At 45.8% G+C, this 576,716-nt stretch overlaps 3 protein-coding genes and 1 pseudogene across 3 annotated transcripts in view; all 4 read right to left on the bottom strand.

The window, feature by feature from the left end:
* The window catches only part of LOC126536639 (cell adhesion molecule Dscam1-like), a 322,345-nt gene extending 302,354 nt beyond the window's left edge, over positions 1-19,991 (bottom strand). Inside the window, exon 1 of the mRNA XM_050183671.2 lies at positions 19,466-19,991. Coding sequence (XP_050039628.2) covers positions 19,466-19,541 — 76 coding nt within the window. The 5' untranslated portion in view covers positions 19,542-19,991. The remainder of the gene's footprint in view (positions 1-19,465) is intronic.
* Positions 19,992-20,464: 473 nt separating this feature from the next.
* LOC126537238 (U4 spliceosomal RNA) lies at positions 20,465-20,543 on the bottom strand (annotated as a pseudogene).
* A 148,870-nt stretch (positions 20,544-169,413) lies between these two features.
* LOC126536904 (cell adhesion molecule Dscam1-like) lies at positions 169,414-502,973 on the bottom strand. The gene is made up of 28 exons (XM_050183951.2): positions 502,780-502,973; positions 467,168-467,938; positions 356,711-357,043; positions 309,807-309,968; positions 279,987-280,133; positions 279,123-279,243; positions 261,883-262,058; positions 258,264-258,533; positions 249,838-250,245; positions 248,524-248,679; positions 242,482-242,769; positions 237,977-238,096; positions 224,572-224,745; positions 223,558-223,705; positions 211,776-211,924; positions 210,269-210,397; positions 209,871-210,041; positions 205,758-205,828; positions 204,512-204,764; positions 203,037-203,132; positions 195,954-196,139; positions 192,398-192,715; positions 191,343-191,546; positions 185,696-185,860; positions 180,648-180,763; positions 179,198-179,273; positions 178,007-178,083; positions 169,414-174,398 (listed from the first exon to the last, which is right to left on the bottom strand). The coding sequence occupies exons 2-27, from the start codon at positions 467,229-467,231 to the stop codon at positions 178,073-178,075; spliced, it is 4,512 nt and encodes a 1,503-aa protein (XP_050039908.1). The 5' UTR covers positions 467,232-467,938; positions 502,780-502,973; the 3' UTR covers positions 169,414-174,398; positions 178,007-178,072.
* Positions 502,974-527,757: 24,784 nt separating this feature from the next.
* LOC126536714 (uncharacterized) lies at positions 527,758-533,570 on the bottom strand. The gene is made up of 2 exons (XM_050183734.2): positions 532,832-533,570; positions 527,758-527,975 (listed from the first exon to the last, which is right to left on the bottom strand). The coding sequence occupies exons 1-2, from the start codon at positions 533,521-533,523 to the stop codon at positions 527,876-527,878; spliced, it is 792 nt and encodes a 263-aa protein (XP_050039691.1). The 5' UTR covers positions 533,524-533,570; the 3' UTR covers positions 527,758-527,875.
* Between the last annotated feature and the right edge of the window lie 43,146 nt (positions 533,571-576,716).

The raw sequence follows: 576,716 nt of genomic DNA, 5'->3' as shown, positions 1-576,716 counted from the left end.
TCTGGAATTGGACCTTCCTCTGCGCTCGATGAGACGGCAAGTTCGTGCGGAGTGCCTCCTACCCCCCCACCCCCCCACCCCACTATATTGGCCCTTTCGTCGTCACTCGGTTGACATTCGCCACTTCTTTAGGTCAGGCTGAGTTCTGTTGAGTGGAGCGGATGTGTGGTTCAACGCAGGAGGGGCGGTATTGATGGCGAATGAACTGAAGAGCCGGCGTTTCTTTCTTTCTTTTTTTTCTTCTTTTTGTCGTGCACAGGTATTTGTGTATTTAGGTACAGTGCTCAGCAATTTAAGCACGATAATTAGACGACATGTAGGCCGGCACTGTTTCCGTCACCGGAGAGCGTTGGCTGATCGCCTAGGGGCCAAACACCGTGAAAAGGCCCCAAAAAGGTACTCGTTTTTATCGCATACCAAAATGCATCATCTCGAAATCCCCTGCGCCTACCGGTGGCGCAAAAAACGGCGGAAGCCATGCGTCATAAGATCCTGTTTGAGTTGCTGAGCACTGTGCATTTCATTTTAAATAAACTTTCATTTCCCATTTGATTTCACATAGTTACTACTTGTATTGCTAACGAGTCTCCTACTGCATCTTGTCCCCCTCGCAATATTGTCCCCCTGCATCTTATCCCTATGCAATGTGCTCTCGCATTTCATTGTTGCATTCCGTAAGTGTTGCAATGTTACGGACGGGTTGCAAAGCGAGATAGATAGATAGATAGATAGATAGATAGATAGATAGATAGATAGATAGATAGATAGATAGATAGATAGATAGATAGATAGATAGATAGATAGATAGATAGATAGATAGATAGATAGATAGATAGATAGATAGATAGATAGATAGATAGATAGATAGATAGATAGATAGATAGATAGATAGATAGATAGATAGATAGATAGATAGATAGATAGATAGATAGATAGATAGATAGATAGATAGATAGATAGATAGATAGATAGATAGATAGATAGATAGATAGATAGATAGATAGATAGATAGATAGATAGATAGATAGATAGATAGATAGATAGATAGATAGATAGATAGATAGATAGATAGATAGATAGATAGATAGATAGATAGATAGATAGATAGATAGATAGATAGATAGATAGATAGATAGATAGATAGATAGATAGATAGATAGATAGATAGATAGATAGATAGATAGATAGATAGATAGATAGATAGATAGATAGATAGATAGATAGATAGATAGATAGATAGATAGATAGATAGATAGATAGATAGATAGATAGATAGATAGATAGATAGATAGATAGATAGATAGATAGATAGATAGATAGATAGATAGATAGATAGATAGATAGATAGATAGATAGATAGATAGATAGATAGATAGATAGATAGATAGATAGATAGATAGATAGATAGATAGATAGATAGATAGATAGATAGATAGATAGATAGATAGATAGATGGTTTGGCGGGTGGGAGGGACGGATGGATGGACGGACGGACGGGCGGACGAATGGATGGATGGTCCGGTGGGTGGGTGGAAGGATGGGTGAATGGATGGATGAATCCAGATTGAGCGACCATCTGCGACACAGCGCTGAGAATTCAATTATGCCGGCGGCTCAAGTGCACATAAACTGTTCACTTTCATTCCTTGTTTTAATTTGCCCTCCTCTTTCTACCTTCCCCAGTGCATAGTAGCCAATCAGACCTGGTTAATCTCCCTGCATTTAATTTATCCAGTTTTCTTTTTCTCTCTCTCTCTCTCTTAAGTTCCTATCTACAGCTGCTCATTAAGGGCAGTGTCACTAAGGCTGGATCTTCCTGCTGTAGAAGAAGAAGAAACTTTAGTAAAGAATAGTCCGGCAGTTCTTGATGTGGTGGCCTCAGGTGACGGCAAACATAAAAATATGACTGCCTAAGATTAACACGTACAGAGAGGAAAACTTCAGATGTTTGAAGATGGTGGATGCGAAAACGCGACCTAATTGTTTATGCAAGCTAATTCTGATAAATTTATAATAGGTTGCTGTTGTCGTATTTTTTTTTCCACAGCACACTTTCCCTGCTCATGACAGCCAATCAAAGCACACTAAGAAGATAGCGGCAGAAATTATTTGTTCCCTTCTAATCTAGGAGGCATTCTACCAAAGTGACCTATTGTTGGTGCTCCATTAAATATCGTGCGGCTTGTGTAGCATAGAATCTCATTATTTGTTTTATGTTGGTAAACGCTGTCTAGCTAGAATATTAATGAGAGAAGACAAGAAATTCATCAAAGGAAACCTGATCGGACAGCCATTCGAGGATCCATAAATTAGAGCATATGCAGCCTCCGGTCGCAGCAGCTGTTGCATTGCCTTTACTCGGGCCTGCAATGTAGCACAGCCTCCGTCACACCTCTGTAGAGAGGGGGATCAGTGCGTCTCCGTGCCCGTTTGCATTCTAAATAAGAGGCGCATCTGTGCGAATGTGCGAAACCAATTTCGTGGACGCCCACAAAGTGGGTTGATATTCATGAAAGAGAAAGCTTGCATCAGAACCAAATGCAGGGCTGGTACACGGCATCCTTTCGCTCGATTCTATTCCGCTATTGTTATACACCACTCGCGATTGGCTGATTCTGGTGATATGCTTAGGCGGAAGGCCGCTCGGGCCTCTGACGACGTTCGCAAGAAAAAAAAAAGGAACATAATGTGTTTCATGTTAAGCGCCAGCTTTCATGTAATTGATTCACCTCAATGTGCAGTTTGCTTCCGCAGTAAATTATGTCGCTACTTTATGTTAGCGGACGTAGAGTTGTGGACTGATAGGCCCTCGCACTGATAATCGCAGGCACTCCTCCAGGAAGTGTCTAGTGCCGACTTTCATCTTATGACAAGGGCCAATTTTTCTTTTCTTTTTTTTTTTTGCTTTTGTTGTTGACTGTGGTTTCTTGGTTTACAGTGATCCCGCATGGGAGTTTCATTTGTAGCTTTCTGCTACGTCCAGTCGATGCACCTTTTTTCCTTTCTTGATTGAAGACATTCTTTTGAGAATCGGTCAATAACGAAGACAACCGGATGCCTTCGTTTCGTGTACTTTTAAGTGCTCTTCTGCCACGCTAAGAGATCGCCGATAAGTATCAAATTCCCGAGAATGAGAAAAACGAAGCGCTTGAATAAACTGGCCTACTTAACTAACAACGAAGCTCTGTAAGCAGTATGATCCCTAGCTCTCGTAGCAGCGGCTCCTCCAGGAGAGGGTGTGTGCGCATTCATCAGTGCACCGTCAACATGCTTCAGAGAGCAACACATGTGTCGTAGGCTACGCTGTGTATGTGGGCTTACCCCGAAAAAGCTTGTCTCCCATACTATTATGACTTTCTTGTGGCTTGTGCCTGACGTGAGATAAGTTTCCTTTGCCGTCTTTGGCTTGCAGTAGCATTCACTAATACATAATCCTGCCTCGTCAGAATAGCAAGAAGTCCAGAATGGGACGATTGTGGGTGCGAAAAGACAACTGCGCACGTTTTGTGCTATTGTCCATATTTCAGAGCACAAAGAGAAAAAAAAGTGCACTCCATCGCTCTCGACAAGCTTGACAACCGTCGCCTTATGGAAAACCGAATTCTTTAACCGTGATACAAGAATAACTCAGCTCGAGTTGTTCTGAAAGTGCCAGCGCATACTTGAAAGCATTACGACTGGTTGCAAAAAATATAAGTGCTGTCAGTTTCTTTCATCGCGCTTGTGAATCCCCTTTTTATTCGTATCTGCTCTTCGGTCTTCGTCTTTTCTGCACTTCTCTAATCCCGTAGTGCAGGATAGCCGCCCAGACAATTAACCTGGTTAACCTCTCTGCCTTCATTTCTCATGTTCTCTATTATTTCTTCAGTTCTGCCGGAGCTCAAACTTAGACGATTTTTTTTTGTGCCTAGGAAAATTTCGTTGTTCGTTTGGCCAGCGTCGTCAGCGATACATTCACTTTCACATCTATCCAGGGCGTCTCGCCATAAACTGCGTTGTGAATATGGGCGTCCGGTCATATTATGTAACAAAGCATTTTCGTCCTTATTCGCGCCATCGATATCTCGCACGAAGGTAATTAGCAGTCTTGAGATGGACATACGTGTTAATGTGATAAAGATGACGCAATGGCCCGTAAGATGAAAGTGCGCAATTCGGCAGTGCAACGTGGTATGTGAGCATTCCTATTCGTTCCCTAAAACGCGCCTATGCGCTTTCGAATACTGCGTGCACGCGTGATACACTACGTGAATAATCGCACTGACCCGGCCGACACCGAACGTCTTCATCGAGTCTGCATGCATATGAACGTGGGCGCGCGCGCGCCAGTTCATCTGCACGTTGGAGGTGCCTGTTGCGCGTGGGTGAGCTCTCATTAGAGCAGCGGAATCTTCTATACGGCAATTAAGAAACGATACTTTAATTTGACATAGATGGAGTGTGATTTCTAGCTTCAGCCCACCTCGTTACATTTTTCGAGGTAGCATTACTCTCCCGACGTGGAGCATAATTTATAGCATGTAGTTAGTGCTAAACCGAAGCACAGAAACAAAACGAGACAGTACTTTTGCACAATCGGGATCTTGCAAAGGCTTTTTTCTGTCTTTTTTTCATTGCATTCCTTTCTTTTTCCCAGTTGCATACTCCTTAGACAGAACGGATATGAGAGCATTAAGACCAATGCGCCATTTTCATCGCTTAATCACTGCTTAAGGAGCTTTCTGGCGTTTGCTCTGCTGATAACGCTAGCCGTCAACTTATACCGGACCGTGTAACATTCATTTATAACACAGGAGTGAAGCAGAGGGTGTACGCCGACGCACAGACAAGCGCAGCAAAGCACTCTCCACTTGGCTCCTGGTCGGACGAGCCATTCTCATCACTAGTCCACGTCAATGGCAGACAGCCAGTCCCGCGAGCCGCGAGGAGGGGGGGCACCGTTCCCTGGCTTCCCCACTGGAGGTCTAATCACTCCTAATTCGAGGAGAGTCCCAAATTGGTCCTTTCGGCGGGCCCCTTACGACCTTTCGGTGGCAAACGCCAGGGCCATTTCCACAAGGAGAGCCTTTTCTCTCGGCCGGAAACAAAAACTTTCCCCGCAGGACGATACCACAAGGGAGCTGGCCCGACACCTTCGACGGGAAGCCATACCGTACCCTCTGTGGTCCTGCTTTCATTCTGCTGCTTCTCTTTCTGTCTGTGTATATAGAGTGCCGCGAAAACTGTCTGCGAGCGCGTGCGTGCGTGCGTGCGTGTTTAAGGATGGCCAGTATGGAGAAGGAGGGGAAAGAAGAGGTATGGCCGAAAAGACGTGAGAGAGAGAGAGAGAAAGACGAGAGGGAAGAAGGCAGACCACACACATACGTATGGCAGGTCTTGCGATGGCGCGTGCGCTCGGCAGGGGATGGGGGGAGGGGGGGGGGTGCGAGCGAATCGATTGCAGGGAATCCCAGTGCAACGGTGGCCGACGGTTCGCAGAGAGGAGGGGTGCCTGTGTCCGATGGATCCGCAATTAACGTCTCCGGCTGTGAGTCCCAAATGGCTTGCCAAGCCACGAAGGCTGTCCCACTGGTAATGTGCGCGCGACCCCCCCTTTTCACTCTGGCCGTCACGAGTCCCGCGCGGATCACGACGACGCATCGTCGACTCGGACGCGAGGGAGGCCGCGCGCATTTCTGCGCGTCCGCTGGCGAAGCATTCGTGCGCGCTGCGCTGTACGTGTGCCTGCGGGCGGGTCCGTCCGGTCGGCTCGCGACGCTACACGCACTTCTTGGCCGTGTTGATGTCACATCGAGTGATGCATAACTTGATGCAGTGAGGAGCTGGCAGAAAGAGAAGGGAGGTTCGCGCGTGCGTGCACGCTTGTTGATCCACAACTGTTTGTGTGCTTGCCTGTTATTTGCGTGCGCGCGCTGTGTGTGTGCGTGTGGGTATATGTGGTTACCCTGTTCGCTTGTCTGTCTCTCTCTGTGTTTATGTGCGTATGTTTGCGCGCCTAAATTATTTGTGGTTGTATTCATCGTATGTGTAAGCGTGAGAGTGTGTTATTGTGCATGGTCGTGCGTGTCTGATGGCGAGCGTTTGTGCGCGTATGTGAGTGAAGGGGGAGACCCGGTAGGCCAGAAGGATCACGTGAGTGGGCTTGTTTGCTCCGGCTTATAGATCTTTCGTCCACTAACCGCGTTAGGTATTGCCAGGAGACGTCTGAATACGTGAGCGGCGCTTCTAATCAGCTCGCCCGGTTGGTTCGTTGGTTTGTTGGCTGTGCGTTCGGTGGGGGCGAGACGCGGGCGAGTCCTGTCACGCGAAGTATTGCCACCGTTTTGTCCAGATAGCGCTCTTGGCACTTTCTGCTTGTTTCTCCACGCAGTCGGACTAAATTGAATTTGTGCGAGTAGCTGGATTGGTGAAACTATTGCTGCGTTCCGGCCGTGTTGTTGACAGTTTGACGATGTGCGTTTTTCAGCATGTTGTGCCCGCGTTCGTTGCGGCCAGTTAGAATTAAGCGATGGATTTGAATAAAGGCGTTCACAACTTTAACTGCAGTGCTCCAAGCAAGTATGTCGAGTTTGAAAATTACCTTCGCAGAAGCATACATATGTTTTGCGAGACGACGTTATGTTGTAAATGGTCTTGACCAGAAATAATGAAGTTTTTTTACATAAGTATATGGTCATCACCGCTTAATGTCGCATTGTGGATGGAGACGGCCATCGGGAATAGCAGGCGCCCAGGCTCTGATAAACCAGGAAACGCTCTTTCTGAAGCCGTCGTTTATGAATACGGTCGCAGGTTAATATATCACATTTGTGCTTATATGGCACAGATCATAAATGGTACAATCTCGAAAACAATGCACAATGCAGGGTGCTAACATTGGCTTCTTAATGTTAACTTTGAACTGTAGCCAAGACGCACAAAATTTATTAAATGCTTTTAGTGTAATCTAATGCAAGGAATTTAGCCGAATAGTAATTCGTGTTCCCGAACTTTTGTCGGTCAAGAAGTCTCATTTATCAAAATTATTACTACACCACCACCTAACTGCAAATGATACCCCGTACTGTGACATATACATTCTGAAGACCCTAATAATATTTACCTTTGCGTACACTAAACAAGCAGAACAAATGCTGACAAGGGACAATTAATGGTAGGAGAGTGTTCGACACTAGAAAAGTAAGTAGCATACCAGTCAAAAAAAGGAAAAGTGCGTAAGATGCTCACTCGCATTCGCAGCGCTATCCCAGCTGTATAGGGAGCGCCGTCAAACATTCGCGGTACGAAACAGCGCACTAAAAGCCTCGGTTACAAATTACGACCTCAGCGCAAACTTTGGGATTTCGGAGCCGGCTCGCGGCGGAGTCTAATTAATGAGCGGAGTCGGCACCGCGAACGTGTGTAGACAGAGGTTTTTCAACGTGTTTAAGCGGCGGCCGAGGGCCTTCACCCCTGAAACAAACACGCGGGCCGTAAATGTGCCCTCGGCTCGCTATATACTCGGGCGGGGATCTCTTCGCAGAGATGCTGAGCGCTACAGAATGACCGTTGTGCCCCGTTGTAGTGCCTGCATTACGATGACGCATGCAAGTTTGCACCGTCCGTCTTTCTAACCATTGTCGCTTCCTTTGCGTTCATTCCTCTGACTCGTGGTGGCTTTTTGATTCTTGTGAGATAAAAAAAAAAAATCATGAGCGAGAAGGGGTAGAATGGGTAAACTTTGGAATCGAATACAAATATTCGGAAGGAAAGTGTGTTTCGAATAATACACTCAATACCAAATTTCCCAAATACATTAATGCCAAATGCGTGGTAAAGGATAAATCTGTTTCCTTGGCGGTCACTGCAGACAGTATGAGAAGGTCTGCCGCATTTAAAACAAATAAATAGATTCTATCGACTTCAGGGAGTGTATTTTTATTGCCTAGGATTTTATTTGTTAAGCAAGATTTCTGGGAACTTGCAAAATTGAAGAAAACGGAAGCGTCAGGCTTGCAGCTTAGTGACTGATGAAGCACAAAAGATATGACAATATTGTAAACTGGACCAATTGAAGCACCGAAAGCGGACAAAATTGATGTACTTAATATACGCTGATTACACACTGCTCTGAAATTTAGTACTCATTTTTGATTAGGACTTTCGGCTCTTGTAGTATTCTGGGGATTTACGTGCCAGAACCACGTCTTCATTATGAGGCACGCCGTGATGGGGGACTGGAATAATTTGGATCATCTTGAACGTGCCCCAACGCGCGGGACCACGGGAGTTTTTGCATTTCGCCCCTTTGAGATCCCGCGACCTCGGGCTTAGCCTTCCGACTTTTCTAAAGCCCACGTAAATATTGCAACAATTCACGCATGCTTCTGGCTCATTTATCATATTTCATCGCTTTAGTTTTTTTTAATACAAATCAGAATTATTAATATTCTGCTTTGCATTCAGAGGGTAAAAGGCAGCCTTCTAGCTTAAATGCAAAAAAAAGTTGTCGATATACGTTCATGGGTTGCGCAATGTGAGAATTCCTGCGTTTCACACGCCTATGAATATAGAAATTAGAGAAGTTAGACCGGCGAAATGTTTTCTCTTAAGTAGACAAACAAAAATGAAACAGAATTTCCTGACGCAACTGTGAAGATATTCTGTGGCTTCCTGGGCTCTTGTTAGGAGCTTTGTGTTCACGCTGTCTGACTTTAATCAGTGTTTTTTGCCACATTTCGGGACTTAATTTAATTTGTTAAACATAAAGGGGTTGCTGGTTCCATATGAATGCACGAACCTCTCATATTGCATCAACTGAAAAAATGAAATAAAATAGGAAAACACAAGCAGCCTACAAGAAATCGTGCATCTGTGATGCACGAAGTCTATCTGAGAAGCCAACAAAGCTGCCAAGGACAACAAGGGGGAAATTACTTGTACATACTAGTCGAATTAAAAAAAAAGATAAATTGATGGCAATGAAAGTGGATGAAAAAACAACTTCTCGCGGGTGGGGAACGATCCCACGTTTTCGCATTATGCGTGCGATGCTCTAACCAACTTGGCTGCCGCGGCGCCGTTTCCACTTTCTTGGGTATTTGGGTTTTTACTACAACAACTAACCCTGTGAGTGTTAGGCAACGCCACCACTCACAAACCTTCGGGGCGGATGTGGAAGATCCTTTCTGCCACAAGGGTCACGAGTAGGTCATCTTTTTGGGTGAAGGTAACTGGCCAATAAACCCACACATGCTACCTGAAGGCATCAGTGTTGCCGGATTCGAGACCCTAGTTTTGTAACGAACGATTAACACCTTGGTTAACCCCATTTCTCCTAGTTCATTACGAAGTCTATCTGAGCACTTATGATTGACAGGGCGACAAGGACTTCAGAGTGTGCGTGTTTGTGAGCTTTTCTCCTCTCCTTCCCCTAACCTCTTTTTCCTCTATACATCCTTTCCCATTGCGAGGTAGCCAACAGGCCTCAGCCTGTTTAACATTACGGCCTTTCCTTCATCATTTTGTCTCTCTTGTTTATCTTCTTCAACGCGTGTATGCAAAGCTATTTCAAAGTGCATTTGACTGAAAAGGTTCTACGCAAACAGACTGATGTGTGTCATGACAGCTCCCGGTTAGTTAAGAGCGAAACGCATGAAAATGCCGGTGGAGCATACGCGTAAACCGTCTTCTGTAACAGGGCGAGCTCCGGGAGTCAAAGGTAACCCCAACATTTGGCCGAGATCGAATAGTCGACAAATACGAGCAGAAAATTCTGGAATCGAATACATTGCTTCTAAACAAAACTGTAGGCCGCATTAAACAATTTAATAAAATATTCGCATATCTCCCGCGCACGCCAAAAGGAAGAAGGAAAAAGAAATATAGCTTCAACCGCATGATAGATTAGTTTCTTACTTTGAGCCGCCCGAGTCGAAAATAACGAGAAGGCGAATGCGCCGCCTATACGCGCTTGTTATTCAAACAGTCGCAATTTCTTCGCTCGAAAGATGGCGAGCCGAACTTACGTATGCAACACCAGCGGTCGGCTCCTCAAAAGAAGAGGGGGGGGGGGGGGGGAGATGGCGCTTCGCGATCATTTTCTTAATGAAGGACGGACATCGCAAAATTCAAACATGATTTGTAATGACGAAAGAAAGAAGAAGGAAAAGAAAGCACAGAGAATTAAGGGACAAAAGATGAGTGCCAGAAAAAAAAAAGAAAACACAAGTAATGACCAATAAAGAGAGAGCGCAATGCTCCGTTTTGCCCCGCTCAAACGAACCATCACCGAGCGGTGATCTGGTTCTTATGCGTGAGTCTCAGACTATCGGAAGAACTGAGCCGAAGAGAGCACGTAGTATCAGTGAAAAACAGAAAAAAATAATCAGAAAGAATGAATCGGGAAGCGAGAAGCTACATTTATTTCTCTGTTTCATTCATTCGTTGCCGTATGAGCAAGCGACATAGATGTATTGCGATTGGCCCAAGAAGAGCGTATGAGCGGTTTCGCGGGGGAAAAAACGGAAGGAGAGGAAGCGGAATCTCAATGCGCGGAATAAATAAATAAGCAAACACATATCAGCGGTCTTGCGCGCGCGCGCACCACCCACATCATTTGTATCCGCGTCCTATTGCTTTCGCTTAACCCCCGACGGGCCTCACCGTGCGTGCGGTCTCGGGGCGTTATTAGGGCCAATATATATACGCCGGCTCTTCGCCATCGCCTGGAGAGGTGCAGGACGCGATCCGCATCCTCAAGCCGCGAACGACTCCCTTCGCTGACCGTGCTGCCCCGCCGGACACGGAGGAGTGGCCGAATTGTGTACGCACAGCGCTGGCTAGACACCGCCTATGGGTTGCGCACCCTGAGGCTGTGCTCACTGACGCTCGTCCCGGTGAAACCACGAGAGATTCGTTTTTTGTTTTTTCGTCCGCGCTTACGAGTTGCCGTTAGCTACACAGTATGTGAAACGAAACGGCGTGCGCTGCGATTATGAGAAGTACACGGTAATCGAAACGGGGGGGTCAGATGCCGGTGCTCTTTCAGTGAGCGGCGCCTACCAGCTGCTTTTCCCTTCACTCGTAACCCGTTAAGACTCTTTGATAGACCAGGGGTTATGCTTTGCGTGCATTGCTTGGCTTGCCCGAATGCACTTCTATATTAAAAAGCAAATGCCGAAAAAGAAATATCTCTAACGATTACGATAGTCCCTTATGCGAAATTTGAGCGCAGCTGTATAGGTGTTTTCATTTCGCGATATATTGAGGCAAAGAACTTGAAACCAAAACCACAGCACCGACTGGCAGTGGGCCAGTGTTGTCAGCGCCTTCGCAGAAGGAGGGTAAGTATAGGAACGCACTAAGACTCGTACGCAGAGGGGCCAATTGTCACCACAGCCTCAGCGAAGACAATCTGTTGCGTCTCGTACACGTGTTCGTCCTATGTAACTTTAACTACGTCGCAGCAATGCGACGTAGGTAAAGTGGAAACAATCGGAGCGTGACAAGCTCAATGCATTCATCCGAGAGTTAGTGAGGCGGGACCTCGGGTTGCTGATCACCACGCCGACACATCGGTTCTTCGAGCTCGGTGTGCACAATACGCTCGAAGAGATCGCTGAGGCTCAAGAGAGAGCGCGGGTGGTACGACTGATGACCACCAAGACCGGCCGCCACATCTTGCGCGAGCTCGTCTAATTCCAACCGACCACCCTGGATCCACCGGAGTTTACGCATGTTCCCCGACACCTCCGCGACCTGATCACGATTGCACCAATTCCGCGGAACGCACATCCGGAACACAATGCACATAGGAAGCCGCCATAGGAAGCCGCGATAGGAAAATGGCTTCGAACTGTATCGTATACCTGTACGCTCACGAAAATAGGTGTATGAGACGCGAGGAAATTAACTTAATCAAGGCAACATCACGCAATTCATTTCAAAAATTACCCAGCTAACAAGTACAGGCGTGTGGGGCAAGAAACGTACAAAACAGCAAACGCCACATAAACAACTCTATTTTAGAAGAATTTCCGACAACTCCTGGCTGGTAATCAACGGCCGCTCAGCAAACCGGGTCAAAGATTTAAACGAGCCGTCGAGCTTAATCACTGCTAATCTGAATAACAACGTAACGCACGCGTTCAAACGCGAGAAGCCTGCTTCGCTGAGCCTGGAAACTGCACTCTTCACTTGTTGCGCACTGCGGAGCACGCCGGAGGAGGGACCTCGTAAGCTGTAAATGATGAACAAGACTGATATCCTCGTGCCTGCTAAAACGTTAACAAAGCTTCGCCGGAAGCGAGTCGAAGACGCGCTCTTACCGAGCAAGTAAGGCATTCGTCTCTCGCAGTCGCTAAACTTTTTATTTGGCTCCGCCTACAGGGGCCGCTTCTTCTGTATAGAGCGCGCGCGCGAAATCTCAATCCGTGCGGGCCGGGAACGTTCACTTAGGCGCCTTATTTATTTAGGGAAGCACGCGGCCCGCTCCTAAACGACTCGCCCGCCATCCCAACCACCGCTGTCGCCGCTGGTCCTAATAGCGCTAAGGACGGCAGCTTCCGCCGTCAGCGTCTTTCCTCCCTCGGCCGCTCCCTCGCGCGGACGACCGCACATCTTCTCGGAGCGTCGACGCGAGTTAAAATAACAGCGTTCGCCTTTTAAGCGCTTACATGCCCTCAAGCAACAGCTCGCGACTTTGCGTAATGTCCGTCATTTTCCTCCCCTCTTTTTGTCGCTGTCTCTGCTTTTGTGTGTGTGGCCCCCTGCACGGTCTTACCAAAACTTTCGTTGTTTCACCGTTTCTTCATTTTTTTTTTCGCCTGTAGTCTTTGAGCTTGTCCAGCAGTATTCTGCCATTCTCTGACCATCCAAGTAATGTAAGGAACCGAGTTGAGGTAGTGGGGATGGAACATGACGGGAGTGGGTTAGTAAGGGCCGGATGCTGGGAGGGTGGAATGTAGGGGGGCGGGGGTCCCAAATATGTGGCTGGTTAGCCACACTCATGCGTTCAGGCGCTATGGACGCTCGTTAATTTCGATTAGCGCCGCGCGAATTCGCCAGCAGCGACAAGCGGAGGGCGCAAACGCAGCCACCCCAGACCCCGTTCTTTTTCCTTGGCCGGGCACTCTTGCTCGCAAATGTGCGTGGTGGGCTCTCATGGTTGTCGTCTTTACGGGGGGGTGGGGGGAGTGGGTGCGCGCGTGTGTGCGAGTGCGGACGTGGGCTTTCCTCTTCGTCCTCTTCCTTTTGTTTTTGAACGCGTTCGTTTTTCTACGCGAACGAGCGGCTCCCTAGTTGGTTTTGTTGTCCTTTTCGTTCTTTACGCCTTGTTTGTTCTCCGCAGCTGTGGTCGGTAATGGAAGCGACACAGCGCAACAACTCATTTAATGCAGCGTGCGCGCGTGGCCGACGTGGGCAAGGTTGGAAGCGCCAAGTTTTCAGTGTCGAACCCTTGCGGCTGATGCGCTTTTGAAGACTTTCACCTTGACTTGCACCGAACGAAAGCTTGTGCCATTTTGCTTTTGACTGGACCTGCTTCTGACGCGCTCTTCCATATTTGTTCTTTTTTTTTCCGAACAACTCTGCGGTGACACCCGGTGTTTTTAAGACGACACTCAAATAGTTGCATGAACGCCACTCCAGCTTTAAAGTGAAACTAAAGCCATTACAAAACTTTCTGGAATGCTCTTGTCTGATGGAAACTGAACCGCGACATCAAGTGGGTACTGCGTATCTCAGTTCAGCATTATGGAAAGCTTGCAGTCAACCTATATGAGGGTATGGCACCCTAATATAGGTAAACTGCAAGCTTTCTCCTAACTCCTAATAATAACGCTCTTCTACAGTTCTCAGCTTATGTGCGAAGACAAGCTAATGTGGCTGGTACTGGTGATGTCTGTGTGCAGTAGCAGCGCAATTCTTGAAGTAGCTTCAAACGCTGGAGACCTCAACAGACCTCATTATACTTGTTCATAGTAAACACGCGTATGTTTACAAATAAGAAACTATTAGAAGAAATATACGCAAATATACTTTGGAGACGTGTTTCTCGTGAACTAATTGTCAGGCGGTTACAAGTGATTGCATGATTCCTGTGCTTTTCTTTTATGCACTAGAATACTGTGCTCATGACAGCACACAAGATGCTATGGTGCAATTCAGGTTAATTACAGATATAAGTATTTTATGCAATGTTGCTAACACTGCTGCGAAAAGTTGCAGTTTACATAATTATCTCTTCAACAGCAGATGACCAGTATGGGAATAGTAGGAAGACTATTTCAATCGTCCTAGTTAGTTTTAAGGCTGAAAAAAGCCGCTTGATTAATGCTGTTCTCTATCCAAAAATATAAGTTTTTTGTCTAAAAGGAGCGTGAGTTCATCTTTTTGTTCAATTGTAAAAAACAAAAATATATAAAATATTAGGTAAACCAACTAATGTTTTGCAGTGGCGAAAAAACTGCAGTGGGAACAACAGAATACCAGCAATATCACACAACAGATATCATCTTTACAATTTTATGAACGAAAACATTTTTCCAGTGGTAGGATTGAGATGTTACGCTGATAGGATACGCTAAAGTTAGGAATGCTTCAAAGAAAAAGCCCGCTTCTACAATGTACCGGTGCATCAGAGTTACGTCAGTGGTCCATTCAAAAAACATCTCGATTACTTTAAGGAGTTCCCTGTGCTCTTTCGGGTTCCTTCTGAAGAAAGCCGCAGACACCAAAAGTCAAAATGCTCGCTACAGGCAGTCTCCATTCGACATTGCGAAAACAGCATAGGGCTGACCACTGTCCAGAGAGAAACCGCTAGTCCCATTTTAATCTGATCAGACGGGCGATGGTCTGCTGTAGACATGCTCCGTTTCACTCTATCGCTGGCAACAAGATTTCTGTTTTGAAACTTGGTGAATCAATCCCTACGGCGAACAAGCGATGTTAGGGGAGCAAACCAAAAAGACAAAGCGTAAAGCCCCAGAAGTGAAATAGATCAAAAGTTTCCTAAACTGTGCGATGAGCTAAGCTGTAATTTCTGCTTTCGTATTTTACTGCAGTCACCGAAAAAGCAGAGACGTTTCTACGTCAATTCTGAACAAAGAATGGAAGTATAAAAAGTCTAGAATGAAAAGAATCATGCCGCTCTTAGTAAAGTTATCTTCTAGTAGGTTATCCGGAGATGGAATCGTTATGTATCTTATTATCTTGTGTCCGAAGAGCTAAATGGGGTTCACATCTGCCAGAATAGACGCCTTTCCTGCCCCCCCCCCCCCCTTCTTGTATCTAACAGTTGCGCAGTTCTGCGTAATCATCGGTACCCCGCATTCACAGGAAGCTTTTTACCACAGAACTCTTCATGAGAGCAGAGAAGAGCAAGTGCCATGCAAATGGTGACCTCGTACGTGTTATTAGAAGAGTGTGAATTCGCAAGTATCTACATTCGTAAAATCTGTTAGCCGCTAGCCGATCAACTTCGCGAATATTATGTACAATATCGCGATAAAACAACATCTACTGTCAGGAATGGTTTCAAGCGCAATAACTTTTTTTTTAGTGAAAGAAGAATGGAAAGATAAAAGCAGCAGAAGGCAGGGAGGTTAACCAGAATAACGTCCGGTTAGCTACCCTACACCAGGGGAAGGGGAAAGGGAAACAAAGATGACAGGGAGAGTGAGGAGGGAAGGAAAGAAGGATTTTTTTTTTCGTGAATACACGTCAAGGATGGCAAGGCAAGTGAGAAGTACTCTTGAATTTTGTCGCATTTCATCTACGCGTGTTAGAATAAGTGTTTGCTTTCTCATGTCGCTGAAAGACACATTAGCCGCTAAGGAGACAGACGCAAAAAAAAAGAAAAAAAAAGAAAAGAAGGAAATCAAATTCACGACACCTGTGCGCCTCTCTTAGACGGCCAATAGCAAACGCCAACTAGGCGATGAAAGCAGTTCTCCGGTTATTTCGCGTTTAGTTCTAAATGAAACTCTAAATGTGGTAGGAAGCGTTCAGTGCACGGACTACTGAAGCATGCTGTTTAACAGGCCATTCCGCCGTTCGACCATGGTCGTGAAGCGGTTCACCGCTTTCTTGCTTTCTTGCTGCCGAAGCCAAGCCGACCAAAAGGTGTAAACTAACTCTGTATTCGTTGCATTCTGTCGCGCTGCTGGATGGATTTTATACGTTAACAACGAGCAGACCAGCGCCTCTTGCAACGCCTCAGACTACATCAGCGATGCAGATGAAGGGCCCCTGTAAATATTAAAGAGGGGTGAGCGTACGCTCCAGATTACGTATTTGAACGCGAACGCTTCAGAAGTCCTTGTCCTGGGTTGGCGAGGCCGCGCTCTCTAGCGTATATTAGGTCCATACTCGAACATGCCTGGACCTTTGTTGAACCCGTTTCACGTGGTACATGTTTATGTCCTTGAGCGTATTATGTATTCAGACTCTCGGAGGAATATTTGTTCTGGGAACGTGTACGGCCGATTGCAAGTTCCCGAGAGATGAAGCGAGGCCTTAAATGGCGCTCGCTGAGTTAAAGAAAGCAAAATCATCCACTTCAACTGTTTTACTCAATTTAAAAATAAGAAACAAGAATTAATGGATCCAATTATTTCTGGCCAGCGCACTAGGTGTCTTCACGTATGAACCATGAATTTAAGGTCCGGCCGATGGTTGGTCCAGTGGTTCGTCTCAAAGCATGTTCCTTCAACACAGCAGCCCGGCGCGCTATCCTTTCAACCACGGACTTTCCAGTGACACAGGTAGGCGGGATAACGGTTAGATACATAGATACATAGATACATAGATACATAGATACATACAAACAAAGATAGAAATAAAGAAAGATAGTCTCTGGAAAGCGTCCGAAGTACCACAAAAAATTTTAATGCAACAAAAAAAAAAAGGTTGTGGCACCTAGGTCGCCACTCAAGGTACCCAACTCTGGTCGGAGTAATAAAGGCTATCAACCTCTTTTAAAGGCGGCGTTCAGGACCCCCCTGTACCTCCCCCACCCACCAAGAAAAGATTTAAAATTGTTGTTAACGTTCCGGCTCTCCCGTGGCCTTGTTCACAATCAAACCATCATCATCATCATCATCATCATCATGAAGTTCACTGCTGAAGTTCAGAAATCTCCAGCTACACCTCTCCAGTGTCAGCCGAACAAGCCTTATAAATAAATTACAGGACTATAGGCTAAACCAATTTTGACTTGTAGTTTCTTTTTATTACACTCGAAGTGTCTTCCAGTGCCTTGAAGTCCGCAGCCTCTATTCACAAACATATTCATGCGCCATAACTGTTCGTAAAAGTACATTCCAATCAATCGTATTGTTGGACATAACGGTGAAGGCAGCCAAGCAGTAGCAGACCACATTTACGAATAAAAAGCTTTGTGGATTGGGTAGCTGTCGTATTCTAAAGAAATGGTGTATAGTGTACGGATATTTTCATATTGCTTCAAAACCATCCATATTCTAACTTGTAGATACTCCACAATGGACAATTACGGACGTAGAAAACAAAGCATCCAAATTTAGACAGAGAGACAGAGAAAGGTTGTTTAAAAAGGCAGAGAGGTTAACCAGAGGAGGTTGTAGCGGGTAAGGTGGGTAAGGGGATGAATAGAGAAAGAGATGAGAGGAGCGCTAACAATGTCCGGGGCACACAATGTCCGGGGCACACAATCCAGTGGTAATAGGCAGTGTCACTCAAAGGTAGTGATGTAGGAAATGCAGTATGGGTATGCGTATTTCAGGGAGCTTCCAAGTAAATAGCCAGATTTTGTCACGATAGCCCGATCCGGGTAGTTGCTGACTGCAGCAACTACTTTAGAGTAAGCAATGTGTGCTTATCTCAGTTGGGGAATTTTCATGTTACTCATTTTCCGCGCATCGCGTTATTAAAGGAAGCACGGATGGGTACCTCAACGGTTCTCGAATTAAACAACGCACCCTTCTACGCTCGTGGGAGAAATTAAGTGACAGAGGACTACGTCAGACATAGCATGGGAAATGAACTAACTACAGTGCACATTTCTTCAGAAATTTTTTCCACCTCGTATGTCTCATTGTGGAATTGTGTTGTAATTGGTTGCTGCGACAGTATATTCGCGAAATATTTAAAAAGAAGGTATATTCCCTAACAGAGGTTGGTTGGTGAAATATTTTTCATCAAGCCTTCTTCCTAAAAACGCACTAAAGAAGAAGGCGATAGGAACACATGCGACAGGACGGGCGGTCATTTTGGGGGCGCAATTCACAAGAAAGGACATAAGATCACCAAAGGGCTTTGTCTTGTCGCTTTCTTTTATTTCTTGTTTATTGTACGCAAAATAAGGCTTTTTCTTGATGAAAGGCATATTCCGCTTCACTTGAGGACGTTTATTGTCTACGTTTGGCTGGTAGGATGGCCTATGTTAAAACATGGTGAAGCATCTGCAGCAAATACTTTCAAGGAAAGAGTACGATGCGTGTCACAGAGTAATGTGCTGATCGTTAAATGATATTCGTTATCTAGACAGTCAACAGCAAATTTTTACGGGATACGGTTTCCCCTGCAAATGTGCATTCCTGCCCTGTTAAGCGATGACACTTCTAATTTACTGAATCACTGTGTTGGTGGCGAAGGCTACTACGTGCTTGAACATTTAATCCGTGGCTGTGTGAGCCCGCACCACCAGAATTCACTTTCTTGGAAGGTCCTGCGTCTCGTACGCTTTTGCGGTTGACGGCGGGTGTTATTGCACGCTACGCTAAGCATCAATATATTTTTCTAAATACTTGGTCGTCGAGCATTAAGCTGCTGCCCTGCTATTCAGTACACTTATGGCGGCATTTCGTGCCTAATTGACTCCGCCTAGCAGATCAGCACAGTTTTCTTGCACACTGAAATAAGGAAGTGTTATCTGGATTATAAATAATTCACTTTCTTACAGTTTCCCAATTTTAAGTTGACGCGAAAGCAGTTAGGAGCAGTGTGTAATCAATTGAATGTTGCAATGCGTGATTCTCGCCTACATTTGCGTTTGGAAAAAAAGAAAGAAAAGAACACTAACACAAGATGTGTGCTTTGTTAGTGACAGCAGGTTTTTCAGTGTTGCTAGCAAAACAAAACGTTTCATGTCAATGTAAATTTTACTTTTTCATATTCTTGTATGGCTTGGGCACACAATGAAGTGAATAAACAAAGCAAGATAATGTGACGCAAAGTTAGAAGATATATAAATTACCGCGCTTCTCGTACTAGGAGTAGGAATTGTGCTGCTAGCGGCAGGCAGAGCTAGCATTGCAATATGCATAAAACATTTTTATCAATATAGCAAAAAAGATTAAGTTCAATTTACTAGTTCCTTCACGCAAAAGACTGTTTACTATAGGAACTGCGCCTTTATGTATTCAAGAACAGCACATTTATTGCTCGTGCCGACAACGTTCATTACAAAACAGACTATCGAGAGACTAGAAACTGATAGACTCACCAATAAGAAACCAGACGACATAAAGAAGCTTCGAAGGTGGCGTACAGTCCTTGATGGCGAATAGTGGTGGTCCCATTCTGTCTCCCTAGCCGGCGGCTTCCTTTAGGAGACTTTACACGCAAAGTCGCATCACAAGGTGGTTCGTCCAGAAACTGACAGTCAGGTCTTTTCCACCGTCAACTAAGTCCAACGACGTCAATGCAGTTAATCCACTAGAAGAACAATAGTAGTTCACAGCTTTTATTTGCAATTGTAGCCCATTGCCGAAAAACGCGACTCAGTCGTCTTGCGCGGCAAAGGAGCACGCATCTCTTTTCCGAAACACCAATGTAGGCGGGCTGAAAATGACTGAGAACAAAATTAGGAAATGAAAGGAGCCACAGAACTGGGTGGCCTACAAGTGCGCTTAAACAGGGGACATGTCGTCAATAAGGTGGGATACCACTTCGAGGACAACGCCGGTCGCACGCGGCTTGCAGCGCTGCCTTGGAGTTCAAACACCGCGTGCCGTGGCAGACGACCCCGAACGTCGTCTGCTTCTGAGAGGGGCTCCGGTCTCGAAGCCCTCCCTCTCTTCCTCTACGACGAGGAGGCGGCGTCACGTGGTCGTTCGGAACACGCCCAGAGTGCTCCCTTGTGGCGAAAACGAGCCCCACAGCACGCGGGAGAGCACTTCCTCCCCTGTTCTCTCCCTCATAACTACCCGCCGTGCTAGCTTAGTGGCTATGGTCTCGGCCTGCTAAGCAGGAGGTCGCGGGATCAAATCCCGGCCACGGCGACCGCATATTGATGGGGGTGAAATGCGAAAACACCCGTGTACTTAGATTTAGGTGCACGTTAAAGGACCCCAGGTGGTCCAAATTATCCCGGACTCCCCCACTTCGACGTGCCTCATAATCATATCGTGGTTTTGGCACGTAAAACCCTGTAACTTTCTTTTTTTTTTCCTCATGACTGTCGGCGGAACACACTGAGACTCCTCTTCGAGATGCTAACACGCGGGGGGTATTTTTCAACTAGCAATAGTCACCCCTCAGTTATGACTACATTGGCTACGACACCGCGTTTGCGCCAAGCTAACGCGCGGATTCACTATTGAGCTGTGTGCAGACAGAGGCGAGTGTTGTAAAACGTGCAAGCTACGCAACAATGAAATGTAGTATTGTAGTGTTGCTGTAGCGAATTTGCACGGGTCCTATAGGGAAGCAGGGAAGGGCAGTGGTGGATGGTGAGACAGACGTGGACGTAGTGACCGTGGGGGATCATAGTGGATATGTAGTCCGCTTGTGAAGAAAGTCACCATTGCTCTAATTGTTTATTAGGTCGTACTCAAATGCAGACGTGCTACATTGCAATCCACTGTACAATATTGTGACGCATGCGTGTTCATTTTACGGCTTTCTTGATTACTGCGCCCAGAAACCAAAACCTTCGTTTAAATCCCTTCTGCTATTCACCAACAATCATCTTCACCAAGTGGTAACGTAAAAGAGGAAAGCAGACCCTGGCCAACTTATTCATGGCTGAATATGACCATTTTGGTCATGCCACTCCATTTCTTCATAGGCTACTATCGCGCGTTGTACACACATTTGTTTTTGCTCAAGTAAAAAAAAAACGAAGAAAGAAAAAGAAAAATGTTGTGGTACCGCTATATTTGCACGTTGGGTCGCTTGGGCTTTCCAAGAAAGTTTGTATGCTTGTTTCAGTTCCAAACCTTGTCATGCGATAACGCGTTCGCAAGCATTTTCAATGCTTTTGCTTAATGTGAGCAACGTGTGATAAGTTGTGACATTGTGAATAATCCAAATTTGGTGGTCTGCCATAATTGGATACGTACGTACGCATGTATAATTAAATTCAAACAAGCTTACTTTTTTCCTATTCTGTGCGTCCATTAGCTATACTTATCATAAATCGACGCTGGAATGTATGTATGTATGTATGTATGTATGTATGTATGTATGTATGTATGTATGTATGTATGTATGTATGTATGTATGTATGTATGTATGTATGTATGTATGTATGTATGTATGTATGTATATGTACGTATCCAAGAATGGCTCAACACCAGGTTTGGATTCGCACGTACATAGATACATGCATACTTACATACATACCAGCGTCGATTTGGTGAAGTAGACCAAATAGGCGGACCGAATAGGAAGGAAATTAAGGTTGTTCGAATTTAATTATTTGAAATCATTTAAAAATTGAAGTACAAATATTACCATGCATTATTCGGCCCCCAAGCATTGGCCAGTAGTGGGGCTATTCACAAAAACGAAATCGTCACTATTGTATATTAATAACGAAAAAGTGCGTATATGTTCAAATAGCACCAAAGAGACGCTCGGAAATAAAATATAATAAAATTGACATTAAATAGTGAAGGTGATCAGTTAATTAGCAAAGCAAAGCTCGTTCTCAAATGTAGCTTCATGAATTAAAAAGAAAGTAAAATAAAAAAAAACACATACTTGTGTTCTATAAGCCGAAAAAAATGAAGCCGTTAATGTGGACACGGTCCACTAACGGGCCTGCTCTTGACATGCACATGTCAAACTTAAGTCGCGTATATGTGCTGAAGAAATTAATTTTTAACCCATTTGATATATGTCTGGCTTATTTTAATGCGAAAACATTATATGCCACATTACGCGAAAATTCGTCAGCGTAGTCGGCTTGACCGATCGATGTTGCCAAAAATGGCCACGGCGTAAAAAGAGCAAAAACACGTAAGACAAGCTCGGGTTGACGTCAAATTTCTGAGGGAGGTTTCTGTAAACAAAGTTATTGAATGGCTTTGAGAAGAAATTTGGTACAAATTGATCTAGGTGGACGCGAGGCGAGCACGCTTCCCGACTCCACGGCATCTCTATGGTTCTGGCTGACTAAAGGTGGGCCTACTACGTGCGTCATTGCACACGTCGCCTCGCAGCCATCTGCCTGACTAAACGTGTGGCCTGTTGCGTGCGTCACGAGGGACGTGACGGTGCAGCCAATGGGGAGGAGGTGGCGCCACGTCATGAGCGTATATAATGAGCGCGCTGCCTGCCGCGCATCACTTGCTCTTCGGATCTCATCGGTGCTGTGTCTACTGCGATAGCCTGTCGACGCCACGTCGTGAGTGTACAAAAAATCACTGGTTTGCGGCCAGTATATACGCAGAAACACAAACCGAATCACCAGAAAGAACTCTAATGCATGTAGAAAAGATAAATAGAAAACATTTCACCAAAGGGACTCTAATGCTTTTGCATTCCCTCTCGTAAGCAGTCGTACGTGTCTCTGTCGAATTTCATTTCAGTGGCTTGTTGTCCCACAATGTTAGGCTGATAAAATGAACCAAGAAATGGCCACGTATATGTCACGGGTGGGATTATTTTATTTGATTGAAACAACTTGCATATATGCGTTACAAAAGACAACCATAATTTGTGCTATGCCTAGATAAAAAAAAAGAATTCACGCCTAGAAACGTCAAAACAAGTCGCACGACTCAGAAACTGCCTGAGACGCATTGCATCTTCGGAAACAAAGTGCCACGAAAAGCAGAAAAATTCCACTTTCCACCTGAGACGCCGCTTTTATACCTCCTTAACCGGTCGTACCAGGAGCAGCCCCAGGGCGCTGGGAAGAAAAGCCGTACAGGGCGCTTTCGATGTTCCACCGAGGAAACACAGTGGTTTCTTTTGCTCGAGTTCCTTGAACGTTACACTGAAGTTACACGTTTGCGTTTCCAGCAACTATAGTGTGGAGAGGCGAGAGTGGAAAATAGAATTGCCGCGGAAAAAAAGCCGTAGAGGAAGCAGAGAGGAGATGGTCGAGGGAGGAGCATTCGAAGGCCTGCCACTTGCGACGGCAAACGCCTAAAAGGAGCAAATGGATTCCAGCGAAGAGCGTTGAGTACGACCCACGGGAAAGAAAGGCTGGCGAGCGAAAACATCAAACCACGTGTGGGAAAATAGAGAAGCGGGAAAGCGAAGAAACGAAGAAAATCAGTGAGAGCGCACGCCCGACTTTGAGCCTGAGGCGCTGGGAGGCTGCCACGGTTGAGAACTGCGAGATAGAAAGAACGCTGAAAGAAGTGGGAGAAGCAGTTCGCGTTGTTGTGTGGAACAGCGACGTTGGCTCTCTGTCCCTTGCTATCAGCAAAAGCGCTGGAGGGAAACGAGACTAACGTGCGAAAAAAAAGGATTAAAAATAGAGCGACTAAGAACGAACGAACAAAAATGGCGGAACTGGGATTCGCTCGAAAAAAAGAACAGAGGCGGTGTAATTTTGCTATGTCGGATACAGAATTTCACTTAGTGACGTAGTTCAACGACAAAGCGAGCAGGCGTCGCTATCAGGCTCATTCTCTCGCGAGCACAGGCTAAGATATAAAAACGAGCAGCGAGAAAATGAGCAGACATCACGATGCAAACAAGCGGGATCAAAATGAAGTGGCTCCCTCACTGAAAGACTTGGACGTTCGATGTTCTCTTTATATTTTCTCGGAGAAAAATAGGAAAAAGAAAGGAAGCTGCCAGAGAGCAGCAGAAGGTCCAAGCAAGGGCTTAGACACGGTCGTTTAATTCGGTCGACGAAAATGAAAACTGTTCAAACTCTGTGCGGCGTAACTTCGTCACGGCCGTGCTTGAAGCGTCGACTTACAGACACATTTTATGATCGAACGTAAATCAATGTTAAACTTTGGCCAGGGGTAAACGGAACAAAACTACAGTGAAACTGAGTCAGAACCTTTGGGTAGTTCAACGTCTCATTGAGATCGAGAGCGAGATCTTGATAGCAGTTGAAAAGGCAGGTTCTGGTAGCACTTCTTGGGTCAGGGTGTTCCTTTTTGTTACGTTTAAAAAGGAAAATGTAGGAAACAGAAAATTGAAAGCGACTTCTGAATGGGGCGGCCAATGAAAACTGTATAAAAGACAATACTGAATGAAAAAGTAAAGCACCATTTGAAGGCCGCTCTAGAACAGTCTTTTAAGCCAAGAGAAACAGAGATGTTTTTACTTAGAGTTACGTAATTCATGTTCCACGTTAAACAGCAGCAGAGCTACGAAAAGGGGCGAAAGTGTCCCAGTTCCTCTGGGCATATAAAAAAATGGTCAGCTCTCCTTTTTATTTTTTTGGTAAAGCTTACTTCACTGCGGTAATTGTGTTACTGCGGCAAAGCCATTTTTGAAATGTCAGGGGCAATGGGGTGAGCGAGGACCCACGAACAGGTTAACGAAAGCCGTAGAAGTATCACTGAATGCTAACGTGGTCACTGATGAATAAAACTTAAAGGCGAGAGTTGAAGGTGAGACTTAAGTCGGCCGCAATAGCGGGCACTGTTTCCAATGCCTCAGGTTGTGAAATCTGTGTAGGCGGATAGAAAGGTCAACATGGTTATCTAATTGTGAGTTGTGCAAGGCAATCTGTGATATAAGCTGGCCGAATCAGTTCTATGGAGTCTTTTAATCCCACAAAGTTGCTACGGTGGAAAGCACCACGAACGGGAGTGAATTAAGATGGCCTTCTTCATGTTTGTTTCTGCATTCTGGGGAGCCTTTTTCGTTGGCTTAAATTGCAGCGCCATTCGCGCCAGACTGTCAGCGACCTCGTTGCGTGCTACGCCGATATCACATCTGTACAGGGCTAGCATAAACTCCAGCTTGGAGGCTGCAAGACAGGACTTGGCCCACCATCGTCGTTTGTGCATTGTCAAGCTCTTGGCGGCAATGAACATTACATTCTAAGTTTCCTGAACTTGAAGCAGAGCGTAAGAAAAGAAAAAGTAGACAAACTCAAGCGGAAGACGGCACTACACTCATATTCAAGTGATATTTTGTTGCCACGAGGGCATTGAATAGTTAGGAGGGAGGTGCTTTGGCTCTTCCTAAGGGTCCTTCGTAATACAGGGCTGGTAAGTGGCTGGGGAGCCATACGGGTCATCGTGGTTCGGAAAACGCGCAACGTATTGGGCTTCGTGTCAACTTGTTTTGGTGCCTGGCGTATCTGGTTGTACTGCGAAGTGTTTGAGACCATATCACTGTTGATAGGTGGAGTTCAGGCGGAGCAATTGCCGGCAACCTTTGCATGGCTAGGGCCGTCTGCCGCAAGCAACACTACACTTCCTCCTCCATAAGCTGGCGCAAATAAAATACATCGCGGGGTTTTACTCGCCCACTGAGTCTTGACTATGGAAGATTTACAGGAATGTTGTGCATGAATGCAGTGCACGTTTCCCGAGTACATTGATTTTTGTTTGCCTGCCAATGGTCTATAGGCACTAAAAAAATAACATTCTGAAGAATAATTTTGGGAAGACAGACGTGGCGCGGAAATTTCAATGGACAAAGCGCAGAAATGAAGAAGCAAAAAGACGACAAGGTATCCGAGTTGTGTATCAGCCCAAATAACGTAATAGACTTGTCGCAAGACTTCCCTCTCAAATTCTACTTTACACTCATTCCCTCATCACTTTCATGTGAATTTTGCTTCTTATGTTATCATCGTCGAATGGTATTGGTATTTCTAAAGTAATTGTTTTCGTGCGTCGGTAGGCTTTTTACGCGGCTTTGTTTTTTATTTAATTGTTCAGCAATCGGTCCTAGTTGGTGAGTGTGATCAGGTTCAGAAAATGCAAACAAAATTAGCAAAGAATATGAAAATGGAAGCAAAGTGTGCTCAGCTAGACAGAAAGCACTGAAAAGTGGCTTATGACGCAGCTTCTTAGCATAATTCGGCCCTCTCAGGACGTGTGCATATTAGCCCACGCAGCTACAACTTGACGCACTTGTCCACAGCGAGACGAGGCTCAAGAGCCTCGTCGTTTTATTTCCCGCCCGCTAAGACAACTCTGGCCAAGGGAAAAAATTACAGGGACAGAAATACATACCGCTTGGCGTATCAATTGTAGGCTGACACAATGAGCATAGTCATCTCTTCTTCAGCAAAGCGAGAACAGTGCTAGAACAGTGCAAGAGCAGAGTTCAACAGAGCAGTGACTTGAAGCGATCGGTCCACGCTGTGGCTTGGCTAGCGGCTAGTTGCCACCGCGTGGTCGTTCGCCCATGCAGGAATTCACTCACAATGGTGTTACACTCAAGCCGGTACTAGTGGCGTCCACAGTCCACTGAGAACAAATATCGCTCAATCTCACCTAGGTCGTGTGTTATGGCACTGCAATCTCTCCGCCCACTGAAAGCGCAACTTGCCTATGTGTTTACGTGATCGGCTCAGAAATTTTGCAGAACGCCTTCAGCACAAATAGCATTCGAGTGAAAAAAAAAATAATGATACGGTGCGAACTCACTATCGTAGTCTTGAAGCAAGTAGAGAAGCACTCAAAATATGCCTATCGCGCAGCAGAAATCTTTCTACCTGAAAATTCACTTCTTAGTCAACAAGGCTGGCCGCACCACATAAATCTACGCGCTACATAATGTGTCAGGAAGGGACCGTGGTAATTTGTTCTCAGACAAGTGCATCGTTTAATCATGTCTCCATGTCTAATGTGCGATTGATTTGATGAATCATTGCTCAGAGATAATGCAAGAGACTTCGAAGTGGAGAAACCGCCGCCTTCAATTACCAGGTTAAACTTACCTGCAGCTCTCCTGTGACCAATAATGCCACCGCCAACAAAAGCTCGCAGTAAACAAGGATACCATATAATGCGTGCTCATACAAAGAGTAAGGTGATGCGAACGCCCTGTTTTTTCCTCATTATTAATTTTTCTTTTTATGAAAGTCGGTTGGTCTTTAGCACTATTCTTCATCTTGACGGAAGAGTATATAGAAAGTACTAGCCAACATCACGAAATTTTGGAAACTTTGAACCATTGTTATTATATCTAATAAGCTACTTTTCTGTACTGTAAATGAAGTGTTCAGTTCCCTATTCGCCCCATCCTCCAGAACTCAATCATATCAATAACCACTCTTTAATTTCTCGTGATCGGCAAATTGTAGCGAATGCCGTCTAGGCTTATGCGAGAACCGCGATTTTGAGGAGGTCCGGGTCTCGGGGACAGCCCTTATTAAAGTGTATACGTTATTAGAGAACAAAATTTGGGAAATAATGTGAGGCAAAAAGACCGAGAAAGCTTACTTCGTGAGCAGTGAACTGATGTTTTCGAAGGGCACCTACCATGCCCGTCAAATGGTTTTCAATCAGACGCGTGAGAACATAATGGTCGATGGTGGGTGTGTCGCATGTAGGTGTTAGACCGAAACGAAAGTGAGGCGTGCTAAAGAACAAAGTAGGTCAAGTCAACTAGAACACATTTGCGCCTCGAGTGGGCGCGGATGTTCTCCACGCCTATTAGTCTACGCGTGTTTCGCTTTACGTCGACCATTTCGTTCTCCCATTTCGAGCCATCTCGACTCCCGAGACCATTTATTCTGAGGAGATTAACCTGGAGTCGCATTCACTTGGGTTTTATTTTACAGAACTGGACGCTATGATTACTTCACGCGAACTTCTTGGCGTCTGGAGGTGTTATCATCTCATTCATAATGATTGCACTGACCGAGTGGAGGAGGAGAAGGAAGTAAACTTTATTGCTCTAGAAAGAGTAATTCAGCGGCCAAGCCGGATGTCTTGATCTTCTATTGGTTGATGAAGACCTCCGGTCTGCATGGTTGGCGCCCCTATTCCAGGGCACCACTGAGTGTGGCTGCTCGTTGGGCATGATCCACCAGCCTCCGTCGGAGGCTAGGGTTGCTGCTGGAGAGCACGCTCTCCCACAGCTCCGCACTCGGATTTTCTATTTTGTGGAATGCCTTATTCGTATTGCACTCCCATGTGATGTGATAGAGTGCAACTCGGCAAACTTAAGACTTACACGACTGCATCGAATAAACACCTCACTGCAGCTCCGACCTCTATTCGGACTTCTTCGACGTGAAGCTACGCTTCTCTGTCGCTTTGGTTAAGAGTTGCCTTCACAAGGGCATACTCTAATTGGAGCGACCGACACTGCAGCATGCGAGGTCTGCGGCACCAAAGAAAATATCGATCACCTGCTCTGCCACTGTCCACGATATGCCCCAGAAAGACAAGAACCTGCTAACGCTCTCCAAAAACTGGACAGTCGGCCGCTTTCCGTGCAGGTGCTGCTGGATCGTTCGTCGGCCCATAAAGCGGTGAGGGCACTTTTGTGCATCTTGAGGACGACGGACTTGTGCGAACGTCTGTGACTATTAGTGCAATTACTATTAGCCCTAACGCGTTAGCGAACTCACCGCCAATTTCCTTCTTTCTCTCCCTCCTCTCTCTCCCTGTCATCTTTGTTTTCCCCTTTCCCATTCGCCCGGTGTAGGGTAACCAACAGGACGCTATTCTGGTTAACCTCCCTGCCTTCTGCTTTTATCTTTCCTTCATTCATTATGATTGTCATGAAACAAGAACGTAAGCCGAGAAACGTACACAAGACAAGTCTATCGCAGTCTTGGTTTCTGCGCAAGAGAAGAAGGAGGTAGACAAAACGGATGCATATAAAGGCAGAGTGTTTAACCAGACGTAGTTTGGGTTGGCTACTTTGGACGGGTAAGAGGCAAGGAGATAAAAAGAGAAAGAGAGTGGAAGGGGAAAGGACACAACGAGAGCTCCCTCGTAACCAACAAGGAATTGAAATCGGATCCGCGAAGCACTGTTGTACCGTTGTCGGCGTTTTCATCGCCGTCGTCCCATTGTCTCGTCGCCGTCATCACGGAATCCTCGTCTTTGTTGCCTTATTTTGTGGCGTTACCGACTTTGAACTTTTCTTAGCCATTGTCGTAGTCGATGTCGGAAGAGCTGTCGCTGTTTTGACTTGCGCCTGAGGCTTTCTTTGCAACAGCTCCTAATAAAATATTCGTGCCCTTGTAGCTAACAGGAGCCATAGCCGCAATGTGTTCAGCTGCCAGACATCACGGGAACATTCTCATAGATTGTTTTTACGTCAGTTATTGCGCTATAATTGAGAGGGCAAAAAGAAAAAAAACATCAGTCATGTAAGTAAAAGTCTCTTTGACACTGCTTAGTTAGGTTGAGTTCATTAAGCTTGATTTACATTTTTAAAAAATGAATGATCTGTATGGACTAGTTAACCTCCCTGCCTTTCCCCTTTCTTCTGTCTCTATCTGCCTGTGCCTTGTTACTTCTGTAATTATAATCATCACAATAATCATCGTAATACTCACCATAACATACAATATATATACACTCCTCCCACATCACTAATTAGACACCCACCATTACAAATATTCCTAATCGCCTTAATGCAGCCAATAACCGCCAAAAATACAGGGGCGCCATAAATTTCTAAAAAAAAAAAAAATATTGAGGCAGTTAACCTAACCCACCCCGCGGCGAACGACAAAAGCCACATTAGCAAACGATGCCTGGTTGTCTAACCCTGACTGCATATTCACTCTTATCCAAGGGGCTATCGAGTATCTTTTTACCAGCTGATTGGAATAAGCTTAAGATTGGCGTTATTTTAAGGCGGCAAGCAAAATTGCTTTGTATCGCCATCAAGTGAGGTCACGCGATCAGAATTCGAGATAATGTTGCCAGGCCATTCCGTAAGAACTCGCATGTTCAGTAAGAACTCGCAAATATCAGTTAAGTACAGCATTTAACAATGACACTCTTGTGTCACCTCATACTTAGCTTCCCTGCCTTACCTTCCTCCCCCCCTCTCTCTCTCTCTCTCTCTCTCTCTCAACTATTCCGCTAGTACAGCGAGGAATAACGACGTATAAAGCCAAAACTCACAAGAACTCTTTCACATGATTTTGTATTCAGCAAAAGCAGGCGCTGGCACCTATGACATTTTTTTATCTTCCTATTTCTGTCATATACACATTTTGCAGTGTTAGCCCGCTTTGCTTAATAAGTAGCCTGCAGCTGCAATCTGTGGTCAGCAGTTTGATTGCGACATTCAGCTAACTAAGCCACGTGGCAAGCTTCGCAAGGCTAGACCAGACGAAATTTTCGATTTTGTTTGTTTCTGTTCCCATTATATGTTGGTGAATACCGAACGGGAGGAAAGAACTCGCCTACACAAACTTTAATGTCGTTACCATAGAACCCTAATTTATCTGCTGCGCAAAAAGCGTGCAAAAGTAATTTCTAAAGGTCTTCGTGAATGGTAATTCTAAGCATACATGGCTGTTTCAAAGAAAGCTGGTCATGCTGCAAGAGCTCAGTAAATAAGGAATTTGCATTTCAATAGGTCAAGATAATCCGACTGTGCCGTGAATGGTTCATTAAGATCGGCTTATAGAAGTTCAAGAATTTTTTAAAACAAGAACTGCGCTTCAACTATATATATTGAATTAGAAAACGGTCGCTGAACTAACAGAACAGCACTGCAATGGCCGCAAGAGCGCTAGACGAACTGCAGTGGCAAGTAAGCCTGTTTGCTATTCAACACAAGAAAGATTTACTCACGCTCACTAACTCCAACACTGCTTGGCGATACGAGAACGAGAAATCCCTCATTTTCGCGTTTGAGAAAGAAGGAGTCTAGACGCTTTTCCCAGAGAGTAATGTTATACTGGAAGTCTGGAGTTCTTTTTTATTTAGCCCTTCAATATATTCAACATCGAACTCATACCTGCGGCTAGACAGCGTTACCAAGGTTTAACCTTACACGTAAAAGCATCACCCACGTTGAGTTTGTTGAGAAGGAAGAGGGAATTTCACATTTTGCATTGGTACACACACAATCAAGGGTTCATCGTTGAGTCAATCGCAAGCGGACATATATATATAGGCTGCCGCATTTCAAGAAACGCAGCAGCGCTTTTGTGGCTTTGTAGGTAGCAGACGCACGAGGCCGCGGTTTGAAGATCTTCTCTTCTATGAAAGGGCAGTCATTTAAGCACCCTAAATACTGTACCAAGGGCGGCCTACTTGTCTTAGGCAGCTGGGCAGCCACACTGGAGGTTGTCCAGTGCATTGTAGCGTACCGGGCTCAGCCTGGTTAACTTCCCTACTTTTCCCTAATGACTTCTCTCTCTCTCTCTGAGTTTGTTGCAATACAGATAAATGTTAAATCAGCTGATTTTAACGAAGCAAAATTTCTACAAAAGCCTGTATTCTATTCCTTGATAGGTTACAAAGATAGCAATAATTTAAATATTAAAACATTGAATTTTCAATAAATACGTTCAATGAAAGTAGGTAGTGCCGGTTACCTTGTCAAAGGCATATGATGCTCACTTATCCACCATGAGCCAAGCGAGAACAAGAAAAAAGGGGGAGCAAACGTTTTGACAAGTGGACTTGTCTTTTTCAAGGCGACATATGTCGCCTTGAATATCGCCGCGTTACGGCAAGGACTTCTCCTCCTCTCCTAACCTTCCCTCATCCAACCTCTCTTCGCTAGCAGAGCGGAGCAATGTAGAAAGTCCTAAACTGTTTTACACCACTGTTAACTCTGGACGTTGCTCATCTTTGGAATACATTAGGTTTACTAAAGCGTCTAACACATGAAATTTTCACTCTCAAAATATAACACTACTGTACGCTTGCAGTGACAAATTAGAATGTAGTTTGTTTCCCGATCCATTGAATTGTGGAACCAGCTTCCCCCTTAACATACAAAAATTGACATTTGTTAATTTTGCTAAGGCAATCACTAGTTGATGCCTGTGATTCCTAGAACCATGTATTATCACACTTGACACTTGGTGACAGCGGCGGCAGGAAGGAACCACGCTAAACTGCGACTCTGCTTTTTGAAGGCGGGTGTTTCCTCTCGCGCTTGGTTTTTGAACATGTGTTAGCTGCCGCTGCTGCCACCCTTATATTCCTGCTGTGTGTGCTCTCTTTAAGTACTTTGCTCTTGCAACCAAAGTATATTCCTGCTGTATGTGTGCTTTAAGTAATTTGTTCTTGCAACCAAAGTGTACGATGACCACAGATGTCTGCTTCTCCTGTAAGGATAGGTTCGCGTCAGGTGAAAGTTTTGTATTATATGATGACTGCAACCACCCAAACCATTTTGGAACGTTTGGTGCGCTAACAGAAAAAGAATACAAAAAGTTAGCAAAACAGAAATGGGTTTGCGCAACGTGCAAAACTATGAAGCGCAAAGCAGAGAACCTGAATGAAAAGATGGCTAATGAGGAGGCAGCCGACATCAGATCAATCCTAGTTAGCATAAACGAAAAACTTGATGAATTGATGCCACTAAAAGAGACTGTGCCAAACATAGAAAAATCAGTGCAGCTGATGTCAGAAAAATATGATGAAGCTTTAGAGCGACTCGCCACTCAAGAAAAGGGCGCGCAAGAAATGCACAAGAGACTGGAGGCCCTTCAACTAAAAGCACAGAGAACCGAAGCAGAAAATGAAAAACTACGAAGTGAAATTAACGACCTTGACTGGCGAGGCAGAAGGCTAAACCTTGAATTTCACGGAATTCAGGTATCCACTGATGAAGATCTGTTAAGCAAAGTGAATTCTGTGGCCGACGTGATTGGTGTGCCCAGGCTTGAAGATACAGTAATCTGTGATGCTATTCACAGATTACCGTCTAAACTTGATAAGACTCCTGGAATTATTGTGAGATACGCCTGGCAAGCAGTGAGGGATCTGTGGTTTGAAAAGAGGCACAGACTGAAGGAGAGCAAATGCAGCGCTTCCATTCTAGAAAACCTGACAAACCATAACCGCCACTTGCTACAACAAACAAAAGACTGGGCGAAGCAAAATGCGCACCAGTACGTCTGGCACAGAAATGGTAAAATTTTGATGCGGAAAGCCAATGGTGATTCAGTGATTGTAGTGGCAGTGCACGTTATCTTCCTACATAATTCTTCCTATTACGTTTATTCCATGTGTCTGAAAGTTACTTTTGATGTTTGCCATGGCCTAATCGCAGTTACCTTCTTCCTGATGAGGTAAGCACAGTTGTAGCAAGTTATAACACAACTTCCCTCAAATGTCTTCACTTAAACACCCGTTCACCGTGTAACACTCGACACTTACAGTCGACACTTTTATCTCTAGCGTTTCCTTTTTGTTTGATGTTGTCATGTTGACGGAAACTTGGTGTAAAGACGGCCAAAATAACTACACATCCAAATCTTATCAGTCGTTTTCGTTAAATCGATCCACGCGTCGTGGTGGTGGTGTTGTGTTGCTGATAAAGCCGGCCGTGAATTGTGAACTGCTTCATTCGTTTTGTGTTGTTTGTAATGACTTTGAAATACTCTCAGCACGTGTGAACAAACACGTATTTTCTGTTTGCTATCGGCCTCCTGATGGAAATGCTGCAAATTTCTTTCACCTTTATGACCCATTCCTGGATTTCATTTCCAACAAGGGTTACTATGTGATTTCGGGCGGTGATTTTAATATTGATATGCTGGCAAATACTAATCTGCAAGAACAATGGAAACGCTCATTACCTCAAATGGGTGTGAGAATACAGTTACATTACCCACAAGAGTAACAAAAGACTGCGAAACATTACTTGACCCTTTTCATAACAAACGTTGACAAAACGAACATCACGACGGCAGTTGTATCATCCGATCCTAGTGATCACCTCCCGATGATTCTCATTATACAGAACCAAAATATGGAAGCCCGTAACATGCCACAGCGCGTTGTGTGTCAACCCATTAAAAAGGCTGGTCTAGACAGTTTTAGAAACGAATTATTGTAGTCTGTCTTTAAATGGCTTCTGGAAATAGAAAATGCTGATGACGCATACAACATGTTTATAAATTACCCGACGTGGTTGCTCAGTGGCTAGGGTGTTGGGCTGCTGAGCACGAGGTCGCGGGATCGAATCCCGGCCACGGCGGCCGCATTTCGATGGGGGCGAAATGCGAAAACACCCGTGTACTTAGATTTAGGTGCACGTTAAAGAACTCCAGGTGGTCGAAATTTCCGGAGTACTCCACTACGGCGTGCCTCATAATCAGAAAGTGGTTTTGGCACGTAAAGCCCCATAATTTTTAAAGATGTTTATAAATAAAATAACGGAGATTTAAAAGAACCATTTCCTGCTAAAAACGTTTACCCTGGGTAGAAAGAATCGTAAGCCCTGGATGGCACCCCAACTGCATAGCAAGATTAACTATAAGAACTCGCTTTACCATAGTTTTGTTAAAACAAAAGATGCGAATCTTCTCAAGAAATATAAAACATATTGAAATAAGATAAACAAAGAGATTAAAACGAGCAGATCTCGTTACCTTTACTCTGAATTGCAGAGTTGTTTATACAGAAGTGATCAACTGTGGAAAAATCTAAATACCTTTATGAGGCCTAGAAAATCGACACCAGTTATCTGGAAATTGTCATTGGATGGCAGGGAAGTAAGCGGCAACGCACTTGCCAACTCCTTTAATTATCACTTCCTTCAGTATTCTGATTGTGCAGTACTTAATGAGTTCATCGACTTCATGCCTGCTCACAACCAATGTTGCGCTTTTCTCAGTCCAGTAACCGGATATGAGGTGATGTCAGTCTTTTTCTCTCTTAAAAAGATTTCAAGCTGTGACGCAGAACTTACGCAAATTCGTCCAATTAAATATGTTCTTCGCATTCTGTGTCCCTATATAACTTACATTTTTAACATCTGCTTGTCGAGCGCCTTATTTCTGAAAATTATGCAAATTGCAAAAGTGACTGTACTGTTTAAAAAGGGTGATGCGAATGATATGGGTAATAATCAACCAATTTTTGTACTACCCATATTCTCTAAGAGATTAGAACATTTACGCATATTCGAATGTCCAGCTTCCTTGATAAATACAATTTAATCTCATCTGCACAGTTTGGATTCAGCAAAAAACAATCTGCGGAAGTCTTTGAGTGTATTCATCACTATACACTACTTAAAAAACTTGAAATATATGGAATCCGCGGACATTTCCTGCAACTAATTCATCATACCTTAGTTGCCGGGAACAGTTTGTAAAAATTGAATCATATCAATCTGACTTAATATCTATTATTAGAGGTGTTCCCCAAGGGAGCATTCGGGGTCCACTGCTGTTTAATATTTATATCAGCGAGCTTACAAATATCTGTACAAAACCAAAATATATTTTATATGCGGATGGCGCCAGTATTTTTATAACAGCTCCAGATTGTAATCAACTCGTAAGTGCAGCAGACTCCGTCCTTATAAACATGAAAAAATGGCCAATAGCAAACCAGCTGAAAATAAATGTTAATAAAACAAAAGCTGTTATATTTAGGCCGAAATCGAAGCAGTTCAACGCTTCAGTAAACTTAACGTATGGGGCCAAACCACTGGAAATATGATCACATTAAAATCCTTGGCGTAACTTTTTCCAATAATCTGTTTTGGGATAACTACACTGACACTCCTTTGACAAACTTAACTTGTGTAGTCGGCGTCTTATCTCGCCTAAGAACATATCTGCCATTCAAAGTCAAACTTCTTTATAATTCGCTTTTTTACTCTCATCTAAATTACTGTTTGTTGGTTTGGGGCACAATTATTCAAACTAACTTACAGAAACTTATTGCCCTCCAGAAAAAATTTGTTAGTCTGCTTTATGACTTACCATCTAACAGCCATACACACAGTTTTTTTCAATAAACTAACATTATACCAGTAAGAAATCTTTATAACTCAAAGCTAACACTCGCCTTCAAATGCGAAGTACTTGAATATAGAATGTTTCTACACGACTTATCATCACTAAAAGAGAACATTTCCGCACACATTACCCGTCACAAAGAAAAATGGATTGTTATACCCCTCGGACTAACTACTCCACAGCAAAACTGTCCTTCACCCTGCCCACTCTCCTGAATAATTACAACAAAAGTACCACTGACATTTTAAATATAACTAATGCTGCAATACGGCAACACTACGTATAAGGTATCTAGTCGTTCTCATTGGATGATTTTTGTGTTCATTCCTTGTGTCCATTTCGGTGCCTATGTATGTTTTCGGCGTTGCTTCCTGTAACCTTTATTACTGCCGCCTTGTAGAGGAGGCTGTGGGCCCGTGTCAAGCTGCCGTTTGTTCGTGCAGCTTTTACCTGCAGCCTTCTCCATCTTTCTTGATGGGAAATAAACATTTATTATTATTATTATTATTATTATTATTATTATTATTATTATTATTATTATTATTATTATTATTATTATTATTATTATTATTCACTATGCTTATATGCATATATGAATGTATTCAGACAATTTTTTTTCTTGTTCAACATATTGACACGTGTACTTATCTTTATCGGGCAACCACGTTTCGCCGCTTAACAACTGTAATCGCACAGCGAGGGACGCGCCTGCATGTATCCGACGTTTCTGGAAAGTTATCGACGCTTCTATCCGCGTGTCTGTTGTCACCGAACCTTGTGTTATCAGATTTCATCGCGTGACACGAATGGTGTAGAACTTTGTGGAAGACACGCGGGTCCCATCAGTTAATCTGGAACATTCGACGACTGATCTATAAAAGCCGACGCGCTTGACCCGCTAATCAGTTTTCCGACGATCGCCGACCGTGTTCGCCGCTATCGTTGTGCTATAAGTGTAGCCTGTTTTGTGGGCACAGGTTCGCCCAATAAAATCTAGTTTTGTATTCCACCGTATTGCTTCTTTCTTCACCGTCACTACCACGTGACGGTGCTTTGTACATTTGATTTGTGTACCCTCGTTTGCTGTGTGTGTGGCACCCTTGATTTTGTACCCCACTCCTGCGATAACCCTCTTAGGACTGCAGTATGTATAAATAAATAAAATAAAAATAAAATCGTTCTCAATTTTCATCTGACACTGAAACACACTGACGCAGACGCCCACACACACAAAAATAGCGGAAGCGTAGACACATATCAGACGCATTACGTTATTTATATTGAACTTATTTCAATTTACATACAGTTGTAATCCAAGGCTACCAGATAACTATGAAGTGCTTTCTCCCTTCAGCGTTTGCATATATTGGTCTCGTCACCAAAGACTATTTGGTGGTCACCAATTTCGAACGGCCACATTAATATCAGTTAATATTAGTAGTATGCTTGCCTCTCAATGGCAACGTGTTGAAGGCTGTGCTCCTCATAAGATGACGGGAAACCCATGTGCATGAACACATTAGGTAGTACATGGTTGATCCGCAAGGCACAGACAATGCATGGACGAAAATTTCCAGCGAAAATGGCCAACCTGAACCCAAAGCCGCTATCTTTCCGTTTTCGCATCAGAGTGAAACAGATTGTAACGCTGTAGTTCAATTCCAGCTCGCTGAAAAATACCTACTTTTTACCAGTATTCAATATCGATTCCGTTGAAGTTCGATACTCTGACACCGACTGCGCCTGGCCCACCAGCCTAGCGCCTAGAAGTAAACATATTGCACTAGACAGCGTGATAAGGCGGAAATTTATGACAAGAGCTTCAAAAGATCTCGGAAAAAAATATTTTGCACGCTTTCGTCATGCCATGTCGAATTCTAAGCGCACTTAAGCGCCGCTAAAGTCGAAAAGCCGACAGCCGTGTCAGTGTTCATTGCTCGCGGTGTGTCTTTCTCACTGCTCTCTATGAGCTTGAACGCCCGAGAAAGGGGCTGAGATCGTACATGCGAGCGATATTGGTAGTGCTTTATAGACGGAATGCCCTTCGGCGAGGCGTAAGACAGCGGCGCGTCGGGCTTGCGCCCTGTACAAATTTCTTGTGAATAGCCCGCTGCTACTGTTCGCCCGTCAGGCGAGAAACGAGCGCTGACAACGAGGCACCCTTTTAACTTTAAATCCAACGGCGCTGCCTTCTCTGTCGCTTTGCCGAAATGTAAGAATGGCTCGCCATAAAATTTTTTTCCTTCTAAGTCACTTCTGGAGGCACTCAAGTTGCAACCAGAGTGCGGGCAAAGTGATTCTCTTACAAAAGGTGTCACATATCGTAGCGGTAATTGTGTTAGCACTGTTGGGCCTACCATTCTCGGCAAGCTTTATGCTATGTCTTTTACGTTGTTTCATACTTGAGTGAAGATTGAAATGTACACCTTGTAGAAAACGGTGAATCAAACATTTTTATTGTTCGTTTGAAGCTGCCAATTTGATATAGTTGTCATTTTCGTACCGTGCAAAAGCTTTAGTTTTCACATTCGGAGCCTTAAAAGCATTAGCATGCCCGCATTCCGTAAAAATAATTGCAAATGAATTCCATGCATACCAATGCTTGCCGTGGAGAGCTTGCATTGTAACGTTAAAGAAGAGCGTAGTGAAGGTGCGTGAGTGGCTGGTGAAGTTCATACAGCTGGCTAGTAAGATTTAGCAACAAAGCTTTAGTTGGGCATTGGAGCAACTTGAGTACTTTATTAATTTATAACAGCATTGAGAAGTCCTCTCCAGATCCACCGACGTCTCTTGAATCCTTCAAACCGCTGCGCTGTTTTAGTCAGGCCCTCTAAGTAAATAATAACTGCGAATAAGTCTGCGTGAGATTAGAGATGGATTAACTTCAGCTTTCTTGTTTCGTTTCGTGGGGCCCTCACCAGCGCTCTATATATAAACCCACTTGCAGAAGCAGCTGGTACAGACGTATTCACGCTTATTGCCCGATGTTCTAGCTCTGCATGTCATGTGATCTCAGCGTGCGTGAGTGTACATGTCTACACTGAGTATGTCTGATGCACCTTGCGTAAAAAATAAGCTTTCCCGAGCTGTGATCCCAGAAAAGTGCCCATGAAATGGCAATGCTTTAAATAGTAAAATAGGTGATGAGAACAACCGACTAAAAGTTAGCCACAGAAATATATCTCGTTAGCTTAATGAATTTTACGTCAATTTTAATATGTGGGAAATTGTTAGCATGCTAAATCATAAGACGGGGGACGTGTGGAAGCAATGCAATTGCAAGGAGCAATACCAAAAGAAAAATAAACAGGAGAAAGCTTGAGCTCCGACTTTACGCGTTATAGAGCAAAACCTCGTGACACAGGCCTATAATATATAGTATTAACTGTTTCTCCTTCATTAGGCACAAAATTACCTACTTCCTTTGATGCAGCCTAAGGCGGCTAGCGCAAGGCCTGCAAAAATAAGAATAAAATAAAACTAGGGTGTGCGTGCATGTGAGTGTGTGTGGGAGTGGGGGGTGGGGGTGAGGGATGGGGGTAACGTTAGGAACCCAAAGATCAAAAGCACATCGAGTCACTTTCATCAGGAGGCTGAATGAATCAGTCGGCGATGTTATCCGTAAACGAAACGGACCCCGGCGCTCTGCCATTAAGGAGGCTCATGTATGGGACTATCTTCCGTGGCTCCCACCTCTTGCGGCAACGCTCTGTGGCCTCAGCGGGGCGGGAGCTGTTGGGAGAGCAATGGGCCGGGGGCGTGGGGGAGGGCATGCAGTGGCCGTTGGGAGGAAGGGGCATAGTAAGCGAAAATAAATGATCGCCTCTGGCTGCGTGCAGGCGATTACGCAAGGTTCCAGACGACCTCCTTAGGATAAGATACGATGATCTCTCCCAAGGCAACTTTTCTGTGCCTCCTTGCGCTTATTACACTTCTTGGGCCAAAGTGCCCGCCATGACGAGCAAGGAGAAGATGACGCAGTTATAAACGTGGTGAGACAGCATCGGCCCGAATAGTAAATGTTGGAGAAACTTTTGTCTTTATTATTCCAATGGCTTGAGTCTTTTCTTTTTTTCGCTTGAAAGCGCCGTTGCCTTCCAATTTGCCCCGAGCCTTGGCAAGCAAGGCTGGGCGCCGTCTTTGAAGATGCGTGCTCTGCAGCGATTGGGACATTGCGTCAATGTTCGCGAGTGACAGGTTCTCGAGCCTTTGAAAAGAAATTAGCGTCCCGCGTTTCCGAGAATTTTCCGCGAAGTGGGCGCCCTCGAGCACGAGTCACTTGCGAAAGGCCTCGACGCTGCGAGCGGCAAATAAAAGATGCGCTAAACCGTGAATGCCAGGCGAGAGCACTTGTTAGGGTACAAGTGGCAGTGGCTTTCGCAATACGCCACGCTTAAGCGTCTCGTATAATAAGGAACATATTGCCTCGGCGATCCGAGTTTCGCTGTTTCTCATGCAGTTCGCTTTATTGGCACTGAGTTCCTTTTGTGCCCTCTAAACTCTGTTTTCTTAGAACTAACGCTACGTTCAATATTAGAAAGCAAGCTTTTGCAGCAATATGCGCCCTGCTACCTGCCACTGGGCCTATAGCATTCTTTAAACAAGCACTCCTGCTGGGTGTCTTCAAATATTTCTTACAAAATCTTTATAAGCGCTGTTCATTTTCAGCAGTCACAAACGTTTTGTTCATGGCATATGTCTTCTCACTTGCTTTCTAAAGTACAAACCACCAAGTGCTACAAACTGGGTTTTCACCCCAGAATTGCAGCCTTCTTTAAAGCTTTTGTTTCTTTTGCCATTATGGCGAGTGCATACGTGACACAGAATTGCAGCAAAGCGAAACCACGGCAGTTTCATGACAACGCACCACAGCAAGCGCATTCGCTACTCCGCGTCGACATACTGAGCGTCCCACTACAATGGCCATAAGTCCATGCCCCTGCACCTTATCGAGGCGAGCACCACAAGCAACGTCGGGCTCGGCTCAGAAGCTCCCAAATCCCGCAGGCTCTTACCGACTCACTCATACTTCTTCACACGTGCAGGTGCATCTCTTATACGAGTATCTCAGGCGTTCGCTCTCCCTAATGGGACAATCATTCATCTGATTGGGTGTACACAAGGCCGCCCCACCTGTCAGGCCTGCAGGCAGCATCCTAACGTGGTACACGCGTACTGGGAACGTCCTTCCCCACTTTCTCCTCACCCCACATTATCACACGCGTTCACACACCCCTCGTCCATGCCTTACACTTGGTCGAGCTGGGCCGTACCCCACGAAGACCTCCGCCGCACTCTGTGGTTTCTCCTGGTGCGCACCGTCCACCAGCTGCAGGACGCTGTGATGCCCGTGGCCACTGGTAAGCGTCACCTTCACAAGCGTGGCGACTCGGTTACAGTTGTCTGGCAGTAAAGTTTTCCTCTTCATTTTGTCCCTTTTGATTGAGTGGCCGTGGGCGAAACATGCAAACTAGACTATGAAAAGTTCTTAATGCGAAACATTCTATAGGAATCTCTCCGCCCATCACGCAGGTTCATCCTCAATTGCTCGGTTTGCCTTATGAAAACAATTTCCTGTTCACAAATGCAGCAAAATAATGCTCCCATATTAAACTAGAGCTAATAACGCCTATAATCCTGAAAATCATAAGGATAAATACTGTACCTAACTAATTCAATTTAGAATGAAACTCTATTTCTTGGTTTTGTGCGGAGTGGGAAGTATTTTCTAACTTAGAGGTTCGAAAGTAGTCAATCCGTGTTATCTATCTAGCAAAGATTTGTTTAAAGTAAGTCACGTGACAAACGACAATATGGGGATTCTAGGTCATTTTTGCACGAAGGCCACATCACCCGCAACTAAGCCCGACTCTTTGGTGAAATGATTGAATATGGAGTGCCGCTCCATACTCTGCACAGCTGCTCCTGCTGTAGAAGCTGCATACATGCCTCGACTCCCAAGAAGGCAATAGTTGCTTGCACGTCATGCGCCAGAACAGCAAGAGATAGGTCGTGCTACAGTAATCTAACGGAAGGAGGGAAGCAAAGATGTTAAGCTCGTAAACGCGGAATGAAGACGTATGCATGGCAGAGAACTGCCAATTACTAGTAGTACAGGTGCCTGGGAGCTTGCAGTCGTGCGTTACGTGCTGTATGTGTAGGACAATGCCAAAGACTACATTATTTATGTTCACATACTACAGCCCCTGGTGGGGCTATAGCGGGAGTGGATAATGCAGTGCAATACGAAAAATTACAACACGGAACAAAGAAATGTAGCAACAAGAATTAAGGGCAGTGTTGAGGAAGCCCAGACAAGAATTCGTTTAATGGGAGAGAACGGTTGGTACCTGGTAGTGAATTCCAAGTTTCAATTGTTTGAGGGAAAAAGCTATATCTGAAAGTATTAGTGAGCGCATAAAATGCTGTAATGTTAAGCGCATGATGTCTCCTACTTGAAGAGTATTTAGCAAAGGTGATCTATTCGGTACTGCAAAGGTGAAAGGATGAATGAATAATGCCGTGAAAATTTTTTAAAGAACTAACGCGTCGCTGTTCGGCGAGAGATGTTAGATTAAGTGAGGGCATGGCTGACGACGGTGAAGACTGGTGGTCATAACGACGGTAGATAAATCTAATGGCTTTCCTTTGGACGGCCTCAACTCTGTCTATTTCGTACTGCTTGTAGGGATTCCAAGCAATACTACCATGCTCATATATAGAGCAGACAATAGTTTTATACAACAGTAATTTAGTGTCGAGCGGAGAATTAAGCAGTGTACAACGTAAATAGCCGAGTTATTGTAGAGCTTTAGTCGTAATGGAATCAATGTGCTGTGACAAGGTCAGGTTAGTGGTGCAAGTGAGACTAAGATATTTCTATCCGGAAACGCGACGAATGGAATTATGATTAAATTTGTAGCTGACAAAGAACGGGCAAGCTTTATTGAAGAAGGACATAATGACAGTTTTACATAAGTTAATATTCATTTGCCATGTTTCACACCATTTGTAAAAGCTGGCGAATGATTCATTAAGGCGAACATGACCAAGGGGAGATGAAATTACGTCATATAACACGCACTAGTCTGCATACATGCGGATTTTAGGTTATATCTCACGCGGTGAATCATTAATACAGAGTAACTAAAGATGAGGACCGAGGACCGATCCTTGAGGGACACCTGATGACACATCCACCACCGAGAAAGGAATCGAGTTAAGGCTTACAAACTGAGAACGCTGAGACAAAAAACTGTATACCCAGTCCACTAAACGAGGGTTGTTAAGAACGGCATTTAGTTTGGACAGTAGTTTTGGATGAAGTACGGTATCGAAATGCTTGGAAAAATCTACGAGTATAGCTTCAACTTGAGATCCCTTATCCAGGTTAGAAGCTATGTCATGCATGAACTTGACAAGTTATGTTATTGTGCTAAATCCGCGTCTGAATACATGCTGTACATTAGAGAGAGTGCTATCTGATTGAAGAAATTCCATAACGTGTTTGTATGTTATATACTCTAGTATTATGCATGAATATGGAGTTAGAGATATTGGCCAGTATTTAGAAAGATATTGCTTACTACCTGACTTATGCAACGGAAGTCAGGTAGTAAGCCAATGTATCTATGATAGAGGTGTCGTCAGCAAGATTGAAATCGCCAAATGTATTGAGAACAAAGGATGCTTTGAGAACAATGCATGGAACGGAAGCAAAAACAGCCTTATGATCAGAAGTGCCCCCTACCACTTCACAAATGTAATCATTCGCGGCAATTTTCGAGCTAAGACCGACCAAAGGCGCTATAACGTAAAGGTATTCGAAACTTTGCCATTATAATTCTGCAATCAGCCCTCCGCGATTGGCCAAAAACTTTTTTGAACCACCCCTACTTCGCCTGTCTGTCACGCGACATCACGAATACCGCGATAGCTCCTCATCTCATATGACGCGTACACACTAATAATGCATGATTTGGGCTGAATAACAGCAACAAAAAAAATTTTTATTTCAGATTCAACGCCTTTTAGCCCTTAACCCTCGTCTATTGGTCAAAAGTTTTCGGGCTGTAGCCACTTCACCTGCCTGTCACGCGACGTCACAAGACCGCGAAAACTCACCGCGTCAAAGTGACGTGTACGCATTAAAGATGCATTAACATGCCGAATAAAATTGAATTTTTTTTTCCTGAATAGCCGCAGGCTGCCTCGTTCCGAAAGGAATAAAAGATGACTGCCGCCGATCGCTCAGGCACTGGCTACTCGCACTTGCCGGAGAAGATGGGTTTATTTGCGTACAATAAATCTTTTTGCGTGGACGTGTAACGTTTTCAAGCAGTTTTTGCACGTTTATAACCTCGCTCTGCCGACTCTTCTTTGCTGATGACGCGTTTTAGCGGCATTCTTAACCTTCTCTTGCATGCCGCCGCGATTTTCGACCAGCCACCGCAAGCTAAGTAAGGAAATGCAGACCAATCGCAGACACCTCACAACCCTCTTCAACCGGTTATCGATTTTCAGTGCACTGGCTCGGCTCCATCGCATCCCTCGCCACTTGAGCGCGCTCCTCCCCTGTTGTCAGCCAATTAGATAAGAAAAGCCGCTCGCTGTAGGCAATGTTAGTCGTTTTTAAAGCAAACAAATGTGGCTTCCTATAAACGAGGAGAGCGTTTGATTGGTCTGTTCTGACAACCCTGCGGGTCACCGCCCGATGATTGCGTCGGCGCTTACGCAAATTTGACGTCAGGAGATTGGAATAAAAACATATTGGAATAGTTTTACGATATAGGGCCCCAAGTCAAAAAAGACCTCTGCCTGATAGACTCGCAAACAATCTGAGTAAGCCCCAAACTCAGGCTTTTCTTTATCTCAACTGGCATCGGGATCACACGTCGATAGAGAGGGCCAATGAATGCCCGCTGCGTTGAAATCACCAAGACAAAGTTGGAAGGACCTACGTTGCATTCGTGCATGAACGTTTCGATTGCTTGTAGTGAGTCCACCGATGTTCCCGGTGGGCGATAGAAAGCACCGATTACAAAATGAATTTTTTGCAAGTCAAGTTTGCCCCAGGCCGATTCCGTATCTAGAGGAGCTGGGAAAATGGTTACCCTAAGATCTGAGCGAAGCAAAAGGGCGACACCGCCCCCTTTGCTGTTTTGTCTGTCCGTCCGATTTGCGATACAGTCCGGTGGAGTGAATCCCGTATCAAAAATTCCATTGTGCAGCCATGGTTCCATGACGGCAACTACGAGAAGACAGAACGAGTGAATAAGGGACAAGACGGCAGGAAAATAATTGGTGATGCTTCCTGCATTAGTACTAAGTAAACGAAGGTAATCAAGCGATCTGGAAGCTTGCCAAAGATGCGATGATGGTGAGACAGCATCACTGCTGGCATCGGCATTGTTGAAAACTAAAGACACAGATCAGGAGCGATAAAAATGACTGGAAGATTTCACCATTGAGTTAGACGCATGGTCCCAGTGATAGCAAACCTTATCAATAAATGCATCATCATAGCGCAGTTTTACAACAGAACCTTTGTCGCGAAATGAACCGGAGTCCTCCGAGAGCTTTCTGCGAACAGATTGCACATTTGAAGACAGGTCATCGATGAAGATCAAATCGGAATTTTCTAGTTTAGAGGCATTTTTGAAGATCTGAAGCTTATCCTGGAAAGTTAAGATATTCATTATGACTGGGCGCCGGTGGCTTTCATGAGGCTGACCAAGCCTATGACACCGCTCAGCTGATGGACATTGCATCATCAGTGCCTCATAAAATAGCCGCGAAACGTTAGCTAATAATGTTTCGTTAGTTTCGCCAGTCGGTTCATCAAAACCGCGTAGAATTATATTTTTTCGACGGGACCTGTTTTCTACTTCATCATTCTTGGAAAGTATCCGCCTCACAATTGTCGAAAGCGAAGCCACTTCTGCCTGTAGTTTGGTGCATAGGTCAGTGACCGCAGGGGTGTTATCCGCTGCATCCATGCGTTTGTCTAAGTCTTTGAGAAGTGAAGAAACAGACTTGCAGTTGTTTTGACCAAGACAAGCTTTCAATTCACAATTTTGCGTTACAAGCTTGTTTACTGTGGCTGTTAATGCCTGAATTTTATTTTAAACCTCGTCAGGCTTAGAGCTGGAGACCGGGAATTAAGATTCGAGAGTAGCTAGACGGCATTCAAAAGGCTCCAGCTCATAAAATTCATTTCAATATGCTTGACCACTGCTTCTGCCACACTGGCTTCAGGCCTTGATGTAATGTGCGTCAAGGTAGACAGCAAGTGATCAAGGTGCTTCAAAACAAACTATGTTCTCACCAGTGCACCTACGTACATGAAAAGAATGAGGAATAAGACTTCTTACATGATAAGAACTTCTTTCTTCAAAATTCACCATGCAACCTACCTTTATATATATGGCAGAATCCATGTGCTTTACCTCTATAGTATATAGCACGCAGGCAGAGAATAACACAATAAGGACACAATAATGCCCAAGGTCTTTGTCATCTTAAATTGAATCTTTAGAGTTAATGACTGCAGATACAGGTCGCGGTAACTACAGGGCGAATAACATAGCATGGGCTCACTTCGAGCGATGTTTATTTAATTGTATAGCCACACACGACTCAGGATTTTTCTTATAGCTTTGCGTCTCGACTACACTGCAGGTACCTGTATGTTGTTACTGCACAAATGAGAACTGATGCCACCTAATACATGGGTGAACAAAACAGAGCTGGCTATTGGGTGGGCTCGTACTGGTTTATATATAAGTGGGTTCCGCGAGAAACGTGTGGACCAGGAAGGAAGGTACGGATGGCACAAGCGCGTACTCTCTACAGCTTTTCCTAATTAAAGCAATTATTTTTCATAGACGCCTCTTTCGAGCGTCGTTAGGTAGTGAAAGAATTCCCGTAACTGTGGAGCATATCTCGTGGGATTTACTCCCAGAAAAGTAAGCTGTTGTTAGCTCAATATCTATTCGATCACGTCCATTTTTATTACCGCGCGGTGCTTGAAAGAGATGATCACTATAAATAACTTCTCCTTTCAATAAAAATAGTAGCTGAAACCTAGCGCTCCACTCGTTCATACTATATATATTTTAATGTTCTTTTCTTGCGGCCCACAGAGTGAGAACCGCAGTGAGGAAACCTGGGTAAAACCTCAAACAGCGAAGGCGACAAACGAAACGATGGCGTGGGCAAAAGAAAGTAAATAATAATAAGGCTACGCGGGTGGCACTTGATGCAAATGCTTTCTCATTGATATACTATACTGATCCAGAATTACAGACAACACTCTAAGGCGATTTTCTTCTGTATACCGGTCGTTCTCATTTCCTTAAGGCACCAGAATGACCAATGGTGTATTATAGAAATGCCCTCTTCTCCCCCACTGCGTTAGAGTTCCTTCGTTCTCTGGGACACGGCGTAGACATGTTCTGGGCTCGAGACGATAAAAGGGGAATAGGAATCAATGAAACAGAAACATGTAGTCCATGCGTGAATCCCTTGGATACTGCTGAATTACCTGCGGTTTCGAGAGTCTAATTCAAACGCACTAAGGAATCGAAGATTCACTTGGCACGCCAGTTCCCCGCTGCTGTCTCCTCTCGATTCACTCCCTGAGCGAAGAGAGAAAACCGCAGCTTTTGAATGCCGATCTGCGCTCGAACGGTTCTGCTTCATGGCGGGATCTCAAAAGAGCAACGGCGAAAAGGCGCGTTCACTCTCGGTTCGACGGGCAGACACTACTAAGGCCGGAGTGAAAGCTGGGGCGGGCTCAGGATGAAAGTCGGCAAAAGCGGGTCGCCGCACAAGAAGAGGCGCTCAAAAGTATTCTTCTCGCCTCTATTCAAGAAACTAAGAAGCACCTTCAGAGGTTAGAAAAGAAAGACGAAAGAAACACAAAAGATGCAGAGAAAGCGCGGAGACAATGCAATAAGCAGCCGAGCGCGTTCAGGGGTTTTAGACCGAAGGCGAACAATGGAGGCCACATCGTTCTTCGCGGCCTGTTACACGGCTTATAAAGAAAATAATAAAAAAAGATAGAAATAAGCGATTAATTTATACCTCGCCGGTTTCGCTTCCCTCTAAGAGGCCATTTCGCGTAGTGCGTGAACAAGAACCGCGGGAGACGTTGGCGCCGAAGAAGGAAGATGAGGAGGTAACGAAGCCCCGTCTTGAATCTCGACTGGATTCGGCTCGCACTATTTCAGCCAGTTTATCTTCTCCAACTGTGTCTTCGCATGAGTATCTTCTTCTTTTATTCCCTGACACTAGCTCTGTTAGAGAGTGCCGAGTGCTGGTATACCTTCCCAACTCTGCAAGCGCCTTACCTATATTCTTGCATTCTATTTCCTTCTTTGTCTCTTCATATTCTGCGTTTTCTTACGTACTTATGTTTTGTTTTACAAACGAAATTTCTTTCGCTTGGTGTCCATGTCGGATAGGATCAGTTGTAAATCTCGAAAACGAGGGTACTCACTCACCGGAGGCGGCAGTATTTATTCGTTTAGCACGTTCCGCCTTCGTGAATCGTGCCGTAGGAGCGATACGCGGAGAAGCCTGAGCGCTCGCTTTTCATGCTGTCACGCTCGACTGTACAAAGACGCTTAAAGAAAAGACGAAGAACAAGAGCGTCCAGGCACAGAGTTTCATACTAAGCATCGGTATAGCTGCAGCCTTTCTGCGTCCTACTTTCGGGAATAATCACTTCGCGTTTCGCCCAGCTTTCGGGCTCTAAAGAAAAAAAAAATCCGGCAGAGGCCCCATAGCGCTATGAATGCCAACGTCAATGGGATTAGTATCGAAGCACTCTGTAACGACACACCTCATTACCGTCGCCGAAACACAGCATGTCGGAAGTGTGTACTGCAACTGGGTTCCACTCTGGCGTTTCCCTATGGACACGCTGCGCCATCTAGCGCCACCACCACGAAGCCTTCGCGTGTGTCTGGAGCGTGCGAAAGCTGAAAAATGTTTTTCCTAATTGCCTGCGTGCATTCGTTTCGCAGCGCGCTAAAGCTTCGGGCTGCTGTGCTTGAGGAACCCGTGTGACGGGGATTTGATTCCGATCAGCGCCGGATAAACTTAAGAAGTTGTATATTGTGGCGCCGACCCAGTGTTGCATACCCATTACTGGTACAAGTTGTAGCATGAAAGAGGCGCTAGTTACGAACAAATATACTGCAAAGTGGGTGAATGTCTCCAATAATGGTAATCGCAATAAAACTGGGAGCAATGGTATGAGTTGTTTGCAAGTCGGCACGTCGATGGTAATGCTCACACCAAATAATGTGCGTACTAGTTTTCATCAGCTCCAGGTCACTTTTGCTTTGTTTCTGTATATTGCATCTAAAACAAAATTACACCCTTTCGGTTGTACCTTGCCACACAGCAATAAACGTAATCTGTTTTGTCCGCATTTCCTTTCTTGAACGCTGCGAGCCCGGTACTTCCCAGTAACGAACGGCATGCGCGTTATCAGCATTACATAGCATTCTCGACAGGAAAGAGGGGGCGCGGCGATTTCAAGAAACGAAACGCAAGCAAGGCAGATGACGATTATTGTTGTGTGGCAGATATACACCCCAAAGGGTGTACCTTTGTCTAATAGTGTAACTATCATTGCGGGAAGGGTAGCCGATCACTGCAAAAGGACGCTTAGACGTTTTCTTTTTTTTTTGCCATAGTTAGTTTTAATAGAAACAGAAACCATGGGTAAAAGAAAATATGGTAAATGTAACAGGAAGTCACGTGCACTTGCTCCTTAGTGTCCTTAAATTGCCTTCTCAGAATCTCGCTGGTGTTATATTACATTGACATGTTAACGCAAAGCGATCGTCATTATACTTTACAACCCTTGTGGTCTTAAATGAGGCTTCTTAATTATGAGTCGGCACGTACGAATGTGCGAGATAAATAATCATTTTCTTTTTTCTTTTTTGAACCCAGTACCTGAATTCAATACTAGCATATATGTATACCGCCTCTATCTGAATGTTGCCGCGTAGGACGGGAACCGAACCTAATAACCTAACGCTGAGCAGCGAGCGTCGTAGCCACTGAGCCGTTTCAATGGATGCCAGAACTTATCGCAATTCTTTCCGTGAAATCACAACAATCACATTTCAGGATATTTGTATCGTGGCGCTGAGGGAAGATAACCGATGGTCATTAAGGGTTACGGACTGGATTCCAATGGAAGGGAAGCGTAGTAGGGGGCGGCAGAAAGTTAGTTGGGCGGATGACATTAAGACGTTTGCAGGGACAACATGGCCACAATTAGTACATGACCGGGGTAGTTGGAGAAGTATGGGAGAGGCCTTTGCCCTGCAGTGGGCGTAACTAGACTGATGATGATGATGATGATGATGATGATGATGATAGTGATTAACCCGTAACCTGCAGCGCCTTTGCACGCAGGTCTTCGTTATATTTGATTGACATGTTTGTACTTTCTACATTCAAATAGTTGCGGCAGGGAGTCGGTCAAAGAGAGCGTCTTCCTTTTTCTTTATCTTATTATTTTTGGTGTAGGTGTGCTTTTCGGAAAGAGAAAATGGAAGTGTCGTTCAATAGACAATAGAAAAGACCATTTTGAAACGGCAGAGCTTATACAAGGCAGGGTAACAATTCATGAGCGCATAGGGTGGACACGTGGGGACCAAAACTCCAGCGGTGACTTTACCGCGTATAACGTCACCTAAAGAAAAACCCAACCTTATATCCTTTCATAAGCGTTTGCTCACATTGTAGAGTGCAGGACCATGAACGAAATGTAAAAATGTAAGGCGTTCCAGATACGCGTAAGGATCACCCCTAGTCAGCGCAGTTTACGAAAGAAAGTACGGCGTAGGTTAAACAAAACATAAGGTTCCTATATCCCATCACGTCTTAAGTCGCGTGTAACACAGCTGTCTCTCAAGATAGCTACAGTGATCTTCTTGAAGAAAATACGTTTTCAGGTATCTTGATGCAGGCACAAATCTCATATCTCGAAGCCCGGTGTCAGCTCGCTATAAAATAACGTATACCCGCCTCTTCGTCATCGGACGTTTAAACAACGCGTAAGCACGTTTGGCAACGGGAACAATCACGGGCAATCTTGTAATTTCAGTTGGAAACACTTGAGAAAAGCCGCTCAAATCGTTTGGAGAGCGCCAATGGAGAGCGAGGCACAGAGAGAGGGGGGGTGGGAGAGAAACTGCGGGATCTGTTCGGAGCCTATGGCCAAAGTAAATAATCCCGGCACTTCATCCAATTCAACCGAAGGCCATCGCAACGGACGAACCCAAGTGTAAAGAGCGGACGCCTCGAACGACGACGATTTCGCTTTTATTGAGCTGCTCGCCCGCTTGAAGCTTAGTCTTTCGGTCACGTTCGGTCGGCACGCAGAAAATCTTCACTAGAAGCAGCAGCAAGAGCGGCAGAAAGTGAAAGCCGAAAGCGTGTCGATGAGAGCTCGATGGCGAGGAGAGGACCAAAGACGGGCACCGCTGGAGTGCACCTGCAAGCACAAGGGCCCCGTGGCCCTCCCCTGCCACACCAGTCCCTGCTTAAAGACAGGTGCTTTTCTTTAACTACGATGTACAACCTCATTCCGAAAACGCTGGAGTAGGAGAAGCTTGCCGTCTTTAGCCGCCCTTGCTCTGCTTTCTTTTCCTCACGACACCGCTCTCACGTCGTGAAGCCTCACCTTCGAGATCCCGAGACGTTCGCCATTCAAGGGGCAGGCGCTCGAACCGCCGCGGCAGCCCAAACGAGAAAACCATCTTTCTTCCTTCGCCACCTCAGGCATCTCTTCCCACCGCCTCTCACACCCCGCTCGGCCAGCGAAGCTTTTCGTCGGCGACGGAAAGTGTGGAAGCGCCATATAAGTGTGGATAGTGGTATAGATGTACGCGAGGCTTTCAAGGCAGCGCGGGGGCGCGCTCGCCTTGTAAGGCAACCGTACACGGCGCTCTCTCGCGCGGTGCTGCTTCGGGCGGTCAGTGACGGAGCGGAGAAAGGCGCAAGCAGAGAAAGTCGAATGACGCCAACAGAATCTACAAAAGGCGAGCACGTCAAAAATTGAGAGCAACGAAGCAGGAAGGAGAGACCGGAAGCAAGGCAAACGTGATGACTGGAGCCCCAACACGAGGAGTGTTCGAGAATCAAAGCGAAAGCTAAAGCAAACGTACAAAGAAGATGAAACACACGCCGGGAAGTAAGAAAACGCGGCGCCTTAATCCCGAGAACTGCTGCCAGCGGCATTTTTCTTGAAATCCCTCGAAGCGGATCAAATCGAGATTGATGAGACGAAGCTTCTTCCTGCGCCGCCGCTTTCTTCACCTTACCACCGCTGTCTAGTTCTCTTCTTCTACTTTTAGGTATATCTCATGACTTTTTTGTGTGTTTCTTTCTCCCCTTGCTCGTGCCATCCTGTCCGGCGGCGAGGATTCCAACGGTGCTTCTCGGCTCGTCCCGCGAACTGACTCGCTAAGCGAGAGAAATGGGTGCTCACTCGGGTGGCGAGAACCCAACGCCGGCCGAGCCCGCAGAATACCTTCCCGTGTGTCGCCAGCGCGGCCTGTCTTCAGAACAGCACCGCTTTCGGTTAGGAAAGAAAAGAGGGTCGAAAAAAAAATAGCGTGCCTATAGGGCTCAACCTGAAGAGGGCCTTGTTCGACACGACTGTCGCCACGGGCACCTCCCCTCGCCTGACACGTTACAATCGTTCTGGCTTTTCCCGGTGATGGATAGGTTGACACCCGGGCTCACGCCCCAAGCGCCTGTGTTAACCGCCGCCTCTTTCCGGCATCTTGGGTCTGGTGAGGCCTTTAGATGCACTATGTCGATATAGCTGTATCTGCCTCAATTGGCGGCTGCTGCTTGGAATGAGTGGAACTCTGGAAGAAGAACGGACTGCGGTTTTCAACCTTTTGAGTGCTCGATTTCAACACGAATACCTAAAATACCTTATGTTGGCGACGAAATTCACTCCATGCAGCTCGTGTGCGCATCTGAGATATGCTTGCATGACGAATTAGATCCCGACTTTTAAAAAAAAATAAAGCTTTTTCTATGTAAGAGCTGCTTGCCACTGGCCGGCCGCCTTCGTTAGTTGAGAGAGATGCAAATGAGAGAAAGGCAGGGAGATTAACTAGAGTTAAAAACTCCGGTTTGCTACCCTGCACTAGGGGAAGGGAAAGGGGAAGTAAAGACGGAAAGAAGAGCGTGACAAAAACAAAAGCGTGAAACAAGATATGAAAAGGGACGGAATGGGATCATTATAGTCTTTCTAATAGGCCAGTGGCACGTAAAAAGGTCAACAAAGCCTTGACCGACTTTCGCTGCGACGACAGATCATGTTGGCGTTCCAAGACTGTTTGTTCTGTTAGTGGCCTGTCGTCAAGGCGTGCCAACGCGGTCACTAATCACAGCCGGTGCGCGCTGTATCAAGGACAGTGGCAAAGTGCGCGTTCGATAGTCTCCTCGCCGCCGCATTGACTGCAAGCCGCGCTATCGTCCATACCGACTCGGAAGGCGAAACATCTTGTGTAGGCTGCACCAAGCCACAGTCGGCAAAGTACTGCTGTCTCGAGTCGAGAGAGTCCAGATGGCGGTCGAAGTCGAAGGGATGGGTCGAGTCGGTGTAGACGTGTGTGCTTCAAGCTTGATGTGTTCTATAAAGTTCTGATCGCTTCATTTGCAAGCACACGAATTTTCATTGCAGCGTCTGTTCTTGAGAATGGAATGGAGTCTTTCAAGCCCTCCTCATGTGCAAATCATGCTGCTGCGTTAGTAATTCTCAAAACGTCCTAATCAGCTGGCACCTGCTCTTGCGGAGGGCTCTACCGTAAGAACTTCTTTGTGAATACTGGTCCAGGGTTCGTACTTTCAAAACAGTTTGTTTGGTACACATATTTGTCAAGAAAGCAGTTGTCAACAATGGCAACGGCACTTATACGTAAAGATTCGGCCTGCACAATGAGTGGTCGTCGAATTGAATCATTATGGTAGAGCCTGGGCATTATTAATGCATTTGTCATCATTAACGAGTTAAATAATGTTGTCTTAAGGAGTAATGTCTCGGATGGGTCTTCGCCGCGATTAGGAAGCTCTAATTACAACTCTCAATTTGTAATTAGAGCATAATGGCGTCGTCTTCCTTAAACATTGTTGCAGAATAAATTAAATTGAATCACCTTTACAAAAACAACAACAATATTATCTTCCACTTTATTATAATTGTTATGGTCACTGCCGGATAAAGGCCCCTCCGACAATTTATAATAACTTATGTTATGCGCGAGGCACCTCCACCCTATGCTTGCCTATTTCCTGGTTTATCTACACCACCTGATCTATCAAGCGCTCCACTGAGCTTACCTGTCTTTCGGAAGATATTCTGTTATTCTAACAGAGCACCGGTTAACTGCTCGGTGAACTATACGATCTGCTCAACCCTACATCTTCCTTCAATCTCAGGACATCGGCATCTTTATCATGTTCACGGCATTCCAACGTATCGATGACGAAAACTTTGTCCTTTTTTTTTATCGGTTCCTTCATTACTCTCTTGTGCAATGACTATCAGGATTGCTTTACTTCAATTCCTATATTCAGCTCCTCGGCAGAAACGACAACGCGTATCCAGGACCTGGTATACATATAAGATTTCGTCATGGATAGCCTGCCCACTGGCAATTTGGCTAGTGCCTGTACGTATGTGTTGAAAATAAAACAAGTTCCAGCTGCCACGCCTGCATTTAGGCGTAAGTGCTGTGTGCTGCAAGCCTCAGGCGAACAAATTCAGAGAGAAGAGAATAGCGACAGACACCAAGGGCTGACGAAGGACCACCGGACTTAGTGCCTGTCCATTCCTTATTCAGTAAGTGCTCACACTTGGCAGGGAAAGTAAATGTAAAGCAGAGCGTACATACAAACTCATTTTAAAATAATGTTGGTAGGTCATATTTTTTTCTCAAAAATACAAGCAGCTTTGACTTTTGAGAGCGTCGGCATGTGTTTGCGATGTTCACAAGGTCATGCAGCGGTCAATCGCGGCAGAATAACGCGTCACTAACGAAGACTACAGCTAGTGGCAAACACTCCTTACTAACGGAAAGCTCTGTACATTCAGCCAGTTGTAAGCATATCTTTACTTTCCTTATCTTAATTGTCCGCATTCTCGGAGCGAGAAGAATCGACGTTTCCACGCAAATGCAATAACATTTGATTGCGGTGAAAACTGTGCCGCTAGCCTGTTCAGAATGATCCGGCAAAACATACCCTTCAATGCACTTGATGGCTGTCACTCTGACAGTAACACCTCCCAATGGAAATTAGCTGAGATGCTTCTGCTGAGTGCTAAACGGCAAAACACTTTGGCAAAGTCAAGTAGTTGCCTCCGTCGTTGTGCAGAAGAAACATTTTGCGATTGTTTTAGATCTCACGAATGTCACGATATTTCATAAATGGTATGATATCTAACATCTGATAGGACCTAAGCAGATGCTCAGCGTGTAAACCTGTCGTATAGCTGACACGTGGTCTCGTTGGCAGTTGATCATATTTAGATAGTTGCATAATTGTGGGAGAGGTGGACGTAGGAGGAGACACATTGCACCCTTGCATGCTTTTCAGCCTCGTATTTCTTTTTTACTGCAATTGCCAGCAAGACTACAATAATGCTATCTTCCGTGCTCTCAAAATTTCAACGCCCTTACAGTTTCATTTTACTGGTTTTCTTAATAAGTGACTAACAGATAGTCAGTAGAAACCTGCCGTATTAGATGAAGAGAAGGCAATAAGAGGAATACATGAACTGCTCGCTTGCACATACGAAATGAAAACAGTTAAGAAACCACGAGACAGGAAGAATGGATACAGCTGCTGCTGCATGAATATGAAGAAATCCTTTACCAGGCGCCAGCGTTTCCTGTGTGTCGCTTCTTTTCTTCTTCTTTCTGCGCCTCAGCCCTGCTTCTCACAGCATTACCACAGAAAATATACGTGAACAACACCGTGGCAAATAACTTTACTTATATTGTACTGCTTTGGTGAAAATAAGGTGGCTGCATCACTACAAATACACTGCATACAATGTCTGTGCTCCAACAGGTAGGGACGTCAAAGCTCGTGCGCAAGGCTGATCTTATTACCTAATCTGCCAGAAGCCGTGCAAGATGATTCGTGATACATGAAGGCGCCTAAGCCATCCGAAAAGCGGTCATCCATCGTGCACGTCGCATCCCTCTTGTACACGGTCTCAGTCATACCCCGAAGACAATCATAAAGAACGGCCAAAGACAACACGCGCTCACACAGGTAACGTGGGAGTCGACGCGACCTGCGCTAAACTGGATCGGCCATGCCTTTCCCTCTGTTATGTACATATACATTCTTTTGTTCATCCATCGCCTTTGCCCTCGGCAAAAGGAAAGGCGGTCGGTCGGTGGACGAGATCGACTTTCGCCTTCGGTTCCTTTAGCCTCGAGAACAAAGAAGGTCAGCGGCAGCCGTCTGCTCAGAGGGCCCTAGCGAACACACGGTGGGAGAAACAGAGATAGACAAGGAGAAAGGAGACTGAAAAAAAAAGAAAGGGAATAAGAAGTAAAGGCGAAGGAAATAGCAGGAGCATGCGGGAATAACGGAAGAGATGGAGAAATGAGAGAGAATAGGAAAGAAGAAAGAGGGATGAAAGAAGGAATTGACAAAAGAAACACACAAAGAAACTTCGTAATAGGAAGAAATGACGAAAGATAGAAGGCAGAAACGTGAGTGTGGGAATGAATTAATGAAGAACGAAGGAGTAAAGCACGAGCGAACGTAAGAAAGAAACACTAAAGAAGCAATAAATAATAAATAATTTGAAAGAAGAATCTAGAAAAGGAAGCTACGACAGAAACAGGAATACAGTAGAGGAAAGAAAAGCCAAGAGAAAAGAATGCAACAAATAAATAACTACGGAATAATGATAGGAGCGAAGAAAATAAAGAGTAGAGACAATTACAGCGGGCAGTATATGGAGAAGGAAACGATAGAGAACGAAAAAGGAACAAAGGGTCCATGCCCGGCGTTGCTCGGGAGAAGGAGGCGACGAAGGAAACAAAGGAACCTGGCAGAGGTGAGAATTACCCAATGCCCTTCGGGGAACGCTGCTACCAAAAGGTCTCCGAAGACCTCGCGGCACTCGCCAGCAGGGCCAGCCGCGATCGACTGTTGACGCAGTAAGGGCTGGAGGGGGAGGGATCCATTTCGCCTCCCGGTCGCCGGCTTCCCCAGGCAAGTGTCGGCTCCCTCCCTAACAGGCTGCTCTCGGGACTTGCGCAACATCGCGCGTTGCACGTCTTTTTACGACGCGTTATCTTTCGAGCACCGAGTGTGCGCTTATAGCGGGCGGCCAGGGAATTCAGTCCACCGCATTGCTGTCTTGCGCGACGGCGAATGAAGCGAGAGCAAAGCAGCTGCTGCTGCCTCGTTCGGTGGTGTGGCTCCGTGTTCATGTCACCACAGGGACGCGAATCGTTTTGGTGCGTCTGTTTTGGGGAGAATGAATATAAACGCGTTCTGTTTTGTGCGCGGTTCGTATTGGTTACCAGTACCTAGCCATTTCGTCACTCAAATCTTCTCGTTAGAGCTGCCGTGTTAAATTGGCCCCGCTTTATCAATCCTCGGGGACCTGCTTGAAGAGTTTAACACTTTACGTTCAGAAACAAGCTCCTTTCCTAGCAGTTACACGAAGTTATGGCGGGCAAGAAAGCTTCCCAGAGCGCGCATGGCGGCGCGTAAAAATTTATCTCTCTTTACATCAGGTTAACTTGGAACTTAGAGGTTTCCTAACCGAGTGGGGCAACTAAGCCGCTTTCTGGAAGTCTGCAAAGCATTATGGTCGGGTGCTGCATATTGTTACTAAACGGCGCTGCGATAGGGTGTGCCATACCACAGGCAAGGATCGCGAAGTGTCGTCTAGGTGTGCTACGAGTCAGCAGCGTAGGCACGCGAACGCACAAATTAGAATGTGTTTCTTTCGCTTCCTTACACATTGTTTTTGACAGTGATACGCGCTTGACAATTACAAGTTCGCGCAGCACATCATCGCCTATACGCTGCAATTAAAGTGAAATTTCTCGAAAGCTCCAATAACGTCTTCAGCGATTAGAGACGAGACCACGAGCCGGGAGAATTGCTCACAAGATGCGAAACATCTGTAGGACGCCCTCGCAATAATGCGTTAAAGCCAATGCTTTCTTCATCGCGTTGCCGTTAACTCTTTAGCATGCAGCTCAAGCTGCGGAGCACTCGAACTAATGTCCCCCCAGTAAATAGACCATTCAGCTCACATCTTCAGACGGAAGACGGGAAATGAGAGTGTCTCTTCATTGCACTCTTCATCGCTTCTATCTCGGAGCAAACGTCCAACACTACTGCGGTCGCCATCGGTCAAGCCTCAGGGTCGGCGATCCTCAAAGCCGGCAGATACCTTCAGCTAGAGGGGGGGGGGGGGGGGTTGCGTATAGGCGAAGGGGAGGGTTGGCTGCAGCGACACGAAAAAACGAGCGTGTGCGCCTTTGATGCCGTGATAAACGTCGGATCTCAGAGCAGACCAATAATTTGGACGGGCAGCCGGGATCCTTCAGAGAAAGTGACACCGGAAGGGCTCTTCGCTGCGGAAGAGGGGAGGGGGGGGGGGGGCGCACCGTGCCGCAGGGGACGACCAGTTCTGCTAGAAATCGTCAAATGCACGCAGTGGGCGTTCGGTATCACGGCTGGTATATACGAAGAAACCACACTCCTCGGTGCTGGCGTACGCACTTGCGTGCACACACACACAGCCACACACACATGCTTACATACACGAAGCCGAGGTCTGCTAAGAAGAACTGGAAGCGGATGCGGAAGAGGCGAGGAGGAGGAGGAGGAGCAGGAGTTAGCCAGCGCTAAAAGACAATTCACAAAAGGAAAGAGGATAGCTCTGCGACGGAAAGAGATGGCAGGCCTGAAAGAAGACGAAGACGATATAAGATGAAGCAAGAATCAGGGGAAAAAGCGAATGCTTTGCTCAGGCTCTTTCTCTCTCTCTCTCTCTTTCGCTATCTTCGGATCAATAAAGAAGAAAGTGGACGGGAGGAAGGAGGGAAGGGTACTGCTGGTTTCCTTCCGTGATTAGATGGAGGAAGTGCGTCGGAAGACGCGATGTGGCGGTGCGAATGGGTGCCGGAAAGTCTCCGGCCCTGTCACTGTCGGTGCCACCAACCGTCTCAGTACAAGAAAGCCACAGGTACATAGATGAAAAAAAAAAAGAACAATTAAAAAAAGAAGAGAGAAGATAGTGGCGCGATGAAATAAATTGTCCTTCCCCATCTTCTTCGCCCATGTCTCTTGTCGTTCGCCAGTTCGTCGTTCTTCCCATCTGTGACAAGAAGACGTCCAAGGAGAAGAAGTTCATCGTCACCTCTCGGTTTGCAGCCAATCGCGGCGGTGGTCGTCGGCAGGATTCTCTTTAACGAGGCCACGTGGCGAGTGGGACGGGTGCTCCTTGCTTCGCGATCTTCCTGCCTTCTTGCGTAAATCTGTGGCCACTTGACGTGCGACAATTTGGTGCCAATTCATCAGGCGCAGCGACCACGTGTGAGGAGAAACTTAAGTCGCTGTCAGCTTGTCCCGGCAGCATGGGAAATTTCGTGCTTCGTTTAGTTTTCGCTCAGGCAAGTCAATGTGGGAAACATAAGGCTCGCATAAAATACTGGAACTGAGGACGAAAAGGCCAATAAAGCACGGGCTGACGCGTCCAGACATACATTTATTGACTCACTTAAATTGTTGAGGGAATCCAAGCGAATATTACTTTGAATTTTTATGCTAGGGGTCGTTACTACCACTAAAATTTTGCAGGGAAGCTGCGTCGTTTTTATTTTCCTTAAACCGCAAAAAATGTATGTGCCTTGCTCGCAATCATGTTTAACATGAGATAAACAACATTTTCGGTATCGCTCAATTCCCGTAACGCGAAGTCAGCGCCCAGAATGAGAACACTGGATAATATGAACATTTTTCTTTGATGCTTTGCAGAGTGAGACGAAATGCCGAAATGTTGATGTTATCCTGGCGGAAAGCGAGTTTTAGAATAAGAAAGCTGTAGCAAAGTAAACTCGATGAGCATTCACTGAGAGCCCCCGCAAGTTCGTTTCCGTTCACGATTGACCGCAATACGCTCGAGACAACTCATTTTCACAGGAACTGGAACTGTGTCTTTGACTGAGAAAGGACACTTGTGATAAATACTGAATCGCACATCTATTGCAGCCTCTATTACCTTCATATTGATTGGGACCATTCTATTGTTTACAATCAGAGTTAGGGGTCTTTCAGTTTGGATCACCTTCAAGCGATGGTAGCCTTACTAACTCAGCGAAAACCGAACGCACCAGACAACTTACGTTTCACTTAAGCAGTCGTTCTTGCTTATTATTCGACGTCTCTTTCCAAAACGCAGCTTTGCACTTCATTAAAGCTTGAAGCCAGAGACCTTTGATTAAAGTTCGCTTCAGCAGCACGACAATAATAAAGTGATCTCACATTTACTTATTTCTCATTTACTTATTTCATAAAATCATGAAAACAACTACATGAACATAACCGGCAGCGACAGCTGGAAAAATTATGGATTGGACTAATTTTCCCAAGGAGACAGGTGAAACTACGCGAGGGCAAATTACACTAAAGAAAAAAAAATCAAGATAACACGTCAGCTCGCGTATGTGTGCATCGGTCGTAAGAATCAAATAGAATGAAAAAGAAACTATTGATTTGTGCCTTAATTTGGTAGAGGCACGCGACACCTATCCCGACGTGCCTGGGTGCCTCGAAGTTAATAAAGGATAAAAGCGTGTTCTGCACCGAATGTTCATTAGTCGTGTATAAGGAAAGCGGGAATAAAAAAAAATTGAAGAAGTGCATGACTGTTCCTTAATTATTTTTTTTTTAAAAACCTAGCTTCCCACCGTGTGCTCTGATTTTCTTGTTTAACTTAATTTACTCGTACTTGAAAGAGATAAAAATATTCGGGAGTGTGAGAGCTGAATATTTTTTTCACCTGGAAACATTGGGGCACGTACATTTTTCTCCTTTTTACGCAGCAAAGTGTACCGGATCTTAGTGTACCGGATCAATTTAGTGGATATTTTCTCTTGTTTAACTACCTTATTATGCGGGAGAGACTTTTGCGACTTTTAATTTCTCCTATGCGGCTGTAGTGCTCGCTGCATACGCCACCTCAGATATGCTAATGCAGCCGATGTTTTCGAAAATGCTTAGGTATAAAAATATGTTTGATAATTTTGCACCTGGCTTACCCCTTAGTATAACAGAATGTAGCAAAATCCAAATATATGTGTCAACGTTTGCTCTTCTGAGGTTAGAAGCGGCGGAGTGCGTGTAACGCACTTAGCTATGGCCGAGCTAAACATATGCAGGGTATCGTCAACGTCAGCACATTTGTCTCACCAAAACGCTTACACTTTATCCGAAGTGAACTTTTATAACGCAGCAAATTATCACACAATTTCTCCTGCCCCGAGTTGGTTTAGCATATTCGTCATTTTCTATTGATTTTTATTCCAATGAGGCCAACGACACATACATCATAGGATTGGAAGGGCTGAGATTTTAATATCTCAGGTTCCGATCAAACGGCTGCGTACTGAACTATCATTTCAAACTAATAATTTCGAACTGGCAATAATTTCGTGCTAATCAAGTATCTCTCGAACATTCGCACGACGCAAGAGTGACGGTGCAATTACAGGCGAAGCCAGGCAGGCAAGTAGGCAGACAAGTAAAAAGAAAAGTTTTGATCGAAGGCGTGCCCTATAATCTATATGTACGGCTCAATGGCGTTGATATCAAATCCGGTCGGTGGCCGTCGAAGCAAATGACGGCCGCTTCGTTCTTATGCATGTGTCATCAAATCTTGCAGATGCGGTTGCGGCGACGACGTGACTTGAACAACGTGCCACAGCCATCTGTCGGTACGCAGACAGATGGCTAACCAGCGAAGCTGAAATGTGCGGCCTCAGTGTTTATCACTGGGTTAATCCCGACGGTTCATTAAACGACGGCTTGGTAGGCTGCCGGATCCTCGGTACGCAGCTGCTGCTTGCGCAAGGTGCACGAGAATGTTCTTGTGACCGGGCATCGGCACAGTGTAGACGAACTCGTTCCCAGTTCTGCTCGCGGCATTGCTGATCGAAAGCTGTCTGCTCGTCAGGAGTACGTATGGCGCGTGGCCTAGCCATTTCGGAGCCGGAGGGAAACTGCGACGGAGAGCAACAACGTTACTACTGGCGCAGCCAATCGCGCGCCTCTCTCTCTCTCTCTCTCTCTCTCTCGCTCTTTTTTTTTTTTTGAGCATGCGCATGGCGTTGGGCCGGAGAAGTTTTCGGCGTGCAGGTGACAGACGGACGGACGAATCGGCTAGCCATATACAGCTTCGCTAAAAAATAGTGTTATTCGTCTTCGAATGATGCCGGATATGATATCGCGAACGCGTATTCCTGTGAATGCAGAAACACAGTAACAACGCCAAACAGAGAGCGCGAATGAAACTTGCGGGGAAGTATAAGTTGTGGTTCTCATTGTAGCGTAAAGCATTAAATAAGGCCTTTACACAGAGGAGCTAAAATGACAAAAGACTGTAATTTTGGAATGTGGTAGCTTCTGCCGAGCTGCCTCATATAGGTCATGGCCATTGATTGAGGCTGCGCGCTAGGCTATTTAGGAGGCAGCTAGCTCAGATGAAATCATTGTTTCCGCGGTGCTTTCAGTACATAAACTTCAGTAAACCTCTCCACAGGAATCGCACAATACTCGACAGTTCATCGGGCGTGTGCGTTGGTAGGTGCAGTTTTTCCAATCTCGGTGTACCTGATCGAATGGATCATACGAAGAAGCGAACAAATTAGGTGGTATGATGAAGTGATGGTAATGAATCCCGTCAACACCCTGAGATAATTTAATATTTTTATTCAGCACATCCTGAATGAGAATTGCGTGAGGCAAAGTAGCAAATGAGATTCGTTAAATAGGACGTCAGCAAACTTGTAAGGGCACACAAAAAGGCAATCTGGCTCCTGATGGTCAGATATGTTAGCCTACACAGCGTCAGTAATTGTTTGATTACCTGCACACGCTCGGATAATCTTCTGCTGGCCGCTCTTCCATAATAATGGACAAGTGAGGTTACGCATTATTATGACACCAACATTCGGGCAAGAAAACCTTTCATATGGGTAAAACCACTCTTTTAAAAGATTCACACAACACTTAGATGCCCCTTCTCATTTTATTCTGCATGTCATATGCGGGCTTTCATTTTTCAAGTACAAGTTGACACGCTTGAAATTCTGTATTATCTCGCTCAATTTAGTACGAACGTTCGTGCAGTAAGCAGCTCACCTTTATGTATCACTCAAGAAGATGAGTCAAGTGTCGCAATTAGGTCATTGTAAATCAGAATAACAATTTCACCGAATTGCTGTCAACTAACTATTCGTATATTCGCTCCTATAGCTGCGTATCAGCGCATGCGAATAAAAACAATTCCTCGTGTCATTACAATATCAGCCACCACCACATTTCTCACGACGTGACGCAACACTGCTGTGTCGGCTGTAGGTCGTGTAAGCATTCACCAAGTCGTACAGCAGTCGCGTTGGAGTGGCAGGGTCAGCCGTGCGAGCACAGCGCAGATGTGAAAAGACTATCTAACACCTTCTCTCTGCCTCTCATCCTGCATCGACAAACTACATCAGGATCATCGGCCTGCCTTGAGCAGTCTAGAAGACCTGCATTTTACCGAAGCAAGGATCCCAGGAGCCTTGCATCATAGCTCATCAGCGTCCAGAAGGACACATGAGCTCCTGCTTTTCTTCAATGCCTGGAGGCGATAGGTTTGAGTGCCCGAATGAGATACGGTGGGCATCGTCCCATTACAGTCCCACAGTTGAAACTCTTGCCTCCTTTCTCCATTTCACTCCCCCATCGCCCTCTCCACGGGTAGGGTTGCAAAGTGGACCAAGTCTAGCTATGACACAGAAGAATTTTGAACATCGTGACACGTACAGGACAGAGAAAAGGGGCGCAGGACATATTTGGTTGTGCGACTAACTACATTTTATCATTAATCCGTTCTGAGTCATGTGCCTCTCTTTTTCTGCTGTTCGACAACATGTGCCAATCAGCCCAAATGAACACACTGATAAAGTGTAGTTAACCTACCTGCCTTTCGTTCTTGTTTCTCTCTAAACCCCTGACTAAAGAGTAATGTACTAATGTGCCTTGGAGTTGTGGACGTAATGAATATTTTCATGGCTGTGTCACAGGGACGATGGCTTTCAGGAATCGCAGCAGTGACACTGTAGCCTTCCGAAGCTGTGGTATAAGGGACCAGGATCCCAACATTGTGTCCAACGAAAAAGGTCATCCGTCCAGCTAGTTTAGTGCGGCGCAAAGGGCAAACGTTTCATTTTCAGAGAGCGGGCAGCAGCAGCGAAGCTTTTCTGCAGTTTATTATTCACCACAGGCATTGCATTCGGCGTTATCGGTCATTGCAATTAAGAAATATGTATCGGTGAAAGCAACGCCCAGGCATAAGTAACAAAGCACCACTTCTTCAGTTCGGGGAAGACAAAGTAAAATGCGCAGTTGCATATAAGGGTCGAGTGACTGCAAATGATCGTGAATAAAGGGAGGTGAATGCCCCTGCTCACCTTCCGTTAATCTCTCCTCATCCTCTCTTTTTCACCGAGTGTAGGGCGCACAACCGGGCCCAGTCCTCATTAATCCCTTGCCTTTCATTTGCTAGATTTTTCTCTCGCAGTATTTTTCAGCATTAAAAAAATTAATTCAGTTTCATCCGCAACGTGAAGCAGTGACGCAATGCCTAGCGAGTTGTAATGCGCAGTACGCCTTAGACTGCTACGTGCGGTGCTTGCTGTTGTGAAAGTTCGCAGGAGTTTGGGTCAGTTTAGTTTATTTGTTTTATATTTAAGAAAAAAGCGATGGATCCGGTGCGAACGAGCAATCTTTCTTTTTTTTTCGAAAAGTAAATGAAGGATGAATCGTGTTCGTTATTGGAAGTTACGCCTCCGAAAGTGCAGGCGTAGATGTGAAGTTAAGGGAAGTGTAAGGACTCGGCTCTTCTTCCCCCTCCCGCCTATCCGAACTTAGCTACTGGTCTCTACTAAGCCGACCCTTTAGCTTTTTGCTGCTGGATTCGTTCGTGTTTTCTGAAATTTGTATTTGAGGTACATTATTCTACATATATATCGCTCCATTATTCTACATAGCTACATATATATCATTGAGGAAAACGAGACGACGTCAGCGCCACTTAGTAGACACGAGAAGTCCAGCGCTAGAACAAAACTAATAAAGGTGAAGGAGACACGCTCAAATATTGTCATTCCAAGTAGAATAAGAACATGTAAGTTGGAATCACTTCCGCAACTGGGAAGGCGGTCTGTTAGAATACGGAGAAGACTCTAACGCTAGCTCTATCCAGTGCGGAGGTGTCAAAGAGGGCGTCAGCCAATCACGGCAGCTGGTGGCGCGATGTCGCTCTCCATGTTCAGTACTTTCTACTGCAATAGCATTGGCACAGCGGCTGAGAGGAGGAAGCCTGTACTGTCAATCCGTTGGTCATCAGTTTGAATTCTTACACTACACCAAAAATTCTTCTTCGTAATTTTCTCGCAAGTGATTTTCGGATTCCAGTGACGGACGGCGGCAGCCATCCATCAAAACAACGAAAGGAGTGGACCTATATCAGCTATTGCTGCAAAAGAAAAGAAAAAGAAAAAGAAAAGAAAAGCGAAAACATTGACTAGCCATCCCGACCCTGCAAAAGTGGATGGTCAGAGAAGCTGTTAGAAAACCACGCGAATGCCGTCGATTGGAATACGAAATGTTTTATTGTGCTGCCTAAGTCTTAACACGACACCGTTGTTGAGCATTACGATTTTGCACTCTTCGACGGTCATCGTATTCACGCTGCTCATCGGGAGTCTTTGCGTGGTCTACCCATAACGGTCTTGCAACGAACTGAATGAGTTGCTAGGCAGGTCTCCCTTTGATATATGAAGTTTGGTGGCGTCCCTCACTGATTCCTATGCTGCTGTTACCCCTTTCCCACCGGAGCAGCTTAAGCAAGCGCAGTATTTACCGGTAAACACACGCAGGGAGAAGGAACGTGCCTCGCATTGTTCACAGGCGCCTTATCATCCATCACGCGGTTTTGACGCTTGTTTTGTGTTTTTTTTATTGAAATGAATACTGAGCTGTGTGTTGTATGCTTGATTTCAAAGGAGATAGGGACGTTTCTTCGGTTCATTTCTTTTTTGCCAGCGGACACGAAATACCCCGACCAACTAAAGGCTAACAACATAGCTGTAAAAAAGAAAAAGAGGCCGCCTTACGCTAGGTGTAAATTAGATATTTTCATCCAGGCAGGTCAGGGCGTTGCCGCATCTAAATGAATACCACAATTATAATATTACTGAGAATTGTTATCCATAACACAGCATTGCGATCTTACACTGTACACTGAGCGCATTACACTGTCATTGAAAGGAGGTGCTTGATACGTGAGTGCAGCTAGAGTAAAGCTGAAGTACATTTTACTTCGCAGTACACCGTACCATGAAAGCCCCTATTAGTGCCACGGCATTAGAGACACGCACCTCACCCATATTGTAGGCATCCGTCTGACAAAAATATGGGCTGATCCAGAAGGCACTGTAGTGTAACAGCGTCTAGAAGAGCTAAGTGTCACATGGGAATAATGCGAGAAAGTGGCGCGTGACACAGCCGAGAGATATTGGAAAGAACTGCTTTGGTACGAGAGAAACCTGCATGCGATACATATATATAATGGATAAAGCATTGGGCTTCTGTGCGGAAAGAGAGCGATTCAATCCCACCACCTGACATGCACTTTTTATTGCGATATAGATGGGCCTCACCAGCCTGTGGAGGTATTCTTTAAAACTGATGGTAGCGCTAAAAAGGACGGACACACGATGAAAAGATGACATGACGACGAGGAAACGCGTTTCCTCGTCGTCGTGTCGTCTTTTCATCGTGTGTCCGTCCATTTTAGCGCTACCATCAGTTTTAAAGAATGCATCACCAACTAGCCCAGCACCAAGTTTTATTGTGGAGGTATCTAACAGAAACCTCTAGATGTGCTGAGCGAACGCCTCACAGTGTGCACGAAATCGCGAGACAGATAGAAAGGGTGCATAGAAAGGCAGGGAGGTTAACCAGAGGCAGTTCCAGATAGTTACTCTGCACGCGGGAAGGATTAGGGGGATAAAAAGAGGAAGAGAGAAGGAGGCGAGAGAGAGAGGGACGAGCACAAACAAACCGCGAACGCTATAGAGCGATAGGGGGCGGCGTTCTTAAAGTCTATCGCGAAGGCCCGTAGACCACAGGAATCTCAGTAGCGTGATTAAGGCCATCTGCGCGAATGTTCTTTGGGAGCACTGTCCTATAGCTTTTAGTTCTGGTAGTGGACAATTGTCCACTTGGTTCATCACTCTGCACATCACTTGCCTCTCGGCACTACAGCGCAGGCAGACACACATAAGGTGCGTTAGCGTCTCTTCGCAGCTTCAGTGCATACAAAGCCCAATGCGCCGCCATGGACACAATGAACAAAATGACCTTCGAAATCCGTTAGATATGTCATCGGAGGCCTGACAAGGGACACAACATAATCACTAAATGGTTTTCAAGAGATTGTAACATCGGCAGGAATGACCACGGCGACGAAACCGCCCGATCTGCACATGGAAGTAGTCAATGTGTCTTCATTGCACTTTCGCGAACAGACGCTGCGGCTTGCCTGCGGTTGATGTCCCGTGAATGTATTTTGCCCCTGTTTTCCCCATGTGTCGTTTGCGTTCGTTGTCTACGGATATACAAATGCTTCTGCCGTCTGGGTTACCACTACGCGAGCAGACCATGCTGCACTGTCTGTGGCTAGGCGTTGCAGTTACGAAATCGCAAGTTTGTAACATAGACCACATATGAGAATGTCACCGATAAATGAGTGTTCAAGGTCGCCCATGACTCACGTGCTCGCATTGATCGAGATGTCACAATCATGCCATTTTATTTATGCTTGTTAAGATGCGAATTGATGTCCTATAGTTTTAGGATAAATTCGCACAAAGCACGTTACCGGCCGTTTAACCATTTTATGCCTTGTACAACCTTGTTATTTAAAATAAAATGTGACATACATTGTTGACTCATGAAATGTCTATATCTGCGTATTCTTTGGTTACAAAAGCTCATGCACGTGTCAGAAACGTTCGCTTCTCGACAGTCTCATGGGTGAATTCATCAGCGAATTAATTTCGTTGGATGTGCCAAAGTGGCAGCCTTTGTGGGTACTGCTTAGAACATCAGCAGCGCCTCTCATGCGATAATTTTCTGCGTATAAAAAAAAAGAAATACGTGCAACTAAATTATGGACCGTACGTGAGAGCACACCACGAAAGCGGGGAAGTGCGCATTGCTCCCAAAAATGAACGTTTCATTATCTCTTATGGCGCGGGATGTGCTCATTAATATGACACGCTAAGTCATCTTTCGCATTTGCTGATATCATAAACGTTGTTTACCTGAAGTACATTTATTTAGAAAGAATCGTGGCTGCGTAATACCCTAATATTGCCTAGTAAGCAAAACATAGCTTGTTTCGTGAGAGTACGTGCTTACAACAGCGCCATAAAGCTTGCGATAAACGAGGAAAGGTAAACAGTCTTACGCCAAGACATCGAGCGTAAAATTCTATATAGTGTCTAACGGGCTCAAGTACCCTGTGCACTGACAAAAATATTTTTTTTTTCATATAACCGCTAAAGATGAGACGTGGTTAATGGGTAGATTGCTTAGGTGGTCTGCTTCCGAAGATTGGATTTCAGGCTTTGATGTTCACAAACACGGATAGTTTGCTAACCTCAAGTGCCACAAAAGCCTCTTTCCACTCGCAGCTTATCTTCGCGTAAACACAGCGTGATTCTGCAGCGTCACAGGTAATTTATTATTAGCGCACAAGGAGATCTTACATTTTGTTCCCGTGCCCACGGAAGTTTTGCGCAAGCCACTACAGGCTTACGTCCCACGCCAGGTTCTTTAAATAACTGCGAGAAGGTAGCAAATCAGCTTACTCTTGCCGCCCTGCAATTCAGCGCATTTGTTTACAACTCTGTGAAGGTTTTTGACGTTCAAGAGTCAATAAGTCGGCCTTACGAACCACCCACACACAAAAAAAGGGATAATCTGCAGGTCCAACGCACACGACGAAATCTGAGTGAAACGATGCTTAATTAAAGCCACTAATTAAGTACTGCGCAACTAGCGACGATGCGTACAATTGTGTTTACGCTATGCCTATGCAAGGTCTGTTTGTGCATGGCACCACTCTCAAATTTCTTAAACAATTTTTATATTCATTCCCGGGATGGTTCGCAAGTTATGCCTAAATGCACATATGAAACCAGGCACGTGCATAGTGTGAGACGCCTGCGCAGTGATGTCATGAAGGCAAATCTGGTGCATCATGCTGATCCTACGAAGGCAAAGAAAGCTCCAATTCGAAGAAAAAAAAACGAAAAAATAACGAGAGGCTCAGAATGAAAATTCATCTGAAAGTAACCACTGTCAAATTTCCAGGTTCATTGTCTATTTATTTTTCTCTTGATATCCAATGTACGTGCCGCAATTATTATTATTATTATTATTATTATTATTATTATTATTATTATTATTATTATTATTATTGAAACATACAAGCACACAAAGGAAGCAGGGAGTGAGCAAGCTGACAACTGCCACCGAAAGGGGCCCAACGCCTGCCTACTCTTTCGGGAGGAGGGAATGAAAGGAGGAGAACAGGAGAAGATAGGAAGCAAAGAAATAGGAAAGAAAATGGGAAATAAGCAAATGACAGAGACACGGGCAAAAGAAAGTAGGAACAAAAAAAAAAGACGTCTATAAACGGGAGGCCAAATTTGTTTTCTGCATGAAAGTTGCATGACTCTATGGGCCTGCTCGCATTGAGCAGCGCTGCCTCTCGAAAACAGGCAATCGTCAACGGTGGTACCCTTGAGTTCCATCAGTTCATATTCCTTAATTAGCAGTGCACGTTTTGCGACGAGTGCGGCACACTCGAATATAAGGTGTTCAAGTGTCTCACAGGAGCCACAGGACGTACACGACGGACTGTCTACACGTCCTCGACGATACAAGCGTTCGCGCACCCACACAGAGCCAACTCTTAATTCCACTAACAGTGCTCTAGCACTGCGAGGCAAGCCACGACCACGAACACGGGGAGGGAACGAGCCGTTTGCAATACGGTGGTCTAGGTGCTGCTTTAGGAGGTATCGGCGGTTTAACACACGGCCGTTGTCAATCATAATCATGTGCCGCAAGGCACATGTGAAGAAATTAAGCAAGAAGCGCAAAATAAATCCATGCAGCCCTGTTTGATTGAGGTACGTGCAGCAATAAATTCTCACGTTTGCCCGTTATCCCTTCGCAGCGTCACTGCAAGTACGTACATTGCATAATACAGCGGTCGACCAGGTTCTCTGCTAGGTGCCAAAAGTCATTTGTATCCATACCGTGTATCTTAGCACGGAGCCGTATAGTGGCTAGAGAGGTAGAGAGAAAGGGCAAGGAAAGACAGGGAGGTTAACCCCAGATTATGTCCGGTTGGCTACCTTGTACTAGGGGAGGGGCAAGGGGATGCGATAGGTGAGGAAGAGAAGGAAGACTGGTGACAACCAAATGTGAAGACCCCATGCCGACTGTGATCGCCATGCCTTTGCGCGTGCCTTTCCGCAAGGTAAGCGTTCAGCCAATACCTCGTCCGTAGTTGTTGGAGGCCTGCCCTGACTATGGGTCAAGCCGTCATGAACTACAGCGCCCAAAATTTGCACTTTGCTAATTTACAGATTCCTCGCTTCACTCGCGTTACGCTCACTGGAAGGTCATTCATTCATTCATTCATTCATTCATTCATTCATTCATTCATTCATTCATTCATTCATTCATTCATTCATTCATTCATTCATTCAGGTACCTCACGGGCTCCAACGGCAGTATTATGTGAGGGGGGTTTACAAATTTGGGTGCGAACAGAAGCGGTTTGAACACTGTTGTTTGAACATCACTATGCAATAGCAAATAAATAAACAAACTGGAAAATAGAACGAAAAACAAACACTTCAAAGAAATATATTGCATCTTTTTTTTTTGTTGTTGTTGATAATAATGGGGTCAGAGATGTGAACAATCTTGTCTTGAAGACCATTTCAATGGATGATTGCACGTGCCAAGGCTGATGATTCGAATGTGGTGGTTTTTCCGGAAAGACATTTGAAATTGAGGTGATCAGGCGATCGGTACGATGTGCGGTTCGGCTTTGTAAGAGGCAGGTTAAAAGGATGATAGCTATAAACAAGTTTATGGAAAAGGCAAATAAGTGTGATTGTTCTGCGAGAGTGGTAGGACGGAAGAGACAACCATGTCTTAATGTTGGTTATGCTGAAATTCCGGCTGTAGTCTGGTGCAATAAAAAGCGCGACACGCTTTTGTACGCGTTCAAAGGAATGAATCGGGTATTTTTGATGAGGTGACCAAATGGAAGATGCGTATTCAAGTTGAGGGCGAACAAATGTTTGATAGGTAAGTTGCCGAGTCGTAGTGGGCACGCACAGCATATTTAACTATCAATTATTAGGCGACGTTGCTTCGAACGAAGACAAAACTCCACCTGTGATTTAACATAGTATTTTTACTGCACACTGAACATGAAGTTCTTTTACTTAATGCGGATGCATATAATCTGCTTTTTCTAGACTTTTTGTAATGTTTACATGTACGCCTTTTTCGCAGACATAGTACGTTTGTGTGCTTGCGGTACGTTTGCGGGATTTATTCGGGAAACTGGTGCGCTTCAAATTCTTAACCGCGTCTTGCGATAGACAGCTCTTATATTCCCACTTATCTACACTTACTAAACAGCAAAACTTCTCAAGAAGGTTGTGGTTACGTGCTGGTGTTAATCAACCAATTAGGTTAGGTTTGTTCAATGCCACTCACGAATCGAGGCAGCACGCCAACCTCGCCTCGAAGCCTTCAGCACTGGGCAAGTGCCGAAAGAAAAGGAACTAAAGGAGAAGAGGAATGGCGGGGGGAAAGGGGCCCTTTCTTTCTGCGCTCGTTGACATGATGGATGCCCGGACGGACGCGTTCCGAAAAGTGCTCGTGAGCATCGCTTAAGATGGCAAGAGAAAAATGACCGGCATTCCAGAGTACGGCGTAATTGCTCCTGTGACGACCCGCCTTCTCTTGAGTTTGCTCTTGTCTTTATTCTTCCGTTTGTTTGGCGAGCGATACTTGTGGCTTTGACGATAGTATATACGTAATATATCTCTAACTGGAAAAGAAAATACCGCAGACTGAACATTTCTTTTACCTTTGACGAATGACAATGCTCTATATTTTCAGCACAACCTTGGATACCTTTACGCGAAAAGATATCGCTTAAATCTTCAGAGTGCCCTGAAGCGCTTGAATTCGTCAGCAGGCCGGGACTTTTGCTAAACAAAGTACGAGACATAAAAATATTACACGTACATAATGATACCATGATGCCACAATATTGGCAAGGGCACATACAAAACATTGCACATGAATAATCGGAGTATGATTCTCCAATTCAATCGCTAGCCTTCCGGTAGACCGCCTGAGATATATGCTGCTCTGGACAATTACTGCTTGGCTAGATTTGTTAAATGCCATGAAGCATGGGGACTGCGTGACGTTTCAATGCCTCCAGGATCTCCTCGCGTTACAAACCATTTTAATATCCTTACGAATACACACATTACGCACTGGCATCAGGATCAGCTGCCCAAGTCACCACCTTCGATTAAACTGCCTCCAGGATAGGTCCAGTTTTTTCAGCCAGACCGACAGAGAGAGGGATAAAAGGAAGGCAAGGATGATAACCATTCAAAAGTCCTGTTGGTTGCCTCACGCTGGGGGAAGGAAAAAGGGGAATATAAAGAAGGGAGAGAACGGGGAAGGGGCGTCCAAGCAAAGTGAGAGGAAGATCCAAAGAGATAGAGAGATAAATTAAGGAACCGCAGGAAGGTTAACCACATCAAAGCGACGGTTTGCTACGGTACACTCCGGATATGGGGGAGGGGTGCGTAGAAAGATAATGAAACAATGGAAAGAGAGAGAGAAAAACAAAGCACATCCATAGAATCGCTTCCTGATCAGCCACTACTTCGCTTCTGCTGGGCCGCCACCTATACGGTCTACCTCCAGCCTACTCCTCCGGTCGAACCCACTGGGCCCTCCCGGCCAGGTTGCTCTGATGCTGCTGGGACGACCCTCTACCTTTCTCCCTGCTACCATGTCTCTCTTTTAATCCAATCGCCCCCACCCTGCTGGCGCTGAGCCGTGCTCCCGCATGGGTTGCAGAAGATAGTGCTAGCCTTTCCTCCTTTCTCACAAGAACCACCTCTCTTTCTGTCTTCACAGCTCAGGATAATAGTTAATGCTTGTCAGTGTTATAGTCGCTCGTGCAGGTTTGTAGTCCGCGAGAACAACGACAATGCACTCGCAGCCCTACTTCTGCAACGGCTTAAAAGGGCAGCATTTCCAAATTATTTGTCCTGATAATGATCTGTCCTCAAGAGGAGCTATCACTGTCGCGAGCGATTGTGTCAGCACATTGTGTCGAGAGCAGTCACACAAAACGTGTTCAAGTGTCTCCTCGAGACCGCAGTCATCGCAGACAACGTTGTCAGTAATTTCGGAATACCCAAAGGAAGCTTCGCTCTAATATGGTAGGTAAACAAAGATTCTCTGTATGAGATACGTAAAGAGACTTTAAAATTGTGAAATTGGGAAATTGTGAAATTCAGAACGCCTTCAGATAACGAAAGTATATAAAGTGCTTGCAAGTTGTATTTGCGTTCTTAATATTGCCAGATAACTCCATGCCGCTTGTGTCATTTCCTTGAGGTGCATCTGCGACACTCGCCCGTTAGCTCGCATGGGAAAAATGGCGGCATTATTTATGAACGTTGCTGGCAGTTCTGAACATGCTGCTTCAGTTACGCATCCGTCTCCGAAAGATATCACCAAACACGCATTTCCCCTTTATCTCACAATCCATGACATACACAACAACTCTTATATGTCTGTTTCGGCAATATTCCAATTGGATTCAGTCCCACAGTTTGAAAGATTTCCAGATTATCTTCAAGTATTCACAGAGGCATCTGTACAAAGCGACGGTCAAGGCGCCACCGCTGCTTTTTTCTGCCCTTCGACTAACGCACGGCGCATATTTAATATACCCCATCCACCCTCGTCCACAACTGCGGAGCTAGCATTGACGTTGTACTGAAATACAAGCAAGAGGAGCAAGATAGAGTCGCATCGAAGATTGCTATCCTTGGAGACTTCCGTGCTGCCCTTAACAGATTATAACGAAGTCAGATTGAGTGTCTAGTTGTGGGCAGCCTTACTGACTCTGCCAACAAAATTGCATCAAGTGGGGTATCTCTCGTTGCCCAATGGACACCTTCAAACGTAGGGATCGCCGGAAATGAAGAGGCTGATCGGCTGACTTGCACTTGCGCTCATAACGACTGTGTCTTCCCTGAAGCTTGACAAGCTTGAATGCGCGCATGCGCTGATTTGTGCCACCTACTCAAGCAGCATCCAGACCAGCATGACGCAAATGGGACGTTGCCGTCCGGCGTTCGGGGTCAAGGCTTGCCTCGTCGCGCCAGAGCGCAACTGCTCAAACTGAGGGTTGGCTGTGTGAACGTGTGCGAACGTTTACACAGACAAATACGTGTGGCCAGTCCATCATGTACGACTTGCGGTTTCCGCAAGAAATTTGAGCACCTGATATTGGAGTGTCACGCTTTCATTGCGCAGCGCACGTCGCTAGTAAGGGACTATATCATCTCGTTGGCCTGCAGTGTATACGACACACCCATCGAATGTTTGCACCCCAGTGGTTGTGCGTCACGGCGTGTTCAGGATTACCGCGCTCTCCTTACTTTTCTAGAAGTAACCAAATTAGGTTCAGCTTTGTAGTGTATTTCTGTTTTTCAAATGACAATACCTCAGACACTATTTCTTCTATTTTAGCATTACTCACTAGCCTGACCTGCAGTGACCGGCCCAATTGTGCATGTTCTGTACGGTGTGTGTTTTGCGTTACTCTTTGACATTTATCATCTTGCTCTTTCTTTCCTCTTTCCTCCCCTTCTTCCTATCTTCCATTTGCATGTTTCTGTCACCTCCCTTCTGAAGAGTAGGCAGGCGTTGTGCCCATTTCGGTGGGAATTGCCAGCCTGCTCATAATAATAATAATAATAATAATAATAATAATAATAATAATAATAATAATAATAATAATAATAATAATAATAATAATATTATTATTATTATTATTATTATTATTATTATTATTATTATTATTATTATTATTATTATGCGCATGAAATCTACTTATACAAGATTTTAACTGTCGAACGCGCTTGGCAACATTTTATTTGGTTTAGTTGCACAGTAAGGAACCTAACTATATTATCTTTACAATTCGCCAGGCAACCATAACGAATCTCTTTCTGTTGTAAACAGCGTCATTAATCATCACCGAAAATTCCACGCCGTTACAGCACTTCGTTTTGAGAAACAAAGAATAAAGTTCTGAAAATAACAAGAAAAGATAACCCTAACAGTGCTGCGACAGCGGACTAACTTGGATGGAGAAATCCCTGTGCTCACATGCTTTTATTGCCGCTACTTTAAGAATTGCTAGACGCTTGCCAAGGCAACCCAACATTTGTGAAAGCTCTCTACCTTAACGGTTATAATTATGAGAATGATTTATCGTTAGCAGGAAAGTGTATCTGAATGCGTGTGAAATATTGATGTTTATCTTTAACTTGCAGTAAGGCGCTCTAATGTTGCGCAACAAGCAGCTTCTTACAAAGAAAACGTTTTGAAAACTTTCAGTAATTTAACTGCTTCGTTTACCGTGCTGTCGGTAATTTAAGATGCGAAAGCACCACAATATTTACTTTGTCGTTTTCACTTCGTAAGCTCATCGTGTATTTGAAACCTGTGTAATATTCTTGTGTTTCTTTAACAGAAAAAGTGCTTACAGAAGAAAGAAAGAAAAAAGGGAATATACGTGCTCCTTTGTAATCGAAGCGAGAAGAACTATAATATGCAGAGGAAAAAATACTCGCAAAATACTTGCTGATTTGTATACAACACTGAAATACCAAGCACAGACTTTATGAATAATTACAGCTAGGAAAAACAAAAAAAACTGTATCTATAAAAAAACAACGAATAAAAAAGAGAAGTCAAATCTTACGGTTATGTGAGCAGCCCCGTTGAGATAAACAGCTGTATTACCTGTGTGGGGAGCTGTATCTTTCTTTTTGTCTTTTGGGGTGGGGCTGGAGGAGAAGGGGGATGACGTGAGTTGTGAATATCAGAGAAGCTTACTAGAGAAGAAAATAAATGAAACTACATACTAGGGTATTAGTAGGCAGATAACAGAAATATAGCTGACAAGAAGTAAAGGACCTCTACTTCTGCTTCAAGGCAAACGCGCGCTTCCTCTGTGACCTGAGAGCGGTGATTCATTTCCTTCCGCAAGCTCCAGACCACGTAGCTGCGGCGTGTGTATACTTGTCCATTACCGATATGCTCGCTTTAAAGAGAGTTTGTGTACCGGGGATGTTAGCATTGCTGAGACCACGGGCCAGAAATCGTCTGACCTGAAACAGGCCCTGAGAATAAGTAAAACCTGGTAATATTTGATCATCTTTAACTTGTAGCCACTCACCAGTAATCAAAGTTTCTAACGCTCAAATGCGACAGCTCTGAGCCGATTTCTTTGGTTTATTAGCGGAATAGAGTATATGTGCGCTGAAAACAATTGGGCATCTATAGAAAGAGAGACCGAGAGTGAAAAAAAAAAGAAGGAGTAGAGAACTGTAGGAAACCTAAGCGGTGAATATATTCTACCATTGTTCGTGCAGTTGTGACGTGACTGGCGTCGTTACTTCAGCGGCTACAATTCAAACATTGTTATTCACACTCGCCCACGAAGTATCGTGGGGCCCTCAAGCACGTGGCCGCGCATCGAAGTGTACCAGAGAAGGCGCAGCGACGTTTAGAGGCGGGGTTTCATGCCATCTCCTACATTGTTTGGGCCCGCCAAGCATCCGTTTCGGTGCGGTCAAGTGAACTGTGCTTTCAGTGGCACATCACCGTCGCGGCAAGCCAGCCTTGCCCTTGTGTACCGCATGCGAAAGGATGGTGGTCTCACCAGCCTCGGACATGGCGTCATCGACTCCAGTGTGCATTTACGTCAGCGCATGCAAACATTGTAGCAGACGACACCAAGCCAAGCCTCCAGGCATCACTGCACTTTCGCTTCGGGGAGCGCGACTATACGAGCATGACGGTAATATTTTGTGACTCGCAATAATTTGTTGGCGAATGTATGTGACCTTGTGCGGGTAAAAACATGTTTTAATATTTATATGGTGTCAGTGATCACTTTATTACTGCGCATTGCAAGGAGCTAGTTACTTAAAGAGCGAAGATATAGTGCAAGAACTTTATTTAGTATAAACCCTGCTTGGGGTAGTATGTACTTCTTGTGGAACGTAGAAGGATGGTCGCATACTTCCGTCACAGGAAGACGAAGGGGTTGAATTTGTTTCTTCTTAACCACAAAGGCCCGTAACGTTGACGATTCTCGAAATTAAATATCGTAACAATTACTTACGGAATTTTGTTACTATACATATATGCATGGGGAATAGGAGGTGCCGCGAGACAGATGTCACAGAGCCTTCTCCGAGAGGTTTAGAGTAGCCAAAGAACTTGAACTGCGCATTGGTTCCTTGGTTTCCTTGTAGCATTTAGGTGACGCCAGACCGATTCTCTAATTTTGGGTCTTCTTTTTTCTCATAAACCCCACTCTAGAGAGCGCGCAACTGAATGTCAAAGAACGTAAGCGAATGAAAGCTACGAAAGTTAGTCTGCACGTGCAACTTCAGTACGCCGATCTATAAACGCTTCAAGTCTAAGAGCAACGTTCCAAAAGCCGTTAATGCCGGCTCCTTTGCCGCAGCAAGCTTAGCTAAAGCACAGCTTATGTTAGCGATAGCTTATGCATTCATAAGCTCCAGCTCAGCTAATGCATGCCTAGGCTTAACTAAAAATTCTTGCCTATGCGTTTGTCTGCCCTCGCCTGTCTATAAGCGCTTAGACCCACTTTAGCTATGATACAGCCGAGTTAAATAGCGTTATTATGCCACCTTATGGACACTTTCAGAGCACAGCACGCTTTTATTTGTGCGAGTTTATTTGTGCATGTAATAAAATGAAACAACGGGCTTACTGCGCAAAAATACAAAAAGAAAGAGAGAACAGCCGGAAGAAACATGCCACAGTCCTTGTTTACAGAACTGGTTTCTTTAAAGCAACCTAAATAAAGATCGACGACATACACCATAAAATACAAACTATAAATATAAACAGCAACGCAGTCACTGATGTTACTAACGTAGGATGTCAAGGTCGCCTTGCGTGTCTAAAATGAGCCCATTTTGCCTCTAGTTTCATCCCCTATGTTGTTACCCATGACAAAAAAAGAAAGTTAAACTTTTCCTGGGAAGCTGCTTCCAGCACGCACTCAGATCGAATGTGACACGGCCACGAATAGGCACTCTGGCTTTGGTTCTCTGTGTAGGTCAATAGCGATAAGTAGTGTAATTACCGAAGAACAATCTGCACGGCGCAGAATCGTTACCTTACGTTCTTTAATGAGTGGCGCTCAATTGATTACAATCGACTAACAATAACCGAACGAGGCGCTGAAGTTCACGACTACATAATTTGCATACAAGTAGTACATTGAGAAAATTTTGACTCGACAACAAAAAATTGTATTTTCGAATCATGATTGCTGGTTCTCTTTTTTTTTCCTTCTAGCTTGGGAGAACTTGAGGTAACAACGGAATGAGATAATTGGTGGCTAATTGAAAAAAAATCTAGAACACTGAATTTCGCGGGTGAAATGACCACTCGATCGATTCCGCCTTCCTAAACAAGGAAGTTCTTGAATTAAAACGAATTACTCACTGGTATCACCCAGGGACGAAAATCTCAACTGCAGTGCCTGGGGTGCACAGAGGCAATACTTGGTCTGTGCCAGGCTCCAGCGGCCAGCATCCCTTGCGTCATCTAACTCTGCACTCAATAAGGTCTGAGTATTTCGACAGAAAAGTGCGCGTTAAGAGCATTTACTCGCAAGTCAATGGCCCGGAAGGTGCCAAGTTTTGATCAATGGGCGAGCTATTTGATCGATGGGTGAGCCATACAGTGTTCTAGGCGTAATCATCCACACATATCTTTTGTGCTGTCCCCAGTGTGCCCACTTAAGCGATAAGCTGAGCCCCATCATTGCACGCTTACTCAGATTCCTTGGCGGGAAGACATGAGTCACCTCTGCAAGATCCATGTTCCAACTATACCGAGCATTACTTCAAGAATTTTTACGATACAGCCGGCCTGTCATTTCAAACACCGGAAAAACCAATCATCGTGCCATCAAGAGTGTACAAGGACTGGCTCTTCACACATGTTTATGTCTACCTCATTGCGCTTCAACCGCTGCAATGATTGCCATTTCCAAGAGCGCCAAATCTCTACTTACACAGCTATACTGAAGCGCTCAGAGAGCGTATTCGATGTTTCTCTAGGATTTATAACAACCATCTCGTTTAATCGCCAGTGTAGAGAGCTTAGGCTACATCTTCAAGAACCATCGTGACTCACCAGCTTTCCCTTTTGAAGAACTTCGCACCCGCTGCAAGATCACGATCGTCCTTGTGCTGCATGCAGAAGTTTCAAATGCCCCTGCAAATAGGAAAGATTACAAAGGGGCCAAAATGTCAATATTTTTTCAACTATTTTCATTCAACATTAGCACGGACTGTTCAGCCCCTTCTGGCAATTCCACGGCACGCTCTTATTCGTTCCAGACCGATCGGTCTCAGTCAAAGTTTGAGCCTCCCATATGAGCACATGCACAGGACCAGAACTGCGGTTATTTATTTATTTATTTATTTATTTATTTATTTATTTATTTATTTATTTATTTATTTATTTATTTATTTATTTATTTATATTTAACTGTAATCACCATGTGAACGGGCAGTGTTCTGCAATTTTAAAGCAAACCTTCATAATCTGCTAGCGGCACTGTACCATGAGAACTATGAGCAGTCGATTTCAAACAGAATAGAAATCAAACATTGCGCTTTCACAAAAGGAAGTGATATTGTTTACAGTGGCAGTCTGGTCATTGCGACGTTTTTCAGAAACATCTTGCTGATGAAGCTGCCCAATCAGCTCATGATGACGCACAATCTCTGCTCATATCATTTTTAGCAATGGACTCAGTTAAGAAACTTTGTATGATTGCTCGCAACATTACGCTGACTTATTTTTTTTTTTTTTGAGACTCCGGAGGATTTTATCCGTCATTTGCTGATGCTTGGCGCTAAGTATGATAGACACGTAAGCAAATTAGGTCTATATACTCTGGTAGTATAAATTAAAGCAGATCAAGATGTACTAAACTGCGCGACCACTGTACTGACTAATACTTTTAAGAAACAATATATGCAAGCTCATAGATCTCATGAGATATTTCGAAGAGGGTTTAGTAAACTGGAAGCCTGCTTTTTTTATGCATTTTCCTCTGTCTATTCCACCCGCGAAGTTGTGGGTTCAATTCTGCTGCGGCCACATTTCAATGGGGAACGAAATCCAAGAACGCTCGTGTACTTCGATTTGCGTGAAAGTTAACGAACTCCATACGGCCAAATTGATCTATAGTTGCCCTCTAAAGCAGCTCTGATAACCCGCTGTGGTTTCTGGACTTCGAACCCTACAAAATATTTTTTATCTTCTTACCATCAACGCCCGCCTCCCCCCGCCCCCGTCGTTAGCAGTGAGTGTTCCGTGCTGGCGATAGCGGCGAGCCTGCGGCGAGCGTGTGGCTTGGTTCGAGCCTTTGACGAAGAGAGAACAGAATAAACGAAAGATACTGCCGCAAAATACGGCCCTGTTTCATGAGCAAGCGCTTTCTTTTTGCCATGCATTTCTGTCAAAGTCGCTCGCAAATAACTTTCGCATAAAAAACACACACATCTGGTAGTTCTTTGCAAATGCCCTGAATCATCATGCGTCATCTGTGAGCATTGGGTGTTATAGGTGGTGCGGATGTACACATAGAAAGACTGCGCGAAGCGTTGACATCAACGCAGAACGAATGACACGGAGCTGGACGACTATGGGTCTCAGCTATACCCCGGTAGATTGCGGCTAAATGTGACTTCACTGCATCGCTTTTGAGTCTTCGTTGTGTGACATACGCTGCGACACGAAAAAAAAAAGAGGGCACAAATGTTTGAATAGGAAACGACAGTCTCTATACGAGGCACATCGATCTGGTAAGAACCAGGAGGGCATTTTTCAATCTGCCGTCATCTGTCTTGTAAAAGCAAACTACATTTGGGCCCTATCTTACAGCACGCGCGTCGTGGAGCAGTTTGTCTAGGACTAGATATTTCTGCCGTGTAGAATACCTAGCTCCGAAGATGCTTTATACGCCAGGTTTTCATTTCCGCTGCTTTTAGGCCAGAGTTTGAATTCGTGCCATTATTATTTGTTTGCATACATTTCGGATGCGTTTTCGTAGCTACTAGAATTACTTCCCTTCAGTATAGATATACGTCATATCCCCGTTACTCTAGCTCCTTCCTCCATCCATCTTTTAAGCTGTGTTCGAAGCCCACCACTTCCTGGAAAGCTGTTATCGATTCATAGGAATGTTGATAGTCACATTAATCATGTCTTGGAGCAGTGTAAGGTATGCATCGTTTATTATGGCAGCAGTATAAGGGCAATGCGTAACAAAAACGGTGGATACGTTCAAGCTTTGAAGAGATGACTCGACAATCTTACGAACAATAATGTGGTCATTCGAGCATCAGATACGTGAAGGGTGATGGGCGTTAATTTGGCTGTAGCCACTGGTTCTACTCTGAGATGACGGCATCTTTATTTTCACGGGTTGCTGAACAATTGCCACAGATTGCGGCGGTTAATCGCTAATTAATTGTTTTCAATGATGTAGTAAATGTTCGCTATCTTAGTAACTGGTCTTTCCAAGACATAGCGGTAGATGTAAGCCGTACAGATGTCGCAGTTCTCGGCCATAAAGGTGGCTACGAACACAAGTTATGCTATGTATTTGATTTGATAGGATTGCTATATCTTCGCAATATTGCTCCATCAGCAGCGTATAATCACATCGAAAGCACCATAATTTGATTATGTAAAGTTGCCTCATTTTTTATTTCTCCTTATCTCTTTATTCTGACTGAACCGAAGTGTTCATTGCACTGTGCATTTGCCTGATTTAGTGTTTGCATTATAGAATAGCTTGTGAACGTTGTGTTGCATAAATATAAAAGTCGCATGAGAAAGTGTTGGGACCTATGAGAGGTCCAAACATAAATAGTGCATGAGGTTAAACGTTGTGTACGATTAAATTAAATAAACACATCGCTGTTAGTTGTACGGCAATTAATTAATCGCTTCACATAGGCTTCAACACGTGCATAGGTTCTGCGCATCCTTTTTTTTCTTCGTTTTCTTCTTATTTTTGTTCCTATTGTTCTCCTGAAATATCTGTTATACTTGTTTAGGTGTTTCCCTGTGGCTCTCGTGTGTGTGTTCGCGAGTGTTGTGCTTGTAAGGTGGAACCCAACAGGAACGCCATTTGCAATTGGCCAAGAACATCTATATTTCGTATAGGTGAGCTTCCAAAATGACATAAGTGTATCTTTTCTTCTTCTGTTTTTCGTCTAATCGTTGCTTCTATGAGGATCACCGTTTTGAGCACAATTAGCTTGCCAAAAGATAGGAGTAGCCGGCACCAGTTACAACTACAACCTCTCTTTAGATGCAATCATTAATAAAAAAAACTTCTGTAACCAGATGCTTACACGGCAACAAAGTAGATATGCCTAATTGGTTACCGTTGCTTTACAACAGACACATTGGTGGCAACACAAACTTGGAAGATGTTTCACGCCAATGTGCACGACTTACCATGCTAGGAATGATTGTAGCCCCTTTGTAAACGAGTACTTGCTTTTCTGTGGAGAGCGTGACTTGGCTATGTGGATGAGAACATCCTTGCAAGCAACACTTCAGAGTGCACTTGCCTCCCCAAGAAGCTTTCAAGCACCTGGGTGGAAAATGTAACTTTTGTTGCTCAAGTTTCCATAAGATGCCGGTGTTCTATAGCAGCGGTGAAATCTGTTAGTTTCGTAAAAGCATCGCAGGCGGGAAGAAGCACAGCACTTCAAGGCTAAAATAGTCTCTAAAGTTAACAGAGCTATCACCACCACAACGTCACCACATTAGTGGTCACACGCGTAACGAGGCAGATCCATTCGCAACATATTGCATTCGCGACGGAGTCTGACAGACTTTCTTCAGACAAATTGCACACGGATACCACGCCAAGTGGCTAAAGGTCTTCTCTTCATAGTACAAGGGATCCTACTCAAAGTGAGCTTTGCGAACGCAATTGTGAAGCACAAGGAGGAAGCTTACTGCCAACGTGAAGTGATGAAGTTTTCATCAGCGTATATCACAGCTTTAAGCTATGTGCTATACTGACCTGTTCAGTACCCAGAGCAGCTACGATACCTCCACTCGAAGTAGCAATGAACAGCTTACAGAGGCTCCTTCTATAGCTAGCGGTGAAATTATAATGGCCTTGCAAGACATGAAACGGGAAAAAGTGGCAGGAGAAGATGGAATAACAGTCGTTCTAATCAAAGATGGAGGAAGCATGATGCTTGGAAAGCTTGCGGCCCTTTATACGAATCATCTCACGATTTCAAGGGTCCCAGAGAACAGGAAGAATGGCAACATTATACTAATCCACAAAGAGGTAAAAGTTAAAGAGCTGAACAATTATAGACACATTAACTCACTTCCAGTATTGTATAAAATATTCACCAAGATAATTTCCAACAGAATAAGGGCAACACTTGACTTACGTCAACCGAGAGAGCAGGCTGGCTTTAGGAAGGGATACTCCACAATCGATCACATTCATGTCATCAATCAGGTAATTGACAAATCTGCAGAGTACAATCAACCTCTCTATAGTATGTTCATAGACTTCGAAAAGGCATTTGATCCAGTAGAGATACCAGCAGTCATAGCGGCATTATGTAGTTAATGAGTACAGGAGGCTTACCTAAGTATCTTGAAAAGTATCTACAATGATTCCACAGCTACATTGATTCTCCACAAGAAAAGTAGAAATATATCTATAAAGAAAGGGTTCATACAAGAAGACAAAATCTCTCCGATGCTATTCACTGCATTCTTGGAAGAAGTATTCAAGCTATTAAACTGGGAAGGCTTAGGAGTGAGGATAAACGGCGAATATATCAGCGACCTTCGGTTTGCAGATGACATTGTCCTGTTCAACAACACTGGGGAAGAGTTAGAACAACTTATTGAATACCTTAACAGAGAGAGTGTAAGAGTATAGTTGAAGATTAATATGCAGAAGACAAAGATAAGGATGAATAGCCTTGCAAGGGAACAGGAGTTTAAGATCTGCAGTCAGCCTCTAGAGACTGTGAAAGACTACGTTTACCTAGGTAAATTACTCACAGGGGACCCTGATCATGAAGAGGAAATTTACATAAGAATCAAAATGGTTTAAAGTACATACGGCAGACATTGTCAGATCCTGACTGGAAGCTTATCACAATCATTGAAAAGAAAGGCGCACAATCAATGCATACTACCGGTGCTAGCATATGGGGCAGAAACTTGGAGGCTGAAAAAGAAGCTCGAGAACAAATTAACGACCGCGCAAAGAGCGATAGAACGGAGAATGATAGGCGTAACGATAAGAAGCAGGAAGATAGCGGTGTGGATCAGAGAGCAAACAGGGATAGCCGATATTCTGATTGACATTAAGAGGAAAAAATGGAGCTGGGCCGGCCATGTAATGCTTAGGTTAGATAACCGGTGGACCTTTAAGGTTACAGAATTATTGCCAAGAAAAGGGAAGCGCAGTCAAGGACGACTGAAGACTAGGTAGGGTGATGAAATGAGAAAATTCGCACGCACATGTTGGAATCGGTTGGCGCAGGACAGGGTTAATTGGAGATGGCAGGGAGAGGCCTTCGTCCTGCAGTGGGCATAAAATAGGCTACTGCTGCTGCTGCTGACAATGATTGAGAAGCGTTTGCCTGAACATATATAAAAAAGCAGTAAAACATGCACATAAATGGGCGGGCAAAAGACACGCAAATACAAGAACACACATTTTTATTTTAAATAAAGCGATTTAATCTAGCGGGTGTCCAGTCAGCTCAACATGCCGAAAACAACAAAGCGAATTGGGCACCCGCCACAGGGCCAGGTCTGTGCGCCCAATTTCGTCCACGAGCCACCGCGGAGCCAAACAATGATGGATGAAAGTAGGTGCAAGCTGGCTCTCCTGCGGCAACAGCGATATGAATGTTAGGGCGGCGAGCACAATATCCAGGGAGGGAGTGTAAAATTTCGCCGCATCAGCTGAAAACGCAGACGTTTCTTTTCTTCTTTTACTATGGTGGTCCCGAATCACACCTTTCTGCATACACTATACTCCCACGCCGCTGACGCGGTGTTTTTACGTAAGTGCGAAGGATGCAGCATATTACAGGAGTACACTATACAACGAGGATGGAGGCGCTCCGAAAACGCAGCGGCGGGCGTCCGGCGGGAAGCAACGAGCAATCAATTTGCGAAGAGAGGCGGTTGCGGATGCTGCTCCGCGATGCACTGGCGCCGTACGCGTGGCCACGTGCACTCTCACGGGCTCTCGGCTTCGTTCTTCGGCAACCACGGCGGCCCTTTTCACTCATCCATTACCATACAATAGAGGAGACTACTGATTCAGTGTCTGCAGGCTGGGGATCCCCTTTCGCATGCCTCTGCAACCACGTTGATGATCGCGAGGTTTCGGACGAGGAGGACAGAGGGTGGGCCGGTGGCTACAGGATCGCTCCGGCGAGAACCCGCAGCTACGAGGATCCGCATGTTACGACCACGTCGCGGAAGCGGTATTGCGTCCAGGGTGGCGTATGCGCGCTCTGCCACCGCCCAGTGGCCATCCCTGTATTTTATTTTACTTAGTTACACGACATTGTTCCCTCCTTCTCTGCACCCCACTTTCACTATTTTCTCTCGTCCGCACACACCCTCGCCCAGTTTTGCGGGCGGCTCACCGCCGACCCCTCCCCTTATCTCAATCACGCAGAACTCTCTTTGCGGCCAAAGAGACGCGAGCCTTTCGCGCGAAAGCCGCTCTGGCTGCTGCGTTGTTCCTTCGAATTAGGGCCCCCTTCGCGCTATACATATAAAGCCACAGGGTTTTGCTCGCACGAGACCTGTGTTTCCTCATATCTTTAGTGTTATTTTATTTATTTATTTTCTACTCTTCGGACTGTGGGTGTTCTGCGGCCGCTGCCCTTTCTACCAGCGTCGTTGGCGGTTCTGCGACTGCTATTGTTTTCTCCGTTTATGGTTTGTTTCGCACTTTCCCTGGCAGCGCTGGTTATGCTTCTGCCGGAGAAGTCCAGTTTTCTCAAAAAAAAAAAAAAAAAGACGGTGCCCGCCTGTCGTTTCTCGGCGGGCTGAGACGCTGCAGGCAAGTGGACAGAAGTATACTTCGGAGTCGAGCAGCGCTGCTCAGGCGTGCTGTTCTGTTTGTGTCGGCATGCTCAGTTGATTTCCGATTTGCGCTTGTTGGAAGGCGTTCGAGCGTGCTTCTTGAACGCTTCTGGAAGTTCGCCCGCGCTGTGCGAAGCTCGGATTCGGCGTGTACAGAGTTGCGGTTACGGCTGCATTGCTCCGTTTGCGCTTCAACGCAGCAGCTCCTTTGGCGCGGAGTGAAAGTGGAAAGATCAGAAAGTAGCGAAGCTGCGCCGAATCGGCTTGCGACACACTGAGGCGTTGATCGCCTTAAAGTAAAAAAAAATGTAAAGGTTAACGCCTTGCACTTAGTGGCATTGGTCTGTTGCAACAGTCGTAAGGGCGTTACAGCTTTGGCATTTTGCCATTCGTACAATTCCTTTTTATTTTGTTGTCGCACCTGAGCTTTTCTGCAACGCTTCGTGCAGTTCACAATTCCTTAATGTTTACTCGCAGAGCCGGCAAAGTTACCGATCGCTTCTCGAGGGATCTACTTAGGTCGTACTTAGCCTTTGCAGCATAAAAAAAAAAATTCATCATGAACACTACGATAAGAAATGTCGGTTTCACTTTAAATCTGGCGCCCCTTATATATATATATATATATATATATATATATATATATACATACCACTTCCTGTGCAACGAGTGCTCGGAACGTGGTCAAATGCGCCTCAGGCGCAACAAGAGTTTCGTGTACTATTGCAGCTTCTGAAGTACACCGGCCTTACATCTCTGCGCTCTCGGACCTGCTTTTGTATATTTATTTTCATGTTGTTCTCTTCTATGCCCTTGATAGTAAACCAGTCCCAATGACCATTCACATTACTTCTGTGCATATTCAGTTGTGCTCTTTCCATTAGTCGTTTTCCATGCCCCGGTATAGCGTAGCAAATCGGATGCTCGTGTAATGGGCCTCCTTGGCTTTCGTTTACTTGCTTTCTCTCTCTCTCTCAATAGAAGTCACCAAGAATGTGCATATCAAAGCGTTAGCGATAGTCCATTTGTTCCGAAGTCAGAACCACGGAGGCAAAAAGCGTAGCACACCCGAAAAAGGACAAAAGAAGGACACAGACTACACACACACATTAGGCACCCAATGTGCAACTGAAGTCCTAATCTCTTAGTCTTCATGACAGCGCAAAGAGAAGGCTTGGCATCTGACCAATGGGGAGCGGCTAGTCTAAGAGCCGCCGAAAATATACATGTTGACACCTATCTGAAATAAAGGCAGAGAATGGGCCATCTCCCAATATAGAATGAAAAACTTGTGAAATATTCGAACCCTTCAGCACGGCCGGGAATGAAAACACCGAAATGTAGAACCCAATTGATGCGCCCAACAACATTCCGTTGACGGCTTGCGGAGTTCGTGTCTTCATTTGTGTAATTCATACTTTTATGTAACCGAGAAGTTTAGTGCAAATAGACTGACAAACCATCTCTTGCAATTACGACCCGGAAATTAATCTGCTAAGTCCTGTCCACACAAAGTAGCAAGTCATCCTAACTATGGTGGCTCAAGAAAAAGTTATAGGGAACATCAGAACCCGTAACCTTAAACGTGCAGTTTGAGGAAGGCGCCTTCAGTGCAGGAAAAAAATTTTCCCTGTGTCCGCTCAGAAACAACAGCAACAAGAAAAAATTGTAAAAAATATCTGTCAATAAATCTCCTCTGTCCTCTCTCTCCAGCTAAGAAGTGCTAATTCATTAGCAGGAAATGAGAATGAGATCTTCTGTCGTCTGTTTGGCGCTTTAGTACTTCAGTAAGATGCACCAACTAGCCCAACAAAAAGTTCTGCTGAGATTAATGCAGTCCAGAATACAGCATATTTTCAACTCTGCTGGATCGCGGACCCACCCACATACAGGGTGCTTTTTTTTTCTTTTTTCAGACAATAGAGATTTTTTGTAAACAAACTATAAGCACAGCGGACGCGGCGTTGTTGCGTGGACTTCCTATAAGCGAGGTGGACATACTTTGCCGCTGATAACGTTAGCTTCCGAAGACTAATTAGCCAAAATTTATTAATAACTTGTTTTCATTTTTACTGTACTAGGGGCAGTTGTGTAATTGGTGTACTAGAAGTCAGTCACATTTTAAAGCCGCCTCATTTCTTCCTTAATCTTTAAAGTCGCCCCTCATTCGAAATATTTATCATCTGAACGGTACATCTGAACTGTACATCCGGGCAATATCGAAAGCGAGCGCGACGGGACCGCAGAAGAAGCTGTTCTGCTTTAATATCAGACCGAAACGCCCTACTACAACAAGCGCCAGGAAGACTGAAAGCGAACGTCTCGGCCAGTCGCGGCAGTTACTGATACGGCTCGCTTTGCAGATAACGCCATTGACACTAAGACGTAGTCACTATTTTCTTTGGGAACAACCAGCTTTTATTTTCTAATTAGCCTAGCATTACAATAACAAAGCCAAAGCACTTAATTTCTAAGCGAACATCATCCGACAAGGCTCTGTTTGATAGATGAAGAAGGGGCAAACGTTGGCTTCACTTCTCCTGGTAATAAACTACGGGAGCTTCCACGTGTCTCCATGTGTGCGCGTTCCCCCCCCCCCCTTTTTTTCTTCCTTCATTTTAAATTTTTCTTTGTTTTTCTCTCTATCATCTTTCCAACCCCTATCCCTCGTCCCCAGTGTAGGGTAGCAAACCGGAGACTCATATCTGGTTAACCTCCCTGCCTTTCTTCATCATTCTCTCTCTCTCTCCACTCCAGCAGTTTTAGAGCGATAGCTCTACTAGTCTAGTTACAAACCCAAAAAACGCCTGGCTCCGGAAATCTGACCCTCAAGCTCAGCCAAGGACACACTCGGACTTAGCTTGCCAATATGGGCAGCTGCTGCGTGCTCCACGTGGGCCCCCATATCTTGAAAGCGACCTGGGATGTGTACCAAGTGCGCCGAGTGCTGGTAGCTTCGGATGCGCTGTGCTTTCGACGCTTAATTCCCGTTGAAGCGAGGCCCAACGTGAAAGTCAATTCGCTCGCTACTGCTGCCACGCCGAGCTGCGTTTGTGCGTTGTGGTGCAGCCGCAGACGCAGTAGTTGCTGACGGCGCCGAGCAGCGTCTGTGTCCTTTCCCAAAGCAAGCAAAACCGTGCTGTCGCTCGACAAGCTTGGTTTAACCATGTTGAACCGCGGCATTTTCTTAAACCTGCTTTGTCGAAGATCACATCATAAACCATGTTTCTCTTCCTAACAACCGTTCAATCCCGATGCAGAACACAGCCGTCGCTATGCATAAATTCGCGTCTAACTGTCGCATTATGAATCATGCCTTTGCCGTCATACGATCGTCGGCGACGTGTTCGCGGTCTCGCTGATGTCGTAACACACGCTAGTACTCTCGCATCACACACACATCTACTCTACCTACACAAACTCATCGCTCCACCGGGTAAAGCTTTGCAGAACCCCCAAAAATGCTCGATATCCAGCTACTTGCAAAATGATCCGCATAACACCAGTTCCCTCAGTACGTGGGATATGAATTTTTTTTCCTCTCTTGCTTTACCGTGGCTCTTTTCCACCCAACTTTAGGGAAAAACGCGGTATGCCACTTCAGGAAAATATGAGTGGCTCTGTCAATCTGTCCCATGTCGATGACAACATCAACCTGAGAAACTAAGCGTCGGCGGTCGGCTATCCTTCACTTGTTGGCCTAGGCAGGGACCGTCAATCACTGACCACCATCGTGGGCTTAAAAGTACCTGTACCACCGTGTGTACTTGCGAGTGTTAATAAGTATGACAAGAATTACAACAGCGCTGGTAAACAAATAAAAGTCTGCGTTGCAGATTCATGTCCTGACCGCCCTCAAGGAAAGACTGTTGAGATAATCAGCGGAGAAGAATTTCATGCAACCCTGGGCTGGCGTAATATAACATTCTTTTCTCCGAATACTATTCCCACTATTCATTCGTTATCAACTACTCTCGACTGGCTTAATCCGATGACAAACGCAGCCTTAACACCGCTCAAACTACTGACATAGCGCGAAAAGAAGAGGACTATAAATATATGACAGCATGGTGACCCTGAACTATAGATACAGAACAGGCCTAAACAATACAAAAGTTTGCCGGCTGCTTTATTACCATTCGACGGATGCTTTTGTATTATTGCTTTTGTCCTGTGTTCTACGTGTCTCAGAATACGAGGGAATGATCAAGCATTAGCCTTACGGCTTTAGACCATCAGTGGACATTGTGTCTAGACACAAAACCTCCTTATTTCGAAAGGAGAAAACATTGATTAGTGATAGTGGCATGTGCGTAATCCCGTGCATACCTGTAAGAGGGATCAACAATATGGAGAAGGGCGTCTTCGACCGCCAGTAGCCGTGCACATCGGCGCTTACGCATTCTTTCCGCGGCCGTACAACGCGCCGGGCCCGTTGAGCTTAACTTTCGCGGCTATCCTCCGGCGTTATCCCTACATCCATTACGCAGGCATCCTCATTAGCATCTTACTGAAAACCCAGTCGTGTACTTTTCTGCCTTCGCCTACTACTACGGAGCCCCAGGGAAACGTCGCCAAGGTAAGCTCACCTCGGGACGCCAAACGCATGCTTCGGCATTGTCTAAAACTTTGGGATTCCGGCGGCTCAGCGCCGGATAAGGCGCCTTCAAAAGAAAGCCTGGCGACTAGGCTCCTTTATTTTTTTGGCTCGGTTTTTGCTTACCTGCGGGATACCCTAAGCACGCTTGAGGTTCAGGTCGGGAAAGCCTTCTTACACATCGGCGCCTGCCGTGGATTTCCGTGGTCGTTAAGGTAACGGCCTTCGTGAAAGGTGTTGAAGGCTTGCAGCGCTGAGAAAAAGCAGTGTGCGAAGGCGGTAAGGTGCGGGCGTTTTCACGTGGCTTCTTGGCGATAGAGAGTAAGGAGGATAGGTAGAGCCTCCGGACGCAAACGAGCTTCACGTGCTAATGATGGCGTGCGATTGGTTCCGCATGGTGCGAGACGTTCGCGAACTTTGCGCAGCCATATTCTTCACGAGCCGCTATGGGAATACAACGCTTATGCGGTACCCTTTCCTTTCGCACTAATTTTTGGTTTAAAAATACAGGGAAAGGGCGGAGGAGGGGGGAGGCGTATTGACAATCTTTGGGGGAAAACAAACCTTGTCTATGTACATAACTAATGTTGAGAAGGTGTTCTATGTGAATAACTAATGTTGACAAGATGTAAAGGCATATTTAATCTTCATGTTCACTGGGGAACCAGCAGTTTCATGCGTTCGCGATAAAACTGCTAAAATTATGATAAAACGCGATAGCCTTGGTTTAAACGCCCTTCGAATAATCGCCGTCACTCACTTTCGCTATTCTAAGGCATAATGCAATGAGTGCCGGAAGATGTGTATGGGTTTCACCAGAGCAATCTCTGGAGGTCTGAGTAGTAATAACATGCATCATCAAGTGGACTGTCAAGTATTCTGCGTAATGCCTTTTACGCATTGCTAAGATACTACATACATAATTCATCAGCATTAAAGTCATCGAAAGGTTCCTTTGACCAAACTATGTTGTGAACTTACACTGTATGGCTGCATTTATATTATTTGGAAAATATTTTTATACCTTAGAAAAAGTGAGCAATAAATGATATTAGGAGAAATTTTCCGAAACCGTTGCTCCCGTCACGTCAGCGAAGGTATACAATGAAACAGCTTCTAGAGTATTCTGATTAAGCTTCGGAAGTTTAGGTGCTGATCTGATAATTATTAGATGCCGCTGCATATCAAAAAGGGCTTGATAGAGCGATGTACTGGATATAGTTGCTGGCGTAGCATATTCTCAACCAACTACAAAACCATTTCAGTGTGTACACTTACGACATTTACAAACACCGCATGCCTGGTAGAAGAGCTCAGGCACCAAACAAGGGTATCAGGTACAGGGTGTGAGAAGGGCTAGGGAGTGCCCTGCCTGCATCTTTCGTGGGGCGGTATTCTGGGCGCTCTCAGATTCCGCCAAGTTAGCCCACTTGTTAATACTGGCGGCCTCACAGGACTTCTACTGTTGCTCTGATTGGCTTAAAACGCAACCATGCCAGTATTCACCAGTGTCCAAGGATAACGCCTCCTTTTTGCCTTGTATTTCCGGCCCACAACCTACAAAATCCGCAGCCAAGTCGGACAACAGCGTTATGACGAAGAACTATTACGGGGCGTGTTACAATGGTGGCCAGCTGTGAAGAGCACACCTTTGACTGTTAAAAGACAGCTTCCAGCCTAAGTAATGTAACAAATTTGGAAGAAGGCTCTGCGGCTTAATTGCGACCTCGCGCTGACAAAAAGAATTGCAAGAAAAGCACATATTATTGCTGTATTTTAACACTTTGCGTGTGCAAACCTAAAAAAATATACAACTTAGTTCACATTAAGATGCATAAGAAAGCGTCACAATGTTTTTTTTCTTTATGTCGAAGATTTTCCCTTCAAATTTCTAAGCGTTCTGCTCAGTCACCATCTTGTCTGGACAACAACGTAGCCCGCATTGTTTCTAACTTCAATTCTGTCTTCGTTCTGCCGGCTTAGGCCGCTGTGCCCGCCCAGTTGTATATGTAGTCGTCTACGACGACTATTCGAACAAAGCTCATATTGATCGTAATTTCCTTTATTTTTCCAACCTTAGCGGACTCATTCGACTCGCAAAACGTCGAAACACGGAAACAGCAATTACCTTCTGCGCGCGTTTTCGTGTGTGCTTGTTTTGTTACCAGACAGCTTATAAGACAACGGTGGGCAATCATATCCTACGCACAATGGAAGACCTGAATATAAAGGAGCACGAGACGCGATTGCGAACGAACAACAGGTCATGCGAGCGGGATAGGGGCTGGCACGCCTCTACCTGTCATATAGCCTGCCGTCATCGTACACAAAAAGGTGCGGTGCCGGGCAAAAATCGATGGCGCGTGGGCCATGATTAATGGCTCCCAGAAGTTACGAAGACAGGGGGCGATGGGATTGATGCATTACAAAGGCACCACGAACATATTAACGTTGGATGGGCAGCGGGTAAAAGTTGGGCAGCCGTGAAGAATTTTCTCGAGAAAGAAATCTTAGTCAGCGATTGACAGGGTCGAGCAAAAAAAAAAAAGTATACGAACTGAAGCGAGTGGTGAGAATAATGCCCCGCGCGTGCGCTTCAAAGAGAAAAAAATCGGTTAGTCGGACTGGCCTAATTACCGCCTAGCACGAGCATTTAGTATGGCGTGTGTAAGGCCCTGTTTAATGAGATTCGAATAGGCTGAAGATAAAGGGCCATGCCGACAATACTCGGTGATTGATGGGACTCAGCGGTCAATAGCAAATACAGCATAGAGCGCAAATTGGGTATTTTTTTTTTTTTTGCTTCCCTACAGCAGGCAGACCATTGGGGCCCTTTTCATTAATCGTAGAAAAATTGTGCCGAAGCAACGCAAGCTGACTGGGGCAGCCTTGCACACGGAGGAGGAAACATTAAAATAATAGGAGATAGTTCATTTTGACGTTTGAAATTCGTGAATAAAAGCAAAAGAACAAAACAGTTCTGGATAGGCTATTAGTAAATTACAGTCGGGAATATCTCTCACTGGTGTTCAGTAAGGACTGTTTGGGTTTGTAAAACGAAAACCTGAAGACCTCAGATGAGTCAGGATACGTGTTTAGCCGACATCAACGGACTTAGTATTATAATCATAATAAATGTGTCATGTTGCGATGTAGCTGACATAATTTATGGGCAGGCTTCTTCTACGACTGTGCTGTTTGTTTCGGGCAATTTTGCATATTTGAACAGCATGACTATTCGTACTGCTAGCGACTAACTTATGAATCACTACCGTGGCGAGGAACTACAACCTGCCTGATTAAAGCTGCCTGGCCGGAGGACTGCTTATTATCTGCTACACCACCTGAAGCATCGGCTGAACCAATACTTAATTGTCATATTAATTTAATTTGATTTTATTTTATTACCTTAAAGACCCCTTGCGGTATATTGCATAAGGGGTGGTTATAAAAAATATATTACAATAGGTTGTCCACGATGTTATCTTACAGAACACTTGTTACTTCTCCCGTAAAGGCAGATGAGGTGGTGCTGGCAGCGATGTCGTGCTGTAGGCCGTTCTAATCTTTAGCTGTGCGATGAAAAAATGGCGACGAGCAGGCGACAGTGTGTGCGCTAGGGTGAGTAACAATTGGTGGATGGCCTGCGCGCAGGAATATGCGCGAAGGTGGCAGAATGTACGGTTCGTGGCGAAGCGAACTGGTGTGGAACTTGTGGCATACCGTGAAGCTCGCGATATGGCGACGGCGCACTAACGCGTCCAAACCGGAATATACTTTTAATGGTGGAACGCAGGTATGATATTAAAACTAAATGAATTATGGGATTCTACGTGACTAAACCACGTTCTTATTATGAGGCAAGTCGTAGTGTGGGACTCCGGAGATTTGTACCACCTGGTGTTCTTTAACCTGCACCTAAATTTAAGTACACGGGTACTTTCAGATTTCACCTCCATCGAAACGCGGCCGCCTTGGCCGGGATTCGAACCCGCGACATCGTGATTAGCAGCCCAACACCATAGCCACTACGCGACAGCAACGGTTTCATAGCATCTGAGTATCACGAGTGAATGCATCTTAGGACGCCATTCTGTATGGATTCTAATGCGCCGCTGGCGTAAATCTGGTGAGGATGCCATACGGCTTATGCGTATTCGAGGTTCGGGCTCACCACTGTTTTATATGCTAGTAATTTTACCCGTTGAGGACGTCGTTGCTACACAGGATTCGCCTGGGCGTTGCTTTCACCCGTCGCTACGCGCACCTCGTCGGCCAATCGGATAGCCCTGATTGTGAAAACTGCCAGGTGCCTGAAACACTGGAACAAATACTGTGCGATTGCCCATCATATATGCTGGAGCGAAGGACGTTAGAGTTTCCTAGCCGGCGTTGGCAGGCAACCACTGTCGGAGGAAGCTATCCTCGGCCCATGGCCTGACACTCCAAGTTCAGTGCGTACAACTAAAGTGTTGTTGAGGTTTCCGCAGGACACCAAGCTTGACGAGTGGCTCTATAACAATGCAACTGTCTCATACACATAAGCACTCACCACTTCTCCTATCATCACCATCCATCCCAGTACGTTCACTACCCTTCTCTCTTCCCCAGTGCAGTGTAGCACACTAGAGCGCACTAGCTCAGGTCGATCTCTCTGTCTTTCCTGTCAATAAATTCTATTCTATTCTATTCAAATGCGATCACCAGTATAGGTCATGCGTGATTGTAATGCCTAGATACGCAGTTGAGTCCACAGCGTCGTTAGGGATGTCATAAATTGCCTAGAGAAAGTGATACGATTACGGCTGCGGGAAATTGACAGATCTACATTTATTAGTGTTTAGGACCAACCACCCGTGATAACACCAATCTATAATGCTGATCGAGGTCATTCTGCAGAGAAGTGTGGTCATTACTGTTGGTGATAGTTCGATAGACAACGCATTTGTCAGCAAAAATACGAATCTGAGTGGAAACACGTAATGGTAAATAGGTAATGTGTTCTAGGAACAGGAGGGGATTTACAGCAACTTTGGCGGACGCCTAATGTTACGGAAAGAAATCCTGAAGTAGCATTGTTAATACTGACGGTCTGTGATCAGTTACTGAGAAATTCTTTTATTGAGGTTAGGGCGTTAGGGTGGAAGTTCAAGTGATAAAGTTTTAATAATAAGCGTTGATGAGCTGCATTATCAAACGCTTTTCCAAATCAAGAAATATTATATCGGCTACATTGTTAGTATCGAGATTTCTGTGTAGGTCATAAAGAAATGTAGCTAATTGATTGTCACACGACATACCTTTACTGAAGCCGTTTCGCCATGGATGGAAAATTTATTACTATTGGAACTTCCTTACGTGTGAGTATATGACGCGTTCCATGATTTTTACAAGGGACAGTAGTTATGGATACGGGGCGATAATTTAAACGTGAATTAGGGTTACGTGATTTGCAAACTGGAACTACGTTGTTCCTTTTCGGCAGATTTGGGAGGTTGCCTCATGATAGTGACTGGGAACAAGGCAGGATTTGATAGATCGCAGAAATGCGCTTCGTGTTTTTAAAAGCGTTAACTGATTCCGTCAGCACCACATGATGAGGAAATTCATGTTTATCAATCAGTGCAGATATTCCGTCTGCTGAAAAAATGTTATCCGGCATTGGAAACATGGCTGGAACGAAAAGCAGAAGAGGAATGCGCAGTTTGGTAGTGAAAACACGTGAGAAGCACTATTACACAGTTTGGCGCAGTCAAGGTCAGGTAAAAGTTCACCATCTTTCAAAATTCTGATACCAGGGGATGACCGGGGGTTGATTACCCGCCAGAATTTTTTGGGGTTATTGCTGAGCATGCGGAGTAGGTCTGAACAAGAAAAGGAGTGCTTCTAGCTTTCAAGGAGGCGCGTTCAGATATGTATTTTTTTAGGAGCTAGGGTATGGCCTTGGTTTCGAAGAATAAAATAGACCTTTCTTTCACAGTGATCTCTCCATATCTAGGATCTGGAAACAAAACAGATCCGAGATGTCGACAAAAGCAAATGCTCATGTGGGCCGACCATGGTGATAACGCAGAGAGGATCCAAGGTCAATGGCACATACCCTTGTGGGCTCGGGGACCTGTGACGCGCCCTTGAACTACCCTTGTCATGCGTGGGATCCACGTGTCAAAACGTCAGTGCATATGTGTAAATAAAAAAAAGCATAAAGCAAAACGTAAGAACAAAAAATAAATAACGATATATGAAAAATAAAAATAATAGAAAAGGATAGAAAACAGAAAAGAAATACAAAAAATAAAATGAAGAAGAAAGACGAAACAAAGGACGAAGTTATGCTGTTGACAGAAACAATGCGCCGTAGCGATAAACGCTGTTGCCCAAACTCTTGTCTATGACGATGCGTGTCCAAACATTCTGGTAATGTATAAAAAGAAGAAAAAAAGAAAGAAAGAAGAGAAAAAGAAAAATACAAGAATAAATATAAATGAATAAAGGAAGACGAAACAAACAACGAAGTTAAGTGTTTGTGCCTTTGTTCAACCAATACAGCATAACCGCCATGCAGAACTTAATATAGCAATACAGCTTCGCTGGCTTTCCATCTTCACATAGTGAATGGCTCTGAATTATATGTGTTCCACTTTTAAATGCGAAAACGCTAAGGGACCCGTGTGGCAGAAAATCTGTTGTCGGTGTCGGCTTAGTTGCCGAGAGGGAGAATTTCCGCGTATAGTTAGGTATATGTATATGCAACGCCTTCCTATGTGACATGCGGTATATGCGGGTTATACTGCCACATCATTCAATCACTAAAGTTGCTCATACCTTGTATTACATTCTTGACAAAGTTATTTTTTGGAATTTTGAGAATGACAGCCCACAAAGCAATGTCATGAAACTAAACACCGACAGCGCAAGCCTTTTATGTTAAGTATTCTCAGGCCTAAATATTAAAGCTGTGAATGCTATAACAGAAACATGAAAAATATCAAATTTTTTTGGCGCGGCTGCGCACTACCTCTGGGATCGGCCCACTCAAGACGCCACGGTTCTACCAGAAATATCGCATTTATGAATAGCGTTCGCCGCCGGCGTTTCCCGGTAAACGTTACGATAACATAAGCTGCAGTTGACGGGAAGCGTGAGAAGCAGTCAGGAATCTTTGAATGCTATCGCTTTCCACTATTAAAGGCGAAGCTTAAGTGTCCTCAAACTTTTTTAGCATTCGAGAACCATGGTCTGTCGCCATTAGAGCGAAGTAAGGTAGTCGGTATAAGCTGTGCAGCAAGGTTAGTCATTTTATTTTGAATGCGCAACCAGTTTCCTTATATCTAGCGATTTTCGAAACCTGATTCAAATGATTGGTAGAATGCGATTAATTCGTTGTTTATCGTGGCATAATTTCTTTTTTTCGTACAGGCTGATTGTTTTCTAATCCAAATGATATACTCTTGGTGAAAAAGAGAAAGTAGGATGAATTTCTGTATGATCACTTATTTCGCATAGGTATCTAATGGAGGACGTGCTTTGAGGAGGAGTGAGTAGTATGAGGTCAATGATGTTAGCAGCGCCATGAAATGCACGCGTTCGCTCTGTTATCATCTGGCAGAGGTCAAAATTAAGGCAAAATATCTAAAAGTTCTTCAGCTCTTGTGTTACTTGTAACTGTGCTAGAATAACTTGACCTCAAAACGCAAGACGCAAGCGTTCAGGAATATTTTGGTTAAATGGCTGAAGGGGTTATTGAGATCGCGGCGGAAGTCAGGATTGCTGTTGGGGGACGATAGCAGACATAAAACTAGCAGTAGCTGCTAATTAACACTACAGATAAGCCATAGAATTTCTATGTTAGTGGCCACATGCACCGCGGAGCACATTAGTTGCTTTTATTTGTGTTTTGTATTGCGATAAGAACGCCACCGCTCCGAGTACCCTGTCTATCTTTACGAAAAACATAAAATTTTGGTAGTTCGCTCCGAACTTCACTGCGAACGCTATCATATAGAAAACTAGAAATCATATGTGAAAAAAAGAAACGTTCGAAAATTTTTAATCAGTATACTGTCATGCGAGTAAATATTCCGTTTCTAATATTTTTGATGTACTGAAACAACAAATGTTATTTCTATTTCACAATTTATTAGTTAGTTCTCGGTGACCCCTACCAACAAGCGATTCTGGCGCAAGACTCGGCAAGACTATGTAAACCAGCTATTACCATAGAGTAACATAGTAAACGACAAGAGTGGACACTCGAGCTGTTTCGCAGTCGAGCTACGGAGATTCGCCGATTCCGGTAGGTGGCAGAGCACATCAACAAAAATGTGGCTGCGGCCGCGGCCGTGGCTAGCTGCTTGACAGGCGGCTCGACCCAGCACGTGCGAAGCTCATTCAGGTCCCTTTGCCGGGCTGGCGGCGACATTGTTCCGTAAAATGTGCCCGGTGGATCGTTGTCGTGTTCTTCTGCCAGCGTCTGACGTACTACTGCTTGGTCGCCGTTTCACAGTAAGGCCAGTAAGGCGTTGTTAAAGACTTATTCTCTTCGTATTTCGTTGTGTTATTGTTACGGAGGGGAGCACGGCTGCCATGAAGCCATGAACAGCTGCTGCGCATTTGTAACGTTGAATTTGATTTTGCATACGGCTTCTCTTATCATGCCCAGCAATGAATGGTGATGGCAGCCGCAACAGCGACGCGGCAGCTAGCGTCTTAGCTGCGAAGCACGTTCGAAACAATGACGAAGTTGGAAAATAAAATGTTTGATTTCTGTATCTAGCGCACAACACAAGGCAAGGACAGAGTCAAAACCGCGACTTGTGTTGTGCGCTAGATGCAGAAACGGAACACCAACATGCCCAAAGTTACGATACTTCAAGTAAAATAGTTCATTAAGAAATGCGGCCTATGAACATATGCCGTTCGGTGCAGAGGGCTTTGTGTTGATTTATTCAAGAAGGTTGTGCGCTGCGGCTTCTGAAAAGCATGGTGTGCTAGTTTTGCAAAATAAATATGGCTATATCTAAAGCCGTACACGTGCTATATTTGCAGTATGGCAATAGCGCGCTCTCTCAATCTCTGTACCGGGCTAAGCGCGCTCGAGCGTGGTTAGCTGCTTTGCATTGAGCAGAAGATAAGTGTTTTCACGTTTTAATTGTGTATGGAGTCCTTACCGTAGAAAGTTTCTTGTTTCTCAGCATTTATTACAGTGCTTCCCTGACAGCCATTCTTTTTGATGACATGCATTAATACCAGAAAGTCGTTGCGTTAGATCAGAAAAATACGCATTTCATGAAGGAACGTAGCATCTCCATTGAAAAGGTTTGAAGGCTCCAGTTTTGCTTACTTTCCGCCTCTGTCATTCTACCTATTGCAGGAATCTCCACTTTTACTTCCTCAAAATACTCCACAACCAAAGGACGTCATGCATATTCAAGGGCACATTTCCAAGTATCAGAAGACGATTGCAAGGCTTCGAAGACAGCAGGTGAAGACCCCCAACACAGTCGAAGTGCTTAATTGACTGAGATGCCAATATCTTGCAGCTGTTGTAGCCCTTTTATTTTGGCACGCAACCATGCGCATAATTTTGCTACCCTAAATCACCCTCCTTCGTAAAAGTACAAAAAGAGAGCATCATAGTTATTCTTTCTAAAACAATCCCATTTTGAGTAAATTATTTGCTGACCTATCTATGAAGTTTTTTTTTTTTTTTCATTATCTAGATACTTACAACACGTCTTGTGTGTGTTGTTATGCTTGTGTGAAGTGTATTGCCATCATGCCATTAATTTCCGACTATTCTCCATTATACCGGTGTTATACGACCACTTTCTGTCGCGATCAAACCCGATCTGGATCGAAATTCTCGACTGTGAGTAACTCCCTCACGCAGCTTGCACAAAGGAACTAATCGCCACCGAGAAATTCAATCCGTATCGAGCTTGATCGCGATTAAAGTGCGCCGTGTGACACCCGTAATACTTGCAGTTCGCACTTTCTTCCAGTTTTCATGTACCTGCCACTTTTCTTACAATCTTGCTGCAATAAATTCTTGACTGCTATTTTCGTGTTCTTGGCTGTCCAGCAAGCTGATTGATATTGAAGGAGCATGACACATTCATTTACGATACTCCTTTTGGTGTGAATTATTAGAAGTAGAATATCACAACCGATAAAGTTCTACTTCCTCAATAACAGTTGGCACGATTGTTGCGCTAAGTAACAGCTTGAAACATAAGGAATATGAATTTAAATAAAACTAACATTAAGTGAAAAAACAGCTTTGTGCGCTCGTCGTCGCAACATATAAACAGCGGCGCAAGCGCTTACATGAAATCACTTGATGCGTGCAACGTTAGTCACACACAAAAATTAAAAGAAACTAAAATGAAATTCTGGCCTCCGAGATTGGGCTGCGTGCGGCGGCCATCTTGGAGGCTGGTGAGTTTCGCCGATTCCGCTTAGTGCGTTGAGAGCGAAAGTCAGCCGCCAAAGCCTACGGGAGTGTCCACTCTTTACGTTTGCTATATTACTGTACGCTATTATGTCATGCGGAATGGCGTTGATCCCTTGAACGCGGCGGTTACATCCGAGTTTTATTTTTATTTCCTTGCGTGTTTGTTCAAAGTATGGCGTGCGCTTCACTTCAAATTTTGCGTGACCTAGCGTAATGGTATTCGTTTGTGAAATGTGTGAGTGGAGGCTTCTTGTTATCGTGCAAGTTCCCCTTGCGGCATCCGACGCGCTGTGTCTCGGCGAGACGATAAATGCGGAATGCTCCGCGAAGAAACGTCGCACTATGTTTGTTCACTCTCCGTAGCACAGGCCGTGCGTGTGCGACGGACAGCGAAATTTGTAAGTCGATTGTTTTCTAAATTATAATGTGGGACAATGTTGTCGTGTGCGATAGCTGTTATCTATGAATACATTGTGCCGCAGGGAATTGCGAATGATTCTGTGAAAAGGTGTGCCATATATGTTCGCATACAGAAACATATATATATATATATATATATATATATATATATATATATATATATATATATATATATATCGGCCACAAAAACTTTTGTGCATGAGAAATTTTGTGAGACCGCATGAGTCGATTAACTATTGATGACAGCTTGGATGAGAGTCTTGACGGCTGGAAACAAATGAAATACATGCGTAACACTAACAAATGTCCCTAAGTAGGTTGTACGAACGTTTCTGCATTCCTTTATTTGGTGGTTTTACTACATAATGTGAATCTCGGTGCCCCTCCTAACCGGTTCACGAAAGTGTCTAGATGAACTTGGAATAGTCCGTAATTGTCTGCTATAAAACAATTGGCACTTTCGCCGGAATGGGGAAATTGCCAATTACCAATGCCAACAGCAAGGTTTAGTGTAGGGCTTCTCGGACGGTGTTCTAACTATACGAGGGTCCGAATAACGCGGACGCGACACACGTGGGTTCGTCAAGATTTTCTGGCACGCTTGAAAGCTTTGAAAATACCGTGTGGGGACTGTGACGACATCGCACAGGCGCAACTACGCTGCCCGTAAAGGGCTGCGCCAGTAAAATTATATCCCTTTTAGGTTTGGACATTTACATTGTTTTGTACTCTCAGTACTGAATAGCGTGAGAATATTTAAGATAAAAGTCATGCGCTGTGAATGTTATATTTCGTGTTATTTCCTTGTGGGCTGCCATTCTCAAAATTTTGAGGAATAATTTAGCCATAAAAGTGAAATCTGGTATGAGCAACTTTCGTCATCGAATATTGTAGCACTATAAACCGTATCCACGGTATGCATAATGACTTAGCATAATACATACATAAATACACACGGAGCTGCGTTGCACCTCCGACGGCGACGACGACAGGGAAAATTTGCTTGGAGCGTGCATATAATTGCTATTGCAAAAGAAAGAACACTTCCTGTAAGACATGATAGCAGTTTTGGATACGTAGGGCATAAAACATGACGCGAAAGGAAACTAGCCGCAAAGCTGGGCATCCCCAGAAAAGCCCGATAGGCTCAGCTTAGTATGCGAAAAACCAGGCCGGACAGAGAGAGAGAGAGAGAGAGACTGACAACTACTGTCATTGCCCTACAGTTCTCCCTTTCTACGTAGCTCTGTTTCTCGCGCGCGAGCAGTATAAGTGCAGCAAGGATGGACTGCGATTACCCGATAGCCTCTCTTATCCCGATTTCTTCCCACATTCCTCGCCACCAACATTCCCCTCTTTTCGTTTTTTTTTTTCTCTTTTATCCCAACAGAAATGACTCGCACGATACCCAAGGCAGCCGAGCATCGACTGGGAACTGTATACGACACGCTGTGGTTGTGCGTGTGTTACTCTTTTTGTCGTGCACCTTTTTTCAAGCACTCAGGTCGGTGAAGAAAAATAAAAATAAAGAAAGAAAGAACAGCTTCAGAGAGCAAAAGGAAAGGATACGGACGGAGAACCGTCGCTAAAAGACTGCTTCTGCTACACGACAAAGCCAGACAGCGACTCCCAGCGCTGACCAAAAGCAAGAGAGAAAGGGAGAGAGGCTAAGCTAGTACACAAGGCAGCGATAGTCGTAATCCTCCCCCAGCAAGCACAAAGAAGTGCGACCGGCTCGCATCCACAACGCCCCGTAAACCAGCCCAAGGCTGCGAAGGGGGTGTTGGGATGGGACGGTTAGGGATAGGGCTGAGCCGGGCAGCTCCTGGGATGTAGTGCGGCGAGCGCGGCGGCGAGATAGTAGGAGGCCTGCCGGCGCAACGGTGGAATGGAGAATGGCAAAAAAAGAGAAACAACCTGCAAGATCTGCCGACTGCCGACGAAAACACGAGGGACAAATATAAAAGGAGTCGGGAAAGGCATTAGTGATGCCTAGCTGTAGGGTAAGAGGTACAAGAAGAGGTGTAAGGGAAACGAGAGCTTGAACAGCGTAAGTAACGTGCTTATATATAGAAAAGTAGGATCAACAAATGAAATAAAAATGTGAAATGGCGAAGCAGGCACATGGTCAACTAAAAAGCGGTGAGATGAGAAAGAGGGAAGAAAAGGGGGAGTGTGGGGAGGGAACGCATGCTGGAAGAAGTAGTGAGGAAAGAAAGAAAAAAGCCTGTTGCGAAGATCCAAGGCAGGCTCGGTCTGGCACTGAGGCCCGGCGGAGGTTTAGGGACCAAGCGTTCCCCGAAGCATTTCCGGGATCGAGTTCATCTGCGGCGTGCAAAGCCACCATCGCAGCCGCCGCCACGCCACCGCCGCCTCCTCCCCGGCCAGAATGAGCCTCCGCGTCCTCACGCTTGCCTTTCCTCGGCGGCTTCAGTGTTATGGCAGAAGGCGGACCACGCCGCGTTTAGAAAACGGCGATGTCTGGCACGCCGCTTCTGGACGGTGACCAGGCGCGAGTGAAATATTATCGCGTTCGCGCCATTACTGCTTCTTACAACTGACAAGGAAGAAAGAAAATAATAATAAAGAAGTGCGCGGGCTGGTCTCGTTAGCGCCTTTTTGTGTCTCTGTAATATCGCTCATTCTATTTTTTTCATATGGTGTAGACATTAGTGCACGCACCCGCATGGACACAAAAACTGAAGACGCCAAGGGTTTCCAGAGATGATCTTTTATCATTTCTTCACCACTCCACAAGTGAAGCACCGAGGAAGGGCACTCGGAGCCCGCACAATTAATCTTTTTGTCTGTCGGGTTACTATGCTGTAGAGCTATTGAAATTGGCAAGAGTCCAGCGGCTAGTATTTTTCAGGTGACGTTTGTAGTGCCCGAAGAAGCTTCTAGGTAACACGTCGTACGCTGGGATCTCTGCGCAAGAATTGTGGGTAGAGCAAAAGAAAGAGCCCAATGAAAGAAGAATGACAGGGATGTTAGTCATAATGGAAAATCCGTTTCGCTACCCTGCACTGGTGAACCGAGAAGGGGGAGGTGTAAAGAGAAGGTGGAAGAAGCAGTGTTTGTGCAAGGGTAATGCGGACCTCACTCTATCAACCAAGACGCACAAAAAGACGCATGAAATTTTGCGCCCAAATTGCGGTATCTACTACGTCAAAGCGAGGTTACAAACTGCTTTCTGTTTTCAAGTATAATGGTTATACTTGTGCAGGAAAAAAAAATTAGAAAGAAACATTCATGAAATTGCGAGGTCGCGATCTTTCTATAGCGCAGGAGAAGCCATTTTGTCATTGATAACTGCTTACCTAACCCGTAAGACATGGCAAAATATTTTGAAGTAGACTAGATATGGCGAAGCATATTCAGTTGCGTCATCTTTTCTCCTTCATTTTCTGCGTCTTTTAAAGCTTATATCTGTATCTCGTGTGGCTTTCCTGGCGTTGTCTCATGATCATAAACATCACAGTCGTCATCATCAGCCCCGTTTATGCCCACTGCAAGAAGACGGCCACCTTGGTCTGTACTCCCCTCCCCTTGGCACCAATTCGGTAACTCTAATATATCACCGGCCATCTGCCCTACCGATCACATAGCCAAACCTACACAGTTCTTTTCTCTTGATCTCAACTAGAATATCGGCTACCCCCGTCTCGTCTCTTATCCGCACCTCTGTCTTTAAATGTTTGAACGTTACGCGTATAATTTTTCCTCCATCGCTCCTTGCACGGTCCTTCATTTCTTCTCAAGCTTCTTCGTTAACCTCCAATTTCTGCCCCATATTTCACTACCGGTAGGATGCAATGATTGTACACGTCCTCCTGAAATGCCAAATAAGTTATTCACACCATGAGCGAAGGCTAACAAATGGTAACAGAGGTTAACAAAGAAGCTTGAGAAGTTCGCGGATGAAAGTGCTGCACCAATTGTGCTGTCTTTCGCCAAACAACCGAGCTGTTCCAACTTGCGCGAAAACACTAACTTCGAATGAAGTAGCTAAATTTGGCGTAATTTACAGGTTCAGTGGCAACCACAGAGGCAAGTGTTGGCTAGCATCTAGCCTTAGAAGATAAGCTAAAGCAATGCGTTTCAGCGTCAGCGTCTTTGGAGTGTGGCTGTCCTTCGCGGCGCATTCTAACTTGGCCGCAGGAAAACGAAAATCCTTTGTGTTCTACAATGCATTACAAATGTTTTATATAAGGTTTATGTGTTTGTGTAGTGCGTGGACCAGCTGATTATTTGAACTTGATCTGAGCTAATGGTTTGAACATTTTTGTCTCTCAAATGCTATGTCTTTTACAAAGACTAAAAAATGTTAGACATTTCTGTTGACAGAAGCCATAAAGAAGTACCGAAATCCGGAATAACGGATGTCAGCACATTGCTCTCATTCAATTTCATGGTTGCTATAGCACCGAAGGGGGTCTTGTGTTCACGCTTATCAAATTTGCTCGTCAACAGGTATCACCTCCTGCTTACATATATCGAAACATTAGCCGTTAGAGACATTCTTAAGCAGTGAATCCAAGAAAGGTATTGTCTAAGAAGGTGATGAAGACCTGTTATAAGCAGCCATTACGCATTGAAAGTCGACAATTGTCCTACGGTGAATCTCTTATGGAAATCAATGTTGCAAGCTATGACACAGGGAAACACTGATATACCATGACTTCGAGAAATCCCCAAATGATGAACAATAAGTTCTCTTCACTGATGAACAAGTAGTTTAATAGTCTTACGTTCTATTTTCTGGCACAGTGAGGGCGAGGTTATCAATGATAAAGCATCTGCGTGCAGTTTTAAAGCATTGCTTTCTCTATGCTATATCGTTCGAACTCCATAAAATTAAAAGGGAAACACTGGAAAGTATTTCACTCCTTTCATCACTGCTCCGAGTTTAAGAGTATACCATCAGTAGCAAAGCGATTCAATAAATTATCTGAAAAAACAACGTGAGAATGCAATATCGTGTTTTTAAATATTTTTAAATGTGGCCATTACGCAGCGTTTTTTGCAGCAATCTTGCTACAGTGGAACCTCTTTCTTTCCCAGCTAAACTATGTTCATGACGACAGTAACAAGAAGGGGAAATAAAGCCTCAGTCATTCCCAGTTAATATCACTTTCTGGGGGCCAGCACCGTTAGAGCGAGCGGGCGGATCCCTGCAGTAGCAAAATTGTGCACGCTTCTTACCGGATAACGGTTCTAGAGGTTGAGACTCATACAGGTAAAAGAAAAAAAATGCAGAGAATAGATTGGAAGCAGGTTCTGTATATTTACACCCACGTGCGCAGACACTCAAGCGAGTCCAAACCTCGAAGCGACAGGTGCAAGTGACCGGCCGTGTGCTGCAGTGAAGACAGGTAAATAGGGGAGCCATCAAGGCGGGTGAGGGAGCATTGACGGGCAGTTTTCGAAGCGACTCCTGCGTATCACTATCAAGCCAGAAAGATTTTTCGCTGGCCCCACATCTATATAATAAAGAAAGTGTACGGCGTCGAAGAGATCAGTCCACACGTGAAAGAGAATAACGAAAAAAACAAGACGAAGAGAGAGAGAAATAAATATATACGCTGAATGTATACAAATCTAAGCTGGCCAAAAGAGATGTTGCGGTTTTCCACGAATACGATGGCTTCTTGATCGAAGTTTTCCACGGGTCCCTGTTTACCATCGGCATAGTGCGGTCATCATTACCACGCATGCGCGTTGGCGCATGCCCACGCCAGACCGCGGGAATCTTCTCCTCTTCGGGACGCACCCCTCCATCGCTACCGGAACGGTTCGCAGAGCTCGCTGATTCTCTCCACTGAGGCGTCCGCCACATTTTTGACAGCTGCCCCAAACAGAAACCCGGCACACAGTGCATGACGCTATCACCGGCGGAATTCGATGGAGATTGAAAGCCCTAGGGCGGAAGAAAATAGCTCCGGAAGAACGAGTGGAAGAAATCAGGAGAGCTCCTCAGTTGCTGGGAAGTGCGTATAACTCCTTAGATGAAAAGCTACAAAAAATATTAAGTCAAAATACGTTGAATCTGGTTGCCTTGCAGCGAGTTTGTGTTTGCCTGCTTTCCGCAACTTTCAGATATATTCTTCTCCATTATATGGTTTTGCACTGCTCGGGAGTTGCTTTCATATTTAGTTGTGGGAACAAGCCATAGGGCTCATTCTTATGGCCAGGCCCAGTCTAGCTGTAGTGCGCTTTATTTTTTTATTCTATTTTTGCTGTTCTGACTATGACATGCTATCTCTAGAAGATTCGGAGCGTCTCTTGTGCATTACGTAAAGCCACTTGTGCAGCGTAAAGGAACACACAATCGCATTAGAGGTGTTGTAATGTGAAGAAGCAACAAAAGTGTGATGAGAAGTTACACGTTGGGGGTTAAAGGCCGCGTGTTATGCAACGTCCTCGATGTTCCTAGCACATTACTCATTTGCTTCGCTGCTGTAAGTTTATTGCTTGCAATGAAAAGTAGCAGTAGTTCCATGAGAATTTGTGTTCATCGAGCCATGGGGCATGGGATAAGCTAGTTTGCTAGTTTTCATAGCAAGAGCGCGAAAAGACAAGGCCAAGTGAATGGTTAAGAAATTTTTGGGGGGCATTTGATGCTGTACTAAGAAACGCAATCGTAGCATGCATGTACAGCTAGTAACCAGGAAATTTAGGATAGGTTTATGTATCTATCTGTCATGGACATCAAAAGTCTGTATGTGCAATGAATTAGCGTTCATCCGGCATCATACATAAGCCTTCTAACATTTGTTGTCGCGCACTGCCCCATTCGCAAACAATCCGTAGACGGTGCCCAAGTCAGCCGATAACGCAATGCTTTCTTGAGTTAGCAAGACTCAAACATTAGTTACAACTTAAGGGTTCATTTAAATATTTAGAGTGCTCAACCGGAAATCAAACTTCTACTTAAGTTGACTGAATATTTAAAATCAATTAGAGCCATCTTTAACCGTTTCATGAAAGTGTAATGCTAACTCGGAATGTGTCTCTCACAAAGCCATATCAATGGGAACGCTGGTGTTAATCGCCTCAAATGCCGGAAGGAGAGTGTTTCGACGACGACGGGATGGTCGGCGTGCTTAAACGCATGCTCGCTAAGCTGGATAACTGCATCCGCGGCGCAAACTAATTTTGTTTCATGTTGCGTGCGGCTCCGTTTCGGAATATTCCTAATAATTGGGCGAATTTTTGTCTTCTATGTGTAAGTGCTGTTATGCAGGTTATGCAGAGAGCGCTGTTCATGATCATGCCGCTGTCGCAATGCTACACCACTCGCAGAGCACGCGGAAATGCTCAGAACATTGGTTGCCTCATGTGCGTTGTGGCTCTGAATGGTGTTGTTTGAATGGAGAGAGAGACAAAGGAAAGGGAAAAGGCAGGGAGGTGAACCAGAGGGGAAGATCCGGTTTGCTACCCTACGCTGAGGAGAGAGGGGAGGGGGAGGTAAAGTGATAAATTAGAGATGAAGAAAGAAAGGAACACATACATACAATCACAGTCGGACGCTTTCGCCGCATACTGTCACCGTACAGCAAAGTAGCACTTTCAGCACTATAAACATCTGTTCAGGCTATAGCCGCTTGTCTGATTCTGTTGCCTTTAAAAGCTGCAACAGTGCCCTCGTCGCCCTCCGCTGAGATGGCTTGTGATGGCGGCATTTTAAAGTAAGTTCCTCTGTTAGAGGTATTCGGTCAAAGCACGCAATAGTGATTGAGAGCGATCGTCTCTGTAAGTTATAGCGAGGGCATTCACAGAGAAGGTGTTGAAGATTCTCCTCGTTACCACAGTGATCACACGAGGCGTTGTCGGCCCATCCGATTCGGAAAGCAAAAGACTTCGTGAACGCCACCCCTAGCCATATTCGACAAAGCAGGGTAGCTTCGCGACGGCAGAGTCCAGCTGGAATGCAAAGGCGTAGAGAGGAGGCAAGATTGTGGAGTCGGTTGTTTTGAAAACTTCCTGCGTTCCAAAAGGTGAACGTTATATCACGGCTGAGCATTCGATGTTTTCTAGCGGCATCTGTCCTTGATAATGGTACCGGCTCCTCTTCGTCGCCTTGAAGAGCCGACTGAGTAGCTTTACCGGCGTGTTCGTTCTCTATGACGCCGCATGGACTTGAAAGCCACTGAAATGTCACGTGGTGTCCTTTCTCAGTTTAGGTATGGATTAGTTCTCTAATCTCGAATACCAGTTGTTCGTGTGGTCCACGCCGCAGGGCTGATAGCAAAGACTGCAGTGCTGTCTTCGAGTCACTGAATATTGTCCACCTTCGAGGTTCTTGGCTGACGAGACGAAGTGCAGCGCGAAGAGCGGTAAGGTCTGCAGCCATCCGTGTTATTGGGTGACATGTCTTGAAACTGATGGTGGTGGCATTCGCTGGGAAAACCACGGCTCCAGAGGAACACTGGAGAGTTGCCGATCCATCAGTATAAATATGTACGTGGTCGGCGTACCTCTCGTGCAAAAGGAGCAGAGTTAGTTGTTTAAGAGCAGGTGATGACAGCTCAGATTTTTTCCTAATTCCTGGTATAGTGAGGTGCACTGCAGGTCGAGCCAAACACCATGGAGGAATCGATGGCTTAGTTGCGGGGGTGAAGCCTGATGGAGGGCAGGTGTAATAATTCGAAATCGTGGTACAAAATGATGCCTGCGGCCTTTCTGATGGTAGTGTTGCCAGGTGGGGGGAACGGGCACGGGCAACGTGCCAATGTGCACTCTCAACACTTCCACCGCAATGTGTGTTTGTATGGTTTGGTTCCGGGCGATCGCAATAGACGCTACCGTCGATGTGCATTTTGGCAAACCAAGACAAACCCTGAGAGCCCGAGCCTAAATAGCCTGTAGAGCACGAAGATTTGTCTGGCAAGTGTTGGCCAGTACGGGCAAACTGTATCTCAAGAAGCCCAGAAAAAGAGCCCTGTACAATTCCAACAAGTCTTTCCGCCCAGAAACTTGCAAAGCTGGGAAATTGCTGTCAGACGCTGTTTCAAGTAGGTCACGTGCGGGCTCCATGAGAGGTCTCTATCAATGATTATGCCAAGAAGTCTGTGACAGATTATTGAGATGGCGTAGGGTGTCATTGGTGTGCGAGTGAATGCCGTCAGTGCACATTTGTCTGACGAGATTTCAGGACCTTGGTTGCGGAGGTATATAGCTGTCAGAGTAGCAGCTTTTTGAAGTCTTGCACGTATCTGAGGACGTGTCACACCTGAAGTCCATATACATATGTGGTCTGCGTACACTGTTATCTTGATCGCTGCTGGCAGATGATCAACGAGATCAATGAGTGTGAGGTTGAATAGGGTAGGGCTTAGTACATTGCCTTGAGGAACACCTCGGTAAATGTAGTGTTGTGCGCTTTGACCATCGCCGGTACACACAAAGAACAATCTCATAAAAAGGTAATGAGAAATTCATTGGAAAACTCGACCACCTAGGCCAACCATCTCAACAGCATTGAGGATAGCCTCGAGAAATACGTTATCGTATGCCCCCTTGACATCTAAGAACAAAGCTGCAGATAATTTTTTGCATGACTTTTGATGCTGGACATGCGTAGCGAGATCAACAACGCTGTCTACTAATGCGCAATGTCGACAAAAACCAGCCATGCAATTTGGTAACATGTTGTTATGTTCCAGGTACCACTCCAAGCGGGCAAGGATCATCTTTTCCATTATCTTTCCCACACAGCTGGCCAGCGCTACTGGGCGGCATGAGGTGAGTTCAGGTGGGGACTTGCCTTGCTTCAGGAGAGGTACCAAGCGGCTTGTCTTCCATTCTTCGGGAGCCATGCCATCTTGCCAAGATACGTTGTATGGATGTAACAGTTCTCTCCGTGCGCCTTCACTCAGGTTGTTCAAGGCGCGGTAGGATATTCCATGTGGTCCCGGGGATGAACAACGCCTGCATAGAGCAAGAGCCGCTTCTAGTTCCTCCATTGTGAAAGGAAGGTCCATGCGGCAGCCGCGTGAAACAGGGATGTCACTGGGGGCTGGAGAGCCTGGAGAGCGATCCTTGCACAAAAGTCTTCTGCAACTTCACCATCCAGTCGCCCCTGGAAGAGCGCCAGCGCTTTCAATGGGAAGCGTTCAGGGAAGGAACAGAGGCCACGTATGGTTCTCCAGATGTGGGAAAGTGGATTTCGGGGGTCTAGCGACGGGCAAAGCATTGCCCAATGTCGAGATGCCAATCTATCCATTCGACGTTGAGTTTTCTTTTGTAGTCGTCTGGCTGTCCTAAGGTCTTCGATGGATTTTGTACGCCGGTAACGCCACTCCTCACGACGACGGAGTGCATGAAGTCGCTCCAACTCTATATCCAAATCCGTGTGCTTCGACGAAACCGCGACCTTGCGCGTGGCGTCTCGCATTGCAGACTTAATTGTTTCCTCGAATCCAGAGGACATGCGTTCTCTACAAGCATCTTCCATGGCGGAAGTAAAATTAGTCCAGTCACTTAAGCGAATGGTGTTCCGTGGGAAGGACCTGGACATCCATTTGATGACAAGGTACGTGGGAATGTGATTGCTCCCGTGTGTCTCGATATCCGAAAACCATTTAACACATCTCGTGAATGAGCTGGAGACGAAAGCTAGGTCAAGACAGCTGCCTTAATTCACGCCTCGTATAAACGTTGGGCTGCCGTCATTCAGGAGGGAAAAGCCATGGTTGCAGGCGAAGTTTGCAAGTCTTTGCCCTCTTGCATTTGTCTTTGTCATTCCCCATGCCATAAGGTGCGCATTAAGATCTCCGATGATGACATATGGAGCAAGGCACAACGACAAGATGCTTGTTAATCTTTCTGGATCAAAATTACTTGAAGGCGATATAAAACGCCTACAATTGTAAACATGACTGTGCCCTTTTCAATTGTTAGGCAAACATATTGATTGTTATTATGAGACGGAATCGGCTGGCGAATATAGGTCAGTTCTCGACGAATAAAAACGATGACTTTGCTGCATGCATCAGTTGTTGCGGATATAACAGCTTCGTATCCCGATAATCTGACTGGTTTGACACGTTAGGCTCACATATGACAATGATTGGGAACAAATTATTATATATATACTGAAGAAAGTCTGAAAGGCGTGACTTCAGTCCTCTTGCGTTCCACTGGATGATCGACGCTGCCTTCACTTCTCGAAAGGATGGGTGATGGTTGGCCATGTCGCTATTCGAGAGACTCAAGCACTGGGCTTAAGGCGTCCAGTACTTTCAGTGCACTTCGAGCAGATGTGGTTGCAATGTTTGACAGAACCACTCGAATGGCATCTGTGAGGGGACGCAGCATTGAAATGACTTGACGATCTGCTTTGGGCGTGTCATTAGCGGCAGGAGTAGGCTCCCGAGCAGGCTTGACAATCTGTGGTTCTGTGGAAAGTTGCTGGCTTGGAAACGCAGGCCATTCTTCCTGAGAAAGATTCTTTTCAGCCGACTTTCTTGTGCCGTTCAGCCCCCTTTTGGCCTGATTGGAGAATGTGGGTGCTACAATGTAAGGACCCCTCTCCTTTCGTGTCTCTGCCTACTTTGAGGAGGTTCGGTGATGCCGACGCCGACGCCGGATCGTGTCAGCAGCCTCTCTGTGTGTCGAATTGTTCCGAAGCATTTGCTTGAGGACAGCGACGTCTTTCTTGATGCGAGGGTAGTCTCTGGGCGACAGCATGGCAGCATGGCAGCAGAGACAGCATGGCAACCATTACAGTTGCCGCACTTGAGGACAGTAGCCCGGCAAGTGTCCTCCGCGTGAAGTTCAGCCCACCGGGGACACAGTAACGAGTTTGGACAGACACCCTTGACGTGTCCAAGCCTAAAGCACTGATGGCATTGAAGAGGCTTTTGTACGAAGGGTCGAACAGGATGTCTGAAGTGACCGACATTGACGTGAGATGGTAGGCAATCTCCTTTGAAAATCAGTTTGATGCAGCGCGAAGTTCCAAGACGGCTCACACGCGTGATGACAACACCCTCACTTGCTGGCTTGACAAAGATAGATAAGTCCGCGTTGCGAATGGCGACATCGATGTCATAAATTACACCTGCTGTGGATACATCGTCCATCGGGATATAGGAACACACTTTGATACCTCCTAGCTTCGAGATTTGCTTCAGTTTTTCGAGCACGCTCCCGTTGGAAACATCGATTGCGAGGACATTTTTGCGTGTATTTATCCGAATGTCCTTAATTTCATTCGGCACGACCCCTTCCAGGAAAACAGATAGTTCTTGCCTGTTCAGCAATCGGAGGATGGTTGAGGGTCCCTCGGGTACGAACACGATGGCGTGGGGCTAGCATTCAGGCCTTGACTTCAGTGTCGCCGTGCTCGCTTGCGTTGACGTATTCGCGTTGACAGTCCTCCTTTTGGCCCTCTTTCTGCGCACAGAGATGAAGCTATCATGCGATGAGTCTTCACCCGACACGGAGTACAGCTCAGTGTCCTAGGTGTCACTGAGCACGTTTCCTCTCTTCCTACCGAAGGACGGCCTTGATGACCTCTGGCCAGGAGGGCCTCTGGAAGGCTCCGCGTCCATGACCACAAGACCGGAACCAGAGAACACAGATTTTGCCAGGAACCAGAGAACACAGATTTCAGCGTTCTACCAAGAATACATTTATTGTTTGAATAAATTCATGCATATCTTATGAAAGACGTCGAAAGCAATGTTGCCAGTAGTTTCCAGAGCAAGTGTACATAAGGTTGCGTTCTTTCGGAAGGCGTTCACTATGTCCTTCTAGGCTACACAAGCCCCAAAATCTATATCAGCGTGTGCAACCTAGGGTATGCCATGTCAATGTTCATAAAGGTTTGATACCCTTCCACTTGCCATACTTATTGAATTAATTCAAGACCAGTGAAAAATATGTTGCTTACGCTGCAGTCTATTTCAATGCCATTGTAGAAGGGCAGAGTTCTCTTAAGGGTCAAGTGCGTTGCACGTGGCGTAGAAAGTAGGATCGAATTTTAGGTTACCATATATTATGTCCACGCAATCGAAGCTGCCTCAATGCTATACCAGTTGGAGAACGAGACGCTTGTTCATTTCCTTTACTCTTGCATAAACCTTTTGCCCGACGCTCAGGCACAGAAGCAAGCAATCTGCGTCTCAATTAAGACACGTGGCGGCTTCGTTTTCTTCACGCCCTCGCTCCGAAAGCTTGTCCCATTCACCCGAGTTCTCAAAGGCTTAATTGCTTGTCTGTTCGAAGACGTTGGCTCGCAATTAATGAGGATCTGCCGTTGGTAAGCGTTGCACGATCCTCTGTCCATGATTCCCAGCGTGTGGAAACCCTCTTACTTGCCACGCTATTTGTTTCTTATGCAATTCAGCTGGCTCTTAGGATCTCAGTCTGACCAGTCTTCCCGCGCTCCCCTATGTCAGATGTCTTGCAGCAGTGAAACAGACTTTTTACGTTTTCGCAACTCAGGTGCTGTTGACTTCTGTGATCCTGTTACCAAAGGTGCAGCGGCGCTAACTCTCAGTGCAGAACACGTAGCCAGTGTGATACCCGATACGTGACACAGTAATTGACCAATCAACTCTTACTGATTCTATCGCACGTAACGCTCTTTTGCTACTCGAGGTCAACCTCGTAAGCTTCAAAAGGCTTGTACTTTTGACGAACTGCATATTTTATTGAAGGTTATCGAAATTTGTGAAGAGGTCACACTATTGATGTTTGTAAAAGAAGAAAGTATAATACTGGAAAGTTTTTAAAAATTGCATGTTGCTCCTTGAACACACTAAACGTTGAAGTGAAGTAGTTGGTGCAATCGGTGCAAATATGCCATTATCGATACTGTAATTCCCCAATTGTGAACACTTTTTCAAGGACTAGCGCAGTAAAAAATGATATGGGATACGACACCGCGTCTAAAGAAAGCATTCAATATTAATTTCACCCCTTAGATCTGGGTGGATTATCTCTATGTTGATGCTAACCTTAGATACTTCCCAAACAGACAAGGTTCGAGTGCTGCTCGGTGCTTAATTTTACAGTGACAGCATGTTCTTTAACGTAGTCGTAAAAATAACGAATCTAGTTAACTGATCAGTCCATCAACAATTATCGCAAACTGCCGCTGTCTATACAAGCGACAATAATGTGTCACAAAAGAAACTTCATGTCTATTACACTACTCTTAAGAATAACTAAACATATTAACTAAAATACCTGGTCTTCAAATTAAAATCTGATATAGTAGTTTTTTTTTTCACATAGAAAAAGTTATATTTCTTGTGCCGGAGTAAACCATTTATTACGGTGGATAGCGTACAACCCTTATATTTGTTCTCACTTTGGAATAAGGTTGGGACTTTTGCTTGACGTTCAGTGAAAATGTTCCTGACGGAATAATTGCATCTGTTGTGTAATATGAACACGGTAAATGGAAGAATAGAATGTGAAATCGCAATCAGTCAAGTGCAGCCTGACAATGAGCAATGCGTGATAGCCGAGAACTTTATGTGCAACTATTCTACACGCGTGTTATGCCCCCTATGATCGTAAAAGAATAACTGTCTAACGCCGTCTACCTCTTTATTTCGGATGGCAGTGGAAAATCTGGCAGCTTGTCAGAAGACAGGCCGAGTGTCGTTTGTCATTTGCATTTAATGCAACGGACAGTCATTACGCCAGAAATTGGCTCCTACACCTGTCTACGCCTGGGAGCCAGTCATGTACCGGACGTGTCGGCATAAGTTCACGAGACACGGACACACACCCACAAAAAAAAAAAGACAATGATTTGACATCTTTCGCCATGGACTCGAAACATCGCGAGTCGAACACAGCCGTTTCTTATTATGCGGCGCTAACTAGGTACGACACATGTCACCGTGGTGGCATGGTAACTGCGTGCGGTGCATGTGGAGATTACGTCGTGCTTTCGGAGAAAACAGGAACCTTTTGCCCCCATTTCTTTCAGCCTATCGCTTGTTTCTGCTTCATACTTCGGGGGGCGAGACCTCGAGTCCGTGGTCGCGTCCACTTGCCGTGTCCTACGGATATCGTATTTTATCGAGTTAATCAAGCGGTCAACTACCATGCCAAGTTAAGCGGAAGAGCGCAAAAAAAGGAAAAGAAAAGTGCAGTGAATATAAAAAAAGGGGGATTTGCGTTACGCGAACAAAAGCCTGGCGCGTCGGCTGATAAGCGCGCGCATAACAAAGCGGTGAAGGAAACGCGAAACAAAGCGTACCACTAGCGGGAGATGTACGGCCTCCATTTCACACGAACGCGAGCCCTCGGACCTCTTCTACGCACGGCTGCTCAGTTCATTCGTGTTGTGGCAATCACAATCCGCGCAACACAAAGCCGCGCCGACAGAAACCACAGGAGGCCAACAGGAGGAAAACATCCGGCGAATGCGCGGATGCATAGTCCTGGAAAGGGCGAGAATAGTTAAAGCGCGAGGGCGTTCCGAAGGCGCACAAATCTACTTCCTCCTCAACCAGTCGCCTGGTTGACGTGCTGACCTTGCGGAAGCTGCAGGACGAAAACGTATGCTGATTGAGAGCGTGCAACAGAAGTGTTTCTCATTTGCCTCTTCCCCCCTTCCGCTTATCCCCTCTGCTCTTCCCACAGCTCTCCATCTGTTGCTGCTAAGCCGTTGGTGGCTGGAAATCGCGTGACGCGTTGGGAGGGAATAAATGAACATAGCGAGAGAAATCACAGTGGCTGCACGTGTCTCGTTCTGCACCTTTTCCCAACGGCCAAGCGTCGATCATTCGCGGGTGACGCGCTCGCGCAGAATAACGCGACTCCCGAACGTGTCTACGGGCGCTCCGCAGCCGAGAGGCTTGAAAACGCCGGCAACATGGCTCTGGGATTCTGCCCCTTCATTTTGACATTGTGTAAGTGCCTTCGCTGCTCCCTCGCTGAATATGGCGTGTAACTCCAACTTGCACAGACGTAATTACCTCCACAGCTGTGCGAATGCAGCAGGACGGCGCTATATTAACGCGCGATAGCGCCCAGGCACGGTTCGAAAGGCTACGCCAAAGAACGTATTACGTAGCTGTAAGTTACAGAAAAAAAAAAACGTGACAAAAGACACTTGTGTGTCATTGAGGAGAGGAACGTCATTTAGTTGCTTCAGAATCCCGCCGAGGCAGAACAATGCGGTGGCTTATGTGACCTTTTTGGCAGCATGTTCATCACTTGGGCTTACGTTGAACCACGAAGTGAACCATCATTTCACGAAATGCAGTCTTCATTCAACCTGCTCAAGCACTGCGTGAGCATGTTTTGGCACACAAAATATATTGAATGCTTCAAATCGGCGTGCTAGTGTGTACACAATGCACAGGAAACTAGCATCCATCGCAGCGCTGTTAGCACTCACACATTTCCCATGGGCCTTTTTGCGATATTGAAGAAACGCTGTACGATACATCTAATGATTTCAGTTCAGACCTTGCCTTCCAAATTTCCCATGAGTTGCTCTGTTTGTCTGCCAAAAGTCTGAATGAACCTTGCAGTTTAAGCAGTTCCACCAGCTCAGATAAGATTAATAAAGTAGCCTTAAGGCGTACAGTACGCAGTATAGTGACATCTTGCACTGTCATGACTGTTATGGAGTTCGAAAAGGCTTATGAGTAATTTTGCATAATAACGTCTGAAGAGAGTAACCAGAAAAGACGAATGAGATTCAGAGGTCAAAGGTCACGAGTTGTAGTCGGACGATAGATCACTGCGATAGGTGCCGTGCTGACATTTGCCCCGTCATGTATTCTTACTTCAGTTTACACCAACCGCCAGTACATTACTGAGTTATAGTTGTCTTGTTCTTTCTTCCTTTTATTTTGTTATCTGCGAATCTTCGTAGCCTCCTATATAAATATATAAAAAGCTATGGGTTCTCTTTAAAGGAAGAGTTAATAATGTAATTTCAAAAATTTAATGTATAGAAAAGGGAAAGCTCTATCAAATTTTTACGCTAAAGAAGACAAGGTCCACCTACATGGGAGCTTGAATGATCTGATAATTAAATATTCTATATATATCTCTCTACTCTCTTGTTTTCTAATTCTTCTTCATTTTCATTATTCACTCATTTCCTATCTCATTCTTATGATATTTGAGGCGCAGTTACGTCGACCTTGTATTTTAACTTCAACATATTACCGGCTTTCTTTCTGGCATTGGTTATGAAATATCCAGATCACAGATACGGCAAATTCATATGCTACAACTGCCATCTAGCCTTTTCCGCGGCGAAGCAACCTTGTGTCGCTTGTGGTTGGGAGTGGCGTTCACGAACGCATACTCCTACCGTATGGAAATGGCCGAGAGCCCGATGTGCGACTCCTGTGGGTGCGAGGAGACCATCGAGCACCTATTGTGTACCTGCCCTCGTTACGATGTCCAACGCCTCTCTCTGCGGGCAACTTTACGCAGACTAGACTCGAGACCGTTCACCGAGTCAAAGATACTCGGACCGTGGCCCCAACCGTCACTGGCTCGAAAAGCGATTCGTGCACTAGTGCGGTACTTGAAGTGCATGGACTTAAGAGACCGCTTATAGTGTCATTGTGTACGCTGTCCCTCCCACACGTACTCAGTACTTACTCTCTCCCTTTCTTCCTCTTTTTATTCCCCTTTCCCACACTCCCCGTGTAGGGTAGCAAACCGGATGCTGTTCTGGTTGACCTCCCTGCCTTTCCTACCCCTGCTTTCGCTCTCTCTCTCTCATATGAAGTCAGCAAAGAAGAAATTGTCTTCAAAAGCACGCTAATACGTCGTGCGCGACAAAAGCATGGGACGTACGAGAGAAGCCAGTCTTTCCCACGTGTTCGTGTAAGTTAGCACATACACGTCAGATGGCACTAGTATTGAGATATTGGGGACTCTACAAGCGTAGATGGCTAATTATATGCCTTTTTGATTATATTTTTAGTTTCTGACTATTACTTCCTGTTCTCGGCATGGAAAGGTGTCATTTTAGGTTATTTTCATGTTCGTATGACATCTATAAGTCACCTAACCTACGTTTCTTCTTTTTCTTCTTCTTCTTTTTTTTAAATGGTTACAAGAGAGTCAGATCTCAGATACGCCAAAGCCGTGTCAATTCAGCAAAGGGGACCTTGTCTTCGAAAACTTGTGGTGCTACCGTACAACTCACTACCCAATAAATGCTGCACAGGCGTAGTGCGAGACCCCTGGCGCGCTCTCCGACAGTCCTCCGCCCGGCGCTGCGTAACTGAATGGGCATCAGAGTTTTAAAAAAAACTGAATATGCCGAAAACAACGTAGTTTTCATTTAGAATTTGATTGATACTCGAAAATAACTTGCTTGAGAACATCTTCAGCGAAATTCAGTTACGTGGTAATAAAACGATAGCTTACTGGACAGTTTGTTTGATTGAATGGATAGCCTATTCTGAGGTCATCACACTGGCCAGAAACCTAAAGCCATACAATGAAAATGAAGTAAAGCTAGTGAACCAGAAAATTCTAATTTGCGCTTACTGTGTGCCACGGACTCTTTGAAGAATTTATGCCGCTTTAATTTCTATCCTACTTAATTAAGAATTGACCGTCTTATTTAGAATTATCGCTCCTTTTCTGGTTTTTCGGTGGACGTGCTCAGTTTAGCGAAACCGGCTTGAGATACTGTGAACAGCTCGGTGTAGTAAATTAGGAGGCAGCGATCAATTATATGTTCCCGTTGCATCTTTAGTGTTCGCAGTGGCGGTTTACATCCCAGGGTTGTCTACAGCTCAAGAAATTCCAGGCTTGGACAAAACCATAGAAGCATGTATGTCACTGCATCTTTTTCATCCTATTTAACTTCAGTCAGTTTGCTTTCGAATGTAGTGTTTTTAACTTGGGATGCTTATCTCAATTAGCCTTCCTGCTTTGATGGCAATTTGCTTCTTTAATAACTGCACACTGTTGCGAAGGTGGGTTACATAGCGTCCGGGTATCCCAACACAAAGTTGCGAAATGCCCACACACATGTGAGAAGCATGCAAACATATTAAGTGTACAAAAAATAACTGCAAAGAAAATAAAAAGAAACTAAATCTGGAAAAGCAACCCATGTATTCCGTTACATAGCACCCGCTGAATATTGCTTCTGCTATATATCCCTATATTTCCTCTCATATTTTTAGACATCCCATGTGTAGAGGAATTCTCGTCATCATTTTGAGCTCACAAAAATCCAAACGCGGCCTCACTGAATGTTCAGCTCGGGATATCACGCCCTTCTTTCGGCGCAGCCTCGACAAATAACTACACAATTCAGTGTATTTTCGTTTAGTTTCTCTCATGTGTTGCGGCCCTCCAGGCCAATCTTGTACGCTCTCTTTCTCTTCTTTTATGCTTCATTATTCTTTTTTCGCGTCCCACTGCACAGGATTGTAAACCAGTTTTCGTAATCTGGTTAACCTCCTTGGACATGTTCTCTTTCTCTACCTCGTTGTATAGGCATCGTCCTTTTTGACAACAGAAAGAGCAACGAGAGAAACAAAACAAGCACAAAGGCTGTCTCTTTCGGCGTTGTAGTCTATGTCAGAAAGAAACCTGTCTCTACAGTAACAGCGACCTAACTATCCCCACCAATATCTTCTCAGAAAGTTCATATTTCTCGTCGGCTAACGCTTGCTCTCCTACGCGCACCTACACAAAAAGCAAGCGACATGAAACGCTACACGTGTATTTTGTCCAAAAACTAATATAACGCACAAAATTAAACTTTTTTTTACCACCAGAATATATATAGAACTTTTAGATTTTCTAATGAGTAGCAAAGTTATTCTTGAGACCCACTTTCTTCTTAATTCTCTCTCGAAACAGATCGACAGGAGTGAGAACATTGGAATCATTTTCCTCTTTGCTCATTGCATTGTTTTTACGGAAGCTTCTCAGAGAAACTTGCTACAACCTCTGTAACGCGCATTTGTGGCTTCTTCTGGTACATTATTTTTTATATCTTTATGGTATGAACGTACGGTAGAGAAGATCTCAGCCCAATAAGAAACTGCTGAAGGAGTCGGAAACTCATAGTGAGAAACGGAGGGACCATTTATACAAAACAACCACCCAATTTAAATATCAAGCACTGCTTGCAATGAAACTCAACATTTTATCAGTGTTCACGTCAGATTGTATCGGAGCATAAACAGTGGGCTAGAATAGCAGCTTGGGCTTGTTGGTTTTCCATCCTGCTAGTAACAGCGCAAAATGTAGACAAGGGACGAGACAAGAAGACACCACAAGCGCTGACTTTCAACAACGTTTATTCCAAAAGAAACACGGCTTCTTATAAACATTGCCCTCACGTGTCGCAGTCACGTGATCACACATCAAGTGAAACAAGCACTTTTTTTCTTTTATACACTCAAGATAGCGGTTGCACGTGCAAAAGCTCAAGTTCTTTTTTTGTCAGTAACAAGGACGGCGTGCTAACGCATTGGTCACGAAGTCTAGTAATCTCGGCCGCCTCAATTATCTCCCGGACCAGCTGGTCATTGTGTTTCTTCAGCACTTCACAGCGTCTAAATTCTGCGGCGCAATCTTTTGAGGGGCAATCCCTGATATGTATGCCAAGATTCCTGTTAGCCTGCTCGACGCTAAGTTTGTGTTCCTTCAGTCTCTCATTTGTGCATCTAGAAGTTTGCCCTACATACCCTTTTCCACATTTCAGAGGTATTGAATACACAACGGCTTCCGTGCACTCCACAAAACGATTCTGGTGATTAGTCGTGCACCCTTCCTGGTTTGTCGGCTCTTCAGCATTGACGCGTCGGCAGAGGCTTTTTAGTTTGTTCGGGGCAGTAAGCACTACATTAACACCAGCTTTGCGCCCAATCTTTTTCAGGCGGTGAGATACGTTGTGCACGTATGGCAGGGCCACGGTCCGTCGTTGTTCTTTCGGCTTCTCGCTACCTGGCTCGCCATGGGCACGCTTGAGTTTTAGGTTCTTGCTCATTTTTTCCGCAACGGACACAAGAAGGTGCGACGGGTAACCAGCCCTAGTAAGCCGGTCAACCTGCCGACGAAAACTTTGTTCCATTGCGTGGATGCACGATTTTTTGAGCGCATTTGTTAGACAAAGGTTTGCAATTGCTCTCTTCACTAGTTTTGAATGCGCCGATTCGAATGGCAGTGGCGCCTTGTCGCCTCTGGGTTCATAGGCCCAGCAGACCTTCCCTTTGGAGAGCTCGAGTCGGAGATCAAGGAATCTCAAAGACCCTTGCGTGGGGACCTCATGGGTAACGGCAAGCGGCTGAAGCGCATGACTAAAGCTTGTTAGTGCCTCCGAATTAGCGTCATCTGAAGGTAGCGAGAAGCCGAAAGAACAACGACGGACCGTGGCCCTGCCATACGTGCACAACGTATCTCACCGCCTGAAAAAGATTGGGCGCAAAGCTGGTGTTAATGTAGTGCTTACTGCCCCGAACAAACTAAAAAGCCTCTGCCGACGCGTCAATGCTGAAGAGCCGACAAACCAGGAAGGGTGCACGACTAATCACCAGAATCGTTTTGTGGAGTGCACGGAAGCCGTTGTGTATTCAATACCTCTGAAATGTGGAAAAAGGTATGTAGGGCAAACTTCTAGATGCACAAATGAGAGACTGAAGGAACACAAACTTAGCGTCGAGCAGGCTAACAGGAATCTTGGCATACATATCAGGGATTGCCCCTCAAAAGATTGCGCCGCAGAATTTAGACGCTGTGAAGTGCTGAAGAAACACAATGACCAGCTGGTCCGGGAGATAATTGAGGCGGCCGAGATTACTAGACTTCGTGACCAATGCGTTAGCACGCCGTCCTTGTTACTGGCCAAAAAAAGAACTTGAGCTTTTGCACGTGCAACCGCTATCTTGAGTGTATAAAAGAAAAAAAGTGCTTGTTTCACTTGATGTGTGATCACGTGACTGCGACACGTGAGGGCAATGTTTATAAGAAGCCGTGTTTCTTTTGGAATAAACGTTGTTGAAAGTCAGCGCTTGTGGTGTCTTCTTGTCTCGTCCCTTGTCTACATTTTGCGCTGTTACTAGCAGGAAACAGTGGGCGTCGAGCTTCCAGTGATTACCAACCACCGGTACGATGTACTGCCCCTTAAACGAAACATCATCGGAAACTAGTTTTTTAAAGTTCATTATTTTCAGCAACATCCCATGCCTTGGTGAAATATACCCGTACTTGCATGTATGTGGAATTTCGTGGCGGTTCAGTTTAAAACCAGTCAGGTAACACAATAAAACCCAGAAATCCAGCTAAGTTTCATCTCAAGGGATAATACAAATGTTTTTGTTGTTCACGGGCTCCCTTGAAGCCAATCATGCAAATAGTTAAAAATATTTCTCAACAGCTTCCGTTGTTGGAAAGTTAATTTTTTTAAGCACCCTTTCAACATTACTGCAAAGGAAATTATGTGAACTTATGTTTAGTAGAATGTTTAACAGATAAAGTTGTTCATTAAAGCGTCGTCATTTACCTCTTGCGTAATGCCACTACAAATCTATGAATATTCATTCACAAACTACTTTTTTTTTGTTTTCCAGTCCAGAGGATTCCAAGTAAGTGTCGCATTTTGTGAGTTTGCCCGGTACACTGTCATCAAGAAAAAATTATTTTGAAAAAAAGATAATGCCGAAAACTGCAAAGATCCCCCGCACATCAACGGTGGCACATCATGTAATGGTACAGAGAGTGGTCTCTGAAGTTCTTTTTGTTCTTATTTTCTTCTAAGTGTAACCAACAATTACGATTACAAAAGAAGTGAAGTCTGTAGATTACTACTATATTGGGCTTCACGATTTACAACTCTAAGATGATTAAATGAGGAAACTAAAAAAGAAGTAAACCCACTTCCACGCAGTGAAGCTGCCAAAAAGCGAAGCTGGTGGTCGCTTTCTCAAGTTTGAACTCGTGTTTAGCGCGATTTTCATGAAAATGTTTTGTGTCCTTGTCGTCGTTTTGCTAGATTCGAGCTTCGGTTCCGGATTGCGCACACTCTTCAGTTGCGTGAGGTTGTGATCAAACCACAGTCTATCACACACCATGCAGCTGCGGCCGCACTCACGGTCCAGGAATTCTCTCTTAAACCGTCCATCGCACCCTCCGTGGGAGGAATCTCTCTGGGTCGACGTCTCTGCTCGGCCTCCTACTCTCGCAGTTGTGGGTTAGCTTGCCTCTGATGGCGCTTGGTTTGGGTTGCCTTCTCTCGAAAGTGCAGGTTGGCTTGCCTTCATCGGCGCTTTGATTGAGCTTCTCGCTCTCGAAGTTCGGGGTTTGCGCGACGTCTGCGCTGCCGCTCGCGCCGAACAGAATCCATGGGGCGAATGTGCGCGCGCCGGCGAAGCACCTGCTCCTATATCCCTCTTCTCCCCCCCCCCCCCCCCCTATGGCATATCCCCCATAATCAGTTTGCGTCATTAACTTGCCCTCCTGCGTGACACCTGACGCCGCACGGCGAAGGCTCGACTTAGAACAGCTCCGCTTTTAAAAGCCACAGTCCAGCGCGGCACACATAGCACAGTCACAGCAGAAGCTGGAGGAGCGTCTCCATCAAAGACCATGGTAAACTAATTGAACACGGTAACTGCAAGCAGTGACTATATTGAAAGTCGTGTTTGTATTTGCATACATTTATTGAAAAAGTAGGTCGGAAAGTAGGTCGAGATAGCCATGCAGTGGGGCAATAAGGGCACTTAGTACTTATAAGCCGCAGCGGTACCACCTTTAGCCGTGCCAGTCTTCGCCTGGCACCGCCTTCGAACCTGAGCCGCACTCTTTTTGTGAGTCCCGACTCGCCTGCCTCAGTATGGCTGTGGTTCCTAACCGCACCAGTTACCAGCCACGTCCATTAAGTCTACGTTGACGTTATCATATGCGGCGAAGCTCCCGGACCTCATTTTCGTCTGTTCGTACGTGCGAGTCTGCGCGGCGAAGCTCATGTGCCTCATTTTCGGCTGCTGGTACGTCAGGCTTTGCGCGGTGAAGTTTCCGCGCCTCATTTTCGTCTGTTCTCACGTAGGGTCTCCGCGGCGACGCTCCCTGGCCTCATTTTCTGCTGCACGCACACGAGGGTTTTCGCGGCGAAACTGTCGTGTCTGATTTTAGGCAGCACGAACTTGAAGGTCTTCGCGGCAAAGCTGCCGGGCCGCATGTTCTGCAGCACGCACTTTATGGTTCGGGCCACATTTTAGCAGCGCGTACTAGAGGGTCTTCGCGGCGAATTCCTTTTGCGTTGTTTTCTCGAGAACGAACTGAAGTGGCCGCCCGGCGTCGGCCTGCGGCTTATGCTGCTCTCTCCACAGTGGTCTATTGAGCCCGATGTTGCCTGGTTGCAGCCGCACACGTATGATTCTGCGAGTGGCTTCTTCAGCAGCGTATCGTACCTGGCGTGGAGGCGCCATAACGCGTTGCGAAGTGATAACACAGGTAGAACGACTACACGGCACACATGCCAGTTCCTTTGATACTTGTCACGATGCGATGCGAATGGAAAATGGAGGATCCAAAGCACTCAGTCTGCTGGAACAGTAACAAGAACGGTCTGTTTAATACCATGCGCTAGTCACTTCTTGTTCACTATGTTTCGTCTAAATGGCGATATATCTTCTTTTCGTCATTGTGTTTGCCGCACCACAGACGACGTTTTCCTCTCTTTCAAAGGATGCATGATCGCAATGTGAAAGTTAAGCGTATGCATGCGCGGAACATTAAAGTGCGAATCACTGGGATAAGTGTGGCTTTACAAGCGCCACAACATTTAACTGCAATGCAAAGCGAGCACATATCAACGCTACGCGCCGCGCCGGTACCCGGTGTCCGTCGCAGGAGATAGCTGCGACGAACACCAGTGGCGACGGTGGCGGCGGACACCATTGCCAGCCGAAACGGCTATTGGAATGAGCCCACAAAAGCTTACACTGTAAAACAAATCATGGCCTGCACCCTGTCGTCAAGACGAAGCCTGTTTCGTGTTAGTGACAAAAACTTCTCTACTGTGCATGATTTCTTGCTAATGCAATAGCAGTTGTGCCTCAACGGCAGAAAACATTGGCAGTGAAAAGAATAGTAACACTATGCCCATGATAGAACTTTTCATCTTAATCTTCAACTATCTTTGTCCCGTACTTCAAGCGCCCACGACTCAGGACTGGCTGCAAAAAGTGGGACATCTTGTTACTTTTTGTACTGAATGACATGGGCCCCAGATGAGCCCCGTATCTCGACTCCTTGGTACCTCAGTTGCCATAGATGAAAGAGAAGCCATGACAACTTCGCTTGCGTATTGAAAAGACATATCAAACTGTATGAAACATGGCTATACGGAACGTCGTAAAGGCGTTGCCTATGGGCGGACCCATCCATTTTTTCGGGTTCTTAGGTCAGAGACCGATGAAAGAATTTAGAAATCAAATACCCTCGATTACAGAATTTAGCTTGGTGTGGACATTGTTCGTACCGAAAGCATATGATGTTCCTTAAACTGCATCGTACCTGATTTGCTTGTCTTACGAAGTAGATACTTGTCAAGGCCGCACAAAATCCAGTTTTGACAATGATTCTATGGAGACCCAGCGCGACCCTGCATTATAAACAACCAAAACAACAAAAATCAACAAAAAAGTACACAGGCGACGCGTTATCTTACTATTGCAAAGATACCAAGTAAAAGGGCAGGCTGAAAGTAATTAAAATTAGCCAACAGATAGATACCTTGAAGACGAGGTAACTTCTGACAAATACGGATAGTTAACTACAAAGAACGGACTACAGGAGAAGCACATGTCCTTCTCCTGTGCGTTTGAGTGCACACACATATTTGTGTGCAGATTTGTGCACACACACACATATGCGTGCGTGTGCGAGTGCGTGTGTGCGCGCGCTTGTGCGTGTTTATGTGTCGTGTTTGCGTGTGTTTTCGCCCCCCCAAAGGTACCTCATGAACGTGTTTTTGCGTCATTCGTGTGCTTCAATTCAGCCTGCCAAGTAATCCCCAATACACGAATTGCGAAGTCTGAGACCGAATAACTGGCTTTTCTTCATAAGATATACACACAGAAAAAAAACTCTTAGCCCGTATTCTCCTTACAACATAATCTATATGCGCCTAGCGTAAGCGACGCTTATACTTAACCAGAAGGAAAAAAAAATTCAAATTGTCCATGGGAAAGGCACAAAATACAGAAAAAGATATAGATCTCCATAGTAAACTTCAAAACAGTCCAAGCGTTGCAAACTGAGTTAACTTAGGATAAACGTTCAGGCCGCAGTCTAATCAACCTGGCAGCGAATTACGCGGACACTGAGCGGAACGAACGGGCTCCGCGACGCTCTTATTAAGACCTGGACCTGCATAATGGCGCACTTTAAGCGGCTAATTGCCTCATTTGCTTTCCTAGTGCCAGCGTGAATACTTAAAAAGTCGGCCAAGTGTTGGTTGGGTATGACAGAATCATGCGATAAAGAAATGTGGACACATTCGTTCTTATATTTTTGTCTTTTTGAGGAAAAGTGACTTATTCTACTGGCAAAGAAAGAAATTTCATTTGTACCACTCACGAGCTGTGATCGCAGCAGCGAAGCGTGTGGGATTTTTCTAAAGGGTTGTAAGGAAAACACTGGTGCAAGAGCAACAGTGTTGCGTTTCGCGCAGGTTACAAAATCCGAACTAGCAAAGCTTTTCGTTTATAGGAGCCATTCACCATCGGCCGGACGTCCTCGCTAATAGTATGCCCATCATCTCGTTCGCCTGGCTCCACATTACACAAGCAGTCCTATGTAGCATCAGACATTCTTTATAAATAGAAACCCAGATCCACAGTGAAGAAGTTTTAAAATCCGGAGGAGCCCCGAAGCGAATAGTCCCCAAAAGAGTCAACGTTGCACGACGCTGCTCTCTTTAAAAAAGAAAAAGAACACCATTCCGCGTGTTTCTCGTGCAAGACCACGATCCGTATATGAGGCAGGCCGTAGTTGGGGATAAATTATGTATGACCACCTTTGCCTGGCACCTAATGCACCGTACGGTATACGAGCATTTTTGCATTCCGCCCGCATCGGAACGCGGCTGCTGCGCCACCGCGATCGCACCCGCGACTTCGTACTGCGTTGCGCAACGCCATACACACTGAGCTACCGCGGTGCGTTCCTCGTTCCGGAAACGTCAACTCTTATTGCTTAGAAGTTGATACTTAACCATCCAGTGTGCAGAACTATATATAAGACCTGACTGAGCAATCACTCTAGCTCTATAACAGCCAGATAATGGTACTTATGCAAATGCGCTCTCGCAATACAATTACCGAAAAGCAGAGCTCCGGTGTTGATAGCACGTCCTTACTAAAAGCAAAGAACTAAATCTGCAATCTGGTCTATATTATGGGATAGCGCAGCAGCGCTTTTATAACGGCTCACGCTGGTGTCCGTGTGGGCCAGTGTCTGGGAATTTTGTATTCTGCGAGTGGGCGTTTGTAATAATAATTATGGGGTTTTACGTGCCAAAACCACTTTCTGATTATGAGGCACGCCGTAGTGGAGGACTCCGGAAATTTCGACCACCTGGGGTTCTTTAACGTGCACCTAAATCTAAGTGCACGGGTGTTTTCGCATTTCGCCCCCATCGAAATGCGGCCGCCGTGGCCGGGATTCGATCCCGCGACTTCGTGCTCAGCAGCCCAACACCATAGCCACTGAGCAACCACGGCGGGTGAGTGGGCGTTTGTGACATTGGTATAGTGTAGAAGAGAGCGCTGCTCCTTGGTGGTTGAAGAGAAGACGCTTGCGGGGCAGGTGCGCGATAGCTGCGCTACACCCACCGAACGGGACTGTGTACGAAATTATGACTTGACGGGCGCTCTGCACAGTGTAATACCACGTTGTAGGCCTCTGTATCTGACACTGACGCTGCGCGACGGCCTGGCGCCTCGGTGACGGAGTGATGACGACGGTGTGATGGAGCTCACACTATCTTGTATAGCTCATCGGTGCCAAATGTACTTCTTTTGCCTTGACTCGTCTTCCAAAGCCCTGTTCTCTTACCGCAGTACAGTGTAGCCTATCGGAGATATCCTCTGGTTAACTTCTGTGTCCTTGCTTTTATGTATCTATCTTTAAATTTTAAAAGGTTAAGACATTTCTAACACAACCTTAAGCAGCAAAAATTACTTGTTATATGATTGCTTTTCCCTACCGTACGCTGTGTCTGAGGTGATGAAAGAATTGCGGTGGAATACGAGAGCTGAGAGAAAAGGAGCAATGTTTCTTTTCTGTGTGTTCTCTTCACAATATTGTGTTTAGATTTTAGATAACGCTCCATTAAAAATTAAAAGCAGTATTTCTAAACGAACCCCTTAGCTGGTACATAACATTATATTGCATTTAATCCTGGTGCCTTTGGCTTGCTGCTCGCATGTCGCAAATATGGAAGGGCACGTACGATTCCGTGCCTAGTTATCTCTGACAGCTGTCATTCCTTGTTTTCTAGTGGCCTTCGCGCAAGTGCCACAGAAGTTTATGGGTAAGCTTGGAGATCTGCGTTTTGAAAATAATTTTCATGTACGACTTAAAATATGAGATACCAGTTAGCTTATTCATCTTTTAAAGAATATAACTTGAGAAAGTTAAGAAGCGAGGAGAGGGCAGAAGAAAAATTATTTTATATACTGACACGGTGAAACGGTCAGTCTTTAAAAAAAAAATAAGTGAGTGCAAGTACGATGATTCTATCAGCATAACTGTGGGCACGGATATTATTCCACTTAGTCAACGTGCTTAATAATGAGTATTAAATATCCCTTTTGAGGCAATGGTTTGTTCTTGAATCTTGAAAACTGATCTTTCCGGCATATCGACTAATTTGAAAGAATTTTTTTAGCCCTCTGTGATATTCAGGTTGTACTTATTTAAAAATATTTCATAAAAACTAAAAGCCACATTCATGTCGACTATGGGCATGAATGTTTTAATAAAGCGCACCAATTTACTCCGAATTCCGTTAGTATTAAAATGAGACTTATGGAATGCATAAATGTCAAACTTGTTTCGCAGTGTACGGACACGAATCCTAAATATGGTAACACAGTCTAATATAAAAGAAGAACTATCTAAAGCCAAAGATTCTTTTGCTCTTTAAAGGTAACCGGCGCTTTTCACATATTTACTTAGGTCTCAAGTTATTATCAATTGGAGTAAAATTTGCAGAAACAAATTCTGCAAGTAACTGCGGCGAAAGGTGTATCAGTTACAACATGTATAACATGACCACTGACACTACAGGTAAAATTTAATAGCATACACGTTACCATTCAACGAAAACCTCGTGACTCTGCGGCTGTTATTTATCTCCAAGAGCACTGGCTGCCCATAATTATGAAAATGAGTGCCTTTATAAATGTTACCGTGTTCACGGTGTATCTCCGCTGTAATGGCGAAGGGATTTATTGTTGTTGTTGAGATGATTCAATGACACCTTGTCACCAGACAACAGTGTTACGCCTTATTACGCAAGGCCTAAACAAAGATATGTCAAAAAAAGAAATGACAGAACATGGTTATACATCTACGAAACTCTGGCTTGCAGGAATGCTGAGCATGCAGTCGCATCAACAGGAGCCAGTCAAGGAAGCCACCCAAGCGAGATCAGGCTAATGTGCCAAAAAAGAAGATTACTACGACAATAAACTATTTTTAACATGTGCAAGGTTCCTATCACCGGGCTTCATGGTTACCACAGTCGGGAAAAACTTCTTATTCATACACTTACGGCAAAAGACCGGTAATATACGTTAATACACGACGTATTGTCTGCCTCACAAAAAAAATGGTTTAGCGAAAGAAACACATATGATCAGCAAACATACACACTTAAATTCTTGTATCGCGCTGAGAACTGTTGACAGCTACAGAGGCAACGACATACTTTGTCACATTTAAAGGACGTGTATTAACTTATATAGCATTTTGTATTAAATATGCAAGCTATACTTTCATTTGCTCGACATATTCAAAGAGAGGCGAATAAATGTAGCTTCTAGAATGCGTCGATAATGAGAGTGAATAAAGATCGAGGTTGAACTGATCTTAACGCTTAACTACAGCGCGCGACATATATTCGTTGCCAAAGTAACGCCTCGCTGCTGTGCAAGGTATCCGACTTTGCTTACAAAAGGCTTTGATATTGTTAGCGTTTTCCTTCAACCACAGGTCGAAGCAACAAACTACAATCACGCCTATTACAGAGAACATTAACTGAAATCACAGACATTTTTGGTGAGATTGCTCCCTTTGAAGCTCTCAACAATAAAAAACGAAGGCGTATGAACATAACAGGAACATTCTTCTGTATTCCTCATATAAAAGTAGCTACAAGCAGCAAATATTTTAAGTATTCTTTTGTAGTCGTATTTTATTTCGTTTAGCGGGAGAACATTATTGTTATCAAGCATCATTACTGTCACCATCACGATTTGTCTAATTAAGACCATTGCCGGATAAAGACTGGGCAATTGCCGGCTGCCTTACAGACCCGCAATTACGCGTCTCCTGCGCAAAGGGAACCCGCCTCACGCTTTCAAGCTAGCGAGTGAAGAAACTAGAAGCGTCCGTGGCTGAAGCATCAAAGAGGCATAGCTAACGTGGTGCGTGTGGAGTTTTTCTTAAAGCACCACAACCGTGGTGCTTTAAGAACACACACACACACACGCACACGCACATACACACACGCGCACACACGTACACACGAGCGCACACACGCACGCATACGCACACACACACTTGGATAGTCATCGTAGATGTGTTCTGCCCAAGTTTTATGCACGACATTATATATACTAGTAGCTTCATGAAGACAAATTACAATTTTTGAATAACTTGAAGAAGTTCCAGAAGGACCATTGTATGAGCAAACTGTAAACATAGCAAAACTTCACTGTGTTTACTCGTCGATGGCGGCTCTCTTGTACAGAAAAATTTAGTACTTTCCCGGTCTTCGGCGCTTCATTTCCTTTTATTTAAGAATGACAAAGAAAAAAAACAATGCTTTTCCTCTTTTTTATTTAGGTATCTGCTTTCGAATAAAAAAAAGTGATGGACGTTGTCGATCAGAAAATGAAATACATACACGAGGAGCAATAAAGTTCAACCCAATTCAGCACGGGGTGGCAGGGTTGATAACTAGAGACCAAATAAAGTGCGCCCCACGGCACCAGTTAAGCAACCTGTGAACATTCTGTTATTTTTTGAACATTAGCGATCATTCATGAACGCGTAATACTTCATTGATCGCTACATCTCGATCGAGGATCCCACGATAACCTGTTAGAATTCGTCTGAAATTTGCAGCATAATGTAATATCGTGTCCAACAGACAAAAGAAGAGCAAGCAGTTCAATGCACCACCTTTTTGGCATCGACAAGTGAACGAGCCAACACAATGTAAGTTTCCGGTTCGGTGGTAGTCGCGCACACGATGTTCTTTTCAATTTTCTTTCATATCCTTTCTGCATGGCAGCCTTCAACGTTCCTCTTTTTATTTATGCTGCCTTTCTTTCGCAACAAGTGTTCTGCCAAGCCAACCGTTAAGCGAAACTTTCGCAGCGGGCCCAACAATTAAATTACAACGTGCGCGTAGCCAAGAAATGGGACTGGGCTCTGCGTTAAAGCTGACCAAGGGAAACTAGAAATCACTCAAAGTAATGGACAGAACATTGTGCGGCGGGCCTCTTGAGTGTGTGTGTCTTGAAGGGCTGTGCTCGCTTCGCCGTGTTCGTTTGGAACGCATTCTCGCGTACGCCGTGCAGGCCTCACAGTGACGAGCAGACGGCCACAGCCGGCACTCGTTTGTCCTAATAAAATTCCCTTACCTCCGCAACATAAAAAACGCAAGCGACGTGAAGGTAACCGCACAGGCGAGGCTTCCCTGAAGCACCGGAATCAAAGAAACGCCAGCGTAGGATTCCGAGTGAACAAGAGAGAAAGAAAGGGAGAGAGACGCCGGTCCGCGAAGCCGTGCAATCAAAATGAGCGAAGCACTCATCCAGTTAGACGCGCATTGTACCGTGGCAATTTGGTTTTTCAAATAAGCGGGCAGAGTGCTCTATCGCGCAATTCTACCGCCCCTGTCTTCAGTGCGCGCGGGCTGACGCGAGGCCTAATTTGGTAGAGATGCAGATTATCGCATCGCTCTCGCCTTGTATTTTCATTTCTTGCGTCCTTTTTAAATTTTCTGTTCCTCTCCTTCTGTCATGAACGTTTGCTTCGTTAGGACATGAAGTAGATATAAAAGACAGTGGCATCTGCAACGCACGGAGAATCGTAGGCTTCCTTTTTCTTTCTTTCTCCGCTCTCGCTTGTCCCGTGCTATGGTGCTCGGTCCCTGCCAAAGCTGCTGCACGCTGCACTTAATCAAGTGCACTTTTTTCAATCTTTATTTTGTTCCCACGTATTACGTTGTCGGGGGCGAGTGGGCGCATGCCGCATCGCCACAGCGGGGACTCAATTATTTATGCAAATGATCTATTCATAAGTTATTTCAGGCCCTAGCGTGGATACAACGGGGAATATATGCGCATCACACTAATAGGGGCCTCCTGGCTAATTTCACGGTGCATACAAATCAACGGGGTATCGCCGGGCCTCAGCCCCTGCACTCGAGCAGCAATATTTTGTGAGTGCACGCGCGTGCTCATTACATTACGTGACTACAGTTTAGTTTTATCGCTGCATTTCTGACACTGCGCATGCCAGAAGGTCGGCACGCAATGTCCCAAGGTCACGTAGCTCGCGATGACTACCGTTGAATAGGATGTTCTATTATGTCCGCAAAATTGGCCGTGAGTGAGTGGCACTGGTTAACTCTCGTGTGTATGTATATATATATATATATATATATATATATATATATATATATATATATATATATATATATATATATATATATATATATGGCCACTGAGCATGGGAAGCTTCACCATTTGATATGGTGTAGACAGCATACAATTACGCAAATTATATGAACACTTTGTTCATAACTATACAATGAAGACTCAACTGTACACAACGCCGAAAATCCTCAGAGAAGAAAGACAAGAAGAGGCAGTACATGTGTCTAGTGAGCTCCTGCACATCAATTAGCAATGTGGTGAACGCGGTTTAAATCATGGATCCGGGACTTCAAAGACAGGCGGCGTAACGCTAACGAATTTATCTCGAATTTAACGCTAAATAACCACTGAACTTCTTTTGCGTTCACTATTATTTACATTTGTGTTAGTATTTATACATTTTAGTTAAACATAACCACTACCTCCCCCTTTGTTTTCTCTGCCTTCATCGTTTGTCAGTTGTATGGTTGTGACCTACAAAATATTCAGCCCAATAGGATCCCCTTATATTTTCTTTCTCATGGTTGGGTGTAGCATTTACGAACGCCTAATATTTCTGTCTTACAGCTTTTTTACCTGAGATACTTGAGAGTCAAAAAAAAAGTATGGAACACTTGTTGTGCACTTACCCTCAATACGACGTCCAGCGCATGTTTTTACACACCGAACTAAGACGAGTGGAATCGAGAACAACTTCTGAAACGAAAATTGCTGGACCCTGGACGGTTCATTTGTGCACTACTGCAGTTTTTTTTTCTTTCTTTTTTTCCACCCGCCTCAGTGACTGTAGTCCTGCTGCGCACCCTAAAATGTGCACGCTGTTCTCCCTCTTCCCTTGTTTTTCTCCTTTTATTCCGTCTTTCCCGTCTCTCCCGTCGAGGGTAGCAAACAGGACGCTCGCCTGGTTGACCTCCTTACCTTTCTTCTCCTTGCTTTCTTTCTCTCTCTCTGCCACTCAAGGCACGCAAAAAGAACTTCTTGTTGATGATATGCAATAGAAATATTACAGCCAACAGCCACGGTGAAAACACATTGCAACAGTAGTGCCACTCGTGTGTTGTTTTGCTTTTACCTTTTACTGCGAAAGTAGTTTATAACCTATAAAGTAGGCTTACCCTGTCCGTCCGTCCTTTCCCCCATGCCGTCTACATCGTCAAAAGTCGCGACCACGTTATACCGTCGTTAGGCAACCTTCTCATCGTCTGCTTCACCGTCGTCATGGGGCGAAGAACAAAATTGAAAGGGCTCTTAGTTATCCGTAGATGAAAGCGAAAGCACTGCGAACACAGCGCGATGCTTAGACATTGCGCCACAACGCGATATGTCCCCAAAGGCTTAGGGCTCGACTCTAAAGAAAGGTCGTGGATCTTAGTGCCTTAATTACGTCTCCTTTAATTCACTGTGCCTTAATTACCACCAAAGATCGTGGGTTTTACTATCACCAAAAGTCGTGGGTTCGAGTGCCGTAACTAACTTCATCTTAATTAACTGTGCCTTAATTAACGTCACCTCAATTTACATAAGAGGCCGTGGGATCAATTCGACCAAAGGTCGAGGATTCGTAGCCTTTTTGACCATGGTGTGGTCACGCCGACACCGCGGGATTTTCCGCTGCATGAACCATCACCATGAGCCGCCATGTTCGGGGCTTGAACACTGGGACAATGTGCAGTTGTGAGTTGAACGCGTATAACGTCGTCGTTATCGCGCGTCTATAGAACTTAAGAATTGGCGCCGGGTTTTCGAGCCCCCCGTACAGAGTGTGAGAATGACGGCTTCAGGAAAAAATCGCTTCAGCCTTTGGCACAGGCTTGTGGCAGAAAAAAATTATGAGGGCGGCGATCTGTCATGGTAAACAATCTCCTTCCACCAATGCCTCCTTGAACATAGTGTTACCTTGCGTTGATATACCCCGACTGCATCTCGCTGTAAGATTCAGCAGTGGCGTGTGGCTGGCGGTCGCGACGCGAACGTATAAGGCAAGTGTGGAAAGAATGCTTCGCCAACATCCCCCACTGTGATGATAGGCGCACTCTTGTATTGGCACTGTTGCCAGCGAGCGTTAGCAGGTTACGTGTCACTGTTTCTACGCTAGTCTAAGGTCGGATTCACGCAGAATTCAAGCGACCTGTCCCGTCACTGTCACGGCACCGGCGTTCGTAATGAGATAGTGTTTTCTCGCTGATTGCTTCTCAAGAAACGTGCGCAGCTTGCACTAGTGGTGCAAGGCTGGAGTCAACAGCGGAGCTTGGGATTCACCTAGCTCTTACGTGGCTTGCCTAAGTTGTTTGTAGGTTTTGCGAGGTTATGCTAGGTTTCGCTAAGTTGTTGGAATACGCTTGGCTAAGTCGTTTCTAGGTATTGCGAGGTTATGGTAGCCTTGGCTAAGTTGATAGTAGGTTTTGTGAGGTTATGCTAGGTTTTGCTAAGTTGTTGTCTCAGCAGGCTTGACTTTGGAAGTTTTCGAGCAGTCGCAGGCCGGTATCGCTTTCTCGGCGACGTCGAGCATTCAGCCACCGATTCTCGCGTTCCCTGGACTGAAACTCGGGATCCTCCACTCGGCGTCGCCTTTTCTCAGCCGCAGCTTCGGCGTAGTGTTCCGGGTCAGCTCGGCGGCGACGCATCGCTTCTCGCTTGGCAGTATGGCACTCTTCCTGGTAAGCAGCGTCTTCTTCAAGCGTACGGACTTTCTTTGGTCTTCTCATGGCCGCAGCACGTACGCACAGAGTAGAGGAGGCAAGAAGTGTGTCGCCGCGCCGGCTGTTCCGAGCTTTTACACGCCTTTTGACTTGCCGACTCCGCCCTACGCGAGTGGGGTGCGAGCAGGTTACGTGGCTCGGTGCTCTCGCAGGTGGTTCCTAGGCAACGCGAGGCGGCGCACAGCTGGGCTGAGTTTTCTGGTAACACTCCACGGCGGAACTAAGGCTTAACCACCTCCTCTGTTAAAATAGCACACCGGTGACCTTGGTTGATACTCCCAAAGTCGGCGGTGTCCCATTCTTTAATAAAAAGCGGCGAGAAAACAGTTTCATGAGAGACGCCGGTGGCGGGACGCGGCGTTTGACGGTTGTGTGAATACGGCCTAAGGGTACCACAACAGCATCCATGACAAGGGTAAACACGCCAAAGTAACTTCGGTGCAATCTCGCTTGTGCAACCGCGGATAACCAGCCTAGGCACCGTCCTGTGTCAAATACTATTGTACTCGGTGTACAAAGCCATGTCAGCTTGACGTCACCCGGCGAAGCATCAAGAACGATGCAGGCGTGACCCTTTTCTTATTATTGTTGAAATGAAAATAAAAGAAAGAGATGTAGTCGCTCCATAAAGGTGACGGCTACTCCTTTTCTCGCAGAAGAAATAACAGTATATAAAAAAATACGTAATAGGACGCGTGACCTAATACGTCGCCTCTGTTCTTCCTATATAATCGCGTTTGCCCCAGCAATAAACGTCCTCCACCATCCGACTGTCGGCCCGCTTACACGCAATTTGCGCCGCTAATAAAAGTAGCGGCAAAATTAAAAGCACTGTGTGCAGCTTTGCTTCGTAAGCGGTACGACGGAAAAGTACATTTGATGTGCCCGACATCAGCAGGACCTTGGGTGAGCATGCTTTTTGTTCAATTTCTTTTCTCGATGTAAGATGTAAGTGCCGCCAAAAAGGGTACGTGTATGTGCCCATGTGTATATGTGATAATTTTTTTTTGCATGCATCTTTTCGGTTCAGATGCAAAGCGCACAAAAGCGAACCCACAGGAACCAAGCGAATAGCTAAACAAAGGAGGTAGTGCTCGCAGTAAGAAACGGCGTAAAAAATAGGACAGGCATGCCTATTCGAGCCTCTAAGCAAGATTTGCGAATATTTGCGCTTCTGCAAAAAAAAAAAGAAAGAAAAAGAGAAAGAAGGAACCAGGAAGCTTGCAGAGCATTTGCTGCTTGAGAATAGCAGAAAATGAAAACCACAAGACGTCTGCGCCTGTCGCAACGGCTATGTAATGACATGGCGATAGCAGATGACAGCGGAACGCACGACCTATCGTCCCGGCTCCACGGTAGACTGCCGCTAGGGGCGTGCGTGTCTTTGTGAAAAGGTCCATCTTGGTGTATTTTTACAGCGAAGCAGCTGTATGGCTCTACCTCCAAATGAGCCCATCGTGGCCGTAGGCAAACACTAGGGACGCGCGCGCCGCGTCAGCCGCTGGGTTCTTTGCAGCACCAGCAGATGGCGCTCGCCTCTGCCCAGTTGCCGTACAAGAGCAAAGTTCGCAATAGGGGTAAGACAAGTTGGGTGTGGGAGTTCATAGTGGTCTTCTTTCTGTTTTTTTCTTTTCTTTTTCTTTCTTAACTTAGGTAGGACATTAGGCAGTAAATAGCAAGAGCTTGGTGGCGCAACCCACCGCCCCGTTTCAAAGGGGACGCTCATAACATCCACCCATCCATCCATGCCGCAGGATGATGTAGTCGGAAAATGAGAAATTTACCGGGAGAAAAAACCTTTGGTTCAAATATTGGTGCAAGCAAAGATAAAAGGTGAAAGTGAACGTTGGTTGTCAGAAACATTGAAGACAAAGAAGGCCGCACCCAGAATATTTTGGAATCACATAAACTTAGTGGGCAGGAAGTCTGGAACAATACAACAACATATCCTAGACGAAGATGAAGACAAACCGGAAGGGGAAGCGACATTAAATTACATACGAAAAATAACAGCCGAATCTTTCCAAGGAAATGAGGAGTTTGTACTTGAGGGGGAAAAAGCATGAAAGGGAACCAGGTGGAAAAGGAGCTGGTGCTGACAAATTTCAACTAGAAGAAAGCCGAAGAGAGAATTCCTAAGCGCACAGCCACAGGATCAGACAAGGTTCCCGTTAGGCTGATTAATGAACTAGGACCAAAAAGTAAGAAAGCTCTGGGGAAAGCCGTGCAAGAAACTTGAAAAAATAGACGAATGCCCTGCAGGTAGTTGGTGACAAAGAAGAACGAATTTACTTTATAAAGGTAAGGGGGAGAAAGAATTCACTCGTATTGACCCTTGACCATTACATCGTAATATACTGGTTAGCAATGCAGGCAATCAAATTAAAGCTGCAAGCATAGGCAGAGAATAATGACGTTTTAGGGGAACTTCAGAACGGCTTTAGAATAGGTAGTCGTCTGGATGATAGCTCATTTGTCCTTACTCAGTGTATTGAAATATCCAGAGTAGAAAGGAGACTGTTATATGTGGCCTTTTTGGACATTACAGGAGCGTATGACAACGTAGACCGCAACGTTTTGTGGGATATTATGGAAGGGGAAGGCTTGGGTGACGATTGTATACAGCTTTTGAAAGAGATTTGCCTAGAAAGTACCGTTCGCGATGAATGGGAAGTAATGAGGAGTGAGGAGAAAGTTGATATCAGCAAAGGACTGAGGCAGGGGTGCCCTTTATCCCCATTGCAGTTTATGATGTACATGGTGGGGATGGAAAGGACGCTAGAGGAAAGTAATGTCGGGTTTAATCTCTGCTACAAACAGGCGGGCACAGTAGTAGAGCAGCAGCTTCCAGGTTTGTTTCATGCAGACGAGATTGTGTAGATAGCAAACAAGCAAAGTGGTATGATCTGTGGACAGGTAGGCGAGAATTCAGATCTGAAATATAATGTTAAAAAATAAAGTGTTATGGTATTCAAAGAAAACAGTGAACAGATAGTGTCAATTCAGGGCCAGGAAATACTTCGGGTAAAAGGATATAAATACCTTGGTGTATGGATAAACGAAGACGATAGATATCTGGAAACACAGGCAAAAAAACATTAGCAGTAAAGGGGCAGAGAAATGCAGTCATAATAGGTCCGATGTGCTTTGGGGTATGTGGAAAGGTGCAATGGTTCCAGCACTTACATTTAGAAATGCGGTTGTTTTCTTGAAATCAGGAATACAATCAGGACTCGATGGCAACCAAACGTCAGTAGGACGCCTGGCATTGGGCGCTGACATGAAGACTACAAATGAAGGTGTGCAGGGTGATATGGGCTCGACAAGCTTTGAAGTAAGGGAAGCTCATAGTAAAATTGATTATGAAGAGCGACTGTGTGATATAGAAGAATAGCTAGAATACCTAGGAGAATACTGAGGAATATCGAAGAAAACAAATGGGCTGGGAGGGTGTTGAGGTATTTGTACAGGAATTAATACTGATTCACAGTGGAGGAAAATAACTAGGCAGCTCACCAACAAGTATGCGACCTGTATAGGGAGCAACATGGCAACAAAGAACGTCAAGCGGAAAGTCAGAGAGGCTCAGATAATCTCATAGGTGGCGGCAATGGAAAAGAAACCTGCTATGAGCAACTATCTAAGAGGAAAAGACGAAACCAGGAAAGAAACAATTTATGATACCTCAAAAAGAAGCTCATTACCTTTCGAAGCGAGATCAGAATGCTTTAGAACACGCACTTATAAAGCGAGATATAAGAAGGAAGAAGAAGCATGTGTTTGCTGCCGTAAAGCTAGGGAAACGATGGAGAATATTTTACTAGAATGTGAGGATATCTGCCCAGTGGTCGATGTAGGCGTCTCTGGCCTCCTTGAAGCCCTTGGGTTCAGCGAGAGCAGGGGGAAAGTAAATATGTCCGCAGTAGAGATTAGTAAGCGGTGACTGGAAGATTGGTGGAAGAAAAGTAGAGAAACGAGTAACAATGGAGGCGTGCAAGAACAAAGTTAACAATAGGGGTTCACAAAGTTTGGTTATGGGAATTCATCGCGTTTTTTTTTCTGTTTAACATAGGTAGGGCATTAATTAGGCAATATAATAATAAGAACTTGGTGGAGCAACCCACCGCCCCGTTTCAAAGGGGACCCTGATAGTATCCATCCATCCAACCGCGGCAGTGACGGTGCCAGCCGTGCGGGGAAAAAAAAAAAGACTAGAAAGTTCGCCGTCGCGCATAGCATTCGCCGCAAGCGTTTCCCGGTAAAGATTACGGTTGCATAAGCTGCAGTTGCCGGGAAGTGGAATCCCTAGCATGCGAAACAGAGTGACGTCACTACACGTTCATATGGAAAAAAAGAACCCTCCTAGCAACTTATTTGTGTTATGGAAGTGCTATGGAAAGGCCACGTATAGTGGGGACTGCTTAAGGCCAGCGTGCTTACGAGAGGCGGTGAAAGTGTGGTTAAGTGCATTTCTTTTCTCTCTGGTTCACTCTTTGCATTGATGCATGAAGTAGCTGCGCAAGCCAAGTCTCAGGTCGTTGAAACGTCTTAGGCTAATAATTAGGTAAAGTGCACGTGAATGTCGCAATGTGAATAAGTTCAAGGTACGGCACAGTGAGTAATCATTCTAGTTTTCGATTAAGTTTCGCCGTCGAACCAGCTTCATAGTGTGGATTGGAGACAAATTTTATTTTATTTCTTTTTGAGTGCCGCGGGTGCAGCGGCTTTCGTGAAGCAGAGCATGTGCTCATGCACTTAGGCTGGAGATGACAACCGCGTGGCTCTGCTTTATTTTTTAATGTCACTTTATGACTCTTGCTCTAAATTCACCGCATCTTACCACTGGAAAAAGCTCGAAAGACTCTCCCTTGAGTCTACGCATTAAGGGAAACCTTCACTCTTTAGAGCTTATCTCGTCCCCCAACGATAGCAGCCTTGCGTGAATTTCTTGCGTGATTTTCATTTCTTCAACGTGGCGCTTTCTGCACACTTACGGGTCACGAACGGCATGCGCGTATCAGCGCGACATAGCGTTTCTGAGGGCGAAGTAGCGAGCGCAGAGTGTTAAATAAAGGAAGTCTGGGGAAGATTTGGGACAAATATTCTTGGGGGGAGGGGGAGGGATAAGATAAAGAAAGCGTATTCACTTTTGAGAGTGTACAGAAGAAAGAACCTCTCGCGACCGAAATAAGTTCACTCTGCCAATGGTGTCATTAGCAACCAATGGCCCCTGTTTCCTGCTGAAGAGCGTGACAATTCAATTTGCTGCATTAAGCCGCTTCCCGGCGGTTGCTCTCAGCGTGTCAGTAAGCGGCGAACAAGACAGGAACACCGAAATCGAGCGCCGGACAAAAGAATAGGATACAAAGAAGAACGGCCGGACCGAACTCTTGTTTACCGCTAGGAACAGGCGCCTCGTATGTGTAGTTGTGACAGGCCGCAGAAGGAAACACGCGTTTGCGAGCGGGTGCATACCGCGGTAGGCACGAAGTTTCTCGCGTCAGAAGCGTGCCGAGCTACTGGTGATAAAGCACCCACCGGCATCCGAGGCGAGGCCGGAATTGTGCCGCCACCGACCACCATGGCAAAGATAGATTGCCGTGTAGAGCGATTCTCCCGAAATTAGGAACGGTCTGTGTATCCGTTTCGCTAACAAGCGGGAGCCACGGCGAAGAGGGGGAGTCATTAAGAAACAACGCGAACCTGTCTTCTCACCGGCAATCAGCAGGGCTCCGAATATAATAATTAGGGACGAGCTGCGAGCGAAGGCAATCGAAGGAAGCTCATTTAGAGCGATCTCCTTGGAGGGATATGCCGCCGCTAACTGGCTCTCGCTTTCTCTCTCTCTTTGTACGTTTGTGAGTCCGTGATGAGATAGCGTGCCGTCTGCCAATGTAGGAAAGTCCATCGGACAGTGCTGCCCACATGCTTGTTCCACACTTAACAATGCGTCTTTTCTCCGCCTGCCTTCTTTCTTTTTTTTTTTTTTATCTCTTCCTTCAATCCACCGTGTCGTAGATCGGAACTAACGAGGGTTGTAAAAACAGCTAGCGAGGCCGCCATAGCATGAGCTATTATCTGCGAGTTACTTTTACGCGCAACAGGAAAGTCAAGCGGACAAATGGGGCAGCACCGGCGGCCGCAACCGACTACTAAGCCCGCCAGTATAAGGGCGAGCTGTAATATAATGACGTATTGCGAGGCGAAGTACATCAAGCAACACCCGCGAAAGCGAAAACGACGCTTACTGCAGTTAAGGGGTTGGTATATCCTGGCGTCTCTTCAAAGATTAATGAACCATTTTACTGAGTGAATAAGATGAATAAGGGAAATCACGGAGCGGGAGGGTAATGTCTTCTGAGTTATGCGAGGACGCTATATGACCTTTCTTAACGCTTTCGTATCAAGAAAGACGCGAAATAACTTGGTGTACTTAAAGAAGCTTTGAGTTCCTAAGCTCGTCCCATTTGTGCGCACTGTGGACGACCGCGCACGTATCACCGACTGTAAAGCATGTTGCGCAACGGCTGTATCGATGAAAAAAGACGATGCGCGCGCCTTTGCTCGCTACGCTCAAAATACAACCATCACGAGGTGATTGAACAGCGGCCTAACGAGGGAAGCCCCAGTCTGGAGCCAACGTTTCAATAAGGCGGCTTCTTGTCAAAACAACTATGGAAGATTGTCAAGTTTCCTTCGTGGGTAAGCTTTACTGCCATTAATCTGTTTCCTGTTTGGCAGCAACGCCAGTTCATCATGTTAACACAATATACGTTCACTGCACCCAAGCAGGTGAAAAAAGTGCCAAAGTATGCTTGCGACAGGACATCGTTCGATGTTTATTTAGCTGTGAGTCGCGGCAACCTTACTTATTGGAATTCCTTGCAGGCCCTCTGTGTGCACGTGTCTCTGCGTGTGGATTTTTTATCTTCTTTTAACCCTTTCCTCTCTGTCCTCTTTCTAAGCACAATCTCCCAACCCCAGTGTACGGTAGCAAACAGGAGACTAATATCTGGTTAACCTCCCTACCGTTCCTCTCCATCTCTCTCTCTCTCTCTCTCTCTCTCTCTCTCTCTCTCTTTCTCTTTTGCAAGCCTTAGATGAAACAATCATTAAGGTTAGTCACCATAAGTAACAAATATGAGTGCAACAAGAGTCGTATATTTACTCGTCATAATCTTTACCGTTAATTACTTTAGCTTAGTGTAGTAGAGTAGCAGGCCGGAGCAAGTTATAGCTCAGGCCGACCTCTCTGCCTTTCTGTAACTAAATATCTTTCTCTCTCTTTAGCTCAGTGAAGAACACAATGAAATGGGGGTAGCCTAAGTATTTTCCACCACAATATCTCCACAGTAACCCATTTACAAAAAAAAGGCAGAAAGGACATATGTCAAAATTTATGACGCGTTAATTTAATTTTATGGAATCTTTCCTTGAAAGAGATGATAGATGAGAATCTTCCTTTCAAACGCCATAACTGCGAGATTTTCTTTTTCTTTCTTTTCTTAAAGAAAGTGACTGTACACGTCAGATAAAATACCTATGAAGCGGATTCCAACGCAAACGCTCCCCAAATTCAGGTTGCTGTTAGACATTGCGATATATTGCGTGTCAAGCTCTCTCGTAGCTAAGGAGGCTGAATCTTGCCAAGTGCAATAGCTCCTCTGCGAGCATCCCATGCACTTGGCGCGGAAATTTGGAGCGAGCGATCCATCACCGTCAAAAAAGCGGGTAAGCGGGGAAGCACTCGGCACCTTTCAGGGATGATAAAACGACGCCAGCGCTTCCATCGCCTCCTCCGTGCGACGCGACCTTTGAAGCCACGGACGCTGTAGCCTGCGATCTGCGATGTCTTGGCAGAAAGCAACCGCCGCGCGCATGTTTTGGCAGCAATAGCTGGTCCTCGTACGGCACGTGAATCACGCTTACGCAGACTTCCCGATCGACCTGTCTTTCCTTCACTTTGGACCCTGCGATCAGTGACAAGCTGTAAGAGCGCGCTTGTTCACAGTGCAGCACACTTGAAACGGTGCACACGTGTGTGTTATAATTAGCTCGCAGTTAACTATTTTCTTGCTCTAACGTGATAGTTGTACGAATGTATGTTAGTCCTTCTTGCGTGTTCTCTAAGCTTAGCCTGAAGATATAACCGGCTCTTCCTTGCCCGAAATCTTAGTGTAGGTAATATATAGGTAACAGGCACATGAAACACATAGGATGTACAAAACAGAACATAGAGGTCGTACCTGTAACCTATGTTACGGGCGACATTCCCAAATTTTTTATTTGTTTCTGCCTCTCGGCATACCACCGGTCCAACATATGCGAGTTTTCACTTAAATCAATGTTGCGTTTCTGTAGTGCAATGGAGGAGACTTACATGTACGTAAACAGCGTCGCCACACGCTGCGTGAAATCGGAGCTTGTAGACTCCATCTTCGAAAGCCTTTCGTGCTGTTTGTACATAACAAAAAAGCAGCAGTTTAGCCCGAAAGGCGAATGATCGTTCGTGGTAGCAAATTATTAGACAGTTATACGATGTAAGGTTAGTAGTTTTATCGGCCGTATAAACTTGCAAAGATTTGTTAACTAACTAAATTAGCAAGCACGGTGTCACGCGCGCACTGGCAAACATGAACACATCTCACTCTATGGGTGCTGACACTCTCTGTCAAAACGCTGGCGAGAGGAAGAGCGGCAGCCGCACCGAGCGAATTGACCTTCGCGCTGCCGCTCGCTTCAACGCGAGTACATCGTTAAATAAGCAAATATAGTTTTCACTTACTTTTATTATGGACCGTTTTTATCATGTGACCTCACTGACGTCTTTGAAAAAGAAATAGGTCCAATGTGCAGTCATTTGGTGAAAAGCAGGAGGTGTGCTGGACTTCGTTACTCAACTTGTCTTCATAATGTGTTGAAGAACAGCACAGACTTTTTTATTTATTTATTTATTCAAAAGAACCTTACAGGCCCTATGGCAGGACATAAAGTAAGGGGGGCATATTAAACAGTAAAGGCATAAAGTACAAATTTCCAACAGGATCAGTGCTATAAAAAGATTACTGTGTTACACAATATTTTGTTTTTTATTCATACGTTTCTGGATTTTCGCACCTTAATCTTGAGAAACGCGCCTATTGTGAACTTGTGTTGGTCGCATTAATAATTGCGATTTAGCCATCGAGGTCGCGTTCTGTCAGCTTCTCCTGCATTCATTAGTAAAATTGAATGTAGGTAACTTTGCTTAGCTGACATAAGATCTTATTGGCCGATTTAGAAGATTCTTCGCTGTCGAGTAACATAGAAAAGCATTACTCTTGGCATCTGCACGAGCTTGTGCGCCTTCTAAGTTGGTGATTTGACTAAGATGTCAATATAATAAATTCGATATATCAAGGTCAAAACCCGATAGTAATAGATAATATGACGCCTTCAGAACGCAAAAATATCAATGTAGGCGTAAGGTATACCCACAAAGAGCGTTTATCGTATACAGCGTTGTCCCAGAGTGACGTATACTATAATTCATCAAATTTAGTTTTGGTGCATATTGTACAAATCGTATTTTCTGCGCACAGCAGCGCAGAAAATTTTGTCACGAATTGTGCTATTATTCTGTGATACCGCCATGGCTGTCAAAGGGTGGCGGTCAGTATTATGTAAGCAAATAAAACACTGAGGGCCATGCCTGGTTTTCTTGAACTTCGCGCGGAAACCTCGGTGCCTTTACGTCAGCGTGACAATGTTACTTTCAAAATAGTTACTCCTACATGGACAGTTCATGCGGAGGAATAGTTCCAGGAAAGAGAGTAAGGAAACAGAGAAAGCAGGGATATTAACCAGAAAAGCGCCCGGTTGGCTACCCTACGCTGGGGGAAGGGAAAAATGGACAACAAAGAAAAGAGCGAAGGGCGGTGAATACGTGCACGTGCGTGGACAGCACCTTAGCAGTCAAATGGGCACGCACAAACCAGTCATATTCAAAACGCAGAGAAGTGTCTTCAGTATCTTCTGTGTTCTATCTTCTATTTCCTGCAAAGTCTTTCAAGTTATTGGGGGGCCGAGAACATGACTTTGACGTCCCAGTGAGATCCTATCTTCTTCAGTTGATGTGAAATTTTATGGAAGTATGGAATTACAACCATTTTTTTCTCATTTCCTTTCTTTTTTAAGATGTTTCGAAAGGTGTTTAGAGCCTTTGAGTATAACTCATGAGATGCCTGAGCGCAACAGCATCAAATTTCCTGACGTCAGAATTGTCTTTGAACCAAATCACCCGTGTTGGATGTGTGAACCTGGAACAAAAATGAGCTCTGCTTCCATTTTCATCTGCGCACTCAAAACTAGATAAAAGAAATATTGCGCATGTATGTTTGACGAAAGCGCTTGAAAAGTCCTGCCATCACCTAATGAAGCAAAGTTTTCACTCGCAGATTTTGCAGTTGAAAGAGGCAGGCTTCCCAAAGCAGGTTGTTGTAACAGTCGCTGAAAGCAGCTACCGCAAAAAGAAAAATAAGCAAGGATGAAAACAGAACAGCACGCCGCAGATATAGCAAAGAAAACAGAAGCCAGAGGAAAAGAAGAAATGGTTATCATTCCATACTTCCATAAAATTTCACATCACCTAAAGAAGATAGGATCTCACTAGTCAATAGTCATGTTCTCGGCCCCCCAAAAACTTGAAAGACTTTGCAGGAAAAGCTGTCCAATTAAGAATGAAAAACCAAAATGGATGATAAAGCATCAAAACAAGTTCGTTGCATGCACATAAGGGGTAGTATACCGGTTTCCTTTGTCGTGCGGCAAGTGTTATATCAGCCAAACCAGCCGATGCGTAAATGAGAGGCTAGCAGAACATCGCCGCAAGGTAAAGCAATGCATCGAAGGCCACATGGCAGAACACTGCAAGTCACGCAATGGTTGCTATCCTATCTTTAACAGATGCACGATATTATTTTCTCACATAGATCGGTTAACCAGGGAGATAGTCGAGGCCAGAGAAATTCTTCGGCATGATCAGAGATGTGTAAGTGCCCCGTCCGTAGCATTAAATTATAAGGAAGTGAGGTTTCTGGACGGTGAAGCGGTATGACAGTGAAAAGTTTTGGTTTCTGCGGCACATGTGGCTATGCAGTGCTTGAGTTGTTGTCTTCCCTTCCTGTTTTTTCCTGATAGTGAAAGCTTATATATATATATATATATATATATATATATATATATATATATATATATATATATATATACGGGAAGAAAGGGGGTTCACCGAGGGGCCCGATTTTTATTAGTCATATCATAAGAAGCCAACAAACACTGACACCAAGGACAACATAGGGGAAGTTACTTGTGCTTAATAAGTGAAATAAAGAATCGACAAATAAATGGAAATTAAAGTGGATGAAAAAACAACTTGCCGCAGGTGGGAACACTCCCGGGGTTCTACTAGGACACATAAATACCCAAGAAAGTGGATGGGAGAACGACGCCGCCGTAGCTCAACTGGTAGAGCATCGCACGCGAAATGCGAAGGTTGTGGGTTCAGTTCCCACCTGCGGCAAGTTGTTTTTTCATCCACTTTAAGTTTCATTGATTTATCGTTTCTTTATTTCACTTATTAAGCACAAGTAATTTCCCCTATGTTGTCCTTGGTGTCAGTGTTTGTTGGCTTCTTCTGATATGACTAATTATATATATATATATATATATATATATATATATATATATATATATATATATATATATTGCCGTCACAAGAAAAACCAGTTGAAGTTTGCGCTTAGTGTGCGTCCCTTCTTCGTTCGACGTCTTTACTTTGTGCTCGCATAAGTCTCTAAGGAATCATGTACAACCGACTCGCCCAAAAAGTAACGCTTCCGACTTTGTATGTCAAACCCGAAGGCAGTGGCGCAATAGCTGGTCTGTGTTCTCCTGGCAGCTAGCAGGCCTCATATGCAGAACTGTCAGCCATTCCAATTAATGCTGAATAGACTCTCATGAAGCCAACTCCCGAGCATGACCGACACAGAAGACATACCGCGCGTCGTTGCAAATGTGAGTTACCGTCACCCGCACTCACGCAACTAGGTTCTCCCCTCATTTATGAAGAGAGGTACCCAGAATGTTCTAGATGATGCCTCCGGTCCATTCAGTATGCCAAGAGGTCCTCCTTTGTTATTTAACTGCACGCAGGGAGATGTTGGTGCCTGTAGGTAACGCCGCTTATACTCTTCTCACGTGATAGTTCTGCTCAAAACACGACTCTCATAACCGAATCCTCGGTCAGAAAAAAAGACAGTGACCTCGTTCTTGAAATTCAAAAACAAATGTTCCCGGGTGTTCTCAAAATGTAAGTGTTCTTGGAAAGGTACAAATGAGTTCCCTCGAATGCCACATTCTAAGCACAAGACTTGCAATTGCGGATACTAGAGCCACTGAACCACGAAGACACAATGAAGCACGGAAGAAACTCTGAGGTTTTACGTGCCAAAACCACGATATCATTACAAAACACGCCGCAGTGGGGGACTCCGGGTTAATTTTGACGACCCGCGTTTGTATAACGTTCATCCAATGCACGGTACACGAGCGACTTTCTTTTTTTTTTTTTTTTGCATTTCGCCTCATCGAAATGCAGCAGCCGTGGCCAGGATCCCATGACCTCGTGCTTAGCAACGCAACGCCAAGGCCACTAAGGAACCTCGGCGGCTAATGCAACATGGAAATAAGTACGTATGCTATTCCAGAAGAACCAGAAGAGAGAGAGAGAGCGATCTAATTATGCTGATCATTGAAAATACGAAAAGGTTTTAAACTAAGCGATAAACTGCGCGCTCTGGACGGAAGATCGTTCACGGTGGAAAAGAGAGAGAGAGACAGAGAGAGACCGAGAGAGACAGAAGAAAGGGGAAAAGCAGGGAGGTTAACCAGATGGGATGATCCGGTTTGCTACCCTACGCTGGGGGGAGAGGCGAGGGGGAGGTAAAGTGAGAGCAAAGTAGAGATAAAGACAGAAAGGAGCATATACATACAATAACGGTCACTGTCACCGCATACCGTCACCGCACAGGACTGTAGCACTTGCAGCTCTATAAACACCTGATCAGGCTGTTGCAATTTTTAAGAGTTCACCATGGAAAAAAAGATATTGGGGTTAAATGGCTAACAACTGTGGTAAGAAAGTGTGCAGACCGAGCAGTAAAAGAATTCTTCGAAATAACAACTGCTGAATATTGCTAGATAGAGGCGTGTTCTGCATGAAGAACTTTGGATGCAATTTCACGGCTTCAACTTTAGTTTTATTTCAATTCTGTTTTGGCAAATTGTCGTCACTTGGTGCACTTTATGCGTTTGTTGTTACATACAATGTGCGAACACGAGCGCTTTTCCATTTCGCAGAGATAGAAATGCAGCCGCCGGGGCAGGGAATCGAACCCTCGAGCTCATCAGCAGAACGTGAGCGCCACTGGTCTACCGCGGCGGGTCTCTGTGAACAGTACGTGAGCGCGATCCGACATTTATGTACGTTTCATTTTATTACTCCTTGCTTGTGCACATGTTTGTTTGTTTGAGTTCGTTTAAGTTTATTATTTCTACAGCGCGAAGGTCGAATACTAAACCACACAGAAACGACAGAGCCGCCTTTCTTGAAGTAAGGAACGAATACCACCAGCTCCCCCAATATACATTCTTTCGAGGCTTTAATTTGATGTGTACAGTTTGACTAAGCGAGCAAGAGTAGACGGCATTGCACGTGGTGTCAAACTTTCCCACAAATAATAATAATAATAATAATAATAATAATAATAATAATAATAATAATAATAATAATAATAATAATAATAATAATAATAATAATAATACGAGAAGAACGCGATGAAACTAGTAACATATTGAGATTCCTGATGCCCCCGAAAACTGTAGTATTAAGCATCCTGTCGATTGACTCATCTAAAATATAGACGCTATAAAAACCTATGGTGTCACTGGTTGCTTCAGCGCAGACGTAAAGCTAGCTTCTCACTCCCCCCCCCCCCCCCTTGCATCACCGTCATTTCTGTTGCTCCGCGATCTCGCTCATTTGTAAGATGTACCTTTTGGGTATACTTGATAACTGCAATTTTCGAATCGACTTAACCTAATATTCATATTTAGTGTCCCTTTAAACGCACCCGTTTTGTTCAGACCAATGCTCTTTTGATGTAATCCTACGTAAATGAAGAACGAAGAAAATAACGGAAGAAGATCACTTTCGACGATACTGATGCTCATTCCTGCTTGAGTGAACAAGCTAAATCCGACAGCAAGACTGCCAAGAGTCTATTCGAGAAAAAGTCAAGGGTTACACACGACGTTGCCAGTGCCATGCGATAAATGATCGGTGTGAAAATGACTCTCGCCCGAGTATCTGAAAAGCGTCGTGGCTTAAAACACTTGGCGACGTGCCGGCTTTCTTTTCTTTTTTTCGTTTCTTCTTTCAGCGAAGATTGTCTCGAAAATTTGTGACGAACGGTCTTGACAGCGAAGGCAAGGGAGATCCAAACTAAGTAGCCGGCGGCAAAGACGCGACATGTCGCTCCGCCCAGAGAATAAATGACTGCCGATCTGTCCGCCTCGATACTCGTCGCCTCTAATTCAGTGCACTTAACTGGAAGTTCAGATTCTCCAAGTCAAAATGAGAGGACACGGGGAAAGGATAGGAAAGGCTACCGCTACTTCGCCATCTTAATTTTCTTTTTCCTTTTGTATAGCTGCACGTTTCTACCATAAAGCAGGCTCCCTGTGTCATGCGCATCCTTTCAGTTTTCGATTCTCCTAATGAGGCGAGTTGTAAAGGGGCGATTTCTCCGGCGTATCGAAGCGCCGGCCTACTTTCTGTCGCGGACACATAGGCGCTCTCCTCGAGGTTCATACAGTCTGCAGTGTTGCACAGAATCCGATGGAAGAAAGGACGGCGTCGATTATGAGGGCGCAACAGACAAACATTGCAAATAAGGCAGATAAAAAAAAAACTGGAAATGAAAGGTACGAAACATTCGAACTGGAAAGACTGCTGGAAGCGCCAATTGGGGTGGATGCCTGTATAGGCGTTCAGGGCTTGAAGTGTGGTGTAGATATCGAAGACCCAAGAACGCGTAAAACAAAAAGAAGGAGCGAGCAAGTGTATAGTTGGAAATAAAGGAGGCGAGAAGCCGCGACGCGCTAAAAAAACGGGCTCCGTTTTGGAAAAAGAGACGGCATCTCGCAACTCTTCTCGGCGGAGCTGTCAAACAAAGCTCCAACTCTGGCCTCGTCGTTCGCGTGCCCCGAACACTCGTACAGTGCGGACGCCTTGGAGAACGACCGACGACCTCGGGTCGTAAAGAAAAACGAGGCCCTGCACAGCTTCACACTGCCGCCTCGCGTACGCGCTCATTTCTTTGTTCTTTTTTGCTCGGCTCTCCGCGGAAGCGTCTGTCTCGTGGCACAATGCCTCCATTTTTATTTTCACTGCCACCCACACAGCGCCTCGACGGTTTAATGAGGGGTACATGATTTCTCCTCGCCGTTCAAAAATCTGTGTCACCCTCAAGAGCTACCTCCCCCCCCCCCCCCCCCCTTGCCTCAACTTCCCACCCATTGCTTCAATCCCAACTCCGTCGGTTGCAGAACGAAAAGAAGAAAGATAGAGAGAGAAACAAGGAAAGAGAATGGAAGAAAGTAAGATAAAACACGCCATCAAACTCGATGGCATAACTCTAGAGCTCTAGCAAGTGCCTGTGCGTGCGTTTGTAGCTAGCGGCAATGCGAAAACACGTAAGCAAAAAAAGGAAGTAGAGACGGTGAGAGAGGCAAAGAGTTAAACGAGCCGAGGCTCTACCGCTTGGCGCATAAAGCTAACGAAGGTCTTGTTGCGTTGGGTCTTGGAACACTTTGTCTCGGAGCTTTGCAGCGAGGCACGCCAGGAAGAAAAAGAATATAAAGAGAAAGTAGTAGAAAAAGAAATAAACGCCTCGTGGTGGTTCGTATGGCTGTCGTTATCTTGTCGTATTGCAGACAAGAAACTTGGACGCTTCTACATGGGTGTGTCACCGGTTCGTGCTTCTGTCGACGTATATAGCTGCTCACTTTTATGTGCCGTGGCGTACTACAAGGATACTTTGTGACAAGGCAGTTGGTATGAGCGAGCGCTTTGCGGAATGCATAGTTTGTTTCGCCTTAAAGAAGCGATAAGCTTCTCTAAGAACCGCGATGCTGAAGAAGAAAAAAACTTAGTGCCCTTACACTCTGTGAAGGATGATGACCCACGAAGCTGTGTATGTGGGCCCGTTAATAGCGAACTGCACCTACGCCGCGAGTCGGCCCGGCATTGCACTATCTTTGAGATCGGCTCACTTATGGGGAGTGTTTACCGCCTGCTTCATTTCTGACGAGGGTCAGTCCGGTATTTCACTATCTTCGGGATCGGCCCACGTATGGGGAGTGCTTTATGCATGCGTCGTGCTCCGTCGCTGGTCGGCCCGGCATTGCCCTCACTCAGGGATTTTTTTCTACACGCACACACGATAGCGAGGAAAGTAGCCCTTAACAGCTTCGCTGTAAGAGAAATTACCACAGTGCTTCCTAACTTAGCAATTAATCCAAACACTAAAGAAAGAAAGCACCGAATGCTTCTAAAATACATTTCTTGTAAAAGTCTTTAATGAGCATACCTCTTACTCTTATCCGAAAGTACCACACTACTACTACTAGACATAACATTCCAACTAACTTCGCCCAACTTGAAATGGATGTCTTGTGCTTTAGTAAATATTGCGAATTGTGGCAGTGTGACATGAAGCGGTCTGCGCTGGACGCATGAAAGAAGACAAAGAAGTGGGCTAGAGGAGAAGTGGGGACGAAGAAGTTAGAATAATATCGCGGACGATACCCATTTCACTGAGATTATGTCATTTCTACTGCCGTTTTGGCGCAGCCGACAATTTTCGAAGACCATACACGCGGGTGACGTTTTTCGTCGACCAGGCGCTATCGGAGTCTGTTGTGTTCACCCGATACCAAATCGACGGACCTTCCTCTCGAAGTTAGTTCTACCGCGCTGATCAACGTGGTGCTGCAACAAGCTGCAATCAGCCGCCAAGTCCTCGTGCAAACATGATCCCTGACAGTGAATCTACAGCCGCAGACACTGAGCGAACTTGTTCTGGAACCCATACGACGTCGCACCCTCAAAGAGGAAACACCTGCCGAGAAGGTGAGCCGAGACTTGACTGTTAAAAAACTGCAAAGGCACCTTATGCAACAGAATTAAATAATGAGAACTTTCGTCCAAGCGCTTAATCGAGAAAAATCAGGACGAGGAATTGTTGAACCGGATGTTTTTGAAGGAAACTCGCAAAGTGCGCACTACTGGCTGGGTTTTTCGAGTACGCCTGTGACAAGAATATGTGGCACTCCGACGACACAGATTTTGAATATGCGCCGCTATTTCGGCGGTATAGCCAGAAAATGGTATGATGCGCAACTCATGGATCATGGGCCAACTTGTTGGGAACTGGGAAAAAGCAACTATTTAGAGGCTTTCGTAGGCAACGCAGTAGAAAGATGGGATGCTGCACTATGGTTCAGGTATACAGGTGGCTCTCTGCTTAAGTACGGTCTTGAGAAGCGTCGCCTATTGTATCCTGCAGAACAGAAGCTGTCGTCTCCTGCTGTTGTAGCTTTGATAACGCAAGGGTTATGTATCGAGATCCATAGTTCTGTCCAACTCAAAGGTCTAAGAACATTTGGTGTCCTTTGAACTTTCTACAGACCTCAGTGCCCCGAATTACATTTCTACCACAGCCAGCTGGTAGAACAGAGCAACTTGATTCTCGTAAGCTGATTGAGCATATAGAATCGCTGCCATCATCTGAATGTGAAGATAGCTTTATAAACAAATCCCTGGGAAGCGTCAATCATGACTGCGAGGATGGTGAAGAACCAATTACCACAGTTCACGGCAACCTACTCCCACATAATGTGACTACCATGGATCACAAGCCCCAGAAAAAGAGCTTCAGTGAAACAGTGTATTTGGTGTGATCAAGCTTATTGTATGCCCCCATTAAGGTAGATGGCATTGAAGTGAAGCCTCTCGTTGACAGTGGAGCTTCGGTATCAATTATCAACAAGACTCGAGTGGATGCCGGTCGTCTGCACGCTGGTAGAACATTGCATGTCCAAGCCTACGATGAGTCAGTGGCCATGTATAGCGAATGGGTAACCTTGACTATTGAATTTCAAAGTCATGCTATTACCAGTGACGTATTGGCAATTCCCAATGTCACCTACGATTTGCTTTTGTCCCGCCCAGACATGAAAAAAACGACAAAGTACGTGACGACAAAGTAATGGCCGAAGACACAATAAGAAAAGATCCTGGTGAAGACCCTAGTGCATCAAGGCTAATTTTTCACCAGGAAGACATCAAGACAAAGTACCCAGAGCTTACATGCATGGGGAGCTACCCTCCAGCAATGAAATCACATGTCGTTCCTTTCGAGCTCGCAGATAAAACAGTGGTTCGTAGAACCCCCTATAATATGTCCAGAGATGAAAAGGTGTGGCTGAAAAAGGAATTGCAAGAAATCTTGGATGCAGGTATCATCCGGCCTTCTGTATCCCCATTTCCTTCTCCTACAACTATTGCACCAAAAGAAGACGGGACGTTCCCCCTCTGCACAGACTATCGGGCTCTAAATCGTCAAACTGAATTGATACCTTATCCAATGCCAAGAATCGACGACATCATTGACGAAACTGGTGGTTGCCATTGTTTTTCACGAATAGATCTCTGCAAGGGCTTTTTGCAGATTCCACTATGTGAAGAAACGAAAAAGTACATCGCGTTCATAACCCCATTTGACTTGTTTGAGTACAAACGCCTACCATTTTGTTGTAATACCTCCCCTGCGTGGTTTCAGAAGATTATGACTGAAATTCTGAAACCTTACCTGGGCACATTCTGCAATGTGTACATCGACGACATCATCACCTACTCAAAGACAAAATAAGAACACCGTAGTCATCTTTCAAAAGTTATTCACGCTCTCAGTCTTGCCAAACTCAAAGTCAACTTCAAGAAAAGTGCGTTCTTTCAAGATACCGCAGTATTTCTTGGCAGGGTGTTTGATGGACACAATACAAGCACTAAGCAAGAATCGGTAGAGAGAATATCCAAGCTGGTAAAGCCTTATGACGTGCACTCCCTGCGCGTTTTTCTTTGCCTAGCAGGACACTTCCGGGCGTTCATCAAAGACTATGCACTGAGAACAAGGTGTCTCACACGTTTAACTCAGAAAGACGGGCGTTTTCAATGGGACGAGAAGTGCGAAGCTGTATATTGTGAGCTTGTAAAACTAATATCGTCGCACCCCATCTTGCGAATACCGGATTTTTCTCTGCCTTTCGGGCTGAATACGGACGCATCACATTATGATACCGGTGCAGTTCTATACCACAAATCCTCCAAACAAGCTAATCAAACCAAACATTACGTTGTGGGGTATTACAGCTATACCCTGAAACCCGCTGAAATCAATTACTCTACCACAGAAAAGGAAGCTCTGGCCGTCATAAAACCTGTGCAATACTTTACTTACTTGGAAGGTTTCAAATTCATACTTTTCCCTGATCATCAAGCAGTGACTCAACTTCTGAGCATGGCCCAGTCAAGAGGCCGCATTGCTAGATGGGTGAACTATCTGCAACAATTTGATTTCGTAATTTCGCACCGTCCTCGCCCACTCCTCACTTACGTTTACGCACTATCAAGATTACTTGTGCACGAACCGAGCAAGAATCCAGAGGCAATCAATTATATTAAGTTGTAGGAATGTACAGAAGGAGCTACAGTTTATCAATGGAAAGTATCACGTACCACCAACTATGGTTCCAAGAATTCTTCATCTGTACCACGACACTCCTGGATCGGGTGGACATGATGGCTTCTGGCACACTTATAAGAAAGTGCTCGTGAGATTCACATGGCCGGGCATGAAAAACGACATCAGCCATTACATCGGCATGCGCCACCTCTGCCATGTGAACAGTTCAAGCAATCGACAGATGTTATGACAAACCCAGAATATTCAAGCGTCCCGTTCGAAGTAATTCATTTGGACTTCGTGGAGCTCAAAAAGAAGGAGGGGGAAGGAGTCAAGCGAACGCAAGCTTTCTTGCTCTCAATAGATGAGTGCACAAGGACGATTGCGGCTAAAGCTGGCAAAGAAGACGCAAACAGCGTAATAGATCTCCTCAAGGCTGAATGTTTTAAACACACAAAGACGCTCGTCTGCGACAACGCGCCAGCATTCCGGAGTGCCAAATTATCAGAGTGGGCACATGAGCACGGCATAATGATCAAGTATTGTTCTCCATACCACCCGGCAGCAAACGGCCTAGCGGAACGTGTCATACGAGACGTCAAACAGTATCTGAAGATGGATCCAGACTTTGTCGGTGGCTGGAAGTGCTGTCTCGAGGCCGCTGTGAAGCGTCACAACAGATCGCATACCACCGGCTTAGGCTGTAGCCCTCATTTTGCAACTTCGAGTACAGCACCCATGCTCCCTGCAGATCGTGAGTTAGGCCTCCTAGAAAACCTCGAACTCGCTGGAGTAAGGAAAACTGTCCAAGAACAGGAGCTCTACAAACGGCGCATGAAGAGAAACGTTGATAAAAGGCACAGTAGCGAGATACCGGACATACAACCTGGAGACTATGTCCTTGTACAGAAAGGAGCTGTACCTTCAAATTTTAAATATTGCGGAACATTTCAAGTGATTAAGACTGCAACCCAGCATGGAATATTGAAGAACGTCTGGTACACCAGAGCCTCGGGTCAAACCGAGTGCGCCTCTATTGGAAACACATTCAAGTATTACCCCATGCAGGAGGTGTAATTAAAAGAAGTGCGAAAGAGGTAAGCGGTCTGCGCTGGACGCATGAAAGAAGACGAAGAAGGGGGCTAGGGGAGAAGTGAGGATGAAGAAGCTACAATAAAATGGTGGACGACAGCCGTTTCACTGAGATTATGTTATTTTTATTGCCGTTCTAGTTAGGAACGCTACATTTCGAGAGTTTTTGGATACGTAACTTTCTACAAAGGCTGTCACTGAGCTTCCAGCGATGAAGCGTATTTGTCGTTCGTTGCGCATGACACGTTTTCTACTTTGACGAAGTATAAGTCTCGTCCTTGGCATAGTCCACCAAAAAGACCGACTACATATCGTGAATAAAGTACGAAAATTGGCAGAAGGCAAGTATTCCGCAATTAATTTTGAATCAAATAATTACCTCGGACATTTCAAGCTTTGGGCACGCGCAACCCGTAACACCCCCCCCGCTTGTTCAAAATAGCAAATCTCTGCCATTTAGGGTGCGGGCACCGAAGAGAGAAAATTTTTTAAATGATTCATATTGTCACGCAGTTAAGAAGAGCTTGCCAAGCGATGGTCGTTCTTTAATGATGGCCGACAACCGGACGAATGCGCGCAACTGTCCACTTCATCGTCCTCCCTCTGGCGACCAGTGGTTGTAGTGGGTATAATACTTCTCGCCATTGCTCCCCTGTGAAAAAGTGACCATACCGGTCGACCGTTACCGAGGGTAAATCGGACAAAGAGAAACCGTGGACAAATGTTGGTACAGAGGGGGAAAAATAGAAAAATAACTGCAACACAGAGAAAGGAGGAAAAGAAAGTCAAGAGTAGCACTTCATTCGGGAGCGTGGTACGGCTTCATCCATGATATGTGGACAATTTCGGCTCGCGGTAGCCGTCGGCTCGAACTAGGATCTACACTTTGAGGCACGACCTAGTAGTTCACGTAGGTGAGACGGTGAAGGACTTTGTATAGGACAAAATATTGTCACAATAGTTTCTCTGGCAGTCCACGGTGGCGTACGGGTGTCCACGCCCAATTGCCGGGATCGTAATGTATGTTCTTTCGGCCACTGTTGTACCGGTGGGCGTCGGAGCTCTGCTGGCAGCTTATGCGGTTTCGTAGAGCTGGCGAGCTTCCTCGGCTTTCTGGACGAAGTTATCAGCATCGCCAGCTCGTGTTGTTCTGTCGTCTACAGGGAACATAGAGTATACCGGTGTAGTAAGGCGGCGTCCGAAGACGAGTTCAAAGGAAGAACCTATGTTGTCTCTTGCACAGCTGTATTATAACCAAACGTCACGCATGGCAAAGTTTCATCCCGCGTTTTGTTTCGCGTTAACATATAGTGAGAGCATATCCGCCAGCGTTCTGTTCAGGCGTTCAGTCAACCCATTAGTTTGCGGGTGATAGGACGTGGTCTGTCGATGATTGCTGTGCGTCAGCCTGACTACTTCCTGCATTAAATCAGCAGTAAACGCGGCACCTTGTTCGGTGATCAGGACTGATGGGGCACCATGAAGTAGTACGATGTCGTGGACTTCGTAATACGCCTTTGCGACTTCAGCAGCGTTTCCCCGGGGTACAGGTTTAGCCTCCGCATAGCATGCGAGATAGTCCGTGGCGACGACTATCCATTCGTTTTGCGAAGGATGATGTAAGAAATGGACTAAGTATATCCTTTCGCACTTGCTGGAATGGCGCTGCAGGCGAGTACAGGAGCTTTAGAAGACCGGCGGGTTTCACAGGGGGAACCTCACGGCGCTGACAGTCATTGTGGATTCTTCTGTAGTGCTGAACTTACGTGAAAAACTGTGACCAGTAATACTTCTGGCGTATGCGCGCTAACGTCCTGGTGAAGAGTAGTGTCAGGAGCATAGGTCGTCATGACACTCCTGTAAAACTTCTTTGCGCATTGCAGCAGGAATGACAGGAACAGGAACAGCAGGAACATTTTTTTTGCTATTTTTGATGCTTTTTTCTTTCTTGTAAAGGACGTCGTTTCAGAGGCAGTAAGAAGTAAGTCGTCGTGACATTCGCCTACTGCACGAGATGGCTTACCGTAAAGGTAAGCTCGGAACATACTGATGGCTCAAATGACTGCCAAACACTCCTTTTCAGTCGTGTAGTAGTTAACCTCAGAATTTGTGAGACTGCAGCTTACGTAAGCCTGTACTTGTTCTGCACTGTCTTGCCACTGAACGAGAATAGCTCCCACACCTACGTTCATGGCGTCTGTTTTAATTACTGTGTCAGCTTGTTCATCAACATGAGCGAGGACAGGGACCGTTTGTAGTCTCCTGCGCAGTTCTGCGAAGGATTCCTGCCGTTCTTCCATCCACTCGAAGAAATATCTTGGCGTGTCAGTTTCGTTAGTGGCTCCGCGATCCTTGAGAAGTCTTCGACAAAACGACGAGTAAGCGCAGAGGCACAAAAACCGCTGAAGAGCCTTCGTGTCTGTAGGACGTGAGAACACCACGACGGAAGTTAGCTTGTCAGACTCTGGCCAAATTCCCTGCGAGCTGATCACCTGTCCGAGAAGCATGAGTTCCTAAAAGGCAAAGTGACAGTTTTCCGGCTTGATGGCGAGGTTGGAGCTGCGCATTGCAGTGAATACATCCTTGAGCCGTTATAGGCGTTCGTCAAACGTTTTTGAATATAGCAAATCGTCGTCCAAGTGGCAGGCATGCTGCCTGCCACTTCAGTTCAGCGAGGACAGTGTCCATCATCCGCTGAATTACAGCAGGTGCAGAACACAGATCAGACGGAAGAACTTTGAATTCGTATAGCGTGCCAGGAGTGACAAACGCCGGTTTTTCGTTGTCGCACTCGTCTACAAAAATCTTCCAGTATACTGACTTGAGGTCTAACGATGTGAAGAGTTTGGCGTGGAGTAGACTATGCAAGGCGTCGTCCATTCGCGGCAAACGATGAACGTTGCGTTTGGTGACTCGCCATCTGTAGTCGACACAGAACCGCAGCGTGTTTTCTTTCTTTTTTACTAAAACTACACGTGAGGCCCACGGGCTTCTCGACGGCTGAATCACGTCATCGTTTATCATTTCTTTAACCTGGTGCTTAATCACCTATCTTTCTTTTGGTGAGACGCGGAATTGATGCTGCCGAACAGGGCGTGCCGACTCGTCTGTGAGAATACATTATTTCGTATACAGATGTGCGACGAACTTTAGAATCAGTAGAAAAGCAGCTAGCGAAGTTCCTCACGAGGTTTACTAGTTGCTGTTTCTCTTATTCTTACAAGCCGGAGTAAACGTGTACGCGGCGGGTCAGGCTGTCAGCATTTTTTGGATCAGATGACGCAGCTTCCGATGAACAATGGTCGGAGACTGCAGCAATTTCACGGAGGAAAGCTTCAGCTGTGCCTTGAGTGACGTGCCGATACTCGTTGCTGAAGTTAGTTAGCAGGACGAATGAACGGTTGCTATGATGCCGGACGAGCCCTCGCGCAATACAGAGTTGTCGTTCGAGCAACAACGCAATGCTTACCTGAGCCGTCGATCGCATCGCAGGTTACGACATTCAGCAGTCTACTTCATTGCGGTACCATCTGATTAATTCATTAGTAATCAACTGATCTTTTATTCTTGGTATATAAGGCAGTAGACACAAAAGTACAGCACTATGTATAAGTTTCTTGACCGGCCTGCAAGAAAATATGGTGAAGGCAAAATAATCAGGTGGTCAGGCGACACGTGGCAAGAAAAAAGGGTACAAAGAAAAGACGATTTAGCCTGTGCGAACATTTATAAAAGGCCAACAACACAACATATGTGAAAGACTAAAACAAGAATGAACAAAATTCACAAAACATGACACAGTCGTCTGCGCAGTTCCGTACGTTGACCGCACTCTCCAACCCAAGCGACAGAACGCAGTACGGCATCTGTATATAGGAGCGTTTCTTTTTAGATGAAAAAAAAAAATAAGTAAATGTGGTAATACGCTATGCGCAGCTTGTAGTTCACTCTTGGGTCAGTTTACACAGATGTGTTAAGGGTCAGTAAACCGAGATTCGTTTCTTTTGCCATCCCGTCCCTCCTACATCAATTAACGCTTGATTTAGTCATTACGGTTTATACGTTTGCAAACACTGGATGGCGCACGATATTAGGCAGTCGTATACATTCGCGTTGAAAACAGGTCGAACATGTTCGATTACGGCTTGACGGCGAATTGATCTGCTGAGAGAGCCAGACTTCGGCTTCTCATTGGTCAGTGTATTCATTACCTCTTTGAGGCGATTCAGGTGTAAGTGAGCTCTGTTTTTTTTTTTTTTTTTTTTGCGGCACAATAACGAATTTAGCTTCCTATTATTGTACTTTGCTGGTCGATCTTCATATTTGTCTCTATACGCACGTGCTTTTTACACGTATATATAGGCTGTTCTCGTTTTCTGGAAATAAATTAGTTGGAAGTGCTAACCATTCCATGTTACTTCCGGAGTGATTGGTTGCTTATTTTTATCGCCACAATTATGATTAAAAGAACTTGCACCAATCAACCCAGTAAGTTGTTTTATTGAACTCCGAGTGGAATAAGCGAACAACAAACCAATTTCGCTACATTGTTGACACTCCCTCGCGTAAGCAAGCTGCATGGTGGCACTTTAATCCAGCTCTGCTATGGCCAAAACGATCCCCTTTGTGTACTCGCCAGAGTATAGGCCACAACCTGCAATCGACTCCCGAGGACACTGTTCGGGCACCTTCGACAAGTATGCGGCCTGCACATGGTGGACACTCGCAGAAATCGGTCGCCACCATTATTCGGTCGCCTAGGTTCGCAACTCTTATCCGCATAAAGTATACTGACTAATTGATTCACGGTGTTCTACGTGCATTTATTCTTTATTTATTCAGTGAGTGCCCCGCTTTGCCAGAAAGGCGTTACAGCAGGGGGGTTACAGACTTAAATAGAACACTTCTTCATCTATACAGCACACTTGCGTCTCTTGCAGCCGGTTCCAATCTCTGATGGTCATCACAAAGAAGGAATTGTAAAACATAGCTGTCCTTGCACGGTACTCTTTCACTTTGTGTCGGTGATCATTTCTACTAGATATGTAATTGGGTTGATAGAAGTAGTTATTATAAGCAATTCCAGTGTTACCATGAAAAATACGAAAGAAAAACTTCAAGCGCAGTTTTTTTCTGCGTAAAGAAAGCGACTCCCAACCCAATTCCGTTTTCATAGCGGTACAGCTATCTGTCCGCTTGTACCGCCCTAAAACAAACCGCGCAGCTCTATTCTGAATTTTTTCAAGTTTATCTATAGACCTGGCCTGCATCGGGTCCCATACAGGGCATGCGTACTCTAAAATCGGTCTAATACAGGTGAGGTAGGCTGTGTTCTTTAAATTCATGAACAGAGGCATCATAACAAAAACTATTCCAATCTGTTTTTAATCTAATCTCCAGATGTCCAAATTACGTAATCGCCGACGCAAGCATTGGGCAGTAACTCGCAGCGTTGTTTGAACAGTCCAACGAAACGCTTTCCTCATTTATAGGATATCACTTTTTGTTTTCAAAGCGAACGGCTTACTTGACGGGTTTTTCTTACCTAATTGGCTGACCAGAGGCGAGGAGTTTGTAGAAGGGGAGAGGCTTTCGGTGAGGCCTGTCGTGCACTGAAAGTAGTAGTGAAACTGAAAGTATCGCGTGAGATTAGGGGGGGGGGGGGGGGGTAGGGGGCCGCTTTTTCATGTTTAGCTTTCACTGTCGTGCAGCAACTCGCGGCGGCGTGCGACGGCAGGTTAAAAATGCAACTCGGAGGGATCCTACGCTAGGAGCATTTAGCAGAGCCATGTCGTGTACGTGCTGAAAGCACTCGACAAGTTATGTTGCCACGCGAAAATTTTTATAATATGCAAATAAATTCATTCTTCCCGGCAGCGCGGGGTGGCCAGTGCCATATGGATCGGCGGGCAGCCATCTTCTATTCATTTCGGAAAGGGACAATCTCTGGCTATTCCCCAAAAAATCAGTTTTATTCGGCTTATTAATGCAGCGCTAATGCGTACACTTCACTTTGGCGGGGTGAGTTTTGTGGCGTCACGTAACAGTCAGGTGAAGCCGGCGCGGCCCGATAACGTTTGGCCAATTGCGGAAGGCTGATTATGAAAGACTTGTTGAATAATAAATAGTTGGGTTTCTTTGTTTCGGTCTAATTATGCATAACCAGTGTGTACACGTCATGTAGATGAGGAGCTTTAGCTGTTTTCCTGACGTAGAGTGACAGACAAGGGAAGCTGGAGCGGCCCGAAATATTTTGAGCAATCGTGGAGGGCTGATTGCAGAAATACAATTGAAAAACTGGGAATAGATATACGTTATAGCGCACCAGAGCAGCTGAAGCATAGCATAGGAAGCATTGCCCAAAGCAACGCTTGAGCTATGAGATACGCTAAGAGATAATCCTTACCGTCAATTCGGACTAATGAACGCAAGGTCTTTGCTGACTTCACACGAGTTTGTTGCATCTTGGATCTGGCTATGTTCTAACCAGTACCATAAAAAGGTTCATCTATGTGGTGACACATAACGAGACAAAATCCACGCAATCGTGTGAGAAATACGTTACGAATAAGATACAAAATGAGTTAATCATGAACATGAAAAAGTGATAGAAAGACACGGGTTCGAGAGATGTAATCTATCGCATGCGCAATAACATTTGGGACAGATCTTTTGTGGAAGATGGTTCATGAATAAAGTTAGTTTTAAGTCCAGCGCTCGGTCCTGTCTAATTATTTCTTTGTGTAAGCGTATGTTCGCAGGTTCCGCATGTTCCCTCAAGCATTCAAATGTAGGTTACGCGAATATTCTTGCATTCTGTCCCCATTAAAATTGGCCAACCACTGCTGCGAGCCAAACCCGTGGACTTGCGATCAGCAATAGAACACTCACTAAGCATTTGCCAACAGCGAGACTTTTCGGTACCTTTCCTATGCGACCGTTGAACTTGTACTCAGACACCTTGGCGTCACCTCAAAGGCACTAGAGCAAAAGAGTTATTGTTTATCGCAAGAGTCACTGGAATTTTTATGGAATCACTGTGGCTACGTTGGTCGAGGGAAGGCGCTACATTCCACTAGGCAAAAGTGCGCTTATGATGACGGAGGAACGCACTATAGCGGGCGAAAGCGAACTACCGTAGCTACTTACCTGTTGCTGTGTGCCGTGGCTCTGTCCTGCAGAAAGTGGCCCACATCGAAGGGAAGTGGAATTGCATTGACACATTTGCGGCACAGTGCACGATGCTGAATAACACAGGCTCAGAAGTTCGACTGAAGAAAGAGATACACTAGAAAGGCCGCGCCACCTTGATAAAGTATAATAGCAACACAATAGCACACATATCAAGAAAGCGTAGCCCGTCCCTCGTCTGACGTAGTTCTGGACATACTGTCGTTGCCAAAAAGAGGCCACTGTTTGGAAAAGACTGTGTCTGGAGTTACTACGCCGACGGCGCAAAGGCAACCTCGTTTTAAAAATTGTGGCTTGTTACTTTTTTTTTTTTTTGCCGTCAAAATAAAGGAAGCGAAAACAGATTGTTGCAGCCCGCTTTGCGGCAATTCCGGTAAGTCATAGTTTTGAGGCGTGATAAGCAGTTATGTCAGGGCTTAGCGCTATCAGCTCGCGCTGCTTAAGGTGGCGTAACCATCCATCATTTATCATCGTTTTAGCCGTATGCGCCTTGCTGCATAGGGATAAAACATTTAGTTAATTGAGACGCAAGCACGACTACTACACGTTTACGTACATTCACATAATGCGTGTTTCTGCAACGACTGTCTCGGGTTATTAGAAAGTGGATATTCGAAAAAGAAATTTTAGTGACAAAGATGACAAAGAGTGACCAAGTGACAAAGCAGTGGTGAACATCACAATTTGTTCTACAGTCGCAAATTGCTTTATTAACAAAATCTGAGTAATAAACTGAATAATGACAAGCTACAAGGGTACGTTGTCATTACAGAAGTCGGCCAGTGCTCAAAGAACGACCTTTTGTTGATACTACGTGCATAGCACTAGCTTTGGGAAATGCAGAGGGACGAATGTTCAGTAGTATCACCTTACTCCCCCTCCCCTCCGCCCCCCCCCCCCCCCGTCTTATTGCCGTTCCATTTAAAATTATCCGAACTGCATTTCACAGCAATAGGAGTTTCAAGGTGGTTCTCATGCGGCGCTTCCGTGGAACTTTGAAGGCTGTCAGTGGATTAGTCTTGGCGCTGCGTGCCGTCGGACTCATCAGTTCAACCCACGGAACGGGGCTGGCAGCTTCGTCGAACTTTGAAGGTTGTCGGTGGACGTTTGAAGCCGCAGCACAAGGGCAACATTTTCAGAAGAAAACGGGGAGGGGAAGAGCTCCCATCGCTTCTATGATAGGCACGTATAGCGTGGCACAATAATATCAAGACTGTGAAGTCAGGCATGTTTTTCACGCTTCCTGGCACACTTCTCAGTCCAGTTAGGCGATAGATGATTCGTCTAGAAGTCTGTCATTTCATGTGTCTCAAATATACGACTGTTGCGTGGAACATTTGCAACTAAAGGCACCGCCGCTGCTCCTCAAGTGGAATCACTCGCACAGCAGCCAGCGCTTACGCCATATGAGCGGTACCATTGTCCGAAACAGGTGAGCCGACTCCGGTTTTCTATTTTGTTATCGTTACCAGAAGCCGCGTTTTCACTACGAAAGACGAATTCATTGATGCAGAAGCCTAATCTTTCAATAACATTTCCCTCGAGTGTTCCTTTAGGATTATTTGATGTGTTTACATTACAAGGCTAAAGAACTAGGTAGTGACATAATTTACATGCGAGCAAGGTGTAAGCAAATTCAAGTGGTGTACACACCGAAAAAAGACGCGCTTCTTTCACGTGGTCTTCTTAAACGCTGCCTTGATACATTTATACATTTAACAATATGTAGTTAGCGATCTCCCCAACAGTCTGACTACAGCTGTCTGAAATAACGATGGCATGCAAGTTCCAAGTAAGAAACGGTAATTTATATGGATACGTCTTCCGAGAATGCGGCATAGTTCATCATCAAAGGATAGCGAGTTATCGATTAGTTCCTATCCACTTGTGACCAATTAGCAAACGGGCCCCCTTCGAATCTGTCGATATCGCTACGATCAAAGACTTACCTGGTAAAAGGGAATGGAACAAAATATATTCCGTACAAATGGCGGCGTAATTTAAACATGAAATTCTGGTAATTTACGAGTCAAAACCGCGATATGATTATGAGGCCCGCCGAAGTGGGGGACTCCGGATTAATTTCGTCCAACTGGGTACTTTTGCGTCCACCCAATGCACGATACACGGGCGTCGTTTTTTCATTTCGCCCCCATCGAAATGGTGCCGTCGCCACTCAGATTTGATCTCGCGACCTCGTGCTTAGCAGCGCGACGCCAAAGCCACTGAGCAAGCACGGCGGTTCCAACTGGGGCCTAGAAAGAGGTGCGGCTTTCGGCATGAGTACTACACCGACGCCACATGCCACTTGCTTTATAAGGCAATATGCCACATATGTATAGTCCAGATGGCTTATAATGTTTTGGTGTCTGCCAAGTGCTTTCTTTTTTTTTTTCGAAACCCTGTTACCAATTCTATACGTATTCAGACGCTGTGAACCGGTTCAGCTGTTCTAAATAAAGAGCTTCCTTCTTTCCTTTTTTTTTTAATATCCTTCGATTTATATATATATATATATATATATATATATATATATATATATATATATATATATATATACATCCACAGACAGAATGAGAACTTTGGCAGAGATACATAAGACTGCTTACGTGGGAGACTGCGAAAGCATTGTAGTCGCTTTGGGAAAACGTTTTCGCTTAGGTATTCGTCCGTATGTCGTCGTGTACGCTGAAAACTTGCAAATCGTTCGTTTTTGTGTTCACTAGCTTCGTCTTCTGCGGTGTGCTTCCGTGGGCGACCACCTTTCACCTGTGCCGCTGAGGCAGACGCTTCGAAGTGCATCCCAGTAGACGAAGCACCGATAATATCCAAAAAGCAAGCGCGAGAGGCAGCGGCGTGAAGTGTGCAATGACTCACGCACCGTAACCCTGGAGCCACCGTCGCGTCGGAGAAGTGCGTTCGTCTCCCACCCCGGAGGTCCAGGTTCGATAGCCACCCAGACCGAAATGTACAAAATTTTCTTTTCTGTTCCATTAATTGACTTTGGTTACAGAAACCTGCCTGACAAATTTGACGTCACTCCGAGAATTTTTGACGTGTTTTTACTCGTTATGCCATCGGCCATTTTTGGTGCCATCTTTCGGTCACGCCGTCGCCGACAACGCCGGATTTTCCTGTAATGGGGCATATAATGCTTTCGCATTAAACAAATTGCAGCAAAGTGTGAAGCATAAAGAAACAGGGTTAATATTCGGATAAAAAATTAGTTTATTGACAGAACGTTCGAGCAGTTTCCTATACACGCCATACGCCACAAACAACGTATCGAGGTTTTTCTCTCTGCAGGGGTTATCTCTAGCACCCATTTTCAAGATCGCCACCAAACAGAACCGGCGCCCGTCGTCAGGCATATATGTACATCGTGGTGTGCAGGTGATCTGTTTCATGTGTCAAAGGAACAATGCTGGTGACAGATATGAAACCGTAATCACGTGACAGTAGCTGAACGCTTGCAGAAACAATGTAACGTCGAAACTACCACTCGGCATTTTCTCATGCGATCTCGCCGGAAGAAAACGCCAGAAAAAAAAGTCGATGCCGTGAAACTGACATCACTGGAGGCGCACAGTGATGAAATGTGCTAACGCACTTATCGGACGCACATAAAACAGCATAGAAACGAGATAAAACAAGAAAACCTTCATTTAAGCATTTCTTTCATGAGTCAGTAGGCAAACGTTTCCAGAGAAAAAGTTTGTGCACGTTCTTAAGCTTAAATGAAAATGGCATACATTAGGTTCTTTTTCAACAATCTTCGGTGAACATTTTATTGAGGAAAGTATTGTGCAATCATATTATACTCAATTACTACTCAATGTTGCCCAACTTGACCTGCATGCAGGTATCTTAACCAAATTCTGGCGCTTTGCTAGAAATATGAGAGGTAGTTAGGTGTCCGGGGTAAGTATTTATACCATTGAGAGCATTACTGGAGCGCACATTGATTGTTCACGGTGTCATTTATGTGTTATATTTACGTTTTATATATGTTAATTAGGTCTCTCAGGATCATGCATTTATATGCAGTTTCTGTGCGCTAATCACGCTGATGTATCTCCTATGTGTTAAAAGCCTTTTCTATTGCACGCCGACTGCTCTCCCAAACTTGTGAGGAAAGGCAGGGCGCGTCAAGCCAACACCACCTAGATAGCGCAAGGCCTGTTCACTCCTATCCATGACGTCATGCTACCAGGCCCGACTGCCACAGAATCTAATGGGGATGCTCCCGAGTAAGCAACAGTGACTTTGACGTCGCCGCTTTCGTCACGCCAGCCTTGGCAATGGAAATTTCGGGCCAAGTAGCATGACGTCGTGGAGCGTAGTGAACAGGCCTTGTGCTATCTAGGTGGTGTTCCTGCTTTCCGCTTCACAACATGTTGCGCGCGTGCGCGAGCTCACCGCGTCCTTGCCCCTCCCTCTCCCTCTCTCTAGCTCATCTTCGCAGTCCTTCTTTCCTGTACCCCAGAGCAGGGTAGCCAACCAGACGCATTTGTGGTTAACATTCCTGCCTTTTCTCTTTCTTTCCTCCTCCTCCTCCTCCTCCTCCTCCTCCTCCTTCATGGGTGTACTTGTTTGTGAGAAGTAAATCAAACAAAATAAAATCAACGCAAACAAAAATACAGCGCTTGTAAAGCGCGAGAAACCATACTTTGTTTAGAGTTTCTTCTCCCTTTTCCTTTTGTCAGCTGTTTTTCGTATAATAATGACAATAATACCTTGAATATAAGAAAATAATGTTTCTTACATGCGGAGCGACAGAATAATATATTTGTGTTACGACGTGTCAAGATGTCAGAAAGGTGACCTTATCACTTCTGCAATTTTAGCTTCGTCTTTTCTTTCTGCTGTCATTCGCTTGTGAATATAAAGCTTGTTTTATTACAGACATAATGCGTCATGCTCCTTTTACGTAATAAAATCTTCGTATTTTATTTGACTCGTTTGCAAGGCTTTGTTATTAAAGACATATATTGTTACGTGGGCTGCCAACAGTTGCACTAATCATAAATAAAAACACGTCAAATTGCATGCGACAGACTAGATCTGTAGAAGATTGAAGACATTATGAAGTAACACTCTACAAGGAAGAATTTTAAATCTCGGGCAACGAGGCACAATGCCACTGATCAATTGCTCATTAGTTGTTACTGCGTACCACGTAACAAATCTGAGGTGTGATAAAAAGGCAGGATAAATGTGATACTGATCCAAAACCACATCGCTTAGTGACGCATGTTCGCTAGTAAGAAGTTGCAATGGGGAGAAAAATTATAGTTGTCTGTTAATATCATCACTGCATTTCTTAAGAAATGTTTCATCCCGCGCTGTGGACTGTTTACTGCAGCTTGGCCAGCGCATGTGTAAAAAGAGTAGCGTGACGTGAATGTGATGCACGTAGCTGGCTTGCCGGTATCGTTCAAAACACATATAATTTGCCTTTAGAGGAACCAACTGTTTTTTTGTTTTGTTACATTTATTTGCGTGCAGTGCCTATACTAACGGCAGAAATGCACATGAAAAGACAATGAACATTGTTTTCGAAGTGATTTTTCGGGTTCAGTGATATCTCAAAATCTCAGGTACAGGTAATCTCGGGTTCATAAAACGACAGACAGCTGAGCTAATTGGTAAGGATTCATTATGCAAAATAGAGGTGAGGCTAGTTGAAGATAGTCGGCGTTCATGTTCTCCACTTCTCTACTCTTGTGTCCTGTTTGCATGCCTCTTTTTTGCATAATGAATCTCGAGTTTAATGAAGTAATAAAGTTTGATCTTCTTTATACCGACGAATATAAAAACATCTGCGTGTCAAGCAGAACGAGCATTTTTGCAAATTGTTATATCGGGAATATTCGCCCTCCCACCAGTAAGTATTTAAGTAAGTAAGTAAGTAAGTAAGAAAACAAGTACTTCTCAGCGAACTCAGCGAAAAGGTGCCGACTTCGATTCTAGGCAGGCATCACAAATACCAAGCAGCGCAAGCCCAAATTGTACCAGGCCTCACGACAGCAATTAATAAAATAATCACAATTATTCCCAATCCCTGTTAACTGAATGAATGTTCTATTATTGCCGGAGGCCGGCAAGCTAACATGTCTGATGAAGCACTGATGTCTATCGCGACGTGTCTACCAGATATACCACGCTTGTCTTGCTTTAGTTTTTTTTTCTGTCTTTAGTGCCACGCTAAGTTAAAGCTCGCACCCGAAGACTACATTTTGACCAATAAACTGAAAAAAAAAATGCTTTTAGTCGACACCCAAAAGGAATTTAAGGTTTCTTCTCACGTTCTGCAGTATGGTTTACTCTCTCTCACACACACACGCAAAACGAAATGCGCAATAGCAAAACGCAAAGTCACATGAGCTCAAGCCACCTCTGAGTGCGACATATCTTTAGCATGTCCGTAAACTTTTTTCGCGGAGTGCAGGGTAACCGGAGATACGTGCGGCAGTAGCAACTCTAGTAGCGACATCATGGGACGCTTCGTTCAACCACAAGGCAATGAAAATGTTTTTGTGTTACACGAGTGTTCTCGTCGAAGGAAATGAAGAAGGAAGGACTCCGTGTTAAGGATAACGTTGCTGACGACTCCTTACAGCAGCACTTAAGCAGAATACGATTGGTCGCTGGAATGAAGCTGTTTTCTCTGGTTATACTCTGTGCCACAAGATGCCGCTACTAACTCGCCTGTTCCCGCGTACCCAGTATCTCCCAGTATTCTGTTTATGGACAAGCATGGAGGAAGAAAATAAACCAGCATAGTGCATTACGTCACGCTGCCAACCTCCGCGAAGCCATTCGCGTTGCTTTTTAAGCTGGTAGTATTGGCCTAACACGTGACCTTTGAGACTAAGCGTATTGGCAGGAAATGTATGGTTACCGGGAGTTCTTAATCAGTGAGCACTAGTTGAGACTGCCCTGCTTTTGCTCTGCCTTCAGAGCGGGATTACTGAAACCTACTGCATGTTCCGACGTAACGGTCACGTGCTGGGCCGATAAGCATGGCTTCAATCATGTTGCGCAATGCTCTCTTTTCCATGGCGTGGGCCCTGACGATGCGATATCGTCGCCCACTTTTTTTTACGTCGCACGGGGAAACGTAGCATTTATCACAGGCTAATGAAGTTCTCGCGCTTTGGACAGAGAAATTTGCTTTCACTGACGTATACCGCAACACACAGTCTTGTGATTAGGAGAGAACGACATTCGAGATACCAAGATACAACAAAGAGAACCACGATTGTGTGTAACAGTAACAATGCTTAGGATTCTTATGTACTCCTCGAAACGGTGCCTCAGGTAAAATTTTCGGGGCTAACAACGTGCGGATAAAAAGGGAACGCATCATATCACCGTAAATAGCACAGCACTATAACGGCCCACTGCCCGCATTTCTCACGCTGGCTTTTAACACTTTAACCTGCACTCATATGTTCATATGTTTCAGAATAGAAAACCTTATGCTTAATCGCAATGTCTATATTTCCCGCATTCCTATGATTTCGCCGTTCCGAAGACTCTCTGTACAAAAAAAAAAAGAAAAAGAATTAGAAAAAGGCAATGTAAAGTTTTATGGGAATGTATAAGGGCCACTTTCAGTAGGCAGTTTTTTTTTTCTAATAATAGGGCCTCGTATGTAGTTGATGTTTTTCATAAGCAGCACGAAATCAGCAATGACTAACGAGTAACTTAAACATCTTGCCTTGTAGCACTGGTATTATTATCAGACATAGATAATTATAAACTTAGCGCACAACAGTGGCCCTGAGCAGTGATGATGCCCCGAAAAAAAAAAAAGAAAAACGACAACAATGCAAGTAATCAATGCGATGAGAATCTCGAAAGCGATAATATCAGACAGACAGTCAGCCTGACGGCATGCGTTACGCATCACATATCAAATTACAGTATACCACATCGCTCTGGTCCGTCCGAGCCAGCGGAAGCACTCCAGATAATGCAATACCACTAAAGTTGATGGAGACACATGGAATGCGCTGTCCTTTGTACCGTGACGCGGAAGAGGTTTTGTCAGCAACACAGACGTCGGCATGGCTCCTCGAGAAAGCGAGGCGTCCATAGGGTGGCTTGCTGAATACGACATGACGAGGAAGTCGCCTGTCTTCTTCACATCGTCGGGAATAGCATTGGTCGGGTGTTGACGACTCGATCTGGCCAGAAGAAAAGAAAAAAGGAACGTTTGTATAAAGCTTATTTACAACTATTTGAAGCAGATATTCAAAATGAAGAAGGGGGCCGAAAGATGTAGTAGCACAGTGTGGTATAGAAAGAGAGAGAGATAGAGGAAAAAGCATGGAGGTTAACCAGAGGCGAGTCTCCGGTTTGCTAGCCTGCACTGGGGTGGGAGATATAGGGGTTGTAACGACGACAGAGATCAAAAGGAGAAAAAGAAAGGAACAGGAAAATGAAGAAAAAGAAAGAAAACAGCTGAGAAGGCGTTCCAATCACAGGCGTTCACACAGGCTGGTTGATCTGAAGAAGCGCAGTAGCGCTTGCACGGCCTTCTGATGCGATGTTCAGTCGCGTCGATGTTTCAAACTTCTTTCTTCCGACCGAGGCTGGTCGGTTGAGCATGACGGAAAGCGATTGTCTCTGCACACTGTACTGCGGGCACTGGCAAAGAACATGACGAATTGTTTCCGCGTCGCTGCAGTTGCCACATACTACGGTTTCGGCCATCCCTATGCGGAACACGTAGGCATTGGTAAACGCGACGCCCAACCGTATCCTACACAAAAGCGTCGCGCCTCTTCGGGGTAGTCTTGGTGGAATTCGGACGCTTAAGGTTGGATTCAGAGTGTATAAAAAACGGGCGTGCATAAAATGTGGTTCATTCCACTCTGATGTAGCGCTTTGGCACGCAGGTAGACGGATCATCCTTGCAGCATCTGTCCTAGCCAACGGGATCGATATGCGGTTGTCTTCTACACGAGCAGAACGAGCAGCTTGATCGGCACGTTGATTACCGATGATATCACAGTGACTCGGTAGCCAGTGAAAAATTATTTTATGTCTTTTCCCAGTGAGGTGGTGTGTGGCCTCTGTGATTTCAAATAAGAAGTATTCATGCGGACCCTCGCCGTAAGGCTGACAATAAATACTGTAATGCCGTCTTCGACTCGCAGAAAGTCAGTCATTTGTGTGCTGGCTCGTAATTAATAAACTGTAGTGCGAATCAATCGCGCTGCTAGTTCTGCTGTCGTCAACGCTGTCAAGTGAGATGTTTTGAAGTTTATAGTGGTGGCTTTTGCTGGAATGGCAACAGCTGCGGTAGAGCTCTTCTGCTGGACGGAGCCGTCGGTGTATATGTCGGTGTAATACCGGTACTTCTCATTTAGTAGGAGTAAGGTAAGCTGTTGAAGAGCCGGCGATGACATATCTGCTCTTCCGGAAGCCAGATATTGTCAGGTTGATGTTTGGTGACAGTGTGGTATAAAAGTTAGAAACAGGGATAAGGTGGCTCAGAAAAGCTGGTTAAGCTTTCGATAGGAAAAAAAAAACAAGATGTAATGATATGCTGGAGATGTTAGCCTGGCTGATAGGAGGACCTATACCGGTCAAAGGCCGCCTTGATATCCTCGACAGGTTAGGTTTAACAGGTTAGTAGGGTGACATTACGTGCGATCGTTGTCGATAGCGGCTGTTTGTAAAGGAAGAGACTCAAAAGAAGCAGAGCATCGTTCACTTAACGTCTCTAAGCGTGGTTTCTTAGACGAGGGTACAAGAGTGGGAGAGTGGGAAGGTGGCAGGGGAAGAGAGAGAAAAAAAAAAGACAGGCTTGTGGAGTTGCTGAGCGAATGAGAGGTCAGGTAGCCGAACAGAACAGAACTGAACAGAAGCCGTAGTTGTCGTTTGTGGTTTTACAAGGGCCGGTCATCCGGTGAACGCGCGACTAGCAAAAAAGACATGAGTTAAAAGAGTTACTTGAGTAGCGGAACAGTAGTGTGTCGGGTATTTTTTTTTTTTTTTAAGGTAATAAAATGGTGACATGGAGTCTGGGGGCAGTGGAGGGGGGTTGTTGGAAGCGATCGGCTTGGTCCTTCAAGTGGCATTAGCCTCAGTAGTTCGGTGTAGGCGTTGTCGTGGCGTCATACAGAAATGGCGCGACCGAGTGGTGGAGGCACCGAAAAAAAAATACAACATTGTAACGTGTCGGGAGTGGTCTAAAAAGGCAAGAAAAGGAAATAGGAAGAAGAAACAGGAGGGTAACAGCAGAAGGGGAAACGGGATGTTGCAGATTCATATCGGAAAAGGACTCGTACGGCTGACGTATGCGTAGGAAAGAGTAAGAAAATGTTAAATTGAGTAGTAGGGGAGAGGCAGCGAAGATCTTTAAACGTATACGAATAGGTGAGCTTGATAATCTAGGTTAGCTCGTAGCATAACATGTTTTGTGCCTTTGCTAATGATACGAGAATTTCAGGTTTAGGCCACAGCATTTAGCTATTCTAAGTTGCCACATGCCGAATTGATTCCCTTCGGGTGTACGCATTTAAACTTGTGTACGAGGTATGATTCCGTACATTTCCTCTCGCGCCGTAAACGGAAATTTGTTTGTAGTATGAAGTGCCTTGTTTCATGGTATATATGGCTGTGTTCATTGTAGTAGCTGGCTGCTGCTTTACGTAAATTCTATTCTGTATCTGCGCGGTGGCCGTTGAGGGTTGTATGAATTTGTTGTCCAGTCTCACTTATGTTTTGTATGTTACAAGTGGCACACTCTAGGCAGTAGACTACGTTGCTTGACGTACAGGTGAAACTCGAAGTTACCATGCGAAGGTAATTCGATGCTGCACTTTTTACTACAGTAGTAGGTTGCGTATGCCTGCATGTAGAGCACCTTGGGTTGTCACAGGGTCTGGGTGTTGCCTTCGGCTTTGTCCATAATTTGGCATGCACAAGAATGTCGTTGAAAATAGTGAGCAAACTCTTATTAAGCTTATGGTTCTTTAATAATACCTTTCCGGACCCGCCCACAGTCTTCTTTAGACCACCACCGACAGGTTTCAAAGTCCCAGAAGTCAGCACATAATTTTTTCGGCGCATCCACCACACAGAATCGGGACACTTACATGTACACCGCCGCGACGACGCCTACATCGAACTACTGGGGCTAACCTTCCTTGAAAGAACAAGCCGCTCCCTTCCAACCATCCCCCGTACCCTGCCATCCCCAGACTCCATGTCGCCATCTTAATACCACAAAAAAATTACCCGGCGCAGCGCCTGGGGTAATACTCAAATCCTTTCAACTCATGCTCTTTTGTTGCACAAGCACTGACCGGCTCACCGACTCTTCTAAAGCCATAAACGCACGCCGCCCCCTACACCTACAGTTTATGTTCAGTTCTCTGAAGGCTTCTCAGCCTCTCGCTTTCCCAATAACCTCTTCTTTTCTTTCGTTCTCCTCCTGTCGCCTACCCACTCTCCCGCTTTGTCCCCTCGTCTTAGAAACCATGTCTAGAAACGTCAAACGAGAGCGCTCATTTTCTTTTCAGTCTCTTCCTTTACAACCAGCCGCCGCCGACCGCCGCGGACCTGACATAACGTACACTGATGAAAATGAGAAACCCGAATAAAAGCACTCACTTCAGACAACAACTCCAGTTCTTGTTATCACAAAATAAACACAAGCCTACATGTTCGTCACCGCTGATAACGACATTGTTGATGGTGACAATGTCATATTACGATGACAGCATAATAATGACAATGTCATCACGTGACAATGCGGCAACTATTGTTGAATGTTCCTTACCGTCGCCTCACCCTTCTTGGTTTACACCAAGCATTGCACCACCCCGTTGCTTGAGGTGTCCCATTGTCAAGATACCTCTGCATAGCATAAACACCACATAATGATTTCACCGATTAAGCAATTCTAAAAAAATGTTCACTAATGTCTGGTGGTCAGCGTATATAGGTAAGAAGCAGCCTACTGATATACCCAAAAGTTAAAGCTTTCTTGCTTGAGTGAATATTTCCCCTAATCATTTTCTCCGTTGCGTTTAAAGTCATTTGCATGGTTTAAAAAGGTTCTCTGTCGATAGTTATGACATGCAAGAAATTGATGAAAACAGTATTGACCCTTATTTTGGCATGTTCTCGCCACTTTAGCTGCATTTTAATACCCCTAAATATCACTCGACGTTACAAACATGAGTGCTGGGCAGGCGGCTTGCGTCTAATGGGCTTTGTAGCGTCCTAGAAAGTACAGCTTCATAGCACTGCTCTAAGTATTGCGTTAGCGTCCAGAACTAGGCTTATTTCTTTATTCTTTCTCTTTAAGTTTTCCGTCCCCACACTCATGTGTCTAACCACACAGTGTCGTTTTGAATAAACTTAGAGAACTAGCTTACGAAATACCCAAATTTCACGCACTGCGGAAGTCAGCTTTGGCTGCAGGACCAGATGCAGTCAGATGCCTTTGTAGCCAACTAGTATCAGCAAATTTTCGGGAGTGCACAGGTGGATTTGATGTGCCTCACAGAGCGTATGGAGACTCGGGTACCCGATTCGTACCGTCGCAACGCCAATCGGTTCGTACGGGATTGTGCATCATGTCATTTCAATGTGCCAGAAAGCTTATGTGTTCAGTTTTGTTCCACTGCTGGTACAAGAGAAGCTTCACGATCTCACAATGCAGATTCCTGCAGAAACTCAGACTGACCCAACTGTTTTTACTTGAAACACACCAGCCACCAGGATAGGAGTTATCTCAGGAATCAAAAGGGTTCGAACTATGGCCTGGTTATATGATCCCAAGTGCGGGCTTACTACCTCTTTGAATAAAGAAGGCCTTAGGTACTACAAAGACAAAACATCTAAGCAATACAAGATGTCTCATTTTATCATTTCTTTAGTGTACATGTTTCAAGGGTAGGCCGTTATCTTATCCACCTTTAAATGCAGGACGTGTTGCATCTTGACTTTGCGAAATTGTTCATACCTTGACAGTAACCCGCTATATGAGACCTAGGTGGGCTGCGCTTGATTGTTGCGTAGGGGGCACCCTCGCACCGTGCCTGAAAAAGAAGAGAAACAATTAAAATTGAGCTTTGTAAAGTACGATGCAACGATTCGTGCTTTCTTGGTTTTGTGTCTCGAATAAGAAAGGAAACAGTTTCTCAATCTCTAGCTTTCTGCTGAAAAGTTACTCGTGAATAGGTTATACTTGATCACGCACAAAGAATGACTAAGCAAGAACAAAATGAAAACATTCCTTGTCTTCATCTGACGCTTACGGCTTTCTTAACAGGACAAAAGAAAATTAAATTATGGGGCTTTACGTGCCAAAACCTCTTTCTGATTATGAGGCCCGCCGTAGTGGGGGACTCCGAAAATTTCGACCACCTGGGGTTGTTTAACGCGCAAATAAATCTAAGTACACGGATGTTTTCGCATTTCGCCCCCATCGATATGCGGCCGCCGTGGCCAGGATTCAATCTCGCGACCTCTTAATAGGACACTGAAGTGCATTATTGATACCTCGTACATCTTAACACATTTAACTGGTCATGCTACTCGTCATAAACACTCCCTAGCAGTAACGCCGTTAACGCCGCATAACAACTACTTCAAGTACTCTTATTTTGCAAGAACAATAGTTGATTGGAATAAGCTTCCCGATGAAGCCTTTACACTAAATTATCTATACCGTTTTCAGGTGCACGTGCATTCTTGACTCCATGTTTAATTCAAGTATCGGCAAGACTGCTTTTAATGCGTGTGTGTATGAGTGAACTTGTATGTTTCCACCCTGCTAAGGTCTTGTAAAGATTCCAGTACCCATAAATAAACAAATAATTAAATAAATAAATAAATAAGTTCAGGCTTGTTTTGCTTGTACAAAATGTCCACGAGAGCTAGAGCAACCGACTTTGGTATCAATCCTCGTAAACTTATTTATACATAATCGCGACCCTTGCAACCCTTGCTTCAATACTTTAGCAACAAGTCACTCTTCCGACAGGACAAAGAGCGGTTCACACAATGCATTCTGGCTATATTTATTAGACGCGATGGAGCCTCGCGCGTCACAACAAACTGGTAAAACGCGCCCGACTGTAGTCCCTTTCTGACCTCCTATCCTTCTTTTGTGCTGAACGACAAAGAAGCCCGCGTTTAGTCTATGTTTGGAACGCTTTGCGCAAAGGGCGCACCGGTGTCTCCAGCATTCGAATGCACCCCGATACCTTCTTCGCAGCAGCGCATTGCGCGTCGCAAACGAGACAATGGCCGCCAGCGCGGCGCGGCGGCCGCCTATTCGCCTTAGGGGCATTCATCGGCAGAACGTAATTGCATCACACTGCAGGCTGGCCGGCGCCTCCCGGATAACGCCGACCGTCATCCGAGTTTTGAAAGCGAGCCGTCGTTATGCAAATGTGCGCTATACTCACCCGGTATGCTATCGCCACTGCGGCAGCGCAGTCGGCGTCCGCCAGTAGCCGCTGCTGCTGGGCCTGCAGCGCGGCGTAAGGCTCGGCATATTCGTGGCCGTCCTCCCCTCGGCGCCCTGCGAGGAGACAGAAAGTCATGGAGCTGCATTCAGGAGCTGCTCGAACGTAGGTCGAAAGACGTCGGAAATGTGTGCGCGCGTGTGTGTGTGTGTTATGTCTGTATGCAGACTAATGTCTATACTCATGCCGCTTAAGCGGCAGGGGCCGTCGCATTTAAATGGTGATGTTCTTCACTTAAGAGAGTTTATTAGAATATCATCTACTTGTGGGGGGTCGAAGCATAACTGGGAAGGTGGTGGGTCGGCGTTAAAAACGATCTTGCTCTGTAATGGCTATCGTACGGAAACACGTTTCGACGTACTACTCTTGCAGGCGCAACGTGTGGCGCAATATGACAGGTTAAAACAGTAATCGCGGCATGCAGCATTGAACCGCATTGGAAGTGCAGGTAGGACCAGGAGCTGGTGGCGTCCTCGCTAATTTTGATAGAGAGGCCGACACCTGCTCAGCGAAAGTGTGACCAAACTGTGTGAAAAGCTTTGATAAAAACGAAGGAAGGAGAGCCTTGACGCCCAGATTTTAGGACGTGAGATGCACCGAATATGCAAACTGGAGGAGGCCGTGGCCCAAGCGCTTTTTGTTTGCAACAAGCAACGAGGAATTAGTTCGGCGTGGAGAGAGCAGGAAATGGAACGTAAAACAGAAAATCGACATATCAGACCCTCTTGACGAACGTGAAAATTGCAAAGCCAGCGAAAATAGCTTTTCCACCGAAGCGCACGATCAAAGTGCGTGCCGCTAAAAGAAGAAGAAAAGCTGGAAATGGACTGCAAGCTCGTAGTTGCAGAGACATGCTTCGACAACAGCACAGTTTTTGCAATCAGCAGCAGTGTGCGCTCTTAGAAGTTTTCATGCGCATGCTACGTGTGCGACGGTGTCGACAATATTAGGTGGCTCTGCAGTCGACAACATGCCTCTATTGTAACGACTGTTTGTTTATGATCAACGATTTGTGAATGCTGTATTGAAGTTATGAAAATACATACTCCCACAGCTTCTCTTCTCGCTGATTATATATGGTGCACTAAAGAAGCGACTCTTCCAAGAGTCTTTGTAAATATTGTGTATCGAAATTTAGCAAATACTTGCGGCAGTCGTCTGGTCGTAGAACTACTTTTGACATTTGCCGTTTGCGTTTATACTTCGAGACGTTTACACAACCACGCGGAAATTGGAAAGCTTATTGAAGGGCAGTGTGACCTCTGCTGCACACACATGGGTGAGTGACTGACAAAAACCACGACCTATCTAAACCAAGTTTACCAGGCGGAATTTGCCAGAAACGCACTTAAAGATAATGTAATCGAAGCCCTGAACTGAGGGCTTCCACTTTGCTTTTTGTTTTGCAAATATAAAGTTTTATTTTTCTTTTATCTCTGTGTGTCTCAAGCATGACTTCGAAAAATAAACTCGAGAAAGCCACGGCTACTAAAGTGGCAGCTATCATTCATTTCCTATTGAAACGGTGATAAGCACGATGGGCATCGCTGAATTTGTATTCACTAGCTGAAATTGTTTCCACAGTTGCAACTGATAGAGCAACATATTCTTGGTTTGTAGCGCGAAGTGGCACAGGCTTCGCGCTACAAACGAAGAATATGTAACCGTGCAAACACGCCCAAATGTGCATCCTTTTGATAGAGCTAGGAAGGCACAAATTTCGCGCCAAGTTATTTGTGCCAGCTACCGGTACAACTACACCATACCGAGAAAGTGAATACTAATATAACGGTTAGTATTCTAGACATCGCGGTTACTAAAAAACTAAAAAGTGAACTAAGAACCACGATTTCTTATTTTCTCTTGAGAAAATTCGTTGGTGACGTCACGTCTTCGTCCTCGATATTTTCCTACAAGTATGAACATAATCGTTGTATCTTTAAGAACGCGTAGAACTTGTCACTGCGCTAACTGCTTCAAAATGTTCAATAAAATGTTTGTTTATTAAGGAATAGTACTTTTACACAGTGACCGCCGACCACATGAAGAAGATAGAAGAGGCAGCGACGAAAGAGCGAAAGAGATTGATGAAAGCTGTCTCAGGCTTGACACTAATGAAGGTTGCTGCCTGTCCTCAGGCGCCTATAGAGAAGCTTGCCAGTCAGCCCTAAAGTAAGAACACCGCTCCCTGTTTGTCGCTGAAAAATATCGGGGTCGGAAATTCTGTAGACTCCCAGACGGCGTTCGGGAAATATATTACCTTCTGGAACAAACGTGAAAAAAAATAGCGTGAAAAAAATAAAACCATTCCTATTGGATCCGGCTCGGCGAGGATGCGAAGCGGAACACTGTACAATCAAGCAGCAAAATACAGCGAAAAAAAAAAACCTCTCTTGCGAACTCAGATTAACGTGGTTGTTTGAAATTACCACAACATATGAACTGGCGATTGAGCCTTGCTCTATTTTACTTAAGCATGTCACTTGAGCGTGTACCATCAGCACAAATTAAAATGCGAAGAGAAATAATGGTGATCACAACGGCTTTTGCACGTAATTACATAGGAGGGCGACTAGATCACTCAGTAGTCAATTTTTGAGCGTGGCATTGTGCAAATTGTACATTCTGGCGCCTGATGTCAAAACAGCGTTGCAAGTGCAAGTGAACTTAGAAAACAATAGCGCGTATGAGTCCGCTTGGACCTGTTCGCGCTTCAATCTATGCTGATGAGTGCATGCAGCCAAATCTTTACATTAGGCGCAGAACGTTAAGTGCGAAGTCGGAGAGGAAAGCGAAGAAAGTTTGGTGGTAAATCAAACGAGAAGGCATTTTGACTACGCGTTTGCTAGTTCTTTCGCAGCATCGCTCATTAACTTCTCCACGGCAATTATCACGATTCCTTGAAATACCGGAGCTGAGCTCCAAATGCAAACGGCATTAATAGACGCGTAAAGTCCGACTTTGGCTTCATGTCCAGCCATCCAAAAGTAACACGTGGAAATGACACCATGTATTATTTAAAAACAGCGATCTGCAGGCTACTTTTCAAAGGATGCTGAACACTCCAAGAAACTCAAGCATTGACGCGCACAAACTGGAGTCGTCCTGTCTGCAATAACACCTTTTCAAACTCTACAATAACATGCCAGACATTTTTCCCCTTAGACAAAACACGGACAGCACAAAACTGCACGAGTATAGTAATGTTCTTTTACACCACACGTCGGCTACAGTTTTTCAAGGAAGCTCACAAATTTCTCCATATAGTGGTAAATAGTTTGAAACCAATTCTGGATGTTCTTCTCAATTCCTACAGAAGTGCTTCTAAGTTCAATACGGATGTCTTTGTTTCAACATAGAATTAAGACTATTAGCGAAAACAGTGATCTAAGTCAATGTCAATGCCACCACGAGACTTTCATCTTTATATATCAGAGCAGTGAATATCACGAAGTGCCAGAACTGAACGAAACGCTATAATTAAATGTATGAATGGTCCAATGTTCCTGGTGTATAGGAAGTTGTCTCGTAGGTCTCTCTTCCTGTTTGTTGAGGGTTTCCTAGGGTGTGCTCAAATTCTACCGGCATTGAGGCTAATGTACTTTAATAGCTAAGAAGACAACCTTTGGCCCAAGTATTGAACCGGATTGTAGCATGTCTTCGCGATTTAACGCCACCTCGCGTCGAGAAAAAGCCAAGAACAACAAATATAGTCGATGTATTTTAACACGTCTTGTGTGCGCACCTACGAAAGACACAATGTGGCATTCTTTAGGCGTACAAGAAAGCGTTGCTATGTGTCCTAGCACGAAGGCGAGCTACCCACTAAAGTTAGAGTGAGGCTGTTTAGCCTAGCTCTTGTTTCGACAGCAAAGTAACTTGAATCGTTCTTGATTTCAAGGCTGTCTTCGAGAGGCTGTATATTTTGCCGAGATTGGCAGAATTGGAACTATACTCGAAGGGGCACCAAATAAATATATTAAGCCCAGTTATATCGATAGATTATTCGCCTAGAAGTATATAATAGTTTTCTCAGTGCAAAAAAAAAAAATGACTTTGTTGCGCGGAAAATTGCCGCCGAACGTCCTGCTGCTGCTCTTCAATTTGAACCGCCCGCGCCAAAACGGCTGAGTTGAGAGGGAGAGAGGAAGAGAGAAATAAGATTAATTAGTCCCATAGGAACCAAGAACCCAGTCTGGGCCTTTTAGTGGGCTCATGACTCCGCCTCAGGTGCCCTCCCTCTGCCCCTCTCTGCGAATCAGCCAGTGTTGACGACACCTATAGGAGGCACCATATAGTCCAAAATAGGTGGCGTCACTCCAGTTTCTCATTTTCGAGATTTTCTCGCTTAAAAAAGCTATATTCTTGCTACGAATGACAAATGCGTTATTACAGAAGTCAAATCTTTTAAATTAGCTCGACTTAATATGTCCCTCTAGTGTCTGTTTATGATGACTGTTGTCATTCGTGTCCATGTAGCCGAGTAGTGACGTGGTGGTGACGGTCAAGAACACAGTAGCAAAACTGTGTATGGCGAAACTAACTCTTTATTGGGCGAACTTGTATCCAGAAGAACAAGCTACACAAAGCGCAACGATGACGGCGAACACAGTCGGCGATCGTCGAAATCTGATCTGCCGGTCAAGCGCGTCGGCTTTTACACATGAGTCATCGAAAGTTCCAGAGTAATCGCTGGTGCCCGCGTGTCTTGTAGAAAGTTCTGCACAGTTCGCTTCGTACATGCAATCAGATTGCTCAGGCTTTGGTGACAACAGCCAGCAAATAGAACCATCGATAACGTTCGAGAAACTTCCCGATACATGCGGGCGCGTCCCGCGCTGAGCGATAACATTCATTAGACGGTGAAAAGCGCTCTCTCCAAAAAAGGTAAACAAGTACACGTGTCAATAGGAACAGAACGCTCCACTCTGCCAAAGATGGGATCAGTGCGCACGAAACATGTTCAGGTCAGTCGAGAGCGTCTATACCTCGCCTCGATCCCGATGCGACCGGAACAGGTTTCCGGGCGGGCGAGGCGTAGTAGGAGGTGGCCTTCCCGTAGGCGTCTTGCTGCTGCAGGCGCTCCTTCTTGGCGCAGAACTCGGTCATGCTCATAGAATCTGTGCTGCCCTGGCACTTGCGCAGCGGATCGTCTGCAGGGCACAACACGACGATAGACGAGGGTCATCAACGCTAATAGCCTATAGTTTGCAATTATGACACATTGATTTAACCGTACTAGGCAAATAGGCCGCACGAAGGTGCAGGCTTGAAGCAATCAACAGCGGACGAATAAGCGAAGCCTGAGCCCAGTGCCAGTGGTTCTGTAAATTGACTTGTATTCCTTAACAGGCACTGACGCGCTAGCTGGGAATCATTTAGTTATTGTCAGCGCACTTGGAAAAACAAGGACACATATGAAGCGCTTCGTGCGTTCCCACATATTTTATATGCCCGTGCTTTCTTTTTCTCAGATGAGCTGCTTTTAACTAAGACTTGTCCTCGTCAGTGTCCTAGTAAACACGGTCCCTTTGCTGAAACGTTGGAATGAGGCTGAGGCGTGCATTTCAGCCTATAGTGAATGCAGCCTTGTATAATGACAAATGACACTAGGCTCTATTTGCTGAATACGTTAGAGAAGAAAAAAGAAACAGAAGCATCACACCAGCAGAAATTAACAGTACGTGACGTTCACCGGCTATACTTCCATCAAAGAGTAGACTGTGAACACTACAAATGAAGTGTAATATCAAGAAAATGACACGCTCACACGTCAGACAATTGCCATTCTTAGCAAGATGTATCTGTGAACACTACGTGCGAGATCTACGTATTACGACACGAAAATGCAACCCGGACTGCAAGATACATATTAAAGCATCTCGTCCGCTTATTTGTTTGAAATTGCGATGTGTTATCGCGGCGTGCCCATGCGTTATATGCGCTCTAGCCCTCACACCAAATTTTTCTGTGGTTGAATCTCATGGTCTTTTCCAATTTGCACACTAGATGACAATTTGCACAGGGAAATACATCTTGTACGTTCTTTGTTTTCCTGATCATGCTTTATTCCGATGCAATAGTGCATATACCGACAGATGCAAACCGGTTCGTGCTGGAAGATACCCTTATAGCTTAAACAAAGAAAGGAGGGGGGAGGGATGTGGGAGAGGCGGATGCAGTCACTATTTTCACATGCAGTATTGCTCTCCATTACCTGCATATGCTGTCGCTGTGCGCTCTTAAACTCTAATTAAATGCGAACAGCGTGTATTGTAGAACGTGACGAACACATTTACTCCTAAATAACCAAAGAAAAAAAGAAAAATGCGAAGCAACCTATTCTAGTGGAATATTACAAAGCAGGAGACTATATCGTTTGCCAGTTTAATCAGCGGTCAAGTTCTTTCACTTTCCCGCTGCTATGGCAATTCACACTTATAATATCAGCATTCTTCCTATTCAATAATTCGGTGCCAGCGTCGCTTCTTCTTCTTTGCCTGTGCTTTGTCTGTTTAGCGTTGTTACTTTACTCTCTCCCTTCGAAACATGAATAGGACTGTAGAATTGAGTTCGCAAAATGCATTAAATGTTACAGTTATTTGATTCGTGCTAAATGTTAAACAGTTGAACGAACCTAAAATGAATATGCGTACCTCAGTCCCTGATAAAGTATTCCTGCATGTTCTACACAGGAATTGCGCCTGCATAACAGTTGTCCATGTGTTGCGTTACATTAAGCTGTTTTATGCATGTGGCCGTGAACGTTTGAGGGCAGAGGATGTTATTCGGGGTTACCGCGTTAAATAAGCCATTTGTTCCTAACGCACTCAACCAAAAATCTTATCGGGTCACAGATTTCTTATTTAGGTGTCATATCGAATTTTCGTATATGAACGTAAAGGCGCATATGCGGGTCTTTGATATGGAAGTGATAGGCTGTGATGCCACGTACAGAGCGCGAAATCGACTTTACAATAATGAAATAAAGCAAGGTCGCAATTTTAGCACACCTTCATTTGCTTTAGAACAAAACAAAAAATATGAACACCACCTGAACTTTTATCCAGGGTACTTTCAGCAGAAGTAGCACTGCGTCTCAGTTGGACAGAAAATGAAATCAGGCAGCATTATGTACAAGAACGGCTGGAAACAGAATTACGAACTCGCTAAGTTTTAGCAACACTGATGCGCCCGTATGTCGCTTGCACGTGACTTGAGATGTCAATGACCCCGCTGCAAAGAGCTGACAGTGCATAAACCACTTTGCACCTCCTACCCTAGGCATAGCGTTATCATTAAAGAAAAAGCAAGAAAAGACCTCTCGCCTCCAAGCTCGAGGCTGCATGCTTCGGTCGCAGGCATTCTTAAAGCTGACGTTCAGCCATGAACTTTTCATGCAGCAATCGCGCAGTGTCCCTAGTCTGCGAGCGCGCGCACAGAATCAAATTTAGGCACACAGCGGCGGCTTACGCAACACCATCGCAAATGCCTCGCGCGCTCGAGTCACCTGCGAAAACAAGGCACGTCAAGTAGACAAGGCGTGTCCCGCGCCAGAGCGCCTGCAGCGAACGTAACTGGCTTTGGGAAGCGACATGGGGCGAAGATGTCGCTCGCGTCGAACGTGAGAAAGAGAGCACAGCCACGTTCGGCGAATTCTTTCGCTGTTCGTGGTTATACATTCTTTTTGTTGTTGCAGTTTCTGTCTTCCTGCGCGCGCATGTCTGCACTTGCTATCTGGAGGAGTCGCGACGTTGTACGCTTTGTTGTTTCAGAGAGCCGGGCGTTTGAGAGCGCTGCTCGTCGTTTCCTGCGCATCACGCTGCAGCTTAAGCGACTGAAGAGCAATGCCGAACGCGAGTTTATGACGCACGCCGCGAGGCCATGGCGAAAGAGAAAAGCGTGATGAGAAGTCCCATACGTAAGGCATCGATTTTAGTCTTATCGTGCCAGGCTCTTGCACAGTTCGGGACGCGTGTACCCCTAAATATTTGAGAGTCGCGCTTCAGCCGCGGCGTTATTTGAGATTGTCGTTCCGTTTGAAACGTGCTGCTCGAGTTCGAACGAAGTGCCGTGAATATTTGATGCGCGAACAACTCGTGGCTCAGCCCGGCTTGCAGCAACGACGCCAGCCGGCGAGCGCGAGCCGGATGCCAACGGCGCACGACAGTGTTTGTGATTGCGAAGCCGAGCAACCTAAGCTGTTGGTTTGGTTACATAACGCATTTAGGATGGAGGTGAAGTTAGGTTTCTCTAAATAAAATGGTTCAATATTGAACGTGCTGTTTCAGAAGACGAAAAATAATGTCGCGTGTGTCAAACTCAGTCCTAACCGTCGTCGACTGCATTCGAACGACAGTGCTCGTTGTATTGCTCTGACGCTTTTAGAAAACCGGTGCGCTGAGCGCCTGCCTGCTGCGCGAGTATGCTGCTCCGCCAAGCGCGGCGTTTGATGGGGCAAGTCTATGCCACAGGGGAACAGGCCTCGCCATCACCAAGCGGTGCCGTTCCAAAACTCTAGCGGTGGGTGGCCAGGTGGCGTGCCTTGCCGGATTGTTTACCTGCCTCCCGCAGGGATCATTCACTGCTGGCTTAGTCATTTCTGTCGTCGTGACTGGAGATATTTCTGTCGTAGCGAGCCAGTCATCATAAAAGCTTCGTACAGAAAGTCGGCGCAGGTCTTGTCTGTTTCCTACACGTTTTCGGACGAGGTTAGAGCAATAAAATGAAATAACGTGCAATCAATGTGCACGCTGAAATCTATATGAAACGAAGCTTTCTGGAAGTGTTAAATTAAATGCTAATAAACTAACTACTGTTCGTACAATTTTATTTATTATCATCTTATTCAAAGTGTAATCTCATGCAAAGATTGTGTTTTAGAATTCTGGGGTGTTGCGTACCAAAACAATGACTGGTTTCTGAGGCACGTCATAGTGAAGGACTGGGCAATAATTTTGACCTCCAAGGGTGCTTTAACGTGCACCAAATGCATTGTACATGGGCGTTCTTGCATATCGGTCTCATCGAAATGCGGCCACCACGGGCGGGATGTAATCCCGCGACCTCTTACTTAGCATCGCAACGCCGTTGACACTAAGCCAGCACGGTGAGTGTTAGAAATACAAGTGTATAAAGTTTGAAAATGAATAATCGTTAATATGCTAAAGACTAAATATAGTTGGCACAAGTGGCCTTTGAAAAGATAAACAATGTAAGTATGCAATAAAATGGCACTTAGAGAAGAATTAAACAAGATACATGGCACTAGTGAATATCTATACAGTACAGTTAAACAAGAAATAAGAAAAATGGCAACACTGAAAGGTGAAGCCCAAATAAATGTGCAAAAGACTGCAATGTGCACAGGGGAAGAGAAAATTACGGGTTTAGGATATTAAGCTAAATGTTCTTTTCTGCCGAGCGAAAGAATGTCACTTGGCTGGGACGTTTGCGTGAAACGAGTGAAACCGACGCCTTCTTTAATGTCCACGCAACCAGCATGCGAGAATCGATGATATATCCGAAGCTACAGATTTGCCGGAATCGACATGAACTCCATCGCTGTGTGAAGTACGCTCACCAAATCGGGGCGAATGCTGTGCCACGTCTTTAGTGGACCCGTAGTGACACGACAAATCAACGACTGGGTTGCGGTAGCATGTCTTGCAGTGCGAGGAAACTTGAAGCCTGCTTCGGGCGGCGTGGCGGCGTGTGTGGTGTGGGGGAAAAGAGGGGAAGCACTGGGCTCGGCATGAGTCGCAAAAATAGTTGACAGCTGCTCTACCACAGCCGCACAGTCACTGCTCGTGCCCCCTTCCTCGTACCCCATTCTAGTACGATTTCAAAACTTTCGCGCCACTCCTGTCAAACTCTAGAAAACGATTATTCGAACGTGTCCAATGAATTAAGCCGATTAAATGAAAACTGGACATCGATGAAGATTAATGATTTCGTGGGATACGTTTAATAAATTAATCGATTGAATGTATCCACAAAATGGTATCAACAAAGCGGACGTATCCACAAAACGGACTAGGGTAGGTAATCAATATTACCTACCTTAGTCCGATTACCTTTCGTTCGCTCATTCAGTTTGTTTAGATTTTTTTTCTTTCTAAGCTCTGTAAATATCAGAAATGTCTAAGTTTAGGATGTGAAAGGTTTAAGGGTTTTACTGGTGCTAGTCACCTATGTAAATGTATATGAAAGTGTAGCCAGAGTATAAAGTTAGCCATGGCAATTACCGACAAATCTGCGAGAACCAGCACCTTGCAAATGGCTCTTCATCTTTAACCCACGAGGACAGAAAGCATCAAAGACTCGTGCATCAGTTTCTATAGATGGGCTAATGTACTCCGGTGAGCTTGATCAGGCACCACTGCATAATTTTTATGCAATCGAGAATATGTTTTAGGCAATAGTGCAATTAGAGAAACGTTGAAAACAATTGCACGGTTTATAAAGTTGCCCTCATAGAGTGTTCTCAGTAAAATAATCCATAGCTAAACTTTAAGCGCGCCGAAAATCACTGTCTGGATCATCTCGTTATCATTTGCAAGATCCACTAGCGTTTATTCGATAGACTCGAAATGTTTACGGCAGGGCTCCTTCGAGAAGAACGACGACGCTCACCCATGTGGTTCTCGTCGCCGGTACCTGCTGCGCTGTAGGCGTCGTTCTGCCGCCGGAAGCACACCATGACCAGAGCGACCACGACGATGAGCACGAGCACGGACACGCTGACCGGAAGCAGAATGGACAGGTTCCGGTAGAGGGGCACGTCGCCACCGTCTCCTGCCTGGACCCCCGACGATCCGTGGGTAGAGCTGACTCCGGCTGCGTCAGACAAACGCAAACTTTGTCACGCGAAGTGGACACAGCCGCTTGCGTTATGCTTGTACGAGGTAGAGAATAGGATCAAATAGTACTGCAAAATGCTCGTTAGCCGAGATTATTGGCACGACGACATAGTACGGCAAGCAGCGCAAGAACGGGACAATTGATTAAGGGAGCTGACGACAACGGCGCTGACTTCCAACTGAATTTTCTCCCGCAGTGGTGAAACATACAACGAGAGAAGAACGTTGCAGAAACGTTGGAAGCGTTTGTCGTCTGCTTTTTTTCATCTTTCATCGTGCACTTGAGCTGTTTGCCGTACTATTAAATGACACTTATAGTCGATGCAATCGCTGTAACATGCAGGCAATAAACGGCTGGACCAACTCCAGAACTGGTGGGACAAGCTGCGCTACTATATTGCAATTTTTAGCCATTACTTAAGTTCTGCCCTAGATCGGATGATAATTATTAGCAAAATTCTTACTGGAGAAAAAGCAAGTCTAGCAGATTTGTGCGATACCACGAAAAACGATCAGATACATTATGAAAGAAGAAAACACACACACGTACGCATAAAATCGAACAAGTAATGAAGCAAGAAAGATACCAGTCTACAACGCACAGAAACAAAGCCTTGCGCCAATAGAAACCACATATTATTACAGGACCAATGAAAACGAGCATATGAAGAAATACTTGCTCGTTGAATACTAATACTTTGATATTATACTACTGTCTGGGAGGAACGCCGTTAAGGCCTCAGAAGAGTTCGTTGCGCTGATGCGTTTTTCGAGTCTTGTAATGAACTTAATTTAACTAATGATGATGATGGTGATGACGGCACTGACCCATGTGCGACCTGTTGAGCGTCCTGATGGAGTAGTCCGCCTCGGTGGTGCCGGCGTCCGAGTGGGCGCTGACACGAACTTCGTACTCCCTGCCGGGCGAGAGGTGGCGCAACTCGAAGTGCCTCTGGTGGCCGGGAATGGCGTCCGACACTAGCTTCCAGGATTGCTGCTGCTGCTGCGTTTGTCCGGGGCTGCTGGGTCTAAGGTGCACGGCGAAGTGGAGGATTGGGCAGCCACCCGACTGCCACATGTCCAGCCTCAGCGTCGCGGAGGTGGCGTTCACGTCGATGAAGTTTTCCATCTTCGAAGAGACCGGAGCTAAATATTTGACAAAGGGAGGTAATAGAACGATTTTTTCACCCAGTGTAAACTGGTCGCACGAAATAAATCGCGCGTACTCAAGTACTGACGAACGCTGCGGCGAAAGTCATCGCGCGACTTTACTGTGATCCACAATGTATCGTTGTTTCCTTTTGTGTCACCGTGTGCAAAGTGAAATCTTGAAAGATAATCCAAACAAATATAAAACTACGATCAAAAATATTCAGGTGGTGCAGTATACCACACTGTTGATACCGACCTTTTCCCCCTCACGAACCAAATGTGTTTGCGCGGTTGTTCGCGTAATAAAGAGGCATCAGACTTCAGCGATTCCTTGAACTCTGAACTCATTTACTGTGGCAGCAGCATTCTTCCACAGTGGACACCATAATCTTCACGATGATGATGATTATGATGATGATCCGCATTCATGGCGCTGCCCACTAAGGCGGATAGGCCAAGAGTAACGCAGCAGGAAGTAACATAAATAATAAAAACAAGATGAGAGACCACCATTTTACACTATGCGGGACGAAGAAATGGGTGGATTATTCCAAGCTATATACATTTTGAGGACCGCTATGGAATAAATCCTGTTGAAAGGTGAAAGAACACGTTAAAATGATAGCAATAAGTACATATACAGAAACTGGAACGACCATGCTATTTTTATTTTCCTGCTTTTTCGTAAAGTAAATTATTGCGTGCACCCACTGCAGCGAACTGGGCAGTTGGCCGGTGGCTATTGGGTGGTTGGCTTGGTGGATATCTGCGGTCGTGTAAAAAGATGCTAAATTAAAGCAAGAATTTGAGTAAAAGAATAATAATTTAAGTTTCAAATGATGGCTATAAATTATGTGACGTTACATAAAGAAAATTGTGGATCAGATAAGGAAGTTGGCACTATATTTTTCGCGGTGTGCGTAATTTCCTTTGTCTATGACGTAGTAACACGTGTCGAGCAATTCAAAATACGTACATGGGCAGAATTGGGCAGCACTCTCAAATTTCCCATGTCTAAGTTGACTATATTCAATAAGTTCAAATATATAGCTTTATGGCAGCTATATTGTTTGTAGATCTTTGGGCTGGCATTGCGCTATCTTCGGTATTGGCCGACGCATGAGGAGTGCTGAACGCCTGCATCACATATGCCGCGGGTCGGGCCGGTATTGCAATATCTTCGGGATCGGCCCACGTATGGGCCAATACTGCGTCACCTTCGCCGCGGGTCTGCCCGGCATTGCACTATCTCCGGGATTGGCCCACGCAAGGGGAGTTTTTTGCTTACCACGCCAACGACACGAAAATTTCCTTGCGAGGTAGAGGTATACAGCTTCGCTGTAACAAAATTTTCATAATTTTTTTTTTCTAATTCTCTGTTTGTGCAAGTCAATATTTAAGCCGCCAGGGAAGCAGGAAGTGGCTGCGTTAAAGGTGTATAAGGAAGATTGGTGGAAGAAAAGTAGGGAAACGACAAACAACGGAGGCGTACAAAAACAAAGTTCACAATAGGGGTTCAGAAACTTTGGTTATGGAAATTCATCGTGTCTTTTTTTTTCTTTTTTTTCTTTTTTAGTATAAGTAGGACATTAGGCAATAAAATAACAAGAGTGTTGTGGCGCAACCCACCACCGCCTTCCAAATGGTACGTTCATAAAGTCCATCCATCCATCCACACGTCCATCCATCTATTCAAAGGCTTCTTACTTTTCAGGCACTGAGAGTCGTTTCGAAGACCCCGCCTGGGGATTAATCAACTATGGGTGACAACTTGGGCTACAACTGATGTCAGGAGTGAAGTGACACAATGCCAGCCACCTATGAGATTTCAGCGCATTTTCTCAAAGTCAATGTCAAAATCAAAGTATTTTATTTAGGCATCAGAAAACAGTTGCCTAGGAGGCAGATAGAAAGGCAAATAATGCCTGACAGAGTGTCAAACCCCTTCCCCCCACTCCCCAAACATCTCACCCAACATCAGTGTAATAATTGCCACATTGCCTGTCGACAAAACTTTCAATTATAGATCAGTGGAAAGCACTGGCAACAATACAACAAAATGAAAACATTTGATGCGCTGTTGTACTCCCCCTGTACATTCGCAGTGCTGCTATACCAGGCACTTGGCGGCTGTGAATCCTGAGGGCTTTTGTGTAAACAACATCAAGTCATCGCTGCTACGTCGTTATTGGCATTCACGCCATAGATGCTTTCGAAGTTGTTTCCAACCAGCTGCCTGAATCTCGGTGTATCCACGATTGTGGCCATGTGCTATGTTTAATGGTCAACTATCATCATCGGCATGTGCCGCCGACACTGTTCTCACGAGCGTGCACAGTCTGCGTGGAAAATGTAGATGTACCTAACCAGTCATCCACTCATATTTTCAGTTTCAGTTCCAGTTTTATTATGCATTCAGCAACAATCATTATGTACAGATAGTATGGAGACTAGGGCCCTGAAGTGAATGACTGCAACGGGGCCCTCAGTTCAATAATAAGGTAAATAAGTGTGTACAAGACGTGGGTTAATGAAAAAAAAAACTAAGGAAATATACAGGATTAAAAAAAATACAGTAGTGCAATACAATACGCTAACTGCCCGGCGCTGTTGCGCGTTGGCGCGGTGGTTAGCTCGCCCGACCCTAATATCTGCATTATGAGATGGGTGCGAATCCTGGCGGCGTTAGTTGTGGATTGTTTCTCTTCACCCTGTGGCGAATGGTGAAGCTGGGGATAACGAGATGGCCCGACGACGAGAAAGATCGTCGTTGATTGTTGTAGATAATGACGACGTTCGTCGACGGCGTAACAGAATGGAGGGATGGGCGGGACGGACAAGAGAAACCCAATTTGAAGCACACAAATGCTGCCGCAGTGAAAAACAAAACGCATTAAACCGTTTGATTTAGTTTATACTGCATAGACACAAGGTGCTTAGGACACCATGACCTTAACACAACGAAAGCCTGATATTATCGGTCTTTAGTTTCGGCAAATAGAAATAAAGAAACAAAAAAATAATGTTGGCGTTGATTCACAAATTCGAAGATGAGAACGACATAATACAGAATATCGCTGATTAATTGCGCGTTCTTTTGGGCCCTTTTGTATTAAGACAGGCCGTTTTCACCGCCTAAGCCAACTACCGAACAAAGCAGTTTCCATATGGTTACCCAGAAATAATGTTAGCTGACATTCACGCTCGCGATATTACATGAACAACCACCCACCTGCGCCCCTGGTTCTGCCGTAAATGATGTCCCGTGGCTCTGCAGTACCGAGGCTATTGGTTGCAGTCATGTAGAAACTGTAGAGGGAGCCGCACTTAAGTCCTTCTAGCGTGAACTTGTTCGAGCTCGTGCTAATGGCCTTTTGCTGCCAGTCGCCACCTTCGGCTTGATAGTGGAGCACGTAGTCTGTGCGATGAGAGGAAGAACAAAAGAAAAAGAGCACAAAAGTATGAAAGGTAAAAATTTCATGAACCCTTCAACACAGTGCATGCATTTGTGCATTCACACTCCCTGTGCTGACTATTGCTGTACACTATTGCTTTACTGAATGTTTTAAGGCACGTCCAACTAGCGGGATGATGATTATGATTATGATGATGATGATGACGACGACGACGACGACGATGCTGATGATGATGATGATGATTTAATGACATCTCCTTTGAAACCGGGCGGTGACAAATAGTAACCTAGCCTGCGTGATTTATTCAGGTATGTTATACATGTTTTTTATCTAACATTTTTGTATACGCCTCCTTAATCGTTTTTTTTAATGTACGTTGTCACGCTCGCTACGACTGTAAGACATCCGGTAGAATCATTCTCTTCCCTGCTTATTTTCCACCAATACTCCAAACGTATCTTGCTTATCTCGACTGCTGACCGGTCGAAATTTCTGTCCACTTTAAACCCAAGCCCTTCTTGAGGGCGCACGTTACCTACGGTACTCACTAGGTGAATCCCTTCGCATTTCATTGGGATGTGCTGAGTGGAAAAAAGTCGCTGTTTCGCACGAAAGGCGAAGCATCGATGACGATAGAAAATTAGTGGATAGCTAGCTGTATACGAAGTAAGGGTAGTCGTTTTATCGGCCGTATAAACTTGTAAACATCGTCATACTTACTAAATTAACAAGCATGGTGTCACGCGCGCTCAAGCAAACATGAACACATCTCATTCAATGACCGCGGAAACTCGCTGTCAATACGATGCACTGAGGAAACGCAGTAGCAGCAGCGAGCGAATTGACCTTCGGGCTGCCGTTCACATCAACGCGAACTAAGTCGCGAAAACGCAGCGCAGCGCGGACTCTGTACCCGTCACAGATGGCTATTATAACACAGCTGCCCGGCCGGACGCGCGCGGTCGTCCGGGCCAGCCGCATAAACGCGCCCCCCTTTCCTACTCTCCCCCAAAAGCCTTGCGTGCGACGGAAGGCGGTGCGCTTCCTTTTCCGCTTCCTTCCGCTGCGCGCGCGAGATTAAGCCGCAATCGCCGACTCATCATCACGCGCTTTAGGTCACACATACAGCACACGGCTCGCGGCGGCAATTTCATCGTCCCAGGGCTTGATATGAACTTCACGGCGACGCCGACGCCGACAGCAGGAATGCGCCTGGAGTGTCCATACAATTGTTATAGCAATAAAACGTACGCTGCATGCCGCAGGTGGCAGAAAGCGCGAACAGTGGCATGACTACACTCGAGGGCGTCTTTGCCGCTGCGGTAAGCATGTGATATATTCGCTCTCAGCAGGCATCACTGCGACTATGAGCGATACTTATAGAGGACGGTAGTTTCTCGCGGCGCTTGCCCACGTGACTGAATCTGTCACTCGTCATTGGTCTCCCCAACCGGTGGCGACCGCAAGAAACAGCTCTGAAACCCATGACACATTCGCTCTACGGCCAGACGATTCACTCCATGGTAAGCTCTACGCGTGCCATGCCGCGCGTGTTTGTCCTCGCTAGCGTGGACGCACAGGCGGGGACAGAATAATGCGGGATATGCGGGCACGTGCCAAACGGCATTATAACGCTCTTCAACGAAGCAAGCGCCTTCTGTCGAAATATCGCATTGCGCATGCGCGCCCTATAATGCGCGTGTGCCTGCCGCTACACCCACTTCTTACCAGCGTGCTGTCGGAATCGTGATGATTGAAGATGATTACGCTAGGAGAGCGCTGTCCTTTTCGGCCAGCGGAGTGCACAGAACATTGTCACACATCACAACGGCCGAAACAGACACCGCGCTCTTTGCGTAATCTTCTAATGAAAATGAAAAATGCAGAACAATTATCTCTTTTACCTTGGCTTTCCTTTGGTAGACCTTCTAGAACCTTGGAGCAAAATTATGTAACTCTTACATCTTTATCCGCAGTCCATCATATTTGGTGACTAAATGGAATAATGTAATAAGAAACCCAACCACTGTCATTGATTATATGAAGTATGCAACCTTTACGCTTCATAATACGTGCCGAAGTTCCTATGTTCCATAATTCGTAGTCACATATGACATTGCTTATTTTTGTAAAGCCTGCGAGGCGGTGAAGAGGCAACACTTCGACGTCCCCACGTGGGAGGCCTAGGCCCAGCAAATTAAACTGCTCGTTTCAATAAACATTTGTTCTTCCTCCTCCTCCTGCGCCGCTTTCATCTTGAATACCAGGCAGGGTTATTTACAAGATCACGCACACGGAATAATAAAGACAGTCCTAAATTTGGCCTTTAACAGTCAAATAATTATCGCGATTAAGATGAAAATTATTTTAAATTAGGCCATATTAATTTAAAGCGCCGCAGGGGCTTCCTAGTGCACAGGTCAATATCAATTCTTTTGAGCAAGCTGGAGTTTAATGTGGACAACTTTAATGTGGACAACTGAGTGTAATGCTAGAAGCCATTTTCTCTTAGCCCCGTAATGATACATGTGCCTATCACGTATGTGTCGTGATAGTAGAACTGGAACAACTTAATTCGTATAGTGCTGCTAAGTGCAAGAAAAATGATGTCTTTGGAAAACAAACCAATGCATCAAACATGTGACGCAACTCTGATTCGAGCAAGTGTGCTGATCAAATGTTTCTTGCGGTTCCTGTACTCAACATCGTACCTCGTATGTGCACTCTTTACAGCGGCAGAGCCCGCAATTTACTTTCGGGCTATGCACCTGACCAGGGATGGGGAGGGTGAGGGTGTTTGAACGGGGCTGAGTAGTCCTCAAACTAACGCCGAAATTTCTGGGGGGGGGGGGGATGGCACGTTGTTGGATCTGGAGGATAATCCCAATTGCTGTCCCCCCGATTTTTGGACCTTGTTGGCCAAGGTCCGGGAGTTGGCCGAGGTTGAGGAGGACTTTGAGATGAAAACTGGAGGTTTATTTACAGTATTTACAGTGAGAGTACAAAGAAATTAACAGTCATAAAGTCATTACGGGCCGGCAGCAACTCGGACGCTGCGGCCCGTGGCAAAGAAGCTCGAAAGAGATGAATGAAGGAATGCTCCCCTGCTGCTCCCGGTCTCTGGCTTTTAACCCCTTCGGTGTCTCGAAGTCACGTCACGTTCGGCCAATCGGCGAGCCCGCGCAGGTGGCGTCATTTTCGACCAATGGTAGGCGCCCGTGCGAGTGTACGTCACATTCGGCTCAGAGGGTCACTCCTTGGGCTCCAATTGGCCGAGGTATTACTTGTCTGCGGTATTGCCTTCCTGGTCAGCAACTGCCGTCACAAAGGCGGAAGGGGGGGGGGGGATTGCTGCCAGGGCTTCACGGTGCATTGCAGCCGTCTTGCCTTGCGGCTTGCAAGCGCTCAGAGGGGCCAGGCGGTTTGTTCTCGAGTGACCTTTCAGAGAGGCAAAGCAGCTTTGCTGGAGACCTACGTTACCTGGAACCGTGCCAGGCTCCCGCTACACTTTCGGGAAGAGTCAAGCAGTGAATAGCTCCACATGCGGCGCACGAGGTGGGCGACGCCAACTTGTTTGGACGTGCTGCGCCTCGGGAACGTGGTAGATGTGCTTCTGCGTCCCTTACCTAGGTGTGGCGCGATTCGATGTGGTCTGGTGAATTCGAAGGAGGGTCAGGAAAAGGTCCCGTATCTACAACGTGCCCTGTGTGCCAGCTGGCTACACCACTGTCTCTCTATGTAACCTAAAATCTTTCTTCTGGCATGAGAGATAAGACAATTCTTCAAATTCTCGTTGCTACAGAATTCATTGTATACAAAGAAACTGAATTTTTATGACCGGTTTCGCATTGATATTTGTAAAATGGGCGGCCAAATCTGCTTTATATCGTTCGTTTCCTTCCGAAGTTAGTGCGAACGGCAAGATCCACTGCAAAAGACTGCAGCTGCCATCTGCACGCAGCCCCAGAAAACGAAGTTGGCAGCTAATCAATAATTATTGGCACAAGGGCGCCACCTAGTTAAACGGAAAACGAACTGTGTGGGTACTAAGCGCGAGCGTAGAAACTATTAGCGCAGTTCACTTACGTCAAGTGTCTTGCAAATTACGCGGACGCGACTTATAAACAACCAAGACGGTCTGCCATTGACAATGTTGTCTGTTTAAGTTCGAAACGGGGATGAGAACAAAGAAGGTAAAACACTACCACCACGGATGCGAGAAAGACTGGGGCCGCCATCTACACGAGGTGGGCGAAAGCGTCACTTTGAATCGATCGACGAACTTTGCGACGAAGGCGCCATCTAGTTCAACGGAGGGACAGATAGAACGGCGATATTCGCGCGCAATATATAAATATACGAGGTCGAAATACGGTAAGGGCATAATGCGCGAAATTTGTGAGATGTGAATGTTAATTTATTAATTAGATCCATTTTAATTTTGTCTTCGCCGAGTATTGCGAGCTTTAAATGCGCAGTCGTATGAAAATCACAGTTTTCAATTAATTCCGATGACTACGTCTTGTTTGGTGAGTTCAGATCCACTTGGGGCTCGTGGTATCTGGTTATCTAACCACATTAATCTCGTAAATTAGAAAATTTGAGGCCTTCTACTGCACGTAGGACAAGGAAAACGGCGTTAAAATGAAGCTTCAACGAAGAAGACGCGCCATGTTAGCGTACAGCTGTGTACGAAGGAGTATTAATTAAACAAAAATTAAATTATGGGGTTTCATGTGCCAGAACCCCGATCTGATTATGAGGCATGCCGTAGAGCGGAAGTCCGGAAACTTGTACCACCTGGCGTTCTTTCGCGTGCGCCTAAACCTAAGTACACGGGTGTTTTCCCATTTCGCCTCCATCGAAATGCGGTCGCAGTGGCCGGGATTCGATACCGTGACCTCGTGCTCAACAGCAGTAATAATTCGCAATTAGCGGAAAAGGGTAAATATAAAACCCACATGGGCTCGTTAAAACTGCGCGGACCTATAACCGGAATTGAAAGAGTGGCTTTCCACAACAAAAATATGTGGGCCGATTCCGGAGATAGTGACATCCTAAAAGGAAATAAAGGAAAAATGAAATAAAGTTTGAGTAAATGGTTAGGTTAGGTTAGGTTGAGTTAGGTGGTACTAAAGCATAAGAATATAATATGGTGTAGGGGAAAGTTAGGCGACTCAACAGCGGTTGCAATGAAACATAAAAAGACAATGTCTTCTGGCGTCGCCTTTTTGCCCCTATGGAATAAAATAAAGCATAGAAAAACCACATGGTACTCTAATGCATCCCGGAATTAAGGCCTTGTCTCTCTTTGATGTCGACCGCTTATGACTCGGTTATAAGCAGTTATAAGACCATAATATATAGATCATTTCTTCGATGTGATCTCCCAGATAAAACATTGAGAACCAAGCTTTGTAGTACTGCTAGCTTCCCTGATAGCCCTGGTCTACCCGTCTGGGTTTGTGGTGCATATGTCCCACCCGCCAGCCAATACCAGTAACTCGGTATTATGCTTGTGCACCCGCTCCCATGACACTGTGACGCAGGGCCCTGGAATTATGGCTTCGACACACAGTAAACTCGGAGTGATGCTGTCCAGTTTCTCAGTTAACATTTCATCGGTTAAAGATCGTTATTTGAAACTGATAAAACAGTTTTGAAATTGTCAAATTGAGTCTATAAAAAAAAAGAAATATGCCGGTTGACATGGAATGCAAAAACAGGAAACCCACTGTTAAAAAAAGGAATTTATTCGAAAAACAAAGATATCTTGAAGAACGCCTTTAACTTAGGAAGCGGCGCTCGTCTTGCCATTTTGTCTTCGTTTTCAATTCCAATTCGATGGCAAACGCCACGTCACAAATGAAAGTGGCGTTCCAAATACGTCGTTAGTGGTAATATAAGGTGCCAGCGCCACTAATAATATTCACAAACCACAGAAAGTACGCGGTAAATAATTAATTCGAAGACACCGATAGAAATATTTCTGTGCGCTTCGCGAATGGTGTCACGAATTCTGCGTTCGATTAGCTGACAGCAAGCGCACGCTGTAACGTGCACGAACAATGACACCGGTGATAGACTCATTGATTTAAAAGGGAAGTTCTTGAAGACACCAAATCGGAGAAATAAAGCGTGCGTGTGTTATAGAGAGGCACGCACGTTATCATTGAGCCTACGAATATTTTCACAACGGCGTTGGCCCGCCGTGGAAGGAGTGAGAAGTCAAATGCAATTGATGCTATTGTAAATTGGACATGGATACCTAGAATAAATTACGGAGGATATCTTATTGAACTGCTAGCATTTATTTATTATGTTCTTTTTGAAGAGGGAAGGCAGTCATGATAACCACAGAGGCGCCATGTTGGCTACCGCACTGTTGGAAATGTGTTAACAAGCTTGGCGTCTACGCATAAAATCAGCTCTGACATCGTATTTTGATATCGGTAACAATTATTCTTATTTATGTTCTTTACGTTACTTCGTTCACAATGCAACATTTTCATTTGTTGCCTTCCAACATATGGTGTTGCTGCCCCGAAAAATGCTGACCATTCTTGCTATACTATGCTGCATAATAGTATGACACTAAAGTGGAGGCTGCAGCTGATGTAAGCCAATCGAATCCAGTATTCCCTAAACCGACAGGTAGTTCGTTTACCAACGTCGTTAACTCAGTTCTGAGCTTTTTCGAGCGCAGTTTATGGTGCCAGAACATGCCGCACGGCTCAATACCTAGGTTCCATTACATCTGTTCCAGTATACACTTGTTCACTCAGCTGCCTGTCCTCGTGGTTCCGTTACACAGCTGAAGATTGAAAAAGACGTCAAAGAAAGTAATTTGCGAAGTCTCTAATTCTTATTTTATTCCCTTTGACATGCGCATCGCTTACCTCTTACTGTCATGTCATCTGGATAACGTTCCCATTCAACGGTGACCGAACTCGTTGTGCTGGTCTTGAATATCAGCGCCGGTGATGTCGGTGGTACTAGAAGAAAAATACAAAAAAGTGACAATATATTTGACAACTTGGCATCCAATGGTACACGTAGAACTGAAGAGAAAATGATAACTCCGAAGGTCAACCAGACGGGCGGCTCGTTCGCTGGCCTACACAGGGAGAATGGAATTAGGCGCAGAGAAAGAAAAAAGTGCAAAGGTGAGGGGGAGCAGAAGCTGTCTGTAAACATGGTGGTGCACACCACATTCATAAATCAGGTCTGGTGACTCAGACAAAGTGCCGTGTCGAGCATGATTAAATGCATGTTATAACTAGCTTGCACCAGTTAGGCATACTGCTTGGTAAAAGCACATGGACTTGAAACTGGTCGGCAACCGCAGGCTCCGCTAACAAATAAAAGTGTGCACCGTGTGGGCCACTCTAAAAGGGATCACCTCAAGTAACAATAATGTAAAAAACAATACATCTGCAACATTTCTTCACCTCGAATAAAGAATGGGTGTCATGAGACGCTATGTATATTCTTCACAACTGTATGTTATACTTGACTTTCAGGCACACCACAGCAGTGACCAATGAAAGAATACTCACTTAGCGTTCCTTTTAAAGGAGAGCCGTAATGAGCAAAACGATATGAATTGACGCCGGTTGTTCGCAATGAAAAGCTCTATTTTGAAAGCCGGAATACGTGTCTAAATTTGCCAGGACTTTTGGTGCGTGCGTTCTGCAGGCCCCACTGGAGCAACTGCATTTTGTCTCACTTTAAATGAGAATCACCCACAAATTTCAACCTGCTCTTTTGAGTTTACTTACAGAAGTACGCACACCTCAGTCATGTTACGCGTACAACCGGAATACAACCAGACGATACCGTTCTGATATATTTCTCTTTTAATTTTGGCAACCTAAATAACATATAATTATATGTGGAGCGACGAAGACAATCCTACAGCTTATGTAACTCTACGCTCTACACTACAAGGAAGCGCCTGTCACTGTAAGTAACAAAAGAAGTTATTAATTTTTCATTAATGGCAACAAGGCAAAAGGAAGTTACAGAGGCTTGCTGCATACTTCTAACCATTAGCGGCATCAGTACATGGCGCTTGAACACGCTCACATTTGAGAGTTAGTGGTCTCGAGAGTACGTGAAGCAAGCAAGCAAGCAAGCAAGCAAGCAAGCAAGCAAGCAAGCAAGCAAGCAAGCAAGCAAGTTTGACAGTGCCTAGGACACTTGCTCTTTTTAAAGAATAATTTGTATAAGAATTGTCCTAGGCAGTAACCGGCCGAGGTTATCCAAGATCAGTAACGTGTTAACATTTACTACTACCTCTCGATCGGTAACAGGAGACAAGACATTCTACCTTCCCCATATTTAATGTTCCCAAGAAACGTTAGCACCTCACCTGCTTCGAGCGTGGTGGCACTCATGTCGTCAGACATAGGTCCTGCCCCTTCGCTGTTGTAGGCCTGCACCTTGACCACGTAGTTGGTCTTGCGCTTGAGATTGGTCAGGTGGCTCATGTGGTGGCGCCGTGAACCACCGGTCTCCAGAGCTTCGACATTCTTGTACTGGAACTCGGCGTCGTCACGGTCTTCCTCTTTGTAGCCGATGTAGTAGCCTTGTATTTTGCCATGCTGAAGCTCCTTGCGAGGGGGCTATGCGTGCGACAATAGAGAGGGAAAAATAAACGAGGGCGTAGGAGAGGCCTTACGTATTTGACAAAAAAATTGGCTCTGTCGTCCATGAAGCACATATACAAAGCAGTGAGATGGCCTTGTTTTCCGTTATTAACTAACAACGTCGAATATATTTTACCAACAAGGACGCTGAAGAGGTTACTGCAGGTTAATGAAGTGTCTAACTGAAGCAGTTGAGCAAGAATCCGCAACGAATTCCTGCTGATTCTCTCGTAACTTCACAGTCAAGTGAGCTCCTAACTGCGAAGAAAAACTATAAAAATTATTTCTTGAGTGTTAGCATGTTTCTGATGGTGCTATGTGACTGCATAGTATAGATATCACCGAGCAAAATATTCTGCAGTATAGGATGCTACGGTGAAGCTGTCACCAGCAATTAGCTTAGTGTTGCAGGAAAACGTCGAGGAGAAATACTTCTGCGAACAATAGGGTTAAGATCGACATGAAAATGATATCGGGTCTAAGTAACAGAACTAACAGCACTAACCAACGAGTTGACGTCAATGGCTGGACAATAAAGTTTTATTCAATTACAAGAAAAAAGGTGCAAGAAAAACCGCTTTCTACAAGTGGCTTGAAACAAGGTGTTTTAATTTTTCCACGTCAGTTTCATTCTCTCTTGTTACCGGATTTGCTATCATGTTTCTGGTGTGACACCATGAGCTTAGAATTGACCTTTCTTATCCCAATTTGCGGAAGACTTAGGCAGCGCATACAACTTGTGACTCTCTATAAGTGCTTTCTAAAGACAATGTATAATATCTGCATATAATATTACGGGATAATTATCCTAAGTTCTAACAACTGGAGTACCATGAGTACACCCTTCACTCCATGGCTGAAATACACAAAATGACGCAAATATTATTTGTTCTAAATAAAGTTACCCAACGAGGAATGAGAGTCAGGGCGATAACTAGATGGCCATTACGTGTGTCAGCATCGACATACCTCCCACGTCACTTTTAGTGATTGAGAACCAGTGGCTTCGACTTTGACGTGCAGCGGTGGACCACCAGGGGCTGCAAAACAAAACGCGAATATAGTTATATACATAAGTGACGAGTATTTCGTTTGATTACTGTGTTAAAATTCATGTAAGCACCCGTATTCTTCTACATCACATAAACTCGAACTGTGGAATAGCAGTCGGGACATGCACTTCAAAGTAGGAACACATAGTTTTGCAAAAATACAGCTGTGCAGATATGAGGTACAGAAGTTGCTTTCTCCAAACCCCGAGAATTTAATTTACGTTATTTATGTAGTAGATTCGTTCAGATACATTAGGCCACAATGATCACTAATGCTCCATTGCGGTTTACCATGCATTTACAACAGAATCAACAAACACAAATTACTCATTTATAGCTGATTTACATAGGAATGCCCATTCCTTTCATACTCATTGCAGGTATTCAAAAAACTAGAAAAAAGGGAGTCACGCTTTATCACGCAATACACAAAAGGCTTCACTTTAGACGTTACCTGTGGTTGAAAAGCACGACTACGTATTTCTTTCACCAGTCATGCACGTAGGGGAGGATGTTCCCTTACTGCCCAGTTTTCCTCAAAAGTAAACAAATGGTGAACAAGGGAAATGTTGAAAGCGAAAACTTCGTCAGATCGATCAGTTGATAAAAAAAAAACATGGTCCGCTTAACACGCTCTGTCATCTGAAATACAGTTAAAACTCCATCTAACTCCATCTAACGAAACCCGATTTTACAAAGTTCTGAATCTAACGAAGAAATTTCCCTTCCCCGGTAAGTACCATAAGGTTCAATGTTCTCATCAACCCGAATTAACGAAACTAGCTTGCATTAAACCCGATTTAACGAAGCTTTTCCAGAAATAAATTAGTAAAAAAGCTGTGATTTCATTCTAATTTTGACGCAGATAGGTTTTTCGTCGAGCGTGCGCTCTAACGCTATCGTGTTAAACATCTAGGCATCCTAGTCACGGCCCTAGCTTTATTTTGACGAAGCTGCACGCCGCACTAATACACGGAACAACGGACTCGGCAGTCTCTAGCGTTCTTACGTACCAGATGGCGCTAGAGCGGCGGTATTGGGTCCGCTCGCGGAATTTTTACACGCGCAGGCGTGGGTTAGCGGCAAATACAGCGCCGCGGTACCTTCTGGGTCTCGCTACGCTGCAACTTTAGATTTAGAAGAATCAAAATACCCTTACGCAATTTTCCGAACTACCCGATTTAACGAAATAACTCGAGCGTGGTCATCACTTCGTTAAATCGAGTTTCAACTGCATTGTAAAAGCACTAGAACAGTTGCTGTTTCGTGTACCATCTTCTCGGTTTGCAATTTAATATAACCGGATGTAAATAAACCATTAGTCGCTGAATGACAATCAGAAATGAAAAACTAGTTCGCCGATCTCTAATGTGTAGCTCGAAGTGTAGCTTATGAGAAGCAGACGTCGCGAGAGCGGCTAGCATGCCCAAACTACGTGTGCTGAGTTACTTCCTTAAGTACCTTCACAATGCCACCTTGAGAATTTCCTAAAAGTGCACGCAGTCAGTTCTCCGACACGGATGTCATGACCAATTGACATACGAAGTCGTGAAACTTTACCATGATGTCCAACAAAAAGGTCACCAGGTCGTTTTTCAATGGGTACCTGGCCACTGTGGAATCAGTGGCAATGATTCCGCCGATAACGCTGCTCGCACAGCACATCAAGGAGAGCACAGCGTTTCAATTCCGCTTTCGAGGACTGACGCTGCAAGGCAGCTTCGACACCTGGCACGCAGTCTCACAGTGACCGAGTGGAACTCGCCAAACTTACGACTTACGCGACTGCATCGACTAAACCCCTCCCTGCAACTCCGACCTCCACTCGGACTTCCTCGACGTGAAGCTGCGCTTCTCTGCCGCCTTTGGTTAGGAGTGGCCTTCACAAAGGCATACTCTACATTAATTGGAGTGATTGACAGTGCAGCATGCGAGGTCTGTGGCACCGAAGAAAACTTCGACCACCTACTGTGCCACTGTCCAAGATATGCCCCAGAGAGACATGAACTTGCCAAAGCTTTCCAAAAACTGGATAATCGGCCGCTTTCTGTGCAGGTGCTGCTAGAACACCGCCCCCATCGCCCGTCGGCCCATAAAGCGGTGAAGGCGCTTTTGTGTTTCTTAAGGACGACGGGTTTGTGCGACCATCTATGACTATTAACGCGATTTCTGTAAGACCACACGCGTCAGCGAACTCGCCGTAATTTCATTCTTTCCTTCCCTCCTCTCTCTTTCCCTAGACCATTCCCCCGGTGTAGGGTAGCTAACCGGACGTTATTCTGGTTAACCTCCCTGCCTTCTACTTTTCTCTTTCCTCCTCCCCCTAAAAGGTGTTCAACTGCAAGGTGTGCAACTGCAATGCAACCATTCTGTATTTCAGCACAAACCTACATTATGCCAACATTCAGCCTACATTATGTCTTCGTTGTGTTTACTGCACTATGCTGTTACATAAAGGCCGAAAACGAAAATGACACAAATGTGCACAAACTGTTTATTATTATCCAGCGCAGCTCAATCATATACAAGACAAGTTGACTGAAAGCGAATAGAAAACATGAAATGAAAGACGAGAATGAAAGTAATTTACGCACATCTAATTTCTCCATAACAAGTATGGCTTTATCTAACGCTTGTCTATGAATTTAAAAGCTGCTTCTCCCAGCACCATAGAAGGTGTGCTAACGTGGTTTCCCCGAGTCATTTTTAGCATGAAATGAGCTACCAAGATTACATGTGGTTTCTTAGAGCTGCAGCGAGCCAAAGCCTTGGTTTTGTTGAAGATGGTCTTGCTACCGCATCGTGCGCAGTGTGCCGCCTAATGCCCTGGTGACTGGAGCATTTCTATCGCATACCTGTGGTCTCACAACCTAATATTAATACATCGGCCTGTCTGCACTGTGTAAGCCTTTCCGTATGCGACAGAGATCTTGCAGAAAACGCTGTCGACTCATTCCAATATCTGTTTGCATGCCGTATTTCGCATTTATTTTTTCGCAGCTTTTTCTATGTCAGCTACATTTTTTTGCATAGGCCTTTGATCCTTAAACGAATTAAAAAAAATGCTTTTGCGCCGTGCATTCCGCCAATATTTTTGAGGCCATGTGAAATTTTCTGCTTGTAAGGTGTCACGGTTAGCTTCCTCTTATGCTCACTATCCATTGTAGCTGCTTTCTTTTTGTTACCTAAGCCCCCCAAAGATTTTTCAGCAATGGACGTTATAAGTCTGGTAGGATAACCACTACCCTTGAACTTCGTGACCTTCCGTTGCATATTAGCGTTGATTCTGTGAAAACATAATTTTCTGATGGCTTCATTCGTGCTCGAGGTAGCAATTGCTCTTTTAACTAACTTGGAAAGCCCTGAATCGTAAGGGAGAAGTTTTTTATTCCCAGCAAGTGTGAGTTACCCTGAATGCCAACTTCAGGTCTAAGAAGCATACATCACGCATGCATTCACCCTACATTATGTGCGATTGAGCGTTGTGCTTGTGCCATCCACCCGGCAAGACACCTGCGGCTGAGGAATTGCACAGTGTCTTGCACATGATATGGAATGAACTAATGCATCTTCGTCCAAGGTCTGTTTAGTTCTTTTCATTCGTCATGCTGACTGGTCCGTACAAGCTACAACGCAGAATCACTTCCCCATAATGATGGCTCTTGAGGTAACGACTTGCAAAATGAGTCCAATGGGAACGTATTGTGCCGTACAATGGTAATTAACGTCAATTGTGCACTGGTGCGCTAATATTGCTTAAAACTTGTAATAAAATTGACGGGCTGACAGAACGACTGCCAAAGCGTTTCATACGGTTTCTTTTCAGTCATCCAAAGATAGTCCTAATAGAAATTAAAGTCCGTTATAGTGCTCTTTTCAATACTATTACCACAACAATAAGCTCCCAATATTTAGCGACACGTGTACTTTCAAATTCAGAGAGCTTTAGGCGACTGACGCTAACGAAAAGTAAATCTATAACTTGTGCACCTCCTGTCGCAAGTAAAACACGAAACAAAACATTGCGTACCTTCCTCACTGGTCGTCACTTCAAGCGTATCGCTAGGGGCACTGTGTCCCAAAGCATTCTCCGCGACCACCTTTATCCGGTAGGTTGTCATTGGCAGTAGCTTGTAAACAATGCCCCTGTTTTCGGTACCAGGAACTGAAAGGTGCGAGGTCGCACCGGCGACGTCCCAGCCTGCAGAGACGAAGCGTTATCAGATTGTATGAAAGCCACTCTGATCTCCATTGTGTTCCCGCTAATGAGATTTCATTAACAGAGTGCGTCGTCTTTAGGTGCACCCCTTATGCACCTAATCGCTAATGCAGATTTTGAGCTGTCAAAGGAATAACATGGGTGTACGTGAACACTGAAAGTTTCATCTCTCGGACAAGTTAGCGGAATAAACGACCAAATGAACTTACTTGTGTTCGTAAAGTGTACGTGGTATTTCCTAATGGGGCTGTTTCCATTGTATGAAGGCGACCAGGTTATCTCTATCGTCCGACTTGATATCTTCATGGCGCGAACATCAGCAGGCGAAGACGGTGGCTCTGCACAACAAAATTTCATTGTTTACCGAGGAAAATTAGCTGCTCGAAAAGGTTACTCTTATTAAACGCCTTACCAAAGACCCATTCACTGCACGTATTCGGTAACTGACAACAAGGAACTATCACAATAAAATACTAAGAGCGTGCTTCCAAAATTTTTGGACCACACGCATAGGTTATCAACTCGGCGTGCCCTCTTTTTGAAAATTTAACTATGCCAAGTAATTCTCGAAAGCAGCACGAAGTAGTCGCTTCCAAACTTTAAAGACAAATGATTAAAATTAACCTTCAAGGAGTTTTTCGTTCCGTCTTGATCGTTTTACCCATATTTTCTCTATGCAGCGTAGCACATCAGCCGCCTCTATCGTTCACCTCCCAGTGTTTTCTTTCCTAACTTCATTTGTAACGACAGTCACAAAGAACTTTAGGTGACAAAAATTAAGGTATGTGGTTTAGCTTCTCAGTGGGAGGCATACTGCTTTTCCGAAAAGTAACTATGCAGTGGGAAAGGTGGTCTTTACATTTGAAGTTTTCCTAACGGCAGGCGCAGTGATCGCTACAGGAGATGTTGAAAATGTCTACCACCGGCTTGAAGACATGTCTTCAGGCGACGCCGCATATAGGTAAACAGTCGGTCGAGGGTTGCTGTATCTGTGCAATGCGCTGGCTGTCTGTATCTCCTGCAGTGTGCGAGGATTATTCTCGTACACGAGTCCTTTGAGCGCAACCCACAGACGCTGTCACATGAACTACGGCCCTTGCGCTATCGCATCGCCCGTGAAACTGCGATGTCATTCACAATTATCATGATATTCTTTGCTTATTTTCTTACTGCACAGTTACTTTTTAGAGTACCTGAATGCGCCTGTGACAGACGCCGTAGCAAGATACTCCGGATTAATTTCGACAACCTGAAGTTCTTTGCCCTGCCAAAGGCCTCTATAAAAAATTTTTATATATTTCTTTTTGTATTCAGCTACCAACGGAATGCGCCACTTGCAAGTGGCAATCGAACCAGCGACCTCAGCATCGGCAGCACAACGTCATAGCCATTGCGGCTGTAGCAATGACGGTTCAAGCGCAAAGATACGAGTGCATGAATAGTAGTACACGTAGCAGATGAAGAGAACTCGCTCAGGTGGAAACAAATAATATCCTAACGCATATTTATTCGCAACTGTATTTGTCATGACACGTGTTAGCCTATTTGCCTAACTACTAAAATTCCACCATATGTAGTAGAGCAGAACTGTATTTGTCATGACACGTTATGGTTTTATGGTAAGAAAACCATATTATATATATATATATATAAGCAACTTCGATAGATAAATAATTAATGCATTTGATGTCATTAATAAAAAGAACTGGCATTTACCTTGTACAAGAAGTTGTATGTTTGTCTCGTCCGATCCGTATGGGTTTTTCACAATGCAAGTGTAGAGAGCACCGTCCCTTCTTTCTGCCGACTTGATTGTGAGTGTCGAAGTCATTTTTCCCGCCAATGAGTCACTTATCAGGTTGTACCTGTCGGGAAGTAAGTGACCGGTGAAGTGCTAAATTGGGAAAATTCTGGAAGCAACCATTATTCACAGATACTGTATGAAAACGGCATTGCCTGCTTCACTTGCGCATTCGCGTACTATCATATGTTTAAAGCCTCCAAACAGACGTGTCGCGAATGATGTCAAAGCTTCACATGCGATGACTGTTACCAGACGCTACGCATGGCTGACAGAGAGCTGCACAATACCCGTTAAAATAAGAATTGCTCAGCTTTTAAGAACAAGTGAAACCCTATGCTTATAGATTTGCTTTTCACAAGCATTCAGCTCGTATAGGAGGAGCAGATGGCAGCTCCATGTTATACGCTAACGCTATGGGCCCGTGCTGAAAACATGGTAATCGAATAGAGCGAAGCCTATTTGCCTAACTACTAAGAGAGAGAGAGAGAAGGGAAGACAGAAAGGCAGGGAGGTTAACTAGACTGAGTCCAGTTTGCTACCCTACACGTGGGGAGGGGAATGGGGAGTAAAAGAGGGAGAGAGAGAACTTAGATATAGGATGTCTACAGTCTGGCACTCAAGTCTGTTTCCCTCAGGTAGCGAAAAAGCGCTCGAACTGCTTTCTGGGCCATTGAACTATGAGGCCAGGCCCCCAAGATCTTCGCTTCCGTAAATGGCCTGTCATCCAGTCTATTTAAGGCACACTGGAGAGTCTCGCGTTGATTATCGAAGCGAGAACAGTGGCACAGAAGGTGACTGATGGTCTCTTCACACTTGCACTTCGCGCACATTGGTGAATCCGCCATTCCAATACGATAGCTGTAGGAGTTGGTGAATGCTACTCCTACCCACAGCCGACACAGCAGTGTTGCGTCACGTCGTGGAAGGTTCGCTGGTAATGTAAGTTTCAGTGATGGGTCGAGGCTGTGTAAACGACACTTAGAGTTCTGAGGTGTATGCCAGCAACCTAACGTGATTGTACGAGCGAGATTGCGAAGCTCTCTTGCAGCGTCGACTCTGGATAAAGGTATAAGGAGTGTCGGTGCGCCAGCCTGGGCACGTCGGGCAGCGTCATCGGCGAGGTGATTACCAACGATGCCACAATGTCCCGGCAGCCACTGAAATATGATGTTATGTCCTCTTTCAGAAGCGCAATGGCAGGTTTCGTGGATTTGTGACACCAGCTGTTCATAATTGCCACGTCGTAAACTTCTCAAGCTCTGGAGGGCTGCTTTCGAGTCACAAAATATGGCCCATTTGTTGGGCGGTTCTTTTTCAATGTATTCGACAGCAGCGCGAAGAGCGGCCAGTTCAGAGCCTGTAGATGTCGTTACGTGTGATGTCGTAAACTTGATGACGACCGATTGAGATGGTAGAACAACTGCGCCCGTAGAATTTTCCGAGACGGAACCATCCGTGTAAACATGAATTCGGTTAGAGTATGAACAATGCAGAAGTTCCAGTGTGATCTGCTTGAGAGCCGCGGTGGTCAGGCTAGCTTTCTTCACTATTCCTGGAACAGCAAGGTACACAGGAGGCTTCTTCAAGCACCACATAGGGGATGGCGTTCTTGTTGCGGGTGAGTGCCTCAAAGACAAAGAGTGCCGGTTAGCCGCAATTGATCTGGAGAACGCTGCCCTGGGTCTTTTCTCAGGCAATCGAGCGAGATGGTGGTCAGGGACTCGGGATATATGGCGAACATGCACCCGGAGCGCGTCGATATCTATATAGGTCCTTATTGGGTGGTCCCTCGCGGTGGCAATTGTTGCCACGGTTGAAGCATTTCGAGGTAGCCCCAGACATGTTCGAAGGGCTTGGCCTTGAATGCTCTGTAGGACATGGATGTTAGTTTTGTTAGTATTGGACAGCACTGGTGTGCTGTATCGCAAGTATCCCAGGAAGAGCGTCCTGTATAGTTGAAGCATAGATGCCACGGATGTGCCCCACGTTTTACCGGCGAGAAACCTTAGTATGTGGGAGATAGAAGTAAGCCTCTTCTTCAAATATGCGATGTGGGGGCTCCATGAAAGGTCTCTGTCTATAATAACGCCTAGGAATCGGTGAGTTTTTGCGTAGGAAATTGGTTGGTGGTCAATAGAAATGGGGTACCAGGTCATGGGCTTGTGGGTAAAGGCGACTAAGGCGCACTTCTCGGTCGAAATGCTGAGGCCTTGCGCACGCAGGTACGATGATGTTAGGGTCACTGCTTTTTGGAGCCGTGCACGCACCTGGAGACGTGTAACTGCCGAGGCCCATATGCATATGTCGTCAGCATATATAGAAAGGTTTACTGTATGTGGCAGAACGTCGGCAAGGCCAAGGATTGCAAGGTTGAACAAAGTGGGGCTAAGAACCCCACCCTGAGGGACGCCACGGTAAGTGTAATGGTCAGCAGTTCGGCCATCTGCACTGTGCACAAAGAAGGATCTTTTGAATAGATAGCTCCGAATCCACCGAAACATGCGTCCACCTATTCCATTATTTTCCAGGGCATCAAGGATGGCTTCATGCGTTACATTATCATAGGCGCTTTTCACGTCGAGGAATAGTGCAACCGATATACGCTTGTGGTGTTTTTCCTGTTGTACAGACGAGACTAGGTCGATGACGTTGTCAATAGAGGAACGGCCTCTTCTAAAACCAGCCATGGCATCGGGGTATACGTTGTGGCGCTCAAGATACCATTCTAGGCGGGTGAGAATCATTCTTTCCATGACCTTCCCAACACAGCTGGACAGCGCAATGGGTCGGTAGGACGCTAGGTCAAGTGGCGACTTTCCAGGCTTCAGGAGTGGTATCAAGCGGCTGGACTTCCACCGCTCAGGAACGACGCCATCATTCCATGACTGGTTATAACATTCCAGCAGTCTGCTTCGGCCATCTTCACCTAGGTGGCATAAAGCAGTGTAGGTGATGCCATCTGGTCCTGGCGACGATGAGCGCCTGCATGAGGCCAGAGCAGCGTCCAATTCCTCAAGTGAGAAGGACACATTCAATTCTGGGAAGCGTGTCGCAGGAACTTCACCCAGAATTTCACTATTGATGGTGAGCACACTGCCCGCAATCTTCACACAGAAATCTTCGGCTATATCGACCTGTGAGCGGCCTTGATGAAGGGCTAGGGCTGAGAATGGGTGTCGTTGCTGTGGAGACGAGCCAAGGCCGCGCACCGTCCTCCATATGATAGACAGAGGCTTGCGGGGGTCAAGTGATTCGCAGAACGTCTTCCACCGTTGTTCCTCCAACCTGTCCATACGACGTTGGATTTTCTTCTGTATACGTCGAGCGACTCTAAGGTCATTAATTGACTTCGTGCGCCTGTATCGCCTCTCGGCTCTTCTGCGAATCGTTCGAAGTCGCTCAAGTTCCATGTCAAAATCCGTACGTTTTTTCGCAGACGTAAATGTGTACTTAGACGATTCCAGTACACTTGTAATAAGGTTTTCAATGGTGCCGGTAAATCCTTCTTTGCATGCCTCTTCCACCTTTGTCTTATACGTTGACCACCTTATATGTGCTTGTCGGGAAGTACAAGAGGAGAAGCTTCCAAATCCATTGATAATTAAGTAGGTGGGAATATGGTCACTACCATGAGTCTCGATGTCAGAGAACCATCGAACATTTTGACCAAGTTGCCGTGAAACCAAGGTCAAGTCTAGGCAACTGCTATAGTTCGCACCACGCAAGTACGTCGGACTGTCATCGTTCATAATGCAAAGTTCATGGTCGGAAGCAAATTCCACAAGTTTCCGGCCCCTGGAATCTATTCTGGAGCTTCCCCAAGCCAAGTGATGAGCATTAAAATCTCCTGTGATAATCCAGGGTCCAGTAGTTGCCGTCAGGATGTCTCGCAATCGGTCGCCGTCGAACCGACTATATGGGGATATGTAGGCGCCGATAAGGGTGAAGGCCACTTTATTCTTTGTAATGCGGAGACACACGTATTGGTTTCCATCATAAGGCTGCACTGAGTGGGGAATGTAAGTAAGTTCTGTACGGATGTAAACAATTACTTTGCTGGGTTGCCCGCACGTTGACGCCATAAAGGCTTCGTATCCAGAGAGTCTTAGCGCTTTCGACACGTTCGGTTCACATATTACCACTACAGGAAATCGGTTCGTGAAAACGTATTGGCGGAAACATGAAATCCGTGATTTAAGTCCTCTGGCATTCCACTGGAAAATTGTCGCGCTACGCACTTCATCACGGAGTGAAGGCAGTGGAAGAGCCATTGTGCTTATGCAAGATTTGCAAGCACTGGGCTCAGGGCATCCAACACTTGAACTGCGCTTCGAGCTGTTGGCGTATTCGAGTTGCCCACAAGCGTGCGAATCGCATTTATCAAAGACTTGAGCATTGTTACAATTCGGCGGTCATGCTCTGTCAGCTCATCTGGGTGAGGGGTGGAGCATTGTGGTGCCTTTCCTTGTTGGGGTTTTTCCACAGGGCTTATCCTTGGCAGTGGTGGCCATTCCTCATTCACGGCAGTCTTTTCAGATGCTCCGTTATCTATACACGGTTTGGAAACATTCTGCACTGAGGTTGGAGCAGATTCAACAGCAAGAGGCTGTGCGGCACGCGTATTCTTTGTGCGGAGAGCAGAATTCCTTGATGAGCGTCTGCGACGAGAACGACGTCGCCTGACGTCAGCAGCTGCTTCACGATGGGTCGACCGGTCCCTAACCATTTTCTTCAAGATGGAGAGTTCTCGCCTAACTCTAGGACAATCCTTTGATGAGGCATCGTGGGGCCCTTGACAGTTCGGACACTTATAAGTTTTTGCCTGGCAGTTGCCTGCTGAGTGTTGTGCTGCACAGCGGGAACATATAGCAGACTTTCCACAGACGGCGCTCACGTGGCCGAATTTCTGACAGTTCCTGCACTGAAGCGGCTTGGGAACAAAGGGCCGGACAGCATGTCGAAAATGACCTACCTTCACATGCGATGGAAGGCAGTCACCTTTAAAGACAATTTTCACGCATCTGGAAGTTCCGAGACGGGCCACCTGTAGTATGTGGGTCCCATGATTGGCAGGCTTTATCAAAAGTGGTAAATCCTCGCCTGAAATGGCCGCATCAATGTCATATATGACGCTTGTAGTAGTCTCTTTTCCCATCGGGATGATGGTACGGACGTTCATGCCACCGAGAACAGTGACAGCTCGCAGAGAATCTAACGCCGACGCTTGGGCGACGTCTACCGCGACAATATTCTTCCGAGGGTTGACTCGTACGTACTCAATGCCATTTGGCAACAGTCTCTCGAGTTCAACCGATGCAACTTGCCTGTTGAGGAACCTCATGTTGTCGGTGGGTAGCACAGGTAAGAAAAGGATGGTGTACTTTGGCGAACTTTGCGGAGTCCTCATAGTAGATGTGTCCACAGAGGCCCCAAGCATCCGCCGCTTTGCTTTCTTACTCAGGACAGTCACGTAGTCGTCGTCGGAGCTGTCGTCGCTCTCGGTCGAGTCTATCAGGGTAGCCTCGCTGTCGCCCGAGAGGCATTTCCGCTTCCTTGAGGCTGCCGACGCGGGCGCCGCTACATCAGGTCGGAGTGTGGGTGGCTCCACTTCCATTCCCGTCGGGCAGGGAACAGTGTTCCCCGGAAGAAAGCGAGAATTACCACAAAATACTGGTGACGGAGAACAAACACTCAGCAATAGGATCTCTTCGTCGTCGTCCCATGTCGCCTAACTACTAAAATTCCACCATATGTAGTAGAGCAGAAATATTCGCGCAAATTGGAGGACAGAACTGCGTCTAAGGTCTCCTGTGAATGAAAAAAATACGTTGTGTGCAAAATTTATCGCCTTGTGGGCACACGTCTTAGGCGAAAGAATGAAATTTCGCTTTGATGAGCGATTACCTCTGCTCTTCCGTTCCGCGCTTTTGTAAAGTTGCACTTCAAGCTGGCTCCTTAATAATCACTCGAAAGCTGGTTCAGTTTTCGTTAACATATAAATGCATGTTAGGACATGTTGGCACTTCCAGAGGATCCCGCTACTGGTCTGCTCCTACGTGCAATAAAGAGGAAGATCCTGAGAAAAAGAAAGCCATGGCGATATAAAAAGCACTGAAAAAGAAGCTCTCGCGTGTAGTTCCGAAGTCGTCCCACATAATCCTCACGTTCACAATTAAGATTCACAAGTCCAATACAGTCTATGAAAAAAAAAAAGGTAATGAGACACAAATAACAGAAGAAAACTTGCTTAAGTTTGGTGCATTAAGGAGTATCACAAATATCAGAAATCATCATTGTTCCGCTTATAAAGTAAACCGCACTATTACATTTCCAGAACATAAGCTTTTTCATCTGCCTGGAAAGCTGGCTTTTTAACATTAAGACCATTTATCAGGACAAGGGGCATTTCTTCTATCAAACGCGTGGGGCTGCGCTTCGACGGCACTATTTCCGAGTGCCTTGCCATTTCATTCAATCGTGTTGCGTTTAGCTATTGCGAAACCTGACTACCAGGAATGCCCCAAAGGCAAGGCTAAAAGACCAACGGGAATCATCACTTAGAGAAAAAAAAAAAGGAAAAACCTAAATCATGTAGCCCAAGTTTTGAATTTCACGAAACAACATATAATTCTACGTCAGTTCCTAGGTGGGGCACATATGGTTACACGTCCTCCATCGGCTTAGCTGTGAAAAACAGTAGGGCACAAAGAAAGATAATAAGAAGATTACTATATTTCACATTATCGGGTTTCGCTTATCAGTTGCCCTAGCCGAGTGGTTGTTCTACAATGCTCTTTAGGAGCTTCCAAAGCAAAGCACTAGGGGACTCCGTGGTGGAGAGTGCCGGATCAGTTTCATCATTTTTTTCAGTTTTTTGTCACAAGCTTCTAATCCACAAACTAAGTCATCTAAATATTGGTGGATGAAATGTTTTTTTTCTTAATCGCTCACAATGGATTATTGCTAACGTCTATATTTGGCCGATATGCTCGGTTGCTTCCGGTTTACCCCAAGGATCAGTTCTCGGTACCTTGTTGTTCTTAATTAATACTGACCTTCCTTCGCAAGCAACTTCTAACATTCACCTCTTTGATGGTGATTGTGTTATCTCTAGAGAAATTACTACATATTGTGATACTAGCCCTCTTCAATCTGAACTAGGCATAATAACTAACTGGTGCAGTCCATGACTAATGGTATTAACTATTAAAAAGTGTGAAGCTATTCATGTATCTAGGACACTTAGCTCCTCTCAGGTATACTATTTAAATAACGTTTCGTTATAACAGGTACACTCACACAAGTACTTAGGAATTGATATCACATTGAACATTGCCTGAGTAACCCACATTAATCATCTTGTAAACAGTGCTAACCACGCGCTTGGTTACTTAAGGCGAAACTTTTTTAAGGCCCCAGACTCGTTAAATTTGTGGCTTTATAAAACATTATTACTCGCGAAATTAATATACGCTACATCAGTCTGGGACCTTTATAATATAAATGTATTTAAACATTAGAATTAGTTGAATAACGCTACTCGTTTCATTTTTTCGAATTATAACACAACTACCAGCCATGAAAACTAGCCTATCTCTTCCGTCTATTGCAAGTCGACGTAAAATTTCCTATTAATCATTATTTCGCGAACTTTTTCGCCATACAACGCTGCCTTCTGTATTTTATTCGTATTCCACATTACGTATCCCGTCGAACCAATCGTTCTCACGAGGTTCACGTCTCCCCTTGTTGCACAAGTACATTTTCCCAGTCATTCGTGCCTCGGACGTCACTAGAGTGGAACCACATTCCCGCCCATATTTTATCAGTGATAATTCCTTGATGTCGTGATGCCGTAGACAACGTTACTTACGAGAATGCGGTTTCATGTACTTGAATATCTCATTTTATTTTGTAATAGTATCGTTTTCCCCCCTACTCATTGCAGTACTGCCGAATTATGTATGTCAAATTGTACTTATGATGTATTTCTTTTGCACGTGTAATACTCCTGATAGGACCTGTACCCCACTCACCTCTGTAAAGCGTTTACAGGCCTTGAGGGTATATAAATTAAACACAATTCTGACTATATATATAGTGAGTCATCATCCTAAATCTCAGTAGTTATAAGGCATTTTCCTATACGGGTATACCTCCATAAGACCCCATGCATACAAATGGAGCGCGTCGTGTCACGCATTTCAGAGAGACGGATGGATGGACGGACAGATTTCCGTGGAATGTAGGCCTAGAAATCGTACGTATTAAACGAGCGTTATTGCCTTCCGACTCTATCATAATGAACCGTGGCCAGGATTCAAACATGCTGCCGCGTTCTCGGGAGCAGTACATAGTAGCCAGCGGACAAATCCGGCCGAAGGCCACGATTCCCTCCTGCTGCACCGCCTCCTGACGAGGAGCGCTGAAAGTCGATGCGCTGGGCGTCTGCGCGCAGCTCCGATGGATGGCGCCACCAGCACCGAGTCTGTAAAGGGAGCCGGATGTTTATGGACCACGGGCTGAGTGCGCGGTAAAAACTCCATGGAGTACGCTGCCCACGTGTGGGTGTCAGGTAACACGCAGCGTGCTTTTTAAAACAGATCGAGTAGAAGCCAGCTTTGTTTTCAGTTGCCATGAGAAAAAAAAAACAACGTTTACTTCCATTTCTTTCTTTATTCACCTGTTTATTTGATTGTTGCGTTGTTTTCTTGTTCAGTTAGTCTTTCGTCCTCGTTCTAGATGAACATATAAAAGCCGGCAAAATTTATAGAACCCTCAAAGTAGCTTGTCTATTGCTCTTTTGTCACCGTGCTTGAAAAGTGCCCTTGGGAGACGCACAAATAGTTGTAGGCATGCTTGTTTTCACATTTCTGTGCGCTTACGTTTAAATGTTTAAATGTGTGAAAGAAAGGAAGTCGAAGGCAACACAGCCAACTAGTAGCAAATGCGTGTTATCGTTTGAAGGCTTACTTAAAATTTATCCCTGTTTATGGTGAGTTCTAAATTCTGTCTTGAAGTATAATATCCATATACCTAATCAGAGAGGTAGAGAAGTCATAATTTTAAGGTAACTTCTTCTGATGGCTCTTAAACACATGCACCGAGCTTGCGTTTTTGCTGCTCTTGTAGGTGTTTTCTTTTACAGCAGCCTATAGGTTAGCACCTTTTGAAAACGTCATTAGTTAGGTAGTTGGTTTACATGGCGACAGGTGTGAGCGTTTGCAGCGAGTATCAGATTTGACTTCGGGCACTTTTAGCCGGTTTGATTTTTAGTGGCTTCGTTGAGAGAGTGGTCATAATTAAGCGCTGTGTGACAAGTGAAACGTTGTGATTTCTTGGGGGCTAATGAAAAGATCTCTGGCGCAGGTTATAGAAGATAAGGTGCATTTTAGTAAGACTAAAGCGTTCCAGCAATGCAGCGTTAAAGTGCCAACATCACATCTCAAAATTAATACATTTATCTTCGAAGACAAACTCCAACAAAACTGCAAAGCAAGGCTAGACAATAAGACTTGAAACGGCTCATTGGAAACGTAAGGGAGAATATATATGAAGCGTATTTTTGGGCAGCTGCCAAATATAGTGCCCAGAGGAATGCAAGAATGTATGTGAGGATCACATGCCTGGCCAACGGGTAAATAGTACTACGTTTGGACCCCTTGACAAAATGTCGAGCGCGCCACGTTCAGTTTTCGTACCGTGCTTTTAGCTGACGTATAGCGTACGATGGTCCGAACAGTGTATTTTATAACAGTTCAACAGTGGGCACAGGAGATGTCACGACTCAACAGACGGAAACCGCGGTGTCGGACCTCTTCAAAGAATTCTTTACCCAGCATTTTAATCAAGTGCTTTCATTGCACGTCTGAACCTGATTGAACCATTACACGTCTGAAGTTATTCATAACGCGGCGCATAAGCAGAGTCTACGCGCCCTTTTAGTACTTGCCAGTTGCAAGTTCGTCAATTTTATGCCAGAGTGTCAGATTTCTTTTGAGCCTAGATCAGTTTATTCGGGTACCTGCATTTTAAGCATACTTCGTGGAAAGCTACCTTATTTTTGTTACAGAAAGTTGTTAATTAACGGGTGGCCTGAAAAACAAATGCTGTTGAGTAAAATTGTTTTGGATATCTGAGTATGCCAGGCTAATTAATTAAGACGTCCAGTGTTCTAGTTGTACGAGTGTTCACACTCGTACAACTAAAACACCGGACGTCTTAATTAATGGACAAAAAGAAGAGGGGGGATTACACCTGAGCATCCAAAAGATGGTCAGCCAATATAAAGGCTTGTTAAGAGTATATGTAAGCGATAAATCGATAAATTCAAGCACTGAGATAAATAAGTGCGGGGTCCGTGAACGCAACCGCGTCGACATGGTGCGCACACCCGTTGAACACATATGACACCACCGAACTTTTTTGAGCGGGCCATTGACCTAATCGTTAGCCAATATAGCATAAAGCTACTCCGAACTGTTTTTATTCCATTTCTGTAATGAGCCCTCCACGATTTGTCAAACCTTTTTCGGGCCACCCCCCATTTCGCCTATCGGTCATGCGACGCCACGAAAACTGCAAAAACATCCCGTCTGATATGATGTGCCCACACTGATTATGCATCGTTAGACCAAAAAAAAAAAAACATAATTATTTCCGATTCTACACCTTTTTTTCCCCAATAACCCTCCGCTATTCGTCAAAAGTTTTCGGACTGCGCCCACTTCGCCTGTCTGTCATGCGACGTCACAAAAAGGCGAAAATTCACTACGTCAAAACGACGTGCACGGACTAATATGCCGACCAAAACTAAATGTTTTTCGTAGCAGCCGGAGAATGCCCCGTTCTGAAAGGAATAGATGTCTGCCCATAGATCGCTCGGACACTGGCGACTCGGAGCTGCCGAGTAGCGTAAATTTATTTGCGTATAATGAACATTTGTGCGTAGCAGTATAACGTTTTCAAGCCCTTTCGGCACGTTTACGACACCGATCTGCCAACTCTTCTTTACCGAGGAACCGTTTAAGCTTGCGTTGCACGCTGCCGCAATTTTCGACAAGCCACCGCAAGCTAAGCAAAGGGAAGTGGACCAATCGCAGACGCCGGTACAACCCTTCTCATCTGGTTACCTACTTTTATTGCGCTAGCTCGGTTCCACGGAAACCTTTTCCACTGCTGCTTGCTCCTTTCCTTTTGTCGGCGAATTCGAGAAGAAATACTTGCCAAGATAGGCAATGGTATTTGTCTTGAAAGCGAACAAAAGTAACCGCCTATAAACAAGGACAGCGTTTCATTAGGCGGTTCAAACAACGCTGTAGGTCACCGTTTGATGCTTTCGTCGGGGGTTGCGTAAATTTGACGTCAGAAGATTAGAATAAAATCAGACTGATGTAGTTAGTTTCAAGTTATAGGGCGTATTATAAGATTAACGATCATTATCTTGCAATTATTCTTGGCCCAAAAGTTTTTAATTTCTTTTCATACCGATCAGTTATTCAATTGTTAGAAACGTCATGCTAGCCTTGGAAATTTGATACTTTGTAAATCTGGAAGGCCTTCAGCAAAGCTGCACTGGACGCGTTCGCATCTGTGTTAAAACCTCGTTTGTTGATAATTCATATATGGTGGTAGCGGATCAGTGATTCCCCTCCACAGGGTGGGTTCGAAAAAGTCCAAAAGTGAGGGACGTACCTTTTTTCTGCAGTGAGGTCCAGTGGGTGCTTGTCCTTCTCCCATGTGATGCTCATATCGGGGTCTCCTGCGGCTTCACAGCGAAGCACCGTTTCTTGCCCTCTTTTCACGTTCTGGCTCGTAAACTTGGAAGGAAAACTCGGGGGCACTACGGGAATGGAAAGTAAAACAAAACATTGAATAATTATACACCGATAGACAAAGACAAAGACAAAGACTTGCCGTTGCTGAATGAGAACTTATAACGTAGTTATACTAGCAGAAGTGTTAGCGCCAATGAGCAGGAAACTTTGGTAAACGTTCAGCCGGCGTTCTTATTTGCTCGAACCTATGAGAAGAAGAAAATTGGTTTTACTCGCTAAAGCGTCCGTGATAGTTGATGTCACTTTGATATAAAACGCTAGCTTGTCTCAAATGCAAAGCACAAATAAACAGCAATATTACATGATTAACAAAACGGGATTTTCGATGATGCAAACTGCTTTAACAGTTTGCTAACAATTGTGACCGTGATATTTAACATGCTTGCAAACCCAATGTCAGGAAGCGCAATAGTTCTGTTAAAGACGAACCCGCTTGTATGTCGTCTAATGACGATGGCTTCACAACAACCACAGATGCTCAAGTTTACAATACCATAGCATGTTTCTTGCTTCCTGTTTAGTTTGAAATAATTTTTTTATACATAGCATGGAGCGTATAGCACAAGATTCGCCTGCTACAGTGGGTTGCCTGAAGAGGCGGACGTAACGTGCATGACAAATCGCAGTCACCAGCTGGCTGATAATAAAAGTCACTTGTGAAAATATTAGTTATACAACTTAGCGTTTATTTATTTCTATAGGTAAAATGTAAGTATCGCCAGAAAAATAAATTTATCACCCCTATTGCGAAGAACACCACCATTTCAATCCAACAACTTCTGCAGGAGTGAATATAACGCTAAGTTTCTACTTTGGAGCTCGTGTCGAAACTGCCAGTGAATAACATTTCGGAGTGCAGGATGGCGCTTACCGTTAACGGCTAACGTGACGACACGGCTGAGTCCAACGCCAATGCCGTTGTGCGCTTCACAGAGATAGTATCCTCCGTCCGCTAGCTCAGCGTCTTGGACAACCAGTGTGCCGTTTGTGTGCACGTGAATGCGGTAGCTGCCGGAGACGAGCCGAAAGTTCCGTGGTTCACTGCCTGAAAGACAACGTCAGATGTCATCTGTGCATGAGCACGTGCTGTGCATTTCACCAACAAGGAACGGGACAAAAATTGAAGTGGCGAGTTAGCTTTACATGCGGGAGAAGGGGGTCAGCATTGGCATTACGTCGCACCAGCTTCAGGTACGGGATCCATGATTTACAGCGCCTTCACCGCATTGCAATGTGTTGTTCATTCAGGAACTCACACGACAGACGTTCTGCCTCTTCGAAGAGTGAAGTGCAACTGACGGTGGTCCGGAGCAAACCACCACCAGGTAGACAATATATATATATATATATATATATATATGTTATATTGATCACGCCCTACCTAGCTTATTCACTTCACCAGGGGGGAAAGTTCTATCATTACCCATTGCTTCTACGCTTTATATATAACCCCAGCCCTTGCCCTTTTCCACACTTTACATATGTCATGGAGAAAGCGAGCCTGATAACTGCCATTTCTAATATTGACTGGTCTGAAATCAAAGCTTTTAATGATCCTCAGAAAGCATTTTCTAAATTTCTCACTGTAATTATATCAAATATTGATAAATTCACTTGGAAAAGTAAATAAAGAAAAGCTTTGCATTCTCCCACACTTTATAGCTGTCTAAAAAGTGATTAGCAACTTTGCACAAACGCGATAACCTGCACACAAAAACTGAAAACCAGCCTTTTCATACCAAATTGATTGCCCGATACAAAACGTTACGTAACGCTATAAAGAGCCAGTTAAAAGCGGCAAGACGATTATATCTAGAACAGAAAAAACTTGCAAGCAGGCAATAATACCGAATTGAAATGGAACATTGTCAACTCCTTTCTAAACAGGAATTCTCGACCAGGACAGGTATCAAGAATTTTGTGCACAATAATTGAGAGCATAACTCAACCAATGCACATATCCAACGCCTTCAGCTCCGATTTTTTTCACAAAGACACATCCTCTCCTTTGCAAGTCACTCAACTCAGTCGTCTCCCTCACTCATTGCTTCTCTTTCCCACAACGCTAGAAGAAATACATAAGGTTATATGTCACCTAAAACGCAGCAGTGAGGTAACTGATGAAGTCCTCCCTGCTAACATTAAAGAGGTTGCGCACCTAATTTCTGATATATTGCCTTATATTACTAATTTTACATTCAAGAGTGGTGCGTTTCATAACGAGCTAAAGCGCGGTAAAGTCATCCCAGTTCTCAAAAAGGTGACAGCACATTAATGCATAACTGTCGCCCAATTTGTATTTTACCTTTTTTCGGCAAAGTTCTCCAGAAATTAATCGAATTTCGTCTAACCAAATACCTCTCTAAATTTATAATTCTCTCTCCATGCGAATTCGGCTTTCGTAATGAACACTCCACAGATATGGCGCTCATACATCTAACTGACCGTTCCATGCAGATGCTGCAGTGGTGGTGCCTTGTGAGATCGTTATGTATCTTCTTGTCCGTTAGTCATCATTGATGAGTCATAACATTTGGCATTTGATAAGCCAGCAGCCATCCACTAACTAGCGGCGACGCAGTTAGTTGGTTAGACCTCCACTAGCAGGCGACGCAGCGCAGACGCCTCTAATTGCGTTCCTCGCACCTGCGCAGTGATTTGGAAGTAATTTTCCCGGCTACCGCTGTTGGCGCACCGAACACCACGAACGACACGCTTTCACGCAAGCACGTTCCTAACCTATGCACCGTGTGCGAGCCTGCGTCGCAGCCAGCATGAAAAGCGAGTTGTCAAAGCATGCGCGAATGTCAGCCTGCTTGCTACGTACTAACTTTCCTGCACAGGTAAATAAACAAGGGCTGCGTGCACAGCGCTGGTTACCTTCCTGAGCGCGGAGGTGACTAATTTGTTCTTGCAAGATTATTCAGCCAACGGAATGAAGCTAAAGTCTAACTCCATGCATCTATTTATAAGCGCTAAGCGCCGTCCCACTTCATGAAATTCACGTGCGCGCAAAAGTAGCATACTGCTGCGAAACATGTTAGGATGCCAGTTGAGCGCCCCTTTTTACGTAGAAGCAAACATGTACAAAGGCGACGAAAATTGGAGGCCATTTGTTCGGCACGAGTGGTTCCTACACGGTCCACGCTGTTTCTCTGTCCAATCGATGTTACAGGAGCATTTACATCAGCATACTGGCGAGCATGGTAGGAGCTCACTGGTGCAACGAAACGGCGCCAGAAGCCGACAGACTTCGAGCGCAGCCTTTTACTTACGGCCCAAGCAAACAAAAGTAAACTTCGCACCCCCGTCTAAAGGTCGGAGCACCTTTCCGGTGACCGCGCTTTTGCACACGCAGCAGGCTCACGTGTCCAGACGGTTCGTAACACGCGCTTCGCCCAAAAGAAACTGCACACTAAAGAACCTGAAGCGACGATGCGAGCAGCAAACCAAAGAGCCGTAGAGACGAAGCAGGGAAGGAAGGAAAACTAGATGGAAAGGGAAGTGAACACGTAGTGTGAGAGGTAAAGATGAGAAGACACCAGCCTCCAGAAGCCAGATGCTGATTCGGAGCCACGTTAGGTAAACAACGGGCGGTCCGCATGCATAAACGCGTACTTCGTCACTTTTGTTGCTTCTCGCCGTTTAGTTGCATGCTTCGCTTTGCAAGCACTACCTCAGTCTCATGCGAAACGCGGTCGGTCAGCGCTTTCCTTTCGCTGCCCTCCCCGACCACCTCTGCGCCGTCCACGCCTCGCGCATGCCAGCGCAAACAAGAAGCAGACGACCCGACCCGGTCGGCACGCAACGGTGCTTTTCCTCTGCTTTAGCGCGTGACGCCCAGTGGCTCTGATAACTGGCGGGCGACGGGAGGATGGGGAAGACGGCTCGGACAGCTTCTTTAATTAAAACTGTCCCGCAGTTGGTGGGAGGGGCGAGCGTGCGCGCGCTGTTTGCCTTAACGATTTGCGACAGTACGTGTAATGAGAGAGGAGAGGGAGCCGTTGCCGGCTCACCCCAGGCAGCTCGTCATCACGGCCTTGTTGTTCGTGTCCGCACGTTCCGGCGGCCCGCCCGCGTACCTGGCTGCCTGCGTGCCGCGTATGCACGTATAGCATCGCTAATGGAGACCATCTACAGCGTCAGTTATTGCGCGCCGCGCGAGCCTAATGCGAGCGGCAGGCGGACAAGTCGCCGTTGTTCTGCGCGCAGTACGTGGACACGACGACGAGCGCAGTCTGGACGACGTTAACACTGGCTCGTTCTGCTGGGGCGCGAATGGCCGCCGTACGTCATCCGGCAACAGGCCGCCGTTGCGGGCGTCATAAGCGGCTCAGCGCTGCTGCAGGAACTCTCGAGGTAATTCCCCCGCTACAAGGCTACCAGATTAGGAGCAGACGACACGACGCTCGTACCGTGCTGTTTAGACACGGCTCAACGATATTTGCTCTGTAATGCCCTTCCTCTTCGGTTTCTTGCCTATTTTTATGGTTATTATTATCATTTTCTTTTTGTTTTCATTGACTGAATGCATCGTTTTTTTAGAGGCAGTCGGGTAGGGGTAGAGTGTCAGCACATGAAGATCGCGTTTCCTAGAAAACTCGCGAGTGTTTATGCACTTCCACAAAACGTACGAGCAAGTGTATTACGTCATCGCATCCAGTTACACGTACTTTATTTTATAATTATCCCTAAGGAAGTGTCAAAAATGAAGAACATATTATTGGGAATTCCTGAAACGCTGACTACATCTCTTCGGGAGTAATTCATAGCAAACAGAACACTACCAATATTGACGGTTATAATCTTAGTTGCCAAGCTTAGAGGATACGAAATGTTGCGTTCTTCAATAAATCGGCAGAACTTTGTTGCCGTAGAAAGATGAGTTTACTTACGCGAAGGTGCCTTTGGCGACAGTATCGGCTCGTTTGACGGTCAGTGATATACGCTCAAAAAAAGTCGATGTCTACGACCTTCGGTTCCTCTGGTGGCAAGTGCACAGCAGCATAGTGAAAAGAATAGTACATGTTTGCAGGTGAAAATGCACAGCGCTGCAATAAGTGGTGCTTAGCGAAATGACGAAAACGAACAAGTAGAAGTCGGGCGCTTCGACCTACAGTCGACATTAGCTTCTTTTCTAAACGAATGTGCTTATCCCCCGAATGAAATTTTCCAATCTCATTCCCGCGCGCCTACATATTTCACAAATATCGACGCGCCACCGCGACTTGAGCGCGCAGTGGGGGGGTCTGCAACGCCCTGCTGAATACATCGATCCCCACGAGGAGCTCAACACAAATTGAAACAAAACTCATTCTATACTTTCTGGCGCGCCGCGTCTTGTTGAGAGATATACGTTTTTTTTTTTTTTTTTTTTATTTCGCCCAGCCTTCATCGATCGGCGCGCATTCGCATTCATTTAACACCCGAGACAATATAGATTTCACCGAGAAGAGCAGTCCGCTCTCGAGCCGACGATGCGTACACCCCCCCCCCCCCCCCCTTTCCTCTTTCCTGCCACGCAACTCGCACACCGGTACCGACGACACGCACGCCCGCATCGTCGCTTATCATCGGCGGCAGCGGCTGCCGAGTGGCACGAATTTCTCAATACGCATCGAGAAGCGCCAGAAGAATAGGTGGCACAGCGTGATCGATTTGTCCTTCGCCGAGTCTAGCTAATCTGCGCGCGTGTGCGTACTTCGAGCGTGTGCGTGAGGCATGTGTTTGTAGTACATGTCTGCACACAGTGGACAAGGCCGAAACGAGAGCCTAAGTTGAGAGTGGGTCGGTTGATTGGAGGAGGGAGGCGGCTGGGCTGGCGAGGGGGCGGCGTATATATACATGCCGGAAATCATCGATCGCGCGAACACCGCCGCCGTCGCCGCTGCAAACCGACATTCATACGCCGTGCCCGTAATTCGCTTGATCTTTCGCGCCTCAAGCACGGCTATAGCGGAAGAAGAGGGGAAGAAGGGGGGGGGGATGCAACGAGACGTCAAGGCGAAGAAGGCGTGCGGGCGACGAGATATCGTCGCCGCCCGAACGCCGGCCTGTTTCTCTCTCTCGCTCTCTTCCTGTTCCTCACACACTGTCGCGCTCTCCCTCTGTGCCTCGTTCCCCTCCTGTCGCCCTGCTGCCCACTCCCACTTTCAGTCATTGATCCGAGGAACATCTTTCCGCTGAGAAGAGTGCGTGCTCGTTTGTTGTACGCGCCCCTCATCGTTCTGCTTCTTTCCTGTCTCCCTTTCTCATTTTCTTCGGTCCCTCTAATCAAAGCGCCGGAACAGTCAAAGAAACGCTTACGATCTCACTTTTCCGGAAGGAAAAGAAAATGAAGGGGTGCCAGACCCGCGAGGGAAGGGAGAAAATAATAATGATAAAATAGAATGGCATAGAAAGAAATGATATTAGGACCAGGAGAGAGAGAGAAATTACGAAAAAGTAAAGAGGTGGGGAGATGGCAGGCGGAAGGGGGGAGGGGAGGCAGGAGGGGGTACATATTGCGTTTGACTCAGCGAGCATGGCGTGACATTCCCTTCCTCGAGAATCTTTATTCCGACGTATGAAATATCTCGCACGGTAGGAAGAAACGAAAAAAAAAAAAGCTACTTCGTTTCTCAATGTCTGTAATACTTTCTAAATCGCGATGGAAAGAGCGATCGGAAGTTCACCTAAATATTTTGAATGATTAATGGTTGACGGTGTGAGGCGGCTGGGAAAATTATGTGAGCTTCGCGGATGATTTCTGCGCTTGTCTTTATTACGTGCTCGGGGAAATGTCCTCACTCTATAATCCATTTCTAATGCGGGAAGCTTCGTTCAGTGTCGTAACCTTTACGAAACTGCAAGCTCAGAAGGCTGGCGTAGTCTACAGTGAACTTACCCGGTTCGAGATGCAGCTCAGGTGGTCGAAGAAGGCAAAGTAGAAAAGACTAATTGGAACAAAAAAATGCTTCCATATTTCTCTGCGAGACGAAGGCGTAAAAACTAAGTTGAAAAAAAAAAAAAAAACGACCAGCAACGTCAGGGTTACTACCCGAAATGTTCTACAAAGCCGAGACGATTCCAATAGGAAAGTTTGATGTTCTGTACGCAGTCAAAATGACGATGCTGACATATCGTATCTGATATAACCGTATATTTTTGTATTTCCACGCTCTTATAGCATGCCATGTAAACGAGGGCTCGAAGCTTTGCGAGTGGATAGATCCACTTTTTTTCGAGCCCTTGTCTTCCCCAACAGAACGGACTTGTGGAAGGAATAAAGTTTTGCTTTGATTTGATAGACTGACTGATTGCTTTAGTTCAGCCCCAAAGTCATGAAAAGGCTAAATGAGAAACGCCCGTAATGGAGGGCCCCAAATCATTCCGAACACCTCGGATCCTTCAAGGGGAACGAAAACCTCTGTGCACAAGCATTTTAACGCGATAGCATTAAGGGCTACGAGTTGCACAAAAAAAAAAAAAAATCCGGTGTCGACCATCTTGTGAGCGAAAAATCATTCCGAACGACGCATACCGAACCACGCAGAAGCGTTACTGAACCAACTCAATTTCTCAAAATAACACGCGCAACGAAATTGTAAATTCCGACTTACACGCAACCTACAGACATGATAACGTCGGATTGTAATTTGAATATACGAGAAAACAATTATTTTACGCGGAAACCCAAAGACAAACCCCTTTTCCAGCGTTTATAAAATTCATGCCGAGGCGCGCCCCGCTCGGTTCCTTGCAACAATACCATCCAGGAGCGAGGCAGGAAATACCTCGGTTAAAAGAATATAAATACATTGGCATATAGATAAACAATGACACTAGTTGGAAACACAGGGGAAGAGACAATAACAGTTAAGGGGAAGAGAAATGCGGCCCTAATGAAACCCAGAATGCTATGGGGATACAATAGGTACGAGGTGCTCCGGTGTATGTGGAAAGGTGCAATGGTTCCAGGACTTACATTTGGAAACGCGGTTGTTTGACGTAATAGTTCTGCGGAAACACGCAAGGTGGAGATCCCGGGTTGGTCCCGGGTTCGAGTGCCGGCCCAGGACGAATTTTCCATCAACTGCGAGGCTTTTCTTGCGAGGAACCCGTATGGGTTTCCTTTTGTAGCAATTGCTAGGAACGGGTGGATGTATTAGTTTCCCTTTATTCTTAATGTGGTTGTTTGCTTGAAATCAGGGGTAGAATCACGACTCGATGGCAACTAAAGGTCAGTGGGACGCCTCACATTGGGCGCTCACGGGAAGACTACAAATGAAGTGATATGGGTTGAACGAGTTTTGAAGTGAAGGAAACTCAGAGTAAATTTGATTATGAAGAACAACTGAGGAATATGGAAGAAAGTAAACGGGTCTTCAGATCTCTGCACAGGAAAAAAAAATTGATTAACAGTGGAGGAAAAGAACCAGGAAGCTTACCCGCAAGTATGCGACCGAAATGGTGAGCAACATGCCAACAAAGGACGTCAAGCGGAAACTCAGAGAGGCCGAGACAATCTCATGGGTGACGGAAATGGGAAAGAAACCTGCTGTCAGTAACTACTTAAGAGGAAAAAATGAAATCAGGAAAGAAGAAATTTATGATAACTCAAAAGGAAGCTCTTTACTGTTCGAAGCGAGATCACGATGCCCTAGAACACGCACTCATAAAGCGAGATATAACAAGCAAGAAGAAGCATGTGCTTGCTGCGGTATTGATTGATTGAAAACATCTTTATTTGCAGGATATTCGTAGAATATCCTGCAAATGAAGATGTTTTCAATCAATCAATACCGCAGCAAGCACATGCTTCTAGCGCAACGATGAAGCATGTTTTATTAGAATGTGAAGATATCTGCCCAGCGGTCGATTTAGGTACCCTCTGGCCTCCTTGAAGCCCTTGGGTTCAGTTGGAGCAGGGGGAAAACAAACATGTCCGCAATACATAGAGATTAATAAGAGGCGACTTAATGATTGGCGGAAGTAGGGAAACAACATACAACGGAGGCGTTCAAAGTAAGTTTGGTGATGAGAATTCGTGTTTTTTTCTTTCTTTTTTTAAGAAAGATAGGGCATTAGGCAACATAATATCAAGAGCTTGGTGGCGCAACCCACCGCCCCGTTCCAAAGGGGATGCTCATAGCATTCGTCTATTCATCCGCGACCCACGCAAGGGGCAGGGTTTCTACCAGAAAGCTCGCCTTCGCGCATAACCCGCCGCCAGCGTTTTCCGTTAAACATTAAGGTTACATAAGCTGAAGTTGCCGGGAAGTGTGTGAAGCAGTCAGGCATCTTTGAATGCTATTGCGTTCCACTCTTAAAGACGAAGCTTAAGCGTCCGCCAATTTTTTTTTTTTTCATTGCCATTTCATCAAAATGCAGCGAACGTTACCGGAAATTCCACCCTTGACCTCGTTCCCAGATAGCAAAACACAAAAGCCACTGTGCCGCCAGCTCAATATTGAGGTCAACACGCTGGACGAAAAGGAAGCGCGAAAGTCTGCGGACGTCGGAAAAAAAAGGAAGTCCCATATGGAAGACTGAAATGGTTTGACAGCTGTAAGGAACAGACGTGACAGCTACGTAAGCACCGCGAGTACGATGCTTGACTCTGGCGTCAAAATGACGTCGGGCTGGCACAAGAAAAGTTGGCAAGACCATTCCAGGAGAGCTTTCAGCACTAGAAGCCTTGGTTCTGAAAACAGTTATTCCAAATAGAAACGGAGAGCACCAAAACAGTTATTTCAAATAGAAGCAGAAATGTAGCTCTCTGGATTCAGCGTATATCCATTACGGATCGGCTGTTATGACCGTACAGATCTGTAGGCTCGAGACTGCGACTTAGTCTGAATCATGAAGGTGCTTGACAGTTGAGAGTGGGACAAATCGATGACCACATGTAGAGCTCAAAAATAAAAGCACTGAGCAATTTAGGTGTGCACTCTGCCAATGAAGAGATAATAGGAGGCTTCTAAGCATTTGAGACTAATCCTCTTGGTTAGACGTGGGAGTAATAATTACTCCACTTTCTTGTCCATTTTAACGCCTATGCACGTGACAAACCAGCAAATTAATTTTTAATATGTCTTGTTTAACTTACGAAATGAGCCGGTGAATTAAAGCAGTATTAACTTATTTGAGGGGATCTATGCGAATTGCGAACACGATTTCTCAAAGCTTTCATTTGTAAGGGCTCCTGGTCGTTGGCTGGCCGCCTTCGCTAGTAATATGTTCAGTGTCAGAAGCCATGCTGCCACCGTTGTTTTAACGTGCTGCTAAACTGAGACAGAGCAGTGACTAAATATTTTCTAAATCTTGCTACAATGTCGTTAAAGTTGTCGCTAAGGTAGTCAAGGAAATTCAAATAATGTTCGCCTTTAGAAACGCTATAATATAGGCTAAGATGGCGTAACGCATCTACTGAAACGCCTCTCGCTCATCCAGTGTCCGTGCGGTTGAGCAATTAGCACCAAACTTACTAGCATGGTGTAGGAGAATGCTTTTATCGCACTGATATATTTACAAAACAACCATGATGACAGTTGGAATTATATGTTTAGCTTCAGACTGCAAGGCTGCGGATTCCCCGCAGCTAAAAAAAAACACGAGTAATTTGATTTTACTAGCATAAAAGCACATTTACCCCCGTATACAGAAATGTATCTTAACTTGAAGTCCATGCATGACTTGGTATAAATGACGGCTCGTGCAAACGTGCCCAAGACGCTCATTGTGTTTTCGTTAGCGTTCATGACAGGCGTCATTTATATCAAGTCGAGCGTGGGTTTCAAGTTAGCACGCATTTCCGAATACGGGGGTTAGTTTGTGTTATGCCTGCATATTTTCTAGTTCTTGACGCTTGTGAAAAGAGAACTAAGTTCCGGGACGCGAGCTGGCCCAATTAACTCTGCGATGATAATTATGTGACTTTTACGCAGGTCAAATACTACGTTCCCGCCATTTGATTCACCTTGAGCAGTATCGGTTTTGTCCGGAAACCGTGAGGAACGGAAACAGTGGGTTCAGATTCTCGTAAACGATTCCAACCGCTCCGATATGTTCCCCTTTGTACAACTCAACTGTGTTTATATTATTCACCTCCCGCGTTCTAGATCTCTTCAGACGGTCCATTGCATTATTTTGATAAGTGAAATTACTTCAATGCTGGCGAACGACCACCAGTCAAAGATGTTTAGTGAAACAGCAGCATCCTAGGCTAGCGTTAGGTGGGTTTAATAAAAAATAAAAACATGCACTATATATGTGAGCAGACTGGGAAGGCCGTTTTCTTTGGCGAAGTTAACCGCAGAGCAAGGCATCCATGAGTACAGACCACCGTTGCTTCATCATGGCCACAGAGCCCACACGCCATGCAATTCATTTCGCTCTCCTGAATAATAAAGTTGCCTTCCAGAAAGGCACATTCGACTCGGCTTTCTCAACGTCGAAGTCTCTGATAGGTCGCCAATTCTTCTATCTCGTCGCTAAAATGTCGCCGGCCGCTTAACACAAAATTTTATTTCTAAACTGACGAAAAGGTTACTCAATCTAGCGTCAAAATTGTTAAAATGGCAATGCTGGTTAATACTGGCTGAAATTTTCTCCTACGAGCAATTCCAGCTTAAGAGGTTTTCGTCAGTACAGGTCCCGCATTACATGGCCACCTTAGAGCACTAGGACATGCCAGTGGCTTGTGATGGTGAAAAACCGCAAGAACTAACCAAAGCCGTTTCATTGCGTGCCCACGAAGCGTCTAGACCGCTGTTCACGAATCAGCAGCGAGACGGCATTGGTGCCATCGCCCCTTCATTCGGTCGCTAGGAGGCGAAAGCACTGCTTCACGCGTTGCTCTAACTAATCGAAGGCTCAAGCGAATGGTTACCACATCTACGGGCTTAAGAGTTGCCGCAGAAAGCAATTCGGCGAGCGTTGGATGCGCGTGGCTTCGCGAACACGCCACCGCGTCATCGAGCTTCAGAAGCGCGTACGTGGCGTGCTGCGCCGAGCTCACGCGACCGCTTGCCTTCATCGAGCGAAGGATACAAATTGCGTTGGCTGCGCCTCAGCTAAGAAGCTCCCTAACTTGCTTTTCTTATGTTTTAGAACTTGCTGATTACGAAAAAAAAAAAGCACAGATACCTTAGTTCAGTGATTCAAGCACACTCGCGTAACATTGCCAAAATCAAGAATCTTACGACTGCGGCCTGTGGCGTGTTAGACGGTGGAAGGGCAAGGACAGCATACGGTAAGTACAGTCGTTCCTTTATTTTTTTTTCCTAGCAGACACGTTGGTATGAAAGCGTTCTCTAGAGTGCGTGACCGGTTCTTTCCTTCTTTTCCGCACCACATTTTTTTATATAGACGTGAAGCACTTTCAGCAGATGTAGGAAAGAGCCGAGAGGCCAAAGAGCCTCAATATAAAGAAATGCAGACATGGACTGCAGAGCTTGAAGTCCACAACATGCGAGGGCGCTACCATCTCTATCAATATAAGCACAAAAAAAAACAGAGAAAACATTTTGCCATCTACTCTCGTGGGTTTTCATTGAATGCAAAATTAATACGGCGTTTTCAAAAATACATATTTTTACATTCTTTAGCAAAGATAACAGCGAAGAGGAATTTCCACATATTTGTCTGCTGAAAGTGCCTCGTCACGCCACACTCTTAAACAAAATTGCACCCTTTGGGTCGTATCTTGCCACACAACGATAATCGTCATTTGTCTTGTCTACATTGCCTTTCGTCAACGCTGCGGGCCCGGTACTTCCAAGTCACCATAGGCATGCGCGTTATCAGCATGACAGAGCATTCTCGACAGGAAAGTAGCAAAAGCAGCGTTTTCAAGAAAGGAAACGCAAGCAAGACAGATGACTATTATCGTTGTGTGTCAAGATACAACCAAAAGGGTGCACATTTGTTTAAGAGTGCACTTGCGTACTATTCTGGAAATCGGTGAATTCCGCTTTATTGTGAAATGTTGTGATGACGGCATTTCAAGCCAATCAGAGAGGCCGTGGCAGCCCTCTGGGCCATTCAGAGATGACAAGATGGCGAATTCGACAATATGGCGGCATTTTAAAAAGCCCAGAATAGTACCATTTGTTTACAAACCCGCCGCTTGCTACGAAAATCACTTTGATACATAAGAGCGGTGCTCAGGACGTCAAACGTTAGCGGGTGCACTGGGCCCTCAGGTGAAATCTGACACAGAGTTTGTTGTTCCTTTCGGTCCTCTTTTAAAATAGTAGCATAATATTTTTACATTGTGACCTCACAGGCTTGTGATGAGTCGTCTGAACTATAACTACTTGGCACATTGCATACTGCTGCAAGGATGAAGCCTGAAGCCATGATCCCAGTGCATTTAAGGGGTATTCACATGGTGGAGAAACCCGATTGCTTCCTTCGAGGAGCATGTATCGCATGAGGCGCCGTCGTACTACTTCCGCGTGGATGACGAATGTTTTGCACAAATGCTACAGACCATTCGAGCACCGAACGTTAAAGGAGGCTGATTTAGCGGTTAGTCTGGCAACTTTTGCTTCATTGTCTTCTTTCGGCACCCCGTAGCCCGCGGCGGCTTGCCGTGCCGGTGACTGAGCATGGAACGCCCGGCAACTATGGGAACTCGACGCGCTGCACGCATCGGCTGATAAGCCGGCTGCAGGCTCAAGAAGGTCACTGTCAAGCGTGCGTGTTGACAACGAGAAAGCTCGCTGTTTTATGTTGTTCCCTTCTATAGTGCGCTTAGCGGTTCAGCCCGTGTGGTAGAGCTCGCACGCACGCGGTTTTAACGGTGCGCCAGCTGGAGTCGTCTAGTAACACCGCTTTCCCTTCGGCCTCCGAGCTGACCGTGCAAGTCAAGGGGCAGCGGAGGGCGTTCCGCCGCTACGCGACGTCACACGGAGCTCGGAGCAGATTTCGCCTTCATTTGAACACATCCCTTTAGTTTCACGAACGTTCGACCGTGTAAGGCACTCGGGCTATCACGCAAAAAGATTTTGATATCTAGGAATTCGAGAAAGGGCGAATGCTTCTAAAGCCATGGCGAATGCTCTTATTTGCGTGCTTACGTTCTGTCGTTTCTCGTTCTCCACATGTATATATCTTTACTGTACCCCTCTTGGGCACGGATTAGCGCACCAAACCCAATCTTACACAGCTAACCTGTGTGTCTCTTATTTTCGCTTCATCTCTGCGTGTCTGCCTTTACGAATCGCTGCGGCAGTGTCTCCCAACTTATCGCGTTGTGATGTTTTTACGATTTGGGCAGTGGCACTCACCCTGCGCCCTCTTCCAGTCGATGCGAGGCGTAGGGAATCCATCAGCAGCGCAGTGCAGTGCCGTGATGCCTCCGAGGACCACGTTGCCGTTGGATGGCTCGGTCGTCCACATGGGCGGCACTGGGAGAGAACTGGCGCAACTTTAGTCGGGGCCATACACAACAGCTTGTTTACGGAAAGTATGCAGACAAAGTAATGCAAGTAACATAGCACAGTAAGGAGGAGGGACAAGTCGAGACAGGAGAAGCGCTAGCTTTCACGAAGACACAGTCGACACTGGACAAGCTAGCGCTTGTCCTGTCTCGACTTGTCCCTCGTCCTTACTGCGCCATGTTACTTGCATTACGATGAATAATCAACATGCCCAAACATATTCCCTTCTGATAAGGCAAAAATGCCAAACGAAAATTGGCAGTTTAGAAAGTGCAAGACACTGACAGCGGTAGCTTGAGCAACTCCCCCAGACCTCCTGCATTCTATAACGATAAGGATGATAATTCCTAATCATGACACGTGCACAAAATGGGGGATAAGCTAGACAGTCAGGTCGTTCTATGAATCATGATGATGATAATAATTACGGGAAAGAAACGAAGCAGCAGAAAAACGGTAAACCTGCCCCCCCCCCCCCCCCCTCCCTCAATAGATATGTAATTGAGTAGTGAAACCTGTGGAATGTCTGGAGCCTTTATTTTTCATCTCCTTAATGCCAAGCATAACTTTGACTCATACCAAGCATGCGTGGTAGGTGGACAGGCAGGTCCTTGCGTCGCATCGTTTTGGACCTCCTCAATAAATGAAGATCAAGGCTGCGATGATGGGATGAATCCTCGGCACTCCAGCACAATAGCTTGGCGCTCTCACCATTAGTTTACACTCGCTATTTGATATTACGCCACAGGGAAATGTACGTGTAATTATCAAGCCGTACTCGTGTGCATGGTACATTTTGAGGCGATTGTTGTCGCATACCATGCGCGTGCGAGATCGCGCGCGCGCACCTGTTTCCATGGGGCGACAGAGCCGACACGTGCCTTTCCCGTGCGTCACATGGTACAGTGAAAAGTTGCCTAAGCCTACATCGCCCTTTCATTTTATCGTAGCAGCTAACGGTACGTAGACGCTGTGCGACATTGTACCGCCTTCGGGATCGACCCAAGTTTCAGCGGACCAGGTTGTAACTTTTCCTCTCCGGGAGTAGAACAAAGTCATTCTTCATGTCGTCGCAGTCATGCTGTAATCGTAGCCATCGTCGTCATCTTGCTGCTCTGGTCGTACACACGCTTGCATGGAACGCACAATTGCTCGCCTTTGCGTTTCAGTTAAAAAAAAAAAAAACATCACCAAGATGTGGCAGACATAACTGCAAATTTCTGTTAAAATTGAGAAGAGCTAGAATTATTTCGCCGACACTCAAAAGTTATCAAAAGACTACAGCACCTACTAAAAGGCGTCACAGAGAGATGCCAATCACTTTGACAAATGTCGCATGCAGGAACCTGTGCGCATTCAGCCAGCATTGCAAACATCAGCAGAAACCTATAAAGAAGCTTTTGTTCGCTGCGCTTGTAGTGTCTATAGTTTGCTACGCACGCTCGTCTCTGTAGAGTTAACTACAGTCCGGCAGACAAGGCGGAATAAATGTGCGAAATACAACTCGATGCAGCGCCCAAATCCGACGCGAAGTATAGCGTTGTCGTTTCGCAATTCTAATCAACTTCTCTGGGCGCCTGCATATCACAAAGAAGCATACGGTGAACATGTAAAACTCATCTAAAATGTATAAGAAAATATTGCCCAAGGCTTCGCGTCACGTCTTGTTCAAGTGCGCGGCGCTCTTGTAATCTTATTGAGTGCCGCGGTATAGTTTTCCCTGCCCTATTAATATTTAGAGAAGCCTCGTTGAAGACAGACACACACATAGACGCGCTCGCACGTATGCGTGCATAAGCTCGTGAGCACACCACTTATATCATTGACGGTACTTGTAAAGGAACTTACAAATATCGGCCTGCGAGTAGTAGTTTCTTTCACAAACTCTTACTCATTCCTAATTGGAGTGGCATACAGGCCCAATTGCAGCAGATGTGGTGTCGAGGAAACGACCAAATATCACTTGTGGCTGCCCCACACATGAAGACGAAAGGAGTGCCCTTCAGACAGCTTTGGGTACTTGATCTTGTGCCCGTAGCCTCGTGCGTCTACTATGCGCAAGGCCACAAAGACGCTGGTGCGTTTCTTGAAATGCATCAGCCTGCATGACTCAGCGATGAACGCTTGTGTGTGTAACAGTGCAAACTGTAGACGTCTTCCTTCCTTCTCCTCTTTCAATCCACTTTCTCCCTTCCCCGGTTCAGGGTAGCCTACTGTTCTCAGCCTGGTTAACCACCCTGCCTTTCCCTATGAGTTCTCTCTCTCTCTCTCTACAAATAACGGCACACCACTATGCAACAGAAAACAAAGCAAAGAAATAAAAAGGCGTCCTTTTCTTCTTTCTTTCTTTCTACGTGGAAACTGATAACTCTTTCGCGGGCGCAAGTTCATAACTCATGGTCAATACCGCCTTAGACAAGCTATAAATTTTGTCTTGCCTCCCCCCTAATCTCGTAAGCAGCAATCGAACGTTTCTCATTACAGCCCCGCGAAGATGGTGGACACTATTCTTCGTCTAAGAAGCTGATGTGAAAGGGGAAAAAAATCGGAAGCAGATAAAAGCCACGATTTCGACAGGAGAGGACCGAAGGGAAAACGAGGAGAGTGGGGAGAAAGAAAAAAATCGACAAAAAGACGAACAGGGGGGAAGGAAGGGAGACGTGGCCAGAGAAATAGGCTCGCCGCATGCCACTCGGGGAGCCTCCGCCGCGTGGCATTCGTTCGTCCATCCTTGTTTATCTGACGGCATCCAGGAACCATTATCTCGGCTCCGAGCGGGCGAGCGAGCGCTGCTAGCGTCACGACACACGCACGCACGCACATGCAGACGCGAGCAGATCTAGCGAGCGGAGGCGAGGCAGCCGAGCAAAACTCGCCGCCGTCCACTTTGGCGCTCCAATCGATTGCGCGGCCACAAAAGCTCGTCGCCCGAACCACCACCGCCGACTGCCTTGCCAGAGGAACATGCGAGAAGAACGCGGATAGCACTGTGGGGAAGAGAGGAGCGGAGGCTGAGATACATAAGGGGTGGGGAAGTCTGTGCGTGGTGGTGGGCAAAAGGGGTTAACGCCGCTGTGGGCCGTGAGATTGGGGAGCAGGGTAGGAGGGGGGATAGATTGAGAAGGCCAGAGGGATTTCTGACACTGAACTTGGTAGGACTGGGGAGCGAGGAAAGAGAGAGAGAGAATGTCTGTGTATACGTGAGGAGACGGGGAATACTGCGGAGAAGACTCTGGAAGGAAGGAGGCAGCAAGGCTTCAAGGATGCGTGGAGGTTTGTGCGGGATACAGCGGGGAAGATTGGAGAAATGGGGAAACAAATTGTGAGGCAGGGGCGGGAGGGAAATCAGGAAGAAGATGGGAGACAGTGAAGGCAGAACGGTTGGAGCGTGTTGAGAAAAACGAGGGCGAGGAGAAGCGGTAGTCTCGTCGCGCCTCCGACGAACAGACGGCGGCATGTCTCGCACGAACGCGCTCAGATTTGCGTCGATAAATCACCGCACTTTTGCAAACCACGTGTCCCTCCGCCGGCCCGAAGGAGAGCCTCTCCCTTACCTCCTCCATTCTCTACGGTCCACCACACTGGTCGGCCAACGGACCGCGACCGGGAAGCTGCTCTGAAGTGGGAAGGGCAAGGCTATTCCTCTGGCTCAGCACTGGCTAACGCAGCCCTGTGCTTGTCTCGTTGGTCCCACACTCGCGACGAACGCTATCTGCCTCGACATCTTGACGCGTTGCTTGCTCGGTCGGCCGAAGTTGTGAAGAACTCCGAGCATACGAGCGCGGAAAGGCGGGAGCGCCAATAAATACAGAGCGGTATCGAAAGCTGGGAACTGGAAAAGCTGTTTCGCTTCGCTGGGTCCGGCGTTTTTCGTTCGAGGGCGATGATGCTATGGCGTAACTGCGGCGAGGAGTCCGCAAGCGATGACGAAGATAAGCGCTGTTGATATGAGAGCAATCAGGGGCTAATTTGTTAAAGTCCGTTCCCATTAACAGAGCGCGTAATTCGGGGGACCTGCGCCATCATCTTGTACGCGTTCGAAAAGCCGACGTTCGGTTTCGTCTCAGGCGATTGTGCTAGGCCGCGCCGATATCGCGGCCTAGGCCGATCTAGGCCAATCGTGTGATGCGAAACAGAACGTTGGCTTTTCAAATGCGTACAATATAGCTGGTCTGTACCTTAAGTTATAGGCGGATTAGATCATAAAGAAAAAGGTATTTTCGAAAGATAAGCGCACAAGAACGATTACTGTGAAATAATAATTTTGTAGAAAGATATTTTTAATTTAGGAATGAAAGTAGATGCAAAGTATCACGCCTGGCGAAACAAAGGTGCGTCTAGTGTATACGTACCGTTGACGACAAGGGAAACGGTCCGGTTCACAGCTAATGCCCTGTTGGACGCCTCGCACGTGTAGTTTCCGGAGTCCCGCATGGACACGCCTTTCATCGTTAGCACTGAGGAGTCCTCGAGGCTCTGCAGGGACACCGAGGCACTTCGCGCCACGTTGCGACCACCGCGCGTCCAGCGCAAAGTGATGGGTGGGTCCCCCTGGACCACGCTGCACAGCATCTTCACATTCATGCCTTCGTTCGCCGTCAGCACGTCCGGGAGCATCTGGCTGTCAATAACCGGAGGCACTGCAGAAGAAAAAACGTCGTTGTTGTTGTTGCTAGGCCCTAGTGAGGTCCAACACAGGTTTATCTTTTCTCGATACCGCATGACAGACTCCCCAACCTTTATGATGCAACAAAATAATATCCAGGAACTTAAACTAGGTCGCAAAATTCTGCGATTAAAGTTTCTTTTTCCCTTGAAAAACAACCATCTCGCATTAGACCCTGCTCCGTACATCCAACCACTGATGCCACGACTGACTCGAAATCGTCATGCTGAATCGATAACACCATTTAGAACACGTACTAACACATTCAAGTTTCCATTTTTTTTCACGAACGATTACAGACTGGAACGCTTTGCCGCTATGTATGCTTCAGAGCAGTGACTCATTCGACGCATTAACGCCACAATGTGAAGCGCTTTTCTTTTGTTTTCTTCTTGCAAAGGGCTGTTTTTCCTAAAGTTGCAATGTATAATTGTTTTCACGGTCATAATGTGCTCATTGATGTGTCATGTTTATTCCCTCTCTTCATGATCTCTGATAATTTCTGTTTGATGTTTTTACCAGTGCTTGCGTAAACCTTTTTGATGCCCCTCCTGCATGGGCCCTAGCTTGGACCTGCAGTATTTTGTAAATAAATAAATAAAATAAATAAAATAACACACTTGGGCGAATTTTTCCTATTGAATAGGAACCATTTTCAGCTACGTAACTAAGCGGCTGTTGCATTCCTGTGTTGAACACAATGTACTTTTCAGACCTCCGCTTAGCCCACTTTTGTAAACCAGGCGCAATATCCGAACGTATACAAGCCATTAGCTGTTTTACCAACAAGTAACCTGTACGGCATACCAATTGATTAACTGTGCACCAGACTCCCAGCACCATTTAGATTTAATGAGGGCTGCAGCTCCACTGCGCAGGTTTTACGTGCATACTTCAGTGCTGATCGACTTAGTCGGGAAAGTGTTGCCATTGCCGTAGCGGAAGAACATAAGGCAAAAAAAGAGAAAGATGAAAGAAAATTAACCTTCACCGGTTATGTCCTACATTACGATTGCTTACCATCTCTTCTTAGGAAGAGTTCCAGTGCAATAACTTTTTAGTCAACTCGGATTCAGGACTTCTATGTCTATGCTACTTTTATCGGTACCACTCAGACAGCAGTACACAGCTGTAATTTCACTAGTGCTATTAGTATAGTTGAAGGAGCAGGTTTGTAACTTGATCAGATTTTATAGCCATTGAAAGAAAATGAGCTGTCGGCGCGCGCAATCACAAATCTATCAAAGCCTATGCAAGTGCGAAAGCGTCTTTCGGAACATTGAAGCGTTGTCAAATGCTCAGCTCAAGAAACTTCAGAGAGCAAGGTTGTGCAAAAAAAAAAAAAAAAAATTTCTATCGGAATGTCGTAGGCGCTGATGAAAAGGTGTGCCACACTATTCTTATTCAAGCACAGACAATCAAATATTGGCGTGGGCTAATCTTTTAGTCTCACATGGCATTATGTCGTGCTGTGCTTTCCACCTGAAATGATTAATGAATCCCCGAAACCTTTCTCGACAGAAAGTATTTAAAATAATTATTCGGCACCAGACGCACCCGCAACTACGGGAACCTGCGTATATATACGAATAGGAAACATAATTGGATTATAAGTTGCGCGATTACAAGTTACATAAGTTGCGTCTTCATTTATTTGCAATACTCATCGAAACAAATGGGTCTGCAGGCAACCAAGAAAAAGAAAGGATGTCCTGCTGTGCAATTAAGATAACTTTTACTCCCGATGGTTAGTCGGGTCTATTCAAACGACTTCACCCTGCCGATTGGATCGTTCAAGAAACCGGTCGAAGACGGCTCGAGACGGTGGCGGTCTCCTTGTCCAGCAGCTGCCGTGGCACTTTCGGCGAGCAAATCACACCGGCTTCTTCTCCGGATCTCGCTCGGGACTCGTTCGAGAGCACGCGCACGTACGAAAACGTGACTTCGAAACAGATCTAAACTCGGAAGGGGAGGGCGCCGTTTGAAGAGCGACGAGGCTCCGGGAAGAGCGACGGGACGAAGGGAATGCCGGCAGAAGAGGGAAGGGGAGGGGAGGGAGAACTCGAGAAGAGCAAGACAGGGCACCTCGCGACGAGAAGTAATTCCACGCGTGAGGAGAATGGCGGGGATGTTTTGGGATGGTGGTCCAGGGTGAAAGGTGCAGCGGCGTAGGGAGGGCAACATCTTCACGTTCCGTCCGAGCTCGCCTCGAAATCCCCGAGCCACAAGGCGTCGGTAAAGCCTCGAGGCGGCCCCTCGGGGAAGCCGCTGTAAAGGGAGAGGAAACGGGCAAACGGAGCGGCAAAACGGCTTTTTTTTTCCCATAGGAACCAAACCTCTTAAAGAACTTGTGGCGCCCCGGACCCCGACCCTCTCCGAGCCTTTCCTATACCGCTCTGCCACCCGTGGCTTCTTCTACACTCAAACGCACCTCCCGCTCCCTTGTGCAGCAGCGGCGGCATTAAGCCCCCATTTCTCCCGTCGTTTAAGGCTGGCCCACACCGGAATACTGAACGATCGCTGTGCCTACCCCGCCGCTGCTGCCGCCATGGATACGCAAGCGTGGCGTAGACCCCGCGCGCGTTGCGTCGGGGAATTTCTCTTCGCGGTCCTTCTTGAAGTTTTATGCTTGTAGTTTCTTTAATCACCACGGCGCACTTTTAGATAAGGTTGTGACGTAGGGAAGAAAACAAGGTAAAACCATCCGAGTAATATTTTATGCGCAAAGTCTGGAAGCTGGGGAGGAAGCAGCTCGGGCTGGCACGTCTCTTGTCGAGATTTTGTCTAGCAAAATCCAACATTTTCAAACGGCTTGCAGGTTTGTTGCCGTTAACCCGGCCCCTATATCAAAGCGGCTTGTTGAAAGTCAATGCGGCGGCGTATGCATCGTACGCGTTTTCCGGAAGGAGGCTTGCATACTGTGCAAACTGAGGGAAAGGGTGGTCGTTATCTGAAGTGTATGGAAATACCGGGGTTTCTGAAGGAATACAAGAATAATCCGAGCCGGGTTTGCCCGTGCATAGCTAGACAGATTGGGAAGGCAAACACACAAAAGGCAGCGAGGTCAACTAGACAAACGCCCTCTTTGCTACCCTACACAGAAAAAGAAAGAAAGAAGAGGAAAGGAGCCGACAGCGGAGAAGAGAGAGCTAGTCATCACACGAGGATGCAAAACACATGTAAAGGCGATCACTTACGACGGCGCATTTAAAAAATTTCATGCACGAGTACGGAGCTTTTTGCTCCTGTGAAGGACGTGTCCACGGTCTTAAAAACTTTGCGACTGAAAGCGTTGTGGTGCGCGACTGGTTCAACGGCGATCTAGGGAGGGAGGCACTGAACGTCATTTTGCGCACAACGACATAGCTGGTGCTTGATGGTCTTCCGGTATTCACAACAGCCGCAAGCGTACATGAATGCGCAAAGTAGCTGGTACGTTTTTCACAGTTGTCCACGCTTAGCCGTTGCAGGAGATGCTGCTGTTCTCGTGAACTTATCGATTGTTTACGAATGCTGATTGTTGCCAATTTCGCGGAAGGGTTCCGTCATAGCACTAACAGAAAACTACAGTGTTGAAAAATGTATGCCGCACGGTCTTGCTTCAACTTGCTTCAATTTAGGCGAAGGCATTTTCCAGCTGTTACTAAAGAAAAAGAAAAATAGAAGAGACAAATGAAGAATGCTGTATTCAACCTGTGCACAATCCGGGTGACTTTGTGCGCGAGAAGTTTTGAAATGCCACAGGAATACACGAGTGACAGCAAGTTAGGCCGAGTTAGGCTCGCTAGTGTCCCAAAACACTCCAAGAAGAAAAAAATGTTTCATTTATATCTCTTTGTGCGGGAGCCTCCCTTTATTAATTGCAGTAGGCTAAATACCGCGCTGCAGTGTACAGGGTTTACGTTCTGCGAATATACAAGCCGACAAACTTAGCCGCCCCTTAGAACCCATGGTTGGACTTTCTATTCTCAGCCATGTCAGCTGGCTTTTCGTAGAAATGCAATGAGAAAACGTCCGCGCACTTGTTTTAAGTACATTTTAGAGCCCCCCCCGGCCCCATCCTAAGTGGCCAAAATAAATCTGAACCATTACGCGTTACGGTGTCCCTCCCAGCCAAGTTTTCGGGACATAAAACTTTATGAGTCGATAAAATTAAACGCTTAAAATTAAAATCACGACTTGTGCATACGGCCATTTCCATCTAGATGTGATTTATTCAAATTTTATTTTTTTCCTCGATCCATAGAACTATAGAATAGCCTGCCCCGCCATATTGTGAATGATGTGTCACTTGATGTTTTTGTTGCGAATGTTGAATCCTTCTTTGAAAATGCTTTCGTAAATGTGTTGTAGCCATAGCTTTCTTGATTATGAGTCATGAATTGTATGATTCTACAGCTCTGCACACTTTTTGATTCTATTATTTATATAAGGTATGTATCTTTTCATTCATGTTCGGGAACACCAAACCTGTTGTAGCACCTATTGTACATTCCGCTCCTGTCAGAGCCTGAGAAAGGCTCACAGTATTATGAAATAAATAAAATAAATAAATAAACGCTGTTTCTCGCGAACGTTATAGATCGTCGTCTTCGCTGTTCCTCCAACGCGGCAGATATTATCAATCTCTACACGTCTGCTTTATGTTTTGTTTTGCCGAAACTGATTGCTAGCAAAGCGTGCTGGCTTGCCCCCTTCTGGTTAAATACAAAGATACAAGGAGCTCAAGCAGCACAGAATCGGTTACTGAAGCGAGAGGAAAATGGGTGTTATTAACAACGCATACTTGTCTAGTGTTAGTAGCTCTGTCTCCTACCAACATTGACGTACGCCTCTGACGTACAGGACCATATGCCAGCAGTCTTCTCCTACCGGTTAACAAAAACGAAAACACCTCAAAAAGGTATCGCTTCTGTTTTATGAGCAGCGTTTTTTTGGCTCGTGTGCTTTCCCCCCACGCCTTCCCAGTGCAACAATCCGCCGTCATACACAATCTGCGAGTCAGCGCCAAGAGAAAGTGCCAATAACCTGCACAATCCTTCCTCTTCATTCATGCAAATAAATCTGAGGTATAAACAGCTGCGTTAGTGAAGCAAAAAATAAATATAATAAACAATCACAAAAGTATCTCTAACAATTCGGGAACATCACCAGAGAATAAAAATAAATCTCCTCTGTGGTGGCACAACGGAAAGTTTGCACATTAGCATATTAGTTCCTACCTCAAAAGGCCAAAATCCACATCTGCTACCACTACGACTGATACACCCCGGGAGCGCGCCACCTTGCAATAAATCAAAACACCTGTGTCGTATCAAAGCAGACGCCTCGGCCTCATTTTGCCTCTCTTAGCTGATGAGAGCAATTTTGAAGGGGAGAGGACGCTATAAATAACGTTTGAAAAAAAGAACAGAAGAAGGAAAAGATTCTCGGCCCCTTTGAAATTACGCGGAATGAATAATTTACGGAGCCGCGCCGACGCTGCTTCGAAATTTATCTCTCGAATCTTTCTGGTCGTTCGTCTCTCGCTCGCTCTTTTTCCCCGGCGCTTAACATTTGCGAACGGCGATGAAGAGAAAAGAAAGAACCTTCGCGTCGGTACATGCATGCACTGAGCCGGGTGGCGGTCGGAAACGGGCCGCGTGTCTTTTCTCGCATTCTTTTTATCCTGGCTTAGCGCAAGGGACGCCCACCCTGAACCTGGCCGTCCTGGGCAGAGCGTAATTACCTCGGACCCTGACGAAGGTGTTGCCACGCGCAGAGAGGTTCCCGCTGCGGGCCAGGCAGGAGTATTCGCCCTCATCGGAGGCCCGCTGCACGTTGTGCACGCTGAGCGAGCTCTGCGCCATCTGCTGTCGGTGGTTGGTCGGCAGCTGGGCATCGCCTGCGAACGGGAAGAGGTGACGAAGCGCCCTCCTCCTCCTCCTCCAACTCCCGGCTCCAGGCGCGAACACAAGCCGCAGCTCGGCAGACCTTGTGAGGCCAAGGTTAACGGGGCCCTAGAGTGGGCAAGCTAGAAATGGTCGTAGGAAACAACTTCCGGAGTGTCTTACTCTATATGTACCGGTTCTCGTTAAATCACCGAAGCTAAGCAGGACCGTTGTTGTTCAGCAATAGGATGGGAAATAGAGAGGGCTTGTTTCCGTCTATTCACCCTTTTTAATGATTTAATTTCTTATTTGTTACACGTGCCGCCATTTATTGGCGAGGCATTCCAAAAGTGGCAACAACTATTCAACATACAGTCATAAGGACGCCAGAAGTAGGCCACCTACACTAGCTATAACAGGCGCTGTTACTCCAGTGAACACAGTGGCAGCCAAAGCTCCTAATGTGCTCACTAGGCCAGTGATAAATGGTTCTTAAGCAAGTTTCGTCAATTGTGACCTATACGTGGAGAATAATAAAGACACTGAGAGTGGTTAGTGGTTAATTGAAATTGTTAAGGTACTGATTTATCTCCAAACGTTAGCCTAGAAAGATCCGAAACAATAAAGACAGAGAGACAGACTGCCTTTAATTGGGCGCTGGATATGTTTTCCTGGCCATACGCCAAGCATCCTCCTGACAATGGCGGAACATGACAATGGCGGAACATGAAATGACCCAGTTAAACATAGATTAAACACCGAGCACAACAAACACAATAACACATTGTAAGAGACAACTAGAGTGTTTGGGCAAGGCTAATGTCCCAGAGGAAGAAAAAAATATCTGCACGCGAAGCACTAAGCACTGCTTCAACAACAAATAACCATACACATAGGGATATATCGTCTGCCTCCTCTGTACACTGACATTTCAACATTAAGATGAATAACGAAGTTCTTTGACAAGGCGTGAATGCCCAACATTTCCATATACTGTATCAACCTTCTGCGTTTTTCATATCAAGTATGTAAAGAAAAGTGAAGTGCCGTTTCATGTATAAACAAACTGGTGGTCATAGCTTAAAACACTAAATGGTGGTTAGGTTGTTGACTGTCACCACTCTAATCAGGACCCCAGACATGGTGAGAAACAGTCTCCCCCATGTTTGTACCTTTGAACCAGGTGACGCTGTTTATGGGGTAGCCCGCCACAGGGCAGACCACCCTCAGCGTGGTGCCGGCGACCACCGAGATGTTGCTCATGGGCCGGATGACCGGAGGGCCGTGAACGTTCACGCGGGCGCCGTGACTCGCCTCGCCGACGGCATTGGCCGCAGCGCAGGCGTACAGGCCACCGTCCTCGACCCGCAGCTCGGTGACGTTGACGAAGCTGACGACCACGGAGTCGGCCGTGACGAAGTCGCCCACGCGGAAGCGGTGGAAGTCCGGCACCGGCGCGTCGTCGAGGGTCCAGGTGACCTGCGGCAGCGGGTTTCCCGCCGCCGAACAGCGGAGGGACACCGACGCGCCAGGCTGCAGTGTCTGCTCGTCGAACACGGACGTCAGGAAGGGCGCCACGTCTGTGAGTGGATTCAGATGCGTTCATTGCGTGAGAGGTAGCACGTATATCGCTACTTGGAACTCGTCAACCACTGCGTTGGCTCAGTGCTAAGCAGCTGTGGTTCTGCTGCTTAGCTCGAGGTCGTGGATAGGATCCCGGCAACGGCATCCGCATATAGTTAAGAACGAAAGAATAAAGAATAATGAATAAAAATAACACTCGCGCTTTTAAGGTTTAGGTGCACATTAAACCTCAGGCGATCAAAGTTTTACTGAAACCTCATCACCATGGCTTCCTTCATAACACGCGCACTGTGCAGGTTTTGGACTTTAAACCCCACAGTTCGTATTAGTATTTAAACTCGTTAAGTCTGATACGAATATCTGACGTGGTGCATGTATGCGCAACTGCGTGTTTCTGGGAAGTCTACGTAACCACCGTCATGAGATCAAGTAGCCAGCGCTACCTCAATGCGCCACGACAATTTTTTAAATGAAGTTAAGAAGAAGAGCTTGGCGTAGAGATAACCCGGAAACGGATCCAGAGCTGTCCTAAGTGCGCAAGTTCCGGGCTCTACACAAGTGTGCAGGAAGCTCTGCCATTAAGTACAAGGTACATTGATTTATGCGCAAATATCAATGAGCCATGGGCGTGATAGTCATGCTTGCATTGGTATTTTCGGAGGTAACATTTAATGAATTTTCGAAACCTTGCTTGTGGATACTATATGTCAAGTATTCTGCTTGAACCTGGTAAAGGTACCCGACGTTCTCTTCCATGATATATTATATGCTATATAACTAGGCAACGCCGACAAACTTAAGCTGTATATTCTCGACCTGGAATGTCCACGAAAGAACAGCACACTCAAGTCGCCGCTATCGCTTTGTTCGTAAACCAATGCACGATAAATGCCGAGATACTTTGCAAGTTCACAGCGTGTTACGTTTCGCCTACGACGCGCGGTATAGCCGGCGCGGATGCAAGGGACGCCGGGGCTTCGTTCAAAGCGGCGGACATTTTGGCCCGTTCAGCGCTGCCGCAACGCCTCCCCGCCAAGCGCGTCGAGGCATGTTTCAATGCCACGTGTCTTCGTGTGTGTGCGTGTGTGTGTGTGCATGTTGGTGCCCACGCTTGTCAAAGCGTGGCAGCCGGGGAGAGGAGCTCCTCAACTGTGAAGCGAGGAGGTCTGACCGGCGCCGGCCCGGCGGATGCGACACCTTCTAGTCTCAACGTGTCCGCGCGGCGCCGTCACATGCGCCTCATCGCGAGCCGTTAGTTCTTGCCCTCGACTCCGAGAGCATAAAACCAGCAGCCCACGGACGCCAAAGGAGGCTCCGATTTCTTCCGTCGAGTAACGTGGTCTCCCGTCTCTCCACTTCGGTCGACCTGACCGGCCGCTCTTTTGCGATGCTAAAATAAACAAGTTGTTCTGTTAGCAGTCGACTCATCCTTTGCCAGGACCTTCGGATGCTTCCAGCTGTGCCCCAGGCCGCCAGGCCAACGCTACCCTTGGGGCTTGCGACGCAGATGCAACAAGCGGCATTGACCTTTAGACATTCCCATCCTGGAGCGCGCTGCTTCATTCTCACGTATTGTGTATGTTTTTCTGTGGTCCTCAGCAGCGTTGGTTATTGCAATCACGAGGGTTTTCCAAAAGTTGTTTGAAATATACCTCCAAAGGTCAACACCAATATCATCATCATTATCATAATCATCATAATCATCATAATCATTAAAACAATCATTGGAATCCTTTTTTTTATGTCCACTGAAGTACGAAGGCTGCTCCTAGCAATCTCCAATTACATCTGCCTTGGACTAGTTGATCAGTATTTGTAGACAAATTTGCGCCTGAAGGTTTCCTTTCATCAACCCCTATTTTCCGCCATCTTCGACTGCGCTTAAATCCCCTTAGCACCCATTCTCTGGTCCACCAATCATCTGCCCTACACACTACATGGCCTGCCCAGCTCCATCTGTTTCCCGTAACGTCAACTGAAATATCGGCTATCCCCGTTTGCTCTCTAATCCACATCGCTCTCTTCCTACGCCTAGCATTCTTCAATACATCGCTCTTTGCGCAGTGCTTAACTTGTTCTCGCGCTTGTGTGTTCACCTCCAAGCTACTGCCCAATATATTACCACCAGTATGTTCCGAAGAGAACGCGAATATGATGCTGCGATTGGTGCTGGTCGTATGGCATGTACGTAGGCGTGTGGAATAATTAACATTGACTCGAGATATTGAATATATGAAGACTGTAAATATCAGTGTTCTTGGGGGCCATTTTTTTGTTAGCTCTGGAACACTACAATGATCTGGGTGGCATTGTCATTTCTTCCTATTCTTTGCTAAAGCATTGCCGCGTTTCATTACCGCGCCAACGACAGCTATGTCTTGAGAATGTGAAACTCTGAAACTCCGCTGTAACTGGCGTTTGTTTACTCGTTCAGCGTAATTTACACAAACTGTTCTGCTCGCGCCTTCGAAAGGCGGTTTTCTTGAGACCAGCGAAAGCTTTGTGCGGACAGTGTTCACCGCTAACCTTATGCAAATAACATTATTGTCCTCTTTATGCCTCACGAGTTTTGTTTTCCTTTGCTAACCTCGGAGTAATTATAATTTAAGGATTATTGCTTTTTTTTTTCATCGTACAGCAGCAGTGTTACAAAAAAGTAAAGCTTAAGCAATGAACTTGCGTCGTCGAAGCCCGGAATTCATTAGGAGTCACGTCTTTGACAGTTTAATCCAAAGGGGCGACCGGTGGCGCGAAGCTGTTCTCAAGTTCTTACGAGGCAGGCAACTCGCTAACGCGGATCCACCCAAGGGAAACGACTTCAAATTTTACTCGTGCGTCTAGTTACACTAATTATCGTGTTAAAGTTGGCTACCAAAAGTAAAATGCCTCTTGCAACGCTCTCTTTAAAGCGAGAAATACAAAACGAGTGCAAGGTTCATTACATGGTTGTGTTGCAACTACGGCGAACACCCTTTTTATTTTCATCCCTGTGCTTACGTAAACGCCCAATAAGGAAGTCTCACTAGCTTAAATGCAGTGCACATCGTCAGGTTCACCAGGTTGTTCTTCGATAATAAAAAAAGCTAATTATATTACGCTCGGGGACGTTCATCGTTAATGTTTAATACGGTCACGAGGTCCGCCAGCGTCCGTTGCTCGAAGAAAACTGTGGTGTCGATGCGGTGACTGGTAAGATACGAAAATAATGGACTCTGAAATAAAAGATAAAAAATGAACAAGTTCAATTAGCTTTCGGTTTTATATGCACTGCCTTTGAAAGCCTCTTCTGACTTAGCTGAGCAGCGCCAGGTGCATAAAGCTGTGCTGTCGACGAATGGCTGTGCAAGGCGGCCTAATGACGTTGCGTAAATCGTAAAGTGAGCCATGAGATAGCAAGTACTAATGAGATATTAACCTGGCAAAGAATATTACGTAAGAGGTTGAAGGCTCACTGCGAATGGTTGTAACGCGGTGTCGGCCTTATAGGCACGCCGCTTAAATAATTACACCGTTGCGCAGCGAAAGTTTCTTGGTAATAAAGTAGGAATACAACAGCGGAAAATGTTATGGCACGATAATTTCCACTCAAAAGAAACGTAAAGTTGCCGGAAAATGCAAAGAGATTATAAAATATTTTGCGGGTTAGATGAAATTGACGACATTTTTAGTTTAATCAATTAAATTGTGGAGTTTCCCGTACCAAAACCACTTCCTGATTATGAGGCACGGCGTAGTGAAGGACTCCGGAAATTTAGACCACCTGGGCTTCCTTAACGTGCACCTAAATCTAAGTACACGAGTGTTTTTGCATTTCGCCCCCATCAGAATGCGGCCGCCTTGGCGGGGATTCGACCCCGCGACCTTGTGCTCAGCAGCCCAACACCATAGCCGCTGAGCAACCACGGCAGATAGTTTTAGTTTGAGATGTAGCGATCATGCTAGCGCACATGACGACTTTAGTGTTGCAACGTGTGACCAGTATTTGGAAAATATAGTGCAGTAAATATGTATCAGTCTGGCAAACGATATTGCTCGTATAAGTCATCTTCTGCTTGTCTTATTTCTTCATGAGCAAGATAGGTTTGAGTAATGGGGCTGCTTCTGTCACCAACACGGCTGCATGATCATAAACAAGCGGCATAACTTATAGGTGATGTAATTTTCCTGCCAAAATTAAGAAACACGGGCCTCAGTATTGGGCTTACGACTAAATGTTAGGTGAATGAACGTCGATTCCCATCGTCGGCCGCTTGTATTCCTTTCCTTTTGCTAAGGCCGGCCTCTCTGCCTTTCTGTACACACATCTCGCTCTCTCTCTCTCGTCTCTCCTTTCTTTACAGTCTGACACACATCCGCACATCGAAAGTACCTACAAGCTATTTTACGCTTTGGGCGACAAGAGCTGGATTTCATTCACACATACAACTCTTAGTTAGCATGGATTATGACAGCTTCGTTCCTCTGGGGTGCTATAACGTAAAACTAATCTAAACTTTTCTATTCCATTTGTGCAATCAGCCCTCCACGATTGGTAAAAATGTTTTCGGGCCATCCCCACGTCACTTGTCTCTCAAGCGATGTCAGAGAAACAGCAAAAACTCTTAATCTGACATGACGTGTACGCACTGATTATGCATGATTAGACCCAACAAAAGAAAAATAATTATTTTCGGTCCAACCCATTTCCACCATCAACCCTTCGCTATTGATCACACGTTTTTGGGCTGCACGCACTTGGCGTGTCTGTCACGTGACGCCTAAAAACCGCGAAAGTTCACCACGTCAAAGTGACATGCACGCATCAAAGATGCATTTATATGCCGAACTAAACTAACTTCTTTTTTTTATTTGAATAGCTAGAGACTGTGTCGTTCCGAAAGGAATAGAAGATGGCTACACACCGATCGTTCTGGCCGTAACTGCTCGGCGTGGCCGGGGAAAACGGATTTTCTCGAATATAACAAAAATTTTCGCGTAGCAGATAACGTTGTCGAGGCTTTTCGGCACGTGCACGACATCGTTCTCGCGACTTTTCTTCAATGAGCGGCATTTTTAGCGGCATTTTTACCCTTCCGTCGTACGTCATCGCGATTTTCTACCATACACCCAAAGATAAGCGCGGAGAAGCTGGCCACTCCCAGACGCCGGCATCACCCTCCTCATCCGGTTATCTACGAGGACGTATCAAAAAGTATTTGCCTCTATTTTTTTAAAGCCAAATTAAGCTGTAAACGCGAAGTCAACATATCCATTCCCAGCGGGGGACTTTTCTTGGACCGGCCCCGCCTTATCTGCCGGTAACTTCGCGGCACGGCGTTGCTGTCAATTGTTGAAGATAGCGGTTGTGCTTCGCACGTCCACGGCCTACGAGCAACGGATGATACGTTTTCTATGGAGCAAGGGACGAACGCGCATCGAAATTTACAGGGAAATGCAGCCCACGTATGGGGAGAGGTGTCTCGCTGATGAAATTCCTGGAAGGATAGCGATTCACGTGCAACGATGAAGCCAAGACAGCAGTCCGACGGTGGTTCCGCAGTAAGCCGGACTAATTCTACGAGTACCACAAAGGCATATCAAATTTAGTGCTGCTATGGGAAAAATGCCTGAACTAGTCTGGGGGGGGGGGGCTCCACTTCTCCGCGCTTTTCGCCTCTGGTCAGCCAATTAGATCAGAAAAAACCTGTCACTGCTGGCAATGACATTCGCTTTGAAAGCGAACAAAAGTGTCCTTCTATAAACGAGAAGAACGTTTCATAGGCCTATTCAAACAACCCCGTGGGTCACTACCCAATGCTTGTATTGGCGGTTTCGTAAATTTTGACATCAGGAGATTTGAATAAAACAGATTGGAATACTTCGAAGTTACAGCTACCCTATTTTACGCAGAGATTTGGAATGTCGGTTTGATTTGGTCAACGAGAGGAAATTCCTTATACATGTACATTCGTGTGCAACTTTTCTGCGCGCTAGTCTCGACTGTATTATAACATAACATATCGACATTGCTACAAACACTATTATTTGAGATGGACAATTTAGAGCACTAAAACAACTGCACTGTTCTAACATAACCCTGTAACGTCTGTGCAAGTCACTATAATTTCACGAGTAGCGTTTTTTTAATGTGCAAAATATATTTAATAACGTAAACCAGTGAAACAGGGTGACTAAAGAGCAAGTACACTGTGGAGACAAATACGCGCTCTATTAGTTACTATAATACCCTGCATTAATGCTTTTGAGCACTGTAGGATAATCTTTGAAGAAACAAAGAAAGAAAAACAAAGAAAGAAAAAGAAGAAACAGCCAGGCTTGTTTTTTTTTTAGCTCGTAGTGCAATATATACGACATGCACTTCTGTGAAGTGTGTGCACCTTTTTGCCTCGATTTAACAGATGGTAGGAGGTACTGCAGTACGGAGTGAAGCGATCAGGCCTTTCATATCTAGCCGTCGAAGATACGCTACTGTCCCTTCGCCACACAAAGAGTTTTTATGAGAAAAAGCACGCTTTACAAGCACAGGTTCGCGAGCTTTCTTTTAAATGTGAAATGCATGTTGGAGCATTCTAAGTTATCCTGAACGTAAAATTATTGCGGCATGAACTAAAATAACGAATAGAAATCGCACACACCACTCATCATGTCGCTGCAATCAGGCGGAGGACGTTATTTTAGACCCTTGGCCAGATGCTCAATCGAGTTTCAAGGCCATCGGCATTACTGAACTTTTTAAAAAGGACGGGCCTGGATTGCAGACTTTGAGCATGCCAAATTGCTTGCCATATGTTCTACATCTTCCTAATATCGTCCTCGTCACCCATCATGCGCCACTTTCTTCCCTCTTTCTTTCCCTCTTCCCCTCCCCCCAATGCCGAGTAGCTGGCTAGAGGAATATACCTCAGGCCGACCTCTCGGCATTTCGTATCATTAAACTTCTCTCTCTCTCTCCAACTCACATGAGCGGAGTCACTTAGTGATTTTTTGAAATTTTTGCCGTGAACCTTGTTTGTTTGATCCACAATATGAACAGGGAATACAAGCAAAAATAGAATTGTGAGTCTGCACATAGAATCTACTAAGTTTGTAGCTGTGCCACCCATTGCTTATATGAATGCGTCTCGTCCAATTATTTATGCACTCTACTATGATTAGAAGCACTGTAAGAAAAAGGCCCAACGTACCTAAATATGCGCGCTTTGAGGATTTCGCGATTTGCCGATTCATTTACACTTATACCAGTCTGGTTCAGGTATGCGGACGACGAGCCTGCAATTCTTCGAGCGATGGATTGCGGTCCCATTAGCGATCTCGACCTTAGCAGTACAACGCCATGGCCACTAAGCTACCGCGGCGAATTTTCTCTTTTTCTTTTAGTGAGGGCAAAGTGAGAGCGAGAACAAAGTATTCAGTGGCAACAAAGCAGAAGAGCACTAAACCTTTGTTGAAGGTTGCAAATGTAAAACCCGATTAGAGTACGTACTCACAGATTTGCATTCGGTTATTAGTTACTCGAATAAACATGGGTAAATTGATTGATTGATTGATTGATTGATTGATTGATTGATTGATTGATTGATTGATTGATTGATTGATTGATTGATTGATTGATTGATTGATTGATCGATCTTGACTTCCTAATGCAAGTCAGGGGCTACGCAAGGTGCCGCAGTGGAGGATTCTTGTATTTTTGCGTCACTTGGGGTCGTTTAACCTGAACCCATATACGATCGTTTTGGCATTCTTCTCCAGTTGGAACGTGGCCGGGAATAAAGATCAGTGACCACCTGCTGAGCAGTAGAACAGCGTAGACATTGAGCCGGAGCAGGTGGAAAGAAAAGCAGAACATTTAGTGTCCTTATGGCTCGCTAAGAAAATAAATAGTAGAAGATATGTGGCCAGCAACACGTTTGTCACTTTTTGTAGGTGCCTGGTACAACATTCCTTGAAAACAAAAGAAAAGAAAGAAAAAAGAAGGATGATCGAGTCCCTTTTGCCCGATTCGATTCCTTACCACCAAGCCGCAGCTCCGCAGATCCCTGCGCTGAGTCGGCCTCATTGTGCGCGTAGCACTGGTACATGCCCGCGTCTTCTCTGAGCACAGAGCTTATGCGCATCATGCCCGTGGCGAGGAATGAGACCCGGGCGTTGGCCTCCAGAGGCCGCTGGTCCTTGTACCAGGACAACGACCGCACGGGGTGCCCGGTCACCGTGCAGTTAAACACCGCCGGCTGGCCAACGTCGGCCGTCTGCACCGCCGGGAACAGCTCGGCCTTCAGCGGTGCTGTTCGCGAGTGTGATAGAACAAGTAGATTTAAATGGCATTGCGCAGCGGCCGGGTAGCGATATGATTTGCCACAGCAGAGGTTATCACTTCTTTATGAGAGGCAAGATTTTTGACGAATTCAATGTAGGCAGAATGGTGTATAAACGTGCACTATATTATGTCTCTTTTTTTCCTTGTTGAAATGATTCGTGTTCTCCGTACTATAATTCTATACGGCCATATCGGTTTATATTAGAACATACAGATTTTCAAAAAGTATCACAAAGGAAATTCGCGGGCGCTAGTTGGAATCGCTTGGTGCATGACACGGGTAATTGGAGATCACAGGAAGAGGCCTCCGTCCTGCAGTGGACATAAAACAGGCTGGTGGTGATGATGATGATCCATATGTTCTTATATCAATATGCATTCAGGGGAAAATTGAGATTAATTTAGTTTTATTTGAGAATTAGGCCAATTTTCTTTCTAAGTACGATGATGGGGACGTCCCACTAAGTCCAAGTGTCCACACGATCTTCTTCGAATAGCATGTAGAAGTAATTATTTTACTTTGCTAATTTAGAAATGGACGTTAACCTAGTCCTCCTATGTAGGAAAGGGATGCTTGATGGTTAGGCAACCACTTGAAAAAAGAAGTGAACTGTGCATCCTTGTCGGCTCGATAGTCGGTCGGTGAATGGGCTGATGAGCAGAGGCACGTCGTACTCGCGAACACTTAACAGCTTCAGCGCGGCTCGACTGCGCACTCTAGCGAAATTTTAAACATGCGTTCATCTTGCACACTGACTCGTTCGTCCTGGGTTTAATACTGCTGGTCTAGACACTGGCGATTCGTTGAACATGCTTGTCCTCGCCCGGGATAATGGAACACGCTCAATGCTAGGTACATGCGTCGGCTGACATCTTGCTTATCGCTGGCTCGACCTATGGGAAGCAAGTTATATCCTTAGATGTGCTTCTGTGATTCCGCAGGCAATAAGACGAGCCAACAATAAAAAAAATGCCTCTCTATTCCTTACTTTGTAAGTCTCGAGATCTAAAAATTCAGGAAGCTTTTTCTAATACAATCTTCCTTTGCAGTTCCTCGATTTAATTTACAAGTGGTGCACATAGCTGCGTAAAATTTATATTTGGTTGACAGGACAAAATCCATGTCGGGCTTTCAATTTTTCCTAGCAGCTTAAACTTGCTGCATACGAGGTCTTTTACAAAAGTATCCGACCTTTGTATGAAGAAAAAAAAATGGCATAACTGGAGCGTTGGAAACATAATAACCCTGAAAGTAGACTCCTTGGGACTCCACACACTTCTCCCAGCGGTGCTGCACTTGTTAAAAGCATTCCGAGAAGGCGTCTTTCGGAATGGAGTTTACCTCAGCTGTCGTTGCACCCATAATGTGCTCTCTTGTCTGAAATCCTGCTCCTTTCAATAGCCTCTTGATTTTGGGAAACAGCCAGAAGTCGCAGGGGTCCATGTCAGGAGAATAAGGAGCCTGTTGAACTACAGGAGTCTGGTTATTCGCCAAAAAAGTCTGAATCAAGTGCGAGGAATGTACAGCAGCATTGTCGTGATGGATGCGCCAATTTCCTGCTGATCAAAACTTCGGTCTCTTGCGACGCACAGCGTCACGTAGGTGACGGAGGACATCCCTGTAGTACTCTTTGGTGATTGTTTGACCCTGTGGTGCGTACTCGTGGTGTACCACACCGCGGGAGTCAAAGAAAACAGTCATTCGTTGCTGCGCACTTGACGGGCCTTCTTTGGTCTTGGTGACGTAGAATGCTTCCACTGTGACGACTGGGATTTGGTTTCCTGGTCGTGCCAGTACACCCAAGACTCGTCGCCAGTGATTATGGTGTTCATTAAGTCGAGGTCACTGTTTGTGGAATCCAACATGTCCTGTGAGACTTCAACACGAAGTTGCTTTTGCTCCACCGTGAGCAGCTTCTGCATGAATTTCGCCGCAACTCTCTTCGTGGCGAGATCTTCGGTCATAATGGAAAGTGCAGAAAAAGTGCCGATGCCCACCACTTCCGCAATTTCTCGTATAGTCACACGAGGGTCCCGCATCCCCGCAGCGTGTACTTCCACAATCACCTAGTCATTTCGGCATGTTGATGGCCGACCGGAGCGTGGCCCGCTCTCGACCGATGTGCGGCCGTCTTTAAACCGGTTATACCACTCCTTAATCTATGTGCTGCTCATAGCATCGTCACCGAAAGCCGTCTGAATCTTCCGAATGGTTTCCACTTGGCTATCGCCCAGTTTCTGGCAAAATTTGATGCAGTAGTGCTGCTCCAGTCGCTCCTCCATTTTTTTTGCAATAAAAAACCGACGAGAGCACTGCGCACTACCTCACTCAAACCGTCCCAGCGACTGACGCTATCTGCAGGCGGGAAAAAATTCGCGCATGCGCACGGAGGGTCAAGGTCGGCTGATGCAAGCGCACTTGTTTCATATCCAACAGGTGTTCGCAAAAAAAAAAAGGAAAGGTCGGATACTTTTCTAACGGACCTCGTAAATATTTGTTTTCCCTAGTTTGTTGCAGCTAAAGTAAGTTTCGCACTACTTTGGGAAAGCTGACTTGCCCAAAGTGCTAGAACTCGAAATGAATGAATTCAGGGGTTTTACGTGCAAAAACCGTGATTTTATTATGAGGCACGCTGTAGTGGGGGACTACGGAATAATTTTTACCACCAGGGGATCTTTAACGTGTTCTCGATGCACGGAACAGAGGCATTGTTGCGTTTCATCCCCATCGAAATACGGCCACCACGGCCGCGATTTCATCCCGCGACCTCATGCTTAGCAGCACAACACCATCGCCGTTAAGCCACCGCCGCGGGTATTAGAATGCGAAGGTGGAAAACGTGGATAACATTTAATATGATAGCAAGTACCTAATATCAAAGCTCGGACTAAGTATGTGTTTTCAGATGTCATGTTTTCATTGCTGATTTCGCTTCCTTCAGCAAGGTTAGTATATAAGATTGATGTGGATGGCTCGAGCAAGGACAACCTGGCAACAATAACTCAACCAAGAAAACTACAGAACAGCATACTTTGATCATGACATTTGCCATTAACCAGTTTGTCACTTGGTTCACCTGCGATATGTAATCACCACACGAATATAAGGGAGGAGAACATAGACGGTCTACATAAACTCGCATGAAACAGAGAGAAGGATAAATGAAAGGCAGAGAGGTTAGCCAAGACTAAGCTCGGTTGACCACCTTGCGCTGGGGGAAGGGGAAAGGGGAAGAAAGAAAATTAAGTTTGACAAGGTATTCCAAAGTGGATTTTCGGCAGCAAGTCCATGAATTAAAAAAAGAAAAGAACTAACCTGTAATGGAAAGAGTAGTGCGGACTTGTTCCTCGCCGACGCTGTTATTGACGACGCAGAAATATTTGCCGCTGTCCCTGACGAGCGGCGCTGACAGCAGGAGAGACCCTTCCGTCTGAGTCGTACGCAGGTCGCGAGTCAAGTCCAGTAGCCGACCACCGAGCTCTCTGTACCAACTGCGATTAACACGAAATTTTCTCCATACGTCGAGCAACAAAACACGCTGGCTGTGTACTTAGAGCAACGATTTTAGGCCATCTTATAGATCGTTAAAATTTATTGTGCTTACCGAATGAGAAGAATCGGGAAAATCGAGAATACAGGTTTCAGCAAAAGCGTTACGTAGCCAACGAGCTTTCATTGGCTTGATTGTACGTTGGTTTCATACGGTTACGTGTACCGAGGCATATGAGAAACAAAAGCGAAATGCAAGGTGAGTTTAAATATTACCTAGAGACACCAATTAAAATGGACTCTCAATAAGAGTGTCAAATTAGCATAATTTTATTACACGGCACCTTAGCCTCCATTGAAAGAAAGTCAAGGTGATAGGATGATGCTTTGAGCATTTTCCCTTGATTCCTTCGAATTTCAGAAATTCAAATAATTGATTTAGTGATGTCATTTATGTCACCTTTTTTCATAAGGTAAATTGAACGACCAACTCAGAGCACATAGGCGAGTTAGTCATTGGCTGAAGCAATACGAGAAAGGGAAAAAAAAGAAAAAAAAATTACAGAAAGCATCGACGATGACTGTCAATGTAGTCGAATGGCCGAACACTTCTAGAAACCTATGCACATTTATTAAAAAGAATGATGCGCTCGAAGGGGTATAATTTGGCGTAGCAAGAATATGTAAGTAGCTTTTGTTGTTCCACTGCGTAATTCCATAGAGAACAGAGCGTTCAGCCGGCACATCTACTGCGGTTAGTGTAGGTGGCCATGAATGTAAGCTGATTTGTCACATGTGTGTGGTCTTCAGCGGCGCAAGCACGGGTGTGGAAGATGACTGCCATCCTCCTCTCCTGACTCGGAGCCCTCTCCCACAGCCACCGCAGGAGGAGAGGGCGGCGGGTGAGGAGGAAGGCTGTCCTTTCCTATGGCTCTACCGCAGAATCTATACAAAACCTTCAAACACCGCAAAGCGCTCGCGCGACAGGACACTTGTATCAACGGGCATTAACAATTTGCGTTCGCCGACAAATGCGCCATCCTACACCCCCCCGCCAGCCAGGATGCGAAAAGGCACGCGGCCTTTGCGTTGGAGCCTTAATGCCGTATCGGTGGTCCAATGACCCCAAAAACGGGCCAAGAGCCAAGGAAAGCTTTTCACTTTGAAACGATTCCTTCATCATTGCCAACATATCGTAGTACGTTGGATATACTGTGGAACACGGTAGGGGGCTTCAGTAAAGTATTCGTGCGTAGGAATACACTGCGTACTGCACTAAAATGGAGCCACGTTGAATGTGCAGAGAGTTAAATTTACCAACAGCTCCACGTGCAAAAATGTTTTGTTACGATAGCAATTACACGGCCGTTCGAGGCGCAGTCACGCCGTCAGCACCGCCACTGCCGACAGACAAGCTGTCCTGCCATCGATGGTGCATACGCGGCTCGTGCGCGCACGATTAGAAAGGCTCCAAAGAGGCGGCTGCAAAAATGGCGAAGCGTAGTAGGCACACTGCCAATGCTCCGCTTACTCCACTCAGGGACGGACGGACGGACGGACGGACGGACGGACGGACGGACGGACGGACGGACGGACGGACGGACGGACGGACGGACGGACGGACGGACGGACGGACGGACGGACGGACGGACGGACGGACGGACGGACGGACGGACGGACGGACGGACGGACGGACGGACGGACGGACGGACGGACGGACGGACGGACGGACGGACGGACGGACGGACGGACGGACGGACGGACGGACGGACGGACGGACGGACGGACGGACGGACGGACGGACGGACGGACGGACGGACGGACGGACGGACGGACGGACGGACGGACGGACGGACGGACGGACGGACGGACGGACGGACGGACGGACGGACGGACGGACGGACGGACGGACGGACGGACGGACGGACGGACGGACGGACGGACGGACGGACGGACGGACGGACGGACGGACGGACGGACGGACGGACGGACGGACGGACGGACGGACGGACGGACGGACGGATGGATGGATGGATGGATGGATGGATGGATGGATGGATGGATGGATGGATGGATGGATGGATGGATGGATGGATGGATGGATGGATGGATGGATGGATGGATGGATGGATGGATGGATGGATGGATGGATGGATGGATGGATGGATGGATGGATGGATGGATGGATGGATGGATGGATGGATGGATGGATGGATGGATGGATGGATGGATGGATGGATGGATGGATGGATGGATGGATGGATGGATGGATGGATGGATGGATGGATGGATGGATGGATGGATGGATGGATGGATGGATGGATGGATGGATGGATGGATGGATGGATGGATGGATGGATGGATGGATGGATGGATGGATGGATGGATGGATGGATGGATGGATGGATGGATGGATGGATGGATGGATGGATGGATGGATGGATGGATGGATGGATGGATGGATGGATGGATGGATGGATGGATGGATGGATGGATGGATGGATGGATGGATGGATGGATGGATGGATGGATGGATGGATGGATGGATGGATGGATGGATGGATGGATGGATGGATGGATGGATGGATGGATGGATGGATGGATGGATGGATGGATGGATGGATGGATGGATGGATGGATGGATGGATGGATGGATGGATAGATAGATAGATAGATAGATAGATTATACACTATAAGCGTACCAGTACACTATAAGAGTACACTATAAGCGTACCAGCGTTCCTGCTGGGCAACTACGTGCACGCACTCAACTCGTGAGTCGTATAACGATATTCTCGAGGGGTGCGCCGACTAAAAAAAGGTAAGTATTTCGAACCCCAATCGCTTATGTATTCAGCATCAATTTCGCACCCCACATGCTTGAACCTTTCCGTGCCGAACCAGTAACCGTTGTTATTATTTTTTTCGGTTCAGGTTCGCTTGGGGTTCAGGCACGCACTAAGAATATCGGTTCGGGTCTCGTGGACAACTTGGTAATAACACCACCTCAGGAATTCAAGCGCAACGCTAAACATTGTTATCGCTGTCATTGCTTCGCGCTCCGGGTGAATCAGGCAACACTTTATGAATACCACCAAAGAAAAACACAGGCAAAAACAATTCGCCCACACAAGTGTGTACATCATGAGCACTGGTGCAGCCAAAAATTTTTTTCTGGAAGGAAGGAGGGGGCTGGGGGGCACTCAGTTGACCGGAGACGAGGATGGAGAGAAAGACGGGAAGGGGGCTGGTAAGGCCGCGCGCTAAAGCAAAAATTTCGGGGAGGGTCACGTGCTTGGTGTGCCACCTCCTGGCTACGGCAGCGACCACGAGTGACGATGTTGTTTGTTTTCAAACTTGCTGAAGACACTGACAGTTCACTTGAAACTGTAACCTTTAATTCCGAATCCACATGTGTACGAGTTCGATAAACTTGAAGCAATATGGTCAAGGGTGAAACTTAATTAATCGTCCAGGCAGCAGTATCTTTTGCTTTGTTCACCGTGAACGAGTCCCGCTCACTTTTTCATCCCACAACCTACTGGTGAGTTTGCTTATCGATGTCTATTATTTTGTCGTTTATATATTGACAGGGTATATGTTCACATCAAGAGAAAAATTGAGCTCGGCAGGCCATGTAATGCGTGGGACAGATAACCGGTGGACCATAGAAGTTACAAAATGGGTGTCAAGGGGAGAGAAGCGCAGTCGAGGATGACCAAAATTATGGCGGTAGGGGGGGGGGGGAGTAAAATTAAGAAATTTGGAGGCATAAGTTAGAGTGAGCTAGCGAAAGATAAGGGTTAGGTGGTGCTTGTCTAGGTTTAATTGAAGGTTTACTTGAAGTTAGAGTTGTGACGAAAATTCATTTTCGCAAAAACATGTTTTCTCATCCAATGTTTTCTTCGTGTAGAAGGCACAATAAATACTTTTATTATTTTATTCAACATAGAACCTACAAGTGAAACATCGACGAAGTAAAGGAAAAAGGGGAAATTTCTTGCGGTTTCGCAGAAAGGAACTTGAAAGGTAAAGGCCTCAAAGCTAATACTAGCCGTACCAAAAATATTTTCTTTGATACACACAGGCTTATTATCACGCGTGTGCAAGTTGTGTTTCATCAAGTGGACTTTCCCGTCGTTAAGGGTTACTGACGTTGGAAGCTTGTCGGATATTGCGCCGGCTTGAAGTAAATTCGCAAACAAAGCAACAATTTCAAAAAAGAAAAAATCTGCTGTGTATAGAAAAGAATTGATTCGGGCCCGAAGAGAGAACGACTGACGGAGACAAACACCTGACGATACTCGTTCTTTTCTGGAAGCATTTCAGATTGATATATCCTCTCACTTGACGTGGCAAGCTCGAGCTCCATAGCTTCCGATTTCATTTCGTATGTTGTCACTGCTGTGACGTGCCGTACTGTCCTTTGACTTAACTATATTTGTATTTGCTATGGCCCTTATCTTATTGTTCATTTCGTTCTCATTAAGTGCTGATCTGGCTGTGGAGAGTTATCGCTGCATGTACGACTTGAAATTTGCGCTATAGTATAAGTGACTGTCTCTTCGTGCTAATTCTGCGGTTATCACTCCTGCATTCTTTATTTATTCATTAAATTTGTTTATTTGTTACGCTTTCTTTTTTTAATTTTCTTCCCCTATAAAAATAAAGAGATATTTTAAGATTTATCCAATATTTTTCCGCTGCCGATAGAGGGCTTGAAGTGAAGGCTAAGGTGACCCTCTAAAAGACCAATAAAGACCCTCTAAAATTGGAATGCAGCCTGGGAAATCATTGCTTGTCTTTTGTTTCAGCGTATACGTTCCTTGGCCTTGTGATTGCATCTGATTCAAGATAGAACTAACATGTATCATACATTGAAAAAAAGAAGGCTTTGGGAAAGCTAGGATACTTAAGACGGGCACTACCTGAGGCAACCCACGAAATTAAACCACTTGCCTATAAAACGTACCTAATGCCAGCACTAGATTGTGCGTCGGCTGTCTGGGGCCCAGACACACAAGTTAGCATAGATAAACTTGAATCTGCACACAGGAAAGCTGCCATGTATATTTAAGGCATACCACCGTGACACATCTCCAACAGCTCTTTTGGAAAACGTAAAATTGGAATCGTTAGAATTGAGACGGTATCCTGAAAGATTGAAGCTATTCTATCTTATATGTAATGACAAGTTAGCAACAGAGAAATGTAACTGCATCAAACCAATCTTGCGCCACGATACGCATTCATCTCACACTAAAAAACTTACTGAACACCTTTGCCATACCAACATATACAGGTATATTCCTTCTTTCATCGTACGATTAACGACTGGAATAATTTGCCGCCCTAGGTTCTCGAAAGCGCAAGTCTGAAATCGTTCGTTCGCGCATCGCCTGTAGTGTCTTACTGACAATTATATTTTGATTTAATTTTAGAATGTACTTCGTTCTGACGCCCATGCACCCAGAGTGACTGCTTTAATTCCTCTGTAACGTGTTGTCGCTTTTGTAATTAAATATGCTCGCGTGTACTAATGTTACTGCTCTCCACATTATTCGCATTGTGGGTGGCATCTAGCGTCGCTTTTGACTGCGAGGATAACTGACGTTGTTAGACGTTATGCTTTTGTACGGTATGTGTATCTGTTGGGCCATTCTTATTACGTTACATAAGTGGTAGTCGCTACTCCTGTGGTGCTTATGTTTCTTTTGATTTATGTATCATTCGGGGTTTCATTCTATACGATTAATAATTTTTTTACTGTAGTAAGGTGAGCTCTACATTTCATTCTGTTTCTGTTCACTTTTTCTGTGTTAATTCCAATATAACACTCACCCCTGCCTAGAGCCTGACATTCAGACTGGCAGTATTTTCTTAAATAAATTAAATAAATAAAAAGAAATAAACCATAAGCATGTACATTATGAAGCCATTGCGATGATCAACGAAGCTGTCACCGGTTTGTCACCGGTTTGTGTTACATAGCTTTTTTGGTGCTTTTCCGCCGTTTCGCACATCGGGAAGTGATAATTTGCCTTTCGCGAGCACAAGAAATGTAAAGAAGACTTCAGCAATACGGTCTACAGAATTCTTCTTCTTTAATTACACGCGTAGTGAATTACAAGCGCCATATAAAGAACACGTATCTTTTATATGGTCGACACCGACTTCAATGCTTGCGCGCGAGCACTTAATTGATGCCTGAGTTCCGTGAAATGAAACGACAGGATACGTCACATGCTGGACCAAAATGTTGGGCTGTCATCGTCTGGGGCAAATTGACGTCAGTCGGGGCAATGCGAGCACATGTCCTTCTTGGAGGCTTAAAATGTGAAACGGAACTTTAGCGTCTGGCAGCGGTGGCAGGCACAAGAGACTAAGCGCAGAAAACTAACCGAGAAAATGACGTTGATGTGAAACACTGGTTTCGGTGGCTCGGCCTATGAAATGTGAGGGATGGCTTGATATATTGATACGGTGATGTATATACATACGGACTAATACAAGCTGTTGCAGATTCTTGTTATGGCTTTTATTTTAGATAAAGAACCGAGAATTCCTACCCAAAATTTTGTTTTAAGCGAGCGTTTTCACCGGACTGTCTTTCTTGCAGACAGCGTTTGGTGAGGCGATGGAGCCTGCATATGAAATGTCAAGGACTCGCAGATGTCGTGTCATTCATCTAACATTCATGGCGTAAAGCTTCCAAGCGTTTAATACAAAAGCTCGACTACAGCAGAGTCAGTACGGGCTCTATGACAGTTGTCGACATAAAGAAATGTAATATTATAAACATCTGAAAGCTGAAATTATGCCGCAATGACACACCTAAGTAGAACATTCTGTTTCTTTTTTCTCTAGCTTTGCCATGGAAGAAGGTGAAAGTGTTAATGAAAAAAAACTCACCGACGATTACAATACTACCTAATGCGAAATTTGAGTGCAGCTCTATACGTGTTTTAATTTCGCGATATATTGGCTGCAGCTCCGACAACCTGTCTCGTGCGTCACGTCACAAACACAGCGAAGCGTGGCGCGACTGCCTCGCAACACTGGTGGTGGTGGTGGTAAACTTTATTGTACGGGGGAAGGGTAAAGGGGGACGTGGGTTGAGGGATCGGGCTCAAGTAAGGCCCTGGGCCTGCTTGGCCTTCTCCGGACATTCCACCAGTTCAAGCTGTCGGTCGACATCCCCGTAACTTGCGATCGCGAGAAGCAGCGCGTGGGTGACGCGTGGGCGCGACTCACAGCAGCCGCCGCCGACATCCCAGACGACGCGTGCTATTCTGGCGCCATCTCGTAGCCAACGTCACCACACTACGCGTTTCTTCTCACGCTTTCGCCATACCCTCCTCCTCCGCTTTCCGCCTCACGATTCCGCTGCATGCTCCTCCTCTGTTTTCTTCCTCGCGCCTTTCATCCCCCGCTGCGCTCCGCGTTCGCTCTTTCATCATTCGCTGCGCTCGTTGGCTCGGTTACACCGACACCGACGCCGACGCTCGCCGCAGGAACGGGCGCCTAAGCGCTGCGCTCTAAAACAGTTTGTTTTAAGACATAAAGAGCTAGGCTTCTTTTTTTTTGCCCGTGACGCTATCAAGGTCACAATCAAGAGCGGCGAATACAGATTTGTTTTGCATGAAATCGCTGAATGGCCTCCACAAAACGTGTGCACTACATTCTGCCTGTGTCATAAGCATCACGCGCCTGAGACACATGCGGAACTCGCGCAGAAGAGAGAAGAAAAACATGAAATAACAGCAACGTCGGGTTCTTATGAGTCATGATGACCACGCGGGTAATATTTATTTTATTGCCATGAGGAATCATCTGCATTGTTTACTTAGATACGTTTACTTAGATACTTACTAGATACGTAGTGACTAAGCCAATATTACACACTTGGTCGGATCACTGCCTCCACAGAGGAAAAATTAGAAAGAAAGAAGAAAGAAAAGCAAATCAGACAAATTACAAATATTGGCGGAAATGACCAATGGCGGCTGAGTTCATTGAAAGCTATACCTACATTGTCAGTGAAGCTGGCTGAACGGCTATGAGTGTCTGTGGCTAAGCTTGAAACAACAATAACAACACTTTATTGGTGTTTCTTACAAACTATAGTTATAGGTAACGGCGTGTGGTGCAAATACCCATGTGCTTCAGTGTTCAGAAACATTAGAAAATTCTTCAAGCTGTTGCTTTCTTTTCTCTTTTTGTCGCCAGTCCTGGTGACTGCCATAAAATGTGTGCAGATGCCTTCAATCACCGATGTTTTAGGAAGTCGCACATACGAAGGTAAGGCATAAAAATTATTATGAAAAAGAAGGAAGGAAGGAAGGAAAAAGTGGAGAAGGAAGGCAGGGAGGTTAACCAGTTTTGCCTAACCGGTTTGCTACCCTACACATGGGAGGGGGATGGGGGGGATGAAAGATGGGGAGAAGAGATAGAGGGCACATAACACGGCACACACATCGTTGGTTACAGTCTGTCACTCTTGTGTGGTACGTGACATCACTGTCACAGTCGCTTGTCCAGGCCCGTATCCTTCATAAACCGAAGTAGTCCCTTCGTCGCCTTCAGCTGCGATGTCTTCAGTCGGCGATATGTGAAAATGGTTGCAACTGACAATGGTCTACTGTCAAGGTGCGCTAGAACGGACGCCATGGACTGTCTCTGAACATTATATTCAGGACAGTCGCACAGAATGTGTTCCAGCGTCTCCTCGCAAAGACAGGCATTGCAGAGAGCGTTGTCGGCCATTCCAATGCGAAACGAGTAAGATTTCGTGAAGGCCACCCCTAGCCATAAGCGATAAAGCAGGGTGGCCTCACTTCGGCGGAGTCCGGTTGGCATACAGAGATGCATCAAGGAGGGCAGGTCGTGTTGATGATCGCTGCGGTTGGTCTGGCTGCTTGGTGTGCACCATAGAGAGAGCGTGATCTCCTGTGCAAGCACTTGAAGTCTGCTGGCTGCGTCGGAACGTGAAAGTGGTATGGCCTCTTCCTGTGTGTCTTCAAGAGCTGTCCTAGCGGCTTTATCGGCGTCTTCATTTCCGATGACGCCGCAGTGACTTGGCAGCCACTGAAACGTCACGTGATGTCCTTTCTCATGTGATGTATGAAGTAGGCATCTAATATCGAATACGAGCTGTTCAGATGGCCCACGACGCAGAGCTGATAGTACAGATTGTAGGGCTGCCTTTGAGTCGCTGAAAATTGACCATTGTCGAGGTGGTTCCCGATTGACAAAACAAAGTGCAGCTCGAAGAGCAGCTAGTTCCGCAGATGTAGATGTCGTTGGGTGGTCAGTCCTAAAGCTGATGGTAATACCTCTTTCTGGGACGACTGCAGCACCGGACGAACACTGGATGTTTGTGGAACCGTCAGTATAAATATGTGCACTGTCTGCGTACCTCTCGTGCAGAAGAAGCAGAGACAGTTGTTTCAGCACAGGCGACGACAGCTCAGACTTTTTCCCGATTCCTGGCACGTTGAGATGGACTGTGGGGCTGACAAGGCACCAAGGGGGCATCGATGGTTTAGATGCAGCGGTGAAGCCCGAGGGAAGTTTGTCGTTGTACTTGACAATAGTTTTTGAGAATGATGCTTGGTGCCTGTCTGAAGGTAGTGTTGCAAGGTGGTGATAGGGGGCCCGTGCCAAATGTCTGATATGCGTTCTCAGGGTTTCCACCGTGATGTGAGTCTGCATTGGATGGTCCCGAGCAATCGCAATAGTTGCCTCAGTTGACGTGCATCTCGGCAAACCAAGACAAACTCTGAGTGCTTGAGCTTGCGCTGCTATGTCCCTGTGACCCTATGTGCTAATGAAGCTGCTATTATGTGTAGATGACAGGTTAGAAGAAGTCTGACACGTGTTCCCCGTCTTCCATCTTCCCCTACGCACATATATCTCTTCTAAAGATAAAGAAGAAGAAGAAAGTAGAACAATGTCGTGAGATATAAACTGCACTGCAGTGCCTGATGAAACTCCTCGTATCGATTAGAAGATGGCTGTAAGGACTGGCCATAAGAGACAAGAGAAAAATCACTTACCGCGATAAAAAGTGCGTTGCCATGTCCCCTCATACAGCAGTACGTTAGTTGGTCGGCCCCAGGGCCAGTGTTATGTTCGGTACCAAACGACAGTGGAGATATAGATAACAAAAAAAAGAAAGAAAAACGACCCCAGTAGGTAAGTCGACAAGGGGCGCGAATCAGGTAACTGTGTGCGGGAGTCATATTTTCTAGGGCTTTGTGAAACAGCTCTCAACCCGAGCAGAAAGAGACATCACATGCCAGGACATATTGTAAGTAACTACTGTGTCCCAAATGTAGTGCTAAATGTATTCATGAAATTACACAGGCCACGCTGTAGAAGCCCAGCATTGACACCCAGCAGTGCCATAGGGCACCTGTTGGACGTCCAGTGCTGCAATGCTTTCAGTTGGATGAGAAACAACGTTGGAGTCGGCGACGTGGCCGAAGCAGGCCGCCGACCGATACGCCAACAGTCGTCGCTGCACCGCTGAAAGTTAAATACAGAAAGGCTCACGTGGTTGGAATGAGGCACACTTTAAGATATCGCAGGTTGGCGCAAAATTAACCTGAAGCCCTCACATATGTCGTATCAGGAAATCTAACCGCATCAGGCACCAAATAATTATGTTACCAGAGTCTTGTGTGGTGTATTTTCGTCAATGAGAGCACTTGCACATGTTTCAACCACATAGCATACGCCAGAGCGAAATTTCAGAACGCACCTGGAAACTCGAGGAAATTTTACTCTATAGAGTAAAATTTCCTCGATCTTATCTTTCGCAGAGAGATCAGCAGGGTTCCCAGGTGCTAGCCTATTCCCAGTTTTAACGCGTTCTAACATTATATTTTGGTGTTGAATTCTGGTAAAATATTTCGTAATACATATGTAACTGCCACCAAAAGAGGCATCGCTTATGTAACCACGTTATTTTCCCGTTGAAATGCATAACGCAGTGTTTACTGCGCATTGTTTGTTTCTCTAACCTAATAATAGAACTATCATGTTGTGGATGCAGCTGGCGAAATCAAAGGCGTCGCTTCAGGCACTGCTTCAAAATTTCGCCGAACTCTTGTCTACAAGCGCCAAGTGGTAAAGTAGAAGTCCGCCTCTCTATGTGGCGCTGTTGATATCACGATAGCAAGCCTCACTTGTTTGTATGAAACTGCGCGACCGCGTGCCTGGAGATAACACAGACAACGTCGTCAACTTCGAATTTATTTCTTACAATGGTCGCCGAGAAGGCTCCTCATGCGATTCGGGAAAATATCCGCGTAGCTCTAAAGTCAGGCGGAGAGGAATAAAAATAAAAGTGCGAATCCTAACAAGGCAATAATCAAAAACCCTGCTTTCTATAGCCCAATTTAGCCGGCTTACAGTATAACCTTCAAAGAAATCGCTTTCTTCGTAGGCATCTGATGCCGAGAAAGAGCAAAAAGCACCTTTGTCCCATCAACGCCCATATCCTGCTCTTCTCTGCTTCCCGAGAATGCTTCCGATTCGAATTTAAGCGAGAAGCCTCTAACGACAAGCAAAACTAAAAAGAAAGAACGAGCGAAGAAGATAAATTCCCCGCTGTAAGCTAAAAAGATAGAAAAAAAGATATCGCCGCGAAGGAAGGGCGTAACAAACGACAACGTCAGAAAGGTTTCTCGCCCTTTGAAGTGGTCAGCGGGCGCGCCAGCTTCGAGAATGACCTCTCGACGCCGCCCGTCGTAGTGGTGGTCGTATAGTCGTAGCCGCCTCACGCGCGCAACGATTGAAAGGAAATTGGAAAGCCGGAGGCTGAAGGAGGGCACCACCGCGAATGCGCCCCGGGCATAACAACCCCCGGGCCGCGGCCCGGCGTCCGTGGCGTCGACACCGCGGTCGCGGTGGTGGCCGGCGCGCTGGTGATAAATTGAAACTGGCCGAACCTGCTGCAGCTTCCTTTCTGACCGCCCTGGCATGCGCCCGCACCCTTGACTCTCATCGCGTCATCCGCTTCCCCAATTTTCCCTAACCCCCTTCCCCTTCCCGGTCCTTCCTTTCTAACCCCGATATCTTCTCGGTTCGGGCTACGCCGTGGGCGGCGGCGTGGCCCGCGTCCAATATAGGTATTCCTCACACGTCCTCTCGCCGCGAGAAGGGGGCCAGCCCTTTCTGCATGCTTCTCCATAAATCACGCAGTCGGACCAACTTTCTACGGCGTGCGCGTGGCCACTCTCCTAGCTTTCCTTTCCTTTATTTCTTTTTCACCTTCTCAATTCTTTTCATACCTCCACAAATGTATACCTCCCCTCATTCCTTTTCTTCTTCTTTTTTCTTTCACCACTGTTGTGCATAGTTTTGATTTCCATCTAAGCGTTGCTTCGCTTGCAGAGTTTTTCTTGTAGGCGTAGTTTTTTATTCGTGTCTCGATCTCGATTACGTGCCTGGCGTTAAGAAGAAAAATAAAACACACGAAAGATTAGAGGAAGGAAGAGCAAAAACCGGAAAAGACGAGCTCGTTAGAAAACCCGTCTCCGTTCCTGCGGAATAGAGAATAATTAATCGAACTTGGTCGCGGGGAAGCGCTTCGCGTCGTTAGACGGCGCGCACGGTTCTAGTCCAGCAGCAACACCAGACAAGCGGCTTAGCTGCCTAACTACTGTTATTCCTCTTATTTTTGTTATTTTTGTTTCCTCAGCTTCTCTTCGCGCACATCTGTGGGCTCTCTTGTCTCAAGGATCCGTGAAGGAGGAAAGAAGATAATGGCGCCATTTAGGGCGGACAATTTTAGAGTGCATTTTGCTGGTTGATTAATAACACAACGAGAAAAATTGTATAAAAAATAAACTAAAGGTACGATTACTAGAGAGCCCCTAAGACGAGCGACCGGTGTTTTGGTTAGCGTTAGCAGTTGCCAGAAATGGGTGTTTCAGCTTTAGAATGCCGTGTGCTTGCTTGCATATGAGCGCGCGTGTTAGTGTGAGTGTGAGTGTGAGTGTGAGTGTGAGTGTGAGTGTGCGTGTGCGTGTGCGTGTGCGTGTGCGTGTGCGTGTGCGTGTGTGCGTGTGCGTGTGCGTGTGCGTGTGTGTGTGTGTGTGTGTGTGTGTGTGTGTGTGTGTGTGTGTTTGTGTGTGCGTGCGCGCGCGCGTGTTTGAGGTCGGTCGGGATTAACGAAAAGGCACCAGCACGTCCGCAATTCACACTTAGATGAAGAAAAGAATACATTTGCGTTCTTCTGCTTGTGCAAGGTATGCTGTACAATGACTGCAATGACATGATTAAATGGCTTAACGCCTTCTTAATAGGGGGAATGCGCCAAGACAAAAACCTACCGTATAGTAACTTAAGCCTTCATTAAGGTCTGTACAAAAACTGACGGTGACAATACCGACGGGAAAACAGTCGTATTAATATTGTAATACCATCACATCTCTTATGAACAATGACAATGACAAGAAAATCTAGAGTGTTGAAATTACAGCAATGAACTTAAATTTGACAGAAGATATTGATCGTATACGTGACAGAAAATAATAGCATAGGAAGCCAACAAACAAGGACACCACATTACGCACGCGATGCTCTACCAATTGAGCTACCGCGACTTCGCACGCGTAATGCGAGGACGTAGGATCGTTCCCCATCTGCGGCAACTTGTTTTTTCATCCACTTTCATTTCCATTAATTTATCATTTCTTTAATTCAAGTAGCAATTGCACAAGTAATTTCCCCTATGTTGTCCTTGGTGTCTTTGTTAGCGTCTCATGCTATGATTAATAAATATCGGGCCCCTGGGCTAACCGTATTTCGTCTCGTTCGTGACAGAAAATAATGTGAATGTGAACCCAAAGTGATATGAAGCAAAATGCAATCTAAAAGGTGCTTACAGGTGGGTGGCAGTAACGAAATTGGGCTTTAGCAAATGAAACCAAACTGTGTTTGACGGTAGGATATTTGCGTCAGCGCAATTAGTCTTGTTCCTTTTGAGGTTGTTTGTAACATAAATTATACAAACAAGAAGCTCGAATATCAGAAACTAGATTCGATCAGGTTAACGTTGTTTTGTTATGAGACAAAATGTTTAAATAATTGTTTGCTTGCATGAATATTTAGAAGAAAAGACAACATCCATAACCACGATCCAGCAATGGCTTGGAACTATGCCCTAAATAAGCGATTTTTCGTGGAACTTTTCAGACGTACGGATAGCAGTAAATGCTGTTGTTCCCGTACACTTTTCATGTTTATTTTAAAGCTTCAATTGATTTTTTTTTCATTGAATATCAGCTCATCTCACCGTCTATGTTCGTGCTGACTCCAAAAGTAAGTCTTCTGCCTGGCATACTTTAATTATTCCCTTTTTCTTTATAGCAGCCCTCCTTTTTTCCCTGTAAAATTATTTCAGCACTTTGAGACGTCTCATATCGCCACTTCGTATAAAAACTGAGGTCACCTGTTTTTACAGTACGGGCTTTTTCTGTTGGCTGTCTTTTCTTACAGAGAGGAAAATTTCGCTATAGCTATGAAACGAACATTGGACGGCGCTGAAGGCACCGAAATTGATAGCACTAAAAATATAGCTATCGTGCGAGCATGCTTCAGTGATCCTTTTCTCAGTACAAAACCTTTCTCTTGTTTCTTTTTCAATGTATTTTATTCTCACTTCAAGTTTAAGCGGAACCCGTTGTTATATACTGCAAGGGTATTGGAAAATTTTCTTTTCTCTTTCTAGAAATAGGAAAGCGGACACCGATGCCTCCAGCCCAATCTGTGGGTGCAGACCTTCAAATTCGTAGACGATCGCGAAAGGAAAGCTTCCCTTAATAACGTTACCGAGAGTGACCTCCCTGGCGTTTCTTTTTTACTTGTTTCGGCTTGTCAGAATGTTGCTCTGAAAAAGATTTCAATGCTGTCAGGCGTGGCTGCTTATACGTAGTTGGGCGCACGTGGAGAAGTTTCACAAGAGAAAATTTCTCCCTTTTCTAATGCGGTGACCTCTCTCGGGATTGGCGCAGAGAACTATAATCCCGTTCTTAGGTCAGCCGCGAAGGTATTGACATTGTAATATCAGGTTCCTTTACCTTTCTCTTATTAAAGACCCTTTGATTACAAAATTGCGGGCTGTCAGACTGTCCATTTAATATTAAAGTAAACCTCTATGATTGCGGAAACGAATGTGCTCGCGAAGATCGAGCTTGCATAATTATATAATTTTAACTGCACTCTTTTTGAGTGACTGTTTCATTATCTTCGTGTTTTTCTCCCACGAATGAGAAGTCTCCCAACGAGGAACCAGAGGTCCCTGTTATTTCTGTTACACAGGCGAGCAAATTCTTTAACATTGTACCTAATTTACTGCGACAATGTTTAAGAGTTTGGGTCCTGGGCTGCAGGATGTTTTCCTGTTTTCAGTATGGTAAAGACGAAGTTTTACAGCGAAGCTGTATATAGCTAGGGTTCCATGTATTTTTCGTATTTGTGCGTCGATAAAAAAACTGAGCTTGGGCCCATCCCAGAGATAATGCAATACTGAACCGACCTGTGGTGGAGGGGAAGCAGGCTTCAAAAGTACTCCGCCCCAATAATAACAATAATAAATAATAATAAATGAAATATATAAATCAAGGTTCATTGTTTCAAGTCGCTGAGCATACTGGAATTGTATGTGAACAGCACATACACTCACCAGCAGGAGGCATTGCCGTTTACGCGGAGGACAAAATTTATGTGCAACCATACACCGTTGACTCGCAAGGGGACACTTCCACCGACTGTGGCGATGTCTATGCCGTACAAACGAAGATGGAAGGGTGATATGCACTGTGTATGCATCTCTAGGCACACACAAGTGTGATATCGAGAAATGCATGACCACACACTTTGCATGCGTTAGCCGTGATGACACAACCTCTGTGATCATCGTTGAAGACTTCAATGTGGACCTTTGAAAACCAGGCAAGAAAGGGCTCACTTACTCTGTAATAGAAGACTTTGATTTGAAGTGCCACACCAATCCAAGTCACTCAACTACTCAACAACGATCGTGTGTCGATATAACATTGTCAAAAATCTGTCTAAAGTTGTAACCGAACCAATCAGTGTATATCACAGTATTCACAGAGTTATCGTCACTACTATCATCAAATGGTGAAAAGTAGCATATGTACCCTTGTCTAACTCTGTGTGATATGCTAGAGCTTCGTTGGTCATCCACCGTCACAGAGTGAATGACTCCTCACTTATTTTTTTTTTCCGTGAGACGATGTCACTCAATGTTTCTTCTTTGACTGTTGTTATTTTCATAAATTTTTTGTCATTACTGCTTTTCATAATTTCCAGCCAATCCCATTCGTGAGTATGAGCCACTAATTGAGGTCACAGGAAGTGCAATGGCGGTGGACCTTTTCACAGCCTGCTCCTCTCGCGGTACACGAGTGGAGAGATCGCTGAAGTGAGCTAATATTTATTTTGCTTATAATCTGCAGGTATATTTAAAACTGAAGTATGGTCATTCAGCCATAGTTCTTAAAGCAGTGGGTGGTGGGCCTTGAGCAAGCTTTGTTTCTACAGTCCTACGAGGCAAGATATACCGTCAACTATGGCTTGCCTGTAATAAGCGGGGTTTAATGTGAGTCGCGAGCGTTGCTGCCTGCCTGTAATTCCTCGTTCGAACATTCTTCAGAGCCACACAAGAATTCGAAAGTAAATAAAAAAATGATGAAATTTTTTTGCGTGCTGTAAATCTCGACTTTATTTTTTAACGAAAGCGTCATACACTCTCAGGACATGTCCTCAGTGTGAGAGGATTTATTACGCCGTATTGAGAGCAGTTACATTTATTTCACCATACCCATACCATCTTAAGTGCGCCAGTTGGGGGCGATATACGGGTGAGGTTATGTCAGACACGGAAAATTCGTGCGAGTTCCGTGAATTCGTTGGACTAAATGACAGCTAGGAGTGCTACGATTCAGACAAGCGACATCTAGAGAAGAGAACTCATGCCCACTGGGCGCCTTGGCAGAGACTGTAATACCGCGTGAGCCTCCACTTACCGGTAAGATGGAATTGGATAGCCCTGAGCTGCACAGGCCAGTTCAACAGCGTCTTGTCCCTCGACAGCATGGACAAAAGGGTGGCTGTCGGTGATCTTGGGAGATGCAGCTCCCTGAGGTTCTGCAGCATTGAAGGGGACAAGTTAAACCGAAATAATTAAAGACCTGTTTCAAGGTGACACTTCAGGTAATAATATGAAAATTTCAAATGTACGCCAACACGTTATAGACACTTCACAATTTCAGCTAAACAATAAAAAATATATTTAACAGCAAAGATATCTGACGCATTTTTTTTTCGAGCGACCACTCGCTTTTTGTAGTACCAAATACTTCCGACGTACATTTTTTAATATACTAAGCAAGGTTGCATTGACGAAATCACTTCATAGCTTCCTAGTTTAAGTAATCATTCTTTTCTACTTTTTGTGATGTCGAAATTTCTTGCGCTAACTTTATTTGGGCGTACCTTATAGAGCTGAGACAATTCAATATAGCAGATTCGCTTGTTTGTCCAGTGTGTCATTATTGGAAAGCACAAACTGCAAGCTCATGGCAAAGGTCGAATATCTTTCGCTTCAAATTGCGCTGTGAATACAAGCGGTCGCGGGAAACACTCGAATACTCCACCCTTTCGAAACACGCGAAGGGGTAAGGCAGCACTGAATTGCCCGCCACTGAGATGCTTAGCGTGGCCCAGTTTCTGCACTCACATCAGTGTCGAAGGCGAGGGATAATAGAACTTTCCCTCCCTCCCCTCGCCCCTCGTGCAACGTTCGGCCCTTATTAAGGCTTTCGAGTCACGGTACAGTTGGGTAGAGATTATAAAAATGTTCGCGCCGTCTGGCAGAAAACGACATTTACCTTGAATTATGAGCCTGCCTGACGAGGCACTCGTCACGACCTCGTTCGTGAGCTTGTGCCTCGTTTTGCAGCGATAGCTCCGCAGGCGATCTCCGGACTCCACGTGACGGACGTAAAGCTCCCCGCTGGGCAAGATGCTGTACCGGCCTGCAACGGGTGCCATGATCCACGTAAGAAGACTGCATCGCTCGAAGGACTCCTCTGAGGAAAATCATTCTACGTGCCCCGAGACACGGGCAAATGCGACGTGATGATGTTCGTTATACGTTCAGGAGTGAAGTTCCTACTGGTGCTGTGCTAACAAGAGAGTAATCGGAGACACGTGATACACGTAAAACGCCGTTGTAATAGCTAAACTACAGCTGTTAACGCAAAGCCGCCGGACCAATTAGGTCACTTTGGAATAATAAGCAGTGAATTATTCAAGTAAAAAGGCGGGCTGGCTAAGTTTAACCTTTGTGGCTTGCACTCAGGAAGCCCCAAGCACAAGACACGAAAACGGCACATTTGAACTTATTGTGTACTGCACTTCTTAAATGTGATGCAATAGATACGCTATACGCCCAAGTCGCCAAAATGTGCTGAGTGGTGAAGTTGTAAGGAGGTGCGCTTTTATTAAAGCATATGTTAGTTCTCTTTAGTAAAAAAACCAAACATTCACAAGGTATCTTTTATGCGGGATGACGTAAACTATTCTCTCATAAACAGATGCTGTTGAATAGTGTAGAACTGCAAGGGAGCTCAAGTATCAAGTGAGGAACGTCGAGATGCTTAAAAACATGTCTAAGCTAAACCGATTTAAACAATCAGTCACGGAATTTTAATACGAAAAATGTAGGATAGGATGCAATGAAGACCATTCGACACGAGTGCTGACTAACACACAATATAGTGAAGATGCTATCCGAAGAAGCATCCGTTTGGCTATAAGCAGGGAAACGAGGAGGAAGGAATAGAAAGATTAGAAATGCAAAATAGAAGGTTGCTTAAGAACACATTCCCGCAAGGAAAGTGACACATGGTCAAAAGCGATCGCACCGACCAAGCCAATTGAATAAATTGAGAACGTGTCCCTGAAAAACTTCTTTACAAACTCGTGTGTGTTTATACAGTACGGTATAGAAACAATGACTCGGAATGCAGAATGTTTTACAATTTTCTCTAAGGGATGCACAAATGTAAAAAAAAAAAAAAGGTTGAGCGGTGGATTACATATCACAGCTCTGCGCCACTGTTTTCTAGATATAAAAGATGCGAAGCATCGTGGCTGCAACACCTGCGCGAGCCATTCATCATTATTATCTCGCCTTTGTAACCAGGTCCCTGACGTTGCCAAAACCACTCCCGCTCCTAACCTCGTTCGTGAAGTTAATCACAAGTTTTTACATGATTATCTTTTCGTTCTCGTCTGACTTCCCATGATGCTACGCTGTCGTTCCACCTTCGCATTAAGGAGAGCGATGCCGGAAGCTAAAGATTTGTCCACGTCATCCCCGAATGGATAGCGTCCTTTACTTCGCTTCTTTCTAAACTTACGCGCTTGCGCAATTACAGTCGCGAGTGCTCTGACGAAGCATTAATCTGGTGACACTGCAAAGATAAAAAAGAAAGAAAAATGAGAGAGACGTTGCAACGACAGGACTTTCAGGGGAGCAGGACCACTGGTACGCGCACGAAAAAATATAAACAAAATGAAGGAAAGAGAGAAGGCACCAGCCAACGAAAGGCAGATAACGACGACGTTGCAATAATGAATTACGGCCGCAGCCCCCAAACAATTTCCCGCTTAGGAACAGGCTGACTGCGTGTCGGAGCGTGAGCCGCGAACAACGAAGACGACGACGACACCACGATCTCGCCGTATACTCGGGCACGATTGCCAGCCACGGATCGGAGAGGGGTCGCGCGCGTTCGCTTTGTCTTAATTCGGCGGCGGCAAAAGCTGCGGGAACGACGGCCAGGCATCGCGGCGTCGTTGGACGGGGGGCGGGGATCGAAGGTCCCGGACGTTGTGTGCAATGCGAGAACTCGCACGCACAAAAAGAAGAAGAAAAAAAAAAAGACTGAAGAAAAACAAACGGGGAGCAAAGGTTGGCGATGAAAGCTGACTGTCTCAAATCGGGAATAATGTGTTGCGCCCGCTTTTGCGGAAATCTCCGCCTCCCTCTGTGCCGTTATAGCAGCAGCTTTGAGGACGCTAATCGGGCAGGCCCGGCTTGCCGGACGGCAAGAGATCGGCGTCACCCGTGTACGTCGCCTTTTTCTGGCTTGACGCGCTAATGGGCCGGTGATTTATTCGAACGCGCTGATCATAGGCCTCCATTAATCACGTGCGCAGAGGCAAAAAGAAGAGAACTCGTGATCAATGTCCGTCCGGGTCGTGTCTCTTGCGGGGGCGTGTACGTGCCTGTAGATCACGAGATCGAAACACGAAAGTGAAGCCGCGTAAGGCGCACCACTCTCCTCCCACCTCATCGCTTTCTTTCTCTCTCCCTTTCTTTCTTTCTTTCTTTCTTTCAATCTTTTTCTCTTTTTCTTCTTGTGGCCTACAGACTGTCGCCGTCGAAGGGAACAAGCAGACTACCGCACGAATGGCCACGTGCCTTCTGGTACAAGAATCGTGTTAGACTTGCTGTGTGCGTATAGGGACTACGAAAGAGACATTTCGATTTTTGCGATGCCAGCGTTGATCCGACGTCCAATGGTGCAGTGGTCCTCGATTGATCGTATATTTGTGACACGCGTTACACGCCCATTATTTCGATTTGTCGCTCTTTATCTGATGGTCCGTGCATGCATGCAGGGGTTGTAAACCTACAATTATAACACGGAAGCTCGGAAGCGAAAGTCGATAGACCATGATACCAGCAAAAAAAAAAGGAAAAAAAGAAAGGAAAAAGAAAGAGAGAAAAGAAAGAAAGAAAGAAAGAAAGAAAGAAAGAAAGAAAGAAAGAAAGAAAGAAAGAAAGAACCCGTACATTTTTTTCTAGCACAGCCATGACAAGTGGCATCGCCTCAATGAATTGCATTGGTCAAACAGGCACACGTAAGCTGTACACTACGTGATTTCAGCCTGCAAGAAGTACAAAAAAAAATATACTAAATTTTCGCGACATCTGCGGTCTCGATACTTCTTGCCGTCACTGAGCACAATACAAGTAGTTGAATGTGGCTAACTGTGAGTATTTCTCGTTGGGCTAGATGGTGGAACTGCTATTTGATGAGGCACCCTTGCTGGAACGTGCGACATGAAGACTCTTAGATTTTCTATTCTCTTACTGTTGTTTTTTTTTCACCTGTAGTTTTGTTGTTGTGCGCGTGTCAATTGATGTATTGAGAACTCACCTGCCTGTCTTCCTTACTTCCGTTTGAATTTAATCTTCTCGCTCAAGGCTCCACGCTTTGCCCCGATGCTTCAACACTTGAAATCGTATGCATTGGTGCAAGAACGGGCAGCGTGGTCCTCAACGACTTAACCAGAATTTAACCTTTCAAGCTATTAAGCTGCAAATACCACCGTGCCTTCTTTTATTTAGGACGGCAACTAAAGAAGTGCCTTTTAGCGAACCTAACCTTGCGTAAATTCTAGCTTCATCCCTCCATTTGAGCTTCCGCTAATTCGTGAAAGTACGTCTAAATTAAATTCGGATTATGTCTTTTGCAATGTTGCTGTAGTCAAGAACGAGCACATATCACCTAGGGAAGTCATTCTGACTGCATCAGCAACTCAAATAGAAAACAGAAAGAAATAAAGGAATAGATAAATAAAGAAACGACGCAGGCATTTCTCTCGGCTAGCCATCTAGGCACACTTTTTAACATGGTACATGCAAACTCCATCAGATATTGTAGAAGGGAAAGAAACCTGCACAAAATAAATGACACGGCGTATCCGCTGCTTTTTCTTTCAGAGTGTGAACGCCTAGCTCCTTGCGGAATAGGAGATGTCTGCAAGCGTCCTGGGTGAAAGTCAGATATATCTTGAAGCAGACGTAGTACACGAACTTGCTCTTTGCGTCCTGTGAACTTACTAATACAAAGCAGGAGAAAGGAGCCCTTTCCGTTATGGCACGAATGAATCCTATGATATTTGCTATTTTTCCTCTTACAAAGAGCTAGTGTTTTCGCATGAAATAACGGCTTAATATAGTTGCTCAAAAACATTTCTATGTATTGTTCGCACGTTAGAACTGCAACACAATAGAACAGCTCTAGTTGCCACTATTATTTATTTATTTATTTATTTATTTATTTATTTATTTATTTATTTATTTATTTATTTATTTATTGGGATCGCGAGAGTTCGAAACCTTGGCTGAATCTACGCAGCGGTTGTCACACATGTTGTGTACCAGCCTGTACACGTATACATGCTGTTGAATGGATACTGCACTACGGCGAACATAGGAAACCCGAAAGTTAGATATGATTATACCGCGGTCACATTCGCCTTCTGTCCATGCGCGGACCGATTCCATTCACAGATACGACGAGTTTGCGGGTGCCCACATGGGTACTGGTGTTGTCTTCGTGCATAGAGACGCGGGTCAAATCTTCACACAAGAAGATTAACATTCGTTACTTCAAGCTTACGCGATGCCCATAGCAAAGGGGGCGAGCGCACAGTTTCGTAAATACCGAACGTTCTGTTCAACAGGACATCTGTCCCACTTTTCGCAAAGGTCCGCTCCCACAAAACGTAAAAAGTGCTCCTCAGGGGGCGCTAGCAATTTGATAAGGCTGGGATCAATTAACACATAACAGGAACTACTGCTCAAGCAGCGGATATATGACTGACGCGCCATAATATGTATTCGGATGGCCTACCATGGGACGGAATGGCATAGCGGACTGCTCACGTGTTGTCACAATAAAAAGAGGTGAAAGCAAAGAGAAAAGTTTCTTTCGCGAGTACACAACTAATGAGCACGCCTCTCACATGTACTACAGTGGACTGTAAAATCAATTATATGCGCTGCTCAAGGAAGGTGACGGTGCGCTTGGGGGCAAATTTCATAGACAACGACATAAGAACTATTGGCAGAGCGGTAAGAGCAACTCCAGAAGGTTTGAGCTGTGTCATGCCTAATTAAAACAGTTGTTAGCGGTCTATACGGATGCACCGTTCAACAGTGCAGACTTAGCAGAGGGAGGTGACGACGTGTCGATAGAAAAGAAAGTTTTGTTTCGCACAAACCACTCTACCTTCTTTCTATATATGCAATGATCGCGTAGTGACGACTTGCAAACGGAAAAGAATAAATGAGGCAACCGTGGTACTCTTCCAAGCTTGAGCGCACTCGTACAGTGAGATGCAAGTTTGCGATATGTTGGCGCTCCCCAATTAGCAGAGTACGCCACGACCACCACCTCGGGCGTTTGGACTCAAAATACTGTAGCGCAAAACCCGAGCGGAGCTGCCGCTTCAAAGCTCTCGGTTCCGGCTCCGACGCGCGGTGATAGGGGAAACAGGAAGCGTGCCGGGCGAGGAAGCTTTACCCCTGACGCAAGCGAACCACTTCGTCGGTTCGAGTTTGTGAAAAAGTAGGAAAGGAAAGGAGGAAAAAAGAAGAAGGATATAGGACGCTAGGAAGAGCGTCTCAGTTGTCATTCCCGAGTTACAGATCACTGAGCATCAACTCTTGGGTTCAGCGATGTCCTCGAGGTGAAGTGACGTCTCAACAGCGTGAAACCTGATAATACGGGAAGGAGTTTGCCGCCACATTGCTCCGGGTGCTCCGACTTGTGCAACGAGTCAGACGGTGTTTATTATTGCCTTGGCGCTTGAGAATGTTTGCGAGACGGCCAGAAATTGTTGATTGTGTAAGCAGGACGATGTGCAAGCGTTGAGGGCGTTGCGTTTCCGGGAAGTGGGCTTCAGAGTGAGTGGCTTGTCAGCATTCGATCAGCTACAGCCTTGAAAACAGCGCTTTTCAATATGCGTGTAGCGAATCAACGGTAAAATACGAGCTTTTTAGTTACGTTAGTCGTCTGCGTGGTTGTATAGCTGATTAACGTGTACTGCGATCACAAAGGCTTGATGTGGAGGCTTGTGGATTGCCCTACTGTGATTGCGGATTGCCTCCTTAGAGTTCTGAAAAATGTTTGGCGCTCTCACTTTTGGGTCATATGTCAGCGCTAGGCGTGCAAGAGCGCCAGCTTTTTTTTCGTTTCCTTCAATTCCTACGTGGCACGGTCGACAGCCTGTAAAATAGTGGTGTTTCGCACATGACCTTTGCAGACATCGTTTTACCCGGAGGGCCTGCGGCGATTAGGAAGGGAATGCAATGACTGTTGATTACATTGCTGGGAGACACAGGGATCATCGACACCTGCTGGCACACCATTGATCTCAGCTCGTAGGAGGCTCAGGAACAACAACTGCTGGCTATGTATGCAAGGCTGACCTCACCTGCTGCAACATCACCACTACCACCAACAGAGTCAATAGAAGGTGAGGGGGGGGAGGGGGGGCGGGCGCTTCTTTTATTACTTGACAAGGCCAGCGCGAAAAAAGTTCTGTCTCATTTATTGCTTACCACTATAGCTCGAAGCGCTAAGCGCGTTTACAGCGAGGCTGTGTGACGTGGGCTGCAGCAGCCGGTCGGGACGCGTGCGCAAGGAAATTGCCCGGGCACCCGACAGAGCCGAAGCTGAGCTGGTCTTGGCGGCGTCTTCGTGGCGCAGGAAGAAATTCGATATCGCTCGAGTCGAAAGAGAACGGCTAAGAAGAAAACGGCATCCGTCGTTAAAAAAAAAATCATATTAAGTGAAACACCACACCACGAGTTTCAAATTGGGGCGCACGCACCATGCAAGAGGCCGGTTCGTGGTGCAGCCATATCTCTTATGCATGCAAATGGCTGCACCGGTCCACGGCATACATACGTGATTTATTTAATTTTTTCTTTCGTGAGAGCAGTTACGGTGTCGTGTCTAGGACACTGAGCCGTCATTTTTACGGCTTGGTTCCAAGAACGACGCAGTCACCTGAATTTTTTTTCTTCGTTATTTCGCGTCATGTTCAAGTCCCACTGACGTGGGACTCAGTTTTCGAAAGCGTTTGGCCGGGCCGTCTCCTCCGTAAACTTGAAATCGGTTTATAAGTGCAAAAACCAAGCGAGCGTGGCAGCTTCCTTGCCGTCATAATCTTGGGCGCATTTGCGGCATTCTCGAGAGGGAAATAAGTGACGTAGAGAAAGAGAGGGACTCGGCTCGCATGACAGAGTGTCCTCTTAACCGTTCCCGAAAGCGTGCTTGAGCGATCGTCGCAATGCGGCTCTATCGATCAAAAACAAATTGAGTGGCGTTCCACGTTGGGCCGTATAGTTTCAGTTCGACGATAGCAACGAAGAGGAAACCGAAAAAGAAAAAGCCTTTTTTTCTCTCTCTGTCGCAGGCGGTAAACATGCTTATAGCAAAGAAGACGCTGTATTGCGTTTGTGGCTGCCGCAGTGAGGTTTCTGTGGCATCGAGTCTGCGAAGAGCTGAGTTCGTGCTGCGCTGTGACGTATTGCCGGACGGCTATATCTTATTTTAATTTCTATACATTGAACTGTGCTCCATAGCACTGTCAATTCCTTAAGAAATAAAAAAATAGAAAAGAAAAGGTCATATCACCGACGGTCTCCTTATATGCGAATAGTTGCAATTTATTAGATTAAAGGTTTCGTGAATATTACCGCTTCTTGCGTGTCATGTACCATAGACAATATACGAATGCAAAGGTCAGTACTAGGAGATATGCGTTTGCTCCAGCACCTGTGTTCTACCAAAAAAAGAACAAAAATGAAAACAGAAATGCTGGCAACCCTTTTGTTGGAGTCAGTGTTGCTGCAGCTTAGGCTCCAGTCTCCGGAAGCTCTCGCACTTTCAGATGGAGTGCAAACAGGGCCGTCGCGCTCTATTTGAAAGCACGAGAACTTTTGTTCGAGAATGGTACGAGAAGTACGCGTTGGAGGGCGTTATTTCCGCTTGTGTTCCAACGAAGCGAACGTGCTACACGTGGTAGTACGAGCCCTCTCGAAAAAAGAAAAGGTCGTATATGAGAGAAAAACACAGCCCACGCTCATAAAGACAGTTGACAATTTTTGTCGAGTGCACGCTTGTGACCACCGCAATTCACGCACGAATATACGTGTGGTTAGCGCTGACCTGATTTTGCGTTGAACTTGGTTAAGTAAAGGCTTATAGATGTTTCTGTTTTTTTTTTTTCATCACTTCATACGGTGCTCACACTTACGAATGCCACTGAACCGCGCTGCCGTTTTTCCTGCCCAGTTACGAGCGAGGGAATAGACAGTAAGTATACAAGGAAAGAGACTGCACCGTAACAACCGGACCAATGCCTTAAAACCAGCACCGTAAAGACAAATTGTGAGGGGACGCAGCACGTTCCTCGGAATGAAACGAAGAGAACAGCGGAAGTGATTTATTCTACCAGCCGGAGATTGCATTCGACCCTAGCCGATGCTTTGTGCGATGAAGCCCGTGATTCAATAGTTGCGAGCGCATAGCAGAAGCGCACATTCACGAAAGAGAACGTGCGCACTCGAAAGCTCAAGGTTTTTTTTTTCATTGTTCTTGCTGACGTTGTTTTGAATAATAAGTGCTCTTCCAGGCTTTGTACTTTCGGAGGAGAAGTTGGATCAAGTCGGCAGTGCTTTTGATTGAAGTGAAACGAATGAGCGAAGAAAAGAAAAAAAAAGCAGTCGCGAAAGAAAGTCTAAACTTTGACTATGAAACAAAGCGCTGTGAAGTTGGCTAGGCCACAAGAATTCATTCTCAGGGGTCTTGTAACGAAACTTCTTGAGTTTGTGGTCTTTTGTTTCCTAAGATGTCGCTTTGGTTGTCTGAATAAACGGAAAGAGTACGTGACTGTAATAAATAACCCGCCGTAGCAAACGGACATGATAAGGAGATTAGAAGCCTTTCTTTTACCATTTGTGGCTGCGCAACGTTAACCATTTCATATTCACTCGCGGACTATGATAATTCCATCTGTTAGTACAAGAAAAAAACCATCCGTAAAAACAAGCATCCACAAACTAATACAAAGATCAAGAAGGCAGTGGTGGAACCGTCAAATGACAAGCACAATTTAGGAACCAAGACATTTGTGAGCTGATCCCATCTTTTATTAGTTTAGCTGGAAACACAAGTTGAAATCTTTTAAGCAAAGTTAAATAAAATAACAAGCTATATTTGACGTCTCTGACAGAAATTGATGCTAACATGCTTTTTCAACAAGCAAAGCAGCATCAGTAAAACTTAGATGTCTGCATGCTTGCATCTCCCCTTGTACGTAGGTTTTCAATACTATGAGTGCTTAGGCCTTACGTAAGATATTCTCAGATAGCGAAACTAAAACTTATTTCCGCAGATGCGGATCTATTGCGCATCTTAATACGCTTACTTGGCAGAACACGGGCATCCTCTCTCGGAGCTTTCAAAGCATATATGCCCATTCTTGACTTACCCATCGAGGAAATTTATGAAATTTCCTTTCCTAGCGTACTTTTGACGAAGAAGGTCGATGTAAAACCCATGCCAAGAATAAAGGAGGTACCATGTAAAACCTTCATCTCCTGCTCTTTCTCTGAAGGTCATTGTAATAATGAAATTTTCTCCACTCGCGTCTGCCAATCCATACGGCATGAACTGCGTGATGAGGTGGGCAAGTCACGGCGATGGCATAAGAAAGAAGGCCACGTGTCTGCATTCAATTTCGGTACAGTGCACGCGAAAGATAAATGGAAGCGAGGAGGCGAAATGATCAAAGAGATTATGTTTTCTGGAGTCCGGCACCTTAAAAGGATGTGCTCTCAGAAGAAAGAACAAAAATAAAAAAAAAGAGTAGCATAGAGTAGGCTCGAAGCTAGAGCCGGCGAGATGGCAGAACGTGTAGGTACGACCTCACATCGCCGGCTTTGGTGCAAAACAAAAAGAGGAGGCAAAAGTTGTTAAGGACGAGTATCGATCGCGAGAAGCAAATTACCCATAAATCAGTGCACGATGAAAATGAAAGTTGGCTCTCGGGAAAAGCACCAGACTACTCGTATATAGGAACGAGGTTGGGAGGGATGCGAGAAGAGATACGGGCGCGGCGGAGGCGAGAAATATGAGTTAATCAAAGGCCATCTCCCTGGCCTGATGCTCTGAAGTGGCGAGTGGGCGGTATTAAACGACACCAGGGTAGATTTTATTCGTTCGTGCTGCCGGGCGAAATTGAGTTCTGCGTCGCGCATCGCGCGTTTAAATTTATGGGTTTCCTCTCTCGTCAGTCCGCGAATGAAACAAAAAAATCATAATAAAAAGAATATAGTTTCTCAGAAATATCCTCCCGCTATGCAGATGTGCAAAGAAAAAGTGCATCTGAGTCGATACAGGTTTTCTTGCTTCAGAAGCTTCTCCACACCGGGGAGCGTCGCCTTAAGGTTTCATTTTTTTAATATCTTCCTTTGGTTAAAAGAAGAGACGACAAAATAACACCTAGATGATCCATATAAGCTTTCTAATAAGCGCTGTCAAAGCAGGCCGTTTGTTGGAAGCAACTCAGCAGTTCTCTCTTTTTTTTTTACTAGCGAGATGAGTTTCCTAGGTAATTACGTTGACGCTCTTAAGCTTCCTCAGCGTCTGGTATCCGTAAAACCTGATACCGGGCCGACACCTTCGAAGTAGAGGTCAAAAAATTGGGTTTGTAATTTAACCGCAGACGCGGAAGTGTCCTATAGTATGATGTGGGCAAAAGAAGCATGAACAGCCACACGACGTGAATATAACCAGCTTACGCTACGCAATACACGCGAAATCCGAAAGTCGCAATGCATCGTTTAAAGACATACAACGTATTAAAAGCGCGAGCGGTGCATACGGCGGATACCATCATCGCCCGAAAAGTTCCAGCTTGCTATTCCCTTAAATCACGGTGCAGTGTCATAATCGGAAAATGTGCGCCGTTTAGTATGGTTTGGTTTACTTCTGCGGGCACTGTGCACCTGGGCGCCGGAACAACCCCGCTTTGCAAAATTTCTTAGCTTTTCTACCTTGACTTTCATATCTCAGCGCTGACAAGCCGCAACTTCTTTCACTTCAAGGCTGCTTTAGGATTGTCTACTTTGCAGCAGAGCGCACTGTGAACACCTTCTCCTGATATGACAGTGGTGACAACCCCAACAAGAGTGGCCCGCATCCACAAAGGGTGGTTAACCAACTATCCGGCAGTTCCAGCAGGCATAATGCATCACCGGTGTAACTTCGCAAAGCTTAAATAAATGAGAGCAAAATACTCTGTCTTTAGTTTTGCATCTTATAGGAAAACAAAGAATTGAGCTATTATTTCGTGGATATTGTTGTTCTATTTTAAATCTTGCAGGGCAACATGTGATCATGTTTTCCAGGGATCTGCAACGACAGCGGACGACAATCTATGGCGATGTCGCAAACGGAGCTGGATAGCCTGTGGCAGAAGCATGCATGGCTGTAAAATGTACTAGACAGGAGTAAATAGTTTTTTTTTCTTCTGCGCGTGTGAAAAGAAGGATAAAGAAACGAGAGAGACAGGATAAGGTGGTTCACCAGAACACCTATGACCACCCTTCGCTGGTAGTTGAGAACAGGAAAATAGAAAGAGAAGAGGCGGTGAATGTGTGCACGCATGTGAACAGCACCACATAGACAAAGGCATTTGCACAGGTCAGTCGTCCTTAGAAAAAACATAAAAATGTCTTTACTGCCCTGGCGGCCGATGATTGGCGTTCGAATAGGGTTCACTGGGACGGTGTTCGAATAGGGTTCACTGGGACGGTGAACGATCACCCAGTCGCCCCATCGCATTGGAAAGTGATTGTCCGCGTAAGTGAGCTAGTTTTGCCTGGCCTTGTGGGAAGCCGAGACGCTTTTGAAGAATTGAATGGAAGGCCAAATATTGATCTGTAAGTTTTGCAAGAGGTGCATCGAATAAATTAAATGTCTGGAGTCCTACGTGCCAAAACCACGATATGATTATGAGGCACGCCGTTGTGGTGGCACTCCGGATTTATTTTGACGACGTGGGGTTGGTTAACGTACACCCAATGCAAGGTGCCCTGGAGTTGTTGCATTTCACCCACATCGCAATGCGGCCGCAGCGGCCGGAACTTGATTCCGCGACCTCGGACTTAGCAGCACAACGTCAAAGCCATTACGCCACCACGGCGTGTGAGGAGGCATACCTAAACTGGAGCTATTTTCATAGTTGCTACAAAGCGCGCATGCCTTCAACACTGAGTGACTGTTTCCGCAGTTGCAACATGCGCTACGAAGCGATAGGAAGAAAATGAGGAAATAATGATTCATTATTCTGCTAATTACAGTGTCTGCCTGCGCTCGGAGGTAATAATGACATATAAACATATTTGGTCTTTGCTATTGTAAATAGGTTGTATATGAGGATGGTCAATCTATGAGACAAGCCTTCTGCTTTTGTCTTCCTGATCAACATCTTTTGCCTGAGAACAACTACAGCCGAAGGTGAACAACTGCTTCAGGTACGCTGTAGGAAACTTTCAACATTTCGGTCGTTAACCGCCGGTAAAAGCTTCCTTTCCGTGGCAATGAGCACTGCGAACGCTGACAACTGCAGTTCCACAGATAGAGCCCCCCAAAAATTGAGAAAATTTAAATTGTAAGTTAACAATGAACATCTCGCAGCTGCGCTTTCAGCAATTCAAGACGCCGTTGTGAAGGGATCCATGTTATTTCTGACCACCTCGGGTTGTTCACCACGCACCAAAATTACAGTACACGGGTGTTCACATTCTGCTCTGTAGGTACAGAAATGCGGCTGCAGGGGTTCGACGCGGTCGCGAACCGAACGGGCGGGTCCGTGCATAGCGGCAGAACGACATACTTTGCAGGCAACCACGGCGTGTACTTTCGAAGCTGGGAATCAGCGGTCGTGTAAGTTGCTGCCTCACAAGAAATAAGGGGGGAGGAAATGAGAGAATGGTAGTCTCTATTATCTCCTGTCCAGCCTCAACCCACCTCACCCTCTCGCTCCCCTCTCTTCGCCCCCCACACAAACACTCCCACAACAACCACTGCAAACATTCAGTCAAGAAGTTCAAGGGTAAACAGGTAACCCTTGCCCACCTCTTCACCCCAGCAGCCTCAAAGCGGATGATCCATATCATCCAAGAACTCTATGCGCCAGTCGCAAACGGATGGGGAGAATCACAATGCCCATCAGTACTTTAGCCCTCTGTGAAAAGCGCGTTCATCCAATCGTCGAAAACAGCGCCGGTAAAGTTTGGGGCTGACGGATCGAGCGGCTGGCCATTAGATTATCTGGCGGCCCGCTTCGCAGCAGTGAAGGCGTATCCGTCACTCGGATTCCACTTTCCGCTCCATTTCAAAGTTCGATTCCACGTACAAATGCGTCTGCCGCGCGTCTGTAAACCTGTTTAATTTCGGCCGGCGTGCGGCTGTCGGTTTCCTTTCACAGCGAACAGTTTGTCGAATCACCAGCTACATATTGCACGAGGAGTGCCTGCGTGAAGCACTATGGCGCAGACCGCGCAATTGCGCTCGATTTTCACAGAGGCGAGTGTGCCGCCAACGCTCGCAATATATATACCTATATGCACGCGACGAGGAGATGGCAACACGCATACACTATACATTAGAAAAGCTTTTGTTGAGAGGACGACCTGATCAAAAAAAAAAAAAAAAAGATGATGGACATGATTGCTGTTACTGAAAATTTTGAGACCATTTAGGCTACTTAAAGCTGAATTTAAGAATGATAGTGACGCGTGTACTTATCTTTATCAGGCGACCACGTTTCGCCGCCTAACAAATGTAATCGCACAGCGCTGGATGCGCCTGCATGTATCCGAATTTTCTGTAAAGTTAGCGATGCTTCCATCCGGCTGTCTGTTGTCGCAGAACCTTGTGTTATCTGATTTCATCGCGTGACGCGAATGGTGTAGAACTTTGTGGAAGGCACGCGGGTCCGAAGGATTAGTCTGGAACATTCGATGACTGCTGTATAAAAGCCGACGCGCTTGACCCGCTGATCAGATTTCCGACGATCGCCGACTGTGTTCGCCGCTTTCGTTGTGCTATAAGTGTAGCCTGTTTTGTGGGCACAGGTTCGCCCAATAAAATCTAGTTTTGTCTTTCACAGTATTGCTACTGTGTTCTTAACGTCACCACCACGTGACATCTGGTGGAGGTGCTTTTCGTTCATGTACCGGACGCCCCCGACAAGCCGTGATCCAAGCCCGGACCGCAAAGAGAACACCAACGTAGTCCCGGAGCATCGAGCAAGCCGCCGTCTTCAACAGCTGCCCCCGGAGCACGGACTTCTACCTGAGAAGACCAAGAAGATTGTGGACAAGGCAACCCCAATGGGAGCCCCAGCGTCCCCCATCGTGCTGCAGCAGCCCAGGGAACCTCCGACGTTCCGCGGATCAACATTCGAGGACCCGGAAACCTGGCTCGAAACGTATGAGAGGGTCGCTAAGTTTAACAGTTGGGACAGCGACGACAAGCTGCGGCATGTCTATTTCGCATTGGAAGACGCCGCCAGGACATGGTTCGAGAATCGGGAAGCCACCTTAACGACGTGGGACCTTTTCCGAAGCGGCTTCTTGCACACGTTTACAAGCGTCGTGCGAAAAGAGCGAGCCCAAGCACTACTAGAAAGCAGAGTGCAGCTGCCAAACGAGACGATCGCGATCTTCACGGAAGAGATGGCCCGTCTTTTCCGGCACGCCGACCCGGAAATGTCAGAAGAGAAAAAAGTCCGCTTCCTTATGCGGGGCGTCAAGCAAGAACTTTTCGCAGGACTTTTTCGTAACCCGCCGAAAACCGTAGCTGAGTTTTCGGCAGAGGCATCGACGATCGAGAAAACTCTGGAGATGCGCACCCGGCAATATAACCGCCAGGGGCTCACGCCGCAGTACGCCATCCAAGGACTGGATTCCAGCGACCTTCAGGAGACCATCAGGGCCATTGTGCGCGAAGAACTGCGCAAGGTCCTGCCTTCGTCGCAGCCCCAAGTGGCTTCGATCGCCGACCTCGTCAAAGAAGAGGTGCACCGATCGCTTGGAGTTCCCGAGCTGCAACCACAATTACCGCAGCCCCAGCCAGAAGCGATGACATACGCCGCCGTCGCACGCCGTCAAGGTCCCCCTCCGCGACCACGCCAGGGCCCTGCAACGACGCAATTCCGTCGTCCGCCGCCACCGCCGCCAGCACGCCCACCCGTCGCCCAGCCTACCTACGCGAGGAAGACTGACATTTGGCGAGCCCCCGACCACCGCCCGCTCTGCTATCACTGCGGAGAAGCCGGCCATGTGTATCGCCGATGCCCATACCGGTAGATGGGACTGCGAGGCTTCGCCGTCAACGCACAGCGCCCGAGGGAAGGTGAACGCCCTCGTGACATCGCCGACTACCTCGCCGCTACTCAGTGGAGCCCTCGACGATCGTCCCGTTCACCGTCACCAGGCCGCTACCTGTCGCCGCAGCGCCGACCATTCACTGGCCCAGCCCGGGGCCGGTCAGCGAGCCCATATCCGGAAAACTAAAAGCAGCAACCGATGGAGGTGCGGTTGCCGTCCGTCGAACTGACGAAGACCCTCCGCCGCCGACGAAGACGCCGAAGAAACTACCTCGACAACATAACGACACGCCGCCGTCCCGACGAAGTCTGGAAAGAAAGAATGCGACGATGAAAGACGACCTGACGACGTCACATACCAGCCACAGGTCAACGCGACGCAGCCGTGATCCGACGCCAAGACCTAACTGCAACGCCAGACAAAGAACCACCGACCTCGAGGTGCTTCTGGACGGCCACGCAGTTACCGCTTTAGTGGACACAGGGGCTGATTACTCCGTAATGAGTGGACACATCGCCGCCCAGTTGAAGAAAGTTAAGACCGCATGGGAAGGCGCTCAAATTCGGACCGCTGGAGGACACCTCATTACGCCGACTGGAATCTGCACGGCAAGAATTACCATTCATGACCGGACTTACCCTGCCACCTTCGTTATCCTGCAACAGTGTTCACGAGACGTCATTCTCGGCATGGACTTCCTGAACCAACACGGCGCAATCATCGACCTGAAGTCGCAGTCAGTAACGCTGTCGGAAGATCAAGCGATACCGTCGGAGAGCCCTCGTAGTCACCACGCCTTGAGTGTGCTCGAAGATCAAGTGAGCATCCCGCCTCGCTGCAGCATCGTTATTTCGGTCGGCACCGAAACATCCGCTGACGTAGAAGGCGTCATCGAAGGCGACCAACGTCTACTACTCGACCGTGAAATTTGCGTCGCAAGAGGGATCGCTCGACTGCACGGAGGAAACACGAAAGTGCTGCTGACAAACTTCAGCCAGGAGTTCAAGCACATCAACAAGGGCACGACGATCGCATTCATCGAGGAAATACAGGAAACCAGCGATGCGTTTGTCCTCTCGGATTCTGTCGTATCTACCCCGACGACCGTAGTTCCCGAGCCAGACTTCGACATAAATCCAAGTCTCCCCGTGATTAAGCAGCAACAGCTCAGAAGTCTGCTTCGACGATACAAAGACTGCTTTTCGACGTCATCGAGGATTCGACAAACACCAGTCGCAAAGCATCGCATAATAACCGAAGAGTGCGCTCGACCACTCCGCCAGAGCCCTTACCGAGTTTCGTCGCGAGAACGCGAAGCTATCAGACAACAAGTCGAGGAAATGCTGCGCGACGACATCATCCAGCCATCGAAAAGCCCGTGGGCGTCTCCAGTTGTTTTAGTGAAGAAAAAGGACGGAACCCTACGTTTCTGCGTCGATTATCGTCGACTGAACAAAATCACGAAGAAAGGCGTATACCCCCTCCCACGGATAGACGACGCATTGGATCGGCTCTGCAATGCTAAATACTTCTCATCGATGGACCTCAAGTCTGGCTACTGGCAAATAGAAGTCGACGAAAGGGATCGCGAAAAGACCGCCTTCATCACGCCAGACGGCCTCTATGAGTTCGAGGTTATGCCATTTGGACTATGCTCGGCGCCTGCAACGTTCCAGCGAGTGATGGACACAGTTTTAGCAGGATTGAAGTGGCAGACGTGTCTTGTTTACTTGGATGACGTCGTTGTCTTCGCCGCAAATTTCGACGATCACCTTAGGCGGCTTGCGACAGTATTAGAAGCCATCAATTCATCAGGGCTCACTCAGAAGCCGCAAAAGTGCCGCTTCGCTTACGATGAGCTTTTGTTCCTAGGCCACGTCATCAGCAAATCAGGAGTACGCCCCGACCCACAGAACACAGCTGCCATCGCAAAGTTCGCGCAGCCAACCGACAAGAAGGCAGTGCGCAGATTCCTTGGCATGTGTGCCTACTATAGGCGCTTTGTCAAGGACTTTTCACGCATCGCGGAGCCGCTAACACATCTAACCAAATGTGATGTCGCGTTCAAGTGGGAAACGCCGCAGGCCAAGGCATTTCAAGAACTCAAACGACGCATGCAGTCGCCGCCGGTACTTGCACACTTCGACGAGGACGCCGATACCGAAATCCACACTGACGCCAGTAGCCTAGGCCTCGGTGCCGTCCTAGTCCAGAGGAAAAACGGAGTCGAACATGTGATAGCTTATGCTAGCCGGTCGCTGTCAAAAGCGGAAAGCAATTATTCTACGACTGAAAAGGAATGCCTCGCCATCATTTGGGCTACAGCTAAATTCCGCCCTTACCTCTATGGCAGGCCATTCAAAGTCGTCAGTGACCATCACGCATTGTGTTGGCTAGCTAACTTAAAGGACCCTTCCGGACGGCTAGCGCGGTGGAGCCTCAGACTACAAGAATATGACGTCACGGTAGTATACAAGTCCGGAAGAAAACACTCCGACGCCGACTGCTTATCACGCGCCCCAATCGATCCCCCGCCGCAAGACGACTAAGACAGCGACGCCTTCCTTGGGATAATAAGCGCGGAAGACTTCACTAAACAGCAACGAGCAGACCCGGAGCTAAAAGGCCTCGTAGAATATTTGCAAGGGAACACCGACGTTGTCCCTAGGGCATTTAAGCGCGGGTTGTCTTCGTTCACACTACAAAAGAACCTGCTCGTGAAGAAGAACTTCTCACCAGTCCGCGCCAGGTACCTTCTTGTTGTGCCATCAGCGCTGCGTCCAGAAATACTGCACGCCCTACACGACGATCCAACCGCTGGGCACCTCGGATTCTCCCGGACGCTATAGAGAATACAGGAAAGTTATTACTGGCCGCGTCTGACCGCCGACGTCGCCCGTTACGTCAAGACATACCGAGACTGTCAACGACGCAAGACACCACCGACAAGGCCAGCAGGATTACTACAGCCGATCGAACCTCCTCGTCGACCATTCCAGCAGATTGGGATGGATTTGTTGGGGCCGTTTCCGATGTCAACATCCGGGAATAAGTGGATCGTCGAGGCGATGGACTATCTCACCCGCTTTGCTGAAACCAAAGCTCTACCGAAAGGCAGCGCAGCCGAAGTGGCGAAATTTTTCGTCGAGAACATCGTGCTGCGACATGGTGCCCCAGAAGTCCTCATCACCGACAGAGGAACGGCTTTTACAGCAGAGCTCACCCAAGCCATTCTGCAGTACAGCCAGACAAGCCACAGGAGGACAACTGCCTACCATCCGCAGACGAATGGTCTCACGGAGCGCCTGAACAAGACCCTCGCCGACATGCTAGCAATGTACGTCGACGTCGAGCACAAGACGTGGGACGCGGTCCTGCCGTACGTAACCTTTGCGTACAACACGTGGGTGCAAGAAACAACACAGATCACGCCATTTAAGCTGGTTTACGGCAGGAACCCGACGACGACGCTCGACGCCATGCTGCCGCACGTCACGGACGAAGAAAATCTTGACGTCGCGACCTTTCTCCAGCGCGCCGAAGAAGCTCGACAACTCGCCAGCAGCGTACCGACAGCCTACATTACAACCTCCGACGACGCTTCGTCGAGTACCAGCCCGGTGACCGTGTTTGGGTTTGGACCCCTATACGCCGACGAGGACTGAGCGAGAAGCTTTTGCGTCGCTATTTCGGACCGTACAAGATCATCCGACGTGTTGGGGCACTGGACTATGAGGTCGTGCCAGACGGCATTTCGCATATCACAGCGGCGCCGCTCAACGACCTGAAATAGTCCACGTTGTGCGACTCAAGCCGTACTTACTTTCTTTTCGTTGTTTTGTTACTTATGTTTAATAAGTGTCCTTTTTTGTTTTGCTCTCTTATATTTGTAGCATCGGGACGATGCTTTTTAAGAGGGGGGTATTGACGCGTGTACTTATCTTTATCAGGCGACCACGTTTCGCCGCCTAACAAATGTAATCGCACAGCGCTGGATGCGCCTGCATGTATCCGAATTTTCTGGAAAGTTATCGATGCTTCCATCCGGCTGTCTGTTGTCGCAGAACCTTGTGTTATCTGATTTCATCGCGTGACGCGAATGGTGTAGAACTTTGTGGAAGGCACGCGGGTCCGAAGGATTAGTCTGGAACATTCGATGACTGCTGTATAAAAGCCGACGCGCTTGACCCGCTGATCAGATTTCCGACGATCGCCGACTGTGTTCGCCGCTTTCGTTGTGCTATAAGTGTAGCCTGTTTTGTGGGCACAGGTTCGCCCAATAAAATCTAGTTTTGCCTTTCACAGTATTGCTACTGTGTTCTTAACGTCACCACCACGTGACAATAGGTTATTCACAACTGTCTTTACTAATTTATCCACTTAACATCAGCGTTTACAGTAAATTCACATTTTATTATTTTCGCAATATATAGGGATTTATTGGCGGCATTTCTCTCCTACTTGGAAGTGTAAGTTCACCGTACTGCTGTGTTTATATTTAAATGACCTTATAAGTGACTTTTATGTGATGATTGCGTATTTGTGCGTTTATATGACATTAAATGTTATAACACTGAATTTGCGTACGCCACCTCTTATGTTAGATCCTCTAATGCTATAGGGCGTAAGCCTATAACATTATAACATATAGGGCTCAGGAATGCCAGGGGAAAATCTGCAACAGAGTATAGCGAAATGCGATTCGAAGCTTGGTGGAAGAAAAGTATGGAGGCCACAAACAACGGAGGCTTACAAAAACAATGTTCTGAATTATGGTTCACAAAGTATGATACTGGGAAATTTTTTCGCTTAGAAAAGATAGGATAGGTAAGACATCAGGTTAATATAAAAAGGGAGGTTGGTGGCGGAATCCACCAACCCTTTTCAAAGGTGATGCTCATAGCATCCATCCGTCCATCCAAAGATACAACATTGCGCTACATATTGTGATCGGGTGCCACGGTGCATGTTGCGGTGATGTGTTATGCTGTATGCCTATGTATGTGACTCTAGTATTGTGTGTGACTATGCGAAAGTGCGCACACAAATATTGCTCTTCTTTTTTTTTTCTGCTTTCTTGTGCAGCTTTTTCTCCTCCCCAGTAAACGGCAGCCAACAGGAGGTATCTTCTGATTAAACTCGCTGTTGTTCATGTTACCCTTTTCTTCATCTGTGTTGTTCTAGCGTAAATTGAATTCATGAAGTAGTAGCGCAATCCAGTATTTTCGTTTGGTTTGGGACGTGTCGCTTTGCCTATATATGCTCCAACAGAAAATGTGAACAACAATTTTCGACAATCAATAAACTGAGTGGTTATAAGCGCTTGGTGCCAGTCGACGTTCAGCGTAAAATGTTGCCGGCGGTCGAGGGAAGGCCCGAAATAACCGCATCCCTTTTTGTGGGGGCACACTTCCGAGTGCACTATAAGGCGTGGCCATGGGCGTAGCCAGAAGGGGTGGCGGTGCATTCATTTACCTACATTTCCCAGTCAAGCTATGCCCTCTGATGATGTTAAATTTTAGTCTCTTCATATACCCTCCAGTCCAGTTATCGGTCAATATCTCCACGGGTTCTTCTGGAAAGCCATTCAGAACAAATCAATCAATCAATCAATCAATCAATCAATCAATCAATCAATCAATCAATCAATCAATCAATCAATCAATCAATCAATCAATCAATCAATCAAAGGTGTTTATTAAAGTGCTCAGGAACAACTTCGAGGGTCTTGGTGCTAGCGCACTCGGCAGAACAATTCACAGGAAGAACAATGCAAGGTTACACACACGCGCGCGCGCACACACACAAAAGAATAATTTCGCGAATACATATTTTAACAGAGCATAAAATGTGAACACGAAGAGAATACAAGTCAAAAGTGAAAATAATAATAATAATAATAATAATAATAATAATAATAATAATATAATAATAATAATGATAATAATAATAATAATAAATCAACAAGGAGGAGAATGGCAGCTGAACAATTGTGAAACTATGATACAACAACGCAAAGCTAGGAAAAGCATAATGACAGTGAGTTATGAAAAATATTGAGTTTATGAGCGTAGGCGTTATAAAGACTGTATTCTGTGGTTGTGGACGGTTGAGTGTTGGTGGTGACAGGCAGGAACATGGAAAGGACTTTGTTCTCTGGTGATCTTGTGCGGAATACGAAACATGATGTCGTGAAGCAGTTTGAAAAGAAACAGAAGGTCAGCGCGATTACGTCGGCAGCAAAGTAAGGGCAATGACAACAATCCAAAAGCGCTAGAATACGGTCAAGTGTCTGTTTTAGGAAAGCGGTGATGATATTTGCTTAGAAAATTCTTCTGTACCCCATCTACGATGTCACTGTTGGATCTAGAAATGCAATTCCCGACGCCCGATGCGTATACGAGTTGAGGAATACAGATTGTTGTGTACAGCTTGCGGAACGGTGAAGGAGAATTGAATTTCCTCGACAGTCTGTAAACATAAGCAATAGAGCGCATATCTCGCATTGCAACGCGTTTAGTGTGAGCAGAGAAGTGTAAGGTCGTATCAAATAGCACACCAAGATCATTGATCCCACGGACCTTACACAATGGTAGGGAATCTACAGAAGAAGAAAAAATTCTTGCTGTTTTGCATGTGAAGGTCATGACTATTATCTCAGCAGCTTTCAAGCTGAGGTTATTATCTTCGCACCATCTAAAAAAAAGAAAACAGGTCCGTCTACCGGATGCGACAGCTATCAACGTGTGAATTTGCTTAAAAATATTGATCTCATTGGCATAGCGAATAAAAAAGAAAGAATTCCGAATAGCGGTAGAAATGTCATTAACAAAAATTTTAATAAGGGAGCAAGAAAACAAGACTACTTTAACATTTCCTTAACTTCAGAAGCGCTTCACATGATCTGGTGCCCACCTGAAAGCGCAAACATTGATATCTCCGTCTTCAAATGTCTGCACTGCTGCCGAAACAAAAATGTGTTTCAGAATTGCACGTTTTCCACGTACCAATGTAAGATAGGGTTAAAATGACACCAGCTGCGACTTAGTTCCCAGCGTTAGAAAAGCAATTAACGCTTCGACGTAGCTAGCGAGTCACAACGAAAAAAAAAAAAAAATAAAGAGGTCTCTCTGATCTCGAACGGCAAGGCTAGCCAAAGAACCATTCGCTTCACCACGACAAGTCCACGGCGCTGAGTGCAAGGAAGTTCCGGGAAGCGCGAGCACTCAGGTGGAGAGAATCGCACGAACAAAGAATTAACGAACTCGCGAGTCCAGCAGCGACGAGTCTGCCAAGGAGGCAGAACCAAGCGAAGAGTGCGGATTTCATTTCGAGAACAGCAGAGTTGTTGCCGAGCTGGAACTATGTTGCCCTGGCACCCAGTGGAGGAAGGAGAACAAGAGTTGAGATATTTCGCACGACAAGTAAAGAAAAGAAAACGAGCGCGTGCATTGCTAAGATTTGCCAGGATACTGGGCGCTGCAAGAGGTATCGGGAAAACAGAGTTGCCCAGGTTCTGGCAGCCGAGCCAGTCAATCGCCTCGGCGACCTCCCCCGAGGAATGGGGCTGTGCCGGCCAGGGCACCGTCTTATTAATCAAGCTCTTCTCCGAGGCATCCCCTTCGGCGCGAGACTCGCCTGGGATGCCGCGGAGGTGGGGAGAGTGGATAGCAGAAGAAGAAAAGAGGGAACACCGCGCAGTAACCTTCCGCTGAATCTGCCGCCGTGTATAGGCGAGGGCGTGGCGAGGAAGGGCCGATGATAGCCCCCGCTCTCCCGCAACCCACTCGTCACTCAACCTTTGTGCGGGTGCGAATTCCTGCGCAAACGATGCCGTCCATCGATTCCCAGTAGGCGCGGGATCGCCTGGAAGTCCCGATGACGGCGCCCCCTCCCACGCTGCTGCCTTCGAGAAGCTTCGGTGTTATCCGTGTGATTGCTTACCCTCGTTACTTCTTGTCTTCACCTATTCCTTGCCTGTCGTTTAATGCCACCACTTCTTGCGAGTGGACTGCCTCTTTTACATTCTTCGTGCTCCGCTCCACCATTTGGTCCCTTGGTCATTCTTGGCTCGGAGAAGGCAGCCACCGGCTAGGTAGGGACTCGACGGATTACCTATGTGCGGCCCTTACTTTCTCCAGCCGTTATGGAAAGGCCTGAAATGTTTCGCTGCTCGAGGGCTCTGCGTTATTCCTGTAAATGATGGCTTTTATTTAACCGGTGTTGTAGTTTTATTTTGGGCGCACGGAGAATTTTATTGCAGGAAATGGTGGAAGCACAATCAACAAATTCGAATGAGAATGCGAGTGGATTTTCCACCATATACGCTGCCTTTCTCGCGGGCTATTATGAAGAAAACAGCCAAGGAATGTTTGACGCGCTTAAGATAATACGCTGCAGGAAAGATACAAATGTTTGTCGATGACAGATTTACCTTAGAGGGAATGCCACAAGAGTGAATATTTAGAGCCAGCATTCTGTAACCCATAAATCATTCCCACGTTGCTTGACATTAAAAGAAAAGCTCGTAAAGGAAGCTTGGTTTATGCGCAATGAAATATCCAACATTACATATATATATATATATATATATATATATATATATATATATATATATATAAGTAATAGATCGCGGCTTCCCTAGGAAGGATTACTTTTCACAGACACAGCCACAGACAGACACTCCACAGACACAGCCTGCAGGCAATAACGATAAACACAGCAGTATACTTGAGTGTCATACTGTAACAAATGACCAGTAGATTCATTCGCCAAGTTCTTTAATAAATTTCGCATAATATGTGTGCGTAAGTACAGAAAACTGCATGTGCAAGTGCACCACCTGTTCATTAGATAAGCAGGTTGTGCGCCAACGTCTTTTATTAGTGTTCGAATAAAATGCTAGTAGCCAGTCGGCTGACGGACACTGTCACACATTGCCTTTAATGTTCTGAATTTTGGCAAGAATCCGATGGTGCGTGCAACTTTCTCACAGCAAACTTTGAGAAAATTGATTCCTATTATGAGTCTGTTTCTGCGCTGCTAAAAATAGACACGTGCATAAATATTACGCTAAACGGTACTGCTGTGTCATGAAGTTTTTTCCACCGATTCCTAATGGATTGGAAATTGAAAGAATATACTGCATAATAAAAAGATTTTCCACAAGAGCAGTTCGTAGAAGTATGCTCAAATTATGCCGGCTTTGGGAGCGGAATTGGACGCAAGAACAGCAGGTAATGGAGCGTGTATTGTGGTCAGAAAGTAAAAAAGTCGTTAAAGAGAACTTACTTTCTTTTTTCGCTAAAAAAATTAAAAATAGGGACACAAAAAGAGAACAGGGTTCTCAGGCGTAAGCTCGGCTTTTAACCGTATCCAAATTGCTGCAGAAGAAAAAAATGGCACAAAGGTAAACACGACAACCGTTCACGCAGCAAAATACGCGAAGACGTTGTGTCGTTAACTTGGCAGCACAAGGCAGCGGCGAAGTTTTCGGCCTGGACTACACGGCTGTTCAAGTCATGTGGCAGGGCGTCGAATGCTTTGTATAGTGAAGACATGGCGGCGTGACAATGCCGGTGAAGGGACGTTCTTATGCCCATTTTAAGGAGCACGAAATTTCGAGAGTAATCCTTAACCCTTCCACCACTGTGTTTTTCACACACGTTTGCTGCACCCGCACGCTCAACTAGATATATCAAAATATAGACCACACTGACTCCACTTCTTTTTTTTTTTTTGAAAGGGAAGATGAGAATCTTCCGAGAAACTCCTAATGCCTATGGCAGCTGTATTCAAAATTTACGAGTAATGTAGTAATGCGTGCGCATGCAGTTGTCATGATGCCAGTACTCGCATAAACTGCAGCGACATATAAGATTCGAAGAGTTTGTCTCTTATTCCTCCGTCTTTGCTTTATCTTTCTCCTCCCCTTCTGCAATACGCACCCAAGAAACTTCTTTACGAAATGATTTGAATGCATTGTGAAAAAAGAAAATTGAGTTCTAAACGTATGTGTCGTGAGCCTGATGACGGTTGATGATGATGATTGCTGCCAACATCGGTGCATTTCAATGCCATCGCACCGCCGTACCTGCAATGCAAGAATACAGCAGAGTGTAGTAGCAGGACATCATTCAGGAGCGTGTTATTGTGGTGGGGTAGCTATGTCACTTGGCAGCTTTTCTCTTTTCCTTTGTCTTATTTTTTAAAAACTGACAGCGAACTAGGGGAGTACTTTATTTATTGGCCGCCGTCATCCTGACACTGACTAAATGTAGTATTTAGGAATTACATTAGAAAGAAAGAAAGAAAGAAAGAAAGAAAGAAAGAAAGAAAGAAAGAAAGAAAGAAAGGAAGGAAGGAAGGAAGGAAGGAAGGAAGGAAGAAAATATTTTGGATAGAAGGAAAAGACCACGTACATTTAAGGTGCCGATGAAGACATTCTTCAAACTAAGACAGCGTTGCCCGGCTCCCCACATTCACTTCCTCGTCATGTACATGATTTCCGACACCGCAGGTTATTGTCTCTTGCCGTTCTCAGAACGTGGTCGATACCTTTTCTTTGACGAAGACATACGTGCGGGTAATAAATTGACGACTTGCTATATCAGAGGCCAATAAGCAATTTATACACGTCTTCTGGAATTATGCATACTATGGTCACGCGTGAATTTACCACGTTTTAGTTATCTCAGTACTCCTTAAGAAATAAGTGCTTGAGTTTCAGCCTTTTCTAATTCCACATCCCCACAATCATTAATTATCAGCAGAACCTCACGGAAGTACGTCGCGGTCTTACTTCCATGATATACACGAAGGCCATCGCATTTTGTTTGGGAAAGCTCAATTACAATGTGGTAAAACCGGGTTATTGCGAAAGCAAGATCAGCAAAAAATAAATAAATAAATAAAACACGTACATAAAAAGGAGTAAAAGGCACGTTGCCTAAGTGGCCTAAAGCAGCCGAAGGCACAACAAGCTATCCAAAACCTTTCTTAGAGCTTCGCACTCTTTCATCCATCTTTCTCCCGAAGTGCCGCTTCCATCCGAGCTGAGTTAAGCGTGATCACAGAAAAAGGCGGTGACAGCAACCCGTATAGGTGGCCACCAAGTTTCAGCGTAGCGCTGTACCGACGCAGAGACAAAAATTTGCGTTGTCACAAAATCCCCTCGTCATACCACGTCGCACAGCAGGCAGACATGCTAAGTAACGAAACACAAAAGGATCAGGAACTCGCTGATTCCACAGAATGCCGATAAACGAACAAAAAGAAAGAAAGATACAGCAAGTACGGCAGGGTATTTTTTTCTGCGAGCCTTCTTTCATATATTTTCTTTTTCTGGACCACTTAAGTTACTTTTTTTTGCGAACGATCGTTTTGGAGCAGTGAACGCAGTCTTGCTCGGCATGTCCAAGGCTGCTTTACAAATCCCCGACCATCTATCAGCATTCCGGTGGAGTGCGCACTCTTAAGAACCACGGGCGGCACTGAAGCGGGAAGCATCGCTTTTCGAGCTCTTTATCGCGCGTCTCTGACGCGTCGCGGGGGCGTTGCTCTTGCACCCACGCGCCAGCATGACCACGACGCTTCCGCTTAGCACGCGGCAACCAGTAAACGAACTTGGAAATAGGAAGCACTACTTCCGCAAATAAACAGAAAACAAATAACACGACTTGAGATGGTATAGATCGATCGCGCAGGGAAGAAGAACGAGTGATACTTCGAAACACAGAAGACGGTGAAATGTCACGGAAAATAGACAAGACAGACGGAGTGGATGGAAGGACTGACAATAAGCATTATTCGTGGTAAGCGATAGCGCTTATTATACTGCTGCCATGCACTGCCGAGTAGATTGCGTATACTCCTCGTCGGTCGCGCGCTGACCCTAACAAGGTAGAACTTAAAATACTCATTGTACAGGCTTTTCGTGTCAAACGCAGGAGGTTTATAATATAGGTTACGACGAGAGACTTCACGTACTAGCCAAGCACCGCACACTTCTGAAACCTTTCAAAACTGGACGCATACGTGGCACCATTGGAGCTTCGATCTAAATTGCGTGTAGCGAGCGTGTGAACAGCACGACAATGCGGTGCTTCATTATTTTAGTTGTCATTGATAGCAAAGCATCTGAGGCGTAAGTATACGTTTCATAAATTTGGCTGCCCAGATGAATTCGACAGGAATAAGGGTCTCAAACCACTGCGGTTTTCAGAAAAGAGCTTCCTTTTCACGCACGTAAACTTATTTGCTTTTCTCCAGACAATGCCGTAGAGGTTGTATTTCCTTCTTCGTCCATGCCAATCGATGCCCGCAATACAGCACCGCTTGATGTTCCGGTCGTCAGGAAGCCTCACAAATCAACAGGCGCCGAATCGACTGCTGTAAATAGTCTCATTCCAAATGCGGTGCTCAAAGGAGGCCCGTTCCGCTCATGGAGTGCTGGGCCAGGAAACAAGAGGCCATTGCCGCGCAAAGGCCATTTAGACCCCACTTCGAAATCGTGGAAAGAATTGATATTCGCAATTGCTTTCCCCTTTGTTGCGAAACATCGCCTTCCGCGGCTCGCTCCCAATTCAGCTCCTAGATGAAGAACGCGGGAAGAAAAAATAATTCCGTCGCACACGAGAAAAAAGTTATTCAGCAGTACTCAACTTAGAGCAATACGCTTTACGGTCCACGGCATTGACTATTCGAAGTGACTGGAACTGCGTAGCTTTGTTGCAGCCTTGATTTCTTATGCTCTCATGGCTGTGTTGGTGATCGTAAAATGAGCTCTAAAAACGGGGCAACAGCGTTTTTTTTTTTTGAAATTCGTTTGGGTTATCTGAGACGAGACTGGTTTATGAGATTTGTTCTTGAAAGCGCGAATCACATAATAAAAGTTGTTAAGAGATGACACACGTACGTGCACAAGGAATACTCGGTTGTTCCTAAATTTGCACAAAAATAAAGGTGGCGTTGTGCTATGTCAAAGCTATTTCTTAAATTGAATAATTATTTAGCAAGCTTAGATGTTAACGGCACCTTTCTTACCTTGCAATTGAGAAGAACATTTAGAAAATCAGGACGATGTCCCATGAATTTCTTGCATATGCAGAAAGGGAACAGCATATAAGTAAGCGTTATATTTACTATGTGTTATTACGATCCTTACACCTTCTTACGATACTTACTTAAGACATATTACATCTTCCAAAACTCAGTTCAATTTCTAGCCGGTACTAAACTGGCAGAATTGCCGCGTATGGCATGTGACCAATTGAATTTTTGATTTGTATGCGTTTGCGCTCGTTTTGAAAGCACGTTTTGTTTTTACTTGCGTATTTCTAAAATAATATTTCGACGTAAGTTCATTACCCTTGCATAGAGTCTCTCTATGAATGTTGGTTTCTTTTTTTCTGCTTCTTCAAGGCATCCCAGTCATTTTTTTTTTTTTTGCTTCGTTCACACGCGTAAGCTTGAAAATGTGGTACTTCGGACTGCGTGTTTTCCGAAGTTAAACATACATTAGCAAAATATAGTCTTTCATTGCCTCAATTAGATTTTGACGAAACACATGCTGTGTGGCCGTAATGATGGCACACACCAATTGCTAAAGCTTTTTGGTCACATGTATTCAGTAGCAAAGGAAAAGAAAGAATACTGTTAAAGACAAAAACATTATACGCTGTACCATAATCCCATATGAGTCTTAGCATTTAATTCGAACTTTTTATACATAATCAGCCGCAGTTCATTAGTGGCTTTGGTGTTGCGCTGCTGAGCACGAGGTCACGGGTTCAAATCCCGGCCACGGCCGCATTTCGATTGGAACGAAATGTGAAAACGCCCGTGTAGCGTGCATTGGGTGCACGTCAAGGAACTCAAGGTAGTCAAAATTAATCCCCAGTCCCCCACTTCGGCCTACCTCCTAATCAGATCGTGGTTTCGGCACGTAAAATCTTATAATTTAATATTCTTTAGCATTTTGTGCAGGACCTCACCTGATCACATGGGAGTTTATTGAAGGAATCCTGCTTATTCAGTAACCGCCATGGTAATGTAAGTGCATACCACAGAACAGCGAGAAAATTATTGGGGTTTAACGTGCCAAAACCACTTTCTGATTATGAGGCACGCCGTAGTGGAGGACTCCGGAAATTTAGACCCCCTGGGGTTCTTTAACGTGAGCCTATAGATCTAAGTACACGGGTGTTTTCGCATTTCGTCCCCATCGAAATGCGGCCGCCGCGGCCGGGATTCGATCCCGCGACCTCGTGCTCAGCCGCCCAACACCATAGCTACTGAGCAACCACGGCGGGTAACACAACAGCGAAAATGCTGTTCTGTTCGGCTGAGCATAATGTCACGCTCACGTGAAGCAAGCCAATGTATTCACTCGGCAAACAAGAGTTAGGATATGTAGGTAGAGTTCACACACCTTTCTCCAAGCTGCTGGTGATGACCGTGCCGTCGTCTCGTATCCATGCGAAGAATTCCAGGAAGTCACGCACGAAGCTCGGGACGCTGCAGCGGAAAACTGCGGTGTTTCCCGCGATGACGAACTCGTCGTACACTTGTGGCTTGTACGGATGCTGCACAACTGCAAGAACAAAGCCAAATCAAACAACGAGCCTTTCCATTTACGCATGAAACACGCAACCTTGCTGTAGGTATTAAAGCACAAATTACATTGTGGAAATTTGCGATATCATCACGTTCATTATCATTAACGTGGTCGTCGTCCTCATCATCATCACAACCATACTATACGTCATTTATGGAATGGAGGCTTCCCCCTGAGAAATTTTTAATTCAGTAATGGTGCCAGGGACAGAACCCATATGTAATTAAATAAGCCCTTCTTCCATTCCTTTAGCTTGTCCTGTTCCTTACGCCATTAATCCGCTTAGCTCTAACGTGTACCAACTAGCACATGTTAGTCACTAGTTTGTTGTTCTCACCCTGAGACCTTCGATTAGCCTTGTACTGTGTCAAGTGCAATCAATTTCTATGAGCAGGTTTTCTGATCTCGTCCCTTCTAAATGTATGCCGCTATGGAATGTGTTTCCATTCTTTTTGACACCCGTTATTTCACACTGGTAAGCAGTCAGTTATCTATCATAAGGTTTGCATCACCTTAACTAGAACGTCATCTATCTGTGTTAGATCTCTAGTCAATACTGCCGTCTTCCCACTCCTTATCCTTACTTCTATCAATTTCTATTCCATCACTCGCTGCAGGGTCCTTAGATTTCTTCAAAAATTTTCTTTTTATTCTTCATAGTACTGGCAGAATGCAGTCACTATACAGTTTAATTTTCTAGGACGCCAGGGAATTATGCGTAGTGGTTGAGTCCTTCGATTTTGCACTTCTGATAACTTGAGGTTCATGCACTTTTGCATTCATAAAATTCGCGTGCACTGGTCCACAGTTATATTTGCTTAGCATGTTCATGCAAACTGACTAACCTCTTGAAATACATCCGATCGGATTAGTGTCGTTAGAAATAGGCTGCTGAAGGACAGTAGCCGCCACTGACGCCAGCTGTATAATAGTTCTGAACTAATCGTGTATGTTCTAAGATGCAGGGATTCGAGCAGTCCTCGTTTGTTTGTATTGCTCCTTTTTTTTTAACTATTAAGTACACATGTTTTTAATCCATAACAACGCTCTAGCCGCCAAGAAGAAAGCAACTAAATTGAGAAACACAAGAATTCCTTCATTTCATTCTGATTTCGGCAAGAATAAACAGAAAAAAAATGTATGTATATATACATAAGAACGTGGCACTGCAATTGCTTCGTTTACAGACAGCTAATGCGTGTCGACTAGAACTTAAAACGTGCGCAAAAAGCGTGCCAGCTGCCTTTCACCTTCTGCCTATAAAAAGAAAAGAAAGCAAGTGAGAAAAAAAATACGAAGAGAAAGGAGAATGCAAGAACCGACTAGAAACTGCCTACGCGAGCATTTTGCTCCCAGCAGCCATAAAGATAGAAAGAAAGAAAGCGGGACATATATCGCTAAGTGAAGTCATTTGGCTGCCAGCACACAGCGCACGACAGGCTGCAGGCGCGTTGTTTCCCTTCACGCGCCATTCGGCACGATCAATGGCTCGGTGCTGTCGATATCCATGGGGCCTTCGCCCGACCCTGCAGTTACAACGAAAATAAAAAAAATCTCGGCGCGCCGGACACGGCAATATAATGCCGCGCAGATGCCGTTGCGCTTTACGCTTACAGACCCCGAAACGACGCAGAAACAACGAGTTAACTTGTACACATAAAAAGGTGGGCGCCGACAGAAGCAGCTGTGATCGACAGGCCCCGGGCTATGCGCCATCAGTGAAAACTGCTTCGCCGACGAAAATATGACTCGTCTTACACTCATTTCTATTGTACTTGCGCTTGGTCTGCTCTTTCGGCTGTTTTTCGTTTCGCGCTCAGTGTAACAGTTATGCTTTCGTTGCAATATTGTACTCATTAGTTCTTTCTCCTCCAATCGAACATAACAAGCCCGCTTTCTAAAGAGCGGGACAATTTACTGCGTGCCTGGAAGCACGTGTAAAGGAAATACGTGGCCTAGCACATGCTTTTGCAAGCTTCCTTATCTTTTTTTTTTATAGAATGGAAAAGATTAGTAAAGAAAATGTTCAAGGTGAAATTTTTCCAGTATCTTATGTGAACAGTGTGCTCAAGCTTCACAAGTGATTATGTGTTTATAATCGTATGATTCGATAGACGAAGTTGTATGGCCGTTCTCGTTAGCCAGAAATCACATCGCACCATTCTGTATACGGCGGATGTAACATGCAAATTAGTACTCTGTGTCAACGCGTGCTACGGGGTTTGAAATGGCGTGCTAAACAGCAAACAGGAAGCCACTCTGACTAGTGAAACTTCTGAAAGGACTATTACATAATTTTTTACACTTCTGAAAGTAGAAACCTGTATGGAACAAATAAGCAGGGCATGAGCTAGCGGTTCCCTCAATTTTTAAAGACAAGCTAACGGAGGCGCCTTTCGGTCAACGGAATCCTCGCTGAATATCACAAATAATGCTTAAAATGTGGGTTCTTTAGGTGTGGTGTTTTAATAAATCCAGAAGTTAGACGAGGTGTCGCCTTCCCATTTCGTCATTCGCATAAGCTTGGCAAGATAAAGATATTCTACGGAATCTTAACGGAAGTAGAATGACGTCAAAAGAAAAAACAAGAAAAAAGAACCGGCATTGTAATTCGCAATATGCCGCTAAAAATCTCTAGACGATTCAGTCCACCCGTCCGCTCGAGCAGGCTGTCAGGACGTCAACCTTCGTCACTTTTGCGAGTGGCGAAAGCGGTTCTATGTGAAGCGCAGAAAAATAGCACGCACGGCAGAACCAGCTGCGAAAAAAGCTGCCTTCACTTTAAATAAATAGATGTCCTTTATAACTGGGCTCTAATCAAGCATGTTACTTCATCGGCAATTTTCGAATTCAAGCGTGTGCGGCCTTCTAAGAGCGCTGGCGACGCTGTTCATTGCCACGTTGGGATCCAATATGTTCATAGAGGTGCGCGCACGAGGCGTTGGAACGAGTTGGATAAGCGTTCGTGATAAGTGGTCCCTGTTTACTTATAACGGGTGTTTTATTTTAAGGGTAACGAAATTTTCGTAACGAAATCGCCTGTGGCTTTTAGGACCAATCTACCTATTTAGCTGAAGTACTCGAAGTGATATACATTACTTACACTGTAAATCAGTAGGCATAACTGGATAATTAAAAAAATTTCACCATTTCTTAGCTAATTAGTTTACCGCACATATTGCAAACACTCGAATGGAAGCCAGAGATTTCACAAGGCCCATCCACTTGGAACGAAGTTTGAAAGTAGTACCAGTTCTGAGATGACCGCAGTCAAGCCTTCCGTAAAAATGCCCTGTTGTTCCACTTACTTTTTTATCAAAACGCCTACTGGTGCTTTGAAGCTCGAAAGTTACTGGCATGTTAATGGAAATTTACTCATGCTCTTGGTAGTGAACTTTGGGAACACTTATCTTAAAACTGATGCCATCCTTAAAATTCATTCCAAGTAGATATGACTATAAATGTCCCCGGCTACAATTAGTAAATTGCCCTAGGTAACATACGGTAACTAGTTTGAAAGTTAATGAGAAGAAATTGGTAATAAGTCAAATATTCACTTAATTCTTGTGAAAATAATGTCTGCCTCTGAGTGTAACTAAGCTGAAGAATTAGAAATTGCCACATGTCACGGGTGATTGTTTAAAAGTATGGTAACAATAAAATAAGACACCTCGTATGTACAGTGACGTGCTTGCGCTTTCTACTGTGAAAGGAACTTGAACGCAGGTGTGTGTTCGGAACTACTATCCTTTTGGTGCATGCATGCCCTTACACCAACGTATAAGAACTACAATGTGTATATATCATTCCGCTGAACTGTGACCTCTCTGTGAACGCTCCGTTGTGGTGTTTTCACTTTTATTAGTTTCATTGTCCCTTCTTATCCATCTATTTTTGTATTATAAGTTATTCGTTTATTTTTCAGTGCATACCATAGGCAAATGGAGTAGACGAGGTAATCTTTACTTCGATTCCTCCGCAGCAACCCACGGATAACCGAACAGAACAACGAAGTATTCCCTTTATGAAGCAGTGCACTCACGACTACGCGAAATGACGTGTCGACATTGTGCTCGGAGCAACGCATGCAGAAGGCCCACGCAGTATTCGAATAAACACTTAGGGGCGTAGTTTTGTGCGCAGTGGCGACAGCTGTTGCTGTAACATGATTAGCACAGAGTGCCGAGGCGGCTACGCGTTTTTAGCACAGTAAACTAGCAGGAAGGCCTGGTAACGTAGAGACGTTGACAATAAGAAATGTTGGTGCGAAGACGCAAGAACCGAAAAACGTGCGAAAGTAACTCGAAGGAGACGAGACGGCGCCCTTCCCGTCGCGTTCATTTCTTACTTTTTGAGTTAATCTTACCGGTAACTCGCTTCTGGTTAACCTCCCTGTCTTTCCTTTTTCTTCCTCTCTCTCTCTCTCTCTTGTGCTTTTGCGCCGCCGTTAATTATGTCAAAACGTATGACCTTCTTGCCACAGCTACTCTTTTAGTACAGATCACAGACATTACTAGAACGTGCTGATATGTTGTACATGAACGGCGCGCATCTCTAGCGGCAACTTGTGCGAGAAAAAAAAAACGACACTTAGTGTTGACACCTGAGTGAAGCGAAGCTTTGTTTGTGAGCAGGAAAAGTGGTAAAATTATGTTTATGTGTGTTCTCTCTAAAGGCGCGACAAGAACGTTTTAAAGACTGCGCAGAGTGTCCTGCAAATGTCGAACTTTGGACTTTTGGAAATGCGACATTTCAAGCTTTGGAAACGCAACGTCGATTTCTCTTTTCAATGATCCAGTACGTTTAATTTGGTGCTACCAATGTTGCGGGGTGCAGAGCTTCTCGTTCCTTCCCATCTAACGTCGCCTGTTTCTTGTAAGCTTAACGTTTCGCTTTGAGCATGACCTCTCGTTGTGAATCATCCAAGACGAATATTGTACGACACTTCATTTCGCGATTCCCATTGACCATCTGCGCAATCACGGCGCCGCGTTTCACTCTTTAAGGAAACTTCGCCTGCATTATAGGCGACGCTTCTTGTGGGTCGCTTTCTCTACTTCTGTTAACAAGCGTTTTGTACCAATCTTCGTGAGAGAATTAGCACTATCTTCAACTACGTCTGCTTATAGAGGTAGTAACTGGACCCATCAATTGAAATAGAAACATCAAATATTGCAATGCTACTAGTCGGCATGAGCCCCCTCCGACTGCACGAGCGACTCACACAAACGCCGTCGTTTACATGCAATTCTTTCTCCTAACCCACCTGTCACCGCTAGCTTAAGCGGGCCATTCTACACCTATGTAAGCGTTTTTGCCCTCAGAAGAGCAGCAGCACAAACAATATTGGCTTCTGCAACAGATCCCCTCTGAGCCTATTCGGTGAAAAGCCATGCAGCCATGCAGCGAAAGGCCGAAGGAGTAGGCAGACGAAGCTTCGCTGTAACACCGTCTTTCGCAAAGATTTAATCACAAAGACGAAAAACTGGATTCCACTCGAAGGAGCAACTATTTCACGTCTAGGTGAATACCAGGCATTCGGTGAGAGAGAGAGCGTCCTGGCTGTCTTTTTCTTTTTGTCAAAACTTGCGAGGAGAATAAACTACGGCAGTCCATATGAAAGCTTGGGCGGGAAAAAAACAATAAAAAGTGCTGCATGAACTGCTATTCAAAAGTTGTTATACCACCCATACCTTTAAGTTATTACTATTAAGGACAGTCTGGCGCCAGGTAGAGCATTTACAATTCTTCAGGTTCATTACTAGAAAAGGCGGGTATTACTGGCAGTACGAATAGAAATGGCAAATTCGCTAATCAGAACGGTTCCGGCTACTGATTCCAACTGTTGTAACGCGTAGAAATTGTGGGAATGAAGCGGTTCAGTAATGAACTCGTTCATCTCTTGTCTGAATTCTGACGGTTCACGTGTTTTGAGATATTGCGTAGCGAAGTGGACAGCAAAATAAAGCTGCGTTTTCCTTATTTTCTTCAAAACTTTCTCTCAGGCAGTGTGGCACAGTAAGGTTGAGAAACAGCTCTTACTTTTCAGCCAACTTTTTCCAAACCTCAGAGAGGCCAACTACATAGCTACAGCGGTTAGCTCGATCCTTGACTTCTTTTGCAAAGGCGTCTTTTATAACGCAGATACCTCTTGTGCATAGTCAGCACTGCTTAGTTTGCAACTTTACTGACAAGTTTAAGCTTCTTGTTTTACATAAATATACGTTCGCACTTAGCGCGAGCTCGGCTCTCTCGGTGTATGGAACATTTGAGAGGCCGAAAAGCTTCGAGAGACGTCCTTCACCTCCTTCGTTCTCGGCGCCTGGTTTTGCTGCTGCTTTCTCCCATCAGTCTTCCCGGGTGAGTTACGAACATATTGCCCCCGTTTTGCCTACGCCGCAGAACAGCTGTGGTTTTGATGAATACAAATTGCAAGGCTGGTGACTTTGAGAGCTTGCTACGTGTAGGAGCGCTTGCCTCACTTCTTGTTTCAGGGGTAAGACGGCCTGAAAGCTCAGCCTCGGCATATGCAACAGCTATAAAAGCGAAAATCGATACCAGGAGGCCAGTGCACTAAATGTCTCGTTTAAGGAATTTTATGCAGTTTTTCAGGATCACGTAGTGCCTTCTTTTTTTTACCATTGTTTGTATGTTTCTACGTATGAAGCGGTTACGAAAAAATAGGAGGGATGATACAAATACAATGGTGGTCTGCGCAGCCGTTAAAGCTGAACATTTTCATGCGCGCGCAGATTTTTGGCGACCAATTAGCCTATATATATGGTATATCGCGGTGATATAAGGTGCCGTTATTTCATGTTTACGCTAATACACCCAGAAAAAGAAACGAGAAGAAAGGAAAGTGAGTGGCCCGATTTCTATTAGTCATATCATAAGAAGCCAACAAACAAGTACAAGTAATTTTATCTATGCTGTCCTTGGTGTCCTTGTTTGTTGGCTCCTTATGATATGACCCAAAGAAAACAAAAGACAGGAAGCTTGCTGAGATCGGTCAGTGAAAACGCATCGTTTCGTTGAGGGCAGGAGGTTGTGAATTGAATTCCTGTCGAGGATGACCTCCTTCATGCGGCGACCAAATGCGAGAACATTCTTGTACATCAACTAGACGCACAGTAAGGTACTCCAGGGGGTCAAGGTTTATCGGGAGCCCTCCACTACAATGTCCCTAGTTGAACAACATTGAACAAAATTAGCAGTAAACCTGTCCACAAATCAGCTAGAAACAATAAATGACGGTCTATACGTAGGCATTTCGAAGGAGAAATGTGTGTATGAAATAGCTGGTTAGAGTATTTTTATTGTTGTAAGTAAGCATTCGATCATCGGACAAAATGTGCAACATTGCAGTCATTTACACGAATTCAATGTGCAGCCTGAAAAGTGCTAGTAGTTTAATGTGTGCTCCAAATTCCTGTAGAATGTTAAGGAAGCGCGAAAACAACAACAACAACAAAACTTGCCTTGGCAAAGAAGGTTGGTCGCAAGTGCTGAAAAAATACTGTTTTCTCTTCGCCTATCAAAGTATATAGCAAGAAAGTCTGAGAGACTTTCAACCAACGCGTGCACAGTGCGGCAGACTCAACACAAAGCTTTGATCGCTTTGAGCTCCGACACTTCTCGTGCTGTTAAGAGTAGACGCTGTAAGGGAGCTAGCTAGCGTCGTCAGCTTGATCGTACCTACTATCGTGTTCACTCGCTGAAAAAAATCCGCACATTTGCAACCCTCACTCCTCTGCCAGTCATCTCGCTACAATCAACAGTGCCAAACTTTCTGGCGTACTTTATAAAAAATAATGGACGATCAACGTTTTGCGCTTAGTGGCTATGGTGTTGGGCTGCGAAGCACGAGGTCGCGGGATTGAATCCCGGCCACGGCGGCCGCATTTCGACGGGGGCGAAATGCAAAGACACCCGTGTACTTAGATTTAGCTGCACGTTAACGAAGCCCAGGTTGTCCAAATTTCTGGAGTCCTCCACTACGTACGGCATGCCTCATAATCAAATCGCCGTTTTGGCGCGCAAAAGCCCATAATTTTTTTAACATTTGGAAAATTTAAGGTCGTGGCAGCTGGGCCTCACTCCTTATCATCGCATAAATCGACACGAGCGCTACTGTGGTATCCGACAGCATCGCACTTATGCGCCCGGCTATAGCCAAGCAGTGAACTGTTTAGAACACGTGAGCAAACTTAGCTCCTGACTCTCTTAGAGTGACAGAATTTCCATAGTCGTTTTGATGTCCACAAGGGCCTGTCGCAGCAGGCTTTGCAAGGCATTTTTTCAACGATTATCACAGTTCCCAGCAAAAATCGAAACTCTGACTGCCTTCCCGCCATTTGCTTATGCTGCTGCAAACAATAGTGCATCTGCACTCTTTGCAGCAGCATAGGCAGCTGGGAGGCGTGCAGTCCGAGAGCTAATGACTGGCAAATCTAATCTTTTCTGCAGCTTTGCTCCTTTCTCGCCACAGGGTAGGCAACCGGAGATACGCCCTGGTTACCATATATATATATATATATATATATATATATATATATATATATATATATATATATATATATATGTATATATATATATATATATATATATGTATCACTCTGCGTCTGAACCACAATGCATTTGGCTTCCTGAGCTGCCTGAGCGGTCGGTGACATAATTTGCCGACACCACACTCTGCAGCTTATCTATATGCCAGCGCCGACGTGATAGAACATAAAGGAAGTCATTTGCAAGAAGCGAAATACAGTATAGAAAATGGAAGAAAGAGTCGTGTCTATCCGCTTCTACACCACCAGCGAGCGCCGCCTACACAAAGACTAGAGGCATGACTGACAAACGTTATCTTCTCGAAAGGATTTTGCTCGCGTGCACCTGCAAATGGTTACTTCTAATCAATACCGTGCGAAAGAGTGCAACACTTACTGCACATATTGAGCTAGCTATCGCATCACTGTTTCACTCACTCACTCACTCACTCACTCACTCACTCACTCACTCACTCACTCACTCACTCACTCACTCACTCACTCACTCACTCACTCACTCACTCACTCACTCACTCACTCACTCACTCACTCACTCACTCACTCACTCACTCACTCACTCACTCACTCACTCACTCACTCACTCACTCACTCACTCACTCACTCAGTCATTCACTCACTCTTTAGCACCGCAGGATAGAATACGAAGAAGTAATTGCAAAAGCTGACACCGCCAAACTCTTTCGCGGCCAGCCCGCGAGAGTAACCGCCTGGCAGCAAACTAGTATCGAAACAACGCTCGCTCGCAAACCTCGCTGCACGGTATGTCCCGAGGCTGAGCTGTCAGGCGCAGTTGAGAGCTCGCAGTGCCGACGATGCATGAACACAAACAGCCCCGCTATCCTTCAGCACAGAGGGTGCAAGTTTGCAGAGAGCTGTTTGCTCGAGGCGCCGAAGGCATTGCATTCTCGCTCACCGCTTTGGTGTTATTAATGTTCCAGCGCCTGCGCGACCGACGGGTGGTGCTTTGTCAGGGAACAAGCTACGCCGCCCTGCAGCTCATTACCTTTCTTCACGCGAACCCTGTTTCGACTAGAACTTGCCGTTTTATATGAACTTGTACGTCTTGTCTTCCATTGAAAGTATGGGCTCCGGCGCGTTTCCTCCGTTTATATTTTTTTCTCAGCTATATCCCATTCTGTTGCGTTTATCATCGGCAAGAATAAAGAGCTCTGTATTAGGGAAGCAGATCAAGATGATGAATATTGACTGCAGGCAACCGTTTAAAGGTCATTTCGACGTCCCCCGGCATGTTTTGGGCCTAAATGGGGAAACAGTTTCGACACTAAAGCAGAGACCACCTGCACTCGGAGCTAAGACTATCGGAAGGCTTCCATAGTTAACTTGCGCACTCTAGCATAGATCGATGAATATTTTAAACAACGTGTTTACAAGCGCTGTAACAGGTTTTATGTCAGTAGTATTAAACATAAATGCATCTCTGCATGAACGAACGTGAGTGCTAAGATGAGATAGAGGAAAGTATTGAAACAGCATGAAACTCCAAATGTAGGGCGTCCGGGATGTAAGAAAGCAGCACGTGAAACGAATGGTCGTTTCGCCATGCTTGCAGGCCGTTTACATATAATAATGCTGGCCCAGCATAGGCAGCATGGCCGCACCGGTTCCCTTCGCGCGAAAAAAATAAAATAAAATAAACGCGACCCTTGGGGCATTGTTTATCACCATTCTGCAGTTTACTGTGCGTATGAGGTAGTGTTTCGATGTGGTTCGGCCCTGGAAACGTCTGCCAGCAGAACGCTGTAGAAGAGAACAACCTGCAAGTTTTATGATATTAGAGTTGAGCTCCAGAGAAGCAAGTAAAGAAGCGAGTGGATTTTGCACGCGCATGCGAGGGTCTGCAACGGGAGCAAGGCCCGTTCGCATAGGTCTTCGGGCTTCGAGAATTGCGCAAATGGCCGAGTTGGTTTGCAGCTTGGTGAGGGTATGGCGAATACCGAAGAATGCTTAACAATCTTAAACGGATGAACATAAAAGCTCTTCGAAGAGAGCCATGCTGAATATAACAGCAGTGACAGAGGTTGAAAATGTGTTTGGTGGCGCAGTTGCACCTTACGTAGTGTCGCGAATTTGTATCAGCCTTTCGAACAAGGTGCATGTAAGGCTTCGGCAACGTCGGCCCTGGCATTACAACTATAATTAATGTTTTTTTTTACTTTTATTTAGCAGTTCTGGACGGCAGTATAAATAAAGCCTTTAAATTCTATTGTTGACATTCAATTTATATTTTGAGAAATGATGTGATCGAACACGTGACTGCGACTATTGCTCTAAAGAATGCACATGAAGTGCGGCGGATCTGGTGCATGAGTTCCCCAGGCTCGAAACGGTAGTCACAGAAAGCTACAAAGTCTAGCCAAGTTAGTGGAGCGTGTCGCAGTCTGAACACACATAAAGAAACAAGCAGCAGAAATGATATATTCTCACGTTTACTAACCTTGGTTGTGGTATCACTCATTAACTTCACCTGTGTTAACACGGCAACCGTGCGGTGGAGCAGACCCAAACTGAACGCAATCAGAAGCTGTAAAAAGTTATTGCTTTATTACGTAACTGCAGTGAACACAAAATTCATGTTTAGTTGTTTCTTTATTTGTAAACCAATTACTCCTAACGCCGTGTCATTACAACGCAGTTTATCTTCAATTGATAGAACTCTGGCGACGACCGGTCGTATGACGAACGGCATATATAAATAAAACTGAGCTCTCGGAGGACTATCGCCAGCATATCGTGTTTGACACGAAAAAAAAATTAAGAATACTACGGAGCTAGGTTCACGCCTGTACGCACACAAATTCACGCATGTACGTGCAAATTAGTTCAACGCCGCCCATGCTATAGAGGAGCGCCCTTGAGGGAAAGAAAACTGAAAGCTCAAGTTTGTTGAATGCTTTTTCTCCCCACACAAATTCCATACAGCGTCTTAATATGACACCGCGCAGAAAATAATTTGTAGCAACCTACATTCGTAAACGCAACAACTTGCCTTATGCTCGAGTTGCGCACGAGAAAAAGTCGTTCCACCCGCACTCTTTTCAATGACAATCGATGCCTTCCAGTCTTAGTATTCGTTCTACATCCCGCATTTTCAACCCACGCTTCAAAGAACGAAAAAAAAAGATATCTTCTCCGAGTTGAAATCCTCTTTTTTTTTTTAACTATATCTCATGGTATGTTTGCGTGCGCGTCGTACGGTTCTGCGGCACCGTAAGTGCCCATCGCGGTCGGGTAACTTCGCATCCTCAAGACGGCGCTTGGAACGTGTTCTCGCGTTTCACTTGGAGATGCGCGAGTATTCGTTTTATTTTTCGCTTGCTTGGCGACTGAAACGAGGGAAAATACCAGAAGGCGATTTCTAGAGCATTCACCTCTCTGCTCCGTTGATATCTTTAGTTGGCTTCGGCATATGTTATGCGCCACGAACTCGTATATGTATACAAAGCCTGTTTATTGCATCTTCGAAGTTATTCCTGGAGTACAACTCACTCTCGCAGTTTCTGAATAGCCACCTGCGGTTTATGCATTGATTTATTTTTATTCTTTCGTATATTTTTTTTTCTGGAGTGGCAAGCCGAGTTTTATTTTCAATGGGAGAAGTTTTTGACTTGCAGTTTGCCCGTCACGCAAGGATGCCGTAGCTAGGGTATAGAGCGCCGCCTAGTTCTTTCGTTGCGTGACTCGTGTCATTCCGAAACAGACGAAACGATTGCAGGTTTGAAGTTTCGTTACTTAGAGCTCATGCTGGACAGCCCATAAATTATAGCCCACAAGCGTGCTTAAAAAGCAAAGTGGGAATATAGACACAGGAATATTAGTATCAACACTGGCAAAATGAATATAACATTTTTATGTGTGTATCGCCCTGTGTGCAAAAAGAGCCTCCCGTAACTGTAGCTTACTGATCTTCTATTTCTTTGACGTACGAGTATACGTAGATCGAGAATGCATGATAACGGTGCTTCGCGTCACAATATTTCCACTAGTAGTACACCTTGAACTGCATACCTGCAGTTCTTGGTGGCGCCCTTCTTTTCTTTGTACTACCTTTTCCTTTTATTATTTTTTTTAATTCAAATAGATGAATGCACCGGGGCATATTGGACAGTTGTTCCAATAGACGTTGACATTATTCACGCAGCCTGCTGCTATGCCAGGTGCGTTAATTAGCAGCATTTCAATAAAGAACAGACAGGGCGCCTGTTGTGAAGGAAGAAAAATCAAGTCTGGAGATTAACATATATAATGAGATACCACCGCAAAAGTAATTTTAGATATGCGTTATTACAACCGACTTTTCCTTAATGCGCACGCACGGACGCAGGCACGGAGACACCCACACAAACACACACACACACGCACAAACACACACACGCGGGCACGCGAGTATGCACAGACGGAGATGAAGAAATGCCCTAATTTCTCTAACATTCTACAATGAAAGCTTTTTTTTTTAAATCGTTAAAATACTGCAAGGTTTCCTGTTTGGAAGATAGTTTCGGCTTTATTCACGTTCGGCATAGTGCGTCACCAGAGAGATCGAATTTCACAGTGAACGCTTTCAACTTCACCAATTATTCACAGAAGTGTTACACTCATCGTAGTCACAATGAAAGTACTAGCATTAGTATATAGTCGCAAACGCAGTTATGTCAGTGTTTGCATAACCAAATACGCATGCATTGCTTGCACTTACATATTACGAAACGCTCAATTGAACGTAAAGTGGGCTCTGTTGCTGCAATATCATTGTAGTGGCGGTGCACCCTTTACAGGACAAGTGATTTTCAGAGCAATTTTCGAAATCGTCGGGTTCAATTTTGACAGGACTTGTATTTCGTAAGCGCAACCCATCAGTAGCCGTCACCGCAGAGATTTTGTAGTTCTTGCGCCGGTTACCACAATGGGTGGCGATTTCCGAAGGGATGGCTGGTGACGGGACGCTCTTACGTAAGTCTTGTGAGCAGGGCCGTGGTTATGGTGCTCGTAGAGTTTAACAAGCTCGCGACATGTAGATTCACAGCTGGCAGAATGACAGATGTGCGAGCTGCAAAGGTGTAGGGTAAAGAGTTTAGTTAACACTCGTTAGCAGTCATCGATGGTGTTAACCATGTTCCTCCTGCCGGCTGCTGTTATCGAGCGCAATTTGAGATAACGAGAAGCATGTAGTGTGAGAATATATATATATGTCGGGTTTATATATATATATATATATATATATATATATATATATATATATATATATATATATACATTTATATATATATATATATATATATATATATATATATATATATATATATATATATATATATATATATATATATATATATATATATGTCATATATGTATGCGTCGGGTTTTAAAAAATCCCGACGCATTATAAGACGACGCGACTAAATGCATGTTGCTCACTTTTGTATGTAGTGTGTCACGCTACTTTTTGTATTCGGTTAATTAGATAACTTGTCAAGTTAATTAACCAACTTCTGAAGCAACGAAGCTAGGAAAAAAAATTCAACTAGAAAGTTGCAGAGCGGTTTACAGAAGTCCGAATAAACGGTTTCTGTCTTTCTATCTATTAAGTATTAGTGTTTTCCAGCTTACTGCGGATGCCAGCGAAATACAACAAAGCGCCACGTGACATGCCCGCTTGCACGTCGTGATTCCACTGCTCCCAAGCGTTCCGAGCACAAACGAACATAGCATTTAGCCGGGTGTGCTGCCGCTGCGTCTGCTTATCGCTATCGTGAACCGCCGCGAGGGAAGCACATCGCTGGCGTAAATGGCACAGCGAACGCCTTCGTCACTGCCCTGTCACCTTTTAAGCGGCAGCACGCCCTGCTAGATGCTGTGTTCGTTTGTACGCGGACAGTTTGGGAGCACTGAAAGCATGGCGCGTAAGCGGGTGTGTCACGTGGTGTTTTTTTTTATTTATTTCGCGGGCATCCGCAGTAAGCTGAAAAGCACTAATACTTAATAGACAGAAACTTAGAAACTGTCTAATTGGAGGTTTTGCAAAGCCCTGGTTAAAATTTAGCGTACATTTGCTCCAAGTTCATATTTATTTGGGAGCAGTTGAAGTTCTGAAATATTCAAGAAGTATTCGAAAAATTTTCAAAAAAACTAAATCAGGTTTGCAGGGAGTTCAAAGGGGCTGGTTGGTTCATCTTCAGAATAAAAACAGGAACAGCGCTACACAGGAATAGCGAGTAAAGAACACAGGACAGAGCGCAGAACCGTGGTTTAAGCGCTCTGTCCTGTGCTCTTTACTCGCTCATACTGTGTTGCGCTGTTCTTGTTTTCATTCTAAAGCAGGTTTCATTTTGGATTTATGTGGCTCTCTAGATTTATATCTTTGAAGACCATCGCTCATTTCGCAGATCTGTTATCCTATTTAGAACATTTCTAAATATCGCGAAGTCAGCTAAAATGCTCTTAAATAACCTTTGCCCCATTTCATAGTAGCGTTTAGCTACAATGTATAAATACCTTTTTTAATCAATTACCTGCAATAACTTTCAATCAATTACGTGTAATCAATTACGAGTAGAAGCAATTCGTCAAAATAAGAAAGCATATTTGTGCATACGTTGTTAGTCCATCCATTTTCACCATTGTGTTAATGCGCCGCGCGAAAGACAACACTTGTAGCAATCTGCCATCCGATTTTGATGTTCGTTTCAGCAATTTAATTCTCCTTGTACTTCAAAAAAAAAAAAAAGGTACAAGGAACACTTTAGCTGGTAGACATTCATCGCATTATCAGGGCGATTACCGCTACTCCGGTCACTCGCCGTGTAATGATCGGTCGCGAAATTCCCGATCGGCGAGAACCACCCCCCGAGGCGCGTGTACACTGTAGAAAATGCTGCGCTAACAAGGAATTTTTTTAACCCGCTCTACCTGGGGGGAAGGGGGGTGGGGGGGGGGGGTTACCGTTACACTTTCCTATTTTACCAATGATACGAACAGCGACTTCTCTTGGGCGGGGAGCTGCCGTATCCGAGCCTCGGCAAACACACGCGAGTCGTTCCGGGCAACACATTTTACGCTGTTACGCCGGGCCCTCTTTCTCGCTCGGCGGACGACGCTCGCGACTCGCTCGTAACTTTTATCTCTGACCATTAGTCTTGCCGAGAAGCAGCGTGCTTTCGTGGTTTCTTGCCTGAAAGAGAAAGCGAATAAAAATAAGAAAAAAATAGAGAGAGAGGGGGTGTGGGTAGGGAACCTCCCGAAAGCAGGGCCAGAGTCTTCAGCGTAACAGGCACAACGGCGCACCGTGAAAACCTGGTTTTGCGGATTAAATAAAAAGAGAGAACACGAGATTCAAAGGCGAGACCAAAGAAAGAAAAGTCAAAGTAGGCAATATGGAAGAAAAATGCAAAAAAAAAAATACTCGAGTGCTCTAAGAAACAACGCGATGACGAGACAGAGAATCGCAGTGCATAGGCAACAAAAGCAACGCGAGAACAGAGAAGCTCGACAGGCTTGTCGGGCGTGTGTAGGAGGGGCGTGCTGAGACGTGGAAAGTGTAGCGAAAGGATCAAGTAACGCAAACTAGAAGAAATGCAAAAAAGAAAGAAAGAAGAAAACGATCGTTTCAGCCCCGAAGAAAAAGAGAGATGTAGAAGAGGCAATGGTGAGTCTGGAGAAAAAAAAATGCGAGCTAAAAAAAAAAGAAAGGAAAAGAAAAGGCGGTGTCGCCCTTAAGCCCCAAGGCATCATCAGTCGGATTTCGACAAACCGCGGGGGGACTTATCTGGTGGGACAAGAAAACGACCCGAGGACCAATTACCCGGATATCCGACCGGAACAGGAAGCACGTCCAACGCGGTGGCGGAACAAAGAGGGACGCGGGTCGGCACACGCGAAATAATAGACACACCCTATGGTTAGGCCGACCGGCTGGACGGAAACAAGGAAAGGAAAAAAAATGAAAAGGAACTCGTCTCGAGGAAACGGTGCCAGACGGCCTCCCACTGGCGATCCTTGCGCACAGGGAAGGGGCGAAAATTTGGCGAAGCTGGAACAGACGCCTTCTTCGAGATTCGTTGTTTATTTTCTTATTAGGCGTTAACTCTCCATTTCCGCTTTCCTCGCTTTCCTAACGGGCTTTGCCTTTTTGTGGTAAGTGGCCTCAGTTGAAAGTTCTTTGTCTGTCTAGGCAAGCCAAGATAGAAATATTGAAAGAAAATACGATACCTTGTTTTTCGCTTTTAACAAGCGAGATCAATATCAGGTAAGTTTCTCAACACTGGACGACACCTCAAAGGAGGCAAGACAATGCCTGGAAAGCGGGCTGTAGTTGAGTTTCATTTTTGCAAGCGCACGACTCTCAAAGTATTTCGAAAGCCACGTTTTGTTTTGCTTATTTCGCAAAGTCTTAAACTGACCACGTATTCAAGGTCGCGTCGTCACAAGTAGGCAGCTGTTAGGAGACGATTTCGATTTACCGATAGCGCCGCTAACCTTTTTGGTGAGCCGAGTCATTGGACTTTGAACACATAAATATAAACAATTGCACATTAAGAAGGTTGTGAGCTATCATGAAAAGCCAGGTGGTAACGGTTTTATTATGTTGCTTCAACATTTGTTGCCTCGGCTTTTCTAACATAAATATCAATAGGTAAATGACATGCGCTAAAGACCATCCGTTGGTAAAATATATATATTTTCCTACTGACGTAATGGTGTTAAAGCTATATGTTTTAATATGAGGTCAACGACAAATTCCGTTTGGGACAGATCCAAACGTATCCCAGGGGAAAAAGCTTCTCAATCTTGGCATCCTATTTAAACCTGCGTGCACAGCAAGTCAATGCGGTTTATCAGCGCTGTGAGAAACTCTGCAAAATGCGAAGAAAACTCAGGTTAACTTACAAAGGCTATTAAATACTTCGGCGGGTCAGGCTAACACTAACACCCCGATAAATAGCGATGCTTTTTGAACACCTTAGCCAAGGAAGTAGTAATTGACGGCTTGTTCGCGATATGATCACAAAGACAAAGATGACAACGACGATTGGTCCGCAACTGGTAACACCCAATAGAGGCCATACGCAATCCGCGGAAGTTACACGGTGTCACGCCAATACATGAACAGTAGTGCGTGCGCGCTTCCGGATGTGATCTTCGGACTGCGACTCGTTCATTGTTCATGTGTTTTAGCGCATAACCGCACAGTATGAATTATCAAGTCGCCGAACAACCTGCACAGTAGAGGGGCCGATTAAGTTTGACAAGCCCAGGAACGTGGACACACATGTCATGATAGCATCCCCTCGATACGCGCCATCACACCTAATGTCACTTAGACCGCTTTGAGCACCGAGCGGTAGTTTGACATCCCAGTTGTGAGGAGATCCCATGCATTACTTGAAAGCGGACTGATGGGAAACACTCCCGCAATGGCACCGAAATGCACTGAATGAGAGGCTGGAAGCAAACATCGCGAAAACGTTGAAACCACGGTTGCCTAGAAATCACGCCGCGATGTACGATCTAGGTGTTATGAATTATGCATCAACTTTCTCAGCCCGTGAGCCGCTCCGCCAAAGTAATAGAATATATTTCGCCCCCTGAGAACTCCTCTCGAGAGGACTCTCTTCCGAGTCGTTTTCTCTTTCCTTCATGATTTGATCTCGAAAGTAACGCATTCTAAGCGAAGCACATCACACGGGAAGATGTATCATGCCGACAACGTTGTAGCCCGCGTGTAATGTTGATTTGGCTTACTTTGCGTTTTCTGTCCGAGTTTCAAAAATGTGAAACGTTGACTATGGCGGACAACTGCAAATCATTTACGAAATACCCCACTGGGCACCAATATCCGCACAAGTCAAACGTGCGCTACACAAAACAGGTGTAACATCACAGCCCATATTTATTACAGTGTTTTGTGTTTAGCGTGATTCTCATCATCTGTCAAAGTGGAAAAATGAGCACGCTTTCGTGTAGGAACCGCTTATGCTCTTACGAAAGTAACTGAAGTGGCTGAGTTGCCACAGAAAGGCTATTTCATGTGTTTATTCACGTAACTTGAAGCCCCGAAGTAACTGTTTGGCTGAGAGAGACGCTATTATAGGAGTTTCTGAAATAACTTCGACCACCTAACTGTTGCCTACAGTATCAGCCTAAATATGAGTACACGAATTTTCTCGCGTTCCTTCCCATTTAAAATGCGGCCACCGTGGCTGAAAAATCGAGCCTGCCACCCCGGGCTCACCAGCGAACTTGCATAGCCACTGCATTCATGGCAGTGGATTGTGCGTGAAGGCCGTATGTGCGTGAGTGTGCAATTAATCTGCGTGTCGGAACATAAATTGCCTCTTCTGGGTATTGTGTAACAATATTGTATTGTATTTGGTATTGGGCTATGCATGAGCTGATTACGACGCGCCCTCTTTGTCCGGTCTGTATTTTTCGCATCTTCTCTCCCGTTCCTTTAGAGCTCCACTGGTTGCTCTTTATTACTTTACATTAGAAACTGCGTAAGAAAAGCTGGTGTACGAGAACAAAGGTTAGCACACGCGAACTTTATGCCCTAATTTATCTCCGGTCATTTGCTAGTCCCTCCCTGCCGAGCTTTTTTCCTTTCCACTCAGGCAACCCTCCTCTCTCATCCTCTCCTTATTTTTCTTGGTGCACTGAAAGAGCAACTTCATAAGTGGTTTTCAAGAAAAGGGGAAAAATTGTAATAACTCTGCAAGCACCTTGCTTCCGCGCTTATTTCCAATGGAAATAATATGGTAATAAAAAAATTGAGAGCGTAGAGCTGCCACCTCCACCACATTAATTTTTTTCTTGTTGTAATTAGTCTACCCCAATTTTATGAAACCTGTTTCGTTTCTTCCGCCAGGGTGATGGAAAGCCTGTCGAGAGTAGAAATTTCACACAGCGGCAGAAACAATGCATAGCAGTAGTTAAGCAACACTTTGCGTCGAGAGTTCACAAAGGTAACCTTTGAACCGGGATCACTGCTTCCATAAATTTCAATTACTCCTCGGGGGACACGAAGTTATATAGTGAGGAAAATTTTTCTTCACAACACAGAACTCTGCTTCTTCGCTGCCTTTCTTTGTACATTTTTCGCTGCAAGCACTTTGGCGCCGAATGGCGTATTAAGCGCGATACAGATGTTATGTCTCTTTCAATTTAACAAATTTATGAGCTTACAGCATTTAACGTCGCCCCAAAACTCTTCGCAAATAAACCTGTTTACTCAAATACAAGAAAAGAAGTAAAAGGGAATACAATAGTTGCAAGAAAACTCGAACACATTGCAACGAATGTTGGCATCAAAATGATCGAGCGATGGTCCGAGAAATCAGGATCCGAAGAGAGTGGAACAGACAGCAAGTTACAAATGTAGGACTGAAAAGAGTTCTCTTTTTTAACCGCAATGATGGAAAGTCTTAAGGGCAAGAAATATTAACACATAGCACCCATCTCACCACTCTTAAAGCACACCCGCCTAAACGTGCCTTCACCCCCCCCCCCCCCCCCCCCACCGCCCTCTTCCCTCGAAAAAAAAAAAAAAGAAACGTCGCTTAAGGAGCTTCTCTCGAGCGTGAAGTAACCCGCGTTGTACGAGAATAAAAGAAGAAGAAGAAGAAAGGATTGCCGACGTTGTCAGTTTGTTGCAGGGCCGTGAGCGTAGATCCGAAACCCAGCGCTCCACTCCAATGCAAGGCCGCGAGGCATAGACCGCGGCATCAGCACGACACTCCAGCGTGGCGGAGCACTTAAGTTGTTTCCCTCGCTTCCATTGGCGCTCAATCTTGCGCGCTTGGACGACTGGCAACTAACCACGAGGACGACGCTGCTTCGAGAAAGGGCCGCAAGGAGACGGCGTTCGCGGCGGGCGCCGTTCTTGCAGATGCGCATCCCCCAAACAAAACGCAAAGAGCGCATAAACGTCAGACATAAACAGGAACCCTCTCCTTGCTTCCTTTATTCCGCCCGACTTCGTTGTTCCCTGGACAAAAAAAAAAAACGAGAAAAAGATAAACGAAGAGTAGGAACGCACGCACACACGCACACACGCACACACACACACACACAAACAAAAAAAAAATGCCGCTAGAGGAAATAATCAACAAGAGGCGCGGCAAGTTTCAGAGATGGCTGTACGCCCAGGACGCAGCAAGAACGACGTTCAACAGCAGTTCTGAGATTCCTTTAAAGCGCGTCGCCCACTTTTTTTTTCTTATCTTTAGTGCCAGTAGTGTTTGATTTCCTTGCAGAGCAAAAAGTGGCTCGAATGAGTTGAAACGAATTCTTTTCCTCACGCCACGTCTGGATTGCGTTACGGCGTTGCGCAATGAGCGAGCGATACGCGTAAGGTGACGCCCACCGGCGCGTTCGCAATCTTTATTGGGACGACCAACAGCTGCGTTGACTTACTGTACTCCAACAGTAAGCAGGTAGCTTTACTGCTGAATCACCATCGCTTTGTTTCTATGGCATCAGTACAAAGTGGAATTTCTTTTCAGGATGCTAGCGACACTGCTTGCTAGTGCACTTCTCGAGAGCAGGCGTCTCGTTTTATTTTGATGATGTCAACACCGACACTCCGTTTAAAAATACGTCTAAATTAAAATTTAGTGTTTTGCGTGCAAAAACCAGAATATGATTATAAGGCACGCCGTAGTGGAAGACTCTGGAATATGTTTGACCACCTGGGAATCTTTAATGTGCACTCGATTCATGTTACACGGGCGTTCTTGCATTTCGCCCCGTCGAAATGCCGCCCCCACGAGCGGAATTCGAGCCCGCGCGCTCGGGCTCAGCAGCCCAACACCTAAGCCATCACGGCGGGACCGGAACTCGGTCCGAAAGACAGAGAAATGGTGCAGGCGGAAATTGCACTTCAAGTGCGTGTACTTGACGTAATACTCTATGAAGACAACGTGTTCTTTGGCGGCTTCCCATGGGTTTGGCGTTTGTGGGATCTCGATATCTGTCAGGCCGCTTGGTCAAAGAACGTCCCTTTCGCGCCTCCGCTGCTTCGTAGCGAGTCGAAAAATGTATGAAAATGTAAATTTCAACAAGAGAGGAGGCCGGAGTTAGTCGCTCAGTAGGTAAAATTAACGGTCCTGGCGTAATTAGCACCAGTTTACTCGAAAATTATCTGCGCTGCACCATAGATTGCAGACCGCGCAATCTCCGGGATGGGCCCACCTGGCCTCTCGGTCAAGAATAAAAAAAAAAAAAACATCGTCTCATCTAAAGCCTAGGGTCCCGAAAAAATGTAAGGTCCGACAATGGAACAAAGAAAACAATAGGTGACCAGGCTGAATGCCTTGCTCCCGGCAGAGAAAGAAGGATAGGGGGTATATAGGTCAAGTTTTTACCATCTTCAACATAAAATTGAATAAATGAACAAATTAATTTCAAAAATCAGTTAATAATGAACAACTAAATCAAGCTACAGAACGTCGCATTATCGCTCGAAATTCGAAGCATTCCAAGCGATAGCAAAATATTAGTTAGGCGAAGTAAAGTTCTTCATTTTATCGAGCGTATAAACTCCAGTAAGCGTTCGCTTAAGAGGAAGCTTTAGCTCGGGTGCTCCTATCTAAATACATGTAACAGGAGAATTTGTTTTTCTCGGCAACCACCTCACCGAATTTGACAAAGTTTGTTGCGTTTAAAAGAAAAACGTAAAATTTAGTGACTGTTGGTTTCGAATTTTTGATTTAGCTCCACAACTTTTTATTAACGATTGGCAAAAATCGAAAATTTTCAAAAAACGATACTATCAAGTTTACAACTCTGTAACTCTAAAACGAAAAACGATAATACAATTCTGTGAATGGCATCTAATAGTACATCTAAAGCGGACAAAATTGATATGCTATACATAAATCTCAAAAAAAATTTAATAATATGGAAATACAGCTTTTGCAGAACCTTTGTAATCAACGTAACAAATTCACGTAAGACATAAAATTACATATCGAATTTGTCCGCTTTCAATGGTCTAATGGAGGCCGTTTACAGAACTGCGATATCTGTTTTTGATGCAGAGTTACGAATTTGTAAACTTCGTTCTTCTATTTTTTTCGAACTTCCGAATTTTCTAAATTTTTTAAACAAAATTTAGGATCTAAATCAAAATTCCGCTTCCAACAGACACTAGAATTTAACTTTCTCTCTCAAATTCAACAAATTTCATTAAAATCGGTGCAGGGGTTATCTCAGCAAAACGTTTTTGCGTTTTACATGTATTTGAATATGCCGCGTCGGAGTTGGGCCCGAGCTAAAGCTTCCTCTTAATCACAATATTAACGAGCATGGTCATTCGAGATGCAAAGACGGCAGCTAGAACAATAGCTACACTCCATTGATTCTTATCGGCCTTTCTCACTCGCAAAATTGCTGGGTCCATGGTCATCGAAAATAGCACAGCGAAAAGCATTGAACGCGCTTGAACATTTTTATGAAGACACAGGCATCATCAATAAATACTAGGTATTGCACTGAATAATCGCACGATGTCAGTGTAACGTTCTTCTATTATTTGTAATTATTATTGCTTGTATATTACGTGGTATACATTTTTTGTTCGTGAATTGTTTCAACACTGTGTCATTCTCATCTCATCTGTTTATATGCTCATCGAAGTGTGCATCACGGCCGTTTGTGTGTGTTTGTGACTTTGTTTACGAACTCACCGTGGTGCAACTTGCACTTGACTTTTATACTGTTATCTTCATGGGCGTATAGGACTGCGCTATAGATTTCTGACCGCATGAAGTGGTTTCTGTTTATTTTCGTACATATTTTTTATATTGTTGTTTCCGCTATGAGAAAAGGAGTAGCCGTCACCATTATAAGGTGACTACGTCTCTTTCTTTTATTTTCATTTCAATAAAAAAAACGAGCATGGCATCACCGCGCATACGGAAACACGAACAGATGTGACTAGATAATCGCGAGCACTCGCTGTCACAACTTCGGTGTGGTAAACAGCGCCCGCGGTGGTGAGCGAGAGCTTCGCGCTGCTGCTCGTTTCACCTCGCCTGCGAACCCTAATGCGAGGAATGACAGCGCGCATGAAGCCACCAGCCATCTCGGCTCGCTTTTACGCTTTGCACCCACCGCTACGGCGGCCAAGTATGCATCGCACAGCCGCGTGGACAGCTATGCGTAGCCACGGCCGGGCTAGAGGGAAGAGGCGTACGCTCTGCTACCCTGGCACGCGCTTGATCACGTGATCGCGAGACGATGGTGTGCGTTAAGTTACCATCATTCTCGGTTGAGCCTCACATGCTTTCCTTCACAACCGCAGCATACGGCGCGTGGGGCACTCACTCTTATTGCATGCGGATTTTATATGGGATATCGCGGGGACGGCGAGAGAGAGAGAGAGAGATTTCGCCAGTGTCCACATGATTGCTAACGCAGTAAGAAGAAGACTATCAGAGCTTAATATGCGCGCGCATACAACAGTGCCCACTGCAGAGTGATAGGTGCTGGCAGTGTCTAGAAGTTTTCACAAAGCACCGCAGTACTCTTAGTTTTCGGTGTACACATCCTTAGTCGCCAGTCCCTCAAGATCTTTCTTCTGTGATGAAGGACAGTGACATACGAGGTGCTCAACAGTTTCTTTGCCGCATGCTATGCCCGCAGTAGTGTATGCCATTCCAATAAGGTATGAACAACTGTTTTGTTAATTAAAGTGCGTAACATGTGCTGCTGGTATACTTATAATATGGCGCCATATGGTTGGGAATCGTATGACAATTACACTGAAAACGGCCGTCGGTGGAATGGGGAAATTTTTGAAGACGACAACCCTATTACATGAAGTGATATCTAACCTCTGTGATGAACATACGGTGCTCTGAGGAGGCTTCGGAGTATTGTGTGTCTGTTTCGGTTTCTTCATCGAGCAAGAGAATAAGTTTTGTTTAGAGAATATACCGAGGGAAGAATGCCTTATGAACCATGGATCCGGTAGGGCCCAGACGAGTTTGCAACTTAGACACTATTTGTCTCCTGCATATTTTGACTTCCAATGATATTCGGTGAGAATAACCTCCTGTCCTCATTTCCTGCACTGCCAGGCAGCATAAGTTTTGTTTCCAGAGAACGATGGACAATGCCGAAGAAATCTGCCAGTTACGTCGATCGAAGAGAACCTAGGCTGGAAAACGTGCACCTAAAGCGCCAATGAGAAAATGTAAACTCCCGAATACTAGGTCGGAAACACTGTTTGCTTTACTCCCCATGAATATGATCGCAGCATCAAATTTGAAGAGCTGCGACCGCATATTGATGCGGGCCGAATGCAAATGCGCCATCTTCAGCTGTACCTCCACAGTTACTCCACTACTCTTTTTTTTTTCTCTCGTCTTCTAGCGTTGCTAGCACACGCGTGACTGAGCTATCGATAAAAAAAAAAAGTAACACTTTTGCCAGTGTGAAACACCAGCGCAGATTGTTCACTGCGGTCACTCAATTTTCAGCGAGGCATGTAAAGGTGACGGCCCTTTCAAAGTGCGCCCTTCAAGCTTCAAACACCGCCCCCTAAATATACCCCGGCACACGTCTTGGTATATCATTTTGTCTCGGGAGGCCAAAAAGTTGGGGTGACAACCCGATCAAAAAATCGATACAAGCTAATTAATCAAGTGCACCTGCCTTAGACTTTCGGGTAAAGCCACGGCGCTACTCATTTGCATGCCTTTTCTTCCCATTACCCTAAGCGTAATGATCCCACTCGGCTCCGAAAAGACATGCCCCGTAATACTTCGGCAGTCGCGATGTTCGCACATTGCATATATCGCCTTTTTTCTTTATGACGGTATTATTTCTTTTACATCTATTTCGCGCTGTTTTTTCTTTTCTTCCGGCCAGCGCTCGTTAACTAACTCGCTCTTTTCATGGCACGGCCGAGGACAAACCACCTAATTAAAACTATCAACATCAACCTCAAAAAGGAGCCGCTTTCAAAGCGCGCTCAGTGGGAAAAAAAAAGAAGAAACAGGCTGGTTGCCAAGAGGACGACGGCGTGCGCTGCCTAATTGACGTGTAATCTAGCGCGTTTATTGTGCGAGGTTAATGAGACAGCCATCGCCGCGACCTCTGCGCCGTCTTGAAGAATGTCCTCGACGACGAAGGCGCGGTGTACGGAGAACGGCACTTCCTAAAGCAAGACCCTCCTTTCGGATTCATTAGCGAATCAACGCGGTGCCTTTTACTCGGCGCCTGTCGACAGCCACTTCCTATAGGCACAAGGTTTTCTTTGTGCTTGGCACTTGCGGTCGATGCTCATTGATGCATTGCACAGAAGTAGAATCGAGGTAGAAAACTGCGCCAGAAAGACATCCTTCTCAGCTGATGTGTTTGTAAAGTAAGGCTGCATGACACACACACACACACACGCACACGCACACGCACAGGCACACACACACACACACACACACGCACACGCACACGCACACGCACACACACACACACACGCACAGGCACACGCACAGGCACACACACACACACACACAGACACACACACGCACACGCACACACACACACACACACACATATATATATATATACTGTCACGTGGTGGTGACGTTGAAGAACACAGTAGCAATACTGTGAACGATCAAACTAACTTTTATTGGGAAAACCTGTGCCCACAAAATAGGCTACACTTATAACACAACGATAGCGGCGAACACGGTCGGCGTTCGTCGAAATTCTGATCAGCGGGTCAAGCGCGTCGGCTTTTATACATAAGTCGTCGAATGGTCCAGACTAATCGTTGGGACCCGCGTGCCTTCCACAAAGTTCTACACCATTCGCGTCACGCGATGAAATCAGATAACACAAGGTTCGGTGACAACAGTCGCGGATAGAAGCATCGATAACTTTCCAGAAACTTCGGATACATGCAGGCGCGTCCCGCGCTGTGCGATAACATTTGTTAGGCGGCGAAACGTGGTCGCCCGATAAAGATAAGTACACGTGGCAATATATATATATATATCATCAATTGAACGTGAAGACAACCTCGCAGCTCGACGTTGTCCGGTTTGTTGCTCCTCGTTGACTTAGCAGCACTAATGCTGCTAAGTCAATCATGACCATGGCCATGACACATTTAAGAACAGCCCACGAAGTACGCAGAGAAAAAGACTTAAAAATGTGAATATTGCTACACAGCTGACATTCTACGTCTGCCCTAAGATGCATGTTACACTGTCCCACTCGTGCAGGAATCGATGCGCAGTCCCACAGCACGCAGACATTACAGGAATGCTATGCATTGCAAAAATGACTGGCTTGGCAATTTTCCTCGTCCGCTATATCACACGCCCATATTTTCTTCTCCTCATCCAGTGCAGGATAGCAAACCAGATATTGCCAAAGGTCATAATGTAGCGCCACAACACAACTACAATAAAGAAACAGACACATGTCACAGGCTGCGTGATGTGTGTTTATACTCCTTCCATTGCGGTTATGTCGTTGGGCTGCATCTTGTCCTTTAGCAAGCAACAACTATCGCAACAATTAACATCTCCTCCTGCGGATATCGTCATGTTTTTAACCTCCTGCCTGCCTTTCCCTTCGTTCATATCTCTATCGCGTTCTCTCTCCCTTTATTCACTACAGATACCGAGGCATGCAAGAAATATCATTTCGCGGATTGAGTTTATGAAGGTCGCAAAAGAAAAACATAAATCGATATTGCTTTTACACTTACGTTAGGAACAGTAATCTTAGCAACCGACTACTTCGAAACCTTCTGTAAAGATTTCACAATCCAAGCGTCCTCTTTGTAATGTGTTGTGTAGCGTTGAAAGTGTTCCATGCTTTATTTGCAACCACAGGCGTCGAAATTGTTTCTATCAATTTTATCAAAAATTAATAAGCCTTGGTGAATGCAACGATCAAGCATGACCGACGAAGAATTGTGCAAGACATGGAATGATGGAATGCTATCATTGAAGACCAGGTAGCAGGCGCAGTTCCATAGAAGATATGTTTAAATGTAAACGATAGTCAGTGAAATCAACTGAGTGTCAGCTCTGCTACATCACTTACATGCTAACTTGCTTAGATGTTGGGTAGCGAGAGCATTTACTGCCATTCCTTTGTATATGAAAGACTTGCTGCCCTCTAGACCGCTCTAAACCAGATATATGGAAGACATCCCTCGCATAACAAGATCTTGCTCTCTAATATCCCAGCTTAGAGGACTGAGAGATTCCAATGACACAGCGTTCACCTACGTCGGCAATTCTTTGCAGAAAAATTGACCTACTCTCTTTCTCTTAAGCTTTTTTTTTTTTTGGCACCTCCTCTAGTGCAGGTTAGCTAACCGGGCTCACGCCGATGAAGCTGCTAGGAGGGCTCACGAAGATGCCGTGAAGGAACCCATCCCCCTATCAAGAACTGACGCAGCAGCAAAGCTTCGCATACTATCGCGTGATGCCACACTATCCACGTGGAACACGTCAGTTTTCCGACATACTCGACTGCACCACCTGGACCCATCCCTCCGACTACGCATTCCATCTGGGCTATCCCGAATCAACTGTTCTCTGTAGACTATGGCTAGGAGTGTATTTCACGAATGCATTTGCTTGCCGTATCGGAATGACTGACAGTGCTACCTGTGATAGTTGCGGCAGCGAGGAAACAATCGAACATATCCTCTCGTCATTGTCCTCGCTACAGCTCCCAAAGACAGTCGCCCGTGACGGCGTTGGCACGCCTCGATGACCGGCCGTTTTCTGAGCAGAGAATCTTGGAGTGCCGGCTGATGCGACCTTCACACCAGAAGGCGGTGAAGGCGCCACTGAGGTTTCTCCGGTCAAGTGACCTGCTTGAACGACTGTGACAAACCTGCGTTCCTCTGTGCGTGTGTTTCTAATTTTTTTCCCTCTTCAACTCTTTTCATGTGTTTCTTTCTATAAAGATCTTTCTGTCTCCCCTTATTCCTTCCCTAGTGCAGGCTAGCAAACTGGATATCTGTCTTCCGGTTAACCTCCCTGCCTTTCTCATTTCTTATATATATATATATATATATATATATATATATATATATATATATATATATCCATTAACTTTTCTCCTCTATATGCCGTATTTACGCAGTACTATCATACAAACCTTTCTTGAAGAATTTACTGAAAAATTACACGTGCGGTAGATTCGATTGTTCAGCCAAAACTGCTATAGGTACAAGGTATCGTAGCTGGCATTAAAGAGTTCTTTAATTTAAGAGTCCTATGATTTAATCCAATCCACAGGTTGCTGCAGGATGATGTTCTGTAAACTGCCAAACTCGGCTTTCGGTAAAGAATTCGCCACCAGATTATCTCATGATTTGTCCAAAGCGTGGGTTTGCCTTCTCTAAGTAACTCAAAAGGCCAACATGGCGGAGTTCGACAACATAGCCGAATTTGACAGTCATACTAATTGCAGACTAGCTGTATACAGCTAGAGTATAATATCGGAAGGCTCTTTGTCGTTAGTCGGAGCTTTGGTAGTCTTGTGCCCGCTCCCTTCTCTCTCTTCCCCTTCTCCCTTCCCCCGTGTAGCGTAGCCAGCCGGACTTTTGACTGGTTAACTTCCCTGCCTGCCTTATATCCCTCTATCTCTCTCGGCCGCAAGATGCTTGAGAAGTACGGTATGTCAAATGTCATAGACGGCACTGAAGATTAGATGCTTTTCGGCAGTTGACAGTGATAAGGAGGCGTCCGAGAACAAGGATGTGCGACGTCCTGCGCAACCGGCTGCAGCCCGCATGCAAACCGTTTTCTTGTTTCTAGGTCGAAAAAATCGCCATATTATCCCTCTTAACGTGAAATACACAGTGAGTGGAATATCAAAGGAATCGTATCTATAATTTTCTAACGTATGATAATCGTAGTACGTGTTACGATTGATAGAAATGGATTTTTCATTTCTGGCTGTGGAAATGTTTTACGCGATACAGTTGAGGACGCGTTAGAGTATGTTAAATACGGTATACGTTGGCAGTGTTTTAGTAAACGTAATAAAATCAGCTGATGATAGCTTGCCAGAACTGCGAGGACATAATCCACAACAAGTTCTGTATACGTGACTCATTCATTGCTGCTTCATTGTTTATCCTTTTTGAAACATTTCGTCTTGCTACCATTTGAACTGCATTCATTTCCTCTTTCAGCTCTATGTTTATTGAGATAGACATAAATGCAAAAGGCTTTGTCGTGGCGCGGTTACGATGGCTACTCCTTTTCACAAAGCGCTATGAACAAATAAAAGGCACAGGTATTGATGACGGCAATACACTCTGACCTAACAACAAAAAAGGATAATAAGTATAAGGAAAGAAAAAAAAGATGTCGCTGAGCAATACGCAAATCTAAGTGAAATATTTCAGTGCGAAGACATTACTAGCGCAAGTCAAAAGCACACAGCTAAGCATAATACAATGGACGTAAGAGACAACACGTGGCTAACGCAGGCACAAAGATTGCATCTTCATTCAAGGACACGAAGCCGTGTAATCAGCGCACATATAGTGTGAAATGACTGTATAGGCACGCAGTTAGTTTCAGATACAGTGGATTTCGCCTGACAGTATTTCCGCTCGCATACAAGCAGACACCGCTACCGACAGCGGGCTTTCATCTGTATTGCCCGCACCCTTCCCAAGTGAGCCCCAGGAGGGTTTCGTCCGCCGCAAAAAGACTCTGCGTACCACCACGCAAGATCTGATCCCACAGTGTGGTTAAAATCTCCCTGACGGCCTTACCCACTAAGAGGCGGTGGTGTTGCGGAGACTGCATGTTGGGTCGACACTTGTCCCATTGGGCCTCTACTCTTGGCAACAAAGTCCCCACGCACCATTCGGGGATACTTACTTGCATTGTGGTGCTTCCGTACCGATAGTTATCATCAAACACCTCTTGTGAATTTTTGTGAATATGACAACGTTGGTGTAGACATCGCAATAAAGTTAACCACGGGCACTTAGGCAAACGGCGATAGTGCCATTTCATGGACTAATAAAGAGCGTTTTCCGTCCGAGGAGGAGGAGGAATTAATGTTTATTAAGAAACAGCGAGAAAGTGTTCTTTCTTCGGCCTAGGTGGGCGGCTCTCGAGGGAAATAATATTAAGACCATCTTTTCAGGCACGGTGAACAGACAACCGCGGCGAGTAAACCACACGGTAAATATCATGTCATCAAAGTATTACACCAATGTATACGAGAAAACAAGTGACATTATAAATAAGTTCCACGCATCCCTTCTACTCAAAGAACCTACTCTCCTCGCTAATAAAGAATTACGTCACAGGCATGGCGCTTCTGTGTCAGAAGCGTAGTGAGAAACTGTAGAAAAACCCCATGATAAGCTTTAGAAGAAGCCCCCAAAGAAAGAAAAGGAGGGGAAAAAATATGCGTCAGCAATGTGAATGTTCTGTGGGCCCTTGGCTCCAATCATAGTAGGATGCTCGATGGAGTTGCTCGAGGCAATGGGAGAAAGCCTCTGCTGCAGGGACTGTAGCTCGCCTCCTCCCACCATGGCCTCGCAACCTTTGATTTGCTTCAATATTGGCTACACTTAAATGCATTTTAAAAATTGTTGCGGTTGAACACTCTCTGAACAGTGGTACAGAACGTTTAGCGTGTCAAGAGAGTCTACAAGAAGTCGTGGTCAGCAAATGTACGAATGAGTCCTAGTACAACGCAAAAAAAAAATTAAAAAAAAAAATAAATCTGGGGCACTTCACTATTTCTTACGAGTTGTAAAGCATTTACGTCCAAGTGAGCCCCGCGGAGCGGTCCTTCGAGTTTTGCGCTGAAAGTAAGGTGCCAGAGCGGTACGTTCTGCCCGATACAGCAAGCAGCAGCAGCCTGCGGTACCAACGCCGCATGCCACCGAAGTCCTGTGCGACGAGAGACCGAGGAAGCAGCAGCGGCCACTAAGGCTGGCAGACGCGCGCAGCAGCCAAGCCCAGTCGCGGTGAGAGAGAGAAAGAGAGAAAGAGAGAAAGAGAGATAGAGATACGGACGGCGCCCCGGCTTTCGATAGCGAGAGCGAGGGTACCGTGGCGTCGCGGCGTGCCCCTCTCCCCTCACGCAACGCCTGACGCGCTAATGCAGCTACAGCTGTTCCCTTTGGCCCGCTCTGCTCCGTCGAAGCGCGCTCATGAAGTGGCGTCGCAGCCAATACAAATTTAGGTGCTATTTCGCTGCTACAGACTACAGACGCCGGATTTTTCGCTCAATGGGTGATCGGACGCTTTCGCATAAAAAATAAAAAAGCACTAAGCAAATACAATGACGGAATATTCTCTCTCATGACGCCACTAACCTAGACACAAAGCCGCCATCTGCTGCATGCTCGAAGTCGCTAACTCTTCGAGAACAGCAAAAAAAAATAACGAAGAAATAAATAGGGCGACAGCGTTCGAATGAGGACACGGCGATACACAAGCAAAAAGGCGTGCACTGGTTTCCGAGCTGCGCAATATGAGATTATTAGTGCTAGCAGACTGCTAAGCCGACCGCGTCTGGGGCGAAAAATCATGGCGGCAACGGTTGCGTCGCCACGTTAATATCCTGGCGCGTCCTCGTTTCTTTTTCTTTCGCGTGTACGGGCTTCTATCGCAGTACCGAGGGTGCGCATCCGGCTATTATGAGGCTTCGTTCTCCATCCTTCTCGAGATGGAATCAAAGATTCGTCCTTTAATTTCCGGCGAATCAGATTTAGTGCTTAATGCGTGCAGCGTGGAACCGTTTCTTTGTGCGTTTTCCTTCTTTTAAAGTTGTTGCAGCTTTTTTTTGTACGTCTGTCCCTAATATTAATATCTTAATAGGAGCACTTGTGAAATTGCTTAAGAAGCACATTTTTTTTTATTACTGTACGATTTCTGCCAGCCGCAAGCGTGCTCGAAAGCGCAGCCCAGATGCTAATGCCATATGGCGACTTATGGCGGAGATTAATTTGCGGTGGCGATCGAAAAATCAATTTCGTCGCTGCTGCGAGCTTCGTTCGCACGGCTGATTTCTTTTGATTTCCATCGATTTTAAGTATAATATGAAAGAAAAGAAGTTTTGTTTCCTTCCTTTAGCTTATGCTGTTATTGTTCAGGCACTTTCTTGAGCCATTCCCTATCGATGCCACTTCTTGGTATAGACGACAAAAGTATTGCTTTTAGCTTACGTATATATAGGCTGTCCCAACTACTATCATGCAGCAAGATTTAGCCTTAATCATCAGTCATAAGAATAAGTCATAAGAAGTCGTAGGAATTAGTCTCAATCGGTAATTAATCACTCCTCAACCGTTATAACTAGAGGAAAAGTGTCAATGAGAAAATCGTGGAGCAACATGAAAAACTGCTGATGCAGCTTTTTGTTGCTCAGTACGTGCTACACAAAAGTGTTTTTCCGAGCGTGAAAACAAATCCAGCGAATACTACACGCAATGTGCCTCGAGCGCCCAGTTTCGCGACAATTTTGCCTGCATTCGCGCAAAGTTGGAGTGTTATACACTCGTACGTACCTATGGCTATGTCACCTGGTATATGCTAAAGCCACGACGTCATTTTGCGCTCCGGCGAAGAAATGTCGAAACAAGATTAACTTGGGCGATCGTGAAGTCGGTACAACGTCGCACAGTTTCTGCGTCAAAGGTCCTCTGGTGGTCAACATTGATCAGGAATCCCCCACCACGGCGTGCCTAATAATCAAATCGTGGTTTTGCCATATAATATACCGGAATTCAATTCGACGTAGCCCAAGCTGCTATACGAGTAAAATGCTAGGGAAAGTGGGCCAGTTCCGGAGATAGGGCAGTCTAACGCGGCTCCCCAAAGCGCGAGCTGTCACGAGAAGGGAAGACGAGCAAGTGGGCACGTGGCGCACTTTCCGAGTGCTTCAGAGAGCTGGCTGCCTTTGTTAACGAGAGAAGTATGCGTGCGATGATGGCGCAGTGGTATGGATCACCGGGCGTCTACGATACACGACAGAAGTTCGATTCAACCATCGGCCCCACATTATTTCCGTTTCATTAAAGCGAGCAGGGACAGGAACCTACATCCCGACCCACCGCAAAGTGCCAGGACTGAGGCAAGGAATGTTTCGCATTCAAAATAATTGTACATATCGCGTTCAGAATTGTTGACACATGTCGTCGAGACGGAAATGCCACAGAGGCAACCCGATTTCAAAATATGTCAGTACCAACTGTCATAAGCGAACAAATTCGGCACCTAGAGAAAAATAAGTACTTATCTCTTTGGTGCTATGTCTCTCATGGCGAACTATAGCATACATGTCCAAAGGAACTATAATAGTCCCACCTTGAGGAAAACCAGCAACCACCTTGACAAAATAAGAGCTTCCCCTTGGGGGTTAAAGACCGCCCGATTCAAAGATTCGAAGTTCGTTCTTTGAGTGGTATTCCAAACGCGCGTTCTCCGCGTGAGGCTTAAATTTAGTCTCGCTGTCATTAAATGCCGACTTTTTTCCAAGCACGTTGCATATTCCTGAGGTCGCCACGGGCGTGCGCCGAACTCGCGTAATTACTGCGCGCACGGCAGAGGAAACGTTCCGTTGTGCAGGTTGCCTCAGAATATTGGGCACCACGCGCTTTTCCTCCAAGTCATAAGTTAGGAGGAGGCACGCATTCGGCCTGATTGCCTCGGCCGCACGGAAAAGAGGCCCTCCTGGAGTTGGCGCGCACCCGACGCTGGCCCACGGCACGGCGGAACCGAAGACGAGAGCGAGGCGTCATTCGGTCGGCAGGAAATGCGGCGGCGACACAGGGAAATTCCCCACCTCGCCCACTTCCCGTCATACTCCCGTTCCAGGCTGCATGGCAACCGCAGAGGGGCCTTTCCCGCGCCGCCGTGGCAGCCGCGATCCCCGATGCAGCGCCACAGGCATGCCGCGCGGTGGTAATTGAATTCCTAAACGGGAAACGGGACCAGCCGCACGCGATCCGTCCTTTGCTCGCGCACCTACTACGAATTTCAACACAGCCCAGGGGGCGTTTTCTCTGCCACTAAAGTTTAGAGAAACTCCGCGGCCCGCGACGGCCTCACTCGTGCCTCCCACTGCCTCTACTCACTCATTTCATTTTGTTCATTTTCACCCTCGCATTTATTATACTAGATATAGTGCCGCTGAAGACCTCCCGACGAAAAAAAAATTGTGTGTGCGTGTATGTGGGGGCGGGGAGGGGGGGGGGTGCGATATGAGTACCACTGATCTATATAAATATTAAAATAAGTTCTGCACTTTTCCATGCCAAACCTACGATGTGATTATGAGACACTATACGTAATGGGGGATTCCACATTCATTTCGGTTATCTTTAATGTGCGCGCAATGCATGACATCACAGGAGTTTCAGCATTTCGCCCCCATCCAGGTGTGGCCATTTGATTCTCAGATATGTGGAGATATGGCCACTTCCATGTGGTTCGACGTCTTGGAATCATTGCACGTTTCTTTCAAGACGTTCGGAGACCAGGGTTAAACCTGGGCAGCTACTGTACGAAAGCCCTCGTAAATATGTCGGTCTACCATCATTGAGGCAATAAAGGAAGTTCTGCGTGGCGAAGGATGCTAGTCTCCGTCCCTAGGAGTTCATCTTCAAACTTCCACAAAGCGGATGGTGATCACTAACATCTCCGGTGAGAATCATAGGGCCGGGTGTAGCTGCACGGCGTGCAGTCGTTTGGAGTCGAAGCGACTTGCAGAAGCAATGTGGACCGCGACAAAAGTAACCGTAAGCTCCTTCGTTTTTACAATTAAACAAACGGACTGGTTGTCGTCTTCAGGTGGAAAATAGGTGTAATACGTACGTCAGCTCAAATTTTATATATACAATGACCTTGCTCACAGCACTGCAGGTAGAGGACATAAATGTATCGTAGCGAGAAATGCGGATGGTATTCTGAACGTTCGCTTCATAAATTACGAGGATGGGAAAAAAAGTTTTCGAAGACGAAGTGTCTAAAAGCTGAAATTCTGGATTTGAGGGCTCAGACATTCCGCTGGAATGGAGACGCTTTCTTGACTTCACTGCGAAAGGGCGGCGAAGAGTGGGCCATTGTGCTATGCGAAGCTTTGAAGAACTAAAGTCAACGTGTCCAGCATTTACAACGTACTACGAGCAGCCTGAGTGTCCATGTTTGGCAATAGTTGACGCATGACATTCGTGAGAGACTTGAGCATAGCAATCACTTCCGAATCCTTCCCTCCCGTGTGGTCGACTGCAGCGACATTGAACTTTAGTCGAAGAATCATGTGCTGCGGCTCTGGTGTTTGGCATGTGCTCGGCAGCGCTGGCCACAGCTCACTCGATGAAGTATCAGTAGCATGGCCGTTTTTTTTCCTGACATTCATGGTTCTATTGGAGACAAATGGCAGAGGAGGCAGCGTTGCCGGACGAGACACCTCCCTTGAGCAGGAATAGGATTTTGTAAATTTTCGTTTCAGGGAAGGATGTCGCCTTCCGGGAAAGATGTCAACGATCCGCCTCTGCCCATCTCCCACAATATTTTCTGCTCTTTCTTTGAGCCTGGACAGTCTTTTGAACAGAATGCGTGCGAGCGTTGACAATCTCGGCACCTGAGCTCCGTTGCATGGCAAGTGTCGACGTCATGTCGTTTGTAACATCGTAAGCCTAAGGTTTAATTTCGCCAGGCAGCCCTCACGTGCCCACTTCTTTGACATCTTCTGCACTGATGTGGTTGGGGTACGAAAGGCCATACGACGTGCTGAAAGTGGCCGACCTTTACGTGTGATGGTAGGCAGTCACCAGTGAAGACGAGCCTTACACAGGTTGAATTGCCAAGGCGACGAACTTGCAGTTAGGCAACACCATCTGTCGAAAGTCGGATAATAATTAGCATGTCTCTGTCGCTAATTGACGCGTCAATGCCATAAACAACACCAGCGGTGCTGTAGTTGTCCTTCGGAAGGAGGTAGTGAACGTTAATATTGCCCAGGAGCTTTACTACTATCGAAGCGTCGATTGTGCTTCGGATGTGAACGAACGAACGAACGAACGAACGAACGAACGAACGAACGAACGAACGAACGAACGAACGAACGAACGAACGAACGAACGAACGAACGAACGCACGAACGCACGAACGCACGAACGAACGCACGAACGAACGAACGAACGAACGAACGAACGAACGAACGAACGAACGAACGAACGAACGAACGAACGAACGAACGAACGATGTGGCTTAACCTACCAAAAGACTACATGTGCTATGAGAAATGCTGTAATGGAGGGTCCCACAGTAATTTCGGCCACCTTCTCTTCTCTAACATGCATCCGAAGCCCGTTACACAAGAATCTTCGCATTTCGCTGCAATCGAAGTGAGGTGGCCACGGCTAGGCATGTTACAGCCAAAGAGCCACAGCAGCGGGTCTCATGGTCTAACAGTTAGGGTGCATTTATTTGTAGATGTCTCCGTTGACATCTGACTTCCCCAGCCCCCCCAGCCCCTTTAATCTACTATGTCGATAAACTCCCCCTCCTCTCTCTCCCCAGCGTAGGGTAGCAAACCCAATATTCCCTTCTGGCTAACTTCCCTGCCTTTCCCCTTTCCGCTGTCTCTCTCTCGCTCTCTCTAAACAACACTGTTAACAGCAAATGGGACCGTTACGGTTGTGAGGAGCCTATTGAACATACCTGTATCTGTGCCCGCGCTACGACGACCGGTGCTTTCTACTCTACACCACGTTAGATCTGCTCGATTCATGATCATTCGCGGAGGCCAAAGTATTTGGATCGTGGCCACATGTCTCGTAAGACCGGCCATAACCCATTACTGCAGTTCCTGAGGTCGGCAGACTTCGGTTAGGGTCTACAGTTTCGATGTGTTCCTCCGGACGACACGACACTATCTATGCTTTCTTTTCTTTCTTTATTTTTTTATTTTTCTTTATTTCTTTCTTAATTTTTTCCTTTACATTCCTGATCCCCTTTCCCCTGCATTCGGTAGCAAGCCGGACGTGCCTCCAGCCTGGCGTCCTTTGCGTTTCCTTCCTCTTCTCTCTCTCTAAACCATCTACATTATAATAAACAAAGCCTCGGTATTATGATTGGCACCACCAATTTCCTGAGGGCATTGTTTCAAGCTGCCCAATGTTATTGTGTTTGGCTGCAAACCCAAAAGTTTACATGTATAAGCCGCATAGATCTTTCCCGGTGATAATCCTTAGTTTCCTTGTGGCCAGAGTCATTTGTTAAGGAGTACGTATCTCGGATAGCTAATTCCATGTCCTTGGCACTTCTTAAGGGTGAACTTATCTGCCCTTCAGTAGTGACGCGTTTCTGTGAAGTGAACGCGAAGATGAAACCCATGTTCCTTCTCGCTTTTCTATACACATACGACGCAGTGCGTCTGTGCCTTTGCCTCGTGCAAGGCGTCAGACAACACCTTGCCGCACGTGAAGCTACACTCCTAAGCCTCACAACTTTTCCTTAATTTTCTGCCGCCTTCATTGGCGTCGCTGCACGTTCCTCACCACCGCCAACCTAACGTGCGGTGCGTACTGTAAATAGCTGAAAAGGAAAAGTAGTAAGGCTCGTCAGGGCTTACAACGCGCAGCCGAGGGCAAATAACCCGCAATCTTCGTCGAGCTGATTATGCTGGAAGAATTTTTTTTTTCTTTCCGGGTTGCTGCACCCTCGGGAGCATTAATGTTTTACACGAAACCCGGTTCCTGAGCGTCAGAGTATGTGCTGAGGAACAACTCCCTGCCGCTGTTAAAGGCTGAAGCGTGCGCGAGAGTCTTCGTGTCTCTCCGTGTACCGGTTTCACGAAAGATGCAGAGACTGTAAGGAAAAAAAAAACAAGATAAACAAATAAACAAAAACAAAGAAAGGCGGGAGAAGAGTTTTGTTCCCCCAATTTAAAGACGAGAGCCGAGCTCAGAATCCTGCGAGTTATCGATGCGGAAGAGGATCCAAGGAGTCGGGAGCAACAGCTTGTCGACGGAACATACGGCTGGGCGAACCCGGCGACAGGACGAGAGAGCTTTTTGCAGCACGCGCAAGAAACAAACAAATAAAAAAACGAAAACAACGACAAGAAAGAGGGCGCACCGCGTTCATTCGGTGTGAGTCTGGCAGGCAGCTCAGGCAGGCGTGCCTTTATTAACCCGCGTCTCACCAAAACAAAAATAAATATAAATGGGGGGTGGGGGAGAGAGAGAGAGCGAGTACACGGGGCGTTATTTGTTCGCAGCTCTCGCACTCCGCACCACACACGCGCTACCTGAACGTGGTTTCAGACAGACAACAACAACGACAATGACAATAACAGCAAAACAAATGCAGCCGGGCCGAGATGTGCAGAGGGAAGCTGCCAAACTTGGATGCCAGGGACGACGAGTCCCGTGTACGCCGGCCCGCCAGAACGAGTCAACCCTGGCTGGCGTGAAACAGAGAACGACTCGTCGCGTTATCCCGAGGCTTAGTCATGAGGGCAAACAAAGGAAGCCAGAGTGGCGGGCGAGAAGAACGCGCGCTTCGTCGCCACGATTGCGGCCCACTCATTCCCTGCAGCGCTGTCGTATAGCAATGACTCCCACTTTGTCAAACCTTTCAAAAAACAATATTAAGAAAGAAAGAAAGAAAGAAAGAAAGGAAGAAAGGAAGATGTTTCGAAATTGAGTGTTACTCAATCACCTGACCTGAACACTGCGTTGTCCAGCAAAAAACAATATTCCGAAAGAAAGAAAGACAGAAAGAAAGGAAGATGCTTCGAAATTGTCACTCAAATGCCTGACCTGAGCACTGCGTTGGGCCTCCTCCTTTCGGGCCTCCTCGCTGCATTTTCTTATGCGCTTTAATATTCTCTGTGCGCAAGGTTTTCCTTTTGTCTTTTTCTTTTTGTGCCGTCACTGTACAGATAGATACTCTACTGGTTGCGCACGTTGTAATTGGGTGTTCGCATGTCACCGATACAGCTCTTTAACGTGCACCTAAATCTAATGCCTGAGTTAAGTGATGCTGAAAAAAATTCCTCCCAGATTTATTTGTTGCTTTATTTCTTCTTTTTCATTTCGTTAGTTCTTTTTCAACATCTCTTAGTTGTTTAAGTATTTCCTAAAGATAAGGATAGCTGGCGCTTTGGTGGTCAGTTTGCCCACGGCCTTCATTGTTTAATAAACAACAAGCGACAAGCGACTCGCTTTTCCGAACGCGACTTTACAGTGCTGCGCTCTAACAAAAAAACTCCGGTCGAACCGATCACGTGATGAATGTCGACGTTGATGCGATTAGCATTGAAGCAATGTAGCGACACGCAGTATCGGTCATCACCAAAATTCGCCGTGTATGAGGCTTGTAGGGCATCCCGGCGCTTCTCTCGCATTTCCCCTCTCGACACGCTGCGCGATCTAGCGGTGCAGGCGCACAGTCCGCGCGCTGCCTCCGAAATGCGCGGCGAGCTAGTGCGTACAAACGTTGAGAATTCGCTCTCGTGGCGCAACGCTAAAGCGTGGGGCTGCTGTGCTTGAGGAAACCGTGTTATGCGGCTTTGATTCTCCCAGCTCCGAATAAACTTTAACGTATTTTTCTTTTCTCTATTGAATATCGACGTGAAAAAGGTTATACATACAACCATACTGCACACATAAATACATGAACACATATCGCAAAATAAATGACGTTCCTATAGAATGCTAATTCCATTATTATTTACATCTTTGTTTTGTTCCAGGCTTGTTTCGTCTGTGAACAGTAATCGACACCTATCTTGCGTTTATTTGCTTTCTTTAACGCGCTCTGAAGTCACTACTTTACTGGCAAGAACCCTATGCCACTCCGATACTTGCATGTCGTTCGTACATTACAAGAACTACAGGCGCGCAGCCTTAAATAAAGGAAATACACGCAGTATGGATGAACACCACTGGTCGAAGACAAGATCAGCGCCAAAACGGGCAACATTTTCTCACAATGTATGCCTTCTAATTAAAAATAATAATTCTAGTGTTTTACGTGCCAGAACCACGATCTTAATATGAGGCACGCCAAAGTGACGGTCTTCGGATTGATTATGACCACCTGGTGTTCTTCTTCTTCTTCTTGTTTCTTTATTTTTTATTTTTTGCTCAGTGCAAAAACTACACACTAGATTTTGCATTGTGCTCCCACCGAAAAGCGATCGCAGCGGCCGGGATTCGATCCCACCACCTCGGGCGTAGCAGCGCAACGGCAAGGCCGTTACGCCACCATGGCAGGTCCTTTCTAGTCGAAAATGAAAGAAATGCGCTAATCCCTTTTGGAAAACAGGAAGAAAAAAAAAATCGATGTAATAAATACATTGCCGAGTTAAAGGTGCGGCCGTGTACGGACGCGTATCACAGCAGTACGTGAAACAGCCGATGACGCAGCCTGTCCGAGTGCCGCACGGAATTGTCCAGAAGTGTCGCGACCGAAAATGTGTGCGCGCGCCTGCGTGTGTCTGTTTAGCCAAGTTAGCAGCAGCCAAGTGTGCGCATTGCACAGCGCAAGGACGAGTTTCAAATACAGGGCTAAGCGGTGAGCTGAACTTCCAGGAGGCTAATTTGATTAATAAGGCATGGTCAGGACATACACGGCGCCATCGGTCGACACGACGAAGAGCTGCTTCCGTATCCTTTAATATGCGGTTGCGTGCCGGTCCACTTAGACAGCCGAGTCGCTTGAAAGCATTGGGCGAAACACTGAGCATTTATAATGAGCACGTAGTTGGTTAGCACTAATAACGACTCATAAAGTTAGTTAACACTAGAAGAAGGATGGGGGCAACAAACTTGAAAACTATAGTACGGATTTTCTTGACCAGATCTGGGGACTCTGCACCGCTTTTTAGTGAAGAGGGTAGTGCGGTAGACACTGGAGCTCTGGTTGCCATTCCTTTACTACTAAGATCGCTCGCACGTCGTCGAATTTTGATTACGTCATCTAAATTTGACAGCTTTTCTGACCCCTCCGTAATAGCAAGCTAAAAGCATACAAAATAGGATACTATTTTATTTCACAGGAAGCTCCATCGCCTAATCAAATGGTTGACTTGTTGGCGGGCTAGAAAGCTAACTGGCAGGCTACTTAGCTAACTGATGTCAACACTTCACAGCACTGCCTAATGCTATCCCGGTTGCCGAAGTAGAAATTTCCACATTTAAATAAGCTAATTTAGAGCATCTCAGGCTTCCGTATGGCCACCAGGGTCTCAGTGAGCGGTCATTTTTATTCTACCAGCAATGAATTCACGTCAACGCGGCTTCAATGATTATCGAAGCCATGACTTCACGTTTACTTTGCAGCTGACTCAGAGATCCCTCATGCGAATCTACACAAGATTTACAACAAATATAGCCGATAAATGTGTTGCATAAAGTAAATGTATTGGCTGGACTTTGCAAGGTAACGTGTACATATACGCTCTGTCTTTCCAAGCTTGATTTGTTGTTTAACTTTTCTCTTTCTCTACACAAAATGAGCAAGTAAACACATCAACCACTGCCGCAGGGGCGGACTTGTCCAGAAGTGTCGCGACCCAAAATGTGTGCGCGCGCCTGCGTGTGTGTGTACTTGCGAACGGTGTGTGTCTACATACAACCCGTTAAAGTACAACGACCCCGTCGTTGTACTTTAAAGGAAACGCTTCTTAAGATCCTGATTGCCGTCGAGGCGTTCCATTCATGTCCCCCGCAATGGCCAAGTGGCAGGTCTGGTTTGAAAAACGCACACACACACGCATGTAAAAATGAAAATAGAATCTGACCAGAAACGCGCCGTCATCCAAGTTGGCGCAATCAATTGTTCCTCGCCGGCAATTTCTTTGTGCCGCCGTCCTCCTCCACCCCATTCCTGTCTTCTCTTACCCTCCTCCGCCACCCACATCTCTGCCTCAGCTCCATTTCTGCGTGACGCCTCTGACCGCAGCCGAAACCACTGCCGCACGCTCTTCCAAAACAAACCCCGCCAAGCTTCGTATACACACTTGTCAGCGAAACGCAACTTCTCCCCCTTCCGAGTCGAGCAATATCTGCTTCTAGGGTATAGCCGAACGCGCTGCCGTTGCCTAAACTAGCCAAAGGGAACGGGAAAAACAAAATAAATATGGCGCTAGCGCAACATTGATTCGCTCGCGCGCGACGTGAACCATGCGAAAAAAAAAAGAAGAATAAAGCGGGGGCAAAATTCTGTTGTGTGTTAGAAGGACAGACGAATCCAAGCTAGGCTCTAAAAACGAAAAATAAAAACGACGAAGAAACAGCATGCGGCAGGCCGTCATCTAGGTTAAAGTAAGGCCAAGCAGTCTCCTGCCCACTGCGGCCCGCTTCAGGCTCTCCGGACACCATTTTCTTCTCGGCTGAACGCTGGCCTCGGCCAAGGCGGGTTGCAAAGGATAGGAGGGTAAAAAGAAAAAAGAAAAGAGGAGGTAAGGAATTCAGAAGGGACAAGCGAGAAGACAAGGCAGAAGGGAAGCCACGAAGAAAGCGAGGAACGACGCCATGACATAAAGCAAACGCGGCTGGAATCGGCGCGGTGGCAGCAGAGCAAGACCGACGTTGCGGACAAGACGACATTTGGCTCGGACTTGTCGCGAAGGCGGATCTCATTTTCTCGGTGACACGCGCTGCCAGCCATATACGACCGACACGCACGCCGAGGCCGGGCCCCGCACGCGCGATCGGGGGGCCGGAGGGATAAGAGCCGCGGCTCGCCACGAGAGACGCGACGCCACGACGGCCCCCGGTGACCGCTCGGGGCCTTGCGAGCCTCGCTGCTCACGCCCACGGCACACGTAATGTTGGTGCGCGGAGAGCGCCGGAGTCGTATACGGCCCGCATCGAGGCTCGCCGACTTGTCGGTGTGCCTGTTTGTTCGTGCTCTGAGGAGGCGGCCGGCACGGGTTGCATCCGGTGTTTCCGCTGAAGCGCGAGGGAGGTAATCGACCCGCCCTCGAAAGCGGGAATTGGTAAACAGGTGGAAAGGATGACGGGCACATTTCTGAGCTGTCGTGCGACGTAAACGCGTTGACATTTTGCGGTTGTGGCAAACTGGCACAATTTCTTTTTTTTTTCTTACTGCAACCAACATATCCTGGTGTGGATTGCGCGACCCGTCGCGGTAGCTCAATAGACATGGCGTTGCGCTGCTTAGCGTGAGGTCGGGTGTTCAGACCTTGCTGCGGCGGCCGAATTCCGATGGAGAAGGAATGCTAAAACGCGCATGTATTGTGCATTGGGCGGACGTTAGAGAAACCAAAGCGGTAAAAATTGAACCGGCGTCCCCCATTTTGGCTTGCCTCATAATAAGACTGTGCTTGTGGCACGTGAAACCTCCGAATCTATATAATAAACATTGCGTAGCTTTCTTTGAGCTTTCGAAGCCCCGGAATAAAGGTTGTGAACCGCAACTTATGTGAAAGCATCTTAAAAAATATGGAAAGAATAGCGGATAAATGAAAGGAAACGCATGAACCCCGGCCTAGTGTAGCAAACCAAAGCCACTCCTCAGCTAGACCTCCCTGCCTTACTCATCTCATTTCTCTCTATCCAAGTCGTATAAAGGCTTACAGGGTACGCCAGAAAATTACACCAAGGTGCATACGTTGTTCTATCGTGAGCGATCCATTAGATGCAGCAAAAGAAGGAAACGCCAACTATGACTAAACCGCAGGAACACGGCGCTCACTGTGAAAATGTTTACCCGCCTACGGGTATTTTCTTATCGCACTGGTAACACGTTAGGACCTTACAAAAATTTATAGAAGACGACAACGGAGCTCTAACTAAACGCGCGATGAAAAAATACGTAGTTCAGAAATATGTTATCATTATGACTTCCTTGGGTGCACAGAAATATCCGACAAGAGAATTTCGCAGGGAGAGATATGAAACTGTCCTGTCGGATATTTTTGTGCGCCCAAGGCTGTCAGAATGATTGAATATATAGTTTTTAACTGCGTCTCTTGTCATTTGTCCTCAATAATTTCTTCCAAGGCTCTACACTCTAGAAAGGTTTGCACCCTTTGGGGTGTATATCTGCCACACAACAATAATCGTCATCTGCCTTGCTTGCGTTTCCTTTCTTGAAAACGCCGCGCCCGCTAGGTTCCTGTCGGCAATGCTATGTCATGTTGATAACGCGCATGCCGTTCGTTCCTGGGAAGTACAGGGCTCGCAGCGTTAAAGAAAGGAAATGCGGACAAGATTGATGACGTTTATCGTTGTGTGACAAGATACGACTCAAACGGTGTAAACGTTTCTTAAAGTGCTCTCTTAAGCAAAATTACACCCTACTGCCACAACAACAATCGTCATCTGTCTTGTCCGCATTACATTTCTTTAACGCGGCGAAAAAAAATTATGGGGTTTTACGTGCCGAAACCACTTTCTGATTATGAGGACTCCGGAAATTTCGACCACATGGGGATCCTTAACGTGCACCTAAACCTAAGTACACGGGGGTTTTCGCATTTCGCCCCCATCGAAATGCGGCCACCATGGCCGGGATTCGATCCCGCGACCTCGTGCTCAGCAGCCCAACACCATAGCCACTGAGCAACCACGGTGGGTGGTCACTCACAATAATTTCGTGGCATGATAGCGAATGAAGAATGTGGGAGTCATCCATAAGCCTCAGTCCAACGGTTCACCGGCGCGATGTGCCTTTCAGAAGCACTTGCTTTAAATTTGTGGTCGTTGTCATAGCGGATTCTTTTTTTTTTTTGCGTTGTGAAAGGACGCTTCGCTAAGCGCTCTTCTTTTTTTCTTAAAAATATTGTGTTTATAGAACCTTAGCATTTCAGCGATTAAGAAACGGATATGTTGAAGCAGTGAATGGGATGTCTGGGGTCGCATATTCCCTTTGTTTCTCTTAAGTTAATGCGTACCCCCAGTACATTTTTTTTATTGCGATAAAGACTTGCCCTTAAGGCATAATTCTTGGAGCGTATATGTGTATTACATGTGTGCTGTGAGGCCTGTGTTGTGTATGAATTGAAGCAGTGTTTTGTGGGATCTGTTGTCATGTATCCAGCGGTCATAGCTGGTTGTCACACTGTAGCGGAGGCCGGCTTGCAGTAGGAGACGCGAGCGTTCCGATTGTAAACCCGTACATGTCCATACTAGGTGGTATGAATCTGCTTCCACCACAGGAACAGCACATATACCCAAACTTTCTTATGTGCCAGCAGGTGACATGCAACAACGAGAACAAGCCGGCATTTTTTTTTCTTAAGCAAGAGCAGCCAGCTGGTAGCGCATTACATACTAATGTGAATGCTTTCCTATAGAATGAACCGATGAAAACATTATTTATGCTACAGTTTAACGTCCTAAAGAAGCATCAAGCCTATGACAGAAGCAGTAGACGAGTGCTACGGCATCGTTTTTTACCACACGTATAGATAAATTTAGCATCTATCTGAATGGCTGTCTGAAAATCTTTCTGCAGGACTTCGGCAAAGGACTCGTTTGACAAGGCTGACACCACACGAACTCTTAAAGCAGTATCAAATCTTTGAAAGTAACAGAAAAGAAATTAAGAAGAAACAAAAAGAGAAAAAGAAGACTAATGAGGAAGGAAGTGTAATTAGCATAGAGTACATGCGAGAGAAAGAGCCAAGAGGCTGCCGAAGTGCGGCTAGATTTGGTCGCTAGTAGGCGCGCGCCCTACCTGTCAGTTTTGGTGTGAGAGATGACTTCGAATTGTTGACTCGAGTGTAGAGGTACTGCTTTCCTAACATGGCGCGGAAGAGATACGTTTAAGTGATAGTGCTACAGTGACAAACATGACTGTCTTGGCAAAAACCCTTATGCTTGGCAATCAAATCGATAACTCGGGTAGCCTATTACTTGCAGAATAGACAAAAACTCAAAATTTTAACATTTAAGAAGCCCTCAAAATCTCTAAACATGGCAACCATAGTAGTTGGGCCCTACAGATCCTGACGCCAGCACGCAAATGGCAGAGATTGCGTTCAGGGCCAGTGCAATGCTAGGATTTATTTCACCCGATCCTATTAATGTATTACCTTCCGCCTGTGGCCGGCCGAACTGGCCATCGTCTGTGGGCTTGGCGTCGGATTAGAATCGTGACACTGTCGAAGGCCCAGAGTTGCACTCACCCGCGCGAACGTGGACATCCCTGCTGCCGACCACACCGATGCGGTTGGAGGCGAGGCAGCGGTAGGTGGCCGAGTGCACGTCCTGCCGATACTCGTCGGCGCGGAACGGAAGGAACTCCAGCGAGCCGTCGGCTCGCGCTCGGCGTAGGCCCGGCAGGTCGAGTGCGGGAGCACCGGGAACGACGCCGGTGTCGTCCAAGGCGAGCCAACGGAGCTCCGGCGTGGGGTGACCTCGGGCCGAGCACTCGAGGCTGCCTCCCGTGCTGTTGTGGAAGCGAAGCCGCGGCGGTGGTTCTCGAACGAACCGGGGACCCTGGCCCGATGTGGAGGCCCCTGCATTCGACAGAGAACACGAGCGAGGTTCGATACGGGCCCGCAGCTCTTGCGGGATCGCTCGATTTGATCATCGTCAATCGCGCCGTCACCAGCACCATTCCGCCACCTCATGACTTGAAAAGTAACGCGCCCATTTTGTTATTAATTCGCCGCCATAATGATTGCCATCCCGATCATATTTATGAACACGTTCCTCCACCCTAATTGTTAAAGATTTTATTGTTTGGATTTTTTATTTATGTTGTTCTCTCGTTTGCTGTGTGTGCGCATGTGTGTGTGCGTGCGTGCGTGCGCATGTTTTGGGATTGCGGGCTCTTCAGAAGCCAAACTTCCCATAGTGTCGCAGTTAATAAACACCAACAAACCACTGCCAAAAGTAACAAAGTCCATACATATAGCATTAACAATAGGTACCTTTAGCAAGACGGCACCGCATGAGTGCAGCGTTTCATTTGCTAGAGTTAGAGCTCGCAATTTCGAGAACTTTCATTTCGCCTAAAGCAAAGTGTACCCAAGTCTCTGCCTTGAAACCCTTCGTTCTTTGGGAGAATGAAAAATATTAAACACCAGCGAGAAGAGCAACAAGGTGCACAGTTTGGAGAGTTGGTTCAAGTTCATAACGAACTATTTTTCTTTTCTGCGCGTCTCTGTCACCTCTGCGTTGCCGTCATAATCAGCAAGAAGTGCAACCGTTTCCACACAAATCACCAAAACATCTGCCGTCTTTTCACAATAAGACGTGATTTTCAACGATCGGATTGATGTCGACTAAGCGGAGGTAATAAGTGCCTTGCTCCCAATAGCCTCATAGATTCGGTGTTGGGGATCGGTGCCGTTTACGTTTGGTCAATTCCGATGATTTTTTCACAAGACGAAGAAATGAAACCCAAACTTATCGCGTTGCGTCTAACACAGTGGCAGTAATTTTCCCCGTAGTGCGGTATGTACTCGTCGTATTAAAGGGTCTTCTGGAATTTTAAAATGTACCAACATGTGGCTAGCTATTATATAATCACATACGTAGAATCCAAGAAAGGACAAATAAGAATATCTCCGATGATTAATCAATTTTCTCGTTTGTTTTACTTTTCCTCATTCTATTCCCACTTACCTTTACCTCCTGTGTATAGTAGCAAACAGGATGATCGTCTAGTTGGCCTCATTGGATTTCTTCTCCTTGCTTTCTCTCTCTCGTTTTCCCCGTTTTCTACTGCTCTCATTTTGCGAGTATTTTTGCGTGTTTTCGGGAGGCACCGCTTTCGAGACCTTCGGCGATAGAAGCGGAGACAGCTAGACGACCGGAGGAGACCGACGTCACAGCGTCAAGCGCTCCGAGGAAGCGCAATAACCTGATGAGCGATACAGGCAGCGAGGACACCTTGCTGTACTACTCTGCCTCAGAAGATCTGTCGGATGAAGGCGACTACTTGACTGTTGTGAGGCAAAAAGGAAAGAGGAGAATCGTCACTGCTTCCTCGTCTTCAACAAGGATGACGGAGGCAGCAAAGGCCAATGACACGGCTCATACCATCCTAGTCTTACCCGAGACGCCGACCGACAACCTGAATCGGCTAAACAGGCAAGCCATATCTGTCACACTGGAGGCTCTTGTTCCAAATGAGATCACGGATATGAGAATTAACACCCGTAAGAACATTCTCGCGGTTGATGTCAAGAACAGAGCAGCATTGGATATCTTGAGTACAGTGAAAATGCTGGGCAAGATAAATGTTCGCACCATAACACCACAGGACAGCAATAATATATCAGGTGTGATTTATGATGTCGATGAGTCAATCGACGACAACGATCTGCCTATTTTGGTCAAACCCACCACAGCAGATGTAACTATTATTGAAATCCGTCGCCTAGGAGATTCACGCTGTGTGAGGATAATTTTCAAGGGAGGTAGCTTGCCGTCCCACGTGAAAGTTGGATTTTTTCGTCATCCAGTGCGACCGTTCGTTCCAAGACCACTTCAGTGCCGTAATTGTTTGAAGATCGGGCCTGTCAGCGGCATATGCAAAAATTCGACCGTGTGCGCAAGATGTTCTGAGCAGCACAGTGCTGATGCTTGCAGTGCGACTCACTTCAAGTGTGCCAATTGCTCCGGTCCTCATGATGCATCGTCGAAAGACTGCCCGAGACACAAGACAGAGCGGAAAGTCCTAAAACAAATGGTGAGAGACAACTCAACTCACAGAGAGGCCGCTGCCAAAGTGCGACGGCGTAGTGTCCGCCGTCACCGTAGACGATCCTCGTCTACTAGAAATACTGATACCGTCGCAAGACAGAGGTTACTTGCTGAGGCTGGTGCTCCCAAGGCGCTCACCCACACTAACAACACGGTGTCTGATGACGCAGTGAATACCTCTGCTGCAAACGACTGGCCTGCACTTCCGACATTAAGTCCTCCAGCCCAACAAAGGTCTACGGTGGACTACCGACGAACCAATGAGGGCACAGATCACGTGCGAGGTCAAGACAAGCAAGTAATCGCCATAATAAAATTTCTAATGAAAGTCATTCGCGTGTTGATAAATGACATGCAGACGCCATCTGCTCGAGGTGCACTACAAGTGCTGGACGGCCTGGATCCGGTTCTTGCGAGCCTCGAGTAGCAAGCACAATGGCTCTACCGCGTCAGCCGTTCTTTAGACAAGTCATGGAAGCATCTATTATGCAATGGAATGCCCGTGGCCTGAAATCCCGCATTGATTTTCGCCATTACGTTTTCACCAATCGATTCCCCATTGTTGTCTGTGAACCGAAGCTACAGAAACCCGTCCGGATCTCAGGCTATGAACCTCATGTGTCATCGACTTGTACTGACATTAGCAAAGTGATCATCTACATACGGTGTGAACTGACTTGCGTTGTTCATCCAGTGCAGCCACATGACACTAATCAGTATGTGTGTTTGACCGTGAAAAAACAAAACTTGCGTTTACTTTAGTGGGCGTTTACCTTTCTCCATCAAGTCGTTTCGATAGACAGAGACTGAGTGACATTATAGATGCGACATGGATTGTTGTTGGGGACTTCAACGCGCATCATTCACTTTGGGGAAGCAACAAGATAAATTCCAAAGGAAGAAACCTCGTGTCCTTTGCTTGCGACCATGAACTTTGTTGTCTAAATGATGGCAGTCCCACGTTTCTGCGCGGACGGACGTACAGTAGTTGTTTAGACTTAGCATTTGTTTGGCGATGCCTCACTCGCTGCGTCCATTGGTTCGCAGATATATAACCCACGGAAGCGACCACATTCCTACCTACCTGAAGATAAAAGGCCTCACCAAATCCGTTCCATCAAATTTTAAACAAACAATAGATTGGCCGGTGTTTAAATCACTTATGAAAGACGCATGCCACGGAGGCATTTCGCCCACACTAGAATTTGAGATCGCCAAGGCTATGCAGGATGCTATGCGCTCATTTCGGCCATTAGAGAAATACACAGATTTTTATTCGGAAATACAGAGACTCCGTGCAATCCGCTGGCGAGCGGAGCGACGGTACAGACGGACTAAATCGTTCTACGACCTTAGAGAGGCCAGACGCATTCAAAAGAAAATTCAGCGTCGCCTTGCTGTACTGCAAAATCAACGCTGGAAATCGTTTTGTAAGTCTCTCGACCCGCGTAAACCTCCGTCGGTTGTCTGGAGAACAATCCGTGGACTTCGAACAGCACCTCAACAGCTTCGTCCATTTAAGCCCTACATCAAGGACGCCGAGAAGTCGAGGCAGCCGAAGATTACTGCGCAAGGATCGCGGGTTCGGCGCTCACGTATTCACCTTGCGCACCTATTCCCATTGTGCCCCCTTGCTCTCGAGATCCTCGTATGGACGCTGCTTTCTCCATCGAAGAACTGGAGGCCGCACTTGCTGGGTGCAGGCGATCTTCGTCACCAGGACACGATGGCAACACATAATCTGCACTTGCAAACCTTGGTTAAGAGGCCAGAGATGCCCTTCTTGGCCTATACAACGCATCATGGTGTGACGGCCTGGTCCCTACAACGTGGAAATCCAGTCGGCTTGTTCCGCTCCTCAAGGCGCAACAGTACCGTCAATGTTGCAACTATATAAAGGAATGTTTTTGGGATTCCTGCGGTACAGCACCTGTACTAGGAAATACTTGCACTACAAATATTCTCAAACTCCTGAGCGTGCAAGCCCAAGCACTCAGGACTTGTCTCGGTCTCCCCAAAACTACGTCATCGATTCCGACAGTGGCCATAGCCAGAGACGCTCCTTTGACAGTCTGCATTGACGCAGGTTTCCTGAGAGCACACATCCAACACCTGACTCGGATTCCCTCACACCATCTTGCTTGCTTGCCAGCAAAAAGGCCACTTTCAACATTTGCTGAAACTATTGTAAGACATCAGTCCTACTTGCCATCAGAATTTACGCCCGCTACACGATTGTCAGATCCATTGTGGTGTCTGCACCGGCCGCAAGTGCAACTGACAATTCCAGGAATCAGAAAGAAAGCTGGAGCGCCATTGCAAGCTTTGAAACAAGCAACTTTGGAGCACACTCACAACGTGCACAGATTGCGGCAACATGTATACACAGATGGTTCAGTAAAACACAACAGCTCTGCTGCTGCAGTCATCATCCCGGCAAAATCTGAGGAAATCAAATTATGAACTTCATGTGTGACCACATCGACGGCTGCAGAACTCGCGGCGCTCCGTGCTGCACTTGATTTCATTAAGCAGAAGCCACCGCAATAATGGACAGTCTTTAGTGACTCCAAGGCAGCCCTTCAGTGCATACGAAGCCCAATGCGCCACGGACCCAATGAACAACTGGCTTCAGAAATTCGGCACATATGTCATCAAATCCATGACAAAGGACACAATATAATCTTTCAGTGGCTTCCAGGACATTGTAACATCAGCGGGAATGACCACGCCAACGAAGCCGCCCGATCTGCACATGAAAGTTGTCAACGAGTCTTCATTCCGCTTTCGCGAACAGACACTGCGGCTGGGCTGCGATTGATGTCCCGTGAGTGCACTTTGCCCTTGTGGGACTCAAATGTTTTCACCATGCGTCGGTTGCGTTTGTTGTAACCGGACATACGGATGCACCTCCCACCTCGGTTACCACGACGTGAACAGACCATGCTCTACCGTCTGTGGCTAGGTGTTGCCTTTACGAACTCATATGTTTTCCTCATTGGAATGGCCAACAGCTCCACGTGCGACACACGCTACATCGACAAGACGCTCGCACATATCTGTGTCTGCCCACGATATAGCGCTCAGAGACAAGTGATGTGCAGAGTACTGGACCAGTTGGACAATTGTCCACTTTCAGAACTAAATGCTTTAGGCCAATGCTGCGAAAGAACATCCACGTTGAAGGCCTTACTCGCGCTATTAAGTTTCTTGCGGTCTACGGGGCTTCACGACAGACTCTAAGAATGCCGCCCCCTACCGCTCTGTAATGTACGCGCTTTGTTCGTGCTTGTCTCCCTTTCTTTCTATCTCCCCCTTCCACTCTGTTCCTCTTTTTATCCCCCTTAACCCTTCCCCCTGCGCAGGGTAGCCAACCGGAACTACCTCTGGTTAACCTCCCTGCCTTTCTCTGCATTATTTTCTCTCTCTCTCTCTGTTCACAAATTTACCACGAAATTTCCAACGCCGTGAAAAACGCAAAGCTAGTCTTCATTTGTTCACCGCCTAACAGGCACAAATCTTTAAGACGTCAGATACGCTTTCCACTTAATTTAGAGCAAACCCGCGTTGCTTTTATGTAACGCAACTTTGAGCATCGACATGTAAAACCGTGCTCAGGGTCAAACTCCCGCACCGCGACACCTGTAAGAAGCTTTTCTTCTTTAAATCCCCGAAATAAATCACCCCATGGCTTCGAAACCTTCAGTCTTTTTTTCTTTTCTTCTTTTTTTTTTCCAGGTTGACACGGAACGTGCCGGACGCTAGTGCAATACGACGGAAATGAGCCCTTCAGGTCTCACCGTCACACAGACTCCAATAAAACCATTTCACGTGGTAGTTTGCAAGACAGCCAGACTCTTTCCGTTTCCCGAATGTAGTTAAAAGATCAAAGAACGAGCGCCAATTCTAAAAAAAAAAGAAGAAAAAAAAACTGGACAGAGAAGGAAGATCGGGGCAAATGGAAAATGGACGAGCAGAATGTTACAGCACTATAGAGCGAAGAAGCTGCCTTCCTTCGACTCGAAGAGAGAAAAGAGATGCAGCAGAGAATAAATTTGTGGTAAAAGATAAGAATATTAGAAAAACGGAGATGTATAAACGCACATAGATGCCCAAGAGGCAGCGAACGAAACACAGGGCGTGATTCTTTCCTCCCGCTGCCGCCTTGAAAAGGTGGGAAGGGGCCAAATCTCCCGCTAGACCGAATTCGTGCATTAGAAAGCATTAGGGCGCGGAGAATGAAGCCAAGAGGCGGGCACAGGCGCGCTAGAAAACAGAGACACGAACACGAAACTGGTACACGTAAAGCACCTTTTTTTATTCCTCTTTTTTTTTCGCTAGCTTGAGGTAGGCTGACGCCAACGGACACTGCATTACCATAATTCAAATTCGATAGACTTTGGGAGATGAGTCCCTGTGGCGCGTACTGTGCTTTTATTTTGATCAGCGGTTCGCTGTCCATCCGGTGCTTCGCCATTTGCTAGGTGGAAGCCCTCCTTTCATCAGTTATTACATGCATCCTATCTCTGTTTTATTCAATTCTCACGTCGCATTTTTTTTTCGGACAAGCTGTCGTTGCTGCGTCTCTTAAGTGTCACCGCTATTCGCAAAAGGCACCGAGGACGGACCAGACAACGCTCTAGTTACTTTGTATCGGGTAGCTTTCGTTTTAATCCTGTATTCTGGTGTTAAACATCGAACAAAGGAAAGGTCAAAGGAGATTATAAAATGTCACGTGCCTTTGTCGTACACGGAGTATATAGATGATTTCTTTTGCGTATGTCACAGCAAGCTATGGTGGAACACACGGGCTAATGCGTCCCACCGGAGGTGTAGTAATATATGTTCGTATCCACATCTGGAATGACGACGAAAGGCGAGGTCAACAAATCCCGGGCAAAGAGGAAAAAAAGAAACGAGAAAGAAACCATCTCCCGTTTTAAAGGCAGTGTAAGAGAGCGGGAAAACGCCATTCTGCTAAGTAAAGCCTGTCACAATTTCTGCTGCCATGAATTTAAAATGAATGTGTACAAGGTGGACGTCTCGTCCTGTCGACTGGACACATCTTTGTGGAATTTGATTTTTTTTTCTTTACCCTGAATGTGAGTCTCTTTTCCCTTCTTTCTAAGTTTAAGGGCCTTGCGATGTACTTTTCTCTTGCTACTTATTTTTTTTTTCTTCAGCAAGACAGGCGATATGGATCATTCTCGCTCGCGCACATTGTTAATGGCAAAAGACGAGAAGGCACGAAGGAGGAAAATACGGAATTGCAATGGGATTGAACCTCGTGTTGTTTCGTGTTGAAGCGACTTGTATAGCACGCATTGTGTCTCTCAGTAAGTCTGCGTATGAGAGGAGAACGAGAGAGAGAGAGGACGCGTACACTGTACGAACATTTATTGAGAACGTTGGAATACATTTGGATGGAATTCGCTGCTAACGTCAACGTTTATGCGCGTCTGTCGATCCGGAAACCATCCGAAGCATAACCCATTGATCACCCAGAAGAAAGAGATAAAGCAGAAGATTTGCGTTCACTCACTGCACGGAATTGGACAAGGAACCCAACGTGTTCAAAGGGTACCTTGTTAAGGGAGTGGGTTGGCGTCGTAATAAGATGTATTGTCGTAAAGTAAGAAATTGAAAAACAAAATTCTGTAGTCGGGCTTATAAAGTGACCGTCACGCATATAATCCCGTTGTGATCCCAAACTTAAAGTTGATGTATGATCTTGTCGAACAAAGTTGTGCCGGGATTCTTTTTATCCAAGAACAAGTCTGTATTGGAACCATCTGCCTGCTTTCATCGTCACTATTCCGCACAATGCAAGTTTGAACGTATACACATATACACAATTAACAGTAAAGGGAAAGCGAAGAGCAGGCTGGCAACTGCCACCGGAAGGGGCACAACGCCTGCCTACCCTTCTGAAGGGAGGTGACAGCAACACAGAAATGGAGGATAGGAAGGAGGGGAGGAAAGAGGAAAGGAAGAGCAACAGGACAAATCTAAAGACTAAAGTAGAACACAGTACACTACGCACGTTGTTCTGCCGAGTTTCGACTCTGCAGCGGGAATTAAAGCGACGCCGCGTCGAACAGCCTCCACAATTATCAATCACATCCATGGCTAGTTCGCTATGCGGCTAATTGTGCGCTCCACGATGAGACGCCAAGTACAGCTGCACGCAATCACGGTTTCACCGGCAGTCTGTTCACAATGCACACTACAAGGTGTTTGAACCCGCCACCTCCTATCTTCGAAGGAAGAAGCGTTAGGACACAGTACAGATCACACACAGTATAGGGCCGGTCACTGAAGGTCACACTACTACAGAATGTTGAATGTTTACGCTACAAACGTGAACCTCAGTTAGTTAACTCTAGAAAGGTTATTAGGGCGCGATGGGCCTGATCACGTTTAGATGCACAACCACTGGGGTATAAACATTCCTCGAGTGTCGCACACCGCAGGCCAAGGAGATGATAGTTTCTCGCTAGCGACATGCGCTGCGCACTGAAAGCGGGAGACTGAAATATAAGGTGCGGAAGTGTCTCGTAGCAGCCACAAGACGTACACAATGGACTGGCCACACGCCCTTGTCTCTATAAACGTTCGTGCACGTTCACGCAACCAAACCTCAGCTTGAGCAGTTGTGCTCTAGCGCGACGAGGCAAGCTTCGACCACGAACATGGGGCGTGAACGTTCCATTTGCGACGCGCTGATCTGGATGCTGCTTGAGTAGGTGGCGACGAATCAGCAAACGAGCGTCATCAAGCTTGCAAAAAATTCCTTGGCAGTCACAGTTGTTATGAGCGCAACTTAAAGCCAGCCTATCAGCCTCTTCATTTCCGGCGATTCCTACGTGTGAAGGTATCCATTGAGCAACGAGAGATACCCCACGTGATGTAATTTTGCTCGCAGAGTCAGTAATGCTGCGCACAAATGGACAATCAAGCTCGCTGCGTTGTAACCTGCTAAGGGCAGCACGCGAGTCCGTAAAGATGACAACCTTCGATGTAGTTAACTCCTCTTGCACGTATTTCAGCGCAACATTAATCGCTGCTAGTTCCGCAGTGGTTGATGAAGTTGGATGAGGTATTTGAAAGATACGTCGTATTTGAGTTGAAGGGCAGAAAAAAGCTGCAGAGGCGCCTTGACCGTCGTTGTGTACAGATGCATCTGTTAAAACTTGAAGATAATCTGGAAACTTTTCGAACATGTGAGACGGAGCCAATTAAAATATTGCCGAAACAACCATATCAGACTTTTTGTGCATGTCAGGGATTGTGAGGTAAAGGGGGAATGCATGTTTTGTGATACCTTTTGGAGGCGGAGACGTATCTGAAGCAGCATGTTCAGAAATGGTAGTGATATCAGTAAATAAAGCCGCCATTTTTCCCATGCGAGATAACGGCCGGTCAATGAGACGATCAAGGAGCGATTGGACATTCGATGCGCGGTGCAGACGCTCAATATGATACAGAGCTCTCTGATCTGCTTGCAGCCTCAGAGGTAACTGATGCGCTTCAGTGAGTAATGCAATAGATTGCGCCTCACGAGGTAATCCAAGTATTTTATAGGCGTTTCGTCAAGATGCAGTCGGCTCATTGTTCGACGAGCGCGTTGTTTAGGGTGATATGCTATTGCAGCCGACTTAGCAGGTGATATGAGCAGGCCAACTTCACCCAAGTACTCCGAAGTAGCGCTGAGAGCTCTTTGCAAGCTTGCACGAAGCCGCGGACCAAGGTGTGAAGGGCCGCTTATCCACAGAGCAATGTCATCTGCGTAGACAGCTATGCTCACAGGTAAGTCAGTGTCCCGAGGCAAACGACTTGGAAGCGCGGCGAGTACGGTGTTAAACAAAAGCGGCGATAATACGCTGCCCTGTGGAACACCGCACTTCACATTTCGGTATTCACTAGTTACTCCTCCGACACGCACTTTCATCCGGTGCTCCGATAGAAAATTATGCACAGATTGGAGCAGACGACCCGAAATTTCCGCGGTTACAAGAGAGAAAATAATCGCCTTATGCGGAACTGAATCGAAAGCTTGCTGTACGTCTAGGAGGCAAGTTTCAACACAGCCGTAAACAACAAGCTGTGTTAAATCTTTATTTGCTGCAAATGTATGTCCTTGTTGTTCATGTATACCACTCCTTTCTGCAATTACTTCGGGTGCGGAAAATAAATAAATAAATAAATAAATAAATAAATAAATAAATAAATAAATAAATAGTCGAGCTCGCTAACTACTCAGCGATGGATGAGTGGCTAGTGCACTCGACTTGTTTCTCTGACTTTGGTAAAAATCCTGCTGGAGGTGGTTATGGATAATGTTTTTTCCTGGGACAATGGCGAAACTAAGGATGACGAGGTGGCTTAATGACGACAAAAGGCGCCGTTGTGTGGCATTGGTGATGTTGACGGTTGTCGTCAGCGTAACGGACGGATGGACGGACAGAGAAGGTGAATCACTTAACTACTGTCGCATTAAAAACAATGTCTTGGGCTTCCCGGTTAATTATTATATTGCTCAGGCGCGTCCTCAACCTAAAGTGTTGCTACTACCGACTACGCTGGTAGCGATGCCATTATCTGAGGGGCCCTAGCCATCATAACAGCGCCACTGATTGCTGCCAAGCAAACATAGGATGTCTAAGCGGCTTGCATATATACTGAGGAATCTGACAGATTATGTAGTGTATGGGATGGGCAACCTATGTTCTGTTAGAATGACACAATATCCGGACAAAGAAAGGGAAGAGAAGCCTTAAAATGTCTGTGATATGAAAATTATGAGGCAAGTTGGGTTTTTTTCGTAACAATTAAACGAAACTAAGCGCTAAGACGAAGGAGAAGGAAAAGGGTTACAACACGGCGCAAGTGGTCTCGGTTTCGATTGACTTAGGAAATGTGTGCTTAGGAATCTCTGAGAGAGCCGTTCTAGTCTTGCAGTGGACTTATAGATGATGATCTTCATCATCATGATCATCATCTTTACCTATTCCTTCTTAATCATCTCACAATTTGTCATGGTTACCTCAACAACCAAGGCGCTATAAGCGGTAGAAAATAAAGGTTCACGCTAGTTGTTTGCCTCGTTCGTCACTCCCATTTTGAACATACTAGAGCGTTCTCAGAAATTACGACACCGCAGTAAAGACCCTGAGCTTTATAAAGTAAAGGTTCTGAGCTCTGATTCAGTCATACAAGATGTTCATTCTTATCTATGTTTTTTTTTTTTTCGTCGCGTGGTTTTTGAACATTATAGATACAATAATTGTCCGCGTTCGAAGATATTGAGGACATAAATCGCTGTGCGCTAGTTCACTATACTCAAAAACAGCTACAAACTGTGCCCGAAGCGATACAGATGTGTTCCTTTCGTAACTAATGAAGCAGAAACAGCATATTCTTATTGAAATTACGCACACAAAAATCTCAAGCGCGAAAGTGAAGTAAAATACTATGAGCAATGAAAAAGAACAGACAAAGAAGGAAAATAATACTTTCATGGTCATTTTTACACAGCGTTTCATTTTATTTTCATTCCTTTATTATTTATTTTTTAAGGAGATGCGCTCCTTGCGTTCGATTTCAGTTGAGCCAGCTAGCGAAAACACACAGTGCGTACGCATACATTAGCAGAATAGAGTGAAATGGTTTTCAAAGAACTTATGAGGCCCTGTGAACTGCGAAATGGCATTTTTGAAAACTGGGGAATGCATTGTCAATGACAAGCATAATGGTGTGTGCCAAGCGCAACTGCTAGAATCATTAATTCCGGACGAAACTGTGTTTAACTTTGGTTTGTAATTAACCTTTCTTCTAGTACGCTAGAATCTATTGGTCTCTTGATTAAAAGAAAGAAGGATAAGAAGTGACATCAAGCAAATTGTTTATTGGGAGTGTCTTAGCTGTATGGTCGAGCCGGAACGTTGGAACACTTTCTTGCTTTCACTTGTCCTCCCCTCCCCTCCCCTCTCCGTGAAAATAAATAATACAAAAAATAAATAAGAAAATAAAAGAAAGAGTTCGTACTTTAATTTGCACACAAAACAGGTCAATCCAAAGAGCAGAATTTCAGTTCATTGTATGAAAGTTTCATCCCTTTATTCCATTACCAACTAAGAAACATTCGTTATTATTTTATTTTACTTTTTCAGGGCATATGGCGCATTCACCACATAACTTTTTCTACTTCATCTTTCGCATTATATTTTCGTTTCATCTCCTCATATTTTCCACACAGCGCCCGATCATGGAAAAAAAAATGATTCTAACACGCCTTTGATATAAGGCGTGGTTTCGGTTTTCTACCACTACACTGTGGAACGGGGGAGCGGGAGGTAGGAGGAGGAGGAAATAAAGCGTCTGGTTGGCTACCCTACTCTGGGGGACGGGAAAGAGGGAATAGAAAGGTAAGAGAGAGAGTGAGGTGGTGGTGGTGGTGGAGGAGGAGGAGGAGGAGGAGGAGGAGGAGGAGGAGGAGGAGGAGGAGGAGGAGGAGGAGGAGGAGGAGGAGGAGGAGGAGGTCTTTGATCAAAGCGAGCAAGCGCAACCGCGAGTAATCGTCTTTGTATATTATAGCGAGGACAGTCAAAGAAAACGTCCTGAAGGGTGCTCCTCACGACCACAGTAATCACACGATGCGTTGTCGGTAATTCTGATGCGAAAAGCAGAGGACTTCAAAGTACAAAACGGGGAGTTTTGTTAATTGTTATTTAAGCCAGAAACTATTGCTTAAGCTGCCTTGGACTGGTTACAAAAGTAGAAATCTATCGGGTCGCAGCGAACATTTAAAAATTTTTTTAAACATTGCCTGTAGCAGATAGCACAATTATAGTTGATGAGCTGGTCTGCTCGAAGAGGCGGGCATTACTTGCAAAAAGAAAGAAAAAAATATGATATGCATATACGACTAATTAAAAAAAATTCGCTAATAATATTTTTACCTAAATACATTATGGCCCTTGATGTAATTTCCAAGCCGTGGAGTTTGCAAGACGATCCGCCTTGCAAACTCCACATACAAAAGGTTTCGAGATATTAATTCCCGCACTTTGCGGAGTTCTTTAACAAATTTGATGGGGCCCAATAGTGTGTACTTCGCAAATGTATACGTTATTTATGTTAAATAAACTTTCAAGCTTTCAGATGCATTGGGTTCGAGTTACTTTTGTGGTTCAATGCATAAAACAACGTTTTGTTAAGAAATTAACTGGAACGCATGAATACATTTCTCCGCAAAGTTCGGGAATTAATATCTCGAAACTGGCGTCATCCTGAGAATTCGTCTACTCCACGACTAGTATTTCCAAATTGCAATATGGACCATAAGGTCATTAGTTAAAATTTTAATTTGTGAACATTTGCTAATTAGTCAATTATGCATTTAATTACTTTTTGCGCAACCCGCTGTGGTTACTTGGTGGCTATAGTGTTGGGCTGCTAAGCACGAGGTCCCGGAATCGAATCCCGGCCACGGCGGCCTCATTTTCATGGGGGCGAAATGAGAAAACACCCGTGTAGTTAGATTTAGGTGCACATTAAAGAACTCCAGGCGGTTCAAATTTCCGGAGTCCCCCACTACGGCGTGCCTCATAATCAAAAAGTGGTTTTGGCACGTAAGACCCCATAAATGGTTTGATATTTTTTGTGCAAGTAATGTCTTCCTCTTCGAGTAGACCAGCTCACGAGCTAGAATTTCGATATCTGCCACAGGCAACCTTTAAAAATATTCGAAAGTGTTCGCCAAAACACCCTGTATACCATGCACATACGATTGCATGCAAAAGTTGCAGCGAGGCAGTTTGCTGTAAACACAAGTAAACAAAAAATTCAAATCGCAAAGCAACCGTAGGTTGCTTTCAACCCTGCCGAAAATAGCCCTTGCGAAAGCGGTCTGCGGCCTACGAATTCGCCCTCGTAGCGGTATCGCTCCTTCATCATCTTTTATTGCTTTTGTTTTCATAGGTCTCGCGTTATCTCGTAAGCACCGCTTCGTTTACGCCTTCCGTCGAAGCCACCACACGGGGATAGACAGTGAGGAGCTAGCAAGGGAAATAAACTGAACAAACCGAAAGCAAGATGGGGAAAAGGCAAATAAGAAAAGGTTGCGAACAAATACAACCGAATAAGAGATAAGAAAATTCCCAGCGAATGAACGAGCCCACGTGGGATAAGATCGTCGAGCGACAACTTCCCGCCGAGGCCCTGGAAAGACGCTGGCGCGGCAGAAACCGAGGGAACCCGGCTCCCCATTTGGCGCCTCATCAAGGGCTCTTTTTCCCGGCAACCCTCGCTTTCATCTCGTGAACGAAACAGACACGAAGACGACCTTCTTGCGTTACCCTGGACATCATCTCTTTCTCTTCGTCCCTGTACGCTCGACGCTTCCTCCTCGGAGCCTTCGTCTTCTTTTTGATTCTACCGCCGATTCAAAAGCGGCGCGAAGACTGCCTTTAACTAACAAGACAAACATGCCTCCGGGGATGTAACCCTGGCGCGAGGATAGAAGGGCGTGTCACATGGAGGATGCCGGGAAGAGAGGGCGAAGGGGGCCCCCGGTGGTGGAGGTGACTGTATGAACGGCATCTGCAATCAACGTCTTTTTTTTTCTTCATCCTTCTCTTCGCTCTCAGACTCTCTCCGTTCGCACCGGGGAAAATGAGGACCGAAGTGCAGCGTAAGCGGAAAGCCGCCGATGACGGTGATGATGATGATGACGATGAAGGCGACGATGGCGATCGAGCCTTCTTGCGGTGTTCGTCGTTCTTCTCCTTATTTTTTTTTTCAATGAAACAAACAATATAGTGGATACCATAGCTGCACCCCGACACCTTTCTTCACATCGCCGGTGGCAGCAGTGGAGGCTCCGGGTTTCACTCCAGGCTCTACTCGCTTTTCCGTTCCCTTTCAGTGTATCTCGTTTGTTTGCAGTATTCTGCTTTCTACTCTTTGTTCGTTTTGCCCGGTTTGGCTCTTCATTTTGTGACGTGCTCTGTTTGGCGTATCATTTCTGCTGAAAGCACCCATTTTTTATTCATTTCTTTCTTCCCTTTCTTTCTTTCTTTCTTTCTTTCTTTCTTTATCTCTCTCTCTCTTTGTCTCCTTTATCGCGAGACACAAAGGTGCTTCTGCCGTAGCAATAGAAAAGAGCCGACGACGCTTCCTTCTTTTGGGCGTCGCCTCTCGCAAACTTCCGTCCCTGCTGCCTCTAGCTTATTTCTTTCACGTTCTCTCTCTCTCTCTCTCTCTCTTGTTTTACTAGACCCAGCGCTTCCTTTTGTGTAACCTTACGCGGCTGCTTCCACCCCTTCTCCATGTATACGGTGCGTGCACCTTGTTTCAGCTCTCGTCGAATTCATTTTTCTCTAGCATCGAGACACAGTTGTTTTCAGAAAGTTCCTTTCTGGAACTTTCTGACATTCCTGCCTGTTATAAGTTTTCCTTTTCTTTTTCATTTCCCCTCGTAGATTCGCTTGACAGGCGAAAATTTGGGATCTGGAAGGGCAAAGGCTGAATGGTTCGGAGCCAACAGACAAGCATCGCTCTCACCGCGCGTCTCTGTGCTAAGGTGACGTGGTTGAGCAAGATATACATTTACACATGTCGCTACGGCAATAATAATCTGGTAGGAGCGTTGAGAGGGCTGAAGGGCAAGGGATGCGAATGCCTCGTCTCTCTTTCTCTCTCTCTCTCTCTCTCTCTCTCTCATTTTTCCGCCGTCCTTCTCTACTGATTGCTTCCGCTCGCTTTGCCGTCCACAAGGTATTTCTAGCATTCCTACCATCGTAACCCACTGTCGACCTCATTAATTTTCGCTTGTCCCAGTTTATCGTTTGCCTTTCGGCGTCAAACGGTGCGAGTAAGGTCGTTGGTTGACGCTTCATCGGGAGCAGACAAAATAGTACCCGTGTCCCCGATGCAGGCTTATTTTTGTTTTGTATTATGTTTTATTATTTTTTCTCGCCTGCGTCTCCCGGTGGAATCTGAAGCTTATCGACATCTTTGCCACTCAGGTAACACAAGCTTGACTACTGAGCCGCGTGTTTCGCCAGTTTTCTGATTGCCATTGAAAATGTACAAAGAAATCTTTCGTGTTCGCACTTTAGTCATACATTCACTTATTCACGCATACCAGAGCCAGTAATCACTGCGATTACTCTTCAATCGGGAGAGGGAGCAACGAGCAACCAACGAAGGGCTGAACACGCCATAGACAGAAAACAGATGCAACATTGACGTATCAAGCACGAAAGCTGATTTAGCGTGAACGCAAATTCACGAAAGTAATTATGTTATTCTGTACTTAAAACTTAGTACTGGGTGTTCTTGTACATTAAAATTTTTCATTCTGTTTTGGCGCGTGGGGTACATTGTTTCAGAGAGTACTCTATAGTCTAACGCAGGGTTGAGACTCCGTCTTCTTTCTAGTCATAGGTGCTGCGAAGCATCCGTAAATGAAGTAATACCCTGCTTTTCACAACAGAATCACGGACAGCAGAAGAATTTAAGTTACGTTGGATAAATTCAACTCTTCGAATAACCAAAAGTTAGCCAACAGAACAGCAACAATGGGTATAAGTGAGTTACAATAAAAAAAATTATTCCGGGGTTTCCCGCGCCGAAAACTACGGTCTGATTATGAGGCACGCTGTAGTGGGGTCTCCAGATTAATTTTTACCACCAGGGTATCTTTAGCGTGCTCCCAACGCACAGGATACCGGCGTTTTTCCATTTCGCTCCCATATCGAAATGCGGCCGCCGCGGCTTGGGTTTGATCCCGCCACCTTAACGGCGCAACACCATAACAGCTCAGCCACCGCGGTGGGTCACGGAGTTCTATGCAGCGGGAACACATAGCATGTCAGTGCATTAAACGAGGAGAAATGTACGCACTGCATGATCATGCGGTCTTTGGCGATTTTCCCAAGATATTTGCAGATACAGAAAAGACAGACAGAAAGACAGAAGCCTTTATTTACAGTGTACATCATTAATACGATGATAGGGACGGAGACAAAAAGCTTTTCACAAGCTCGACGAAGGTCTAAGTCTCCTGCATAGCACATCGATGCTACGTAATGTGCCTCGAGTGGTGCTCGAGTCGTGTGGCAATATTGCGTGTATTCGCGGGCACCTTTCACGCTCGGAAAAACACTTTTATGTAGGACGTATTGAGCAGCAGAAAGCTGTATCGGGGGTTGTTGCTCTGCAGTTTTCTCATTGACACTATTCAGCTGATTCTAATATTTTAGGTGTTGTATAATTATTTAAGACTAATTATGTAATTATGCGGAATGTAAAAAAAATAATCTTAGCATCTCCGGGCAACGACAAACAACATTACCTTCTTTCGGCCCAGCTACGTGGTATTTGCATACTTTTAAAGTTTGGTTCAAATTACGTGGAACATCACGTAGATTTGTAGACCTGATACAAGTTTCTTTTTATTTATTTTTGATTTTTGCAATATTCAACAATATTTGCACGAATATTTATGGTGTAAATAACAAATGCGCTTGTGCAGTCACTAGTATTTATTTATTTATTTATTTATTTATTTATTTATTTATTTATTTATTTAAGCGCCACAAACCTCTTGAAATTCGGTGCAGTGGGCGCATGAAAACCGAGTTCTCCGTTCACATGTATTCTCATAGGAGCCCCGGAGCTAAAGCTTTCTCTTACCATGGGGCATCGTATCAACCACCATTCTATTGTTTTTAATTTTTTATGTTGCGTTGTTTTGCTGTTTCTTTTGAGTAAGTTTCATCACTCACGATGCTTTAGCTTTCATATGAGCGCGATGAAGTAGCCGGGGGCGCGTACTTCAAACCTCGCCTACTGATCCCCCACCTTAATCCGCCTACCTCTAGTACCCAGCGAGAAAAATGCCAGGAGGTGGTAGTGAGTATGTTCGCACGTGTCGAAGCATAACGCCTGCGGAAGTACCGGCGAAGCAGTGATCTCACATAATGCGCCCAGCGATTACGAAGGCAGTACCATAAGCACACACTCTCCCTACCGGCTGCCCTTATTACTATTTTTTTCTCTCCAAGGGTGTAGCTTTCTGAGATACCGTCACCAAAATTGGCGCCCGGTAAAGCACGGTTAGATGCGCTTCCTTAATGACGACTCGGGCGGCATTAAGGTGGCCCGAAATCCTTAGCATCGGCCTCTTTGTGCTATCATTCCTCCCTCCCCATTTTTGAGTCATCGGACGGCTACAACTTCTTGCTCTTTCTTCCCCCTTTTCCTTTTAGCCTTTTTTGAAACTCTATCAACTCCCGTCGCAACGCCGCAGCAGCGAACATAAGCGTCGTACCACGACCAAAAAGAAATATTTCCGAGGCAAGGAAGTGTACACTGAACGGTTCTGCGAAATAATTTGCAGTCGTGTAAAGTTTCTTTGCCGTTATTCCTACTTCATTCAAGGAGTTGAGTAATTCGATGTTAAACTTAATGTACGTGCGTGTTTGTGTGCGTGTGTATGTTTTTGTTACACGCACAACCATTCCACACACTCATCTCGCTTTTCTGTTCTTGTCTAGGGCGGCATAAAAACACCGCGCACTTCTAGAACCGGTGCCGCGAAGCCTTCTAGCGTGTTGCTTGCTTCGATGAATTCGCAACCGGAGCAATCAGCTTCTTGGCGATGCATTAGCGGTGCCCGCTTAAGGTCGGGGAAAATTAGGTGCGTCGTTAGCGGGGAGCTCTCGCGGTGCGTTACGGAGGAACGCGAATGGAACGCTCGATAATGTAGACTGCAACACTGCGAAGCTCCAAATGAGTTGCCTTTCTTCTATTTTTTTTACTCATTTGCAAGAGCATCACACTGATGCGTCGTAATGAATACGGCCGTTCCAACAACACGTTCTTCGAACGCCCTCTCGGAAACTGAGAATTAGGCATAAAGCTTGGGCACGTTGGCGTAAATGATTAGCGAGTGTTCTTATTCTGGCATATTTCAATTTATCACGTGCTCTATTATATTTGGTGCCAAGCTACAGTTAGGCCTCTGTCACATAAGGCGGCTCCTCACTTGCGATTTCAAGTTATACATAGCGTTGGCACTGGCTCGTGAAGCTTGTTGTCTGAAGCCTCTCGTGCGTTATATGGGCATTCTAAATGTGAAAGCAGGTAAAATATTACTTTCGCTACTAATTTGTACTTAATGTTTCAACAAAAGCCTCTTGTCTGTCACGTGTTCATCCATGCAGGAAGCAGAAAAGAAAGTGTGAAATCATGCAATGGGCTGACTGAAATCCTCGGAGGTAACTGCCGTCATTTGCCCTATGTGGGTTAGATCCTGCCAGCGTACCAGCAGCAGCAAACTCGGTGGCTTCACCAAGGCATGTAACATGTGCAGCTTGCTAGAGCAAGTTTTTCAACGTGCGCCTGAAAGATCGTCTAGCGAAACGCCGTGCAAGGCCTGTAATAGATATCGCAAGTATTTTCAGCTTCAGCTGGCTTTGTGGGAAAGCCTCTAGTTTTTCGAAAGCCTGATCCACGGAGTTCTATTGGCTCAGCGAGAATGTCAGTGGGCGTCCGTTGGGAAAGGAGCTGTGACATCATAAGCCTGTCGCGCGAAACACGCACGCAGGGATTGAATGATTCAGTCGTGGGGTTTCACGTTGGAAAGCAACTTAGAGCTTATGAGAGGCGTCGCAGGGAAGTGCTCCGGATTGATTTGGACCACACGAGGTTCTTTAACGTGCCCTTAAGTCTAAGTACATGAGCATTCTCGAATTTAACGTAATCGAAGTGCGGCCGGTCCAGAACGCCGCAGCGATTGCGCTACGTGGCGGATGAACGTTTAACGAAGCCATCCGCATTTGCCACAGCGCTGCAAGTCAGATTGAAGGTTTGAAAGCACTTCGAGGTTTAACTAGACTTTGGAATGCAACCGACTTTAATTTAAACTAACCTGTGTGCACTGTTAGCTGTATGCAACCATTTTGTTACCCATTTATCGTCGGCTGATTGGGAAATGAAGCATAAACACGTTGGGAGTGGAAATTTCTGCAGAGCATGGTTGAGAGCGGTTTCCTTTTGAACGCGTGTACTTCAGATGCATTCAAAGGGGGATTCTTCAAAGACGGCTCGAGGGGTCATTGCTGACTAAAAAATAATGAACCAATCTGTTAGAGTGTTCCTACCAAGCTTTTGGTAGAAAATGTCATGTAAGAAAACTGATGGTTGAAAAATCTGCTAAAGAGCAGTCGAAGCATTACGACAATACAAAAGTAAGCCATCTTAAGCAAGCAGTGACTACTTTACCTCCATCTGCTTCTTCAATGCTTCTGCTTCATCGAAAAAATTAAAGAAAACAAGAAAAGAAAATAACAATGCCAAAATGCTCCGAGACTGAGGATGCGGCCAACATCCGGCTTTCAGCGCTCGCACGTGGCAGTGCACTCAAGTCAAAGCACAGCACCTACCCATAGTACAGTGACCGGATTACGCAAAGGAAGAGAGCCGAGTACACTGATAGGTGGCATGCGTGGGTAATGCCGTCCACCCGAAGAGCATGCAGGGAAGGAAGCAGCGGAGCGCCGGACCCGTGGAAGAAGTGCAGGCGAAGATGGTGGGCGGGTGGAGGGTGTTGCAACACCCTTCACTGGCCGTCGTCGGAGGTACGCAGCTAAACAAGACGACGTGCGCTTTATCTGCGACAATTAAGTTACGGCTCGACCCTCGACGTTCCGGCCGTCGCACTTAGCCGGCCCGGGAAATAAAAGCATCACCCCGGCGGGCCAGCGAGCGAGTGAAAGCCAATGGAAAACAGTTAGTGCCCTCGAGGCCGGAGTCGCACGAGAGCGAGACTGGCGGTGCGGCCTGCGCTGCGCGAAGCCCATCAGCGCCGCGCGGTCTGTCTGACTCGGCATGGCGAGACTCCTTAAGCGCCCGGGCCGCAATCGAAGGCGACGGCGGACCCTTGTCCCTTTCACCCCCAAAGGGCAATTCTCCCGCTGCTCCTTCTCCGCCTGCGCGTCATGACTGCCGCCGCGAGGCTCCCTAGCTTCCCTAATGATTTCTGGGGGAGGCTAATGATTTGTACCTCGCTCGCTCACCCTTTCTCCCCTTTCAGCGCGCGTGCGCGCGCCCGCATGCGGTGCCTCATTTTTTTTGTCTTTTCCCTCGCTGAAAGGGGAACCAATTGAGCAGCATTCCTTCGGGGCACATTGGGACACGTCTACCGCACTTTTCTGCGTGCAGCGCGCACGAAGTGAAGCGAGGCTGGAATGAACACGTTAGATGCGCATTTGATGGGGCTGGCAACGATTCGGGGCCCCGCGCGTGGAGCAATGTGCTCCAGGAGTCAGCGCTTTTGTGTTGGAAGACCATTCGAGAAGACGAGCGGGGGTGCAGTTTGGACATAATTGTGTGCGCGCATAGCTTTGATTCGAAAGAACCGAATGCCAACTGAAACCGATGAATGCAATGGATAATTGAAGCACTTTAAAAGGTTCTTTGCAACGCTTCTCACCGGAGACACGGTACCTTTCCCTTTTGTCATTTTTTTTCTCTCCTATTTTAGCTGAAACCTAGTTAGGAAGGGCACAATGCAGCATGTCCTTACTCAGACGTGCGCAACTATACACTTTTCTCTATCCTCCTTCGCGTCAACAAATTGAGGGTAATAGTCCTGTTTTCTCGCCGCCGAATACTTGCCGATAATAGCTGAGCTCTAATTGGTGTAATTTGCTGGGTACAAGATTCTTTTTCGGCAAAGATTAGAAGAGATTGTCGCGGAGGACAGGAAAAGCATGGGTTGCTTAAGTTTCCTTCGAGTGAAGAGGACATTAACTGCATTTTAGTGCGAAGTGCGCTTTATGTACGCCTTGCCTGCACGCTTTAAACACCATGCATGTTTTCGCTAAGTGTTTACCCTTGTCCTGGCCTGTAATTTTCTCCCAAAGCCCGCTCCGCAAATTCCAATTCAATTCACTTATATTTGAATAAGTCTGTAAGTATACCGTATGAAACAAATTGTCCCATTAGAAAATGAACACAGCAGAAACGTTTGGACTAGATATCGCAGCAAGAAAGAGGGAAAATGAAGCTTTATGCAGTGCCCAGGCAAAATTCGAGTCCTCCAACGGTATTTGAGTACGAGCCTTCTACGTCGAGCAGCCCTTGTGAATAACTGGTGCGGCCGCTTCAGCAGCAAAAAATTTGCAACGTTCTCTACATTTACAAGAAACAAAACTTGCAACCGCTGCACGATGATTGCTTGTGAAAAACCACTACCCTAAAGTAAGAAGGCAGGACAAATCTCCCTGGACGCCAAAATTTTCCCAGTTGTCTCACGAGACGCCATCCATTGAATTACAATCAACACCTTCCTGGGTTGTGGCTTTAGGTGCATGCCGAATACAACAAGACATGGAGATGATGAAACAAAGCAGTGGGCGAATATAAAGAGAATGAAATTGATTGGTTTAACGTCCTTAGGCAGCACAGTGGATAACGAGGGCCGCCGTAGAGGAGGGCTACGGATTACTATCGACCACGTAGAGTTCTTTAGCGTGGCTTAAATCTAAGTACACGAACGATTATGCACTGATCCCCCATTAGTAGTCGGCTTCCGCAGTAGGAAATTGTAGAGTGGTTCTCTGCTGTATCGTCTGCGGTAGCTTGATGGCTATGGCGTGGCGCTCCTGAGATCGAGTTCGCCGGTTCGATCCCGGTTGCGGCGGCACATTTTGATGGAGGCGAAGTACAAGAACGCTCGCGTACTTGGACTTAAGTGCGCGTCAAATAACGGCCGTGCGATCAAAATGAACACAGAGTATCCCACGACAGCCTGTCTCATATTCCGATCAGAGTTCAGGCATGTAACGCTCCAGAACTTATATATATATTTTCTTTTGCCTACATGAGTGCTTTCCTCACCAACCGTACGGCCACGCTGGGGATTTCCAACCTCCGGAGCAAGACATTTCACCTACCTAACAGGGGTACGCCACAAGGTTCAGTAGTCTCGCCACTCCTCTTCAACGTGGCCCTCCTCAATCTTCCCCGCCTCCTAGACACCGTCCCAGGGATATTCCATGCTCTATATGCAGATGATATCACACTGTGGACGAGAGGCACGAGCACGGGCGAACAGGAGACCCGTCTTCAGGAGGCGGTCAATATCATCGAACGATACCTCAACACCTGCGGCCTCCACTGTGCCCCGGATAAATCCGAGCTGTTAGAGCTCGGGGCACGCACCCGGGGCCGGCCCCCAAGCCACGACGCACCGGACCCACAAGTCCTCCTTCAGGTAGTCCCGATACCGAAGGTCGACTCACTTCGAATTCTCGGAGTCCATATACACAAGGACGGGTCCGGCTCCGCCACACTCCCTAGGCTACACAACACCGTGGCACAGCTTACTCATCTGATACGACGGGTGGCCAATCGCCGCAATGGCCTCAAAGAGCACGACACCTTGCGAATGGTACAAGCCCTCCTTTACAGCCGCATTACATACGGAACTCCTTACCTCAACCTGAAGACAGCCGAGAAACAAAAGCTAAACCTTCTCATACGAAAGGCCACGAAGCTCGCCCTAGGACTGCCGACAACCGCTTCCACTGACCGATTGCTTCGCATGGGAGCTCACAACTCCTGGGAAGAACTCGCGGAAGCGCACCTCATCAACCAGATCGAGAGACTCAAGCTAACAACCACAGGCCGAGCAGTCCTCCGACGCACAGGATACGTAACCAACCCAGAACACGATGACGAATGTAAGGAAAAGATCACGTCGAAGCTCCGAGAATGTCTACAAGTTCTTCAGATACCTCGAAACATGCATCCAGAACACCATCGAGGCAGACGGCTCGCCAGGGTAAACGCCATCAGACGCAAGCACCGTAACGACCCGCAGGCGCGCTACGTGGACGCAGCCAAGTATCCGGGCCGAAATGCCTTCGCCATCAGCGTCACAGACCACAAGGGTACGGCACTGGCGTTGGCGACCATTCTCGCCAAACGCGCCGACACAGCTGAGGAGGCCGCTATAGCACTCGCCACCCATACAAGTGAGCATGTCATAGTGGTCTTCACCGACTCTCAAGCAGCAGCACGTAACTACATGAAGGGCAGGATCTCTATAAAAGCAATCAACATATTGAAACGTGGCGACACTCCTCCCCCCTACACCTGCATCATGTGGGTTCCGGGACACGAGGGACTCGAGGGGAATGAAGCGGCACCCGCCGCGGCCCGCGCAAGCGTCAACCGGGCCTCCTCACACGAGATTCTAGGCATGTCCCACCCACCCAAATCAGCGGAGGAAACAGAAAGAATACCGCTAACTTATCAAGCACTACTGCAGCACTATCGCCTTGGACGCAGGGTATACCCTCCACCACATCCAAAACTAACGAGAAACGAAGGCACTGACTACAGGTGACTCCAGAGCAATACCTTTACCCCTGGAAGCTTACTGCATCATTTCCACCCGACGCTATACAGCTACACCTGTCCACACTGCAACGTGCCAGACAGCCTGGCGCACCTCCTACTGCAATGCAAGAAAACCCGAGAAACCATCACAGCGGCACAACTAGCAGCCCCAGCAGACGCAGACCAAAACCTCCTCGCTGAAACGTGGGAGGCTGCGATCTCCAAACCTGACCTGGTCGACCAGCGCAAACTCGTCGCCCGGGCCCGGAGGGCGATCCAAGCCAGAGGGTTCCTGGAATAAGGGACCCTCCCACCTTGACTGACAAGTCACTGCTTCAAATAAAGGTTTCATTCTCTCTCTCTTTCACAAAACAAAAGAAAACAGATCAACTGAATAGATCAACTGAAGAGCCGGTGCGACGTAAGCGGAGCCCTGTATACATGCAGTGAGGCGTCGCGTTTGTGCGTCATGTTACACGAAAGCGAAATGATCGCGGCAAAGGGTCAATTGATAATAGGTTCCGAGTTGAAGAAAGTATATGAACTGAATAAGTCATTGGTGTAACAGAACTCCTAAAGCTCTTGGGCAATTTCTTAGTAGCGTATTTAGCGTACACGACCTGTGGTTCCCGTCCATACCATTGTTTCTGACATAAAATTTTAACCATTAGCGAGGAGAGAGATGAAAACGAGAGGGAAGGACATCGAGTTTAGATAATTTGAAAACCTGATGGTTACCGTCTGCCAAGGTAACTGGGTAAAATCAATTAATGATCACCGTACTTGTGGGGAACCTGACAGAATGGCTATATGGGAAGCCACCTTATTCAGAGAGGTGTTCAACGTCACCAACGCATGGCTACCACCACCACCACAATATCCTTCTCGCACGCCAAGCGCCGTGCGAGAAGGACGCAGCAGCGACGCAAGCGGCGGCAGGCCGAACGCGAAGCGACTGACCCCGAAGTCGTCGCCAAGCGCTGGGCGCGAGCTGAACGAGTCCGGCAAAAGGAGCGGGCTTGGCGTGCTCAGGAAACTCCAGAAGAGGAAGCAGGAGAAGGAGGGGAAAATGAATAGTGTGAATAGTACATTACCAAATTGCTTGAATTAATAAAGTCTGAGAATCTTTTTACAGTGCCTTACCATCTTTCCTAATAACCCTTTAAACTTTATAAAAATCGAAAAACGGACATAAACAATACAACGTAAAAAAAAATGAGCATTGAAAGAGCCGCCACAATTACACACAATCAAAGTATTTTTTAAGCATTCTACGCGCATTGCCCAACAATGTAGTAGCACCCATACGCTTGCGCGTAACCAACGTTCACGAGGTGAAACGTCGCTGTAACTTTGTTCCTCTTCGTCCTTGTTTCCAGCTCTTACATCGTAGAGTAGCCTATCCTGCCGTATCGTAGAGAGTGAACCGCCTACCGATCAAGTCTTCGCATTTTCTATCTTCTCCCCCAAGCATAGGGAGACATCTGCACCCGCTCACTGCGCCTTTATATGTTTTCCAGTATTCCCCTTACCTCGAACGTCTGGCAGGCCATCGTAACCCAGCGTAGGAAAATGCCGACTCACCGTCTGCACTATTTTATCCATGTCCCCATTTTCCCTTGCCAAATATCGCATGAAAACCCACTGTAGCAGAAAGTATGGAAACACTCGCTTGCCCATCGAGTCTTTCCTCTTTTTTTTTTTAACTCCCCTCAGCGCATGGAAGCAAAGCGAGCGCAATCTGGTTAACTTTTCATCCTTTTCTCTCACCCTGCCTCTACTTGGCAAGAAATCCAGCAGATGGCATCGCATGTGTCCGAAGTCCTTTAGCCCAGAAAACACGGTATTCTGCGGCCTGCGCTCTTGCTCCCGCCGAAACAAACCACGAAGGCAACCGCTCGCAAGCGTGGCCTCAGAGAAAAGCATCACCCGGTCGCGTTTTCCACCTGCGTGACTTCTTCCGCCTCCTTTGACAAACAAGGAGAACGAACCAGCAATGAGCCCCGCAGGGGACGGCCGCACAGCTCCCCTTTGTTTTCTCTTATCTTGCGCTTGCAGCGATTGCGGCTTCCTCCCGGTCAACTATGTCGCTCCTGCGCCAGGAACGGGGATTTGGTAGCTGGACTTTCACTCTCTGCAAATTGTGGCGCTCTTAGCGTACGTCGGTAATGACTGAAGCACAAACGGCGCAAACGAAACGCAATAACTGCGCCGCTGAACTAAAGTTTCTAGTCAACAACTGTTTGGAAGTTGAATGAGAATATAGAATAGTTAAGGATGCTTGCTCGTATGGCGTGTTTTTATTCTATGAAGAAAGACAAAGGGACGAAAGGTGAAAGTTAAGGAGGTCTACCATAAGAGAAAATCTGGTTTGCGTCTCTATACTGGAGAGCGGGGAGGGAGGGTTGGAAAGATACAAATTGAGAGAAATATCAAATGCGTCCGCATGATCTCACGAATCAGCACGAGTTAGCATAAGTGGCTAGTAAAGCTTTTCGTACCGATACTGACACTTTCAGCGCCTATCTGCAGGTGACTACCACATGCCGCAATAATTATAAAAAAACACGGTATTCTAGACATTCTACACTCCTGAAGACCAGTAACCCATCTGCGTTACAAGGTCTCAGTGCATTTAACGACAGCGCCACGTGTTTTACGTACACAAAGGCAAATTGGTCCACGGTGAGTACAAGACAGTCTCAATCCAAGCGAGCACTATAGCTTCAGCATCGTGACTGTTTGGGCTTGTTTCCTCCATCGACTTGCGCTGAACAATTTTTTTTTTCTATAAGCAAGCTTCAGCTTTGCTCACGTCTTCTTTACTACACTGACCCACAGGGAAAAGCGGAGACTGCCTGGCGACTCGAGGCGTAGTTAATATGAGTAGGTCGTAGTATGGCTTGATGCAACGTACGTGGACGATCTCTCCTCCACGGCAACCCATATCTGGGGAGTGTCATAGGCTCAACCTCACAGTTGCAAGGAGAAGTGCGGACGACAGTGCAGTATATGCCGCGATATCGGGTCAGCAGCTTGGAAGAACCCCCAGGAGTGCTGGGAAGAACCCAAACCCAAACGAGGACAGCCGTAACAAAGGAAGAAGGCGGTCGGTAGCCTTCGTGTCGCAGGTTTTGGCAACCTTGATCACCGGTCGTCAATGAACGGGCGAGCTGTCAACAGTCCTCAGCATACTTGGCGACGTCAGAAATCGGCACGCATTCGAAGTGGTCAGGCGTGTACGAAATATCTAGCGTGCACAGTGACTCGCGTCGGTACAAGAAGAAAAGAGGCGAGAAGCCGGGGGTGGCTTGCTTAACGATGCTGCACGTATACGTAGCGAAAGGGAGTACGCTGTCAGTTTTGCTGCTATGATGCGGGGCACATTTTCAACTATCACTAAGCATGCACTTGAAGTATTCAGGTAAATCGTTAGTTTGTGAATAGTAGCGCGTTCGACGGGTGATGAATGATGTTAAACTGAATGAGCAAGACTTAATGAACTTAATGAACTTCAGCAAGGCTGGATGAACAAGGAACACAGTAGGTTCCTCCTGCATGCGTTCGCTTGTCCTACGAGGCAGGGATGGAGACAAGCAATGCCGTCGCAAACGATTTGCGAACTACGCGAGTCCAGGGTGATTTGGAACGCGCGCCACATTTCGTTTTTCCTTCTCTTTCTTTTTTCTTCTTTTTTGGCGGTCAAAACAGCCGGTCAAGAGGAATACTTGAAAAAATAGGGCCCTTTAATATTCCTGTAAAGGTGGAACCAAAAACATGGTCCTGCGAAACATGTCTTTGTCATCAATGTTACGGAATAATGGTACCTATGCGAAAAAAAAACATACATATAAAGTTATATGTAACATTATTGTTATTTCAAAAATACGCTTTTGGTTATTAGACGCGCAACCGCAAGTAATGAACAAACAGTAATTTACTGAAATTGGAAGAATGGATAAGCTCAGCCACTCCAGGGGGGAATCATCCGACTCTCACAATCTCGTGGAGTTAAAGGAAATGGACTCACGGGGATGTCCATCTACTCCCCGGAATGAAGTATAAAAATATAATGGAGGGCCCTACTCGGCAACTCTGATGCTGTTGTAGGTTAGAGAATTCTTGCCCTGTGTTACCGACTAAGAGGAAGCAAGTGATACATCGAATATACCTAAATCACCAGCGGGCTAACTATTCCCAGTTTTGCAAAAAAAAAAAAATAAAGGAGGACACAATAACTTAAGTCTGCCGAAATAATGTGTCTCCATGAAAGCTTCGGAAAGGAGAAAAGAAGAAAGAAATCTTCCTCTGAAAGCGGCCAAACCAGGACACGTAGAAATACGCGCGCAGTTCTTTTCCCTAATAAATCTTTCGATTAACGCACAACCCCGCCTTCTACGGCCCGAACACCACTTCCTCGAGAGCACAGCACTCATTTGCTATCAGTTCAAAGGACACTAAAAAAAAACTTCACCCTGTTCTTTTCCTGGCAAAGCCTGGATTTCCGGTCAAGTCACCAGCAAGAAACGCGCGCTGCTTCTTCTATATACGCACGTGCCGGGAGCACCACTGTTCCGTTCGCCAAAGCGAACCGCTTCGAAACAACTCGTATCCTCCGACGCGTATCTTAAGAACAACACATGATTTTCTAAGCCTCGCCTTATGCAACTAAGAAAGATTCGAGCCAAAGAGAGGAAACATTTGCAACAGCAAAAAACAAACGTATCGAGTGGAATTGGCAGCGTCTTCCCTCCAAACTATACTATATACCAGGACGGCCGAATCAAGCGCACAGCTTTTCTTCGTGGGCGGCATTTACTTTGTCCATGGACCATTGCCTTTTAATCAAAGTTGCCCGGGCCGCCATGCGTTAGCCCCGGGGCGCTGCGGCAAACCTGCGGTTGATTTATTGCGCCGTGATGCACCCCAAATACGGGGCTTTGGTTTCCAAACGAAGGCTCATTTATTTCGGCACTGGCGCTACAACCGTGAAAGCATTTCCGCTTGCCGCACCGAAGACGCTCCAACCGAATGCCACCGCGCGGGAACAAAGATTTGCCACGAATCTCGATCCAAGGCGCTTGATCCTAAATGACTTGTCCGAACAAAACGCAAGTGTCTTTCCATCTCGCTTTATCTTTGCACTACGGTGCCCAAACTTCCGCCGTTTATTTATGTGCTTGCGCTCGGCTTTGCTTGCGTTGTTAATCAATACCCGGGGAAACGTTGTGTCGTTATTCAGCGCTCCAAGATATTTAACTGCCGATCACTTTTTCCTAATGGCACCAGCTCGAATGCCCAGTAAGTCCAATTACGAGTGCTCTGGTAAGACATTAAAATTTTTTTTACCGGCCATGTTTGTGCAAAGAACACTCAGCCAATAACAACAACGACACATGTGATGGGTGACCGTCCTAAAGGTACTACACTGCGCTTTCGGTGCTGTTGTCCGTGAGACTATAGCTTTGCGTGCTTGCGTTCATGCATTTATAGTGCCTCTTTCTTTCACTTTTTATTGTTCCTTTACGAAGGAATTTGGGATTCTGAAATGACGTGTTGCCTACGTTCCCATGTTTATACGTCTAAAAACAAAACCAAACAAGACATACTTATACATTGGCTGCTGAAAGGAAGCCTTCATGTGTCACACAAAACAGCGTCAGCAGGACTGACAATGACGGCGACAGTATACACGTCAAGGGCAAAAATGAAGAGGCCACACCAATGGCGACAACGGCATGATGACGCGCATGCGAATAGCAAAGAATCAATGTTCTGGCTGGAGCAAATTTTGTGACTTTGTGCCGCGACCATGTTGTCCTTTCCGCACTCATGTTTATGTTGCAAGAACAGATGCTGGAAATATCTATCCCCGAAATGACTTGAGCCCCTCCTCTGTGATGTGTGACTGTCCTAGATACTGGATCGTGCCTGTGCCGAGGCCCGTGTGGTGACGAATTTTCTGAGCTCGCGACTTGTATTTGTACGTCTAGTGGGTGTCGGTATATTGTGCTTGTCTGCTTTCTTTTTCTCCTTTATTATTCCTTGATTAGTGCAATTGGGGCGTTTATACAGACGTCATTAAAGAGGTCTACATTCACATATTTCTGCACTTAAAGTTTGCATGCGCTGTTCTGACAAAACATGGTACACCCTCCTCGCAGCAAAGACTATCTACTGGCTATATAGCAGAGCATGCTAGCGGCATCCCTTTCCTGCTTTCCTCCACATCGCATTCGACAGTCCCACTGAAGCAACGAGTCGTATTTCTCTTTCTTTCGCTCTATTTCTTTTTTATACAATCTTTTTAACTAAGGGCTCCGTGTCGCAGAAGATCCGGCGTCAGACGTGGCTTCGGCAAAAATATCTTCGACTACCCATACCCAGGCCTTCTGTGTGGCGCAAGGAAGCTACTGCGAGCCAGGACGCTATTTCTCTAGCTCAGCTGCTTTCTTCTGATTTCTGCGTACATCTTTGGAGAGCCGCCATTGTTCGTGGCGCAGATGCAAGTTGACGTCCCCATGCCGCTGCCGGGTATGGCGACTTCAGCGGCGGCTGCGTCTAGGAAGCGGACCGGCCTCCATAGCGACACCGACGTCAATGAAACCAGTGTCCTGCTCGCTCAGCAGTGAGGACTTCTTCGATGACACCTTCAAGCTTGTGCGGAGCCACAAGGCGAAACGAAGACACACCACCAGGGCATCCATGTCTCCGAGCACGCCAACGGTAGGACATACTGGGAACACCGCAATCAGTACAATTCTGTTTGTACGAGAACTCGCTACCGACAACCTGAGGCGACTCAACAGACTCAACAGACAGTCTTTCTCGGGGCAACTTGAAGCGGTAACGCCAGTTCAGGTAACAGACGTTAGATCCAACACACGAAAAAATGTGTTGGCTATCGACGTCATACATGAGACTGCGCAGAGAAATTTGACTAAAGTTACAGAACTAGGTGGCATAAAGCTCCGCTCGGGTACATCCCTGGACAGTGGTTCCACTACTGGTGTCATCTACGACGTAGGCGTCTCCCTCTCCAGCACTGGCTTGCCGATACTAGTGAAGCCTGCCGTTGATGGCGTCGCCATAACCTGCGTGTATCGCCTCGGCACATCCCTCTGTGTGAAAATAATTTTCAAGGGCGAGACTCTCCCTTCGCACGTCAAGGTGGGCCACTTTAGACGCCCTGTGCGACCATTCATTCCAAGGCCACTGCAATGCCGCAATTGTATGAGGCTGGGACACGTGAGCGCCGTGTGCGAGAACACGAGAGTTTGCTCACGCTGCAGCGAGCCCCACGCTGCAGACTCTTGTGCAGCCACGGTTCTCAAATACACCAATTGGCTTGGGTCCCATGATGCTTCCTCGAAGGATTGCCCCAAAATGAAGAAGGAAAAGGCGATATTGAAGCAGATGGTGAGAGACCATTCGTCTCGTCGGGAAGCTGTTGCGGCCGTTATAAAGCGACACTCCCGGCGCCGTCGAACTTGAAAAAACGCTGATGCTTCTGTAAAGCGTACGCCCCATCCGACACCACCTCCTCCTTTGTCCCCTAGGCCTGGCGGAATCGATTCTAAATCTGACGAGCTCATGGCGGAACAACTTGGTCCGCACTACTAAAGCCACAGCGAAAGCCAGGGTCACAGCGGAAGTCACAGCCGATTCCACAGCAGATGTCACAGCCGATGTCACAGCCGATGTCACAGCCGATGTCCCAGCCGGAGCCGGAGCCACGTCAACTGAACAGCTGCGCACCACTGTAGAGAGCACAGCGCGGTTTCCTGGCAAATTTCCCAAAGAATACAGGGAAGTTCCGGTCTCTGATGAATACTTTTCAAATGCTCTTGAATAACCTGCACACTCCGTCAGCGGCAAGTGCAATGCAAGTGCTGGATTCTCTCACTTCAGTACTTGCAAGTCTTGAGTAGGCATCATGGCTCACCCGCAGCATTATATTAGCACAGAAGTAAAAAAGGATGGGTATTGCTTTAACGATATAGTCCCACGTACTGCAAAGTACTGCTGACGACCAGTGGCTCCTTCGTCTTCACAGGTGACTTCAACGCGCATCACCAGCTATGGAGAAGCACCAAGATTAGCTTCAGACAGCAGAATGACGGCAGCGTAATATATAGGCGGGGACCTTGCTTGGGCTTGACTGATTTCAAGGTGTCTTGCTGCGTGCAGACAAAGTGTTCCATCTCACCCACTTTCCTCTTTCTGTTCCCTCTTTATCTTCCCCCAATGTAGGAGTAAAGTTTCGTTCGTTCTCTGTTGTCCTCGCTTCTCCGTTGGAACTTGAAGCTTCTCGGACGATGATCGGCAGTTGTTGATCAAATGCAGACAGGCAGTGATGGAGATCAGGTGTACAAGAAATCTTTATAGTTAAACTTTTCTATATACATGGCAGGTAAAACAAATACATTACAAACTTGAACAACTGAGAAACAAAGTCTCACTCTTCGACTGTCTCAATGACTGTTAGAGCCCAGACTCGTTTTAACGTACATGGTACGGAGCCTCACTGATCTATCAGCAATCCTGATTTCAGCCAAGTCTGAGGGACAGCATGTCGTCCCAATTTTTATAGCCCAAATATACAAAGAAAAAAAGGCAGTAGGGCCGTTGGCCCGTCCCACAGGTTCAGTTGCCAATCAGAGTGAACCGTTTGTTAAGCCACAACCCACAGGGATGGGCTTACTCTTAAAAATAAACATATTGGAAAATAAAGCTCTTTTCCTTCTTCCCTAAAACACCGTTGCCCTCTCATTTCTCCGTAGTTAGTGACGGGCTCAGAAAAACATGCCAGGACCGAACAAGTTATCGCTAGGCCGCCTCAAATCCCAAGGGCGTCTCCAGGCCGCAAATGTCTCGGAAGCAGGGGCATCGACACCACGTAGTGCAGCTGTACTCAAAGTTTGTCCATGTGGGAGACTGATGGCCCTCCTTGTCCTTCAAACTTATTGTCTACAAGACAAAGTTCTCCGAGTGCGCGTTAACAAGACGCCGCCGTCCGAATGCACTCTTCACGTGTGCACCGCATCCCTACAGCGTGCACTGTAAGCTGGCCTTCGACACCACACAGGCAGTCGCACCCAACAACAACGCTGGCGATTGCGTTCCGGACGCGTAGAAGAATAGATCCCTGCTCCGTATATGCGGCACGGGGTCAAGGTTGCTAATCCTTTCTTAACCTCGGTGGCGCCTCCAATTAGTCATGTACTCGGGAACCAGACCCACAATACCGTGTACAGCGGTCCCTTTCAAGGCTGGTCTGTGTGGACTCGTGTGACCGTCGGCGGACTGCCAACACCGTGCGCACAATAGCGACTTCCCGGAATCGGCACTCGCCCTCCTAGCGCCTGCCGCGACGCGTCACCCACCACCGCGCGGTCCCTGTGACCCCACATAACACAGAAACGGTTGCCCCGCTGACACGGGGGGGGGAAGTGAACCCCCTCTCTATACACAAAGCACGTGGCCAATTCGTGACACTTAAGAATACGAACAATCAGAGCGACCTTACAGTAGGGTAGCCAACCGGAAGCTCGTCAGGTTGACTTCCCTGCCTTTCCTCTCTTTGCTTCCTCTCTCTCTCTCTCTCAGTCTAAAATACGCAAAAACATCGTAAAGTACGACTTACACACCACCTACAGACATGATAGCGTCAGAACATAATTTGACTATACGAGAAAAGATCTTTCATTTACGCGAGAACTCGAAGAAATCCCTTTTCCAGCGTTTCTACCATTCATAGACCGGCGACAGCGTCCGCCATTTGCGCGCGCCGGTGCACGAGTATTATATGGGGCCACGGAGCGACGCGCCCGGTTCCTTGCAATATCTGCAGATGGCGCTGGCCTCTACCGCGTCGCGGCCCACGCAAGGTGCCGCGTTTCTACTACAAAGCCCGCCTTCGTGCATAGCGTTCTCGGCCAGAGTTTCCCGCTAAACATTACGGTTACATGCGCTCCAGTCCCTGAGACGCGTGAGCAGCAGTAAGGGATTGTTGAATGCTATGGCATTCCACTCTTTTTGCTGACAATATATTTCTGGCGTTCGATCTGCGCCCTCTATCTGTTTCACGATGCGCTCTTAAACGTAGATGCCACGTTGAAGGCTTAAATCGGCAGAAAATTTTGACTTTTCCATAATTATTTTCTTTGTTTCTTTGCAACAACTGTTGTCCGCCTGTTAAGGTATTCGAAAAAGGGGGGAAAAAACAAGAGACGCACGCTACCTTCACGTCGGAAAACGGCCTACACGAGTTCCGATTACTTACGGTAGCACCTCAAGGCAGAATCTCGTGTCATCACCATATTTCACACAAGCATGGCGAACGGTTCGTGCTTGAGCCGGCTAAAACGCAAATCAAAACACAAAAGAGCAGCAAAGGCTTCCACGCGTCCGTGTCAAACTTCGCACCGAGACATACTGTTGCTCTCGAAAGCGAAACATTTCACTCGGAAAGCGACAGAACGAATGGACCCTCGACAAAAAGATAAATGAAAGATAAAAAAAAACTTTCCCGAGATGCGAGTGGAATCGCTGAAAGCCAGCAACGGAGAAGGCGACGACTTAAGGCCCCAGCCGTAAAACGCCCCGCAGGCTCTCACATACACAAACAGAGCGCGCGCGTTCACACGCGCGGGGCGTATTTCAGCGCCATTGACTTTTCGAGTCCGCACCGCGAGTCGTCGACGTGCAGCGGCGTGTCCCTAACCCTCCCTCTTTCCCTAGTTTCCCGTTAGTGCACGCTACACCCATTCGCTACGGCAAACAGCGTGCCGGAGACAGAGCAGTTCTGGTTCTTGCTGTTGTCGCCGCTGTCGTCGTCACCAATCCTCCTTTACTGCAGCCGCGCTTCGCTTCGGCCCGGGGAAATGCCCGTCGCTTCTCGTATGGGATACGCACGCAGTTATGCATTCTTGCGACCAGAGAAAGACATCCCGCTCGTTCAGGAGTGCGTGCACGTCGTCCCTTCGTTTCCAGAGTGGCGACCGGCGCATACGCGCAGGCGCAGTTTATGCGCCACCCATTCACTGAGCGCGGCCAGGAAGGCGACGGGCTTTATAAGCGGGGAAAGAATAAGTAAAAGAAAAACTAAAACCCGCTGGAAAGGTTGAGATACAACGCGCGGACGTGTGCGCTATACATGTCCGTCGCTTTCATGCACGGTTCGACTTTCCGGGGTGCGCCGTTGTGTACAGTTTGCATGCGGAACGCGACAAACACGCACGTGCGAATAAGGCCGGTCGTTTCTTATGGTAACAGCGATGCCGTCACGACGGTGGGGTTTATTGCCGCTGAAGCGTGTGCTGGCGCACGCGTACGGGGCCCCACTCGAGCTTGGCGCGCGAGGAGCGGCACTTTTTGGGGCGAGATTTGCGGCGCGTGCCTCGCACTAACTTTGCCGCATACGTGCAAGCTTCTGCTGCCCCCGTCGAATGGGGCGCGCTGTTAAATTGCGTGACGTCGGCATCTGTGTAGCACTGAGCTCTTTATTCAGTAGCGCCGTCTATACTGCTCGCTAATCTATATGCTATGCAGCAAGTGGCACGCATAGTGAGATATGGAGCTCCTCGAAATTCGCTTCCGTGTTTATTGTGCAATTACTAGCGCAATCTCTTGCGAGCGTGAATCCAGCTGCCAGGTCTCAGCAACAGCCGACTCCTCGCAAGTGCATTCCTTGTGTCTGCTTGATGCTGTACGGTCTGGTCGTCTCGCTGCAGTGAAGGATTGCGACACCACCAATACCCGAGAGTGTCCTTCATAAATGCCTCCTCATTCTTAACGTAAATGAATGACGCGATTTCCTGTGATAATTGCCGATGCCAAAGCACCGCGCGGCCCTCTTTGCTGCATCTTTGCTTTCTTCGACGCACAGAATTCTCTCTCGTTTTTCACACGGCACTATAGGTAAACTGTTTGTGTCCTCTCGTGACAGTAATTATAGTCGAGCTTTGTTCCACAGCACTGCGGCCTAAACCACCTCACGAGCTAGAACGCTCCTTGTTGATTGATCCCTTTGTATGTTTGACGAGCACGAAAGTATAAGTGAAGGTTATTAACGTTTTGGAGCAGCTAGTCTGCTATGAGACGCCGCAATGAAGGTCGTCGTTTGCAGAGAGTTAGGTAATAGACGCAGCAACTTTGTGAGCAAGGAGACATTAATCATTCACCTTCGAAAACTGAGAGACGTGCGGGAACGGATCCAGAGGGAAAGCGCCCGATTAAAGAAATAATTATTTTGTACTGAATCGGCATGCTAAGGTGTCGGAAAGCCGCTTCTAATTGGTGAAATCTGCCACCACGAGTTTGTGGTTTTGCCCTATAGTATACTGAAGCGTCTGGCTCCAGCCATAGTGCTGTCTTCATATTATATTCGGTGTGGGAAAATGCAACTGTCGCGCTGTAAATGAGTGGGGAGCCAGATGAATCGCTAAAGTCTGCTCTCTCTCTCCCTCTCTCTCTCTCTTCTCTTTTTTTTGAAAAGCGGTTGCTAGTGACGCAGCCCACGATGAAAGCGCCAAGAAATATGAATTGCTTGGAATGGCGCTTGCCATGCACGCTCTTTGTTCGTACTTATTTATTTCGCGCCATTGCGCCTATTACAGCTATGTGCCAACCAGCACGAGCCGCAGCATTATTATCGCTGCTTTGTATCTGCTTCTAAGGCTTCATCTGTACGCCCAGCAGTCGGTGTGCTCAGTTTTCATTCTAACCGTCCGTTACCGCGATAAGATTACATTCAGACGTGTGCCACGGCTAGATTGCCAGAAGGAGGTGCCGAAGGCCTCCTTAGTTGCATAACAAGTAAAGAACGCGACTGTAATGGGAAGTCGCTACGAAAGATTACACACACACACACACACATACACACAAAAAAAAAGGACGACTCCCTCGCGTAGGTCCTCCCAAGAAGGAAAATAATTCTCCTTCAGCGTCAAACACGATTAACTCGCGATGCGCTGAAAGCAGCACCTTTTGTCGAGAAAGTCTTTTAGCGAAGACAATAACATCCACAAGGCGGTATAGGAGGAAAATAGTGGGGTTCATTGTGTCTGTCAGGCTACCCGGGTGCCACATTATCTTGCCATTTCGTTGGTTTGTTTTTTTTTCTCGTTTTTTGCGCACTTGGCACACGGCCCGAGCAAAATCGATAATCGTCTTCATTTTGAACGCTACTATTATCGTCGATCATACCCGTCTTCTTTCAGGGGAACATGTTCCGATAAAGTCTTATCGGGGACAGAAAGGATGGGAGGATCATAAAGAGCGGTTAATAATCTTGTTTTATTACATTGTCAGCTTCCATTGTGTAAGTTAAACAAGGCGCTCGTTCTTCTGTGCCTATTTATTTTACATTGTTTTTCCTTTTCCAGCAAGGAAAAGAAAACACACAGCGATTCACAGCACCTCTAGACCCAGATACCTCTTTTCTTATTTTCAGTGGCGCAGCTGTATGGTCTAAGAAAATAGAAAAACGAAGTGGGAGAGGCTGATGACCGAGACGTCGATGATTCTTTCATGGCGATCTGACGAGCATCCTTCGCGAGGAAGGGACGCTACTGCGAAATATCACGCCGCGCAGAATGTTTTGGCGCTGGTCGGGTTGTCAAGGTCACTGTGGGAATACGTTGCTTCATAAGAAGTTGTTGCTATGCAGATGACCGCATTAATTGCAGTTTCCGTGTGAGAGACACAACTGGATGTAGAGCTATATCTGGTGGTAACAATGATTTTTGAAACGACAGCGGCACTGATATAATGACGTTACGCTGCCCTTACTGAAACGTCGTTTCGTTTCCCGCGTAGAGAACACTCGTGCCGAAACATGATTCTTAATGAGCGGCATGATTCGCCCACATGATGCGTGGTGTTGAGCTTATGCAACCAATATTTCTTAAGAGCTCGCTGGCTTAATTGAAAAAAGAAAAACATGTGTATATATAGTAGTAACTGGATTCTTCAATGGGCCAAGCGTACTTAGAAAGATGAGAAACACAGCATTGCGGTTTCTTTGGTTTATTTACGCAACAGTTTCGGTCGGTGGACACTACCGGCATATCTGTCTCTAGTTGAGCGGCCATTTGCAGCGTTTTCGCTCAAGTCGTTGGTTTGGCGGCACGTCATGCTGTTCCACTGAGCAGGCTCCTCGAAGCACTAATGCTTGAATACGTGCGAAAAGACCGGCCAGTGTCGCGCGCTGGTCGTGATAGATTACTGCGTGTATTTCTCCCACACATTAGCTTCCTTGATTTTTTCTTTTTTGCAAAGCTTTCTTTACAATCGCTTTCCAGACTCTCCTGGTCATGGCTGCTTAGGGCTAGTGCTGTCTTAACAAATAGCTCCCACTTAAGAAAAAGAGAGTGAAAAGAAAATCAATTACGTGCATGATGGTAGTATCGAACCTCGGCCTCCCAAGCCCAGCAGCCCGATGCACTAACCATTAGGCCACAATCTCCGTTCTTGTTTTCTTTAATTTATTATATGAAAAACAAAACTGAAAGTGTATTACAGAGAGAACATCGCTATACACACTCAAAGCTCGGGTTAACCCACAGAAGTACATCCAATATGGCGCAGAGAGAGAGAGAGAACATGATAACCAAAAGGCAGGGAGCTTAACCTCCCTGCCTTTGCAGGCGTAAGTTTGCAGGCGTAAGTTGGAATTAGCTAGCGCGAGACAGGGCTAATTGGAGATCGCTGGAAGAGGCCTTCGTCCTGCAGTGGACGTAAAAAAATTTAAACGATGCCCTGATGAAAAAGATGATGATGATGACATAGGTTCCCATTATTATTACATTAGTACATTGTCTTCCTATTAGGTTATTGGACACGTACATTATATTCCTAGTCTTGTAGTGTGATCAAATGCATTAGGCCGCAATCGCACGTGTGGATGTTATGAGCTTCCCTTTTGGAACGGAGCGGTGGGTTGCGCCACCAAGCTGTTCCTAATATACTGCCTAACGTCCTACCTAGGTTAAAGAAAAAGAAAGAAAAAAAAAGGAAATATTATGAACTCCCACAACCAAATTTTCTGACCCCCTATTGCGAACTTTACTTTTGTACGTCTCCGTTTTTTGTCGTTTCTCTACTTTTCTTCCACCAATCTTCCAAGCGCCTCTTACTAATCTCTATTGCGGACATGTTTACTTTTCCACTGCCCTCGCTGAACCCAATGGCTTCAAAGAGGCCAGTGGTGCCTAAATCGACCGCTGGGCAGACGTCTTCACGTTCTAATAAAACATGCTCCGTTGTTTCCCTAGCTTTATCGCAGACAAGCACATGCTTCTTCTTCCTTCTTATATCTCGCTTTATAGGTGCGTGTTCTAAGGCATCCTGATCTCGCTTCGAAAAGTAATGAGCTTCCCTTTTGCGTTATCATAAATTGTTTCTTTCCTGATTTCGTTTTTTGCTCTTAAGTAGTTACTCATCGCAGGTGCTTCAATCGTGCCAACGCCACCTAGCGCTTTTATGCGATCGCCACGTGTGTCACATCTGCGTGGCACATCTGTGCACGAGAACACAAGCGCCAGTCAGTTTTCTTTACTTCGAAAACGCAGAAGTGAAACGAGCAAAGTCACGGCATTTAATTGATTAAAAGCTTCGCGAAAGCATTGCTGCACATACATTCTAAGGTTGTGCGTTGGATCGGCGTAACTTTTGTTGATTGAGACTGCACCAGACGAGAATGCAGATGAATAAAGTGGCAGGTTTTATAAAACTAGCATAGCTTAAAAGAAAAGCGCTTAAGAGCTGCGCTCCGTGTCAGCCACAGATAAAGATGTCTCGCGGGTGTAAACCCTGCTTAGAGTATGAATTTCACCGCGTCAGTAATGGTTAAGTAAAAAGGACACACTGCACATATACAATGACACTTTAATAATTGATTGCACAATAAGCCTAAGATAATCGGCTTTTGTGTCCCCTCATCGGAACCGATGTTTTCGAACTGTATAATAAAGAAGAAGGATTAAGCATTTTAATGCCCGCGTGCGCATGGTGGAATGAAATGCGCGTTATAGCCGGACATTAGACCGTAGGCTCATCAAAGGGCTCGCCGGTTTCAAGAACTGAGAGAGAAAAAAAAGTAAAGAAATAGAAACGACAGCGACCTTCTCACTCAGCGCAACTTATCGCTGTCATCATCTTCGCAGAAGCGGCAAAAAGCTCACCCGGTACAAAACGACGGTGGTGTCATCCTCGGAAAGCGCCCACGCACACGCGCGCCACACAGGCACGTTCGCAACTCGATTCGCTCGTCTCTCCCGATCCACCGCCTGTTAATTGCGCCGCTTTCAAACGGCAATTAGGCTCCGGGATTCAATTTTAGATCCGGTGCTTTTGTTTCGTTTCACTTCATTTCTGTGTTCAGCGTATTATCTCGCTCGCGTTTCTTTTTCTTTTTTTCGAGCGCTCGGATAGCGCGGTACGCGTCGCCGGCGAGCAGGACGGCATGAAAAGGGGCCGGGGTGTCTCTCCCGACAGCTTTTCTTGCCATCTGCATAATTTATTCTGCAGCGCGAGCGGAGGCTCTGCGGATTCTCCGCGCTTCTCGCCGGTAAAATAAAGCGAGCGAAATGAGCCGGAATGAGAAAAGTACTAGCTCCGACAGAGAAAGAAAGAGAAGCTCCGACAGAGAAAGAAAGAAAGAAAGAAAGAAAGAAAGAAAGAAAGAAAGAAAGAGAACGGCGGCGTCGGCAGGCATTTGCTCACAAGAGTCGCTTAGAAGCGCTCTTCGTCCGCCGGTTGACGCAATGCAAGCGCCAGCGGCGGCGTTGAAGCGCGGCCGCCTTCGAGAGGGTGCTCATTAAAACTTCGGCAAAGGAGCAGCCGATGCTCCGGCAGAAGCCACGCGCGCCGCATCTGGCTTGCCGCCTCTGCCTCTCTCTCTCCCTCTCCCTTTCATCGTGCTCCTCGTCTTCCTCCTGCTGCTCTCTGCTCTTCGTCTCTGGCACTGGTTCGAGCGGCAGCATTTGAAGCGCGTCTCAAAAGAACGAGAACAGTGGCTACCCGAAAAAAATAAAAATAGAACAGTGTCAGCGAAAGAGAATGCGGTCGCTAGAGTACACCACTCTCTCTCTCTCTCTCTTTCTCTCTTCGGCTGCTTATTTTTCCCATTTCTTTTAGTCTCACAACGTAATTTCCGCGTTTCGATTCATGTTGCCATTCGCACGACCACCGAGCAACCGCCGAGGCACATAGATTTCTCCACGGCTTCCTTAGTATTTCTTTTTTGTGTGTTGTGCAAACGCCAGTGGAAGCAAGAGATAAAGAACCTAGCGAGACGTGAGGCCGAGAATGAAGGCTAATTTTCGATGCAGCCATTAATTGAAATCTGAGACGCACGCTAAGGGACGGCATCTAGCTGTGTATTCGGCGGATCGTCTTTATTCTGCATGGGTAATATGGGGCAGAAGAAATGAGTATGCTCAAGCGTATTGCTGCGGAACTGCTGCACACTTAGCAAGCGGGAATGAATACTCGTGCAAAACTAATGGATTGTACTTTTGCGCTGCCTTCGCGAATTACCGTAGTTGCGAACACAATCGCGTTAGGGTATTCTTTTTCTTCTCTCGTACAGAGTTGTCCTAGAATTTTCAATCTTAAGTTCGCATATATATAAAGCGATCAGAAAAATTGCAAGTTATTTGGTTTTATCTTTTCGTCTTCCCTTATATTTTTGAGCTGCGAACAAGGACGGTTGTTTACTGTGAAAACGGCTAGGGCGTAGCCATGAAAGCGCAAATACAATGAGCACACTTTTCTCAGCGCCGCTGCATTGTGATAAATAAACAATGATAAAGAAGTGCGAGTGCCATCAGGAATCTACAAAAGCAGAAACAAGGCAGGGCACGAACGACTGAACCAAAGCAATTTTAGCATTCTTCAAGGACAGGTCAAATAACACAGGTCATCGCAGGAATGCATGAACGGGGGAAAATAAACCATAGCATAGCTCTAAATCTTAATATCTAATATCCTGAATCTGTTGAGAATCCATGCAGCAGGTACCGGGAAAGTGGCAATATTTACAAACGAAGAGCGTATAGCCTGCTAGTATATCGAGACAACTTTAATATTAGTAAGATTTTGGCACCAATGCCACATTTTTTCTTCTTCCTGTTTTATCTCATTCCGTCTCGGCAACGTCAGCTTGCTGAACAGCGGACAAAATATTATTTCTTTTAGAAAACAAACAAACGTTCTCTTCCGCGTTGTTGAGCAGAGGACTGAAACAAAAGCTTTAATCTTGAGCATTTGGGGCGTTGTTCTAACGGCCCACGCGAGAGTGCGCCCGTCGAAGCGAGCGTTCGAATTTATGGAGGCGTTCCGCGACCCCAGGCCGTCGAAGGAACGAGATGCAGTATTTCATTCGCCGTTAGGACAGCAGGGGCCTCGTCCGCCAAAATGCGAACAAGTCGCATTAGGAAACAAAAGAAGAAACCAACAAAGGCCTTCGTTTGAATTTTAAAGTATGCCGGACACGTGGATAAGGAAACAAGAAAAAAACACTCCCACTTGGCAATCTGAGTGGAGTAGATAAGCTTGATGTATTCGCATGCTTCGATCAAGAGAGAGAGGGAGAGGTAGATTGAGAGAGCTGCATCGCCAACGCCTAAAGGAAAATGCCTCCAAACAAAACGAACGCGACACAAGAATTCGCGAATGCGCATGACGATGGACAAAGAGCAGAAGCCGAGAACAAAGCTTTCGAAATCAGACGCGCTATTACAAAGCAGCTTGGACCGAGCAAAAGAAGGAGGGACGCGAAAGAACAGAGGCCGATATACGTGGGAGTTATACGGCCCAGCAATCCGCGAATTCGAATTCCAAATGGTTCCAAAGTCTTCCTGGACGTGGGCCTGTCGGCAGAAACAAAGCGGATCCTCTCGAAAGAGCACGGAAGAAACTGTGAGGTGCCACTCGTAAGTCCTCGAATTTTTTTTTTTTCTTTTTTCGTTGTTATTTATTGTTTTATGCCGCCTGGTTTTGTTGCGAGCGTTTACGTTCTGCTGGCCTCTCCTGCTTCCTACACAGGCACTTCCAGCCAGCTGCCGTGAAAGAAGCAGGACTTACGGCCGGTCGTTGTTACTTTTGATGTCGGGTGTCCTCAGCTTATGGGAAGGGTGGATGGGGGGAGGGGGGTGGGGTGTATTTTCTAATTTGTGTTCGCAGTCACCGAGTCTTATAGAGCGCCAGTGGGCCGTACATCACCAAAATATGGCGGGAACGAAAGAGAGAAGCATGCTTGGCTAAGGAAGCTTTTTTTTTGTTGTTCCAGCCCATAGAGTATGCCTTCGCTTTATATCATCCTGCTCCTTCTGTCTCCTTATGCTTTGCTCGGTCTCACGTGACCCCTCAAAGTCCGTCGGTGTTTTGAGAAACTGTAGGGCACGCCATTTAACCGTAAGGAGTTTTCTTGCTTTACGGCCCGCGGGACCAGCCTGTTTAAGGGCGAAAAAAAGAAAGGGCTGGACACTTTACGAGCCCCAAAAGTTGCACTCAAACTTCATGGCGGTACGCTATCCCTGACGGGCGTGCGGTCTTTCGCTGTTTATACCGGACAACAGCTGTAAAAGAGGGGCCGCGGTGCTTCGAAGCCAACAGTCCCCATGCCCCTACACGCATCTACCGTCCGCTTTCCCTCTGGCTGCCATGAACCTGAAATACACGCGCGTTTTACAACACAGGCGTCGACCCTACGCAAGGCTGGCTAAACGGTCGTCCGCGCACGACTCAACTTGTGGCAGGAGCATTTCAGGTGTGGGCAAGAACGCTATCTGTCAATTCTGTTTTTCGTAAAGCGCAGCACATGTGGGTCACTGTTAAAAGGAAAAGAAACAATAAACAAGATTGAAACGAATGTGACAATACTCGTTCAAATTTAGCGAAAAACAGGGACTCGTGCAAAGCTTCAGGCAGGCATCTGCGAGGACGAGCAACGATACGATAGACAATGACTTAGGTTTTTCCTTTCCCACTCAATCATATCTCCTTAAGCCAGTAATTATGATGGGCTGTCGATAAATTTGTAAAATCTGCGCAATGTCATTTCAAGGCATGGGATATTCTATTACAAGACAATCTTTGTGGTAGGATTCATGATGTTTTGCGCATTTTCAATGTGAGTGTTCATAATTTGTGGGCACGCTCGACTCTCTTGCGCCCCCTTATGCCGTTTTTCCCGCATGGCTCTCGTATCTTCCATGGGTAGCTGAGCGCCGCCGGCGGTCGGTGAAATTGCAGAACAGCACGAGAGATGGCGCGAGTGTTGCGCTGCTAACGCCATCTAACGGCGGGGCTACTCGGGCGCAAAAGGGAGCACGGCGGAAATCCCGTCAAACTTCGCGCGCTCGCCGGGAAGCTTCGCGGGGCCGTCCTGCGAAATACTTCGGAGCGGGACACAGGGATGAACGAACACGGTCGTTCGAACGCGCCACCGTTCACACGACTGTACACGTGAAAGATTAGGCGCTGTCGTTCATTATGGGCGCGAACACATTGGCTCGACATCCTGTCGCAGTGAGTCGGACTTCCTCGATTCGTCAGCGCTCATCGGCACCATCTATAGGCACAGGTAATTCGGCCAGCCGGCACTGGTGTATGAAAGGTGCAATATGTACGCGTTTGATTGTTCGCTCTACTGTGTTATCGTTCATTTGTCCGAAGGACCCATTTGAGATTCGCACAAAAGATGAGCAATGAAATATATGGAATGATCATTTTTAAGTTTTCTGGGAATCGCCTGTCGCAGACAACATAATTGTTGCCCTTGAGCTGGATTATTCAGAAGGGTGGACATTACTTGCACGAGAAAATCGAAACATACATTCAACTAATTAAAATATCACTGATTTCTTTCCTAATCATTTACTATACGGCCCATATTGCAATTTACGAATTGTAGTCGGTGAGTTTGCAAGGCATACATACTTAGTGTGAATGGCCAGAATGGCACCAGTTTGGAGATATGCGCCATCCAACTCGCCGTAAGAATGCGCTGTTGTTGCACTTACTTTCTTTTAACAAAGTGCTAGTTTATGCACTGCAGCACAAAAGTGACTGGAATGTCCTTGCATTTCGTCCCACACTTTGGAAAATGATTTCTCGAAACTGTTGTCATTTCGGCGATTCATTTCAAGTTGACACATCTTGAAAATTCATCGGCTACAATTTGTTTGCTATGTGTGCTGTATAGTAATTATTTAGGAAGGGAACTATCGAATATGTATTAATTAGTATATATATTAGAATATATATTAGAATATTAGAATATAATATTATAATATAATATATAATATAATAATCTAATATTAGAATATAATAATTAGAATACTAGAATATGTATTAATTAGCATATCGAGGAAATGTGAGATGCACGGTATTGGTGGAAACGATACAATCTCAGCCCATCAGCGTCTACTGGATGGTAATGTATATTTTTTTATTGAAATGTTTAATAGGAGAGCTTAGCGCCTTTATGGAGGCACCGGCTACACCTTGCCACATAGCAAAGAATACAAATATGCGCAAAAAGAGTGAATAATGTCACAAATATGGCCCTCAGTAAAACACCAGATGTATAAATACTATACAGTCCAACAGTACATGAATCGCAAAGATTTGTGCAAAAGTTAAGTACACGTACGCATATATAAAGTCAAATACTTTGAATAGCCAAAACACAGAAGTACACTGCAAAATACAGAACACAAGTAATTACACATAGCGTAAAAAACACGATAACCGCATGAATCCCTTTTCAGCACATCTATATCACTCATTTAGTTTATTAGAAAAAAACTGAAATTCAACATTTCCCCAAAATGTTTGTGTCTTCGAAAGACTTTTTTCAAAGCAAGTGCTCTTTTCTGAAGGCCCGCTGTTGGCCATGGACTAAGTGTCTTTTTTTTTAGAGTGAATGGTCTTCTATCTAAAAGCAACAAATCTGCTTGCAATATCCTTCGTGGTGAATCATATTTTCTGGACTCGAGGAGGAGATGATGCACATCTTCGTCTGGATGGCCACTAGAACACTGTGGACTAGAGGCACGTTTTATCCTGTACAAGAAGTGTCGCGCAAATGCAGTACCATGCCACAGGCGGTGCACTAATGTTTCGAATTACCTGTTTTCTCTCAGATTTGACGGAATTGACAGGCTTATACACGGGTCCATGTATTATAACTCCGAGTTTTTAGACTGCTGATCCAATTAGGTAGTTTTGCTGAAATGAGCGGATATCTGTCTCAGGCGCAGACGGATTTCACTGCGCAAAAGAAGAACGTTGTCTCTGTGGTATTGTGTGCCCGATTTGCATATGCGTCCGATGCGGTGTTACCAGGAATATCGCACTGTCCGGGTATCCATTGCACCACTATTACGTAATTCATTGCACTTGCTTTCGTGTGTTCTTTGAGCGTCTCACACAATAGCAAAGTGTTCAAATAATGTTTCTTATTGCTTTGCAGTAACGCGAGAGCGGCATGCGAATCGCTAAAGGTACCCCATTTCTTGCGCATCTTTTACTGATGTTATGAAACGCAAAGCAGACAGGATTGCAAACAGTTCTGCCACGGTGGAAGATGTCTTTCGGGATAATTTAAATGTTATTTCTAGAGCCAAATGTAAAGTGACGAATGCTGAGGCCAAGAAGTTTTTATGACATCAGCCGTCTGCTTGTATACACGTGAATGCAGAGCGTATATACCGAGTAAACTTGGAATAATGCCATTTGCTGTGCGGCTACCATGGGCATGCCTCTCTTCGATTATAATCCCCTCGACCGATAATTCTATTTTAGGACTTGTTAACGTCAAAGGAGGGTAGCTAATATCTATTTTGCATAATTCAGATCTCGGTAATAATGCTTCAGGTATATTATGACGTATTGTAGCGGCTTCCATAATATTGTATAGAGCACAGTGCATCGTTAGGCTTTGTCTCGACCCGTTTTTTTCCAGAAGCGTTGTTCAACCTATGAATGAAACAACATTGCGGCGCTCGTGATGACAAGCGAATGACGTCATCGCAGTGGTCATCGTCATCGTTGTACAGCTAGCGGGCGGCGTGAAGAAGAGGTGAGTTAGCTCTTACCGCCAGTAGCGTTTTTGAAACTGTGGACAGCGTATGAATGCGAGTGTCCAGGATATTACGCGAATGAGACGTGCATCTTCGCAGCTGCCGTAATTTTGTATACAGCCGCGCGCCGTGGACGCTAAGTGGCTATGGCATGCTGCAGCTGAACAGTGGGTCGTGGGTTCAATTCCCGCGGGCTTGGCGAACGCGTACCCATGGTGGTGGATGACACGTACAAAGAAGCTTAAACAGTCGATTTAGTCCTGCAAGATGGCTTGTCACCGTCCATTGCTTCGTGCACCTCCTTGACGCTGACCAAGTGTCGCCGTGTTGCACGAGCAACACCCACATCTGGTTGACCGCGTATACTCGTGGCTGCGCTATCTCGAACCAAGCAGGCACAGCCGCATACACCGTAGCGAGCCGCTCATGTGCTTTATACGCAACAGTGAACATGTCTGCACTGCGTACATTTCCGCAAACTCTTACTACGCATGGAGATAAAAATACAAGACAGACACGTCTCAGGTATTTTGAAGCCGGAGAGCATCACGTCGAAAGAGCAACCTTATGTAACGCATGCTAAAGCTTAGGTGTTCGAAAAGTTAGTCGCAAGCGACAAGATTATCACTTAGAAATACTCGATTAATGTCACCTCAACACGGCGTTGCGTGTTAGCAAAACTTTTTTCACCACAGAAAAAAAAAATGCCAGAGCTAAAAAGATCAGGACTGGAAGGACCATTGAAGACCAGCGTGCCCCCCATTGTCCTGTTCTCTTTCACTCTCTGACGTCTGTTTCTCCTGAAGCGCTGGAAATGCATCAGTTTCCTTTGTCGCAGTTTACTTTGATCTAAATAATGAGGCAAGTTAGCACGTGGGTACGGTTTTTTTATCATTGAGATTCTACGCAGATCAGACAATCGCAGATATGATTCGCAGCTGCCACTGCCTCGTATCCAGGGAACCAGAAAGAAAAACGAAAGAAAAACGCCAGTGCGCTTGAATTTCTGCGGCCATTGAATTATTTCCAATAACTACAATTAACCTACCTAATATGATTCATCACAACGCTTCTTGCAGCAGAAGATTAGCTTTCGAAAGCGCTCGAATCGGAATGCGCTTGAAATGTGCATTGAATTTAATGAGGCACGCCCGGAAAGATGCTGCATCTGCTACCCACTAGCTACACTAAATTCCCAAATACACCATTTTATAATGCCCGCGCTCCGTGCAATCGTGCTCTCTCCATGAACCCGCTTACAGCATAGCGTTGCAACATATCTGCCGAACATATAGACAGAAACAATGCGTGACGAGTTCAGCGCGACGCTTGTTCAACTAAATCCCTCACACACTGCCCAAACACCACAACTGCCCTCCGTGTCGAGCATGCAAGGCGTTTCAACAAAGCGACGTGTTCATTTAACCCGAGTCGAGCGCCTGTAATCCTTCGAAGCGGGCGCTCAGTTGCGGACGACACAGAGTTTGTAGCACGCGCGGCCGGGGTCGGAAGCTGCGACCGCATCGCGTCTCGTCGTCGTTGCTTGTTAGCGAGCGGCCATTCTAATTACAACACCTACACCGAGGCCCGAAAGTCTACGTCTCATTAAGTCGCACGCTTGCCGCATTAATTAATGGGACGAGCGATGCGACCCCCGCTACTAGTCGTCCCCGCTCGTATACACATACAAAACGATGCAGAGAAGCTGCACTTCCCATGCCCCCCCCCCCCCCCCCCTTCCGCACCCCCGCGCTATCCCGCGTCGCTCCCTCTCCAGCGAGGAAGATCCTGATCGATGGCCAACACAAACACACGCAGCGGGCTGCTCTGGTTCACGAAAAACAACAAAAGAAGCACGCGATCCGAACACGCAGCACTCGTCGACTCCTGCTCTAGCGCATTGTATATGGTGGCGACATCAGGCTGTAACGCCGAGACCCCAGCATCGTGACCTCTTAGGAGGCCACAGTTCTGCCCGCGAGCAGTCAGACCGCGGCTGCACGCGTTTCCTTGGAAGAAAAAAGAGCGAGCGAGCGAGCCGGCGTGCCTGGCTGAATGCCTCCCTACGTGTGTCCCCCGTTCGGTGTGCGCGTGCCTTTCTGCGTACATGCGGTGTGTGTGCGTGCGTATGTGTGCGCGTGCGTGCGTGTAGTACGTGCGCGGGTGCGCGCACCGCGGGCGCTCCTTCCTCGGAAGCCGTTGAGGCGAAAACGTCTTGGCGGGGAAATTAGCGAAATTGCCGCAGTAAACGGCACACCCAGTTGCGCCGAAACGGCTGCCCCGGTGTCGCCCGCTGCTTGCAGGCTTCCTGCATTCTTGATCGGCTCTAATACCGGTAGCGAGGGAGCACGCAAGCGCGCTCGGTCGCGGCCGGTAGTTGCGTTTGCATGCGACTTGTGTGAACTCTGGCCAGCACCTCCAGCCCACGTGAATGCTCTTTTCATCGTCCACCCCCCCCCCCTTCCTTTTTTCTTTATTATTATTATTTTTTTGCCTGTGTGTAACGGTATTTCCTAGCTTGAAGTGCACCCGTAATCTATTTTCGCATGGGGCGGTGCCAACGGCGACAAGTTGTGTTACTCTAATGAAGCGCCATTCAAGATCTCGTGTAGCTGGTAAAAGGGACGTGATGTTTGTCATGCGGGGTGTGGCCGGCTATACGCGTACTTTTGAGGATGAGTTTTCGGTTGTCTCTTTCGTGGCACTCATGTCGTCGCAGGCAAATAGATGTCGCTTACTTTACTCTATTCATCCTTCGTATACCATGAAACAGCAAAACTAAGAGAAATGCTTCAAGAGGAGATTGGTTTCCATGCGCAATTATTTGTTGCTAAAAACGTGCAATGAAGAAACGGGTTAAGAGAGAGAGAGAGATAAGTCATAAGGGAAAGGTAGGGAAGTTAACAAGGCTGAGTCCAGTGGGCTACCCTGCAGTGGGGAAGCAGGAAAGGGGATTAAAGGAGGAAAACGAAGAAAGAAGGCCACAGCCTCTACTGTTACGCACACAAGCGTGCACGACTGAGTCAGTCACAGGCGGTCACAAACAGAAGCACCTTGAGTATTTCGCTATAAATACGTACTAATTAGTGCAGAAGACTTCTGCTTTAGACAAGGTGAATGCATATATTGAATGCTACTTTTATGGATATCTTTTTAATCGCAGAGGATAGGGTGTTATACTTGGATTATATAACTCCATGTGTTCAATAAAATGTCATATTTAGTCCCTGTCAATGCCAACACCCTCCCCTTCCCCGCCTCCCCCTTTTTTTGCATGTCAGTGCGTTTAGCCTGTCTGCAAAAATTCGCGTGGTTGGAGACAAAGAAACAAAATTCGAGGCAACAAAGAAAATAAAGAAATTGAACAAAGCTTTTCTTTTTCTCATACATCGGAGGTAAGGTCACTTTACAGATTGTTGAAACGATCCAAAACACTGATAGTTCCCATGTCTTTCAAACATAAACATAGCTCGAGAAATGGTACATGTAAGATTTGTGGCTATCATCTACTTGAACGTTTTCATTGTATTTTGGCCTTCCGTCGCTCTATGCGTGCAAGGGGCGTGTATATTTGTAGATCCACAGAGTTTACGTCTTCTGCTGTATCCTGCCGTAGGCTGTGGCCTAAAACACAGTGTCACAGGCAAACGTTTTCTAGTGTCATTACCACCAGTCGAAAAAAAAATGGGCGATAACATTGTTTGCCTGTTCTTGAGCAATCGTTTACCATTGCTGTAAGCTAGAGAGCGTAAACACTTGCACAGAGTGTCATTAAAAAATAAAACAAAATTATAGCCATGACGCTGAGACATGGCGAAAATAGCCGCATCGATTACACATAACCTTTTTTCGCACGGCCAGACAGACGTTCATGTGTCTCGCCAACATTTATCCGACTCCCGTTTCTTTTCTTTTTTTGCTTCGGCAACAACAACAACATCCACGGCTCAGAAATGAGACGAGATACTGGCGGCGGTTTGAAGTCAAACATAATAAGCTAGGTTATGCTCGTTGCAGAGTAACAAATTGGCTAATATACATTCCACACGCGAGATAAGACCTTAGATGCCGAGCCGAAGCTGTCAAGAGTTCTGTTCTTTTCATATTCTTTTTCTTTTTTGAGAAAGGCGGAGAGGGGGAGGACGTGTGGGCCTGTTATTTTTCTTGCCCACCGCATAAGCAACAAAAATACGGCGAGTAAGTTGGGACACATGCATTGTTCGAACACGTGCAGTAGTGTGGTGCCCTATTGAAACAATACAGAAGCCATAAGAAAATACGCGAATATGAATTGCAGGCACCATATCACACCTTAAAGGCGGAGCGTACACACCCGCATATGTATATATATATATATCTTGCGCGATGCTTCGTGCTCGCTATATGTATGGTACATACAACAAGCAAGGCACCGAGCACTTTGTTCCGATACATGCCCCAATATGGCGCGCGGTTCAAACAACATAGAAAGCAAAACGGAAGGAGCTGCGCCGCCGCTTCTCGTTAGCCCGCAAGTTATACTGCACCTCGTAAAGCGAGTCTGGGAAAGAAAGGAAATGCCAAAGAGAAGGATCTCCGTGTCCGACGTTCGCGGGGCCTCCGAGAACCGCGCGCGGGGAAATGGGAGCAAACTGAGAGCATTCTCGTGTTCCGACGAGAGCGATTCTAATCAATCAAAGGAGCGGCAGCACTTCGCCGTAGCGTCAGCAGCCGAGGAGGAAGAGAAAGGAGAGAGGTCGACGCGGCAAGAAGCGGGCGAGGAGTATACGTCTATACCACGTCTCACTAAAAACGGTGCAGTAGTGTCGAGGCTGTAAGTGGTTATTAGTCCTATTCGGACATCAAGACATCTATCAGTCATTGTTATCATAGCATCTAGCAGATGCCGGTGTGCAGTTCCGGCACTGGCTGCTTCTTGTCTCGTGATCAAAAAGTGTAATACATTCATGCGCGTAGCATGTTTTTGATAACAGAGTATGTCAGAATATATCCATGCGCCAGCTGCATTAGAAAGAAACAGTCAGAGCAACACTGCGAATAGTAAGACTGGTACGTAACGGGCTAAACACTTCTCTGTAATGACAGTCTGGCACGAGTCAAGACTACATTGCGAATAAAAAACTACAATGTGGACAAAGCATTTCTACACTCAGTCTTGTGCAGAAGGTGCGTTTTAATCAGCTGTAAAATGGAACGACGGTTCTCACGCATAGGAACAGTTCACAACTGGCTGGCACCGTATTATAGGCTGCCACATATTGTTGGCTACACTGCTATTGATCAGAGCACCAACAGCCAGTCCAGAACCATTTCAGAGCGCCATGCGCGCGAGATACTTCGCCAATTTGTCTCGAAGATTCAGTGTACATTAGCAACTCAAGCTTCTACGTTGCTGCACCGTTTTGGTGTGGCCGGAGTGTATAGGGGCGCGAGCTGACAACGCCGCGCAGCGGGCTTCGGTTGCCACTCGGAACCCGTGGAACACGAACGGGGTGAAATAGGAAAACTGCGAGGAAGTATTGGGTAAGAAAAAAAAAAGAAAGCAAACGCGTAGAGGGGTGCGCTGGCAAAACGGGAATGGAAGGTGCAACGTTCAGCCTCGAAAAATAGGCAGGCGTAACAAGAGGGCGGAAGAAAGGAGACGGCTACACATCGATGGCTTCAACCGCCTCCTTCCGAACTTCGCCCAAACCCGTCCACCTCCTTCCAGAGGGCCGGAGTTAAGACCCCTTGTACGGAGGAGGAGGAGACTTGCCACACGGCACCCTGTGTGTACATATATGGTGTGGCAGCACAGCAAAGCGCGGGGCAAACACAAACGCTGGCGAGCGGCGATCGACGTCCACGAGGAGCCCGCTTGTGTAAATAACGGGCCGTGTTGCGGAGCTGGAATTATAAGCAGCCTCCTAAGAAAGGGCCGCGTTGAGAGGGTTAAAAAAAAAGAAACGGAAAGCTTTCTTCTTGGCACGTCGTCACGGTGTTGTTCTGCTTCCGCGATGTGGGCTTCTGCTCTGGTCCACCGTTTTCCCCTTCGTCGTAACTGCTTGCCTTGTCCGTTATATATTTATCTGACCTGAGCGCAGAGAGGACTGGAGCACATTGCACGGTACGGCGTGCTGATTAGCGCGAGAACTTTTCGCGATACAATCGTTTCCTCCTCTTCTTTTTCTCGTTAGGACGGGCCACAACAAGGTACCTGAGTGATGCGCTGAAAGGAGCTTTCGTTGTGAACTATACTTATGGTGTGTGTTTGCTACAGGCTTGCATGAAGAATATGACATTCTTTATACGACACGGGCTGGACCCATGGACTAGCGCTCCCTGTGCGTCTGGCGCAGCAAAGCACCTTTAAACTTCTCTTCAGACACTGGTCTCAATCAAGTTATCTAGTTGCGTGTTGTGGGGTGTTTTGCGTATGTTTAGTATCTATGACGTGGACTGCGTATATCATTTTCCTTTACACCATTTCCATCTGGAGTTAAATTATAGGGTTTTACGTGCCAAAACAATGATCTCATTATAAGGCACGGGGTATGGGAACTGTGAAAATTTGGACCACTTGGGGTTCTTTAAACTTCACCTGAATCTAAGTACACGTTTTTTTTTTTGCATTTCGCCCTCATCTAAATGCGGCAGCTGTGCTCGGGATTCGATCCCGCGACCTTGTGCTTAGCCGTCCAACACCATAGCCATTAAGCAACCACGGCGGTTATACCCATCTGGAGTAGCATGCTAAGCATGTTGTCAGGCGTATCTAGGATTCCATAATGAGATCCTTCTTTCTGACGTTCGATTGTGTGTATACTATCACTAGAGCTTTTAATGCACAGTGCCGTCAATTTCTAGTACGCTGCGCGTTGGCACATGGGATGCCTGAGTATATCGTGTTTTTCTTTTATTAGTTTTCTTACTTGAATATGCTCAATGTCTTTGTGTACCGCGGTATGTGGGTCACCCACCGCGGTACCTTAGTGGTTGTGAAACAAGGAAGTCTTCGCCGTAGTGTGTTTGGTAAACTTTATTGAAGACGAGAGAAAACCGAAACGAAAAGGCTGCCTAAGGGTGTGGCCCTTGGTCCCGAGCTCCACTTGCGCGGGCTACTCTGTGGGTATGATCTAGAAGAGCTGTTTGCCCCTCCACATCGCAGTCCACGAGTCGCGTCTCCCACGGCAGCGAGAAGTTTGAGGTTAGTGTGAGTGGCGAGTCCATTTTGGGATGGCGCCTCCCGCGCTCCCATGTGATATGTCTCAGTGTCAGTCGATCCGTGCACCTGGGGACAGTATGTTCTGGCCCCGCCGATGTGATTTTTCTCTTTTGGAGGAGGTTTGGATAAGTGTTAGTTTGAATTCTGCTCCAGTCCCTTCCCTGACTGTGTGCGAGTTTAGGGTGGCGGGGAGCGAGTGTTTGTCGCGCGCTGCTCTAGCTGGCAAGGATCTCCCGCGGGGTGACCGGTGATGAGTTGGTCGGAGGGGATCCGAGGGTCGAGTCCGTCACTCGGTTATTTGCTTCTCATGGGGCGGAGTCTGTCGCTTCGTTTCCCTCCAAACCCTTGTGCGTTTGACAGCAGGTGATTCGGTGGTGCAGTTGGAAGGGTTTTAGACGTCTTGCTGCCGCAGTGGGCAGGACCCCCTGAGATAGGTCCGGCATGCCGGTAGGGAGCCGTTAGGACGTGAGCGGGTGTTTCTTTTAGGTCTGCATCAGTTATGGCCGTTGCAATGGCTACCGTCGCTGCTGTGGTTACCGATCGCGTCTTGACTGTGGCCGCCAGTCTCTGCTGGTCGTGTCTCGTGACTGCAATCGTGCGATAATTTCTTCCCCGGACGCAGTTCGTGACCGCGGATAGTAGGTGTTGGGATCGTGCTGGTATTATCGCCCGAGTGCTCAAACGCGTGCTCGTCAACTCCCCGCGTGGGTGCCCCGTTGCATGTTATCTGGGGTGGGAGCGATGTGAATATTGTGTGTGTTAGTTTTGTTTAGTATGTCTGTTGGACCGCTGAGGTACTGGGGGATCAGTGGGTAGCCTAATCGTTCCAGGATGAACCTGCCCTGTGCCGGGGTGGTGAGTCGCTCCAGTTGCGCCATTCGTACAGCTGCTTCGTATTCCTCGAAGCTCTTGTGTATTGCCATGTTAGTGAGACGGTCGGTGCTCGCTTGAACTCGGAGGGCGAGCGCAATTTTGTACGCTCCTCATAGTAGAAAGTTTGCTTGGTCCGTCTCGCACTTCTCCCTCCGTTGGTATGGGAGGGCGTACGTTCAGCTACTGATCACGAAGGCCTTTACGATCCGAAGCGTGTTTGTCTAACGCATGCCCTCCCTGCTACGTGCAATGCAGTCCACGAGACGCGGCACACTCTGGAACGCGCTAAGCGTCTGAGCGCCGTCTGCCCACTACCGTTGTCCTGAACGTCTATGCCTAGAACTCGTAGTTGTGTAGTTTCCCCTAACGGCATGCCGTAGAGCGCAATCTCGATTCGTGCGTCGGTCTTCGGACCTGCGTATTTTGATCTGATTCTGATGTACGATGACATCTAAAGGGAGCACTACATGCCCGCTTCTTTCATGTACGTTTCTACGATGCTTGTAGCTGTTTGGAGAATGTCTTGCTTCTGCCCGTGCAATCCTTTACCGCCCACAGCGTTATGTCGTCGGCGTATATAGCACAGCCCAGGTTCTAGATGACCTGAAGCTGTGCCGCCAGTCCTCTCATTTCTATATTGAAGAGCAGAGGTGACAGTATTGAGCCCTGTGGTGTGCCTCTATAGTCGGGAGGTTGAATGGGTCCAATTTCGTGGATCCCATTCCTAGGGTGGTAGTTCTGTTCGTAAAAAAGTTTTGAACGTACGCGAATTTCCTGTGTCCGTACCCGGTTGTTTCTAACCTTTCTAGAATGGCGCAGTCGGCCGAATGTTGCTGATGGCCCTGTTCCTGCCCGGTTTTGAAATGAGAATTATTTTGGCCGTTTTGCAAGCTCCTGGTTGTGCGCTTCTCTCCCGCCACACCTGAGTACTGAGTTCTATGAGAGCTGTCAGTGCCTCGTCTCTGTGGTTGCGGATCATTCCGTTGGTAATTTGGTCTGGCCCCGGTGCCATATTTTTCTGGAAGGAGAGCGCTGCTTCGTTGACTTCAGCCCTGGTGATTGGCGCGTCGAGTTTGGCGTTTTCGATTCCTCGGGACACTGTGGGGTGAGTGGATGTTGTATCGCGGTCTCAAATATTAGGGTTTCGATGATCTCCTCTGTCGTACCCGCGAATTCGTTCTCGATACGTTTTATTGCTAGGTTGGTCTCTGTGCGCGTGCACGCTGGATCGAGCATACTTCGCAAGATTACCCACGCTTTCTTCGTACTCCGTGTGTTCCGTAGGGAGTCGCAGAACTACCACCAGTTAGTGCTGTTAAAGAGGAAGGCGTATGCATTAGCTTCCGCCGTTGGTTGTTCTATGCGATTCCGAAGCTTACGGTTGTGGCATTGCACCGTCCACCTTTTGGTGAGCCCTCTGTGTGCCTCCCATAGGTGGAGGAGGTAGGTGCCCACCGCTGATTTCTCTTGGGTGGTCGTTATGTTATTGGTGGTTTCTTTCTCTGTGTTGGTGATGAACGTCATCCATCCTTCGAGGGTATTGGTTACCGGCAAGCTCAGTGCGTGTCGATGTCGGAATTTTCTCCACTCTGTGAGGCGAGCCTTTCCTAACGGCCACTGAAACTTAGCTCCCATAAGCGCAATGCTGATTAATGTGATGGCCACTTCCTAGGTGTTGCCCCAGGTTATTCCAGGTGACACATCTGCGTCTGTTCGCAAATGCAATATCCGGCGTCGTGTCCCGTGCCATGCTAATTTATTGCCGTGTTGCTGATCCTCTGGTAGCTATTACTATGAGCAGGTTCTTCGTTATGGACTCCAGCAGATTTCTTCCTTTTGCTGTTTCCCGTATGTAGCGCCAGTCCGGGTTAGGAGCATTAAAATCGCCTAGTACGAGAATGCTGTCTTCGTTGCTTGCTGCTGCTACAACCTCGTCCATTAAGATCGAGAAGTCGGCTTTAGGTTCACATGGAGAGCTCCATACATTCGCAATGATAGTTCTGAGTTTCCCCCTTTCATATGGCGACACAGTAATGAGTTGATGCGATCGTGTAACTCGAGAAACTTGCTCCACTTGTACCGCCAAGTAGTTGCGTACGAGCGTTGCCACGTCGCGTGTGTGCGGGTGTAGGTGTAATTTGTGGCCCAGTACGTTCCTTGGATATTTCCCCACTTGTCGCAAGCACACGACGTCGGGTGGGACTGGAGCATGTTCGATGCATTTCTGTAAGGTTGCTGCTTCGTTTTGGATGAACAGACAATTCCATTGCCGGAGCTCGAGACTGTCGGTGTTGCGTGCTTGGGGATTAGCCATCTGTTGTGATCTCGTTGTCCGTTGTGTTTGGTAGCTCGGGACAGCGTTTGCCAGGGCTTTGTCCAAGGTCGTTTGCGCGTGCTGACTATGAGCGTTCGCTTGAGTTGTCCATGTATTACTTTAACTGTGCCACTTGCGTGTGTATAGGATTTCGAGCTTCTTGCCATCTCTGCTGCTTGTATGTGTGTTCTGTTATTGTGTGGTCCTCCGACGTTTGCTTACTCTGAACAAGCTGCTGTTTGAGCGCGCCTACTTCAGTTCGGAGTGCTAGAACACTATTCTGGAGTGCGCCGTTTTTGTCTACGATTTTATTGTATTCTAAAGTTTGTGTGATGTCGCTGCCATTGGGAGATGCGACCCTAGCTGGCCCAGCTACCTTTCGCCTTTCTACGTTTCGTGGTAGAAAGGCGAAACAAAGGGAGGGTTATTACCCAGAGAACAGCCCAGACGCGTCCACATTGGCCGCTGGAAATCAGTCACGAATCGCGAGACACCGAGCGCACCACTTACGCCCACGCGCTTGTCTACGTCCTTGTCTTCGTCATTCAATCTTTAACAGTGGCTATGCCGTTGCGCTGATAAGCTAGCCGTGGGTTTGTTCCCGACCGCGGTTGCCGTATTTCCATGGAGGCGAAATGCAAAAATGCTCGTGCACTTAGATTTAGGTTCACGTTAAGTAGCTCGAGGTGGTCAAACTTAATCCGCAGTCCTCCACCATGGCGTGCCTCGCACTGAGATCGGGATATTTGCTTGTAAAACTAAGGAACGTATTATTCTGGTATGGTGATCTTCAGTTAGTTGTTTTGACTTTAATAATGGAGGGGTAAAAGAGTTTGGTAGCGTTTTCTCCCGTACTATTCTACCTGACCAGAGCAACGATTCAAGAATCGTTATTTCTTCATTCTTGTGACACGAATAAGAGGCGTTCAGGCCAAGTAACCACCGGTCTAGACGGCCAAGCTAACCGGCTTCTAGAAGCGCTATAAAAAATTACAATTAAGTTATGGGGTTTTACGTGCCAAACCACAATTTGATCATGAGGCATCCGTATTCGGGAACTACGGAATAATCTCGACCACCCGCGGTTCCTTAACGTGCACCTAAATCTAAGTACAGGAATGTATTCGCATTTCGCCCCCATCGATATGTGGTTGCCGTGGGCGAGAGAAGCGCCATCATTCCCACTACTACCGCAAGAGGCGCTTCCGTCGTTTCCGTCTAGATGTCCACCTCGGTCTGTTCCTGATACAAGGCAGAGGAAATTTCAGGGCGTGTTGCCAACCTGAAGAGGGCTGGAAAATCTCTTTTCCCGCCCTTTAATTACTTTGTACAGAAGAATGCTTTCTAACGTTCCCCTGCATGCATTTCGACAAAAGTGCAAAAGCGTGATTTTGAAAGAACAGAAAGCACCACAATAAGAGAGAGAGAGAAAGGCAAAGGAAAGACAGGGAGGTTAACCCGCGATTATCTCCGGTTGGCTACCCTGTACTGGGAGAGGGGCAAGAGGATGCAATAGGTGAGAGACATGACATGACAAGAACTTTATTTGAGTCCTGAGGGACTGGGATCTTGGGGAGCTAAAACCGAAGGCTCCCGAAGATCAAGTCGGTGGCGCCACCCACGATGGGACCAGATGATGAAGTTCCGCCGCAATGTCGTCGGCCCTCTGGACAGCCTGGAGTTGCATGTGGAGATTGCTGCTCTTGAGAGATTCCTGCCATTGTTCTTTCGTGATGGGTGGAGAGGCGTTAAGGGCTGGGCACAGCCAGAGCATGTGTTCAAAAGAGCATGAGTCATGACCACATTTGGGGCACGACTGTGAGTGGGCAGGATCTATCCTGTTAAGAGACCGAGGAGTGGGATACGAACGGGTTTGCAGAAGTATGAGTGTGCTAGCCTGAGGTTTGTTCAATTTAGGGTGAGGGGGTGGAAATGTCCTCCTACCCAGTCGATAATGGGAAACAATTTCGTAGAAAGTACATAATGGATCTTTGTGGATGTTGACCTCGTTACAAGCCTGGCTACCCGCGACAGCGCGGTACGTGAAATCGCGCGCTCTCCGGTGGGCCCGCTCGTTAGGATTACATCCAAGCGGGTTAATTGAGCTATATAGATGGGCTGGGAACCACGAGATGTGGTATCCTCCTTCGTTGCTCTCCCTAGTCCTTTGAAGTGCTTTAAGCAAAATACTGTTCGCCTGTTCAGATACGAGAGCGGACGAGAAGGATCTAACCGCCATGTGCGAGTCCGAGAAGATGATAGCGGGAACGTTTGAGCTGTGAAAAGCCAGAGCGACCGTCGCTTCCTCCGCCACATGGGCAAGCTTCGTATAAACAGAGGCTGCATTGACCAGGTTGCCTGCCGCGTCTACCACCGAGACAGCGAACTTATCCCCTCTGTCATATCTGGCAGCATCGACAAAGAGGGCATCTAGTTTCTCCTGATTTATCTTTTTATGGATGGACTTGGCTCTCGCTAATCTCCTACCCTCGTTATGCACTGGGTGGATGTTTCGCGGAACGGGTTCAACCATGATGGGAGTTCTGGTTTCCTGGGTCAAGCTAACTTTGTTCGCCGGTTCATGTCTTGGTTGGATTCCCGCTTCTTCTAAAACTTGATCCCTGGCTTAGTGGATGAAAGTCTCATTATTTGACCCGCTGTGTGACCTTCTATTAGCTCATCGATGGTGTTATGGAGTCCTAGCTCCAGCAGCTTCTCAGTGCTTGTGGACTGCGGAAGGCCGAGGACGCGCTTGAGGCCTGTTCTGATTAGGGAGTCGAGCTTGGCCTTTTCCGCTTTACCCCAATTAAGGTATGGCGCGATGTAGATAACATGACTCAGGAAGAATGCTTGATAAGCTCTGAGCAAATTGTCCCCTTTGAGACCGCCTCTTCGATTTGAGACGCGGGCTACAAGTCTTAGGACATTACTAGCCTGTCCAGTGAGCCTGTTGAGGGCCGTCGAGTTACAGCCCTTGGCATCAATGAAGAGACCTAGAATTTTGACCGAGTCCATCCTCGGTATGGGATGCCCATTTTTAGCTCAAATTTCTATCGGCAGAGTTTCTAGAGGCGCAAGGTTTCTGACCCCCTGTCTGAACTGGCGGTATAACAATAGCTCCGATTTAACGGGGGAGAGTTCAAGGCCCGTGTTTGAAAGAAAGTCTTCAGTAGCCTCCAACGCGCTTTGTAACAAGTGTTCGAGCATGGCTAGCGATCCGCCCGGTGCCCAGATCGTGATATCATCCGCACAAATGGCGTGACCAACGTTTGGGATTGCAGCGAGGCGAGTGGAGAGCTTGTGCATGGCTATATTAAATAAGAGTGGGGACAGGACCGAGCCCTGCGGGGTGCCGCAGGTGCCTAGTTCGTAGGGTCCTCCTGTGACCATGCCTAATCGGAGGTGTGCCTTGCGATCCGCGAGGAAAGATCTGGCGTAATCATGAAACCGCTTGCCCAGGTTGAGAGACGAAATCTCCGTCAGTATGCGTTTATGCGCGACCCTGTCGAAGGCCTTGGAGAGGTCCAGTGCGAGGATCCCTCTCACGTCGCGAGTAGGGTTATCAAAGATTACTTTCTTAAGCAAAAGCGTAGCGTCCTGTGTGGACAACGCCTGTCTAAAGCCAATTAAGTTGTGTCTAAAGAGCTCCTTGTTTTCAGTATGTTCAGTTATCCTGTTGTGTATCGCGTGCCCCACAACCTTGGCGATGCATGATGTAAGGAAAATAGGCGGCGGTTAATTTTATGTGGGGGTTTTCCTGGTATGGGGGGAGGGGGGGTATGAGTACCACTTTTGCGGTACGCCATTCTATCGGGGCCTGTCCACTTTTCTATACCTCATTTATTTTGGCTGTGATTATCTCGATTGCTCTATCATCTAAGTTCCTGAGGAGTTTGTTCGTGATTCCATCAGATCCCGGGGCTGACCTGCCGTTTAGATTGAAGAGAACATGTCTATCTCTGACACGGTGAAAGGTTCGTCTAGATCAGATGCCGAGAATCCCATGTAGTTCACACGCTCTACCGGGCGATCCGCGTCTTTAGCGACGGGGAGATAAGTATGCTATAGATCTATAGCATTAACGAGAGGGTGGCATGTCTTGTTGTGAAACTTAATAAGAGGTACAAAATGAAGGTTGTACAGGTCTACGCCCCTACATCCAGTCATGATGACCAGGAAGTCGAAAGCTTCTATGAAGACGTGGAATCGGCAATGGGTGGAGTGAAAACAAAATGCACTATACTGATGGGCGACTTCAATGCCAAGGTAGGCAAGAAGCATGCTGGAGACAAGGCAGTAGGGGAATATGGCATAGGAACTAGGAATAGCAGGGGAGAGTTATTAGTAGAGTTTGCAGAACAGAATAATATGAGGATAATGAATACCTTCTTCCGCAAGCGGAATAACAGAAAGTGGACATGGAGGAGCCCGAACGGCGAGACTAGAAATGAAATAGATTTCATACTCTGCGCTAACCCTGGCATCATACAAGATGTGGACGTGCTCGGTAAGGTGCGCTGCAGTGACCACAGGATGGTAAGAGCTCGAATTAGCCTAGACCTGAGGAGTGAACGGAGGAAACTGGTACATAAGAAGCCGATCAATGAGTTAGCGCTAAGAGGGAAAATACAGGAATTCCAGATCAAGCTACAGAACAGGTATTCGGCTTTAAGTCACGAAGAGGACCTTAGTGTTGAAGCAATGAACGACAATCTTATGGGCATCATTAAGGAGTGTGCAATAGAAGTCGGTGGTAACTCCGTTAGACAGGATACCAGTAAGCTATCGCAGGAGACGAAAGATCTGATCAAGAAACGCCAATGTATGAAAGCCTCTAACCCTACAACTAGAATAGAACTGGCAGAACTTTCGAAGTTAATCAACAAGCGTAAGACAGCTGACATAAGGAAGTATAACATGGATAGAATTGAACAAGCTCTCAGGAACGGAGGAAGCCTAAAAGCAGTGAAGAAGAAACTAGGAATTGGCAAGAATCAGATGTATGCGTTAAGAGACAAAGCCGGCAATATCATTACTAATATGGATGAGATAGTTCAAGTGGCTGAGGAGTTCTATAGAGATTTATACAGTACGAGTGGCACCCACGATAATAATGGAAGAGAGAATAATCTAGAGGAATTCGATATCCCAGAAGTAACGCCGGAAGAAGTAAAGAAAGCCTTGGGAGCTATGCAAAGGGGGAAGGCAGCTGGGGAGGATCAGGTAACAGCAGATTTGCTGAAGGATGGTGGGCAGATTGTTCTAGAAAAACTGGCCACCCTGTATACACAATGCCTCAAGACCTCGAGCGTACCGGAATCTTGGAAGAGCGCTAACATAATCCTAATCCATAAGAAAGGTGACGCCAAAGACTTGAAAAATTATAGACCGATCAGCTTACTGTCCGTTGCCTACAAAGTATTTACTAAGGTAATTGCAAATAGAATCCGGAACACCTTAGACTTCCGTCAACCAAAGGAGCAGGCAGGATTCCGTAAAGGCTACTCAACAATAGATCATATTCACACTATCAATCAGGTGATAGAGAAATGTGCGGAATATAACCAACCTTTATATATAGCTTTCATTGATTACGAGAAAGCGTTTGATTCAGTCGAAACCTCAGCAGTCATGGAGGCATTGCGGAATCAGGGTGTAGACGAGCCGTATGTAAAAATACTGAAAGATATCTATAGCGGCTCCACAGCCACTGTACTCCTCCATAAAGAAAGCAACAAAATACCAATAAAGAAAGGCGTCAGGCAGGGAGATACGATCTCTCCAATGCTATTCACAGCGTGTTTACAGGAGGTATTCAGAGACCTGGATTGGGAAGAATTGGGGATAAGAGTAAATGGAGAATACCTTAGTAACTTGCGCTTCGCTGATGATATTGCCTTGCTTAGTAACTCAGGGGACCAACTGCAATGCATGCTCACTGATCTGGAGAGGCAGAGCAGAAGGGTGGGACTAAAAATGAATCTGCAGAAAACTAAAGTAATGTTTAACAGTCTCGGAAGGGAACAGCAGTTTACGATAGGTAGCGAGGCACTGGAAGTGGTAAGAGAATACATCTACTTAGGACAGGTAGTGACTGCTGATCCAGATCATGAGAGTGAAATAATCAGAAGAATAAGAATGGGCTGGGGTGCGTTTGGCAGGCATTCGCAGATCATGAACAGCAGGTTGCCATTATCCCTCAAGAGAAAAGTGTATAACAGCTGTGTCTTACCAGTACTCACGTACGGGGCAGAAACCTGGAGGCTTACGAAAAGGGTTCTACTTAAATTGAGGACGACGCAACGAGCTATGGAAAGAAGAATGATAGGTGTAACGTTAAGGGATAAGAAAAGAGCAGATTGGGTGAGGGAACAAACGCGCGTTAATGACATCTTAGTTGAAATCAAGAAAAAGAAATGGGCATGGGCAGGACATGTAATGAGGAGGGAAGATAACCGATGGTCATTAAGGGTTACGGACTGGATTCCGAGGGAAGGGAAGCGTAGCAGGGGGCGACAGAAAGTTAGGTGGGCAGATGAGATAAGGAAGTTTGGAGGGTCAACATGGCCACAATTAGTACATGACCGGGGTAGTTGGAGAAGTATGGGAGAGGCCTTTGCCCTGCAGTGGGCGTAATCAGGCTGATGATGATGATGATGATGAGATAAGTATGAGCTAAGCTGTTGGCTAATTCCATGTCGGTGAGACCGATTGCAATTTGCTTCTTAATGAGCCTATCCGTTGCAAGGTTAAGGGTGTCCTTAGACTGCTTATCGTTGAGAAGACTTTTCAATGAGGTGAGATCAGGGGTCGTATCTCGACTGACCGAATTACAGGATCTGGTGGGGAGGCTTGGGTCTGCGACGAGTATTAAGCCGAGCTCTGCAGCGTTGAAGGCCAAGTTCGTTCCTTTTGCACTTTTGTAACCGTACCCCCATTCCGTGTTGGGTGCGTTAAGGTCACCCGCGACAACGAGAGGCGCGCTTCTCGCCGCGCTAGACGTGGTGCCTAGTAATGTTTTGAAGTCTCTTTTCTTGTCCTATGGTGCGCTGTACACGATGAGAATGAAAATGTTAGAATTGATTGTTCTGTTGGGTACGATCTCTATTAACTGGGCCTCGAGGCCCGCTTTGTACGTGTGGTACCCCGAGAGTGAAATTTCTGCTGTACATAGCGTTTCCTGTTACAATATAACTTGCGGCTTGTCCGCAATAGACCTGATAAGCTGTCCCAATGGGGCCTTGCGCCTCTGGAAACTTGTGCAGTTCCACTGCCAGATTTTCAGATTGTTGCTATTTGTGTTCGCCATCTTGTTTACTGAGAATGAACAATTAGCCCTTTAGCCCTACTTTCGGGGTTCGGGTTCGCTTGATTCTGCACTGTCGACACCGTAAGCCTGCCTTTGGCTTGGATCTTGGGTCTCTCTAGTTGAGCTAATCTCGTCTCCATCCCGGAGAGCATTTCCATCATGCGTCCTAGGGTCTTTTCTATGGCAGATAGCTTGCCTCTGCTGTTTATTTTGGCCGGAGGATCGGCGGCGGCAGCTGTGGCTTCGCTCGGCTCGGCCATCTAATCCTCCTTTTCGGTCTCGCTCAACGGTTCTGGGTTGGGAGCTTTACGCTTGGACTTGCCAGCAAGCGGGCCTAGAGCTTTAATTTTATCCTCATCGTAGGTGAGAGAGAGAAGGATAAAAAAAAAACAAAAGAAAAACCTAAACACACACACGCACGTACACACGTATTGTTTCTGTGGGCACTGTCACGCAGCCCGCAAAGGCGTTCCTAGTCTTACGCAGTGTCACCGTACAGTCCTACGTCCCACATTGTACAGTCACAATTTGTCAGAAAGTCCGGTGTTTTTCAAGTATCGCAGCAGCGCCTTCATAGCAGATTGCGGTGTTGTTGGCAATAAGATGCACAATAATATGGCTCAAACACATAAGTGGACATGCTAACAAAACAGGACGCTTTGTTTTCACTTCGTTGAACATAGCTGCGTTTTTCAAGAACTCTTACATTCGAAATCGATATTCGCGAAAGTTCGCAGTAAAATATCTACGTCGATTTAGCAGCAAATGCTACAGAAATGCGTGAACAGCATTGCGTCGCACCTCTTTGAGAGCACTGATCCATATATATATATATATATATATATATATATATATACTCCGAGCCACCCGGAGTAGAACGCCCCCCCCTGCCTGCCCTCCCTCTCGAAGCCTTGCGCCTCACGGAAGGTGGCGGGCTTCCTCCCCACTTTCGTCTGTTACGTGAGCGTGATTGAGCCGCGATCCCCGACTCACGCTCGCACGCTTTCACTAGCACATACAGCATATGGTATACGGCGATGATCTTATTGCCCTTGTACTTTATACGGAACTTCACGGCGTCGCCGACGGCAGAAATGCGCCAGGAGTGTCAATATAATAGCTATCGCTATAAAAAAAATATTGATGAGCTTGGCCATCCACAGTTTCTTAAGGAAGTTAAGCTACTCGTTTCGCAGAAGCTGTAGCGCTGGTTGAGTTTTACGTGCCTATAGCACCTCGATTCACCAGCGGCGAGAGCGGCCCTTCGTCGCGAGGAAACCGTGCCACGAGTGTAACCCGGACGAGCGGACGAGCGTAGCCCCCCCCACCCCCCACCTCACGCCACCCTGCCTCCCCCCACCGGAAGAGCAGATGAGATCACCCATGCTGCTGCGGATGCCGTGGCCGCCGGAAACTCAGCGCATGCGAAGACCATTTGTCCTCCGCTCCTCCTCCACTTTCCTCCTGATGTTTTCACTGTAAACTACTGCTCCACTTTCCTCCTCACGTGCTCTTTCATCTCCCGCTGCGCTCTGCGTTGACTTTCATCCTTCGGTGTGCTTGTTCTCTCGGTTACGCCGAGGTACGACGCCGAGGCACGCCGGCGCTCAGCGCAGCAACGGGCGCCTATAAATATATAGGAGCTGAGTTCTAAAAAGAAACACTGACGTGAATGAAAGACCCTTTTAGAAATGTTTGGGTTTCTTTAACAGATCAAAATATAAAACCACAATATAAAAGAGCCTTTCTACCCGGGTAAGAGGTGAGGACTGCGGTGAAACAGAAAATTATGAGCTTCGTAGACGTGAGGCACGTGGGAACGAAATGTTCCCTCGCAGGAGTGGTTAGGTCTAACCACCCTGCCAGCAATGGTGCAGTATAGCTTACACTGAAAGAACTTGTATTAGGAAAATAGAAACAAACAAAATTTCAAATCGCTAGTGTGCTTGGCGTGTCATGTGCAGCGTGGTTCATAAGCTTCCAAATCGAAAAAGTTTATAGCGTGCCACCCATCTTTTTACGATTGACACGCATAACAGAAGCTTAAAGCACTATTTAAAAGGCACAAATTCTTAGGCAAAGTTTCACACGCATGAAGGTTAATGGGATCCGCCATTTTTATTCTGAGAAAGTTTCCAGTGACGCGAATAACTTCTTGTTTTTTTCGGCTTAGCTCGAGCGCGCTACAGAACTTTCGATTCTTTCTCAAGATCTGCGAGCTGTCGGAAACGAAAAGTTATCATCAGTTACGGTAGAAAGCAGCATTGCTGCGATGCAGCTAGTGCTCAACGCAGAATATAGGACACCCCGTTCCCTAGTCCCTCCCATCCCTACTCCGAGCCATGCATAATCGCTGGGTTTCAAGCGGGCACGGGCTCAGGCGGTTAAACTAACTGAATGCAACGCAACGCCCGTTGCCCAAGCCACGCAATTTGTTTCAGAGAAGCGGGGAGGAAGAACGGGGCTCGGAGGTCGGCAACTCGTTAGAAACGCGCGCGCACCCGCCCTGTGCGGGCCATTAATTAAACGATCTCATCGCGCCAACCTCGCGACGGAGCGCTGGACGCGGCCTTGGTCGCCAGCGGACGCGAGAGCTCTGCAGCAACTCGACGTCGGGGGGCGAACAGGTTGGAATACCTGTGCGCGGGCTCGCGACGGCCGTGCGCCTGCCCGAGCAACTCGCAATTACGTTTAAATGTTCGACCCGTCCGCTCCCGGTTTCGAGTCCTCCGCGGACCTGAGGTGCGCGTGCGCCAGGTACGATGCAGCGCATTCGAAGCGAAATTGCCGGGCCAAAACTGTCCGGGTGCAAAGACGCTCCGCGGGAAGTTCGCAACGACGCTATGCTTCGGCCTTTGCTCGTATAAGCTTTTTCAATAACGGTGTCTCATGCAAATTTCTCTCTCTCTCTCTCTCTCACTCACTCACTCTCTTGTTTTCCATTAAGAGGTTTCCCGTCCTGAAGCTTCACGGTGAGTTATAGGCGATGACATAGTGGAGGTTGCCGGATTAGTTTTGACTATCTGGCGTTTTTTAACGTGTCCCCACTGAACGCGTTGCGTGGGCAGTTTTGCCATCGGCCCCCATCGGAATTCGGCAGCTGCTGCCGGGATTGAATTCACAACGTCGCGCTCTCTCTATCTTCTTTTCTCTGCCACGTTATTAAAATACGCTACAATGCCATGCAATACATGTTTACGTATGTTCCCGAATGGCTATACTTATCGAAACATTAGTGAAACTTCCGTTCCAGGTCTCTTTATCACGACTGTTTTCGCCGGCGGTGATCTATGCGGCTCTTTGCGGGCGTTATTATCTATGCCCAGGTATATTGAAACCAGCCATTTTCGTAGGAGTTTTCGAACACGAAGCCTGACTTAGAGCCCTCCGAGAAATTTACAGGGCGACAAAAGTACGCAGCTGGAAGTTGAACAAATGTTACCTTTTGGCGTATAATTACTATAAAAGAAGGAGCACGTTATTCCTCATGTTTGCTGCTAATAAGTGCCAAATACTGTAATCGCAATTGTACGAGGTAGTTAAGTCACTATCTGTAATCAGATTACGCCCGCATTCATTACACTCGACAGGACCCTTGTCGGTAATACACGCAGTAAGTACACGGACGCTGCGTAACATAATATTTTTATCGCGGATTCGTTACTGCCAAGCACAGGCCTTATACAGCAAAACATAAGTTCTCTCCCAACCTCGCTCTACACATGGTCGTAACGAGGGAAATAGAGGTCGGGCTCGTTGCGTAATACGTCTGATGAAATTGCGCTTAGCGTTAGGACTAATTTCACTAGTTTTCGTTCTCAACGGCAAGTTAGCGATGAGGCAATGACCGCACCGCACAAGTCGCGCATCCCTACAACGGTAGGTTCCCTTACGCTCTATCGCAATATCCCACGAAAGCACCGGCTATAGCCAGCGCCCTCCCGCGGAATACGGGCGTTGGAACGTTGATGTTTATAACCTCGGAGCGAAGTATCCAACATCCATCGCGTCCTCCTAAAACGTGATTGCATGATCATCTCGGAAAAAGCGCGGCGCCGGAGCGGCGTGGGTGCCCTGCATCTACGAGCAATAAAAGCGTCCGTAATAGCCGCGAATAAATGGCTGCGCAGGGTGCCTGCATGTCGCCGGAGAAGGAGCGTGCAGCTGCAGGACGATATCGCACCTTGCGCGTCGCTTTCGAGGATAAGCCAGAACTGCTCAAAGAGGAGGGCGCCGACGACCCGCAAAACGTAACGCTGATAATACTTAATTAGAGGAAAAGTGGTTCCGTGATTTCTTTCGCAGGTCTGGAAGGAGAGGGCAGAGGATGGAGAAATTTGAGAGAGACATTCTGTAATGGCAACTGGAGATGTCTGACTCATCATACGTATAACGCTGTTCTCCGTATGATATGGGCGGTGCCCATGAAATGACTCACTCGTGCACATTACTCAGGCACAAAACATGCACTAGGGCCAAGCACGAGCACATGTGGTAACAATCGGCTAGAGCATTTGTGAAGACTCAATACGTTACGACGAATGCGTGTGCTGTCTTTGGGTTCGCATTCACAAGAATCTCTTACGTCAAAAGTGTTCGTAAGAGTGAATGTAAGCCAATCATGATGCCGCAGATATTATTTTTAGCCAAAATTGTTTAGACCTTGCTTGTTTTTTTGTTATAGTTTTCACAGCGAGATTAGTCAATATGGGTGATAGAGACAAGGAAGCAAGAGATCGGTAATGCTACTGTACGTGAAATCCCTCCACGAACTTCAAATAAAGAAGCTTCAATGTGTAATAGAAACGCGGCTCCTAAGTGTCGCCCCTGCAATAATCCGGGGCCGAATCCACACATATTTTCGTCCGTAAGTGTTCCTTGCCATTGTCCAGTCGCCTTCACTAATATTATGTTCGTCCTCAAGAGCGATTGTAATTTGCTCTTGTGAACGATTCTAGCCTAAAAACGTTTGACGAACACGGGCCCTGCTCAAGAGGGTGACTGCTGATACTTTGTATTGCGCACAGGCGGTTTTGCGAGAGCGTGGCCACGTAGGATGCGAAAAGCACATGGTTCTCATCAGGAAGCGGTCACAGGTGGCTGGCGAACGTGAAAAACGAGTTTGGAAGAGCCCGCTCTTCTTAAGACAAATGTAATGAAATAAAATGTTAAAGAAAAGCTCTCGTAGTGGAACAGTAATTCAGGACTGCGAGAGTAGTGGGACTATACAAACAAATAACAATATGAATAAGGAAACGTGACAAAATAATTTTTCTTCGCAGCCTTGTAGCTGCTGGTGAACGAGATACTGGTGGTATGATGATTATGATGATGATGATGTTTCTGCTGCTGATAATGATGATTATATTTAGTTGCGTCGCCTTTGAAACAGAGAGGAGACAAAGAACCATCCAGCCTGCTTGATTGATTCAGGCTTTATTACAAGTTAACTTTCGTATTTGAAGCTTCTATCCCTGTATTGTACCGTTACCTACACTTTCAACGACTCCGGTTATATCAATCTCTTCCCTGCATTTTTTTCCGCTAATACTCTTGTCGTATCTAACTTATCTCGACTGCTGACAAGTAATTCTGTCCATCTTCTTTGAATTCCAACGCTTCTGGAAGGTGGGCACTCCCTACGGGGCTTGTTGGCATTACATTACCGTGTGCCGAGTTGTTTCCGGGCTTGTATTGCGGCACACACGCGCAATGAACGAAAGAGCCGCAGTGCCATCTGGCTGGCGCAGGATCACTATAAAGAGGTCAGTCGTAGAACAGAGGGGCGATTTTCCCAGCTAAGTTTTGCGTTTGCTGCCCGTACAAATCAAGAGCGCCAAGTAAGCGTCGAGCATTAAAAAAAAAAAAATCATTCACGTAAGTGCAACAAGCGAACAGCGTCAGTCCAAGCACTACTGCCTTGATGCTCGACAAAAACGGAAGAATGTTTACGCGAGAGAAAAGACAGGGAAACACGGAACATTAGCACTGGTTTACGGAGCCCATCGCGTAGAATAATATATGTATTGTCAATATAGGTAATATAAGTACAAAATATGTAATATATGCATAATATGGCTCCGTGGCAGCGCTTGGAAGCGCCCACACTACTATGATTAGGTCTAGAAGTTCAAACGTAAAGCCTTTGACTGCCAACCGAAGAATAGGTTAGATCGATTTTCACGCGCCCGTTGGCGCCGACATGGAAGTACTCCCCCTTTTCACCATTCGACGTGACTTTCTTCAGACGCTTGTATATTTTTCCACGACTTTGGATAGAGAGGAAAAGATCAATGTAACGCGGGAAAGTTGACCAGGACTGATCGCGGGTGGCTAACACAGTGAGAACTGTAAAGGGAGAAAAAGAGTAAGAGAAGATTAACACGTCTCATTTCAGCGTTATTATACAAGGGCTTTTTAGTAGCTCTCGAAGTGCAATAATAGCATTCTTTTTTGTGTAGGCTGAATATATGTGCAGACGACGCAAAGTTTTATCATTACAGCTTTAGAACATTCGACAAGAGGACAGCATGGTCTCTGGCAGTGTTTGCCAAGTATGATGACGCTCAAGAGGACTAATTAGTCGACAGCACGTTCAAAAACTCCTCGTCGCTGTGTCGTTGTACTCCATGGTATATATTTTTTTTTTCTGAAGCAATCTCAATTTTAATTCTGCTTGCGGCTGCAGGGGAAACCCGTGGTAGCAAAGAGCACGCAAGTTCGGTGGTCTGGTTCTTACGATCATTATTACGAAAGTTACACAAAAGCAGATTACGGCAGCATGCGCAATCACTCATTCTCTCTTTCTCTCTCACACACGCACATATACACAGAGAGAGAAACAGACAGGCATAAAAATATTTGCCGAAGTAGTAACGAACACGTACGTACTATACGTACTACTAATACACGTATGCTACTACTAGCAATCCAATCTAGACGAAATGGAACTGCAACATAGCGAAGAAAAATGTAGCCCTTTTATTTTTTTTGATGGTTGAACAACATGGCCTTCAAAATAAATAACGCTAGTCCTTGCCCTGATTCATGTGAGAAAAGAAGGACGTAAACTGAAATGGCCAGCAGGAAAGGAGGCGGTGAAAGCGAGCGAAGTTCAACTACGCGAAGCACCTATAGTACTGACTCTATATGTATACATGGATAAGGATCGCAGAAAGGACCAGCGCCACAAGTTAGTGAGGCGGGTCGACTTGCCTCAGCACTTGCCTGAGGGCGAATACCAGGCATTCAAAGGCGGGGATACGATAGGTCGATTCGCCGGACAAAAAAGGAAATCTCGGTGGCCTAAGATCGAGAACTCGTCCCTCTTTTTATGGCACCCAAGGTACAACACCCCCGCAGAAAACGAGCTGAACGTGGGACGCGCAGAGGAAAAGAAATGCCTAAATGTCGAGGCAAAGAAAAGATACGCACAAGCCTGTTTTTATTTTCTTGTACTCGGTACATGAAAGACCAAACCACTTACAAGTGGAAAGAAGAAGATACGAAAATTCGTGAGAGTCTACGTAGGCTGATAAGCCCGTACTGCATTCTTGGTCGCAAGAAAAAAAGAAAAAATCAAAGCCGGGCAAACATCGAATTAAGGGCTACAATAGACTGGAAATACAAGAACGTCTATGCGTAGCTGGTGAAAGTGGCAAAAATAAAGGGAGGGAGGAGGCGAATGGAATAACCAATGGAGCTTTCGGGCTTATGTTCATAAAAACTGAGAGCACTTTCCTCGTAAAAAAAGTTATTTCTTGTTCCTGGTGGGGACAACGTTTTCAGACTTCAAGGACGCATTACTGATCGTTTAGCGTTTAACTGCGGGAGTGCTCACGGACAACAATCGGAGTCCGCGGCTCTGAACTTTACTCCGTAAAATATGTTAACTTCATTTAGGTAATAAGACGAAGCGGTGCCACTTCTAGGGTTGCTTCACCGCACCGTTGTGTTGAAGTGTTAGTACGATTGAATGTTTTAATGTCTGTTCCCTTCATCTGAACCTATTCTAAAATTTTAATTTCATATCTATGAGTAAAGTGGAATGCTTGCACTAAATGTTTACTTATTCCTTGTCGGCTATGATTTGTCTTTTTTTTTTTACCTTTTCTTAATCTACCGCTAAGATAAATGGAGTCTCTTTTGGATAAAACGTTTCTTTACCCTCCCTCCCCCCTATGGTAAAGACGCAAAAAAAAAAAAAATCCAAGCCAATTTTTTTCACAAATGCGTTCATTGAAAGCGTGCCATGGTGTATTTTTATGGAGCTATATTGCCTATTCCTATAGCATTTTTATGGCTTTGTCGAGGTCAGAGTGGTCGCTGGTACTCGCGCACGTTCGAGAATTTGCAACAGTGTTCGTAACGCGCGCATACTCTGCTCAAACAAAGCACCAAAGAAAAAAAGCACCTTTCTCGATCCTGATAAGAAAACTTTTTATGGGTTCAGGCACGCGTTACGTGGGTCCGTCCCTGCCTCCGCATCGCCTGGAACGCTCCTGGATCGCTGTTCAGGCATCAAAGAAAGCGGAAAATTAAAGAACGAATTAATACTGCCTGCGAAGCACTTCCAGCAAGTGGGGAAGCTCTTACGCATCGGAAATAAAATACTGAAAAAGAAAATGACAACAACACGCAGGACCTCCAATTTCCTCGCGTAAGGAAAATCCTTGTTTTTCCCGGCGTGCTCAGCGAGAAGTGTCGTCGGTGCAACGCTATCTGCCGTGACAATTGCGTAAGAAAACCCCCGCGGATATAATACAGGAAAACTCCAGTTCAGTGAAGAAAACATGTTTCGTTATCCCTGGATTGTGCACTTGGAAATAATATGAGGAAGTAGAAAAACAATGAATTGAAGGGACATTACTCTCGGTTCCTGATATACAAACGAAAGCAAGCTCATGTGGGCGTGAGAGTTAGTCTCTTTTTGCTGCTTGTCCTGCGGATTTAACGGAACGGACAGTAGGCAACAAAATTTATGAGTCGTAAATAGACTGATTGCAACAGAAACTATTCGTTACGAAAGACGCCCACAAATCCATGGGCTGTTCGCGGAACTTGAGCCATTGCCTTCCGAGTCATCGTGCGAATATCCCCCCTCACCGTCCCCGTTATAGGTAAACGCAGTCCGAAAGACTGTGACGTAACGCAAACTAATGGTTATGAAATATCCCATTTCTGAGAGCAACGTAATATCTGTGAGCTGCATGCACCTTGCTCCGACTACGCTGATGCCAAAAATCGACAAAGTAAGAATACTTACCTGAGGGAAATTGTTCTCGGGACAGGCTGTTGAAAGCGTAATGAAATTGAATTTCGCATAAGTCACTTGAAAATCCAATAATTTCATTATTAAAAGTTACCGCACGTTGCACAATTACGGACAGGGAACAATAAATGAGTACCCTGCAGGTTTTCAGCTAATAAGCACAGCATCAAGACACTAAGTTAACATTAAATGAAATCTTTGGTGGTCAGGACTACTCACAATTGGAAACCATACAAGGCCAGATAAGCAGGCTCACCCCACTAAGGCACGTTGAAGAATCAAGAGCAGAGTAAGCTGCTACGAATAATTATGGTGCAGCAATCAGAAAACACGGAGGAGGAGTGAAGGTGAAATGTTTAAGCGCGAACCTGGCGAAAACTGGATCAAAGTGAACGAAAGATGTGAGTATATCTTGCAACGTCAGCGTGTCATTACTAAGGTATTGGATATTAGTCCCAGCCACCGCTAAAGGCAACCCGAGAGGTAGGGCGCCTCCGGCAACCTACAAACTTGCAAGATAAACTGCGACAGTGACTTGTATGGTTTCAGAATTTTCCATGCCGATTACTGTTTCACAGTTTCACTACTCGGCTTTCTTCCTTCCCTTCAGATTTTTGTAAATTCCTTTTTCCTTTTCTTCCGCGCAGGTAAGAAAGCCGGGCTTCCTTCCTGTTCTACTAGCTGCATATCTCGTGTCTGCAACTTTCCTTCTCTCTTTCACTCTCTCCGACTAGTTAGTGAACTATTTCACTACTTCATCTTTCACTTGAACAGACTACGTCATTCTGAACCCTCGACGAAGAGAGTTGCATGGTAGCGCTGTCATTAAAATATTGCATATATGCGTGAGGAAAAAGTAAAAATTCTCCTTTGGTGACTTTTATTTATTTATTTTTCTTTTTTGACGAGCAAACCGCAGTTTAGAAAGCGCGCACCACGGGCGATGTGGGGGCACCAAACTAAAGGGAAAACAGCGTTTTCCGAGAAAGCAGCATTTAGTTCCTTTGGAACACACTATAGCTCGACGACACAAGAGACGTTCCCCCTGAACATTGTCAGTCGCAACAAGACCGAGTGCGTCGCACCGGCTTGCCAGACGAACACGGGCGCGTACAAAAGAGTCTCGAAATAGTCAGCGAAGCCAAGCTGCTACACAGAACCCCATTGTGTAGAACCTGGGCTACCAGAGAAAGAAAAAGAAAATAAAGATAAAGAGAATAAAACGCGCTAAGCCAACGAAGTGGCTGTGGCGGGAGCGGTAGAAGAGTGTGGCCCGCAGAAATTGGCCGCAACAATAGATGCAGCCCTCGCAGGCAGAAACAAGATTTCTCGCCCCGAACGCCTCTTCTCCCTCGCTACCGCTACCGTTCTTTTTCTTCACGTACGCTTAGTTGTATGCGATTGCGGCGTCAATGCGCCAAAGTCTTGCGCAGAATCCAGCACGCGTCGATACTCCGAAGGCAGCGGGGGGGAGGGGGGGGGGGGCGAACAGCCAAGAACGGTATACGGTGCCGTTTGCATCGCATATAGTCGCGGTGAATGCATGCCCGCGTGCAGACACCACTCTATGCATTCCGCGCAGCGGAGTGAGATTCGCTTTCGCGGCGACCGAGTTAGATCAGGCCGACACGTTCCATTCAGCGTGCCCGTGAATCGAGTCTACGGGAACCCGCGGGCAAAGCGATTCGGGCTCGATAAAGCTTTGCGTCAGCTGCAGCGCTCGCATGCGAGTGGTCGCACCTCCCTTGGAAGCAGAAACCAGAGAGCGACTGCCGCAGGCCTGGTCGCAGGATTGTCACCCACGCGTGTGCGTGTTTGCGAGAGCGGACGAAAGCGCATCCGCATGCGCATGATCGAGCTCGCGGGCGCCGCTGTGCGCGCGCGAATTCCCGCATGCGTGAATGACGCGTCAGTCTCAGAAGTGGCAGCTGCCCAAACGTATGCAGGCGAACGTAGAATGCCTAAAGCGCAGTGACACAACGGCCGAAACTTCGCAAACTGATTACTAGTGTAAGCCTGCCTGCCTACCTTGAGGTGAAAGAGTTAAGTGACTATAGGGAGGAGTCAGCGACAGCAGGGTATGCATTTCGCATGACATGGCAGAAGCGAATCAGTACACCACGGCTCTTCGGGGAGTTTCTTGGTCAGGCATAATAGGAATACGCAAAATACTGAGCGCATGATGCTAAAATACTACCCAAGCGTAAAGGACTCGTAGGCTTTAGAGCCTTAGTAGTATGTCCGACTATCGACCCTGTACGTTCTGAAGCTTATTGCGCGGAGATTCTTTTCGATAATTGAGGAAGTTGCGACGAAAGCCTACAACACAGGTAACGGCACAAGAGAGTAAAAAGCATTTGCACTTTGTACATAATTACCTCCTTTCTCGGTATCCTGGGTGGAATATAGCACTGCAGCTTTATTGTTGAATAGCAGCTTGGGCTTGTTGGTTTTCCATCCTGGTTTTAACAGCGCGAAACGTAGACGGGACACGAGACGAGAAAACGACACCACAAGCGCTGACTTTCAACAACGTTTATTTGAAAGAAACACGGCTTCTTATACCTTTGCCCACACGTATCACAGGCACGTAATTGCACATCATGTGAAACACGCACTTCTTTTTGCACTAAAGATAATAATTGTACGTGCAAATTCTCAAGTTCTTTTTTTGTTAGTAGCAATGACGGCGTGCTAACGCATTGGTCACAAAGCTTGTGCCGCAGAATTCAGACGCTGTGAAGTGCTGAAAAAACACAATGACCAGCTGGTTCGGGAGATAATTGAGGTAGCCGAAATTGTCAGACTTCGTGACCAATGCGTTAGCACGCCGTCATTGTTACTAACAAACAAAAAAAAAGAACTTGAGCTTTTGCACGTACAATCACTATCTTGAGGGCAAGAAAAAGTGCGAGTTTCACATGATGTCAAATTACGCGTCTGTGACACGTGCGGGCAAAGGTATATGAAGCCGTGTTTCTTTCAAATAAACCTTGCTGAAAGTCAGCGCTTGTGGTGTCGTCTTCTCGTCTCGTGTCCCGTCTACGTTTTGCGCTGTTTACACAAGGAGCTTTATTGTGTACGGTGTGTGAAGATGAAGTAATAAGACTTGTCTATTGATCATTGCTAGCATATTGCTATTAGGTTTGCGTTTAACAATAGCCTGCATTCCATCACTAACGGTCTCATCTTTTGCGTATCCTGAAAACTAGTGGCACATCTTTTCTCGACGATATTGTTATTCTCATACGCAGTCCCAGTAAAGTGAAGAGCTCACAAGAAAAAAACACTGCCTATTGTCCATGCTAAACAGCAGCGTCTACATGAAAGATAAGAGACAGGGAGAAAGAGAGAAACGAAGAGGCAAAGGTAGGGAGGTTAGCCAACATGAAAGATAAGAATTTTCTCAGACATTGCAAGGAATGTTAACGCGTGCTAGAATAGTCTATGAAGGGCACACGACTTCAATTGTGCCGGTTTTTTTTGTCTTTTCTTTTTTTTTGTCTCAGGCGGGCTTTCGATAACGGTGCGCCACCTTCAAGAATGGTCATTCGGAGTTTTAAACGAATACGCTTCAAATGAGAAACTTTGTTTGCCGTTGTATACTCTTCTTCCTTTGGAGACAGCTGATCTATTACCTTTGCATAAATATTCTGACAGCTGATTATTTTCATGACGCGGCGGACTTGTTCTCGCATAAAAATTAAAAGATTCTAAACCTTTTTCATATCAACTGCGCAACAACACGGAGACTAAGAAAGAACAGACGACACAAGCGCGAACTCTCGACTGATTTATTTCAGGAAACAATTTTGATGCCCATTGTCGTGGTGCCCATCGAAGTTCTTTAGCAATTGTGTAACAATGCGGCTTAACCGAGAGTTGATAGCAATTTTTCCTCCAGTTTTTTTTTTTTTTTTTGTAGTTCTTAGTTACACCACCAGGGTGGTCATATGACGATGGAGTATTTAAGTGTCAAAATTTTCTGGGAATGAACCAGTTGAGAGTTTGCGCTTGTGTCGTCTGTTATTTCTTAGTCCGCGTGTTGTTGCGCTGTCATTATGAACCAGTACCAACTCGCCCAGCTGTCCGTAATTTCAACTCTTACACCAATGGGACCGAAAATGACATACCAGTTGTGAAGCTCACCATTTGTTGTCACAATCCGCTTTCTTTCAACTTAATTTTCTGGGTGTGTTGCCTTGTGATGGACTTCAGAGACTGTAATGGGGTGCCCGCTACCTCGACGGGCATTGTGCAAGACTTACAGCTATGGTCATATATAATTAAATCGGGCACACTGCATCACGCTTTGACTTGAAAAGTACAATTCAGTAATGTATGCTTGCTGTCGCTACATAAGTAAAAAAGTTGAAAGATGTACCAGATAAAATTTTTCCCATCATGAAATCATTTAAGCAACAGCAAGACACGAGAGCAAATCAATGGCGCTGAAAGCCCATACACGGAAGCATGATTCACATCGAAACACTCCTCGGTTTGTTTATAGTTTCGGGAGTTACTCCGGAACATTTTCTCGCGGAACTCTTGCCTGCAACGACAAGAACGAAAACAGCTGTGGCAAAATTTTAGTGGAATCATGCAGTCCTTTTTTATGTTTTTTTGAAGTTGACATGGGCATAATGTTTTGAGAGCTTTCCCGAGATCGAAAAAAAGATGAAAAGGAAGTCCGAGTGACGGCAGAGTCCGGTAACAGCTGGGAATGTTTAATTCAAGATCCAAAGCGAACAACTTCTTTTGACAGCCGGACTTTTCGCTGGTTCTGTCTTCGTGTTTCTTCATTCTGGCGCACTTTGCCTTATCCTGCTTGTTCCTGGTCTTGAACCAAAAAGAAACAAGGCTGTAGAAGAAGAGAAGAGAATTCCGAAGTCGACATCAGTGATACACCAGAGGAACGCCTTTTCGAATTTCTCCCGGGATTTAGAGTCGCCACCTGAAAGACTGCTTGAAGATCCAGCAAATCCAAGGACGTCGCTTTGAAAGTTTAGGCCATTTCTACTCTCGAATAGGCAGTCAGTAGTTTACAAAAGCGAGGCACATGGGTGCTGCTGTGCACCTGTTTCACTATAGTACTCATTCGTAGAAGACGTAGGTGGCCATAACAAAGACGCTGCCGCACGTTGAACAGATAGTGACCAACGTATTTTCATAGCCAAAAAGGTAACATGTCTAAAGTTGCAGTGCCTTTGAGATGCGACCATCTGATGAAACATGTTAATTAGGAAGAGCGATTAAGGACGCTGAGTTACGAGGCTGAATTAGGACTTGTGTTGCGTCCAAGCTTTCGTCTTCGTTTTTGGTGCGCTGTTATTATTAGCCACGAACCTATGTCAACTAGCTCGACGTTTTATGATCTTAAGGCTAGCACCGTAAATTTGTTCGGTAGGTTCCTTTGGAAAGAGTTTATGCCGCAGGTGAAATTATCTAATCAAAAAATAAAAAGCACGCCTTTAGCGTTCACGGCTCCTACTGCTGGCAATGAAAAACACCGGAATTGGGGTGGGGGGAGCAGGGCGGGAGGCGGGCGTGTAGCCCATTTAAATATCCAACGCTGGAATTTTACGAATTTAGATATAGTCAAAAGCACGACGTTCGCATTGAATGTAGGTCGTGGCTACACTTCACTACAAGTGGAACCGGCAATGTCGGTGTTCGTTTCTCTTTTGTAAGGATAAAAGTTGATTACGATAACTCCATCAAGTTGACGCCTCTTTTCAATTTCTTTTTTTCATTTCTTTCGCGGTGTAGTAGGGAAATTTTGTTTTACTTCCTGCGCTACAGCGCAGTGTTTCGCGCGCCCAACTACCATATGTGCACTGCTGCATATGACACGGCTCTCCTAAAGAAACTGAAGCTATAGGGACTTGTCGTTTTTTATGCGCCTTTATGCAGTATGCCATTGTAGAGCATTCAAAGATGCCAAATACGTTCAAAAAGCGAAGAATGCTGCTCTGCACAATGGAATGTTAATGCGTTAGAAGTTTCAGCGCTCGAAATTCCTAACTTGACGACTCTTTTTAGAAGCTCAACCTTTGTCGAAGAGGCAAGAAAAATAACTTTCTTTGGGTCGGCGGCAATGCAAGAGACGGCACTTCGTTTTCGATTCAGTACAGTTCATTTCAGTTACTTTCTTTTTCGTCACGCCAAATCATTTCCGAAAAACGGAGGCTGCACTAAAGTTATTAAGCTGATGTTCTCGCTTGATAAAATGGAAATTTGCCCACTTTTCCGTATTCCCTCTGCAAGAACTCGTCTATCTTCAATGTTCTCCTCGTGAACCAGGGTAGTAAAGAGGAGGTCAGAAAAAAAAATCTGCAGGAGCCATCGGCAATGATTGTCAATGTAAGCGAATAACCAGAGGCTTCTAAAAGCTATTCGCTTTACTAAACGGATGACGCACTTAAAGGCGTATATTTGTTGCAGTGAGGATAGTTAGTTAACGTTTGTTGTTTGACTGCGTAATTCCGCAGAGAACATAGCCCTCGACCAGCACATCTGTAGCGATAGCATAGTTGGTAATACATATAGACGTCATGTGTGTGCTGTCCCCAACGGCGCGAGCGCTGGCCTGGAAGGCGACTGCAATGCTTCTCTCCCGTCGCTGAAGCTCTTCTCCGCAGCCATGCCACAGGGAGGAAGGGTAGCGAATGAAATGGGGCTGTGGGGTTGTTTTTTCTGAACGCTAAAGCACAGCATTTAAACCTACAGATGCGCAAAAGCTCTCGCGCAATAGCATGTGTGTCTCAAAGAGCTAAAATTATTATTATTTATTATTATTATTATTATTTGTTTTGAACACATATATACAGTTAACAGGGAAGGGAAGGCGAGGAGCAGGCTGGCAACTGCCACCGGAAGGTGCACAGCGCCTGCCTACTGTTCAGAAGGGAGGTGACATCAACACAGAAATGGAGATAAGAAGATAGGGAGGAAAGAGGAAAACAAGAGCAACCGGACAAAACTAAAGAATAAAGTATAACACAGTTCAAATCACACACAGTAGGGCTAGTCACTGAAGGTCACGCTACTAGAATAGGTCACGCTAATAGAATAGTTTCGACGCTACAAACGTGAACCTCAGTTAGTTAACTCAAGAAAAGTCAGTAGGGCGCGATGAGCCTGATCACGTTTAGATGCACAACCACTGGAGTACAAACATTCATCGAATGTGGTACACCGCAGGCCAAGGAGATGATAGTCTCTCACTAGCGATATGCGCTGTGCACTGAAGGCGGGACACTCAAATATAAGGTGCTGAAGTGTCTCGTAGCAGCCACAAGACGTACACAATGGACTTGCCACACGCCCTTGTCTGTACAAACGTTCGTGCACGTTCACGCAACCAACCCTCACCTTGAGCAGTTGTGCTCTAGCGCGACGAGGCAAGCCTCGACCACGAACATGGGGCGGGAACGTTCCATTTGCGACGCGCTGATCTGGATGCTCCTTGAGTAGGTGGCGACGAATCAGCAGACGAGCGTCATCAAGCTTGCACAAAATAATGCAAGTCGAGAAATGCACCCCGCGACTTAGTAGCGCTAGTTCACGAGCCTTTTCCATCGTCTCCTTTGTATCGGCGTTGATAGTCCAACCCTAACCAACCACCGATCATCCCGGGAAAAGAAGAAAAGAAAAAAGTAAACGGGTCAAACAGCCAAAGAAAGCTATTAGCGTTAATGCAAAAGAACGTGTTTAAGACATCGCCAACAGGGGTTTCATAGATGGCATTAGTAATCTCCCACCATGTCAGGTCTACACTCTAAAACAAACTTACACCCTTTGGGTTGTATCTTGCCACACAACGATAAACGTCATCTGTCTTGTCCGCATTTCCTTTCTTTATCGCTGCGAGCCCGGTACTTTCCAGTAACGAACGGCATGCGCATTATCAGCATGACATAGCATTCCCGACAGGAAAGTAGCAGGCGCGGCGTTTTCAAGAAAGGAAACGCAAGCAAGGCGGATGACAATTATTGTTGCGTGGCTGATATACACTATAAAGGGTGTACCTTTGTCTAAGAGTGTAGTCTGATGAACGTATTGCTGCAGCGTAGCTCTTAGTCGCACAGAAGCAAAGCCGGAATAGGCCAGCACGAAAAGGCACTTACCGCGTTGCTCTTGCTATTTTCTAACAGTCGGCACTACGAGCGCGATACGTTTGCTGCTGTACGCTGTGGAAATCTGTAGAATCGCAAACGAGTGCTTTAGGGGTCTCAAATCCGGCAGCACCGTCACTGAACCGTTCAGCTTCTCGTGGCCAAACGCACGGCGGAACATATCAGCAAGCTCGCGCAATAACATCCAGCGCTACACGTAACGCCACATTTTATATGCACGCTGATCCGAAAGCGAACAGCCTACCAAATCCCAGCATGTGATCCCTTAGCGTAATAAACAAGAGAACTTAGGCCTGTGGCATACACTCTGTAGATATAGATGCACGAGTAAGGCTACAAGAGGACAAGGTAAACGCGCAAGCAAACCAAGGAAACGTTTGCATTTTGGAGAAACAAAGGATGAATGCTATACGCATACAACGCTAGCATAGTAGGCAGCTTCTTCTCCCACACTTCTTTATTTCCTTCCTGGACCTGGCTGCTTCCTTCCTTTCCTGACTTCCGGCGGTCGCATCTGTCCCCCTTCCTGGATTGAGCACGATGCGGCCGCGTCCCTTCCCTTCTGCGAACCGCTGCAGTTTCCGCCGGCAGGGCTCCTTCCCCGGATCCGCCAAGCAACCCGCGCCAGCGCAGAGAACGCGGACAGCTGCTCCGGATCTGTGGACAAGCGGTTCTGCTCCGCAACGCCCATGTCATTCCGACTCGCCGCCGTGGCTTTTAGAAGACCCTTGCTCCTCCAACCGGACGGCCGACAGCGAGCGCATCGATTTCCCGTCATTCCGACTATCCCGGGCCGAGACGATATCGTGCCAGTGGCTTTCTTCGTTTACCATTCTTCATTGCCTTTGCTGTTGGGGGCGCGACGCCGGCTTTATATATATAGGTATATACACCGGACGCAAAGCGTTCCAGTCTTGTCGCCCCCTTCCCTTCGAGCTCGCTGGCCGCCTGTCTTCCGGCGGGACAGCTTACGCCATGCTCGCGCATTCCTTGTAACCGCTTTTCTGTCAGCTGGAGAACGTCCCGCATCCAGCAAAAACGGCAACGGCGCTGCCATTCCCTTCATCGACCGCTGTGGCTTTGTGCTGCGGCGAGTTGCTCGGGTGTGACTGCAGAAGATATTGCGCCTTCTTGTCTGACTTGTACGGTAAAACAACAGCGTTTTTTTTTTTGTTATTTGTCGGTGTACTTCAGGAAAGCTCCTTGCAGGCGCGTCTAGCTGGACGAAACCGAGAAATCCGAGCTCGCAGGGGAAGCACGGCATAGGTTAGTTCGCTTGAGAAGAGCGGCGGCGAGGAGGAAAGAGGCGCACCCCCTCACACCTGATCTGTTTTCGAAATGCAAGGTCAAGCACACGAAGACAGCGAGAATTTTTCTCTCGCAACGATGGACATTCTTGTCACGTTTCTACAGACGCACATAATGTTCACATGGCATAAATTCTTGTTCTAACAATATAAATTATCCCAGTAGGATCTAACGTCCTGTCGAGGCGAGAATGTTGTCGAACTACTAACGACATTCGTCCTTGCCGTAAGCCTGACGTCTTCTCGTTACGAAACGTTCTCAGTTATACCATAAAATGATAAAAGAATGCATTGTAGTTGCGACAAAACGGTAGGCTTACGTACGACACGAATTGTATTTCGAAACGAAGCCCGTCATTATGCTCGACAGGGTTTAGACGAGGCGGCAGTCTTGGAACTACATCTTGATCTTTCGCGTGCGCTTATTAGTCAGTTCATCTTTTCGCAATCGAAGTAATAGCGGAGGTAAAGAGGTGGCGAACTTTACGAAACTGGTGAGGATTAGCAAATGCACCTATCCGAAGTGGTGATATAAACGGAACGGAAATGAGGTAGGAAAATAGCAATGCAGCGACTGCAAAAACCAGATGTTGCTCTTAAACACTACCTTGAATGCATGTGTTGCAAATAAAAAAAAAGATGATCACGGTCTCTCGCAGGCTTGCTTTGTGTTCACGTAGCTCATTTTGTTCGTTCACTTTTTTACCTTTGCAATAAGATGGCGAGTTGGGCTAGTTGGCTGACGTTCATATTTGAAATTAGATTGAAGCGCCCATAAGACGTGGGCAGAGAAATGAATTAGACAGGACGGCGCTTGACTATTAACTCAATTTATTGTTGGTCAGGAAGACATTTATAAAGATGTGGCAGTATTCTCGCGCATGCGCAACAAATCAAGATGAGACACTCATGACACCAGCGCTAAGACTTCAGACCCATCAAAATTGTATCGTAACTGTTGTATATTACTTACGCATACTCTCTTTCGTGCAACGTAATGGTTGTCTGACTGGCGCAATCACTACCCCTTTTTCTAATATGGTATGCCTCAACTATTTCCCGGGTTACTTGATATTGCCACGCCCATGTGCCACGCGCGTGGACCACTTGCTCCCAGAAGAAGACGAGGACGGGCTGGCTCACGAGCTCGCGCCTTGGTCTTTTGCCGGTGCTGCGCTGCCCTTTCGACGACTGGGACTTTAACGGCCTCTTTTAGAATTCGCCTGTCAATTAAACGTGACATTTTCCTGGTGCAGGTACGGGGTATTCTCGACCCATGCAAAAGATCCCTCCTAGCAGCAGGAACGCTAGACCGATACCGGAGCTCGCGCCAGTACACCGTGCCAGGCGGAGAATCCAGGGATTGGCCCCTGAGTTTGAGCCTTTATTTGCGAGGACAACGACAAAAACGGCAGGTATGGATGCTTCCTCCCATACTACCACAACCAACCATGTGATTGCTGCCACGGTACCTCCTCATTACACGCTGCAAAAACCGCGCGTGTCAAGTCCCTTCTATAGCGACCTTCTTGAAGACGTGGAAAACTGGCTGGCGGACTTCGAGCACGTAGCGGAGTTCAATGGATGGGACAACGAATCGAAGCTCCGAAACGTCTACTTCAGCCTTTTGGATGGTGCTCGCACGTGGTTCCAGAACCGCGAAGATGTTCTGACATCATGGCGTTAGTTCTATCGCAGCCTCTTGGACACCTACGCCAGCTCCGATCGGCGGGAAAGAGCAGAATGGGCACTCCAATCTCGCATACAGAAACCGAATGAGAGTGTGGTTATGTGCGTAGAATACATGGTGTTCCTCTTCAGGCACGCTGACCCTACCATGTCGGAAGACAAAAAACTGCGTCACTTGATGCGAGGCGTGAAAGAGCAGCTTTTTTGGTGGACTCGTTCGTAGTCCGCTTCAAACGGTTTCGGAGTTTCTCATTGAAGCCGTCATCATGGAGAAGGCCCTGCGCCAGCGCTCGCACCAGTACTATCGGCGACTGAATCTATCCGCTGCTACCAGTCGCCTAGGAGCTCTCACGAGCTAGGGCTCATAGCAGCGTCGTGCGTGACGAAGCGAAGTATGCGCTCGGTACACCAGGTTACGAAGCAGAACTTCCGCTCGCTCCACCACTTCAGTCGTCCACGACTTCAAGTGAACCTCGACGCCCAACTTACGCTAATGTTTTAAGAGGCACCGCTCCGTCACCGGCGACACCTCATACCGTCAGCGAATACCAGCGTGCGACTTATGCCGACGCATTGGGGCACCCTATCCCTGCACCAGCGCCGCTACCTGCCGTCACCCCGTATGCCATGCTTCAGTCAGAGCAGGCAGTTCCCTACTTTGGTGAGGCTTGAGCAGCCGTACGTAAAGTGGACATTTGGCGCATGCCCGACCGACGACCGCTCTGTTACCACTGTGGTACGGTGGATCATATCTCCCGAGAGTGTCAGTACCACCGCCTTGGACTCCAGGGGTTTTCTATTAATTCACCCCGACCCCGTTTTGGACAACGGCCCCCTGAGATTGAAGATTTTATTGCCCGTCAGCGCGCGCCAGCATCATCAAGGCTCCAGTCGCGATCGCCGTCACCACGACCATCCTATTCGAGAGGTGCAGGTCGGATGGTGCAAGGCCGATCTCCTAGCCCTCGCCTGGAAAACTAACGTCAGTGACCTTTCGAGACGAGGCCGCTGACACTCGACGTGCGCAAGACCTCCAATCGACGAGACCTCAGACCGACGGGGACTTGACGACACCGGTGTCTCAGGTTGGAGAAAACTTTTCAATGAACATACCTGTGCTGATCGACGGTTGAAATGTTACTGCTTTTATATACACTGGCGCTGACTACTCGATTATCAGCGAAAAACTGCCAAGCAGTTTAAAGAAAGTGGTTACGCCTTGGACAGGGACGCACGTGCGGACAGCTGGCGGACATGTCGTCAAACCACTTGGTGTGTGCACTTCTTAGGTGCAAATTCAGAACTCTATGCTTCCGATCAGTTCCCTTGTTGTCCGAGAATGCTCCCGTGAATTGATACTTGGAATAGACTTCCTGCGAGAGTATGGCGCCATCATCGACCTCCTCCGACGCTCTATTTCTTTCTCTACATAGAAAGCGACGACACGAGACGCTGACACAGAGCCGTTTTACGAATTTCCCCCGACAGCGTCACAGTGCCACCTCATGCTAGTATAATGATTCCGGTAACGTCCGATGGCACATGCGAAGGTGAAGTGTTCGCATAGTGCAACGTCCCAAGCTGACGTCTTGATCACTAATTTCACAAATGAACACCGACACCTCTTCCGTGGCACTGCCGCCGCTTGCGCTGAAACATTGGAGGACCTCAGTGAGTGTTTCGCTTGTGGAAAACGCAGCAGCGATGAATGCGTTACAAATATCGACATCAACAACGAGGTGTCGGAGGACAACAAGGAGGCACTGCGAGGACTCTTGTGTGAATTCAAGGAATGCTTCGCTCGATCGTCTAAAGTCAGTCAGACGCCAATCACGCAGCACAGGATAATTACTTACGACAATGCACGCCTGCATATTAACCAGCAACCGTATCGTGTTTCGCCAGAAAGAACGCGAAGCAATTCATCAAGTCAAGAAGATGATTGACGATGACGTCATCCAACCTTCAAATAGTCCGTGGTCGTCACCGGTTGTCCTGGTAAAGAAGAAAGACGGCACTCTCCATTTCTCTGTCGATTACAGAAAACTCAACAACGGCACGAAGAAAGACGTCTATCCGTTGCCGCGCATAGGTGACTCTCTCTACTGCCTACGGCGAGCCAAGTATTTTTTACTTCCCTTGACTTGAAAAGTGGGTACTGGCAGATTGAGGTAGACGAACGTGACCGGGAGAAAACAGCCTTTGTCGCTCCTGATGGACTTTACGAGTTTCGAGTACTTCCGTTCGGGTTGTGCGCTGCTCCGGCAACTTTCCAACGAATCATGGACACTGTGCTAGCCGACCCTAAATGGCGAACCTGTCTCGTCTACCTAGATGATGTGGTCGTATTTTCAGGCAGCTTCTCCGGACATATTAGGCGACAGCGAGACGTGCTCGAAGCGACCCAACGGGCCAATCTCACCTTAGAGGCTCAGAAATGTCACTTCAGTTATCAAGAACTAAGTTCCTTTGACATGCCATGAGCGCGGAAGGCGTCCGTCCCGATGTCGGGAAAACATCCTCTGTAGCTGCTTTCTCGACTCCTACCGACAAGAAAAGCGTTCGACGTTTCCTGGGACTATGCGCAATTTTTCTAATATTGCCGAACCACTTACTCGTCTCGCTAGAGAAGACACGCCGTTCATCTGTACCTCTGAGCAGGAAGCAGCTTTCACTGAGCTTCGACACCACCTGGCATCGGCCCCTGTTCTTGGGTATTTTGACGAGGAACCGAAACATATTCATACCGACGCCAGTAACGACGGTCTGGGTGCAGTGCTTGTACGGCGGCAGGAGAACGGCGAAAGGGTCACAGCTTACGCCAGTCGCACCCTATCACGACCTGAGTCCAATTACACTACCACGAAGAAAGAGAGTCTTGCCGTCGTATGGGCACTTGCAAAGTTCCGCCCTTATCTCTATGGCCGCCCATTCCGAGTCATGACGAATCATCACTCCTTATGCTGGTTGGCAAACCTAAGGGACTCTTTTGGACGACTGGCGTGGTGGAGCCTGCACCTGCAAGAATAGGACATGATCATCGTGTACAAGACAGGCCGCACACCCGACGATGCGGACACATTTTCACGCGCGCCTGTTGAACCTGCCGATCAACACATAGAAGGTGACAACATCTTTCTCGGGGCGATGAGCGAGGCAGACGTATCTACGCGGCAGCGAGCAGATTGTGAATTACCACCTGTCATTGAACATCTAGAAGGCCACAACGTACGTCTGCCCGACAAATTGCTCGCCGATTGTCTTCTTTTCTTTTCGACAGGGAATCCTAGGGCGCTATAACGTAAAACTATTCCAATCTTTTCTATTCTAATTCTGCAATCAGCCCTCCGCGATTGGTCAAAAACTTTTTGGACCCCCCCCCCCCCTTCACCTGTCTGTCAATTAGGCGACGTCACGAAAACCACGATAGCTCCCCATCTGATATGACGTGTACACACTGATTATGCATGATTTGACCGAACAAAAGAAAAATAGTTATTTTTGATTCGACGAATTTTCGCCAATAGCCCTCGACTATTGGTCAAGAGTTTCCGGGCTGCGCACCTGTTTGTCACTCGACGTCACAAATCCGCAAAAGCTCACCGCATCAAAGTGACGTGTACGCGTTACAGATGCATTATTATGCCGAAAAAAAAATTGAATTTTCTTCCGAAAAGCCGCAGGCTGCCCCGTTCCGAAAGGAATAAGAAATGGCTGCAGCCGATCGCTGAGGCACTGGCTACTCGCACCTGCCGGAGAGCATGGGTTTATTTGCGTGAAATAAATCTTTTTGCGTGGCCGTGTAACGTGTTCGGACACTTTCGGCCCGTTTACGACCTCATTCTGTCAACTATTCTTTGCTGAGTATCGGTTCTAGCGTCATTCTGAAGCTTCCGTCGCACGTCGCCGCGATTGTCGACGAGCCACCGCAAGTTAAGTGAGAGAAAGCGGACCAATCGCAGACGCCTGCATTACCCTCTTAATCCGGTTATCGAGTTTCTGTGCAGTGGCTCGGCCCCCTCGAATCTCTCTCTACTTGAGCGCGCTCCTAGCCTCTTGTGAGCCAATTAGATAAAACAAGTCGCTCAGTGTAGGCAATGTTGTTCGTTTTTAAAGTAAACAAAAGTGACCTCCTTTGAACGAGGAGAGCGTTCCATTGGTCTGCTGAGACAACCCTGCGGGCGACCGCCCGATGCTTGCGTCGGCGGTTACGCAAATTTGACGTCAGGAGATTGGAATAAAAACATATTGGAATAGTTTTACGTTATAGGGCCCATATACACGAAGAATTCTGCTGCCAGCAACCAAAATATATATATTCTGGTCGTACCAGCAGAGCTTCGTGACGAAATCCTGTTTGCATGACACGACGAGCCTGCGTCTGGCCACTTGGCTTTCACTCTTCCTAAAGGCACAGCTTCTGAGGTTGCACAGTTTTTTGTACAGAACATCGTACTACGTTATGGCGCCCCAAACTGTGTCATCACAGATCGAGGGGCAGCGTTTTCGGCAAGGCTGCTTGAAGAAGTTTTTCAACTAAGTTACACCACGCACCGAAAAACGACTGCCTATCATCCGCAAGCAGATAGCTTGACCAAAAGGCTTGACAGAACGATGACCGACATGCTGTCGATGTACACAGACGTGCAGCATAAGACGTGGAAGGCGGTACTACCGTACGTCACGTTTGCGTACAATACTGCTACGCAAGAGACCACACGCTTCCCGCCGTTTTCTCTTGTTTACGGTGAAATTCAGACGACGTTAGAAGCCATGTTACCATGTGAAAATTCTGACAGTCTTAACGAAGACACCGAGCATCTTGTGCAGCTGGCCGAGGAAGTACGCCAACTGGCTCGCGTGAACATAAGGAAACAACAGTGTATTGACGCGCGACACTACAACATCCGCCGCCGACAAGTTGACTAACAACCCGGTGGCCAAGTGTTACCCCCGTCCGCCGCAAAGACTTTCCGGGAAAACTTCTAAGCCGGTACTTCTGCAATTACAAAGTGCTTCGCTGAGTGAGTGACCTCAATTATTAAGTTCTTCCAAATGGCACCCAGCCAGCACGACGCCGACGACCACGGCCCGAGATTGTGCACGCCGTGCGGTTAAAACCATATAGCACACCACAATAGTAATGGTTTTCGGATCATTGCGTTTGTCCTGAGGCAAGTCTCTCTGCCCATGAACGATTTGTTTAGCATCGAGTCGATGCTCTTCTGGGAGGAGGGGTAATGCCACGCGCTTGTGCCATGCGCTTGGACCACTTGCTCCCAGAAGCAGACGAGGACGGGCTGGCTCGCTAGCTCGCGCCTTCGTCTTTTGTCGGTACTGCGCTGCCCCTTCGGCGACTCGGACTTTAATTCGCCTGTCAATTAAACGTGACAATATTTGTGCCTAAAAATAATCTGTGTGTCACTAAACTGAGGCTTACACCCACCGTTGCTGCAGTTTCTGCAGTGCATGGCTAGATGAGTATACCTTGTGGATTTTAACGATGCGTTGTTCCCCAAGTCGATCGTTTACGCGTCTGGTGGATTGCCCCACATATACTTTACAGCAAGGGACGGGGTCACGTAAACCACCCCCTTTCTGCATTTAACGAGCTTGTTTTGATGATTAACAGAACAATGCCTTGGTTCTATTGCATTCTTAACGCACGGGAAGATACGCGCCAGCTTGTTTCTTGCCGTGAGTATCACGTCAACGTTGTATCTACTTCCTATATTTTTCGAGTTATCTGCCAACTTGTGAACATAAGGGATAAAAGCCATTCCCTCCTTTCCTTCCCTCTCGTTTGACGGTTGCTTCTTTTTGCCCTTTAATTCCATGGCTATATTATTGCATGGACAAGTGCCGTCCTGTCTACTTCCTTTCTGTGTCCGCGTCTTATGTGCTTTTCAATCTAATTTCAAATATGATCTTTACCGTTATAAATTACGCCTTGTCATACGGTGCGATGCTTCATATGTATTCTTTGTGAGACAAGTGGTGTGTATGAATAAAAGGTGCGTTTCTTAGTATCGATTATTGCCCTGCCAGCTAATGTGTCTGCATGTAATGCCGTATAAGAGGCCGGCTCGAAGAAGACAGTAGCACCGCACCACGAGTTTCTGTTTGGAATGTGAAGTGGAACGGCCGGAAACATACCATCCCGAATCTCAGTGAAACATTTACCCCACGTTCTTACGCACAATGCGGTCCTGCGGTCCAAACAAACGTGACTGACAGTTATCGAGTTTTGTTTTGGTGCAGATTGTATTGATTTAATAATGTACGTTCGCAAATGCAGGTACATGCCTTCAAATGGCTCATTTTACTGGCTGCATTGTACACATCGACGATAAAAAAGAAGTATTTTGTTGTCAAGTGATCCTCCACAGAAAATAAGGAACTGGGAAGCGCAGACACAAGGCGGGTGATAACTGCCGCGTTATCCAACTCAGCTTTCTGCTCCGTCATTTCTCGCTTTTCATGTCCATAGTCTTGTATTTAATTTCGCTCCTGAAGCCATGAGTGCACTTACAAATTTCCGGTGCTCTAATCTGAATTTTGATGTGTCAAACTTAGCGTTGCGTAAATGATAGATTAGACCAGCGTCAACGCGCACGTAATCCTAAGTACACGAGCACTTGTTTGTGTATTGCTCGCATTTAAATGTGACCGCCACGATGTGAAATCGAACCCGCGATCTCGTGCTCAGCAGCAGAACGCGATGACCGCTGAGTCACCGCCGCGGATGTCGACTGTATAACCGACACGTAAATCGATACCAACAACATTCAAGTCTTGCGCAAACTGAGGTGTGATGCATACACCTGGGAGCCACTTCTGAGCAATCTAAAACGACCTTAATCTCAGCGTTGTCACAGATCTCTCGGCTAGCATTGTATAACTCCGGCCACTATAGATAAATATTGATGTGCGGTCTGCCGCGTGCATCGAAAACGGTGTCATCCGCCGCGGCGCCACCAGTAGGGGACTGTTTGTCTGGGATCGGCATAGAATATGCGTCACGAACGCCCCTGGAACACCGTCGCCTGTGGAAGCCGACGCGTTCCCTCCGCGATAGCTAGCGCCATTCGGCCCAGCCAGGCAGCCGAGAATGAAACTACGGCGGTCACGTTCGCTCCCACCGCAGCCCTCCTGACGCAGCAGGTCGCAACCTTTTTTTTCTTTTTATCCAGTGGCCGTGGTATAACCACGATACCTTGGTTATATTAAAATGCCGCCACACCAAGCCATCGCAGCAGAAGGCGACGAGGGCGCTCTTGCAGTTTTTAAAGGCAAGAGAATTGGACAAGTGGCTGTAGCCTCAACAGATTTTTATAGTGCTGCAAGTGCTACTGTGCTGTGCGGGGACAGTATGGGGTGGCAGTGATCGAGTGTGATTGTATGTCTATGGTCCTTTCTTCTCTATCTCTACTTTTTTATGACTTTACCTCCCCCTCCCCTCTGTCCCCAGCGTAGGGTAGCAAACCGGATCTTCCCCTCTGGTTAACCTCCCTGCCTTTCCCTTTTCCGCTGTATCTCTCTTTCTCTCTTCGTCCACTGTCTAACAGCTAATTTAGTTATGAAAGATCGAGCAAATCATATTTACTACGTAACTAGCACCCCCCCCCCCCCCCATACCCCATTACTTCCCATTATAATGATGCACAATCCACAAATGCCATCTACGATTCTATTTTTATGCGAGGCGACGTTCCCCGCAGAACTATTGGGGTTGTGGTTCAGGTCATGGCCCCACGTGTTGGTTGCACGTCACAAGCGTTGGCAATGTTGCAACCCACCTGAAAGGGAACAGAAGAGTGCTGATCCGTTTAAATGAGACGATGATTTGCAGGCTCACTCCACACAGAACGGGAATTTATGAGTCAAACTTCTATCTGCATGCTGACCCTCACCTAACCAAGACCGCTCGTCCACTATATGCAGCATCACTAAAGGGCAGCGTTAATTTCCTTACTTTTCGGATTGCATGGGACGAAAATGGATCCATATCGTGGCACATAGCAATCCAGTCCTCCGCAAGCGATTAGCATTTTCTTTGTTCTCTGCATTTCGCACTAAGCTGTTTAGATTAGGCAGGACCAACCTGACAGGGTTACCAGAGAGGAGTTCTCGTAGAACCTCTGTAATACGGTACTTTAGTTAAACTTGCCCCATTACAATCTGATTTGTGTCAAGACACTGGTAAAGCACGCAACAAAAAACGCGACCCTTATACACGAAACTTCTTTTTCGCAATGTCCTTTCCGCAGTTGCTGATGATCGGGCGACAGCCACTGGCATGACAACTGCACGACCACCAGAGCGTTTCTGTGATTTCGCTACCCCCTTGGAAGACCGCTGCCTGACAATCATTACGGCTCCTTATTTGATTTGAACTTCAAGGGTCCCCAGACGGGACATTACATGAGGGGTCGGATACAGGGATCCTCTTCCAGGTATAAAGATAATATCGAGAACCATTGTGACAGTATTCAAGTATTTTTTGCATCAACACATTTGGGTCAACAGTCACCTCTATCTCTGCTACGCAGAGTCATAGCACTGCCACGGAGCCAGTTGCTCTGCGTTAAGCTTCGTAATGTAGCCAGCCAGCGCCTGCGTCATATGCACGATTCACGTGTAGGCCTATTTTCTCCGAAGTCGCCGTGCGCCACTTACCAGCTCATCAACGACATCATCTCTTCTAACATCTCTTCAAACCTCTCTTTTAACGTCTCTTCTAACATTGGCCTGTCTGCCGATGAGTGTGTTTTATATGAAGTGATTAACTGTTCTAATGATCATTTCCGCCTCCAGGAGTCATTTGCTAGGTTTCGCACTTGTTGCAACATCTGGCAAATGAGCATTAACTTTGATAAAACCGTCCTTATGTCCCTCTGTAAAAAAAAAAAAAAAAAACTTCCCCTTCTCTTTTTCATTACTGCTTCAATAACCGCGCTGTGTGTATAGGGTGTCTGAGTATAAGCATCTCGGGGTCATTTTTGCGCATAACATGTCATGTTCTAATGAAATTGATAAAAGTTGTAACAAAGCAATAAAAGATCGGGTTACCTAAGTCATACATTATCCAACTCTTTAAGCGATACTAAGCTAATATTTATAACTCGCCAATCCATCCTGTTGTTGACTACGCATCTTTCGTTTGGAACCTTTATAGGCAGTGGGAGATTGACAGGCTAGAAGCAATTTAAAAAAAAAAAAAGCTGCAGTACTTATATGTCGCCATTATGATCCTGACTTCTCACCCTTTTCTGCACTTAGTTCCTTAAATTTAACTTCGCTCTATTCACGTCGCCGCATAGCATCGCTAGATTTCTTGCACAGCATCGTCAATTCTTCCGTTAGACTTTCAAAACAGAACTACATTAACCTCGCGCCAGACTCATCGACGAGACGACATCACAACTCGAACTTGATGCCCTACTTTGCACGCCCACTAATATGCTTAAATTCAGCTTTTTTCCTCGCTCCATAGAAATCTGGAATTCCTTAAATGGGTCTATTCGCTCATGCTCATCCCGAAGCTTTGTATCTGCCATCCAAGATGAGTGGTCCCAGCACACCACGCTCATCGTTGTATCGTATTTTTCTGTGTGTAATTTCCCTCTGGTGACCCACTCACGCTCTAGCACTTATTGCGCTGCAGTATGGACAAATAAATAAATAAATAAATAAATAAATAAATAAATAAATAAATAAATAAATAAAACTGTTTTCACACCAACGCCTGTGGGCTGCTGCCCAGCGTTGCACTGAGGTGGCTTCCCTCTCATTGTTTTTATTAGTCACTGCCTTCACTTAAAGAAATCGCCAAAGGGATCAAGGTAACGTTTCAGTGGAAAGGTTCGCATGTTGGCGTCACTGACAGCGAAAGAGCAGATGCCATCGCCAATGAAGCGATTTCACGGCAGCAGACAGTGAGAGTGCCAGTGAATCACCATTTCCCTAAAGATACACTTTGTTGACACTTTCGTTCGCTTTGGAAACCACCGAATCAGCCCTGTGTTGTAAAGGGTACGCAGCCGCTCGGAAGCCACCCCAGTATACAGAGTAGGTATCAGCCTACACTCCGGCATCGATGTTCGAAGTCAGCAGTACTACTTCATTTTGCACTAAGGGCATGGAAGTGGGAGATACGGTGCACTTTTTATATTCCTACAAGTGCTTCAGTCCTGAAAGGAGGAGTCTATCGGACAGCATGGGGAGAAGAGGGTTTCCTCACGAACGTGTACAATTGTTAGTCTTCACGTAAGGACAGCGGATAGCGCGCAAGTAAGTGTTGCGCATTTTCGCTGACATTTTTTAGAGAGACTGGTCTGGTTGACCCATGAGGACGTATTTGGCGCGGAAAGATAGTGTGGGTGGAGCTAATTGCTGGCCAGATCTGCCAAGCTAAGCCTGCCCGTAGCAAGATCCCCAGCACCACCGTCCCTCTCTTTACGGTATAGACAGCAATACACACACTGGCTGCGCTGCTGTTTCGGCATGCAATTTCTCCGAGTAAATTCAATAACATTTTTTTCTGGGTTACACGGTTCGGTCCCTGTGCCTTCTTTTGAGTGGCGCTCATAACGCGCTATTTGAAGCGACCTGGAGCAGCAGTGTACGCCTACTCGAACTTATCACCCATTGTGCGATTTTTGCGTGTTGCTTGAAATTGGAGAGGTGTCGTGTATATATTCGCTGTTTTCGTCTGAACGTTGTCTGCACAAAATAATTATTGTGTATAACTAGACGGGTAGAATAGCCACAGTGTCGAGCAATATACGAGAGGACATAGCAAACTATAGTCTACTTCGCTATAACAACCTCTCTGCCCTTCAAAGTACTGTCTTAACGAGCGCAGTAAATGTACAATCCCGTGCAATATGAACTGCAACGCCGGTGCCCGTGATCGAAGGGGCTCCAAGACTGTACAGCTGCGCAGACACACGATAGGTTCCAGACGTAAGCACAGCTTCGATTAGTGTCATTTATTAAATCGCTATTTCGCGAGAAAGGGTTTCGTAAGTGATATCGCACACGGCTGTACTTCAGGGTTCACATCCTGAACTGCAACATGCACAGTGGGAAAGAAAAATTTACGGAGCGCAGGATCTTAAAGAATCTGAATGTCTCCGCAGCCTAGGAATGCAGCCTGCTATTAGAATTTGCAGACTGTAGTAAAATGGAGCGTATCATAATGAATTACACTTGTGAATATCGCGCACCGCATGGGCCACTATGTCAGTCATGTCACTATTACTATGTATATGCCTGTCATGAGTAAGGGTGCGTGAATATTGATTTTAGAGACCGAATCGAATGTGATTAGGATAGTGCAAGAAGCGAATCGAATCACATCGAGTATAGAATATTTTTCGAACGGTTTTTGAATAACCAACAGCCGTTATAAGAATTGATATAAACCTATGTTGAGAACCCAGTATTCTTAAGGTTCGCAAGCTTCTGTCATTACATTCTACGTTATGAAGCGTTGTTTATTAAAATCACAAATGGAGCATTAGGAGCAAACAACTAGTTCCTTCGTATGCACATGGCATTTCAGAGTGTGCAGATAGCCTGCAAAGTTTGGTTACTTAAGCGACGTAGCCTGATCCACTACGCAAGTTATCATGTTTTACGTCTATACCACACCCACCGGGTGAAAGCTTATCGTATTTTTGCTCCAATTTTATGTTTATTTGGGCACGGTTGCCGTTATGAAATGTTAGAAAAGCATTAGAAAAATGTGTGCATTTACGAATACTAACTATTCGATTCGAAGGCTGAATCGAATAGGACACTATTCAATTCGTTATTCGAAAATTTCGAATATCGCACACACCTAAAAAAAATTAAATTATGGGGTTTAACGTGCCAAAACCACTTTCTGATTATGAGGCACGCCGTAGTGGAGGACTCCAGAAATTTGGACCACCTGGGGTTCTTTAACGTGCACCTAAATCTAAGTACACGGGTGTTTTCGCATTTCGCCCCCATCGAAATGCAGCCGCCATGGCCGAGATTCTATCCCGCGACCTCGTGCTCAGCAGCCCAACACCATAGCCACTGAGCAACCACGGCGGGTTATCGCACACACCTACAGTCATGAATAGCGGAAAATTTGTTTCATCGCCAGACGGCAGCACATACGTGGCAGCAGCATCCATATTGTGGTCACTGGCACACATGTTTAAGAGACGTTAATTTGAGGGATCGCCAGCCGTTTGTGCGCAGGAGCGAGTCTTCTAAGGGTAAAACACTGTGAGCAATCCATCGGCCATACGAAAGAGCAACACGAATATCCTATCTTTTGAAGAACAATGTCTGGTTGAAAACAGTACTCAACGACGAAAATGTTACACTTTCGATGGGTTGCTTCGAAGGTGGCAGATAGTGGAGAGATATTTGAAGTGAATTTGCCTGCGAGGGTTAATTTGACCAGAGTCTTCAGAGAAGGTGCAAGGACGCGTGACAGCTGCTTACTGAGTAAGCTTTTTGTTAGACTGCTCTTCTGGCCACGCATTCACAAAAAAAGCTATTACGCTATAAAATTATTCGTAAGAGCCTATTCTAGCCAATTCTTATGCTGGATATATTATTAGCGAACGCCGCCTGCCAACGGCAAAGAACACTTACGAACGGCAAGCTTTGTGTACGAAGACTTTGCTGTTTCTCCTACAAAACTATGTGCAAAACTACGCAAGGAAGAAAAGAAAACAGGGATAAATATTGATGCCAGCCCGTGGACAGATTGGCTGGCTACCTTGTGCTGTGGTTAGGAGGTGAAGGGTGTTACATGCAAAAGGTAGGAAAAATACAGGAATCACGCATGAGTGCGATATAGCGGGGATACCTCTCAAGGTATGTCACTCAGTGCACGTGTCCTTAAGACTACCACTCAGTCTTCATGTCCCGAAGAACAGCAATAACGCGTTCATCGCCTTCTGTGCTGAGTATTGTCTCGACTGGAGGACAAAAACGGCTGTTATTTAACTGTACCACCTCTTCGAGAGCCAAGGTGTGGCCACAGCCATATTTATGCGCCATGATGTCCGTCTACCATGTCAGTCAATACAATAATATAAAATAAAATAAAATAACGTGCAAGCTTATTTATAAGGGCTGTTCATCTCATCACTCTAGGAAAAACCGGCAAACCATGACGGCAAACCATCTTACTTCTAACTTTGAATTAAATTAGAAGTAAGAAGACATTCATTTTCGGCCCTTTCTTCAGACTGTACGAACGCTCGAGGTTGATGAAAATGGAGAGGGAACGTTATGCCACTCTCGGCACCACACGTTTCTGACAGCGCACGACGTGCCCCCCCCCCCCCCCCTCCCCCCGCTCTCCTTCATTTTCTCCCTTTTTTCTCTCTCATGAATATAAAGAATACGTTAATATGTACAGCTACCAGGTGAAACCGAATGGTTCTATACTGTCGTTTTACGACTTCTTTAATCATCGCGAATTCTTGATTGGCCTGACAGATTTTTTTACAATTTTAATGCTCGCCTGAAAGTTGAGATTACAGTCAAAGTTTGGTCCAGTACTTCCGTCCTTAGCCACCCCCTTTTTATGGCGCAGAAAGACTAACTACTTTGCAACGCACATTTGTTTCTTTATTGTCTATTATGTCTATCAATTCTCGACATGTTTCTGTTTATCTTTAATTACTGGAGCTCTTTTCTCTTTATCCCCGCACAAACGATTCATCAAAGTGTTTGCGATTCATGAAAATATCCCTGTTTGCGCAGCAAATGGACAGCCATTGTTTTTCTTCCGCTCTGGCGTTTCTGCCTCCTCCCGCAGCCACCACCAGCACCACGCATGATGCCAATGAGTTTGCAGGCGCTAGCCATTCACTATATTGAGCCGCCTCGCTGGGCACGAAGGCAACGCCGGGCCAGCTGTCCGGCCCCGCCAGGCCGGCGCCTATCGCCTTATGCACGCGGATCCATAAAACCACTCCCAAATATTTACTCCGCTCACACGCACGCTCCATCGATCACCGGGATTTGCAAGCCCGGGGCGTTGCGGGACACTCTCGACGCTCGCACGCACAACTCGATCGCGCTGCAAATATGGGACGCGAGGCGCGCCGGGACGCCTCTTGCTTGTCCCAGGCGTCACCAGTGCGGTCGCTTGTTCACACGGAGCCGCCGCATTCGCGAGCTTTGGTCAACTTCTAAAGCAGAGGAAGGCACGGCCTATAGCATTGGATTCAGAAAGTACTCCGTGCTAATCTGTTGGTCCGAGGGTGTACTCACAGCTACTTGCCTCGCGGAGTAACAGCGACGAACACAAGTGACACTAGCGGTCACTGACTGCATCAACGTCTGGCCATTTAAGAATAACTTTATATGTTATGGGAATAGCACATATTTACAATTACCTACATGGTTACCAGCACCCTAAGCAACCGCGACGAATGGGATGGGATCCTTTCGATGTACTGGCACGCACCCACTCTGGGGGATTGACCAAGTATCGGGTAGGTTATAGTGAAGTGTAAAATAAGTAAAAGAAATTAATATAGATAAGCTATAATTGAAAGATAGAGATTGTAGAGCCTGCATGATTTTATGAAACTGAAAATTCTACCATAACCATAAAGTAAAAACAACTCAAGTTCAATTTGGTGAAAGAAAATGATGACAAGAAATTTTTGTATTCAGTTTAAATCTCATTGATCCTAAAAGGAAATTTAAATGGCAGCGCTAACCTTCCCGTCGCTATGCCCAAGTATAGAGACACTGAAAGAAAGCACAATTAGAACAGTGAAATCTAAACCAAGAAGGCGGAGTGGTGTTATACGGTTTGTTTTCTTAAGGTAATGAATCATCCATAAGGAATTAAATAATGTTCTATAGTTTCGTCTTCCCTACACAAATGACAAATTGGTGAGGTTGCCAGACCAGCCCTGTATAAATAAAAATTTAAAGAAGGTATGCCACAGCGAAGCCTACTAATAGTTACCTCAATTTTTCTAGATTGGCAAAGAGTGCTTTTCCAAGGCTACAATGAGTGTTTAAAATCCGAGAAATTTGTTATAGATGGCACAAAGAATTCTCGCATCATCTGCTTTCGAAATCTTGCAGCTATGATCAAGGCTAATGTAGCGAGAATTTGAACGGCTGGGCCAGCTAGCGACGCCCCCCTTTCGCCGATGAATCAGTCATTTCATTTAGTACTAGGCCTGTATGCCCAGGTACCCAAACTAAATGGATATTAGTTAAGTGTTGGGGGGGGGGGGGGGGAGGTACTAATAACTCAAACACTCGCAGAAACCCAGATTCATTAGGTGCTGTGAGTGAAGTACACAAAGACAAAGAATCAGATTATGTAATCACTGTTACTATTGTTCGGCTTAATTTACGAAGGGTCACTACTACTACTAAAAATTCGGCAAGAAATATTGGTACAAAGTCTGGAATCCGCAGGGAAAATGACGAATCGAGAATAGGGCTGAATATACGAATGCCAGCAATAACCATTGGACAAATAAAATGTATTCCTATCCTATCCTATACCAATACCACATTTTTCTTGGTTCTGCGTGGCATCAGTCGCCATGAGTACATTTGTTTGTGATTTTATTAAATAATTCTGTAAAATTTCACTTAAAATTCGGTAAGGTAGGTGTCTTGCGTTGCTTGGGAAAATATCGTCAAAATGTATGTTAACAAAATTTTCCCCGTCAAAAATGGTATTTACCTCTCTGATCCTAACAATCGACGCATCGAGAGGAGTTTGTGCAGAATTAACTTTAGGAGTGTGGAATCGAGACCCATGTGCATCGAAAAACGCGCCAGGTGGAGAAATGAACACCGTTTGGTAACGTGTTATTGGTAATTTGTGCGCCCTTAAAAATGTTTGTACCGCGAGCACACGAAACCGACTTATAAGAGAAGGAATTCTTGCTTCTACATACAAAATACTATTTGCTACAAATATAGGCAGCTCTAAACATAGCCTTAATGCCTGCTTTTCTGGAAGAACAAGAGGGCGAAGCTTACTTGCAGGTGCCCCAAAGTATAGTGCACAGCCGAATTCCAGGACAGGGCGCACAAACGCACGGTAGATTGATAACAAGGTGGCCCTACGCATCCCTGATCAACTGTTGCTCAGTCTACGCAACCAACCCCTCCACTCGAATGCCCTTAGCTGCAGTATAATCTATGTGCGCACGCCATAAAAGAGAACTGTCGTATATAACACCAAGATACTTAACAGCATCTACTTGTGGGATGAAATTGAGCTGATACGACAGAGATATATGTACTGGGTCCTTCAGACGAAATACGAGCAATGAGCACTTGTTCAAATTTAGAGCCAGACGAATGGAATTTAGCCAAGCTTCTAGAACTGATAAATACCGTTGCATGCTTTCGTAAAGTGTTTGAATATCCTTTGCCGATGAGAAGGATGCAATGTCATACGCATACACGTAAGTGTACACGTCCTTTTCGGATGGAATGGAGCTCCGTAAAATATTGAATAAAACCGGAGATAACACTGAGCTCTGCATTGTTTTTGCTGATGTTTCCTATCCCGCATGTGGCTCCAAACCATTCTGAGCGATTGGACAAGAAGTGTATGGGTCAGTACAATTTATAATGCAGAATGAATTTTAGTATATCTATGGACCTATCGCTGCATAATGTAAATTTATCTGTTAAAATAAAGTTACTAATAGCAGATCGAATGCATAACCACTAACCTAAAAGTACGCAAAGAACAAAAAAAAGAAAGATAGAATTTTAACGCAGCATTCGGCTGCATTCCATAATAAATTTTTGGACGTAGGAGCAAACGCCCCTGCTGCTGAATCCCAATGTGGAGGCCCCAAACGAAAGGATAGCATGTCCTATTATCCTTATGCCATGTGTTCGTAGAGGTAGTTTCAATCTTGGTTTTATGGTCACAGTAAAGCGGCGACAAGATAGAAGAAGTGTTGAATTCTTCCTTTCTCACTACAAAGGCAGCAGAGAGCGGAGGGCACCAAACCTGTTTCGTGTAAGTAAATGTTCAGTGAGGGAATGCGGTCATGGTAATTTTGCGAGGGAAACCTCAAGCATCCTTGTGTTGCAGCATTCGCTACGCCAGAGAAATACCAGGTGCTTATAATCTGGAGAAGCAGTCGGCACTGGGTCTGGCAAGGCTTTCATAATTGAACGCATGCGAATGTTTGCCACCGTGATGTGTGCTGCCACTGGTAAAACTTGCCTCTGGGCCACTTCTTCGCTGTCTTCGTCATTCGACCAATAGTAACAATCCCTCTACCCTAACGTGACGCTAACCCCCAGGCACAAGAGCACCGACCTGGCGCTTGTCAAGGAAGAACATGGGTAGTCGAGACGTACCACTGATGTCATAGAGTTTGCTACAATAATTACTAAAAGGGACTCCGGTGCTATACGATCGTTCAGACCCCATGGTAATGATGGTTAGTACACGGATTTGTCTGATTTTCCTGCTTGTTGCCTCTCGCTTGATGTTTGCGTTACCAGTGCCAATATCAGAATTAAGAAACTAAACAAATTAACATTATCTAAACGACTCGGGCTCACATACACGTACACCTGGCGCGCTGTAACATAAAACTATTCCAATGTGTTTCTATTCCATTTCCTTCGTTAGCCCTCCGCCATTGGTCAAACATTTCTGGGGCCACGCCTACTAGGTCTGTCTCCCACAAGACCTCACGAAAACTGCGAAAACTCTCCATCTCAGATGACGTGTACACATTAATTATTCATGATAAGGCCGAACAAAAGAAAAGCATTTCCATTCTATGCCTTTTTCACCATTAGCTTACCGCGATTGGTGAAAATGTTTTTGGGCCACGCCTAGTTCGCCTGTCTGTCATGCGACGTTAGTAAACCGCACAAACTCACCACGCCAAAGCTACGGGTCTCCATTAAAAAAAATTGTACATCAGTATGCCGAAAAAAAACTGAACTTTTTATTTTTAATAGCCTGAGCGTGGTCCAGTTTCAAAAGGAATAAAAAATTGGCTGTCCACGGAACGCTCTGGCGCTGCCTACTCGTAGCTGCTGGCGAGAATTGGCCTCTTTGCGTATAATAAAAATTTTGCATGGCGGTATGACGTTGCCGACACCTTTAGCCACGTATACGACGTCGCTCTGCCAAATATTCTTCACTGAACATCCATTTTGGCAGCATTTTCAACACCTTGTTGCTTGCTAGGGAAATCGTCGACTTGCCACCGCAAGCTAAGCGAGGGCAAGCATGGCAATCGCCGACGCTGGCACTGACCTCCTCATTCGGTTATCTATTTCCACTGCGATAGCTCGGCCCCGCCGAATCTCTCTCCTTTTCTGCGCACTCCTCGCCTTTCTTCAGCCAATTATATAAGGAAGACATGTTGCTATAGGTAATGCTATTCATTCTGAAAGCAGGTGAGAGCCACCTCCTATAAACGAGGAGAGCGTTTGATTAGGCTATTGAAACAACCTTTCGCGTTACCACTCGTGCTTGCGTTAGCGGCACGAGTGGTAACCAATAGTGGTAACCAATCCCCTTCTCTTAAGTGTCTCAATTGCCGAAAAGCTCCGACGCATTCGGCTATGTTTCATAAATCCAAACGATTCAGTAGGTTGTGAGTTGGGCCACACGTTGTATTGTTGCTCTCCGTCAAAGAAATACAAGCGAATTGGAGGTTCTGGCAAAATTGTGGTGGATGGGAAATGATAACAAAGGAGAAAACAGAGCGCGGTAGCAGAACACGGCAAAACAAATTGCAAACCAAGCAGGTACTCCGTCCCCACCTGCATAGCCCCGATCACAATTCCAAACAAATCGTCTGTGCAGCAACCGGACCTTCAAGCTTTAAAAATATTTTACTATGACCGGCGTGCTTGCTTTTCTCTTTTTCTTTTTGTGAACTTGCATAACTGCGCATTATTGCGCTGCTGACCATGGCTTTAGTGAGAATTAGCTCGTTTATATAAAATGCACTGACGGTGTGTTTGCGTCCCTCGAAAACGGCCAGCTCATCAGTTGGCGAACCTCCTGACAGTATATTCCCACTGCCTCTCAGGATGTCCTTCGCAGAGCGAAGTCCTCCAGAAGAATGGGAATGGAGCACAGCGCGCCGGAAAAGAAAACAAAAAGCAAAAAAAGAAAAGAAAACAAAAGAGAAAGACAGCCACAGACAGGCCGGGGCGCTCTTCTCTCTAGGGCCACGTCTCCGTGACGCTGGTCGGCGCCAAACGCAGAGCTCAACGGCGTCGAGAGCACCGCGCGCGTCGCGGAGTCAGCGTTTTTGAGCTCGAAGCTTTAACCCAGAATGCGAGAGGAAACTAGCGCACCAGCAGGGGCCATCGACGGCCGCCCGCAAACAATGCGGCGGGCGGCGACGCATGGCGTTTGTTGGAGGCCTCGGTGGCGGGCTGGTGAAGAGGGGGGCGCGGAGGTGGATTTCGCCGGGACGCAAAACAATGGCCCGGACTGCAGAGCACGTCCCGCCGGGGGAAGCGCCTGGGGAGGAGCGGAGGGAAGAGAGGGGACATGACAGGGGCCGAACCCTCGGTCCCGTGGAGAGGAACGTCAGGAACAGATGCCGGGACACACTGCTTTGCAGGGCGCTCCGCCACCCCAAAACTGCCACCCACAGCCGCCCACTGCTGCAAGTGCCCTTTCGTCGGCGGGGCACACGACTTGCATTCCCCCACTCTCGCCTCGCCGTCGCGAGGCCTTGGCACGTCGGCGTTCGCCTTTCTCTCCGCTTGGCTCGCGCGAGTGCGGTGGCGCTGCTTCCTCACAGCCTGGCGGGAGCCCTGACCAACCGAAGGCAGCGCCCCGGAAACAATGCTCTGTTTTTCTTTTCTTCTTTTTTTATTCCTCGTTAGATGCCTCCGAGCGCGTGCTGTTACACTGTCCCTGCGCGCTTGTTTCGGGGCCACTCTCTACGCCCTACGTATTGGCTCCGGCCGTAAAATATCGGCGGTCGCGTCTACCGGAGGGAGGTCCCGTCCAACCCGCGGGAATAATTTTGGTGTGATGTCTAGATACGACACGGCTTTCAATGTCGCGGAGCAAACGTTGGCATCACAACAACTGGGATAACATCTTGACAGGAGAACGCGTACTACAGCCGTTTTTTTTTCTTCTCTGTTGTGGCGGTGGAGATGAGTATGTGCTTTTCGTTGGAACGCAGATAGAGATAGAGAGAGAAAGCAGGGATAGGTAAGGGAGGTCAACCAGAACAGCATCCGGTTTGCTACCCTACACTGGGGGTGGGGTGAAGTGGAATAGAAAGAGGTGTATGGTGTCCCTCCTACACGTACTCAGTGCTCTCTCCCTTTCTTGGAACGCAGAAGATTCCTGAAAAAGCTAAGGTCTAAAAAGCAGGTTTAGGAAGTATCAATTACGGCGAATCTGTTAACCTAATGACGCCCTTGTGCAAGTTGCAAAACAAATGTCAGCTGCTCACAATTGGGCCCGGCCTACTCACTCGAATAACAGATAGAAATCATCAAGGTAGTGACCACGTTACTGGTTCATCTTGAAAGTCATGGTGAACCCTGCGGAGTCTTCGCGCGTATTGCCAGCCACAACAGCCTTTCGGCCCCCTTGCCCTCGCTCAAAGCAACCGCGAGGTAGACGCTGCAGATGAATTTTGTGCGAAAATCACTCGCGGGAGAGTTTTAATTGCCGACATAGTTTTATGCGACATTATTGGCGCACGAGGCACTAGTAAGGATGCTGCATTCTTTATGGAAGAGCTAGAAGCTACTATGGCGCCCTGTAGGCGTCCGTTTTCACCAGGGCACGGTGGGATAGCTTACACTGCTTTGAGCCGCCTAGGCGAAGAAGCCCAACGAGCACTGCTAGACTATTTTATTAGATCATGTACTCGAGAATGGAAGCACAGCCATCTCGTCTCGTCGCTACAACCAGAAGTCTCCCTGCTGGAACTGGCGTCAAATCATGAATAGAACTGGCCAGCAATGTCGGAAACCTCAGTGAACGAGTTATCCTCATGCGGCTCGAATGATACATTGAACAATGAAAATTTTGCCCTGACTCTCTGGTAGGTTTCCAACGTGGCCGTTCCTCGATTGATAACGTCATCTAGTGTGAGCAGCGAATACCTGCCAAGTGATTATCAGTAGTGACCTTCCTTGACGTGAATCGTGCCTACGATAAAGTTTGCAGTCAGGATATTCTATACGTGCTGTATTTTGATGGATCTGAAGCCACTTTACACGAAGTGCGGTGTTTTAAGCCCTATTATTCTAAGCATTTCTCGGGCTGGCTGTCTCCCCACCCGAAACAGTCAGTGTCCCGATCTACGCCGATGACATCTGTATGTGGGCTTCAGCACTGCGTCGCCAGCAGATTCCTGGACGCCTAAATAAGGCAGCAATACAGACCTCTGGCTACTTTCACACGAGGCCTAATCGTCTTGACGTGAGAATGTGCGTTAGTCACAGGCATGAAAAAAAAAAAATCATGACTCGTTATCCTGTGCGCATCAATGGCCACTCTACCTTCTACAACAGAGCTCATTGGTTTTTCGGCATCATTCTTGACTGGCACCCATCCTGGAGCCTTAATGTCTCCCACTTGAAGGAGAAGCTCACATCTATTATTCAAGTCTTAAAAAATTCAACGCTGGTTAAACGTGGGAATCATTAATGGGCATCGTGCTACAGTTGTACCAAGAGCTTTTGAACGGATTTCTGCGCTACAGCACTCCAGTGAACTTTAAAACCTGCAAGGTAAATATCTGAGCATTTCAAACATGAAAGCACAGGCGCTCCGTGTTTGTCTCAGCCTTCCGTGTGAGCTCCTCAACAGCTTGAACAGTTATAATGGCTGGAGACCATCTGATCCCTACTTACAGTACTACCGGCACGCTGAGAAAGTATATTCGCCCCATTTCTCGCGTGGATTTGAATCATCCTGCGTGTCTGCCAGAACGACCCCCATAGGCGTGATTCTCCAAAGTCGTCAACACTGAATATATATTCGAGCAGCACGGTGTAACGAGGACAAAAAACGTACGCAACAGGACTAGCGCTGTTGCATGCGTTCAAGACGAACCAACCCGCCCAAGTCAAGTTGTCGTCAACACTCATTGCGCTTCCCTGCCATCGGGTTTCGCACCCTCAGCACGTTCATCGTCAGCCTTGTGTTGTCTACGACAACCTGATGTATGTACGCCTTACACGCAAGCTTGCGGTTACGGTTAGGTTACGCAGAACCCTTTCCTTCCGTTCCACGTGACCCTTAATGTGTTGCCTTCGTCTGGTACAAAAGTTAGGAAGGTAGCGGCTTGACCGGGAGGCGGACGCGCTAATGCGCGGAGAAACCTGACAAGAACACATGCGAGCGCACACACCATTTTCTCAGGTTTCAGAGCGTTCGCATCAGAGCCTGCGGCGGCGGTCGTTTCTCAGAGTTCCTCGGCTGACATCGCGGCAGCGGTTGATGGCAGAGCGGCTCAGCAAACACATCCCCAGCGCGTTTCCACCCAGCGCATAGGAGACGGCGAGACGCGCCTGAAGCAGCGCAGCAAGGAAATATTTCCTCGCGTGCGTGGCTTGTCGAGCGTTTTGCGCATTCCAAAAAACTTCCCAAGGAACCCCTGAGATAGAGCGCCATTACGGTTGATTTCCACTGCGCGTCTCTCGGTGTCGGCGCTGTAATCCTTGGCGAAAGGAGGTGAAAGAGAGGGCGGGAGACAGCCTTTTACTTTTTATTTTTGTCGAGTGCCAGGCGATGCGAGTAAAAGACAAACGTAAATGAGAACGCATGGCGTTCCCAGAATGCCACCCTTACCTCTGCGCAGTAGGCGTAAGTGTATACGTTGCAATTAGACGCGCAGCCACTAACATGAGCCTAGTGAGCGAAATTCGTGGCCGTCGCAGTCTTCACCGCGTTGGAGGCGCCTCAGCGGGATTTCGCCACCGGCGACAAAGAAGTATATAAAGCGCGAAAATGCCGTTTTTAGAGAATGCGAGAATGCAACCCGCCGCCTACTTTTCCGTCACCGCTCGCTCTTATCTACTTCAGTAGTTCAGATGGCGTTACTTTGTTTGCATGTTAGTTTGCTTACCGCTGCGAGCGGAAACACCGATTCCAATGCGAGTCGTCGTTTCAGAAGACGCTACGCTAATCCACTAGGTTATTAGGCAAACGTGTGGCAGTGTAAGCTCGTACGTTGCGCCATACGCAGTTCAAGCGGAGGAGGATATAGGCTAGAAGACAGGTTGGGAGACAAGGTTGGACAGGGAAAGACAGGGTTTATATTAAAAAAAAAACGTAAGCATGAGGGAATAGTCTTGTTAAACTATGCGATGTGACTGAGTGGTACGGGGATCGAGGCAGCATTTGCTTAACAAGAAGATAGGAACCGAGAAAGCTCGAGAAAATGTTTTTGTTTTCTTTTTTTGATGCACACCTCAGAAACGCTTCTTGGTTTTGCACGCTGGTGTCACTTAATCCTCGACAAGGTAAGGTTCCCCCAAAAGCCTGAAACTAAATACTTTGACTCAGTTTCTTGACCGAACGTGTCTTGTGATGGGAGAAGTTAGATCCCTCACCCGAAGTATTCCTTTTTCCCCCTTCTTTCTTTCTTTCTTTCTTTCTTTCTTTCTTTCTTTCTTTCTTTCTTTTTTGGCCAGAAAGCTTGGAGAATAATTCCGCCTACAGTTTTGTCACTATAACTGTGCTGTCATGTGTATATCTTGATGTTTGTTCTTTGAGTTACGTACAGCAAGCAGGAGTCATGGAAGGACATCGTGATCCGATGCTACAACCTACATTTTCTGGGCACAATAAGATAAAGGTGCTAAAGACTTTACTTTAGGTGAGTGAAACAAAAGTTACATTCAATGACAGGTGACTTTTTTACTAATGACATAATGGTTTAAACAAAGCATATGCAGCTTCATCACAAGATCGGTTTCTAGAATGTCCCTTCTTCTCGCATACAAGTGGCCGCATAGGCTCTAGAACTCCCTTGTGGAACGCACGACAATGGTAGGCTTACGTTAGATCCGAAGGTTAAATATGTGACAGCACTGTTTTGACCATCGCATTTACCACAGTATAGAAATACAGCACTGCTTTTAGTTGAAAGCATCATTCGTCTTGCAATTTTCTTTTTTGTTTGCGAAAGTGACTGAATTCCGCGGCGCACTTGTGATCTCGCGAAAACAAAATGCGACAGGCTACCAATCGCCACTGCTGCGAGACCTCGGAACTTCACGGAAACGTGCGAGCGAACGAAAGACGTTCTTACGACAAACGTCAGGTACTCACACGAGCTGGCGGCGAGCGAGGCGAGTAGTAGCAGAAGAAAGCGGGCCTTGTCGTTGCTCTCCATCGTGCAGACCACAGTCGGCTCACTCCGGTTCAAAGCACATCACTGTCTCGCATTCGAGTTCCAAGCAGAACGAGCGTCATTCACTGTCTTCGCAGAGTTTCGCCAGCGGTCGGTATAAGCGGCGAGAGCCTTAGGCGTACGCACTGTCCGGCAGTCACAACGGATGAGCTTCGAGAACCTTTCAGGGCAGGGACATTTGTTGAGACTCGTCCAACACTGAGTCTCAGTGAACTTTTCGCACGCACTATAACGCGGTTTTGAACTTACGAAGCCAAAACGACGTGGGAGTCGACATGTCTTAGAGAAACCGATTGGCCCTTCCGATATATCTCCTCCTAAATTCTGCTCGGTGTAGCAATGCCTGCGGATTTTTTCGGGGTGCTCGCTGCATATATCAGCCACGAGTCGGCAGCTGATATCTTTTCAAGCCACAGTCGGTTTTTCTTTCGAGGCATGGCGAGTACACTTTTCGCAACGCCATTTCTGTTTCTTCGGCTCCATCCACTATGCTGTAGAGAGTGGGAGTTTTTCACTTGTCATTGGACTGCGCGACGTTCAACTGTAGGGTTTCGCCGTAGTGACTGTCAGGAGGAAATACTGTAAGGAGCGAAAACAGATTCGCTCAGAGGGAGTCCATTTCAGCGCAAAGTCAACGAAGACGACGCCTTCTTCTCAATGGTCTCGTCTCCTTACTTGTGTGGATTTATCTGTAAAGAAGAAGGAAACAAAGAGAGCAGATGTGAAAAAGTTGCAAAACTAGCACGAACGTTGAGCAAAAGAAAACAAAGTACCACTCGCTCTTTCCTCTCGTAACTGGCCGCTCTCAAAATCAAACGTACTGCAGCTGCCCCATTACTCCCTTTTTGTTGCACCTCAAATGCAACAACATCTATGCCAAACACTGGCTCAAGCGTTTATACTCGTATATCTCTTCGCACACCGAGTATATCATAAATACGTCCGTCGAGGATTTCTAGAGAAAATGGCTTTCACATCCTGCCCTGGCAGAGAGATGCACTAAATTGAACTTCTCTATCTCAGGCTGGCCGGCATGAACGAGTGTTTTTTTTTATCACATTTGCTAGATAAATCGAGAGGACTAGACTGTCTGTTCGCTTTCATAAGAACCGGGACGTTGTGAACGTTGGCGCGTGTGACGCTGACTACGTGTAGTACTTCATATGAGGTTTGTGGTGTTTACACTGTGCCAGTCAGCTATGAACTTGTGATCCCACTGTCTCTGTAACATGCTATTACGTGATATCCGATTGAATGCTTGATTAGTTTGGTTCAAACCAAGAATCCCAAAGCTGTGAGATGGACACTCCACATGTAATGCTAGTCCAATGTCACATCATATTGTCCGCAAAGAAAGAAAAGTGTGCATTATAGCCTAGCTCTCATTTCACGAAATTGTTTTAACGCGCCACACTAATAAATAAATAAATAAATAAATAAATAAATAAATAAATAAATAAATAAATAAATAAAATAAGATGTAGCACCACTGAATATGAAATTACTTATCTCGGAGCTATACGCAAATTTTACTGGGCATGGTTTAAACAGGCGGTATAGTCCTTGGAGATCATGCAAAAAGTAATTCTAGGCGCAATGTTCGTGTTCGTACCCCTATAAATGTAAGATTCCGTTATAACAAATCTGTTTTGTAATCGAAAAATATTTGAAAGAGCGGTCGTGTTTTAAACCTCCGGTGAGACTCCGTCCAATAAAATACTTCAAACATTTGCGCAAACACCAGTAGATGAACACATTGCAATGTGTACAAGCTCCGTCGGCCCCTGTGCTGAACACTTCAAACTCGGCTTGGGAGCTGCAGTGAAGGATCGTAACAGCCGCAATAAGCTTCTTATGGTGCCAAACGAATAAGAAATGCATGATTTAAACGTAATAGATCATACCTGTATACTATGCAGGTACTTTTTATTACCTGCATACTTATGCATCTTACTCATCCATGGTCATAAACATTAGCCACCCATTATGTGTGCGGCAGCGCAAGCCACGACAAGCACAAGGAAATAAACAGGACGGGTATCTATGATATAAGCAACTGGGTCTACGTCTCATCATGGGACAAATAAGTTATGTAGCTGTTCTTTAATGTAATAGCGTGGCACTCCACTATAGCTGTTCTGTGAGACTTACCTCAGAAAAACTGTAAGAGGCAAAGTAAAAGAACTTGAACAGGTATGAGAAAAAATGAGAAGACGCTCAACAACATATCTTCAAATTAACGCTATCAAACTTAAAATAGACATTCAAGTCAACATGCTGCGTTATACTCCTGTCTGATTCTTTCTCAAAAAAGAAGGAAGGCTGCTCATTCCCTTGAAGTGATTCCCTGAAATAATATATTTGCGACCATTACCTGTAAAGCATCGGCGAAAAAGCTTGATAAGCACAGAGAAACTACAACATAACCCTTATACATATAGTAAGCGCTCCACTCCATCAAATTGAATCGACAAATTATGCACTTCATCCGCACTTAATGTGGGGACTAAATACACAAAGGCAATTGCGTAGAGGGTAGTGTCATTACAACTGGAAATAGACGGCATGTTCCGAAGAATGCCCTTAAGTCTGCGTATTCAAGGACAAAAACTGTATTGAAATTTCACTGGTTCGGGGGGTTGACAACTTTCGCTCACGCTAGAAGTAAACACGACCGGCACCATAAGAAGTTTATTGCCGTTGTTATGATCCTTCACCGAAGGATCCAATCCGAGTTTGATGTGTTCCGTATACTGGCAGAGTGTGTTTGTAAACTTTGGAAAGTGTTCTTCTGTTGGTATTTGCGCAAGTGTTCGAAGACTCATATTTTACAGAGTGACATTGGATATTTGTAACATGAACGCTTTTTAAATCATTTCTTGAAGGCAAAAAATTGCTGGTTGGAAAATAAAAAGGCAAAGAGCGTAATAGAACGCAACTTCTATGCGTAACGGTTCACGGACAAGTACCTAGCCTATACAGCGGACACTTGGAAGTGAACAAAAAACGCCGAAAGCAAGCTAAGAACGGCCAAACTGTCAATGCAAGGACATGTTAAGGCATCATTCCGAAAGATGGAGATACAGAATTATGGATTAGTGAGAGTAGAGTGTGGTCTAATGAAAACGTTAAAGAAGTGGAGTTGGTCTCGTCACGTAATGGTTAGGGGGAGGATAATAAGTAGTTGGTTAGATGAATGCCAAAAGTGCAAACGCACTTGATGTTTCAGAGGGACTGAATATTTAAGTTCAGGATAATGACAAATTCACTCTGTCAAAGGCCTTTGTTATATAGCGTTATTCAGCGCTAATAATTATTATGGTGCTGCTTCTGATAATTACACAGGACTGTCAAAGCTTGTCTGCCTGTCATTGCCATTAACTACGTGTTAACTACGAGAGTTTCGCAGAGGATCAATCGTGTTCACGCGTCAAAGCCGCATTGAACAAGAAGAATGGGAACCAATGGTGCTTGCTTTTTTGTTATACTCAACCAACTGCAGCCAACAGACAATGTAGATTAAAAAATATAGGGTAAATAATCCTTCGTTTTTATTGTAATATAGAAATTACATGCTAATAAGAAATGAAAGTGAACGAACAAAAAAGAAAAAAAACTTGCCACCGATGGGAGCTATACCCATGATTTCCGCTCTTTGAGAAGCAGCTCTTTGTCAATAACAGGAGAAGTAGTTCACAGCCTAGCTATCTGAGCGTGCATCTGAGAATTACTGATTTGATGATCGACACTCAAGCGAGTGATTTACTAGGGTGCAGATGGCAGTACTCTCCACGAAGAAGAGCCGAGTTCGTTAGCACAAAGAGTCAGTATGCCAAGCTTCCACTTACAACTGGGTCCTTCAGTTCTCAATACTGCCTGTAAGCAAGGTTTTACATTGTTCTGCGTTTTTGTAAACAGGTACCGAACACAGCAGGACATCAGACAATTGTGCCGCTGATGAAAGCCAGCGCCGCGATAAGAGATAAAAAAAAAAAAACCAACTCAGGGACGATTTAGTGGGAAATGCGAGAGAAATGCGTTTACAAGCATTACGTTGAACCTCTTTGAGGCCCCGGATGAATGATTTGAACTGTGTTCACCACAACGCTAAGTGTTGCTCAGGAGCTCACTAGAAACACGCCCTGCCTCTTCGAAGTCGAAGTACAACTAACCGTGGTCCGGAGCAGACCAACGTCAGTCGCACTGTATAGTCTGTCCCAACTATCATACGCCAATATTTAAATAGATATTAAGATGTAAGGTAGATTAATAACACCAGGGTAATAATATTTTCCGTCCCTTGGAGATACTGAGACTATTTTCATTCCGCCTAAAACGTAATCAGTCTTACTTCAATAATCACTTTCTCAGATATTATAATTAGACGAAAAGCGTCGATGAGAAAATTGTAGAGCAACAAGAAAAACTCCCGATACAGCTTTCTGTTGCTCAATATGTGTTACATAAAGGTGTCTTTCCAAGTGTTAAAGAAACTCGCAAATGCGCACAAAATTACCACGCGACTGGCCGCTCGAGGCAACGGGTGCTTCGCGGGCTTCGTTCCCGCTCAGAAAAACTCAGTAGCACGTACTGAGCAATAGAAAGCTGTATCGGGAGTTTTCATGGTGCTCTACAATTTTTTTCATAGACACTTTTCAACTAATTATAATGTTTGAGAAACTGATTAATTAATTAAGAATAATTATTTAATCAGGCAGAATGAAAAAATAATCTGAGTATCGCCAAGCCACCGCAAACAACATTACCTTGTTTCTGTCCAGCTACGTGGCATTTGCATATTTTTAAATGTTGGTGCATGCTGGTTTGGATATATATATATATATATATATATACACACGTTGCTCTAGATTCATCATCCACTCTTACTTCTGCCACGTGGACCGGATTCCCACACTTCACATACATACACTCTTTCCCGCTTCAATGTGCTAATGCTGACGCATAAAAGGTAGTTTTAAGAGGAGTCACGCAGAACAAGCGCTGGCAGCTGATGAAGCAGTGCGAAGGATCTACAAATCCAGACAATACTTTTCCTGCGTCATCTGCACTTTCTTCATAAACTTTACTTCACTTTCCACACGTCGTGATATACAATCATTAATATTGTTGCCCAGCATAATTCAACTCTTCTTGCCATTCATCAAAATAACATAGAGAACTTTCGTAGAAGCATAAGTTGCACGTACACTTCTGATAAACTTAATCTTATTCCTCATTACCCACGTACAAACACTTATGAGTACTGCTATCTCGAACAGTATACCGTCGGAACTTCATAGCCGGGGCAATTGGCTCACTTCATTTGAAAGATTATTTAGCTTCAATTGGTAGCAGTGAGTCTTGAGCAAAACAATTTTCCTTCATATTTGTTATAGTTCTCGTCCGATGCCTAAGGCCAACGAATTCACAAATTCCTGCTTTTCTCTGTTTTTATTCCTCACTCTCTCTTTTCATTGTGTATGCCCACTCTTAAAATAGTCCTTTCCATATGGCTGCAGCATGTACGAATAAATAAAAAAAATAAAAATAAATCTGGAACCGCAGCAGCAGAAGATCGCGAATGAAGTCCGCAATTATTGAAGGACTCCGAAATACAGAAACAGACCTAATAAAACATTTGCAAGTGCCGGACCCCGATTAGCTCCATGCATTTGTCTTACAATTCATACACCATAAATGAGGACTGCATGTATATCCCTAATGACTTCAGTAAGAAAATCGGCAACACAGAATATGAAATTATTATTAATGGGGAGCATGCGGGATTCCGTGAGCAGACTTTTCCACCCACCTAGCTTGGCCTAACCACGATGGCGAACCTCGGGTTAGAATCGTAATTAGGCTGTCAAGAAGAGGGAGGACAGCTGGTACCATTCTTGCTGCTTGTCGTCCCTTGCACCATCCGAGCTTTGGAAACGCATGTTTCAGGTTTAACAGTGCCACTAGCAGGAACGCAGCCATCTTATCTAGGGCAGGTTGTGTGAGAAAGCCTGTTTACGCAATCTCGCATGTCGCCTACACCAACAGCCTGATAGAAGGAACTACACACTTCTAAGAACTACACAGTGTGGGTGCGCACGGCAGGGGTATAGCGTAATGCAAATGGTTTCCCGCATTTTGTGCAGGGTATCCTATACTTGTAATGTGCACCTGTATAATCTCAGGCTAACGACAGTTGTTTCTGCAATTTACAGTTAGATAAGTAATAATATCACGACGCAAAGTTTTTCTGACATACCTATGCCGACATCCAGATTGACACGTTCAGTAATGTTGCTGGCAGTTTCAATGGTTTCAAGTGAGAAACACAGTAGCACCATGATATCTGCGTGAAGCTGTAGACATTGTTCAGAGAAAGAAGCAAAAGCACGTTGATAAGTTACAGAGATCTTACAGAGGGTGCCCTTGTTGGCGGGAACGTGCGCGAACGCGTCTCTGTGTTGGAGTTTATTTGCCAGCCCGCCACATAGTTTCCCACAACGAATGTTAGACTGGTTTCCACTACATCATTTGGTACCCTCTGCGTCACTTCTCACTAATTTGTTGAAACAACAGGTTATGTCTGAGCGCACTGATGGCAAATTATCTCCTTGTAAAACGTTTTACATTCTTGCCCACGTCTGACTATTGAAAGAAAGATTTCAAATCTCATTTTACGTTAGTGTTCAAACGTCAAAATTGCTGTGGACGACGAAGCATATCAATTCACGATCGACCGAGCTTTCGGCACATATGAATGTAAAGCACAGAATTAGCCCTGACCTATAATATAGGTCGTCGTCGTCGCTGGTACAAAAAACAACGAGGGCGTTACTACAGAACCTCATTCAGACTGCTCTCGGTGAGCGTTCACAGACTCGGTGCGCACGTGCACACGTGCGCTCAACCAATGCTCTTTCGTATCCCTTCCCTCAGTTTTTTCATTACTTTGTCCCCTTCCCCCAGTGCAGGGTAGCAAACCGGACGTGCGCCTGGCTAACCTCAATGCCTTTCCTTTCTTTCTCTCTTGCTCACTCTCTCGCCTAACGAGGAAGCCCACCGAGTTGAACACTTGTAGCACTCTGCAGCTTCCGTTCTTCTCTTGTTTCAAGAACCAACCCGCTCCTTCGCTACATTCATCATCTAGCTTTAGGGACAGCTGCGGAAAACCAAAACAAATGCGAGACAACGACGCAGACACACACAGCGAGGCGGGCACAGCCTCGCCAGTCGCGTCAGCGATTCTAGAGAAATCTGGGACAAACCAGTAACGAGCATTTGGCCGCCGTCGCGCGCCTCCGAACCACCGAGACGCGGCCGCGCACTTTATCGAGCGGAGAGCGAGATGGGTGGCCGGGTGGCGCGCGCGGAAGGCAGCAGCCCGGAGCTGTCGCCACCACCACCCGCTATTTCTGGTCCCGCTGGTGGAAGAAGCACCCCGGCGCTAACCGGAGCGCAGTGCGCGTTTCTGCCTTGCTCGCTTGCCGCACGCTGACTCGGTCGCTCGTAGAAAGAAGGGCCGGCAGCCGCCGCTGCGACTCGGTGGCCCCAGTGGCGGCTGATTGTCTTCGGTGGGGGGAGGAGGAAAAGAGATTGCGCCGGCAGCAGCGCGATTCCGGCAGCCGGCATCAGCGGAGGCCCAGTCCGCTCCATTCATCATCCGCGCTCCGAGGGCCCACTCGGCCTGTGCGCCGTCGCTCGCGCTTCCCCAGCGAAGAAGTGGAGCTGGCACAGCCGGCCACCGGCCGTCTCGTACTCTCTCTCGCGCACGCTCTTACATCTCCCTTTCTTTCCCTGCTCTCTCTCTCTCTGCTTCCTGCACACGGTCTGGCAGTATAGTAGTACAGGCATCGGGCACCACGCCGCTTGGCACGACGACGTTCCCACCACTGATCGTCGCCGACAGTCCTTGTTTGCTCTGGCTCTCTCTGCTCCGACTGGCGCGCCAACATTGCGCGCGCTAGGCAGCGCGCGCACGCGAACTGTGCCGTAATGAGGAGCGCCGAGGCGGGTGTCTCTCGTTGTCAACACTACTCGCGCTCCGTCGCGCTACTGCAGAGCCTCTTTCTCCGCGTGCTACGGCCAGCTCCGGTTCGTCCCAACTTTGGTGGCGATTTCCGCGTTGCGCGGCGCTTTGACGTCTCTGTATTGAGCGCCGCTGGCGCAATGTCTAGTTCGCTCTGTAGGCTGGCATTCGTGTTGGTATTGCGCACCGGACACGGCACTATACGTGTGGGAAAAGCGCTGCGCAGAAAGAGAGCTGTGGGTGCCAAACAGCTGGCACGTGTCGCCCACGCTGAGCCTCTTCGAGGTCTGCAAAACAAGCTGGCTGATTATGCGAGGACGCCGCACCGATGTATATTTGGCACGCCGGTAATTTACTCCGTCTGCGCTTTTTAGTTCGGCGTTATTGGGAACAGCGGAAATCGTAGCCAGCGCACAGTACCGGCTGTTTTCTAACTAGCGCAGAGGGCAATTAGCACCTCATTCGCGTCGCTGCCTACAGCGCCGAGTTATATATTCACTGAGTTGAAATTAGCTTCACTTTTCCGTAACCACTGGATGCCTTACGCGCGACACAAGATATAGAGGGCAGAAGGCGCAGTAAAAATCGTTTCGGCGTGTGAGCTAATTACCATGACTGAAAACAATATTTCCAAAATATGGACGCTCGGACACAAAAAGGATGCGTACTACAGACCTCGCTAGTCAATTTTATTACCGCGGTGAAGGGTGGATTGCCATATTCCCGTGGTGATTCGGCCCGATTCGCATCGTTATCACGTTATAAATGGCGCTACCTTAGGGCTTATACTGGCGGATAGAAAAGCACATAAACAAAAAGCATTTTTGCAGTGCTTGAGAACAATCGCTGGTCTTTTTCTATTTTTGAACACACCCGTGAAATCACAACGTAGCGTAATTTTACATCGACACGCCCCTACATAGCCGTTTAATGAAGTAAGATGGCATCACAAATAAATAGTGCAGATAAAATTAGTGTGATAGTGCTAGAAATTGTAGAGTAAATGTGAAGATGTGTTATTCAGAGGCAAGAGGAAGGCACCGGGTACCAAGATGTCCCAAAATAGAACAAGAATTCTTGCCTCAATTTGTCGCAGTCTCACTGACGAAAATATTTCGGTCTGTGCGAAGGAACTAGTTGTGTCACAACTACGTGATGACAAGCTTTAGAAGCGAAATAACAGTCGCTGCGACCGAACGAGCTTTGCTGTGATGAAAGGCCGACAGACTGTGCTATAGAAATTTCTCTCATAACGATGGCTGTGATTTCTGAAATAGGATATTAATTTCTTCCGTTAATAAAATAAAACATTTTCTCTCGCGCTTTTTGACTAATGATTTCTCATTGCGCTAGCGAATACAGCATTAGTCCTATTTAAGCCTTGATAATGCACTGAGGAGCTTCAAAGTTTGGACATGCGTTACTTAAGCGTAGCCCTGGGACAAGCCTACTCCTTTCGTGATTCAAAACTCTGCATGTTGAAGTACTTGGAGTGTTACTTGGTTGAGTACTAGAAATGCCCATAACCTTCTCTGTTGTTCCAACTATCTCTCAGTCAAAAGGCACACAAATGGTTCCGAAGGCTCCGTTTATGCAGTGACGAAGTGTGATCTTAGGCTACACGCGAAAGCAATTAAAATGTAATGGGCATGTCATGTTTAAACCTTGCCATATATTCTTAGAGAGACAGTTTTAGGTATGCGTCAAGGCTTAATTTAGTGCCCTTGCACACAGTAATGTGTGCGTGCTGTTTGTTAATAAGGCGATCAAACTTGTTGGCAATGCCGAATGCTAATATGAAGGTGGGATGTTCGCGTCGTGTATATGATATTGCACAACGACAGTATATTGTACGTTTGTGAATGGTTAGATATGGAATTTTACACGAGGCAGCACTTATTTTAATTAAACAGTCGTAGCGAGAAGTTGCATTTACTGTTTACTTTATATTTCGTCTGTGGCTTCTACTTTCGTAACACTGGGAGACAAACTTTTACTTGTATCCTTAATGTTGAAACAGGTCATATTGATCACTGCGACACTGTACTGAGTTTACCATAATATTCACAAAAGGCACAACTAGAATTCTAGATGTGAAAATAGTAGCCTAACTTTACAAACAGCTACAAATACATGGCTAATGTTCTTTTTTTTTTTTTTAACAGCGAGGCTTTCTTCGCCTTTTCCTCGTGGTTTGGCGTTTCTCGTTTCTCGCCCGAGACATTCGTGGATATATGTGCAAAGCTTATGTGTGCTCCAAATTCAAGTACTAACAAACGGGCTTGCATAATCCCTGTATGCTGACTGCGAAAGCAGCGTTATTCCTCCGTCGTGATGCCTTCGTCATTCTGTCGTCACGGCCATTGCATCTTCATAATGTCCTCGTCATCTATCTGTTGTTTTCAATGCATCGTCGTATCGTGTTCGCCATTATGTCGTCGTCATTCCGCCCTCATTTCAGTGCTTTCGTCAGCATCGTTCCTTCGTCGCCATGTAATCGCAATCGTTTCGTGATAGTTAGTATGACGTCGTCGTTCTGCCGTCGTCATTTGATCGTCATCATGCTTTCGTCTTTATTGCGTCATAATGCAGTCGGCGTCAATATATTGCCGTCTTCGTCGTTCCTTCAATGCGATGCCGTCGTCATACCGTCATCGTGCTGCCCTTGTTAGTCCTCCGTTGTATAGTTATCGTAGTCATTCCATCGACGTCATGGCTTCATCATCATACCGTCGTCGTCATGTGTTGTCGTCGTGCCATTGTTGTCGTGCCGTCGTGACCGTTCCTTTGTCATTACAGCATCCTCTTTCCTTCCTCCTCATGCGTGTGATCCGCATGTTGAAGTGCCACAAGGTTACTTCGAGTGAGGCATTTTCCGGCGAGAACGTGTCCAACTTGGTAGTATGCTTTGTGCCTACAAAAAGTCGCTAAAGAAGGGCAGCGTTCCTGGGAAACACTAATGAAGGCTTCGTCTCATCTGAAGTAGCAAGCCCTGCAATTGAAGAGCTGCCATCTGCTATTTCCATCAAACTCTATTTTCTCTGTCTCTCTCGCCTAAACTCATTCGCAAAGCGCATGAACTCCGCATCTTCCTTTTTTTCCTGCGATGTCATACTTTAGTCTGCTGCGATCTTTAGCTTTATATATAGTCGAGGTCCGAATGGGAAAAAGAAAACCGCCTCACCATCAGTAACTGGGTGTCGGCTACGCTAGTAATCGTGTCGTCTGGGGCATCTAGAGTTCAGCAGCAGAGAGCCATAAACACTGACCCACCGCAGCGAGACTTTCGCTGTATGGCTCGTGTATGGAGGCCGCGAAGTCCACATGCAGTCCCTATATAAGGCCCTTGTTAGAAGGAAAACGTCATTGTAAGGCGACACAGAAAACCACTTAGGGATCGTTATCAAGGCGAGAACCCCAACACGTAAGAAGTTATACAGGGCGAAAAAATCAAAACAGCCATCAAAAAAAAAAAAAGAAGAAAGAAACGTCTATCGATTGCGATACTCGATAGTGCGAAAATTGAGCGCAGCCGTATACGTGTTTGAATTTGACTCCGAAATCGCCGGACCGAGTGGTAATGGGCTAGTGCCGTCATGCAGCGCCTTCGCAGAGGGAGGGGCTGCGTGGGAACGCTGGAATGATGGGCGCCATCGGAGCCAGCTGAAAGACGACGATGCGCGGTGACGCCGACGCCGACGCTGAACCCAGGAACGGGTGCCTAAAGACCACCCCACATTCAGCGTTTTCACCGGCGTTTTCTGGCGTTGCATCTGGTTTATTTATTTTATAGTTTATGTATGATTCTGTGTCATTTCTGGTTTATTTATTTATTTATTTATTTATTTATTTATTTATTTATTTATTTATTTATTTATTTATTTATTTATTCCTTACGTATTACTGACTTCTTTATTTCCTTGCTGCTGAACATGCATGGGCAGGAATTAAGTAGCCGAGGTACTCTATACCACAATTTCTCAACAGAATGCACAGCACAACAGAACTACCTGCGTAAGCAAAGGAGGACACGGAAAGACGAAAGCACTTCCTCTTTATCCTCAACTACAAGTAACGGATGTATTCTATCCCATCTTTCGGCTAATTGCAACAGAGCTACTGCTTCTTGCTAAGCCCAGCTTTTTCTCGGCGTTATTACAGATGCAGAAACACTTGACACACCTCAGTCAGCGGAAGACGCCAAGACTATATAGCAGCACCACAGATGCGCGGGCGAATACAAATTTACCTTAGGCCGTCTCTTTCATTACCCAAGTGCATAACATTTAGCATCACTGACACGGAGTGCCAAGTTGCGCGCCGCGTATCTCCACCACTCAGGGCATTTGCATTTTTCGCAAAAAAAGGGACCACAAAAAAAAAAAAGAGCCAGTACGAGTTCCACGCAGTCGGCAATTTTCTGTGCGCCACATTCAGAGGGCGTTGTGACAAACGGGAGCCCGCGGAGCGCGCCAACGTGGGTGAAATTTAATTAGCACCTAATTATCTCCAAATGCAAGCACAGCTCCTCTATCAAACGCCGAGCTCTCCCCCGTTCCAGCATGGACCTACGAGTCTGTTTCCTCTGTCACTTACTTCAGATCGGCTTAATAACAGAATTAGACCGCCGGAACCGATGTATAAAGAGAGGGATAAAGAAAAAGAGAGAGACGATATTAACAAAGAACCTCCGGGCCCAATTCATCAGCCCGCTCCGTGGAAAGAGTTCTAAGAAAAGGGGGAAAAAGGTAAGGGGAAAGGGAATCACCATGCGCCAACGCACAAATGTATAACGGCGATGAAAAGAATAAAGGGAGGTCAGGTTTCGACACAGTAGGGAAAACAGAGACTGCCGCGGGGCTCCGGGCTATGCTTTGTCCAGACTGCGCCGTAGTTCCACACAGCGTTCACATGGCAGAAGCACGAAAAGACGCAATTAATGAAAACACAGCAGACAGCAGGCACAAGACCCACGGAGGGGATGCGGCGGTGGTAGTGGTAGTTGGGGGTAGAGAGAGGTAGGTACGCAATAAGGAGACGAGGAAAGCGTCCTGTCCCATCCAATTAAGGAAGACCGCGGGGGCGTCCTGGAGGCCGTCGCTTGCTACACGCAGGCGCACCCCGTGGGCGCCCCGAACGCAACGTCGACCGCGGCGTCCCGAAATTGCTCCTTTCGACGTAGTGTCAACGTCGTCGCTACAGTGCTGCTTCGCATGCCGCTGCTGGCGCCGAAGTCCGGCTGAGTTCCCACAGCGACCGCCCTTGATTGGAGCGCTGCGTCCACCTCCGGGACGCTACTAAATTGATTGCGAACGGAGCGAGCTTCGAGTGGCGTCGAAAAAAAAAAAAAAGTGAGCAGTGTGCTGTCGCAGCCTACATTTGTCATCGACGTGTAGATCGTAGTGCTTCTAGACTCTCATTCTTTTCTTTTTCTTCTTTTTCTTTTTGTGTGTATTCGTGTGTGTCCTGCATTGGATCTTATTGACGGCCGCGGTAAGTACAAAGAAGACAGCGTTACCGGAGAATGTGTATCTTGAAGGTTCTGACTGGCCTTAGGGGAGTTTTGCCTTTTTAGTGTATTGTTTATTATACTTTGCTCATAGTGCCATTACGGAATATTCTAGTTGTCGGCAAATAGGAATAAGGCGTGGGAGGGTACAGTGTCAAGTGAATATGACTGGCCCGTAACGTTATCCACCATCTTAGGCGATGATAAACGGCAGTGCCGCGTAACGCCACTGGTAGTTGGAGGAGTTCTTGTGACGGATTGTAAACAGAGCACTTGACGAAATAAGTAGAGCAAACCTTGGGTGCAAGTCATTGGGCTTGTTTGTCTGGTTCCTTGTCTGTCACTGCTGGGCTGTTCTCAATTTATCAACGCGCAAGTCCGTCAGCTATAATCCCCACTGTAGGTATAGTGAACGGACAAATTCCCATGACAATTAGAAATAAAGCTTGTTTGGAATGAATGGATGTGACGGGGAAGGTTATTATACGTCGATATATGTGCTGGCCATGTAATGCGTAGGATAGATAACCGGTGGACCATTAGAGTTACACAATGGGTGCCAAGAGAAGGAAAGCACAGTTGAGGACGGCAGAAAAACTAGGTGGTGCGATGAAATTTGGAAATCATCAGGCGCAAGTTGGAATCAGTAGGCGCAGGACAGGGGTAATTGGAGATGCAGGGAGAAGCCTACGTCCTGCAGTGGACATAAAATAGACTGTTGTTGTTAATGATGATGATATGTGCATGCTAGCTGTGAATTGTCCAACAGCGCACGCACTCTGCATGCGATCTAGATGCATCCATGAACTAATAAGTGTTGCCTCTCTTCTGGTGCCTCACATGGTACTTGTGATCTGTTTCTTTCACAGCTGTATTGGTGAAGAGTTTACTCCTTAACGTAAGACGGGCTTAGTAAACAGGCTATTCTCGCGTCGGGACTGCTGTAGCAACTGTTCAATTTACCCTGTAAGACCGAAGTGTGGCTCATGATGTGACGTTGTGTGCTGGCCGCTGAGAAATGTAGCTGATAGTATAATTTCGACAACAGTAGCTATATCTGGAGTTCGCTCGGACAACCCATGTAAGGTGACTTGAACTTGAGCAGCATTTCTAATAACTTCTGCATTTCTATGTATCTAATAGTTTCTTCCTTTATAATGGAAGCACTGTAAGTGCGTGTTCTTTTTTGTTCTTTCTCTCCCTTTCTCTTTTTCGCTAGGACGTTTCAGAATTTCTATGCCTTGTCAAAATTGGGCATAGAGCTCATTGTTGCCTACAAGTTTGCAAGCTTTCATCCGCAGCATCCCGAAATGTTAGCAGAGTCTCCCGCATAACAGTTATGGCACCTTGGAGTCAAGCCTTTACTTGATTTGTTCCCAAAGGCTTGAGCATGCAGTACGCAGGGCTATTGAAAAAGAGTCGTGTATGCTTCGTCTGCCGTGTAACGCCCCCCTAGTAATTCGTGTGCCCCAGTGATTCCGTGTCCAGACGCAGAAAAGTTCAGTAGACGTTCTTTTTTTTGTTACTTTTCGAGTACGTTGTATACGTATTTATTTCATTGTACCCTCAAGACCGAAGTATTACAGAGGGGAGTGAGTAAAAAACAATACACCAGTAAATAACAAAGCAGCAAAACGTTATTGGTTAATACAGCAAAATTGATTAGTTAACTGTATCCGGGAGCGATGATGTCTGATATGGCCGAACTAAACTAAGAGTCGTCCTTGATTGCAACAACTGCGCCGGGAAGGTAATTACATTCCTGAGAGGTCCTAGGAATAAATGATTCGTGATTGGTTCTGGTGTGGCATTGGATCATTCCAACCTTATGGCTATTATCAATGTGAGAGGAAATGTAAGTAGGAGATGATATGATTATCGTGCAGGTAGGAATTGCGGAAATATATTTTTTGAAATAAAGCAAGGCGAGAGCATTTACGTCGGGTTGAGAACGGAGCAAGTAGCAAGGAGCTTTTCATGGATGTTGTGCTTGATGTGCGGTTATACTCGCTATAAATGAAACACGCGGCATTGTTTTGGATTTCTAGTGATTGAATGAGGGTTTCGAGGTGCGGGTCCCAGATGGATGAGGTGTACTTAATTTTAATCCTAATAAGCGTTTCATATAAGATTAACTTTCATAATGTAAAAGCAGAAGAAAATTTTCGGCGAATATCACATAGCATGCGGTTAGTATTGTTAATTATTTTATCGATGTGTAACGACCAGAAAAGTGAAGAGGTTATGTCGACGCCTAAGTATTTATAGGAGGTTACGGCTTTTAGGGGAGTACCATTAAGGTAATAGTTCGGTGGAGGAATGTTGTTGCGAGTTACATGCATACATTTACAGTTGGTTACGTTAAGTGGCACTAACCGTACGTCATATCAGTTCGAGATAGCGTTAATATCGTCTTATAGGAATTTGTTATCAGATTTGTTTGAGATTTCACGGAGGATAACACAGTCATCTGCGAAAAGGTAAATGTTAGCAAAGACATCATTGGGTAAATCATTAAGGTAAATTCGGGAAAGAAGAGGGCCTACAACTGATCCTTGGGGCACACCAGAGCCTACGGGATTAAGTGGGACATATGGTTATTTAACGCAACGTATTGTGCCCAATTAAGGACAAAATGATCAAGTCATGCAAACGCGTTAGGATCAAGACTAAGTTTACTAAGTATAAACACACGCCATTTATGACACACTTTGTCGAAGGCCTTGGCGAAATTAAAAACACAGTCTGCGAATGAACATTTGTCGAGAATAAGATGAAGCCTGTGAGTAAGAGAAAGAAGTTGAGTTTCGCAAAACAAGTTTTTTCGGAAACCATATTGTGCTTTTGTGAAAAATGAATTATTGTCTAAGTGCTTTGCTAAATGTGAGCATAAAATATGCTGAACAACCTTGCAAGGAGTGCTGGTGAGGGAAATAAGCTGGAAGTTGAGGGGCAAATTTTTGCTGCTGGACTTGTGAAGTGGGAGCACCTTCCCGACCTTCCAATCTGCAGGGAGCTGATGGGTGTCTAAAGATTGCTGAAAAGTTCTTGAAAGTAGAACAGATGAATAAACAACAGCAAATTTCAGAAATTTAGCCTTGATCAAACCAGCACCAGGAGTTGATGACAACTGCAGACATTTAATTGCATTTTTGACCCCAGGAGGTTCAATGATAATAAAGTCCATAGCTGGGAAATTGCAACACTCAAGAGTTGGAAGCACAGGGTCAGCACATACGACAAAGTTGTTACAGAATACAGAATTAAGGACATGGGGGCATACATCATCAGGTACCGGTGAACCACTGCAATCAATCAGCGTGACCGAATTATATTTGAAGTGGTTAATAACAAGCCAAAACTATTTAGGGTCATTCGCAAGCATTGTGGGCAGAGTGTGTACTTGTTATGCCTTTTTGCCAAGTTTTATAGCCTCTCTGTAGGTATTCTTCGCCTCCTTATAAGCATGCCATTTTGATGCCAGTGCACTATTTTTCGTTATTCGATACAGTTTTTTTTTTTTTTCGGCTGGAAAGCCTTTTTAACTTGAAGGTGGAACTAGGGCTTTTAACATTGCGTGATGTTACACTTGATAGAATAAACTTATCGGTGAATTCATGTTTTTTATTTTTGAAAACGTTCCAGTTCTTATCAACCATGCAATCATCAAATTGGCTTAGGAGAGAATCAAGAAAGTTAGCTACTTCAGTATTACTAGAGTAAAAATTTGCCCTACCATAGCGATAATTTTTTTTTCAACAACTGGTTATAACACAGGAAATAATATGTTGAACGAAAGACCCAGGTGATCGCTTAAGCCCGGTAAGCATGCAAGAAACAGTGGTAACTATGTCAGGATGAGGGCATAAGATTAAGCCAAGGAGGTTAGCAGCGCTGTCTGAGATCTAGTTGGTTCCAATACTAATTGTGTTAGGGAAAATAAAGAGCAGAGATCAAGTAAGCCGTTACTTTGTAAGGAAACATGACAACGCGTAGGATCAGTAGTCCAGCGTATGTTGGGGAAGTTGAAATACCCTACTAATATAATGGGGTTTGAAGGATGCCGCAAAGTAAGCTTGTTAAGCACGTAAGTAAGTTTGTTAAGTTGTGAAGCTAAGCGGTGAAATTAGATGGAGAGGAGAGAGGGTGGTAGAAAAACATCGACTGTAATTTTAGGGTGACAGATATCAATGCAAGCACGCACAACTTCCAGGTTGCAGCGAATGTGGACGTGATGACACTGCAGATTCTTTGAAATGGCGATGCCTTGGCGAGCAGTGCGATCGCAACGAAAGATACGAAATCGAGGCAAGTCAAAGATTTCAGAATCTTGCACATGGGGTTGTGACCACATTTCCATTAATTCAATAATACCACCATCACATCTGTCGATGTGCAAGTAAAGTGCCTCGCGCTTGCCAAACAAGCTTCTAGCGTTAGCAACAAGCACGGAGGCTTGTGCAGTGAAAGATACGCTATTGCCCCTAGCGAGTTCCTATGTAATAGGGTGATGACGCAGATTGCCAGGTGCGCTTGCGTGATCTGGAACACCACTTTTAACTTGCTTAACGCTGTCACTTGTTGGATCATACATCAAACATTGCTTACCAATGAAAAGCATGTTACAACGTAATTTAAATTAGAGGGAATTAGGCTCGTTTTTACCAAATTCAAGAAGCCTTTTCCTAGCGAGCCTTGTCGCAGGCGAGGAGTCCTCAGATACTGAACTGTTACTACCTTTAAGCTTGCTGCGCAACGAACCTATGCTCTCCTTAATTTTAAAGTTCGATAGTTTCATTATAACCGGACGCGGGTGCTAGTTGGAATCGGTTAGCGCAAGAGAAGGGTAATTGGAGATCACAGGGAGAGGCCTTCATCCTGCAGTGGACATAAAATGGGTTGATGATGATGATGATGATACTTGAAGAAGTCCCGATTCGATGCGTCAGTTCAACTGAGTTTGGTGGCACGGCATTTCCCATCGCTGACGACAGGGCATCCAGAGTTTTCTGTTCAGTTTGCAGCCAGGATTAACGGGAATCGGGTATGCCGTAAAAAAACAAGTTATTACGCCTTGACCTGTCTTCCAAGTCGTCTGAGAGCGAGGCTATGGTTCGCTGCTGTTTTTCCAACCACTCAGCGCTTTCTTCAGTTATGGTGCAATAATTTAAAACAGTATCTAGTGCTTCAGATTTACTTTCAAGTGATTCAAGATGGCGGGAAATATCCGTTAGCATGCTTTCAATTGCGTTTTGGCTAGTTTTCACATTCTTCATATCTGACTTCAACTCAGACTGACCTTTAGTAATCGCGACCGTCGTCTTCTTTACGCCTTTCGGCCTTAATAAGACTGTGCTCATGTGATCAGACTAGGATTCGGGAACAATACTCGAGGCAGAGGCATCTGGAGCCGACTTCTGCCTCTTTGGAGGCCCCAGGTTTTCCTCGATATCACCGCATTGCAACAACAACAACACTACGTCCAGGCAATCGCACACAGTGGCATATAAGACAAGTGGCCATGGGAGCAGCAAAAGGCGTGATGAGAATTGCCTGACTGTACGTAAGCCCTTTCCATACAGCATGGCGTCGCCATTTTTTCTTCATGCTTAAACTCGCGACTAGCTACGAGTTCTTTTCTTCTTTTCTTGATTATGTGTTTTCTTCTTAGCTTTATTTCATCTGTAGTATCTATGGAGTGGTAACTTTATCTTTGCTTCCCTTATCTCATTGTTCTATAATTTTTGTCTACCCTTTTATTCATTTCAAAGGCGCAGGCATTGCGACCTTTGTTGTAGCTGTAGCTGGCCTGTTCTTTCCGCTTTTTACATTTCTCGCGTTTTTTTTATCGTCAAGCTAAATAATACTACCTTGTGTCCACAAACAAACAAACAAACAATAAATTTGTCAAAGGGCTCAGAAACTTCTTACCAAGATAAGATCCGAGAGGGCACTCGAGCGACAGACCGTAGCGCTTTGTTTTGAGTCTGCACAAAACGAATGGGCCGTTTGCTATCGAATGCTGCTGCTGTTTGCGTGCCGATGAAGTCTCGGATTCTTTCGACTACGTTAAAGTTTAATATATTCACTTATATTAAAATAGGTGAATACATTTAAAAGTATAAGTTTAGAAAAGCTGAACGACGTTTCCGGACGGCTTGAATATGTGGCCTATGCGCGCCGTCTCTGATATGCAAGCCGGGAACCACTGCCTCGATTTGTTTATACCACGGCGTGTTCGACAGACTGGGCGACGGCGGTCCAACCCAGGCAAGCTGCAGCCATCATGAGCTTTCTGCAAAGTCAATGATGGTTTGGCGCTGCACAATTCATGCATCTGGCTTAGAGGACGTAGTTTGCGTGAGTACGTCCCGATCTAAGGCAGTGATAGAACCTATACCGGGTCCTAGGCCTCGACCACACAGAGATTAGAGACGCATGCGCACCGCGCGCTCGCTCGACGCTGATTGACTCGTACCAATGCGTCCCGTTGTCAGATATCGGCAAGCGCTGCCATTCCTCTTTGGCAGCGGTTGTTAAGTACGTCGAACATAGGAGCGTAGACGGGACTTCGCTGTCAGCGCTGCTCAGTGCCTCTAATGGGGGTATTCAACTGATCCATATGCAGCCACTTGATTATACTCGATCGGTAGTGACGTATGTCTGGTTGGTTAGTTTTCTAGTTAAGGATTACACTAGAGGCCCATCATGGTGTGAGCTGTCGTCATGCCGTCGTTGGCATTTTCATGTGTACTGTTATCCCTGCGATCGATACCACAGTCATTTGTTAGCGCACTAAATAGCAGCTCCTGTTTACTATGGTACTCACGACAATTCTTTTTCCTGTTTGCGCTGTCTTTCGCTACTTCTTGCTTACGTGGGACGTGCGGCAGAACTCCATACGAGAAGGAAATAAAACGTGCGGGGCAGTTTATCTTTTTTTTGTATAACTTATGTCGAGCACTTTACGACAGCTCACTGATCACCGTCAAAATCACCACCACTGAAGCTGAGAGTTTTCAGCTTTGCTATCGCTGTGCAGTTCTGTATAGCAACGGATTTGCCAACGTTTTCTATATTATATTCTCAAGAAAAGCATAAATGTGTTCATATCTAATAAATAATATATAGCGTGTGGGCCAAGCAAAACACTAGTCGACATCAGCGATAAAATTGAGTGCAGCTAGCCCGACCACTCTAAATGCATTTGCCGTGGTCCTAAACAGAGCAGCAATGCAGTGGTCACATATCGCAGCATCATAACTCCGAGTAAGGCAAACATACGCAGTAACCTGGATGAAATTGGCGAATTCCGTATTGTTGCTGTTTAGAAATGAGGAAATGGTGCTTGGCGATTTTTGTGGTTTGTTTTACTTGTGATAGAAAGTTATACCTAGTGTTCACACTAGTTCGTGGCACCTTGTCTGAAGCCTCTCCTGTGTCATATGTATAATCACTCAGAAAAAAAAATAAAAAAGATAGAGCACCGAAGGTGTGCCCCAAAGCCTTGGAGACAGGAGCACTCATTTGCCGAGTACGTCCTCTGCGGCACCACAATCCCACACCGTCGCAAACACAGCCAATTTGGATGGCCGCCTGTGACAGACTGAACGACGATGCTTGCGCAAGTGCGTGCGGCAATACTGTGAACTGTTTTTCGTCTTTCCTTATTCTCACATTCGCTCCTATTATCCCCCTCTCTATAGTTCAGGGTAGCCAACCACGCTCAGTCTGGTTAGCCACCTTGCGTTTTTCTTATCGCTTCTCTCGTTCTCTCTCAGAAAGGCGCATGAAAAATACGAAGAAAACATTGAAGTTGATTTTGAATGCAATCGAATTGTCGAACGCTTTAGAAAGCAATTCGCTTTCTTCAAAAGAATTATGCACTGGAAGGCATATATCTGTTGCATTCATAATATTTAGGTAGAGTGTAGGTTGTTATTTCGAGCAGTTGTAGAGTAGAGAGCAGAGCTGTTAACCAGCACATCTACGGCGATAGTATATAAACCAGGCGCTCCAGCACAGCGTAGAAATCTGCAGGCGTCCCAAGGCTCTCGCACGACAACACGTACGCCTGAGAGAGCTGTAATCGTTGGCGTTCGGCGACGAACTTAGCCCGCCAGTCGGTTGCGCGACAGCACGGGCTTGATTGCACGGACACCTTCGTATCGGTGGTGAAAGTCCGACCACCGACCATCTACCGCCAGGGAAAGCTATTCGTTTTAACATCTGCCCCTCATCGAGCTCAAGGTGAGCGAGAGCGTGTATGTCCGCAGTACCTTGCGCTGGGCAGACTTCAACTTGCTATGGTAACTGCTCCAGCCAAAGTTTCATGCGAACAGTCATTAGTGGCTATTACTTTTTTTGTACCTAATAAATCTCATTTACGCTTATCGATTAGATCATACTTGGCTCGCAAGTCATCGATTGCTACGTCGTTGAAGCTCCTTGGTCTGTGCGTCCATTAGCAAAGCGGTGAAGTCGCCGGTGTATAAATAACTGATGGCTTACGGTTCGGTTTTAGGCGATGTATACAACGTTTCTTATTTTTTACTTTCCTTCTATGCAGTCCCGATACGATTCAAGATTACAGTATGGCATACTGATGAATGATTGTTTGGACGCATCTGTGCCTGGCACGTACAAGTTGCACAGAAAGATTATGTATTGATTGCGCCTTAATTCTGTATTAATTATATATAATTTATATGCAGTTAGCGTTCGCTGCAACGTTTTACGACATAGTTAACTCCAATAACATACCTTGAAACAGCACAACTTCGTGCTGCATGAGGATTAAGGGGCAGACACAAACTGAATAGGCAACGTATTATAGCTCTTCATTTAATCCCTAAACACACCCGCCGCGGTTGCTCAGTGGCTATGGTGTTAGGCTGCTGAGCACAAGGTCGCGGGATCGAATCCCGGCCAAGGCGGCCGCATTTCGATGGGGGCGAAATGCGAAAACACCCGTGTACTTAGATTTAGGTGCACGTTAAAGAACCCCAGGTGGTCGAAATTTCCGGAGTCCTCCACTACGGCGTGCCTCATAAGTGGTTTTGGCACGTAAAACCCCATAATTTATTTAATCCCTAAACACACACGCACACACGAAATACGGTCTATTCGCTGGCCCCAATTTCCCGCAAATGATCAACGTCTGGTCGCTTATCACAGTAAACAATTATATCTAGGCAGACCCTTCCCTGCATGAATTAGAAAGAGTAATGCAAAACGTTTATAGTTACTCTCCCGCGGTGGATCGTTCCTTATTCTTATGTGAACAAAAATGGCCGTCCAATAGGTTAAAAAACTTGAAGGATGTAGGTATTACAGTCATGTCTTCTGTAGTTGATGGACACAGTATGCAGCCGCTTAAATATTTTATAATGTAACAAGAAAAATAAAAGTGCGTCTTAATGATAATAAGCACATCTCTGACACAAAACAAGTGTCAAATAGCAACGAATTTTCGCTCGTGCTGGCGTTGCTATTGAAGATCTGAACTCTCCATCAGCTGTTGGCTTCTTGCCCACCGCTTACCATTAATAATAATATACTTCAACGCTCTCCCATTTATTCGTCCGTTTTGTCTTCACCCCCTCCCCCCTTCTCTTCCTCTCCCAAAATTAATTGAAGATTTTATTGAGTGCACCTAGCGTAATTAACACTGCCTACTTTGCGTGTTGACGGTAGTTCGTTTTCTTTTGTATTGAAATATTTCCCCGCTATGACTGACTACGCCTCGCTTCAGATCTTCTCCAAGCCGTAATCAGTCAGTTGGGCGTGCAATCACCAGAGTGGTTTGCCTGCATGTTACTACTGCAAATCCAGTGCGATTAAACAGCTGGCTAAGTACGATGAATAGCTGTCGTTGCCGAGAAAATTTGGGGGTGATGCTTCCGTGGCCGTATGGCTTCGCGCAACCTCCACACCGCAGCTTCCTTGCCCTCTCTCCTCACTTTAAAGGCGAATAGCGCGCGCCCTCTCTATCACGTGATTATTGGGGGCGACCGTCGGTTGTTTGTTTTGTTAGCCAAACGTTTGCCTTGTGGAGTTGAGTGCATAGGTGAAGTGCTAGCCAAATTGCCGGAAGCTGCAGGGCAGAAAACATAAGCCCCAGTCACCGGTAATACGCCCATTTAACGTTGCAGAGGCCAGTCATAACGCAGAAAAGAAAAAAAAAAGAGTAGTACGCGCAAACTTTTACATTTTATTTTCACACTAATGGCATTGCGGACTGTTCATCGCAGTTCCGGCTACCTATATTTACTTAGAAAATAAATGGCATGAGATGGCAGTTCATTTAATTTGCTACTCCCAACTGACGACTGAAAAGCTGGCTTTTTCGCATACATATTGTTTATGAGGAAAAGCAAACCGCGCAACTCAATTGACAGATCTTGGAAATCTCAACTGGCTCGTTGAGAAGCTTGTAAATCCAAGTAGTTCTGCTCTTAGGATGAATTTTACCAGTACATGGAAACTATCAAAATTTAATAAACTAGATGTCACCTGCTTCATACGTTTAGCAATTCTCGCCACTTGCAAGAGGGCCGGGAGAAAAGCCAGAACTGCTTTCCGTATTCTTGGGTGTGTGTAAATAAAGTCTACGTTACCAAGAGCTACACTTATGTACAGGGTGTCCCAAGGAAGCTCTGCGAAAATTTAAAAATATGAGAGTGCCACACAGTTGGGCAGAATCGAGGATAAAGGTTGTTTGCCGTCGCTTGGAGCAAGTCAGATGTATTTTGCCTACTTACATCATTAGTTATTATTATTGGATTAACTTCATAAATATTATAATCGGAGCAACATTGTCAATCAGAAAATTGTAGGTCATCATAAAAATTCCCGAAGCCTCTTTCTGTTGCTCAAAAAGTGCCATATAAATGTTTTTTTTTTTTCGAAGCGTTGAGAAAAGCCCGCAAAATGCCAAGAAATGTGCCGTGTGCTTTTTGTTTAACACAACGAACGCTTACGTAGTAAGTAAGAGTACTGCGCATTTTTATTAGCGGCAAAGGCCAATGGCTACTTGGACTGAAGAAGCTACCTGCCTTGGGTGAAGAAAGGATAAATATTTCTCACTAATTCAGATTAATTAACATTTAGTCTCTCTCTCTCTCTCTCTCTCTCTCTCTCTCTCTCTCTAGCGTAGCCCGCCCATTGGCGCCGAGGCTAAAGGCATAGATATTCCATTCTGCCACAGATCGCTCTTAAAATACTGCACCCGCGAGCAGGAGAAATTCTCACCCTTGGGTTTATGTTCTAGTGCCATCAGAGAACCCCTTCGTTTCGTGTGGAACGTGACAACTGGAACAATGGGAGGATAGTAAGCGCCCTTCCTGCAACGGCTAAGCACGCTTCTATAGAGCATTCATTCGCAACCTACGTAAGATTACTCTTTCTTCGCTGCGGGAAGTTGAAACTTCCTTGTGGCTGGAGACTAAGAGATGGTAGAACACGAACTAAATCAAAGTTGACAAATCGACGCTTAACTTGTCCTTCACTGAACATTACCAATCGCATAACGTGCCAGCCTGTGTACTTCATTTTCTTTTGCTACGTCAAAATTATTTCCAGACTGGAAAGAATTTTCTACGAAACCATTTGCTTCAAGAAAAGCATTTCTTTAGCTCATCTGTATAACATCAAACTGCGATACATGGACATCATGAAAGTTGAAAGCGAGGCACTACTTTTACAGTAAAAATCAGCTCGTGGTGGACCGCCATATCAGTGTTTCTTTCTTACTTTTTAGAACCAAAAAAGTTGCCATCATCATCATCATCATCATCATCATCATCATCATCATCATCATCATCGTAAGCTATTTTGTTCTCAGGGAGAGGCCTTCGTCCTGCAGTGGACATGAAACAGGCTGCTGCTGCTGCTGCTGCTGCTGATTATTATTATTATTATTATTATTATTATTATTATTATTATTATTATTATTAATATTATTATTATTATTATTATTATTAAGCGAAAGCAATGTATTATGCGAAGGTTCATAGTTTCATCGGCTGTATAAAGTGCTGCAAGGATTCGCTTACTATTTAATTTAACAATCAAGGTGTCATGTACGCACAGGCAAACATGAACAGATCTTAGTCGATGACTACGAACAATCGCAGTGAGAGCGCTGGCGTGATGGAATGCGCCAGCGCCAAGGAGCAGGGGAACAGAGAGCGTACGAAGGCGCCAGCCATCTTGGCTTGTCCTTCGCCTTTCTACCCACCGCAGAGAACCTCGAAAATACGACGTGTGAGCCCCGTATGCGCTCAGCAGCTTGGACAGTCACGCGTAGCCAAGGTCGGGATACAGAAGGAGAAGCGCACTCACCTGGCCCTCCAAGCTTTAACCCTAGCCCACGCTTGATCACAATACTACGCGCTCGACCCCCGCCCTTGCGTGCGTTTGATCAGGTGACTTCCAACAATGGGCGCACGGGACACGAGACACATCAAGCCACCATCCTTTCCCGCACATCCTCGCACGCTTTCCCTCTCATCCACTTCACACGGCGCGTGGGGTGCCACCGCATCCTATCCGACTTGGACTTTATAGGGAACGGCAAGGTCCAAAGCAACAGCGAAAACTTGCCTGGAGGGACGATGTCATTGTCATCGCAATCAAATGTTGAATTTTATCCTATGAATTCAGTGTTATACCGTAAACGGCATTGAAATTCAATGACGGCAATCACTGCTTACTGCGAATCATTCGTCGCACGCTGAAGCTCCCACAGGAAAGCTTAGAGTACACTGAAAGAGGGTTCGGTTTTGACCTCTGGTGCTGTCGCTCCGCTGAGATCTCTCTGAGCTCATACCACGTGAAAGCAGATCGCCCTCTGTCGAAATTAGAGAATTTAAGGCGCGTGCCCCGCAGCGTAGCGCAACTGCTGTTTCGAAATACGCTACGCGCGCTGCGCCCGGAGCCTAATGAGCTGGCTGCCTGCTCGATCATTAGAGAGTTACAATCTTTTCTTCTCTGCTGGATTCTCCAGCAGCTTTGATTTGTAACGTAGCTGCATTCTTGGCTTCTTTATTTTTCCACTACTGAAGCGCGTATTAAAATGTCGCGATTGCGTATGCGGATACGTAGCAAAAATGAGAAAGCTCAAGAAGGATGATCTATGAATAGAGTTCTTCAGATTCGAGTACGAAGCTATTTTACCTTTCTCTTTTTATCTTTTACAGATCCGAAAAAAAGAGATGTACTCATTTTACTCTGCGAAACGGAATGAACAGGGCCGCTTGATTAAGCACGATAATCTCTAAGCGCTTGGACGGTGTGCCAACTGCAGCTATTGATTGGACAACGAGGTCAATACGAAGCAAAGGAGAGCTTAAATCATAATAAAGATAACTTTACGAATGTGACAGATCCAGTAGGCAAATCGGGTGGTGTGAAATGCACTATATATATATATATATATATATATATATATATATATATATATATATATATTGCTGAGCACAGTAGGCTTGGGCCACCTCAACCAGAGAGAACCATAGGTTGAAGTTCCTATAAGCTTTTAAGAAACGAAGTCGTAACTTTCTTAGCGGGGCGTATGTGTGAATAAAACACAACGTTGTAATGAATATTGATAAACACAGAATAGAAATCTGACTTGTTGATCAGAGCTTCCGTATTGTCTGAACGTGCGCCCGTTTACCATGCTGCAGTTGCGACGCTTTCGACAAGACACCCAAAACTGCCTTGCTTACGCAGTATGCATTGATTTCGCGTAGCGGCAAAATTCCTAAGATTACTTTTGCTGCCCTGTGTTTATTGGGACTGGAATTACCACGTTACTACTTAATTCGGGACACCGCGTTACACACACACAAACACACACACACATATATATATATTATATATATATATACATATATATATATATATCAACGAGAAGAAAGGGGGTAACCGAGGGGCCCGATTTTTATTAGTCATATCATAAGAAGCCAGCAAACACTGACACCAAGGACAACATGGGGAAATTACTTGTGCTTAATTAATGAAATAAAGAAACGATAAATTAATCGAAATTAAAGTGGATGAAAAAACAACTTGCCGCAGGTGCGAACCGAACCCACAACCTCGGTTACCCCCTTTCTTCTCGTTTATTACATAACGAGGGTCTCGAATCCGGCAACATTGATGCCTTCAGGTAGCATATGTGGGTTTATTGACCAGTTTCCTTCACCCAAAAAGATCACGTTCTCGTGACGCCTGCGGCAAAAGGACGTACCACGTCCACCGCCAAGGTCTGTGAGTGATGGTGCTGGCTAACACTCGCAGGGTTCTACTAGGACACATAAATACCCAAGAAAGTGGATGGGAAAACGGCGCCACGGTAGCTCAATTTGTAGAGCATCGCACGCGAAATGCGAAGGTTGTGGGTTCGGTTCCCATCTGCGGCAAGTTGTTTTTTTCATCCACATTAATTTCGATTAATTTATCGTTGCTTTATTTCATTAATTCAGCACAGGTAATTTCCCCATGTTGTCCTTGGTGTCAGTGTTTGTATATATATATATATATATATATATATATATATATATATATATATATGTGTGTGTGTGTGTGTGTGTGAAGAGAAGAGAGGGGATAGCCGAGGGGGCCGAGTTTTATTAATCATTAAAATTAAATTATGGGGTATTACGTGGCAGAACCACTATCTGATTATGAGCTACGCCGTACTCAAAGACTCCGGAAATTTAGACCACCTGGGGTTCTTTATCGTGCACCTATGTACACGGGTGTTTTTGCATTTCGCCCCCATTGAAATGTGACCGCCGTGGCCGGGATTCGATCCCGCGACCTCATGCTTAGCAGCCCAACACCATAGCCACTAAGCAACCGCGGCGGGTTTTATTAATCCTAAGAAACCAACAAACAATGACACCAAGGACAACAAAGGAGAAATTACTTGTACTTAATTACCAATTGAATTCAAGAAACGATAAATTAGTAGAAAATGAAAGTGGATGTGAAAACAACTTTCCACTTTCCATCCATTTCATTTCCAATAATTTATCGCTTAGTTAATTCATTTAGTAGGTGCAGGTAATTGACGTTATGTTGTCCTTCGTGTTATAGTGTGTAGGCTTCTTATGATATATATATGAACGAAAACGAAGGAAACCTAGGAGCCCTATTTTCATGCGAAGCCAACAAACAAACACACCAAGGACAAGATAGGGGACACTACTCGTACTTATTAAATGTAATAATGAGTGATAATGCAACTGGTCGCACGTGGGGAACGATCCCACGCCTTCACATTACGTGTGCGATGCATCTTAACACTGTTACATAATGTAGCATCATGTATTATGTACTTCGTTGGAATTTGTACAGTTGATAGACAAATTTTAGCTGTTTATTACAGTATTCGCGACTCCAAGTAATCGATCACCACCTAGCGGTCGTGCTGAGAGCCAGCCCGTCCAGGTTCCGGCTTGAGTCGAAAGAGGATCTCCTATCAGGACATGCCCGGAATGCCTCGTAGTTCTCAAATCGCCGTGATGCCAAAGCGCACAAGCCCTCGAAAAAAAAATGCGAGAACGTGTGCCAAATGATGCCAAACCTTACGTGTGCCATCGCAGTGGAAAGACAGCATTGTATCGTTTCATCGTTTCGTGAAAGAAGCAGACGACGCGCATCGGGCAGCCTCATGTATTGGCCGCGAGGTCGTGCTATAGGTGGCCGCACCGTCGCTACGTTACGGTCTGCGGCGCACATTGAAATGTTAGGATGGCTAGTTGGGCGTGTTGGTTAAGCATGATCTGAAGTGAAGGCGCGACAACGACGGTGGACGAAGAGGGAACACACACACACACCCACAGGGCGCCTTCCAACAATGTTTAATCAGGGAAAAAACGCCGCTATTTCATACAGGGAGCGCAATCACAGTTTCTCAGTGCGCATTCGCGTTCAGGTAAAGCAGTTCTTTGCGTGATAGGGATATAGATGCAACACTTACGCACTTATCACCTGCCTCAATGATCCTTTTGGCCTCAATTATTAATCGAACCTATTTGTCATGGCTTCTGGCAACCACCACGCAGGAGTAGAAGTCTGGGCGCCCTGTGTGTGTGCGCGCGCTACCTCTTCGTCCGCCGCCGTTGTCGCGCCTTCACTTCAGAGCATTGAAATGTACACGGCGGCGCTTCGCTGCGAGCGATTTGGGCTGATTGTTCAAAAATTGGCCACGCTCAGAAACTCAGAGCATGGCCACCTGATGCCGGCATTTTGGTCTTGTGACGTCGTGAAGGAAAGTGTTCATATCACGCAATTTTGTAAATACACGATCAGTCGATCAGTCGGAAGTAAGCGCTTGTGTTGTCTACTCCTCACTTTGTCCTTGTTTGTGCGCGCTTGACCGTGATCTGCTATGGGAGATCGAAGGAGGAACATATCCTGCTGCTACTTGCGTTCCACTGTGAAGTCAATAAGCCCATGGCACTCGCGCCCTTTCTTCCTTTTTCTGTGAGAACTTCCAGGTCCGTGGTACATTTGAACGTACATGGACTCACGGTATAGCCGTGGTTGCTTCAACAAGTCCAAGCGTAAAATTTTGCCCACCTTCTTGCCATGTCCTGCAGATGGGGTGAGACCGCCGAAAATGGCTTGGTCGTCAAATGGCAACTGCTCGGCTCGAATGCAGTGTGCTACGGCACGAACACGGCAGATTGCGATTGCTATGAAGGTTACTAGAACGCGCGCATGAAGTGTTAAACAACTAATACAGCCCGAAGAAATAGAAACGTGCTGAAGAAAGGTGTGGCACCGGGCTCGTTCGTAATCCATGATGTGCACTGGGTGACAGCAGACAAAGGACGACGGAGACAAGAGCTGACTGCGAACTTTAGGCCACAAGCAAGGGCCTGTTTGACGGATAGGCAGAGGCGGTCTGTCTGACGAAGAGAAAGAGTCCGTCTCATCCTTACTCAAAACGCCTGAAACTGAATGCTGACCACACTATTCGCAAACGTCTGAAAAATGCTAATCGCATTAATATATCCGGGTTCCATACGGGGCCGTTCTGTACAATAAGGCAATGAAATACTCGAAACAATTAAGGTTAAACAGGTAAATCAATTTCCGATACTGCTCCAATAAAAGTGCCGTCCCAAAAGAAAAGGGGAGTCAGCGCATACCTAAGTGGCTGGGGTCAATTGATTTTAAACGAAGCCTGCTACGTTGCACGGTTTCGTTCCCGACGAACACGTATGTAGCCTTCACAGCCGCCGCAGGTCCACATCGATTCTCTTCGCCTATTGCCTTGTTTATTGTATTCATTGTTCTCATTCGCTTCGGTGAATTAAACTGTGATTAGATCTTTTCTTTTTCAATTTACTTGTTTTCTTCTCCTAACGAATGAAAGTGCGTGGTCAGGACACAGCCTGGCTCCTTAATTTGCCTAATGGCTTCCGGGACCGATAACTAAAAAGCCGGCATATATTATTCGGATGTTGCTGTGAAAAAAAAGAATCATAAAAGACAAGGTCTCCGGAATATCATACAGACGTAGATGCCGGCAAAAAGAAATGCAAAATCTTTCCACTTGTTAGAGGAATCAATTGTCTTCACTAAATTAAATTTACTGACAATGGTAAAGCTCGGTTTGATGAACCCTGCATCGTTTGCGGACTTTAGGCTTTTCAGGAGATGGAGGTGACGTTGCCACACATCGACGGGGCAAAAAGTATTTAAAACTTAAATTCTGGCGTTTTACGTGCGAAAACCACAATCTGATCATGAGGCACGCCGTAATGGGGGACTCCGTTTTAAATTTTTACCCCCTGGGGTTGTTTAACGTGCGCCTAAACCTAAGTACATCAGGCTCTTTTTCTTTATTCTTTTGCATTTTGCTCTAATCTAAATGCGACCCATGGAGCGTGAGCACAGCAGCGAAGCGCCACAGTCATTGGGCCACAGTCATTGGGTTTGGGACAAAAGCTAAGGGTATTCTGATACCTTGCTGCACTTGTAAGGGTAACATGGGCTTCTTTAGAGGCCGTCGATCAAAGCTCAAATCTACCTAAAGAACGCGGACAAGTGAAATCGTTCAATGTATACACTCTAAGAAAGACAGTAATGGTAATCGTGGCGCGCATTATCGCATTTTAAAGGAAACCGACGTTCCTTAATTGTAATATGCAGTCGAGTCCGCATGCTCTGAATATCTTTCGCCAAGCCTAAAGTCGAAGTAAAGCCTGTCGTGAGTGTGCCCTCCAAAGCAATGTAATAAAAGAAAGGGATACTTTCTAAACACTCCTATGCTCAGAATTATATATATATATATATATATATATATATATATATATATATATATATATATATATATATATATATATATATATATATATATATATATATAATTTCTTTATGAAAACTGGGGCTGTCTGTCAGGGCCAGTACTCAGAAGTTCTTTAACTGTATTTGTTCGTAAGGTCAAATTTCAACTAGTCTTAGTTATCTTTAGACAAGGTGGCCCGCCAGTGGCAACGAGCACTTGCGAAAGAAAAGCGTCGTGAATTCGGCTCCAAATGTCGGGCGAAAGATAGTATGAGGGATTGCACATTCCACAGTGGTGCTCGGGTCCTTTGATGCCTCGGGACCAGGAAGTTAAAGAAAATAAATAAAAATAAACGCTTGTTCGGGATCTGTAAAACTCCGGAAGATGACCGGCCCGGTTAGCTCGCGATCAGTTGTGGTCATTGCGGCGGAGTGCTTTGCAAAGCGGCGTTTGTCTGTCGCCTACTCGAGCACTGCTTAGCGCAATACACTTCTGCGACAACAGTTGCAAAACATTAAGCAGTGAAAATCGTTCGAAATAATCAGTGCTTCATTTGCTCGTTCGTCGTTTTATGATGTTTATCTGTCGCTCGCCATGCCGGTATCTAACATTTGCCTTCAGTCGCATAAGTGGGGTTTTCAGACAAGGGTGGCGCAGTGACGCCAATGAGCGGAGAACGCGATAGCAAGATGGCGCTTTTTAAGCACCGAGAAACTAGAATAAATATCGCCTTGGGCTCGTCCGGGGTGTTAAGCTTAGCGTGAAAAAAAATTATAACAAAACAACTTGGCCACGTGGCGCGTTGCACGAAAGTCATCAAAGTGATGTCCCCTCAGAATGGTTGGCTGGGAACAGCTGGCGGATAAAAGCGCTATCTGATGGCGAGATTAATATACACGTAGTACGAGCGCTTTTCTAATTAACGCAACACGCAACGCTGCGCCCGGTGCTCGCGATAAAACGCGCGTTCTTTGGTCGATTGAGCATCAGCTTAATGCGAACAGCATTGTCAGGGCGAAGCATCTGCAGCGACCTTGCTATTCTATCTCCGCGAGAAGACCGGGCGTTATCTAAGCGTACGTGATTGCTCAAACTTAACGATCTGAACTATGAAGTTTGAACACCGTCGTATGGAAGAAGAAAATGATCGTAGCTGTTCTCTGAAAAAAAAAAGTCTCGCATAACAGTTACAGCAAAATGAAAACGTGCTTTCCAGAGAAGCGTTAAGCAAGGAAGGTAATTATACGTTTAGCCATTTGCTGCTTCCGCTAAACCAAAGGAATGCTTTTTTTTTTTTTGCCATGAAATATTGGCATGACTGATGGCCGTCAGTGTAACCCGTTAATTTAGAGCGCTCGAGGTTCGTGCGTCAGTTGTCGATTGACGCGGCATAAGCATATGCACCGGAGTTTGAAATAATGGGGGCACCTTCAAAGCTTGCACCTCCAAAGCCTGTCGTGCGACAAAGTTATACACCCAGAATGTGCCAGTTGTGACTATCCTCTCTTCTTGAATACACGTGAAAGCATTGTTCTCCTTCTAAGCCACAGCATTGTTTGGCGTCAATTTCGCAGACCGAATGGGTAGCCTGGAAATTAGCTCCCGCGCTGGTTACTGGCAGACTGCGTATCTTCCGGTGAAGCACTCGACAACAAAAGAATGTGCGAGTTCCGTTAAGCTCATCTCGGAAACTAGCCCGTATGTCGTGTTGAGAACTAGTTGTATCTTTTGAGCTTTGGAGGAGCTTGAATATTTCTGCATAAAGCAGAACAAGACAATTCCGGTGAGTCATGACAGGCAGTGAAAGGCGCCCTATATAGTTTGTCACGGAAAGGAATAAAAATGGAATAATCTATGGCAGGTGCGTATTGGGGGCACATTCCTAAAGCACAGTTCATTGTAAACTAACGTAGAACCGTAGCTGTGTGGCAATGGTAGAACACGGTTAAATTTGACAGAACTATATAAACATTTCTGTGTAGTAAATAAGCCGTACACACTCCCAACTGTGCAGCAATTTTAGTGACTGGGCACAGCAAAGTTTGGCGACAGGAGTTCACAGCTGACAAAAGCGACGGCAGTTCTTTGTTTGAACGCAGTGTAGCTGCGGCCGGAAGACTACGGAGACACATCACGCTGCAAACAGTTGCGTGCTCAGCTCCTCACAGGCAATGGCCTGCGCTTGTTTATCTGATGTTTACGTTTCGCGATCCAGGCTACATTTTATTTGTTGAGTAATACATATAATAATATTTAAAGAAAGATACGCGTATATTTTACAGGAAGCGGACCGTGTTATATGATGCACAAGAACAGCGCCCGCATTCACAAACAGTTCTTACATTAGTATTGTTACCCGCCGTGGTTGCTCAGTGGCTATGGTGTTGGGCTGCTGAGCACGAGGTCGCGGGATCGCATCCCGGCCACGGCGACCGCATTTCGATGGGTGCGAAATGCGAAAACACCCGTGTACTTACATTTAGGTGCACGTTAAAGAACACCAGGTGGTCGAAATTTCCGGAGTCCTCCACTACGGCGTGCCTCATAATCAGAAAGTGGTTTTGGCACGTAAAACCCCACTATTATTATTATTAGTTTTGTTCGTAGAAGCAAATGCGAACAAATCCTAATGCTGCGCATAATATCATTAGTGAAGGCCGCCGGCCAATGAAAAATAGCTCTTTTGAAAGAAAAGATCTGTGAATTCTGCCCCAGGTCTATCGTTGTAAAAGCTGCACGTATGTTTCGGTGAGTAGCTTGGATAAATGAAATTACCATTCTTGAGCTTGTATAAACGCTTCAGTACTTCAGCAGCATTTACTATTGATAGCATCCTCCAGAAAAAAAAAATTAATAATACGTGATGGGCAGGTCGCTGCTCGCTGACATTCGTGAAATTCGTGACCTACTTCAGTCATGCTGACATGTTGTTCCCCGTTGTACGTCGACGAGTTTTTGTGGTCCCACCAATACATCAAAGAAGTAGTAGTAGTAGTGGTAGTTGTAGTAGTAAACCTTGTTTAGAAAAAAAAGAGTATTTGGCGAAAACCAGCTCCAATTGTATTACGGTACAGCCGTGGTATACCGGCAGCTTCTTCGTACTTTAGTCACATTGAAGAGAAAAACATTCCACCTATTTCACGAGAATTGGCTCATAGCCAGAAAACAAACAGTAATCATTACATCTGAATATATCCCTCCGTCAAATACACCACATTAAGACGCACCACAAACTTGTCGAATGCAGAAAAATAAAGCGACTTACAATATAGTTCGCGAAGAAATGCTCTATAGCCCGCGGTAGACTATACAACTGCTAAACACCGCCTATCCAATCTGTGTCAGATTTTGCGAATAATATTACGAAAGATGATTCAACCAAACGTCGTTGAGCGGTGAGTTCAGTTTTCGGGCAGGCACGCACTTTAAACCTTGATCAGCCTGGTCTGGTCATGCGTCCACGGTATTTTCCTTCCTTAACCACACTTCCTGACACAGCGCAGGACAACAACCTTGTTTCTTCGACAACCGTTTCCGTGTCATTAGCTAGCATTGACTGTTTCACCACAATGCAACGTGGTGACGGAGGAACTACAGCAGCCCACCACGCAACCGACAGCAAATAGCTCGATGACAGCCCCTACCCGTGACAATATGCGAACGTACACCGAATGACACTCACCTCCCAGTGACGGAGCTGCCTCAGCTCCGTGCAGAACGGCACGTGAACAGCAGCCGAAACGCCGGCGAACCACCAGCACGCCGCGCGCTGCACCTCGCGCACGCACGCCGGAGCGGCGCCTTGGGCTACGGCGGGAAAAAAGGGACACCTGCGCTTCCCCACGAGGAGCACGCGGACTTCCGACCGGGGCTCCGACCTGGCACTCACAGCTAGAGCCGGCGATCCGCCTGCCTGTCCGCAGCTCGCAAAAAAAGCCGATGTCCGTCGCCGCCTGGCGCCTCCTGTCGACGACGCCACGAACCGTCTCAGCGCCACTAGTTGGCTTCTGCACTTCTTTCGCGTCTCCGGTTTGGCGATGTCTTTTTCGTTTTTCATCTTACTTTTCTTCCCACTTTCTTTTATTTGTTTGTTGCTTTGCCGCCGCGGTTGCTTCTGCTGTTTCGCCCGCTTTTCGCGCAACGCCAGCGGAGCATGCGCTCGGTATCTCGCGCCGACAGGCACAAAAAAGCCCACAGCTCGCCGTCCCTTCGTCGCAAACCGCAATAAGCGAGAGGTTTGGGAAACGTATAGAAAGGGTTGCAGCAAAGCGAGAGGGAGGGAGTGAGTAACGTGGTCGTTCTTTACCCGAGGCCAACGAAAAGGGCAATGAGGGGGTGGTTGGTCTCATTTGCGGCTGCACGCTGTACGGCGGCGGCCCTGCTCGCTTTGCGCCAACCTTGGAACGGCCATTCACGAGCCGAGTTAACGAGGGCTGATTTGAATCGTGCGTACGTTCCCTCTTTTGCTCCTTGGACCTTCTTTGTTACAAATTTGTGGCAAGCCATGAATTGACGTCTCGGTTTAAGTCGTTCGCAGCAGGTGGTACCACCACCGTTTCTGGTGATAGAGAGAGGCAGGAGCAAGCGCAAGAAAACGAACTGGGCCTAGATGTCGTCAATTCGCTTTCATATGAGGCCTTGTTGAATTCAACCGAGGTGATTTATCAGCCGAAGTCAGTCTTATGATTCCCAACTCTACTTAATTAATTTCAGTGGTGATAGTTCATTAGATGTACAGCCGCGCGCAAAAGTTAGAGAAGAATCATAATGCAAAGAAGGGGTAATGCGTGCAGACACGGACACAAGTGGACATCATGGCGTTCGTGTTGTCCACTTCTCTTGTGTCCGTGTCTGCACGCCTTGCTCTTTCTTTGTATTATGATCCCTTACCAACTAGCTCAGCTTTCTGTCGTTCTAAGAGAAGAATCGTCTCGCTAAAAAAAATCTTTTTTATTTCTTCGCAGGCCTGCACATGCCAGCTGAGATGAAATCGTAAAGCTTGCATGCGCGCGTTGCTTTCATGCAAAGAATTGAAGCAATTTCTGAGTGTGGCGGTGGGCTAAAAAAAAGAACTTATGCCGTTGTCTCCAAACTTTTGCGCGACAGTGTACACATATCATGCTGATTCGTTGAGACATCTCTGGACAAATGCCGTGCATTTTGGGGGAACTGATGCCCTCACTTCTTGCCGTGAGTGCACAAAGATGCAGGCAAGCTGATGTCTAGGGTGAATGTCATGCAAGATAAACGAAAAAAAAAAGAAAGTGTGTAAACATTGACGATGATTGTCAATGTAAGGAAATAAGCGATCGTTTATAGAAAGATATTCGTTTTGTAAAATAAACGATGTATTTGAATGCATGTGTACTTATTTTAGGATAATATTTAAGAGGAAGCTTTAGCTCAGGTGCTCCTATCGAAATACATTTAAAAGGAGAATTCTTTTTTCTTGGCAACCACTGCACGAGATTTGACGAGGTTTGTTGAATTTAAAAGAAAAGATAAACTCTAGCGACTGTTGGTTTGGAATTCCGATTCAGGTTGTTAATTTTTATTAAAAATTGGAAAAAATCAAACATTTTTAGGAACGAAACTACCAAGTTTACAAGTCCGTTACTCGGCAATGAAACATGATATCACAATAATGTGAATTGCATCTAATAGTACATCTAAAGCGGACAAAATTGATATGTTACACATGAATCTAAAAAAAAATTGTTCATATGAAATATGGCTTTTGCAAAACCCTCATATATAACGTAACGAATTCACGCAAGATATAAATTGACATAATGAATTTGTGCGCTTTGAATGATCTAATCAATGCTGTTCACAGAACCGCGATATCGATTCTTGATGCAGAGCTATTCTGTAAACATCGTGCTTCTATTTTTTCGAACTTTCTATATATTCCGAATTCAGGTGATAAATAGAAATTACGCTTCCAACAGACACTAGAATTTACTTTTTTCTTTCAAATGCAACAAATGTCATTAAAATCAGCCCAGGGGTTATCTCAGAAAAGCGTTTTTGCGTTTTGCATGTATTTGAATAGGCCGCTTCGGAGTTGGGCCCGAGCTAAAGCTTCTTCATAAGTAGCGTTTGTTGTTTCATTACGCCTTTCGGAGAACATAACCAGTACATGTGTAGCGGAGCCGGATCCCTTTCCTGCACCTACCACTGGCAGAGAGGGTGGCGAAATAAGAGGAGGGCAATCCCTCCCGAGCACTTCCTCACAACATCTAAAGTTTCAGATGCCCCAAAGCTCTCGCGCCGCAGAAGGCTTTGAGAGACCCAGGCCGGGTATTGCTTACAACTGTTTAGGAAACTTTTACTCACAACATGTACAAAGACAACAATAGTGAACGTATATAGAAGACTGTACACATGTACAAAATATACACATATAATACATGTGTGCGCACCGTTAAACAGACACAAGGCAGGTAGGAATATCAAGTACGTTACATTTAGTACAGCAAAAGGACGTTGAAAAAGAAAGCAGAAGGAGTACTCGAGAGTGGCGTTTATCATCACTCTCGAGTACTCTGAATGAACTCGTCCATTTTGTACCCATTTCTCCGCCACGAAGAGTGGCGGAGAAATTCACGCTCTTCCAGGAAGAAGACCTCACCCGAGAGGAAGGTGACAGTCGCTCGCCTCAGCCGGCCCAGTATAGGCCACATTGCACGACGGCGACAGTTGCTTGCCACAGCTTCGCGACGAGGTATGTGTACAAAGGTACGTCTAGAAAAGCATGTCTCCAATGGAATCAAGTTGCGCCACCTTTGCGTTCTTAGAGTGCCTATTTTCACAACCTCCTTAACAACCCTGGGTGCTGTAAGAGTTGGGGTTGGGCATGACATAGATAGTAGCTGGCCCATGCCGTCATCCAACTCATCCACGCTGAGGAAGATGTTGAAGGGAAGGATTTGTTCTCATCGACAACGAGGAACATGGGATTTGTTTACAGTATCTACATGAGAACTTTACAGTTCTAGCATGACTGAAAGAGAATGCACACTGAGGAGCCGCCAACGGCTCCTTAAAAACACTCTGTCCTCCCTAGATCCCTAGGTGAGGGAAAACGGCCGTTCAACGTTCGACCTATGGGAGCGTCCAAAGTCATCGTAGGCGACCCGCCTTTGAGGGTTTACACACTCACTTTCGCACAGGTTTCACTGAACACACTGAAGTGAGAGGGTTCTCGCAGACAGAGGTCTTGACCCGAGAAGGCACCTCTTTGATCCCAGAGCAGACCCTGCAGACAGTGGCCGCCGCGTCTGTCCTTTGACTGTGGCTTCTTCTGATGGCCGTGAGACCGCACCGCAAGACATCTCCTTCCAGGAGTTCCCCCGCTTCAAACAAAGCGAGACGGCTACGGTGAACCCACTAAAAATACTTGGTCCGCCGACCGCGTCCAGACATGGTAGCGCTGACGGGCTGTTGAGGCGGCGCATTGTCGGCCTTACAAAGCGAGTCGCCGCAGCAGACAGGGAGAGTTCGGAGGTCGCTTCTCCTCTAGATCGCCACCCCCACAGCTGCGACGGGCTGGGAGAATGTTGTAGGTCGGTACCTCTGCAGGTCGATCGTAACAGTGCTTAATAAAACCTGAGAAAATATATTTATTTTACAGTTGCAAATGCAACATGTGGAAATCATATATTAGTGGGAACTACGTCCGAATCGAAGCTTTTTTAAATCGATGCGTTCTTTGTCCCATTCCAGGCATCTCGCGGTAAATGTACGTAGGTAAGTAGGTCCTGGGTCGCCTCGTTTCGGACCTTTTCAATATATAATAATAAATAAAGAACGAAAGCAGACTTCAGCGATTCTTTCGGTTCTGAACTAATTTACTTTGAGAGCATCATTCTGCTGCAATGAAGACCGGCACCTTATCTGTTTCTTTGTTTAGGTTACCTGCCTATTCCTCTAATAACTGCAAATGTCAGACGCCTAGCACAGCCACCCGGGGCTCTAACTAGGCCGCGATTGCTATTCACCTTTCTAGCAACGATACGCACATATTTACAAGGAATAGGACTTGATGCTAAAGAAAGAAACATCCATCACACGCATGTTTCTCTCGTAACAACGGCAACGAGCTCTTTGAGGTGTCTGGCGCGTGCGTCACGGGCCACTTTCTGACATTTTCCCCTTATGACAGCTAGCTCACGCTGAGTTTTAGGGCGCCACCTTGGGGATCAGACCACGTTCACCAATCCTTTCCGCGTAAAAGCTGTGTGAGGGTGGTGTGTGTGGTGGCTTCTGCGTGGTGATAAGTGGTGGTGGTGGTGAGTTGTAGCAATAGCACCACCACGCATCACCACGCAGAAGCTATGCGACATTGTGCAATCTTGATAATCGGTGTAGGTCAAAGAGGTTTCAATGTTTTCTCACCGTAGTAGCAATGTCATTGCCGTTATAACGTTTACCACGTGACATAGGTATGCACGATTGCATAGCATTAGCCGCTGACGTCACAATCTGTAGTTCTTTTGCTTACGCCCGTCCAGTACCTATGTAGAAGTCAAAAAATCGGCATGTCGTCAACTCCTGTCTAACGGCCGGAGTGAAATCAACGCCTTCGCGGTCGTAAGATCGTCGTCGCCGTGGTTGTCGTCTTTCTGCTGTCGTCACACAAAATCTCGCGTCGCTCACACAACCGCTAGTCATTGCTCGTGATTACACGGGCACGTTGATCCACCTCGTAATGTTGTGTGGAAGCGCGAACGGAGCTGGATAGCCAGTTATCTGCACAATGCTTCGCATAGCATCGACTCCCACATCGCATGGGATGTGTTTTATTTTGTTCAGCCTGACAATACTTACTGTTGGCATTCTAGAACGCACCCACCCCACACCTTGGTTTCGCGAGAGAACGCTCCTTTTACACCGTCGCCTTTGTTATTGGTAGCAGAAGGCTGAACGCCACTGGCCATCAACACCACACACCAACTACCAAACGCGAAAGCAAGCGAAAGAGTTAAAAAAAGAAATCTTGCAGAAGAATTAAAAGAAAAGAAGCAACAGGCTGCCCCCCCCCCCCCCCCCGCTCCCTCTCCCAAGCCCAAGCTTAACAAGTTCCTGAACCAGGGGCTTCATGAACGAAAGTTTACGGGACCTATTGAGATCAAGAAAAAGAAGCGAGAAGGCACAAACGGAAATAACTCGCTTGTAAAATCAAACATATCGTGCAAGCAGACAATGTCACACACGGATTCACTCAAAGAGACATGTGGGGGATATCTACAGAGTTTATTCAATTTTTCAACTTGGATGAACGGCGCGCGCATATGCAACGTCCCGGAAAACAGTCTACGGCCCGTCGTCGCAGCTTTCAAAGACAAACTTCTTCCGTGATACTCAGGATGTCGACATCGCTAACATCAACGCTACAGCACTCGTGTATGCGGGGTCAAATATGAAGACTCCAGGAAAGTGCAGATGCGGTAACTGACTTAAATTCGGCAAGCCAGATGCGTCAGCATGACCACGGGATAAACGATATCGCCTGCATATTTCCGTTTAAACGAAAAGAAATTCATCCAGTGAAGAATTAACGGGCGGTCTTGCATAAGGCCCTAAAGAAAAGAACTAAAGATAGCATGAACTCCTCAATGGCTCACGGCGATCAGCAAGCAGCCGACCATCACCTTCTCGCTATTGAAACGCGCCGCATCTTTTCCATCGAAGACTACCCGCGATCTGTCTGCTAAGAAAGTAAAGGAGGAGTAATAGAGTGAAGAAAGAGGGAGAGAGAGACAGTGAGGGAGACAAAGAAAAGGGCAGCGAGGAAACGCAAAAGAAAGAAAAAAGAAAACACCTGTTCATGAGCTCCATGCGTTTCCTTCAGGTTTTGAGGAAATAAAGAACAAAAATTACGAGCGGTGGCAGGCAGAGAAAAACATCGGCTCCAAATCGAAAGAAGAAAAAATAAAAGACGGAGAACACACCTTCCTCGGAACAGAGACGCTTGAAAATAGAATGTCGTTTCTCCTCACAAGCCCGAGCAATCTCTTCGCGCAGGCAGTGCCGAAAGCTACGCGAGGCTGCCTTGAGGTGGCGGAGGCATCGACTCGAAGTCCCTTATCCCTTTCCGATTCCCTTTTCCTTTTTTTTTCACTCCGTATTCATCTCCTCCTCTCAGCCCCTCTCGGGATTATTTTACCCATCGTTCGTTTTTTCCCCAATCCTTCGGTTTTCGCTCTTTCACTCGCGCAACCTCTGTCTCCTTCCTTCCGAGTTCTTATCTGCAGCCAGCGTCACCGGAGTCGCTCAGATTGAATCGAAAGTCGATCGAGCACAAATATCTCAAACAAAGACTGCAACGGGGATGGAGAGGTGGGAGGGTGGGGACGCCTTCCGATCTCCTCCGTATGTGCTCGCAGGAGAGGGCGAAATACCGAATGTAAAAGCTCGAATGCGGAGAAAGCCTGAGTGAAAATAAAGAAGAACAAAACGTTCTCTTAGAGAGAGAGAGAGAGAGAGAGAGAGAGAGAGAGAGAAATAAAACGGGAGTGGAACGCGGTCTTCCTATGACGACGCAATCGTTGAGGTCTTCCTCAAGCAAACGGCCCTTGTCCCTTTGCATGCCCCAAAAAGTAAGAATAGTTGAATTTGAGCGAAGCCCTTCTCAATGTTCCCTGCGCGCAACCCTATATAGCTACTCCCCGGCATCTTACCGTTCAGTTCCCTCTTTTTTTATCACCGTTCCCGGAGTTCTCCGTACACCTTTTCGTGCCGCTTCTGTCTCGGTTTCATTAACCACTGCTCCCCTTTTCCCCTAACGCTCGCATGATTATTTTCCTTGTTCCCCTATTCCACGAGCTTTTTTTCAACTCATTCCTTCAAAGATTTCTTTTTGTGTGTATGTGTGTGGGTGAGGGTCTGCGTACATGTGGCAACGATGCTCTCTTATTTGTTCATGGTAATGCCCCACAACGACGGGTTTCACTTTCGCCCAGCAGAATGGGGCGGCACATGCCGCTGCACCGTACGGCCCCGGGCTTTCGTTGTCAGGGCGCTAAATTTCCTCGAAAATATGAAGCACATATACTAGCTGGCCGCTGCCGCCGCAGCAATCTCGGTGCCTAGCCGGCTGTTCGCCTTTGTTGCCAGCACGCCACGGCTTGACGGTATCTTTCTTTCTTTCTTTCTTTCTTTCTTTCTTTCTTTCTTTCTTTCTTTCTTTCTTTCCCTCATTTCTTTTTTTCTTGCTTTTGGTGTATCCTTTCGGGCTAGGATCATCACTTCGCCACACGTGGGCCCTGCCACCCGCCTGCTTGGTTCTATATGATATGCCTGTATATGTGCGCAGGCTCGCTGCCAGGGGGCGGTAGCACATTCTGTTTTGCAACCAACGCCTCCGTATGAAAGGAAGAAAAAAAAACGAAAAAAAATTCTGACTTTTGTCGCGTCGCCACAGGATTTGGTGCTTTTGTTTATTCCGGCAAACGTTAAGGGGGAGTGGGGTTCGACGGAAGAGAAACATATCAAAATTTGCGATAGCAAAATCTGGGAAAATCATAAAGCAAAGAAGGATATATCCAATATGATTTTCACAAAAGACCTGAATGAACAACCTGGCGCGAACGAAGTACTGTGAAAAGCATTCTATGTGAGGACAGCGCCGACGAGAATTTGATTTTTCTGGTATGGCAAGTGTCATCGGAAGACTACTGCGTAAAAATCGGAGCATCGCACAGTGATATCTGGTGCAAATACTAAGTATCTCGTGGTTTTAATTAAAAAAAGCTAAATTATGGGTTTTATGTGCCAAAACAACGATCTAATTTATGAGGTATGCGACAGTGGGGGACTGCGGAATAATTTGGAACACTTGAGGTTCTTTAACGTGCACCTAAATCTAAGTACCGGGTGTTCTCGCATTTCGCCCCGATCGAAATGCGGCCGCCGTGGCCGGGATCCGATCACGCGGCCTCGTGCTTATCAGCCCAACACCATAGCCACTCGCAACCACGGCGGGTAAGCTGTGGTGCCTTTTTTTTTTATTGAAATGAATATTAGGAGAGGTTGGTGCCTTTATGGTGGCACCGGCTACTCCTTGTCACTTGGCAAAGGAACCAAATTTGCGTAAAAAGGGAGAATAGCGACACGAAATATGGCACTCAGTAGAACACAGGATGAATAAAAAATATACAGTCCAACAGTACATGAGTCGCAAAGTTGTGTGCATTAGTTCAGTCCACATACGCCTATATAAAGTCAGATGTTTTGAACAGCCAAAACACACAACACATGTAATGCACTGCAAGTACAGAACAGAATTATACATATTGCGTAAAAGTTGCGATCACCACATAAACCAATTATGAACCACGAACAACGTTTGTGTTACTCATTTAGCGTATTCGGATCATCTGATACCTAATATTTTCCCAAAATGTTGGTGTCCTCTAAAAACTTTTTCAGAGCAAGAAACGCTCGTTTTTGAAGGCCCGCAGTTCGCCATGGGCCAAGTATCTTTTTTAGAGAAAATGGTCTTCTGTCTAATATAAACAAATTAGCTTCCAGTATCGTTCTTTGTGTATCGTATTTCGTGCACTCGAAAAGAAGATGATGCACATCTTAGTCTGGATGGCCACAAGAACACTGCGGACTAGAGATACGTTTTATCCTGTACAAGAAGTGTTTCGTAAATGCAGTACCAAGACGCAGGTGGTGTACCAATCTTTCAAATTTTCTGTTGTCTCTTAGATTTTCCGGCATTGATAAGGTTATACATGGGTCTATAAAGTATAACTCCGAGTTTTTACTGTGGTGTCTTGTTTGTGTTCATGTCTTGTTTGTGTTCATGTCATTTTTTCAACTAAACTACAGGTAAAAGGCCTCTGATGTACAGAACATTTTTCTAGAAGTGACGCTTCAGTAAACATTCGATAGGCTGAAGTGTTAGGAATAACTTCGTGGTTTGAAGGAGCTTTTCATCAAAATGCAACAAATATTCATAAAGCGAGCTTTAGATTTGATGCAATAACATTGAAAGGCAAGCAATCTATCAGGAGTTTATAACATTTCTTTTTTTAAATCAGATAACTTCGTGGATTAACTTGTAAAGGGATCTTGCAAAAAGTTTTATTAAATATGTATAATGTGCGTGTGATGAAGCATCATCCCTGCATCTCTAACAAGAAAACTTTTTGAAGCAGCATGTATAACCACTTGTAGAGAATCAAATGCTGCCACTGCCGCACACTCGCGGTCTTCCACTTCTTTTCGTCAGCTTCTTTGCGTGTTTGGAACTGTGTTTCAAGCTGTGCAGCCTTGTCCACGCGAAGTGACGCCTGCCTAGCTCCATCCATCACGTGACCTCCAGATAATACAGCGCGAAATCAATATTGTAGCCACACTACCGACACCCTGTCACCAGATAACACTACCATCATATTAGAGACGAGATTTTTCCTCTTGTACTTCTGTCAGAGGCGCTGCATAGTCACGACATCTAAAGAAATCCGCCCATGCAGTAGCCATCATGTTTGCTCCTTTGCAACAGTATAATAATCAAAAAGGGCGGAGTTTTTCGAAAAGTTTAAGAAGAAGTGGTGCAGCCTTTTGACCAAGATCTTGGACTTCTCAGCTGCTTGTGTAAAGGAATGATATCTACTACTGTACTTGCGCTTGGTGTGCTGTGCGCGTGTACTCGTTTCAGTTTTTCCATTCGTTATCCTTCCACAAGGACTGTGGTATGCTTAACCAACTAAACCCCTCCAGCGTGTTTCTTGAATTATATTTGATTGAGATATTCGTGAAACTATTGCCTGATGACTTTGCAAGATTATTGTCTACTTCCTAGAAGTGCTTCGGGATCCTTTTGAGCGCCGTCACTAATAGCCGAGATAATGAAACGTCGACGCGTTCTAATCATCATGATTGTCATGGTTATCATATGATAATTTCATGATTGTGAATTTCTTCGTTCTATCAACACACCATTACACCTTTACAAAAAGGGTTCCGCACTTATTGTTTGGGCGAAGCTAATAAGAGATACATTTAAAACATACATATATATTTCAGTAGAATTACCCTGAGTCAGGCGGCACAACACCTAAATTACGTTGGTAATTAAGCAAATGCACTGTGGTCAGAAAAAATAAACAGAAATAAAAACCCGGTAATTTTTCTCACCAATGTTCTTTACCTAAACCGAGGTTTGTCTTCATCCTGGTGCAATATTTCAGAGCAAAGAGAAAAATAAACAAATACACAGTAAACATTTCACGACATCCCGTACCAGTAGCGTGCAGTATATTGTAACCTTACTCCTACAACGGCTGCCCGACGCAAGTTCTCTCTCTGGCATTGCACGGTCACGAGTCGTGAAGGCAACCGGCTACGGCTTATTGCAACTTTATATTTGGACTATCTCTTTCTTTACTTACTGTTGCTAACACTTTTGCCATATATGTTTAGAAGACTAAGGAATACGCACGCATGAAAACAAGCAATCGTACCATTTTCACTCCCTTTTTTTCCCTTCCTCCAACAGCAATCAACGTGACACATTAAATAAGGATAAATGAAAGGCGAGGCATTCTGGCATACGACCGCTGGGTTGCGCCACAACACGCTACGAGCGGAAAGCGGCATGTCTTGCGGTGAAGCAGACCGGCCCTTCCAGTGCGCTAGGGAGTTAGTAGGTCGGAAGACTAGGAGATTCGATTGATGCTGCCACGCGGGTAAAGGTTCGATGAGCGAGATGAAGGCGCAACGAATGTGGTGTTTCGATACACTGCACGATAAAGCCAGCCGACTTTTGAAGTTCAGTTCTAGCGACAGCACTCTGAACACACACACACACACAAAAAAATTCCTTCGTAGCAGTTCCGCGTGCAACGATTATTTACTGTTCGACGTTAAGAGTTAGATAAACCACGTGATGTCTCGCACGCATCAATAGGAAGGAACGTTCTGTGATGCTTTATTTAGTTTCTTGCTCCCCCTTTTTTGCATTATTTGTAACAATTAATGCGACGCCATCCTCTGTAGCACGGTATACTGAGACAAACGCGGAGAAGATTAGCTCGAGTGCAAATACAACATTTCGGAGCGTTTTAGGGAGCGAACCACAAGCAACTTACAGAAAGATAACATGTCGACGCTAGCAAGAAAACAGAAAAACGGCGGGTTCAAAGGAGAGTGGAAGACGTGGGGGGGAGGAAGGCAAAGCAGTAAGGAACGACTAGGGGCAGCTCTTAAACGTATAAGACATCAAAACATACTCCACACCCGCACACGGCAAGCGCGCGCATACTTGCACAACGCGTGCCGGGACTGAGTTTTCAGACTTCTTATTTTCCTCCTCTGTGCCTGCCGAAACCCATCCCAATGTCGAGATAGCGATGGAAAGGAAGCCATTCGCGCCGTAATTGAAAGAAATGTAATACTCCGATCCTAAGCGAAATGCATTGGTCTCGAGAGAGACACCCGTGCTCGATGGCAGCGCGGCGGCGCCGGAGGAGTCGGGTTTGTACGGTTGAACTGACTACCGCGGAAAAGAAAAAGCTACTATACATATATATATAAAGCCTTGCCAAAAGAAGCAAGGAGATATGTATGACGGTGCCGAAAACAGCAGTGAAAGCCGTGCGCATGGGTGCCCGCACACACCCGCACACACGCACACACAGACACGCATGCCATCTTTCCCAGCCTGCCTGGCGACTGAGTTAGAGCGAGTGTGACGCAGCGATCTGGGAGGGCGGCTTGGGGAAGGGGCCCGAGGCCGGAAAGGAGCGTGCGATAAAATACGCGCGAATTACGAGAAGAGCACGCGCGCGCTCGGAGAACAGAAAGAAGACAACGAAAAGAGGAAGACGAAGGAGCAATGTGAAGAAGAAACGTGCCGCTGACTGTGCGGCGCGAGGACTCCTCCTTCCTCGCCCGTCGACGACGGCGCGGCATATTTTCCTTCAGCGGTGGTTTTCCCTGGGGCGCCGTGAGAAAGGCTGCCGAGAAAGACGAAGCATTGTAGCCGCCAGCTACTCGCGTCGCAGGCGTGGGTATAAGGAAGCGTATGTGAGTGTGTGCGTGCGTTTATATATGTATATATATATACATGGGCGCGCGCGCGCACCCGAGGCGGCCACGCGTCTAACCGCAAAGTAGGCGAAGAATGGAGAGATAAAGCTCGCGTCTTTAGTCACGGGTTCCTTAATGGGCGAGCATGCAGCGCCACCCGACGACAAATGGTGCCAACATTCAGTGGCCGAAACTTTCGCGCTCCGTTTCTCAGTGAATAGCAGAGAGAGAGAGAGAGAGACAAAAAAAGAGAGACCGCATTGGATGTCAGACGCGGCTCTCGCGTGGGCTAGTTGTTTCACCAATCGTTCAGCAAGTTGAATGTAAGGCGGAATCCCTAGTTAAACAAAGCTCAATTTCATCATCATCGTAATCATCGCTGTTATCATCAGCTTCGTCGCCTTCTTCATCCACATCTTCACCAATAACTTATGTCCAGCTGCAGGACTGGGGCTTCTACCAGCAATCGGCAACTAAGAAAATAATATTCACCAACCGCAGTTCCACTACCTTTGTTGAATGCACGAAAACGCAGATTAAAATAATAACAATAATTCTGCTATTTGGCTTGTCAAAAGTACAACTCAATTACGGGAACGCCGTAGTGGGGGAACTCCGGATTAAGCTTGGCCACCTTAGGCTCTTTAACGCGCACCTAAATCTACGCACGTGAGCGCTTTTTGCATTCTGCCCCCATCGGAACGTGGCCGCCACGGCAAGGATCGAACCTGCGACCTCGAACTCCGCAGAAATAACGCCATAACCACTGAGCTACCGCAGAGGGCGGTATACAGCTTTGACTTGCTACTCCAGCTGTAGCATATGATAGTGCTAGAAAGTTTGAATTTGAGACAGAGAGAGAGAGAGAGAGCTAGAACACCAAACGCACTACACCGTGATCTTTAATGTTTTGGGCCTATATACGGGGATATTTCTTGAGGCTTTCCAAAGAGAGCAGCAATTTATTTCAAGCAGCCTAGAAGCCGTTTTAAATGTCACAACAAAACACTAGTATCGTTCTAGTATATGCTAGTTTTATTATCGACACCACGGTGTAAATTACCGGAATATATTGAACAACCTTTGGGATTAATATCTTATTTCATTTTTTTTTGTCGAGTTCACGGAATACGGAACGCGAGTGCTTTTGCATACCTTCTGCATCAGAGTGTGGCTTCCGTGCCCTGGAATCGAACTTCTGACCTCCTGCTCAATATAAGAACGTCACAGCGATTGAGCAATCCTTACGGTTAAGTTGATGGAAAAGAAATCTGGAGAGTGAACGGGGGCTTCAACGTGTTGTACTTGCGTCACTAACATTTAAGTAAAGAACAGCGGAGGCGAAGTTACCAGCAAAAGAAAACTGTACTTTTTTTCTTGATGCGTCTTCCAATCCCCATAATGTGCCCGTAAGAGCACACACGCACAAGCACAGTGTTTTCCAATGGTTATCATGTCCGACCAATTACCTAACTACAGCTCCACTCAACTACGCCTGGGTTTCGTATAACGAAATATACTTTAACAAAGCCTTTTGAAGAAACCGAGTGTCAGCACTAACCTAAACGCATACTGTTTTGCTATGGTTTCAAAGCAAGAAGCGTGGAAAATAGAGTTAATTGTCTCGCATTAGAAATCCTTGTCCATTTCCCATTTCAAAACGTAGCTTTCGTACGACCGATCTTTCTTGTTCAAAAAATATCTATAAATATAAATCAAAATCTGCGCAGCTCGATCGCCAAGTAGATTCGTCACAATTTTCGGTGTTAAAAAAGCCGTCGGCGCTCACTAAAGGCAAAGTCTAGGACTAAGAAATTTAGCTTCTTCAGCTCGAGCAGTCCTTCCAGGACGTACAAGCGAGCAATCGCTTCTTCGTGATCGAAACTGCGAGGAAGACTACTGACCACGCCAGTATAACGATATGCGAAGCAATGTTTACAGGAACCTTTAAGTAAGAAAAAATAAATATAGACGAAAAATGAGACAAAGTTCTGACAATTCTTATTCTTCTCTTCTTCAGTTCTTTCTACGCCTTCTTTTTTTTTTTTTTGACATATCCATTTTTCCCTCCGGTTATGCGCGCCCTGCATTTATTTTCTTCGTCTTTCAGCCGTCATCACTTTCTTCGCTCCGCTTTCGTGAGGGAGAAGTGCCGTCGGCAGTATACTCGTATGGCAGGAGGGCGGTCGCATATGCGCATATATGAGGAGAACTTCGAAGCTGCGAGAGAAGGCAGCGGCTCTTCGGTGCAAACGCTTCCGTTTCATCCCCGACCATGAAAAAGACAGATGGTCCCGCATAAACAATCAGCACTGGGTTGTTCTCACTGTTTATGCTTACCCTGTTCGGGGATCAAACAATAAAAGAGAAAATGTAGCAAACTACAGTGCGCGTAGGAAAGAAAGAAAACAATCACGAAGGATGAACGTAAAGGTTCAAGTGCAACTTGCAAAGTAATATCAAAAGCGAAAGTAAAGCAGATGAGTTGAAAATGCGTTTGAATATTTTCAGGAGACAGTACACGGTCATTGCACACTTCTGTGGTGGAGGTGCAAAGAAATTTAAAAAAAAGGAGCACAACTTACCAATAGAAGTGAAGAGTGCCAGTAAATTTTTGTTTTCCATAAAAAGATTATACCTCTCAAAAATTAGTTAAGAATGTTGCTCTGTCTTTGTGGTGATATTTTTTCAGTAATACTATTCTATCGTTGCACTGATGTATGTTTTTTTCCCTCTTGTATATCATCCTGTACAATTATGTATAATCAATACGCATTTGTTAATCACTGTCCTGATCGCCGTAGCACATACGGATGTATACCACATGGGCCTACACTAGCCTTGGCTATGGGTCCAACAGTTGCTTGCTTATGTTGATGTACAAATTTATGATGAAATAAATACTGTCTAATGTCTAAATAAAAAAAATTGGTGCAACACACATTGCCGTCACGTTGAGTTCATTCTGCTTTTGCTCAAACTTTCATATTGGTTTTCCTGATAAACCGCTGCGGCGGTGTCTACATGTGAAGGTGTAAAAAGAACAACTAGAGGGGACAAAATTAACAGAAACAAAACTAGCTGTTTTCTACCCACATGCAAAATCCACCGACCATATTTGAGCGTCAGCTGATGGTGATCTTCTGACCGAAGTTTGTTGTACTGGAGCCGAGCGGCATCAGAACAACTGGGCGTGGCTTACCAGTCGCAGAAACTCGAGAATGGGTCCTCGCTTTCGGATCCTTTTCTTTTTTTTTTGTTCAGTTCGAATTCTTCACGTTCGTGAGTGGGCAAGTGCTAGCATGCAGCCTGAGATTCCCTATGAACAGCTACCGCTCTAAGAACAGCGAATATAAGGAAGTTAACAATAAATAGGATGGATGTTAGTAGTGATGGAGGAAGAAAGAGAAAGAGCTTGGGATTGGAAATATATTTCTTAACTGCCATAAGCCAAATCGGTGAAATTCACATGCGGTTACTAAAGAGCACGAAAGAATTGGTTTCGTCATTACGGTTTCTTGGCTATATAGATAGACTGTCAGTGGACGTAAGCTACGTTGACTTATCATTCACGAAATTCAAACGTAACCAGGTAAATGATGACGTAGGCGATACGAGTTAAAAGTCGTTTCGCTGTCTCTCCTATCGGCAGATGCTCGCATCTTGTAGTAGAAAATTGGAGCGAAGCTTTATGAGCCTGACACAATGGTGCACATTACCTTAGGCGCTAAGCCACAGCTGCGGGTGCTGCCTGAAAGCTCCAAGTCATTGGAGATCTCAAGTTTCCACAAAAGCTTTGTAAGTTGTAAGGTTGCCGGCAAGAAAATAGGCAACAGAGAAATCTGGAAAATGCTGAGACATTCTTAGCAGCATGTTTTAATATTTATTGCAGTGCCGGCTCTGTATGGTCTAAAAAGTAATTGAGTATAAACTTACTACATCGTCTTCTTTTTATCCATGTTTTAAAACGATGGAACAAATTTGAGCGCTCTACGTTCCCCACTACGAACATTTAATAAAGGCAGATAGAAAACATGAAGATTGCTTCTCTGCAAACGTAACAAATTAGGGGATTACAGGCGTTGTGAATAGAAGTAGAGCTGACTCCCTCCAAAATATAAAGATTGTAAAGTAAAGCCTTGTCAAGCCAGACTCGTTCCTACGACAAATTGAAACAGTATTCAGGCTATAGCTAAGCCCCATTAACAACAGAGGCAAGAAAAAGTGGTATAAAAATGAAAAAGCGTACACGAAAGTCGTAAGGAAACGGCGGGACATGGGAGTTATTGCACGTGGTACAGAAAAGACCTCATTAAAATTAATTGCTCGAAGGGATTCCTTACGGAAAGGCCTCGGGAAAAAATAGTCGTCCACACGAGCGAGAAGTTAACATAAAAAAAGAAAGGAAGAAAGGACAGAAAGATGAACAGGATGGAGGATAGTCTCTCGAGGTTTCTGGCTTCTCTACTCTCCGATGACCTGGAAGAAAGAGCGGCGGCGGCTCTTTTACGAGCGAAGCCAAGGATGACCACAGGCTCGCCGCTCGCCCCTTTTCCCCTCTACTCATCTGACCCCGCCCGACGCAGCGTCCCTCTACCATGCTGTACGAGCAGCGCCCCCTGGGGGCGCACAGGCACGCGCTAGTAAAGCAAACAGGCGGATCCTTCGGGCGTCGTTATTACGCTTTTAGTGCGGAGAGCCGTTTGATCAAGGAGCCAGCATCAAGGTCAACAATGAAGACGCGATCTCCTTTACATGGGTGAGCCCACCGCGCCAGTGTAACCGATCGACTACAGTCTAAGAGCAAAATATTTTTTTTTGAGACAATGAAGTGTTAAAGCAAAATGCGAAACCTAGGCTTTTAGTGTTTTTTTTTATTTTTATTTTCTAGCTTTTTTTTTTCAGTGAGAGCTTGGGTTGAGAATGACCCAGCAATAGCTTAAGCTGAAAGGTCCTGTCTTATAGAGCAAGTGGAGTTGTTGATGTTCTGCAGATGTCAGCGCTGTGAATTGTCGGCCGTCATGCTATAAAATAAATCTATACCCACAAGCTTTTATCATTTTTATTTTCTTTAGCATGGAGAAGGCATTCAGCGTAACGGTACTCACACGCACAAACACACACACACACACACACACACACACGCGCGCGCACGCACACACACTCACACGGGCACGCACGAACACACACACGCACACGCATGAACACACACACACGCGCACGCACGCGCGCACTCGCACACACGCACACACACACACACACACGCACACACACACACACACACACACACACACACACACACACACACACACACACACACACACACACACACACACACACACACACGCACACACATGCACGCGCAGGCGCGCACACACACATAAACACGCGCACACACGAACACATACACACACGCACACGAACACACACGCACACGCGCACGAACACGCATACACATGCACACGCGCACACGTGGATGCGCACACGATATTATGAAGAGATCACAATGGCTAATTACCACAAAATGCACTTCGAGCAGGTAAAATGCGTTCGCACTGAAAGATAAGTGAAGCCGATTTCCCCGAACGGAAAGCCTAAGTAGACAGTGATGAATCTCCGTTCTCATCAGATGTATATTCAATCGCGTTCTCTAGAACACGCCCTCACGCGCCTGCTCTGAAGAGGCTATTCTGCAAACTGTTTCCGCACTATATACAGTATATACGAGAAATGGTGGAGGAATATTTTTTTGAGTGCCTTAATCTAGAAGACAAAGTTAGCATTTTATTCAGAGAGTTTTTACGTAAACATACTTTAAAGCGGCTGTAGAGCTCAAGAAGACGCGTCGTTTGTATTCACCGCGTAAGTATGCAAACATGAGTTTGAAGAGCTCGCGTCGAGCCTATAGAGAAGCCAATCGTGACATCGGCGTTGACCCCTACTCTCTAGAGTGATGAAGCGCGTGAAGTGTCACTTGGGCGTCCGTCAGTAGCGGGGGTGGGGCGGCTGTGAATAGCGCCGAAAGAGTTGCGACGCACATCGTAAATAAACATGACGGCGCATTCATGCCCCCGCATCTTGATGGCTCTTCAGCGTCTGAATAATGCGACACGACACGTCGCGGCAGTTTTCAGAACAAGAATGGGTTTTCTGTCGCTTTCTCATAGGAGGAATGATAATGGAGCTTTTCCTTTCGAGTGAATCGTTTAGGCCTCGCCCGACCTCATTCAATGAAACACCATAGCCACGAAAGAAGCTATGCAGATCATAGTTTTCGAGCAGCCCCGCGATGACTGCACTGGCAAGCGCAATGAAATTCTGAGACCGTTACAATGCGTAGAACTCGCTTTTGCATTTTAAGTACCGCTCATATCGTGCGGGAAATGAACTCCAGACGCCGTCAACTTCCACATAGTCACGCTGTGAACTTCTCAAAAATATAGACATCGGGCTCGGTGTATACAAGTGGTGGTATGGTATTTCGCAATGCTGACATCTGTTGTGGACGTCGGCTGCTCTAAGCTTTGCAAAGAGCTAATTACAAGTTTATAATTCCCTTTGTAAATGATGTTGAATACGCCGGTTCTCATGCGATCTTTCCTTTATGCTTCACACAAAATAAAAATTAAGGCGGACATTAACAGCAGCTAACAAACCGCACCTCGCTTGATTGCTAATATCCCCACCGGTCACGAATTGTGATGGGGTGAAAACAAAAATGTCAAAATTACATAATTTTATTACACGGTGTTTTATACTACAGAAGAAAATTCATGACAGTAGAGCATTTGCTAGTGAGTCCTCATGACTACAGACTAATTAAATGTCGAGTTAGTGTATCGTCATTCATGTCGCTTTTTTCTTATAAACAATCGTTCAGATCAGCTGCTCAAATGATCTGAACAAGTGAATTATAGGCTGCAGGCATTAAGAAGAAGAAAAACAACTGTTCTATCATATTTGATTAGACGGCGCACGTCAAACATTGGGTCAAGCGTGGTAGTGCCTTTGAGTAAAGCGATCTGGTGTAGCTACACTCTTAACACTGAAGGAGCATAGAACTACACAGGGCAGGCAGAAGATTCAACTTGCTAGTAGGCAGTGTTGCCCATTTAAGAATTTTGTCACTAGAATTAGTAATTTCTGGGTCTTTTAAGCGAAGAACGTTTTCTTTTTAGCGAACGACGTCTTTTTTAGCAAAATGACGAAGCAATTGTAAACATTTGAGTAGCCGCGAAGTTCGGTTGCTTCTAAATTTAGTTTCTCGAACGTGCTTAAATATTAAAGAACTATCAAACGGCGGCCAAAAATGGCTGTACAGTGCGTGGGCTCTACGACCACAATAAAGCAGCAGTGATCAGCGTTTAAGAAGGCCACGATGCGGGTAACTGCGTCGACACTTTGTCACTTTATAGACCTCACCCAAACAGACACTAGGTAAACGTGAAATGTTTCGGTAGAATACAGCTTTTCTTAGGGTATTTTTTTTAAAAGCAAATTGTTGTTATACCAGAAAATTATTGTGTTCAGCTGAAAGTTATTTTAAATCCAGTGTTCATCAAAGCTTCTAGAAGTAACAGTGAGGAAAAACCTGTAAAAGCGCGAATAACAGTGAGGAACAAACTGCCTAGCACTCAGCGTAAAATTTGAATGCCTTAAAAAAAACATACAGTACAGGCCATGTCTGGGCACTGTGGTCGTCACTTTTCCAGCCATATGATGTAAATCGATGCTATCGAGGTAATCTTTTCCGCACAGATAAAACGGTTCATTCATAGCGAATCCCAACAGAAAGGTCTTCCTACCACATCCCAGCATTTGACAGTGATGAATCTCTATTCTGAACGGCTCTTTGTTCTTGATATATTTTTCCTTAGTGGGATGATGGTGGGAGATTGAGGAATGGGGGGGGGGGGGGGGAGGGGGAGTCGTGCAGTATATTTTATGTTTTCTCCCACATTGTGGGTGTCCTGTCGGCGCATGCAGAAGCATATTGCATTCTTTCAGATTTTCTTATGCAATCCTCTTTTAACTTCAGTGGACTCATGTATCTTGCGAGATGAAAGGTGCTTCCTTCGTGTACCGTACAAGGCTTTGTTCAATCAACGAAAGACATTACGTTAACTTTAGAACTCGGGAGGAGTTATGTAACATCATTTAACAGTTACCCTCCCAAAGAAACCTTACGACGTCATAAGCGCTTTGCCGCCTACACATGTTGTTCGACTGTGTGCATCTGTGGCGTGGTAATTATAACACAATGAGGTTTTATGATCTACTCTATGCATTACAGGAGTGAGTCGTCGCACCGCCTGAATTCTTCGAGGGAAGTCCAAAGACGGCATGTGAATTCAGAAGCACCACCAGTGTTCACCATGCGAGAGTCTCCCTAAGTGCACAAGAACAAACATCCACAGAGCACGTCACTTTACTAAACGAGCGTCCTCCTTTGCCCTCTCGCCTCTGACATTCGAGAAGTTTCCGCGACGTACATATACACGTGACCTGGCCCACTGGCCTCTCATGAAGCCCACCAAGCATAATGGGGGGAGGAGAAAGGGGGGGGGGGGGGGGGGCTTTTATCTGGCCACTAGAACTCGGCGAAGGCGCGCAAAAAGCCGGCACTCGATACGCCGGCGTGGTGTGGATCTTTCCGCTTATCGCGTCTTCTTTGCCCTCGCAACGCCTCTGCCCTCATGGGATCGAAGAGCCAGGTCTTGCCATTTGCATAAGTGAACGCGACAGCACTTTCCCACCAACGGCACAAACAGGAAGAAAAAAATAAGGGCATAAAAGTATGTCCGCCAAGTACTATGCGGTTTCGCGGCAGCCGAAATTAGTGTCAATGGTCTTGACGTCACTGCCGACAGGACGCTTGCTTTCGCGGATCTTTATGTTTTCCTTTAAGAGAACTTGGAGATTGAGGCAAGCTCCGTCTAACCGGGAGGGCATTGGATCTATAGCAGCTCCGAACGAGCTAATACCATTAGTATAGGGTGTAAAAATACAGCAGTATGGCGAAAGAACGTGACGGATGAGCTTCGATATGTGCGCATCACTGGTGAAGCCGAAAAATTACCCGAAAATGCAAACTTTGGCTGTCTTAGCGGAGCGCGCTTGTGGCGTAAGAAGATTGATTGCCGTACACCACCCCGCTTGCCCTCTCATTTATGTTTGGCATGCTACCCGAAGCGCAAGGTCTTCTCTTGCGCGCGCGGCAGTGCTTTAGTTGGTGTTATTTCTTGGGAATCACAACGTTCATTTCTCTCTTTTTTATGATGCCCACACTGCTCTGTGTGGTGCGCTGTGATCACGTCTCCTTACGCATGTCTCCACACATGACACCTTCTAAATCCGTATCTGAGGTGAACCTGTTGAAAAATGCTTACACAATCCGGATTACTGCTGGCCAAAAATAATGAATTGTGGGCCTTGGAATGCTGAAGTCACCCTAGAAAAGCTATCAATCATAAGACAAGCTTTCCTTCATTTTTTTCGCAAGCGTTATTTACGATGTAATACGTGTACCTCAATATGTTTTATGCGTTTGCTGTAATGGCTCTATTCTCACCTTCATTCGCGTTTGTGACGCTAAAATTTGAGGCTGAACGTGCAATAAGCGTCTAGTGTGTGAGAAGCGCTTGTCATAATTTGGAAAGGCACCTTGGCTAATATGTTAGCAACGAAGATTCGACAAAGTTCACTTAAACCCTCATGGAAAGCTTTATATATCATTTTTTATCATGCAACAAGGAAGAGCTGTCATAAAATTAAACGCCAGCTGACCGAGCAGGAAATCCGAAAACAAACATTCAAAACAAGAAATCATAGTCCTAATTTTGCTTCTGAGCCGCAATTAGTAACACCTTTACGTGGCCTGTACGATAAATATGCGCAGGTCTTCAATAAAGAGGTATAAATGCAAGACATCTGCGCGAATGAGATCAAGGGCTGTTGTTTCCAAAAGCGCACCAGGCGCCATTTATGGCCCCATTTCAAGGAATCAGCCTTTTATTGCACGACCTTGCACGAACGAGCTCCCTAATGAAGTGATGGCAGCGTCTAGCACTGAAAATGCTATTGAGAGCCATATTCTTTGAATGTTCTGTTATTCATCTCTGTACATACGCTACTGTTTTCTTTTTTTAGTTACTTTGTTGCTTTGTTTGGTAATTTGTTACTTTGTCTTCCGCTTTTGCAAATTTCAGGGCTTAAAAAATGTTGTATTTACTGATGTATTCTTTTGACGTTGCTGAATATTTTTCGATTGTGACCACCTGTATTTTACCCCCCCTGCGATAATGCCTTGCAGGCGATGTAGGTGTACCAAATAAATAAATAAATGACCGTTATACGGACGCTCGAGGTTTGCGCCGTCGTCACAGGAACCGTTGTGATGTCCCCATATCGATGACCGTGCGTAGCCCGTGGTTGAACGGTTAGAAGGCCCCCAGAGAGACGCAGTGCGTTTGGATGCAAAAGCGACGAGGCCAAGTGGACACACCGTCATTCTCCACGCTCAATCAGCTCTGCTACGATGTCATAAGGCAGCGTTCTGGCTTGCGCGAGCATTGTGTGCAACACGCATTAGCGTGTCTGATGAGCGGCTGTGTGCCCACCAGGCCGTAGTGGACAGTCAGACGTCAGGCTAAGCCTATAAAATCGTTACCTAAGGCGCTCACAAACGCCGACGTTTTCCTTAGGCCTAATATCGTGCACCATCGAGTTGCGACGCTAGCAAAGTCATCGCGCCAGCGTTCTGAGACACCCCTAGCGCAACACTAAACCATTGAATGCTTCGCCTTCGCACGAAAAGGGCAATTGATGAGTGTGTTCCAAGTCTGGCCAGCATCGGAGATGGTATGCATGTAGAACTGCGGAGGAAGCTTGATGATGATGATATGTGACGTCACCTCTAGTTGAGAAGAAAAAAGAGCTATAAAAAGAACATACTCTCTCGGTATTTTAACTCTTTGGATCTGCGAAGCTATGAAAAGCACAACCTGACTTACGCTAGTTTTTTCCTTCTTTTTTCTTTACTTCAATGCTGCCTTCATGAAGCTGTCTTCTTTGACGGTTGCGTCAGGATTGTAAAGAGGCTTAAGATGGCATTTGTCGGCTTAGCCGCCTACTTTGACACCCACCCATGGCGTGTATTGGAACATCGCTATCTTTTTTACGAAATCGCGCGCCCATTCCGTTTGGTGGAAAACAACGCCACGTAGATTCGTCAGAATGGCGCTGCACTGACAGACATTGTTCTTTTGCGCTCGTGGCACAGACTCAGACACAATCATCTGCACCAAGCGAGATGCCCAAGGGTATAGTGGAGGCCAGTGCCAGAAAATAAAGAGAAATAGTTGTCACGCCTTATAGTTTCGTGATGATGTTTTTCTACCACTGAAACGACATGCACCGCTTTTTTCGCAGTTCGTTCGCCACGTGGCGCCAGCACGTTCCTCGCGCAAGCACTCCTTGCATTGGCAAAGAAATGCCCATTGGCGCACAATCATCTCGATATGTCATTGACGGTTTTCGCTATTGGCATGATCGATTAGTACGAAGAAGGGCAAATTTCGGGTAGTTCCTTGAAATGCCTCTGGAGTTTGGCACGGCTAGACAAGTGGCAGAGTAGTAGGCTCAAATATAGCGAAGTATGTTTCTTCAAGATACTCTCTACACTATAATAGATGACATTCTTGCAACGATAGTGTAATAACACACTGGTAATGTAGATCAGTTGTAAGGCGATATTCATCTAACCAGCAAAACAAACAGGGACACAGGAAAGGATGTACACAGCATACCGCTGAACCAACGACAGCGTTTATTCGTTTATTTTTTGCTATACCTCACAGGAAAACAACTTTTGTAGCTCGAGGTGCAAAGTTTGTTTAGACTTCTACAGGATGGTTCACTGCCATCTATAAGATCTGCACACATGATGCTGACTGTTGGACTTTACACATGCGCTATATGTTTTAACCGGCGGGAATAGCGTTTTGGAATAATCGCATTTGCTATTGTACACTCTTAATCTGATTCCACATAGATTTTACTAATTAAGCGGAACTTATTATTAAAACTGTTGCAAATTCTGAGAACCGAGGTTAGGAGCGTACAACCGTGTTTTAGTACGTACATCCTGTCCTGTATCAGTGTTTGCCTCTCTGGTAACAATTTTCTATCAAGCTGACGAACTCTACGTTCTTCAGCTTAATATATTGTTACCAGAGCCCGAAATATGTTACCCAATTTAGTTACTAGAGGTCCTTCACGTGGCATAAGAGGATCGATGTCATATTGCCAAGCAAAGAATTTTATTTGCTGATAGATGCATTGGTTACTTTCTCACATTTACTCCACCCAAATTATGGTCAACCTTGAATGTAAGCTTCTGGTCTCTTACTCGATCAAGAAAAAGAAAAAAAGCCACGAACGCATAGGCGTCCGAGTAGCGTAAGCTACTCCTCGTATTCAGGAGTGAAAGGTGCCTATCTGTCTACCCTTGGTTCAAGATATTCACCCCGTGCTCAAAATTTGAAGGACGCAAGCGAGCCCCTTCGCCCCCCCCCCTTCCCAGTTTCCCCTGGCCCCTCTTCCCGTCCCAAAGTTCAATGAAAGCGGAGCTTATCGCTTTGATTTAAAGCCAGTTGCAGTTGTCCGCTAAACTTTCTGCGCGCCAGTTGGAACGGAGGCCTCTGCTGGGCTCTGTCCAGGCTCAGGAGAACTCAATACAATGTAAAGTTCGTCGCTGATCCGGCGCGAGGCATAACAGTAGATCTGTTGCTCCTTAGTGGTGCCACAAGCAGTTTCGGTAGGACGACGTACCTGTCAGTGAAAGTGGAGACACTTTAGTTAACTCCAAAAAACATGTCTGGACCAATGAATTGGTGGCTACCTTTTAGGTTAAAAGTGAGGGCTACTAGAAAAAAATATATGCAAATTCACCCTTCCCTAACAGAAAATGTCACATGCTCTATAACCACTAATCTAAGATGAATGCGTATGTTTTATACGGGTTCTAATATGATCATATAACCTTGTGTACAAGCTTATGCAAAATATGTAAGATATGAGAATTTTTATTGGGTATGTCAGAAAAAAAAACACAATAACATAACTTACTGCTGTGTTCTTTCGAACCATGATTCAGTAAAACTTGCTTCAGATTGCGGAATTTCGCGATGTCCGAACAAACTTCACCGAATTTTTCTGTTTAATTCGAGAGTTGTGAATGTTTTAAGCACAAAGAAAGCGCAATACTTCTTTTCTAACTTAAGAAATTTTGTTAACTTGCTTCTGAAGAATAGCTGACGCGTTCTTACAAGTTCATAAATACACATAATATCCATGCAATTGCTTGGCGAGTATAAAGACTCCGTAAGAATCATCGTACGCCAGGTGCGAGCCAAGGAACAAGTTGCTTATTAAGAGGCGAAGTGTACTATAAGGAAAGTTACATTTAGAAAGGGCTTGAATTGTTATGACTCCGGCCTTGAAGGATTTGGTAAATGCTTTATTTCGAGATAGTCTGTGCACGTGGTCTAACATATTTCTGAGATGCTTCGGGACGTAAAATTAATTCAGACTTCCCTCGTTGAGAGCTCGCATAACGTAACTTTCCGGTGGCTTAGCGGCTATGGTGTTGCGCTACCAAGCACGAGGTCGCGGGATCATATCCCGGCCGCGGCGGCCGTATTTCGATGGGGGCGAAATGCAAGACCGTCCGTGTCGCATGCATTGGGGGCGCGTTAAAGTTCTCCTGGCGGTCAAAATTAATCCGGAGTCTACCACTATGGCGTGCCTCGTAATCAAATTGTAGCTTTAGCACGTAAAACTTCACTACTCTTTACAAGAGCATTAACGAAGACTACACTAAATGCCAAAGTACGTAGCGCCAGTAATTGCCATTGCTATAGACATGTGTTCAGGTGGATGCACACTCACGCAGGCATCCAACTGAGTGTGTGCATTGAGCAGTTCTGGCGGATGCACACTGATACATCGGCCGCGATCGATAGTTCACGAGGGAAGAATACTGTGCAGAGGTGTATGCAGAGAGAATACACGTAAGTACATCGTAAGTATATCGCAAGTACATTGCAAGAACATTGGCACAGTGAGACATACCCATTCGGTAGAACTGGCCTGGCGCGAGCACATGCGCAGTGACCCGAGGATAGCGGTAGGCCAAATATAAGAAGTTTCAACCAAACAGTTGGATGACACGCGCTATATTCTATTAAGAGACCTGTGGGCATCAGAGATAACCATGAGGCGACATTATATGTGCATGTTTCAAGTTGTTACTTATTGCTTCATTACGGCAAACAAACGCACTTATGGTAAACAAATGGACGCGTAATGGTAGTACATTGGAAGTCAAAACGTGCATATACAGCGAGAAAAAAAAAAGGGACTTTCCGGAATTCCAGACAAACACGTAGTGAGGTAGAATAGCAGCTTGGGCTTGTTGGTTTTCCATTCTGCTAGTAACCAGCGCTTGTGGTGTCTTCTTGTCTCGTCTCTTGCCTATATTTTGCGCTGTTACTAGCAGGACGTAGTGAGCGACACTGACAAGCGATTGTCCGTGTCCCTTACTACGTCCTTGTCATGAATTCCGCGAAGCAAATATTTTGTCCTCGCAGTATGAACAAACTAGCCCAACAACAAGTCCTACTGAATCACGTGCTTACAGACAGCCTTTTCTTTTTTATTCCCATACATGCGTTTAGAGCAAACAAACAAAATCGCCACCCCGGTAACTCTCTCTCAGCCTGGCCCGCGCAGCGACTGCGGCTTTGATGACGTCACAGATGAGGATGAGGGAACGCTGGCGCCAAACATGCGATAAACTCAGGCGGAGTAATATCGCGGCCATTCATTCCGCCTGCACGGTAAATTGATTTAGACCCTTAAAACTGAATAAGGATGTAATGATGTGAGTTATACATTGATTTTCACCCTTATTCACCTTTGAGGGCGTAAATTATTTTACGGTGTGTTCCCGAGGAACCCGGCAAAGGATGACTGCCGCCTTTAAGCGCTGAAAATTCTGGTCCTTATATACACGCAGGTGCGGATGCAACCTTTATATATGTATACATAGATATCAAATCAAATCATATGAAGCCAAACTTATATATATATATATATATATATATATATATATATATATATATATATATATATATATATATATATATAGTCATATCAGAAGAAGCCAGCAAACACTGACACCAAGGACAACATAGGGGAAATTACTTGTGCTTTAATAAATGAAGTAAAGAAACGATAAATTAATGGAAATTAAAGTGGATGAAAAGACAACTTGCCGCAGGTGGGAATCGATATTATATATTTATTTATTTATTTATTTATTTATTTGAGTACCCTAAGGGCCCATTAGGGCATTACATAGGGGGGGACGAAAACGCTCAAGCATGAGTGAAATCTGTACAATGTAAATATATGAAGGCATTAGGAACCATAAAAAAACATCTAGCAGAAGCAAACAAAAAAAGAAAGAAAGAAAAGGCTAACGAAATTTATACAATGTTTAGTAGTGTGAAACACGCATAAGAACCGAAAATGTGATGCAAACAATCAGTACCCATCGGAACACGATGGGTACTCAAATCAAATAAACATTTAGGTAAACAGCCTACACAGATACATAGCAGATGAAACGGAATGAATTTTACACAATGCCAAGCACTTGAAAACGCTGTTTAAGTAAATATTCAAGAAAATGTGGGTTCTGACAGGTTGACACACTCTAAAAAGGTTAGCAGTGCTGCATGAAATGATGATGATTCCGTAAGCGAGACAATGTTTGCAGGTAGCGAGTTCCATTCGGCAATAAATAAAACTAGAGGCGAATTTTGATAAGCGTTAGTCCTGGCAAATATGGGTTTTACTTTATGAACATGGTCTGTGCGGGTAGAGATGTGGGGAGCGGGAAGAATATGGGCTCGAGCGAATGCAGTGTTGCTGTGGTAAAGGCTATGGAAGAAGGTCAACCGTGATAATTTCCTGCGCATGTCAAGTGAAGGGAGATTAAGTAATTTCTTTAGGGCGGACACACTTTGATATCGCGAGTATGAAGTTAAGATGAACCGCGCAGCTTTATTTTGAACTGATTCGAGTAGGTTCGTGAAATTTGACTGATGGGGGTGCCAAATTATTGACGCATATTCTAAAGAAGGCCTGATAAGAGAACTGTATGCTCAAAGTCTGGTATCTGTGTTAGCAAGGTGTAAGTGACGTTTCAGGTAACCAAGTTTTTTGTATGCTTTTGTGGTGATGTGTTCAATGTGAGCATTCCAGCTTAAATTGGAGGTAAACAGGACACCCAAGTACTTGATTGAAGATACTGAGTCAACAGTAATACCGCGTATTGCATATTGGTCAGAGGTAGGTCGAGGTATCGAAGCAAATTTTACGTGTTTAGTTTTGGCTATGTTAATTTCCATCTGCCATGTGTCACACCAGTCAGTTAGTTTTGTTAAATCAGACTGCAACACAGAGATCTCGGCAGGGCAGCTTATTTCATTATATAAGACGCAGTCATCTGCGAAGAGACGTATTTGTGAGGTAATATTAGTTGCGATGTCATTTATGTATATTAAAAATAGCAGTGGCCCAAGGACGGATCCTTGAGGAACTCCCGAAGTGACGTGAGTGCGGTTAGAAAAGCAGTTGTTGAGACTGATTGCTTGAAATCGGTTCGTTAGGAACTCCTCAATCCATCGCGTCGTGTTGTAGTTAAGCTGTAGGCTTCGAACTTTCAGTTTTAGTCGATTATGAGGTACTCGATTATGAGCTTTAGAAAAGTCAATAAAAATGGCGTCTGTACTAATCAATCTGTGCAAAGAAATGTGAATATCTGTTACAAGTTCATAAAGTTGCGTCTGACATGAGCGATTTTGGCGAAAGCCATGTTGGTTATTGAGGAGCAGGTTATTTACGTTAAGATAGACTATAATGTGAGAGTATAGGATGTGTTCCAGTAATTTGCAGCAGATATATGTCAGTGATATAGGTCTGTAATTATTAGGGTCTGCTGTATTACCTGATTTAAATACCGGTATCACTAATGTTGTTTTCCAATCTTCCGGTCTCTGCATTATTGTCTCTGCCTTTACTTCACTGCTGACGTAATTGTGATGGCTTTCTGTTTGTGTTCAAACTCCTTCATGGTATCTTAAACTGCACCGAAATATTCAGTTGCATTGTGTTTAGAACTCCGCGTAAGATCACCAGTGAACATGGATCTTTCCATTTTCCTGCCTGCTATATTTAACATTGAAGTGTCAACAAAATATGAAGTTTTTATACTCTTTATATCTCCCATTCGGTTGATCATGATAACGTTCAGATCAGTGTCTTAGTTTTTATGCCCTTGCATTGTATTTTTGTATCGATGTTGAACTTGAACAGACTGTTCAAGCACTTTCCTCCTCTCTCTCTTTGTTGTTGTTGCTGTTGAGCCTACTTAGCGTTTCATTGTACGTAAGCTGACATTTTCTTCATTGTCGTTGTATATTTATTGTGCTCATCTCTCGCATATTGCCGAGCTGTTTTCATTTCTGTTTGCCTTTTCTCTGTTCTTTAACATCACCATGGTACCCGTGAGCCAGTATATTCGTATACACGACGATGCCAGACACTTGTACACTCACTTGTACACCACGATGCCAGACACGACGATGAGCAGCACCAGGGTGAGAGCGAAGCAGGCCGCCTTGAGCTTCCAGCTTCTCCCGAGCGGTCGCAGTTGCCGGTCTGCCGACCGGTCCACGCTCTCCTCCATCTCTCGGAGTGGCGTGGTTGCTCCCGGAGTCGAGCTCGGCGAATGCGGCGGAGCCGGCTTCGCACTGGACCGCTGGCCACCTAGCTTGGGTCGACATCCTTGCTCGTGGCCCTTCGTCGCTTCAACCGAAGCATTTTCCGCGACTGCGGAATCCTTAGTCGTCGCCGTCGCAGTATTTTTCGGCGCCGCGTCTGGGGAAGCGGCAGATGAACGCGATTGTTCCGCCGTTTCATTATGAATAGCTGTTGTGGCCGGTGCCGGCGTTCCAGGCTTTGCGAGGAGGCCCGGTTCTTCTCGGACTTCTGGCAGCAGAACCGGGTCTGCTGCTGAGGTCGTCTGCTCACCTTCGGTCACCGTTTGACGTTCCAACGATTTGGCCGTGGCGGTCCCGCAGCTGGTTCGCTCAGCGGCGTCTTGCAGTCGGCCCTTGGAGGACAAGTCTTCGCGGGAGTCGCCTTCTGGGTGTGCCGCTTGTCCTTGCATGTCTCTTGTCGTCGGCGCGTCTTGCGTAGGTAGAACGGGACCCGTTTTCTGGGGTTGCGCGTCCTTGTTCTCCTCCATGATCTGCGGTGTTTTGACGACGAGCTAACAACAGGCACAGCCGAACGCGGCCGGCTTCTTCTTTATCTCCATCTCAGCATGTCCTCGAACGTTAGAAAATTATAATAACCAGGTGCGCCAACGTTATAATAATAAAATACCAAGAAGGCAATTATAAAAATATTGGGTGGAAATGCCTTTCCTGTCAAGTGTATATATGTTATCAAAAGAAATAATAACAGTGAGGGGGCTCTTCATGCTAGCCATAATACTATACTGATGTCTAATAGCAGCCGATCCAGAACCTTTGTAATGGCGAAGTATTCCGTCTGCTTTCTTGACGCCGCGGAAATGCGTCTGGCACGTAATTGTGGGTTCGTGGGTTCAACGCTTGATGTGGCAATCTTTATTTTTATTTTTCACCTGTTGTACTTTCTCTTTTGACCTGTGCTTCGCCATTAAGCCTGACACGGATGGCTTTTGCTGAGAAGAGTGAAGCGACCCGATGCGTATCCCAGAGGTAGGGGGGCAGGCGCTTAGCGGCCGCAGACCAATGAATAATGACGCGCTCTTACGTTGTTCATGTGCGCCCCAGTGAGACGCTCCTCACTCCTCCCCCCTCCCCTATTCACTGATTAGCAAAACTCTGTGCACACAACATTAGGTGAAATAAATAGAGGCCGCATCGATTTAGCAGTGAAGGAGGGACGCGAAAGAACAGTGTATACAGGGTGTCCCACGTAACTTGAGCCAAACTCTAAAATTATGCAAATGCCACGTACCTGGACCGACCCAAAGTAATGTTTGCCTTCCTTGGAGGTACACAGGTTATTTTTTCATTCCGCCTAATTCGATAATTAGTCTTAATTAATTATTCAACTTCCCAAATATTATAATTAGATGAAAAGAGCCGATGAGAAAATTGTAGATCAACATGAAAAACTTTCGATACAGCTTTCTGTTGCTCAGTATGTGCGACATAAAGGTGGTTTTTCGAGCATGAAAGGAGCCCGCAAATACACGCAAAGTGCCTCGAGCGGCCAAACGCGCGTCAATTTTGCGTGTATTTGCGAGTTCTTGCAGGCTCGGAGAAGCATTTTTATGTAGCGCGTGTTGAGCAACAGAAAGCTGTATCGGGAGTTTTTCATGTCACTCTACAATTTTCTCATTGCCACCTTTTTCTAATTATAATATTCGAGAAGTTCATTAATTAGGGCTACTTCTAAAATTAGGTAGAATAAAAAAAAATAATCTGAGTATCTGCAAGCGACGGCAAACAGGTTGGTTCTGGTTCTGTACCTTGATTCTGTTCAGCTACGTAGCATCCGCATATTTTTAAACTCCGTCTAAAGTTAGCTCGGACACCTTGTATAATATTATGACGGGGTACTTACCGTAGTGCGTGCCATTTTAAAAAAGAATTCTCATCATATTCTTATCACAATTAATATTAGCATCGTCACCCAACACGCCTAATCTTAGAAACAGGCAGCGGACCATAACGACATCGTGAGAATGTACGTAGAGGTACAATTCAGTAATTTGCGTCGTCCTTCGGTGACTTTCTCGCGCTTGCGCTGTAACCTTTCATCCCCCGGCCACTTCTCTTTTTTTCGTCTGAACTTTTTTGCTTGATTGTGTACATCTTATACTATTCATTCACCTTAATATAATGCCAAGCTGGAGCTTGCTTGTGCCAATATATTGTACGGTGCTTTCCTTGGAGCTGTTTCTTTTCAATCGAGAAACAGGGAATTTTTAGCTAATGAACGAAATACCTATCGTAACAAATGGATACATGGCAGCAGTTTGTTCATTTCAAGCAGATTGTTTACTGGCGTTAAGTAGAAAGTGCTCCCTACTGTCAGGTTCCGACCTTGATGGTGAAGCGGCTAGGAATTCGAACAAACGAATCTCCGTGAACGCACCTTGAAGCTACATCACGCACACGCCTCTCACGACCACATGCTGTCTCGAGTATTGCCAAAATCTATTTCACGGTCACAAGTATTATCATTCTGTTTTGAACGTCGCGACGCACTTGTAGCTGTAGCATACAGAAAAGACAAAAATGGCGCATCATAGTAGAATTTTTGACAAAACGAAATTCGCTCGTTGACGTTGTACACACGTTCCAAATTCGTAGACATAGACAGTATCCAGTAGCTGCCACTTCTCCACCTACCGAATTCCGCAAATCTGTCGCACCGCACACACTTCCGGTGTGTTGACTTGCATATATCGCCAACTCACGACGTAGCCTGCGCCTACGCAAGCTAGCGTTGCGTCCATCTCCCCCCCCCCCCCCCTCCCGTTGTCGGTCCCATTCAATATGCCCTGGATCTCCACTTGCTACGAAGGAAAAGAAGTTGGACCAGACACTTGCTTTCCGGCATGTTCGCCTACATCTATGTGATGGCGTTTATTGGCACACATCGATTGCCGCCACTTCGCGCAAGAATCTTCACGCCGCTCATATTAAAAGTGATCGTTTCACGTACTGATCAGAAGTCTAAAACCATCTCCCTTGTATTTCATAATTTGTGTTATCTTAGAACAGCATCCTTCCAACAACGGGAAAGTCACTGTTGCGCTGACAGATTTTGTGTTTACTATTGAGTCCCACCCGCATTGTTTCCACACAGAAACACAGAAACAAGCCTATAAGGCGAAGAGTTCGCCGGTCATTTCGATCTAGAGGTGTTCGGGCTTGTCTGCGCGCGCTTATCGGGCGTCAGCGGTTCGCGGTCGTCTCCGGCGCGGTTCGCAGCAGCTCGGTTCGCTGTCAGGTTCGCCGCCATTCCCATCCTGGGACGCAGGCTGACCGCGTCACCGACCGAGTTGTGCCGAGTATAGGCCGGATGGTGCTGCCTGTGAAGGAGTCGGCTGTAGATCTCCTGCGCGCCAGCCAGGGCGAACAGTATGAAGACGAAGGCACCGCAGGCTACGCACCACGCGGTCAACTCGCTGTGGCGGGAAACCGAGGTCGTCCTGTCGACGGGCGCGAACATGTCGCTGGCCTTACGGCGAAAGCGGCCCCCCGGCGGTGTCGCTCCCGGGGGCGGCCGGCCGTACATGCTGCTCGTCGCTTGGCGTGTGGTGGCCATGCCGTCTCTGGTGGTGTACATCGAGCCCGTACCTCGGGTCGCAGTCTCGCCCGCTCTTTCGTAGACCATGACCGCTTGAAGCCTTAGCGTACTGGGCTCTTAGCGTACTGTAGATGGCTGTTGGCGCGTGTCTCGTTCTTCTTGTCCTCGTTCTTGTCTCCACTTAGTGGCACACACCCATTATGGAAGGCTGACCAAGAACCAGCAGGTCTACGTAAAAAAAAAACGAGAACTTAATAAAAATGGTTTAAATGGTATCGTTAAATGCCATGTAAATCAAAATATAACTTTTGACATGAGAGAGAGAGGAGTTTGCATAGACTTCAGTTGGTGATGCAATAAAATAAATAAAAAATATTAGACCAGACATCCGTAATATTTCAGAAAAATATCTTGAGAAGTATTAAAGTGCAGGTACTGGAGATTTCCATAAATTTCAACTCGCAGGCACGTTGTATGAAAAAGCAGTTTATAGAGTCAATCCACGTAGGTGGTTATGGGCCACTGTCTTTAAGATCATCATCATCATCATCATCATCAACATCATCATCAAGCATTCCTGTCATTGGAGCCTGACGCAGAGGCTCCGAGGGAAAGCTTAGTGAAAGTCTGTGCGGATAAAAACAACTTAAAATAATCTTTTTAATGACCGAGAAGAGAGAGCGGAAACATTTTTCAAACATCGAGTAGAACTCCAGCTTCACGAGGCTGGAGAAGCATAGAGGGATCGAACGTAGACATCTTCCGCCGACGTTTCTACACACAATGAGCTTCTTCGTCTTTTCAGCCTAGATTTAACCTGAAAGACGTTTTCCGTATACTGCTGCAACAGATCGCACAAGGCGCACTGTCACTTGATGGTAGTACCAAATACTTCCCAAAAGGATATGAACGAACCAGTTCACTGCACCCTTGCACCTTGTGAGCAAATCTAACCGGAGACGCTCTCACAGTTATGTCTTTACATTAGTGCTTTGAAATACTCGTATTTTTCTTCTTCAAAGGCCGAGTAGTCGGTAAATAAATTGGCAGAACCCTCTCGAACGTTACAAGTTTCCCTATGTGCGAGCTGCTTCGTAGAACCACGTTAGTGTACCGGCTAATCGAGATGCAGGTGGTATAGGAAAGTAGCTTATCTTTTTCTTATCGGGGAGATTTGCCGCAATGCGAGTGGAGTGAAAAATGAACAAAATGCGCATAAAATAGACGCATGTAGGCCTGCATGGTGCAGGTACTGCAACAATTAGTTCGCGCATATGTCTTATCCAACCGGCATTAACCTCTGGAACATTAGGGTCAAGTTTGGCTTCCTGAGCATCTTCTGTCTAATATCTTGAGCATTGGGGCAAAGCCACAGAGTGTGATGAATGTCCGCCGTAGACGCAAAAGCCGGGCACTTAGAACACGTTCCAAGGTTGTCACTTGCAGAACCCCAGATCCAGGTGGCAGTAGGTGCCAGGCCCGCCGCAGCCTGAGGTCTCCGTAGACAAATATCTCTCACCTTAGAGAGTTTACAGGGAAGGAAGCAGACACACGTGTGTTACAAGGGCACGTGTGCCACGTCGGAGAATGAACTTCTGAGCTTGGATGAGAGCCCTGGAATCTGAGGAGTACCTTATACTCTGTATACGACTAACAGTGGTAGAACATGGAACGTCGCATGAAGCCAATGTTTCGACAAGGGGATTTTGGCCAGGGCAGCAACAGATGAAGTTGACAGGCGAGTTGACTAACAGTTGCTGCCCTGATGAAGCCAAGTCTTTGAGTCGAAAAGTTGGCTTCCGCAACTTCTTTTTTCTACCAATGTTCATCCCTTGGGCCTCCTCATTCCTGTGTACATACCTCTCCCTTTTTGTTTTATACTTTGGTATCTTGAGCGTGATAAATGCACAACCATGTTAACGTGTCGCACAACACTTGTCGGGGCCACTGCGATTCGAATGCTGCGTTTCTGGGTTTCGAAGGCACTGCCTTAAACCATAACTCTGGAGGACGTTTTTATAGACCACATGCAGAGTAGACTAACAAAGGAGACGTGTGTGCCATGATGAATGTATACGCAGGACCGTGAAAGACTAATCGCTTCTGCCCTTCGAAGAACGAAACAAAAATTAATCTAACCGGTGCAATCGTCACAACATTGCAGTAAAGAAGTGGAGTGAATATTTCTAAAACTCTCAAGGTTCTTGAAATTTGGAGAATTCATTACCATAGTGAGGTCGCTTCATGTCACTCTCATAATGTGTTAATTTTGATGATCCAATTTTCTATAGCGTGACGCTCGTATAGTAATGACTATAAGCTGGCCGTAGTGCGTTGTCAGAAATTCGCAAATCTGGTCGCAATACGTATATGAAGAAGTTAGAAACTATATATAAGGGTAGTCAATCCACGAATTCGAGAGGTTCTAGCCAGTGTGACAACCATCTGCATTATTCTTCATCTCAGCTGAAATACAAGCACCGGAACACTCTGTGTCAGCTCACAGTTGATCGAACTAGACTAGTGTCTTTTTTAAAGTGAATACTACGTTTTTAGCACTTCTACACAATGGGCGATAGCTGATTTCTTCGATGTCCTGCTGGTCACCGTAATCGTCGTATACTACTCCCAAGTAGCACACAAGCGTTACTAACGCAAGCCTCAAAACTCCAGTTTAAATGTTGTCTGTTTATCATAACGCACAAATGTTAATCAAACAAACATATATATACAAGCATATATTCAGCAACATACACGCACACTTGGCGTCAAAAGATAAACTTCGTGGCTCCGCATGTGAAAAAGAGCGCTGAAGACCGCAATACTTTCTATGCGAAATAGGCACCAGTAGCAACAAGTTACGAAAACGTCATGAGACCAACCAAAACCACTCGTTTCATCGTTCGATGTTCTCTCATGGCAAAACTGACAGGTTATTGCGCTTCAGGAAATGACGTCTTCACATTAGTCAAACAGCACGCAAGTGCAGGTTTTACAAAGGAGCTTGTTTGGAGACTGGAGCGCTGCGCGTGTTCGGTGATGAGGAGACGACTGCGGCGTCTATTTGTAGCCATTAATGTTATGACGGATAAAATAAGCTTGTAGTTGGCCACTTTAGCTGTGTCACAGATACTGATACGTAAGCACTCTTACTATAGGATTGTGTTAGGTACAGATGCTGATTCACGCCCAATAATGTAGTCCTCTTTCCGACAAAGTTAAGATAACAGACACAGAACGACAGATAAAGCAGTGATTTTTCCAAAAGAGGTGTGGCATAGTTCGGGCTGTTCAGAACGGTCCTGTATATGCAGAACAATGCTATACAATTAGACAGTACTTAGCGTGCTTCATCTAAACACGAATTAGGTTTTACAAGGAGATAGCGATATATTAAGCTAAACTGTGGGATTCAATCTCCCGAAACACCACAGCGGGTTATGATAGACGCGCCAATATGCTATTGAGTGAAAGGAGTCGTCAGTCACATTGCCCTAGTAACTTGTGCTCATTAAGGGAGATTCACTGCTGTCCTTATGCGTTACATTGTCCAGCAAATCAATATCAAACAAATCTGCATTTAACGGTGGTCTTAATGCCCACAATAAAGCATCGTTTCTGAAGCGAAGGTAGTGTACATTCACCTTTTAGGTTCTTTTATCCAACGAAGATTCTGTAGCGAAATAGATACGTCTCAGACACGCAAGACATTCGTCCATAATTTATGGGAAATTCTTCTAGTATTGCTCTCAAAATTTAAAACACAGCGCATTCGAAAGCCATAAATCTTAGTTATTAGGAATGCGCGGCTATAACTGTCCAATAGGAGTGAACTCGAGGAATTGAACTCGAGGCATCAGGAAATATTTATGCATATGCACGTCTCAAGAACGCGGCTGTGCGAGTATAGAGCGAAAAAATACATTTTGCTATTGCGGCTGCAGTTCTGCCAGCGTCTCCAATATCTACGCGGAGTCACAATTCAGTGCGAGACGAGCTGTCCTGTGCGCTGTACTGTGACATCTTTTTGTGAGTCGCAAGGAGCGTCAGCGGACGCCACGAGTTTGTCTCACGATAGTTCACACATGCGCAGTTACACTCGCTCAGGCATGCGGTCTTCCACCGGTGTGGTTTCTGTCTCCGGAGTGGTGCCCGTGCTTCTCTGTTGTACCGGAGACACGGTGCCCACGGTTGAAGCGCCGACGTGGCCGCGGGGGCCTACGTGAGGGTTCGTGGCCAACGCTGGCCGCTTAGACTTCGTGGCTTGGACTACGATGACCAGGACCCTGGGCTCTTCTTCGCTGGCACCCCTGGGGCGCGCGAGCATTATTCCGGGCCGCACCACGTAGCGGTACCTGTTAGTTTCGCAGCAATCGGCAAACATTAGGCTTACAGCATGAAACCTGGACAGGCGTCGGAAAAGCGAGGGCTTGTTAATAAAAGAGCGAGCTGCGCTTTCATTGCAGACTAGCAGGCTAACGTGAGCCTGCTGACCCTAGCTCACTTCGAGTATGTTAGTACGAGACTTATCATATAAAGCCAACAGTCAATGAAGCCAAAGAAAGCATCGGTGAAATTAGCTGTGGTTGAAATTGAAATGTAGAAAATAATAAAGACAATGGAAATGAAAGTAGACGAAAAGAAAAGCGGAGGCTGTTGGGACCGAACCCACAGCCGCCGCATTACACGCGCGTTGCATTACCAATTGTGCCATGGCGATGGCTATCAATCCGTCCACTAACTTAGGTACTTATATTTACCAGATCTAGCCGTGGAAGTGTTAGCCAGCAGCACTCATAGCCATGTTGGGTGGATATACGCGGAGTCACAAGTCAGCGCGAGAGGAGATATCCTATGCGCTCTAGTATGGCATTATTTTTGTGTACAGAAAGAAGTTAAGCGGGCGCCACGACTTCGTCTCACGATGGCTGACACATGCAAAGTCACACAGTACAAGCGTAGGTCGCCAAAATCTCGCATGCGTCTGATATATGCGTGGCCAAAAGTGGTGGCAGCACGGTCACATTCACTCAGCGGAGCTCATTCAGCTCTTAGTGCTCATTTCTACAAGCCTCTTGTATAACAGGACGTGGCACGCGATCACGGAGAGCATAAAGAAAGATAACAAAGAAAACATGCACATGCATATAAAGTTATTTTTGTGAAGCTCCAACGTCCAAAAACTAGACAGTGGGTTATAACGAACGCTGTATAGTGGATAAGTATAGATTAATTTTTGGCCACCCGGAGCTCTTTAACATGCACCCGAAGCACGATACACGAGCTTCCTTGCATTCCGCTCCTGTCGGAATGCGGACGCCATGGCCGGGGATCGTACCCGCAACTTCGCGCTCAGCAGCGCAACGCTAGAATACACTACAATACAACAACATATCCTAGACGAAGATGGAAACAGACTGGAAGCAGAAGTGGCAATAAATTACATCCGAAAAATAACAGCCGAATCTTTCGAAGCCAAGGACGAGGTTGTACTTGAAGAAAAAAAAGAGCATGAAAGAGACCCAAGTGAAAAAGAAGCTGGTGCTGACAAATTTCAACTGGAAGAAAGCGGAAGAGAAAATTCCTAAACACACAGTCACGGGGCTAGACGAGGTTCCCGTTAGGCTGATTAATGAACCAGGACCAAAAAGTAAGGAAGCTCTCGTGAAAGCAATGAAAAAAACTTTAAAAGATAGACGAATAGCAGACAGTTGGCGACAAAGTAGAATGAATTTAATTTATAAAGGTAATGGGGAGAAAGATAGAATTCACTCGTACAGACCGTTGACCATTACATCGGTAATACACAGGGTAGCAATGCAGGCAATAATATTAAAGCTTCAAGCATGGGCAGAGAATAATGGCATTTCGGGAGAACTTCAGAATAACTTCAGAATAGGTAAGCGTTTAGATGATAACTTATTTGTTCTTACTCAGTGTATTGAAATATCAAAAGTAGAAAGCAGACCGTTATATGTGGACTTTTCAGACATTGCAGGAGGTTATGACAACGTAGACCGCAATATTTTGTGGGATATTCTGGAAGGGGAAGGCTTAGGTAACGATTGTCTACAGCTTTTGAGAGAGATTTACCTAGAAAATACCGTTTGCGTTGAATGGGAAGGGATGAGGAGTGAGGAGAAAGTTCATATCAACAAGGGACTGAGGCAGGGATGCCCTTTATCCCCGCTGCTGTTTGTGATGTACATGGTGAGGATGGAGAGAGCGCTAGAAGGAAGTAATATCGGGTTTAATCTCTCATACAAAAAGGCGGGTACAGTAATAGAGTAACAGCTCCCAGGTTTATTTTATGCGGACGACATTGTGCTGCTAGCTAACAAGTAAAGTTATTTGCAATGTCTGGCTAATATCTGTGGACAGGAAGGCAACCATTGAGGTTTGAAATTTAGTGTTAGAAAATCAGGTGTTATGGTATTCAATGAAAACAGTGAACAGACAGTGGAGATACAGGGCCAGGAAATACCTCGGGTAACAGAATAAAAATACCTTGGTAGATGTATAAACGAAGGCGATATATATATGGAAACACAGGAAAAAACATTAACAGTTAAGGGGAAGAGAAATGCAGCCATAATGAAGCACAGAACGCTATGGGGATACAATAGGTACGAGGTCCTCCGAGGTATGTGGAAAGGTGTAATGGTTTCAGGACTTATTTTTCGAAATGCGGTTGTTTGCTTTAAATCAGGGGTACAATCAGGACTCGACGGTAACCAAAGGTCAGTGGGTCGCCTCGCATTGGGCGCTCACGGGAAACTACAAATGAGGCTGTGCAGGGTGATATGTGCTGGACTAGTTTTGAAGTGAGGGAAGCTCGCAGTAAAATTGAGTATGAAGAACGGCTGAGGAATATGGAAGAAAGTAAATGGGCTGGGAGTGTGTTCAGGTATCTGTACAGGAAAAACATTGATTCACAGTGGAGGAAAAGAACTAGGAAGCTTACCAGCAAGTACGCGGCCCGTAGGGTGGGCAACACAGCAACAAAGATGGTCAAGCGGGAAGTCAGAGAGGCTGAAATAATCTCATGGGTGGCGGCAATGGAAAAGAAAGCTGCGATGAGTAACTACTTAACAGCAAAAAACGAAATCAGGAAAGAAACAATTTATGATAACTCAAAGGGAAGCCCATTACTTTTCGAAGCGAGATCGGGATGCCTTAGAACACGCACCTATAAAGCGAGATATAAGACGGAAGAAGCATGTGCTTGCTGCGGTAAAGCTAGGGAGACTAGGGAGCATGTTTTATTAGAATGTGAAGACGTCTACCCAGCGGTCGATTTAGGCGCCACTGGCCTCCTTGAAGCACTTGGGTTCAGCGAGAGCAGTGGAAAAGTAAACATGTCAGCAATAGGCATTAGTAAGAGGCGATTAGAGTATTGGTGGAATAAAAGTAGGGAAACGACAAAAAACGGAGACGTACAAAAGCACAGTTCGAAATAGGGGATCAGAAAATTGGGGTGGGGTAGTTCAGTGTTTTTTTTTTCTTTTTTATTGTTTAACATAGGTAGGACATTAGGCAGTATAATAGCAAGAGCTTGGTGGCACAACCCACCGCCCGGTTCCAAAGGGGACGCTCATAACATCCATCCATCCATCCATGACTCGGGCAAGACTTCCCACTCCAGGCCGCTCAATCCGGACCACAATCCCGTAACATTTTGACGGCAAGGCCGCTTGGTACCAAGAAATAGAGAAAGAAAGACATAGGCTCGCCTACCAGACGGCGCCGGTGATTGCGAAGAGCACAATGGCGAATAAGGCGCCGGCGAGGGCGCAGCACAATGTGTAATGCTGCGTGGTCACCACGGCCTCCGCAGCGGGGAACCACGACCGCTGGGGACTGGAGCGGGCACGCGCTCGGCCACGACTTGGCTGGTGGGCGAGGTCGCTCGTCGCTTCATTGCAAGTTGCGCACCCACTGGTGCCGAGGCCAGACTCGACACTGGCCGAGGCATCCATTCCTGCTTGATAATCTTGTCTCTTCTTCCTTGTCTTTTGTCAGCGTGATTTTTTTAGTGGTCGTGCAACACCCAACAATGGTTGAGATGACACAGCGAAAGTGGCCGGAAACCGGAAGGCCAGCGGTCTATGCGTAAGAGAATTTGACTTCTTGAGTCGAATGTGGATTGTCGAGTTTCGATAATGACGAAGTTAATTCCTTCAACAATGGCACAAATCCACCATGGGGGACAGGCCACGAACTGGTAGTATTATACGCAAAAAATGTGAATGAATGTATGAAATAAACGGATCATAAATGAAATAAAATAGCGTTAATAGAGGGGTAAGCTTTAAATAAACGCGAATAAATAAAAGGAACTTACAAAACTAATACTCAAGGTAAAAGAAAGGGTTTGTGTGGAGGGTAACTTAAATTATGGATAGCATTATCATTACGAATATTTCTTTTTAGTATTTGCGTTTTATAATTTAATGATGGAGAACTGAATCAATCGTGGAAAAATGGGAAGTCCGGAAAGGGTCTCCTTTTTTGTGCTGTAGAGGTAATTATTTATGGCTCGGCAAACGTTCCCCTGGCTGTATCCTAACACCAATGCTCCAAGTGAGAGTACAACGCCGTTTTCTACTACATGAAGCCGTGAAGCTTTGATATACTTTATCGTTCTTTGCTGTTTATTGTTGTTGTTGTTGACCTGAGTGATTCCGGCGAATACCCTCAGTGTTGTTGTTGTTGCCTCAAAACATAAATCGAACCCACGAGTTTCTTCCCATGTCAGTAAACGTTTGTAGTAACGTCTTTTTTACAGTACGCATACTCCAAATCGGCCACAGTTTACAAACATGTTGACAAGTAATTAACGACATAAGAAATTGACGTGAAATGTTTTTGTTACCGTATAGGTGTTACAATATCGAAGAAGAGGCAGTTAAAGGGAAATTATTTATAAAGAAGTGTCGACTGTGCATTAAAGTAGATAAAGTAATGTGCGTCTACGACGACTGCTCTTCAAGGGAACCTGAAACTGCTTTCAAACATAGTAGGAAAATGATACCAATCTGTCGTATTTCTTGTTAGCACTGCGCGTAGCTGCGTCTGCTGCACTTAGCCTCCGAGAAGCTTGGCACCCTTGCTTTGCTGCTGGTGTTTATTTCAGAGCAACACCTACCACGCATGAATGAAGTGAGCACGTACCACCTGTGGCTTTCTTTTTATATATAATTCAGGTAAATTTTTGAAGGGAAAGCCAATGGGAACCCACGCAATGACACATCACCTGCTGAAGCACTCGAGGCGCACGTTACTTTCACTATGAGTCGCAATGTTTGATTGATTACTTGATTATTCTCCATCAATAAATTTTGGTTTAGACTTTTACAAAACTATTGCAATCTGACAAAAAAAAAGTCAATTGATGTTGAAGGTTTCTCCATTCACCAGTGAAACATAATTCTACCAGTTTTCCGATAGGTATTCACGCCTCAATATATCTTAGAAACTAAAATATGTGTGTTCCACGTGACCAACATCGTGCTTGTTTTTCAATGACGATGTCTTTCTTGGCGAGTTACCCTCACATTTCCGTATCGGGTATTTTTCTAGCCTCCTCCATAGGCTTTCACGGTTGCGCATCCATCCTTCTTTCTATGTCATCATCATCCCTCATCGCACCTTTATGTCCCCGTTCCCCCTCCCCTTGTGCAGAGTAGCAGGCTAGAGCGCACAAACTCAGGCCGACCTCTCTGCCTTCTTTCAAATAAAGTATCTTTGTTATGGGCCGATCCCGGAGCCAAAGATTAGCGCCGATCCCATGGATAGATCTGGCGTCAGTGCTCCCGATGCTCCCGGTAGTACCACCGTACGGTATCGGTGGTATAAGTACAAGGGGATAAAACAACCTGGGGTATAAGGACCGGGAATATAAGTACCGGGAGTACCACTGTGCGGTTGGTGGTATTGATGGTATTGGAAGCGCTCTTGCATTCTTCCCTGGCAACAGCGTTTTCAGACGCTGTCGTCTGAGAAGCTGCGTAATGAGGTGCTGAGAATAAGTTGAATTGTTCATGCACCCGTTCCTCACCCCCAACTCACTCGGGAAGGCTTTTTATTTCACTGACGTCAACTAGACGTTTCATCGCCTTCCACTCTTTCTCTACGCATATTGGGGCGTTGTCGCGAGGGCTGCGAATCGACTTGCGACTTCTTTCCTCAATTGGAAGCCCTTGACACCGCTTGAATACAAAAATATCAAATATCAAAAAAGTAAAGGTTTCGCGCTTATAACGCAGCGAACTCAGCTAAGTGCGCCGTCCACTTCGATTAATGCAGGAGTGGCAGGCCGTAGTCCACAGATAGCCCTGAATGGATACATGGTAATTATGCGTTGTTCGATCACCGCATTCCCAGGACAGCATAAAGAGTGCGAGATAAGAACCTTTCATTCCCGTATATATAATCATTGTGAGCCATATTCAGTATGCTAATTAAGCGTACTGTGCAAGTGAAGATGCGTATCTCAGGTTGATGGATACCATTTCGAAATAGCGTCCTCCATTTTTAATGATGCCTCTGTTGCGGCCTTTCGAAACATCGTATAATTTCTTCACTATATCAATGTGTACCGTTACTGCTTGGTGCCCATGACGGTGCATCAGTGGTAATAGATGTCATGGGCCTGCGCTTCTACCAACGCCAAGGATACAACTTATTATACCGCTGTGTTAATCAGTTGTGCAAAAACAACGCGAGCACCTGATAAGTCAGTTTCGTCAATTTGCTAAAAGCTAGAGCACATTTGTCTATAAGACTCATTAACTTAACGTGGATTCCACTAATCAAGCTGGAGAGCGTTTTATTTTGGTTTGGTTTTTAGCTCCGCGGCGCATAAACGGAATTTCACTGGTCGACGCCAGAGCAAGTTTGCGTTTTCCGTTGACCGATCCTCCGAGCAGAGACTGATTTCACCGAAACTCCGGCGACGCGTTGCCGCCGCTTCCAGATATTGGCCGGGTGGCTAAGCTGTTTTCAGCTGAAGGCCGAAGTGAAAACGCGAATGGTGGGCGGATGCGAGGGCCCATAGGTTTTCATACAGTTACTATAGAGGCAACTATGGCGCTAGTGTCTACGGGAGCGACAAGCAGAGTGGTTCGTGCAGCAAGCATGGGAATGATGGTTGGTACACGATATTGCCGCAAATTCGTCCTTCCGACTTTAAGTGGCTGCGGGGCTTTGTAAACTGATCATTTTTGAGTAAGTACGGCTTCGTAAACAATGAAATAGAGAAATTAGTAAAATGTTCCGACGACAGGATTCGAACACAGGAGCTCTAGCACAATAGCTCTATATTGAAACCATTACGACAAGAACCCACGACAAAGCGAAACATTTGCAACTAACAGCGATTATGTGCGGTCTAAGAGTGAAATTTATGCCAATGGAGGTAGATAAAGAACAAGTGAAGCCAAAAGAACGTCCGAAGCCACAAGCACAAACATCAGACAACTTTATGTACTAACCATCGTTCCTATGTCGGCTGAAGGATGGCAGGGCCTGAATTCTCTCTAGTAATTATTGTAGGAAACTCTATGGCACGGCACAACTTTTGCTGTGCTCCCTGCCAGAGCATGTTTATTTTTAGCTGGTCGATCCACCGCCTCCGAGATTGCGCGCGCTGGCAGTTCGCGCAATGTTGGAAGGCATGGTTGATCTGGAGTGGGTCGCCTTATGGCCGGGCTTTGTTGCTGTCTCGCGTATACCACGCACCACTGCACAAGGTGTGTGTGTGTGTGTGTCTGTGTGTGTTTAGCAGCACCAAACTTTTTAAAGATTGCCTATGGCAGATAACACTATTCTAACCTTTGATCTAAATTACTCGCAGAGGCGGCCATTACTTCAGCGAGGAATCAAAATGTTCAATTGACTGTTTAACTTAATTACGCTAAAAAGGTATTTAATTAATTACTTTACGCCACATATTTCAATCTGCGAATTATAGCCGCTGAGTTCGCGCGGCGTATCCACTTGGAACGAATTCTCTGGAAAGCACCACGTTTGAGAAATTAATTTTGAAAGTGTCCGAGGAAATGAATTGGCGTACTAGTGACGTTTCTAAGAAACCGCTGTTTTATGCATTGAAGCACAAAAGTAGCTAGAACACCAGTGCATTTTGACGGACACTTTGAAAATTAATATCTCGGAACTGGTGCTGTCCGGAGAATTCGTTCCAAGGGGATACGGTTTGCTAACTGAGTGGCTATAATTCGTAGATTGAAATATGTGACTCAAAGTAATCAATTAGGAAGTTAATTAGCGTGCCTACGATAATTATACAATTCAAGATTTTGATTTCTCGTAGAAGTAATGGCCACCTCATCGAGTAATTTAGATCAAGGGTTATAATAGTGCTATCTGCCATAGGCAATCTTTAAAAAAAAATGAGGTGCAGATAAAAAAAAAGCAACTTCGTGTATCGGCCAGTGCAATTCCATATTAGATAACCCGGACAGCGTATACATAGCTCAAGGCTCTCAGCAAGATTCGGGAGAACTCTTCGACGAGATCAACAAACATCCGGACACCTCGCAGATGGTTTCGTTCTGTGTAGGATGGCAAACCGACTGCACGTGATTGACCTCCCTACCTTTTCTCTCTCTCTCTGCCTCTCTCCTCTTCCTCTGTATAGACAGCAGGTAGCGCTCAACATACACAGAAAGATCAAAGACCCGAGTGCTGTTTCCAAATAGTTTTTTTACACAAGGAAATCTTTGTATAGATCTGATATGCTGTGTACATCAAGGAAAAGCAGATACCGAAAAAGATTACTTCGAAGGTAGATGGCCGAAACGTACACACACACACACACACACACACACACACACACACACACACACACACACACACACACACACACACACACACACACACACACACACACACACACACACACACACACACACACACACACACACACACACACACACACACACACACACACACACACACACACACACACACACACACACACACACACACACACACACACACACACACACACACACACACACACACACACACACACACACACACACACACACACACACACACACACACACACACACACACACACACACACACACACACACACACACACACACACACACACACACACACACACACACACACACACACACACACACACACACACACACACACACACACACACACACACACACACACACACACACACACACACACACACACACACACACACACACACACACACACACACACACACACACACACACACACACACACACACACACACACACACACACACACACACACACACACACACACACACACACACACACACACACACACACACACACACACACACACACACACACACACACACACACACACACACACACACACACACACACACACACACACACACACACACACACACACACACACACACACACACACACACACACACACACACACACACACACACGCGCGCATGCACATTTTTAGTGGCACGTGAGGCATAGAATATAGCCAGTAGTCAATAGGTTCCGAAAGTAAAATGAAAAGCAAGCAGTGCAATGTCGGTCTTCCTGCGAAAGCAGTAGGCAAGTTATTTTGTAACCGTAGTAAAGGTGCGATCCCACAGTGAAATCGCAGCTTCATTAGCTTAGCTGTTTCTGCAATTCCCTGTGTTGTTGGATCGCAGCTTCTACCACCTAAGCACCCCTTTGTTGTTTCACATTATCCGCAGGCTAAAACTCGGTAACCACGACACCTAACCACGTCACATTGTTGAACATGGAAATAAATATCCGCAATATGCAGGCAAGCTGGTTGCACGAGCTTAAACGCGTGCTTTTCGGACGGAAGGCTCTGCATATTTAACTTAACCCGAGTTCGCGAGGAAGTGAGCCACCGTACATCACTGCGCCTACTCACTAAGTATAAAAGAAGGAAACGAGTAGATACTCACCTATTAAAGAGATGCCGGGCAGAGCAACCAGGAAAGCAGAAACTGGTACCTCCGAAGAGACGTAAATGAGCGAAACAAAGGTAATGTCTCAGTACTCGGTTAACACGCCACCGGCGATGGTGGAATAAATTGCACGTGTTTCGCATATTGGAGTTGATGTAGAGCTGCTTCCGCTAATCTGCCGAGCGGGTTGATATACTGTACCCAGGCGCCTAGCGTTATTGCGTGTGTATGCGCCAAGGGACGCCTCATAATCACAGGCAGTATAAAGAATACAACACTGAAAACGAGTTGCACATACTTTAAAAAAAATTGTGGGTAGGCCAACGCTGCAAAACTTGTTCATATGCTTCAAGTTTTTTGCGCCAGTCGGTGGCCCGCTCAGTTGTGGGTGAGGCGGGTATGAGACTGGGGTTTTCTCCCATCTTAAGATGCTAAACGCCGTGTATCCCACTCGCTATAGAGCCAACTGCCCAAATACATGTAACCTAGGAGTGCGCTAAGCGCCATCATAGGCTAAATAGCAATAACAGAATGAAGCAGTGGGGGCCCAGCTCGCCCGTGTCGTCTTGGCAGAACAAAAGTCCTGAATTAGCCACGTCAGGGAGGCGACAAAGGCCAGTGGGGCCCTGGACTGATAGTCTCCGAGCACCCCTCCTTGAAATATAAAGCTGCTCTCTCTCTCTCTCTCTTTACATATATATATATATATGTGTGTGTGTGTGTGTGTGTGTGTGTGTGTGTGTGTGTGTGTGTGTGTGTGTGTGTGTGTGTGTGTGTGTGTGTGTGTGTGTGTGTGTGTTTGTGTTGCTCTACCAATTTACGGCACTCGAGCGGTCTAAATAGCACGGATGTTTATATTTATTGGTCGCACAAGAACATATATATATATATATATATATGTAATTGTGTCTTTGTGCGACCAATCAATGTACACATCCGTGCTATTTAGACTGCTCAAGTGCCGTAAATTGATAGAGCAAGGTGTCAGTGGGGCCCTGGACTGAGGGGCTCCGACCGCCCCTCCTTAGAATATTTTCCTCCTGCCAATATATCTTATATATACACAGTTCAAGTTTGCCTCGATCAGGTCTAACTGTGCCTCACGGCATGATCTTCATGCAGTATTCGTCATCCCATTGTCCGCATGCCGTTGTCGTCCAGCTGTCGTTGTTACACCGCAGTCGTATCACTTGAGAATCGCCATCCCTTTGTTGACATGCCTTATCCATCGTGCCACCTTCGTCTTTCCTTCGTCTTTCCATCGTCGTCATACGGTCGCCGTCATGCCGCCATGGCCATGGCTGATCCCAGCGAGCGAGTCAGAAAGGTGGGCCGATACCGTAGACAGTGTGTTCCCCACACAGCCGAAGCAACAGAAATGTCAGAATGGCCACTGCAAACCAAAAGAAGCGCGAGAGGGGACTGCGGTTGACGCACGAGTCGTTTCTAAGCGGTCAAACGCACCGGCGCGCCGTGTATTTAGGACGCCACGCGCACGTTTCGTTGTGGGGCTGCTATATGGCGCCGATTTTTCTTAGGGAAGCGCGAAAGATGAATCCCGCTGCAGTACATGCTTCCTACATAGCTCGTTGCGACGGTGGCATTACGTTGTGCCGCTATATCAATTCAATGCTAAACGCATTACTGTCTACAGCCAAAGTGGGACGAGTTCTGCCAAAATTTTTTTTTGTGTGTGGTGGTGACAATGTAATAAATGTGGTAGTTAACCCTCAGTACAAATAAATAACTAGTGCCTGAAAATGATAAAGTAAAGGTAGGTTTTCGCCCCACATAATTAACATCAAACTCTGGACCATCGCCACCTCCCAGCCTCCATCGCCTCCATTACCGATGGCAATGGCTTCAAGACTGCTGTTTCTGATTATTTTATGCCAGCTTGTTTCGTTTGTTAATAACCTGCATGATGTATACGTTACTGTTTTTTTTTTCTACATTCATGTATTTCGTAGCCCCCACTCCTCTCTGTAATACTCCGGCCTTGAGAGTAAAAAAAATGATATAAAAAAATGAAGTGACTGTAGGCGGTTTGCTACGGAAATTCCGCACCGGAGTTAAAGCATCCAGGTAGTTGCAGACCGTCCGATGTATGTGAACGTTAAAGGCAGAATCTCTGATCATGCTATGCAAACATATTTTATAGTTACTCGCCGCCACCAGTAACACAGCTGCTTCAGTGACGGAGGGTTAATTATCGGGGTTTAATGTACCACATCTCTAGTATGTTAAGCACTTGCGGCATCTTGCTTTATGCTGGTCTCTTTAGCGCTCACTTAGCCCATATATATATATATATATATATATATTCAATGAGAAGTTCTGTGGGTCCGGTGCATAGGTAGTTTTAGAAACGAAGGGGCACACTTAGAAAATTGCATTTTTAATGTTTTTAACGTTTCGGCCGTGGCACGGCCTTCGTCAGAATAAACGACGAAGGCCGTGCCACGGCCGAAACGTTAAAAACATTAAAGATGCAATTTTCGTAAGTGTGCACCTTCGTTTCTAAAACTATATATATGTGTGTGTGTGTGTGTGTGTGTGTGTGTGTGTGTCATAATAGCGCGAGCGGTAAAAGAAATGCATTGTTCTTCTCGCCACCAATCCATAAACATATTGAAAAAAAAAAAGAAACATGAAATATTATTATTCTTTCTAGCCATTTAGTCGTGTCGAAGCATGGCGCACGCTCAAAGCCTTCGCGGGTAAGTCACCGCTGCGAGTCGGAATGCAAAGCGAATAAAGCTTCATTCTTCTAAAGAGATGAGAGCGGCAGTACCCAGAAAACAGGTCAATAACGAGGACTTGCTACAGTTCGCGCCGGTGTCACCACGTGGTCTGGCGACGGTCTCCAAAAGCGCCCGGCGCAGCAACAATGGTGGGCAGCGCGAGTCCACCTTTGTTCGGCTGCTTATAATATAGAGATGAATGCGATCCGATTATGTCGTGCGCCTATTTGCCAGGCTGCGCTGCGCACTCTGTGGTACGAGAATGGCGCTTCGCGGCTGCGGCGCGGTGCCCTCCCATGGCGTGCTGATTTCATTGTCGGGAAATGAAAGCGCGCGTACGGCCACGCTATAACGCTTAATAATAACCCTGCCGCGGCATTCAATGTGCTCCGAACACTATCCACGTGAAGACAATTAAGCTTTGTTTTCTTTTCTTGTTTTTCTGCTTAAACCCGCCACACGTGCCTAATAAATCGACATGGAAATCGCGATAATTCATTTTCTTTTTTCAGAGAATTTAAACAGTTTGTTCTCATCACTTTATAAGCATGCGCAGTGTCGGTCGTGGAAAATGCTCCCGAGAATTTTCATATTATTTGTTGAGACTTGGGGTCACGTGTAGCCGAATCGTCAATGTTCGGATACAGTAATTAACGCGTTCCAGACTGTCGAGTGTTTTTGTGAACGGTCACTTTTACGCAGCTGTGTATTAAATTTGGCATATCGCCACGTCTTCGATAATATATATACAACTAAATTTTAGCGGTATTGAGAGGTAGATTAATGAATGCAAGGTGCTGTTCATGGTGGCCTTTTCTAGTCAGTTAATAGATGCGTAAGTTTCTGATCAGTTGTGTTGCGCACAATTATGGACAAATGATATTGAATCCTGAGATATAGAGCACTGACGATTGCGCGGCAGGGTAACACACAAGTGTGAAACGTAGGTGCACAAAAAATTGGATCGCAAAGGCCCACACTCTGAAGTGATCGTCACTGTTACTGGAACCGCGATTAGACTCTTCGTGCTTTGTACATTGTGCATTTCGTGGCTTCTGCATTGTTGCATGGCATTTGGAACACCTTCAACATGGGTCTTAATTCATGGCGGCTATGCGGCGCTTGAGGCATTCAAGTATTTTTCTTTCTTTTGTCTTTCTTTTTCTACAGCGAAGCTGTTGAGAGCAACTTTCCCCAGTATTGTTGTCCGCGTGTAGAAAAAAACTGTCATCATTAGCATTAGATCCAGCGTCGTCGTCTTCCACAGCTGGCTCTTTGTGCCTCTCCACGCTACCGCGCGAACACATTCGTGCCACTGTTTCCGCGTTCGTCACCGGAAGTAATTAATTAATTAATTAATTAATTACTTAATCAAGAAACATAAAGACGTAACCAATAATTAAGAAAGACTTTATTAAGGACATTTCGGGACTTAACCAGTGATAAGCACCGGGGCCGCACGTTTCAGCTTCACTGATTAACCATCTGTACGGAGTACTTAGGCTGACAGTTCTTATTCTTTTCTTTTTCTTAATCCCAAGTTTATAGAGTAAACTATCTAGTTATTGTGACTTACCATTGTTTATTTGGACTTGTCTTCCTGTCCGCCTTTTTGCCCGCATGCAGGGGTATCTTAGTGAATATGCCGTAGCACTGCTAAGCTCGAAGTCGTAGGTTTGATCCCGACCGTTGCGGCCGCCTTTAGACGGAGTCGAAATGCAAAAACGCCTATGTACCATTGGGTGAACGTTAAAGAAGCGCAGGTGGTCGAAATTAAACCGAAAGCCCCTAGTACGGCGCGCCTCATAATCAGATTATGGCTTTACCACGTAAAACCCCAGAATTTAATTTTACTTTGCCTACTATTCGTATATATTACCCTTCTGTGCGTACACTGCTCTTCTTTTATTGAAAATAACAAGAGACATAGGCACTCTAACTTCTGCTTGCATCTATTATGTCTAGCGTTTCTTGTGGCGCATTTCTGCTCCAATATTTTCGGTTTCGCGGTCTTCTGAAATACATTGTATTGATGAATCGACGAGCAAGCGAAATGTTTTTGCGTTTTTCTCATTCTAGGCATTCGTGGCGCTCTATAGATAGAGTTCTCACGGGGGTTATATCTGGGGAAGATTTGTCAGTGACTGGTTTCCCCATTACTCTCTTTTCTCGCATGAGTGGGACGATAGAGTCAACCGAAATGATAGTGGCGAAAGATATAAAAGAGCACACAGCTCAATTTCGCTGGTGGCGGGTGGGGTGAAAATCGACTGGGCAGCCAATATTTTCTCCCATGTTATATACTCCGCACATTGAAGAGCGTATGGAAAGATTCTTTAGAAAAATATACAGGAACAAACTGCACGCAGTAAAATGTTACACTATGAATTCTAAATAATGTATCCGCAAAACCTGCGAACTTACGCCTTTGCGCTTTCTTGTTAACTATTGTATGTAAGCTTTCTGCAAGCAATGCGCTTGCTCTTCAACAGGCAACGAAAGTACGAGCAAAACAGGCTTTACAAATACTTGTTCTTACAAAAAGTGTTCGTACTCAACACATAGTACAATTTACAGATTGTCTAAATTTTTGGTTATATGGGTACGTTATATTCGTAAGAGAGAGAGACAAAGACTAGAACAGGCGTTTGCTACATGTACGCGACACACTTACAATATCTACCGAGGCTTCCAGGAAACCGATGTCAGTAATCAGCGATGCCTCTATAGCACCGTCAAACACGGCGTTGAAAGTGTGGTGCCGAGATGATGAGCGGTGAATGCGGCACCGCTTTCGTCGCTTGAGCCACCGCAACCTGGGCTGCCCCGAGCGAAACAGCCGGGAGTCTGACCGTGTCTCACTCTGGAAGAAACCGACAGTATAGGAGCTAGCGTTGACGAATTCACGGAGCTTCTTACGGCAATAACTGTTTAAGAAGAAGTCTTGCGACTTCTCTGACGCGACTAGAAAGGGGTTCGATAACGTGAATACGAGATCACAGATTTGGTCCTATAACGCTGATTTCACCTTTCGACGAGCGCACCACAATTAAGGCCGTACCGGCTCGAGCTGGGAAAAACGAAAAGCGCGCAGTGGGGTGTCCTATTGCGTGGAGTGCGTACGACTGAATACGAGGGTGTCGTGCAAATGCGCGAAGCCAGAGGTGTGGCTGCGAAGTTTCCAACGAACCGCTCGTGAGCTTTGGGCTACGCTGGAAAAACTGAATGGCGTGCTAATACGCTTGAACTTGCAGAAAGGAGCGATCGTAGCAGTTGTGTGGATGTGCAGAGACGGCGCATTCGGTACAGCAGCAGGCATGAGCACATCTCGCTCAGTTGATTACACCAACGGTGTCTCAGCGATGGCATACGCGTTCTCGCGGGACAACAACAGGGTCTATAGATGGCGGCTTATGCGAGCACAGTATGATGAAATCAAAGAAAAGCGAAAATGGGTAATAAATTAACAGCCCGTAAGATACCTATCTGGATCACAGTTGCCGTTGTTTATGCCGAACGACCGCTCATATTGACTCGCCTCAGGGCGGAAAGACGTGGCTCATATGTGCAGATATGTATGTTTTGCTATTTTTCGAGATTAGTTCATATCAGCGATGCACCCGTTCCCCAATGTTAGACGCTAACAACGATCTATGGCGGTACATGTCGATGTAAACAAATGCATCGCTTTGGTAAATCCGACGCGAAAGGCCATGCTCGAAGACTTCTTGAATATGCAAAACGGCTAAAGAATGCGTAAAACGAATACAAAAAGTGAGCTCCCGGTGCAGAAATCTGCGACAACAAATTCCAATGCAGCCCGCGTTGGCAGACTGAACTCAGCGTGCCTTTATCGGCTGCACTTTGAGAACAGTAGCGCACTCGGGCCTGCTCACCCAGCACTCCGTGAGTGCTACATGGCTTGCAGGAGCAACATGCGTCCCCGCAGAAGCCATTAATAATTATTCGCCATCCACGAAGCGCACAACCGACGCGAACTCAACATGGGCACAGGTACACAAATCAACTGGTTAAAGCTCCGCACCTTTACAAATACTTTTCCAGCAGCGTGCGGCAGAGGGCCGCACAGAAAAATGAAAAACGCGATTTGTATGGGCTTGAAGAAATTGTAATGGCAGAGCGTTTGATGTGACCTTAAACCGCGTCTATCAGTCCTTTATGTTAAGAGGGGATGACACAGATTTAGAAGCAGCAAAAGTTTCTTGAAAAATTAAGACGGAGAAAAGATGCAGGAGGCAGTTTTATGCCTCCTGGAGCTGCTGATGCCGCTTAGATGCTGGAACGACAGCCCTGGCCAACTTCAATACATAGACAAGCCATTTCCTATAAGATGACAGTATGACCAGAATTGCTACCGTATAACTACCGTGGTACAAGCATCTGGTGCGGGACGTAGAAGGAGATCAAGAATTGCGGCATCGGCACTCATTGAATGCGGATGCGGAGAAAAAACATGGGTGAAGAAACAGCGAAAGGGACCGGTTAGTAGTTGGGTTCTAGACTTGGTGGCTAAGTGGGGCGTTGAATTCAGTGAAGCGCTCGATGCGACAACCGATAGTTCATGAGCTACCGTAAGAAGCGCCCGGAGACCACTGCATAACGAAAACTCCAGAAACACCGACCTCGATAATCTTGTCCACCTATAGATTGTAGTGAGTAGTAATGTTTGGCGACTAATATCTGAACAACTTCTTCAGACAGGCCAGTTGTTCAAGCCGATGAACAATGATGGACCAAGAGATTACTTGCTTACTCTTTTATACACACTGCCTACACTTCTTAAACACAAACCGAATCATCCTGGTTAAGGTCTATAGGCTAATGTATGGATTGCGTAAATAATTTTTTTGAGTGTCTTGCTGCCACGCTTCTTATTCGTCTTTCCAGGGACCATTTGATCCTCCTCCAATCATACCTGAAAGAACATGAGCAATTGAAAGAGCGAGTAACAAAATAAAATGGGAACGGAAATAGGGAGTCGAGTTTCAGGAGGAGAACAAAGAAGGTCGGCTGCTGGAATACCAGCGTTCATCGAGCCGGCGAATTCAGTCTGTGCTTGTCATTCCAATGAGAATGGTCGTCCGTTGCACTACCGGACGCTCACTCCCGTTCGTGTCTTTTGCTTCTCTGAACCGGTTTCCCCAGCATGCTGTGCGACGCTTGACGTTTCTGACGGGCCACGGTTTGATGACGATCACGCTCTGCCCATCAAGAACTTTTGCAAAAGCCAGTGGGTAAGACTTGGGACGCGAATAAAAATAAGGTAATGCGCAACAATCCTAATAAGAAGAACGACACTTTGACAGAAATGCAGGAAAATGTGATCAAAAAGAGTTATAAAGCCTAGATACAGACTCGAACTAAGATACTCTCAACTCGCCAGCCTTACTTAACTTTCGTGTGGTGAGACACTTGCTCGTTATTAAGTCACAGAATTGTACACTCGTAATTGTTTTTTCTTTTGTATCACACAAATGTTTTTATTCATGGTGCGTATCTGGTGTTCCACGTTTCTGCATGTGTTACGTTCATATGCAGTTAATCTCCTTAGTTCCAGTGCAGTAAGCACAGGATGAATCGGTAACAATTTGTTCAAGAAATGCTTATTTACTGCATGTACAAGTTCGAGATACAAAAACTGAAGCTTCTTGCTTTCCCTTGTACGTAGATTCAGTAATTGGATTTCTTGCGACCCAGTAAAGGAAATATCAGACAACAAGAGAAGGTTACCTCTCGGACTCGTGCAAACTTGAATTTGAATTTATTTCTAGTACACAACAAAGACGGTTCTGCGGGTGACGAGGAAATTAAGCTGTTTAGGTCAGCTCTTTGAGTTCAATTTTTCGACCACAGGAGCTAATGAGCATTGTCAAGGCAGCAGCGCTCATTTCGGGTGGTTCGGATAGGCTTCTCTTCCACGCTATACGAAAGCTCGGAGGCGTTTGGCAGAGGGTTAAGATGGGTGTTAGCAAAGGTTTCACCTCTGGTGGCAAAGTTACGTGTGTTAGTCTTCGCGCATTTAAAGGTGGCTATAGCACAGTCTCGGAAGAGAACAACAGTTTACGATAGGTAGCGAGGCACTGGAAGTGGTAAGGGAATACATCTACTAAGGGCCGGTAGTGACCACGGATCCGGATCATAAGACTGAAATAATCAAAAATATAAGAATGGGCTGGGGTGCGTTTGGCAGGCATTCTCAAATCATGAACAGCAGGTTGCCACTACCCCTCAAGAGAAAAGTATATAACAGCTGTGTCTTACCAGTACTCACGTATGGGGCAGAAACCTGGCGGCTTAAGAAAAGGGTTCTGTTTAAATTGAGGACGACGCAACGAGCTATGGAAAGAAGAATGATGGGTGTAACGTTACGGGATAGGAAAAGAGCTGATTGGGTGAGGGAACAAACGCGAGTAATTTTATTATGGGGTTTTTACGTGCCAAAACCACTTTCTGATTATGAGGCACGCCGTAGTGGAGGACTCTGGGAATTTCGACCACCTGGGGTTCTTTAACGTGTACCTAAATCTAAGTACACGGGTGTTTTCGCATTTCGCCCCCATCGAAATGCGGCCGCCGTGGCCGGGATTCGATCCCGCGACCTCGTGCTCAGCAGCCTAACACCATAGCCACTGAACAACCACGGCGGGTACAAACGCGAGTAAATGACATCTTAGTTGAAATCAAGAAAAAGAAATGGGCATGGGCAGGACATGTAATGAGGAGGGAAGATAACCGATGGTCATTAAGGGTTACGGACTGGGTTCCAAGGGAAGGGAAGCGTAGCAGGGGGCAGCAAAAAGTTAGGAGGGTGGATGACATTAAAAAGTTTGCAGGGACAACATGGCCACAATTAGTACATGACCGGGGTAGTTGGAGAAGTGTGGGAGAGGCCTTTGGCCTGCAGTGGGCGTAACCAGGATGATGATGATGATGATGATGATGATGATGATAAAAGCAGAATGCTGACCTCCGAAAACAACACGCGGATAAGGGGTTGTGCTCTTCGTGTCTCTTACATTATGATGAAAAGAATAGCCTCAGCACCAAAACAGTAAACGCTTGTGACGGCCAATACTGGTGACTGTAAGCTGTGCAACTGCAGCAAGAGCTGAACCAGAACGGACAGCTTCTAAATGAGCCGGGAGGGTATGAGAAAAAAGATACACGAAGAGAACAAAAATTTGTTGGAACCACTCCTAATGTTTGATTCTGCACAACTCAGTGAAAGGCTAAAGGCATTTATTTATTTATTGACTTATTTATTGAGTTATTTATTTACTTATAAAATTACATACAGCGCCCAAATCGAGTATTATTGTAGGGAAAAGCAACATGAATAGGGTACAAAACTAGGTGCACTGAAGAAAGGCATATGAACAATATTATCTGGCACAACACAGGCGACCAGCTTTCACATAAAATCATATGCACTTGTAGCAGCATAAAGAAAGATGGCAGATGACAATACATTTTATTAATTAATTGTACTTTTGAATGGTACGCAGAAGCGAAGCATGAGAGGAAGCATTAATACGGCACTTAAAATGTGCAACTTCTGGACTTGATCTGTTCATCCACACTCGTAAGTGGGATATCTACAGTAATCTTGCTTATATATATATATATATATATATATATATATATATATATATATCGTATGTTACGATATATATATCGTAACTGTCCGGAACTAGTCAAGCTGCTCGTTTCTGCTGGACATGAAAGAAACAAAACAAAATAAATAACGTCGTTATGAAGGAAACAGGATATTTCTCCTAAGAAAGATAACCTTGAGCGCAATAAAAAGGTGACGCACTGTGAAAAAAACGACAAAAAACCCAACATCTTTTTGTTACCAATTCCTGTCCTATTTCTTACAGATAAAAAGAAAGAAAGAAAAGTTCGTTTTTCGACTCTGCCCCTCGGGCTTGTGTTTTGTCCGCAGAACGTTTCTCGTATTTCAGGCTAGTAATCTACGTTTAAATTTACCGACATCAAAGCTATTGGCGTTTGGTGCGACTCAATTGGGCAGCACTCACAGTTGCAAGTCACGTTGCAAGTCACCAGTCACAACTTGCAACGACCTTGTCATGGATCTGATAAATCATTTGTAATGTCTTTATAAACATTTGAATCAACTCGATTCGAAGCCTTGCACGTCTGAATGTTGAGATCGCAAGTTGTTGCCTTTGGAATCATTTCGCATCTGAATAAGATATACATCAGACAGCTTTGTTTTCTTTCTTGTTACACATAAAATATGGGAACGAACACATCTATCATTTCGTTTTTATCCGTCTCGTTTAAAATTCTCAGCCAATGGCGTCTCGCGTTAAAGATACCCCGGAAAATGGTAGCGCTCTCAAAGCTTGTTTACTCTTGGGAACTGGACGTCCCTCGTGTATTTTGAGTCCTCCCACATGCACGCAGACATTCGCGCCTCGCACTGAAGGCTCGAGCACTAGACGTTTTTGACAGTTCAGCCAGATATATGGCAGTTGAAACGCTCGCCAGCATATTGCTTTCAATTTTCGCATGTCTCACACTTTCGTTGCATTCAACACTTCTATGCCCAAGACGCACTCCGAATCCTTCGCTTACTTTACCCGAAGCCACGATATGCAACCCATATGCACACAGTGTACTCTACTAGCACACATTTGGTAGGAAAATTTCCAATTCCCAAGTGAAAGACCAGCAAGGACTGGTATGGGAATGAAGATATATATATATATATATATATATATATATATATATAACAGCAGATCAGACGTCCGTACGAGTTCCTCATGCATGTTTATGAGCGTCAGTATGTTTATTTTTGTTGTGATTTAGTTCCATGGCAGGTCTACTTGCCTCAGTAGTGTTTTTGATGGGTGCTGACCTCTATAAGGAGTAAAACCGGTTGAAACTGCACCTCGTCAAACAGATTGCTTCGCTGTCACGTTAGTTGTGCAGGTACCAGCTGTACAAGTTCACAAGTTTGCTTGCCGAACGCCCTCTTCCAGATGACCGATTTTTGTTGCTGTTTTTACTATGCGGCCTCAAAAAGTTTCGTTTCCGCTGAGGAAACACGCTTAACGAAGTTGGCAAATCAGAAAGGTTCATAGAAGGGAAATTTTGTAATCCACACAATACGAAGGTTATCTTTATAGCTTTGTGCTACAGTTAGATGGATGACAATTCTTCCCTTTCATGTCTAACAAAGTTGCATAGAATTCGCTTACAATGCTGGTGTGTTACGTCGTTGGCGTTCAGACGTTTTGAATAAGTTTACTAGGGCTGCCTGGAAAATGTGCGGACCTTGTACAGCTGTACCTACGTGAAAGCTTTATATGTTTAGCGTTTAATTATTATTTTCAATATGATTATATATGACTGATATGTAAGTGTGTCACAGCATATGTTTCTTAATTGCAGGAAACAGTAGGTACAATATGTCAGACATATGGCCGTATATAATAATAAATTTCGTTGTTTCGTGTGCTTTGTTATTCGGCATGTCTTTAGGCAGATAATGTGGCATGGAAACAATATTTATGGAACACAGATAGACAGGGCAGTTTTTATTAATTCTTGCAAATCATATGCGTTCGAAGAAATGCCTGTAGCAGGCTATGCATTGGGTGACAGGCAGAAAAGGATTTAGTCATGGCAATGGGCTCATCTGACAAGATCCCTAAGAATATTTATGAACGCGGAAGTGAGCATGAAATGTGAGCAGAGCATTTCCCGGTTAAACTATGTCCAACTTGGTCGAGTGTTCTGTACTTGCAAATTGGAGTTAAACCAGAGCAGTGTTATTCGAAAACGTTAAGCAAAACTTCCATTTATGTTAAGGATGCTGTGGGGTCATAAGGGTGTGCTCTGTCGTGAGTTTTAAATGGTTGCAAAACTGAAAATGCTTACTACTCACTCATGTTAACTGCTCATGAAGTAGGAGCGCGTCAAAACTGCAGCATTCTGCAACAATGGCTTGGTTACATTATATGCTCGTGACTAGCCCTTACGGTCATATGGTTGCTCCCATATTAAGAAATTGAGTTGTGCTATCACAACCGGGTGACACACTCGCTATTGGTGCGTGGGATTACACTGTGATAATTTAGCTTTCTGAAGCAATGTATTGGATAATAATAGGGGGGGGGGGGGGGGGTTACTCATAGGTAAGAACAACTGGAGCAGTTTCCTTATTGCCTAAATGATAATGACAATTATTATTCTATGCTGGTGCAATACAGAAGTTCGCAGGCTGATGCAAGGAATGTGTTGCAGTGACAGAGCGCGTAATAGTAGTGTTTTTCAATTCTTTGGAAAGACCCGCCATGGTTGCTCAGTGGCTATGGTGTTGGGCTGCTGAGCACGAGTTCGCGGGATCGAATCCCGGCCACGACGGCTGCAGTTTGATGAGGGCGAAATGCGAAAACACCCGTGTACTTAGATTTAGGTGAACGTTAAACCCCAGGCGGTCGGAATTTCCGGAGTCCTCCATTACGGTGTGCCTCATAATCAGAAAGGGGTTTTGGCACGTAAATCCCCATAATTTAATTTAATTCTTTGGAAACGAGCAGATATGGGCTGGACAGGTGTCGTATTTATTTTCGGCACAGTCGCTGAACGTTCAGTCGCAACTTAATTCATAAGTGACATGGCAGGATCCGAATTCTCTTTCTTTTACGAAGTTTACCACAGAAAGAAAAACAAAAACAAAACGGTCTTCGACAAATGATCTGCGACAAAGCCAAGAAGGCCAATTTGTTGGAATTATTGCAGTAATGACATCTCTATAATGTTTTATGATAGCGTTTAGTGAGTTTTTGCAAAAATGTGCGTCATATCGATGATATTATGAGGAGTAATTTCTTTTTTATCCCCGTCATTGCTTTCTGTTCCTCTCATTTCTAGTGGTCCGTCAGTGCGTGAACTCATAATTAACGCGCCCCTACATCTCCCGGAGCACTTACTTGTCTCTTCTACGATAACTCTGTGTAAGCAAGTAGCGTGCCCCTAAGTTCGACAGCTGCACGTTGGCTTCCACACGAGCCAGAAAGAACTCTACGGCGAATTATCATTTTAGTCCTGGTTGAGATGAATTATTCTGGAGCTCTTTCGTACGGTCATTTATTGCATGACGATTCACATTTCAGCTTGACCTCCCTGCTGCTACGCAGAGATGCGTACGCGGGGATGCTGGTATCTGCACATGCAACTTTCAGGCATCGCTTTCACATAAGGAATGAGCAGCCACTGGTTGGTTAAACCTATACTTGATATGTGTTTAGCACGCCTCGGTAGAAGCGTCTCTTCTGTCTCCTTCATACGCATAATTACAGAGGTCATATTTTACGCAGTATCATACTTTCAGATCATCTTTTGTGTAGTTGTTACGGTATACCTCAGTCGCAGGCATGGATTTGTTCATTTCCACGGGCTGTCGCCGCACAGATTTTGCCTTTCGCTCTTGCTTAACCACTTGCGGGCTTATTCTACCCTGCAATCGACGAACTGATCTTTAGGACTGCGCAAGCCAGAGACACACCGCTGATACAAATCGATCGTTTATGCATTATGCCTCCATTAACATTGATGAATAGAGATCACACATGCAGAAACCACAGTGCTTAGGCAACTATGCAGCAATCCTATTCCGAATATAACAAGCTCATGCACCCTTGCTCTACCGTTAACACAGTAGCTTGTTTAGCCAATATTAATCTCACCGCAGGCGAACAGAATTTAGCAAATTATGCCAACCACACGGGTAACATGCGGCCATGCAAACTTTCCCCACAATGGGACGGCTGAGATACAAAGTTCTTGTACATATACATATTAAATTGTTGCGTTACGTATTCACTGAAAATTACCATTTCACACGTGAATCCTGGGTTTACTATAGAATGTTATTTTCGCAAACGTGGTTATCATAATTTTCCTCACTTACTTATTCGAAAAACTGTACATACTCCGCAGTCATTTTATCACCGATCATGCCGTATTTTTTCACTCGCGAAATATGTTTGTAAAATCAAGGCCGTATTTGAGTGTTATGTACATAGGGTAAATAACGGTTTTTCAAATGGTTAAGGTTATATATTGACTGAGCATCTATGTAAATCCGATGCACTGACAAAATTTGGAACTGAGCGAAAATATTGCATAAAATAAAATCACTTTTAGTTTTTATTTACATGAAAGACGTTCAGAGTCTCTCGCAACACCAGGATTGACTTCTTCGCAAGACCTTTTTGGGGAAGAAACTAGATGACGCAATTTAAAAATATGGATTTTTTGAACGACGCTCTTAAATGATTGAACGATGAGTAATTGAAAATTTGCATAACTATGAACACTTATTCATACACAAGAAAAAGAAATGGTCAGCGATTTCTGACTTTTCTAATCTTCGCTGCAACATGGTGCGCACGCAAGATGTCGATTCACAAATCTCAAACGACGCAGGTACCGCATTCGCTTTCAGCGTCTGACATTGATTTCTCACTCGACTCTGAGCGCCACCAATTCAGATAGCGCAAGTCATCAGCCTTACTACGCGCGAGTCGGAAGAATAAAGCTGAAGGGGAAAAGAAATGGCGAAGAAAAACAAAACGAAGCACGCTCGCAATTTGAACTTCTCGCGCTCGAAAACCGCTGATGCCTCTTCAACAGACTGCCAGCAGCTTCAAATCTTCTCGAGGAGGCCGCAGTTACTTCATGTGCGACAGAAACTAAAAAAAAAGCGGGAGAAAGAAAGAAGGGACAGGCTCTGGCATCGGAAGCGGCGACAAAGCCCCGTCCGTGTAAGCCTCTCAAAAACAGATAAAAGTACGTTGAGCAATGCAGGAACGAAGGGACGAGGAACAGCAGGCGCCCCAAATCTGTGTCTCAAGCTGACAATCTGGGGCGGGAGCCACCGAGACAACGGCCACCGCTTGCGGGGGAAGAAGATCTTCGCTAAATCAAATTACCACCACCCGGGAATTCCGCTGGGCGTAATCGGAACAGCTCCCGAAAGTTATCCCCGCGTGACTGCCGCCCGCCAGTTGCTTCAACACTTTGGCACGACGCGCTCATTAATGCTGCAATCGGCGCACCTTTTTCTTTCTTTCTTCTTTTCTTCTTCTCGATCGGCTTCGCGTTCTTTCACTTCAAGCGGCGCTTCGCAACCACCACTGCCTGCCGGAGGCACTTAGTCCTAAGACTGTGCCCACCTCGTCTTGTTGCAAGATCACGTATCTGAGAACCTTAATTCCTTGAATATACGCGTAAGTATTGCTAACTTCCTTTTGGTATTTATCCCCAAAAAAAGAAGTGAACGTTGACGTTATCGTCCTGGTCACCTTTACTGCCTATTTCGTTTTTTTTCCACATCCCATGTTCAATATTCCTTCTTTTAATGGTTCGCTGAATGTACTTCAGCGACGCAATCAAATGGGGGGGTTGCATAATGCGGGAATTTTATTTCCGATGTGATCTTCAGCCATTTCTCAGAACGGCAATAACTTCACGTTATCTCGCTCTGTTAAGTGCTGCTTTCTTTTAAATAAAAAATGTCCACGTTTGCTAAAGAAAGTAACGAACACATCTTGAACATTAAACTCTCCAATGCGAATAAAGGCAGCCATCTAATTGCGCGCTGTCTCCATCTGTAATGCTGGACCCACATAGCTGGACTATAATATAAAGAGTATACGTGCGTCATTACAGAGCTAGTTAATGACTGCGTTCTATTTGAATAGTGGGCTGGTTGCACTGTTGGAACCAATCCCCCGTACTCTCTACCCATGTGGGGTGTAATAGTAGGCATAGCTGTATTAAACAGCTCTTTCGTCGCTTGCTTCGCTAAGCAACGGCACCAAGTGATCTATGTCTGCGAGAAATGAAGCATATGCACGTAAATTAACCGGCACTTTGATGCATATTTGCGAAGCTCCCAGCTTTGCGGTTATTGCGGTTGTAGCACGAACAATGAGCGCTGCTCTCGTCTCCCGAGATTGTGCAGCTAAGAAAGGAAAAAAAATAAAGCGTGGTTTCAGTACTCCTCGTTTTGTCGCATAACGTTGGCCTCTCGGCCACTAGGGAAGATTCAGACGTGAAATCAATTTTATTTAGCGAAAAATTAGAGCATAGGCTAGTGCTTCGCGAACGACTTTGCCATGGTTGGCACCGTCCTGGACTGGACTGCCCGTGATGTAAGTGAGCTCAAGCACAGCTCTTGTTCGAAAGCCTGTTCCACCCTCAGCAGTGTTTCTAGTTATTTTCGACGCGTTATCCCGGCATCCCGCAGACTCTAGGTATTCCGGTGAGCTGTTTTACAAAATTTCGCTCTGATATTTTTTTTGTGTAATGTGCTTTTGTGTGTGTCAAGTTGCCACCACTAACACGTACTTGTTTCGCACTACCCAGCCATCTTTCACACTTTTGCTTCAGACGAAAGATACAGGTTATAGCAAGCAAGAATGAAAATTGCTCCGGCTGCATCTGGATTATGTTTCTGTAAAAAGCTATTTCTATCTATGCTGTCGTTATCAATTAGGTGCCTCATCATCTACGCCTAGAGAACAAGTTAAAATGTGTCTGAAAGCATCGAGTTTCTGCGACATCATGGAAGGGCAGTCAGAATAACCAGGGTAGGATAATCTACTAAAACTATATGGAAATGTGACAAAACAAAACATCTAACAACAAGGTATGTTTAAAACATAATCAATAAACATAAATCCGTAACTGAGCCGGGCACCTTCCGAACACTGAGCTACAAGTATAAAAGCTAAAATATATCGTCTTGACAAGTCTCTTAAGCGATTAAAAGTGCAAAAATGCCGCTGGAAATCATTGCCAGGAACTCTAAACTTTTGCGAAAGCGGGAGTAAGATGTCGTAAAGTGTCTCACTCAATTTTCATTTTTTCTTTAATTTGGTGTTCTTATAGTTTCAGATAATATGCTATTAGTATTTCAGAAAAATGTTTACTATGCTCTTTAAACCATTTATATCTTTCTTTTAATTTTTATTTCACAGCTTTTCGTACGACATAGTAAACATTCGCAAAGTATGGCCCCTTTAGCCTGCAACGTCTTTGTCTCTTGACTGTTCCTGTGGCACCTTGGAAAGCTACAGCAGAAGCCAAGCAGAAGGCAAAGCACGAGACAGACATGAAACTTGCTTATGGTAGAAAGGCTAAACATCATCAAAGAAATAAAATTCCTGAAATAATAAAAGCTCCAACCCACTCACGTCCATAATGAGATACAACACATCCCGGTGACTGAAGGCACGTGGCATGCTTGCGTAGTCCTGGTCTGGCCCTGCCACATTGCATATGCATGCCCCCTTTCATGCACAAATGTCTAAGGCCCTAACCTGTCATCGCTCATTCCAGATATGCACGCCTGATATATTAAGGGAAGTCTGAAAATCTAAACTCAGTTTTTGTGAATCAATATTAACCTTATATAGCTTGTTGCGAGAACCATTAGAACCAACATTGATAGTTGGCTGAAAGCCATTTGTGTACGAAACCACTATTGGGGAATTTCGCTCTCGTGGTTGTCAAAGTTTCCTCTTGGTGTTGAAAATGATTTCTTGCCTAGCTTTCTAATAAGGAAAACGATCACCACTATAATCAAACCTATATTGCCAGTCTCACAGGCGCGCGCTAAGATAGTTAAAGACAGGCATTTCTTCGATTGTGAATTTGTAATAGACTTAAGAAGTCACGTGCACAAATCTTAAACCATATTTTCCTAATCCAAGCCAGTCGATTAATAAAGCCAAGTTGCTCTTTTGCGACAGAAAAAAATTCAGAATGCTTGCATATGGTATCAGAATGCTAATCAAAGTCCGCCCCTATTTTCCTGTACGTATATTAATTTCACTCTACTACGCATTTCTTCACAGCCACATCTCTTACTGCATTTATTCTCGGGGCAATACCTGTAACTCACTTGACGCCCCTGCAGCACACACAACACCAAGATTTGAGAATAATCACTTATAGCCATTATTCATCTAGTGCCTTGCCATTACTCAGCACATATAATATTTTGTCAGTAGTGGATACAAATAAATGTTCTCTTGGTGTCCTGACGTATAAATTTTGTCGAGAATTACCGATTTCGTTGATAACAAAACACCAAACCCCACATTTCACTGGCGCTCGATTTTCACACCATAATAACTGCCTGCTACCGAAACCAAGCACTAACTACGGCAAACTTACTGCGAACTTTTTGGCAACATCAATATGGAATTCACTACCGCACTCCATTAAATCATTTCCTTCCATTCATTTATTTAAGAGGAAACTTCGTCACCACTTGTTGGGAAAGTGATTGATTTGTTTATTTTGCGCTTCTCTATGTGGAATATTATTCCCAGGGTCTGCCTTTTGTGTTTATACTTTATTGTTGTTACCATGACTTGACTTTTCTTGTGTGTTAATACCTTTTTGTTTTCAGAGGATTGCTACTGCTGTTAACCGCAGGAGGAGGAGGAATAAACTTTTATTGTAGAACCAGCACTTTATGATGGCCGGGCCTAAGCCTCCCACGAAGGGACGTCGAGGGCTTGCCTCGCCGCCGCCTCGCGGGCGTGCTGGGTCGCCCAGGTTTGGTCGTCGAGGGCGGAGCTCCGCAGTAAGTGTACTTTTTTTACGTATTTATTGTTGGAGGTTCTTCCCCAGTCTTTGACTATGGGATCTTCTAGAGTTGCTTTTTCTGTACAAAATTTCAATCGCACCAATGAACTTAAACTTAAACTTAAACTTAAATTGGCGTTCGATGATTCGAGTGTGTGGCTTATAAAGAAAAAAAAAACTCTTTTGCCGTATTTCTATTGCATATTGCACAACCTGAAGAAACTTGAAAAAAAAAAAAAAGAAAGAGCCGGTGCTCGTGTGATATTTAATGGTTCCGAACGACCGTCGATGTTGTGGACGCCGGTCAATTGATAATGTGAGGAAAATTGCACATCACAGCAGCAGCACTGTCAGCCCTTCATTATATTCGGTAAAAAATCTAGTATGTTCGATTCCGCTTTCCTGTGGCCAGACCTACGACGGCCATACCGACGGGTGCTTCATTGAGCGTCCTAAATAGTCCCGAAAGCTTTTTTCGGGCCATATTGAATTATATTGCAGGTATTGCGAATGCTGTTCCAAATCTTATAAAGTGAATGCATTGGCCAGAAGTTGCAACATGTTTACACGAGAGAAGACAGCTTCAAGAGAAAGTGCTGACCTTGGTAATATATGCATCAATACGGAATCTGTTTCATTTACTGTAAAAAAGGAGCTGACATACATTTACGCGCGTACGTCATGCATTCTGTGAGATTCGATGAGCCGAAGATGTTCTTTCGGAAGTCATTATTTGCTTCTTTCGTTACGGCAAATATATTTTGCCTAATTGAAAAGTAAGAATTAATGCTCGATCTTGTCTAGTCTGTTCCTTTGCCCCACATGCGTACTTGACACAGCACAATCTCCAACCAGCTTGGCCAAAAATTTTATTTTTGCTTCAAAGTATTGCTCATGTTATGGTTGAACATATGAATGGCGCATGTATACTTTCCAGTATTAACGAGTCTGTTATGGCATTTGTCTCTCGGGTTACACTAAAATGAACTAATCTGTCTGTGTACCCACATAAATACAACGTCATGCTCCCCGGATGTTTCAATGCACCTGTGTTCTCCGGTGGAAATAGTGATGCCGCTGCAAATGCTCGTGGTCTGGTTGTTGCATAAAAACCCGAGTGCCTACTTCAACTCGGAACAAACTGTCCAGCAGTGCTCACGAGCTTCCTTTGGACATTGATTTTTGTTGCTTCCAGTATGAGACGCAATTCCAGTGTAGTTTAGAACGTAAGGCACGAAATTTTGTATACAGCCGAATGCCCATACGACGAAAGCCTCTAAAACTAAAATTCCTATATAACGGAAGATCACGCACGTCACGGAGGAATTGCTGCTATCTTTGTTTAAGTATTCTGAAGGCCTCGATAGAGAAGACCCCTGCAATGCGTCTGCCTGTACAGCGAAGGAGTTTGGTGTCCGCGAGGCCTGATTTGTTGCTTTGCAACAATAGCACATAGCGACACCAACACTGCTCTCGACATCAGCCACTGATCTGCTGTGCACATAGACCGTGCTGGACAGTGCGGGTATGGACTTCGCAATAGCTATGGGAGTAGCTCCCACTACCTTCAAGGGGGAAAAATGAGCCCAGCGAAGTGAACGGACGAACATTGAAGGCTCGCAAGAGCGTGACCTGCCAGCAAACACACAAAAGAAAAAGAAAACCCAAGACATACCGAGCTTGACGTATGAGTATTCTGATTCACTTGAATGCTGCTAACCCCAATTTGATAAATTCGGCGACATTCATGCGTTTTACCAGGCGAAGTGCGCAAAGGAAAATGAGCTAGTTTTTCAATATATCCCTTTGAATTCATAATAAATAAAGATTTCCTTTTACTGAAAGGTCCTTAGCCTCCTCTTTTTCGAGTGGTACGGTGCACGATCTTCACAACGCAGTGGCCTGTGTATAACGAAACATTTCTGAAATCCGAAGCTCGCTTCTCAAAGCCCTTTCAGTGTAGTCATCTTTCAGTTAAGGTTGGAACGGAAATGGCGCACGGTGGGCTGTCTTGAATACAAGGTCCACTTGTGAAGATTTGTTTCCTGGTATACTCTAGCACAAGAAATGCACGTTGCCTGTGGTGTCGTAAGTAAAAAGTGGAGAAATACCATGCCACCCATTCTACACTGTCCAATGTCTTGCTGAACGTGCGTGCAGAAACTCTATACTTGTGCATCAAATATATTTGTTGCACATAATCTTAGTACATCGTGTTTACCTGCGATTGTTTCGTGTGAAAAAGTCACATTCATTTGTTTTCATTGCTCAGTAGGACAACGTCCAAGCCCCTGCCTACCAGACGTCACTGCAGCATGTTATTCTAGGTGACATTCGAACTTGTTCTCCTTACACAATTTTTATCTACATCAATGTTTATGCCGCAGATGAAAATACACTTGCCGTCTTAAAGGCTGATCTGTTAAAGTATTGTTAGGGCCGGTGACTTGTTTTAAGGTTTCTGCCTGAGGATTAATTAACCCGGCCGCCAGGACTTGCACTGCAACTGATGTCACGAACGAAATAACAAAGTACCACCTACGAGATTTTAGCGATTTGATTTTTTCTATAGCCTTGCAACATTGCTATATAGAACATTTGGAAGCTGCGGATCCTTCGAGTTACAGGGTTAACAATGTGGTGTTGTCGCTACGACGACGCTGTTGGCAATGACGTTTTCGATGGCTTCGACCTTGTTTTTCACCAAACACGTTATTGTCGGCGCATTCCATATTGTGGATGTGTGCTATGGTTGAGGCTTGTCATCATCGTTGTGATGAACACCTCCTTTGTGCCACTTACACTGTTTTCATGACGATGACAACGGCGAATTGCACGCTAACACACCGTCTTCTTGGCCAGAAGAATTGCCATGCGATTACCAGCATGTTGTAATTCTGGGCCAATGAAGTACTGCTCGTTGTTCTAGCCTCCGAATTACATGCAGACCACCACTACTCTCGGAATCTGTGTGGAGCGTCAAGCCTTGCACTAATTGCCCACCATGCACTGTTGTGAACACGGCGAACTACTTCTCACATCTTACAGTGTCCGGTTCCTTCCTTACAAAAAGATAACCAGTAATACGGTATATGATTTCTTATAAATGTTATTAGGATTTTATTCGGTATGGAGAAGCTACATGATCGACAGATATTTCGAGCAACCTCGCTCGGCAAGGACTATCTTTCGAGAAGAGGCTGCTCAAGTGCGCAGTGTGGTTGGAACCATCAATTCCATTGCTGAGTGAATTTCGTGTCTGGACCCCGATCTTTGTTTGCCCAATTTTGAAACTTTAAGTTGATTGTGTAGCCTATGTGCCTCTGTTTTTCGTGTGTGTGTCTCCAACTGTAATGTAAATGATGTTGGCATGACCATGCTCATATTTCCACGCAATAAGGAAAATAAAATAAAAATAAAGACAGGTTGGACTGTAGGATGCGAGTCATCAATAGTGTGAACTTCCTTAAAGGGCATCTCTGGCGATATTTAGATGTCAACGGCGATATTTAATGAAATTCGCTGGGTACATCCCTCTGAGCACTTTTGTCACGTCCTCAAAAAAGCAGGATTTAGAGTTGCACAGATTTTTTACAAATGAACTTAATTAATTCCCTCGAACACCCTACCTTATCTCCACTTCAGTTACAGGCCAGATTGTGTATGACGTCAGGAGTGCTCCATGCAGAGCTTACCGGGGTCATGCAGACGACAGCGACGAAAGCGTCGACGATCGTGAGCTAATGCATGGCGTGAGAACTGTTGCTGTCGCAAGAAGTTGCATTCCCTGTGGGTGGACAAGAGATGGGAGGCAAGTGCTTTGCGCTGTTAGCTGTACGAACTTCCCCCCTCGCCATCCGCACACACAGTTTGAGCCGATGCCGATCGCATACAGCCGAGGTTAAGCCTACATGCCAAAGTCGCGGAGTTCGTGCGTCTACTGCTGGCGGACCTGAGCGACTCACCTGAAGCTAATTAAGCCATTAGGATGAAGAAAACTGCTTCGGGAATTCAGTTTTCACCATAAGAATTTGAAATAAACCATTCCTTGTTTCGTACAGTGCACACACCAAAAACTAGAATCGACGAAATTGAGCAGTATCGACATCGGTACGTTGTCGTTTTCGACGGAAAGCTGCCAGCCACACTCGCCGGTACTTCCCTGAATTAAATGCGGCTACGCACATGAGCGTATTTTTACGTATTGTCATGCAGACTCATTATTTAGCTTCCGAGGTGCACTGCTTGCCGCGTATCCCTATTGGGCAGCAAGCGTAGGTCCCTTCGACACAGCAGCGTACACAACCACATCGTTCAGCTGTCAACGGTGTTAATAATGGCATCGGCGTTTCCGCGAGAAAACTACACGCTCTCTAAATTAACCATCATACGCGCAATGTCGCCATTTGTGTCTACATTACGGAACATATCGTGTGCATGAAGAGAACACAAAGAATGATAAGTAGGCAGCATAACAACGCTCCCATACTGCGGTCTCCCTCTTTGGAGTAGTTGTCACCGTATAGACTCTCACGCCATAAGAACATTAAATGAAAAGGAATATGAAGAGAAATTACCTTAAGCAAATTTCCAATCGTTGATGCTCGCCTTCCGCTCTTCGTTATTTATTCGCTGATTGGACTCGCTAGGTGGAGTGTCATAGTGGTGCCTCTAGCTGGAATGTCCTACGTCTATTATCAATATTGCTTGAAAGTTCGGCTGGCAAATCGTCTACACGCTTTACCACCGATCCTAATCAAACTATCGTAACCGCCTTACTATTTAACGCAGCACCATGCACTTCCCCGTGTTGCTGCAGTTTCACGAGTGCTTCTTTCTCGGTCACCTTGTGAAGTGCAGTTATCTTAATCCGCCACCGCAATCCCCTTGAGGTAGCGTTAATGAAGAACAGAGTTCGTAATGACAAAAAAATACCGAAGTTAAAGGCGACTTCTGTACCACTGCAGGCGGCCTTCTTGGAATCTAAAAGTGTCCTTTTCCTAAAGTAAGAGGTAATTAATCGAAAGTTCCCACGCAAGCTTGTCCAAGACATTAGGCTCCAAGCGCACATTGCTGCGTATGTTTTGTGTGGGTAACTTCGTCGATTTATCGTTCTCCCTTCTTTTTGTTATTTGTTTTGGAACACGAACTTTCTAAGCTCACTTCTAAAGGAAGGCAACGAACAGACGAGGAATAATAATCATTAGGAGAGACCAACTTACGGCGCGCATTCTCGGCTACCTAGTGGGAGACATCGAATAGAATACCAAGAACCAGGCTCAGAAGAAAGTGGGTTAAAGCGACACTTTCACAAACACCTTAAGTGCGCCTTCTTAGTCATTAGCTAAAGTTTGTGAACGCTTTTGCTGGCGCTGTGTGCTTTGGTATTTAAAGGTGCACTATTTGGCACGCGCCAAGCAGTGTGCAACAAAAATGAATGGTATTGCGAAAGCAGCGAACTTGAGTGCTTAAGCGATTTTCGCACTGGTCTGGTTAGTTGGGCTTATGGTCAGGAAAACTGATCCCATTCCTATTGCTGACGTAAGCAACTACAAAAAAAGAAGAAGAAGAAGGAAAGAAAGCCATTGATGTTTACTGAGCCACTGTTGGGAAAAATGAATACAATTAAATAAGTGTGTGGTCCGATGGTAATAAAGCCCTGGTAGGTCATTCATTTTACTGGCTTTGTTCTAACGAAAACTACATGTTGAAGCATTTTGAAGCTTTGAATGAATTGGTGTGGCCGTTCGAAAAAAGATCCTTTTTCAGTACTTGTGTTGACAACTCTAGATATTAATATTACCTTAGCACAACACCGGGGACATCCCAGAGTTAATGTTCTAAACAGTCACCGTCCGCTGCTCCGCATTCAAGATGTAGAAGAGGTAGCGCTAAGAGACAAAAAAGTGATCTAATCAGTAAAATAAATGAAAATTTTGAACACATATTAATTTCAGAAGTATTATCAAAAAAGACACAAGCGCACTCGAAAGCGTAAAACGAAGTTCAAATTCGAATTTCTTCTTTTTTATTGTCACCCTAACGTTGGCAGCGGAGGCAGCAAACAGTGCACATTCTAAACCGTACTGCTTATTTCTTCAGGCCTTCTCGGAGCTATCTCTGGGCATCACCTCGGGAATTTCTTCACGGGCATCTGTGGCGCCTGCGTCCTGAGCGCAGCAGCACTGACAGTGCAGAAGTGGATCAACGTACAACCACGTGACCCTGTCGTCACCGCCTGGATACCGAATCAACGTACAACCCGTGACCTTGTAGGCACCGCCTGGATCCCGTTGAAAGGAACCCCAGACGACCACGGCAGTCACTTGGCAGCGGAGGCAGCAAACAGTGCACACTCTCAACCGTACGGCTTATTTCTTCAGGTTTGAAATTTTCCGATTCTTTTCAAAGTGCATTGTTACGTACCTTGCTGCCTCTGCTGCCTCGTTGTGTTGACTGTTTTCTGTCCTAGGCGTTTGCATTATGACCACTGAAATTGCTGACCTGAAGCGCGAATTTCGCAAAGAATTAAGAGAGCTGAAGAATAGCATGGACTTTATAAACAAAGAATTCGAGGCTCTCGAGAAAGAATGCAGTAAAGTAAAAAATGAGAATGTGGCACTGAAAGAAACACAACAGGTGCTAGCGCAGGAACTTGAGGCGTTGAAAAGGAAAGTGCAGGAAAACGCCGTGAAAATCATGGCACAAGATCAGTATTCTAGAAATAAAAATATTGAA

Source organism: Dermacentor andersoni, chromosome 4, assembly GCF_023375885.2.
Source record: "Dermacentor andersoni chromosome 4, qqDerAnde1_hic_scaffold, whole genome shotgun sequence".
Classification (NCBI taxonomy): Eukaryota; Metazoa; Arthropoda; class Arachnida; order Ixodida; family Ixodidae; genus Dermacentor; species Dermacentor andersoni.
The sequence above is the reverse complement of the archived record's forward strand: the minus strand, read 5'-3'. Positions and strand labels throughout refer to the sequence as shown.

Excerpts from the sequence above, each read along its gene's own strand:
- LOC126536904 (XM_050183951.2), bottom strand. The coding sequence starts at position 467,231 with ATGGAGAGCAACGACAAGGCCCGCTTTCTTCTGCTACTACTCGCCTCG. Across the intron at positions 224,746-237,976 it reads CGACTGGAAGAGGGCGCAGG|GCAGTGAACCACGGAACTTT; the intron begins GTGAGTGCCACT and ends GTTGTCTTTCAG. Across the intron at positions 185,861-191,342 it reads CGGCGACGAGAACCACATGG|ACGATCCGCTGCGCAAGTGC; the intron begins GTGAGCGTCGTC and ends TGTGCCCTGCAG.
- LOC126536714 (XM_050183734.2), bottom strand. The coding sequence starts at position 533,523 with ATGGAGGAGAACAAGGACGCGCAACCCCAGAAAACGGGTCCCGTTCTA. Across the intron at positions 527,976-532,831 it reads TCTGGCATCGTGGTGTACAA|GTACGTCGTCCTACCGAAAC; the intron begins GTGAGTGTACAA and ends TTTCACTGACAG.